Here is a 533194-nt window from a genome sequence, read left to right as displayed (position 1 = left end):
AGAACCCAGAGTTGCAGGCGAAGAGTATGAGAGAGAAGTGACCCTGCTCGAGGTTGAGGGTGACGGTCAGGTTAGTTCGGGCTCTCAGCCAGGAGCTAGGATCCGGGATCTGGACCCGCAAGGCCCGCCGTTGATCTCACAAAGGTGGGCGCCCCTTATTAGAGCAAAGGCCAGATGGAGGGAATCGATTATGTGCAGGCTGTAGAGTTTCATCCACCTTGGGGATTAACCAAATGTCAAATAAAGTTCCAGGGTTGGAGGCAGCCAGACACGCGAGGTTCAGGGAGTGGACGATCCCCCGGTGCCAGGTAGTAGTGACGATTACTGACTGGTATTAGTCGTCCCGTCGACTCAGAAGTTACCTAGACCTGGGAAGGGGAAGGCCAGGGGACCTGAGCGGCTGACGCAGTTACCCAACGCACCCAACTCTCTCCGTATTAGCCCAGGGTCTAACCGTCCAAGTGGCCGCATGCATTGTGCACCCCCTGCCAGCGGTCCTGCAACCCCACATTCAACCGCAGAAGGGCCTTCCAATTCCAGATTCCCAGTCAACCGTTTCCCTACCCTAAAGCCTCGGTCTCTTTTCAAGGCTTCCCTCCCACTGATATCACAGACATCATAATAGCACATGTTACCACTGCTCGTATCAGTCAATGATTGATGGTTTCTAAGGTACCTAGGCTCCGTATGTTAGCTGCGATGGTCCTAATGGGAGTAACCTAAAGTTAGGGCACACATATACAGCAGCTAGGTAGGTACTACCTACATTGTAGGAGTGTTACTATGGTGTAACAAGCTAATGTGGCTGAGCTTGAACTTGGGAGCAACAATTCTGAGTCAAGAAGATGGAAAAGAGGAGCTCACGATTATGAACGGATTAGAACTCAACTGCTCAAGCGTACCTTGCGACCACTGGTAGTTATAATAGATTATCATACTACCGACTACTAGTACCTTACATTAGTATTGTAGCACTATGTATGCACTATGGAGTGCGGATTTACACAGTAGTACTCATGCATCAGTGTTTGGCCCAACTCCCGAGTGCTGCGGCCGTGACCAAGATGGAGCTAAGATGCAGCTCTCGTATAATATCGTTTAGCAACTCCACCCATGCCATGTGCAATCGGGGAGCCGTGCATTCCAGATGCTCCAGTCATCTCCAGTCAGGCTGTGAGGCTGTTAGACGGTTCGTCTGTTGGGCCATCAGTGGTCCCATTGTGGCAGTGGCAGCTAGACGAGACGTGCAGCGGCAGGGCCAAGACACATCACGCCAGCAGCAATTAAAGCTGGAGAGGCTCGACCCCTGACTGGCCCATCCACCCCAATCCATCCCCATCGGTCCCCATCACCCCGGCAGTCCTACATCCTCTCCAATCACCAATGTCAACAAAAAAAATAATCACGGCCGACGCGGCCAATAGCGTTGCACTCCTGGCCTGTTCTTGACGAAGTGCCATTCTTCACCAACCGCCCCGTGGCTGGCTCCAGGAGTTCAGCTTCTGCCTCCTTTTGGTGCCTTCGCCCCTTCCCTCCTCGATCTCCCATCGCTCTCTGCGCCCTCCTACGGTCCTACCTATCCATATTCGTGTGTGGGGACCGGGCATGCTACACACGGGCCATTGACGCTCCTCTCGTGTAGCACCCTGTTATTGCTTTTTCCCTCCTTCACCCATCTTCTTGTGTGTCTGTATTACTCTGTACCACAGCTTGGCAATTGTATAAGAGGCGGTCTCCTCGCCTTACCGTCAAGTTGTCAAGATGTCGACACGATACTCTCTCAGACAAACGCCAAAGTTAGTAGCCTTAAACTGTATCCTCCCCCTTTCGCGCAAGCTTCAATGGCTGGCGTGGCTGCCGCCAATGCCCAGGGGAATTTCCCCTGCGCCTTGGACCCCCCCACACCAGGGCATAATACTGCTACGCGGACATAACGGCTGACTTGAGACTGCGTATAGGAAGAAGGACCTCTTCAATGGAATGGTAGAGACGCCGACTGCAACTCGTCGATCCTCGCGCCGCCAATCATCTGTCCCTGCCGACCCCTCGGACGCTGAGACCGAGACCAGTTCTGTCCCCGAGAAGCCCACCGCTCGCTCAACTCGCAGGCGCACCGCCAAGTTCAGCGAGAATATGGACGACGACAATCAAGTCAAGCCCACCGCAAATGGTGCCAGGAACGGCCACGCCAAGAAGAGCGCCGTCCCCGGCGCAAAGGCTACGATCAAGACTGATGGCGTCCCTAAGGACCCCAATGTCGTTGACGGGTGGAAGCCTGGCCAGGACCCCAGGATCGACTACTCGGGCGAGACCGAGTTTGGCGGCTCCCTGGGCACACTCTGCATGATGATATTCTTCCCCATTCTCATGTGGTACATGTGGGTTGGCGCCACATACTACGACGGCAAATTCCCCACGCGCACCGATGGCCAGACCTGGCTCGAGTTCGGCTCTGAGCTCTTCAACCTCGTCTACACCGGCGCCTTCCCCCATACCAAGGCCTGGATCTGGTACTGGAGCTACCTCATCTTCGAGGGCGCCTGCTACTGCCTCCTCCCCGGCGTCACGGGCTACGGCAAGCCTCTGCCCCATGAGGGCGGCAAGCAGCTGCCCTACTACTGCAACGCCTACGCCAGCCTGTACTTCACCCTCGCTGTTCTTGCTGGCCTCCACTTCTCTGGTATTTGGCCCCTGTATACCGCTATTGACGAGTTTGGCCCCCTCCTATCGGTCGCCATCTTCAGTGGCTTCATTGTCAGCTTCGTCGCCTATTTCTCTGCCCTCTGGAGGGGAAAACAGCACCGGATGACGGGCAAGCCCATCTACGACTTCTTCATGGGCGCCGAGCTCAACCCCCGCATGTTTGGCATCCTCGACTTCAAGATGTTCTTCGAGGTCCGCATGCCCTGGTACATCCTGCTCATCCTCAGCCTGGGCGCCGCCGCCCGTCAGTACGAGCAATATGGCTACGTCTCTGGCGAGGTTGCTTTCGTCGTCATGGCCCACTACCTGTACGCCAATGCGTGCTCCAAGGGCGAGGAGCTTATTATCACTACCTGGTAAGTCAACTGGACCAAAAAAAAAAGAGCTGCCCCGAGAAGATCAATCCCCTGACACGCCTTTTAGGGATATGTACTACGAGAAATGGGGCTTTATGCTCATCTTCTGGAACCTGGCTGGCGTTCCTCTCTCCTACTGCCACTGCACCATCTTCCTTGCCAATCATGACCCTGCCGAGTACCGCTGGAACCGCTGGGCGCTCGTTGCCTTTTACGCCGCCTACCTCTTCTGGTACTGGGTCTGGGATAGCTGCAACAGCCAGAAGAACCGTTTCCGCGCCATGGAGAAGGGCAAGCTCGTCTGGCGCAAGACCTTCCCCCAGGTCCCGTGGCAGACGGTCAAGAACCCCAAGACCATCGAGACGCCCCAGGGCACGATTCTCGTCGATGGCTGGTATGGTCTTGCGCGCAAGATCCACTATACTGCCGACGCGTGGTTTGCCATCTCGTGGGCTCTCGTCACTGGCTTCAAGTATAATTCCCTGCTCGATCCGTTTCATTCGCGATTTTAGCCATGCTAATGCTTGCCCCCGCAGGAGCCCCTTCCCCTGGTTCTACCCCTTCTTCTTCTGCTGCATGATTGCCCACCGTGCTGCTCGTGATATCCACCGCTGCCGCACCAAGTATGGCGATGCCTGGCTCGAGTACGAGAAGCGTGTGCCCTATCTCTTCATCCCTGTGAGTTGCCCCCCCGTGTCCCAATAGCTGTCACCCAAGTTCTAACTATTGCCCAAAAAGTACGTCATCTAAGCCATGTGGCACACTTGCCAGCTGGATGACTAGGCCTCGCTGTGTTCCTTCCTGGGACATGATCTATGCCTTGTTCAAACGTACATATTGTTCTTGACATCTGGAAACGACATTTATCTTTATAGTGCAATGATATAATGGGCTGAGGGTTTGGGTTGATTAAAAGGGGAGTAGATTGTGCTCATGCAACTAGTAACTTTTTTAATGTCCTCTGGCTTGACATTCGCTGTATATTAGTTGTTGCAGCAGCACGTTAATTCAAATTATAATGCGCATTGGTTTCTCGATTGAAGCAGACGATGGAAAGCACCAGCCGGTCAGCAACGTGAACACCCGCGGGACTACCTAGCACAAAGACCAATACTGATATCAACTCATCGTTAAATAGATAGGAATCAAGATGTAATGTCAGTGTCGCGTAGCTAAATTCCCCCCTCCTACTGTTCTATGATGAAAAGCCACTGTCCAGGGTTGCAACATGCGCGTTGTGCTAGTATACATTTACGGTCTTCCCATGTAATTACGAGACCAGCGTCATGGGGTACAATCATCTTGGTTCCAGGCCTATCGAAAAAAGCTCCATCCGCTCCCCAGTTAATGCCAAATTGTAATTCTGTCGCAATGCCGAGACCGAATATCGCGAGGTCCATGGCGGCTCACGGTGTGTAAAGGGATTGCCGAACCGCGTCCCGGGCATTGTTGCTCGTCTCGAGCTTATTCGCAGGTGACGTCGGCGCCTGCCTTTGAGTTCATCAGCAGGGCGACAATCAGACCGTAGAGACCTGTCGGGCTCTGTTAGTAATCGCGTGACTTCATTCTTTCAGGACCGAGTAAAAAGACTCACCCAGGACTTCGGCGAAAATGAGAATCAGAATCATGCCGACGAAGAGACGGGGTTGCTGGGCAGTTCCTCGGACACCGGCATCACCAACAATACCGATAGCGAAACCGGCAGCGAGACCAGCCAGACCGACGGACAGACCAGCACCGAACTGAATGAAGCCAGTGTAGAGGGGAAGGTCCTGCTTGAGACCATCGGAGATAAGGACGGACACGACCAGGCCGTAAATACCGATGATACCGGCCATAATGACGGGAACAATGTCTGGTGGCCTGATTAGCACTTGAGATAGGGCCGTGTAGGTGGACGCAACATACTCTTCACGATAAGGTCGGGGCGGAGGACACCCATGGCGGCGATACCGACACCAGACTTGGCAGTGCCGTAGGCAGCGCCCAGGCAGGTGAAAACAATGGCGGATGTGCAGCCCATGGCACCAAAGAAGGGCTGGTCTCATGTTAGCATTTTGATGTGTTGTCGAAGTGGCCTCTCAAGGCCACCAGGGGCTGGTGACGTCGTTCGGCGGTGAAACGGGGCGGAGAGGACTGACCGCATAGACGGGGCTGCGTGAACGTTCGGGTTAGCTGAAGTTCAAATGTGAGGCGTTGTGGAAGCTATTCGCGAGCTTGGGGGGAGCCTCTGGAGATAGCGGTAGCTCCAGGCGATGCTTCCCCTAGCTCGATGACGCCGGTAGGGAGGCGCGGCTGACGTACCAGTATTCGGAGACCATCTTGGCGGTATTGAGCTGTCGAGGTAGGAGAAGAAGAGTCGAAAAAGAAGATTGGTGCTCGGGTTCGAGGATGGCTGGGCAGCTGTTGACAGAGGGAGCCTCGGTGATGGAGCTGAAGATGGCGCTGGTATGGTGAGCGGTTGCTTGTTCAGGTCACGTTCCAGGTTGGCGCTCTGGTTGGCGGAAGGTTTTGCTACACTGTGGCCGGGAGGAGGAGGAAGGGGCGTTACGTAATGCGGATAACGGCTGAACAATCTTCCGACCTGTTGCTGAAAATGGCTTGGCGCTGGCTCTGGTCGGCCCACTCCCAATCATTTCTCTACCAAAGAAATTCTTCCGCCTCCGAAGTTTTGAGACGGGCAACGAATCCTTTTTTTCGCAACGACGTCGCGTTGACACAGCACTCAGGGCGAGTCAGCGCAAGTGACCTTGGGGTATCAGGAGATATCAAATGTTGTGTGGACACCGGTTTCTTTAACACCACTTCCCCAAGATGTCCGACTCTGCTGGTATATTCAGTTCGACACCCTTGCGACATGGAGATGTATGCAATCTGACCTGGAATAGCGGCCTCTGGCCGACCGCTACCCGTATGCCGATCCCGATCCCGGATCCTGAGCCCGAATTTCTACTCAGCGTCGAATTTTAACAATGGGTGTGTACAATGGATGCCCATCAGCTCAAGAAGGGTGCCAACGAGGCCACGAAGACCCTTGACCGCGGTGTTTCTGCGCTTGTCATCCTGTACGCTGACATAGAACCTCTGGCTATTCTTTTGCATCTGCCCCTCCTCTCAGCAGTCCTTGTAGCAAAAGGTAGTCCTCGTAGCAAAAGGCAGTCCTCGTGGCAAAAGGCAGTCCTCGTGGCAAAAGGTAGGCCTCGTAACAAAGCAGCTTTGCTTGCCCTGATGGTTATCAGTGGTTACTATCAGACTTATATTCGTGAACATTGCACACTCCCGTATCCGTACATGATTTCTAAATATGGCTGTCTTGCTTCTTCACGTGGGCTGCATGGCGTGAGTTGGGTCTGCATTTCTGATACGCGCTTTCTCTATGACGTTGGCCCAGGGCGCTAACAACAGGCACAACTGGGGACCGACCGATCGGATCATTCTTCGCTGCTGCTCCTCCGATGCACAGCGGGGAGACAATCCCGCCCAAACTGATTTCCCCTGTGGCGCGTTTCTCTCGCTTCATGACTTATATATTATAACACTCTTCTTTTCCTGTGACTGTCTTGTTTTCTCTTAGATTCTTTTCGGCGCCTGAAAGGCGCATTACCCCACCAAACCCACCATGCCCGGTATCGCCCGCAAGATCCTCATATGCGCCGCCATTGACGGTTTAATTATCCAGCCTCTCTCCTCCAAGGGACAGAGGCCATTCCAGCCTGTGGCGATCAAATATGGCGATGCTTCCGTCTCCCAGGCCTCACGAGACCAAGTCTTAGATCCTCCAAGTGATGGATCTTCATTCGAGGCCTTCGGCATCATAGGTGAGGTCCTGTTCCTCGCACGTATGGTTCCCGTTGTTGACTTCTATTAGGTCTGATAACCGTATCACGGCTCAGCTATCTCATAAGTATCACACGACGTCAGCAGGTGGCTCAAATATGCGGCTCCCCAATCTACGTTGTGACCGAGGTAGCCTTGACGCCATGCTCTTCTAAGGCCGAAGCCGAGGAGTCGATTCGGATTACCAATCGACATTTAGACAAGTTTGACTCCCCGAACTCTATGAGCGAGGATGGTGAGAGCAGCGATGACGAGGTGGAGCCAAAGATGAACATCACCGACGAGGTTGAAGATGCCATCACCGAGGACGGCGAGGCGACGGTGGCCTCGCCTAGGAGCAGCGTGGCTGAGGATGTGTTCCACAGGAGGGGAAGTTATGGTAGGTTTGCTCAAAGCTGGTTCAGCCGTGGAGGGTGGACCCAAGGTCAGAAGAGGTCTATGGGGATGAGCAACTCACCTACTCTCTCACCCACTCGAGGTGAAGACACGACTTCGATCGCGAGCGAGGACCCTCCTTTGGCGGAACCGTCGACATCTCCAGGAGAAGTCTCAGACCTACTGCCTAAATTGTTGCGTACAGCTCAGGTGTTCTTTGGTTCTTCACGCAGCTTCTACTTTTCTTACGACTTTGACATCACTCGCAGCCTGGAGAAGAGAGCGGGCTTGACCAATACGGAGGCCCCGCTCTATACGCAGGTTGACAGCATATTCTTCTGGAATCGGAGCCTCCTTCAACCTTTTTTGACTGCGGGCCAGGACTCCGTGGCTCTCCCTGTCATGCAAGGTTTTATCGGCCAGAGAACATTTACCGTGGACAGCAACCCTCCTCAGGTCGACGACTCAGCGAGAGAATCCGTTGAACTTTCCACCTTCTCAGGTGCAGGATCTCAGGCTACCACCCCTGGAATTGAGAGGGCCAGGGAATTGCTGGAGCGCCGGCCATCTGAGAAGGACTATACCGTCACTCTAATCTCCCGCCGGTCGACTAAGAGGGCCGGGCTGCGGTATCTCCGCCGTGGCATCAATCAGGACGGCTTCGTAGCCAACATGGTGGAGACGGAACAGCTTCTTTCGCCAGCCGAGGGTGACAGTTCGGCTCCAGTCCATTCGTTCCTCCAGATCAGGGGCAGCATACCCCTCTTCTTCACCCAAACGCCATATGCTTTCAAGCCTGTTCCGGTCTTGCAGTATTCCGAGGCGACAAATCGACAGGCATGCCAGAAGCATTTCGAAAGGTTGACGAGGAACTTTGGTGCCGTCCAGATTGTCAGTCTAGTTGAGAAACACGGGGTGGAATCTACCATAGGCACAAGATACGAGAACACGGTCGACTATCTTAATCGGCGGGCCAATGAAGAAGTAGACTCCACGGCGAAAAGCGTACAAGATCCTCGAGAACCCTTAGCATTTGAGTGGTTCGATTTCCACGAAGCCTGTCGTGGCATGAAATTCGAAAATGTCAGTCTGTTATTATCACGCCTTAGAGACAAGCTGGAGAGCTTCGGAAGTGCCAAGTGGGTGGACGGTAAGCTGGTGGCGAAGCAGAATGGAGTTGTTCGAACAAACTGCATGGACTGCCTGGACCGGACGAATGTGTGCCAGAGCTCATTTGCCAGGCACATGTTGGAGGCGCAACTAAAGGACGAAGGGGTTGACATGAGTGCCCAGGTCGACCAAGAGACGAGCTGGTTCAACACTCTGTGGGCGGATAATGGGGATGCAGTTTCGAAACAGTATGCATCTACTGCCGCCATGAAGGGCGACTATACCAGAACAAAAAAGAGGGACTACCGAGGCGCTTTGAATGACCTTGGCCTATCTCTGGCAAGGTTCTACAGCGGGTAAGTCTGTTCTATTGTCCGGATGACGGAGCTTGACTGACTGCAGCTAGGATGGTCAACGATTATTTCAGCCAGACAGCCATCGACTTCCTCCTGGGAAATGTGAACGAAAAGGTCTTTGACGAGTTCGAGGCCGATATGATGACGAAGGACCCTGCCATCTCCATCACCAAGATGAGAGAACAGGCTATTGAGCTCTGCCAGAAGCGTGTAGTGGCCGATGAGAGGGAAGAATTTCTCGGTGGCTGGGCTCTACTCAGCCCCAATGTCTCGGACACAATCAAGGCTCTTCCTATGGAAGAAGTTGTCCTTCTGTTGACAGACGCGGCCCTCTATCTCTGTCGTTTCGACTGGAATATGGACAAGGTCTCATCCTTTGAGAGAGTGAACCTAGCCAACGTCACTGGGATCAAACTCGGAACCTACATCACCTCAACCATCTCACCGTCCCACGCTGACCCGTCAAGGAATGTGGGTTTCGTAATACAATATCAACCGGGGAAGAATGACGTGAAGAGAACCAACACACGAACCTTTTCCAGCCTAGGCGACTTTGCGCCCAAGAAGGATGCCGAGGACGACAAGGAGAGGCGTCCGCTGAGTTTTGCTGGGCTATTCTCACCTAGCTCCAAGAGCCCACTGGCGCGCAAGCTCGCCTTCAAAGCGCCATACATTAACTCATCGACGGCCGTCAGCGAGTCGCCACAACAATCAGAGATGCAGCAGGTGGCCACCATTTGCGCCGAGATAGAGCGTTTAGTGCTAGAGACACGGTTGTACAAGAGCGGCGAAGAGAAGAAGGGGATTATAGAGAGAGGCGACATCATCTCGCTAGAAGAGGCAAAGAAGAATACGGGCCTGCTGGAGCAGTTGGGGCACTCGATCAAGAAGCTGGTGTGGGCTTGAGATGAGACGGCAGAACGCACATGGATTATTGCTTTGAACCAGAACTTATTGTGCTTGATTGTACTTTATAATACTCCTAATGGACTTATTTAGTTTGGCCTGAGGTTTTCTCTATTCGATAGAGGTGCGTCTGGTAACGCATATTCTCCAGCTGCATGGGATACGAGAGGGTCTCGGGCAGGCGGAACCAAATGGAGTCGCGTGACTCGAGCTTCTCCCACCTGTAGCCGCTTGCTTCTGTCTCGAGGAGGGTGTGATCTAGGAGCCACTGCATGGGATACCGCTTTTTCTCCTTGCCGAGCGCGGCCTCTGAGTAGCTGCCGGGGCTGTCTAGAACGAGAAAAAGGCTTCCGGCTGGTAGGGCCTGCCCCAGGTTGGAAAGGAACTTGGTGGTTTTGCCTATCCCGCCGTTTGTGTACAGCTCATTCAGGGTGAAGAGGATGGTCACGACCAGGGGCTCCGTGCCCAGCAGACCTGCTAGCTTCTCCCTGTCGAGCTGCAGGACGTCCTCCTGTCTGAAGCTCACGGAAAGCTGGGAACTGTCCAAGAAGGCGCTGTTGGAGGCCCTGATCGCGGCGGAGGCGTACTTGGAGAGGGAGGGTGGGCTGGTGATGTGCTCCTGGAGCAGGGACGTGACATGAGCCCAGGGTGCCGAGTCGACAAGCGTGAGGTTGCCAGACAGAGATGTCTGGCTGAGGTACGATGCAAAGGCGACATGCTCCGAGGCGCAGCCTCCTATCGAGAGCATCTTGATCCGCCTCTTGGGGACAGATGCTGCTGCATCAACCCCATCGTCGACTTGCTTGGCAACAAAGACGTCTCTCAGGTGGGCCTCCAGCCCCTTCAAGGCACCCGCATAGCAGAGAGCGCGCGTGGGACCCCAGCGCGCGGCGTAGGCCTCAAGATAATCCTCGCGGCCAAAGGCGGCGGCGAAGTCGCGATGGAAGAGGGCCTGCTTGATCTCCTGCAGGAGGACGGGGAAGCTGTCCGAGGCGAGCACGGAGGCGAAGGCGTCGGAGAAGATGTTGAGGAGGCGCTGCTGGTGCTTTGGATCCTGCTGGGGGGTCGAGGGTGGCGCTGCTGATGCAGAGTTCGATGACCTAGTGGTGGTGGAGGGTGAGGTGGAGGAAGAGGATTTGGCAGGTTGGGTCTTCCTGGCGGATTTTTTGACCATGGCCTCGTGAAGACTTGAGTCTCGACCTGCTTGGTATGTTCTTTCTTGGACTAGGAGGGCCTGGGCTTGGGATCTCGATATACCTGGAAGGGAGAAGCCTGACACGGACGATGGTGGGGCAGTGATGGCGGGAGCAAAAAACTGAGGTGCGTCCGGAAAACCCAAACAGGCAATGCCTACAGCACTCGAGGAGGTGAATGTGAACAACATCCGCTCGATAGCCAACTGGTTGTACATATGGATGAGCTTTTCTCGTATCTTAGCACTGGCTACGAGATAGTATTGTTATTTTAAAGAACATTTTCACAGACATGAGCCGTGAAATTCGGCCTGATATGACCTATAGCACGACCATACCCTTAGGACGGAGTGTAGCCGGACTGAGAGCGGCAAGTAAGGAAAGGACGGCGAAAATGGTATTGATGTTGTCTGGCAGTAGAGTGGTTGAGAAGAAAGACTTGGTATTTGGAAATAGTTGAGTGAGTCTAAATGAGAACCGGTGGACGAGGGACCTCAACACCCCCGTAAAAGGGTCGACTAAGGTAACTTTAGCCAATACCTTAAGTTTTAGTTAGGCCCGTGCTGATATATTCATATTAATACTATGCTTATTCAATCTCGCATGTGGCTCGTGGCCGACGATCCGCACGTGGTATCCGTACCTGTGAGCCACCATTCCCTGTACTACCCAATCTCAGTTCCTTTGTTTTCTACTGGAAGAGTGCTGATTGGGTTAGCTTTTATTTGGCCATAGCCGTAATGCCATAGGTATGTCTTTTGGCTTTCACAACCAGATACTGTCAGAAGTATGAGGCTGGGAGCCAAGAACGTTTGAGAATAAAGGAGTGTCATGATCGATATCAGTATGATCTAAAAGAGGTTATCGTTGCCTGATTGTCTAAGAATGGTCTCTATTCATGTTCACAACTATGAGATTCCGATGGTATTTCTCCTGTATCTGGGCTCATATCGTCGAGTGGCCAAGTCTCCTCACTCTGGACTCGATCAGATGCGTCATCTCTTTCCCAAGTCGTAATTTCGACCGCCCAGGAAGAAGGTCCTGAGAATGGCCTTATCAGGCGAGGATGACGTATATGAAGCCTCCGATTCGCATGTGCTAGGTACATACAGCGTCCCCGCGACGTGCGGCCTTTCCCTTGGTGTATAGTGATTCAAGTTTCAAGCGCTAACCTCGGGTGATATTCTTTGTGATGATGAAGAGGGTTATTGAGGTCGAGGGACCAATTACGGGTACACTAGCACCATATGAATCTCCACCATTGCTTGCCACGGCAGTAATGAGTAGTAGCGGCTGAGTCGAGATGTTGTAACAAACCTCGGGAGAGACTCGACTGTCACGGTGTGAGACGCATACCTAACGCATGTCCGATATACTACAGATGGGCGCTAGACCCACAGCACCACCCGCTGCATGATGAGTGGGCGTCCAAGATGCCTCCCCCCCGGCTGACAGGAGTGGGAACATTCGGCCGTGGCCCCGAGGACGGCCGAAGCCTGGGCGGTTGCTCATATAATAATACTACGTAACTTGTTCTACTTGCTTGGTTTCCCGGAGACGGTAAAGTGCTCAGGTACGAATACTACCTACGGAGTACCTAACCTACCATTATGTATCTGTAGGTACCTGCTATCCGTACATGGCCACGACTTGGCAAGCCATGTGCGAGGCTAATTGCGGTAACCATATCCGTAATACAGGCAAAATTCCCATAGGCGCGGCTGAGTTGTGGGATAAACTCTGTCTAGGTTAACACCCAATGGTATTGGGCCAGGGCGTGGTCTGGAGCCGGTTGCGGAGCTCACGATGCTCTATCACTACTAGAGGGGAAGGGCGGCAGAGCGAGATTGTCAATTTGTCTTGCCCAGCGGCCCAATCCTCGTGAAAAAAAAGAGGCGGCGGAGGGCATGGGGATTTGAATTGCTGGTGCAAAGTTGGCGGATATATTTCCCGCATGCCAGGGCTCGCAGCGGCTGGGCAAGATGATGGATCCCCGATCCATCCAGCGTTTCCAGGCATGTCCAGGATGTGTCTAGGATGGATGGTTGGGACGGCGTCTGTCAAAAAGCCGCAGAGGCTCAACAAACGGCTGTGGTTACGGATACTATGTATCTCCCCCTCCCCCTCCAATGCCCCTCCATCGCTGCCAGAGCGAAGGAAACTACCGGCTGATCGACGTCATTGTTTCCCGTCTGCGCGCAGTGGAAGAGAATTTCGAAACGAAAACTCAACCATGACGATATCGTCGTGGATCCCTCTGGAGACGCTGGAGACGCTGGAGACGGGACGGAGGCACCATTGCGTCAGGGCAGCAGAGAGGCCGAGAGATTTTGCCTTCATCTGGGCCGTTGAGCCAGTCGAGGAGGGGATGACCCAGAGAAAATAGGGCCCCCCAAGGGCCCCATAGATGTCTTCCAGGGATCTGACGATCCACTTTTCCGCCGTCAGCACCTGCGATGATGTCGCTGCCACCGTGATTTGCTGCAACCGTGGGCGCGACTCAGGTCGCCTACGCAACCAAGCAACGGCGAAACCGCCGCCGTCCCGGACCACAGTGCACCGCCTGCGCGCGTTGAGGTTGTACCCGTAGCTAGCAGCGGATGCTTGCACGTTGCTGATTGATGCGTTGGAGCATGGCTACTGGTGGGCAGTTGCTGCCAGTAGCTCCGGCGACGTTCGCGAGCTCGATACCTACCTCCTCCCCCGTCCAAGGATCTGCTAAAAACACGCTCCTGCCCAGAACACCCCTCCTCGAAACTTTTGCTCCCCCCTCCAAACCCCTCCATCATCTTCTACATTCTGATTCCTCCATCTTCCATCCTCCATCTCCCATTCTCGATTTTCTTCTCCTGAACCTGCCCTAAACCACCGACCAAAGAAGAAGAATCACTGCAAACACCGCAACCATGGGTTACGGCGAGATTGACCAGCTGGCCATCAACACCATCCGCCTTCTGGCGGTACGTTCCCCCCCCTGCCCCTCACTACCCGTTGCCCCTCCTCGCTGTCTCGCCTGCCCCGCCATCCCGCCGGTGATGAAGATTCCGGATGAGGGCAGCATGAGGACGACAGGAGAACCACGGACAGCTCGGATAGTGACAAAACGCTGACACGCTCGATTCTACAGGTTGATGCGACCTTCGCCAGCAACTCGGGACACCCCGGTGCTCCCATGTGAGTTCATTTGCTCTGATTGCGCCTTATATCGATGGCTTCTGACAAATAACTGCAGGGGCATGGCTCCCATCGCCCACGTCCTTTTCGACAAGTTCATGAAGTTCAACCCCAAGAACCCCAAGTGGCTGAACCGTGATCGTTTTGTCCTCTCGTGAGTTGCTCCGGAACCAAAAAACTCTCAATTGACCTTGCTGATCCCTCGGACCAGCAATGGCCACGGCTGCATGCTCCAGTATGCTCTCCTCCACCTTTTCGGCTACGCCCTCACCATGGACGACCTGAAGGCTTTCCGCGTAAGTAGCTCCAGACTCTGCGGCAGTATCCACCATAGTGGGCAAGAGAAGAGTCTAGAGAGCTGACTGGTCATGTAGAAAGTCGACAGCATCACCCCTGGTCACCCTGAGGCCCATGACACCCCCGGCATTGAGGTCACCACCGGACCCCTGGGTCAGGGTGTTTCCAACGCCGTTGGTCTGGCCATGGCCCAGGCTCACACCGGCGCCGTCTTCAACAAGCCTGGTTTCGACCTGGTCGACAACTACACCTACTGCTTCCTCGGTGACGGCTGCCTGATGGAGGGTGTCTCCAGCGAGGCTTCTTCCCTGGCTGGTCACCTCCAGCTCGGCAACCTTATCTGCGTCTGGGATGATAACCATATCTCCATCGACGGAGACACCAACTGCGCCTTCACTGAGGACGTCCCCAAGCGCTACGAGGCTTACGGGTGGCAGGTCCTCACCGTCGAGGACGGAAACAACGACCTCGCTGGCATGGAGGACGCCATCAAGAAGGCTCAGGCCTGCAAGAACAAGCCCACCCTGATCCAGCTCAAGACCACCATCGGCTATGGCTCTCTCCAGCAGGGCACCCACGGTGTCCATGGATCTCCCCTCAAGCCCGATGACATCAAGCAGGTCAAGAAGAAGTTTGGCTTTGACCCCGAGAAGAGCTTCGTCGTGCCCCAGGAGGTCTACGACATGTACGGCAAGCACTCCTCCGAGGGTGCTGCGCTCGAGGAGAAGTGGAACCAGCTCTTCGCCAAGTACGCCGAGAGCTTCCCCAAGGAGCACGCTGACCTCACCCGCCGTCTCAAGGGCGACCTCCCCGAGGGCTGGGAGAAGAGCCTTCCCACCTACACCCCTGCTGACGCTGCCGTTGCCTCGCGCAAGCTGTCGGAGACTGTTCTCTCCAAGATCGAGGCTGTCATCCCCGAGCTTCTCGGTGGCTCTGCCGACCTGACTGGCTCCAACCTGACCCGCTGGAAGGAGGCCGTCGATTTCCAGCCTAAGGCTACCGGCCTCGGTGACTACTCTGGTCGGTACATCCGCTACGGTGTCCGTGAGCATGGCATGGGTGCCATCATGAACGGTCTGGCCGCCTACGGTACCATCCTCCCCTACGGCGGTACTTTCCTCAACTTCGTCTCGTACGCTGCTGGTGCCGTCCGTCTCTCTGCTCTCTCGCGTGTACGCACCATTTGGGTCGCCACCCACGACTCCATCGGTCTCGGCGAGGATGGCCCTACCCACCAGCCTATTGAGACCCTCGCCCACTTCCGTGCCCTTCCCAACAACATGGTCTGGCGCCCTGCCGACGGCAACGAGACTAGCGCTGCTTACTACGTCGCCCTGACCTCCAAGCACACCCCCAGCATCCTTGCCCTGTCTCGTCAGAACCTTCCTCAGCTCGAGGGCTCCCTGATCGAGAAGGCTATCAAGGGTGGCTACGTCCTGCAGGAGGTTGAGGGTGCCGACGTCACCATCGTCTCCACGGGCTCCGAGGTCTGCATTTGCGTGGATGCCGCCAAGTACCTCCAGGAGAAGCATGGCGTCAAGGCCCGCATTGTCTCTCTTCCTTGCTTCGAGGTCTTCGACACCCAGTCCAAGGAGTACCGCCTCTCCGTCCTGCCCGACGGTATCCCTTCGCTGTCCGTTGAGGTCATGAGCACCATGGGTTGGGAGCGCTACACGCACGAGCAGTTCGGTCTGAACCGCTTCGGTGCCTCTGGCGCCTACAAGGACGTTTACAAGGCAAGTTTTTCTTCTGACTCTTTCCACAAGCTCATCAAATGGTCACTAACCTCCTCTGTAGAAGTTCGAGTTCACCCCCGAGGGCATCTCCAAGCGCGCCCTTGCCACAATCGACTTCTGGAAGAACGTCCCCAACATCCGCTCCCCTATCAACCGTGCCTTCCAGCAGATTATTTAGATGGGTGATGGCGAAAGGGAATAGGCGTCAGATTATACTCGGATAGGAGCATTGATGCTGAAAATTGGGAGGGTTATTTTGGGCTCTGGACGAATAATAGATGCTATATGAGAAAAGATTGAATTCATGACTTAAGAAGCTCCATTGTCATTATTGCTTGCGTACCCTGTCGTGCCTTGTACATTGAATACCGTAACTCCACGCTTTTTTGTGCAAAATGCGTCTTCATGACGATGCATCGTGACACCAATCGTTTTCTCCTCTCCACAGGAGCACTGAGACTCTCTTCATGACAGCCAACTCCGTTCCTTGGCCGCAATGTTGACCCGTCATATGTAGTACCCAGCGCCGCCCAGGGCTTTTCATGCAGCTCCCTCTTCGTCGCTGACCCTCGAACTCTCCGTCGCCCACCACTCCCTCTGGAAGTCTCGGCCGACCCTCTCCAGCCTAGCTGCCGCGCGACGCGCCTCGCGCGTCTGGTCGGCCGACCCTGCGACCACGACACCAACAAGCCGGGGTGGCGCGTCCTCGGGATCTATCTGTGCTCCCCCCGTCGTTGCTAATGTTGTCGGCGTCGTCGGTAGCGGGGAGGGCTGTACCAGCGGCTGGTGGCGGTCTGCTCTGCTGCTCACGGGTCGTGAGGGCTGGCGGCTCGGCGGCGGGGAGGGTCCATGGTTGTGGTGCTTCTGCTGATGGCTCTGTAGCAGCAGCTGCTGCTGGCGGTATTCCTGCGGCGGCTGGGGGTCGATGTAGGACTGGAGGACGACGGCGCCGCGGTCCGGGTACTCGACCATGATGCGCTGGGGGGTGCCGAGGTTGACGCGCGCGACGGCGGAGTGGGAGGTGAGAGCGGTGGAGGCGAGCGACGTGAGGGAGTCGAGGTGGGAGGGGGAGGAGGAGGAGGTAATGAGCGGGGTGAGGGTCGAGTCGGTGAGGTGGAGGGAGAGGTCCGGGTGCTGTGCGGGAAGGCTGGCCATGATGCCTGTGTTTTCTCTTTTCCTCTTGTCTTTTTTTCTTTGCCTTTATTTATCTTATTGTGTGGTCGTGTTGCCGGGAATTGGATGGTAGAGCTTGGAGGGGGATGATGGCGGCGGCATGAAGAGGCGACGATGAGGCGGGGTTGACCAGGCTCCGGGGGGAGCAGCTGAGGAGAGCATACAGGGAGGAGAGCAGAGAGAGGGAAGGGGTTATTTGAAAGGTCGCGGGGATGGCGTGACGTCGGGGTCAGTGGTCACGATGCAGGCAATGCAGGAGCTCTCAACAAGGTGCGGGATGTATCCGTACCTGGGGAGGTGGTCTCTCCCCCACATCTGTCTGGGCCAGCACCAGGTGTCCAGGTCCACCGCAGTTGCACGGTAGCACCGCAGTAATGGAGGAGGAGTTGGGGCGGGCAGGCGTCTCCAAAAGGGCGAGGTGCAGGAACATGGGAAACACCAAGGTCTATGGCGCCCCGCCATTGCCGCCGTGGCGCGGGAAGATGTGGGAGGCCATGACGACACTTTTTGGTGGTCGAGCTGCGAATACCGACTCGTGGGACATTTTAGTGGGAGATGGCTCAGATGGGATTCCGATGCTCCAACATGCGCCCCTGACTCTGGAATGGAGTTGAATTGTCTGTTTCCCCTAAAAAAAGAACAGCTCAAAAAATGGGATCTCATCCAGGTCTTGGCCTGGATGCAAATGGACTTTGTGCGACATGCGAATTACCCTCGACCAGGATCCGAATTCCATCATGTCCAACGCCGAGATCGCCATCGGCCGAGAGCTCTGGACGGGGATTCTCCACAGTCGATCGCCGCTGGATCGGCCACCATTCGACCTTGCTTGTGCGGGCCAAAGAACGGTCAAGCTGTCAACGTGGTTGCGACACCGTCAGGATCCTGGTCTTCTTCCGTTGCGGCTGGACACATTAGTCACTCTGTCGACTGTTGACAGGGGACGTGATTAATTTGGAGCCCCTCGGATTGTCTGCTGTAATTTACCCAGACGTTGATGCACCCGTCAGGTCCGGTCTCTGGTTCCGTGGGATGACGCACAGCAACAGCATGCTAGGTAGTAGTCATGAACCTACCTTGAACCTCATAGTGTACCTGGTACTTACTCCAGCAGTGGCCAGATTCGTGGGGGTCGCCGCGACGATCAATTCAAGTGTATAGCTCAGGACTTGGGAACTCTCGGCCAGGCCAAGTTGGCTATTGCGCTCTCGCTGATTTTATATCAAAATGACGGAGGAATTACAAGCTCACGCATCGGCGGCCACGTAGAATTCCCAGCTTCTCCCATTAGCCTCACAGGACATGAGACGCAACAATATTCTGCGAGTCGTCCTGATCTTGTGGCGATAAGCACTACTTATGCCCGAACGATGGGTTTCCTGGTTTGGGTACGTATGCGCCCCCAAAGTTTCGTAGAGGTAGCCTTCACCCCGAAACTGTCCGGCGGTCTATTCTTCCTGGGAAAAGCCTGAGAGAGCTGGTGTCCTGGCGAAGTGCGGGGTGCATACAGTGGGCGGGCAAACAGGCCTCGGGCTCAACGGTTTGTCCCTTAGCTGACTACTAGTACTCGTAGGTGGCTGAGGAAGTTTGTAGTAATATTATCTGTACTTGCCTACTTATGTGGCCCGAGCCCAACTACGTACTTCTTCAATCGTCCTCCCGATGACTCCCGCAGCAGTGGTGGCTGGTCCTCGTGTGAGGCCATGCTGGTCAAGGCCACATCATCAATCACTGGATGGAAGAGGGGAGAGGTGGAAGCTAGTAACAGTGGTCCAGTGGTCCACCATGGCACCATCTCCACGCCAAATGGGCTGTCAGAGACGGCGTTGGCCTAATTTAATATAATGCAATGCACCGTTTCTGCAGCTATCACTGCTCGAAGCCCGCGCCTGCTTGCAGATGGACTCTGCCGGGACGGAATATCCTTGGATGCAATTGGAGCCTTTCCGGCTCTAGTCGCAGATGGACTCGGGCTCAAAGGGTGTTGACAATACCTTATGGGCAACGACGAGCGATGGCACATGGTAAAAAGGGAGGGGGAGAGGCCTTGCTGATGACCGCTAAGGATCAAAGAATGGAACGACCCGATGATGGGCTTCTCTGCAAAGTACATTGGCAGGCTGTACGTGCCGGGCTTCCCAGTACCAGGGTCCTAGGGTGCCGTATTGATGATGCCAATCATGTTTACCGACATTTTTGACGGAAGTCTACTCGAGGTATCCATCGATGTTGGGAGTTTTTAATGGGAGAAGCAGGTATACGCCCAAAGGCTTGAAAGTCACTTTTCACAATCTGCTTGCATGGGAATACCTAAAGACAGTTAGCAGCTACCCGCCAGCTGCCCGAGATGCCCAGTGAGGACCCCGGCCACCAGCACTCACGACCAGCACACTGTTCCCCCCCCAGAGACCCGACTTTTTTTGGGGCCTGGATCAGCCAAAATCTTGACCCAAGTCCAGCATCATCAGCATCAACCTCTCCTCTTCCCTTGTTGTCTCTCTCTCATCAACCTCACTCCCTTTCTTCCCTCTCACCTCCCCCCCCAAAAGCGGCTTGTCGCATCTGCCTAGAGTCGACAGCGCTTCGTCCAGGACTTTTTTCCGGGTTTCTTCCTTTTCGTGCTAGGCTTGGGTTCTTTCTTGGGTTCTGTCTCCCACCACAGGGCGGGTTGGGTGACAACGTCTTGCGTTTCTTTCCTTCATCTCTGCGCTGAAGGTTCCCTAGCTGCCATTTCCAGTGTCTTCCTAGCGACCGACTGCATCTTCCGCTGATATTCGAACCGTTCGCCTGTTTCCGTCATTGCGCCAAACTCTCAGCTATGGCAACAACCCGTCGCAGAAAGATCGGCCATCGGCGCCGCGTCGAGGATGAGGGCGAGGACGACGCTGGGCCGGAGGCACTTGATATGGACGATGACTCCTTAACGGACGGATCTCTTGCTACGGATGATCAAGATGGAGATGAGGACAGCGATACGAGCAATATCGATGAGGCTTCCCCGACGTCGCCCAACCTGAAGAAGTCGACAAACGGTACTGCTAAAGCGGCTCCACATCATTCATCCAAACGCAAAACAGAAGACGAGAGCAAAGCGGCGTCGGATACAGCCATGATGCTACACGGCTTGGCCATCACGGATAACCCGGCGCCCGTGCCCGACGAGCTCCATTTCGACGAAGTTGCGCCCGCACCTGCCAAATCGCCCTCTGCCCCCGTCGTGGTGAGCTCAGCAGCAGCCGCTCGGCAACGGCCTGAACCGGGAGACAACCATCGGCGTCAGGAACACGAGGACTACAGACGGCGACGGGACGAGGACCCGGCATTTGTGCCCAACCGTGGTTCGTTCTTCATGCACGACCATCGGCACCCTGGGCCAGCCGCAAATGGGTTTCGGCCCTTTGGAAGGGGCCGAGGACGGGGAGGACGCGGTGGCGGCATCGGAGGGCCCTTTTCCCCGATGAAGTATGATCCCCTCTAGGATACGAAGCTTGACTCGATGGCTAACAGTAGTAGTCAAATGCATCGCCCAGGTGATCCGACAACCAGTTCCCCGTGGACCCACGACATGCACGATACCATCGCTCAGCCTGGGTCTCGACGCCCTCGACACGTACTCGATGACGAAGGGCCCCCGAACGGCACCGGCTTCATCCCGACTCGTGAGCCAAACCCGACGCCAATCAACCGTATGTTATCGACGGAAAAACACATCGGTAATGTGCAGGTGCGGATCTCCATGCCCGGGATGAAGACTCCTATTGTCAAGTCCGGCCTCGCTGTCAAGCAGTACACCAAGCTTCCCGACCACCGGCCCCCGCTCCGTCGAGACAAGCCTGTCCGTATCTCGCTCCCCGACCGTCCCCCACGCTATATCTACCCAGCTGTTGATCGATCATTCATCTTCATCCCACGAGCTATGCGCCCTAACCAGCAGCGTATGCGAGGCAAGGGCCGATCGGGGATGGGGTCAGTTGGTGGCATGTCGCGGAGGACTAGTGTTCTTGGTGGTAGCTACTATGGGAGCATGTACTCGCCCAGCGTGGCTATGAGCAGGAGATCCTCACTAGGTCACGAGCGAGATATGATGTTTTCACCCACGGGGTCTGTCGTTTCTCGGCCTGCTGTTCCTGTGGAGAACACGCGGCCGGTGGTACGCCTACCGCCTGCCGCCCGCCCGGAGGCGATGGCTACCGGAGCTGTTGACCCCAGCGGGCAGTTCGTGAGGCCAGGTGTCCCTGAAGCATCTCTCAACGGCCACACCCAGCCGCTGCCCCAGGTGCTCCCCCAGAAGCCTCATTACCAGGAGAACCGGTCGGCCGACCTTCCGATGCATCAGCCCCGCCCGCAGAAGAACATATCTGTCGCGGATATTGAATCTCCTACTCTCAGCCAGGGTTCCCAGGTCTTCCAACAGCCCTTCCAACAGGCCTTCCATCAGCAGGTGCCGATGCAGGTTGCCAATGGATATCCTAAGGAGTCACACACCAGGCAGCCATCCTACATTTCACAGCACTCTTCTGGAACGCCGCTTTCCCAGATTCCCGAACGGGCAATTCACGCCGCACCGTTCCAGCCTAATGTTTACGGGCAGCAGCCGCCTTACTATAATCAACAGCAGTATTACTACCCTCAGGGATATTCTGGTCCCAACGCGCCCCCCCAAGCGCCAGCCCCGACCTTCGTGCCCCCCGGACAACACGGCGGGCCGGGAGCCTACACTCCCCAGGGCCAAGCCGAACAGGTAACGGGTCCAGGTGGCGTCCAGGCGTCCGCAGCGAATGCAAATCTGGTGGCCCAGGAAGCCAACGGCATGGTTTATTACTACGACCCCGCCCAACTTCCTCCGTTGAACTCGTACCCGCCCTACTCAGCGCCGCAAGGCTATCAGCCAGGTGTCATGGGGATGGGTGGAATGGTGACACCTAGCCCTGATGGGTACTACTACTCCCAAGGTGCCCCGGGTATGGTCTACTATTCACAATAGGAAATCACGCACCCCATGCGCGTAATTACCTTTATGTTATCCCTTTTAACGCCTCTTATTCGATTTAATTACCTACACACTTACTACTACCTACGCCATCATGGCCAGCGGCGAAGGGAGTGGGCTACGCTTGGACGAAGGAAGCCTTGTTGTCAGTTTTGTTGGCTCCTGCCCCAACGGGTTCGTAGTGAACGGATGGATGGGTGGACGGCCTCGAGGTACTCGGGGGAGGCAGGGTTGCCTAAGGCTTCTCTGCGCTTTTCGAAGGTTGGGCGGCTTCTCATATCTATACTGGGACGAGCTATTTGGGGCCTAGGGTCCCGTCTGTTTTGGAATGCTGTCTTGGTTAGGGTCTCCCGAGAAAAGGTCGATGGGCGTTGCCGTTAGAGGGTGGAAGGAGCGGAACTTGTCTATATCAGAGTTCCCCATCTTCCATTTGTCTTGCTTCTCGCTGGGTGTTTTGGCAATGTGCTTCTCCATCTGCTCTTAGTTTCGCTTCTTTCCTGCAATTTCATGCGTGGTGTTGACGTGCTGTCATGGCAGGGGCGCCAAGGCGTTTAGGAGCAGTCATCCATACCAGGTAGTTGAATTCAATGGGAGCCGGTTGATTTTATTGCACGATTACTGCCCTATAACGCGGGACTTGGGGCGAGCGAAGCGTCTTAAACTTTTCCGCACCCAACTAAATGGTAATGTGGTGGATGAGACGACCTCGAAGACCATTATGTGATAAGGTTCAGTGCGCCGATGTGGTAGTTTTGAGTTGCTTCCGTCGCTCGAGGCTACATTTAGGTCCATCTTGTTGTTAGGTTTGTTAGCAACAAGTTGATCGAGAGCCAGCTTCATCATGATATTGTCAAGTTCGTAGTGTACATTGGTCGGCCTGTTGCAGTCAAGAGAAGATCTTGTTCCGGAGCCTCTTGATCTTTTTCAGCCAGTGCTTGGGAGGGGTGGAATTGCAGCCTCGCACGGGAGGCCGCTGACTGATAGAAACCCACCGCTCACATGTGAACATGTGTTCGAGGCTGGGGGGTTTTGTGGGCTTGGAGCGGGACAGCTACAGGAGTTCCATCTGACGGAGAACTGAGCAGCGCTCCTCACCGCCGCCTGGTCTTGCTGGTGTCACAGCAGAGGCCGCATGTCTCGGTTTCTCTGGTTGGGTGGTTTCATGGGGTTCACCACTCCGAAGCGGCCGGGCACGTGGTCGAATGACGAAGGGACACAGCAGAGAACCTGGAACCGGCGGCCTGGCTCTCCTCCTTGCTTTTCCCCGAAACCAGGGTGCATTCGAGCTGCTTCTGGGTTGCAAGCGATGTGAAAGTATGCGCATGAGTGGCGCTGACGCCTGTAGAAGTGAAACGGCACTTGCCTGGGAGAAGGTCATGACGCAGTTTGACTTGGAAGCCTGCCTCGCACATAGGAGGCAGCCTGGAAGGCAAAGAGAGGGCTTGAGGAGGAGTTGGTGGCGGTGGTGTCCAGTCAAACAGCTGGGACTGGAACTTGGAGGTGCGACGTAGCGGTTCCAGGCCGGTAGATACGAAGCACAGAGTGGACGCTAGGGCGGTCGGTGAGGCATGCCATGGCGGCTCTAGCACCAGCCGGGTCTTGGGGGAAGTTGGGGCCGCGCCCATCATCCCCACCTTTGAGAGTTTGCCCTTTGCCTTCAGGTCCCCAGCGTTCCGGATTGAAGGGCAATGCGGTAATGCGACGGCACGAGACGGGGACCACGGCGGGCGGGCGATTCATCATCGGTCTGGCTGCCTGGGATGGAGCTCGCCATCATCGCCATCCTCACAGTGCTGCTGACTATAGTACGTCGTAGGTAGCACCTAGGTAGCGCTGGTCGGTGCTCGCTACCTTAGGTAGACTCGTAAGTACTCGTAGTGCTCGTACTACCTCTGTAACCTGGAAGTCTCGTACAACGGGGTGGGAAACAACCCGGGCGTCTGGTTCGAGGACTGCCCTTGGACCACATCCGGCCCATGCTTGCAGGAGTAAGCTTAGTATTAGTACTAGTAGTATGAGTTGGTGACGGGACTCCTCACAGGACGATCGGGACTCACAGGCGTCCGTTGTTTGCTCTGGCCCATCCAAATGTCGGTCTCCACCCACCGCACTCCACAGGCTGCCACTGGTGGCGGCCGTCCCGCAGGTGGTGAGCCAGCAGCCCAGTGACGCCCCCGTACGTAGGCCGGCTCCACTTCATTGGCACATCTCACCCGCGCAGGGCAGTCGCTCAATCACTGCACTGACTGCAGGGCCCTCCCTCGACCGGGCCAGTCGCCAGTCACTGGGCAGGTGGTGAGGCGAGCTTCCTTCCACCTGCGCTGCCCGCACCCTCCGACCCCAATCCTCCCACCGACACCATCATCCTCCTCCCCATCTTCTCTTTGACTTCCATCACTGGGGAAGCGAAATTCGTATCTGGCATCTTCTCCCTGCTCCCACCCTCTTCCTGAGGCCCTGCCTCTGTCATCTCTTCCCTGCATTGTCTGAAGGAGGCGGTCACGCATACCTACCGCCTCTCACTCTTATCTCTACATACCTATCCTGATAACCCGTGTCGTCACCGCTTGTATTCAACTTTCAGTGAGTTCATGTCCGCCTTGGCCTACCAGCCTCGCTCTGGCAACTCTGTGCCCATCCAAACCAACGACACCATTCTCAACCGTCAGCACCGTATTTGTGTGGTGAGCTGAGCCATCTAACCTTATCCTGCTAGGCATCATCCATTATCCGCGAATATGGCGTCAGCCCAGCCTTCGCTCGACACGGTCATCACCGTCAAGGTGAACTACGATGGAACTACCCGACGGGCTAAGATGCCGCTTCGTGACACGGCCCCCCGAGTCCTCGAAGAACAGGTACGTTTGTCTTACGCTTAACACGCCTTGCTACTGCTGTTAGAGCCACTCACCGTGTCATCACGTGTTGCCCGCGTGAAAGACCCATTCGTTGAGACGAAATTCTGACCTGGACTTGTAGGTTCGCGCTTTCCTTCACATCCCTGCCGATGCCGATATAATTCTGGAGAGATATTCCGACTCTGCTGGTGCCTATGTCTTGCTGGAGCCTGGAAACACTGCCGTCTATAAGCAGCTGTACCGGGCAGCCAAGGCCAAGTCCAAGCTTAAGCTGCGTGTCACCATAAAGCGACAGGAGGAAGCCCCCGTCCCAAAGCCCGTCTCCATCGAGGACGTCCAGGACGACCTCGTGGGTTCTTCCGGTAGCTCTTCGAACCAGAACAAGTCTCCGGCTAGCTCTACAAGGATCCCTCAGCCGCCGATCCCAACACCTGTGTGCACCATGCCTCGCCAGCCCTCACCGACCATGTCCAAGACCTACGAGTCCTCTTTCCTCGCCGAAGCGGCCAAGATAGCCGAGTCAGCAGATCTCCGCCGCGAGTTTCAGGCTCGTGTGGCTTCCCTCGGTGCCAACATGGAGAAACAGAACAAGGAGGCTCCAGCCCAGTCGCAAGAACCGGTCGATGAGCAGCCAAGCGCTCCTCTGGGCGAATGCCCGAGGTTTGCTATTTGTTGCAACAGCTGCGAGAAGACAACCCCCGATGTCCACTACCATTGCTCGACCTGTGACGATGGTGACTTTGACCTCTGCCAGGACTGTGTTGACAAGGGTATCACTTGCTACAGCAATGACCACTGGTTGATCAAGCGTACAAGCATTGACGGGCAGATTGTCACTAGCGTTACGGAGACGATCGCCCCCAAGAGCAAGCCCAACGCCGAGCCCAAAAAGGAGGAGTCTCTTCCCAGCCTTCCATCGTTTGATGCTGCCGCTGCCCTCGCCCATCTTCAGGAGAACTTGGCCAAGATGGAGCTCGCCAGCGCAATGCACCGTGTTACCATGCGTACCTGCAACAGCTGTATCCAGGGTGAGTTTTCAATCTACATAAGAGACTCCTTGTTTAGGATGCTGATTCCCCGCAGAACTTCCCGAATCAGAGTTCCTCCACTGCGAGAACTGCGCAGACTATGATCTCTGCCGAGATTGTTTCTCCAAAGATGGCCATGGCCACCATCCGATGCACGCCTTCGCCCCAGCTGTACCCGGCACTGTCATGCCTGACCACATCAATGCCAAGCTTGCACCGGGACGCAATCAGGTGCACCATGCTATCTGCGATGGTTGCGACAAGGTAAGATCTCCTGCAACAAGCGCTGCTCACGTTTGCTGACGACGCCTCCAGTTCATTACCGGTGTACGCCACAAGTGCCTCGACTGCCCCGACTGGGACTACTGCGTCGACTGCATTCCCAACTCCAGGGTGACCCACCCTAGCCATCGCTTTGTGCCCATTTATGAGCCCCTGAAGGTTACCTACCAGGTCAACTGCCCGGCTGCCCAGGCCATTCACGTTGGAATCTGCTGCGATGGGCCTCTCTGCTCGACTGACAAGAGCAATCCTGCTTACATCCTTGGGGCTAGGTACAAGTGTGCCGTGTGCAATGACGTTGACTTCTGTGCCAACTGCGAGGCCAGCCCTAGCAACACGCACAACAAGTCGCACCCTCTGATCAAATTCCACTCTCCTGTCCGTCACGTCAGCGTTACCACTCATGGCGAACACTCGGATGGTCAGCAGATGCCCGTGATGGGTGACCGCCCTGCACCTCTTTCGGTCAACTCTCTTTCCATCAACAGACCCCAGACGGTGGTTGATACGAAGCCTGAGGCCCCAGTTGTCCCCGCTCCCGCCGAGGTCAAAGAAGAGAAGGAGGATGCCAAGCCTGCCTCCGAGGTTATCGCCGAGGCTGTCGACAGCAATGATTTGCGCGCTGTGTTCCTGTGCGACCGGGTTCGCGATGGAACAATCATGGGCCCCAACCAGGAGTTTGAGCAGTGCTGGGTGCTGCGTAATGAGGGGAAGACCGCATGGCCCGCTGGCTGCTCCGTCAAGTTCGTCGGCGGAGACTACATGGGCCACGTCGACTCCAGCCGCCCGGCTCGCACGGCAGAGCTCGTTGAGGCGTCCGAGTCTAACATTTGCCATGCGCCTATCCACCCCGGAGAGGAGTGCTGCTTTACTGTGAAGCTCCGCACCCCGCCTCGTCCCGGCAGGGTTGTCTCGTACTGGCGCACAACCACTCCTGATGGTGTTAAGTTTGGTGACCGTCTCTGGTGTGAGGTCAATGTCCGCAAGGTCCCCCTTCCGGCCCCTGCTGTTGCAGCCCCAGCTGAGCCAAAGAAGGAGGAGCAGGAGAATGAGCAAGAGCAACAGGAGCAGGAGGAGCAAGACCCCGAGATCATTTCCAGTCAAATGATCTTCCCCAAGCTAGAGAAGGAATCTCCTGTGGCCAGCGTGCACGAGGAGACCAAGAGTGTCTCCAGCCAGCCGGAGGCGAAATCGGTTGCCGGCGATGACTTTGAAGATTGCAGTAAGGACGACGAATGGGATGGATCTGGCGATGATTTCCTCACGGATGAGGAATATGACATTCTCGACGCGTCCGATGAGGAGTTTCCCGAAGAGCAGCAGAACAAGGTCTCCAAGTAAAGGCGACGCATTGCTCTTTTGTTGATTTGGAGCGCAGGCAGGATGGATACGGGGTTCCGGAAATGGCTTTGCATCCCCCGTTTGGGGGGAAGTTTGTAATTTTGACTGCACTCCTTAAGGGTCTCTTGGGGTCGATATCTACGCCTCACCCCTGGAATTCGATTGGGCAAGCTGCTCTTGAGGACTTCTAAGGGCAGTGGCTGGCAATGCACGCTCTCTAGGTATTCATCTACTTCTCCGAATTAGGATGCACGAAATCGAGTTTTCTTTCCTTTGCCATGGTGCACACCTGAGTGCTGGGGTGCTCTGTGATGCCAATGTAGTATCTTTGCTAATCTACGCGTCGGTGTTTCCCTATCGTATAAGTTTATGGAGTCATAATAATCAAGGGCTCGTGAGCATCTGGGCTGACTGAAGGGGTGACAGTGGTGCATCGTGCACCTCACTCTACCCGTTACGAGATGGGTGCAATGACGCAGTGGTGCAGGTGTGCTGCGACTTGCGGAGACGGCCAGTGGTCGGGGGCATTTTGTTTGTTGCCTGAGGGCTGGAAGGTGGAGCTTTTGGGGGAGTGAGTACGTACTAGCTGTGAGTGGGAGTGAGGAGTGGAGGTGAGTGGTGCACTGGTGACGGAGAGGACGGAAGAAATGCGGGCCGGACTGGAGCTGAGAGCCTGCGTTGCCCAGGCGGCTTGGCCAAGAACGGCGGGCAAGGTCAGTGTCAAGTGATTGGATCTTGGATGGTGCGCGCCAAAAAAAAGTCGCCCCCGGGCCCCCTTTGGCTGGGAGGCAGCGCTGAATCTTAAAGGACTGGAGCAAGGGCCTCCTCCCGCCCGCGAAGCATGGGCACCTTCTTTTTTTTTTCTCGCACTGCCGCACCAAAACACCCCAGAACCTGTCATCCAATTTTCGCGTCTCGCCCAAGCCATATCCCGCCTCTCCGCAAGCCGACCCTGGCACCGGGTGATGCATCAGCGACGCCTCTTCTCCCCCCGTTGATGCATCGGCGCGCATCTCTGTTTTCTATCTCGTGACAAGGCGACTTGTTTACCCCGGGAAACCAGCGTTGAGGCTGTTACCTTCCATCCATCCAGGGCCTTCGCGCCAGCCGCTTCCTCCTCGCTCCGTCACCTTCCATTACACGAACCTCCATCTCCCTCCATCCTTGTACATACGTTTCCCGACGCGTCTATCTCATATCGAGCTCTTTTCTATTAACTGAGCTTCACCCACTTCGATCACTCGCCACAACTATTCGAAATGGTCACCTTCTCCCTGCCCGGCGACGACGTCGCCGAGCCTAGCACTTCTACCCCTAGGTCGCGTCCGCCTCTGCCGTTTGCGAAGCGCGCTTATGCGGCGTCGCCATACAACTCGGTATCGAGGCGCCTGGGGACACCCCAGAGCGCATCCTCGCGCAAGACACTGGTCCCGCGCGAAGACGCCCCTCCGAGCAGCATCGGACGCAGCTTCACCGGTGCTAGCAATATCTTCCGAGCGTCTACCATCTCCGACAGCTCTCCGTCCATCCCATTCTCTCCTAGCTTTTCACAGACGCCTATGAAGAAGGTCTTTGCGCCAGGTGCTACTCCTGAACCCTCGCGTGTTCAGCGAGATTCTGTGGCCCATGCCACCCCCCGGGGTGTTGCAGCGAGAGCGAAGGATAAGGACCTTTTCCCCATGCGCATCGCGTCCCCCCCGCGGGAACTTACTGGCGAGGCTCTGACCCGCAAGGTCCCCAAAGAATGGGACAGCAAGGCGTCAATCTACGCCGACCAGTTCCTCGCAGACCTCTGCCCGCCAGAGTTTGATGACGAACAACGCCGGCAGTTCTTCTGCATTCTCGATCTCCGACGACTCAAATATGCCGCCGACGAGATATTTTGCAAGAAGGGCTGGAAGTTGAACGTTCTCAACTTTGCTAAGGAGTTTGAGAAGAGTCGGAGCATGATCATGCTCCACTACGGCCTTTATGAGTTCCAAAATGTGAAGCCCTCAAAGGAGTTGATCAAGAGGTGGCGTCGGGAGCACGGGCTCCCACCACTTGAGGATGATGAAGCTGAGGCTTCCCCCGTGAAGCCTACCTCGTCCAAGAAGAAGCGCAAGGCGGTTGATGATGGATCCGACGAAGTCCTGGCATCTGCTAGCAAGAACAAGCGACGCGTGACTGACAAGCCTGACGCCGAGGAGACTACAGCTGCGCCCGCTACTCCAGGTCTCGGCAAGAACAAGCGAAAGGCCTCGGTTAGTGAGGATGTCGACAGCCATCCGAGCAAGATTCAGAAGCAGCCTTCGAGTGCCCGGTCTTTGTTTGAAAAGGCTGCCAACAAGACCTCGATGACTCCGTCCGGCCCGCCGCCCAAGTTCAATCCCTTTGGAGCCAAGCCAGGAAGCAATTCTCTCATGCAGTCTGTTCTGAAGAACAATGCCAGATCCGACGTTGCCCAGCAGCCAGCGGGCGGGAGCAACATCTTCGGTCATATCTCCGACAACAGCTCTCCTAAGAATAGTGATCAAGAGGCTGATGCGGAGAGCGAAGCTGACTCCGAGTCCGCTGAAGATATGCAGAGCGACGAACCGAAGGCGAAGCGTCCCGCTCGCTCTCACGCGCCCGAAGCTGGCACCTCGAGTGATGCGGGCACTCGTGAAAGCACACCGGCCCGCAGTCTCTTTGATCGTGTCACTAAGGGTGGCGATGGGCAACCCCTCCGCGCCGAGTCGCCGGCTGAGGCGCCGGCTCCGCCCAAGGACCAGACTTGGAATCCCAGCACGACGCCGATCAAGTTTGCGCCGACGACTGCACCTGCCACTTCCACGAACCAGGGCGGCTCGCTATTTGCCAGCTCTAGCACTACATCTGCCGGCTCTCTTTTTGCGCCGAAGACGGCATCGACGTCCTCGAATCTCTTTGGGGCGCCAAAGCAAGACAAGCCGGCTGAGAAGGAGATCAACGGCAAAGCGTCCGAGGGCGCTGACATGGATGGCGGCGAATCTGATAAGGAGAACGATTCGCAGGGTCCTAACAAGTCAGCTGTCCCTGAACCGAAGCCGGCTCAAGTGCAGCCTAGCTTTGGCTCCTCCCTGTTCGCACCCAAGCCCGCCTCGTCGGAGGCTGCTAAGGAAACTGAGCCTGCCAAACCTGCAGCGCCGTCGAACATGTTCGCTGCTGCAGCTTCCAAGCCCGCCTCCTCTGCAACGTCCAACATCTTTGGCTCTGTCAATAAGCCTGCTGAGCCCGGCGCTGGTACCCCTCCCATCACGCAGTCGTCGACCTTGTTTGGAGCCAAGTCATCGGATACGGAGAAGTCTGCATCCTCGGAGCCTACGAAACCAGCACCCGCTTTCGGAACTGCGGCCACTACGACCAATGGTTCAAGCTCGACAAGCTCGCTGTTCGCTCCTAAGCCCGCTGCCACTGGCGGTGGCTTGTTTGGTAATAATGCGTCCACCAAACCACTATTTGGCAACACCAGCTCGGCCAGTGAGGCAGCTTCTACGGCGACTGCCCCAGCCCCAGCTGCATCCACCCCGACTTTCTCCTTCGGCAGTACCTCGGCGAATGATGCGAAGCCCAACGGGCTGGCCTCAAAGCCCATCTTTGGTGCGCCAAAGTCTCCCCCCTCTGCGACGGGGGCTGGCTCGATGTTTGATGGTAGTCCCATGAAGCAGGATGACAGATCCCCAGCGAAGCCAATCTTTGGCGGCGGTAACAACGGCGCCCCGTCGGCGCCCAGCTTCTCGTTTGGCGGCGCATCTCAAAACGCCCCGACTAGCAACATCTTCGGTGGTGCTTCGACTGCCCCTACCCCCAACGCCGGCGGCAGCACCAATGCCTTCGGAGCGACCAACTCTTCGGCCACTGGAAGCGGTGGCTTCAACTTCAACTTCTCTGCTGGTGGTACTAGTGCGGCCCCATCTAGCACTGGATTCAATAATCCATTTTCCTCAGGTGACAACCAGTCTGGAGGAACCTCTGGATCAAACGCGGGGGGCATGTTCAACTTTGGCGCCTCTTCTGCTCCTTCAAACAATGGGGTGTTCCAGTTCGGTTCCAGCAACACGGACAACACAGCCCCATCCGGAGGTCTTTTTGGTGCGAACCAATCCAACACGAATGGTGCCCCTACCTTTGGAGGATCAACAGCACCCTCGTCTGGCCCAGTATTCAGCTTTGGAGGAGCGCCGTCCCAGCCCCAGAACAACGCGGGGCCAGCCTTCCTCCAGCCACCGTCTGGCGGGCCGTCGACTGGGACCAGTAAGTCACCTTTTCCCGGACGGAAGATTCTCCCGCTAAAGCGTCGGGTCTAGACACTCCATCCATTCTTGGAGGTGGTTCTAGCCTGGCAACCACGCCTGCGCACGGGACCCCGGAACCATCGTCCCAGGCGGAGGGAGCCAAGGCTGGCGACGACGAAGACGGCGAGAAGCATGAGCAAATCAACCTCACAGATGGGGTGGAGGAGGGTGAAGAGAGCCTCCATGAGGTACGAGCAAAGGTGTTGAAGTACGTGCCGGTAGACAAGTCCGATGGCGACGAGAAGCCCAAATCGAAAAGCCCATGGTCAACTCAGGGAGTGGGATCGCTCCGGCTGCTGAAGAACAAGGAGACCGACGTGGTGCGCCTGCTTCTGCGCGCCGAACCCAGAGGACACGTCGCCATGAACCGGGCGGTGCTACCAGACTTGACGTACAAGGCGGATGAAAAGTACGTCAAGGTCACGACGTCAAACGAGAAGGGAGACGGGCTGGAGACTTGGATGATCCAGGTTAAGACCAAGGATTTGGCAAAGGAGCTGGCGGAGGCATTGGAGAAGAATAAGGAGGTTAACAAGAAATAATGGGAAGGGGCGAAGCCGCATGGAAGCAAGCGGGAGTTATATACTGACTTAGAGGTGCTTGGCACTATTGTTCGTATAGAAAAAGGTAAGGATAGGTAGGTAGTCTGGGATTCTTTTTCAGCATTGCCGGCGTCACAGGGCATGGGGTTTGTTGATTGTTCAAGTATTGCGAAACGAAACGGGAATGGACTTGTTGAAGATTGAATTGAAGTTCAGAGCATAGCTCTGGGGACAGGAAAAGCAGTAATACTGTTGGCATCATTGTGGATTGGCTGGCCTACATGCTAGTAGCCATGGCATTGGGCTCAGACCAGACGGCAGGAGTTGCAATTTACAACCCTTGTTCCCTGCATCATTGACTGAGTAAATCTATTAAGATGTGACTACGGATACTAAGTTGCTAGCACTACTTCGTACCAGCTAAGTCGCCGATGATATGTGTCTACCAGCCTGTGGTGTTGCAAGGTCCAGTTGAAACGCGGGGGCGGGGTGATGCCCAAAGCAGAGAGGGCTGGCTACCTTAGTACGTACTGCACTTTGCGCGTCGCGTCGACCACCCATTCTCCAAATCGCAAACCACAATCCGCAAACCACAGACCGCAAACCAGGACCCCGACTCGGACGACACGACCACCTGGACACTCCAAATACGTGGCCAAGGTCGAGCCAGTCAGCATGCCGCGGTAAGATGACCATCGGCGAGAGCATTCGAGGCCTTTGACGCGACTGACAATGAGGCGTCCAGGGAGATCATCACCATCCAGGCCGGGCAGTGCGGCAACAGCAGTGAGTTCTCCCGATCTAAGAGATGTTCTTCAAGGGAATCGGGAGTTTTGCAGGAGAAACTGACGCGTCGGGGGCAGTCGGCAGCCAGTTCTGGCAGCAGCTCTGCCAGGAGCATGGAATCAACCAAGACGGCAATCTTGAGGAGTTTGCGACCGAGGGCGGCGACCGCAAGGATGTGTTTTACTACCAAAGTGACGATACGCGGTATATTCCACGTGCGATTCTAATCGATCTCGAACCGAGGGTATGCTATACGGACCCTCCTGAGGACTAGCATGGCGAGCAGGTGTTAAGAAGGTTGCTATAGGTCATCAACGGAATCCAGACGGGCCCGTACAAGAACATCTACAACCCCGAAAACTTCTACGTCAGTAAGGATGGCAGGGGCGCCGCAAACAACTGGGGTGACGGGTACCAGAGTGGAGAGGCGCTTTGCGAGGACATCATGGAGATGATTGATCGTGAGGCGGACGGTAGCGACTCGCTCGAGGTAATGCTGAGCAGCTCCGCCCTTCCGCGGTGATGTATTTTCGTGACTGACATGACTCTAGGGCTTCATGATGCTGCATTCGATCGCTGGAGGCACAGGGTCTGGTCTGGGTTCGTTCCTCCTCGAGAGACTCAACGATCGCTTCCCCAAGAAGATTATCCAGACATACTCGGTCTTCCCCGACACGACAAACTCGGGCGATGTCGTCGTCCACCCCTACAATAGTATACTATCTTTAAGGCGGTTGACGCAGAATGCCGACTCTGTGGTTGTGCTTGACAATGGTGCTCTGTCACACATTGCGGCGGACAGGTTGCATGTGCAGGAACCGTCGTTTCAGCAAACAAACCAGCTCGTAAGTTTCCACTGAGGGAGCTCAAGTCCAGGAGGACTGGCTAATCCATGTATAGGTTGCGACGGTCATGTCGGCGAGTACCACCACGCTACGATACCCCGGCTACATGCACAACGACCTTGTCAGCATCCTGGCGTCGTTGATACCCACGCCGCGCTGCCACTTCCTCATGACGGCCTACACCCCCTTCACAGGCGACCAGGTGGAGCAGGCCAAGACGGTGCGCAAGACGACGGTGCTGGACGTGATGCGCCGCCTGCTGCAGCCCAAGAACCGCATGGTGTCGACGGTCCCGGGCAAGAAGAGCTGCTACATTTCAATCCTCAACGTCATCCAGGGCGAGGTCGACCCGACAGATGTCCACAAGAGTCTGCTGCGCATCCGCGAGAGGCGGCTGGCCACATTCATACCGTGGGGGCCGGCGAGCATACAGGTCGCCCTGACGAAGCGTAGCCCGTACATCCCCATGAGCCACCGCGTAAGCGGGCTGATGCTGGCCAACCACACAAGTATCGCTACGGTAAAATCCCCTTGCTACAGAATTGATACGACGGTGGATAATAATGGCTGACTGGTTTTATATACAGCTCTTCAAGCGCATCGTCAAGCAATACGATGGCATGCGCAAACGCAACGCCTTCATGGAGGGATACAAGAAGACGGCACCCTTCTCCGAAAACCTCAACGAGTTCGATGAGGCAAGGGCAGTGGTGGCGGACCTGATTGGCGAGTACGAAGCGGCAGAGAATGCAGATTACCTGAACCCAGACGGCGGGGAGAAGGCGACATCGGCAGAGACGGACAGGAGGATGGGGTGAATGGGTAGCAGCCGGCGAGTGGCAGTGCGGGACTGATTTGGGCGCATCTTATTTTATGAATTTCGTAAAGCCTTGTCGATGTTTAAACACCCAGGGAATCACAAGACTAGAGGCATGGCGTTTGGGTACCTATCTGGTAGTCAGGAACGAGGGGCTAGCCGTGCTGGCCAGTACCATAGATAGTACGTGGTAGCGGGCCAGTGTATTCGGGACTACGTACGGTACACTGTAGTATTATGACGGAAGCATGGTGCCTTTGGAACCTTGGAATGGTGAAGATCGAAGCGCATCGAACGCACATCAAACGTGTTTGCGCGTCTATGTGTGTCATGGAACCCCAAGAGCCGCATCAAAGCCTCGCGCCCCTGACGACAAGGTGGAGAGGCTCCGGAGCTTTTGGTGCGAGCGAGGCTGCTGGGACCCTCCATTGACGTCAATGACGTCAGCGCTCGAAACAGCCGCTCTGATGCTCGTGTTGAGAAGGCAAGCACTCGGTCAATGAAGAGAAGCATTTAAGGGAGCTGCGTCTGCGGTTCCGGATAGGACTTGTTCTTCTATCACTCTACCATCATCGCACTGAGCTCAGAGACTTGAACGCTCTCCATTAACCACGAATTCCCCTACCATCTCAACCGCCAACACCACAACAACAGCCAGCCAAGCCAGTATGTCTATATAGCCGGCGTCTCCCGAACGCCATAACGCCAGAAGGCTAACCCAAACGCCAGACATGCCCCAGTCCAAGGACCAGAAGATTGCCGAGACGCAGGCCAACCTCCCCCTCCCTGAGCAGCCCCCCAAAGCGTCGGACTGGCAGTCGGCGGACGCCCGCACCGTCAACGTCGGGAGCGGCCGCTCCGAGGCCGAGGCCAACATTGGCACTGGAGACGCCTCCAAGGCCGGCCTGCGCGAGCCCGCCAGCAAGGACGCCATGGACATGAGCAAGATTGGCCGGGAGGGTGTTGAGGGCCAGCTGCCCAAGGATGCCGCTTACAAGAAGTAAGCTGGCCAGAGGTTATGAGGAAATGTACTATACGGCATCATGGAGGAAATTCTGGAGTTTCGGGGTTTCATGATGGCTTGTATTTAAGGCCCGGGACGGCCGGGAATTTTTATGAACATGATGAGCTCTAATGAGCTTTTATAAACTTCTAATGATCACCCGTTTACAGTGAATATCGTGAAATGTCTAGCCGTAAACCCATAAAAGGGATATTCGAGGTCATATATCCTGGTGGGGGTGGTGCTGAGGTAAAATGCCATGCATGTGTCGATGGCGGGGCAACCTGTAATTGGCGACAACCCAATTGGCCGCCCAACCGCCAGATTCTGCCTTCGACCAGACGTCCCACTGCAAATCGATAGCTTCACTTTCTCGCTGGACTAAACCTCAACCCTTTTACCATTCCACTCAAGTCGATGCTGCGCCGCATCACCTCCATCATGGCCGAATCAGCAGCGAAACGTGTCAAGACCTCGGGCTCGCCCCTCATCGGCACCCACAACGGCCACTTCCACGCCGACGAGGCCCTCGCCGTCCACATGCTGCGCATGCTGCCGACCTACCGCGACGCGCCCCTCGTCCGCACCCGCGACCCCAAGGTCCTCGAGACCTGCCACACCGTCGTTGACGTCGGCGGCGAGTACGACGCCCAGCGCAACCGCTACGACCACCACCAGCGCGGCTTCACAACCACCTTCCCCGGCCGCCCCACCAAGCTTTCCAGCGCCGGCCTAGTCTTCATGCACTTTGGCCGCGCCATCATCGCCCAGCGCCTGGGCCTGGCCGACGATAAGCAGCAGGGCGGCGACGTCGACCTCCTCTACGGCAAGCTGTACGAGAACTTTGTCGAGGCCCTCGACGCCCACGACAACGGCATCTCCGTCTACGACCCGGCCGCCATCGCCGCCGCCGGCCTCGAGAAGCGCTTCAGCGATGGCGGCTTCACCCTGGGGGCCCTCGTCGGCCGCCTCAACCCCAACTGGAACGACGCCAAGGCCGCCGACCCCGCTGAGGCCCAGGCCGCTGAGGACGAGCGCTTCATGGCCGCCAGCGCCCGCATCGGCGAGGAGTTTGAGCGCGAGGTCGACTATTACGCCAAGGTCTGGCTGCCCGCCCGCGCCGTCGTCCAGCGCGCCTTTGACCGCCGCGCCGAGTTCGACCCGCAGGGCCGCGTCCTCGTCTTCGACGGCCAGAGCGTCCCCTGGAAGGACCACCTGTACTCGCTCGAGGGCGGCGACGCCTCCGTCCTCTACGTCCTGTACCCGGAGAAGCCCGAGCCCGGCGCCAAGTGGCGCATCCAGTGCGTCCCCGAGTCCAAGGACTCGTTTGTCAGCCGCAAGCCCCTGCCCGAGGCCTGGAGGGGGTTCCGCGACGCGGAGCTCGACGGCATCGCGGGCATCGACGGCTGCGTCTTTGTGCACGCCGCCGGCTTCATCGGTGGCAACAAGACGTTCGAGGGCGCCAAGGCCATGGCGGAGAAGGCGCTTGCTTGATTTTGAAATGACGGGGAAAAGGGCAACGGAAGGAATTTGGGAAAAGGCAAAGAGGGCTATATATACCACGGTAGGTATGAATACCTAGGCACTGCATGGCGTCATATCGTGACAGAAAAAAAAAAGTGATTTTGCTTGCGGCTGCGAAAATTCATGTGCTGGTCCGTCCTGACCTTGGGCACGTCCGAGTTAAATACATCAAATCAATGGAGGCGAGGGGCCGAGCTCCGATCCGACGTATTGTCCCGCGGCCGCTCCTCGTCAGTGTAGGTACCTAGGCTACTACTACTAGCAATTTGTCCCCTCGCCAAGATACGTAGCAAAACAGCAATAACCAGACGCAGCCTAGGCGGCGTAACTTGGGCAAAGCCATAACCTCCCATCCAGGTTCAAAATGGTGTGCGATATCCCTTCAACGCCAACTTGCGATTAAATAAGATGCTTTCGTCAACCGAGGAAATTGAAAATGGCAGCAGTGTCGCCTTTCCTTCCGGCTCTCGTACAGGCATCGTCGCCGGCTCTTCCTTGAGTCCTTAGTAGTCTTTTACTTTCCTCATTTTCTGCCTCGTAAGACAGGTGTTGGTCGTAAGTATGTTTGGCTCACCGCCGGATGGGAATGCCCTCGCCAGCAGCAGCCGCTTCGGATGCGCCTCCCTCCTTCTTCTCCTTCTCGTCATCCACGTCGTCGGCGCTGGTCTCGCGCTGGAGAATGCTGCTCTCCTTGACGGGGCTGCCGGCCTGGATACCTGGCACGGAGCCGTGGTGGATGTGCTTGGGGAGGCTGCCGGGAGCAGTGGGACCGCTGCCGGGGATGGAGGTGGATGTGTTGGACGACGACGAGGTGCTGCTGTTGACGTGCTGGATGGGCGAGGTAAGGTGGGGGATGTTCTCGGGGACGGGGTGCTGGGAGCCGACGGCTCCGGCGTCGACGCCGTCGCCCTTGCCGGCCTTAGACATGGCGTAGTCACCGGAGTCGAAGTACTTGCGATCCTTAAGGTGCTTGGCGAAGTGGTCGGAGCGGGAGGGGAGCTTTCCGTAGAGGCGGAAGAGTCGCTGCTCCTCGGGGGAGAGGGACTGGTGAGAGGTTAGCAAGTGACCCGGCAGTTCGGAATGTCGATGCCTGTTGCGATTGTACGGATGGGGACCCTCGACAAGGTGTGAGGGTCGTAGGCAGGAACTCACCTTGACGTCGACCTTGTTCTTCTGATGCGGATTCATTGTCGCTGTTGTCTCAGCTGTGGGTGGTCTCTGTACTGTGTACGAAGTACGTCCTCGATCGAAAGCGTTGGAGCGGCTGCTTCAAGAACAAGAACCGCGAGGGGTTGGGGCTGTGGCCTTGTGGGCGGGGACGCGGCCGCCGAAGGGCAAACGGTTGATGACGATGCTATCTGTCAGCCTGAGCTTTGCGTGTTGTCGTTTGGCTCCTGATTCCTGGTGCTTCGCTATATTTCGTCGCTGGCGAGATGCGAGATGCGAGGTGCGAGATGTCAGATGCCAGATACGTGAGGGAGGGGGGCAAACGAGAATGGTTATGTGCAATGGGCTGGTGTGCCGGGCTGGCTGGAGCTTGAGAGTAGACTGTGAGCCTGCGAGGTGCGGGTGGATGGCGGGGCAATTGGGGGGTCACCAGGTCAGGTGAAGTCACTGCTGGCAGTGCTAGTGGTTGGTAACCTCTTCGCCTGTTGAACTCTGGTGCCCGATGATTGGCGATGGGCATCAACGAGCATCTGAAACGAGCAACCTAGCTCCTGGCAAACCAAGCAACCCTTCCAAAACGATGGATAAAATCAAAGTGCCTGGTTCTCTGCAGAAACTGCCGCATCGCATGGCGCAATTAAACACCGGCCACTCACAGGTACCTCACTACTCGTAGGTAGTTTTAGTTGCGTATGCATTGTCTAATTTATCTCCCACTATGAGTCAGTCCCTTGATGGCGTCCATTGATATTAGTGCCCGACGGGGGTTATAGGAGACAAAGCAGGGCCTGTTGCAATGCAGAGTTGCAGACACCCATTATGTTGGCTGATGGTGTGGTAGCAGCCAAAGCCTGGTCCATGTATTCAACGAAAGCTAATATGTAGTTGTCGCTGTCGATGCAGTCAATTCTCGGTTGCACAATTGCGCTGGCGGGATCTCACATGCACTAGACATGAAAGACGGGCGCACTGCCGGCACAACTGTCTAGCCAACGTCACAGAAACGGACGTACTGCGTGCCACAGACATCATCCCCGTAGGACTTAGTTTTCCCCCCACCCAGAGGTAACCAGAGGGGAAATCATGCCGCTCTCCGTATCCGGGCGGGTGTTTGTCTGCATGCTGGTGGTGGGGGAAAGCCGACATTGCAGTTCTGCGTCGGATGGGAATAGCGCAGGTGCGCCGTCAAGCATCATGGCACTTCCCAGGTCAATGGCTGCCTACGTAGTAGGTGACAGAGGTGAGTTTGGTAGCAACACTCAGGGACTTGAGGCCAGAAGGGACCATCACCCAAGGCCACGACGCATACTTGTGCGCAACGAGCGAACGTGAATTCTTGTGATTCTTCATTTTGTCCAACTTGCTTGTACAGAGTAACTCCTGAATCCCCGAGTGCCTGTCTGGATTGCAATACGCGGGACTCCGAGTAGTCTAGAATCCACTTGCTTGAGGCGCGAGATTGAAGTCATGGTTTCGTCGCGAACCATGGGGTCGTTAGAAGTTCTATGAAGTAATCCAATTAGTATTTGCACCAAGATTTCGGCTCGGGGTACAGTCAGTTCTGGGAGACTTCGCCGACAGTTGCATCAGCATAATATGCTGTTGGACCATTGCGTCCAGAAGTACGGAGACGATGCCGTTATCGTCTCCAAAGTGGTATCGAGGGTTCCCCCGGGGTACTGCGGCTCTTCTCAGAAACAGGGGCTATTCATATCAATTTTGTGACTGCGGGGAACCTAGGCATAAGGAATGGACATAGTAGTGATGAGTGCCTGTCGGTTAGGGTTTGTGTTTTGTACTCATAGATGTCTACCGCGTTCTTAAAAGGAGACACCCGAGAGACAGACCAGCCGTAATGCAGAAGGTTAGCACGATCAACCGGTCGCTCTGGCGTCATGTATTTGCCCAAAGCCATTTTCCACTGCGATATGTCATCAGATACAATGATTATCGAGGCATTGGCACAACAACTCGCCACATCGCGGTTCTGAGTCCTGAAACACTGGGTTCGCGGTCCAGAGTCAACGGGAGCCATTGAACGGTACAGGTAATGGTGCAAATGCACCGGCCGTTGCTCATAATACGTCTGTCGGGGAAACCATCGATACAAAAGCAATTCGTTCCAGGTGAAACCCCAATGAAGCTCCCATCTATGATGGAATGGCATCTCGGGGGGACCGATGATCCATCATATATCGAACATTATTAGACTTGTAGCTGTCGCGAATAGCACACAGATTTTCAACACAGCCGACGGGCTCTCTGAGATCGGATATGCCGCACTTGCTTCACGATGGTCTGGTCGAATTCATTGGCGGCGTATAGAACCATGGTGGTAGAAGGGGCGGGTTGGCGATGGGGTGCAACTTGCTGGGTCCTGCCGGCAACAATTGGACAACAATGGGCTATCAAGGCTAGGACAGAGCATGGAGCAGGTTGCGCATAATAATAGACACGGAACCGCAGAGGAGATGCCCAGTGCTTTATGTCTGACGAGGTCCAGCTGGTGTTTGTTCAGGAGAAGTCGAGCTCAAATCCAATCAAGATGGGCCAGAAAATGAAGGAGGTCACCACCCTTTTACTGCCTGGTGCCTGCCAACCTGGTTTGGTTTGCGCACTCACCCCGCAGAACCAACCGCCACATTCTCGCGAGGAAGTAGCCCCACCCAATAAGGCGCCACACATCCTGGACGTTCCTACCGTCCATAGCTCCGTTGAGGCTGAGGCTGTGCTCAACGTGCGTCTCTCCCTCCACAGCTTCACCACCAGTACTCGAAACCACGTCCATCCACACCAACCCTCTGCTGCTTAACGTCGGCTGACCCGACCACCAGTCTTTTACATAATATTACTGTATCTGGTACGGATAGACCATTGGACATCACCCGGTTTGATCACCGTGGTCAGCTCTCAAAGGGGCCTTGCTGTCTTACCGATTCACGATGGCTGACGACAAGCCCCCCCTCTTCAACTATGTCCTCAGCTTCATCCTCGTCGGCCTCGCCTGGGGTTTCACGACCCCCTTTATCCGCCGGGCTGCCCGCACCCACAGTCCCCCGTCGCACCCCGCGCTAGATGACCCGGCTATCAAGCGCAGTTGGCTCAAGACCAAACTGTACTCAGCCTTCTTCTCCGTTGTCGATCTGCTGAGAAACCCCCGATATGCCATTCCTCTTCTACTGAATTTGACGGGAAGCGTTTGGTTCTTCCTTCTCATTGGACAGGCCGGTGAGTCCTTGTCCCTCGCCCTCAGGCAAGGCTGTGTGCTCGACTACGGTGGGTGGCGGCCTGCCGCCAGCCTTGATGGGCAAAAGTCACCATGTGACTTGATGTGGCTGACTATCTTTTCTACTCGTACAGAGCTCAGCTTGACTGTGCCCATTGTCAACACGATGGCGTTTCTCTTCACCGTGATGGGCGAGTGGTATGTCGAGGGCAAGGTTATCAGCAAAGGTTTGACACATTTCTCCGAGATTCGCCTGCTGCAGCAAAGGCTAACACTTTTCAGATACTGCTGTTGGCGTGGCTCTCTCATTAACGGGGATTGCTCTGTGTGTTAGGAGCAAACAATAAGTCACATGGCTGGCTGAAAAGCATTCGTCCCTGGTTCAATGTGAATAATCATCAATTCACACCGTCTGTAGCGGCAAGCTGCGGGTCCAGCCCACCCAACTCAAGCAACTGCGATTATTGCCACTTCGAGATGTCCACGCCAGCTTCAAAACGGCACAATGGGGTTCTCTGACAGCTGTCTATTTCATAACCCATCTGCTCCAGGCAGTTCATTGTTTCCCAGATCTATCAACCCAGCACCAACGCTGCAGCAAAAGCAATTCCACCAAGATCGGCTAGATATTATATCCGCGCGTCCCCTGTTCTTTTAATGCCCAACCCTGCATGGCTGACACTTCCTGAGTCCCTTGACCATGCATTAAAATTACCATAATTCCTGATTACACAATGTGTGCTTTTTTGTTTTGTCCTGTCATCGTCGAGCCCGCAGCCAGCGCTGCACCGATCGGAGACTAGGATCTTCAGCCGTCCAGCGGCCCATGGTTAAGTCGGATGACTGCAGCTCCGTATACACGTATTCGTCTGAGATGGCTGCGAGCTCCTGCTTAGCTGTTAGATTCTGATTCTGGAAACCTGAGCGTATCCTATTTACCGTCCGCAGCTGATAATCACACGCTTGTAGCTGTGAGCGGTTCCTCGAGGTCGGTCGTCCGCCTTGGAGGACTTGATGGCGCCAGTCTATCCACCTCTGGGCGGCACCTTGCCGCAGATAGATCTTCTGACCTTCATGGCGCCGCGAATAGGCGTCAAGAAGGACTCTGCAAGGGTCAGTTGATGTTGGATTTTGCCGCCAACGCGGGCACTCGGCGACATACTGTCTGAGCTCTGCTTTCCTCTGCTCCTCCTCACCACCACTGGGGTTCGGCACGGACGTATCTGCGGCGCACTCGAGAATGTGCTGGCCGTCAATGGCGCATTGACGGAGAGCGGCCCACCCCTCTGTGTAGTGGTCCTCGGAGTTGGAGGGTTCTGTTGGCGCCGCGGCGATGTAGTACTGCAGTGTTCGAAAGTCGTCCAAGATCTCTGCGACCCGAGCCGTGCGGAACTCATTACCTGCCCAGAGTTGTGTCAGTTCGATCTTTGATAGATCACTCCGAGCCTGCGTGACTATGGCACGGTTATTCTGTTCGGGCGCATAACGTACATCCGTCCATGCTCCTGCTTGTCGAAATAAAAGGCAGAATGTATATGGGGTCTGTCGACGGGGAGGAACAATCTATGACGACGGAGACGTGATATTGAGAGATATCCACTATCGGCAATGATCGCGAAAAGAGCCTGGCGTCAAGGCCGCCCGGAACAAGTCGAGTTGTCAGTCTCCGTCCATCCTTTTGTATATCGAGGCCGTCCTAGGGTTTCGGCACTGATCCAACAAAGAAGGGGAACTTGTTGAGAGTGATGAGACAATCCTTGGGGGATGTATTCGGCGGGCTCGCGAATGCCCGCAAAATCTCCTAGATCCCCTTGAGCTATTTCAAAGAAAACCCAATCTACGGCCTTCTATACGGCGACGGGGCCACAGTATCAGCTCCCTCGAAGCAACCGCCGAGAACCAACGACAGGCTCTCGCGCCGCCCCCACCTGGGGGTCCAACAACGGCGCGGGTGTTTAGGAGCGGATATTGTTTCTGCCCCCCAGCTCGGCTGTAGGCAGCCCATTGCCCAACCGCAGGCCGGCATCCAGCCCTACTGGGAGCGTTGGCCCTAGCACGAAGGGAAGCCCTGCAGGGCCGGAGAACGTCATTAGCTCGCAGCCTCGCCCCAGTCGAGCTGGTGGTGGACTGGTGGTGCCTGCAGCGTGGAGCATGGCTGCGTACGGAGTATTGGTGCTAGGACACTGGGGCACTGGAATAACTGGGACGCTGGGACGCTGGGACATCGGGACATGGGAACGCTAGGCCCAAGGGGAGACTTGTTCCCCCTCTTCCCCCCTTTCTCTCCTAGAGAGCGGCACTCCTACGGGAGCACGCGGTACTTGGTGCGGAATACGGAGTGCGGTCAGACATTGTAGTACAAACTTCACGAGCCCACGTTTGCGGGAGCCTTCCTGGCAACATGTGAGGCTGGCAGCGCGGCTGCTCAGCTAACACCAAACCGACCAGACGGTGTGGCTTTTCCCAACTAGGCAATTGGGCCTAGTTGGCGCCATGTACGGTCATGTACAGCCATGCGAGGCACAGAGGCTGGGGACCAATGACGGCCAACACTATTTGAGTCGTTGACTGCGGCTTAGCTGGGCCCAGCTGAATCGTTCCCCTAGCGTCGAGATGGGATGCCTATCAATCAACTCGAGTGGATCGGCAAATAAACTACGCTGCGCTTCTTCGGCCTGCACGGATTACAACATCGTGCCGCTCTGGCACTAACGACTGTTACGACTCCACGAGCGTTGAGCAAACCTAGCCTCGGGGTTGACGTCTTATAACGCCTAATTAGTTTGGACCCTTATTCGCTCACCCACGATTCACAAAGCTAAGAGCGTCCCCGCTGTGCGGTTCGGTGTAATCTACCGGCTTATGCAGATGCAGTTCTTGGGAGGCGGAGCACCTACCGGAGCAGACGATGTGACATCGACGGAGCTTGCCATATCATGATTACCATCTTTCAGCAGTCTAGAGCAACCTTTGACAGCTGATGGCAGCTGATGACGGCTGCTTAAGAACCAACGATGTTTAACATTCTCTCCTCTAGGGCCGCTCAGCATCGGGACTGGCTGCCTTACGGAAGTCGGCATTTCTGGGATCCGTGTGTCCAAGACGGTTGTCGACGCCATCCGCAAACCTTGACCGACACGTAGCATCATCGATACCAGGCACAGCCTGGCGCACCGCAACGTTTGACCGGACCAGAGACGAAGAGGGGGCACATCATTGGCCATTCCGTGCATCCGAAGCCTGAAATCTATATTGCACATAGCTTGTATGGCTAATGAGATACAGAAGTTGAGCGCCACCCGACCGGAGCTTCATCTTGCTGGCGGGTCCGCCGCCACATGGCTTTCCTCCCCGGCGGAATCCCGTCTGGGCGCCTCCAGGGGACGATATTCCGCCAACTGCGGCCAAGACATCATCCATCCCTCCGCTCCGCTTACTCATTTGTTGGTGGCACCCCAAGTCTTCCGCTGCTCTTTGGGCATTGGAGTTGGAATACGCTTCCTCCGCTCTAATCCTTCTCCGCAATGGCTTGTAACCGTTCGTCAATCTCATCCTCGGTTAGCTTTCGGAATACCGGACTCGTGCCCTCCTCGCCGTCTGCACGCGGACCACCAACAATGCCAATCTCGATCTCGTTCTTCTTGAAATCCATGCTCAACACGCTGCTCAGCGTCGAGATGGCCAGTTCTACAACCTCCTCCCAGTTGCCCTCGGCGTGATCCTTGTTACGTAGCTTCTTCTCGAGGTGGTTGAGAGCCTCCTGCTGCTTGGGGCCCGCCGCGGTACCCTTGTATCCGATATAGTATCCGGCAGGATCGCACTTGAACAGCTGAGGGCCGTACTCCGAGTCCAGAGCGATGATAGTCGTGGCAACGCCATATGGCCTCATGTAGGCCTGTTATCCTTGTATCAGCATCCAAAAGATCTAACTACGTGGTAATTGTCCCCAGGCTTACCCTCTGAGTGTACACCTGGCTGATGTTGGCCAGGCGCTTGGCCACGGCGTCCGCGGGCATCTCGTAACCAAACTTGTATCGGAAGTCGGCGGCCTCGGACTGGGCTCTCGTCGCGAAGGCCCTCGCATCGGCGATGGAGCCGGTGATGACGCAGCCGACCGACGGCGAGATCTGGAAGATGTGGGTGACGGAGGCGGGGTCGATGAGTTTGTCCTAGGCGGGTTCTAGGTCAGCGATGCCAGGCAACAAACAGCGAGAGGGTGACGTACAGGGACCTTCTTCTGCGACAGGACGACGGCGCAGTCCTTGCCGCGGACGCCTACAGACATGATGTTGGCGGCTGTGATGGCCTTGAAGGCATACTCTAGGGGCGCCCGTTAGTAGGTGATGCGGGCATGGGCGGGACAGCCTCTCCAGAGGTCTTTGGCCCATTGAGAAATCGGGGAAGTGACGCACCGACTTGATACAGGCGACCATTGTCGGCAAAGATGGTAATGTGTCGGTCGTAGGCACCGGCTGGGTGAAGCCCAGGTTAGCTGAAGCTCCGGTTGCTGGAGGGATACTGGCCCTTTAGGAGCCGTACTAACCAGACATCTTGAAAGAAGTCGGGCTTCCCCGGTCAAGAATTCAAATTTTCGAGTTTCAATATGCCAAGGAGTGCCCGGTGAAGCTGTGACAATACGAAATCGTGGAGGAAGTCGAGGTTGTGGAGGTTGATGACCAGTGATGTACGCGTTGGCTAGCTTGCCTGGAGCTCAACCCACCGCCCGCAGGCAGTGGCGGGTGGTGTGGCGGGTGAAGTTCGGCACCGGGTCCATCAGGTGACAAAATTGATCTACGGAGTTTTTGTCAGTGAGGGGTGGTTGGAGGGGCATCCCCACTAAGCACTGACCGATGGGTACGGATACGCAGCAGGGGAGGGAAAAAAAAAGCTGCATCAAGACCAATGCCCAACGCCCCAACCTAGCCCAAGCATCAACCATAGACGCACGCGTGTTTCTACCCAATACCCTACGATTGCCGGTGAATCCCGTCAGGCCCCGAATCCCACCGCTAGTCCGCTACAGGCATTTCGACAGCTTGAGTAGCACGCTGCTGCACGTGGAGAAGGCGCCGCCGCCTCGTCACACTTGGGGGCCTTGCATCCTCACCGCACCATCCTGCAAACGCAAGAACACACAAAGAAAGACGGCCAGCAAAGTTGGACGTTTCTCGACAAACATGCCGTCAACAGACAATGTGTCAGCACAGACGCCTGCGTGGAAGAGGCTCGGGCTGAAGCTCAAGCAGCCCGGTGCCGCTGCTGGTGCTGTTCCTGCATCCCAGCCCGCAAATGGCAGTTCGGCCGTTGGGCACCCAGGTGGCTCAACTGGGCACAAAAGAAAGGTCGAGGCCCCGCCGTCCACGGACGGTAGCCCTGTTAAAAGGACCCGAAGGGAAGAACAGCCCGTCACCCAGAATGGTTCCCCTTCCTCTTCGAAACCAAAGAAGTCTGTCAAGTTTGGCGACACTCCCAGCAAGAACGAAGGCCGCAGCCCTCCACCTCCCGCCCGCAACAAGCCCAAGCCCACCAAGGAAGCACAGCAGGCAAAGAAGTCCAAGGGCGCCGCCGACAAGCAGACCCCTCCGGTGGCGGACATCAAGCCTGCGTTGGAGTATCTGAGACAGTGGAAGACCTCAAGGGAGAGCTGGAAATTCAACAAGAACAACCAATCCGCCCTCATCAGGCACATCTTTGAGCCCAACACGATCCCCGCCTCGGACGTCGACACCTTCTGCGAATATATACGAGACCTGAAGGGCTTTGTGCGCCAGAGGCTGCGCGAAACGGCCATGGAGATCAAGATGCAGGATGTGGCGGACGGGGCTGCAGGGTTCCCTGACGGCACCATGGACCTCGACGACAAGCAGGAGAAGTACGACTCGATCCTGGCTGATATCTTGCGGCGGAAGCGCCAACAGACTGGGCAAAAGCGCAAGTTTTTTAGCGAGATGCAGTACGTCTCGGAGAGCCAGGACGGGGACGTCATCATCCACCGGGTGATCAAGCGCATGCGCACCGAGCTGGTGCTGGAGGAGCTGTCGGAAAGCGGGGAGGAGACAGAAGACACCACCACCTCGACGACGTCCTCCCAGACGATCACAGCGAGCGACAACAACGCAACCACGAAGACCAACGGGAACAGGCCGCAGCCGAAGCTCAATGACGGGCCGGGCAGGAGGCGGCGGAAGCTCCGCGTCAACATGGACGACACCAGCAGCTCCGAGTCGGAATCGGAGAGCGACTCCGATGACACCAGTAGTAGCGGCTCGGACGAGGATTCAGACAGCGAGGGTGAGGCCGATGAGCGGCCAACCAATGGGTACGAGACATCTAGCAGCTCGTCGTCTTCGTCGTCGGGCGGGGATTCTGACTCGGAGGAGGAAAGTGATGAGGACTGAGAAACGAAAAGAGTGTTGGGGTCGTATACTACCATTGTTGTTGATGACGGATGACGTTGCAAGAAGCATTTAGACTGTACCATTTGTGACAGCCACATGGTTGATTTTACTAGATAGATACCCTTGGGAATGTCGGATACATTTTTCTTGGCTATTTCGCTGCCGTGTTTGAATTAGTCCACGTGTATAATGGTGTCAAAGACTTGGCCTTTGGTGCTGCTGGTGAGTTGCTACGTTGGAGCGCCCCGATTCGAGCGGTAGTGCTTAACATCTCACCTACACCTGTATTCTCCATGCTCTCTTCCTATTGCTACTGCCCGCGATGGGCACTTGCTTGCCGACTTGAGGATATGCACGCCGTTTCTCGGCCTCCTTATTTCTTGTCACTTAAATGAAGTGACCATACTACTAGACATACAGTTTCGTGAAGCCCTCGCTTGGAGGCTGAAGCCAGTTCCTTTGGTCATACTCGCGCCCCTCGTTCTCGATAATGTGATACGTGTAGATTATTCTTCCCTTCTGGCTCGTGCTAGCTTGACGTTAGCAACATGTAATAGCACATCCCCGGGACGGCCGATGCCAACATACTTCTTCTCGCTCTTGTGTAGCAGATTCCCATGGATCAGGACCACTAGTATCGCAGTCAGCATCCCAAGGACCAACGACGGGGGGGGAAAGAAGGGAGGGAGAGGCGGGAATATCCATACAGTCTCCGGCCTTGACTTCTCCAGGGACATAATCCACGTCGTCGGCGCCCGCCGGCTTCTCGGCGCCGTAGCTCTCGCCGGGTGGGAACCGAGGCCCGTCGTTGTCGACCATCTCGGTGCCCGTGCCATCTTGCTTCCTCACCAGGCGCTTCTCGACGGGCGCAAACTTGTGAGACCCAGGGAGGAAGGAGAGGCAGCCGTTCTCCAGCGTGGCGTCCTCGAGGGCGTACCAGAACCCCACGGCAGAGGGGGGGTTCGTGTACAAGAAGGTCGAGTCCTGTCAAACTGTGTGAGCTACAAACTTTGTTCATATCTACTTCAGAGAATCAACGGGAGGGTTTGACCTGATGAGGTGGCACGGCACCACCGATCTCTGGCTGCTTGCAGATCACCATGCTCTGCAGACACCTCGGATCGCGGTAGCCCAGGCTCTTCGCGACGGCCACGGGGCTGACCTCACCGCGGCCAGCAGCGTCACCGTCCTCGTCGAGAAGGCGGCGGAAGGGCTCGCTAAGGGCGTGCAGGAAGTGGCCGATCTTGTTGATGGCGCGCTCCTTGGGCTTGGTGAGGTCGCCGCGGTCGTCGAAGGCGTCCTCCTCGAAGAAGAAGCGGATCTTGTCTCCGCTGGTTAGGAAGTAGTCGTCGCCGACGTGGTCCGAGGTGGTTCCCGTGGAGAAGCGCGTCATGGGGTGGTCGGCGAGGGAGAAGGACGAGAGGAGGTGGTGCGTCTCGGCGAGGAGGGACGAGACGGTGGAGGGGGCGAGGGCATGGGGGATGACGAGGTAGCCGTCGCGCTCAAAGGCGGCGAGCTGCTCGGGGGTAAGGCCTGGGGTTTCTGACATGATGGGCTACGGTGTATTATGGCCGAGGGTTGGTTATCGCGATATTCAAGGCAAGTCGAGGTGTGTTGTGGCGTGGTGGAGTTGAAGCTCGGCATGGAAAATGGAGGACGCTTGGCTCGTGGTCATCTCCCCCGACGCCAGCAGATAGACCGATGGATGCCGACTACAACATGCCACCGGAGCTCGGCCAGCATTAACTTAATTTTGCAGCCTAGATTAATTTCGACTCATGGTTTTATCGTGCGATGGTCAATGGCAGCAATAAATCTCGTAAGAGATCGAAGTGCTGGTTTCGATGTAAGTGAGCACGACCCCTCACTACGTAGTATGAATGAACTTGATGAACCTTTGGGCCTCTGTAAAATGAAGACTAGGATTAGACAAACCAAGAAAAAGTGCCTTTTCCAAAGCCTTCGCGGTTTTTACGTGTAAATTTCAGTCTGAAATAAATATTGACCACCGCAGAGGTTATGAGGAAGCAATGAGTGTAGTTCAACCTCATCGATGTGCGTATTCACTTTCATATCCTCTTGGCACAGCCCGAAGCAAGGTCGGGACCATAGTTAATATGCGTTTATTCATAACTAATCATGACCAAACCATTAGAAAGGGGAACATGAAACCTGTTCCATCCCCATCTATGTGAAATTAAACCCAGCTATCGGCAGGGAATGAAGAGCATCCTGCAGTACTGCACCATAACGCCACGTCCATCTGATGCAGAGGATATTTAGCCAACTCCCTAACCAATCAACATTAAAACTGGGATATTAAAGGAACGAGCAGTAGAAAGCATTTGATGGATTTCCCATCTGATTAAGAGTTGATCGGATCCTCCAGAAAGTTGTAGCCCTCTTCGGGGGGCAGGAGATAGGCCGAAGCAGTCAGGCCGGCAGCGATGAGGAAGCACATGGCGGCGCTAATAGTGCTGAGGATCCACGAAACATCGAGGTTCCAGCCGGGGACCATGAACTGGTCGTCGTTGTCGTAAAGGTAGGCCTAGATTGGACATGAGTTTAGTTACCTGAACACATGTTATTGCTCCTCAAAATAGCAGCAAGGACAACATACCACAATAGAGATTGTGACGAATTCGACGACAGAGACGAGCGAGACCATGGCGGCGACAAAGGGCCAGCCCGTCTCGCGCTTGTACTTGCCGCCCTTCATGACAACGGTGAAGGCGACGAGGGAGCCGAGGCACAGGACGGCGGCGAGGGCGGCCATGAAGCCGACCGTCTTCCACATGGAGCAGAAGTAGCGCTCGCCCTCCTGGCAGAGCTCCTTGTAGGGGAAGCTGCGGCAGGGCGGGTCATCGAGGCTGGAGCAGCTCTTGTGCAGGCCGATGTGCTTCTCGAGGATCTCGCCCTTGGCGGTGGTGACCGAGTAGGTGACCCAGTGGGGGATGGAAATCGACGCGATGATCATAGCGGTGGCTACAGCAGGCGGATGTTAGCAAGTTGCTGGAGTGGTGTTGGGCGTCTGGCCGTCGACGACGACGTCATGATCGCTTTAGGCCGAAGCAGGTCGAGGCCGACGACGATGGGGAACATATTGGACGTACAGGCAACAAAGGCCACCAGGGCGCCCGAGTAAACGGAAACACGCGTCATGGCTTCGGTTTGCACAGCGTCGTAGCGTTGTGGATGCGCTTTGCGATGAGGAGGCGAGGTGTCGAGATGGAAAGAGTTGAGGAGGATCGCAAGGCGGGAAGCGTGGGTGACCACGAAGCCTTGAAGGGCCCAGGTGGCTTGGGCACTGGAGGGTGCTGAAGGGCGCTTGGAGAGCGCTGGAGGCTGGCCAGTGGGAGGCCGCAGGGCTGCACAAGGAGACAGGCCGGCCACCTGCTTGACGGGAGAGGGGCATCACCCGTCCACGCGGCACACCTCGACACCGCTGGTCTAGCTTCCCGGCAGGCACGCAGTGTATGTATCAGTATCTCCTTATTAACTTGTGTTTGTTATCTTGCTATCTTGTTATCTTGCTGTCTTGTTGTCTTGGTCGATCAGTGGGTTTCTGATCGAGATTCGTGTGATTGTCGCTGTTGGGGTATCTCTGGGGTGCTAAGGAGGCACACGACGGCACCTGGCAGCACAAGAATCCAATCCTACCGGGTACCTTAACCAGCTCCCCAGGGACACAGTACACTACCACTGCTCGTACTACCACGTATGAAGATGCCACCCATTGCTCGACCAGACCACCAGCCATTACGTATAATACAACCACCTCATCCCACCCGGGAGAGAAGGCGATCATAGCTGGGCGGCGACGAGCGGCGGTTGCTTCCGCTGCGGCCCGCCATCTCGCCGCCCACGGCCTCGTCTCGGAGTCTCTACCACCAATAACCCCCCACTTTCGCCCTCCCCTCCGACGCCAACCGCCGCTATCGCAATCGCACCTCTTCTCGCTCCGGTGCTCCTCAAATATCGCCATGCGCCGTTCCATCTTCCGCCATCTCCTCTCCCGCCCTCGACTGTTAGCCTTGTCCCGCCCAGCTTCCAGCTTCCTCCTCGCGTCCTCCGCGCCCGCTCTCTGCTTCGCCCTCCGCAACATGTCGTCCTCTCCCGCTGCCGCGCCGAGCCCAGTGCTCAAGAAGCCCCTCAAGATGGCCCTTATACAGCTCGCCTCTGGCGCCGACAAGGCTGCCAACCTTGAGCACGCCGCCAGCCAGGTGGCCAAGGCCGCTGCTTCTGGCTCCAAGCTCGTCGTCCTCCCAGAATGCTTCAACTCTCCCTACGGCACCAATTTCTTCCCCGACTACGCTGAAGTCCTTCTCCCTACCCCCGACTCTAAGAAAGCTCCCTCCTACGCCGCCCTGAGCAACATGGCCAAGGACAACAAAGTCTTCCTTGTAAGTTGTCCCTCCCCCCGTCCACATGCTCCCCTACAACTGCCACCCAACCTGCTGACACTCAGACTACTAGGTCGGCGGCTCCATCCCCGAGTACAACCCCTCGACCAAGAAGCACTACAACACATCTCTGATCTTCGGCCCCGACGGCGCCCTCCTCGCCACCCACCGCAAGGTCCACCTCTTCGACATCGACATCCCCGGCAAGATCACCTTCCGCGAGTCGGACGTGCTCAGCCCGGGCAACCGCGTCACCCTCGTCGACCTCCCCGAATACGGCCGCATCGCCGTCGGCATCTGCTACGACGTGCGCTTCCCCGAGCTGGGCACCGTCGCCGCCCGCCACGGCGCCTTCGCCCTCGTCTACCCGGGCGCCTTCAACCTGACCACGGGCCCGCTGCACTGGAAGCTGCTGGCCCAGGCCCGCGCCCTCGACAACCAGATCTACGTCGCCATGTGCAGCCCCGCCCGCGACATGTCCGCCGGGTACCACGCCTACGGGCACAGCATGCTCGTCGACCCCATGGCTCAGGTCGTCAGCGAGGCCGAGGAGGGAGAGTCCATTGTCGAGGTGGAGCTGGACGCGGCCAAGATTGACGAGACGAGGAGGAATATCCCCCTCAACACCCAGCGGAGGTTCGACGTGTACCCGGATGTAAGCCGGGGCAAGGTCCAGTTTGAGGACCCAGACCTCCCGACTCCAAATCTGTAAGAGCCCAGCTGGGAGAAGCCTTAAAAAAATACACGACCAAAAAAAATTCAAAACAAAGCATAGATAGCGGAAGAGAAGCATATTGCCATTGATTCATTTACATATACCAACGCAGATGTATTCTTATGCAATTTCTGTTGCCATTCATCGTCAAAACGTAAATCTAGATCATTCCGCCCCCTTTTTTCTACCATCCACCTTCTCTCGTCTACCTCAGCATGAAGTAGTAACTTTTGTCCAGTGTATGCAGCGTCTCTAACCCCTTTCCACAGTCCCCATCTATTGGAGGGCCTGCTTGGCAAAGGTGGGCAGGACGAAGCTGGCCTTGTGGATCTCCGCGTTGTAGTAGCGGCACTTCTTGGCCTCCTCCTCGGGAGTCCAGGACCGCAGGGGAACCTTGACGTCGCGGGTGGCGTCCTTGCAGCAGATCATGAAGCCGATCTGGCCGGAGGGGTAGGTGGGGATGGTGGTGTAGGCGTACTCGGCGACGGGGAACACCTCCTTGCAGTCCTTCTTAAGGCGAGTGATGAGGGGCAGGTGAAGCCACTGGTTCTCGGCTGTGAAGAAATGTCAGCATATTGGGCCCAACGTCGCATACGGACTTGGGGGAGAACAGAAACAAGGACGAGGGGTCCGAAGGGAAGAGGAGATCCTCCGAGGTGGAGGATAGCGGCGAATGGGGGATAAAAGATCAAAGACAGTATGGCACGCATGCAACACGGGACTACCGGAAGCAGAGCTTTGGAAAGCAGCACTAGCTTCGGGCAGTCCCTAGGTAGGTTGAAAGGGTATCCCTCACAGCCCCTCTGGTCAGAGAGGGGTAAAGGATACCAACCGAGAAAATCACACGCAAACACACCAACCCCCTCTCGTGTCCAAATAGAAGAAAACATTGGACATCGAGAAGGAGGGGGCCGAGCAGCCTGGAGCAATCTCCTCAGACAAATCGCCTATTCCTAGGGACCCCTCGAACTTTCCAGCCAAAAAAATGGAGACGTACAACCTTGGGTGGAGATGACGCCGCCCTCGCGCAGAGCGCCGTTGAGCAGCTCGAAGTAGGACTTCTGGAACAGAGACTCGGCAGGACCATCGGGGTCGGAAGAGTCGGTGATGATGACGTCGAAGGCGTTCTTGTAGTCGTTGAGGAACTTGAAGCCGTCGCCGACGTGGACGGTGGCCTTGGGGTGGGTGAGGCCCTGGGCCATCTCGGGCAGGAACTGCTTGGAGAGGCGGATGACAGCCTCATCAATGTCGCAGAGGATGGCCTCCTCGACGCAGTCGTGCTTGACAACCTCGCGGAGGACACCGCCGTCGCCGCCACCGATGACGAGGACGCGCTTGGGGTCGGGGTGGGAGTTCAGGGCCAGGTGGGCAATCATCTCCTGGTAGGAGAACTCGTCACGCTCGGTGGCCTGGACGACGTTATCGAGGACGAGGACGTTGCCGTAGTCGGTGGACTTGAAGATGAGGACGTCCTGGTACTTGCTCTTCTCGTGGTGCAGCACCTTGTCGACCTTGAGGGTCATGGCCTGGCCAGGCCACATGTCGGAGATCTCGCGGAACCAGCCATCTAGAGGAGCTCAAGTCAGCCACTGCACAATCCGATCGTTCTGAACGACGGGAAATTCCATAGAGACGTGGCTCAATGGACGCAAATGCGCAGAATTCTCAAATCGTCGGTGACGTTGCTGGGGTTGGAGGGGCATCATGGGCGATCGCGGGGTAGGCCACGATGGCAGCAGGGCTGGAGCACGTACCCTTGATGGTCTCGTGGGTGATTTCGCCGGCCATTGTGATAGAAGAGGGTGATATGAATCGCTTCAGTGTTGAGGGGATCGCAGGCGAAGGACGGTTAAACTGAAAGGCACGGGGGCGAAGCTGATGATGGAGTAGAAAATTCACTGTTCTTGCTGCCACTCGTCGCTGCATTCGGCGGGAAGGTGCGGTGCGTGGGAAAAAAAATAAAAAAAATCGGGTCCCAGGACAACGCCCACCTCAGCTTCAATTTCCGCCCCTCCATCCCCTCCATCCCCTCCAACCCCTCCAAGGCTCTGAGGGTCCGACAGCGAGAAGCTCCAGCCCATTCGGCCAGTATCGGGCACCAATCCACAGCAGCCAAGATAAAAACTGTGGGCTCTTTACGCCATCAAGCCGAAACGTCGTGTAATAATCTCGTGTTTCGATGTTTTCGACCCCCTATTGCCTGCTCCTCGACATGGGCTTGTGGTGCGTCGTTGGCTAATACAACCTTGCCTCGCCATCTGCCGCCGAGTCCTTGATCAGTTAACCGGTGCGGATACTTACATCCCATGATCTTCATCATAGTATACGAGCTACCAGATTGGCATCGGACCAGAGCCACAGTCGGCATTTTCCGGGTTTCGGGGCGGAGCCGAAGATAACCACCAAGTGGTCATGACCCCGTAACTATATCCAGATAATCTCAGCTGCGAAACTATAAGAACAGAGCACGCTCCGAAGTACCAGCAGGCACCAACAGGCAGACTGCCGGTATCCTTCAAGACTCCATCAAGTCCCTGCTCAGGCTGAGCAAACCATGAGTAATCTCTGCTCGTTGAGGCACGAACATGTAACTTGTATCTCGACGGCCGACTTTCGGAAGGTCTCCACTCCACGTGAGGATGGCTGCCTCGAATGAAACTAACCACCCCACGGCAGTGCCTCGCAACCGAGAAAGGGACTTCTGAGGTGGGGCCAGAGAGAATGCGGCCACGATCGGTGGTAACGTGTTGTACCTCCCGAGGAAAGCTAGCTATTACATGGCTTGTTGAGTGTCTTGGAAGAAACAGGCGGGGCGTGGTGCTGTTCGACCGTCTATGCGTATCTCCGGACCTAACAGAATGACAAGGTTCTTCCCCTCCGGCTCCGTCTTCGGCTCCGGTCCGGGTGGGTCCATCAACCCCGGTCCGTGCCGAAATTTGAGGTCCGAATCTGTATCAGTAGTGGAAGTGATGCTACACGGCTTCCGGGATAATTTTGAGGAATGTGCCAAGATACTAGAGTCCTCAGACAACACCTGGGGGACGGGGGAACTGCCAGTGGCGAAGAACATCCCCGGTCTTGTCCTCCGTGGCTACCCGTGGCGGAAAGGATTAAGCATGGTTGACCAGCCTCATCAAATATTGCAGGCAAGACGGGTTTCCTCCCCGCGTTCTATTGATGTCATGGTTGCGCGCCCTGAGATCAGCTCGACTACTAGTATCCATCAAATTTCGATACATATCGACACAAACATGAATGTATGACGTAGGTGCTCCGCCGCCCCATATCGTGGTCGCTCTAGATAATCACTTACTATTCAGCCCTGTGGTTGTGAACTACAGCCAACCTACTCTCCCCAAATCCCAACTTGATTAATTGTCTTGTCCGAAATGACCGACGCCACTCACGACAGCGACAAGCCCGTGCCTGTGACGAACCAGGCTCTGGGCGACCTGATGTCAATCGAAAACAAAACGTTGGTTGCCGGGGCTGCGGCAACTCAGGTGAGTAGTTGCGGTGTTCCTAGGTTGAAAACACGTACTTATATCCTTGGTTAGGATTTTGGGCCTCTGAAAAATATCTGCGCACATTTGAACGCCTTCCATGCCTACGCAAACGAGCCCTCTCGCTTCGTCGAGGCGAACCACTACTGCGGGCATGTTAGTAAGTGCATCCCCCACTGGATATCATAGCCTGAGCTGACCATCCTCAGACGACGAGGTCCGTCAGTGCCTCCTCTACGACTCGGATGACCCCCATGCACGCCTCATCGGAATCGAGTACATGATCACCGAGCGTCTATACGAGACGCTACCGCCCGAGGAGCGCCGGCTATGGCACTCGCACGTCTTCGAGGTCAAGTCGGGCATGCTCATCATGCCGAACCGCGTGGTCCCGGATGCTGTGTGGGAGGTGGCCGAGAACAAGGAGATGGAGCAGGTCGTGAAGTTGTACGGCAAGGTGTACCACCTGTGGCAGACGGACAAGGGCCACGCCCTACCACTGGGCGAGCCGCAGCTCATGACTAGCTTCACAGCGGACGAGCAATTTGACTTTGAGAAGCACGTTGGGGAACGCGATAAGAGGTTTGGCACGAGCTACAAGAGGAAGGCTGAGGCGAGGAGGTTTATTGACACGCCAGAGATCCATCCAGGTGAGCTGTGATGCCAAATCTTGGAGTGTTCATCTACTGATATTACTTACAGATGCAGATATGACTTGGAAGACGAGTTGACCATGGGCCCCGGGGACGTGAGGTCACCATGTAATATCACTCGATGCAGCAGCTCTCCTCGTCGTTTAATCTTATCTTCCTCCATTACTTTATCAATGCACTCTAATTTTACACGAAGGGCTCGTACAAGGGTGCTTTTCACGTTCTATGTCGGGGTTTCCATTTTTCAGCGCAGAGCTTCACAAGGATAATCAAGCATGGTATTCTGGAAATACTCTAGCTTGGGTCACTCATGCATTCAGTTTCAGGTCATGCTTGAAACCATATAGGACTCCGTACAAATGTCAAAAATTAGGTTTACAGGCAACAATTTGACCTCGCGCATGAATGCGAACGACTCGAGGCCCCTCTTACATTTATCCATTTGGGCGTCTACTCCTCTTTTCCTCGGGCCACACAACCGCCGCTGTCCCAATTCTCTCGGTCACATAGACAGTACACCCTTATCATTGGTGTCACTAAAAACTTGAAAAATAAGATGCATAGAAAAGGGGAGGAAAAGCCCAAAGAGAGTTTGGGAACGGGAAGGCCTTAGGTCCTCGAAACACTGTTTTCGTAGGACCCTGTCTTCCTTCTTCTGATATATTTGGAGTCCTACAGGAAGTAGGTCTTGGAAATTTCCGTAAGCTATATGGGGTAGTATATCGGTCGTATGTTGCTAAGGTTTCCTTGTTTAGTTGTCATGGTTGAGCACACGATGTGTTTTCGTCCTCTCAGGAACCAACCTAAAACAAACTATAAAAGGTTCAAAGCACGCAGATTGATTTAAATAATTTAAAACCACGGCTAGTATACAGCCTATGTCAAACTGGAATCATGGCACACCCACCTTGGGTTCATTTGCACCTAGGAAGTGGCAAATATCTACTGTCATTTGTTCTATAGGGTAAGTGGGAGTCTGGACTGATGAGCACCTTTAAGATCGAGTATACTAAGTCCCGATTAAAATATAAATATTGTATTTACTCTAGCCCGTCATAGAAGGAATTCATGATAGAGCATAAAAAAAACCCTATTATAGCAGTTCTATATCCATAGATGGTGAAGCGGTACGTAGTCTAGACCGTTTTCAAGTGGCACATGGACCGGGAATTTTGCCTCTCGTGATCTATACTTGCCCACCATTAGTTCGGCAGCAGCAGTGCTAAGAAAAAATAGAAGGAAAAGGAAGAAAAGACAAAAAGAAAGGTCCCAGAGGGAGTCGAACCCTCGCTGGCCGGATCAGAACCGGCAGTCATAACCGTTAGACCATGGAACCGATGCGATCATGTGATGTCCCGTCTCTATTTACGCAAAATTGCCATTGGCTGGTCCACAGAGCAGAAAACGCCCATGATTGAGACGCCAAGCCAAAAAAAAAAAAATTCCAGAAAAAAGAGTGCCCTTTCCCCACCAAACAAAAGGGGGGCTATATTTGGCGCAAGGCCATTGGTGAACAAGAAAAGAGAGAAAGGGCAAAAAAAGGTCCCAGAGGGAGTCGAACCCTCGCTGGCCGGATCAGAACCGGCAGTCATAACCGTTAGACCATGGAACCATGGCAACTTGCTATGGTGAAGTTTACAGAGTTCAAGACTATATTGAGTTCCAATGGAGTCCGAAACGTCACAAGCAGCTTCCGACCTTCAAATATTGCTTTACGCCTTCCCCACGCGCGTCGACAAACAAACAGAACTGAACCTAGTAATGCGCTTGATTTCTCGATATTCTTTTGCCAAAGATTCGACCAGTGTGACCATGACACCGTGCAAACCCGTCCCATATATCACCTGTCGATCCCCTAAGAGAGTGCTAAGTAGGTGAGATGAGCTCACTGGGGACGAGTTATCGAAGATGTTCCCCTAGGTATGAGAAGAGCGCCGAATTCACGCTTTTAAACAATTAAACGCCGTCAGAAAAACGCGAATGCACTGTACGATGAGTTCCTTCGGGAAAAAAACACGATGACAGTCCTTTCTAGATCGCGGGTACCGACACTGGGCAAACCACATCTCGTCGTGCATCGTGCGAGGTCTGGAGCACCTAGAGCTGAAGAAGCTCATCTGTTTGGCCGACTGTGATCTTGACGGGCATGAAATCACAAACCCTGAGTTCATCTCGGACGTCCTTCACGTCGTTTCTCGGGACGGCCCTGTATGAGAACATGAATCCTGACGTGCACGGGAACACCATGGCCAAGATGCCTTTTTCGAGGGGAACAAGAAGTCTTCTGGCGCTATTGTTTAGCCTCGGGCTATAGAGGACCTCGGGGGAGTTGGGGAGAACATGTGGGTGAGTGCCAGGCCAGTACCACGACTGCATTGCTAGACATCATTTGACTGACACGTCGTCGTCCTGGGGCCGTATTACCTTCGGCCTGTACGGAGTACTTCGTTTTCAGTCTTATCTCGTGCAGCGCGAGGCATGGAGCAGTTGGTCAACTACTGGACGAAGACCACCTGGCAGCCCCCGACTGTGGGCGGTGATATCCTGGACAAGGCGGCATCGAGCTACACCGCCATTCACCAAGTTATCATGTACGTTGGACGAGCTTCCGGGACTCTTTGACGTGCGCCATGGCTATTCCGGAATCGAGCAAGCCAGGGTGCACGTCGTGAATGGGCAGCATGTTGTTGACTCGTCGACGTCTCGGCTTTGCCCACGCTACGACTCTGCAAGCGTGCAAATTAGGAAGCTCGGGGAGCCTGAGAAGCCTGGGACTGGGCCATGATCCATCTGACAGGGGCAGTGTGCATTTCTCATCTCCTCGCCCCTCCATTACCAGAGTGTCGGTAACTGATAACTGACACTGCGAAACAAATCCTGGATTTTGTTACATGTCATACTTCTATGAACATGTAGTAGACATGCAGCATTTTAGCGACGGGCGCAGGGACCAAGGTTCAATTAGCGCTCGTCTACTCCGTAGCATTGTTGCTGCTAGTATCCGTAGAGTAAGCTCCAATGTCCTTGATTAGAAGTTTTCCCTGCTATTCTACTATTACATGGCATTATTACATCTTTACTCAAGTATCGAGCTAGCACTATAAGAATTCAGGGATCAGAGTGCTTTCAGAGGCGTTTGCGGAAATGATCGGCAATGCTCTCCTCCGTTGTACATCATAATAACTTGTAGACTCTCCTCCGGGGTGGGGACCGGGGCCGCATTCCCGGCCCCGGCGACAGGGGCGAGGAATCGAGGAATCGAGGACCAAGGGGAATAATCCCCTCATGGGGTGCGTCGAGGTGAACTGTGAACACGATCACACGGCCAACTTACAGCAGGATAGAAGACAACTGCATCTATTGGTCTCCGCCACTGAAGGAGGCGAAGCGGGAGGGATGCCGGAGCGGGCCCGGAGGTGAACCCCCTGGGGGAAGAAGGGGGGGCGGGGGCGGATGAGGGTCCATGCCGGCCGAGGAAGAGGGTGGCCTAATGAAACTGCAACGCATTGTCAATCTGGTAATCCGTGCCCACACGGGGGCCCTCTTAGAGCATTTCCAGCCCCTTGTCTACGCAAGCTCATCCGGAGCAAGCGTGACATTGACATGCGTGCGTCTCCATAGCGTGGTCAGGGGTCGACGAGGTCACTTTCCGCGATCGCAACGCCCCTCTTCCAGTACCCATGCCTCCATCCCATGCACACGACCATCCTGCTGTCGCTTCAATGATTACGACGTACGGATATTGTTCTCGCGATCTCTCAACCCTGCGGACCCCGGCGGGCAACCCGAGGCGCCTACTGCAACATGGGTCTTGTCATCTGTACCTACTCTGTATTACCTCCGCAGGTTCCGGACCTTTCGCTGCGCACGAGTAATACAAGTACATAGTACGTTGCTCTAGACATGGAACACCATTAGTAGTACTCGTATGCCCTGTTTGTTGGTTTGGCTGCACTGCGCGCTATCCACTTGCAAGGTCGCCTACGGAGCAACCCGTACGTACCAGTATGCGCTGACAACTGCGATGCCATATCTTGCATATGCAGTCCAATACACTAGAGCAGATATTAGACTAAGGCCCACGAGTACCGAGTACGAGAAAAGTGGGAGTCTGGGAATCTGGCACCGTAATTCATATCTGCCTTGGTTCGTGGGTCGCTACCATGGACTCGGATTGCTCGTCCTCACTCCTACCCCAAGTCCTCATCATTAGTGGTTCCCCCTAAGAATGGTTCTTTATCCGGATTCCCAGGCTACTCGGATCCACCTCCCCAATGAAGCAATCCCGCACAGTCTCGATGTCTCGCTGGCGGATCGTGTCGTGGATCGCAAAGTCTCGGCGCCGGAGCACGCACGCTAGCACAATATACAGCTCGGCCCATGCGAGGCTGTCAAGTCAGTCAGCATCATATCAACACTTAGGATCAGAGCACGGGGAGGAAAACAACGCACTTGATACCTAGGCACACGCGGCTGCCACGCCCAAAAGGGATAAAATTGCGGTTCATCAGCTCGAGCTTGTCCTTGTCTGCATCAAGCCAGCGGTCTGGCTTGAACGTCCTGGGGTCCTCATATACCTCGGGGTCGTTGAGGATCTCGCGCACCGACATGCTGGTAGGCGTCTACCCAGGTTCGTCGTCAGTCAGGACAAATTTATTCACACAGTGAGTAGAGATGACTTACCCCGGCGGGAATGACCCAGTCCTTGTATTGGAGAGCCTCCCTGGGAACCAGAGGGAACCGAGAGCTGACAAGGCTGTTAATTCGCAGAGTCTCCTTGATGACGGCCGTCTAATCAGAAGTCACAAGTGGTGAGCCTCTCTCCCCATAGTTAAAAGCCGGAGTGTAACTCACCAGCAGTGGCAGACGCTCAAGATCCCGGATGGACGGCCTCATGTCAGGTTCTGGCATAACCGTCTTGAGCTCTTCCAGCATACGAGGGAGCAGCACCTCTCGCTCCTCTAGGATGAAGAAGGTTGCAGTGGCCAGAGCCCTACCCGTCGTCTCACCTCCCGCGGCAATCGCCACCACTCCTTCGTGGGATATGCGGTTATATTCCTTCTCCACAGGCGGCATGGTCGGGCTGTCCAGGATGGTTCGGAAGATGCTCCTCTTTTGCCCAGGCGCATTCTTCTCGGGGCTGTTAGAGGCTTCAACGGCCATCTGAGCCTGGTTCTCCATTGTCTTTTGCAACGATGCATGTCAACTTCTATGGGCCCTGATTTGTTACAAGAGAAGAGACTCACCCTATGAAGTCCGACAATTCGACCGAGGTTGGGGTTGATCAGATTAAGCAGCCAGACAGGTACTTTCAGAGCAAGGGGAGTGACCCAGCTCCAATTTCGGGCAATAGGCGTTGTGTTGGCCAGAGAGCTGATGGTCTCCTGCCACTTTACTGCCCTCTCTTCACTCTCCATTAGCCTAAGAGATTCCTCGAGACAGTATTCGGTAATAGTGTCTGTTGTAAACGCTAGGAAGCTGCAGAGGAGGTGGTCTTGTTAGCAGAGACACGGCCGCAGATGACAAGAACGTACTTCATGCGCAGCTCAGCAAACCCATCACGGGCAATATGGTCATCGATCCGCTTAAGCAGGACATCAACCCTGTTATATATAGCTTCCTCCTCCTGGATGGCTTGCGCCTTGGAGAAGATGGAGCTGATAGCTGCTCGGCGCTTGCGGTGAAGCTCAAAGGGAATCGTTCCAAAAACTGGGCGACCGTTAGTAAGGCGGGAATTCCCTGGCTTCCAACCCAAGCATAGAGTCACACTCACTCCCACGAGGCGTCCCTGTGAGATGTGCCGCAGGTGGGTACTTGTCCCGGGCACCCTAGGTAGTTTGATCTATGTGAGTAAGGTCTGCTTATAAGGCCTAGAAGTGGCTCCTTGGACATATGAGCTTACATGAGCTGGACCCGTGTAGAGCGTGTCAACCCACGACGAGTCTGACACGTGAATCTCATGAGGATTGATTCTAATGATGGGGCCTGAGGGAGGGATTTTATGTCAGCTCATTGCTGCATAGGTATCCAGGAGCTCCCCATACCTACCATATTGTTCGTGCAGGCGATCCATCTCCCACATGTATTGGCCTCCGAGCCCCTTAACAATATCAAAGTAGGCCTCATACCAGCCCGTGGCGGCTGCGATCTTGGGCCCGGGGAACTTGGCCAAAGGATGAAAGAAGAGGCGGTAGATGACCAGGCCGATGTGGTAAACCACAAAGGCCCCGAACACGATGCCGTACACCGCGAGCGCCATCGTTTGCACTCTGCCACTCTCGAGTATCTGGCGGGAAACGAAAGATCCAAGGTCGACACGAGATCCTAGTATGGCATCTTAACAATATAACGCGGGGTCAAATGCGCTCTTATTCGTGGCTCCTCTACTCAAAGGACATCAGGGTACCCTTCACGGCAGCGACGGTGTACTCTCTCCGGAGGTCCTTGTTGGCAACTCCCCTATCGATGACCCCACAAACAATGTGACACTCCAAAGCCCGTCCAGACAGCTTGCCGCCCATACATACCTTAGGGGTATCCCGAATACAGTATGCAAGTACAAATATTACGTGTTGGCTCATGCGACGTGCGTTTGTGGATCTGATCCGGGGGCAGGGGGGTGCGGTCAACTTTTTTTTTGTTCGGGATCCAGAGGATCCAGGATTAAACAAAAAGATGGAGCAGACCGCAGGGGCTCCGGTCTCAGCAGTTCCCCAGAAAAACATTCAAAGGTACTAGTACTACTGGGAGAGGTCCCCTTGGTTAATTTTGAGTCTCCTGATGCGGTTTATTCGTATTCGTACCAGTGTCTTTCTTCCAAGATCTGCGATTGCGTTGTGTAGCAACTGAACGCCCGCAATCCCCTTTCCCGTAACTCTGCATGGTTTTGGGACCTCTTTGACTGCCCTTGTTGCCCAGGGTCCTTGTTAAAACAGGGAAAGGTTGAATTGTACTCCGCACTCGATACTATTGTGTCGTGTTCGACATACTTATCTGGGGTACACAGTACTCGGTACAACAGATGTACGGATACTGCCAGTATTATTACGTACTCGAACTAGATGCGGCCGAGCCAAAGAGAACCAGCCATTATCGCCCTCGTTAGACCCGAGTATTAGTCGCCTGTGTACACAAGATATTGAACCAACAACTATTTGGTTCGCCTGCGAGTGCAAGGAGTCCGTCTGGCTGAACGCCAGTGCGGCCAGGGTATCTTTAGCTGGAGAGGTCGTGCTGGTGATTAGGTTCGTCCTGGGCCGTGGTGTCGATCTTCTTAGTGCTGTGCGGATATTGTTTACTGCATGTGAGACCCCTTTCCACGCGCCGAACCCTGTCCTTGGCTTGACGCCGATCTTCGGTGTCTTTCCCATAAAGACTCACTAAACAAATGGGAGGATGTCGAGCTTGCTGGCGCTAGTTTCTCCAAAGAAGGTGATGAGGTTGAAGCACCCGTCGGCGAGCATAGTCCAACTTTCGGAGTTTCCCAATGGGCAAGCACTTAATCCTATGACAACAAGACTTTTTTGTACGCGTCGTCGGAAGAATTTACAGTTCTCAAAGATTATTGCTGACATTGACCCAAGCAAAACAAGGATGCCGGTTTCTCCACCGCCCTGCAAGAGCACCATGTTGGTGAGCCCCCAATCATCGACCCAAACGCGGCGTATGACAACGATGCGCCGAGTGACTCGCAGATACCATGTATAGGTTGCGAGACCGAAGCGTGATACTTAGTACCCTGGGGATCTTACAAAGATTCAGGGTTGTCTTCTGAGGTTTTGTGGGTTAATACCCAGAGGGTAGGTACCGAAATGAATTGGCAGGCTTGGAGAACAGGAGAAATGGGACCCATGCCGATCTGATAGTTCAGGGTTTTGCGTGAGGATGCACCGCATCACTCTCTTGAATTTCCCATGTGATGGCATGCAGAAAGAACCCTGAGACCACTCACCCGCCGCAGCCGCAAGCGTCCCAATTCTCAACCGCACTCGAGGCTATCATCCCGGGCGGCAAGGCGGTAGTGGCGGTGCGGGACGATCCGGACGGGAATAATAATAGCACAGAACGCTCACGGCTCAAGGAGTCAAGGCTCCTGTCCAGTAAGTCCCTCGTCGGTCCGTGAAAGTGGAGCTGCCAACAACTGCTGGTCCTGGTCATTCCACAATACTACCAGCTTATACCTTACAGGATCCTGTAGTGCTATCCATGTGGCGCCTCGTGCAAGATACTTGCTCTTGCGTCGGAGCCAGCTCGTGCATAATGGTAGGAGCTGGATACGTATGCAGGCCGCTGAGACCGGCAGGTTTAACCCTTGAAAGAGCGATGTCGTGACGTTGAAAGTGGGAATGGGACGGGGTGGATTGGGAGAGAGAGTGGAGATGCTGGAGGGGGAAGGCTAACGGTGAACATGAACATGGGGGAAAGGGCAACCAGAACTCCGTAGAACTCGGAATCTGGCAGCTGCCAACCAGACAGTAACGCCCCAGGTACACACATGTACTAGTAGCCAGGGTTTTCAAGAGCGAGTTCTGACCTAGGAAGTACTTCGGACTATGTACCTCATTATGTAGTACTAAGTACTACGAGTAGTAGCAGTAGTAGTCATACTCGTAGTACGTATTGCACTAGTCGGAAGTCGGGGCCAGGGCCAGAGAGCCCCGCCCCTGCCATGAGCATTTGACATTGCCTCCGATTGGCCCCACAGCCCCTGGTACCTTCCAAGTGACCAGGTAGGTACTAGGTACATCCCAGCCATGATCCATGATGCCCCTGGCCACCGACAACATCACAACGATTGCATCGGCAACTTAAGCGGCTTCGCAACGTCTCCCCATCAACAACCACAGCCCTTCGGCCTCTCACCGTCCAACGTCCACTCATGGCTCTAGACCAGGTCCGAGAGGACCCTCCTAGTCTCCCCCCCGCATCTTCCCCTGCGATACTGGTTGCCGCAAGAGATCAGCAATCAACTAGGCACGAGGCCAACGGCCAAGTGACAGGTCGGGGCCTGGAAGCTCTGTCATCAATGACGGGCCTTAAGTTCCGATCTCAAGCAGCAGGGGCAATCGTCCTATTCAATGGTTGGATTGAGAATGTGTCAAGACTTTGTCAACTCTCTCTTCGAGAGACGATACCCAGAACCCGCTTAGCGCAAAAGACACGGACCCTGTATTCGCTCTCTTCATACCATGTACCATGTACTCATACAGGTTGGTAGCCCACCGTGGGCTTTTATCATTTTGACACGATGCTGCTATATGCGGAGGTAATTCTCGGATAGCGGTGCGGCACTTACGAGTTAGACCAAAGGGATCAACGCCCTCGACTCCCGCTATGGGGATAGATCACCTCCAGTATGCGAGAGCCAGGTAGCAACATCCGCGACCGGAACATTCCAAAATGACATGTTGGTGGCTGTTGGTTGTTGTGCCTGCCCTGTCCTTCTGCAGACGACAATGAAATTCCCACTTTCTGGGACTGGAGGGGCGTGAACCAGATGGGGGATGCAAGGGATAGAGACACCTCACCCACAACCCACATGTGCATATCTGCGTCGTTTACGAAACTCAACGTCACATAGCCCCTATGGCACGTGCATCTGTGGTCCTCCATAATCCGTCTGCCCTCTGTCGCTCGTGGGCTGCGGGTTGTGGGCTGTAGCTTGCAGGGACCAACAAGAATATGTCCAATGGGGTTGGTCTTGAGGCGAGAAGACCACCGAATCCTGGTTCTCCCCGTGACTCTCCCAGAATGGACATGGCGTAAATCTAGCAAATAAACCAGATAATTACCCCGGCCGGTGACCTTGGAGGTCCTGGCGGCTATAGGAGTCGTGGGAGTTTACATAAATGCGAGCTCCTGTGCCCACACCCGACACTTGACTTTGCCCGGCCCAGTATCCCCGTCTCTCTATGTTCTTGATCCCAAGACTCCAAAAGAAGAGGAATCCAAGTGTTTATTTCTCTAAGACAAGGTTCTAAGAAATCCCATATCCCTGCTAGCACTTTCGGTCCATCTGGCCCCCGTTCCGCCATGTCTACTACGGTCCACAACCTTGACGGCGCCGCTGCCGGCCACTTCACAAGCCATGAGCAGCTAGTCAACCACAAAGAGGCTGTCGAGTCGGTTTCTAGCGCCGTTGCGGAGCAGGAGCGGGATCACCTCGTGGCATACATGCGTGCTGCCAAGGTCACGATCCCCGACCTGCAGATCATGATGAGCCACTGGCCTCAGGGCGTCAACCCCGAAATAGACCGTCTTGAGAAGGACTCACAGGACATGCTCGCATGGTAACCCTCCCCTATAGCCCTAGTTTCCATCTATGGGACTGAACATGGGCTCCAAACAGGATCCTCTCCTCTCCCGACGATGGCCCTCGCCTCAAGAGGATGAACCGCTCCGGTGTGGCCCTCTTCGGCGCCTCTTGGTGGGCGTACGCGCCGTATGAAGCTCTTCTTATAACGACTTACCTCTCTATCTGGGTAAGAATAGACTCAAAAATAATTGCTTCAAACCTTATGCTGACCTCGGCCGTCTTACACGGCGTCTAGCTCTTTGTCTGGGATGATGGTGAGGAACCCTCCATGCATGCTTGCCGGCCCCTCATGGTCTAACTCACCTTAGAGACCGACTCTCTAGAGTTCTCGGGTCTTATCAACGACTTTGAAAAGTCATGCGCCTTCCGGGCTGAGACCATGGCCTACATTGAGGCCGCTCTGAAGAAGGAGAGGACCGTCGATCTAGACTCAATATCCACCAACCGCATTATCACCAACTTCAAGCCCGTTGGCGAGGCCATTACCAAGTACTGCAATCAACGTAAGCATCTCTATGTCTGCTAGAAGCCTTGTGTAAACTAGGACCTGACACTCATCAGGCCAAATCGACACCTTCCTTGCGGAGCTGCGATTCTTCATCCAGATGTCCGAGGAGGAGCAGATGTACCAGATGACCCCCCATCTGCCCAGCATCGAGGAGTACACTCGTCGCCGTATGGGTTCCAGTGCTGTTCGCGTGTGCCTTGCCCTTACCGAGTAAGTCCCTACGCTTATTCTCTCATCAATAGGGCTACAGCTAGAGACGCTCACACTCTTCCAGGTACTCCTTCGGCATTACCCTGCCCGATGAGGTCACGGAGGACCAGGGCATGGAGAATATCTGGAATGAGACCAACATCATCATCTCCACGTAAGCTGTACCTCTGCCAGGGACAACTCGCAGAGAACATGCTAAAAGTAGGAACCCCGGCAGAACAAATGACATTTTGTCCATAAAGAAGGAAGTGGTGAGTCAGCCTTTTGCCCTAGGAGCCCCTTTCTCCCCGTCAATCGGTCCACAAGCTGACAGTCTCTCTTCAGGATCAATCGCAGGTTGACACCCTGATCCCCCTACTCGCCCTCCGTCTAGATTCCGTCCAGAGTGCCATCATCCGCGCTTCTGAGATTGTGAATGAGTCCATCCAACGGTTCGAGACGGCCGAGAAGGACCTGCTACAACGCTACTCGAAGGACTCCAAGACTCAGGAGGATATTGGCAAGTTTATTGACGGTGCCAAGTATGCCTGCACGGCCAATCTCAACTGGAGGTACTTCTTCCTGTCTATATTTTCACCCGGGAGCAAGGCTTCTCTGCCGGCCTCCGCTAAGGTCCTGTTAGGGGATATAACGAGCTAACAAATGCTCCTCTGCAGCTTGGTGTCAGGGCGGTACAAGCTTAACTTGACGAGCATGGCCGGTGGCGTCGTGGTGGATTTCTAGGCTCCTCGCCGTCTTTTGTCTTGAATACTTCAATATGAATCTTTGCGCTAGACGGCGGGATTTTAGGTTATAAGGGGGTGCTTGATGATCTGGGAGGTGACTCATTTTCTTTTGTTCTTCCCACCTCCAAGACACAAGAGGCATGATAAAGGAATACTATGACTTGGGAGTACTTTGAATTTAGAAACAATGGAATTTTTTTTTCTTTCGCAAACGTGTTGCTGGTGTTATGTTGCTGATCTTCCGTGCTTATAATGAATGGTCTTTGCACGCCTTGCCCTCCGTCTCTGCACGCGTAACCGGCAGAATCACCGTCGTAGGTCCTCTCATGAAAATTTCTCTCTCTGACGGCTATTTCATGGATGATGTCGAGCATTGCCTGCGATCAACTAGGACCCCACCCATACGACGAGGTCATCATGTCTCGTGAACTCGAACTCGCCGCCAGAAACACAGCAAACAAGTGCAGCATTGGCCTTTCAAGTCAGTGAGAAATTAAATGCTAATTGGTGTGTTTGAATCATACCAAGAACCAACGAGAGTTTACATTTCCTACTAATTTCTTCATGAACGTTGATACTCATCATCCTGGCTCCTACCCTGCACTTACGCTAAATTGTTCCAGACAGTCTGTCTTGACAGGTGTTAGATTGTATTTGAAAGACTCCCAGAGAATCTTTAACAACCATTGAAACTACGAGATACTTTCTAAAAATACCAAAAGCTCTGTGGGAGAGATAATTGCTGAGTGTCACTAGCTCCGCTCGGCCTACATGCTAATAACATCTTCATCTACAATGATATATACCTGGTGTTTGACAGAAAGCCACACCATGAAATGACATCTTAAGATAATTCCCACTAGCCATAAACAGATCTAATTGCCTGTGGGCTATTATACTCGCCTTGTTAGACGATTTCATACACGTCCGGTAACGTCCCCCTACTAGGTCACGGCGGCAGCACATATGTACCACATTGATGGAGCTGTAGGTTGTATCCTGCAACGAATAACAAAGTTTTCCTACCTTCCAATATAGAGGGTGTAATAGCTGATATAGAATCAATCGAAATAACCATCGTGGACAGTTAGATCAGATACGGAAGGTCATATGACTACCCCTAGTTCCATCACACACAGCCTCCTTCCTCTAAATACTAAGAGGATAATGGAAATAAAGAATTTGGACACCCGGGAAAGCTAGATAGCCCGTGGCTGGAATTTCCAAATTGAAGAATTCACCTTTACCACAACTCTCGTATGGGCCTTAGAAGGGACTTTGAGTTCTTGAGATACTGCGTTTCTGCATTTCCGCCTTGATGGCTGTGCTTTAGAACCATCAGTGGGCACTGACACTTTCCCAGCAAGCTGTGCAAGTTGAGTCATTTAGGACTCCCCACCGTGGCAGTTTGTAATTTTGCGCGGCGGCGATATTGCAGCATCATTGTGACGAATGTTAGGCCCGATGCCATCCTCACATAAAGCAAAGAGGCGCAGCAAGTAACATTGAATTGTACATAGAAGTAACTGAATAAGTGCCTCCAATGAAACCCCTCAAGATAGTCTCAAGTGATCGTACAGCATGTTCAGACGAAAAGAGCTCACCACCTTTAGAAGGAATAATAGCAACACAGGTCATCATCACTATCAGAGATAGTCGAAATGACGAGAGCAATAGCGCATGCTGAGACGAGCACACGGAAAACAATCGCGCCGCATCCTTCCGTGTCCACTACATAGGGTTTGGACGCATCTCCCGTGACATATATAATTGTTTCTGACAACTTGTACGTACCTCGGCGGTTCATTGAGTGCTCATTGCTGCTCGGCAGGGAGAAGAATTGCCTCTAATGCTCGGACGCGGATGCTCATCAACGGCTGATGCAGCGGCCCGGGTTGTGATTGAAGTTGGCCGGGAAACGGCCTCTTCTCCCTCTGTGTTGAGTAATTAGTCCGATGCTGTCATAATGTTGATTGGGATGGTCCGGTGGCTGCCTTAGGGGACCGACTTGTCACATCTCTGTTATTATGTTATGTCATCTCCGGGCTACTCATAGTATCTGACACGGGAACGGGCGTCGTATAATACGGGTTAGCGAAGGAGGAAGCAAGAGATTCGAAATACATAGGCAGGTAGTAATACTAATATGCAACCATCGGCAATGAGAGTGAGTGATTCTTGGCGGCAAGGTGCTTTGGGGGCCGGGCTGAGCCGCTGAGGAAACCGGCATTCGGTTACCGGGAGCCAAATATATCATCCATCCGAGCGTTGACAGCGGATGGCTTGCAACCTTGCTGTTGACTTGAAATTGAATCAGCCGTCCCCAAGTTCCTGACTGTTGGGCATGGCACGTTGGACCCCTGGAGATTCTGAAACGTTTTCGAAAGGAGACGGACAGCGGCGGTGGGGCCCGCGGATGGGGGGCTGCAGATGGGGGAAAGGCGCCTGAATGGCGCTCCCAATGGCCAATGGTGCCAGGTGTGTCCAGGATCTGGCCATGGATAAAGCTGCAAATTTCGCCTGGGCTCAGGCGATGTGAAAACACCGAGAGAGGAGTCGTATCCCCCCTGGTGAGCAGTATGAAGCAATGGCCCAGGCCACGAGCACTGGCGGTGTATTTTCGGAGCGTTGTATTTGGAGTGAAACATGGCATCGAGATACGAACGGGACTGTTGAAGATGCCATGCAGCTACCAGACCCCCAAGAGCCCCAGAAGCCAGAGCAACGGGAAGGCAGGGACTCCTCCTCGCTCTCGGGGAGTCATGGATGCGGGTATGTGGAGACTAGTCTGGTCGACGACTGGCCCTTGGCAGACTATCGGGTTTCTCCTGAGCCGTGCCGCTCCTGCAGACTGCAGTCAGTGATGTGATGGTGCCTCAATGTCTCCGACGGCCTCGCAATCGCAAGCTCCGCCCATGGTACGGAGTACTACTCGTACCTACTCGTATCATGGGAGTGAGCAAGGGTCTTCCTGAAATTCGCTTGACTAGGTATTATCCGTACTACTACGGATACAGATACGACTGTACTAATATGTAGCAGCTACTGGAGCTGCGACTCTAGGAGCATCAGCGAATAAGAGCGCCATACTAATAAATCCCGTCCGAGTCGGCGAAATAATCCGAGATGACGGGAGATGAGCGACCCACGAATTGACAGGAACTCGCTGACCACTCTCGTACCATGATTGATGACAGACTGGAAGGTCGGTCTGGCAAAGTTGGAGGTCCGTCCGCAATCGCCATAGGCCCGCCGCTTCAGAGCCAGGCCAGCCACACCACATGGCATCTGGATGGTGGTGCGACACCATTGTCGGCTCCTCCACAGATCCCGTCGAACTTCCTTTTGACATCTTTGACAATGGCCCGACCGTCATGGCACTTGCGTTGATAGATCTGTGGCATTCTGGCACGGGCAGGGACAGTTCTGACAGATCCCTCGCTGCCCAGTCCCAGATTGGACAGCTGGACGGTCAATAACGGTCAGTTTCAGGTCCCTGCGGCCGGTGGCTCGGTGGGGGTGGATGGTCCAGGCTCTGGCAAACACTGGACAATCTGGGAAATCTGGAAATGAGCACTGTGCGTCGCCCATGGGCCATTGGGGGGAACGGGGGGGGAAGTCACCCGGTCGAGGTCGAGCAGCGCACAGGAGACACCGAGAGTTTCCATCCTTCACGCCGGTATCGAGAACGGCTGGGTCGAGTAATTCGAGTCATCGGCGTAGGTACTGCTGCTACATGGTAGTAGTAAGTCATCGACAGAGGGCCACAGTAGCGTCGAGGCAGCAGGAACAATGACTTGGATGGGGGCGGCCACGGCATTGGGTGGATGAGCTTTTCGGCCCAGGATGCAGGTTGAGCTGGCAAATGGAGATGGATGGCGACTTTGCCTACCTGGGCGGCTCCAACGGGACGAACTACTGAAGCAGGTGGTCAGCAGCGCATGGCTCCAGGGCTCGGGCCACGGGCCACGGGCCACAGCCCACTGGTCACGCGAAGTTACCCACCCGAGGCCGGGTCTATTTTAGTGCATTACACATTACTCGTAGCGGTATTAGTGCATTTCCTCCCACCTCCACAGCGCTCCTGCAGCGCCTGGGCAGCTCCCCGCCCACATAGGTTGCCAGGCAATGCCAGCCAGCTCCAGCCAGCTCCAGCCAGTCCGGTGTGAGACAGAGTGGATGTCTTCAACATTCCAAACCCAGTGCCCAGGTGTTCGTTCCCCAGCTAAGAAGACGGGGAGCCCGCCGCCTCGTGCGCACTATTCGGAATTCCCAGTGCTAGTACGAGTTCTGCTCCATATTACTAGAACCTAGAGGTTAGTACTAGCATTACTACTAGGTAATAAGCTCGCTATCAGCACTCGTCCACCCTCCACCGTCCCCTCGGCCCTGAACCTTCAGTCCCCCTGGCCGCGGCACTTGGCAAATTGAAACGCACCTCTCGTCCATTGGGTTCAATGTCCCTCGACCCCCCGGCCCTCCCACGTCCCGGCTCCTCCTAAGGTAGGGGAGGAAGCGTTTTCTTTCCCCTTTCCCTTCTGTCGCCGCTGGTCCAAGGACGCTCATCTCGACAGCGTCTCGCCTTCCAACCCCCTAAGCTGTCAGCAACCGAATCGAACGGCCGGTCGCATTTCCTATCCCTCCCCCGTCAACACCCGACCGTCCTGTACGACACAGGCTCCCGGACCTGCGCCGGGATACAAGACGACGCCCAGCGGCATCTATAAGCCCTCTGCTGATCTGCTCTGCGCCTGCTGCTGCTATCCGTCCAACTCGGCCCTCCTGCAGCCCCCACTGCCGGGCTTGCGACGCCCCCAAATCTTCCTCTCCGACCGACCTTGGGCCCCGAGGACTTAATTCTCCCTCTCACAATGTGCTTCGGCAGCCGCGAAAAGGGCGATGGCGGCCTTGCCCGCTCTCGAGAAATCGAGAAACAGCTTCGCCAGGATGAGAAGAGGCTGGCCAAGGAAGTCAAGCTGCTGTTGCTAGGTACGTTGGACTTCCATCGCGCCCACAGCCCGCGTCTCCCGTCGTCCCCCCGGCTTTGGAGGGCATTGGCTTCTCTCGAGGCGCGGATAATGCGCTGCGCGCCGCCTCGTCTGTCGATAGTCATGCTAACGTCTGATTGTGTCTCGCAGGCGCCGGAGAGTCGGGAAAATCAACCATCCTGAAGCAGATGAAGCTCATCTACGCTCAGGGGTTCAGCAACCACGAAAAGCTCGAGTGGAAACCGGTCATCTTCAGCAATATTGTCCAGTCCTTCAAGACGATCCAGGAGGCCATGCTGGAGCTTCACATTCCTTTCGAGAACTCCGAGAACGAGGTTAGACATGCCAATTCCGGGCCACACTTTCGATTAGCGACGACCGTGAATCCCACATGACATGTGTTTCCAGTGCCCTGGGCAAGATGGTGGATTTCGGCTGTATTTGACAGGACAGAGGCTGACCCGTATTCTCCTAGAAACTCATGCCTAAGATCCTAGTCGACCGCGAAATCAGCGCTGAAGAGCCCATGCCCCCCGAATACCTGGAGCCTGTAAAATCTCTCTGGCAAGATGGCGGTGTTAAGGCAGCCATCGCTAAGGGCAACGAGTACGCCCTGCACGACAATCTCGCATAGTAAGTTCCAGCTTTTTTTGTCTTGTCCAATTATCCGCACGGCGCTTGCTGACTGACCCGCAGCTTTGTCGACGATATCGACCGCATTTGGGCCCCCGACTATGTCCCCAACGACCAAGATCTTCTGCGGTCGCGGTTAAGGACAACGGGCATTACTGAGACGATCTTCGACCTGGGCCAATTGACATACCGCATGTTTGATGTGGGCGGCCAACGGTCAGAGCGCAAGAAGTGGATTCACTGCTTCGAGAATGTCAACTGCCTTCTCTTCCTCGTGGCCATTAGCGGCTACGACCAATGTCTAGTCGAAGATAAGGACGGTGTAAGTATCTCCAGCTTGAGCACACTTCCCAGACTTCCGCGGCTAACTGTGCGATTGTAGAACCAAATGAACGAGGCTCTCATGTTGTGGGAGTCGATCGCCAACTCGCACTGGTTCACAAAGTCTGCGCTCATTCTTTTCCTCAACAAGATGGATCTGTTCCGCGAGAAGCTGCCCAAGAGCCCAATAACCGACTACGGGTTCACCGACTATCATGGGCCCAAAGACGACTACAAGGCTGCCAGCAAGTACTTCCTAGACAAGTTCCGCGCTCTCAACCGGAACACGGAGAAGGAAATCTACGGCCATTTTACCAACGCGACCGACACGAATCTTTTGAAGATCACAATGGGCTCGGTGCAGGATATGATTATCCAACGAAATCTGAAGCAGTTAATACTGTAAGGGCCCCTCCCGACAGTTACATCTTGCTCCGACATGTGTGTGTGGTCTACGACATTACGGGGTCACATGTTCCTACCCCAACGCAATTTCACGATCACCCTCTGTCTGCCTACGACGCTGCCGTGCTGTCAGCTCTTGTGTTGTTCGGTACCCAGGGGGTCATTTTTCTTTTCTTTTTGTTCCTGGGACGACTGCATAGCACGAGGGCGGACCCAGCAATGTCTTTTTCTTTCTCTATATATAAGAAATCACTACTGTTCGTCACTAACCGTGTCGTGCAGCCTGCAATGAGGCTTTACAGGAGGAGGAGGCTGGAAAACGCCGCGCGATCTTATCTATCGACATTTACGGCCTTTGGACGCTGTGAAAATGCGCACTTGAGCTACTTTTTCGTTTGTTTGTCTCGAGAATCTCGCTTCTAGCAGCCGCGTGCGGGAGGCGGGAATAGTTGCATCACGATGCGACGGAAGAACACCATGGTGAAGGGAAGATGGAACGGCCACTCGGGTGAGACGGACGAGCGAGTTGCTTTATGATACCTTGGGCATCCTGTTGAACGTTTACAATTTTTATTTTTTATTTTTTTTGGGGTCTATTTGTCTCAAGCTGTGTCTTGGGAAGGAGTGTCTCAGCTCTCGAGATGTATGACCCTCGTGGTCACTCCTAATCGGGTTTGGCCCAACTGTGTATACCCAGATAAGTTGGTCAATGAAATGAACTAGGGCGATGGAATAAGCTGAGCGTTGGGAGATAAGTGATCTTGATGAGGACGGGAATGAGTTGTCTGTCGACTAAGCACCTACTTATCTAATTTCTTAGTAGTAGTAGTAGTAGTAGTAGTAGCTAGGAAGAAAATTGTCAACCGAAGGTTTGCCCTCCAGTGCATAGCATACCTTAGGTAGGTACTGGGGTAAATAAGTTAGTAAGGTACTACCTAGTTAAGTATACATAGGTAAGTAGGTGTGTTGTTTATTCATGAATACCACCAACAAAAAACCTGGCGCCAGCCCCATCCCGCCATGGCAAGTACGAACATCACCTTGTTGTCTCAACAAGGTAAGCAGATACTTATAAACGTCCCCTCGATGACTCCATTCTCACTTTCTGAAATCACTCTCTTCAATTGACCTTCCATCACCTTTTCCTCCCGCCTAGACCTCTCCTACCTTAGCCAAATTGGACAAGAAAACAGCTACGCTAACTTAATTAAGGCTGCTCGCCGTGTAAGTCGTCAACACTCGAGGAGTCTCATTTTCCAGAATTGTTAACACGTCTCCCCTCTAGATCAATATAACGACAATTCCAAGTTGACCGAGCTCGAATACACATCTCTACCAATCTAAAAAACGCAGACAGCAACAATGGCGAACCGGCGCAGTGATAGGGGCGAGCTACGGTTATGCCGTATTTTCCGGGGGTCATGGTGGACCAGGCGACTCCCCATTCTCAGGACAAAGTGGGGGGTCACGTTGTTCATAATGCCGCTCGTCATCATTGCTGGCATGGGTATTGCTGTGATAGGCGGGCTTCTCATGGGGTTGAAAAGCGACGACATAATCAGGGACGAAGCCGAGCTCATTGCGCTGTCGCCAGTGGTGCATGTTTCGCGTAGGTCAACCTGTCATATCAACACAACAGTGTGCTGACAAAATTTTAGCGGAGGCGATCGGAGGGAAAGAGTTAGGGGATGCGTTTTCAAAGGCAAATAAGCTGTTGGCCGGGATGACACTGTTGGAAAAGGTAGGCCCCTGCTTTCGAAACAACAACAAGAACAAGAACAGCAACAAAACTTTGGGAGGCTGACTTTAAAAGGCCGTTTTCACTGCGGGGGAATCAATGAACAACGGCTGCCAAGGCGCCATTCCGCCCATCCAGAGTATAAACTTTCCTGGTCTATGTCTTAGTGATGGAGCAAATGGTCTCCGCGGGACCGATTTTGTCAGTAGCTTCCCTAGTGGCATACACGTTGGGGCTAGGTACGTCCGAGAGACTTCTCAGTTTTATGGCACGATACTGACAGGTATCTACCACAGCTGGAACCGAAGACTTACTCGGGAGCGCGGACTTGCCATGGCGGCTGAGTCCAAGAAAAAAGGCGTCAACGTTCTTCTTGGGCCTGTCGTGGGGCCTCTAGGCCGTATCGCCTTGGGAGGCCGGAACTGGGAGGGGTTCTCCTCCGACCCGTATCTAGCAGGCTCCCTTGCATACAAGAGTATAGAGGGCATACAAAGTCAGGGTGTCATAGCAAGTACAAAAGTTTGTTGTTGTCCCTGGTCACCTGTAGAATTGAGTCTGACTCGAAGCAGCATTTTATTGGCAACGAGCAGGAAACGAACCGAAGTCCCGAAGGTGACGTTGCGTCTGTTTCCTCCAATATCGATGATAAGACAATGCATGAACTTTATCTCTGGTGAGCAGAAGAATGGTTCCTCAATTCCTATACACATTTCATAAACTTAACAGAACAGGCCGTTCCAAGACGCCCTAAAAGCTGGGACCGGTTCCATCATGTGCTCCTACCAACGAGTTAACAACACATATGGATGTGGCAACAGCAAAACTTTGAATGGGCTCTTGAAGACGGAGCTTGGGTTTCAGGTATTTGACCTCCAAAATCAAGCCAAACTTCTGTTCTAATCCGAGCAGGGATTTGTAGTGTCTGACTGGAGTGCGGAACAAGACGGCCTTACGGCACCTCTGTCTGGCTTGGACATGGCCATGCCAGATAGTAAAAACTTTTGGGCCGAGGATTTGATTGAAGCTGTGGAAAACGGGACTGTCCCGGAATATCGTATACACGACATGGCGCTCAGGTGAGTCAAGGTTGGGTGGGTCTCGATTGAGGTTCCTTGCTAACTATAGTAGGGTGACGACGATGTGGTACCACTTGCACCAAGATACGGGGATCAAGGAGCCTGGCAAGGGTATGCCACAAGATATCGACATGCCTCATAAGATTGTCGATGCGAGGGATCCCGCCGCTCGCCAAATTCTCCTTGACGGTGCCATGGAGGGGCACGTTCTTGTCAAGAACACGAAGGACACTCTACCCCTCAAAACTCCAAAGCTGCTGTCTATTTTCGGGTACTCGGCTAAGTCTCCAGATATTTACGCGCCTGTGGGAAGCACTGGGGGTGCATTGTTCACCTGGAAGTATGGAGCTGAGCCGGTTTCAGGGGAGGAGGTATGGGCGCGGTTCTCGGGGGAGAATTTTAGCGAGTCTACGGTTGGTGTGAACGGAACGATGATCTCTGGAGGTGGCTCAAGTGGTACGACACCAGGGATCTTGGTGTCACCGCTCGAAGCGCTGAAGATGAGGGCCTACTATAATGACGTGGCAGTTCTTCATGACTTGACATCGCAGAATCCGCTCGTGAACCCTGCGTCGGATGCTTGCTTTGTCTTTGGGAACGCCTGGGCATCCGAAAGTTACGATCGTCCTGCACTCAGGGATGACTACACGGATGATCTCATCAAGTCGGTTGCTGATCAGTGCAGCAAGACCATCGTGGTCCTCCACAATGCTGGCATCCGGCTTGTAGACGAATTCGTCGATCATCCCAATGTCACAGCCATCATCTTCGCGCATCTCCCAGGACAATATTCCGGACCAGCCCTTGTCTCGCTTCTATTTGGGGAATCCAACTTTTCGGGGAAGCTACCTTACACCGTAGCAAAGAACAAGTCCGATTATGGTCCGCTACTAGGCCCTACGAAACCCTCGGGAAACTACAGCAAGTTCCCCCAGTCCGACTTTGACGAGGGGGTATATATTGATTACCGGGATTTCGATGCGCACGGCAAAAGCCCTCGATACGAATTCGGGTTTGGACTCGGTTACACGACCTTCAACTTTACTAATCTTACTATCGAGGAGGTCCCGAATGCCAACACGGACGAGTGGCCAACCGGCAATATCTCCATGGGCGGACAGGTTGATCTCTGGGATCCCATCATCAACGTCACTGCCACAGTCGGGAACACGGGAGATGTCGCTGGCGCGGAGGTAGCCCAGCTCTATCTGGGGATTCCCAACGCACCCAAAAAGCAGCTCCGAGGCTTCGAGAAGCTCACTCTCGCGCCGGACAACTCTACCACGGCCATCTTTGAGCTGACGAGGAGAGATCTGAGCGTCTGGAGCACAGAGGCACAGAGGTGGCAGCTGCAGAGAGGAGAGTATACAGTCTACGTAGGCAACAGCAGCAGGGACCTGCCGTTAAGCACGACGTTCAAGATATGACTTGTTAAGAGAGTGATGGTTAGGGGACATGGGCAACATATGGCGTACCGGACATTCTTTGAACTGAAAATACAAGTTCAGATAGTATTAGTACACAATGAATATACTATTGGGTTTGGTAATGGTTATGGAGTCAAGTGTTTCGTACTATTAGCATGTACATGCGAAATGTGAGGTTTTCTAAGGGGCTACGTCGTACTCGCCAGCCACCAAGCTCAGGGGGTGGGCACAGTAGGAGATGGTAAAAGAAGGCCCCATATCCGTATCGGTCCTACGTAATGTTTTTGTGAAGTCCAACAGGGCAGTCAGAGAAGACAATAATGGCCGATGAGCCGTGACGGCCTGTAATGGCTGAACAGTCTCCAGAAGCCGTTCGCTGAGCCGCTCAGTCACTGAGTCGTTCACAATGGACATTTTCTTTTTGAAGAAAAAAAAAAGAGGGAAAAAAAGGGGGGCGTGTCCAAATGCGTGTGAGCCTGCACTGGTAGTCTAGGGTATGATTGGCTCCCACCGCATCTCACTCGACTGCAACGCGCGATCGTAGCCGATCTATGATCTGACATGCACGCGGAGATTGGCTCGCTCTTCTCCGTAGTATGCCCGGCATTGCGCTGTGCATGCCGCTTCCATGTTCCCACAAGGTGGTGCACCACAAGGGCCGAGAGAGAGTCTTTTTTAGCCAAGCAACGCGGCCCCCCCCTTTTTTCCCTCACCTCCTAGCCTTGTTTGGGTAGCCCTTGAGAGAGAGCGAGAGAGGGAACGCCCGCCTCTTCGCGTTTCGTTGTTCCCCCCTCCTCCGGATGCCAGGCTTCCAGCGCGCTGAAAGGGGTTTCGTCTCGGCGCGTCCGTTGTGCTGTCTCGGAGGGTTTGGAGATCGGGGCGCGGCGCGGGCCAATAGTCCTGATTCTGAAGCGGGTTGTAGATTCGCCGTGCCAAGATTTTTGGGCCTGTTAGACAGAGTTCGATTTGGGGGGGGAACAAAAAAAAAGCACGCGTGGGTTCGGTGCGCCAAATTACCAGAACAGGCAGAGAGGCGATGATGACTCGGGATCGACGGAGGGTTTGACTCGGAACGAACAGACGATGACTCGGGCGAGTTGTGCAAAGAGACCACCAGCCGAGGGGATCTGGGGCTAGGGTAGGTAAGGTATCATCATTGGTACTGGGTAGGCGGTGATGAAAACCTGGCTTAGTACTGGTTGCCTTTCTGCCATTGACAGCGATGGGGTCGCACTAACAGGGGAGGAACTATTACACTACCGCGTTAAATCGCCATGCCCCATTTCGAGGAAAGCGAAAGCGAGGGAAAAAAGCCAAGTGCCCGGAAGCTGTGCTATGAGTACAAAGTACGGCGCTGCTGACACTGCTAACTTCCATGCCCGAGGTCGGTGCACCAGTGCCCCAATATGCCACCTAACCTGGGGGGAATCGACTGGCGCTGGACATGGAAGGCCGTGAATGATGAGACATTTGGACCGGTGTCATCGGTGGCCGCCGCGCCGATGCTGATCAGACACGATGGATCTTCCCAAGCAAGGCAGCGGATCCGTATCCGTAAATGGTGATAATAATTAACCTTGGGATATTGGCAGTGGGATCTGTCGGCTGTCATTGTCGGCAGCGCAAATGCGGATGGATCTATGGATGCTGCTCGTACTATAATAGGTCAATGGTGTCATTCTCCAGCATTGGGTGCTAGCCAACAGGCCACTAACAGCCCCCGTACGCGTACCCGCTGGGGGGAGGGGGACCCTGAGGGTCCTTGGGTTCTAAACACCCAAGGGCTGCGGTCACCAGTGATCGACGACGAGGCAAGATGAGCTGGTAATACGAGTAATAAGCACACGGTATTTGTACATCCTTTGTAACAACAACGACAACAACAACAATAATAGTAGTAGTAATATTACTCGTAGCCTTATCAGTAGATGAGATGAGATGAGATGAGATTGGTTCCCAACAGTGTAGCACACTCCAACAAAGTAGCGTCTCTAATATACTCGTACGGATAGTGTAAATTGTAAGTAATACCATTTGATGTGAGCCAGAATCCCAGCACCCAGTTTGTTTTCGCGCGCAGTTCCCGGCCCGCACAGGGGGCCGCCCACGGAGACAAAAAACCGGACAAGGGGGCGCAGGCTGTGGTGTTGTCCTCAGTACCATGCTAAGTGCTTATGTAGTAAGTAAACTCGGGGCCACGAAATCATATGATGCCCATCGTCATACGATGCTTAATGGCATTGCGGCCCCTGGGGCCCTGGGGGTCAAGGTCCGATCTTACCCCCTCTTTTCGCCGCTCAGTTAGTTGCCCGCAACATCTCTGGCTTGCTGGCCTTGCCTCGTTGTCGGTCCGTCGTCCCTAGTCCCCGATTCGTTAAGACATAGTGGTGGTAGTGAAGCCTCGTTAGTCCCAGAAGTCACCTGAAATCGTCATACAGATTTGGGTTGGGGCCATCTCGAAGGCGACCCTGTATGGGAGAGGTGTGCCTCAATTCAGAAGTCTGGTGCTCAATCGATCAAGGACTCGAGGAGCTGTGACATCCTCTGCCGGCATCATTGGTGAGAGGACCAGAACCACTGGGGTTTCATGATTTCAGAATTAATTATCTCAAGCCCCCTATGCCGTTTGTAGTAGCGGGATGTGGCGGGATTGGGCCGGATCGCAATCTGACCTTTTTAGACTCTCGGGAACACTACTATAGTAGCAACCGTTACCCAGGTATTAGTCTTCACTGTTGTGCACTACTCCGGTATGTGCTCGCGCTACGGATAGTAGTATGTAGTATATGTCGTGTGATGTGCCGTTGGAAAGACGCGGCGAGCTGCCGTCGTCAGTGGTATTTACTCGTAAGTCTGTAGGTATGCTTCGTACGTAGTACTCCGTACTCGTATATACCTATAGATACTCCGTACTCTCATAGCACGAAGTAGTCGTCAAAGCGGCAGCATTGATGGCCAAGAGAGTTGGTGCCGATGTCACGATACCTACTTTACCGAGCTGTTGGTAGTTCCAATCACCCAACAATCGGCCGAATCACCTTTGACTCCTTTGAGTCCTTTCGCCACCCCTTCTTAAAAGCGCATGGCACGTAATGTGAACTGACGAGGCGTTTAGCTGAACCTAATATTACCTGGTGCTCTGTGTTCTTTTAAGGCAGTCGGTGTTAATATTCAAAGGTACAGGTAATGTAATCTTCTCTCGTCGCTTCTGTGTCAGTCCCCACAACAGTGCTGCTGGACCCCGCCCGCTTTGATGCCGAAATTGCAAGAGTGACAGATCATTTTCGCGAGAGAGAAAAAAAAACGAAGTCAAGACAGGTGGCGGGAGTGGCTCCTATTGCTCGAGAAATTCGAGACGGAATTGTAGACACTAATAGTGCGAGTATCCGTACTCGTACATTGTTGGCTGATCGAACCGCCGAAACAGGTGTCGAAGACGGCATCCTTGCCACGTAGTTTGGCTGGCCGGTTTAAGGTGGTGAGGGTGACCCTCCTGGAGGGATCACAGAGGACGGAATACGGAGTGCTCGGTTGGAATTTGGGGAATCAAACGTCAGGAGACCCACTTTTCCTGTCGTTCATGTCACTGTGCGTCTAGGGCGGAGGGCCCTTGCCTGCTTGGCTGGGTCGGGGGATGATTTGGCTCGTACTGCCTCATACTACGACGTACCTCCGCAGTGAGGACCCAACGACCTGCTAACCATGCCGATTTTACCACCATTCACGCGTCGTATCGTTTTAGTCGACGCCGTGAGGCGTGGCATGGCACATGCCCGCTGCTTCCAAACCGTCATGTACGGAGTAATACTACGAGTAATAACCATACTCGTATATTCCATGTAGCTGAAGCGAGGTGCGGAGTACTTCGTACGTGGGCCTGGAAGTGTTGACATTTCGTTGCGATCGGTATTATCAGGACCCAGATGCCTTCTCCACTTTTGACGGTACTCCGACATTCATTGCCACTCCTCTACGGATATTCGCATCGGTTGGAAAAAATCGAAATCCATAATGTTGGTCATGATCCCCGAGTGCCAGCACCCGATCTCTTTGAGTGAGCGCTCGACCTGGTGATGATCTCAGCTCAAGCTCGCAATCAAATCGCGAAGCGGCAGCGAGCGCCGCCAGGGCAAAACTGCAGGCGTTGGGTAATACTAGTAGTACCAGATCCTCGTCGGCTGCAAAGTTGCCCCTCAACCGACACCAGCCTCACAATTGTCGCCAGTATTTCCCGCCATCGAATGTACGTAGTAGCTGCAACCCCAACCACCTTTTGACTTTGCGAGAAATGACAGCCCTCGGATCCGGCTGAGTCGCTACGGAGGAATCGTTGACAGGTTCATTTTCGCCCGAGATAAACCTGGAGGCGATTTCTTCCCCAGCGTTTCACTCGTATCCGTACTTAATATCCGGGTTGGTGTGGCACAGAACGGAGGGCTGGATCGGAAACCGCGGTGTGGACCGGCAAGAACATCTCAGTGTCTGTCTGAGTGTCCTCCTCTGTCGTACAACTCTGTTCGCGCAAAGACGGAGCTTCATTGGTTGACCTGCATCCGATCTGTGCCGTTAGTCTTATGTCCATTGTTTCCAGCAGAGTGAGAACTTTGGACACTGGGCAGTCACCTGGCCAAATCTCCATGCATGCCCAAGCCTGGTGCCTGGTTACAGCCGGATTCAATATTATTAGTAGTGGCCCTTCCGAACGTCTGGCCAATAACAATAATACACAGGTAAATCCGTAGTGCATACCACCGGTATGAGGGTGTTCCTTACTACATTGGTCTTGGATGATGACATAAATAGCCCGTCTCTCTGGACAGGTACTATAGGTTATGTGAGTTACCTTGGTAGTAGTAAGCCACGGGTGACGGAATTCCCAACCGACATGTAACAATACGAGTTGATAGTACTCACATTCCCTAGAATCCCCATATATTTTCAAGTTACTGACCTGGAAATGAAGTAAGATTTTGATGGGGGGATGGTAAGCAACATGATGATGTATGGCACTGGATGCTTCCGATCGAATTTGAAGACGCCTGACACCGATGCTGCAGGTGCACAGGCCCCTGTGGGGTTTGCCAATCGGGCACTACGAGTATTACTAGATTCTCTGGTGGAAGGCAACTCTCTAGTACTACCTACTCATGTAACTGGTGACCTAAGTAGTAGATAGGGTTACTTCAAGATGCACATCCATCCTGCCGTCCAAAGGCACATGTAGGCATTTCCTGCCTTCCAGGTTGGTAGACATGTGGGACGAGGGATCAGAAGGCATCACCCCACTTCCCACTTCCTACTATCCGTACATAGGTAGTGATATTGAAGCACCTACCGAAGCAGGCACGAACACATATTATACCTAGGTAAGTACGTATTGCATAGTAGTACGAGTAGTTAGTACTAATACCTACTTTACCTTAGGTAGTAGGTAGGCACCAGCGAATCCCGCTGAGATTGAAGCTCTACTCGCATCATGAATGCCCGCGCAGATCATATTCAAGTGGATGAGCGCCTGTGTACTAATAATGCTGGGCTTCGCCTGGTCTCAAGATGACATTAGGCTAGCAATCGACAACTGGGCCTGGATGGCCCACGCCATCAGTACACCTTTTCAATTTTCGTGGCCCGTCGTCGCGTCGCTTCCAGACTGCTTGGGACCACAGCACACATTCCTCATTTTCTTTCAAGTTATAGACGCACGCGGTATAGAGCTGCGAAGGTGATGGAGGGCAGCATCATACAGTAACACGAGGACGAATATCAACGCTCGAACAAGCACCATTGAGGCACCATCAGCAGTCCTGTTAGGACCTCCTCCTAAGCTACATCCTCCTCCCCACCTCCCACACTTCAACCGGCTTGTTATAGTAGGTACGAGTGCTACTACCTCCCGCTTCCTGTCTTCGCGGTACTCAGCACTAGAGGCACTGGATCGGCTCTTTCACATGGCGAGCAGGTAACTAAACTCAGTCCAAGTCCAATCAGTAGCAGTGGAGCCAAGACCGGGGGCTGGCGACAAGCCGCTTCATCAGGGCTTAAGCCAGGTGGCCTCACAAGATCAAGTGGGCACACTGTGGCACCCACACTGCAGCCTACACTAGGTTCTCTCGGGCCTGGCGTGATCAAGATCCACCGCAATCGAAATCTGGCCCTGGGGCGAGATTAGGTCGCCGGGGCCCATCTTGCACCTGGCGGGCCCCCCTCTGTCCACTGTGTTGGGCCGATGCGATCATAGGATGCCGATGTCTTCGGTACCGGAGACGTACCTCTGCACATGACCAATCCTGACTGACTCAGCCCACACGGCGAGTGTGACGACGAAGCGCTGTATTCCCTCGAAACCATGGATGCAGATGGGAATCCGAGGATGACAGGTCGCGATGGAAATTCTGTTGTGCTATGCCTATGCACATAGGCATCCGTACGTATTACTGTATGTACGATGTACATGGTAACTGATTGCCAAGGCCGGAGAGACTGGAACCTGGGAGGAAGCGGACTGGCAGTGCGGCTAGTACTAGGCCCGCTGAAGAAATCTCTGACAACGTGGTAGACGGGCTTCACGAAAGGCCAAGCCGTTGATTAAGGCCGCAGAGTCACGACTCACAACCCGGAACCAGCAGTCGCGACTTTCTGGTGCCTCCACCACAAATCAGAACTCAATCTCCCACACCCCCAGATTGGTCTCCGTAGTACTCCGTACAACAGACGACATTCAGGGCCGATTTCACGCTCCAACGGTAATGATCATGACACGCCAGGCCGGGGCCGTTATCACCTATGGCTTGTCATGAGCAGCTAGATAACCACATACCAGTCCAGTAGTAGGCATATACTACTATGTATGTACTCTATACGGAGAGGACTGCTGGTCTGTCATATTGCACAAGGCAAGATTCATGGGTTTCCCATGACCAACCCGACTGCAGTAATATGCAGATGTCCCTCACTCGGCGTGAATGGCTACGTCAGGTTCCCTTCCCGATAATCCGCGTGGTTATGCTGAGTAGCAGTACTAAGCGAGACGTCCAGGAAGGGCCAATACCTACCCCAAAGCGATCACCTGGGTGATTACATAGTACTACTACCGACTATGTACGGATACGTAGGTAGTACTACAGATGATGATCGAGCATGGCGGTACGGGCGGACCCGGATGTACACATGGCATCTGGTGGTACTAAGTACAGTGCCACACCACACCGTTCACGGCGTGCAACCCTGAGCAACCTTCATCTCTGTCACTAGCCCCTAGACTGCCCTCCCTCGACTGGCTAGGACGGGACAGGGCGAACGCGGGCCGGGCACTAACCAGTTTTGCAGCGCATGACGAGCTAAATCTCGGCGGGCTCATCAACTCGTGCGTCGCCAACGTCACCGATCTCATCTGGAATCCGATCCGCTGCTCGCATTTTCGCCCCCAACCTTTGCCTGGCAGGCAGGGTGGCAGTGCCTGCTTTCATGCTTTCCAGGCTGTGCAAGGCTTGAGCTTGGTCCAACGCCCTAATAACGCTCCCAACAAGGTTCCAACGTTCCAACGCTCCAACGCACACACTTGGCCACCGCACCTAAGCATCCTCGGTTCCCACCGTTGTGGCCACAAAGACCCCTTCGGTTTCAGCACCACAATCGTTCGATGCCATTACTCGCGGCGCGCATTGGTCATCCTCCTCATCCACCAAGCGTTTGACGATATTTGCTAGCTGCATCTCACCGAGCACGACCTTTTGCTCCAAGAATCAGCTCCCAGCTCTCACTTGAGTACGAGTGTCCGGGATATCTACTTGGTAACAGCATGTACGAATAGACCTGAGACGGTTCACTTGTGCGCTGCGTCTGACCTGTCGACGAGCCGAACGAGTAGCGGCGCGCCCGTCGTCTGCAGATGACCATTGCACACCGGCCAACAACTGTTTTCCTAACCGAGAGCTCGAGCCCGTAATACTAATCCCAGTGGTGCGGTATTGCAGACGGAGTACGGATTTCCTAAAGTAATTGTGCATGCACGTACGTACGTTAATAATAGTACCAGTAAAAGAGTACTAGTACTCGTACGAAGTACATAGCAGGCCATGTCCTCTTTTAGCTTCTCCCGAGTCGTCAACGGTTCTGTCGCGCTGCCTTGGGCAGGGTTATGAGAGGCTTGGGGGCTAGGAAGCCGCAAGAAGGTATGTATGTACATAGGACCCGTTCTCCGTGCTGCCAAGGCGACCCGCGCATCTCATCTCTTTCTTTTGCCTGGTCAGTGATCAGAATCTCTGGGTCTCGGGGACCTTGGGAGCCCTGGAGGCGTGGGCGCGTGCTTTGGTACACCGTACTTGGGACCCCTCTCCACACCCCCATCAGCATTGGATCGCATCTCATCTCTGGGGCCGGGGTCAGCAAGCACAAGTCAGATCGACCCCCCCTGGAATAACTGGATCATTGGCCGAGCCCCCCGACAGCCTGCCCGTCCTTGTCCTTGTGGTCCTCTCTGGCACTCTGCGGCGTCTGCAAGATGCCCTGTGTCCTCACTGGCCCTTGCCCTTCAGCCGCTGGACAGCCGTGCGTGCTGCCCGTGCTGCCCTCGCTGCCCGTGCTCCCCGCGCTCCCTGTGCTGGCCCTTCTACTACGAGTATGTACTAGTATTATGAGTGATATGTAGGTACTCGTACTCGTACGAGTAGGAGCGTGTATTATCCGGATCCGCAGCAATCTGGCAGCTCTCCCAGGCAATCTGGGCAAGATGTGGGCGGTTTCTGGGTCTTCTCTAGACTCTGGCCTGTCACTTGGCCACCCCCGGTCCCAGCGCCACCACGAGGAGGGTCCCAGAACTCCAAAGGCCCAAGACCCATTCGCCGACTCGCCATCGCGTCAGATCTTGACCACACCCGACTTGTACGGAGTAAGTAGCGTGGCCAAACTAGCCTAGGGCCTTGGTGGTGGGCGGTTTTCCAGCCAGGCCGAACGGGCCCAAACTTTTCTCTGCTGGGGGGGGGGGGGGTGTTCTTTTCTTCTTCCTTTGCATCCTGCTATCACTTTCGACCTGCTCTCGTCGCCTGCTTGTTTCTTGCTTCCTTTTTTCTTGCTCGCCTGTTGGTCGTTGCGCCCTTTCCTTCCTCCAATTATTGTTACACATTAATCCTCGACGGAGCCCCTTGCTGTAGCCCTTCTCTGGCCCAGCTGCGAGCTGCTCTTGTGACGAGACACTCGACAACCAGCCCAAGTACTCTGGAGACAGCCTAGTGTACTCAGCACTGAACACTGAACACTGAACACCGAACACTGAGCACTGAGCGCCGAGCACTGAGGACCTACTAGGGCCAGGCGATATTATCCTGCAGCAACCTCCAAAAACGCCCTGCTGCTTGCCGGCATTCCACCACCAACACCAACACCACCACCACTAACTACCACCACCACCACCCATCGTCATCTCCACCACCGCCACGACCACGCAGACCCAGCCCTCGGCCTGAGTTCTGGTTACCCTCTGGATTCGGTAGATTTGACGTCTGGCCCCTCCCCGCAAAAGGCCTGACATCAAATGTATCGACGGCTCTGAGCCATACCCGATCCTCTTGGCCCTCTCCAGATGCGCTATGGAAGCGGCTGACCCTGGGGCTAGGCAAAGGTACGTCTCACATTCCTGTCCCCTCCATACAACCCGTCGCTCAGCTGCTCTGCCCCGTGTCTTGGTTGGCCCTCACCCAACCCGACATATTCATCATCTCTCTCTCCCCTTCCTTTTCCCTCTTCGCTTCATGTCAGTTCCTATTAACATGGCCTTTTCACCCAATGCAGCGGTTCCTCCTCTGCCAACAACTCCGACAGACACCTGACGCCGTCGCGTCAGTACCAACCTCCACTCTACCGAGATCCTCCCGAGAGATCGCACCACGACCCTCCTGCCATGGCCACGGCAACTCTGCTGCACCCCAGCACCACCTACCCTCCTCCGTCCTACTCCTCGGGCTACCCCCAGCCCAGCTCCTCCGGCATGATCGCATCCGCCGACTCGCGTAGGAGCGCCGAGGATAGCGACCACTCGAAGCGCCAGTCTCTTCCCTCCATCTCCGAGGTCATATCGGGTGCCAAGTCGAACCAGTACCCTTCATCTGCATCATCGAGCATCCAGCCTAACACCGGCTTCCCGTCTCCGTTCTCGGGGCCGCCCCGATCCTATGGCGAGGCCGAGAAGCACCCATCTCCACAATCGCACCGTCCCGCATCCACGTACCCTCCTGGGCGTGAACCTCTATCGTCCTTTGCCGACTCCCCAAGGACGTCATTTAACAGTCGCCCTGGCCTCCCACCCGTTTCCGATAGGCGCCCAAGCCCCTCTATCAAACCTGAGCTGCCTCCCCATCACTACCCCCATGACTCGCAAAAAGACCACCGGACGCTGAATGGAGGCTACCCGCACCCGCCTGCGCCCCCTGCGTCGTCATCAGCTTCCTCCTACTCAAGTGGCCCTCTGCCTCATGGCCAGATGCCCTTGCCGACATATCCCGCCTCGCCTCGACATGCGCCGCCTCACAGCTACGGATCATACGACCAAAGGGGTCAACCTGCTCACATGGAGGACGGTGATAGGGGGATGCGACCACCGTTTGAGACCCCGGCGCTATATACGGCACCATGGAATTATGGAGAATCTCTTGGACGGGTTAGTAGTAGATTTTGTTCCCAACCTGGTCCTGTCTTCTGGCTGGTCCCACTGACGTCTGTTTCTACAGCTCGCACAATCCTCCCGGACGCTATTCACGTTTGCCGAGGCATATGGCCGGCTAGCACAGGAACAGCACGGTGCCCACACAATCCCCGAACGCCTGCCAACAGAGCAAGAGGTCAACGATATGCTGTCAAACGCCGACATGGTAAGAGCGTCGCTGGAGCGGGTCAAGGAGGCGGTACACCAGTCCATCCGGAACGAGCGCGCTCGAGAAGCTCCCAAGGCGGCGACATATGAGGAAGAGAGGGACGTGCCCATGTTCGAGGACGGGATGAAGTCCCAATACGCCATCACCGAGGTCAAGAAGCGGCGCGGGGTAAGTCCGATTGGCAAAGATGTCGAACCATGAATGCGTGGACGATCTGGCTAACGTACCGTCGCAGCGTGCCGCCCCGCCGGGGAGATGCCACAGCTGCAACCGCGTTGACACGCCCGAATGGCGGCGAGGCCCTGATGGGGCCAGGACTCTATGCAACGCCTGCGGGCTACATTATGCGAAGCTGGAGCGGAAGAGGCAGCTCGAGCAGCGAAATATCCGGCCCAAGCCCGAAGACAGGAATTAAGCAATTATCGAGGCCGAGAGGGCACGAGAAGAGCGAGGCAAGAGTTAAATCCCACACCCGCGGGACGGACGCGGCTGCACACCCTGCCTCCACCCAACTTATGATTCAACTATTAGCTTCCCATTCCCGCACCTAGCGGCCAGTTCTACCGGGGGCGAGGGACGTTCCCTGTATATATGTTTCAGAGCTTTGGTGGGGTTTGTCGTCGGGGTCTACGGCATTACAGGCGTTATGATGCTTTCTCCATGGACATGGCGGATGCCATTTTTTTTTACTCTATTTTTTATGTCTCCAGGCTTGTTATGTTTTTGGAGAAGGCGGGAGATGGAATTTGGAATCACTAAGTGGTCAATGGGCGGAGCGAAGAGTGAGTGTGTGTCCGATGGGCGGTCTAGACTAAGAAGTGAGGAAGAGAGAGAGGGAGAGAGGGAGAAAGAGTTGTTGATCTGGACAATGTACGTACAGCAGCGAAGGACGCTGGCCAACGCGGTGTGCATTTGTAACTGTATGTGCATGTCTCTCTGTATGTCTGTGATATCGCGAGCGGCGGAGCCATTCTGGACAGGTCCGGCGGCATGGTCCTTCGGCCATCCATTCATTCTCCACGAAATCCGCAGAGTCGGCAAACCCGCCAGCGAGGACCCTGGGGGCGGGCTGGCGGCGCGTCTGGACGATGTTTTCAGGTGAGCCAAATGATGTGTCTCAGTCGACGGTCCGCACATGGCTCCCACAACGCGGCCAGGAGGGGGGCGAGGCTGAGGAGGGGGCAAGCTTTTTGGTCCCTGCTTTTCGGGGCCTCCTCGTCGATGCGGATCGGTGGCGGTGTCGCGCCATTCGCAAAGAAGCTGCTGAAAGACTGGGGGTGGCACTGCTGGATGGGTGGTTTGGCAGATGGCGGCGATGCTAGCACCACTAACCCAGTATGGAGCAGCACAGGTTGACTTCCTTGGTGGGTTGATGGTATCCCTGATTCCCGTCGGGGTGGCCCGTCGGGGTGGCGTCTCTCAGATGGCCAACACGAGAAGAGGGCAAGACAGTCTGACAGATTCGCACGGAAGCGCCCAAGCGGGCAAGCCACGCGCGGATGGCGTGCCCGTGCCGGCACCTCGTCGAACACGTTACACATACATGGTCGTACTGGTACTAGTATGTGAGCGCGGCGGCTGCTCGTGCATCCCCGGTGTGTTGCAGATCTTGTGGAGATGGCGATATGGTATCGTGATAATGTCATGCGGAGCTGGTGGCAGGCAACGATGGACCATTGGAGGCTCCGAGGATGTCCAGGAGCGGGGTTGGCACATGTTGTTTCCTCTTCTTGTATCCGTCCTTTGTACGCTGTACCCTGGGTAATATTGTCAGCAAGTGATCTATCATATCATAGTCTGCCCACACACGCATATTTTTATAGGTCTTTATCTGATGGGTGACTCGGTGAGAGCACCACCCCCGGTGAGGGGGGATAGACCAACGGACGATGGGGTTGGACGCGTACAGCTGGTCAGGTGGTCCGTCATGGCTCATGGGGCGCACCTGTGTATGTGTAGATTACTTACTACGTATATGGTCGATGTCTGGAGTTGAACCAAGCACGGACAACTCGGTGGTGCAGCGGTCTGGTGTCGAGCACGGCGGCTACGTAGGGCTCGGACGGTTAATATTGGGTGGGACAAGCATAGGTGCAACTAGGCCACCACCTGTCGTCACGATGCCTTCGTCCTTGCTGGAGTACGGGTAGGGAGGGGGGTTTGGTGGTTGGTCCCGCATAGCCTGTCTGGTTTTCTGCTTGCCTGCCCGCGGAACCTCCTCTCTCGGTCCGGCCCGCGGGATGCAGTGTCTGTCTAGCATCTGTCAGATATCTACCATCTCTTGCCGATCCATGTGGATGTATGAGTATGGAGGGTATTGGTGAGACACGGGTTGAACCAGGATCCGTCGGCAATGCTCAGAGGCAGTGGGCAAGGGAACGGGCGACTTCCAACTTTCTGAGTGAGCCGGTAATACTCACTGCTCAATCCCTGATTCCATATTTGCCCTCGCCTACTGCCCGTTGCCTATGAATATGGTGTCCGTCTCCGGGAGGCTGCGAAGAGGCCTGCCACAGCACTATGCAAGCAGATAATGAAACGCTCGACTGCTTTGTATCACGGCCAATGTCATCGAGGTCAGCTCATTGGGCCTCCCCCAGCGATGACACATGCCATGTTCTTAAACGTACTCGTACCTGTTAGTGCCACGGGAAATAAGAGAATCAGCCTATGAGACCAGCGGTGTCAGCGTCATTCCAGAGATGGGATAGACGAGGTTATGACCCCCATGATCCATCCACGTGGGGGGATGCCTGAGAGCTCGAGGCGCGGCCCCAGGGCGCGGTCCGATGGGGGGGGGGGGGGGGGGGGGGGCGGGGGGAGTCGGGGACCAGTCAAAGACCACGAGACTGAGAATAGGGAGTGGGATAAGGCGCGAATACTAAAACAGTACTGGTTGAAATCAGTCTGGGCGTGATGGGCCGTACTCGTACTCGTAGAACAGCTCGATGCAAGGTGGCTTGGTCATCCGGGCTCCGTTTTGGCCCCTTACCTGAGAACAGAGGCTGAGAGCAGAAGGCTGTCAGCAGAAGCTGTTGGCGGGGGCTGCATGCCTGGCGGCTTCTCCTTGTCGTCACGAGTTCCATCCCTCATCGAGACACTGCCTCCGAGTTCCTCAGCGTCCCCATCCGAGACATGGCATGGCTACGGCTGAAGCTTCCGCCTCTAACCGCATTGTACCTGGGAGCCCAGCCTGAGGGCTACTCATAGTAGTGCGAGTACAGGTACGGATACGTAGAAGTGCCATCTTTCCCCCTGTCTCACGTCTGGCACTGCCCCAGTTCCATATTTCTCTGATATCGCCAGCCCAGATACACCCAGAGAGGCTCCAAGAGTGCAGATCTGCCATAGGCGACACCCGCTCCACTCCACCCGGGGTTGCTCGGCAGAGCGTCCCAGCCCCCAGGTCACTGCCAGTCCGTCACGACTCGCACTGCCCAGTGGACGGAACGTCTCCTCGGTGTCTCGTCCCGCTCGTACCAGCGGTACGGCAACGTCCAAGACGCCACCGGCATACCGGGAACTGGGGAACATGTTACATGCCCCAGGACGAAGCACTGGACCACTGGTGGCCTTCATAGGCCCTGCAGCCAGGACAAGGGCCCGACGGCTCGCTTGCGTTACGCCCACGATTGGCGCGATTTCGATCGGATCTCGTCGTCCTCCCGCTGATCCCTGCAGCCCAACGTCCCGGGGCCCGAGCACGTTGTCTGCCTACCACCAACCAGGCTCCCGTCACCACCATGACCGCATGCGCCTCTTGTCTTTCCCTTCGCTTTCCCGCCTCTCCTTTGGCGCCCCTCTGGTACTTCTCATTTGCCTTTCCCGATGGCCGTGCACCCATGGGGTGGCCACGTTTTGCCAAGCATTGGCATCTTGCATACGATACGTACGGAGCACATATCAGTAGTAGCACCACGCACGACCTCCCGTTATTTCACCACTAGATCCATCATCGTCGACAAGCTATAGCAACATGCATGTCCCAGAACAAGCAATTGCTCCGCCCGCAGCTGCTCCCGACCATCCTCGGGCCACACGGGAGCCCATTCCAAGGAGAGAACCACGTTGAGTGATGAATCAGAGACATGCTGCCGCAGTAGTGCGTACACCGATACTACATCTGTACACACGGGCACGCCCGTGTAGGCGGTAGCCCGTGGCCCCGTGCACACATGTGCACATAAAAAGAAGCACGCGGCGCATAGAGATAAGCGAGGCCTCCATGCCCAGCCCGTGTCTCAAATTAAGCAAGGCCGGAATGCTAGCGGTGAGACGTTGGCTTCGGTAGGGTGGTTCTGACACCCATGTACTCGTACGAGTACGAAGTGCACCGCCATGTACGTACTCGGTGGGCGAGGGCATAGTCCCGGTCACTTGCCCCGTTTGCTGGCTCCATTTGAGCACAATTTAAGAATGCAATGAAAGGACAGTCCTGCCGAGCAGGCGTGGTTGGTTCAAAGGAAGATGTGCACTCCACAAGGTGTGTGTCATACGCGATTTGGCTTGCTTCAGCCGACGCCGTGGTGACCATTCAATAGCTCTGATGAATGCATCAACCCTGAGAAGGAATACGGACCAATGCTGATAATACTCGAAATGCCGCCTCACTTCTTCTGCTCGCCACCCTCAATCCAGTCGCCCTTGCGCTTTCGGCTACCGACCTGGTTCTCCCCATTGACCGCTGGCCTTTCCCCGTTCTCTTCACATCCACCCCGGAACTTCCCCAGAAGCTTTGGCAGCCCCGGGATCCCGAGCCCCGCAAAGTTGCGGCCGGCGTTCTCTCGCTCTCCTATAGCAATGACTGCCCCGATGAGGTCGTGCGTCATCTTCTCATCCACCACGCTGTCTTGCTTGTAGTTGGGGTGTGCGGCCACAAAGTTGCGGATCCAGCGTGCCGTCGTGTCGAGCTCGCCACTCGCCCGCTTGCTGATAAGCTCGAGGTACGTCGCCAACTGGCACCGCGTTTCGACGTCCACATTCACGCTGTCCAGATAACTCTCCACGATGGGTATCAACCCCGGGAACTCTCCATCCGGGGTCCCGTTGATGATCTCGTTGACCGTCATCTGCTCGTACTCCTCCTCTACCGGGCCTGGCGATGCAGATCGACTTGGCATGGCTGATCCCGGCCGGCTGTCGTCCCCGAAGACTGTGTTGGCCCTTGAAGGTCGGGTCGGGAATGGGTTCTTGCGGAAGAAGAACTTCTCCTTGAGCACTCCGTCCAGGACGTGCGCCCGCTCCATGTTCTCATCCACTTTCCTAATTGGAATATAAAAGTTGAGGTCGAATGACAAGATGGCCCGCGTTACTAGTACCATGAAGACGGAGAAGGCCGCGTTCTCGAAATCAGTCACCTGAATCTCCATCGACCTGAACTCCACCCTCCAGCCGATGTTGTTATCTGCAGGTGGAGGCTTGAAGCGCATGTGCTGCCAGTTTGTTGATTGAATGTTCTCAAAGTGATCCGTCTTGTTCAGGTCCAGCTCCTGCAGGTCCTCTTCGAAGACGACAATGGGATCTCGGATAAATAGATGAGCAAAGTGGGTGGCAAGAAGATCGTCCATCCCGCCATTGAGGAGCTGCTGCTTGATCTCTGGGTCAATCACCAGCTCTGGGTCTAGATACTCGGGGCGCAATCTGGAGTCGTTGGATATGTATGTTGAGTTGGAAGCGTAGCGAGACTTTGGTATCCGCCACCGGTCATTCTTAAGCGGCTGTCACCGATTAGCAAGCTGTGTTGTCTTGGTGCAAATCTAGCACTGTACCTTCTCCCCCAGTTCCTCGGGCGTCCTGCAGTCAACTGCTCGGCTGATCTGGTTCCACCGGACATCCGTATTTGCAAGAAATCCCTTGTACACAGGCGTTGCCGCGGTCAAGGCAAGCATAATGGGGCCGAGAGGGCTGAGTTGGTCATATAGCTGCCGTCCTTCTGTGATATTCTTGGCCTGAAACGTGATCTGAAGGCAACAGCTGCCCATGCCGAACGCCATGGCATCCATGTGAATAAAATCATCGGGGGCTGCCCCGTTGCGCTCGTCGTCATCTTCGGGCCAATTATGGAGATCATAGTTGACGGTTGGATCCTTCCAGGGCTGTGGGGTGTTCTTATCGTGAAATACAGGAACATTGACCTGCACTTTCCGGCCGCGCCGAGAGCGGATGTTGGCAGCAAGGGTAGGGAATCGAATGTGTGGGTTGGCAATCTCATCCGGGACGAATTGCGAGCGAAGTTTAGGACCGGATGTTGGATAGTGGGGAAAGGTGAATTGCCCCGGGCTTCCAATCCGGGGAAACGTGGTCAGGGTGATGGGGTACTCGGTGGATAGCATATGCTCCTTGGCAATCTTTCTCCTGAGCTTCATGTCGGGTTCCACATCCAGGAGTTCCTTGAAACCTATTCCCCAGGGCTTCCCCGGAGTGGCTTCTAGCATGAAGCGGCCAAACTCGGGATGGAAGACGGGAATGGGTTTGGACCTTGGGAGAGAAATTAGCGGCCGTGGACGGAATGGGGCGAATGGGAACTATACTGTGCTTGCTTTAGCTCGGGATTCTCCTGCTCAGCTGTGCAACCCCCTTCCTTAGCAAGCTCGTGGTCCGAAGCCAGGGCAGCAAGGATCTCAGCCTGACGGAGGGAAAGCAGAACCTTGGGCTCGTCTTTGGCATATGTGACGACAAGATACTCAACCTGGACCGGGTTAGCAGCAAATTGGGGCTTATCAGGAGTCAATGTTGCTAACCTCGTCTCCCCAGAGCATCGCGTCGCGTTCTTTTCCCTTGGCCTTGTTCCATATTTCCAAAAGTTGCTGTTCGCGAGAGATTAGTGTCCATCCTGGCCTGATCATGAGAACACGGTAACCAACCTTGATTCCCCATTCCCTGACCTGGGGAGCTCGCTTCTTCGCATCTGGCCAGTCAAGCGCCGTTCCAAGCGCTCTGATGTCCAGTTAGTTGGCAGGAGCCTAGGATGATGCGTGGGGTCATGGTTGACATACAGGAGACCCATTTCTGCCGACTTCGCTTGTAAACAGGAGTCTCGCCTGTTGGTAAACTTCAAGAGGAGGCGTGATGGAGGCTTGGTAGCTTGTCTGTTTCCAATATGGCCAACGACCCCCGTCGACGGGCGATGAGATGACGTTGAATGATGCAGATGCAAGCCACAATACCACACACCAGCTGGCTCGGACTATCGATGATTCGGACTGTCGCGCGGGATAGCTGCCAGCGTCCGAGGACCCGAGTAAAGTCAATGCGATAGGGCGGTGGTGAAGCGCAGCCGGAACATCAACAGGTTGAAAGGACCCTGAACCCTCCCTTTGACGGTCCCGGCGGCCCCGCGTTCCTGAGGTTGAAGACTCGGAGACCTCAAAGTTTGCGCGATAGGTGATGTTACAGACAACTTGCGGGGTAATCCGGGCCCGTCAGGTCTGGGTACCGGCCGTTGTCACAGACTCTCAAGTCAATGGCGTGATGATGGCGTCCATTTTTTAATGTCGCACTGAGAGGGTTCGGGTTCGTGGAGGTGGTGGAGCCCCCAACGGCGCGGCTTAGAAATCCCCCGGCGGAGGTGGTTTGTGGACTACTTTGGTGTGGTACGTGGTGTGTGGTGCTCTCAGAAACCCAAAGTGTTTCGCTGCAGACGGCAACGAGCCGGGGATTGCATCATCGCCGTGCCGCCGTATTGGCTCCGCGTGGGGGGACCGTTGTCGGACTGTCGGCTATGAAGCTATTACTGGAGCGAATAATAGTGCGAGGGGTAATGAATAAGGTTATTAGGTATGGAGAAATGTAGTTGGCAATGCTAGGATTTGGAGGAGGACGATGTGGTTGATGAGGATAGAGAGCATACGGCGTCTCGAGGCGGCTGAGTCCATGAAGAGAGAGACTGTAATGCTACATCGTTCCTGCCGACGCCCGCCCAGGCCTCAGTGGCCCAAAGTCCAGGCTGTCGTCCCAATCAGGAAAGACAGCTGGAAACACCTGCGAATCTGCCGTAGATATCCGCACCAGGGCGGGCAGGGTCCAGCACTTTCCGAGACCCCCATTTCCAGGGCAAGTCCGCTCCAATCCCTTTGGCACTGTGGCTGGCAGTTCTAACTCCTATGGCATTTGCACTTGATACCTTACCTACTAGGTACCTGAGAGGCCAACGCTGCTCACCAATTGCAGGTCTGCATTTGTCATGGAGCCCATTGCTTACCCATCAGGATCCCGCCCCCCACCATTTCTCGCTCTAGGAATCCAGGTTCCTAATCTTACCAACAGCGTATTCCTACGGGTCGACTAGTGCGCGGGCTTCTTTCGAGTTCCGAATTCGGGCATAATTCTGAGACCCGACGAGTACGACTGCAATCCATGCTCATGAATCACCACTTCTTTCCCTTATTCGACTAACAAGTGTTGGAGTCGTGCGTTCGTGCCGTCGGTGGCGTTTTCCACCACCATTGTTGCCGCACCTTGGATTTATCATGCTGAAGACTTCAACTCGCCAGGGCGAGATGATGATCAACTCAATAAGCCTCATAGGGGACTAGGGGTTCTAGGAGGGCGAATTACCATATGACCACTCTCACCAACGTAAGCAACAGGATAGGGAACAGATTCGCGTGGCGTTTCGCCTCCGGACCTCGAATGTCATCCCCGAGGACCGGAACATATGTCTTTAAACACCACGTGCTTAGTCCGTCAGCGCCCCATCTTGGGCCAAAATTGTCCCACCTTCTGGGGCCGAATACCGCAGTGCTGTGAGATCTGGGGCGGCTCAGGCCTCTGAATGCTGGGCGATCTCCACGCTGTCAGCCGGTGATCTGTGTCATCTACTGCGGACTTTACGTTGATTCTCCGCCAGCTGTGCCATGAGGCAGCCCACGTTGTATCATCTCGTGTTATAGGATGGTCTCGGTGGTGTGAGGCTGTCGTGATGACAAGCCGGTCAGCTCTTCAGATGGATTCTGATCGGACAAAACAAGCCCGTACCTATGAATGTATGAGGCATTCAGCTCTTCTGCAGTTGAAGTCCAAGCCGACGCTCTCAAATCATTCCCCCCTAGCCTGTATCATCAATCATCCCTAGCGTACGTATCAGCTATATTTCCGTGGCTCGCACTGCCGCCGCCCCCTTGACCACCGCCGTCGGCCTCTCCGGTGTCTCTGCTTAGTGCGAGGTCTAGGTCCCCCTTGCCAACCGGGCAACCGTCGACTTCGTTTCCAGCAAGGAGGCCTTCAGGGTCGATGCTTGTACTTAACCCTCCTGGCTCTGTAAATGTCTCAGGAGGGAGTCGCGCGGGATAGATATGACGAGCTAACACCAAACAAAGACTCTGACCCTAACCCTGAAGATGACTAGACCCATTGTCGAACATGAACCTCCCGGGGCTAACTAGGTATCTTTATTCCTTCACCCTACCCAACCATCGGATACGGCCACAAGTGCGCCGACGATGTGTGCTCTGACGTCCCATAACCCCCGTCCTTATCCGAGGGCGATCGCTAGAAACTCCTCCGCACTGGTATCTTGGTAAGGATATATCTCCAAACCACGATGTGTCCCTTCTTTCTCTGCGAACATTTGCATATCGGGTGCCAACAAGGAAACGCGCTGGAATTAGACGGCTGAGAAGTGCATCACTACCAGCACGGGAGACACTGTCGTCCTCGACGAGAACCAGTACGGCACCCTCGTGAGCTGGGCATTCATTGTCGGCTGCGGCCGGGCCACCAGAGTCGTGGCTGATGAGCATGCTCGACGAGGGCGGCGACACCAACACGGTGGCTGCTGGGGAGCTACCCAAGTGGAATACTAGCGGCGGGGTTATCATCAATGGTCTCACATTGCGTCATGAAGAGGAGGTGGGCCTGTTCAAGACGCCCTCCGACGTTGGAGCTCTGCCTGGCCAGTGCGTCCAAATGAGACCGGTGTCGTCAGGGCGACAGGTGCTGTAATCATTACCGTGGAAGAGACGACCCCGGGAGATGCGGGTTGAAAGTCTTTCTGCAATTCTGAATAGAAGGTCGTTGCTCTCGCTACAAAAATCGAACTGTGGCTCAGGCTGTCTTCAAATGATCTGTACATGAGTTTCGAATAAACATTTTACCCATGTCTCATATTACCTCTTGCAACCAGAAGCTGGAACAACTAGTATACACTGCTCAGGGTGGATGCCCGAGTCACATTTCTCTGATCCCGCGGGGGTAGTGCACCCTTATTTCCCCAGATTGATACTCCATATAAATTCATTCCGTGAAGGTCATGCCCAAACGCCATGCTAAGTTAGGGGGAGACTACCCGTAGAGCAGCCAGCGACGGTCTCTAGTGTCTACCGGCCGACCGACAGTCTATGTCGTGCGCCTAGCGAGTCTCGGAATAGTCATTCAGCGCAACGCACACAGCACCACGGTGGTGGCCATTGTACTGGCGGATAATCTGCTGACTGCCTACCTCCCAAAGCCGCGCATAGTGGTCGGAGCAGGCTGTCACCAGGTATGCCGAGTCGGCGCTAAATGCACAATCCCACACCCAGCGCTGGTGCCCCGTCAGGGTGGCTTCGAGAGGGAAGGGCTTGGGTTCTTGCTCCATCCTCGGCTCCGTGTTGTTGACCTCCCATATCTTGGCAGTGTGGTCTGCACTGCAGGTGGCCAATTTCTTGACATCGGGGGAGAGTAGAATGCGCGTGATGTATTCCTTGTGGGCGCTGAATTGCGTCACGGGGAGAAGCTGGGTACGATCAAACGATTGTATGAGGTGCCAGACAAAGACGTTGCCCTGTGAGCACGTTAGACTTGAGGGGGGAGATGCCAAGCAGTGAAGTGCGTACCGCATTGTTGGCAGCACACAGCAATGAGCCATCGCTGGCAACCGTAACGCTGGATACCGAAACATCCTCCTCAGGGATCAGCTCATGGGAGCAGTTGTTCTCGGCCAGGTCCCAGATGCGCACGCTTCCTGCCCTGTCGCAGCTAATGATCTCGCCTTGGTTCGGGTGGATCACGACATCGTTTGCGGCGCATCCGTGGTTGTAGCTCCGCTGGATGGAGCCCGAACGAGTCTCCCAAATCTTGACTGTGCCATCCTCTGAGCTTGTGACCATCCATTTGCCCTCGCAGTGGAACGCGACGCCCGTGATGTTGCCTGTGTGGCCTTCAAATGTCAGGAGAGGATTCGGGTTTGTCGATTTGATGTCGTAGAGCTTGACCGTGTGGTGGCCGGCGGCGGCCAGAAAGCGTTTGTCAGGCGAAATACAGAGGCGGTTCACCTGGGAGTCAGGATGCTGAATTGTACGCGAACAGATGCCGGATAGGGCCTCCCAAAACCTGGGCGCGGGATGTCAGTACGGATTGCAACCCCTTCCAGGAGCGCAGGCTGCCGAACCTGATTGTATGGTCGTATCCAGCTAGCCCAATTGTTAGTATGGAAATCCGATCGTGGTTGGGGGACGGTGCCTCTGAGCGTACCTGTGCAAAGAATAACAGACATTGCGACGGATGTGGTGAGCTGATGGCTCTAGCAGCTCATTGCGGTGTTATACGGGACCGGCGGGACAAGGACGGCAAGGTCGTTCGAGGGTTGTTAGAGGCCCTCGTAGGGCCGAGGTGTTATTATCTTCAATTGCTGTGTTGAGAGGTGCGGTGGGATGCAGCTGTGCAGGATGAAGTTGCGACAGCTGCCATTGAAGTTGAGGCGCCGCCACCCCGCGTTCCTAATCTGTCCCCGTTAAAGACATCTACCCGCTACAGTCTTACCTACTTACGATGTGACACCATGAGCTTCACAGCTTGGACCTGTTTCTTGACCGCAACTTTTCGCGGTTTCTCGCCACGTACACCGCAAATGGAGCGTAATCGCCCTGATCAAAAGCTGGTGCTGCCCACCCTACCATGCGCTTCCTCTCCCGATTTTTTTTCTTTTCCTTTTTGAAACACCAGAGACGAGAGCAGCCCTATTGACATGAGGGAAGCATGATGTGGCTTAGATCTGCCTCGAGCATGGGTATCACGATATGCCCGATTTAGGGGTTGTCAAGTGAATTCACGACAGTGATCTGAGCTGGCAGATTGTATACAGTTGACCCGCGGCCCCTGTTGTGTTCTTTTCTGAAACAACGAGTTGGAGTAAGGGCTTCTCGACCATTACGGCCCAGCACTGATGGGAATGGTCCACGCACATGTGTCACTGACGCAACATCCAAGCTCTAGGTGTACATCAGTCCTTCATTGCTGAGTTCCGAGACTTGTATAGATCCGTAGAAGTCGAGCACTCGCAAACATTCGCCGAGTGGCAGTGTGCAGGTCAAAGTCCGAGTCCTTTGAGTGTATTCATAGATATCTCTCAAGGAAAGGAACTTTCTAATAGAGAGAACAAGTATACAAGATGGTAGTACCGGAAGTTACAGAAAAAGACGCTGGAAAGGCACAAGACCAGCTTGAGAACTACCGGACGTCGTCACCATTTCGTATCAAATGCATAAAGGCCGCATCACTCGAGGCACTGCTTTTAGCGCTGCCGTTCCTCGCTGCCTCTACGTCCATGGCTTCCTGTCTGCGACGATAGACAATAGTCTCCCTGGCTCGACGACGTTGAGGTTGCAGCTGGTGTCGCGCTGGTAGGCACCTCGCTCGCGGGCACCATCCGGACAAAGCTGTTCAGGCAGTGGTCACACCTTCGGACGCTGAATGCGGCGGTTAGCTAGATGATTGACCAGCGAGATTATTAAGCTCAACTTACAATTCAAATATCTCTTGGTAACTGCACTTGTCGCAAGTCACCGGCACAAGACCCTGCGCCGCGCCCTCGGCAAAGTGGTAAGACGCCATAAGCATGGGGCGGTGTCGAGGATATATATCTGTGTGCCGGCAGGTCCTTACGGAGAAGAACAGGCTGCATGGGCTATTTTTGATCTGACACAGGTAAATATGAGAGAGGAGAGATGATGCATCTTAGGCGGGAGGGACTGGCAGGATATATACCAGCGCTGTACCGGATTCCTTGGGGGCCAGGAATACATACTTGCACGTTTCTTGCTGGTACTTTCGTACCTCTGGCCAACTCACCATCTCGGTGACAACAGGTCCAAACTCAGCCAGCTCATCGGCGGCAAAAATGGGTCCGGTGATGCCCACACTCTCGGTATAAGGACTCGCTCTGCCAAATAGGATAAAGGCATTGACAAGGCAGCCAGCAAGGCATGAGGGCAAGCGCGCCACGCCAACTCGGCGAGTGACAATCATGACAGGCGTGACATGGCGTTGACCAATGCCGGGATCTACAACATGACGGCCACCATATGCACTGGGCCCCAGACCGGAGAACCGGGTACTCGCAGGAGTCGGAGGTGTCGCCGGAGTCGCAGGGCTAGGGGAACCAACAGCATAACAAGCACACCAAGCACACCTAACCTCGACCCTTCGCTCCGCACCTGGGCCTCGCCGGCCGAACGGGCCCATGGGTTATGCAACTACCCGTCGATCGAGTCCCAATTGATCAAACCGCCAGACTCGGTCAGGACTGAATCCTACCCTGACCGCGAAATCTCCCCCGCCAAGTTCCCATCCTCCCCGATTCCGAGCAGGGTTGATGCAGGTGTCAAAGAGCTGCCATCACATCACGCCACCCTGTCGTTCTGTCCTACCAGGACAAATAGCCCAGCAGCTTGCTATTGGATCGCCTCTGCGGTCATGCGGACGCCCCCCTTGTCCACGATATGCCTCCGATGTTGCCGGCCCAGCCTGACGGGTCCAAGCACAGCAGCCTTCCTTATCACCACGTGCCCTCGTGGCCATGGGTAGCCACCCATCGCCGTCGCCGTCACCCAAAGGATCCCGCCAGTTTATAACCCATCATACCCTTTTCGCTACCCGACGAACCGACCCCACTCCGCCTGTATCCTCACGGAGCAACTCGGCGACTGAGTAACTAAGTGAACAACTGAGCTCGGACAGACACTTCGCTCGCTCAATAGCTCTGTGCGACTACACTCTCCCGACCGGTCAGATCAACCTCCCATCCACTCCCCTCCCCGGTGTGGGTGCTCCCTCTTGGCATATCCGCTAAGGCCCCCCACCAGGAGTCGACTCATCAAGGCAAAGCCACCCCTCTCTATTAACATGGTTGTTTTATCTTTTGACACCATCGACGTTTCACACGTAGGTCCTAATGCGGAAGATATACAACGTAGGGGGGAGATAATATTGAGCAAACTATCGTAGATCGAAAATCATAACAAACCCAACCCCAACCCCAAGCCAACCAGTCAGGCGAGCCGCATGTTGATACGAGTCTCTTTGCTTTGGAGGACGAGCTTGATACAAGGCAAAGTGTCAGCCTTGGCCCGACTACTGGTGCGTCTCTTGACTGGTCACTGTTGTCCAGAAAACAAAGCCATTGTACATGCAAAATTAGCCTCCCTGTTCCCCGAAACTCCTTGTGCGAAGCCCTGTACAATATAAAGCGATACGACATCGAAAAAAAAGCAGACAAAAGGCGACCCTCCTTCCCACTCCTACCCCCCCTCAAAGAGCAGGTGCAGTCGCGATGAGCGCAGACATAACTGCGATCCCCCCGATGGCTGCGTATCCAAAGACCTCAGCAGCACGGCGGAGGCGCTTTGGAGAGCGGGAGTGGTCCGATGGAGTCGAAGTAGCAGATTGCGATAGCAATGTAACAGCCTGTACCGGCTCAAAAGGCCCTTGATTCCGAGCCTCCACTATCTCGCAAGGTTGGGTGGGAACTCCATATTCAGCCGTCTGGAGCGCATCCTCCTCCTCAGGCGACGACTGAGAGATCTCGTCTGCCTTCCTTTTGTTGGTAGTTGTTTTATCCTGACTGCTCTCTTCAACGATGGCCTCGATGCTCATATTGCCAGACTTCTCGGAATCCACCTCAGCTTCCTTGGTCTTCTTGCTCATCTCGAACTGATAGGCCGATGTCTCGTCAAGAATAGGTGACCGGGCTCGGACAGTAGTCGTAGGAAGGGCATCATTGGTGAGGGGTGTATTCAAGAATTTGGCACCGGACTTGACTAAGTCATTGGAAAGATCAACCCCAATGTCCAAAGATGGCTTATTGAGCGGCGGTAGGGTCCCCTCTTCTTGAGCCTCCGCTTGGCCGGCGGCCTTCTCGCAGCCTAGCGCTTCCAGGGCTTTTTCACTGTTGCAACTCGACGGGAACCCGAGGATTCTCCTGTTTTCTTCTCTGGCCTGGAAGTAGTCCACCTTTTTCCCTTTGGTGTTTTGGTAAGACGACAGCTCCTGGTCTTTGTCCTGAGTCCCATGTGCCGACATGCCTTGAGCGATCGGAGCTGTTTGTGGGACATCGTTAGCGGCGCTGTGGACTATAGCTCGAGGGTCGATCTGGCCCTGTGGTAGTGAAGCTCCAACAACGTCCCGTAGGAAGGCTGCATGAAATACACTAGAGCACCGCGTGGAGTCCGGGGCTTCCTCATTCGCACCCTGGGGCCCGTCATCGGACTCTTGGCTAGGCATGGCAAGGACACCGGGAAGCTCGCCATGGCCTGCATTTGGAAACGGTAACGGGGCATCAAAGTCCTCCGCAAAGTCATCGTGCTCTTCAAAATCACCATCTTGCTCTTCTCCTCCATCGTCGTCGTACTCCTCTTCGTCCCCATTATCAACATACTCGTTCCTAACGAAAAAGGACGACTCTTCGTCGAGATCGTCTGGCTCGTCCAGAGGAGCTTCCGACACTGCGCGTTCCGATCTTTCAGACAAACACTCTTCTTCAGAATCGTTGCTGTCGATCGACTCATCCAGGGGTGAATAACCGATTGAGTCATGGATACCATCATCCTCGTACGCCCCGGGGACGTCGACATTGGGATGCTTCTGTATCAACGGCTCATGAGAGACTTCATCGGGATCCAAGGTTTCAGGTTCCTTTCCGGGCCTTAGGAGCATGCCGTACATAGAGTCATGGGGTAGCTTGTCCTGGTCCCTGATTCCTGGGAGACCCGATTTCTGAGACTCATAATCAACTGCTGTCAAATCGATCTGGCCAGTTGTGGACCATGGACGAGGTCGGAAGTTGTTCTCATGTAGAACATGTCGAGCATGCTCAAATCCGTTGTCCTCCTCGCTGCTAATTTCTTCGATGTCGGTATCGTCGGGGACTCTGAATGTGACTGGCCGGTTGTGGTCATTGTCATAGCTAATAAGACAGTTAGATGTAATTACTAGTAAAAGGTTTGTGCAGTGGCTCACTTTATGGAGTTCCATTTAACCTCAGCCAATACCTGGTATGGGGAGAAACTTTCTGATCCCCTGTCTATATGCGTCCCGAATGAGATAGTATCGCCGGAGCTGACCGCCCGGGTCTCGTCGCCGTGGAGGCCAAGTCGGTTGATTTGAGTGCCGTGGAGCGAACCGACGTCTCGCAGAAACACTTTCTAAAGAAACTGTGAGATTAATGCAATGATAAAGCAGAGAAGCTACAGGGGGGGCTCAGCGTACCCGTTTGTCGTGGTCCATTTTGAGCTCGGCGTGGTTTCTCGACATAACAGGGCAGTCGAAGTAGGCGTTTGTCGCGGATGCCTCGAGAGATGTCTTCCTCTTACTGGTGCGGCCTATGTAAATAGTAGGGGTTTCTTTTGTGAGAAGAAGGCGACGTGTAGGGATGTTGACGCTGCTAGGGTTGACAGCGCTCAGAACGACGACAGCTGGGCGAATCGAGTATTAGCTGGAGGAGTGACAACGGGGGACAACTGGTCAGATCAATAAATAGACGTACCCTCTTGCTGGCCCCAAAGATTTGCCATCTTGTCCAGAAGTTTGGTGTTAACTCAACCCTTTGCCGTGGCGTTTGGCGAGGCGCTGTTGCGGCGATGCCTGGGGGTCTGACGGTCGTGGGGCTTGATAGGTCGAGGCTAACAACGATGATGGCAAACGCCACCCGTGGATTCGTGTTCTGAAGCTAGTGGAGAGCCCAGGGAAGATGCTAAGAAGGGCTTGATAATGGAGATAAAAGAGAGAGGAGAGGAAGAGTTGAAATAGAGGGGATAAGGCAGCATCGGGGCTGAGGAAGTCGAGAGGGAGGCGTGCAGGCAGGTGAATGGGCAGGGCGGCGTGAGGATGAGGTGGGGCACAAGTCAGAGAGGTCACTGCCAAATCAGGCAGAAAGGCGGCCTGGGGGAACAGTGATAAGCAAGTGAGGGGGTGCTTATCACAGAGTACTTGTAGTTGCACTTCCAGTGTATCGCACTCGCTCCCAAATCCGTGATGGTCGAAGCAGGAGCCAGCTTATGCTGCGCAGTGCCCAAGGTACTATAGTGTATTTTCTATCGTAAATATGACAAAATGAAAGCTCCCCAGGCTGTGTATAAAGAGAAGATGATGCTTTCCAAGATTTATGCTAAAAACTGGATTGGTTGGGGCATTGTGGCATATGCTCGCCAGGTCTCTCAAGGTGGTGGCCGCGACTCCAGGTCATTACCACTATCACATGTTGGTTTGGGTGGTCGTAGGCACACGTACCATCTGGTAAGTTGTGTGAGATCTGGAATCGTGGCACCACCACTGATGCCTTGAAGTCAGTCCAGGCATCACTTACTGCCTGAAATAAGGGGACAACCAAGGGGAAAGCGCTTTGGTTTATGATACTATTCAGTTACAAGTTTAACCCCAGCAGCATGTCACCGGCCTCAAATCAACATCATCAACCACTGCTCGCTTGAGTGGAGAGCAGGGAAGAGTATAAGGCGTTATTATATGCGTGTCTCTGGGGAGGAAGTTCCAAGGAGGCTCCTGGTCTGGCCGTGGCATCTCTCTTGGGGAGTCCAGATCACTCGATCAACATCGCTTTCCCTCTTCCGAACTTACTAGGCTTCGGTCCTGATTAGTCAAACATACAAAACTTGGGGTCATTACAGGAGAGTAATAATTCCCATCAATGCGCTGATGCCTGCATTTGGCGTAAGATGCTCACATCAAAGGAGAGAATGCTTGATCATGCTGCGGACGCGCTATGACAATGGGACGCGTAAAGTGCGTGCAGGCGGTATGACGCTATCACGACGAATGATTCCCACAGCGGGGTGGTTGCTGGTGGGTCGGTCGACGGACCGGGAGGGTACGGTCCCACACAGCGGCAGGGTCCCAGACTTCCCCACCAGCACTCTGGCTAGCAAAATCGAATGTGAGCGCCCATGACCTCGTTGCACTTGCAGTAGGACTTCAGGATGAGGATACGGCACATGAAGTAACTGGCTCAAGTGAGCCCCCGATTCGAGAAATTTGACAGCGACTTGTCCGACTTGCAGGTTCGCATAAGTCTCTGGGCAGAAATGGGGCTGGCTACTGACGGATCACCGAGTGACGTCGACGATTGGCCGACTCTTGGGGGAGGAGACAAAAAGAGCGGGACCGGACTCACTGTGGGCGCCTGACCTTGACCACGAGGTCAGGGTCTACCTACCTAAGGAATAAAAGTTAGGTACATACGGAGTACTAATAATTGGAAAGTGGGCTGAAGTCCGATGCCGGATTTCCCACAGGCGGAAGGGGGAAAACTGGGATTAGTATATCCATTTCAGAAGTCATCCCATGGGCAAATTTGAGCTCTTTGAAAAAGTCACCTCTAGACGTTCTCACAGCAATCCTGCTACTCGGCCTTTGTAGTACTTGCCTTGGTACGCACGTGAATGGCAGGTTTGTCGATTACTTACCTAGTGCGTACGTAATTTAGCTCAGTCCTAACTCCATGGAGTATTATTAGGTATGTAGCACAGGAACCTTGGAAGTTGCCAACGACCTGTGTCTCGGAGAGGGAGAAAAAAAAGACGTCACCGGGCCCGCCTGCCCACAGCTCCATGACAACCTTTCAACCTTCCCATAACTTAAACCACCTCGGCATCCCGGTTGATTGTTGTTTCTCTACCTCAAAACCCCCGCTGCCCGCACCCTCAATCCTACGGCCTCCTCCCCGTTATCTATTTGCTGCCAGAGCAACCGCGCACGTCGACGGCTGGTATCAAGACGTCGACCTTCCCCGCTTTCGCTGCTAGCTACGTGTTCGACGCCCTAATGGAGCCAGGCCTACAACTGAGAACTTACACGTCGCTGTACCCATCACCAACCACCTAGCATCGGTATCAAGCCCTTCGTCTACTAAAGCTAAGGGAGGAGCGATTCGTACCGAGAGCCTCTTCCACACCCGCTAAAACACCACCTCGTTCCCCTCACCCTCTCGTCAGGCTGCGTTATCTGCCTCGTGAGACAAGCCCAACCGACCTCGTCAGACTGGGTTGCACCCTCTTACGCTTCCCCTTCCTGAAAATCTACTTGCCATGAGTCAGATGCGAGTGAAAGCCCTCAAGGGCGAGGGCAAGACTGTGTCCAGAAAGGCCCGAAAGTCCGGTCGCGCATCCGGCACGGCTTCCCCCGGCGGCTCCGACATTCTTCATAAGGTTTTCTACCAGGACGATGTGGCATCTCGCTCAGAGTCTGAGGCGACACCCCCTGAGACGCCACCGGTAGCTGATGAGGACTTCTTTGGGGGGCCGGGGACGCCAGATGACCGAGAACTACCAGCCTTTGATCCCAAGAAGCTCATATCCGAACTCCAGGACCGCAAGAATCACCATAATGAGACCCGTGAGCTCCTTATCGACCATTACATTAAAATGCTGCGAAATCGCTACGGCAACGAGCTGGACAATGTCGATACCGGAGAGCTTATCGGGGCGTTCATTCGCGGCGCCAGCCGAGGTGTCTCGACGAGAGAACGGTCTTTGAGCATCGAGGCTTATTCTCTCACTATATGCATCGAGGATCTAAACAACGCCGAGGCATCACGCGCCTCCTTGAAGCAAATCCTTACCGACGACGATAACGAGGATTGCCAAATCCGCGCTCTATATGCCCTCACTCTTACTATCGTCCACTATGGCGGCGGTGAGGAAGATATCTTTGATTATTTGGATTTCCTCGTTGAAGCCATACAGAGCAACGGAGAAAGTGTCAACGCCATCAAAAAGGATGGAGTGACAGTAGCCCTATTTGAGTGCTGGGCATACGCGGCGACCCATGTGAAGAGTATCTGGCATCAGGCAGACTATGCCATGGATGCCTTTGTCGAGAAACTCGATAGTACAGATGCCGAGACTCAGACAGCTGCCGCTGAATGCATCGCTTACATTTTCGAAGCTTCCCGTGCCCATGAGGAGGAAGAAGGTGAGCCTTTTGAGCTGCCCTACGACCCTGCAAGAGTGGCCACCCGTATCCAGGACCTGAGCAAGGAATCCTCCAAGTCAATGTCCCGGAAGGACCGCCGCGATCTCCGGGACGGTCTGCGAAGTGTTGTTAGCTCTCTCGAAAACGGGGTCGGGCCCTACTACTCGACCGCGAAGGATTTTAATGACCGCGAAGTCGGCTACCGCTATAGGCTACGCAAGGGGGGTGGCTCTTCCTCGCTGGGATATAGCGCCTACGTCGAGTCATGGCATCATTATCATCGTATTACCATGCTTCGTAACATCTTTGGAACCGGACTGGAGCGCCACATCGACAACGAGACTCCCATGGTGATACAGTGCCTTGAGGGTCTGGATTGGCAGTTTGTGTTGAAGACTGATTCGAAAACTGGAGGGGGCCCTGTTCATGCATCCTACTTTTGACCGTTCTCAAGATTATTGTCGAACAACATCCAGCTTCTTCAGAAGAAGGAATACGGGGTTAGGCTGGATTTTCTGTGCTAGGATATTATTGCTGGATGGGTATTAGACTTCGTAACATTGCCGCGGGACTAGTGTTCAAACATGGCCAAAGGGGTTGGGATATACGACGACCAAGAGGGAGAGGAGAGGCGCCATAGAAGAAATTACAGCTGCGATTACAATCAAATGAGTGCATTACTTGTTGTGGTATGTCTACCTACCTAAACACTTCGTAAATAAACAACTTTCCGCACCCTTTATCATTTCCCCGTCCGCCCATATGTCCGCTACTAGGTCAACCAAATCTCGAAACTCCTGTTCATCGTCCCTTCAAAACGCCCCCCAGTCAGAGAACAAAATTTCTTTTCCAGTTCGCGGCTGCATATTTGGTTTGTTTATGTCTTCATCTTTGTTCCTGCTGAAAGCAGGCCAAGGCGGCTTCAGCCAGAATGCCCCATGCGGAAAGTAACTAGGTTACCCAATGTCGTCAGTCCACGGGGGGAGATGCGTTCAAAATGCGAAGCCAGCTCCAGGTACGCGGAAAATCCGTACGACAATGACGGCGAGAATCAGGAACCCGCCCATAATAGTCAACAAGCCCGAGAACAGAAATGCGACCAACTAGCCCTGCATTTCATCGTCCTGGCTCTCCAGCAAGAAGCCGCTGAGGGGACCGCCGCCAAAGACGCTCACGGAGCACACCATCATCATGAAGCCGATTCGGAAGCCAATATGTTCCATTTCGTTGGGGGGCGTGATTCTGGCAATACAGGCCGAGCCGAGCGGCATGAGGCCGCCGGAGAAGAGGCCGTACAGGACAGCGAAGGCGATCATGGCGGGAAGAGTCCTCATTACGGTCCAGCAAAGAACCGATGTGCCTGTAAGAAGTGCCATGATGCAGAGAATGTTGAAGCTGTAGAGAGATAGTTAACCTAGGTTCGTGTAAAAGATTGCCGGGTTGTAGTTTACCTCCCAAAGCGGTCGGCGAGCGCGCCCGTTCCAATGCGTCCCACAACGGAGCCGGAGTAGCAGATTGCGAGGAGGTTATTTCCCATGCTCCCCTGCCCATTGAATTCTGCAAATAGGGGTATGTAGTTGAATGGGACCAGGTAACCGCCGTAGATGAAGAAAAAGGCAGCGCTGAGGCCGAGGAAGGTTGGGTGTGTGGTAGTCTTGAGGCTCGTGATGAGGCTGCCGCTCTCCTTACTACCGAGAGAAGGGCTTGTGCCAAAAGGTTTACCGTGGAGAACCCCTCGAAAAGTAATCTTGGCGTGGCCTGCCCGCTCCGTGACGAGAAAAGAGGAGATGAGGAGAGGTACCAGGGGGATGAGGCCAACACCCTGGAGAGCACGTTTCATGCCAAAGACTTGGTCTAACTTGTCAATGACAATAGGCCAAAAGATGCCACCGACCGAGGACCCAGAGGCTATGAGTCCAAGAGCAAGTCCCCGTCTGCGATCAAACCAGTCGGAGATAACACTGACGGCGGGATAGTACCTGATCCCGAGTTAGCACAATTTGGAAAGAAAAAGGCCAGAGGTAACACATACAGAAGAGTGTTTGAAAGACCAAACAAGAATCCTTGGAGGCCCAGAAAAACGGCAAATGAGTGTCCATACTCGGCGACCAGCAAGTAAGACGCGAGATAGATTCCGGCGCCGATGAAGATGAGAATGCCAGCGCTGATCTTGTCCGATGCGAAGCCAGCGAGGCCACCCAGGCAAAAGAGAAGTCCGGGCTGCACACTTCCGATCCAGCTAATGTCCGAGAGGCTGGTTTCGTCGCCCCACGGCTCGTGGGGATATTTGGCCTGGAAGGTGCCCCAGGAGTTGAGGATGCCTATCACTTCACGTGAGCCTCTTTTGGTAATACTTCCCAAAAGAGAAAGAGTACCGGTTAATAGTAACTTACCGAAGCCTGCCCAAAAGTTGATGAACCCCCCTACAACAGCGAGCCACGCAGGCCAGCCGCGATCCGTAACGCGCACATTTTCGTCTCCGGTATGGCAATACTGGCGGGCCAAGGGGTGAAAGGTGCCATTGACATCGGGGATGGTATCTGGAGTCGAAGGCGTGGCGATCTCCGTATGGGTGAGATTGTGGAACTGGATCCTCACAGTCTCGGGCTTCATGTTGAGGGTATCCTCAAAGCTCGAGTGTTATGGAGACTGTTCCGAGGGTTGAGAGTGAATATTGGAGGTGAATTATGAAAAGAAGAGAGAGGGGAAAGGTGGTGAGAGTTCAAGGCACGAGGTAGGTTCAGACAGCTGCCCGCCAGCTGGCAGACATGCCTTAGCAACCGGAGAAATTCCATTAGCAACACAAACAAAACTCGAGGCTTCTTGAGCTTGCTCCTGTGCAAGTGATAGTGGCCGTCTCCCCGCAAGTTAGGGAGGTCCTGTGAATCCGGCCCCGGCCAACTGCGCTTCAGCTGGCGACCAGATGGTCAAGCGCACCGCCATGGTCGAAAGCCCCGGCTGAACAGGTATTTGATGGCTGAGACTGGGTAGGCCTTGTACGAAGTCGAGAAATCCCGGTGATTTCTGGGAGTCTTGAGATCATGTTCCAGGCTGTGACGTTCCTCGCAGAGTCCTCCCTCGTCCTCTAGCCATCTTGTCCGTGGCTTGGCCAAGCTATATCTACTAGTAGTTCCATGGCTCTCCAATCTCAACTGGAGGTCGTCTCGACTCGCCTCTGCCCAACTCCCGCATTCCTGCGCGGCCTTTGCGACCAGTGCCGACAAATCTGAAGACGGACGTCTTTTACTACATAGTACCCAGGCTGTACGCCTTGTGAAGTCTTGGCCGAAATAAACGGTGGCCAAGAACGTGTAGTGAGTGCCTGACGGTAAGTCCCAAAACGTTGAGCAGTACCAAGTCCGCCGCCAAGATTACATCACAGGCTGTATCCCCAATCCTACGCGATCCCTGATGGTGTGCAGTATGCATGACCCGTCTCCCACACCCTTGTCAGGTTGCCGACACATCAGACATATCACGCACACACCACACACACCACACGCACACCCCGCAGACCAAATCGCCATCCCAATGGCCTCTTCTTACACGCAGACGGATGAACTAATGGCTGCGAGCACAAGCAGAACAGGGTCCTCCGTCGCCGGTTTTCCTGCAGCGCCTGGCCCCACGGCCGAAGCGTGGCTTGATCATGCATCCTAGTATCCGTACTTACTATGTGAGTCGGGGTCTGGGATCGATCCTACGGGCGACACCTCATTGCTCCCATTTCTCCAAACACGTCAAGAGCCCAAGACCCTGAATTCAGGGTCTTTATATCTTGCATTTCCCCGAGTCGGACCCCTTTTGGATCTCGATCTTCTGTTCACCTTCACAACCCCCCTGCTTCATCCCCGTTTCTTCAGCATTCCATACCACAGCTTCATATATGAGCAAAGCATACGACCATGGCCACAAAGCACCGCCTCAGGCGCTCTTGTGCCTTTTGCCGCGCCAGAAAGATCAGATGCTCCAACGACACCATCTGTAAGGCTTGCCGCAGACAAGGGGCCGACTGCATCTACGACTTTGAGCCTCCTCGTCCCAAGACCCGGGGCAGCACAGACTCTACTCGCCCCAACTCCATCAGTCTCCGCCATGCTACCCTCCTCCCCCTCGCGTCTGCCAAGGATAGCTCCGTTGCCATGAATCCCCTGGCGGAAGAACCCTGTCTCTCGGAAGACATAGAGAACGTCGCCACTGTCCTCGAAAGGTCGTTCTGCGAATACTCTGCGGGTAAAACATCTTCCCAATCGCCTCACCACCAGCGACTGGGGGAAAGGCCTGCCGAGTTCTCCAGCATTCTCTCCCTCCTCACACTAGACCTGATTGGTCTATCGGCAACTCAGCATGGGTTGCTGGGCTGCTCACACGTCGAGGAAGGAGGCGCTACCTTCTTCCTGTCTGGCATGGAAAGTGACAACACGCCAACCATGTTTGACAGTACTCCGCCATCCGCGACAAACCCTGTCACCGAGTATGGTCAACGCCAGCAGACCCAGCTGATTGACGTGTGGTATTCTTCTCATCCGCTGTCATCCGTTGTGTCTAAGACCTTGCTACTGAGGGAGCTGAGGGAGGGCACCCACGATGAGGCCCTCCTGGCCGTCATCATGGCCGAGGCCAACTTCACCATTGGGGGGGCCTCTGCCAATACTCGGGGAAGGGCACTTCTCCAGCACGCGCAGTCGAAGCTCCGTCACCGTCCACTCCAGATGACCCAAAATACTGGCGTCGTAACCGATTCGGGCACTGTCGTCTACAGTGGAGTTTCAACGCGCATATATGATATCATCTCGACGGTTCAAGTCCTCACATTGCTGGGATGGAACGCCATGACTCAATCCCAGTTTCGAAGGGCCATGACATATATTCAGCTCGCCGGTCGCTTGGCCACCGATCTTAAGCGTCAGGTGCTGGCCACTGATGGAGTCCAACTCTCGAGTCGCATCAATGGCATTGATGTCTATGATGTCGAGAAGGAGCTCATTGACTGTCTATACTGGGCGACTTACTCCCTCATCCTCTGGGTATACATGCAGACGGGACGGAGCTACTTCTCTTCACCATCCCCCATGGTGATCGCCCTTGTTTTGGTTCCTCCAACCGATGATGCTTCGGCCACCATTCAGCTCGACCTCGTCTCGGAAAATCTCAACACACTTCAAAACCAGAAGCTTGCAGTTCGAGAGATGTGGCCCCTGGCGCACATTGCCATCTCTGCTGCGCACGCCTGTGGCTTCCACTCCCAGCAGGAGGGGCTTGTGTCCCTGGATCCCATGCAGCGGTGTTATGGCACAAGCCAGTTCTTGGTGGAGACCGCGCACGATTTGAACAAGGAGCGAACAAGTATGATGTCTACCGCCTTCGCCCTTACAGCCTACCACGCTCTCGCGATCCAACTTCTCTTCCCAGCTCTCAATGGCCAGGAAGTGGCCAGGACGGATATCGTTGGGCGACTGTGCTACAGTATGGAAGAGATTCTACAGATCTTTGACGTCGTATCGATCCAGCCTGGGGATGCCTTGAACATGAAGCCATCAATACGGTCTTTTCTTCCGGCAATATTCGGTCTAGCTCTTGATACCTGCTCGCGAGCTCTACGAGCCATACGTGGGAAGAGACAGCCCAGCGGTATTGTCAACGAATTCCCTTCTATCGAAATCTACACGCAGACCTTGCAGACCGTGGCGAGGCGCCTTTATATTACGAGCAAGAGCGAATTCCTCAACCAATCCAGCGGTCTCCGGACGATCCGCAAGCAGCTCCGGATATCGATGCGCGAAATGCCCTTGTCCAGGGCATCACGCCCGAGCAGCAGCTCTAGCGGCGAATCCGAATCATCAACACTATCCTCCGCTAGCACCGATGACCTGTCAACAGCTACCACGCCCAGGATGGACGGACAAGGTCCATCTATTGCGTCAGACAAGGCGAATCCCGCGTCCTCGAAAATGCTCGCCGACAACAACGCCTTCATCGCTGACGGCAACGTGCCCAAGGAGGGTTGGCAGAGCACCAAAACACACGTTGCCAACACAGCCGCAACACAGGGGCCAGCGTACACCTCAATGGATATCAACGCTCTGGGCGTGTGTTCCCGTGAAGAGCTGAGCATCTCTGGAATGGTGGAACTACAACACTCATGGCTGGGGCAGATGGCGCCGCTTACACACCCAAACACCGACATGGGAGAGGTACAATGGGACTGGGCCGCGCCGAGCATTAAACAAGAGACAGCGGTTCCACCCGCTGCCCTATGGCCGGACATGAACATGGTCCTGTGAAGATCAATCAAGGATGATTTTAACCACCCTCACGATGAAGCTCGACATCAATCAGCCCGGTCACCAACCGGAGGTACGATCTCTCCGACGTCAAGATCCACGGCTTTGACACAATTGTGGCCGGTTCTTTTCTTCTTTTCTCATCTATTCTTATTTTCGATTCGGATTTACGGCGTTGTCGCATCGAAAATTGTATAACCAGGACGGATTGATTATAGCAATTTGTACCATCATCTAATGTTCTATTTTCGACCATTCCATTATCTTATCTTACGGGGGCAGCGTTGAAAACTATAATTAGCAGCGTAGTAATACAGACACGGCCGTTTGTATGTATGTACGGATATGTATGTATTACCATGAGATGTCGAGAAATGGATTCGGTGACGAAGTGCGAAGGCGCCTTGGCTGAGCGACCTGACGGGTCAGTACACACCACGTCTTCCCCACAACCTCAGCTCCAGCTACTAGTAGTAGGTAATCCGCGTACCTGCCCTACCATATGAGCGCCGTGCATGAGGCCGTAGGCAATCAAAGGATCCATGTCGCGAAGAGCGCAAAGACCAGGTCAGCACTCGGGCCCACGTCAGGCCGTTGGGCCAGCGACGGGTCGGCGGTGCATATCTCGAACGCGATCGACCTCGGGAACATGCCGTCTACAAATGAGGGGGCTAGGCCCAGGACTCCGAATACAGTATCCCAAGCATGCGTGCGATGGGCCTCTGTGGCCTCTATAAAAAGGACAGGGGTTTGAAAGGGTGCCTCAGCTGAGGGGCAGGAACCGTGTCGACTGGCCTGGCAGATGCCTGCCCCGGACCATCCATGCCACACCGCAGATGCAGGTCCATTGCCACCCGCTACAACCATGACGACATAATCGAGTGGAAGGGCTGCCCTGAAACTTGATAACTTGATGCCCTCCGCGCGGGAGGCTCATATGGGCAGCGGCAGGCCAGAAGTTGGACGGTGGCCCCCGTTTGCCCGTTTAGGAAACCGTTGTTGTACATAGTAGCTGTACGAGTAGTACTCCGTAATAGAGTCGCGATCTGGATCATCTATCTGGTGGGTATCAGACCCCGCAGTCTCACGAGAGATGGCTGTGACGCTAGGCCAGAATGAGCTGGTCGCTTGGAGGTCGAACAAGTCGGGGGTCGTCGCGCTCACAAAACATGTCAAGGAGAATTATCGAAGCGTAAAAGTATCCCAGGTATTACAAGTATACGAGCTGATAAGGTCCAGGTCCCCGTCAGAGAAGTTCTGCACGGGGGACGAGGGGGATTTGGTCTTCGAAGCCGATGCTCGTCTCAGGCATGTATATAAGGGAGGGAGGGCCATGCATGGGGGAAGGTGTCACTCCAGAATGCAACGACATGTTTCCCCAGCCGACAATGACGTTTTGAGGGGCCCCCAAGGGAACGGTTGCAGTTGGAAGAGTGGGCGTTGCTAGGATTCAAGCCACGGAATCCTCGTTACCACACTCGAAACGCGGCGACGGGAGGCCGTCATGCTAGGGGGATGACTTCACGAGGTACTCATGGTATTCCGTGACGGCGCTGTTGTGAGACACGCAGGACGATTATGCACGCCTGCGAGACATTGTTGTGACGGGATAAAGAACCTAGAATGCAGACTTACAGCCCAGCCTCCGGCCTGGACCATCTTCTTTACAGTTATAATAGTAGTCTACGCTCAGGTAGGTCGGTGGCATAAATGATCAATGCGGATAACATCATAAGCATGAAAGAGAGTGAGAGCACACCAGACGTCATCCGGTATGGACATATTGAAGTGAATTTGTTATATTCGCGGCATGATCATGATGCCTTCATCGTCGAATTCAATCGTGCAAAGCCATGCTATATCTATAGGCAAAACAAAGAGAAACACATCCCAAATAAACCCCGCGCCGTTAACCCAGAGTGTTTGTCTTTCGACTCCCAACAAAGAACCCAGAAGAATAGTACGTGCTCAAGCTCTTTCCCCCCGCTGCCATCTACTATTAAGCGCTTTCAGGGGGAAAGGTCAAGTCGCTTTGATATTTTTGGTTCGCTTTACAGCTTGCCAAAGATGGAGGTCATCAGCACGCGGCTGACACGGTAAGGGTCGGCGTTGGAGGCGGGACGGCGATCCTCGAAGTAGCCGTAGCCCTTGGAGGCGGTCTCGCGGGGGATGCGGATGGAGCAGCCACGGTTGGCGACACCGTAGGTGAACTTCTCAATGGAGCCGGTCTCGTGGCGGCCGGTGAGACGGAGCTCGTTGTCGTCACCGTACTCCTTGATGCACTCGATGTGGTGGGGCTCGAGCTTCTTGAGGGCGGCTTCGATGTGGGCCATGCCACCCTCGGCGCGCATCTCCTTGGTGGAGAAGTTGGAGTGCAGACCGGCACCGTTCCAGTCGCCGGGGATGGGCTTGGGGTGCCACGACACCTTGGCGCCGAAGTCCTCGGCAATGCGGGCAAGGAAGAAGCGGGAGATCCAGAGGTGGTCACCCATCTCGATACCGAGGCAGGGGCCGACCTGGAACTCCCACTGAGCGGGCATGACCTCGGCGTTGGTGCCAGAGATGTTCACGCCGGCGTACAGGCAAGCCTTGTAGTGGGCCTCGACAATGTCGCGCTGGACGACCTTGCCGGCACCGACACCGCAGTAGTAAGGGCCCTGACTGTGAGCTTGTTAGCGAGGGTCGTATATAAAGGGCGAAGAAGATGCAGGGCAACATACGGAGCAGGGAAACCACCCGAGGGCCAGCCGAAGGGGCGGTTGTCGAGATCGAGGAGAGTGTACTCCTGCTCAAGACCGAACCAGGGCTCGTGGTCGGCGTAGGCCTCCATGACCTTGGCGCACTCATAGCGGAAGTTGTACTTGTTGGGGGTGCCGTCGGCGTTCCAGCACTCGGCCAGGACGATGATGTTGGGCGAGCCGCGGAAGGGGTCAGGGAAGACGGCGCAAGGGCGGAGGTAGACGTCGGAGTTGTCACCAGGGGCCTGGTCGGTGGAGGAACCGTCGAAGTTCCAGATGGGGAGGTCCTCAGGCTTCCACTCCTGGGCATCAAGGGTCTGCTAGCTGTCAGAAAATTGTCCTTGCGTGCGTATCATCTCATAGCGGTATCTTCATCTCATTCCTCACTCTCGCTGAGGTGAGTGGGTGTGACTCTCGGTGAACCGCCGACCGCCAAAGCCGAGGGCTCCTGGAGCCCCGCGCTGCGATTGGTGGATGAACCCCGCAGTGGAGTCACCGGGGCCATTTGCAGAGGCACTGTTGGCGACTTCGGTGACGATGCGAGTGGCAGATTCAGCATAGTTTGGCCCCAGAGACGCCAACCACTAGGTGACGCTGCGCCAGCCGCCACCGACCAGCACCAGGCCCCCCTGGGTCTGCGCCATGCCTGCGCCACCAGCATCGCCACCGATGACGGAAGAAGTCGGACCGGCCACACCGAATCGAGCGAGAGGGAGGAAAAAGATGACGAAGAGGCAAAGAAGTCGAAAGGCGGTGTTGCTTTCGGCGGGACAAGGGAATTCGCACTCACCCTGGACTTGGAACGGGTCTCACCGATGGCGTCGATCCAGACGTACTCGGCCATGATCTTGCCCTTCTGGTCGAGCTTCAGGTACTTGTCCAGCTGCATCGCATCGTGTCAGCCAAGAAGAAAAAAAAAAACTGTTGTTCCCAACTGCCCACGAGGGCTCAAGGTGAGGGTGGTCTTACAGTCGCCGGGTTGGAGACGAAAGCGTCACGGTTGGCCTATGAGAGGGGCGCGGGTTAGCGGACCGTCGGTGTGGTCACCGTTGTGCGGCTGCGACAACTCACCATGGCTGCGGTTTGGTTGGGGGTGATTGGGGGAGATGGGCTCGGTGTGAGAGGTTGAAGAGGCTGAAGCCAAAACGAGGTAAAGAACAGACAAAGCTGGGTATCACGGGGAGGACGTGAGTGGGAATAATGAAGGAACGATTTTCCAACAAAAACGCAGACTAGGTTTCAAGAGCGGATGAGGGTTTTATTTATCAGTTTAGGTCGAAGCAGCAAGAGGGTCGTCGTTGCCCGCGATGGAGCCCTTTCCGCTCGCATGTGGCATGTCGCCCAGCCCACCGAGAGATAAGGGACATGCAGGGGTCGCCCACTGGCTGTCGGCTGGCGACGGTGGGGTGCTGTGCGCATGGCAGGGCCTTCTACATCTCATCGATTCATGTCATGATTAACAGGCTCATTCGCCGCCCATTGGCTCTGCCCTCTGGGCCTCCCGATTCGATTCAAGTCTAATCTAGATTTTTCTGGCGCGACGCGGCAAACGGACTCAGCGCGGGTGTACCGAGTACAAGCCCTTTTGCCTTGTTCGACCCGGTGTGCCCCGTCGTCCCCTGCCGACAGCCAGTCAACGAGGACATGATGACTCGCAAAATGACTGATGTGCCGTCTGCCTCTCTGGGCACCATCCCCAAGCCGCTTGGCTGTGTCTTCCGTTCCCCCAGATGACCGTAATATTCGTAATAGCCTATTACTATACGGCAATGCCGTTGGGCGCACAGGCCCCGACGTGCCTCGTGGCCCAGCGTTCGTATCCCCGTCGACACTGCCGCTCCCAGAATAGGAGCGGCTTGAACGGTGCAGGACGATGCTACGGTCCAATGAATGCGACCTCCGGTTGGCTGCCGACGAACCGTAAACAGCATCGGCAACTTGAGGTTTACTGATTACCGTAGATGGCATCCTTGGAGACGTTGGCAGTTGATCCAAAGGTCATGGCGACGTACCGGTGATACCAACGACCGTGGCCTGCCTCTCTCTGTGGCAATGCCGTCATCGGGATCTACCCCTCGGTCTATGTGAAGGAAATCACAGTCATCGATATCAAACCCCAAAATGATGGCGGGGTAAGGTAATTCACAGCGCTGCAGGCACTGGGAAAAAAAAGGATCCCCTGGAGGGTGGGGTGTCGTCCTGAACTTCGGGCTGCCGCTCCCAGCCTTGGCTCTTCACCACTCGCTCGTTGAGCCCGTCAAGACCCGAACCCTGGAACCTGGAACATGCTAATACAGACATTTCTGTTAGACAGTCCATGACAATTCGCCGCTTCCCAAAAGACCTCAACAAATGGCCAAATGAAAGCGACGAACACGATCCCCACACGAAATGCTAATATGTGATAGTCCGGTGATATTGCTGCTGAGTTTGAACGCAGGTCCCCCCAGTAAGGTTGCGCCCACTCGTCCCACGCAACCAACCACACATACGAACCAGGGCCTTGGATCGTCCGAGATGCGGTGCGGGTGCGTGGCGGGCTGCCCATTGCTCAGGCTTCCAGAGTGGGCTGACCATGGCGATTTCGTGGGGTTGATACCAATTTGATTCGTAGTGGTGGTGGTGGTGGTGGGTGGCGCATAGCTCTCTTTCTCGCCGGAACAGCCGCCTGGTTGGACCCTTGATTGTACGTTCGACAAGGCCGCGACCGCGCATTATTACATGAAATGTAATACCTAAGCCGCTCGTGTACGGAGTACGGGTATGCACATGCAGTAATACGTGTGGAACAAAAGGCATCGCTTGTCGTCGGCAGTGTGGCTGTCCATCGAATTCATGCGTTGATGCTGTATTAATTTCACCGTCTTTCGAGCTTCTTCCCGACCGGCCGAAGCCAGATGTGTAGGAGGTACCGATACATCGGGTGCCCCGAGAAAAAGATGGGAGAAACCCCCGTGGGCCGTGGCCCGTGGAGCGGCTGCTTTGAGACCTGAAGGTCTTACCCCCAAACCCGACCTTCCGGCCTATTCTCTGCTGTTACCAAATCGTTTGCTCCTGTTCCCGTGCCTTCTTACCCCATTAGGCAGAGAAGGGCAGCAGGCAGTTGAAACCAGCGATTCTGGCTTGCTTGGGGGTCTGAGATCTTCTACTGCACCCGAAAATTGGCCGGCCCCTAAGTTGTTTGTGTGTGGTTCCCAAGGGCCCAGGGCCCCAGAGGCGGAGCGCCACCCCAAAGCCTCATTTGCATCTTATCGCCCGCCCGTGATTGGCCAGCACCCATGTTCTGCATAATTGTGTTCTCTCACCCGTCGCCCTGTGCTTGGCTGCCAGGGCCCGTGGCAGTTCTGTCCCAGTCGAACGACCGCTGCCCGCCGCCGGGCTTTGCCTGATGCTTCACGCTTCACTTCTCCAGGTTAATCTGCTGATGGGATCTTGCATTCTCCCGCCCCCGTAAATCGCTCAGTCTGCCCCCATCGCCGTTGTCGGACGCGTTTATCTTCTGAGCTGTTTTATCCAACCTAGTCGGGCTCCCTCCGCCCCGCGGATTCCTGGCGGCAACAGTAGCGGCTGGTCGAGTACGTACCCGACCACGGTCCACCCCCGTGACTGGCGGCTCCGAACCGGAGCTCAGGTTTCGGCGCTGAATGCTTCGGCGTTGACACTCCGAGGCATGTACAAGAGATGTGGAGCTGAGATATCTCAGGCCAGCAACAGCATGGAAAGGAACATTGTCAACAGTCTCTGGGCTCTCTTTACGAGTACGAGTATTACTGAGCAATAGTAAAACTGCATAAGACACCTAGTTGCGCGCTCTTGTGTTTGTTACTTGGCGGAGAGATAATAATACTGCAGCAGACTTTGCTAAATGCGCTCATACATCTGCTTAAATGTAGCATCGGGTGCGGTGTCTCAGCGTTCCCCCAGGATCACGGCGTACAGCTTCGGGTCGACCCGTGGGGGTACGTAGCCACCATCCCGCCCAGCATCTCAACCGTGGGAGCGCCTCCAATGGGCTAGACTCTAATAACAATTACCTCTCCGTGTGTGCCGGCCAGTTAGGTACTATGTATTATTGCAATGTTGCTCCAGGTCCCGCTCGCATTGCGACAGGGTATTAAGTTAAATGTTACATCAAACTGGTATCCGTACCCTTGTTTTCACTTCTACATGGTACCATCTATCATGGTGTGAGGAGCTTCTCGATCGGAACTCCCCAGTACCAGCCCGCTCCTGCCATGGCACCGACGCTCATCATCACAGCCATGAGGAAGTTGACGTCGTTGTTGTCCAGCAGGTCGCGGCCGCTTTCAACAACACGGGTCGGCATCTCGTCTCCGAAGCTGGGCTTCCTGTGTTTGTTCATAGGGTTGTACTTGTCATCGGATCCCTCGTCTGTTTCTACAGCAGGCGACTCCACCTGCTCCGAGGACATGCCGCCCTTGCCGCCGGTGATAGCCTCCTTGATTTCTGCGCGTGTTGCGAGCCCTCCAGGCCCTGGAGAGACCAGAACACGCTCACCACCCTCACCCTCCACGATCTTGCCGGAGCGGACGTCCTTGACAGACCTTTGAAAGAGAGCACCGAGAATGCTGTCCAGGACGCTTCCCAGAGCGCCCCAAATGACCATGGCGCCCATGAATGTCCGGCGCTCCGACATGAGCCACGGTACACCACCGCCAGGCTGTCCCGTGGTGGTCTCGTCGCACATGGGCAGGAACAGAACCGCAGTCGTCACAATGATCATAGAACCTAAGAGCCCCGCGCCGAGCCCCAGAAGTGTAACTCCACCGTTTGTCCCAGGCGGTACCTTGCGTAGGGTCAAGGAGGTAATCAAGCGAGGCTGGCTCTTCGACAGAATTCCTAGCTCGGAGCTAAATGTATCGGCCGCGACGGCAGCGTAGTTTGCAATGATTCCCACAAGAAGGAGATCTCCACCCCATGAATAGCAGAGTGTGCCTTCAGAATCAGGGAGGTTTGGCTCAGCGAGGCGGGCGCGTCGAATGTACAGCTGGTTGGCGTGGAGTATGGTGAGGAGTGAAGCGACTAGCGAGTTGGCCATAACTGTGCAATAATGTAAGTTCTTCTGTCCTCACGGAAGAGAAGTCAGGGTAAGAGTCCTTACCTTGGATGTGGTTGCGAGGGCCTTCACCTCCTGAACTTCCCTTGGAAGCCACCGTCAGCTTGGCCTTGACATCCTCCTTGATCTGGCGATATCTGTTAGCAGCTACCCACCAAAATTCCCAGGAACCCAAACTTACATGTGTGACACGTGTCCCGGCTAGGAAGAAGACGCATAGCAGCACAAATGGTAAATTCCATGGGTGGTAGGCGTGTGCGATCGCAGTCAGGGTCGCAACGAAGAGACCCCCACCAGTCAAGGACTTCTTCTTCCACGCACGAAAGATCATGGCGAAGATCGCCGGGACTGCGATTACGAGCTTCATGACGACGAACCCCGAGTGCGGCACCTGCACGATTGCCGGGCTGTTGTTGATGAGGCTGGAGCTCAGAGGGTGCTGCTGCTGCTCTGGAGATGTGGGGATGGAGCTCATGCCAGGTGGAAGCGAGACCCCTTCTGCTGACATCAGCAGGGTCTTGATTATCTGGCTCGGGAAGGTCCGACCTAGGGGTCTTGGCACCTCTCATCATCTTTCCTAGTCTCGTCCTCCAGCCCCTTCAAATTCTACGAGCTTTTTAAATTCCCAAGCCGGTATTTGGCAATGAACCGCAGTATCCAGTACTCGGACGCTTTTCTTCCAAAATCCCACAGCGATATGTTTCCCTCCAAGTATACTACAACAGCTCATAGACGGCTTGGTACTAGCGATAGTAACAACTCCAGCGATGATCTATCATCACTAGCATAAGAGTGAGATTGTCCAATCATCTCTTAAAGTTCGTCTACGTAGGCCGATATTTTAAGTCTGTGCTCCAGGGTGGATATCCGATCATGACGGTCATAAACCGCTATGGTATCACTTGTCGAGGCCTTGACTCCCATTTATATGGCAAATGCAAGGATGGTAAGTAGGAAATTAAGTCCCAGTCATTATTTAACAGCGCTCAAAAACAACCGCCAACGCCCTTATGTTTATGCAAAATCGTCATGCGTCGCCGTAGGAAGGGATCACTAGACATTCCCCGACATCAGACTATCTAGCTCCCAGGGGCTCAACGTACTCCGCCTTCTTGAGGTCACCTTGCTCGTCCGGCGGTCCCGTTTACGCTTCTCCGGCTTGCCCTGTTGTTGCGGCTCCTCCACGGGGTCACGCTTCACAGGATCCACATCCTCGACCTGAATGTCCTGCTGGGTAGCCACAGTAGGCGGGTCGGCTGGGGTACTCTCGGGCTGAGCGATGGTAGGCCGTTTGGCACCCCGGAAAGCCCTGAGCTTGGCACGTAGGCGTGCGGCATCGGCCTCGCGTTCCGAGGCCGCAAGCTTGGCTGCTATCGTGGCCATGGTAAGCGGGCTCTGCTGTGCGTCTGCATGGCGGGAAACGGGGAGCTTGGATGATCCACGTCGTGGTGTCTTATGGGGAGGAGCTGATGCAAGCTCGTCTTCGTCAGAATCGTACTCCTCAGGCGGCCCATTCTCTGTCTGCTCCTTGTCCCCATGCTGCGGCGACAACAGAGCCTCCTCCAGAGACGTTCTCGCTGGCGAAGACCTTTCACGGCTTCTCCTCGCGTTGGGGGTAGCGGATAATGGCCTCCCTGCGCGCCGCGGTGATGGTCGTCGCGGTGACACCCGTACTAGGTCCGCAGTGTTCTCTTCAACAATCGTGGTAAAATCCCCGGCTCTCTTTCTCGGCTTCTCGCCGATAAGAGTTCCGCGGTTTCCTGCCGACACCGAGTTGCGTAAAGGGCTCAGCTGTGGTGGCTCTGGTAGTGGTGATGAGTCCCGAGACAGATCTAGTCGGGGCGGTGCGGTTGACTCCTGCAGCACCTCTATATCGGCCTCCTCTTCCTCATAATACCCTTCCTCGTCATCCCGAGCATCAAGCCCGCCATCGTATTGTTTTGACTCCTGGAGGTCCTGCTCATCGGGAGCTTGTTCCGGAACGAGGTCAATGGAGTGGTCGGATGATGGGCAAGGAGATTGTTGGGCAGATTCAGCCTCATCGTCATCCTCCTCCGCGACCGCTGAAAGATCGAACCTGCGAGCTTGCCTCGTCTCATCAACTGTCCGGACCTGTACTGGACTGAGCCGCAATCCCATCTGCAGCTCCTCGTCACACACTGGTTTACCGCTTGCAGCCATCCTCTTTCGCCACCCATCGATCAGGTGGACTGCCTCCTTCCACCTGGTCTCCATCTTAACCCAGCCATCTTTCAGGCGGTTGATTTCCTCTTCCCGAATCATGACCTCCTCAATCGGGACAAATGATGGATTGGTCAGTATGGTCTTCATATGATCCAGGACCGACTCCAGCTCAGAGGCCATGTCTTGCCAGTTCGGCTGCTTGACCACCTGAGCATCATTGTTGACGTCGTTATTCCATCCACTCATGTGTCGCAGTTGCTCCATAGCCTTCTGCATGGCGTTCAGGATCCCTTCGTTCTCCTCGCTCAGATCCTGGGCAAGTTTCGCGAGGAAGGCGTTAGTCTCGCTGCGAAGAGAGTAGTCCTCAGTACCTATGCTAGATCCTCGTGTAGAAATTCCCTTCTCTACCCCGAAGTCACCCGTAACATTGATTGTGGTAATGGCAGAATTCGTCCTAGATCCACGCGCCCGGCCCGCCTCGCCCAGCTGCTTCTTGAGAGTCTCGATCTGCCGGTCTCGGCGGCGAACGTCGGTGGCACACGCTGCCCTCGCCTGGGCTACGAGGGCCTTGGTTCGGGCGAGGTCGTCCTTGAGTCCGCGCACCGCGGCATCGGCCGATTTCAGCTGTGTTTTGAGGGCCGACTCGGACGACTCGGCGATGTCGAGTTTCCTCTGGGCCTCGGCGGTCTTTTCCGTAAGGCGTGTTAAATCTTGTGTCAGCTTGAGGTTATCCGCTCGAAGGGAACGCATCGTCGTTGACAGCGATTCACGGTGCTCTGCGTCGCGCTGAACCGATGTCTCCCGTCAGCAACAACTCCAAAACGAACAAGGGAGCGAGATGTAACTCACGTCGCGTCGTAGTATTAGGTCGTTCACAACGCTCATTATGTGGCCCATAGTGGCTACTGTATCGCCATCTCCCCTCCCCGGGTTGGCAAAATCGATGCTTTGCCCATCTTTGAGGAGCCCGCGTGAGAGCAGCTGGTTGTTGATGTACAGCGAAGCCGTACGCAAGTTTTCCGTGTCGATCATAGTGAAATAACGCGAACAATAGCAAGAGACAAGAAATGCTTCAGGGTATCACTATCATCATCGTCGTGGGCCTCAATCTAGGCCGGTACAAGAAATGTGCAGTCGGCTCTTTGGGTATGTCAAATGGTACGAGCAACGCAAATGAGTCGCGCATGTTTTGGTTGCTATGTGGGGGAAAAGTAAACAATGCGCCCCACCCACTTCACCAACCTGGAACGCCAGCATATTGAGATGACTAAGCGCCCCTATGAACTCGGGGCCCCCTAGGCGTGTACACGCCTAGGCGCCTCCCAATTTGAACTCATCCACCAACAGTGGCATCACTTCATGACTTTAACAACTCACAAAACGTGTCATATCAAGTACTCGATTCCCTCTATTGGCTCTCATATACTACACTATGTATCTTCAAATCCGGCCAACCCCTGCGTTGTCCATGACCGAGCCGGGAACATCGCCCACCCCAATGTGGCCCACGAGCAGGTCCGCAGTCTGCCCAAGACGGTCCAGAGCAGCCGTGCTCTTGAGCTCAGGCAACGTCCCCGAGCTGGACAGCCTGTTCCACTCGCAGATATATCCCAGCGGGCCTGTGCAACTGGAGGCATCGTCCACCGAGATGACATTGTAGATCTGGCCGCCGGCCGACTCAGATCCCGACGTCATGGGCGTGTCGGCGGCATCGAAGTAGTTGCCCTCGAGGACCAGCCACGTGTTGGTGTCGACGTCGAACGCGTGCCCGCCAACGTTCTGAAAGTAGTTGTTCACGGCGTGGAAGACAATCTCACTGTCCTGGGCGGTGCCCACGTGCGGGGCCCGTCCGGACACGTCGTGCACCCAGTTGCCCGAGAAGGTGTACCAGTCCTGCGCACCGATGAGGAGCAGCGTCCAGTAGTGCTTGCCGTTGCACCCCGCCGACCACTCGGTCTGGCCGTCGAATTCGTTATTGCTGATGGTGACGTGCCCCCCGGCGCCCCAGCCCGAGACGATCATCTGCCGCCCGATGAGGGAGAACTTGTTGTGGTCGATCCAGACCATGTCCGCGCCGTCGAGCGTGAGGGCGTCGCCGCCCCAGACGTACTCTGGATTAAGTCCGGTGATGTGAATGTTCTGGATGATGATATTGCTGGCCCCGCCCCGGATACGGAGACCCTTTCCGGAGATGACGCCCGAGTCTCCGACGCCGACGATGCTCTTGTTGCTACCGAGGTCGATGGGCGACCGGGGCGCGTTGTCGTACGTGCAGTCTACCCAGGTGTTTGGCGAGTCGCATGTGTCCTGGATCCAGAGCTGCCCCTTGGACGTTCCGCCGGGGCAGACGGTAGTGCTCTGGTCGCTGCAGCACTGCCCGCTGGTGGTCCCCTCGGTGCCGTGGAAGTCCCACGTCTTGTCAAGCATGATGACCCGAGGAGTGTCGTCCGTGAGCCATGTCACCAGCCTAATGAATAAAGTCAGGACCTCCGCGATGTGTCGTTGAACAAGAGTAGCACTCACTCATCCAGGCTAGATGGATACCCAGGGGTTGCATTGCCACCTCCAGTTGTCCCAGTAGCGAAACCCGACGGAGTCCCAACAACTTGGGCGTGGATCCCGTGGGAAGCCACGGCAATCGCTGACAAGACCCAGCCTCTCATTTTTCACGGATACAATTGTAGACGGGTAGATAAATTCCTAGATACAGCACGAGACGAGCCTCAATTGCCAGCCCCTAGTCACCTCCATTATATAGTCGTATCTATTCGTATTTGTGCTGCTTGAGACTTCGTGGAGGCGCGATCCAGTTTCCTTTCTAGTAGCGGAGCTTTGCCAGCGAACGCCGCAAGTTGCCGCAGAATTGATACTCCGTAATGGACCGACTGCTTCCGTTGTTTACAATTGTGATCCCGTTTCAGGCGGCGGCTCCCAAAAATACGCTCGACGAAGCAGTGGATTTGGGCGTTGCAGCCGCGTTTCATCCACTCGGGGTATGTTCGACTTCCCCGCAAATGTGCTTAAAAGAGAAAAAGGCCCGGCAGATGGCCACATGGTTGCATGGCCAGCACGATATGTCGGGTCAACAAGGGATGCGACTCCCAAAAACAGGGTGGCAGGTGTGTTGCGAAACGGTCTGTGAAACCTGTAACAAGGGTCGGAATTGGCGGGACTCGAAGCCAAGGGCCCTGAAGTCGAGATCCAAGGCACGAGTATCTTGCCATATTCGGAGCAGGACGGAACCACGTGGTAGGTGGCTGTTAACACATGCCACGCACTGCTCGGCTGAGTTGGCAGCGACATATCACATCTCCCCAAGCGCTCCAATGAATGCATTGAATCAGCAACAGCAGGATCACTCCTTTGACGGGCTACGTGCACATGGTCCTATCTCTAATATGACATTAGTCAGACGTCGCTCAACAAACTACATTCAGTGCCAACAAGGAAGAAAACAAGTGCCATCTTTCAGAAATAATTGAGAAGATTATAGTTGCGCGGTTGTTTTCAGCACCAGCCAGCAACGGGCTAGTGTAGTAGATACACCAACCCGCGCCAGCTCTGTGATGGCCCCGCGGCGTCATCATGGAAGAAGAAGGGCGCATGAAAGGGAAGGAATAGACTCACAGGAGTCCGTCGGGCCAGTCTAGACCAGGCCCCTTCAGGTCTCGGGCTTGAATTTTCCGCGCTTCTCACGCATGGCATCGACCTTCTTGCGGTCTTCGTCAAACCGCCTGAGAAGAGCGGCCTGTTCCTCCTTGCGCTTCTGCCGGAGCTGGAAGCGGTAGAAGTTCTTCAACTCCGACTTCTTCTTTTCCTGCTTCTCCACCATCTTCCTCTTGGCCTCCTCGGCCTCGTTGCGGGTGGCCGGCGCTGTCCTGCTTCCACGCGTGACCGTCACAAAGCCATCTTCGTCCGGCTCGTTGCGCAGTCTCTTGGAGAGCTCAGCCGCCTCCTTCTCCTTGCGGTTGAACGTGTTGAAGAAGGCATGCACAGCCTTCTTGGCCTCCGTCTTGTCGGGACGGCTGAGCTGTAGGTGGGACGATATCCATGGTGAGCCGAGTGGCGCAACTTGATCCGCCAGATTCTCCCCCCACACAGGATACTTTTTCGTCTTTTCGAGTTTTGCAATAGCCTTAAGTACTTGCTGGACGCTCTTCTCGTCTGCCAGGAGAACTATCGCCGTGCTGCTGCTCTGCTGCAGCTTCCGCGTCCAGATATCCGGCAGCTGAGCCGCCTCCTCTTCCCGCCTCTCCTCATCCTCAACATCCCCCCTCTTTCTCTTCTTGGCAAAGCCACTGATGGTGACGGCTCGAGCGGGATCGAGAGCGAGCGTCGACGTCGCTTGGTCCTCAAACTGCACCGATTCGAAACGCCCCGGGCCGACAAGATGCGAAAAGACGGCACGGAAGTGCGGCTCTGTGCTATCAGCGGGGATGTTCTTGAGGAACAGGCTCCGACTATCGTTGGCAGTGGGAATCCTGGGCGCATTTCGTCGTACGCGAATCTCGTGGGTTGCGGTGACGGGGTAGGATGGAACTGGCGGGAGTTGGATTGGCAGAATGGCGAATTGATCGCCAGTCGCCTCTTTTGGTGACATCTTTTTGACGAATGCTTTGAAACTGGCACAGTCCGTGGGGCTGTTGCAGTTCTCTAAAGCTGAGGGTGCTAGAAGATATCGAGGGGATGATCGGTGATTCGGTTCGAGGTGGGAGAAAAAAGTTGGCCGCGATTGCCCATGTACCGCCTTATCGATTAGCACAGTATCAATTACCATATTGCACGATGCTGGTGACGCCCATCCCAACCCCATCCATTTGGACAATCTGAATTTCCATTTTCAACCGTGCTCAACTCACTCAGCAACGGTGATTTTCCACAAGAAACGACAAACATATATTCTAATACTGGGAGATGATGACGTGCTAGATCTCAACAGCGATCCTACCGATACCTCGGCTGACACAAGACAGCATCGAAAACTCCTTGTCTTCCTCCATGAGCGCCGCCCCTCTGTGATCGACTCGTCCACTCTTGAGCGTCACCTTGCAGGTTCCACAGTTTCCGACCTCGCAGCTCGATGGGACGTCCTCGAACTCCCGCCTGAGGACTTCGAGCAGCGTCTCGTCCTCTCCAACCTTGACCACCTTACCGTCCCTGTTGGCAACCTCGGCCTCGAACGGGTCTCCTGAGATGTCTGCTGCAAACGCCTCGAAATGAACCTCGTTGTGGGGGACACAAAGCTCTTCTACCGCGCTCTTCGCTGCCTCCATCATCCGGTCCGGACCGCAGACGTAGAGATGGCTGTTCCAGGGGAGATTCTTAACAACGTGCCCAATGTCCATCCGCTCGCCCTTAGACTTGTCGTATATGACAACTTTATCCCCGAACGGCGTCAGCCGGTCACGGAAGGGAATCTCATCTTCTGACCTCACTCCATAGTGCACCCTGAAGTCATAGTGGACATCAAAATAACCCCGGAGCAGGGCAAGGAATGCCGTGATGCCGATCCCTCCGGCGATGAAGATGTGCATGCTTGCCGATCCCACCGGAGAGACGCTAGTGGTGATATTTCCGACCTGCAAGACGTCGCCTACTTGCGTACTCTCATGCAAGTATCGCGATCCGCCCCGGCTGCTCTCGTCGAGGGCGACCCCCAGCTCGAACGTACGGCCCGCCCCCGAATCCCCGCTAGAGACGACAGAGTAGGACCTAACCAATCCGTTCGGGAGCTTTAGTTTGGCATGGGAACCTTCCGATATGGATTCCACCTCTGCGTTTGGGTCCACTACCTCAAGGACCAAGGACACAACCCGCGGCGTCTCCATCTTGCGACTGATGACCTTGTAGTCCTTCCACGCCTCCTTCTTGGACGCTTCCTTCTTGCTCTTGGCCTTGGCCACCCTCCTCTGGAATTGCCCCCTAGCCTCCGTCCCGAGCTCCTCAATCTGCGCGAGCTCCTCGTTCATCTCCAGGTCATTCTTGTTGCGATGGAGATACTCCTGGACCCTCTCAATCGTCCATTTGGGCCATTTCCTCTCCACCAGCCGGATCTCATCGCCGACATTGACGGTGCCCTCCCGCATCACGCGGTAGTACCACCCGGTCCGGCTGGTCTCGTAGGTGCGGGGCGCGAATTTCTTGATGGAGAAGCGATGGTTGAGCTTGAAGCACGGCGATCTGGGCAGCGAGACCTGGAGGAGCACATCGGGTCCGACCGATACTATGTCGCCGATGCACACGTTTCGCTCGTTCATGTGAGCGGTGACAAAGTTCTCGCCAAAGCCTCCAGGGACAAACTGGTCGGCTCGGTCGGGGTAGGATGAGCGCCAGTTTGGGTAATGGGCAGAGCAATCTTTTAGAGCCGGTGATCGTTAGAGTGTGGCCTCTTCGAGCGCTAATATCGGGTCACTCACAGCCCAAAATGGCCTTGTCCGGACCACCGTGGAAGGTCGGATCGTGCTCATCACCCTCAAGGCCTAGTTTCCCTAGCTTCATGGGCCGGTCGCATAGCTCCTTATCGATCCCGGAGGTGATGGTCAGTCCGGGCATGAGCTTCATCCCCGACGTCCTGATCTCCAACAACGTATCGGCCTCAAAGGGCGTTGCAAAAGGGTCTACTGCAAAGTCCAACATGTTGGCTCATTCCTCAAGCTCGTAAGAGTCGCAATGGTTGGGGCGCAATGTAGAGGGGCACGGCGAATGGTCAAGAGTAAGTTGTCACGGATAGATCCGGTCCAGGCCTCCCGGGTAAGCAGGTAATGAACTCGGGGCGGGGAATGCCATTGGTCATCATCGCACAGTGTTCTATGCGACTAGCACGGACTAAAGCTATGGTGTAAGTGTAAACTTCTACTAGTATAATGCTGGGAGACTTGACTAGCCACGGACGTACATCAATAGAGGCCCGGCCCATTCGTCTAGGAGGAGAGAAAATAGCTGATGGGCTTGCATCTGTTGCAGGTATTCCTCTGCACCCAAGCATGGTTTTGCCCCTGGATGCTACAAAGTAGCATGAGGCTGAACAGACTGTCTGGTGTGGGCGGGGGGAAACCTCTTGGGAAGGTGGAGGATGAAAAGTACCCAGGGTAGGGTACGGAGTAGAAACCACTTCAAAGGGGGGGGGGGAGACTTGGGGATTGATTGGGCTGTGAGAGCCTCAGCGGGACTTGCGAACCCCTGAAAAATGAGGCTTAAGTTTGCCAGATTGAAATCATGGAAGATGGCAGCATGGGTGTTGGTATCTCCCAATGAGAGTACCACCATTAGGGAGTAATAGCATCGGAATAGGTCAAGTTGAGGGGAAGCATCGTATGAGTGTTTTGTTGGGAGATGCTGAGCTCCCAAGAAGGGCAATTGTTCGGCGGTCAGGAGCGCCACGTGCACACTATGTATGTACTGTATTACTAGGAGGCAGTACTCCATAAAGCAGGCAGCATTGATGCATGGTGGTGGGAGGCAGATTTACCCTTGTTCGATTTTCGGTGAGATAAACAAGGCTGGATGTGGATGGGGTGGTACGGGAACACGAGGAACAAGTGAGGCTGCTAGTCAATGAGGGAATGAGGCTCTTCTAGGCTCTAGCATTCTACGGTCTACGGATGTCATCCGCATCGTGTCAGTGGCCAGGTTAGCGCTGACCTGTGCTGTTAGTATTGGGGCTGGGGTGACACAGTTCTGGGCTGCTGGAGAGCTGTTGAGCCTCATAAGTTTCAACCTATTATTACCCTGGTACCTTGTGTACTTTACCTCAGTAACATGAGGAGGAATAAATCGTGGCAAAGAGCAGTGAGGTAGGTACTTACTACCTGGACAATCCTACAGGTGCACTGTCCGCGAACTCCAGATCTGCGTCTCCCCACCACACTTCTTATTAGACCGAGGAGCCTCATTGCGCAGGCGCCCCCCCCCAAACCCCTCTTGTCTAAGACTCTGGAGTAGTATTAGCCAAGTGACCTACGTACATCACCCCATTCCTCGTCGCCCCGCCTGAGCTGCTCCTCTGTTCCTGCGTCATGCTCGCTCGGCTGACAACATTGGTGTCTCTTGTGACTTATCTCTCAAGTTCAGGGACTCAATAAGACCTTTGAAGAGATGCCATGCCCCTGGTGGTATGGGCTTGCCTACCTAAGCGTCATCGTGCCTTGTGGCACCTCCCTGACGCACGAGCGGCCAACTACATGGGGGCCGCTCCTCGGACGGGCATTGTGTTCCAATGCCAACGCATTGGCATAGGAATGCGGCTCCATGCGGCTCCTAGACCAGAAGCCCACCCTGGTTTGCAGATGACGATGCTACCTACCTACGGCTTTACTCTAGAGAAGTGCACCCCGCCACCTCCAACGAGGCTGCGTTAACTTGAACCCAATCGGCCATGCCCAGTGCCTTGGATCTTGAGGCTCCTGTCCCCTGTGGTCACTTATAAGTGCATTGGCTAAGCTGCCTTGAATTCGTACCGAAGGTAATGGTCATACGCAATACAGTGCAATGGCTCAGTTTCTCCCCCTTCGTCCACTTCGTCATCAAGTACAGTTCAGGACTTCCTGTATAGAGACATCGTCTGCCGAGGGGAGGGGTCCAACAAGCCTTTGTGACTTACCTTTTGAAGTGATGCTCCTTATTCTGGCCGATCTTGAGCCTGAAGACCATTTCAGACTCAGCCTGACCTGTCAGCATTTCCAGTTCATCATACGCAGCGATAGCATATGTCGAGTCACTCTTAGGGTGAGTTCTGTCTTGTCGACGCAGGCAGCAGAGAAGTAACCAGTGTATAGGAGAGAGCCCCATTCTCAGCTGAATTCAGAGACGCTCAGAGGACGGGGAAGTACGCCAGCTCCTGGAGACGCCTCGTCAAGCGGAGGATAGCAGTTCAGACTGCCACCCCATTCCACTTCTCGGTGCTGGGGACGGCGGTGAGGTTCATACTGTCCAACGGTGCTCTGGTCTACAAACCTTCTGCGAGCGAGATTCGCATCCTGTTTCTGGACGGGTCCGCGGATGAGGAAATACACATCGACCCAGGCCGTTTAGTGGTCCAAGCCATACCGCAGCTACGAACCTGGCTTTCGCCTTTTAGTGTTGACCCCCTTCACTACTCGGACGGGATTGCCTCGTTTCTCGTCGAAGCCGTGGAACAGAAGCACCTGATCTTTTGCCATGTTAAGCAGAGGAACATTATAGGGGCGCACCAGGTCGAATGGACAAACAGCATCTTTGTTCGAAACAACGGCGAGTACCTTTATTACGGCTTCCAGAAGCATTATCCTGGAGATCGATGGTTATGGGTCATCAGGGGATACAATCTTTTGACACACGCATGGATCTCCGATCATAGGTTGCCAGCGGGATTCTCGGGGACTGAGCTAGGGCTGAACGTCTGCTTTGAGATCATCGATGGATATCTTTACGGTGTGTCCTCCTCGGCAGGTTCCCCACGACTGGACGTTTTGAATGAACGGGGTCCCTGGGAAGATTCCTTCTACCGCGTGTTCCGCATGGAACTGGGCGACTCTTCCCGGTCCCCAAGACAGGACCTCCCCAAAAAATTCTCATGGAGGAGACCCTGGCGCTCAGGCTGCGTTGATCTTCGCTACAATGACTTGAAGCTTATCAAGGACGAGGGCACAGGTGTTCTCTGGATATACGAGGTGCGGAAAGAGTGGTCTCTAAGCGGCCACACAGAACGGAATTGCTACCGGAAAGCAATCAGCACCATACACTTCTCTACTGCTGACGACCGATTCCTCACCTCTTCCTTTGATGCCGCGCCAGCTGAAATACCTAGTTCCGAGATGTATGATGAGATCTTACGCGGGGAGAATGCCCACATCGGCGAGAATGGGGTTGATCTGGGCCAAGGAGACCCTGGCAGAGTCTACGCTCATACGTACCATACTGCAACGCGCACTTTCGTGGATATCATTGGCACTCGCTCAGCTTCTGATCCTGACCGAGAGTGGTTGCGACTTCGAGTTAGGCCCATGACTCGGTATACGGATGAAAGCTTTGGAGGCTGGAATCTACATGGCTATTCTCCCGCAGGGACTCACCAGGCCCGATTTTGGCCACCAGAGCCAACCCCTGGACGATGCGATCCTACGCTGGACCTTATCCATGCCCTCATGAACCCCCAAAAGGGGCCGGTCGAAAAGATCCGCTGGGCAGCAGATGAGAGATTCTTTGTGTTCTCACCGGTTGGCAGGGGAAGACACCAGCCAAGAGCCTTAATACTGGCCTCCTTCGACCCAGGCCTGCGACTCCACGGTCTTCGCAAGGTCGATGGTACCCCTGAGCGCCCTGTTCCACAGTGCCTCGAGCACATGAGCCCTCATTTACACCCAGACGATGACGGCTGGGCATCCAACGTCCAGCCGTTTCACCTCGTGATCAAGTCACACGACGGCCCGCGGTACGGTTTCGACTTTACGGCCTATTAATAGCGATGAGTCTTTGGCCATGGAGCGGCTCCTGCCTGCATAGCGCTCATACCGAGTCGACCTGGTGATTGGATGCCTCAGCCTGCGCTGGTACGACCTCGCAGATGATGACCGCCCGCGCCTACATAATGGACCTTGGCACTTAACTACAATGTTTCTGAACATTGGGAGTGCATATAATGGATGCAGATGGGGCAATTGGGCAAGCAAAAGGAAGATCTGAACTGACTGATCACAGATCTAGCCCGCACTTTGGGTCTGGGCAGCTTCCCAAGCATGTTCTAGTGATCGGCGAGCCAATTCAACCGGGGGAAGTGAGGCGGGAATCGTGCCGCCTTGCGGTGAGGGGGCGGCCAGATCCTGCATGAGGACCAAGCCTGCAGGAATCCGGAGCGGCATTTGGCCGATAATGGAACTTGAGACAGCACGATAATTCATAATGCTTGACCCGTATCATAAAACCGCATGCTGCTGCCGGCGAGGAAACGAGAGAAGAGGCCTCCATCCTGCTATGTGAGCCAACACCCACAGGTCGATATGGCTGCCCAAACTCTTTTACAGTTAACCGTCTTTTGGAGAAGTTGTGTTTTCAATATATCCGTGTTGTTCTGTACATCATCGCACAACCGTACCACCACAGCCCCGCGACCAGCCATCCTACGGAGCCGGCCAACGACAATAGCCCATCACTACTCGCTTTGCTCTCAAAGTCACAGGATAGGCCACTTGTCCTGTGTGTATTTCCCCTCTGTTATCCTTTTATGCCGATTACTCGCAGGTATACCTGATCCGGAAATCTAAAGGTGAAGCTCAAAAAAATAATGATGACGGGGGACCGTCACACGCAACGCATACGTGCCCAACTAGCTACTATGATCCCAGCCTGACATAGTTTCCTACGACGCAGGTCAGCGCCTCGTTCGCGTGGGTGTAGGAAAGAAGGATGATGCCTATGGCGGACTTACCTGGGAACTGCCCTTGCTTCCCGCGCAATTTGCCCGTCCACCACTCATTCTCGTTCTGCGTCCGTTGTACAATCTCAATGACGTCGCCGGCGCTGAAGCTCAGGTCGCCGTCTGCCTGAGCGGCAAAGTCGTATAGGGCAGTGACCGTCTCCGCGGCGGGCGCGTTGCTGAAGCGGGCAGGCTTGGGTTTCGGGGGCGGCGGCTTGGGCTTCGCGGCGGCAATGGCGGCGAGGTTTGTGTTCTGGCCGGGGGAGTACGGTGGGGGCGGGTTGGCCCCCTCGGCGTCGGATCCCCCACCGGGGGATATACCGCCCAGTTTGGGGCTCGTTTTCTCCGATGACCCCGTCCCTTGGGTGAGGAGACCCTGCGGCTTGGGGGCCTCGAGTGCCGGTTTCGCGCCGTACCGGATGGGCCGCCGTTGGCCGGTTGTCTTGAAGCGTACAATGGACAGCGCTTCGGTCTGCTCCTGGATATCGCCGCGCTTGTCGTGGAAGGCGTCTTCTATGTCGAGGGTGAGGTTGAAGTAACCAATGTCGCAGCGCTGCATACGCTCGTGCAGGGTGTAGAAGATGTTTAGTTGCATGTAGTAGAAGGACTGGAAGAGGGGCTGGATGAACTCGCGCTCGAGGGTGAAGAGCTTGGGCAGCTCGTCTTTGAGAAGGTCATTGAAGTAGTTGAAGTCCTGGGTGGCCGACTCTACTTCGCCCTCGGCCTTCCACATGGCCTTCTCCTCCTTGGCGTTGCGCTCCTTCTTGTCCTGGAGCTTTTTGAGGGTGGCGCGGTGGCGGTCGTAGTCGAGCCTCTTGTGTTCGCGCTTGACGACGGTCTTGCGGATGACCTTGATGACGTCTAGCAGCTCGTTCGCCGGGCGTACAACCCTAGTATCAATCATCTCCAGCTCGGGTGCCAGCGTCTCCTGCAGCTCCTTGACGATGGCCTCGTACTCCTCGCAGGCCTGGATGCCTTCGGGGTTGCCCTCGGGCTTGATGGAGTCCGGGTCGGACATGCGGCCGGAGATGGGCTTGTAAATCTCGGTCATGGCCTGGCTGAACTCAATCTGATGGTTAAGCATGCCATTGATGGCCTCGAAGTACTTTCGGGATTCATCGTGGAGCTTCTTGGTCTCCTTTTCTAGCTCTTGGAAGCGGCGCTCGGCGTCGATGTAGATGGCATCTTTGGTGGACTCGCCAATATTGAACTTGGTCTTGAACTGCTGGGGTGCCTGCGGAGGAAGGGTTTTCCACGGTCAGCGCGCGATCGTCATGGAGAGAGGGCTGGCCGATGCTGGAGTCGCTGGAGTCGCTGGGGTCGCTGGCGGGGCTTTACGCGGAGGCGGTGGTGAGGGGCAGGATGACGACGACGAGAGAGACTTACCCGAGTCAGGCTTTTCTGGAAGCCCTTGAAACTCATGGCGACTGGGCGGTGCGAAGGCGGGAAGAGGAATAGAATAAAGAGATAGCTGCTGTTGCACGCTCAAGGCGGACGCGAGAGAAGCCGAGAGCACCCGGCGTCAAGCGTGGATGGAGGTTGAGGTCAGGAAGCTATTATGGGTTCTGAGCATGGAGCGGCACACGGGCGGCCATGAGCTTTGGCTGCCGGTGACGACGTGGTTCGTGGCTGTGCCCGTTGGCGTGGCCAGGGAGAAGAGGCTTGGAAGCCTTTTGGATGCTGTGGCGCCAACGCCTGCGCCTTGCGCCCAGGCCACTAGACACCTGGAGGCCGCGCAGGATGACGCCAAGACGCGCTGCGTCAGTGCTACGTTTGCATCGTAAAGAGGGCAGCGTATTTACCACGACCAGCATGCTTGGGTGACTAAAGGTATGCAAACAATGGGGGGAGTACCAAAACGACGGGGCCAACAACCAGTCATGATGTGTGCACCAAATTCAATGTGCGCGGATACTCGCTTTATGTCCACCTTGCATGCGTAGTATTATTATCTATGTCCGAAGGACTCTCTACCTACCTTTAGGGGTGAATGTCTGCTGTTGTGCTGACGGTTGCTGAGGGAGCCCGAGGATCCCTGGAGGTCGGTATATTCAGCCAATCATGCGGCGTTATTGACCGGTCTCTTATCACCGAGTGCCCGAGCCGAAGACCACTTTTCCTGACAAATTCTTGATATCAACCGGCCAGTGAAAAAAAGGGCCTAATAACTTTACTCTCCGCTTTCGCTCGCGGGATCATCAACCTCCAAACCATCATCGATCTCCCGCCACCCTACTGTTTGCATCCGTCAAACGTTCGCTGCCACATGCGTTGTCTGATCGGAAAGCAATCATGGCCAGCATTGCATCTTCCGCACTGAGGTCGTCGAGCCGGCTGGGTTCCAGCTCGTCGGTCGCGACCGTGGCTGCGTCTGCTGCGACTCGCACCTTGCCCCGAACAGCCGCCATTGCCGCGTCGAGGAGGTCGTCGAGGCGGGGTTATGTCACAGAGTCTAAGAGGGATAATGCCCGTGTCGAGACCGCCATCAAGCTCGACAAGAAGGACTTCGCGGACATTCCCGCGACTTCGGTCGATGCGCCCGGCAATGCCAAGATCAGCCCCATGGCAGGTAAGTTGTGTGATACGGCGTCTCCATCGCGTGAGCCGGGCTAACCCATCTCCCCAGAGGTTCTCAAGCAGGCCGCCGTAATGGAAGAGGGCCAAAGGCCTATTTACCTGGATATGCAAGCCACAACCCCTGTCGACCCCCGAGTGCTCGACGCCATGATCCCCTTCTACGTTGGCGCCTACGGTAACCCGCATTCGCGGACACACGCCTACGGGTGGGAGAGCGAAAAGGCTGTTGAGGAGGCGCGCCAACACGTCGCTGACCTGATTGGCGCCGACCCCAAGGAGATCATCTTCACCAGCGGCGCCACTGAGAGCAACAACATGAGCATCAAGGGCGTCGCCCGTTTCTTCGGCCGATCAGGCAAGAAGAAGCACATCATCACTACCCAGACAGAGCACAAGTGCGTTCTGGATAGCTGCCGGCATCTTCAGGATGAGGGTTTCGAGGTCACCTACCTACCAGTCCAGAACAATGGTCTGGTCAAGGTCGAGGATATTGAGGCCGCCATCCGGCCTGAAACTGCACTGGTCAGCGTCATGGCCGTCAACAATGAGATTGGAGTGATCCAGCCTATCGAGGAAATCGGCAAGCTTTGCCGCAAGAAGAAGGTCTTCTTCCACACCGACGCCGCCCAGGCTGTTGGCAAGATCCCCATCGACGTTAATGCCATGAACATTGATCTCATGTCTATCTCCTCTCACAAAATCTACGGGCCCAAGGGAATGGGTGCCTGCTACGTCCGAAGGAGGCCGAGAGTTCGTCTGGACCCTCTCATCACTGGTGGTGGGCAGGAGAGAGGTCTTCGAAGCGGCACTCTCGCGCCACCGTTGGCCGTGGGCTTTGGCGAGGCGTGCCGCATCGCCAAGGAGGAAATGAAGGTACGTGAGACTACGACGTGGTTTTCTTTCTCTGGCGCTTGCGTGATGATATTATCTTACATGCATGGCTTTCTGAATGCCCGTGACAAGGCATTTCATGTTGATTTGAGAATTTCCTGACGTTTTTATTTCGCCTTTGCTCTTTTTTACCTCGGGCATTGCATCTTATTTTGGGGTATGGATGTGACTGACATCCTTTCTAGTATGACACAAAGTGGATCAAGCATCTGTCCGACCGTCTTCTCAATGGCCTACTCGCTATGGAACACACGTCGCAAAATGGTGACGCGAATTCTTTCTACCCTGGCTGCGTCAATGTATCCTTTGCCTACGTGGAGGGCGAATCCCTGCTCATGGCACTTAAGGATATTGCCCTCTCCTCGGGAAGTGCGTGCACCTCTGCGTCGCTGGAGCCCAGCTACGTCCTGCGGGCGCTGGGCAACAGCGACGAGAGCGCACACAGCAGTATCCGCTTCGGCATTGGCCGTTTCACGACCGAGATGGAGATCGACTACGTCCTCAAAGCCGTTCAGGAGCGCGTCACCTTCCTCCGCGAGCTGAGCCCTCTTTGGGAGCTTGTGCAGGAGGGCATTGACCTTAACACCATCCAGTGGAGCCAACACTGAGAAGGGGCAGGAGGGGGCAGAGGGGAGAATTTCAGTGGCTGGCAGGCAGCTGGTCATCTTGTAAAAGCATTGTACTATCATGATACCTTATTCTTTCGCTATACTACGGTTCTACACGGCATGGTTGGGGAGTCCAGTGGATGGGAGCACACGACCGAAATTGGGTCGGGTTGGAAGAGACAAGAGTTACGCAGTTGTCATCAATTAGTCCTGAATGAGACGCAAGAGAGAATCTACTGCATGCTTCTTGAACATTCTTTTCATACCGCGGTGGATACGTACGTGCGTTAGCTGTCGTGGGTACCGAAAACCTCCTGTTCCTGGATCTCGATGATGGAAGGTTTGTGAATGTGCAGCCAACACGTCGTGGGCGCAGGGAAGGCAGCGTCATCATACGTACATCAGCTTCTTATCGACCCAAACTTGGACCTCGTGTGGCGTCTTTCATGTGAGGCTGGGAGAATCTGGAAGCATGTGGAAGGGCCCTTGCTTGACGTCACGATCTGCCCCACCACGGTTACCCAGTTTGGCAACATCGGTCTCAGTCATCCAAGCTCTCGGAGCATCACCTCCTGCGATGCGGCCCGCGATGACATCACAGCGTCCAGCCTCGACCTCTCTTCCGGTGAATTGTGGACTGGCGGCTACCAATTCTGATACAATCGTGGCTACGTACCTCCTCCGTGAATGATGAAATAGAGCCGGAGCTGGCGGCAGGCTCAAGCGACTCGGTGTATATAAGTCGTCGTCGTCCCCCGATCTTCAACTTTCCCCTACCTACTCTCAACCACACCAGCACAATCTGAATATCCATTTCTTACACACTTGAACACCTTCAGCTCAACTGCAACTATCAACCATCACAATGGCCGACAACAACCAGCCCTCGACTCTCAAGTCCTACGTCGACTCTGCCACCGGCAAGGCCCAGAGCGCCTTCGGCAGCCTCACTGGCAACACTGGCGACCAGGCTAAGGGTGATCTCCGTGAAAGCCAGGCACAGGCCGAATACGATGCCTCCCATGCCACAGCCAAGATCCCCGGCGCCACCATCTCAGGCTCCGGCGCTGCCGTCCGCGACGACTCCGATCGTAACCAGGGCTCCTGGAACCAAACCGTCGGCTCCACCAAGGAAGCCATTGGCGGACTCGTCGGTAGCGAGGTATGTCTTTTCCACTCGCGTCGTTGTGGAAGACGGAAGTAATACTAACGCGTATATCCTAGAACCTGAAGCAGGCTGGCCGCCAGCAGAATCTCGAGGGCCAGCAGCAGGAGGCCAAGGGTCAGCTAAACGACTTCGGCTCCGGCCTAGCTGGACGTGCCCAGGGTGCCGTTGGCAGCGCCGTCTCTGGAATCACGGGAGACCAGACTGGACATGCCCATTACGAGCAGATGCGTGCCGAAGGCAAGACGCAGCAGCGCGGTGCTGAGCACGACATCCAGAAGCAGGCTGAGGCTGAGCGCCGCCAGTAAAGAGCGGATTGATCCGAGGTGGATATGGATTATGATACCCTACGTGTCTGATACGACTACGAATTAGCTTTATGAATTGTACACTATAGTCCCTTGAAAATATTTGGCTGAAGTTCTGATGTCCTGTGATGATATCGTGGCTTTGATTGAACAAGCATTTGCACCCACTGTCTTACAGTCATCTGTAGAAGATAGGAGATGCTCGACTGGAAAGGGAATTCTGGCAATATGGCCGAGTCTCAAAAGCTTGGATTTCTCACTCATACCGAAAGAATCTCGATGGTGCTTGTTTACGACCCTCTCAGCTCGCTGGATGAAGCAGAGAGATATCCACCATAGTGACTATGGATAGATGAGTGGACAAGAAGAGATTGGAATAAAGTGAAGGTATCTAGATATTTTATTATACACAGTAGCTTGATTCTGCACGTATCCGATCACCAAGCTCGACTGGCAAGACAACTACATCAAAAGTATTACCGTCGCATTTCGACAATCAAAACAAGCGGCCAACTACATCTTGGTGACAAGGCCGCGATTCATGTCATATCTCGAGAAATCAGGAAAGTTCTCAGAATATTAAATGGCTTTGTCTGCGTTTCCCCAAAGCTCACATCCAGTGTCTAGCTAGCATTTAGCTTCAACGGACTGGTTCGAACAGCGCAGACTCCAAATGTTTCAGGGGTAATATGTGGCTTCTTTGTCGCTGTGGCCCTTGAAACCACCGTCTCGAATGGGGGCATGCTGCCTAAGCTCATATATGTATCGCTCGCCCAGGAGCTGAGGTGAAGTTCTTTGTGAAGTTCAACGCAGACTTGCGCTCTGTACCCGGATTCACCCGCGACGGCCTTATAAAGCCCCCCATTCACCGTCGACGCCGGGTAATGGCCAAAACAACTTGACAATGATGGCACCAGAAAACAGATAAAGGAGAGAATGCTAAACTAGAAACACCCAGTTTCCTCTGTCGGGGTATTTAGTCCAACGAAGTCCATTCTGGTCACCAAGTGCCAGGCTGACCCCCCCGGGACCATTCAGCCGCGCATCGACTCGGACCCGTCACTGCCTATCACTCTGTACGCAGTAACTAGATATGGCGAGGCAGAGGTCCAGGTGAAGTGCTATTGCCGTCGTTGATCTTGTTCCTGGGCCCGACTCGGCCACGTCCAAGGTGTTCTGGCCATGCCACTCATCCGTCTAGAGTAAAGGACGGGTACAACCAGAACAGAACACGGAGGGACAGCCTGTTGATAAAAGGATGCTTGGGGATTTCCCATTTCCTTCTGTCTTTCTGTCCAGAGTCAGGAGCAATTCCACTAGCTACAAGTGACAGAAACGACATCATACCATAACCTACGTCGGGTCCCACGACAATTCTAGGCCCAGGGTCAACATGTGCTCCGGCGAACACTCCCAGTGCCCTAAGTGCGGCGACTTTAGCGATCTCATCACTGAGCCTTGCGCGCCGGCAAAGGCTACCGGTAGCTGTCCTGAGCGTCGCTTGTGGGGGGTCACACAGGTCCTCTGCCGCAAATGCCTATCGGGAAGCCGTGGCTCCGTGAGCATCACCAACCCCTAGAACGCGGACTCGGTGTACTAGCCAGGCGTCTCCTTCGGGAAATAGGCCCTAGTATCGGCGCAGATAGTTGTAATAAGCTACCTTACCTACGTCGGTCGAGGGGGGACGAAGGGTCAAGGGAACTAGCGTATATGGGAGAGCGCAAAACGACGAATATTGGCAGGGGCCTTTGCACTTGATTAGCGAGTAGTAGTTGGAGTCGGACAATCCATCTTTTCTCTCAAGAATATATGCCACTACAATCAATAAGTCGAGTTCGAAAGGTGGCGTGAAAGTGAAGCCCCCAAGTTGAGACACAGAACGTAATGGTGGTGGCCGATCAAGTACGAATACTCCGATCGAAATAAGCAACGCGGTCGTCCTGATCAAACTTATAGTACCATTCCTCGGGTTCTCGCGATCCGCCGACTCGAAGACTACTCGTAGATACTCTCCATGGGGGGCGCGGTCCACAGCCGTGCAGCCAGTGTGGCCTTATATTGTGCATTGGCGCTGATGCGCCTCCGGAGCGGCCCCTGGCAACCGATCTCCGACGACGACGCAAGTACTTCGTACGTGGGGACTTGAGGGGTGCATCTCGGGATGCTGCATATGGTTCGGTTCCAGGGCCAAATTCCTTGGTTGGAGAGGAGCCCTGATGGAAGGGGGCTAGCTACACAAAGAGATGGCGTTCTCTCATTTTCCACCACTCGGGTCTCCTAGAGGGTATTCGCAAGTGCATTGGTTGAAGAAAGTGCTGCCCATACCATCGAGTCACTCTACGAGTAGGAGCTACGAAATGGGATTAGCCATCACTGTTTAGCAATCCTGCTTACTGATCAATGCTGCATGTCATCTAGCAGCTGAGTACTAGCACCAGGGCTAGTACCACTAGGGACGGCGATGTCCTTTAGAGCGGATGATCTGAGACACCCCGTGGCACACCGTGGGCCGTGATATGTTGCTCGCCTAGAGTTACAATGCAGGACGGGCGAGAGTGCGATGGCGCCTGGAGAGAGTAAGTATGGATGCTTGTTTGGATAATCGGCCGGTAACTGGTGGTGTGTGCTTCTGGGGAACATGGTGGATGTGGATTGGTTAATAAGAAACACCCAACAGCGTACGTCGTATAAGGTTTGATCGCAGCGTCGACTGACTCGTGGGAAATTGGATCGTGGATAATACTTACTAGGTAGGTACGTTATGGAAGGTGGGTGGTGCACGGCTCTCGATGGATAGATCTCTCTGTTACTCGCATAATAAGTACTACTACTAGGTAGTGTTGTAGTAGTAATATAGCAGCAGGTGGGCTGAGGATTGGGCCTTCTGCCTTCCCAACCTTTGAAGTTCAGCGTGGTTGGAAAGATGCTACTGAATTGCCAAGATTGGCACCTTCCCTGGACCCTGAAAGGGCTTTCGGTGGGGATTGGAGCAGTTCGTGCGCTGTTTGTCCAGATGTCGGGAGACCGGAAGCCCAATTGTGGAAGGCGATTGGACATGGCGGTTCCATCATCGAACGCCATGCCATTTTCCCCAGCTCGATTTATGGACGGATGCAAGTACGGGAACCATTCAGCCACCACGGGCTTTGGTCGCCAACGTTGAAGAACCTCTCACCGTCTGGGGCGCTGTGTCCAGGGCGCCCTCCCAAATGCTTTTACTCTTACCTTATCCTACATACGGAGTAGCGCTGGCGTGGGCTATCGGCACCCCAAAAAAGGGCATCGATCTCATCGGTGTCGGATACTCCTAGTAATCCCATCCACTCCTATCTGTTCTGGGAGACTGTGACCGACATTCGCATTTCGCAGGCCGTTTGTGGAATTGCTTGTGGTCCATTTGTGGGACGGGCGAGATGATGAGGATGGCCTTGGGGATCCATCACTCAGCACCGAGGAAACAAGCAATCAAGCTGTCAAGCAAAAGAGGTCCTTGGTGCCAGCCAGCCTGGCGTTCTGTTCCTGCGGCGAGGCGCAGCCAGACTGAGCCGGCGCCCGTGGTAACGTGGTTCAATGGGGATGGCTGCTGACTGCTGACTGCTAGCTGATGGCTGATTTCCGGGACCCTCAGCAACAGTCAAATCTGTCCGTCTGTCAGATTCCTCCTGCGGCCTACCGATGCAACAAGCAGATCCATCCCTTGTCAAATGCCATGCCACGTTCTGTGTGGCCTGGCCCCCCAGACTGGACCACCGAGTGGCACCAACGGGACTATCGAAATGTGCCTGGTGCTGGTGGTCTGATGCACACTGTCCCGTGGACCCTAGGTCTGGTCAGGTCTGCTCCTATAATGTGCAGAACAGCAGATGCTCAAGAAGGAAGACGGAAGACGGAAGACGGGACAACTTGTCATCAACGCAGCTGGCTCGATGCCCTTTTCCGGCCCACGACTGGTCGGTGCGGGTGCTTGCATTGTCCCACCACATCATGGCGATGTGCACTGTGTACTCCGTACGAATACGTATCTGGTCTGGTATTCAGTTGCGGCCCGCAGGTTCAGTTCGAAGCAAACTGGACAGCCGATTATGACCTGTCACAAGTCCCTTTTTCAGGAAGCATGGCAGTTCAGAACTTCAGCATGGGTTCTGTTTCGTCTCCATGCCTCAGTGGGCATGATACGCCTGACCATTTATTAGTAATTAGAGGTGATGTACGGATCGTGTTTCAGCATCTGCCGGTTCATACTATAACAATATCCGTACTTTCCTACTACATGTAAGATATCCATCACTTTGATATGCGCAAGCGTCGGACAGACTCCTCCGCCGCCACCGGCTTTCCCATCGGCACTGCACCGCGCCGATCTGGTACGCATGTTACCACCCATTGATTGCTAATTCATATCCCAGTCGTTGCTCCAAACATCTCACGGTCAACAGGATTGACGCTCGGGACGCTGCCGCCATACTAGAGACGTGCCTCCGGGAGTTTTTGAGCAACTCTTCCAGCACCTAGCTCTCGTTCTGGTCGCGGGAGAGAAGTGGAAGCGGTCAGATGATTGTTATTTCTCTGCCGTTGTAATAATGGATAACACTAGGTAGTGATCCGTACTTACGTACCGTAGTAGCACTCGTACTCGTACGAGTATTATTAACTGAACAGTGGCCCATTGCAGGGAAAGACAGGATCGGGCCCTCAACTGCCGTACCGTGCGATCTACTCGGTCACTTTACTGTCCCATGCTGCGCCGCTAGGCTACCTTGCCTTCTTCTCTGACCTCATTATCACCACCATCAAGAAATTTCCCGAAGCGATTCTTTGCCTCTTTTACCCGTGCATGTGTCCCATCCAAGCGTCTAGGGTGCTTGGCGACGTCACAAAGTTGATCCTGACTGCAATTTCCTGTCATCCCTCGACTCCTTGCAGGCCATAGTCTCCTGCGGCCGTGCCATCCACCAGCTTCAGCGAGCGTAGCAGGAACTCGAGGCCGTCGCGACCTCGCCAGAAACACCGCAAAAAAAAAAAAAAAAGGCCCCAGCTCTCTGGGACCCAGAAGTCCCAGAACCCATATTGTCAAGAGACCCAAGGCCAAGGGCCGTGGCGTGTGGAGTGGCGTCAGTGGTCTTTGGCATCATTAGCACGCTAGCAGGCCCAGCCGGCACTGGGACCACCAGCCGGTGCCACCACCCCAGAAGGCAAGCATTTGCATATGCGCTTGCAGGCATTGCAGGCATTACAGGCATTGGAGGCCAGGGTTGCACTCGTGGGCGCCGGGCCACTGCAAGGAGCGAAAAGGAAAACTGGCCATCACGACCCCTGAGTCCGTCCCTGACTGGCCACCTGTCTAGGCTCCTTGGCTTGGAGCGAGGGTCCTCTGAACGCCCCTCCAGTCGGTCACCTGCAAGTCCTGTCGTGCCTTTGCCCGCCTGTAACTCTGTATCCAGATTTATTCCAGGTTGCCCATTTCCCGAGAATCTTTCCCCGTCTCTCCATCGTCCTAGGCCGGCACGACGACCACGCCGTCTGCGACCTGTACTGCCTCTTCCTCTCCCATCTTAGGACTTGCTCTACGGATGCCTGCGCTGGTATCGAATTGTCCGTCTTTTTAGTTTGCGGGATCTTGTTTCTTCTCCTTTGGGCCGGGCGATCGCCGAATCACCAATGATTGCTTCTTCGATCATCGATCTATGAAGGTAAGGGTTCACATGACTGTCTCTCAGCCTCCTCCATTCCCCCAGGTCCCGAGATTCTTCCCTCTTGGTCGCCGATATCTATCTTTCAATGGGCGTCAACCGTGCGTCTCTTGATCCGTCATATTTAGCTTCCCCCAGGGGCAGTGCGTCGTGCGCCGCCTCGATCAAGGTTTCGCGGCAGACCCAGAATCTCCCGAGTGGAATGCGCAACCGAAGACCCTAGACCGTTGTGCTCGCTTGTTTCGCCTAGTCTTGTTTCACTGCTAACTTTGGTATCGTAGTTGGCTTTGATTATCACGACTAGGCCCTCGTTCTCGACGCGCGCACTCTCCTAACCGAACGAGCTGTTTCCAACCCGGCCTGCCCTGCCCTGCCATTCCCCTCGGCGAATTGGTTCAATATCCATAGCGCGACTCCTCATAGAGCTCCTACGAGGGGGTTCTCCCTCAATTGATACACAAGAAGGGAGCCGTCATGGCTAGCTCACATCTCGAACCGTCGCTGGCTCGTTCAGCGTCGGTTGCCTCTCCGCGCGCAACAAAATCGAGAACACAGAGTATCTCTAGCGACAGACCCTCGACCATCAGCCACGGGCTGGCCTCACCGCCGTTATCTGTCTCCCCCGAGGCTGCCTTTATAGCCTCTTCTGCAGCTTCTCAGATTGTCACAAACGACCATGACAGCCATGCCGACTCTTGGTACGATGAATCCGGCATGCTACCCGCGGGCGAGACTGCAGTAGTCACCCCTCGAGCTCTGCAGCTCGTGAACAACTTCCTCGATCAACTTCTGTTCAACTTCCTCCAGCTCTCCAAGGGTACGACACTTGCCACACTGCGTCCTGCGGTCTCCGAGGTCCTCAAACCCAAGCTCGCCAAGGATGCCATCAACAATGCAGACGAAGAACTGCGCGAATACCTGGGAGCTGGCGATGAAGAAGAATTTGTGCAGACCCGGGGCGTTGATCCCGGCCGTGACTGGGACCTCGAGCTTGTTTGGAAGCGGGCTAGACTGCGCTGCATGGTGTACTCATCGTTAGGCGACATGGAGGAGGAGGAGGAAGATACGTACATGGAACAGGAGCATCTCGAGATTGGGGCGGACGAGCAGTTCTCTGACGTGATTTCTCCCGCCGTCGCAATCTTCCTGACCTCAGTTTTGGAGTACATGGGTGAGCTGACGTTGACCGTCGCGGGCCAGGCTGCCTATCACAGACTGCGGACCGGTTTTGAAAAGGAAATTAAGGAAGGCACGCGCAGCGCAGCTGATACCGCAGAGAGAATCGTCGTCACGGATGTTGATATGGAGCGGGTTGCCCTCGATCGTACTCTTGGAAGGCTTTGGAGGGGGTGGAAGAAGCGCATCAGGGCACCCTCCATGATCGAGTTCGGTAGCCGACCTTACTCGAGGTCATCAGTTGGTCACATGCGTGCGGGAAGCAACGTGACCGACACATATCTTACTCCTAAGCCGGCCACCAGCGATGCGGGCAGTGAGACTCGCCAGGAGCTGGACGAGCCACTTGCCCGCGAAGCTGGGAACAAGGGCAAGAACCTTGACAGAGACGATGCAGGCCCGGTCGAGTCACTGGAGCCCACCGAGGTTCCGCTACCCATCGGCGAGAATGATGTCGACGAGATTGAGGTTCCTGGTCTAGCTTACAATAGCGACGAGGGGGAAGATGACGATGAGTATTATACCCCCGCTCAGCGCCCTTGGAGCTTCCTCCACCCATCCACGCTGCTTAACCTAGAGACCCTCCAGTCGGATCCTTCGCGGCTGTCCAAGCGCCAGCGATCATTCTCATTGCCTTCGCACGGATCGTCGAGGTTTATTGTTCTAGACTCAGATGACACAGCCATCGACGAGGCAGAGGAGAATTCTGAAGAGGTCATCTCTGAGCAGCCTGAGGAAGAGACTAGCAAGTCTGAAGGCGCTTCCAAGATGGACAAGGCGGAACCGGGCCAAGAACAAGCCCGGAAGCGACCCGTTCTGGCCGCCCTCGACATAACCCCGAATCACCAACCTGGGGCCATTGGAGTCGCGAAAACGACCGACGAGAAGATCCGAAAGCCTATTCCGGAGGATATGGATGGAGACACCTACGAGAAGGCAGAGATCGTGACATCCGCTAGGGTGTCGGTGGCCAGTAGTACCCCATCAGGGTCAGAAGGGGGCTCCAGGAAAACCAACAGCATCAGCTCAGCGCGTATCGTCGATGTTGCCGGACCTAAGGGCTCAGGGTCTCGATCCCCGTCCATCGATACTACCGAGAGACCTCAAAGACGCTCAGCGAGCTTATCGCGCGCTAGCCACTCATCGAGCCCGTCTGTCACGGAGGGCTCTCTCAAGCCTAGATGTGTTGACAATGCGGCCTACGGCTCTTCTTTCACATCTCTGCGGTCGTCCCCTGACGGGATGAGGCCACCGCGCCAGAATGCTTCTACGATCTCAGAGTCGGAGGAAGAGAGCGACCAGACATCTACCAACAGAGGCAACCCGTATGAGGCGGTTACTAGTTCCGCGAACATTTCTCTGACAGGCGCCGCTGGAGAGACTACACCTCGTGCCAAGGGCCGCCCATCTTCAGCTGTGCAGTCGTCAACGATACCGTCCACATCACGCCAGCAGCACACTCCGTCGAACACAAAGGTCACCATAGTCACCAAATCCAACTCGGCTGGGGCTTTCATCGACGAACCGATCCCCGAGGTTCCATTCCGAGCACCGGCCCGCCGCTCACCTAAACTAGATGCAGCTTCTGGGCAGGTCGCGAGACACAAGGACTCGGAGGACACTGCGCTGTACCCCATCCAGTCCAACACTTCTCAACGCCAAACGCACACTTCTGGGTCATCAAGCTCGTCAGCTACTACACGGATGAAGGCAACGAGGACTTCCGAGGAGCATGTCCCTAGCCATGCCGAAAGCGTCGCCCGCAACTTTGAGGAACTGATCCACAGCAACCAAACAATCACCTATACTCTCACCCCCGAGAACATGCGCGATATGGATGTAAGTGTTCATGGTGTATTTGTTCCTGCTATGGACCATACCTAACAGCTATAGTCACCCCGTTCCATCGACAGTCCGGGCAGGTCCCGGTTCCCCCGTGCCAAGGCCGATGATTACAAACCTGGGGATCGTTCGCGATCTTCTTCCACGGCGACAGATGCCAAGGGGTCTCGAATGGTTGCCGTGGGATCTCACTCACCCTCGGAGAGCAAGGGCCACAGACCCTCTCCTATCTCGGTGCCCGGGCCCTCTTCCACCATGTCTGCTTCCAAGTCTACGACGATGAGGTCGCCTCCTACGGGTCCTAGTTCCATGTCTCCCGCGGGGCCGAAGTCACACAGAGCTCCCGCTTCTCTGCCACGAGATGCTCGCGTTCCTGCCGACACAACGGCAGACTTTGCCGAGTTTATCAAATCCACCGGCCCACCAGGCGACAACCGACCTCCTCCGATCCGCAGTGCCAACAACACGGCGAGCCCGGCCAAGTCGAGCTCGGCCAAGACGAGCCTTGATTCCCGCCGTGTGTCGCAGACGGCTAACCGTAATCGTTACCAGCCTCGCGATGCCGCTGTGGACAGCAAGGGCGACAACTCGGATCTGATCGACTTTATCCGCCAGGGTCCTCCTGGATCAAGTGCGAGCCACCGTATCCCCCGGCATGTTGCTCCATTCCGCAACACGATGGATTCCGATCACATGACGGGCGGCTCCGGTGGGCGGGCAGTCGATGCGACCATTCCCGAGGTGCATAGCAGCCGGACTTCTACTGGCGTTACCGAGAGGTCGATGCCCTCGACCGTCAATTCGAACTCGGCACTTCTCAGGCACAAGCAGCAGCCTGCGCAGAACACGTTTGACGAGGGTGGCATGATGCCCCAGCGCAAGCAGCGCCGCGTCCGTGATCCTTATGCGGTTGATTTCAGCGACGAGGACGACGACCTGCTGATGACGCCTCAGCCTCCTGCGAAGAAGGAGGAGAGCTTGGCCGAATTCCTGCGCAATTACGACCCGCCCCCCGAGCCCCAGGGTCCTCCCATATCACAAAAGATCCCCAAAAAGAAGGCGAGCGCCCCCAGTCTCATTGGACGATTCGCACGTGCTGGGTTTGGAAGAGACCACAAGGAGCCCAAGGAGGCCAACAGTACCAATGGCAAGGCTGCTCCCGAGTCGAGATCGCTCAGCAGCCGCACGGGTACCGCCTACAGCTCTGGGGCTCGCAGCGGACACGTTCCTCTCCAGGTCAACATGCCTTCCTCGTACGACAAGTATGGGGCTTCTGAAACCAATACCGGGCGGCCCCGTATGGGGTCGAATCCAGTGCCGGGCAGAGTGCCCATGAAGAAGTTTGAGCCTCGCGATGCCACGCCAGCCATGACCCGGACGGGAACGGCTGATCTGGCTGCTTTCCTGCGCGACTCGGGCCCTCCAGCAGGTGCCACAGGTCCTTCTGTGAGGAGCACAACGGCCGACGAGAGCAGCGGTCTTTCCAAGATGTGGGCGCGCCGGAAGAATCTGCGATGAGGCGCAGAGGCAAAGAGGCTGGAGGCTCTCGACGACATGACTGATTGACCAAGACCATGCCCCACGCTCACGCACAACTGCGACTACGACCTATTTATATGACGAGGCCATGTATTTTCCGATAAGCCTTCTTTACTGGCAGGCCGCAAATAATTTCTTCTTTTACGAGGTTCAGCTTCGACGGCCATGTATTCTCGCTGTATTATTCTGTTCACCTTTTTTCCTTTGTTTTCCTTTTTAACACTGGGTGGATCTTTTCAGCCGGCTTCTAATTCCCTTCGATACCATGCATCAGTTTGCCGGCCATCTCTACACACTGCCAGTCGTAACATAGACGATTGGCCAATGGTTAGACTAGGTTCAAACGGACTTTTCTTTTTTTCTTTTTCCAAGATGGAACATGACTTTTTGGAAACGACGAGGAACATCAGGGGAAGTGTTCAGCTCCCACACGGTATGGGCAGGGTGGAACTAACTATTAACTGTTGGCTGATGTGGTTGGATCCTCCGAAAAGGGTGTGGTCTTGACAGGGACGTGGACGTGGCGGGTGGCCTGTCAGGCTTACGATAGGTTTCTTCATGTTTTTGGCAATGGATCGTTCGTTGCATGCCTACCTCGTACCTTGTACACATCATGTGCCGTGCTCTTGTCTTATGGAGCAGTGTTTGACAGCCGGTGCTTCATCGTTCGATGCTGTATTCCGTCCTGTCCTGGCTATACTACCTACTCGTTACGACGTACTCGGTAAGAAATGGGCTTCTGGCTTCTGTATGGGCCGAAGAGGCTGGCTGAGACACGGCCAAAAAGCACTTGACCTGGGAAGTGTCTTTCGCGAGTCCCGTCTATTTGTCTCACGGGACGAGCGCTGAGGACTGAGCAAGCTGCACCATGTGTGTTTAGTTGCGTTACATCCGACCGACATGCATGGCTTGGCCGCCTTCTCCATTCTCGGCGTCGCCTACTGTCGAGATTGGCCCTTGTTTTTCTCGCTGTGTTTCTCTGGTTTGTTTGTTTCATCTCTCCCTCTATCGATATCTTTACTGTCTGTACTCGTACGGGTAGTCCTGGGGCGTCTGAGGGAACCAAAGAGCGGATAGGCTATCAACTATCAAATTGACAACTCACCAAGTAAGCTGATTGCGTGACCGCCATCTGACGCACGGCTGAACACAGAACACCACCACAACACACGCATACTCTCGCACGCGCACTCACACATACTCACTCACGCGCACACACACACACACACTCTCTCTCTATCTTTCTCCCATACACACTCTCACACACACATGGCGGACAAGGCCGGCGAGGACACGCTCTGGCGTGCCATCCACCGCACCCCCATCATCGACAACCACGCGCATCCCCTGCTCAGGCCGGCCTCCCTGGGCAAGCACCCCCTCCTGGCTGTCGCCACCGAGGCGCACGGTCCGGCCCTCGAGTCGTCCCGGCGGAGCCTCGCGCACGCCCGGGCGGTGAGGCAGCTCTCGCGCGTGCTGGGGTGCCAGCCGACGTGGGAGGCCGTGGAGCGGGCCGTCGCCGACCGGCGCAGGGGGGACTACGAGGCGTGGATCGCGAGGTGCCTGGAGGGCATCGAGTGCGTGCTCGTGGACGATGGGTTGGATGCTGGGGGCGATGTGGACGGGTACGACTACTTTGATGAGTTCACGAGGGGCGAGAGCAAGCGCATCGTCAGGATCGAGCCGCTTGCTGCTGAGCTCATCGAGAAGCACTGCCAGGTGGAGGAGGACTCGCTGAAGGTCCTCGGCGTCCTCACCAAGGAGTTCATGGCCGCGGTGAGAGAGGCCATAAGGGACCCCGAGGTGGTGGGGTTCAAGTCGGTCATCTGCTACCGCACGGGGCTGGCGATACCGCGCGAGCTTGACCACGACAAGGCCTGCGAGGTCTTCACCCAGATCCACCGCCAGCGGGTGACACCGGGTGCGCAAAAGTTCACGAGACTGGACCACTCGGGCCTCAACGAGTATTTTGTCCACCTGCTGGCGCTCACCATCAGCGAAGGCCCGCTGGCCCCCAGGAAGCCCATCCAGTTCCACACGGGGCTCGGCGACAACGACATCACCCTCACCAGCGCGTCACCGTCGCACCTGCAGGGCTTCATCCGCGCGTACCCGGACGTGCCCGTGGTGCTGCTGCACTCCGGGTACCCCTACACGCGCGAGCTCGGGTACCTGGCGGCCATGTACGCCAACGTCTACGCCGACATCGGGGAGGTGTTCCCGTTCCTGAGCCGCGAGGGCCAGGAGGGCGTCGTGCGGCAGATCCTGGAGCTGTGCCCGGCGTCCAAGATCCTGTGGAGCACCGACGGGCACTGGTTCCCCGAGACGTACCTGCTGGCCGTGGTGCAGGTCCGCGAGGCGCTGTGGGCGGTGCTGCGCGACTATGTGCGCAAGGAGGACCTGACGGCGCAGCAGGCAGTTGGGGTCGTGGAGGATGTCTTCTTCCACAACTCGAATAAGCTCTACAACTTGGGTCTGGAGTTCAAGCCGCTGGAAGGGGAGCAGCATGACCGGCATGACGAGAAGACTGGGGACTCCCAGGATGATGTGGGTACCATATCCAAGTTCCTGGGAGGAGAGGACGAGCCTCGTCTCCTACGCATCTACTGGTGTGACATGACGGGCACGGAAAGAATGAGGGCTGTGCCGATACGCAGGGTGCTGTCCATGCTGAGAGACGGCGAGGAGCTCTCGTTCGGGGTCGCCAAGGTAAGCATGGGCATGCTCCAGGTTGACATGCCCGCGCCGGGTGTCTCTCCTTCGGGCGAGTGGCGGTTGCATCCCGACCTCAGCACGCTACGGCTAGGCTCGAGAAGGGCGCACATCGTGGCAAGGGGGGATTTCAGGGAGAAGGACGGCTCTGCGGTGGCGCTGTGCCCTCGCACTACGCTGAAGAGGGTGCTGGACAAGGCTCGCGCCCAGGGGCTCACCTTTGTGCTCGGGTTCGAGATCGAGCTTGTGCTGATGAAGCGTGGCAAGGATACCAGGTTCGAGCCGCTGGGCGGGGACGGGCACGCGTGGTCGGTGGGGAGGGCCATGGACCACGAGGCGGCCATCGAGGTCATCGAGGAGGCCATCGCGATACTGGAAGAGGCCGGCGTGTATATCGACATGGTGCACCCGGAGAGCGCGGAGGGCCAGTACGAGGTGATCCTGCCCAAGGCGCCGGCGCTCGAGGCAGTGGACACGCTGCTGTACGCGCGAGACGTCATCTCGTCGTGCGCGACGGCCAAGGGCTACCGGATGACACTGCACCCCAAGCCGTTCGCAGCAGCGTGCGGGACGGCGGCGCACGTGCACATGTCCATCTCATCGCCGGGAGGCGACGACCCGGCGACGTACGGGCCCTTCTACGCGGGGATCCTGGGCCACCTCCGGGCGGTCAGCGCCTTCACGTACAGCAGCCCGGCCAGCTACGAGCGGGTGGTGGACGGGTGCTGGGCGGGCGGGACGTGGGTGGCGTGGGGCACGCAGAACCGCGAGACGCCGCTGCGGGCGGTGGAGGGCAGCCACTGGGAGGTCAAGGCCATGGACGGCACGGCCAACGCGTACCTGGCGCTGGCAGCGCTGCTGGGGGCGGGCACGCTGGGCCACGGGGCCGGCGAGCAGCTGCTGGGCCGGTGGGGAGATTGCGGTGACGAGGCCCCGGCGGCCATGACGGCGCAGCAGAGGGCGGCGGCGGGCGTGTCCGAGAGGATCCCCAGTTCGCTGGGCGAGGCCCTGGGGGCGCTGGGCGAGGATGGCGAGCTGGGCGAGATGCTGGGTAGGGAGCTGGTAGACAGGTACGTCGGCGTCAAGACGGCTGAGGCAGCGCTGCTGGAGGGGATGGGGGTCGAGGAGCGGCGGACGTGGGTGATGGAGCGGTACTGAGGGGATGGGGATATGGATGGGGTTGATGAATAAAGTGAGCAGTACTACCACATACATAGTGGCAGTGATGAATGGGAACAGACCAAAGGCTGCCATGATGCCATCTGCCCCCCCCCCGCATGAATGGTGTTGGGGGGACATGGAATGGCACGAATGCCGTGAATTCAAGGTTTGCCGGCCCAGGGGGTCCTCCAGCGGGTGCCTGGGCCCTGAGCTGGCCTGAGCTGACTTCAGCAGGGACCACCAACCTGGGCAACCTGAACCCACCTGAGCCCACCTGAGCCCACCTGAGCGCACCCGAACTGCCCTGAACCAACCTGGACCGACCTGGACGTGCCCTGGAGGCAGGCCTCGGGAGACGGGACCCGCGGGACACGTAGCAGTGGTACTCTTGGGGGCCCAAGGGCACATGGAATCCCGAGCGCTGAACTTTGAAGCCTGACACTAAGCCTCTGAGGGCACAAGGGGCCTCGAGTCACTCAACCTGGAACTCAAGGGGAGTCGGGACGGGAGGCCAGGGCTGAGGCCGGGAGGGCCTCTCGGGCTGTTCGGGTGCCCCACACCTCCACTGGGCACGTTCTAGCCAGGCCTGAGGAGCTCCGCTCCAGTGGGCCCCAGTGGTGGCCCTCGCTCTCCTGTGAGCCTGTGAGGAGTTCCGTCCTGCCCAGGCTTGCCAGGCCGCTCAGGCTGTCAAGGCTGTCCGTTGAATCTTCTCTCAGACAGCCCGCCCTCCCCCATCCCATCGACGAGATCGAGGAGGTGTGTCCTCTTGTCGCGTTCCCTCAGCCTCCCATCTGGGCCCTCTGCAGTGTCTGCATGATCAGCGCCCCGGTCCCGAACCACACACACATACACACACGCGCACACACACACACACAGACACACACAGACACACACACACACACCACACATCACACATCACACACCACACACCACACCTCGCTCGTCGTACGAGAGTCGCACTGTCCTGCCGCTTGACTCTGGATTCATGGGCCCTGCTCGTGTTCCTAGCCCCTAATAGCCCCCTAATAGCATTGTTATCCGTGTTCGTGTCGCTGCTCGCCTGCCAGATCATTCATCCGTCCCATCTCGACTCCCAGTCCAGGAGACCAGGAGCCCAAGAGCCCACGACCTCCAGCACCCAGTCCCGCCCCCTACAAAACAGCCGGACAGCCTGGACTCACAATGCTGCAGCCTGTCCCTCCTGGTCAATGAGGAGTCGGTCAGTGAGACGGACCCTGCAGTGCTGCACAGATCCGCCGGTCCCTGAACAAACCTCCCGGGTCGAGAACGCTCTAGGCACATCGCCCAGACCTTGCGCAGCCCTCTACTAGTCAACTCGCTCTCCCCGTCACCTCCCAATACTCTCCAATACTCCCCCAATACCTCCCAACGCCTCCCAGCACCTCCAATTGCCCATTCCGCGACCATATCTGCACCACTCTGCTGGTCTTGCATCTTTTGACTTTCTTTTCTGCGGGGCTTCTCATCCCGCTTCCACTCCTTTCTATCTCCAATCCAGTCCTCTTTCAGCCCGTACGCCCAAGCTCCGAAATACGGTCCTCGACTGCGACTCTGCGACTCTGCGACTCTGCGACGGCGACTCCCAGCCTACTTCCCTGGTACCGCTTGCCGCCGCTGCCCACCGCTTCGACCGCGCCGGCGCATCCCTCGCTGGCCCGAATCGTCTCCCGAGTCGAATACCTAGCCCAATCGAGAACACCACGCACCAACCCAGGAGCAGCAAACAGGAAACCAAGGAAACCATGCGGCACCAGGCACCGCAGCTTCGGGCCCGAAATAACACCAACCGCCCACAATGAGGATCGCTATCCGCGAGCAGCTGGCCTTCCTTGTCCTCGCCGCCGTCCTCGTCGCCCTCACCATCGTCGCCGTCCCTACCTGGCTCTATGTCAACAACCATATTGCCGGGAACCTGCGCGATGGCCTCTCCCTCACCGCGTCCCTCAAGGCCTCGCGCATCACCTCCCAGCTCGAGCTTATCCAGAGCACAAGCTACACCATGTCCTCCAGGCTGCTGGTCCAGCAAGCCCTTGGGTCCTTCTACAGCTCTGGCGAGGCCGACTGGCAAGGTGCCTGGAACGACATCACCAGTGCCCTCGCCGTCGGAGCCTCCACCGGCCTGCTGCAGGTCCGCATCTTCTCCAGGAACGCCACCGGCAATGAGCGAGGCCTGCTCAACGTCACCGCCGCCAACCTCCCGGAGATCATCCTCCCGTACACTACCCCCAACGGCTCCCAGGTTACGCTGAGCGACTCCGAGTACGGCTACCCCCCCATGCTCTACCCCAACATCACCTACGTCGAGCTCGGCCGAGAGAACGATATCCGACCGGACACTCCTGCCGTGGGGGCGGAGGCCTTCCCTGGAGTCAGAATATCCCGGGATGGGGGCCTCCTCCTTGGCCCCCTGGTCCTGAACGGGACGTCTGCGCTCATGTCTGTTTCCGTCCCCATCAGGGACAACTGGGACAACTTCATTCTGGGATACATGACTGTGCTTGCCATGGCATCTCCCCTGGTGGATATACGAGATTCCCGCGAGGGCCTAGATCGTAGCGGCATGGTCCTCATCGTGGGACCCACGAACCCCTGGAACCGCTTGGACGACGATATGCCAGCCAGCAACTCGACGTACAAGCCTGACAAGGAGGCATTTGGCAGCGTCAATGTCCATTTTGTGCTGCCTCCCACCATCGACATTGGCGAAAAGGGCCGTCACTCTGACCAGCAGTTCAAGAAGGGGGCCATAAACCAAAACCATGCCTTCCCCGTCAAGAGATACCCGGCAGCTCTAGATGCCTTCACCGACCAGATAGACACCGTCAACAACGCCAGCTCCAAGCTACATACCCACAACGAGCAGGGGCTGCTGGTGTCGGTCGGCTTTGCCAGAACACAGACACCGCTTGTCAACTGGACCGTCATTGTGGAGAAGTCCAAGGGCGAGACCTACGAACCTATAAACATCTTGCGGAGCATCCTTCTTGGCACCGTCTTTGGTACCGCTGGTCTTCTGGCTCTTATCATATTCCCTTGCGCCCACATTGGCGTCATGCCTATCCGCAAGCTCAAGGCTGCCACCGAGAAGTCCGTCAACCCACCTGGGTACGACGACTTCTCCTCCGACTCGGAGTACGAGGTCGAAACACCCGGATCTGGTCGCACGTCACATAGGTCCAAGAAGACCATCATTACCACCATCACGCGGCTCATGAAGGGCAAACCAGCCAGACGTGCTGCCCACCGGGACCCTGCTCGCCGCAAGTTCAAGATCCCCGGCAAGGTCCACGAGGGCAGGCACATCATCACGGACGAGCTTACAGAGCTCACCAAGACTTTCAATGACATGAGTGATGAGCTGGTCAAGCAGTACCGCTCCCTCGACGAGAAGGTTGCCGAGCGGACCAAGGAGCTCAGCGAGAGCAAGAGGGCAGCCGAGTCTGCCAACGAGAGCAAAACATTGTTCATTGCCAACATCTCCCACGAGCTCAAGACGCCCCTGAACGGCATCCTGGGCATGTGCGCCGTCTGCATGGAAGAGACCGACGTGTCCAAGATCAAGCAGTCGCTCAAGGTCGTGTACGAATCGGGAGACTTGCTCCTGCACCTGCTGGAGGATCTCCTCAGCTTCTCCAAGAACCAGATTGGCCATCAGATCCTGATGGACCCGAAAGAATTCCGGCTTGTCGACATACGCTCTCAGATCCTGTCCATCTTTGACAAGCAAGTTCGAGAAGGGGAGATTGACTTCTCTGTCAATTTTGTGAGCCCGGCCGACCTTGCGGAGCAGGATGGCGGGCAGCCACAGTCGGATACGGACTCGAAGGGCCCCATGTGCCAGCAGAAGCCAGTCAGATTCGAAGAGAGATACCTCTGGGGGGACCAGCACCGTATACTGCAGGTCATTATCAACCTTGTGAGCAACAGTCTGAAGTTCACGCCTCCTCGCGGCCAGGTCAGTGTCTGTATCAGGTGCGTCGGCGAAGAACAGTCGAGGGAAGACGACAGCCGCACCTCATCCCTATCCAAGGCGCAATCGAGGAACTCCCGAGCGGCGCGCACTCGCCAACGAGGCGGCTCCAGCTCTGTGCAGTCCACCAACTCAGTCCTTGCAGGGCCCGGCGGCATGCAGAGAGGGCGCACCGCCCTCGCCATCAACCCAATGGAGCCCAGGATAACACCTCACGTACGCCTGTCGGAGGAGCACCAGCAGGGTGCGCACCCTGGATGGAAGCCGTTCTTATTCGAGTTTGAAGTCCAGGACACTGGCCCCGGGATTCCGCAACACCTCCAGGACAAGGTGTTTGAGCCTTTTGTGCAAGGCGATCCGGGCCTCAGCAAGAAGTACGGAGGCACCGGTCTGGGTCTGAGCATCTGCCAACAGCTGGCTGTCTTGATGGGTGGCTCCATCACGCTTAAGAGCGTGGAGGGAGCGGGAACCACATTCACCATGCACATACCGCTCAGATTTGCCGCAATTCGGTGAGTAACCACATTCATTAGTGACGCGAAGTAATACCAAATGTCAAACCGACGCTAACGATTGCCAAGTCCACCTAGTATTGCATCGGTAGGACCCAGGCAGCCTGATTCAAACGATGCAGACGGTCAATCTCCCACGACAGATGCTGCTGTCGAAGCCTCCAGGCCTTCGATGGAGAGCAAGCAGTCATCCAATCCCCTGAACTCTCAGCCTCGGCTGGTTGGCTTGAGTCAACCATACTTCTCTGTCGGGGTTCCCGAATCGAAGGGATCTGGGATGAAGATTCCGGCTCTTAATAGGAGTGGCAGCCACAGCAAACTCCGGGTGCTTGTAGCGGACGACAACTCCACCAATGTAGAGGTGGTCAGCCGGATGCTCAAGCTCGAGGATGTCTCAGACGTGACCATCGCCAAAGATGGCCAAGAGGCGTACGATCTCGTCAAGGGCGCCGTGGAGAACAATGAGTCCTTCGATGTCATCTTCATGGACGTGCAAATGCCCAACGTGGACGGGCTCCAGAGCACACGGCTGATCCGCGAGATGGGATACAAGTCGCCCATTGTCGCGCTCACAGCATTCTCCGAGGAGAGCAATGTCAAGGATTGCATGGACTCGGGCATGGACGAGTTCCTCTCCAAGCCCATCCGACGACCAGCTCTTAAGCGAGTCCTGAAGCGCTTTGCGACCATCCCGGAGGAACCCGAGACGGCAAGCACAGCGACCAGGAAGACCCCAACAGACCCAGGGAGTCCCGTGGAGGAGAAGCACGACTCGGTCTTTAACGGCGATGTGGAAACACCTCCCTCTCCGCCACCCACGACTACTAATAACAACATAATCAACGGCGACTCCCCGCCAATAATGAAGGCAGAATAAGCATACGATCCTGCCCAAATCCCTTCCTCTTCTTCTTTCGGTCAATTATTTAACGGTACATATCACGGTCTTCTATATCCTTGAGCGGGGAAAAGCAACTAGGGAAACAGGAAATCAAGGCACGTTGAGGCGTTTGTTTCTTTTCTTTTACTGAAATCTAGCGAGGTGCGCAAAAGCTGGAACGGGGGCCGACAGAGTAAACGGGGTCCCCATTTTTACACATCATCCAGCCTGTTTTGTTTTGTTTTTTTTCTGTTGCTTTTTTTATTTCTATTTTTAAGTTGCCTCGGACGAGGCTCAGAGTCTTGGTTCTGCACATGTATATGATATGCCAGCGTTTTACCTAGGTCTCGACGCCGTTTGAGACTGGCATCTGTTATCAGGGACCTTCCGTCACCTGGTGTTGGGTGTATGCAAAAAAGGGGGGTATGGACCATGCTATACGGAGTACATGGTCTCTTCAAGTACTACTAGTAGTAATGCGGCAGCCTTGGGTTGTTCGCAAACGGGGCCGAACACGACAAATACTACAAATTCAGACATGGATAAGACTGCACAGCAAGAGGAGATGTCATGAAGCTGGCCGGCCGCGTCAAAAGACGCCTCTCGACGAGTTTGAACCTGTAAATTTATTGCATTCCAAAATATGACCCATAGCGCCTACTCGTAGGAGTATCATCACAGAGACGTGCTCGAAGGAAGCTACTCCGTCCCATACCTATCCCATCCCATCCCATTCCCTCTAGACGTGATCCCATCCCAGCACGACTCTCCCTCTCCCAAGGCAATCCAAGAGTAAGCAAGATACACACATGATACATGAAGATTAAAAAAATGAAGAAGAAGAAGAAATGCAACATGGTTCCTTGAACTCCAGCGACGCAGTTCCCAGCCGCTCTCACCGACCAGAAACCAGGAACTCTAGCGCCGCGCTTGTGCAATAGTCCCAAATATAAAACAAAAGAGGAGAAAACCAGATAGCAAAAGAGAAAATGGTTTGGAGCGTGTAAGCAAGAGGAGCGGAAAAAAAAATATGCTCATCGTTGTTGTTGAAGTAGGGGATGTCCTCAGCTTCTGCTGTGTTGAAAATAACGGGCCCAAAATGGCCAGTTGTCGGGGCAAAGATCAGTAAAGTGGCCTGTTGGTGAGGCCTTGTTGGCGAGGGGCAGACGAGTTAGAGCTCCATGCGGCCCGCAATGTCCTCGCTCATCAGCCTCTGGCGCTTGTCTAGCATGTCATCGTCATCATCCTCGAAGCTATCGTCTATGGCTTCGTCATCGGAGAACATGACGAGATCACCGTCCTCCCCGCGATTCCAGTACAGCCCATCATCCTGTGGGCCATCCTCGTCGTCCTCATACGGTGGGACGAGCGTCGCATCGCGGTTGCCGAGCCAGTAGTTGGCTCGCTTCGCACCGGCAGGGTCCTGCGCTGCAGTGCGGGGGTGGGCCAGACTGGCGGGACGAAGACTCGGGCTCGTCGACGAAATGACGGGCACGACCCGGACGTAAAGATAGGCGACGCGCTTGAGTGAGCGGTTGAAGAAGAAGTAATGCGCGGCCCAGATGGCGCTCTCGTCCTCCTCAAAGGGGTCCACGTCGGGGTGGTAGCTGAATATTGTGCACTCATTAAGGCGCATCTCCTTATCAATCAAGGACCAGCATTGGGGGCCCCAGACGGAGTTGGCATCGCTCCCAAGAGATGAGTCGAATGACTTTGCCTCGAAGCCGGGTCGGACATTCTGGAGAATGGAATCCAGGTTCACCATGACACGACGCAGGTTCCTCTCGCGCTTGAAGTCGCCAGGCCGGAGAACGTTGGAGAAGTCATAATGCGGATGCGAGGCATTCAGGGTCGCGATGAGGTATGCAAAGGTACGTCGACTTGATAACTCTGATAGGGGGCCGAACGGGCTCGAGTGCGAGAAGAGTTGCATACTGGGGGACGTAGCCAGCATTTGCTCACGTTCTGGCGGTGAGAGACTGGCGCCCAGTTTGAGCAGCGCCGCATGCTGGGAGCTGAGATCCTTGTCAATGTTTTTGTAGAGCTTCTTGTCCGAGCCAGTCGATTTGGTCGTGTAGAGATCGCATCCTCCCGTCACGTTGCAATCGGGGGTGTTAAAGTTGAGCGCGGCCGTCACCGCCTCAAAGTCCTGCACTGGTAGGTACTGGGCAGGGTGGGTTAGCGGCCGTCCAGGAAACAGCCCGGTGAGATGATGGACGCGGTGGAGAGCCTACCTTCATCTTTTTGGGCTGTCGGTATCAGATGAGAGGGAGATGTTGATGTTGTGTGGCGTTGTATGGTGTTGCGTGTTGGGGCGCGAGCGGTGGATTGCGTCAGCGGTGGACTGATTGCGAGGTCGGATGCGATAGTGTCGGATGGCCGCGGGACGCGATGCGGGTCGATGCACTGAGGCGCAAGGCACAGAACCCGAAGGTAATGGTATCGTAAGGGCCGTTCAGGGCGCGATGAGGCACAGATGATGCGCCGTGATGCTGGTGTCGTCTTGGATAGATTGGTGGCTGCGTTTGTCTTGTAGGCGCATTGGATCGTAGAGATAAGGATAGCAGTTCGAGACCCCAGGTTGGCTATGGAGATATGAATGAGTGCTAGACGTGCAGTCTAGCAGGTACAAAGCGCGATTGGCATTGCAGTGATATGGGTCTGATAGGTGCTGGGCGGTGATAAGGTAAAGGGGAGGGAACCAAGTATCACGAGGTAACACGACGGGGAGGAGCAGAGGTTATGGGCGATCGCTGCCTTTCCTCGTTCCGGGGGGAGTGGGGGGGCCCTGTGATGGCGGATTGGCGTGGGCGGTGCTGCAGTGAGTCCTGCACTGAACAGTAGGGGGGGGGGGGCCTGATGGAATGGGGAGGAGCGGGTCGGGATCCGAAAAGCCATCCAAGGTTTGGCCTTGGTTCTTGCGTGGCGCTGCACCTGGGACAGTGATGTGATGCCATGTGTCGGTGCTGGCTGGATTGTTGGCGAGGGTCCTTGGGGAGCGCCGCATCGGTCAAGCTGGCGTCAGTGGGAACCTTGGAACTTTGGAGCCTGGGAACCCGCCGACTGCCCAGTGCCACCCGTTTGCTCACGCCACGGAGGCTCGACAGTGCGCATGCGGTATACTGAGCCTCGGATTGGCCGATACGTGGCCCCTTTTCCACCTCCTGAGGCTGCTGGGTCTGCTGATGTCAAATGGCAGTCCACGCCGACTGCACACATGTCCCTTGTCCTGGGCCAGAGTGCTGCGATAGCTGCAAGATGGCCGTAGCGCTCATCATCGCCCCCTCTCGTCATCGGTTCGGTTCGGTGTCGGCTATGGGGCATGTTAGTGTGCACACGGGCATAATGCGCCGACCTCCGAGTCTTGACTCAGAGCATCATTGCAATAGCTCCAAGCATTTGCTTGTCTTGCAAAATCTTGTAAGAGTAATCTTGATATGAAAGAGGGTGGTTGTCCACCTTCAAGATCTATAGACAGAGCCTCGTGGGCTGCATTCCCAAAACACCGGACGCCCGTCGCCGTTTGTGCCAGAGCAACATGGATTTTCTCTCTCGTCGGAAAGCCATGCTGCTCCTTTACCTGATTGATTCTCCATGCATCAGATCATGCCCATGTCCTTGAAGCGACTGATCACCTCATCCGATTCCTGTCAAAGTGTCGCGTTAACACTGGTTTATTGCTCTCGCTCTTGCTCTTCCGCACTTTGCCCTGCCTAGACATCCGCAAGCCTACAAAGCAAGTGTTGATTCGGCCGCGGTTCGATTCGCGCTCATGCAGCGGAGAAGTCGTGGGATCGGTATACATTCAGGCATACAAGGAGGGCTCTACATGAGCTTCGTCACCTCGTCCTCAACCTTCCGTGCACCTCGCGTCAGTTGCCAAGCGACGAAATACATACAGGGGACAGGGTTAAAAGATGGAGAAATTGCCTGTGCTCACCTCCATGTCCTCCAGGGAGTCCTGCTGCCCTATACAGCGCAGTACATTCTTCTTGCTACTCTCCTGGAGCTCACCGGCCAAAAGCAGCTCGTCGAGGATGTAGTAGGCCTTGGTGAAGGAGAAGATGATGTCTAGCTCGCACACGTTGCCGTAGTACTTGTCCATCTGCTCGACGTATCGGTGGATGATTTCGAGGGTGATCAGCTCATTGTCTTCGGATGAGCAGCCGGCGATGAAGAATAGTGAGGCATATCGTCGATAGACAATCTTGGTATCTGCCAGAGAGAGACGTGGTTAATCTCAGAGGTCACCTTCAGGGAGTCCACCCAGAGGTCTGCAGATAAAATACTCACCCTTGTACTCGATGAAGTTGCACATGCGCGTTCGGCGTGCAAGAACCAGCTGCGAGACGTCCTTGACAATCTTGGCCTTATCCTTGGGGGACAGTGTGGTGAACCACTTGGCCAGGCGCTGTGATGTATCGGTTAGCTCTGGTATCCCGCGTTGGTCGGCTGAGGTGTCGTGGTACGCACCACCTTGCCCTGGCGGGAGAGGAGAATCAGATATCTGGACAGAACAACATCAGTGGTCGGCAACCGTCAGGGGCGGTGATGGCGCCGTACTGGATTGCCATGATGAAGAGCTCGACATCACCCTGGCATCTGAGGTGCTGTCGACAAGTTGCAAGGAGGAGGCGTGGGTTAGTGCGCAGAGCAAATGGTTGACACCTCGCAATTTTGTTTGGGTTGGTGACGAGCCGCAGCTCATGCCCCAGGGGCCCCTTCTAGGCTCTAGGCTGGCAAATGGCAACAGTGGCTGCCCCCCACTGGCCGTCCCCTCGACCGCCCACTGTGACCACTGGTCCTGTGGGGGTTATACAGCGCCCCGTGGATGGGGTAGGTACCTAGTCGTATTTCGCACAATGCCCCAAGCACATGTCCATCTACGACGTACACCGTTGATTCAGATCTCTAGCTCTATAGTTGAGCAATTAAAGTCTTCTCAGAACAGTATTGGATCCATGTTGAGCAGCATGGCCCCAGCTATGCCCTTTTTACAGGTACTTAGGTAGAAGGTACCTAGTAGTTGTCGCGAATGTTGCGTCAATTCCAAGTCCCCAAGCGCCGGCAAGGCGACGGGATGCAGGCACCCCGTCAACAGGAAGGAGGGGTTCCCAAAATCCATGGCCACCTCTTGCAGCATTCTGCCGTCAAGAGGCACGAACGCATCACGCCACCCACTACTGGTACTACCTACCTTACTAACCCGAGTAATCGATGGACATCCCGCCTACAGCTCGACCAAGGCAGATTCTGCCCTACCTTGCCTTGCGGTACCAATTACCAGTGGTCATCACTCATAAGCAGTACTAATAGAAAGCCTGAATTAGTCAGCCGCGATCTAACGGCCAACCCCGATGAGACCCCGAACCAGGCCGACCACCACCGTCTGCAAACCTAAAAATGCTGCTAATCTTGGTATCGCCAAAATTTCCACCCTCCTATAGTAGCCTCCCTACAATATTCCCTACACTGCTAACGCTGTGCGAGTCGCCGCCATGACCAAGCTCGTCCTGTCCACGGGGTACGTTTTCCCTCTTCCCTCAACCCCGCGCCTGGGTCTGCACCTCTGCATGCAAAAGCGCCAATCCCGGTCCTGCCCACTGACGCACCCGCCCGCAGCAATGTCATGTCCGCGGGCCCCTCCATCATCCGCAAGCGCGGTACCAACAGGTCCAACCTCGAGCTCCTCAACTCCCTCCGTGACAACTTCACCGCCGCCCAGCACGACTACGCGCCCACGACCAACGGGAATGGCTCCGGCATCGGCTCCCCCGCACCCCGCGCCTCGGTAGACGTCTGGACCGAGCGCCAGGACGGCTCGCTCTTCATACCCCGGATAGACTGGAGCGGCGCCGGCCTGCGCGACGAGCCGAGCCAGTACGAGATCACCGTCAAGCTCTTCCTGCTGCCGCGGACGCCCGCGGCCGAACGGGGCCACTACGCGCGCGAGGCTCTCGAGCTGGTCCGCCGCGAGCTCGGCATCCAGACGGTCGATCTGCTGGTCGTCTCGTTCCCTGGCATCTCCTTCGAGGGCAACTGCGAGTGGGAGGCGGACAAGCATAACGCCGAGCAGGGGAACCTGGAGGAGGAGCTGGCGACGTGGCCCGTATTCGAGGAGCTGCACCGGCAGGGCGCCGTCAAGCGCCTGGGCGTGGCCGAGTTTGGCAGCGAGAAGCTTGAGGCCTTCCTCCGCCGCGCGACGATTCGCCCGGCCGTCGACCAGGTCAACCTCAACAACTGCTGCAACGTGCCCCCGCCGCTCAAGAAGGTCGCCGACGAGCACGGCGTCGAGCTCAACGTCCACACCGACTCTATCGACATCCTCCCCAACGGCACGCTGCGCGAGCTACTCGGGCCCGGGGCGGAGGGCGCAGGCGTCCTAGCGGACCCCGATGCACCGACCGCGGGTGGGCTGAAGGGGGAGGTCACCCCGCGGTGGGTGGCCCGGTATGTGGCCTTTGTCCGTGACCGGGGTGTCATCGAGAACAAGGGGTACTTTGCGGGGGCGGAGCTGGACGAGCAGTAAATACGCAAGGCGTCGTCGGAGATAGCCCCCAGAGTGAAAGACTACAGAGAATCATGATACCAATTGTTAGGTAAGGACCAAGGGTCTTGTCGTTGGGTTACAGTAGCGGGCAGCATACCTGAGGAGTTTTACATGACGCGGATGGGGACCACCAAACATTGCTATGGATACAGCGTCTAGTCTTACATTGTCATCTTTCTTTATTATGGTCATTGAACATGATTATCATCCGAGCATGCTTCGTTTCCTGCCTCTCATGCGCACATCCTCCAGCTTCTTGAGAACAACGGGCGCCTGTGGAAAACATGTCCTGTAGGCGTCCAGCAACTCGTCAAAGATACACTCGGCCCGGGGGTGCGTGCTCCCAAACGCCCTCTCCAGGACGTACAGGTCCACGGCGCGGTCCTCGTGCAGCGGGCTGGTGCTCGCCAGACCCAGATCGATGATGACGATCTCACCGTCCAGCGACCCCTCCTGCCCCTGGGGCTCCCCGTCAACGGTGTTGAGCGGCTTGGGGCTCAGCATCATGTTACTCGTCGTCAGGTCCCCGTGGACGACACCCATCTTGTGCATGGCCCCCACAGCGGCGCCGATCCTCCGCATCAGGTCGCGAAGGGCCTCATCGGCGTCGATGCCCTCGGTGCGGTCCCCCAGAGCCTCGTTGATGCGGACGCGCACGGGGGCGCCGGGCACCCACTCGAGCATCAGCCACCCGGCGGCCTCGTCGACGGCGTAGACGGCGGGGACGCGCAGGCCCTCGCGGCGGCAGCGGGCGAGGATGCGTGCCTCGGAGAGGATGCGCTGCTTGGTGAGGCGGGCGTCGAGGATCGGGTGGCGCCAGGGCTTAGGGGGCCGGTACTTGAGCGCGCAGGGGAGGTCCGGGGTGAGGTAGGTGGTCTTGTAGAGGCGGCCTTCGGCGCCCTGGGTGATGAGGGTTGGCGGGGTCGAGGCGGGGTACTGGAGGATCTCAGGCAGGGGGAAGGGCTGGGACGGCGGTGCCGTCGAGGCCGTCGCTGTCGTCGCCGTCGCGACCATGATGTGATTATAAGCGCCTTCGGGGCCGGCGCGTCGAGCGAGAGGGGAATGTGTCCTGGTCGAGGCTGGCAGGCTGGTAATGAACCTGCTGAGTTCTCGGTGTGGTCTGGCCCAAGTGCGAAAGTTGGCACGGTGCAGGTCGTCGATGATTGGTGGCACGGCGCAAATAGGCGACCAGTGTAAACTGCAGCGCACCGAATGCAGGCTGGGCTGGGCACCAACGGGACAAACGTGGGCGTCGGGCTGCAGTCTGGGTTGCAAGAAGTCAATTCGTGAGTCAAACTGCCAAATGCAGTGGATGACGGATGGTGGTGGCAACTGGCGAGCCTCCAGCCCACCACAGGCTCAAATCAGCGGGAGAGGCGCCGCAATTTGGAAACCTGACGCCTTTAAAATGCGGGACTTGAGCACGCCGTCACAGAGTGCATATTACTTACCCAGTTGTCGGGTCTGTTAAGGCTCCAAATTAATAAACAAGTTTCAAAGTTCATTGGTGGCCTGCTCAACTGCATCAAGAACGGACGGACTGTCTCCCTGTAGTCCTAATGCATGGGCCTGGGCCTTGGATGTTCATCACTTCCGGTGGCCTTTCCCTCATGCCTACCTAATTCAGATATATTGGCTAATAGGTATCCGTAGAGACAGAACACCAACCTGGTGCATCGTCTGTCGACGTCTCTAATTGTCCCTCCCTCTCAATATCCCACCATACCCTTACGTTGCCGCTGCTCTTCGCCCCATGTAATAGGCATGACTTCATATCTAGCACCATATGGGACTATGCGCCATGTCACGGTGACACCCCGACTTACACGAGGGGGAGGGAGCAGGGCTGGGTGGCCTCATTTAGCTGCAGCAATCTGCAGGGGCAATTCCAGGCGCTTCACAGTGTGGCAAACAACCTAAAGTGGCGGCCACAACTTGAACCGAACTGCGCGAATCCCCAGCAAATCCCACAATCCCGCCCCCCCCAAATGTCCAAGTGACTTCTCGTCCCTAATTCCCGTCCTTGCCGTCCCTCCTTTCGCCTTCATCACATCTCTCTACTGCATCCCACTCTCGTCGCCAATCACTCTCCCGTATAACCATCACCGCGCCCTTGCTTTGACTATGAATCGTAGCCCTGCCAGACGGCTCTCCCCTCTGCTCCAGCTTCGATTCAACACCACGCTCGTGCGACCCCACACATCACCATGGCCCACTTCGACTCTGGGTTCCTCCAGTGGACCATTATCCTCGTCCTGACCGCCCTCGTCCTGGCCATCATCGTCCTCGCGCAGATTGTCGCGACCTACTCGGCCGCGTACGTTGCCGCCCCCAAGGAAATCACCACCTTCATCGACGCGGTCGACTTCTCCATCCAGGAGAACGAGAGCTACGACCGCGACGTCGCCAAGGTCCAGCGCCTCGAGGACAAGCTGCGCCTCGGCCGCCTGCTCCGCGAGATCCAAAAGGGCGGCGACGACCTGCGCGAGGAACTCAACAGCCTTGTCATAGCCGAAGGCACCACCACCCTGCGCACCAGCGCCCGCCTGCTGTGGGCCTCGCGCCGCGCCCAGCTCGAGGACCGCGTGCGCCGCCTCGACCTGCTCCGCATGCGCTTCCTCGTCGTCTACATGGGCATCATCACCTCCATCGCCGACAAGAACCCACCCGCGCCCCCTCCCATGCCCCGGGACCCGGAGAAGATGATGGGCGCGGCCATGCGCACGCCCACGCACAGGCCGCACCTCAAGAAGGCCGCCACCATATCGCACGACGAGCACGTCAAGCGCCCGCCTCTGCGCCGACTCACGACGCAGGCCATCGGCCACAACGAGAATGTCGGGCGGCCGCACAGGAAGGGATGGGCCGGCGTAGTCGAGGAGCTGCAGACGTCCCCCAAGATGCAGCAGCGTCATGCCTCGATAGAGCAGGCCATGGCCATGGAGAAGATACCTGCCTGAGGCGGGGGTGGCATCATATGGCTGACGACGCATCGCGACGAGTCCAAGATACCAACTTTTACGGCAGGCGTTCGAGATTCGAGCATACCAAACGCGAAACGATTATGAGGCACTATTGGGAATGAGGTTAGGAGTTTCATGACGAGGCATGGGATGGGTTGGTTATGAGAGACGATTGTACCATGAGCACTGCACCACACACACACACACACACACACACACACACACACACCACACATGAACCCGGAGTTATCAGGTCACTTCACATTGCGTTGTTTCACACATAGATAGGATACCCCCCAGCATCACTTCCCCGAAGCCACTGTTCTAATAGATCTTGGCCACCCTCTTATTTCCGACACATCACTTTCCCCCCAACATCACCCACCCACCCCCTCCCCCCCCCCCCCTTTTTTTACCGGCCACCTTGCGGCACCGCGCACTTAATGGGTAAGCACGTCATTGGGACCGGTGCCATTGCGCTCCCCGACTGAACGAATGTTAGGACTAGTCTAGATGAGAATCTAATAAAAGACGACTTACCATCCAGCGCCACCAAAAAGCGGCTCACCATGTTGTAGCAGGCAATCTACGAGATATGTTGTCAGAAAGCCGGTGGGTTCATGGTTCACACTGATAGCGAGGAGGACTCACCGTAGCCGTGATCTCAGTGATCTCCTGGTTGTTGAACAGGGTCTGGAGGTGGGCGAAGGTCTCGTCCTTGACCTGGACATTCCTCGTCATCTCATCCGTGTACACCAGCACGGCCCACTGCTTCTCGTTCAGCAGGCCCCCCTCGTGGACCTTGCCCTCCAGCGGGGCCTCCTGTTTGACCACCTCAAGGGCCTCCTCGCTGACGCCGCCGCGGACGGCCAGCGGGGCGTGGTGCTTCCACTCGTACCAGGCGCGGTTGCAGACGGCCACGCGCGAGATGGCCAGCTCGCGGATATCGTCGGGCAGGGAGGTGCGGGTGCGGATGGCGCCCAGGTAGGTGTTCCAGCCGTCGGCAACAGCAGGCGAATGCAGCAGGGCGAGATCGAGGGACTGTAGGGGGCGGGGGGCACGGCGCGCCTGGATGCGCTCGACGATGGCAGCCTCGTCGGCGGTGGAGGTGGGGGGAGGGTTGGGGACGTAGGGGATTCTCATGGCGGGCAACGGCGCGATGGCATATACCGTGTATTACTGTGTATACTAGTATGGACAAGAGAGATGAGGCTAGAGAAAGGCGGAATGGGATGCGTAGAAGAGGTGCGTGGTGGCTAAATACTTTTCCATGACACACTCCGGGGGCCATCGAGGCGAAGACGGAGTGCCGACGCGGGGTCTCAACTCCAGGACTCCACATGGTTGCCGAGCTTGGAGAGCCGGAGCCGAAACGCGGAAGCTATCCTCTGCAGTGCGAGAGTTGCCGTTTGTACTCTGTACCGTCTGTGCCATTTGTGTGATACCTTCCGCCCTGTGGTATTCCCGCATCAAAGACTTGGATGACACCAAGTGAAGACTGCCTCTTAGGTCGACCGTCAATGGGCACTAATACCCATCACCATCTCAGTCGTCACTCACTCCAGCGCGCATCGCGCTCAACAGCTGCCATCTCTTCTGACGAGTTTCATCACATAATATTGGTCACTCCTATCCCCCATCAGAACTGCCCTCGTGTTGCCTGCAGTTCACCTAGCGGTCCAAGGGAACGCCCTCGGCTTAGTTGAGCGTGGTGAGGCAGGGCGCCCCAGCGACCAAAAAAAAAAGTTCCCAACGTTGGAAACGAACGAACGCGTTGCTGCGTCACATCACGTGACACCTCCCGGCGTGTACGCTCCCATTTACGCGACACCACTTTTTCGCGTCGCCGAGCTCACCTCCATCCGCACTCCCTTCCCGCCCTTCCCCTTCGCTCCTGAGCCGGTGCGCCATCCACGTCACCATGGCCGACATCAAGCTCGACAGCAAGCTCTTCCAAGAGCGCATCTCCCACTTCGCCACCGCCTGGAAGAATGACCTCCGCTCCAAGGACAGCCTCTTCGGCGGCGCCTCGTCCATGGTCGTCATGATGGGCAAGGTCGAGGAGGCCCCGGAGCTGCACAAGAACAATGCCATGCATGTAGGTCGCCCCTCGCACTCTTGCGGCGCCCATACAATTGCGCGGCGATGAATACTGATGACGCCTCAGTTCTGGCTGCTGGGCTACGAATTTCCGACTACCATGATGCTCTTCACGGTGGATACATTGTACATTCTCACGACGGCCAAGAAAGGTACGACGCCTAGCACCCCGCCATTGCGATTCTACCTGACACTTCTTTAGCCAAGCATCTTGAGCAGATCAAGGGAGGCCGCTTCCCCGTCGAGGTTCTTGTTCGTGGTAAGGACGCACAAGAAAACGAGAAGCTCTTTGTCAAGATCACAGACAAAATCAAGGAGGCGGGCGTGAGGCAACCTTCCTGGCCATATTGCTAGTTCTAATTGCTGACAATCGTTCCGTAGAACAAGGTCGGAATCATCGCCAAGGACACATCGAGGGGCCCGTTCGTCGACGAGTGGAAGAAGGTCTTCGCCGAACAGTGCAAGGACGTCGAGCAGGTCGATGTCTCCGCTGCTCTTTCGACATACGCTTTCGCAGTCAAGGACGAGCACGAGCTCCGCGCGATGCGAGCCGCCTCCAAGGCATGCGTCGCCTTGATGACCCCGTACTTCCTCGACGAGATGTCCAATATCCTCGATGCCGAGAAGAAGGTCCGGCACTCGGCCTTAGCCGAGAGAGTCGACAAGAAGCTCGATGATAACAAGTGGTGGAAATCAGTTGAGCTGCCGGGCAAAGGCAAGCTGCCTGCCAACCTTGACCCAGCTCAGCTCGACTGGATCTTGGGTCCCGCTATCCAGAGCGGTGGCAAATACGACCTCCGGTTTGCCAGCGAGTCCAACGACGACAATCTGCACCCTGGCATCATCATTGCCGCGCTGGGCTTGAGGTACAAGTCCTACTGCTCCACCATTGCTCGCACGTATCTGGTCGACCCGAATAAGACACAGGAGAGCAACTACAAACTCCTTTGCATGATTCACAATTCCATCATCAAGGACATTCGCGACGGCATGATGGCAAAGGATGTCTATAACAAAGCGCTTGGCATAATCAAGGCCAAGAAGCCCGAGATGGAGAAACACTTCCTCAAGAATGTGGGATGGGGTGTTGGGTTGGAGAATAAGGATCCCACTCTTGTGCTCAACGCCAAGAACCAGAGAACGCTGAAGGACGGCATGACGCTCATCATCAACACCGGGTTTCAGGATATCGAGAACCCCCAACCCCAGGACAAGAACAGCAAGGTCTACGCCTTGGTCCTCACAGACACCATCCGAGTCACCTCGGGGGACCCCGTCGTATTCACAGCAGAGGCCCCGACGAGCGCCGATGCAAACTCGTTCTTCTTCAAGGATGATGAAGAGGCCGAGCCGACTCCCAAGAAGGAGAAGAGGGATTCCCGAGTTGGTGCGGTAGCAACCAAGAACATCACAAGCACCAGACTTCGCTCAGAGCGTTCCACCCAGGTGGATGACGAGGCAGACCAGAAGCGGCGCGAGCATCAAAAGGAACTCGCCGCCAAGAAGCAGAAGGAGGGCCTTGCCAGGTTTGCTGTATCCACCAGCAACAAAAACGGTGCCGAGGTCAAGAAGTTCAAGAAGTTCGAGTCCTACAAGCGGGACAACCAATTCCCCCTGAAGATCAGGAACCTCGAGATCATAGTGGACTCGAAGAACAACACTGTTGTACTGCCGATTTTGGGGCGGCCGGTTCCTTTCCACATCAACACCATCAAGAACGCCAGCAAGAGCGACGAGGGCGAGTTTGCTTTTCTCCGCATCAACTTCCTGTCGCCTGGTCAGGGTGTCGGGAGGAAGGACGATCAGCCGTTCGAGGATGCGTCGGCGCACTTTGTTCGGAGTTTGACTTTCCGGTCCGAAGACGGGGACAGATACAGTGAGATAGCAACTCAGATCTCCAACATGAAGCGTGACTCGGTAAAGAAAGAACAGGAGAAGAAGGACATGGAGGATGTGGTTGAGCAGGACAAGCTCATCGAGATCAGGAGTGAGTTACACGCAGATAAGTCTCTTTTGGTTTTGGCCCGGCTAACATATTTCAGATCGTCGTCCGGCCGTCTTGGATAACGTCTTCATTCGGCCTGCGCACGAGGGCAAGCGGGTTCCCGGCAAAGTGGAGATCCACCAGAATGGTATCCGTTACCAGTCGCCCCTCAACGCCCAACACCGGGTTGATGTTCTCTTTTCCAACATCAAACACCTCTTCTTCCAGCCGTGCCAGCACGAGCTGATCGTTATCATCCACATTCACCTAAAGGACCCCATCATTGTGGGCAACAAGAAAAAGACGAAGGACGTTCAGTTCTACCGCGAGGCCACAGACATCCAGTTCGATGAGACAGGCAACCGGAAGCGCAAGTATAGGTACGGCGACGAGGACGAGTTTGAGGCCGAGCAGGAGGAGAGGCGCAGACGAGCTGAGCTCGACCGACTGTTCCAGGGCTTCGCACAGAAGATTGCTGATGCCGGCCGCAACGATGGGGTTGAGGTTGACATGCCCATCCGGGACCTCGGCTTCTACGGCGTGCCGTTCCGCAGCAACGTCTTTATCCAGCCCACAACGGACTGCCTCATTCAGGTTGTGGAACCCCCCTTTATGGTCATCACGATTGAAGATGTTGAGATTGCCCATCTCGAACGTGTCCAGTTTGGCTTGAAGAACTTTGACATGGTCTTCATCTTCAAGGACTTCTCCCGACCCCCGTACCATGTCAACACCATCCCTGTTGAGTACCTCGACCAGGTCAAGGACTTCCTCGACTCGTCGGACATTGCTTTCAGCGAGGGCCCCCTCAATCTCAACTGGCCGACCATTATGAAGACCGTCACTGCGGACACGCATGCCTTCTTCGCTGACGGCGGCTGGGCCTTCCTACAGGCTGACTCGGACGAAGAGGGCGAAGATGAGTCAGAGGAGGAGTCGGCGTTCGAGATCAGCGAGGACGAATTGGATGATGCTTCGGAGAGCGAGGATGAGTCGGACTATGACGGCAGCAACGCCAGTGATGACGACGATGGCGACGCCGAGATCGACAGCGAGGATGAGGGCGAGGACTGGGACGAGCTGGAGAAGAAGGCCAAGAAGCGCGATCGCGATGATGCCATGAGGGATGACGAGGGCAGCTCCAAGAAGAAGCGCAAGAGGTGAGGCACCTACCCGCGTTGAAGAGGCATTATGAGTTGTATGTTCCCCCGCCTGCCATTTCGCTTAGTGGCGATTGAGAGATAAAGGCTTCGGGGATATGTGTATTTGGGAAGCATAATCGATGGGACAAACCGCCGGGCTTTTTGTTGTTTTAGGGTTCTCCAGGTTCAGTTCTTTCCAAGGCGTCAATCAATGTGAAAATTAGGATTGGAATTGCTTTCAGCTCACGATGCTTGACGTTTGATAGTCAATCATACACTTTTCATCGGTACAACAAGGGCACGAGTATGGACACCGAGGCACCAAACTCTATTCCAGATATGAAGTCGCTCTATTTGTAATTCGACGATACATAAGACAAGTTCAAAAGCTGCAAAGTGAAAACTCCTTAACTCCGCCTCCCCTGTGCGGCGGTCGTTCATAGCGCGCTCTCGACCCAACTTCCTCCCTCTTGCATGGTATCCCACAACGGCCGAGTACCACCGCCGTCGCCCATGTTCCCGCTCGAGAAACAGCGTAGCCGACAATGGTGGCCGTCCAGGCGTTGAATAATAGATACACGAGAAAAAAGAATGCCCGTACGGTGCTTCACCGCGATAAAAATCGGCCGCTGGAATCCAACAAAATCACCACTGACGAATAAATTTCAAGGTAGTCATACAGCCCATTACGTTGAAAAGGGTGTCATCCCCTCTGTGGTTCTCCTGCTCTCCCACGAGCCCAAGGGGTGTCGAGAGCAAAGTCCTTCGATGCCTTGTGAGTGGGAGAGGTACGCCATAGGGTAGATCATGAAGGACTAGAACACTGTGTCACCTTCCCCAAAGGACGGCGAGGTTGGCACGGGGAAGAAGACGTGAGAATCTTGGCAGGCAGCCGACTAAGCTTCGCCAGGGAGGGCACGACCCGATGCCATGGCAGTCGATGGCCCTTGCTGCTTGTTGGACGCCGGGGCATTGTTCCACGAGAGGTAAGTGTGGTCTCCAAGCTTCCTGTGAGGCGAAATGGTCAGCCGGTGTCTTCGACTAGGCAAAGGATAAGACAAACCTTGGCTTGATAAGATGGGTGACAGTGAAGATGGCGCCAAGAAGGATACAGACGCCGCCAACAGCCATGTAGGCAATACCAAGGAAAGGATTCCGGCCACCCATGACGGTTCGGGTGCTGAGGAGAACGGACTTCGTGCCCTTGTACTCCTTGGTGGGGAAAACTGCAACATGGTTAGCAAAAAAAAACAGAAACATAGGTCGAACCAAACCACGTACAATCTCCAATCATAATTTCATACTCTCCCTTCTCCATGGGCTCATCATTGTTTCGCATTGCCAGCTTAGAAAACGTGGGGAGGCCTGCGGTCCTCATCCAGTTGAGGAACTCTTCCCAATTCTTCAAATCCGGCGGAGGCTGCTCATCGGTGTACCCGTGTGGGTAGGCTTTCTCCCAGTTGGGGGGCGGCAGGACATCGGACGGCTTGTACTTGGTCTTTCCGTACAGATTACGGTCGGATTCCCACGCAATACCTTTCGTGGTCATCTCGTAAGGCCGGGTTTCGTCGTTCTTGGCATCTGGGGGGTTCTGCAGCACCGGGGTGCTGAAGGTATCGTTAAAGAGGGAATTGGCTATCAAGCCACAGGGATAATAGGGCTTCCCCACATCCTCATCAACTTGCAGGGGGTCGCACTTGGAATCCTTGATCTGTTGGTAAGTGCGAGCGTCGCCCTTCAACTGGTCGGTATCAAACGAGTCGACGTAGCGGCGGTGGTTCTGGTAAAAGTTGGTCAAGTAGTAGTAGAAGAGAACAGGTGCGCCCATGGTCTCGGGAATGGTGAATCGTAGATAGCAGAGGTCGGTGGTGGCACTAATGCCGGAGTGCAGCTTGACCGAGCCGCGCTTGGTGGCCCAACGGGGATTGACTTTGTCCTTGGATTTGAAGGCGGCGCTGACATATGTCGCATTCATCTCTCCGAAACCTTTGTTATAATCGGGGGCTTCATCGACGCAATTGGTATAGTCGAGACGGATCTCTTGAACCTGAAGAACGTGCGTCAGGAGGGGCACAAGGTTCGTGGCGGCTTGTCAGGTGGGAGGCTGTAAATATAAAACGTACCTGAGTGCTCGCCCAGTACAGCAGACCGCCGATGGGCGCGAAGATGATCCCAATCAAAAAGAACATGGGAAGGACCGTCTTAGGGGTGAGGATAGGCCTGGGAGAGACCGTGTCAGCATGGTGAGCCTATAACGACGCTGTGGGGAGTGTGTATTGGAACGTACTGCCAGGCCTTCAACCGCTGCTGGCGAAACGCCGTGTCTATCGCGAAATAGAATATATCAGTCGCAGAGTCCTCCAATAAGATCAGGGTGCCAACTCACTGGCGGGACGGCGGCTCTTCTTCTTGTCCGGCTGATCCGAAGAAGATTCGTTGGAGTTAATGGAGTCGACATGGTCGACTCCGCGCGGCGAGTCGTCCATGGTGCGTGGGGTGACAGATGTGTCGCACTCCGGTGGTGGTCAACTTGATGATGCAGAAGACTCGGTCGCGGTGTACGGGGGATGGTGTTAGATGCCGTGTTGATGAGAGCGACAGGTTGGTTGTGGGAGATGAATGACTGTTGTCTTGGACGACAATGTTGCGCTGCGCTGCACAGCCGACTTTGGATGCCACAGGGGGCAGTGGGGCACAGCGTCAGACTTGACATGGCGTTTGTGGCGCACCATATGAGTTGCTGTGGCTTCCGCGCTGAGGCTTACAATTAAGGTTGCGCACTTGCGTCGAGCGAGTCGGTAGCACCGGTGGAAACTCGGAATATTCCATACCACGTCGTTTTCCAACGCTTCAACTTTTACCAAGTACGTACCTGCTGAGTACCTGCTACTACCATTACTCGTCCTTTGCACGCCTTGACTTGGTCAAGACCGAAAGGGAACTCCGGGGTTATTGTGTTTCACCCCGTGCTATCCAATCCTATGGCGGACGACGGCCGCGAGTGTTCAGCCTTTCAAGTCCAGCCCGAGAGGTCCGAAGCCTGCTACTGGTCGCGGGCGCAATTCGCATACAGTTTCGCTGCCGAGTTCGATATGGATCGATGCGTTACTGGTTACTGCTATGTAGTACTCGTATGTATCTGGCTTGTCAGCTAATCCATAAGAGTCCCAGGAACTTGTTCGACGCCGGCGGTGTTTCCTGGGGCAGCAGCAAACAAAGAGCGCTTCATGAAACTGTTGTTGGGGACTGCCAAGATGAATTTGAAATGCTCTTCAAGAAGCAGCAACCAATGCTGCAGTTATTACTCTGTACATACGAATACAGACTCGGCTTTTCGGCACCCAATGCGGCCAAGCAAAGGCCAAGTAATGCGAACTTGGTATGTATTTGCGGACTTCATTTCCTCCGAGCGACAAAAGCCGTCGCTTGATGACGCGTCCAAGCTCAACAATGTCCGGAGATCGCACTCACGATTCCACTTGTGGATATGAGGAGACGGCAGTGGCATGATCGGACATTCAACTGTCGGCAGAAATGAGTCCTAGGGGATACCGTGATTCACAACTTGAAGACCTGGGATGCATGAAAGCAGTTGTCTGGACTGGAAACATAACTGCGAGAAGCCCCTACTAACTGGACGCCTACTACGCACCTGGGTACCTAGGTGGTAGGTAGGGCAGTTAAGTAATACTCGTATTATGGTAGATTTTGAGGGAGGAGCTGCCAACCTTAGTTCCAATTGCTCCTGCCTTTGGTGAGGCTCGGCGCCTCTTGGCAGCGGGACGTCGTCGTCAGCTCCCAATGTCTCAACGGCCACGACCAGCACTGCCGCTGTGTTATTGATTGGCGGCATCTCCATATGGTCCTAGATCATTGGGTGTTAGTTTCCGGTCATTGATTGTCGCCACCTTGCTTTTCTCGGTAACACATCTCTAATATTATAGTGCACGACCTGCCGCCTGGGGAGACCAGGACGGGGCAAGATGGAGAAGTGTACGGGTCCTCCGTACTCGCAGACTTGGTAGAAACCTGGTAGAAGACCTTTCTCCCCTCACCGCTAGCAGAGACTGCCAGTGAAGGCAATGGATCACCGACGCCGCACACAACCGTGCCAGCTGAGCTGCACGACAAAGTAGCTGACCCATCCCAGTGTGCGCGGGTTTCACCACGCTATATTGGCGCCCCCAACGGACCTACCCCAGATGGCGATTCTCAGACACGCAGGTTGGATGGGTCCCGCATCGACGAACGGGCCTGCCCACCACTACTAGTACTCGTACATAGTAGTAGTGCCCAGACCCTGCCCAGGCCCTGCTCTCCGGCCCTGTGGTAAGTCGCGGATGCCGTTCGAACCATAATTGCCTGTCGGCGCTGAGACCAGCCATGCCCGATATACCCGGGGCCATCTGGTCCATGCCCATGCACCCCAAGGCTTAGTGGTGAGAGTGCCTGATGACGGATGACCACGCCAAGAGGCGAAACAGGCGAGTGTGCTCGGTGCTTGCGCATCCACCCCCTCGGCCTTCGATATAAGTCACGTCTGCCGCCCCGGTGACTGGGACTCGCTCTCGGTTTTGAGTCTGTCCTCTTTGCCTCGTGTGCGTAATGTGCAAGGCACACCTTGACCCCGAGCCTCACTCTTATTGACAATTGGCCGCCCTGGACCACCCGACGATTCCACTACTGCTCATCAGTGCTCAGTGCTCACCACCTGCGCATCTTATTCCCGTTTACGAATGCGTCAAATGCCCACTGTCCCCTGCTGAACATACTTTCCCACCACCAAGGTTAGAACCCCCCATTATCTGCCTGGGCGGTCCATTCTTCCTGTCACTGTGGCCTTTCTCTTTTCTTCCTGCTCTATGGGCGTTCCCTACCTAGTCCAGACTCTTTTGCTCGACACCATTACACTATTGTCCAACTATGCCACAGGGGCAGCTTCGTATTGATCCCGGCTCTGCCCCACAGATCATGTCCACTCCTCCGACCCCGATCGAAAAAGCCCGCCGCCGGACCCATGACACCGGCTTCCCGGAGCCCTTCAACGACGGTAAGAATACACCAACCACTATTAATATTACATAGTATATCCCCTGGTCGCCTCGGGCCAGCAACTAACTCGCCATCAGACTACAACACCACTCTCCCCCACCCGGATGCGGATCTTTCCCCCAACGCCGTCATCTCGTCCGACTCGCTGTCTGCCGAGCATTTCATGAAGCGCCGGCGCCTCTCCATGCTCAGCAAGCATCGCCGCACCATGAGCCAGAACTCTACCACCTCACAGGGGATCCATAGCATCCTGCCCCTCGTCGCCAACATCATCCCCGGCGGGAGCGACGTGATGGTGTCCAGCCCCACGTCGCTGAGCGCGCAGGAGGGCACCGGGAGCGTCGAGTCTATCAAGGAGGAGCTGGAGGATGATACGCCGCACACATCACTCGAAATGCACGACCCGGAGCCGGAGCAGAAGCGCAAGTCGTTTATCGGGAAACTGCGCGCCAAGTCCAAGGCTTGAAGGAAATTCCCGACTATACGATGCACGATGTGACGGCCTTTTTCTCGTTTCTATTTTTCATTTGTTGAATGATTTTCAGCAACGGAGTTGGCGCGAGGACTATATATATATATACACATGGTTGGTTATAGGGACATGGAATTTCCCCGAGGCGTTTTCATCAGCCCCAGGGCTTCGCTGTATTTGGCTTTCGACTTCGGGGTGGTACTCTGGACAACCGAAACTGAAAAATGGGAGGAGGGCTATATATCTCGAATACTAAAGGTAGACAAACGATGCTCATCATCAAAACGTGGGTGGCTTCTTCGTTCCATGATGTGACGATTCGCATTGCGGGCTTGCCAGTGTTTTTCCTTGTACAACAACTCGGACAAAACGCCCGAGTTCACAGCCTCGACCCCACGTCGGGGCCCATTTCGCACCCCAGACACCCTCAGCTGCCGCGGTAGGTGGTGTAGCTGTAGGGGCTCAGCAGCAGGGGCACGTGGTAGGACTGGCCCTCCTCGACGCGGAAGACGACGGTGGCCTCGGGGAAGAAGGTCTTGTCGTCGCCAAAGTAGCCGGCCGTGTCGAAGCGCAGGGTCCAGCGCGAGGGGCCCCTGACGTTGGCGAGCACGTCGAGGAGGGTGTAGACGGGGACCTCGCCCGACGACGTCTCGGAGCTGTAGGGCAGCCAGACCTTGACGCGCCCGTCGTCGTCGGTCAGCGACTCGAACGTCTTGACGCCGCCGGCAGGCGACGACGGCGAGGACGAGGCGGGGCTGGAGGACGATGAGACGGGGCCCTCGAGGCGCACGCGCATGCCCCTGGCCGGGCGGCCGGCGGTGGTGTCGAGGACGTGGCAGGTGATGGGGTCCTTGCCGGACATGATGATGGTGGTTGTGGTTTGTGGTTTGTGGTTTGTATTTTTTGAGTGAAGGAGTGAGTGTGAGTGAGGCAATGAGCTAGAACTGAGAAGGTGCCACAGAAGCTCGATGGCGGGGTGATTGCTTCGATGCGGGGCAGAGGTGGTGAAGAGCCAGTGAATCGGTCAAGCCGTGATCGAGATGGGAAGACGCTCAACCGGGGAATACCGAGGATGAGGATCTACGGGGACATCCGTGACAGGGGAAATATTAATAAAAGCAAGTGAGTGCCTGAGGGCCTGAATGCCATGTGCCCAGGTGCCTCAGGACTCTGGGGCTGACTGAAGTCCTACCTGGATGATCAGCTCAGGAGCCCTCAGCCACGCTGGCCGCCGCGTTCCGTCGTGGAGGAGGCCGTAGGACGGCCGCTAGAAGGCGCCGGGCGGTGATGGTGGCGTCCAGTTCCTGGAGTTACTCATAGTAGCTCGGACGCTTACGTTCATTATCGTCCTAGAATGCGAGTCAGGTAATAAATACATGGGGGGTATCCGCTGCTGCGTTTAGTATCCACCAGCACTCAATCTATGGCGAGGGCGTGAGGCGAGATCCCCAGGGCCTGAGCTTGTCGATAGTATATTATGCAGCAGTATTACTACCTTACCTACCTAGGTGGTATCGTATACCAGGGGGTGCCACGCTATTGTTAGGTTCCTAGGAGGCTTCTGTCCAGTTCCTTACCCTTCGACTCGAAGCTTTAAACTCTCGCATCTGACCATCTCATTCTACCTACCTACCTACCTACTAATTACTCCTAGTATGCACTTTCATGTCCAGCGCAAAAAGGAAGGCCCGTCGAGGCAGCAGCCGTTCGCCCAACTTGTCCGCATATAGCCCGAGTTAAGAATGCTGCCCGCACATGATGGCTCCCGTGCCTGCTGTCAGTAAGCACAAATGATGGATGCCGATGACCTTAACGGTCGCCTTCGTAGCTGTTGTCTGAATTCCCATGTGCTTCAATTCCACAAGTAGCTAGTCATAATTACCCTGCAAAATTTATCCCTGGGCTGATAGGCACGTAGGGCATTAATAATAGGTGTGTGTATCCGTATGCTGCTTCGGTGGTGCGCCGAATGTGCTCATTTTGTGCTTATTTCATCTCTGAGCCGAGGGCCAGATCCACCGGCTTTGTTTCCTTCAATACCTCAAACGCTACAACACAACCTCACAGCTATGGACCGCGAGACAGAGGAGGTCACGACCTCCCCTTCTTCGTCTGGTCATGTGGTTGCCGGCTGCCGTAAATCGGACCTTGCTCTCGTCCAGGCCCGTCATGTCGTATCCCAGTTAGCCAAAGCACGCGATCCTCCGGCCACCTTTGCCATCGCCACAGCCAGCGTCGCCGGCGATGCAGATAAGCAGACGCCATTCATGCTCCTCTCCAAGCAGACGGGCGGCTCAGATGTTGGCAAGAGCCTCTGGACAAATGGGCTTGAGATGGATTTGCTGTCTGGCAAGGTCCATCTTCTTGTCCATTGCTTGAAGGACATGCCAACGACGCTGCCGCCGGATTTCCTCCTTGCTGCCATCTCTGAGCGCGAGGATCCTACCGACGCAGTGGTCATGAGGGCTGATTCCGAATTCAAATCCATTGACCAGCTACCACCGGGCTCCGTGGTTGGATCAAGCTCGTCGAGGAGGAGAGCTCTAGTTCGGCGGAATTGGCCTCACTTGGAGGTAGCGGAATGCCGCGGCAATGTGTGAGTACCCTCGTGGTTGGTTCTTTTTCACCCTTGTCTCTGTCTGCGCGACCATTTCCTAACGCGCACTGCACGTCTCAGAGATACACGCCTCGCCAAGCTTGACGCTCCTGGTTCGCCGTTTTCATGCATTCTCCTGGCAACCGCAGGGTTAACCCGCCTTGATCTTGGCCATCGGATTACGCAAAAACTCGATCCTACTGTGTTCCCCTGGGCAGTTGGGCAGGGTGCACTCGGCATCGAGGTCAAGGCGGACCGGGAAGACATTGTGCAACTTGTTGGTGCTGTTGACCATAAGCCATCGAGATGGCGTTGCCTGGCGGAACGGGCCATGCTCCGAAGTCTTCAGGGAGGATGCTCGTCTCCAATAGGCGCCTATTCCTCATTTGAGCCCTTGAAGGAAGATTCAGACCGCGAGGGCGGCACGATTCGGCTACAGGCCACCGTTCTCGATGTGGACGGGACGACGGGAGTTTCTGCAGGGGACTCAGGAACTGTCTGCAGCGATAAAGAAGCAGAACAACTCGGTATCTCAGTTGCGCGTATGCTCCTTGACAAGGGGGCACATAATCTGCTATCAAAGCAATTGCAATAAAACTCTCAATTCATTATTAAGAAGCATCTCTATGGGTGTCAAATTGCTTGTGTGGAAGCAACGCAGAGGATGGGTGAAGGCAGCTGAGTGTAGACGCTAAGTGGCGGTGTCTTTTTGTCCACGCTGCCCCTCCATGACGACGGATCCCCAGACGAGATCTTTCCAGAACCCACCACCAAGTGGCACCACACTGTCCACCTCAGCCTCAGGGTCCTCCGTCGACCTCTCCCTATCCCGGTCAGCCTGCGCAGCTTGTTCCCCCAGGTCCTTCTTCCACCGCAACTTTACACCATAATCTCACCGGCCCCTCTCGCTTCCCTACACCGACTACCCCAATCGCTACTCGCCCGCCTCCATACCCACCATGGCTGCCGTCGTGTCCGCCGACGACGCCCTCGAGCCCTCGCTCCAGTCCCTCCTCGACCAGCGTTCGCTGCGCTGGATCTTCGTCGGCGGCAAGGGCGGCGTCGGCAAGACCACCACCTCGTGCTCCCTCGCCATCCAGCTCGCCCGCGTCCGCCGCTCCGTCCTCCTCATCAGCACCGACCCCGCCCACAACCTGTCCGACGCCTTCAACCAGAAGTTTGGCAAGGAGGCCCGCCTCGTCAATGGTTTCGACAACCTCAGCGCCATGGAGATTGACCCCAACGGCAGCATGCAGGACCTCCTCGCCGGTCAGGGCGAGAGCGGCCAGGACCAGGACATGAATGCTATGGGCGGCGGCCTAGGCGGCATGATGCAGGACCTCGCTTTCTCGGTAGGTTCCCAGATACGGCGATTCATACGGCGGTGTATACACATAGGAAGCTGACAAGTTAACGGGAAATAGATCCCCGGCATCGACGAGGCCATGTCCTTCGCCGAGGTCCTCAAGCACGTCAAGTCCCTCTCGTACGAGACCATCGTCTTCGACACGGCGCCGACCGGCCACACTCTTCGCTTCCTGCAGTTCCCGTCCGTCCTGGAAAAGGCCCTGGCCAAGGTGTCGCAGCTCTCGTCGCAGTACGGGCCCCTGCTCAACGGGTTCCTCGGGTCGGGCGGGCAGCTGCCCAACGGGCAGAACCTCAACGACATGATGGAGAAGCTCGAGTCGCTGCGCGAGACCATCGCCGACGTCAACACGCAGTTCAAGGACCCGGAGCTCACGACCTTTGTGTGCGTCTGCATTGCCGAGTTCCTCAGCCTCTATGAGACGGAGCGCATGATCCAGGAACTCACCGGCTACGGCATCGACACCCACTCCATCGTCGTCAACCAGCTCCTCTTCCCCGCAAAGTCTAACAGCTGCGACCAGTGCACCGCCCGCCGCAAGATGCAGCGCAAGTACCTCGACCAGTACGAGGAGCTCTACGCCGAGGACTTCAACGTCGTCAAGATGCCCCTGCTGGTCGAGGAGGTCCGTGGCAAGGAAAAACTCGAAAAGTTTAGCGAAATGCTGATCAAGCCGTACGTGCCGCCGGAATAGCCACTTTGCAGCTGTGTATGGGTTTGATGGAGGTCACGATTACTAGTTACCAGTTAAAATAGTTCGGAGGGGAGCGTCTTGGAGTTGGTATACGGTCTGCTACATAGACATACAACTAGTCTCGGCTATCACGAGTAGGCAGGAAAATTAAAATAAATACCCATCAACTTTTGATTTGAACTCGAGTTCCATTGATCTCTGACTAGTTACTAGAGCCGGTTGGGGACATCCTGAATCCCCTGAAAAATTGTACATATGCAACGCCGGTTGCTGGTTAACCGCCTAGTGCCCATACAGGCCTCGCAAACGCCATGTAAATGTCAAATATTGTCCCCTTGAAAGCACAAAAACCACCCACAACAAGCAACCTAAACCTCAACGCCCGCCACAACCGCTTGCAGAATCGCCCCCTTTCCGGGTATTTTGTCGTGCTATATCTAGGGTCACAGTCCTTTCGTGATATTAAACAGGTGAGAAGGTCAACCGCGTGCTGACAACGACAGCACCCATATTCTTACAGCTCCCGATAGTCGCTTGGGCGGGCCCGACGCTGCTTGTTCTGATGGCGGTGCGGGTTGATGGGCTTGCGGAAGTAGGCATCGTCGTCAGCGCCGTTGTTCTGCTGTGGGAAGTTCATGCCGTTCTGGAACCCGCCCATGCCACCTTGCATGTTGCCGCCATTCATGTTGAACCCATTCATGCCATTCATGCCCATGTTGTTCATGTCCCAGCCGTTCATGCCCATGTTGCCGTTCATGCCGTTGAACCCGGGCATACCCATCATTGGCATTCCCATCATAGGCATGCCCATATTCATATTAGGCATCCCCATCATGTTCGGCATCCCCATGTTCATATTAGGCATTCCCACCATGCCATTCATGCCCATGTTGGGCATGCCGTTCATCATGTTGGGCATCTGATTCTGGTGGTGCTGTTGGTTCTGCATCGCCCGTGGCCCCTTGGGGATCTTGGGGTTCTCCAAAAAGTCATCCGCCGGTCTCTTCTTGGGATTAGACTCATCCGATTTAGCTCCGTCAGGCTTTGTAGCGTCCGTCTCTTGAGGGGCCGTCATACTTTTCGGCCCGGTGGGGGGAGACATAGATTTAGCTAGTTGTGGCGTTGGCGACTTTGTCTTCTCCTTGGCTGGGATTTCCTTGGAGGCGGCGTCCGGCTCCCCATCCTTGGGCTCATCGCCCTCAGCTTTCTCACCACTCTCTTCTTTGTTTTTTTCTTCCGATTTCAGCGTCGGAGATGCCGGCTGTGGCGACTTGGTTACCTCCTTCTCCTTCAGATACTCCTGTATCTTTTCAGAGGCCTCGTCGTCAGGCTGCAGATCATCGATCAGGACACCCTCCGTATGGCAGGAGGGGCAGACGAAGTCGCTTTCAATGAGAGCATTGGTGATGCAATCATTGCAAAAGGTCTTCTGGCAGCACGGGGTCTTCATTGGATCTATGAACATCTTCTTGTCCAGCGAACATGCCAGGCCTCGCTCTTCGATTTCCTTATCTGCAGCGGAATCGGTCTTGGCAGATGATGTCTGGGCCTTGGCCTGAAACTTTTCCCAGGCCGCCTTGTCCGGTGCAGCAATGACAAAGTCACCTTCGGCATCCACCATGACACCAGACGGTCGTTTTGATTCATCGCCATCACTTTGGGCCAAGATGACAGATTTGTCTACCTTTGATAGAAATGATCTCGGCACGCCAGTCGCACGCTTGATCCTAGTTTTGTCATACTCCGTGTTCCCATTCTGGGGGCACTCCTGTATCCAATGGCCCTTGATTCCACACCGGAAGCACAAATAAGCCGGTGGGGGCCTGTGGGCCGGCACGTTTGCTGGCCGGTGTTGTCCAGGTTTAAACACTGGCGCTTGACTACGATAGTTAGCATAAGTTTGCCAAGCATGTTTATAATAGGACTTACTGAGATAGCTCTTCTTGCTGAGCAGACCACTGCTCCGTCTGAGCAGCAAACATGGCGGCCATTTTCTCCTCTTCCGTCATCGCATTGTTCATTTGACTGATGGCGTTGGAGCTGGGCTTCGTGACTGAGGCCTTGGCAGCTTGCTCCCTGCGGCCAGCATTCTTGGCCGATACAGGCATCTTGCCAGAGACATAGCGGGCGGCACGACCGGCACCCGGTTTGGCCGCTGGCTGGCGCCGAGCAATGACTGTGGTTGATCTGGGAATAATGGTGGTGTCATCGTCGTATTCTAAGGCTGGTTAGAATTTACTAGTCATAGTGCTACCGCATTTTGAATCTTACCTTCTGAGTTGTCGTCGGTGTATATAAACAAGTCGAAATCAGAGCCATCTCCCAAGCCGCTCTTGTTGATGATTTCACGCTTGAGCTCGAAGACAGATATACCTGTGCCGTCAAACTCAACCCGGGTGGGTTCCCTCTGGGACTTGAACTTGAAAAAAACGGACGAAGCCATGATTGCAAAGTTCGGTGGGTTTCCTGCTACGAGGAACGGAGGTGATGAGACAGTAACGGAACACCCCCAAAGGAAGACGAGTGGTGGGTTCGGTGGCTATCGGTTCGAAGACGTTGAGGGTTCAGAAAGCTAGGTGAGTATTGTCGCTTTGTCGGCGTGTCTGTGTACACTTCTTTGTTGTTTCTTCAGGCCTTTCTCTTTCTCGCACTCGTGTGCCCTTTCAACTCAATATAAACGGGAAATAATCAATTCTGATTGTACTTGAAGGGAGAAGACAATGGGCTGAATGTGGGAGTTGATGAATAAGGAGTACAGTTGGCCGTCGCCAGCAGGAAAAGCAACCCTTGATTGACTCCTCCTCTCGCGTCCAGATCACCACGTTCAACAACAACCTCTGCGCCAAGAATGAATCGAACGACCTTCAGTTAGCCAGACACCCTCTCTCTTTTCAAGTAACCCTATCGAAAGCAGACAGGCACGATGTCAGAGCAACATCCAGAGAAAATCGCTACAAGCAGGATCGGGGACACGTGTCGGTCACTGAGGACGCTCGGTTGTCACAGTCGAATGGAAGGCCGTCACAAGACCGAAATGTCAGTGAAAATCGATCGCCAGTCGTCACTTTGCCAGCATCGATGGTTGGCGATGGTGTTGGTGGCGGTTTCGATGTCGATGTTGCAGCGTCGTGGTGGTTGTCAAAGAAGCAAGCAACGAAAGGAGAAGAGGGTGTGAGAGAGATTAATAATGGGGCCTGTCCTTCCGGACCCGGCGCTGACAAACCTTTCCCCCGCCGCAATTACCTTAGACCGGCGCAGCAAGCACCCAGTCACGTGCACCAAGCCGGTACGGACGGCAAAGGTACCTCAAACGAGCCTATTGCTGACACTGCAAAACTCAAAGATTGGTTGCCGTTGATAACCGCCTCCTGCTGCCCCGCTGCTCTGAAAGCAACTACAGCTGGGCGGGCAGCAAAAAGAGCCCTCCACCTCACCCAAAAGTCCAGAACTACAGGTGGCACGCCCGCCTGATGTAGAAGGTCGGCAAGATGCCCCGCACCTTGTCCCTCCAAACGACCTTTCGTTGGTGTCGAACACAAGCGCAAGCACTGACAACTGTAAGAACCGGACACGCTCTATTAAAACCGGCCACCTCGCACTTCAGGAGCGCATTACCCTCCCGTACTTATCTAACAGACTCGATCCGCGAACACCAAGCAAAAAAGATGGCCCCCCAACTCGACAGCTACTTCAAGCAGGTGGACAGCTCCGCCAACGACTTCATCGAGCGCCTGAGGGAGGCTGTCGCCATCCCCTCTATCTCCGCCGATGAGGCTCGCCGCCCCGATGTTGTCCGCATGGGACACTGGCTCGCCAATGAGTTGAAGAAGCTTGGGGCCGAGGCCGAGCTCCGAGAGCTGGGCAAGCAGCCGCACAAGGAGCATCTCGATCTACCCCCCGTCGTCCTCGCCCGGTACGGTAACGACAAGAACAAGCGCACGATTCTCGTGTACGGACACTACGATGTTCAGCCCGCTGAGAAGTCGGACGGCTGGGCTACCGAGCCTTTCGACCTGACCGTTGACGACAAGGGTCGCATGTTTGGTCGTGGCTCCACGGACGACAAGGGCCCCGTTCTGGGATGGCTCAACGCCATTGACGCCCATCAGAAGGCCGGCGTCGACTTTCCCGTCAATCTGCTCATGTGCTTTGAGGGTATGGAGGAATACGGATCGGAGGGTCTGGATGAGCTGATCGAGGCTGAGGGCAAGAAGTACTTTGCCGACGCCGACGCCGTGTGCATTTCAGACAACTACTGGCTGGGTACCGAGAAGCCATGCTTGACCTACGGTCTCCGTGGATGCAACTACTACTCGCTTGAGGTTTCCGGTCCCGGGGCTGATCTCCACAGTGGTGTTTTTGGAGGCACCGCCCAGGAGCCCATGACCGACCTCGTCCGCCTCCTAGGATCGCTTGTGGACACGAATGGCAAGATCCAGATCCCGGGTATTATGGAGCAGGTTGCGCCCGTGACCGCAGATGAGGAGGGTCTCTATGACAGCATTGCCTTCACCATGGACACCATTCACGAGTCCCTGGGCAGCAAGACTACCATCTATGATGACAAGAAGTCCACCCTGATGGGCCGCTGGCGGTTCCCGTCCCTGTCCATCCACGGCGTTGAGGGAGCCTTCTCCGCTCCTGGTGCCAAGACTGTCATTCCCGCCAAGGTTATTGGCAAGTTCTCCATTCGCAGCGTCCCCGACATGGACATTGACAAGACCAATGCGGCTGTCTACAAGTATGTTGAGGAGCAGTTTGCCAAGCTGAAGAGCAAGAACACGATGAAGGTCTTCGCTCAGCATTGCGGCAAGTGGTGGAAGGCTTCGCCCAAGCACTGGAACTTTTCCGCTGCTGCCAAGGCTACCGAGCGCGTCTGGGGAGTCCAGCCCGACTTCACTCGTGAGGGTGGAAGGTACGTTATGCATGCTCTTGTAATCTAGGAATTGAAGCTAACCATGACGTTCAGTATCCCTGTCACTCTGACTTTCGAGGAGGCCACGGGCAAGAACGTTCTTCTTCTGCCCATGGGAAGCTCGACTGACGGAGCCCACTCGATCAACGAGAAGCTGGACAAGAAGAACTACATTGAGGGCATCAAGCTGCTGGGAGCGTACCTGCACTATGTCGCCGAGGAGCCTATGGAGTAGTTTGTACATTACACAAGTTAGGTAGAGAATACCACGGGTATATGAACAATGTGTCCATGATAGAAAGCCTCTGAATGGTCTACCGTTTCCCAACCGAACAGAATTGCTAGCGTTGGAGTTGCATTGACAACGCCCAGGCGCAGAGAGCTGCCAGTCATGATGCTATTGTGGTGTCACCCCACCTGACGTCCGCCAAGGTTGCTTGTTAAAAGCATTGGATCCAATCGAATCCAACCCCGCTATGACTGCCGCCTATCAGCAGTGATAAGCGCTTCTGCCACCCGAAAGCTACCTGACGTATCTGGGGTATAGGTGCCGCATGACCACCTTGCAGGCCAGAAAGCGGCTGGTAGGTCACCTTTCCAGCCTTTCTTTTCTTTTTCTCCCTTCTCCTCTCCGTCTCCCATGAAACTGCTCAACGGCCTTAGGCATGGGACTAGGACGCCCTCCATCCCGAAACTCGTTGCTTAGTCGACACTGGTATGCGGGGTCTTGTCGATCGATTATCGGATGATCGACGGTGTCAACGATACATACTGGACCTAACGTTGTGGATTGCCATCGAACTACAAGAACGAATTCGTTTTCTGCCTGAAGCTCCCGACGACCACGGAGTTTCGTAGCCGCTTGCGAGCAGCGAATTATTGCAGCTGGTTCTAAGGATAATCAGAGTTCCGCAACCTACTTCTACTCCATTGCAGCAATCGGCTGGCGGACTCTCTTCATCATGGTGCGAGAGAGCGGCATCTCTGCTACCAAGCCAATATTTCCTGGCTATCTCCTTCCGATACTCAAACTGCCCTTCCGGCGGCGAAGTTCGTCCTCATCCGCTTCATCCGCCACCTGTCCCACCTCGCCTACGTCGACTGCGTGGTCGCCTATCACAACACCAAGCAACTCACCCCCGGATCATCAAGGCCATTTCGCCGGCAGAGCAAGAAAGAGGCTCTCTCGGGCTGCTCCGGACACGCTACGCTGCATCCACTGCTCCTCCGACCTAGGTTTTGCCTCGCAGATCATTTCAAAGGGGTTCACGGGACGTTACGGCCGGGCTTTCCTCGTTGCCCCACCACTGGCCCCGGCGAATCCAAGCCTGCTCAATATCCGCATCGGGCGTAGCGAGAGTAGGCAGCTCGTGACTGGGTGGCATATGGTGGCGGACATAACGTGCGGGACATGCTCTAGCAAGCTGGGCTGGAAGTACGTGGATGCGAAGGAGCAGTCGCAGAAGTACAAGGTGGGCAAGTTCATCCTCGAGACGGAGAGGGTCATGACACACCGGTCGTGGGAAGATGCTTGTGTCCCCGAGATGGAGGAGCCCGAAGAGTCCCTCGAGCCAGCAAGGGAGAGCGGTGGCGAGGAGGAGGTGGTGTTCGACTCGGACGATGAGGATGAGTGCGATGACATATTTGCCGGGACATGGAATGCGGAAACGGTGGCCAAGAGAAGAAGCCAGCTGGTTGGAAAGTAATGTATCGGGGTTTGAGAGAGAGCATAATCTCTTTTTTTTTTGGGACAAATCGGCGCTGGTGGTTAATCAGTTGGATTCGGCGTTTATGGTTGCGTGGCCGATAATAACGTTATATACCCTGGGAAACTGAATTACATAGGATGGACGCTATCTCATTTCCCGTTAGGGTCAAAACAAGGTCAATCTCATCTCATTGCATCTTCCGGAGTCCAACCCCCAGGAAAGATCAGTCGTGCATAAGTAGGGATCCCATTAGGGCACCCACACAACCCACATTAGTAGGTAGTAAGTTAGCATCTCTTCGTAGAACAATGTGTCTAAATGTCATAGTGATCTACCTAGATGATACCATACGAGCAGATCATCAGGACCAAGACACCGAAATACATGATTATATACTCAGAATATTGATTCGCGTTTGTCTACCGTCCTTGTCCATGGAAATCCCCATTATGTAGCACCCGCCTCGAAGCTGAAGGCCTCTCTAAAGCTCTGGTAGATATTACCTATTGAGAACGATGGGGCTGTCTTTGGTGGACCCTCAGGGATGTCATAGGTGGGGGAGCCAACAGGGTGGCTCCATTCCAGCTTGGTCGGGCAGGTGGGGGTCAGTCACCAGCTCCAACCTGCTCCACTATGTGACCTCACCTCACCACCTCGCCATTCTCTCACATCGCACCAACTTGTGTAGCCACGAGTTTGACTCGACAGGTAGCTAAAAACCCAAAAGCTCCATCTCCCACTCGCCTCCGCGCAAACTCTCCTATTACCATCTGCACATTTTCCTCTGCCATTTGCCTCCTCTATACTGTTTCGCAACTCTTCATGAGATGGTGAAGGCGTGATCGTACTTCTCCCATGGTCCTACTCCTACCCTAGATTTCCGCTTCAAGAAGTCCGATCGCGGCTGCGGCTTGCAAAATTGCAATTCACGAGGCTCGCCTCCACTGCGGAGTACAAAGCGTCAGAGCTGTCTCCCTAATCCTCCTTCCTCCTACTTCTTCATTTCCACCCTGGCCGTAGACGATTGCAAGGACGTTGGCGACCCTCACGTCACGACACCGCGATACATCCTCTTGTCCATCATACAGCAACGACGACACCGGGTTTAACGGATTTTCGACTTTTCCCACACATTCGACCTTCACCGCTCTTCTATCCAGCTGTTGAGAACCAGGTGTCACCAGTATGGCTGGGGCGAAGACACACCGCTCGCGCCTCTCTGACGACTACGGCATCTTTGACGATGCGAAGACGTACTACGCCTCGGATAACCACAAGGCTAGTCGGCATGGAGGGAGGAGAATGACCTTTTCGCAGGTGTGTGATTGCCACCCCCATTGATCTCTGCTACCGCGCTGACCTGTCCTCCTTGGAAGAACAATAGTCTGCAACAGTTTGAGAAGGCAAGCGCCAATGAACCTTTCCGTCGGAGTAGCCACGGTAAGTCGTTTCCCATCCATTTACGCGAATCAGTGGACTAATCTATTTATAGATGAGAGAGGCTCAGGAACTGGCCGTCGGTTCCTCATCCAGGTTGAACCCACCCTTAAGAGCTTGCAAGAGCAGGAGGACACCGACAGAAATATGCAAATCACCATCGAAGATAGTGGCCCTAAAGTCATTGCCCTCCGCACTGCTGGCTCGGCGGGATACAATCGTTTCGACGTTCGAGGCACATACATGCTCTCGAACCTTCTGCAGGAGTTGACGCTTGCCAAGGAATACGGCCGATCGCAGATCGTTCTGGATGAAGGTCGACTCAATGAGAACCCCGTCGACCGGTTGTCTCGGCTTGTGCGCGACCACTTCTGGGAGGGGTTGACAAGACGCATTGATGCTTCCACCATTGAAGTGGCGGCTCGCGACCCCAAGGACTGGACTGAGAAACCGACATTGCGAATTTATGTCCCCGTCGGTGCGCCAGAGCAGTATGAATACTATAAGCGCGTTGCTGAGGAGCGACCCGAGATCAACCTGGATGTCCAAATGCTTCACAAGGACATCACGGCCGACTACATCCGCGATCTGAATGACAAGCCGGGCCTGTTGGTTGTTGCAGTGAAGGAGGTCGAGGATGAGAAGACCGGCAAGCCTACCCTGGAGGGGCTCCCCTTCGTCGTCCCCGGTGGGCGTTTTAATGAGCTTTATGGCTGGGACAGTTATATGGCCGGCCTGGGCCTCTTGGTCAATGACAGAGTCGATTTGGTCAAGTCGATAGTGGAGAACTTCTGCTTCTGCATTGAGCACTATGGCAAGATACTTAACGCCACGAGATCCTACTATCTTGGCCGCTCACAGCCACCATTCCTGACCGACATGGCTCTCCGAGTGTACGAGAAGATCAAGCACGAGCCGGGTGCAGCCAACTTCCTCAGGCGGTCCATCCTGTCTGCCATCAAGGAATATCATACGGTTTGGACGTCTGAGCCGCGTCTAGATCCTGTCACGGGTCTGTCTAGATATCGGCCAGAGGGACGAGGTGTTCCACCCGAGACGGAGCCTACACACTTCGTGCACATCCTGGAACCGTACAGGAAGAAGTACAACATGGAGTTTGACGAGTTTGTCCAGGCGTACAATTATGGAGAGGTGCACGAGCCAGAGCTTGACGAATATTTCATGCACGATCGGGCGGTGCGAGAGTCGGGTCACGACACGACGTACCGGTTTGAAGGAGTGTGTGCCAACCTGGCCACGATCGACCTCAACTCTCTGTTGTTTAAGTATGAGACTGATATTGCTCGGACTATTCGCGGGCTCTTTGACGACAAGCTCGTTATGCCCGCCGAGTTGTGCGAGGGTACACCATATAAGCCGGGTGAGGTGCTGTCGTCGGCTGTCTGGGATCGGAGGGCGAAGAGGCGTAAGCTGACGATGGACAAGCTGATGTGGAACGAGAAAGAGGGCATGTTCTTTGACTATGACACAGTTAAGAAGGAGCAGTGCACGTACGAGACTGCGACAGCGCTGTGGGCGCTCTGGGCAGGAATCGCCACGCCGAAGCAGGCGGCGGAACTGGTGAAGAAGGGACTGCCCCGGTTCGAAGCATACGGTGGTCTTCTGGCCGGAACCGAAAAATCCCGTGGAGAGATTAATATCAACAGGCCGAACCGTCAGTGGGACTATCCCTACGGATGGGCTCCGCAGCAGATGCTCGCGTGGACGGGGTTGCTGCGCTATGGCTTCACTGATGAGGCAGAGCGTCTGGCGTACAAGTGGCTGTATATGGTGACCAAGGCGTTCGTCGACTTCAACGGCGTCGTGGTGGAAAAGTACGATGTGACGAGCTTGGTGGACCCTCACCGAGTGGATGCCGAGTATGGGAATCAGGGCCTGGACTTCAAGGGCGTTGCCAAAGAAGGGTGAGCCGAACCCGATGAACAATCAAACAGGGAGACAAGGACTAACAGAGGAGTAGGTTCGCCTGGGTCAACGCGAGTTATGTGTATGGGCTCCAGATCGTCAACGCCCACATGAGACGAGCACTGGGAACGCTGACGCCGTACCCGACCTTTGTCAAAGCGATGGATCTCAACCACCAGAAGGCCATGGAGGATTTGAGTCTGTCATGAGCGAGGCTGGTAGCATCTTTGTTCTTGCTTGGATGCGTTTCAACGTCTTTCTTCTCCTCCTCCTTCTTCTTCTTTTTTTTTTTCTGTCTTTTTTTTCTTTCTTTTTTTTTCTCTTCTTTCGCTAGTTCCTTTTTTTCCGTGCGCTAAAGAGGATAGAGTCGATTACAATGCGGAGAGTCCAGTCTCTTTAGAGCTGGTTGCAGGGTGAGCTCTAAGATGGAGGTCGTGGTTTGTGGCAGGCACACAGGGGTTGAAGTACAGGCTGCTGTATCTACACTGATATGTAGCAACATCCAAAAAAGGTAGCAAGACGATATGAGTGGTGTTTTTGGGAATGCGATGAGCACATGCAAGTCAAATGTCGTACACTCTCAATGGCATAGATAAAGCTTCCAGACCCATGTGACAGGAGAGCCGCAACGCTGAGGTGGAACCGTGGAGCGTGCTGGGTCACGCACGGGCTCAGATAGACCGAGGTTAGCAAGGCTGAGTCAATGCAGTGGCCAGAACCACACACAGTTCAATGAGATCGAGCCGACTCCGGACGGCTGACAATGCTAGCGGCGTGCTGGAGGGCGGAGGAAGGCTGGAGACTGGCTGACTAGCCGGGGGTGATGAGCCGGGGTATCTTCACATGCCAGTGCTCCGGTGCCCCGGGGCATCAGACGGTCCCTTGGAGGGTGGCCGGGCGGCCATTGGATCGTTTGAAACGGGCCAAATTGGGCCATGGAGAAGACGGTCGGGGCTTTTGTTCACACTGAATTGTCCAGAACTTGGAATTTTCTCTGTTGAATAGGCATTACTCGTAGTGGGAGCAGACAGTGTCGGCGTATGCAACTTGCGAGGCCGGGCCGGTGGGGCGGTAGAAACCGGAGAGGTGGGGCGACCTAAAGTCCTAAACTGACTGTTAGCGACTGTCAAGTCCCAGATTCGGCACCTCGGCCAATGGCGGCAACTGGGTGGCAGTCGCTGCCCAGACCGTTCTTGCCTTTAACCCGAACAACGTCACCGGCGGGCGGCGGTACTGCACGTACACGGCAGGCGGCCATGCAGCGCAGATGCTAAACCATACCAACCGTGGTCACTGGTTGCGAATCCCATCTGCCGGGCCATTCCGGCGCCAGATCAAGTTCCGAGGTGCAAGGTGGGCTGCGAGCCTGTGTCTCGCACCGATTGGCGTATCATGGTGTAAGTCCAAGTCGGCGCACCATGTACCAGGTACCGACTCGGCGTGTGGAGGGAGGTGCGAAAGAGTCATATTAGTCCCTTCCTTCCCTCCCATTCGACCGACACGTGCTTGATGGATGCTCCTCCGTTTCATTCTTTATTGCCTTCTACCATCGTTCACCCTCCTGAGTCCTACTTCCCTCTCCAATCCTCCCTCCCAATCTCATCCACACTAGCTGTAGCTTGAGTTCCCCCACACAGCCCTCCACCATCATGGCGTCGAAAAACATGGCTAACCCGGCCATCAACCCGGACATTGAGGACGAGCTCTTCGCCAAGGAGGTTGAGCAGGTCAAGGCCTGGTGGAGTGAGCCACGATGGAGGCAGACCAAGCGTCCCTTTACCGCCGAGCAGATCGTCTCCAAGAGGGGCCATCTCAAGATCGAGTACCCCAGCAACGCCCAGGCCAAGAAGCTCTGGAGCATCCTCGAGAACCGCTTCGCCGTAAGTGGACTTTCCTCGCCAAAGTGAGGCTGGATGAGATGCTGACCATGTCCAGACCAAGGATGCTAGCTACACCTATGGCTGCCTCGAGCCCACAATGGTCACCCAGATGGCCAAGTACCTCGACACCATCTACGTCTCGGGCTGGCAGTCCTCGTCCACTGCGTCCGCCTCGGATGAGCCTGGTCCCGACCTGGCTGACTACCCCTACGTGAGTCCTCCCATGTGAGAGAGTCTGTCCATGACACTGTCCTCTGACATGTTGTATAGACTACTGTCCCCAACAAGGTCGGCCATCTCTTCATGGCCCAGCTCTTCCACGACCGCAAGCAGCGCCAGGAGCGCCTCAGCGCCCCCAAGGCCCAGCGTGCCAAGCTGGCCAATATTGACTACCTGCGCCCCATCATTGCCGATGCTGACACCGGCCATGGTGGTCTGACTGCCGTCATGAAGCTTACCAAGCTCTTCGTCGAGAAGGGCGCCGCTGGAATCCATATTGAGGATCAGGCCCCCGGCACCAAGAAGTGCGGCCACATGGCCGGCAAGGTCCTCGTGCCCATCAGCGAGCACATCAACCGTCTCGTCGCCATCCGCGCCCAGGCCGACATCATGGGTGAGTAGTTCTCTTTTTTTTTTTGGACCATTCTCATATGAAGATTCTTTCTAACTTCGTAACCAGGCACTGACCTTCTCGCCATTGCCCGCACCGATGCCGAGGCTGCTACCCTCATCACCACCACCATCGACTCCCGCGACCACGCCTTCATCCTCGGCTCCACCAACTCCAACCTCCAGCCCCTGAACGACCTCATGTTTGCCGCCGAGCAGGCTGGTAAGAGCGGCGAGGAGCTCCAGCGCATCGAGGACGAGTGGCTTGCCGCGGCCAACCTCCAGCGTTTCGATGATGCCGTCCTTGCTGCCATCGATGCCTCCAAGACCGCCTCGGACAAGGCTGCCCTCAAGAAGTCCTATCTCGCCCAGGCCAAGGGCAAGAGCAACCCCGATGCCCGCGCCATTGCCCGCGGCATCCTTGGCACGGACGTGTACTTCAACTGGGACGCTCCCCGCACACGTGAGGGTTACTTCCGTCTCAAGGGCGGCTGTGACTGCTCCATCAACAGGGCTATCGCGTACGCGCCGTACTGCGATGCCATCTGGATGGAGAGCAAGACGCCCGACTACGCCCAGGCTAAAGAGTTTGCTGATGGCGTTCACGCCGTCTGGCCCGAGAAGAAGTGCGTTCCCCTTGAATGAACCCCCTAAACCCCTTTTCCAAAACAAACAGTAGGCTAACCCCAATATCCAGGCTCGCCTACAACCTGTCCCCCTCCTTCAACTGGAAGACGGCCATGCCCAGCGACGAGCAGGAGACGTACATTCGCCGCCTTGCATCTCTGGGATACTGCTGGCAGTTCATCACCCTGGCCGGTCTGCACACGACGGCCCTGGTGAGCGACCGCTTCGCCCGCGCCTACGCTGAGGTGGGCATGCGCGCGTACGGCGAGCTCGTCCAGGAGCCTGAGATCCAGCTGGGTGTCGACGTGGTCAAGCACCAGAAGTGGAGTGGCGCTACGTACGTGGATGAGCTGCAGAAGATGGTGACGGGTGGCATCAGCTCGACGGCTGCCATGGGTAAGGGTGTGACGGAGGATCAGTTCAAATAAGCCTGAGCGAATGTAGTCGTGATGATGATGGGTGACGAGATGTAACATCTTTTTGTTTGTTTTTGTTTTATTGTTCAGAATATCATCTGAGATGGAGTTGAGAATATATTTCGAGCTATGCATACCCAGTCATGAGATAGTTCCCTTTCCCTGGCGTTCCGGCGCCTGCCGTTGTGAGTCTATGCCATATACGCCTCCTGAACAATCCTGTCTGCTCTTCCATGCCGCCAATCTGGCAACCAACCAAGCCCTCTGAAATGCACAAAGTCAAGCATCAGATATCTCGTGTCACATCATTCTATCCGATCAGGAACTAGACCTCCTTCATGTACCCACAGCCCACCTACTGAGCCATGCCTATGATCAGTGTCCTCAGTCCGCCTCTGCAAGCTGCATTATCAGCCGTGCGGCCAGGTCTAGGAATGGAAACGGGCTGGTGACCTCCTTCTCCTCCAGAAGCTTGCCCTGTGCCGTCTCGTACCCCGAGCACTTGAAGTCGACCAGGTACACGCCCTGCTCCATCTCGTAGATCTGAATGTCTAGGTGCATGGCCACAAAGGGCCTCTTGGCTACGGCATCCCCCGAGTAGACGTGGTAGTCGGCTGGGCTGCCGAACTTGGAGTCGCTGCCGCCGTCCTGCAGACCTGACGTGTTCTTGCGGAGAACTGTGCTCTCGGGTCAGTCTTTGTCCGTGCTCACCCGGGGTATGTCTCCTCTCTGAGGGATGGACTTACATTCTGTTTCCCACCGCACCTTGATGCGCCAAGGGTCCGCGGGAAGCTTGTATCTCTTGGCAGGGTTCATACTCGCACTCGACCCAGGGCCGGAATGACCCCCATGGTAGTCGTCGAAGCTGCCGTCGCCGCTTGGCGTCTCAGCTCCTCCCCTCGTCTGGCTCGGGTCAAAGTCCTCGTCTGGGATGTAGGTTGCTCCCAGTTTGCTCAGGGCCTTGTGGATGGTGAGGAGGGCTTCCCATGGCGCATTACGCGATCGGATGCCAAACTGCCAGCGCACAGGCTTGGGCTTCTTGGGAGGGTTGATGGGGGTCATGCCCTGGGGTCGCTTGGCCGCCTCGTCAAGACGGATTTGGCTACGGGAATGCGGGTTCAGACGCCGGGCCATCTCCTGGCGGTCGGCGTCGGTTCTTGCTGATAGCGGTTCATCGATTCCAGCTGTGGGCGGCGGTGCAAGACGGTCACCGCCCGCATTCCGCCTCTCCATGTAGTCCTTGTGGTAGGTAGGTATGCTGCTGGGCAGGATGCCGACCTTGCTGACATAGGGTCGTGCGGACACTCCGCTACTAGACATTCCCGATCTTGAAGACTGGCTCATCATCGGACTCGAGCCTTCTGGCTCTGCCGCCAAGATCTCAGGATGTTCTGCTAACCGTCAGTTATACCGTGCATTTGGGATCGAGGAATTGAGACGTACGGTTGACCTGCATCAGTTTGTTCTCCCTCACGATCATGTATGCGTCCTTGATGGCGGATGGTTCATCTGCTCGCAGAGCCTCCTCGACATCACTCTTCCCGTAACCCATGGTCTTGCTGATCTTGTCTGTGATCTCGTTGTGGAGTCTCTCTTGAACATTCTCGGGCGCGTTGGGTGCAATATCACTCTTGGCAATGGCCTTGTTAGGGTCGACACCTGTGTTGAGGAACTCTTCGACCGGGGGCTGAAGGTACGGCGGTAGGTCCGTCTGGAACCACGGGTCGTCGCGGATATCCTGGATGGTTGCTCGCTGGACAGGGTTGACAACCAGCATCTTCTTAATCAGGTTCGCAGCGCCGGAGGGCATCCACTGCGGTATGCTGTAAGTTCCGCGAGCAATCTTGGCAAACAGGCTGGGGATATGCTCGTCGTCGAATGGCAGCCGCCCGACAAGAAGAACGTAGAGGATGACGCCGCAGCTCCACACATCGACTTCGGGGCCGGCGTACAGCTTGCCACCAATAACCTCGGGGGCGGCATAGTTGGGGCTACCGCAGCTCGTCTTAAGAAAGTTCCCGTCTGTCATGATGTTGCTCAGCCCGAAATCGGCAATCTTGACGTTGAGGTTCTCGTCCAGGAGCAAGTTCTCGGGTTTCAGGTCGCGGTGGACAATCTTGTGGCGATGGCAGTACTCGACAGCGCAGAGCATCTGCTGAAAGAATCGACGGGCCTCGGTTTCCTTCATACGGCCGTGGGCGACGATGTAATCGAAGAGCTCTCCACCGGCGTACTCGAGGACCATGATGATCTCGCTCGACGTCTTGATGACGGTGTACCTACGGAAATCAGTGAGCCTTCAAATTGGCTGCACACGCCTTGGAAGGGGTATGGTGCGTACAGCTTGATGATGTGCGGGTGGCGCAGAAGTTGGAGATACTCGATCTCGCGCTCCACACGACCAGCCATGTCACGGCTGATGAGCTTCTTGCGGGCGATGATCTTGAGAGCAACCTGCTGGCCGGTGCCATTGTGGATGGCTAGCTTGACCTTGCCAAAGGAGCCCTCGCCCAGGGTGCGCACGACCTTGTAGGCGCCGATGCGCTGCTCCGTCTTGACCTTTTCCTTGCGTTGGGGCGTGTTCATGGCGACGGTGTTTGGCCGGGGCGAGGCTACGGGGTCGTTGCCACCGGCATTCTTGTTCTGGGACTGCTGCTGCTGCTGCTCGTGAGGGGCCTGCTGGAGCTGGCGTCGGACGTGGGAGGAGGAGAGGGATATGGTGAGCTCCTCGTCCTCGAAGCCGCGAGGAGCCATGGCGCGGGCGGGCTCGGCCGGGTCGAGTCGATCGGAGAGGGATTTCGCGCGGGCGCTCGCGCGTCCCGTCAGTGGTGGACTTGTTCCAGGGCGGTTGGGCGCTGGCAGCAAGGGTGGTTGCGGTGAGAATGCATGCAATTTCTGGAGGGTTCTGGTCGATCCTGCAATGTAGGCGGTGCTGCACGTTGCGACGCGAGAGGTGGAGTGGGAGACATGTGGTGGGCTGGCAGGCTGGGATGGGCTAGGATGGGCTGGGCTGGCTGGGCTGGCTGGGCTGGGCTGGGTTGGGAAGCCTGGGACCTCTTTGCTGGGATGGATGACGAGATGGTGGAGTGTGAGTGGCTGCGGAGGGGGATGGAGGGGGGTGGAGGGGTCGCCTTCCACCGTTGCAGGTTACCTGGTACAGTGGGGTGTTACCTAGGGTGTAGGTGGTCAACCACCACCAATGGTCCATTCCTAGCAGCTCTTAGCAGCAGTTGCTAGGCAGCCCCAGCCGGCGCCAGGCCTGGAGCGGGGTGTTCCAGTTCAGGTAGTACTAGTGGAGGTTGCCACAGCGAGCGTTTAACGCCTGCTGGCCTTGGGCGGGCGTCCAGCGCCTCGAGTGCTGTATCACTGCCATTGATGGAGCAGGCCTTGGCAGGCGTCACCTTTGGGACACCAGCCGCCATTAGTCCCCAGTAGTTTCGAGCCTGAAGCAGCGAAGACGGCGGTGGTGGCATGCATCCAGTTGAGATAAGGTACCGCCTGGCCAGTGGTACTATGGTACTAGTATGTAAAATGTCCATGGATCTTGGATCTCGCGGATGTTTTGTTATCTCGGATGAGCACCCGAGCATCCGTCTAAATCTAATACGTACTGCATGAGCCAGTGACTTGCAGTGACAGCACCCACGCAACCTCGGCGCTCACACGCAGCCTCGACACGCCTTTTGGCCGGCAGTTGGGCACAAACAGGGAGTCGGGGTCCAACAAATGTCTCGCAGCCGCAGACCCCAAGACCGCAAGTCACGACTCACCCAGATCAGTACGTGCATGTATGTGCAGCCATGTGAGATGTGACGGAACCACTATGACGACAGCGTCTTGCCTCGGGCTTTTTCTCTCGGTCCAACCCGGAAGGCCCGATGGTCAGCTTGGATCCCGGCAGACTGCTCACCTGGAATCTAGGGGTGTGCCATGTTGTGAGGTCCAGACCATGAGTCTCTGATATAACCAGTCGCGGGTACTTGTACAGCTACTATACATAGTGTGTGTGTGTGTGTTGCAGGGGCGTGGATGATCCTTGGGCTAAACTCCATCGCTCTCGATACTCTCATCCTGCCGGCCTTCAACTTGCTCATGATTCCTTGGCAGCCTCCTGCTTCAACCTCGCCACCAGCTTCCCTCGCAGGAATGGACTCAAGCCCAAGCTAGACGCATCCATAGTTAGCATTGAGCCATCATGAGAGGGATATCCAAAGTACCACTTACATCCCCTCGTTGGTGAGGACCCTGTAGGTGCCACTGGGCTGGGTTTTGCCCACCACCTCACCCGCACCGTCCACCTCGACACTCCCCAGGATGTCTTCCGGCCAAGCTATCCTCCCAAAGTCGGGCGGGTTCCGGCGGTCGCTCAGGTGCATCCACCCCCCCCGTCCTCCACCGCCCGCACCGCCCTGGGCGCTCGCGCCGCCGGCCCCCGAGCCTCCCGCGCCACCACCACCGCCTTGCCGCGCCGAGGTACCTCTTCGTTGGCGCCTTTGATCGCCGCCGGGGAAGAAGGAGCCTCCAGATCCCAGGTTAAACCCTCCTGTGCTAGCAAAAGCGCGAGCTTGGCTGATTACGTCCTCGTCTTCATGGCCATATTCGTGGACCACCTCGTAGAGGATCTTGACGAACTCGTGGTTCTCCTTGAAAGACTGCGGGGTGGGGGGAATCGCGGTAGAGGTGCCAATGGCAAGTCGTCGAAACGGAGGGTTGTTGTCGAGGTATGTGAGGATGTGCGATGTCGGGGAATCGGGATCGTCAAAGACTTTCTGTGCTCAGGTGATGGTGATTCAGCATGGGCTCTGGTGCCAGAAATCAGATCCGTCGCAGCCAACTTACGATGTGCGGGTTCTTGTTCAGCGTTGTCACGGAGCGAACAAAAATGCTCCTGCTCCGAGGAGCCCATCGCATTGAGGCGGCCAGCATTGCGAAGGTAGCTGGAGCGCTGAGCTTCTGGGTAGGGAATCCGTTTTGCTGGAGCTCTCTGCGATGAGGTCATGCAGATGGCCGGCGTTGACGCGAAATATGCCACTATCGCGTGTATGCACCTACAGAAAACCACTTAGACGCGTCGACGCGGTCCACCATCTCACCTCAGGTCAAAGACCAAGACGCTGGGATCTACTTCGTACGCCGAGACCTATTTGCTTCGACAATTAGACTCGCCAAGATGGATCAAACACCAGCACCGATATTTCGCAGGCAGCAACCACCGCCCTCCTCCGCCATCCCCTCCTCCTCGCCAGCATTCGGCACCCCAGCCCACCCACTCAAACCCTTCAACGTCAATGCGCCCAAGGCGGCCATCCTCCCCATCATACTTCCGCCCCCGACCCTTCGCCCGCTTGCTTTCCGCACATTCACTAAGAAGCACTCCCTGACCCTCACATCTACCGCCCTGCAGGAGCTCGCGTCCTTTATCGGGCGGCACTGTGGTTCAGGATGGCGTGAAGAGGGCCTAGCGGAGAGGGTGCTCGAGGAGATTGCGCGGAGCTGGAAGAACCGCAATGGGGGCGTCATGGTCGAGGGGACGAGCAAGGAACTACAGGATATATTAAAGACGCTCGAGGGAAATATGAGCGGAGGCAAAATCATTGGCCCGACAAGATCCTTGCCACGGGGCGACTCCATGCTGGAAGAGCCTGGAGGCAGCGACGTCGCCAATACAAGGTTGGGCATACGCCCGGCGGGACCACCGAGAGAGGACAGCAACGCCAGCTTTGGCATGTCTGGCCTGGGAGTGCAGGAGGAAGCTGGGAACGAGGATGCTTCGAGCGATCCCAGGGCGTGGCTCAAGATCATCGACGCCCACGAGCAGCCCAGGCTATTGTACAATGTCAACAAGAAGCACTTTGAAAGGCGAGTACAGCTTTCCCTGCAACTAAACGCCGGATCACTAATTCGGAGCAGAGAGACAGCAAAGCCGTCATTATTACCGCCTGCCCCCCACAAAACAACTGCCTTCCGCAACCGATACCACGTAATTCACCAACGCCTCCTCCGCAACGAAGCCTTCCAAACCTCCTCTGTCTCGACCTCCCGCAAACGTACCCTCCAGCGTTCCTTGTCCAGCCAGCAATCTCTCAAGATCACGCCCATTGCGAATCTCCTGGGCCGTCATGGGAGCAACCATATGCTTCTCGGCCAGCTCACAATCCTCCCCGCCGGTGACGTCGCTGTCAGCGATCTCACCGGAACCATTGCCTTGGACCTAAAGCAGGCCGTCTCCATACCCCAGGACTCAGCTTGGTTCTGCCCCGGTATGATTGTGCTTGTAGATGGAGTCTACGAGGAGGAGGACGAGTCCATCGGGAAGGGGCTCGGGGGAACGAGCGGTGTCGGGGGCACTCTGGGAGGTCGCTTTCAAGGTTTCTTCATCGGCCAGCCACCATGCGAGAAGCGCAAAGCCACTCTGGGCATCAGTGGTCTCGACGGTGGGCAGGAACACACGATTGGGGGTGGTTTTGGCTGGATCGACTTCCTGGGCGTGGGTAGTGAGCGAGCAGTAGGCGCCAAGATGCGGCGCCTGGAGAACCGCCTCCTTGGAGATCCCTTCGACGAGACTCCCTCCCGGAACCGTATCGCCATCCTCGGAGAACTCAACCTCGACCAGCCGCGTGCCCTCCAGGCTCTACGCAAGATCCTCTCCCTCTACGCAGCTGAGCCTGAGGGCTCAACCCCCCTAACATTCGTCCTGACGGGCAACTTCACCCAGCACGCCGTCATGGCCCGTGGTGGCAGCGGCGGCAGCATAGAGTACAAGGAGTATTTTGACGCCTTGGCCTCCACGCTCTCCGAGTTCCCCACGCTGCTCCAGTCCTCAACATTTGTCTTTGTCCCTGGTGACAACGACGGTTGGGTATCATCCTTCACGGCCGGCGCCTCGGTTCCTCTACCTCGCAAGGGTGTCCCCGACATGTTCACATCGCGAGTCCGCCGTGCATTTGCTACCGCAAACGCCGAGTCCAACCACGCCGTCCCCGGCTCCGCCGTCTGGACCTCGAACCCCAGCCGCCTGAGCCTCTTCGGCCCCAACCACGAGCTGGTCCTCTTCCGCGACGACATCTCCGCCCGCCTCCGTCGCGCATCCGTCCACCTCAAACGCAAAGCCCCGGACGCGGACGACGCCGAGAACACCCCACCAGCGGAATCCCAGCCCCAAGCCGACGCCATGGAGCTCGACGCCGCTGCCCCTGAGAGCCCCTCAGCAGCGGAGCCTCCCGCTCCCTCCTCCTCCTCCACACGCCACGACATCCACGCCGCCCAGAAGCTCGTCAAGTCCATCCTCGACCAGGGCTACCTCGCGCCCTTCCGCCAGGCCGTCCGCCCCGTGCACTGGGACTATGCCCCTGCACTCCACCTATACCCGCTCCCCACGGCCATGGCCCTCGTGGACACCACGGCGCCGCCGTTCTGCGTCACCTACGAGGGCTGCCATGTCATGAACCCGGGGAGCATCCTCGTGCCAGGGAGGAAAGGCGTGGGCAGGTGGGTCGAGTACGAGGTTGGTCAGCAGGGCAAATTAAGAGAGTGCACATTTTAGGATATTTGGGGTAGAGATATGATGATAGTCAAGGGCAACAACTTCATGATGAAAATGAGACATTTCGCCGACGCCCACCCCCCCCCCCCCCCCCCCCTCTCCCCGCCCCCTTTTTTTTGCCTTGGGACTGTTATGAATTTGAGCTTCTAACTAACTGTGAACAGCTAACCAAGCCCGCGTATGTCCCTTGTATCCAATTTTACCTCTAGTTCCCATGCTTTCCGTGTTCTTTCTCTTCTCTTATCATCCTCGGACCCTAATGACTCCATGTCCCAAAATCAAGAGTGACCATAGAAAAGCTCCTATTCCAACAAAAGCGCCTCAGTGGGGAGGACGCCGAACAACCCCTCAATCTCCCGTCGCACATTCTTCAGCTCCTCGGCGACTTGGCTCGAGACAAGAGTGTACGCGTACAGGAGAGCATAGTCCTTCTCCTCGGCCACGACCTGGTGGTCATTGCTGACGAGCTGCGTGGCCATGTGGTCCTTGCGGAACTGGTAGATCCTCTCCAGCAGGCGGTCCTTGTTCCTGTCGACAGTGGGGATGGCGTCAGTGAGGGGGTACTCGAGCATAATGCACGAGGCCAGCACCTGGAAGACGTGACAGATGCGCTCGCAAAGCTGATCGCGCTCCCCAGCGGTGAACTCGAGGAGAGCGCGTTCACCTTCAGACAGGCCGGCATGTTTCTGCGTCAGGAGGCGCATGGCATAGAAGCCATCTAGCATGTGCTTGGTGGATCGCATGATACGACCATAGGCTGCATATGGGAAAGGGCCGCGAAGCTCAAACTCGTGCTGCGCAGAATTGCGAAGACTCTCGAGTTTGAGAGCTGGGAGAAAAAGTTAGCTATGATCCTGAGGGAATGGTCAGGGTTAACTTCTTACCGTAACGCTGTAGGGCAGCTTGCTCTCCCTGTCGCATATAGTCCATGGTGCACTCGCTCTCGAGATGAACCCCCAGAGGGCCTCTCTTCCAAATAAGACCGAGCTGTAGATAGAGGACCGACAAGCCCTCCTGAAACTTGCGACGAGCTGAAATCGGCCACAGCAATCGGCACACGAGAATACCCCAGATAATTCCAAGAGTCACCGCAACCACACGATGGTAGGTGATGTGAAAGAGTAGTGGGCTTGTTCCGCCCTCGTCATCATCATCATCATCCACCTGCTGCGAGATGCTGTACGCGTACAAGACGACGACATTGTAGGCGAGGAGTGACATCCGGCCTAATGGCGCGTTCTTGATCGCAATCAGGTAGAAATTGTACAACGCCATCAACCAGCCACAGAAGGCGAGCACAAAGGGATTCTCCTGCCCAATGATCCAGGCAAGGCATGCGCAGACACCGCCGATAATGGTTCCGTAGAATCGAGACAGGCCGGTGGTGTTGGATGCCCCAGTTGTCATACCGTTAACAATCATGTACGACAGCAGACCCCATTCACCTCTCCAGGTCTGGTATACCGGTCGAGTCGCCGGGATGAACGCAAACATGGCCCAGATCAAAGCGCCGATGCCAGTCTTGATCCCAAAGAGAATATCCTCCCGCGTTATCCATCTCGCTATCCCGAGCAGGAACTGCGACATTTTCCGCAGGAATTTGCTAGTCTGGGGAGATGCCTCCCAGTTGAAAGTGTTTCGTCGGGCAATCATCTGTTCAGGGATGCCCTTTGGTACCGCGCTTCTCTTCAAACGGCTGACCGGTGGCTTGGGGAGAAGGTGCTCCTGGTCTGCTTCCTCCAGACCAAGCCCATCACCTTTTGCGGACCGTCCCCAGCGCTTCCAGAACTTCAAGAAGTTCCAGCTTGGGCGACTATGCTTGGACATGTGTTTCAAATCTTCTAGGACCTCTAGATACGAGGACAACTCCTCGCCGACAGCCTGTAAGGTGAAGGAAAAGTGTCCGCAAGCTGCGGCAACCTCTTCGATATCAGCCTGAATCTTTTGCGACCGTGACCGCCCCATCTCAATGGTCTCGTAGAGTTCCCGCAGCGCCTTCCCTCTGGCCTCGTTGTATAGCGCGAGCGCCTCCCGAAGACTCTCGCGCAGCTGGTCGTTGACGGTGACTTCGTCCTTGGGGTCCTTGCCGAACGGCGACTCCCGGAGGGTCTCCGAGAGTGTGTATGAGAGCGACTTCATAGAAGGCCCGACAGATTCGATGAACAGGGTAAATATGTCCGAGGGGGCGCGAAACACGGGTACTTGGGCCAAGGTTGGGTCGGATTTGTTCGGTCGTGCAGGGTGTGCCTCCTCATCCTCATCAAACTCATCTATGACAGCCAGCCGCTCTCGTGAATCATCCATCAGTGCCGATAAAGAGCGTTTGAACTTGGGCGACTGGGGGCTCATAACTCCCGATGAGCTTATGCTCTGCGTTTCCGCGGAAGGGGCTTCCCTGAGAAGCATGAGCTGCGTGTCCAAGGCACTGTGAAGGCCCCCTATAGCCTGCGACAGCGTCTCTAAGCACTTGACAATGTTCTTATCCAGCTGGTAGAGCTTTTCTCTTCCGACAAAGTAGTGCTCATTCTTGGCCTCCCGAAGGTGCTTTGTCATCTGGGCGTAAGCTTTGTTGTAGTTGGCCGAGACCTTGGCGTAGTCGGCTGAGTTGAGCTCGTCCTCGGAGCCCACCAGGAAGCCCTTGGCAATGAAGGAGAGCTTGTCGCCAAGAGATGTGGCACCTTTGATCATGTTTTGGCGCAGCACACGGCGGGCCGAGACTGGCCAAACGAGCAGGTTAACGGCGGCAGTACTGATAACTCCCAGCATAAGCAGCTTGAGCATCTGGAGCAGCTTCTCGCTAGAGAAGTAGCCGCCCTGGATGGACTCCTCCTTTGTGAGGACGGTAATGATGGCGATAGAGGCCAGCGTGGAGCTGACATTGACTAACGGCTGGTTCAGCCTCTGCTTGACCCATCCAACGAACCCTAATCCACCGCCGACGCAGAGAATCAGGACAACGACATGTGCCGGCTCCACAATATCGAAGACATCCTTCCCCCACGTTACGATTCCCATGGAGAGCAGGGAGACAAGCTCGGCGTAAAACACGGCGCAGATGGCGATGAAGACGGCTTCAATCATGGAGCCAGCCGTCCGCGCAGGATGAAAGTAGACTGTTATGGTGGCTGCAATGTGTTTCCCATCTCGGTGGCCCAGGAAGTTGGACAGGGGCGGGAAGAAGGTGCCGCAGCTACCCAGCAGATAGGCAAAGGTGCACTTGAGGACGGCGTGCCCCTCGTCCGAATGGAACCATTTCCACAGTGCCACAGCCTTATCCTTGGCCTTGTGGGCAGTCGCGGAGACTCGCTCGCCAAACGTCTCAGCAGAGGTTTCCAGTATGTCCCGGGGTCGGTCGCCAGAGGAGAGGCTGCTTGCGGTGCGCAAGGTGAATTGGCGTCGGGATCGCTCGCCGGTCGAGGGGATGATGAATGTTCCATTGCGCATTTTCTACCAGGCGCGTGTCAGCATTAGTGGACTGGATGATGCGCGTATCAGCGCGGGCAGGGCATACGCACACCACGGATCGAGGGGCGCCGTAGAGCCCAAGGGCCCGGCTGGGAGCTCCCACCAGAGCTCATGTTGACAAGTCAAGGTCGGGATCATTGTCGGCAGCGACAGGCGGAGTTCAAGACGCGGCGAATCAAATCGCCATGGAGACGCAATCGCCGTCTCGCGCAGGTGGGTACAATGGGAGTCGATTGTTGTTTTGGGGCCGGAGGCGGTGAGTTGGGAAGATTCGAGGAGATCAAGGAACGGGAGCAGAGCTGGAGGAGCTGGAGCTAGTCGAGGTCGATACTTTAGCTGCCGCCAACTGATGGCAAGCGCGCTCCACTGGCATGCTCCAGCATGCGCCGGGAAGGCGAGTGTGCTCCACCGTCGTATCAACCCCCAACTGCGCAACATATTTGTACATGCCATGCCACACTGCCAGGCCACCTAACTCAGGGTATCCCAGCGTCCTCACACTTGCTCATATTTACCACCGCCAGATTCTTGTTTTCCAAGTTCCAGGCTTTACCAACACCTCCTGTGCCTCTATTACACAAACCAGCACCAGGAATACACCCCCGCGCCCGCCGATCCTCACCACTAATGAGCCGGAGATTGCTCTCCATGATGGCATCACCTGCGAGACGCTTTGCGCCCTTAAGGGAGAGCTTGAGGGCGTCGCCCTCCGATCTCCCGGTGCTCAAGGGAGTCGTGTTTGATATGGATGGCACACTATGGTGAGTCTCATGATCCCATCTACCGCGCTCGCCTGCTCCGTCCTTTCCACATGCTCCCCGCGTGTCTCATTCAAACCCCCCACGTCTAAGCATAGCCTACCCTGCAACGGCCCGGGTCAGCCGTTATGGTTTTACTATACGGAGACACTTGCGCAAACGTGGTCTTGTGAAACACCATTCGAATGAGACCTTGCTGGACTATCCAATTATATGCGGAGAACCTGGGAATGTTCAGCCTTGTCGTCACATCGTAGTTGTGCGCTTATCACCGCCATACATGCTTATCAACTTTGACCACTACGTGCAACTAACGCCGTCCAGTGAGCCTCAGACGTACATGTTCTCCGACATGCGCAACGTCCTCGGCATCACCAAGGAGACCGACATCCTCGAGCACATCGAGTCCCTGCCCTCGGACCAGAAGGCCACCGCCCTCGAGGCCATCCGCGCCATCGAGCGCAAGGCCATGGCCTCGCAGACACCCCAGCCGGGCCTCGACGCCCTCATGTCCTACCTCGACACCCGCCGCGTCCCCAAGGCCATCTGCACCCGCAACTTTGACGTCCCCGTCCGCAACCTCCTCGACAGCTTCCTCCGCGGCTCCATCTTCCACCCCATCGTCACCCGCGACTTCCGGCCCCCTAAGCCCGACCCCGCGGGCATCTTACACATCGCCCGCCAGTGGGGACTCCTGAGCGAGGGCGACCCGGACGCCAGCGGGCTCATCATGGTGGGTGACTCGCTCGACGACATGACGGCGGGACGCAACGCTGGCGCGGCCACAGTACTGTTGGCGAATGACGTGAACCGGGAGCTCCTGGAGCATGACCACACCGACATGGTGATTCAGAGCTTGGATGAACTTGTCGATATACTGGAAGAGGGCTTCCGTGGCCGGGAGATCGTGGTGCCGTGAGGATACGTTTAGATGGGTACATAATGAATATATATCATGATCATGAATGGCTGCTCAAAAAAGTTGGGGGAAAAAAAGAATCCATTTCATCTAGTTCTCCCCGGTGCATCATCGGCTCCTCATTGCCAGAGATACAGCGCACGACGGGGATCTTTTCCGCGAAACAAGTCTATCGCCCTTTGTCCTCCTGTGTCCCAAGACAGAAACTCTGAACAAGACAAGAATGGGGGGAGGGAGGGCAGGAGGCAAGTGCATATCTGTTTCATTCCTTTTTCAAGTTTTCGTCAAGATCGTGATAAAAAAAAAAGTGTTCGTGTCAAGAAATTTGCGCCAGATGATGCTGAGATGAGTGCCAGAGTGCTGTAAAAAACCAATGCGAACTGCGGTCTTTGAATATCAAACCTGGGGCGGATCTTCAACCACACAAAACACCGTCTGCCTTACACGTTATAAGCTGGGTTCGGTGGCAGGCCGTAGGCTGGCTGCCTCCGTACCTCTCGTGGTTCACGCGACCCTCTCCGCAGGTCGTCCGGTGTGGGTTTTCGGACTGGTGGTGTAGGTAGGGGCCCAGAAGGTGGAGCTGGGCGGACAGGCAGGTTGAACGTGTTGGGGGTGGGGGAGCCACTATAACTGGGACTTTCAGGGTATCCGCTAACCTTGGGTATCGAGTTGTTGGAGGGCCCACGGACAATGCCAGGGTGGGAGGGGGCGTTTCGGCTCACACCAGCGCTGTTACGCGTGGGCGAGCGATTCGAGGTAGGCGGATAATGGTCGCGAGACGAGACGTATCCGGTCCCCGCGATAGGGATCTCTCCAGAGGTGGGAGTGGGAATACTCCGTTCCTCCGGATGCGAGGGTGGTGAATCTCTTGCACGGAGGAAATCTTGTGTTGAGGGTGAAAGCTGAGGCGCCAGGTGCGATTTGCGGTTGTCTCGCTCCATGAGGCCACATGCCCACTCTCTGAGATCAACTGGAGTCCTCTTGGCAGCTTGGACAAATGGATCACGGTCCTGGAACAATGGTTAGCTTGGCGAGCACAACCGACACTAAGAGGCTACTTACGTATAGTTCCTGTGGCGTGGGGCGCAATTCCGGCTCCTTGTAAAGACATTTCTGGATCATGTCATCCAAGATGCTGGGGAAGGCATCGCTCTTGGGAAGCTTGGGCGCTGGCTCATGGACAATCTGCTGTAGAAGATCTAGAATACCCGCCGGCGCGCCGTCTCCATCAGACAGTTGCTCGCTAGCGGCAAAGGGGAACTTGCCAATGGCTAGCTCTATGATGGTGAGGCCGAAACTCCAGACATCTGACTTGACAGTGTACTTCTCTCCCTTAATCCGCTCGGGTGCCATGTAGGTCGAGGTGCCGACGAATGTGTCGGCGATGGAGTTGACCAACTCTCCTGAGACACCAAAGTCAGACAGCTTGATGCCGCCCTGTGAGTTAAGGAGGATATTGGATGGTTTGATATCCCGATGCATGATGTGGTGCTTCGAGTAGAGGTATGTTAGACCACCAAGTGTCGCCTCGGCGATCTTGCCCAGCACGTCAACACGAACTGGGCCAAATACAAGAGATACCCGATCAAGAGACCTAATATTCACCTCGTCAGCATATATGCTCGTCTAGAGAATCTGCAGCGAACGTACCCGACATCCATGTACTCCATACACATGATGACATCGTTGTTGTAGTTCAGGAACGCGCCGTAGAAGTTGACAATGTACTTGGAGTGGCAGCTGTGCATGATCTGGAGCTCTCGAACGATTCGCTTGCGTATCTCCCTCTTCGCCTCAACATGAATCACCTAGGAGAGGTTAGACATGAATTAAGAATGCATTTTCAGAGTCCACACCTTGCGGGCCATGATGGTCCCCGTCGTAAGATGTTTGACCTTGCTGACGGTACCGCCATTGCCGGACCCGAGCTCCTTGATGACGTCTAAATCTTCGGGGCGCAGATCAAGTTTATACTCAATGCCAATCTCTAGCTGGTCGTCCCTGCCAGGGTCGTCTCTGCCGAAGTCCCCAGGTGTGCTCGTCTCGGCGGTTGGAGGAGGTTTGGGCGCGGCGGGCGTCAGGGCGAGGCCCTTGACGTTCTTGCGCTTCATGGTGCGCGGGGCGAAAGGATCGGCCATGGTGGATGGAGGGTTTCGGCCGGTGGCCGTGCGACGCGAGGATGGCGGTGTTTGTTGTCGAGTGTATCACGACGCCAACCAACGGATGGGGGCTCAAGTCGCCAGCCGGGTACTGGCTGAGCCTCCCCGCGTTGGGTCTTTGGAAACGGCCGCGCTCTGCAGTCACTTGGGCCGAAAAGCCAGGAGATTTGAGATGGAGCTCGAATATTCAGACAGTTGGCCGGAGGGGTAGCGGCCAGAAGGGACGTTAAGCAGGCCTAGGAGGCGCCGGGGTACCAACAACGGTATGCCGAGTTGGACCACACGAAGCTCGGGTTTGGAGATCGTGGGCCTGACTGAGGGTTTTCGAGGCCTTGTCGGGGTTGGGCAGCAGACGTCGGTCGTCTTGGCGGGGGGGTTACTCGTAGAGGAATGTGGGAACACTGCGTGGGATCGATCACGGCTTGGGAGTGTATGATAGTAGGTTTGGGCTGAGGTGAATTGACGGTAGCGAGATGGAGTTGGAGTGGATGGCAGATGGCGGAGGGCGGATGGTTGGATGGTGGATGATGAGGTGGGGTTGGCCCACGATAACGTGACAAAAAGGGACAGGGACGGGGGCCCAGCACTGCAGCACTGCACTGCAGTGCTGGAGCAGGAGGTCGCACGTACAGTCGCAGGCTGCGGAGTGCGGGATGATGAATCTACAGGTACAACTCCAAGCTGTGCATTGCAACTTGGAAGGTGGCAGCGAATGGCGACGGAGGACCCTCAGCCTCCAGGACTCTTGGGAGGGTGATGGGCGAAAAGGGGCTCGCCAATCACCTCTGGGGCCATGAATCTCTTGCAGCCCAACGTTTGAGATGGGCCCAGGAACCATGCATCGTGCATCACTTTTGGTCCGACTCTACTTGACGCCCAAGGTTAAGACTCTCTTCTCGGGTCTCAAGCTCTTAAGCTCTATTCCCCCGTTGGGCTCTCGTTCAAGACTCTTCAGCCTATCATCCTAGACTCCTAGCTTGCCTAGCTGGCTGGTATTTCCAGGCAACCACTGATCAGTGAGTACTCCGTACTGAGCACCATGTTTTTGTCCAGGACATACGTGCTAGTACCCTGAAGCAAATCCCATTCCTGATCCCACCCTGCGTTCCCAACTCCCCTGGATAGACGCCGGCCGCGGCAGCCTTATTATTGGTCGCTGGTCTCAGCTTGCTCCCTCACATCACCGTTTGCTTTGCCGTCGATGATCACTGGGCCGGTACATCCGTACTTCTCTCCTATCAGGCAACTTCCATGCAGATACAGCTGCCAAAATTAAACTCGGCCGTTGAAAAACGCCGGCCGTTGTCGTCGACTCACACGGAGCGCCAATCTAGAGATGGCGCTGTTGCCATAAGCGCTTACTTGGGTATATACCATAAGGGGAAAGAAAGCCAGATGAACCGTGAAGATATTTTTGTACCACATACTATTTACTAGTATGTAGATATTATCCTCGGCCCCGCTTTATGTCAACGCATACGTAATATAGTATCAACAGAAGATAGCTGAAGAGTACCTCAGCAATGAGCCATCCTCTGCTGATACGAAATTTGCATATTGTCGTCCTCGGATGCCGCTGGCTGATGAGATACCGCTATAAAAACCATAAATTTTGAAATAAAGACTAAAGAAAAGAAAAGAAAGAGCCCCGATCAACCTATAGTCCCAAATGATCAGTCTCCTCCTCCTCCCTATTCAATACCTTAGGTGGCATTATTGCTTGTGAACCCACTGCTTCCCGATTTGGAAATCAATTTCACCACCATCATCCGGAACGAATAACACCCGAAAATATTGAATATTTCTTGTTGTTATTGTAAATATACAACTACGGATATAGCTCTCCACATCTGCACCTGTCGAGGGCGAGCACAGTTTTCTCGGTTCAATTTGTGGCAGCTGGTAGTTGCAGGTGGCAGTTACTCATAGGTACTGATACCACTACTCCGTACTCCGTATCCGTACTACCTAGTATTACCTTAGGTAAGGTACCTAGGTATTCAGTGAGGGAGGAAGTGAGTGGGGGTCAATAAGTCTTAGGTAAGCAACCGATCCCGGATCATATTATTGCCGGTACACCCCCTGTTAGGTGTTCCAGGAAACGCGATTGAAGCTTTGGGGCACCCTGTGTCCAAAAATTCGGGCGCGCGAACGACAAGCATAAACCTACCTCAGCCCCGACCAGGCGCTGTTTGTCCCTTCGGCAACCACCCTGCGAACTTCCCACGTCGACCGTATTGTTCCGGGGAGATCACATTGGGAGCAAGCATCTTCTTCGACAGATTTGTTGCTTGTTCCGAGCTCGATAAGCTGCTATCATGAGCAACTCTATGCGCGACCTGATCTCTGGCGAGGCTGAGCTGGACGATGAGGAGGACGATGAGTCATTTGATGAAGAGACTGGAGAGGAGCGCAGCAAGCGAAGATCTGGTCTAGATGACTCGAGCGAGGAGGAAGAGGATGACGACGATGAGGAGGAGGCCCGGAAGGTTTGTGCAACTCCCCTGTGCGCGAGCGTCATCTTGCTGATTTGTTGACTCCCGTTCTCAGGTCCGAGAGGGCTTCATTGTTGACGAGGAGGAAGAAGAAGACGACGAAGAACAAGTTGAAGAGTCCGATGGCGAAACTCGTCCGCCAGTTAAGAGGAAACGCTCGCCGCGCGACCGCGAACAAGAGGAGCGTCTTGACGAGGAAGACTTGGAGCTTATCGGCGAGCAATTTGGGGAGCGACCAAAATCTCAGACTCAGGTGAGAAATCTTGGAAACTGTGAACCGCGGCCAGTGCTGATCCACTACTAGTCCAAATTCAAGCGTCTAAAGCGTGGCCATCGAGATGAAGATGATGACCCCAACCGACGCCGAGGGCTAGAGGAGATCTTCTCGGACGAAGACGAGGACGAGGCAGATCAACGACAGTACGGTCGACCCAGCTTCCGGCCCCAAGCCGACGAATTCGAGGGCTTTATCGAGGACGACTACCCAGAGGACGAAGATGAAATCATACGCCAGCAAGAAGATGCTGAGGTCGCCAGGCCAAAGGACCGCGGTGTCGGAGCGGTCGTGGATACCACTGGTCTTGACAAAGACGCCTTGGACGATATGGAGGCTATCTTTGGCAATGGCGAAGATTACGACTGGGCTCTCCAGATGGAGGATGAGGAAGAGGACCGCGAACGAGAGGAAGCGGGCATTGAACTCAAGGACGTCTTCGAACCTTCGCAGTTGAAGGAGAAGATGCTCACGGACGAGGACAACCAGATCCGCTTTACAGATGAGCCGGAACGATTTCAACTCGACCGCAAGTCATTCAAAAATCTCCAACTCTCGGCTGAGGAGTTCAGGGAGGAGGCTCGGTGGATCACGAACCAGATTTGGCCCAAGAAAGGCCTCGCTTCAGATCTCCAGGGGCCGTTTGGGCGCGCCATTGGTAAAGTCCTCGAATTCTTCATTGTGGACGAGGTCGAGGTTCCCTTTGTTTTCCAGCATCGGAAGGATTACCTCTTACACACCATCAAGACCCGTAATTCCAGCCGAGACGACCCCGACAGCACCGAGTACTCTATCTCTGCTGAGAAGCTCTTGAACCAGGACGATTTGTGGCGAGTTCTCGAGCTCGACATTAAATTCCGCTCGTTTGTGGAGAAGCGGAATGCACTCACAAGGACATTCGAGAACCTCAAGACGGGCTATGACATAGAAGACCCGGTGATAGAGGAGATGACGCCAGAGGCGGCCACCATGGAGGAACTGCAAGACTTGCAAGATTACCTGCACTTCCAGTACGGGCCCCAGCTAAGAGAGCTGGCTGCAGCCAACGGCACTGCTCAGACCAAGCGGCCTGGCTCCAAGTCAACCATCCTTGATCGTGTGCGTCAGGGGAGGGCGTCTCAATTTGTCAAGGCATATGGCATTTCGGCAGATCAGTTAGCCAAGAACGCTCTTCGGCAAGGGAAGAAGGTCGCGCCGGATGATGACCCTCAGTATCCCATGGATCTGGCTGACAGCCTCCTCGACGACTACTTCAACACGGGCGACGCAGTGATCAATGCAGCTCGGCAGCTGTATTCTGAAGAGCTTTTCGCCAGCCCGCGAATGCGCAAGCACTTTAGGAGCTCTTACTATCAGGCTGCCGAAATCAGCTGTCGACGGACTGACAAGGGTTTGCGGAGAATTGATGACTCCCACCCATTTTACGAGATCAAGTACATCCAAAACCAGGCTGTGGCCGATCTCGTGCACCAGCCAGAACTGTTCCTGAAGATGATGAAGGCTGAGGAAGAGGGTCTAGTGGAGATCAAGGTGGAGATGCCACGCCGTTACGACTTCCGCCGACAGCTATACCAAGAGTTTGAGTCAGAGAACTTTAGTGACCGGGCAGAGCAGTGGCGGGACGAGCGCAAGAAGGTTCTTGATGTTGCCTATCCAAAGCTCGAGAAGGTGATTGCCAAGAGCGTCAAGGAAGTGATTCGGACTTACTGCCAGGATGAGATTCTGAGAGTGGTTCGAGAGGAGTACTCGAAGAGGCTAGACCAGGCCCCATATAAGCCCAAGGGTATGATTCTCGGGACAGCACCCCGCGTTCTAGTGCTCTCCAACGGCATGGGTGATCCCGCCCGTGATCCCGTCTTCTGGGCTTGGGTCGACGATGACGGTCGCGTTCTCGAACAGGGCAAGTTTGGCAACCTCTCCAGAGATGAGGCTCAGCGCGACGAATTTGTCGATCTTGTGGAGAGACGCCGGCCGGATGTCATTGGCGTCAGTGGCTGGTCGGCTGATACCCACAGGCTGGTGGTTGACCTGGAGAATCTCGTCCGCGACAGGACCATTGTTGGCTCTGAGTTCGAGGATCCCGATACGGGCGAATGGCGCACTGAACCCCTAGAGGTTGTGGTCGTCAACGACGAAGTTGCTCGCCTGTACAAGGATAGCCCACGAGGCCACGCGGAGCATCCCTCCTTGAACCCTGTCACTCGGTACTGCGTTGCCCTAGCGCGGTACCTGCAGAATCCCATGAAGGAGTATGCTGCACTAGGGGAGACGGTGTCATCCCTATCTTTCCATCCCTGCCAGAACCTCCTTCCGCAAGACAAGCTTTCGAAGTACCTGGAGTCAGCCATGGTTGACATGGTCAATCTCTGTGGTGTCAATATCAACGAAGCCATGACAGATCCTTATACAGCGAATTTACTGCCATTCGTGGCAGGCCTGGGACCCCGTAAGGCCACAAGTGTGGTCAAGGCCATCAATGCCAACGGTGGCGTAGTCAACACCAGAGATGAGCTTGTTGGTGACCCAGACAGTGGCAAGCTGCCCGTGGTGGGACCCCGAGTATGGAACAACTGCGCCAGCTTTCTGTTTATCGAATACGAGGCTACCAACTCGTCCTCGGATCCGCTGGATAACACTCGTGTACACCCCGAAGACTACGAACTGGGTCGCAAGATGGCGGCTGATGCCCTCGAACTCGACGAGGAGGATGTCAAGGCCGAGACGGACGAAAATGGCCCGGGAGCCATCGTGCGAAAACTTTTCAAACAGGATGAGCAGGACAAGGTCAACGAGCTGGTCCTCGAGGAGTACGCTGAACAGCTCGAGACCAACTATCAGCAGCGCAAGCGGGCTACTCTCGAGACTATACGTGCTGAGCTGCAGGCTCCGTATGAAGAACTACGAAGGAACTTTGCGCTCATGAGCGTTTCGGAAATTTTCACCACCTTTACCGGAGAGACGTCAAGGACACTTTGCAAAGGCATGATTGTTCCCGTCAATATTCGTGTTGTTAAGGACGACTTTGCCATCGCCAAGCTGGACTGCGGCATAGAGGGGCGCCTAGAAGCCCACGAGGTGACGAACCGTGCTTCTGTCAAGGATGTTCTCAGCAGTGGCCAGACCGCGCAGGCTAAGATACTGGAGATCAGCTACAAGGACTTCATTGCGAAGCTGTCGATGCGCGAGGACCAATTACGCATCCCGTATCAGCGACCTACCAACTATGGGCGGGATGGTTGGGACACCGCTCTCGAGGCAGCGGACAAGGAGGAGCTGCGTGAGAAGAATAAGACGACTGGGCGCACGCAGCGTGTGGTCAAGCATCCCAACTTCAAGCCATACAACTCGGTCCAAGCGGAGGAGTGGCTGGGATCACAGCCGATTGGCGAGGTCATCATCCGACCATCGTCCAAGGGCAATGACCACTTGGCAGTAACATGGAAGGTGGCCGACAATGTGTACCAGCACATTGACGTTCTGGAAATGCAGAAGGACAATGAGTTCTCAGTCGGGAAGCTCCTCCGGATTGGCAAGTACACGTATAGCGATCTCGATGAGTTGATTGTTGAGCACGTCAAGGCGATGGCGCGCAAGGTGGAGGAGATGATGCGTCATGACAAGTTCCAGAACAGGTCTCGGGGCGAGACAGGTGAGTTTCCCCATGTCACCTCCCGCAGGACGAACACGGTTGTGCTAACCAGGGCGCCCACAGAGAAATGGTTAACGACGTACATCAATGCCAACCCTACCCAGTCGGCGTACGCCTTCTGCATTGACACGAAACACCCGGGCTACTTCTGGCTCTGCTTCAAGGCGAGCCGGACGGCACGCGTAGTTGGCCTGCCTGTGCGGGCAATCCCTCAAGGCTTCGAACTGAAGGGGTACCAGTATCCAGATATGAGGGCGCTGTGCAACGGCTTCAAGCTGCGTTTCCAGAACGAGTTTTCCAAGATGGGCGGACGGTAGAATTTGCAGACTACAGACCCGAGAGTTGGTCTGCGGAGCTGGCGGAGGTTGCATTGGGTGTTTTGACCAGGAGGTCTTGTACAGAGTATCCGGCGCATTACGAGGATTTAGTAGCCACATGGATCTGGGAATTATTTTAACAGCAGTAGTTAGACCAGATGAAATTATTCTCATGAACACCTTAGTAAACTGTACTTTGCTGGTATCTATGATCACCAATGGGTCTTCCAAGCCTCGATATCACAGCCTCAAGCAAGGCATCGATGTTGACGACATGGCAAGACCCACGACAATGGTCATGTGGTCGGGGTGGTGAAGAGGACAGCGTGTTTCTGACCCCTGAGGCGGGTACCTTGCATAGATGCTCGGACCACGGGATGACTCAGTATTTCCTATGAGTCTACTTTTGAATAGCGATGACGACTTCTCACGATGGGGTCCAATTCCCAGTCTCTGTCGTCATGTTGGGGAGCGAAATCGGAGGCTGAAAGGGAACCTCGTGATCTCTCCCGAAGATCCGAGACTCCGAGCTCACTAGGCAGGAGCCTCCGTCCCCCTAGAAGCTCGCCCTGGCAGAGCTCTGGAAGGCGCTGGAGCCCCCTGCCAGCCTTCCCTGTTTCGCCTGAGCGCTGCGGCCAGTGCAGTGGCTGGCGGTCTGGCTGCACCCTTGTGGAGCGATTCATGGCAAAAAGTATGGGGTACCCCGCAATTGTGCGTCGGCTGGGCGGGTGGCATGGTATCGAGCACTATCAACGTCACACGTCACTTGCAGGGTGATTCGCCCTTAATTCGTCGACGCAACGGCCTGCAGCAATCAAGCCGTTTGAGCAAAGTCAATTGAGAAGTCTTCATCGGGGCAATTGAACGCAATGCACTCTGCGGTTCCAATGGGGCGCCGATTTAGGAGGGACCCCTCTTTTGCAACGTATGACTACCGCGAACGACTAGTGCCAACCTTGAGGGACTGGGGGGTCCATTGGGGCGAAGTTGAAAGTGACGCGGTTCTGGGTGATTCTGCCGTCAGGTCACGCGATGAAGCACATCACCTCACAAACGCAGCTTCCCGGTGGCCCCTCCTCCCCAAAAGTGGAAAGCAGCACCTAGAGATAGTTCCCCTGGGCTTGCTAAGCTTCCAATTGATTCCAGGCCCCCGGCGGATGTCGGTGGTGCCGCAACTGTTGAGATGGACCATCATGGCTTGTTGCAAGCTGCATCCCGCCCCTGCTCTGATTGGCCTGCTCCGTGGCATCATCTCCAATCCCCTCGCGTGACTCCCGTTTCGGGACCAAGGTGAGGCATGTATGGAGTACCGCACCTACCTCACTGGTAGCGGCAGTACGTAACTACTATAAGAGCCACCCCCCTCTTCTAGACGAAGCCTCATCTCGCTTCCATTCCTCATCTCTTCAACAATCATCACATCCACCATCAATCCATCTATCCGTCTCGACGGCATTGACACATTGCGAACACTTGGCTCCGGTATCGACCTCTGCCATCGCCACGACTCATATATCCTCTCTTTCCCTCCTGCTTGGCAACTGTCTTCTATCTAACCCGAACTATCGTTTGAGTTTCACTGCCCCATCAACAGTAAGTTTTATCACATAGTTATCCTATCTTTCGCCTCCCTGCCTCCCTAGGCTATTTATGCACCCAGCGGCATCACCTCTGCCTCTTTCACCTTCCCTAATCACCTCAACATTGATTTCTTCTCGTAATTTGTCACTACCCCTCATAGAAAAAGTTGGCATCGATATCTGCTTCATTTTGATAGCATACAGCTAACATAGTCCCTCTCCAGTGACCCGCTCGCACAAGGCCAACGATCGTGACCACAAGGCCATCGCCGAGGGCACCGCCGTGCCAGTTAACTATCTCCCTCGCTTCTTTGGCAAGAGCGGCTTTGCCGATACCGACCCCAAGAAGATCAAGAAGGACGGCGGCGGTAGGCACAATTGGTAAGAATCCAGCTATGCTTTGGCTCTATCACCGCCCTCAACCCATTAACACGCATTGCAGGGGTCATATTGATGACGACATCGCCGACGAGGGTTTCAACTTCACCAACGCCCGTCGCCGCTCCAACAGTAGCAGCTTCTCCCACCACATCGCCGATTTCAAGACCAAGTTCGAGGTCAACGAGCCCGAGCCCGTCTTTGAGGAGTCGATCCACGGTCCCATCGAGGACGAGAACAGCGATGACCTCTCCAAGACTGACACGTCTGAGAGCGGCCGTTCCTCCAACTCCTAATGGAGCCGCTCATGTACAAGTTTCGCCGAGAATCTAACAGGCCTAGCCGTGTTATGAAACCATGGCTAGCCCATTTTCCTACTTTATGCTGTCGGCAAGGGGCGGCCCTTAATTTGCTTTGGGAGTTGCATCGGATCACAGGAACGGACGGAGGAGACATATCGGATTGTATTTTTTAGGGGAACTATGGATGGATGGATGGAATTGGCCAGGGCCCCGTTCTCCTTGCGCGACATGGCGATTTTCAGCAGATCTCGGACGCAGCGCAACATGTACCAGTGTATCATCAGACTAGTCGCTAATGAATGAGGGCAACGACCCCATTCCAAATTGAGCCTTGATATCGAGATAGAATCTCGATCAAATAAAACGTTTGTAGCATCATTAGCATCCACCATCCCGTCTTGTCACCTCGTGTTGTTAGATACCCCTCACTCTCCTGACAGATCTGCACTCAGGAGTTTCAGCAGTATCGAACATCTTCGATCACCCACATTCTGCGTACGTAAGACGATTGCTAAGGCAGAGGAATAATGATGCACCAGTCCCCCAATACCATGCTCCTAAAGCCAGACTCCCACCACCACCATCCTGCTTGACTGCATGAGCCGGCCCCGCGCACTATGATGAGTCTCACGTTCGTTCTTGCTATCCCCCCTCCACCAGACCCAACCAGTCTCAGGTGCTCACGTCGATCCCGTCTACAATTGAAGTATCGGTTGGGTCCCGGAGCCAGCAGATGGGGTCCACCGCATCACTCTGACGTGACTCTCCCTGAACCCACGCTCCTAGTAGGGAAGTCTGATTCGAGGGGATGGGGATGGGGGGTTTAGCCAAAATACGAGGCAGGAAAAGCAGCCCGTAAAGATTACTCTGCTGGCGTTTATCTAGGTAGGGGAATTGATGGGCGTGGAGTTTGGGAGATCTTCAGTATCTCAGGGGCGGAGAGAAGGGGAGGGGGGATCCCCTTAGTGGCTTGACTCTAAGCCGGCGGACGGGACCCCGTGTCTTTCACTTCTTCTAGAGGGTATTAAGCATGTTTCATTGATATTGGAAAGCTTCTAGGATGACCAGTAGCTTGACACCAGACCAATGTCCTTGTATAGCTCCTCTTTCTCGCTCTCGGTCTTCCGCTTATACTCCAACGAAGCCTTATCATGGTACCAAACCTGATTGGTGAAGCAACCGTTAATGAGTGAAACTGGTAAAGCATGACTATGGGGATAACCTACCTTTGAAAGCTTCCAAAGTTGGTCGAGAGTGATGACGTCTCCGTGGGGGAATCCATGCTTCTGGTGCCAGCCGTTGGCCTCCTCGCGGGACGTGCAGATCTGGATGCCGCTGCATGCGAACCGCACGCCCTTCCACCATGTGGACGGCGGCGCTGAGAAGGTGGAGAAGTAGTCCTTCAGCGCTGGGTCATCTTGGATGATCTGGTCGTTGGAAATGTGCACGCGAGCGTATTCGCCGGAGGCCGTCAGGACGTTGACGGTGACCTCGTTGGGCGAGAGCATGGATGCGAGACCAAAGGCGCACCACGCGCAGTTGGTCCACCAAGATCTTCCCCCGGACATCTGGAGATGATTACTTAGTATTGATGGTGGTTTAGAGCTCAATCCAGAGAGGAATGTAGGTTGCGTTTTTTGGGCTTACCACCAGATTGGGCGTTGGCCTGCGGGAACAAACATGAGCATTTGTAACTACAGTGCACCCAAGGCCATTTATACCCTGACAGGTGAGAGAATGGATGAGCCAGCGAAATGTGACTTGGCGATGACACTCCTGCATCGTACAGCTTCAGGTGATGCAGTTCCTCGAGCTTCTGCAGCCCGCGAACAACATCGTATCCACTGCCCGACACTTTATCGGTGAGCTCTTGTGTTGTAGGTGGCCGACATTCCCGGAGGAAGAAATTGATGATCTCATATCGGAGTCTGTTCGTGCTGTCGTCCATGGCTACAACTTCAGATGTTGGAATGAGATGATAGGATGTGGGCTGGGCCTCTCGTAATAGCAGCTTCGATCCGACTAGGGATTTATATAGTACTACCTCAAGTATATTCTGGCACTCTCGAGTCCTTGGCCAGCCCTGCCGCATTGCTACATATAGGCTACGCCGTTTCTAGATAGTATTAATATTCAAAATGGAGCAGAGGATAACGCTACAAAGGCAGTTACTCGCGCTTTTGAACTGAGGGGCACGCCCTTCAGAAATCAATAAAATAGGGCATATAGGTCGTGATCGTATCACTAGTAGGAACTGATAATCGTTGACTAACTTATTACTATTAGTATGTAGCTCCAAGCCTAAGTAGTGAAGACAACTACTATTTGATACTCACAGGTACATGCACCTACCCGCCAAGATAGGATGAAGATCTATCTATCCGTACTACGCCCTATTGAGCCAGCCCATAATACGAACATGTATCGATTATTCACTGCCAGCAGCCAGCCACTGAACCGTGGACACTGAAGAAATTCTTTGGCTACTAGTCTCTACTACGGAACCGATAGAAATATCTTAGTCTTCGAATAAGTTTTGGTACTGCGAATAGTGGTTGCGGTACTTTGGAAGGGCGCTGTCTAATACCTACTAGTGGGTAGGTAGGTAAGGTACCTAGGTAGTCGAATCGAGTACAGTGCGCAGATGCCTCGTCATCCTCTTTGCCACAGTGCATTTTTCTCACGTCACTTCGCAACTTCAACTCACTCTGCCAACTCCGATCTAATGCCATCGACCAAGGCACACAATCGTCCATTGTGATGCAACTCTATACATTATGTGATAGCTCGCCATGTTATGACAGCCATGTCATACACGCCCCCCATCGACAATACATCAACTCAGCACCATGGCACTGACCATTTGGCCATCAAGAACACGCGTCTCCGTCGCCTCCTGACCCGCCTCGCTCTTCGGACGGTAGCGCGCTGCTACAAGCTTGATGGCTTCGTCCGGCCAATCTCTCGTAATCTCATTGTCAAGACTGGGCCATGGGTCCATCTCACCGAGGCGGCCACTATGAACTTTGTTTCCACCAGCACCTCCATTCCCGTACCGCGAGTGCACTGCTCCTTCGTACACAACAACCGCGCCTACATTGTGATGGAGCGCATACAGGGCGATGAACTCGCAACGAAATGGGCCACGTTATCTGAGGTGGATCGTGGGACTGTGCTTGCTCAGCTCCGACTCATGCTCGACGAGCTGAGATCGCTGCCGCCACCCAACAATAAAGTCCAGAGCTGTGCTGGCGGCTCTTTGTACGACTCCCGCATTCCCCATTCCAGACCCCGGTTCGGCCCATTTCAGGCAATACAGGACTTTCATCGCTGGCTCCGCGAGGATGTCCACCTGGAAGACTATCCTGGCCGCAAGGGCGAGGATTACGACGACATTAAGGCCATGATCGCCAAGCAGGATGGGCCGTGGCCACCTCCCGTGTTTACACATGGCGACCTAAATCCTTTCAACATTTTGCTCCGCGGGACACAGGTCGTCGGCATCATCGACTGGGAATTTTCTGGGTGGTATCCGTCCTACTGGGAATACACGGCCGCCTGGTATGGAAACCGTACGCGGCAGCGGTGGCAAGACGAGTTGGACAAGTTCCTCGATATGCAACCCGAGGAGTTGAAGATGGAAATAGTGCGCCAGAAATGGTGGGGAGACTTCTGACAATACCAGCCGCTGCTAGGACTTGGTGATGGCCCGACCGCGGTTGAATTTGCCGTGATCACCCATCGCAAAATGTGCGTCAAGTTATCCACCCTCTATGACGAGGTTTGCTCACATGGACACCGAGCTATGTTGAGTCGATGTTGGGTTCGCCGTCCATGTCTGGTCTTGGAAGTTCGCGCGCGCGTAAGAACAACCGGAAGTAATACGATAGCCAATCGGTTCGTCATTTCTATTTCTAGCAAGGCCAACTGCAACAGCAACATCCACAGGGAAATGGTGAGGGAAGGCTATAAACATCGCTACCGGCCTGTCCGCCTCTCTCATCCGGTTCCTCGGGATACAGAAATCTTTATACAGCATCCTCTCCTCATTTTTGCACACCGATACGCTCTTGAACATGGTCCGTAACAAAAAACGGCTGTACATCGCCATTTATCCCAGTGGAGTCTGCAACAATGAGGAACGAAAGTACCTCCCACACAATCACCAATGCTCCCAGGACTACCCTGACGTGTTGCGCTAGATATCACTGGGGCTTCATCGTAGGTCCCAAGATCGAGACACAGCCAGAAGTCCCTGGTATACGATACCATGTCAAGAATACATCTATCGTGGGCTGGGTCTACGAAGAGAAGCCTTTGAGAAATGTCAAGAACACCATCAACCTCCTAGCACGGATCACTATTGCCAAAGTGGAAGACGACAAGCGCCTTGCTGAAATAATCCGCGGTACTCCGGTTGTTCAGAACGATCCCGACTGGCGTTGCCGTACATGGGTTGCCGACGTGTTGGCCAGGATTGCCCAGGACGGACGTGCTGTGGGGACGGCAGAGTTGGACTGGACCAAGATCGAAGCACTTGCTCGCGGCTACGTCGAGAAGAAGACTGGAAATGGGAGGTATGGTCCAGATATGGATATGGCTCGAGACAAGCCAACCTGGGACATGCTTGAGGGGAGAGAAGCTGTCTCGTGACCACACGCGGACGGTTACCATATAGGGAAGATATTCATCGCTAGTAGTAGCTGAGTTTGTCTCCGTATACTAGCCATACCAGGCCTATTACGAATACATGAAATCATTGATGTTTTCAGTCATGGTTCACATGTCTCCCAAAATGGGGGAGCTACCAATCGTTCCCACCTGCGAGCCTCCATTCTGCAGGACAAGAACCAACTGCAGACAAACCGTCAATCTGCGAGGGACATTAATTCATGAGAGGAATCTGAGGTGGTAAACGACAGTCAGTCGCCAGTAACAGTTCTGAAGCCATGAACGACAACATCTCACTGCGGAAGAGGAACGGCGAATCGCAGAGCAATTCTGCAGGACATGCACCCCCAACCACCAAGTCCTATGGAATAGTATACCGGGGGAACTCGCCTAGGCTTGGGCAGATCAGCATGGCATGCAAACATTGACGACGGCCATGGGCCCCTTGGTGGATACGCATAATCCCCAGTGGCCTAAGGCAAACAAGAGTAAAGCTGGGTGGACCAAGTATATCCATGGAGCTTCGGCACTATCCTTTTTGCGGATCTGCTATGGCGAGGTTGTCACAGTACTGTCACAACCTCCCCCTACACAGTTTCATCCATTAGGGAGAACCAACTTCCAAGTAATCGAGGAGCCCATTCTTACTGGGAGACTGGGAAACCAACCTATCGAAAGGATCGAGGTTGTACATCCCACTGTTCCAGGGGCGTCCGAGTTCTTCTACGAGTTCTGGCCGCACGGCCATGCTTTTGTATGGGTCTCTCTGTCTTTGGTAACCTGCCCAAGGTAGAGAAGTGGAGGGATGTCAAGTCCCAGCAAGCGCTTCTCGGAGTCGAGATTACCGCCTCTGCCAAAGATAGCTGTAAGGAATGACGGTTCATTGGGGAAAAAAGCAGAAGACTGAACGGGCCGAGCTTTAGGGACACGAGATAAAACATGTCAGGAATATCAAGGAGAAAAACAAAACGGAGTAAGTAGAATTCGAATAAAAAAGAGCCGGAACCAAACTCACATAGCATGAGTTCGATTTGAATTGCCCATACTAGTAGTACTTTTGGTTTCCAACTCGGTATATATTTAAATTTGAACTATCTGTTCTATTAGTATATTTATATTTAAGCTGTCACTGTAAGATAGAATGATAACTGTGCCATATATGTAGATGTACGAAGTAGTACACAGTCATCTCCCCATGTCAGAGCCAAGCTCAGGAAGCCCCACTTTCTGTACTCTACCCCAGCCAAAATTTCTGGCCTCGCAGCATCGCCATCATCACCCATCCATCCATCCATCCATCCATCAACACCATCACCAACCGTACCCACACCAGCACAACCAACCCCAACCAAGACGAAAGCCATCCAATCCTAAGAACGAGCTCGCATTCCTGAGCTACAAAGCCAACTGCTCTACTTCAGTCTCACAAATCACCAAAAACCGCACCGCCGCACCGCCAACCGACAACCCAACTACCCCCATCCCCCGAGCGCATCGCATCGCGTCTCCAAGCCAACCATGTCTCTCGCTCCCGCCTACCACGAGTCCTTGCCCTGTACGTCTCTCCTCCTCCACGGTCCCCCAAATCCCAAATCCGCCTAGCTAACCTCAACTTCTCTCTTCCCCTCCCCACAGACATCGACCCCGAACCCTCACCCTCCGCACTCGAGGCCGCCCGGGCCCTCATCGCCGCCGAGCAATCCACCCTTCCCCCCCGCGATCCACCGTCCAGCATCCTCCCCTCGCCCAACCGCGAGCCCTCCTTCTCGCCCGCCGTCCAGACCGAGCTCGCGCGCGTCGCCTCCCAGACGCCGCTACAGCCCCTCGCCCTCTCGCGCTACGAGGCCCAGGAGACACCCGCCGCCGACGCCGGGCCCGACCGCGTGCGCGAGGTCCTCGACAGCGCGCACGTCAGCGACGCCTACCTCGCCGCGCGCCGGCAGAACCTCGAGCTGCTCGACCGGCACGGCAAGAATGCGTGGCTGATCGGGAACCACCAGCTCGAGGCGGAGCTGCGGATGCTAGAGAAGGAGCTAAGGGATGTGAAGAGGGAGGTGGACGTTGTGAACCTTGAGCGGCAGAGGAGGCAGGAGGAGGTGAGGGCCGAGATCCAGATGCTCGAGGAGACGTGGAAGAAGGGCATAGGGAGGGTGCTCGAGACGGAGGTGGCAGTGGAGGAGCTCAAGAGGGAGATCCGGGAGGAGCTGAGGGCCAAGGGCGTGCAGCCGCCCCAGGGAGCACCCGAATGAGCAAAGTGGCCATGAAATAGCATACCGTGCTAGCATACAACGCGACTCGAGCCACCAGCACCAGGCTCCCACCATGCGAAGAGGTGCGCAAAGGACAGAACACTTCGCCTTTAGGTTGTCATCATGTGGGACCTAGTACAACTGCTGTGGTAGCGAGAAATTGCAGATAATATCGACAAAAGGTATATCTGAGGATGAAACTAGGTAGCCAATGCCCTAGAGAGCGATAGATAGTTTGCCAAAGCTGGCATAAGGGGCCTCCTCCTCAAACGCCAACACAGGCCCCGACAAGTCTCTGCCCGCCTGGAAATCACAAAGAATTCTTCCGGTAGTCTCCTGCTCCTATTTCATTCCCTCTCGTCCTAAAGATCCCCAAAAGTGAATAGAGAAGCTACATGCATCCATGGCCGCTCCTAGCAATGGGACCACGCAGGAAAGGAAAAATGACACTCCATACCCTCATCCCGTATGCAAAGGATCCATTTCCTCCACCCCCGATTTGACGCCGTGGTATTTTGTTCGTCGCATGATTCCCTCGACGGGGCCGAGTAGCCTCTGGAAGGCGCTCTTTCCTAGAGACGCCACCTTAACATCTGTCGCGGCAACGACGCTGGCAGCCCGTGGGGCATCATTCAAAAGCGCCAGCTCGCCAAAGAAATCCCCCTTCTTGTAGCTAAGGACTTTGTTGCTCGGGTCTCCCTTGTACGCATTGGCCTCTCCGCTTTCAAGCAGGTAGAATGAGTCCCCAGGGTCTCCCTCCTTAATGATGACCTCGCCAGGGGTAAACTTCCGAGTTTCGAGTGCGTCTGCAATCTTGGAACGCTCGTAGGGTGTCAAGGAGGAAAGCAGAGGCACCTCCTCAAGGAAGCTTTCGTACATGCGCCTGCGAGCAAAGGTAGACTCCATCAAAATTCGCCGGAACGTCACTCGGTCCAAGGCCCACAGCGTGCAACCCGGCTCGGCTGAAACGACAGTTGCAGCGCGGGGAGCATTGTACATGAGTGCAAGCTCGCCGAACGAGCCGCCAGCGTCGATATGACCAACCTTAGCGCCCATCCCATCAGGTCCGGGTTGAAGTTGGCCGCTCGGGTTTACGTAAACCTCAAAGGAACCCTTTTCCACAATGTAAAAGAAGTCCCCAGAATCACCCTGGCTAATAACCTATTTGGTGGTCAGTTACACTACGCTGGTCAAATCTTGCCGGGGTTCCATACCTTGATGTCCTTTGCAGGAACAGGTTTCTCCACCAGCGCTCCAAGAATCTGGGCGCTCTGATCCTCCTCAAGATGACTAAAGAGAAAGTTGTCCTTGATGGCCTTCTGCAGCCTTTCCAGCTGATCCGTTGTCTTCTCGTGGAAGGGAGGTGACCAATTGTCATATGTGTCAGCGCTGGGCTTCAGCGATTCGGCCGAAACCGAGGTGCGACGGTTGAGATTGTATTGAGCGGGATAGCTGTCGGCGTGGGGAGGAGGCCGAACGGTAGGAGGGAGGTGGGTGCCTGCGGATGGGGCCACGCCACTTTCGTCTTCCTCAGCAAGGCTCTGCATCTGTGATCCCTTTCCGCCAAAGGGATTCGAGTTTGCCCCAAACGGGCTCGAAAACTGGCTAGCCATCGCAGGACTATTTTTTGAAGGGTTAAGGAAGATAGGTAGATCCCTGAGGGAAGGTTCAAAGGGTGGGAAGCGGGACGAAGTCCGGTGATATGCGCGATCGAGAGATAACTGCCCGCCAAAGTCAGCGCCAGACAAAAAGAAACTGTAGGAAAAGAAATAAAAGTTTAATCAGAGTAACGTGTTGGGAGCATAAAAGGAAAGCGAGGAGGCAACGTACAAACGCCTAGCTCTTTTAAGGTCTGGCACAAGCCTGTACGAGGAGGTTAGTGCCGGCAAGATGCGAATGAGTGTATGCCAAATGAATTATCGAGAAGAAACAAACAAAGAGGCTGCAGGGGCGTGTCTTAGCAAGCTAACTGCTTTTGCTGGGACGTGGCCGGATGGCATGCACGTAGTTGGAGACACTACGTCGTGCTGACATTGCGGAATGTTTCCCACACATGTCCGAGCAGTTGCGACGCACGCCACCCAGCTTCTCGAAGCAAGCCATTGCTAGCCACCACGCCGGGAACCTCCAATCCGGCAAATAAAATATGCTTCATGTGCTTGATGCAGGGGGAGAATCGTGGTACCACCACAAGCTTGACAAGACGGGAGACTTGGTGGTAGCTTACCTTGGGTGGCAATCGTCAAGAGCGCTCTAGGCGTCCAGACTAGAGCACCAAACAAAGCGTAGCAAGCGTAGACAAACAACCAACAAAGGGTATAGCCCGGTTCGCGCGCGAGCTGTCCGGGCGCAATCGGAGGCGTAGGGAGAAGAGGTGTTGGCAACGGCGGGGCGCGGACGTTGCAACGACGTGTCGCGGAGGCCGGAACTACCAAACGATTGGGAGGGGCGATGTCTGAATTTGATGATGCCTGAGTTGCGAAGAAGCGATGTTATGGCGGATGAGGAGGAACGAGGCGTTTTTTAGGGGGCGTGATGGGTGGAAGATGGAGGAAGTTGTCTAGAGGTGTGGCGACGGGGTCACGGCGAGTGACGAAGTCGACCGCGGGGTCTGAGGCAGGCAAGCAACAGGCAAGCCTGAAGCAATCCAGCAAAGGCGGGGGTGCCGGGAAGGCCTCAGTCCACGTCGAAGGCTGGAGATAATGGAAGAGGGCACAGCTGGAGAAAGAGCCTGCGGGGGAAATTAAATCGATCTGCCGATGGATGGATGAGGCGATACCGGGAAAGTAAGAGGAAAGAGGCAAAATGGGAAAATGGCAGAGGCAAGAGTAGAGGGGGAAGGCGGGATCGGGAGAGAGAGTGGGGGAAGTTTGAACTCAAAAGGGCCCTGGAGGGCGGCAGGCGGAGCGAAGCCTTCTAGAAGCTCTAGCGCACGGTCCACAAAGTGCCACCCGCGTTGGAGCTGTCCCAGGCAGACCCACCCATGTCTGCAGGCGTTTGCACGCCCAGAAAGGGTCTTTCTTGGGTTCTCTACGTAGTACGGGCGTACCGGTTCTGGAGCTGCCTGCCATGAGTCCGAACTCCATCATTCTTCTGGAGCCCTGGACTCTGCGCCCGCTCGCCCTAATTACAACCTGGCCCTCCGCTTTCGAGAGCCCTGCCACCCAATCACTCCTCATGTGACGGGCTTATCATGAGACGCAAAGCGCAGCCCGGGGGGTTCCGGTGGCCACAGAGACTCCCAGCGGGGGAAGGCCGAAGAAGGCTTGTAGAAGCATTCCACAGCAGAGGAACACACGCGGCGGCGCTGCGCCATTGGACGGTTGGCAGTGAGGATGCCTCCTGGCTTGTCCACTCTCGGCGTTTCGAGTTAAGCGTGAAGATTCATGCTCGTGCTTCGTCATTGCCCAGCGAAAAGAGCAGCATGGCCACTTGATGTCTACCCACTTGTGGTAATAGATGGGGCGCAGCCAGAAGACGAAGGGCATGCGTCTACCCCATACTGCGCGCTCCTATTTGGTCCCTCCTCGCTCATGGGCAGGTCACAGGTCACACCTTTTGTCCACCGGGGTCCCTCCAAGATCATCGATGCCGTTGCTTCGTCTCATGTCACTGGTGGTCCAGCTACTACTAAAACAACGATAATATCATACGTACAACCATTTATTCGTGACGGGACGCACGGAGCACCTCCACACACCCCCTCCCCAACACCCGACGATTCCCCACAGGAGATATCTCTCCGTCTTACCAAGCCAAACTCCATTAGGAGCTTGCCCAGTAGAACCATGATGGTTTCCATGGTCATACTACATGTGCAATGTAGCTAGGTAGACATAGAGGGTCTCTTTCAAACACCTTGAAACTCTATAATGGACCATGCGGTGCCAAACTCACCGTGTCGGGCACAGCACACACTAACATTCAACTGCGTTGATATAGATGCTTTCCCCATTAAACATATCGTAGCTAGGGAGCCAGTCATGGCAACTCCTCGTAAATAGGTAGAGTAGTACCCCGTAGTTAGCCCTTTCGCTTCGACAGCCCTCCCCCTTCCATAACTCTTCATCATCGAAACCTCCTGGGTATCGTGGCATAAGTACAAATACAGGAACTCATAAAAACTCCAGCGTATCCCAGCCTGGATGCGCCTGTTGTGCTCCCTTCCTCCATAGTGGAGGGCATGCACAGTGAACAAAATAGAATAAAAAAGACATGCGACCAATCCAGAACGCCCTTTCATGATGCCCCTAAAAATGCAGTCGAGACAGCATGCTCTCCCCTTTTGTTTCCAGAAACCAACCAATCGTAATAAAAAAAACCCCCGACTCCGTTGCTCCATCTCCCGTTCGCCGATAGGGTTCAAAATATGTATCTTGTGTCATGATTCCACGAAGTCGGAGCCAATCTTCCTGTGCTCGTGGCCAAACAAGTGTCTCTCTAGTTTGTCTTCGACCGTCGCACTTTTGCTAGCAGGTGGGCGTGAACAACGTCCCACGCCCGCGGCTGAACAATCTTCATAGCCTCTGGCGGCCACGAACCCAGCGCCTCTTCTATGAGGCGGCTGCTAAGCATGAGTCCAGAATGCCATCAAGAGCCTCCATGTCCGGATTTTCAGCTCCATCCCACCAAGGTTCCGTGTCGATGTCCATGGCGTCGGGATGGCCGTTGGGCAGCTCCACAACTTCGGCGCCATTCACCTCAGCTGAGAAGAAGTCATCGGCGCCTCCGGTTGGCTGTCTACCCTGTTCATATGTGTAGTCGTTCCAGTTTTCTAGCTCGCCCTCACGGTACCCGTATAAGATTTGGGTCATGAGAATAGGGAAGGAAGCCATGCCAGTATCCCCCATCTCGAGGGAGAGTCGGACGTCTGCCATACTCAGAGCACCGCGCTCGCTTTCAGCCTTAGACTCGATAGGTAGAAAACCGTTCTTGTCACGCGAGATTTTTCCGTGCTGTGCAAGGTCTTCCTCAGCATGAAGCTGCTTGCGGTACTGGTGAGTCTGGATCCAAGTGGTTCCAATACCGAAACCCGCGCTGCCTGCCTCCCCAGGTCCATTACTACGGGTACGGCTGAATATTTGCGTCAGGACCTCCTTGATGAAGGTGTCCGTTGCAACGGACATCAGTTGCGGTGCGTCTCCGGTGTGGCCGCTAACTAGTCCGGCTTCGTAGCAGAATGGGAGCATCCGGCCACCGATAGTTCCTACATCAGGGAACTCTCCTGACTCTATCGCCAGCGGTTGGTTGAAACGTTTCCGAATCTCAAGATCAAAGTCTGCGGTGGTCGTCAGCAAGTGAAGACCGTCGAATCAATATCATAATGAGGCTCACTCATGTTACTAATCCCGCCACTCGCGCTCGCAGGCGCATCCATCATAGCCGGAGGTTTTCGGCGTGCTTCCGAAAACACATTCGCAAAGCTCTCATATGGATCAAACTGCAAAGGTGTCAATACAGAGAAATCACCAGCCGAGAACATGGGGCTACCGACGTCATTCTGGGCCAGATCTTTGATGCGACGTCTATCCCTGGCGGGCAGCTGCATCACTTCTCCTTTCACTTTTCGTTCTGAAGCGTCCCCGGAGGCAGGCTTGCTTCCAGAAGTCGTAGAGGGCTTATCATTAGCACTGACCCATGGCGCAACGCCCGGGTCGGGCACCTCGCGGGTAACATTGGCGAGGATCGCAAGAATGAGTCTATTGTGTTGGTGTTCCTTCTCGCCATTTTGACTCGTGATTAGTGGGTCGATTATCGCCGAGAACTCGGCCTGGTTTAGACGACCTGTGGGCAGTGTCAGCAGTTGATTGTAAGCGGGGCGGCAGAGCAGCAAGACAGCCAGAGGAGTCATACCGTAGGCTAAATTAGAGAGAGATTCCTTATAGAGTGTCCACTTATCCGGGGGTATGAACTTTTTGACGGCGGCATAAAACGGCTCGAGGTCGATTCGTGGGGGGATGATCTGGCTAGTCTTGGGCTTCTGAAGTCCGGAAGCATTCGCCGAGATGGATTTCGTGGTCAATGTCGGGGTCCCGAGGCTAACGTTAGACGGGTTCAAGGTCGAAGGGTCAATGTTGCTGCTAGATATGGCGGACATGGCAGGCATGGTGGATATGGAGGGCATTGTGGGATGATGTGTTGCCTGGCAGCCGGTCGCCTGGTACGGTCGCAAGGGGTGGCAGTGGGTGGCAGTGGGCGACTCAACGACGATGTCGCGTCTGGCACAGATGCGCAGCTCGAGGCGGAAAGATGCGCATGCAATGGTCAAAAATGAAGGAAGGGGGCGACGCGATTGCGATTATCGAGTCAGCTTGATGCATCGAGCATTGTGAGGCGCCGGGTTGATGGCGATGGTTTGCGCGCTGGACGCAGAGGAAGAGGGCGATTGATGGAGTGAGGTCGAAAATTGGCGGAGCCCCAGTAGACAGAGTCGGGACAGTGGCCGACGCTAAGGTATCCGGTACCTCCGGTACACCCAATATCTGGTGCCGCCCTGAGTCTCTGCTACCTTCCCTATCCGGCCGAACCCCAAGTGCCCCTCAAGTCGCGTCCGGTACCAGGTACAGCGCGTCAGACCCTCTCGTTTAGCAACTTGGACGTGAACTCCATTGTCCATAAAGTGCCCAAACAACTTGGAACCTGATTCCAGCTTGTCGCTCAACAGAATCAACAAGTCCAGTACCCCTTTAGCACTGGAATCACCAACGACCGCCCCAGCAGCCGCCCTTACAAACTTTCGTCGTGACAGAGCGCGACGATGCAGCCATGGCTCCCGACCGCGTCTCCAACGCCATCGACAACCTGATATCCCATATCATCCCTCGAGACCCAGCCGAAGACGATACCGCTGCCCAACGACGGCACGATACCTGCTTTGAGCTGGCAAAGAGCATCATTGACAGGTACTGATACCCAGGTGCCTAGTTGTCCTCTTAAGAGCCTCCATCTCGCTGACAGTTCCCCCTTCGCAGTCCTACCTCACCCGCCGTTGCGTCTGATGTCAACCATGCCTCGGACCTCATCAAGCGCAAGCTCATCCAGAGTAACCCTGGCCAAGCGCTGAGGTTTTCAAATCTGTACTCGAAACTCCTCTCTCTTCCGGTGCTGGAAAACAAGTGGGCCATCCTCTACCTCCTCTACCAACTAGCCGACTCGCCAGACCCCAATGAACCACTGCCTCTCAGCCCAGTCAAGCCGTCGGCACCCAATTACCGCGAGGCCATCAGCAGGGATTCGATAAAGAGACACGGACGCGACAAGTCAAGAGTGTCAGCATCAACTTCCCGGTTCGAGGAGGAGCAGTTCAAGGATGCCTTCCAACCCGAGGGGCTTAAAAAGTTCCCACCAAAGGAGTCGAAGCCATCGCATACCCAAGCCGATACCGAAGCACCCAAAAGAGATGTATCGCTCAAGTCGACACTTCTCGCAAGTAACTACTTGGAGATTGACCCTCCTGAGACGGTCATTCTTCGCGACCTCCCATTTACCTTTCAGGGATTGAGCTCCCTGACACTCCCCTTCACCAAACCAGACACGATCAAAATCCCCCCCACATTGCCGCTTCCTCTGGTCTCGCTTCTTCACACCCTAGCCGAGCCTTCACTCCTATATCGCCGCCTCCATACCTTCTGTGAGAGCCCAGCACAAGGGCTGTTGCACCAGAGCCTCAGGGCAGCGATTAGCAATGAGCTGAGATCATATCTCAGCCTCATCGCCACACTCGAGGGGCAGATTCGGAGGGCTTTGTCCACGATTGACGACGACGCCCCACGCGGAGGGATTGGCAAGGCCGGCGTAACCCTCAAGCGCTGTGTCGTATGGACCAGAGAAGCTACCATGGGTCTCCGGCTGATGAGCCTCATCGCTGAAGAGTCTGAGAATAAAAAGGGTGGCCAGCTGATATCGCTTATCCACAGTTTCTCCTCATCCCATGGAGATCCTGTTGTCGCCGCGTTTGCAGAGCGCTTACTGGGCAGCTTCACGAGGCCCTTCTACGACTTCCTGAGGCATTGGATCTACGACGGCGAGCTGTCCGACCCGTATCTCGAGTTCTTCGTTAGGGAGCAAGGTTCCAGCGGAGACCGCGCCAAGACCAAGGTGACGGGGAATGTTTGGGAAGACAAGTACGAGATTGACAAGGCCATGATCCCCACCATCATTACCCAAGACTTCGCCCAGAAGGTCTTCCTAATTGGAAAGTCTCTCAACTTCATCCGTCACAGCTGCGGTGACTCACTATGGGTAGAAAACTACTCCAAGGATGCTTCTAAGGAGCTACGCTATGGTGACACAGCGACGCTAGAGGCTTGGATCGACGAGGCCCACAAGACCACTATGAAGCGCCTCATTCATCTCATGGCCAACAAGTTCCACCTGTTTGAGCACCTCAAGGCGCTGAAAGACTACATCTTGCTCGGCCAAGGTGACTTCATCGCGCTTCTGATGGAATCGCTAGCCCCTAACCTGGACCGGCCTGCTGGTGCTCAGTATCGGCACACCCTGACAGCTCAGCTAGAGCATGCCATTCGTGGCTCCAACGCTCAGCACGATTCAGCAGAAGTCCTCCGCCGACTCGACGCGAGGATGCTGCAACTGTCCCATGGAGACATTGGCTGGGACTGTTTCACGCTCGAGTACAAGATCGATGCCCCCGTCGATGTCGTGGTGACAGAATGGGGCAACAGGCAATATCTCAAGGTGTTTAACTTCCTGTGGAGGATCAAGCGTGTCGAGTTTGGGCTCTTATCGACATGGCGCAAGTGCATGACGGGGTCGCGCGGCGTCCTACAGAGCAACGACCCGACCGTTGCACACACGTGGAAGTCCACCCGTGGCACGCTCGCCGAGATGATACACTTCGTGGGCCAGCTACAATACTATATCCTGTTCGAGGTCATCGAGTCGTCATGGGGCGAGCTCCAGAGCCGCATCCAGAAAGAGGACTGCACCCTGGACGACCTGATCAAGGCGCACACGACCTACCTCAACGACATCACGCACAAGGGTCTCCTCGGCCCCAAGCGGCGCGTACACGGTGCGGCCGAGGACGACGATCGCACATCCTACCTTGCGCAGCTGGGCGAGATGTTGCGCTTGATGCTAAACTACCGCGACTCGGTAGACGGTCTATACAGCTGGAGCGTATCTGACTTCACACGGCGGCAAGAGGCCGACGTGCGGAGCACCATCGACAACAGCGGCGGTGGCGCATTTCCGGGTCCCGAAGGCGGCGTGGCATCCGAGTTCCCCGTGCTGCAGGACCGGCTCCGGCAACTGGGGTCGTCGTTCCGGACGCGCCTCCAGCTGCTGCTGGGAGACCTGGCGTACCAGCCCGACGTGGACATGCGCTTCCTGGGTGTTGCCATGAACTTCAACGACGTATATCAGCCGGCGCGACGGAAGGCCAAGACATCGGCAGCGGCGGCTTAGGCTGGGTAAGGTACTAGTTATCGGCGAATAAGGTTGTCCTGGGCGAATAAAGTACTATGTAGACATCGGCAACCAACATCGAAGAAGGCAGGCGTTATTAGCGATATCAGGCAGAAGGATTTAAAGCTGAATTGAACGGAACGTATGATCTCCATTGGGTTTAATTTGTCACTCCAGGGTGTCGTCGTCAATTGTCTGCTGCCGGCGTTCCAAAGGTCAAACTGTCTCAGGCCCCCCGCGAAAAATGTCAGACAGGCGTGTCTCCAGTCCTAAAAATCTCGAAGATCCGGTTTTTCCAGAGACGAATTGCTACCCTGTGCAAAAGCAGATCAGGAAGTTTAACTCCGGGCAAAGGAATGTGGCTACCCCTATTGAACCCCTTAGTGTCTAGATCGATCGAGGGACGGGCTGGAAATCTACCTACGCTATGTTAGGGATGAAACCTAGGAGGCACCATACCGATTGTCTTGAGATACTAGTATTTGGGAGAACCTGTTTGGGAGATAATCATTAGTGCTCGAGAGCTGCCATGGACCAACCATTACCCTACAAGCGCAGTCTCATTCCATGGCCAAGGTAGATCTTACCGTACCTGTATCCCCAAAAAGTACCGTCAACTCAATACTCCTGTAATCAAGTACACCGGACGGACGGTTGGCGTTCCAAACCAACCAACTGCCTCAATATGAAAGAAGTATAGGATGTTGTTATTGGGAGAAGTTGAGACACGAGTAGTACTACTCCGCAGTACTACTCATATTACTGTTCGTACACGCTCTGAGATCTACGCCAGATGCGCGAGGATGTACCATGTATGCGGAACCATTGAATGCGCCGCGTCTGCGTGTTTTGAAGAAAAATCCTCCTTGCATACTAGTATGAGCACCGTCATTTAACCAACAAGAAACAAAATACCACGATCGCAGTCGGCACATGATGGGCATGGGAGCTTCAAGGTCGTGCCAAGAAGATTTGCCGGGGATCTGACGGGTAATGGATGACATGCTGCAAATATAGGTAATCTTCCCAGTTGCCATATTACCCAATACGGTGACGTCGGGCACATCAAGAGACCAGCCAAGCTTGCTGTGCTTTGAGGCGCATCAAATCTCCATGGCCTGGGGCACGAGTGTCCGCAGATCGGGATTCATGGAGTTGACGGATATTGGACCCCAGACCCGGCCTCGTGGCAGCTGTGGCCGCGTGGGTCGCCGATTCTTCGAGCTTCAGTTAAAACTCAAAAGGTCAAACCCAGACGGCCGCTGGAGTGGAATTGTTTCTGGTTGTTACATAGTACCAAGGTGCGGTGACATGGCCTGGTCACCGCCAGGTTTTGCTTTTGCTCGCGGCTGTATCCCGTCTGGGCATCCGTTACCTTCGTACGCAAACTTCCCATTCTGGTGCGTGCTGGCGCCATTGTTGATGAACAATAAAAGGTGGGATCAGGGCCGTCCTCCGACGGAAATACATGCATACATAGCGGCGAGCCCAGCCAAGGCGCCCTGGAGTAATATGAACGCCTTGACCCGACGGGCTTCTGTTAAATAAAAGGATTCCCAGTCAGCATCTCCTCTCTGCCCGGACAACCGGGATATTACCTACTAGTGTTCGTACCCAGCATGTCGTCAGACGCCAGACAGGGGCAGACTCAGGAGTCGCTGACTTCGCTGGGCCTTCTGGAACGTTTGTGACCCGCTCACGAGAAGCCAAGGCCCAAGCATGCAAGGGCCCAACTTCCTAAGCCGCCCAAGGGACCCAGGGGACCCAAGGGGACCCTGCTCCCTCCGGCTAAACCCACCACCCACGGTCTGGGGCAGGTCCCCTGTACTTTGCCGGTGAAAATTTCCCAGAATTTCAGTTCCTAATTCCTATTCACCACCTATTCAAGGCCTGGTCGGCGAAGCCACGGGCCCCGATTTGGTATTCCGCACGTACTATGTACCATAAGTAGTACTCCGTAGATGACGGTACATACGAGTACGAGTGCACTGTACTTCGTACTCTGTACTAATATAGCCGTAGTGCTCAGAGCTGCTCACAACGTTGTTCTTTGCTCGTTCTGCTCATGCTCCCAAACATTCCTGACACCTGGCCATGTCCTGGTCTTGTCAGCGGTGCGTCGGTGCCCTTTTAGGAGCGACAAGAGGGATCTATTTCGGTCAAGAGATAAGGGGATGAGGCGGCCCAACCGATGCGATATCGTTGTCGACGCTGACGTGGAGGTCTGTCGGGTATCTGAAGGATCGATAGAAGGCGGACGGGATGAAGCCCCCACGCCCACCCACACCCCAGAGTTTGCTCGCTGCCCATCTCTGCGAGGCGGCGACGCAGGCCTTTGGGCGCCGGGGCAGCGGTGATGATGTGTCCGTGCCCCTGTGGTTGCGTCCAGGGGGAACAGCAACGGAACAATGGCGGAGCAACACCCGGTCCAACGGCGGCGAATGCGCGGTGATTCACCGTCTCCTGTTCGAGCTGTTCGAGCTGCTCGAGCTGTCTGAGCTGTCAAGCGGTGTCTGACCGGTCCCCAGTCTTCCCAGACTCAGAGACCCAGACTGCCATCGCTTTTTTTTCCCTCCCCCATTTTCAAAATTGCTGCCTCTGCAAGCGTGACATGGACCATTGGACCCGAGCCCAACGAGACAGGGCTGGTCTCGGTCAATCAATCACGCACGCCCCGACCGACTCGGTGGCTCCAGTGAAATGAGTGGGCTACGTGTCTGGGGCCAGAGGCGCGACGACTAGACGACTCGACGAGGACAAGGAGCGCGAGCGCCTCCCTGAGGCTGGTCTCGAGCGCACATGTGCTGCACCCTCGGCCAATTGCCTGGCGGTCGGGCGCCGTGTGTTAATAATTACAGTGCACGAGATGACAAGTAATCTGTGCTGCGTACTATAATAGTACTACTCGTACTCGTAGGTAACGAAGCCGCCATGTAACGAGGTGGGTGTGTGTGGCCAGTGGTGTGGGTGTGGCCCGTGGGGACAGGGCGACAGGCTGACAGTAATAGCCTGACTTCAGCTTCCCCAGGTTTTCTTTCCCGTCTCCCGTCTCCCGCCTCACTGCGGCCACGCCCCCAGGACTGCCGCCGCCCTTCGCACGGTCGCACCTGCCTCCCCAGTCGGTTTGCCGAGTGCCAGTTTGCAAGTGCAAACAGCAAGTGCCCGTGCCAGTCCTCGTTGCTTGCTTGTTCTTGCCTTTTTAAATAAATTCATCCCCCTTCCTTCCTTCCTTCCCCCCTCCTCCGTGTAGCTTCCTCCCCAGACAAATAACCACCTTCTCCTCTCCCTGCTGAGACCATCTTGAACTACAGTAACCTTACTTAGCCTGCGTGTTATTAGCTACTGCTTCGCACCACCTACCAACACAAAACTTCTTCCACTCTCCCAAGCTCTGCTTGATTTCCAACTCGTCCTCCCATAGACCAAATTCTCAGGTATGATTCATATGCTCAGAATTCATGGCTTCTCTGGCTGACATCATCTCTTCACAGGTCTCGCCAAAAGACACCGTCAAGATGCCTAGCCGTCAGATCGTCGCACCTCTCCCCATCTCGCCCTCCCAGCACAAGCTCAAGCTCGGGACCCAAGACTTCTACAGCAGCATCAATGCCACCCTCGCCTCCAAGGCCGACCGCCGCCCGTCAACGCCCCACCAGGGAGACTACTCAGTCCCGGCGCCGCCGCCGCCCAGCCCCGTCAGCTTCCGACCCGACAACTGGCCCACCTCTACACGCTGCTGAGCGGGTCTCTTGAGGGCATTCGGGGCACGCCATCCTGTACCTTTCTTATCTCTGTTTCCGCAAATGGGCATTTAGATGGAGCGGAATGACTTCTGGGTTGTGCTTTTTGCGGAGTTGACGGGTGACTTATTTCTCTTCAAGTGTCAAGCGCTGGTTCACTAAGGGAAAAATTGGGACACGGAAACAGAGAATTTGCAATCTGAGAATTGCGCTGGAAATAGGAGCACGGGGGCTATAGATACTATCTTGCAATTCAATTTGCTTGAATTTGACAATACTTGGTTCCTACTAATTGCCATTGGCTTTGCTATTGCCATGCCTTGGCGTCCTAAGACCAGACAAACCTAAACCTCTTGCGATAGGACACAGGCTTTACCAATCAGGCCAGAAGGAACAGCTCTGAGCTGTGATTTGCAATTTGAGTGATACAAAGAAATAAGCCTGCATGTCGAGCTGGTACTGTGACTCCCCGTGCCGGCTACGTAGTATTGGTAAAATGTCAGCCCATCATCAGCGTGAAACTCAATGGCTCGTTCTACGCCTATCAAATCACTACTCACTCATGTAAATCACGGCCTCGGGCCGAGGAACAAGGATGCTTGCCTCGTCATGATGGCAAAAATAGTCTAAAGGGTGGCTCCTTTCCCGGGGGCATCGAAGTGTCTAATACGACAGCTCCTCGAGGGCTCCAGCGTTGTGGTCCAATGTCTCACCGGAAAATGACGAGCCTAGGAGATATGGGAGTTTGGGGAGCTGACGAGAGACCTTAAGTCCCAACATGTGAGGCTGGGAGGGGGGGAGACTTCCCATGTACTTCGTACGAACACGGGTCACAGGCTGCCAACTGTAATAAGACTCACTTTCGATCCATTGTGTCTTTCGGCAGTGCCTCAGCCGGTGACATCAATTACATCACTCTGCAACTCTAGGCGAAGGGGTGCATGGAAGATGCGGAGAGTCACTCGGGCGCTACCGGCGACGTTGTAAGCCTCGGACAAGGTCGAGGAGAGATGCCCCAGGGGCCAGCGGCGCAGGGTCGATCCCACGTGCGGTTGCTGGGCTGCAGTTGAAAAGCGCGTGCAGCTCTGGCAGCTCCAGAGTCCAGGGTGGTCCAGTCACCAGTGTCCGTGGCACTGCCAATCATGTCCTACCGTCACCGACTTTTCTGGCACGGAGCGGGTGGATCCACTTTACGCGGTGATCGCGTCTGAAAACGCGCCTGGACGCGTCCGTCTCGGCCCAGCCCTTCGATAACATTTCATTTCCTCGCCCCCACTCGGGGATCATAGCTTCCTGTTTCTCAATTCTGGGCATTGCACCTGCATCTTCTTCAATTCTCCCCCCTCAGCAAGCGTTGGGAAACTGCATTGAACTATCACTTCCTTTCGAGCATCGCAAAGTACTTGCCAGTTTCTAGTTTCTGTTCAGGGGTTCCTCCCTTCCCAAGTCGTCCCATCTTCAACCAGCCATTACGCCTTCCACCCAAAAGAACAACTACCCATGGCCCGCCCAGCAAAGAGAACAAGGCAGCCCGAGACTGTCGCCAACCAGAGCATCAGCAGCTTTGGCCGCGTCTCCAAAGTCCACTTGCCTCCGACCCCAGGCAAGAACCTGAAGGCACCCGCATCGTCGACTGAGCCTGCATCTTCCAAGAAACGCAAAGCCTCCTGTATCGAGGTCGATCCTGTCCACCACAAACTGACACCTCGCACCGTGTCCTTTCCTCCCAGCAGCGGCGACGAATCAGACGCCCCATCGAAACGATCGAAGCGCTCTTGTCGCCGGCAGCAAGAGCCCCAGCTGGCCACGACTGACGCGCACTCGGCTGTCCCATCCAAGGTTATCAAGAGCAAACGCACCGCCAAGACAGCCCCTACGCGGACTGAGTCTGCCCATAAGCCCGCAGATCCCACCGTTATCGCCGAATCTCGGCAGTCGGCCAAGAGGACAATCCAGACCAAGATTGACGCCAGCTTCAAAAAGTCCAACAAGGTCCCCGTCGAACATGAGTTTCCCCCGCATCTGGCAGAGCTGGTGGATCTCCACCGGTCTTTTCTCAAGACGGTCATGGTCCAGATCGCCCATAATGGCAGCAATGTGCCCATCGATATCCGCTCTCTCGCCCCCCACATTGCTCGGTCATGGGGCAAGCGCCAGGTCACTATCGAGGATATCCGCCGCTGCGTCGCCATTCAGGCATCGCCAGAGCGACACATGGTGTCCCCCTTCATCGTATCCGACTATGGCCGCGGCAAGGTCTGCATTGAGCTAGACTCGCGCCACGACGAGACTTCTGTCAACGAGGACAAGCTGTGCAGGCAGTTCGAGAACAACCTCAGCTGTCTGTATGCGAAGCGTGCCGCCGATGAGGTGACTGGTGTGGATATACCCCTCGAGGGTCTCTCCCTCAGCGACCTCCCCCAGGCGGCCATCACCAACATGGACCTCGGCCTCAAGGCCAACCCCATCCTCGCCAAGGGTCAGCACGCCCTCACCGAGCTCAAGAACGGCGTCGCGGCCAAGCAGCAGGAGAAGGAGACCCAGCAGCAGGCCGCCAGCAGCCCCATGCTTAACGCCGACGGCACCAAGATGAGCCTTCTCGACCGCATCCGCTTCAAGCAGCTCGCCAGGGAGAGCGGGCCCCTCCCGCCGTCCGGGCCCGAGATTGAGCGCCGTGCCGCCCTCAACCGCGTTGCTAACGTGTCGGCGACCATCTCCATGCTCAGCCTGTCCAAACCGCCCTCGCTGCCGCGCCAAGCCTTTACCATGCAAGCCATCCTCGAGCGGCTCAAGGACTCGCTGCGGGTGCCCATCTCCAAGGAGGAGGCCACCAATTGCGTGCGACTCATTGCTAGCGAGGTAGCGCCCGAGTGGCTCCGTGTGGTAACGATTGGCGGTCGCGAGAATGTCGTGGTGCAGAGGAACCAGCAACCAGTGGATCGTGTGATCCAGGAGCGGGTGCAGAAGCTGCTGGCGTGAGGATGTAGCTTGTGGAGGGTATATTGTTATTTTACAGATGCTGTCTTTTTTGGTGTTGGATTGGAGATGGAAGATACCACTGACGAGGGCATTGCTTATTGTGAGCGTTACGGCGGGTGTCTGAATTTGCCATTACATGGCATAGGAAGCTTTGGAGTTGGCGTTCGGTATAAAAAGCCCATTGGTAGGTATGTGTACTAGGTACCTTGGCGTAGAATCATTATTGGAGTTGGATTAGCTAATTGAGATATATTTGGCTAATACGGAGTACTGTTGACTCATATAGTGCTCGCTGGCTGTCGTTGATTTGCAGGTCCCAATGTCCCAGTTGTACATCAGAATGCGAATACATCGCCAGAACAGCAGAAGCTCTAGTTTAACCCCAATACACGACCATAAGTACTCACATTTGATGATTAATATCGCTACTGATATACTAGATAAGCTAGGCTTTTAAACTCCGGCTGCCTCTGGCTAAGGAGTGCCGTCTCCACCTCGGTTATATTCAAGCCTTGCTTCTAATTACGAGATGGTTACGAGGGCCATAGTAAGTCTTTATATATGAAGTACGAATACTACAGAGATGTACAGGGCTGCCATAGAGCGGTCTCCCTTGGTTGGAGTTTTCCGTATTACTATAGCGTATACGGACCATAGATGTTATCCAATGTGTGGCCGTACTCACTGGCTGTGCGTAGCATTGATTTGTATGCCACGATGCAATGATTCATCGCTGAGCATATCGGAGTTTCCTGCTCTGCAGTGTAACATTCGGAACGTATGTTGTCTCTCCGACGGCGACTCCGACGCTCGGCGCCCACAGCAACCTCCGCCGGCTTCCAACTGGTCAGCACCACTCCCCAGTCGATATGTAGGTAATAGATGGTTCGTCGCTTTCGGCAACTCACTCCCGTGGCCGCCGCCCACGGGCTACGGGCCACGATCGGCCTTTGAATGTTGCCGACTTGTCTTGGCATGCCGAAGGTGAAAAACTCTTACTTGTGGCAATGTCTTGACAGGGCCGTGACCTCAAGTAGACACACTCGACTTGCAACTCCTCCGTACGGCGGACGAATGTTGTCGAATGCCGTTCCACGCTAAGCTCGGCAGTGAATGATACTGGACTGATACATGGAACAGTGTCCGGACATAGCCCGGGCAGAGACATAGATGCCATTCGCAGCTCCCAAATGGGGGGGACTGTGGAGACGCGTACAAGGGATAGAGACTGGAGTCAACGGCTCAAGGCGGTACTCCATACTACGGGTACCGATGTTCGGGGAGGACCACCGATCCATAATATATGTAGCCGTTTGCGCCCCTCTGCTGCCATGCATCAGCCGTCCCTCCAGAGTTAACATAGATGCTTATCCTGGTGCGCTTCTGTGGTTGAATCATACCATTCACAACCCGCTCTTTGGGCGTCCATCAATTGCCTGTAGTTACCATAGTAGCTCACCGGCAGCTTCAAAGAACAGTTGTTACTTGGTTCCCCTCCCCCCTGCTCATTTCTGCTCGTCTCTACTCGTCGTTGTCTTGCGGCGTCTCCTATGCGCCCAGAAGATAGGCTCCTACTCACCCACCCGGAACCAGACGAGTGTTGGACGCTCGCGCCCGCATAAACGATGAAGCCTACAATGGGGGAGACGCGACAGCTGCCGGCTGAGCGGGAATCCAACTCAGTGTCCAGTGACCAAGGAATACAAACGGAGCCCATCAAGGTGGTTCCTGCTCCGGGCGGGAACCTGTACCGCACAGGGTCCCACGTGTCCGGGCATGACAACCTCGAGCCGCCCGAGGAACCAAAGGACCGGTACACGGAGGACGGGGACGAAGTTTACGAACGGCTAACCAAGCAGCGCAAGGTTGGTATCGTGGCCGTCCTGTCCTTCTGCGCATTTCTGTCGCCCGTATCGAGCACAAGTATCCTCGCGGCGACGCCCGAAGTCGCCACCGAGTACGACACGACGGGCTCCGTCATCAATTTGAGTAATGCCGCGTACATGGCCCTCATGGGCGTGTCACCCATCGTCTGGGGACCCATGAGCCAGGTTTTTGGCCGACGAATTGTGAGTTGTCTCCTCCTTGCTTTACTTCCTTGTGGATATGGCCTGCCTAGGTTTGGAAGCCTAGGACTATGCTGACGGGCCATGCAGATCACGCTCATCACCGCCGCGGCGTTTCTGGTGCTTAGTCTAGGGACAGCGTTGGCGCCAAACCTGGCAGCCTTCTTTGTCTTCCGCGCCATCTCTGCATTCGAGGGGACTGCCTTCATCCTCATCGGCGCAGCCTGCATCGGGTAAGCGAATACACACACACACGCACACACACACACACCATCATGGAATAGCAGCCATTTCTTGACCCACGTTGGTCAAGAGGCCCGCATGCTGACGGGCCACAAGTGACATATACCGCCCCACGGAACGCGGCACGGCTATGGGATGGTTCATGTCGGGGACGCTCATCGGGCCCGCGTTCGGGCCATTCCTGGGCGGCATCATCGTGACCTACTCGTCCTGGAGGACCATCTTCTGGCTGCAGACGGCCCTGGCGGGGACCGGGCTGGTGGGCGTCTTCTTCCTCGTCCCAGAGACTATCCACCGCAAGAAGATTGCCGACCTCGAGGGCCTGCCGCGCAAGCAGCGCACCCACGCGATTCTGGGCATGATCAATCCGCTGCGGGTGCTGCGCTGGTTCCGTCACTTGAACCTGTGCCTCGTCGCGATTGCCAGCTCCTCCCTCGTGTGGAACATGTATAGCTTGCTGACCCCGATACGGTACGTCCTGAATCCGCGCTTCAACCTCGAGACGCCGCTGCTGTCTGGGTTGTTCTACCTGGCGCCGGGATGCGGGTACCTGCTGGGGACGTTTGGCGGTGGCCACTGGGCCGACTGGACCGTCAGGCGGTGGATCGGGAAGCGCGGCCGTCGCGTCCCTGAGGATCGGTTGCGATCGGTGTTGCCGTTCCTGGGTGTCGTGATACCGGGATGTGTGCTCATCTACGGGTGGACGGTAGACCAGGAGAAGGGAGGCATCCCTGTACCGGTAATAGTGCTGTTCCTCCAGGGGATTGCCCAGCTCTTTTGCTTCCCGGCGCTCAACACGTACTGCCTGGATGTGATGCCCGGTCGCGGGGCCGAGGTGGCAGCAGCTAACTTCTTCATGCGGTATCTGGCCGGGTGCCTGGGGACAGGTGTGGTTCTGCCCATTGTCCAGTCCATTGGGGTGGGATGGTTCTCGACTATCTCCGCCCTGTTGATGGTGGCATCTGCGGGGGGCCTGATGGTGGCTATCCGACGAGGCGACGGCTGGGTGAGCAAAGTCGAAGACGATAACGTCCACGGCCGCCCGGGGGAGTTGACATCGCAAGCGGAGGGTTCGAATCGAGTTAAGACCAAACCTGTTGGCGGATAGGGGGATGGGCCTACGGATACCAAGGAACTGGTATAAGTAGTTAGCATAATCTTGGAGTCCTAGTCTGTATTAGTTCATTAGCGCACCACGAGGTTTGCGACCGTAATTACGTATTACTAAGTTGCCTTTCGCGATTCGTGGCCCTATATACGTAGTACGTATGATGATCTGGTCCACGCGTCCCGAGCCCCGGATTCCGACTTCATTGTGTGGGTCGAAGGGTGTTGATGGGTCACAAGAACCGGATCTTCGGCTTCCACCGACGTGTAACTTCATCGCAGTGGCTGTCGGGACGACCAATCGTCGATCGGTCAGCACGGTGCCCATATATGTCCCAGCCCCCAGAAGTACTGGTTGCCATCGATGGTCGTTGGCAGTTGTTGATCTTTGCATCCAAACATACTGTACGGTACTGCATTACTACCTACTTATGTACGGGCAGCGACCACGGACGAGGACGATTCGGATACTTGGATCTGGTACCGTAGGTCAGCATTGATGACTGGTCATACTTGACAATACTCGTAGTAATACTACTACGAGCATCACCCCCGTCGCTCGCCGCTCGGACACTCCCCGTCGTGTGCTCTGCCGTGAGTGCTGATCAAACCAACTCTATTCGTAATACATAGTAGTCGTTAATACGAGTATACGAGTAGTTAACTAGGAGCTATGCGTGCGTGTGCATATGCAACACATACGAATACTTCGTAATACTACCATAGTATACTAGTAATATGCCGTAGGAGTTAGAAAGGTTTGGTATCCCTGCGAGATCTCAGTCAGATAACAGACTCTGGAGCTGATTCGTGAACTCACATACACAATGCCGGTCGGCTGGTACTCGTATCTGTATTGGTACATATTACGGATACCTTCGTAGCAATACCACGAGTAGGAATCGGAGCCGTAGGTCGCAGGACCAGTTCCCGAGCCGGCCCTGACTCGAGACACGGCTCAAAAGCAAACTAGAATCAGGGATCGTGGCATCAGATATCTGCCCGTCGCCACGAAGGATGGCCCTACGACAATCCCATGTCAAATAGCGATCTCATAGGCCGGCATCCCGTCTCGCGATGTCTCGGCTCTATCAGAACATTGAAAGATAGACGTCATTTATTTCAGTATCAAGTCTCGATGGACTTTGCCGACCCAAATGACGAGCCACGAAATCCACGCCGTTTGTTCGCAACTCAGCCTTTCGTGGTACTAGGTACTCATACATAGTATTCGTATGTAGATCTATTATCACGCAAATATGAGGTCGACGCTAGCGCCAGGGTCTCCCTGTTGAGAAGAAATTAAGGGTTTGAGTTTGTGGCACCGTATCCGTGATTGCCTACCTCGTAGCATATCACGGAGCGCAAGGGCCCGGGCTGTCTCTTTTGAAGTATTATTCGTGTGTTTGGGTGCCGTGGGTATTAGGTCAGCACTGAACGAGTGAGCATGTTCTGTAGGTATTGCCGAGAGGACTTGAACCCGGCCATTGATAACGGAGCCGTGGGGGGTCGAAAGGAGCCGGCGGCGAGACGAGACACGGGGTGGTCGTGGCCAAATCGCGGCGAAATTGCTGTCTTCCTGCGGACAAGGGTCCTGTGCCCCCCTGTTTCACCATGCATCTTCGGCGGATGGCAGGTAACATGTTGCAGCAGACAAGAGGTGCTCAAAAAGCTTGTCTCGGAGAGACCTGGTAAGGTGCCAAGGGCTGGGTTTGCCTGCTGTCAACGGCTTGCTGCGTTGGATCTGTACATGAGCTGCGTGCATTCCAGGCCACAAGTTGCCACCATGCCAGGCACTGTTTAGTGTTCACTGTGGTTGTTCGGCGCAATATAAAATAACAACGGCGACTGATAGTGGTGCCATTTCCCGAAGTTTGGCGAGATTTGGCCAATCCAGAGTCGCATGGTGAGAGGACAGGGCTCCTCTCCTCTGTTGCAATGGGGGTCCCAACATTGCAATATTGCAATACTGTCAGTGGCCCTTTTGGGTGCTGTGAAGAAGCCCCCCTGTTTGGCCGCACCAGGCTGATTGCAAGGACTGGGATGGTGACGACTGGCGGTCATTCGAGCACAAACAGTGACACCACGGACAACCAGCGCAGCAATTGGTAGTGGTGACACTGGTGAGCTGCCAATCTGTCTGCCCACGAACCCCTGCCTTCTGTTGGCGCTCCTCCTTGGTGCCTATGACGGCATATTGAGATGTCGATCGCTGGCGAGTCTTGGCGAACGGGCTGGCAGCGCCGCGACAGCGAGTCCGACCCTGCCATCGAATCAGAGAAGCTGTACGATACGAGTACATACGCAGCATCGACTATGTACGAATAGTAGAAGCCCCATGGCGCCGGCGCCCGCGGGTTTTCTAGTGGTTCTTCTAGCGGCATCTTTCCAGCCAAGCGCTGGTAAATTGTCAGATTACAGTTGCCACTTGTTGAGCGAGTTTCGGGACGCGTGTCCTCACGACACGAGATGCCCTCCACCCGATACGGGCCGCTGGGGCGGGCGATTCTTGGAACGGCGAGCCGCACCCTCGAGAGCGACTTTTGCACGAATACTCGTAGACATTTGTACAATATGTATCCGTACTCTTACTGTGGAGCAAGGCATGATAGTAATCGGGACGATATGAGAACCCGACTCAGGCGAATGAAGGGGTTGTGGAGCCGGTGACGGGAAGGGGAAAAAAAAAGGTGATAAGGGTAGAGGGACCACCTGGTTTAGGAGGTGATTTTCTTGGGGAGGGGCGCGAGATGGGGGGCTCAAAATGAGCAAATGGGCAGGTGGAGCAGGAGTCATCCTGGAGGAATTACGAGTTTGTGCGTGCCTCCTTTGTGTCCCAGGACCCCAGGTGGACGTTGACCCATGATGAGCCAATGGCCCTCGTCCTAGCACGGCCGATGCAGGAGCGAGGGACGCATTTGCTGACCGCGTCGCTCATCCTCACGGGCTGTCTGCTGTTACTGTACGAAGTACGGAGTACCAAGTGCTCCATCAGATTAGCACCGCCCATCAAACCCGAAGTTGGGCACATTCTGGCTTTTCACGTTGCGAGCCTCCTCCAGCTCTGCCGCTGATCTTCCATGCCCTTTTCTCCTCCGCTCCCCCCCTACCTGCTCTGAAATTCTGATTCCGCCCTCTGCTCTGTCTGCCCTTCTCTTCCGGCTCTTCCATTAGTCTCGTCGAATCCGATTTCCCGTCGCTCGGGCGCCGTTTTGACTTCTCACTTAATACCTTACTTTGTCGGCCGAGCCTGTCTTAGCCTCGACTTTATTTGATCTCCCGGGAACTCGCTTCATCCCTTTTTTTTAAGCCACCCACCTGCGCGTGTGTGGCTCGTTTTTTTTTCCCCTTCCGTTGCAGTGCGCATTCCGCTCGTGTCGCAACGCGTCTGAACTGGGCTCTCCCTCTGCCTGTGTCAAAGCAGAACTCATTTCGCTTCTTACACTTCCACCTACCCCCCTCATCTCTCCGGGCCATTCTTCCGGTAAATCCGACCAACGTTTCGGGCGGCAGCCAGGAAGCTTCTTACAGCGTTCCAGTCCTGCCTAGGCGGTGGGCCCTCCACTCGACCAGAAAGTTTCGAGACCCCAACGCCCCCCAGCCCTCCCGATTCAGGTCATTCACTCGGGCTCCCAGGCTATTATTGCCAGCTCAACCAGGCTACCTCTCCGGGAAATCAGTGGGCTCGCCTTCGCTGAATCCTTCGCCGCCACCCCACGTGCAGTGCTCCAAGCCACTGCCTCTGCAGCCAGTTAGCGCTCTGCCCAGCGTCTGCCCGCTCTAACCGCCTCCTGCGCCATTCCTGGTGCGGCTGTGTGCACCCTCCGCCTTCTGCCCACCTCTCTACCCTGCCTCGCACCAAAACCTGCCAGCCCTTCGCTGCGCAACCGCCCCCCCCTGGTTTCCCTCACCCTCTCTCTCCTCGGCCACCTCCACCCCTTTCAAGTCACGCTGTGGTTTCGGTTCCTCGCCCAGCTCCTTGCCTCTCGTTCCACCTCCTCCCTACGCCTCCACCTCCGCCTTCCCACCGCTCCACGTCGTTCGAACGCGCGCGTTTTCAGCCCTCGTTCCTCCGAACCGACACTCGTCACGCCGCTCCTCGCGTCAGCAATGCTCTCGTCGCTTTGACGGAGCGACCTGTCGACTGTCAGCATGAGTAGCCGATCCACTTCGCATGCTTCCGTCAACAGGAACGACGAGCCTCTGCTACCCTTCGGCTCCGGTTACGACAAGCCCTCGTTCAGCAGGTTCCGCCCCCGCGATCTGCTCTCACGCAATGTCATTAAGCGCGTCTTGATGCTCGCGGTGGCCGGCATTGTGCTCCTGTCCATTGCTTTCTACAGCAAGAAGCCTGTAAGCGTTTACGATGTTGCCACCCATCATCTGGGCCAATCCGAGTCTCCCGGTGATGGCGACGCGTCGGAGGCAACTGGGGGAACCGCCGAAGCCAACGACAAGGGCGACGATGTGTCTAAACCTGACAATGCCATCGTCGTCGTCGTCCCTGGTGACGACGAGGACACCGACCAAGGAGATGAGGGTTCTACTAGTCCCGAGGACATTGAGGCTAAGAATCAATACCAGGATGACCTGAAAAAGATGCCATGGCTACGCTTCAAGCAGTGAGTTTACCCCTGCCGATATGCCAAGACGAGTGAAAATTTCCCGTCGCGCTAACTTTCAATTCCAGTCTCGATGGTTACTTCCACGGCCTCAAGACAATTGTCCCCAAGTCGGAACATGTGGCCGAGTACCCCAACCCTGACGTAGCCGCGCCCATGCCGACGCCACCTGTCAGGGACGAGACCCCCAAGCCTCACCCCTATAGTCCCTACGAGCCAGTCGACGGCGAGGTCGCCGCCTGCTACCTCGACCGCAATAACACGATCCCTGCACCTGACATTTATGCCTACGATGGCCTCCCCCAACATTTCCCCGAGCCCATTTTAGGTTCCTATGACATCTTTGGCATGAGGGACGACATCTGTTTCGACCGCTTTGGCCGCTATGGCCCTTACGGACTCGGCTATCCCAAGAACAAGGGCGGCTGTGGTGTTGGTGAAGATACCGAAAGCTCGGACAGCCAATTTGTATGGGAAGAGACCGGCCAGATCGACTACTCCGACGTGGACTGGAGCGATGCTCAGGATCGCTGCCTGGAGGCCAACCAGCATCGTTTCAAGAAGGTTGACCCCAAGACCGAGGAGCTCGAAAAGGTCGCTGGCAAGATCGGCCGGACCGCCGTCGTCATTCGCGCCTACACAGGCTTTAAGTGGACAGAGCATTCCATTCTCAATTTTCGCGCCTTGATCAATGAGCTGTCCCTCAAGTCGGGAGGCGAGTACCAGGTCCACCTACTAGTCCATGTCAGGGACACGGACATTCCTATCTGGTCCGACGATGTCACCGTGCAGCGGCTGCTCGATGCTAATGTGCCGCCCGAGTTTCACGGTATTGTCAGCCTGTGGAGCGAGCCTCAAATGAGACTCTACTACCCTGGAAAGTTCGGCGATGCCATCTCCAACCCCAGTGGCCAGGACATTCATGGTGTTTACCGGAGTGGCCATTTTCCGCTGCAGATCTTCGCCATGCAGCACCCTGAATACGAGCATTTCTGGAACTGGGAAATGGACATGCGGTTCCTTGGCAGCTACTATGAGCTGTTCGACCGTCTCGGCAAGTGGGCTGATAAGCAGCCCCGTACTATGATCTGGGAGCGTGCTGCCCGCTACTACATCCCCTCGCACCACGGCACCTGGGACGAGTTTGTCGAATCCACACAGGTTGACACGGTCCGTTCCGGACTCTCCACGCCGTTTGGACCCCTCAAATTCCCAGGTAGGAAGTCGCTGCGTTTTGAGGCCAAGGGTCACTCTGTTATGCCCGACAATTGCGACCTCCACTCCGACAGGAGTCAGTGCGGCGTCGGAGAGCCTGCCGATCTCATCACTCTGAATCCTATCTTCGACACAGAACAGTCAGGCTGGTTCTTCGGCCTTGATGCCACCGGCTACGCCGCAACGCCCCCGCGTCGCGCATCCATCATTACTGCCTCGCGCCTCAGCCGCCGTTTGCTGATGGCCATGCACGAAGAAGTCTGGAGGCACCACCACACCATGTTCCCGGAGATGTTCCCGGCTAGTGTGGCTTTCCACCACGGCTTCAAGGGCACTTTTGCCCCACACCCCATCTATCTCGACCGAGCATGGACCCCCTTCGGGTCATCCGTCGACGCGGCCTTCAACGGTGGCGACGACCACTCCACGTCGGGCAAGGGTAGTCCCTTTGACATCAACAATGAGCACAACCACAAGGGAACGAGCTGGTACTACAACAGCGAGTTCTCGGGGCTCATATGGCGCCGCTGGCTCGGATACGCCCAGAAGGACGGCCGAGGCAAGTTCGGCGGCCATGCTGGTGAGGGTCGAGAAAGGGGAGGCAAGGCGGAAGAAGAGGGCGAGCACAGCACTGGCCGACTCTGCCTGAGGAGTATGCTGATGCATCCTATCAAACATGAGCACCCGTCAGATCGGTGAGGCAGCTCGCGTCAAGAGAAAAGCTTCGTTCCTGCTATGGCAATCGGGCCAGTGATGAGTTCAGCGACCACCGCATCACTGAAGCCCCGCATAGCCTGTTCTATATGTTCTCACGTTCATGTCACCCATCGACAATGGCGGACGCTCGGATCGGGACAGTCATTTTTGTTCTCACGGACGGTAAATCACCAGCGAAGAAGGCGTTTACGGCCATGTATGTACTCTTGCCCCTCGTTGTCACGAGGCGCCATAGCGAGCTCTGAGATGCTCGCTTCGCCTACCGGACCGAGCAGGGCAGACGGCGTTTCTTGCGATGACCTTTTTTATTTTGTGTTACTTTTTTTGGGACGGGCATAGCTCTTGGGATTGCATCTACCATCAACACCCCGCATGAGCGAGACGAGCAGAAGAGAGACGAGCAGAAGACAGACGAGTTGGGTACGCATACAGAAGAAAGTTGGAGAGTTACTGAAGGGGAGAGGAGATGGGTGTCGAAGAGCCTTGTACAGATGCCGACACCCAGGTTTGTGGACTTCTTGTGCATAGAACATTTGTGACATACTATGAAGTATTTAATTTATAGAAAAAACACATGAGGCATAATTACAGCCCATTTTTCAAGATACCTTATAATTTTATACCCACACGTTCACGCGTCTTTGTATTTGCAATGGAACTTGATTCACTGTATGACAGGTATGCGAGGAGGTACATTTAACCCAGTGATATATTCCCTTCGTCACTCATAGAACCCAAGACGATGGGCAGTGTCCATCATCTAGACATCCATCCCAATCATCGCCAGCAACCAACAGCACCACACTCGAGGACTAATCCAAAACGCAATAAACACAAAACCCAGGTGGTGAAAAAATAAACCCAGCCAACCCCCAAAAACAAATCTACTTGCCAGGCATGCCAAGCCCATCCAACCACCATAAGAATGCTGCTCCTTGTTCTCGCCCCACAGAGAAGCATGCGCGAGAACATCTCATACATACATACGTACAAGCGGGCGACAGAGCCTCATTCTGTCCTGCCTTCCCTTCCTATCCAAGGGGTCGAGTCAAAGATAGAAGTAGCCAAACCCACATGGGCCTGCAGACCAACCAGCCCAAAAACGAAAATAGCCGCCAAAAGACATCCTGCTTCTCATTATCCAGAATTTCAAACGACATCACCTCCCCCCTTTACTGGCCCAATACTGTAGAGGGTAAAGTGCGGGAGTTTTATCGATGAAACGCCAGGATATCCAAGAAATATGGGCATGATAATGCCATGAAAAGAATAATCGTGGTATTTGGTATCGAAGCCACGCGGCACGCCGCCAAAACGCCCTAAACGCCACTTCGAACAGCTTCTTCAGTGTCCCCCGAGAAGAGAAAGTGGTAAAAGTGGCTTGTCTGAAATCTTGAGATTTGATCATGAAAGCGGTTTTTTTTGGAGGATCTTTAGGTCTTTTATTTCTTTCCCATTGTCATCGCCGTACGGGAAACCCCATGTACGTCAACTTGGCATGAGAAAAAGTCCGCTCACTTCCGCAGGACGGCGTCATAGAAGCTGGCAAGACCAGTGATGGCCGCTCCGGTGAGGATGCCCTTGTAGCCGCCGTACACGGCGGAATTGAGGCGCTCGATGGACGTCTCGGACAGAAGCCCACCAAGTGTGGCGCCTTGAGCGTAGACAAGGTACGAGATGAGAGCCTTGCTGACGCTGAAGGTCAAGAAGTCAACAGTATACTCGGTGGTCGCAGCGGCACGGGCACGGGTGCGAGGGCCGGAGGCAGTGCTGGTGGCACCAAGGTTGAAGAAGTAGCCAAAGAAGGACGGCAGGACAAAGCTGGTGAGGGCCCAGGTCAGGGCGGGGGACCAAAAGGAGGAGGTGAGCACCAGAAACATGTCAGGCAGGTAAATGGGGTAGTCGGGAGTGCCCAGGAAGCTGATGCCGGGGATGGTGAAGGCGAAGCGGCTGGCAAGGATCTCGCGGCGGATGTAGAGCAGCTCAAAGGCGCTGATGATGAGGACGATGGCATGAATAGTGCTCAGGGAGTCGCGCGTGGCGTGGGTGACCTCGGTGATGCCGCTCTCACGGTAGATGGAGGAGACGCGCTGGCGCACGACGAGGGTGGAGCGGTCGACGGCCGAGGCGACATCGGCGGGGGTGGCGGGCAGAGTGATGCGCGAGGCTATGCTCCGGCCAGGGGTCTGGATAGGCGAGCGGACGGAATCGGCCCTGATAGTGCTAGTCAGCTTCATCTGCGCCGCCTTCAAGCTGGATGCGACGCGTCGCAACGCGGGCATCAGGAGGGGAGGGGGTAGACTCACTCGTTGGCAATCTCCTCGACAGCCTTGGTGGCCCTGCGCTTGGTGACCTTGGCAGGCTTCTCGGCATCATCCTTAGCGGCAGTCTCTTTCTTGACAGGAGAGCCGAGGGCCTTGGAACGGCTGTTGTAGTAGCCGGCGAGCTCCGACTTGGAGCTGAAGCGCGCGGTGTTCTCAGCGAGGTAGTCATCGAGAGCAGCCTCGAGCTCGACCTTTTTCAGGTTCCCGTGGCTGATTGCGCGAGCATGTTAGCAGATGAGCTCTCTTTATTTTACTTGCAGCTATCCTAGTTTGGGGCGCTGGTGAGGCTTGCGACGATGGGCGACGCGACGATGGGCGACGCGACGAGGGGCGGGTGGTGGCGGTTGAGTCGCGAGACAAGGCTGACGCGGTTGGGCGCATGGGATGCAGAAGGTGGGCGCCGCTGCAGTCGCAAACGCAGCAGGGAGAGCAGATAAGGTAGGGAAGGGTGTGATTGGGAAGAGAAGACCAAGGACTCACCTCTCGAGACCGACATCGTTGGCAATCTCAACTAGTTCAGACTTGCGTTGGGCGCGCAGCCAGCTGTTGGTGGACGAGGTGGACATGGTGGGATGATGGGGTGATGGGGTGATGGATGATGGATGTATGATGGCAGCGGTGCGGTGTCTGCAAATGTTGGAATAAATGATGCCAAAGTGAATTCAAGCAGCAGCAACAACAAGTCGCAGAGGGCGCGCAATTCAGGCGATGCTAGCAAGGGGCGTCAATGGAGGCGTTCCCTGGACACGCGTGAGGGTGTGTTTTGTTTGGGGCGGGCGGTTTATATGGGTGGCCGGGGTAGACGATGCTGAAGACGACGAGGGCCCACGGTCTTTGTTGTTATTGCCTGCTTGGGCTGCTCTCTGTAGTACGTAGTATGCTGCTGGGTGGTGCTGGTGGTGGCGGTGCTGGGCTGGTGGGAGCTATTACTACTGGGAGTCTGGGGGAGCAAAAGGAGCTGGGAACGGGACAGAGGGGAGGGGGCGGCGCGCGCGGGAGGGATCCCGGTTGTTTATGTTATGATTTTGGGACCTGCGTGTTATGGGCTTATGACGGGTTGCGCCTGCCGCCCACCGAAATGCACGGCAGGTGGCGGTGGGCGACTAGCAGGAAGCCAGACCACCAGGACCACCAGGGCCAGCAACCAGACACACCTACGTACTCCCGTAAGCATACAGAGTAGGTAGGTACGGATAGGTACGGATACAACAGCAAAAGCCACCCACCAGCCACCGGGAGACTCAACAAGCAACGACGCCCAAAAATTGGGGAGGCTGGGAAATCCTCTCGAAATCTCTGCACTTCAGGATCGAGCCTTGCCTGACCCTCTGCAAACGGCGCCGTCTCGAGTCCATTAGCTGTTGCGCCCGGCCATCCGGTGGTGTGTCTGTGCCCCTCTTCGCTCCTCTTTCGTCCCATCTCTGCCCTCCCGTTTAGACAGAAGCAAGCTGCCCAACAACGTCGGTGCTGCACGGCGCAGCACACATGAACCAACGATACTTCTTCACTGGACACGACCGCAAGATGTACTACTATTACACATCTGCTCATCCCTACTGTCAATCTTCTGATACCATCACACGGATACAAGGAACCAATTTTATACAACGAAATCCCACCGTCATGATCGGTGGGCGCGTCGGGTGGAGGTGCTCGCGAGGGGCCTCATTTCGCGCCTCTCACACCACCGCCAATCAGCTCTCATCTCCGACCAACGCTCCAACATTGACCACGACACTGCCAGCCTGCCATTGTCGTCACTCCATCGTGGATGCCGTGTTCACGCACTGCCATACCTATCATGCGTGTCCATCTTGACCTGAATGATAATACCTATTGAGAGTCGTCCCGTCACTTGTCGCGCCCCCCTTCCAGCCAGTTGACGAACCTCTCCTCCCCCCTCCTGACTATCCGCAGGCCCACTGCCTGGCCATTCAACTTGACTGCCAGCACCGATCTGGCCCCCGCGATCGCCTCGTCCCTGTTGACCCGCGCGCGCTCGTATACCTGGGCCATCTCCTCCCGGCTCATCCGCGCCACATCGTCGTCGCTCGCCCACTCGTCCACGGCCAGCTCCACGCTGTACTCACGCAGCAGCACCGCCAGTGCCGCGACCACCTCGACCATGGCGAACCGGCGCGCTAGGCACGCTCGTGGGCCCTGGCTGAAGGGAATGTACGCCCCGGGCTCGGGCCGGAACAGCTGTGCGCTCGTGTCATGCCCCTGGTAGCCCCCATAGTCCTCCTTGTCCGCGCCGTCCACCTCACCGCCCTGATTCCCCTCCCCCCCCACCGTGGCCGCCGTGGCCCCCTTTGCATAGTCGCCGCTGCGGATCCACCGCTCCGGCACGTAGTCGAGGATGTCGCTCCTGTGCGCCGCGAGCTTGCTGGGTCTGGTCGGCCAGTATCGCGGATTCGCGTGCACCGACGCCGCGCACAGCGAGATGACGGTGCCCCGGGGTATCATGTACTTGCGGCCGTCCATGACGATGGGCTGGTCCAGGTCGGATGTCGCGACCTTGGGTATCTCGCCCACGGGCGGTATCAGCCGCATCGTCTCGTTGATGCAGGCGCCCACCATGCCGCCCATGAGGGGGCCCAGCATTTCATCGTAGTCCCACGTCTCCGGGTCCCTATTGTCGCCCGCCACCTCGTCCAGCTCGCGCTGCAGGCGCCTCTGCGTCGCTGGGCTGCCGGCCAGGTACAGCAGCGCAAAGTGCGTCGTGGTGGCCGTCGAGTCGTGCCCGGCGACTAGCATGATGAAGGTGTTGCCTATGATCTCGTCCCGGGCCAGGGCCAGGGTCTTGCTGGACTTGATGGGCGTCCCGTCCGGCCCCCTCTCGTAGCTCAGCCGCACCAGCTGGCCCATCAGGTCCATTCCCTCCGTGTGGCTCTCGCCGTCTCTCGCCTCCTGGATCTTGAGATCCAGTATCTCGTTTATGTACTTGCTGAAATCACGGTGCGCCGCAACAGCATCGCGCAGCGACTTGTACGGCATAAGGCCTGTGGCGTTGTTCAGTCAAGGCCATCCCTATCTACACGCAGGGGAAGGAAGGAAGAGAGACATACGGAGCAGCCACTTAGGCACCAGGAGCAAGGCCAGGATATTATGGACCAGGATGGCCATGGAGTCAACGAAGCTGAAGCGAAACCCCGGAGGCGCATCGACGGAGCCATACTTGGCAGATATAGGGTCGAGTTCCTGGGGTGTGTTCTTCTCGTTAGGCCAGGGCAGGCGGAGGCCGAAGCCTATATAGCTGATGATGTTGAGCGACAGGCGCATGGCGTCGTGCTCGACGGAGTAGAGAGTCGGGGACGCGGTGGCGGCGCGCTGGTGCTCCCAGAAGCGCAGCATGCCGAGGGACTGGCGGGCGGCCTCGCGGAAGACGAGGGCGGCGTTGCGCTCGTTGAAGGACGGGGCCGTGGCGCGGCGGTGGATGCGCCAGGCACCGCGCTCGACGGTCAGGACGTTCTGGCCGAACTGTGTGAGGATCTGGTAGACCTCGGTCTGCTTGGGGAAGTGGTCGCGGCGCATGGCGATCTGGTTGATGGCCTCGGCGTTGGCCACATACAGGGTGATGCTGCTGGGCGAGACGTGCAGGAAGGCATCGCCAAAGCGTGCAAAGTGGTCATGGCGGGATCTGAATGCGAAGTCTGGGGCGGTGGGACTGTATATGGGATGATGGGTGAGCGAGGAAGTCTTAACATGCTCGTGACACTGACGGTACGAGTAGTGAGTGTCGGATGACGAGACTCACAGCAACCACTGCTCCCACCAGGGCTCAGGGAGCATACGGATAAAGGGTATGAGCAGCTTGTGGGTGATGCGCCATAGCAAGAACCGCCTCGACCATGCTGGAGTGGGGAGGGTGCTTCAGTCAGCGTCAACACGAGATTATGGGGTGGGAGCCAGAGACGCACGCGAGATGATATAGGGCAGTCCGGAGGCTTTGGCGACGGCGATGTTACGTCTTAGGCCAGTGATCCAGTACCAGACAGTGGTGATGATGGCGACGACAATGCAAAGAGCGACGGTCCACATGGCGAGATGTGTTCTCAGATCGGATCAAGGTTGATCTGATACGGGTATGAAGCGTGGCAAGAGAGTGAGGGGCCCAGTGATAAAGCAGATGGGCAGAAGAGGAGAAGGACAAAGGGACAGGGCCCGTATTATATGGATCGCCGATGTGAGGTCCGCGAGGCCTGCGAGGTCTGCGAGATCGAACCGTCACTGCGGGTAGCACGACATGGCCTCATGGCCTCATAGCCTACGTGTTCGGAGTCTCGGACCTCAGCGACCCATCGTGATATTGCTCCCGGAAGCCACGCTTCCGGCGCCATGCCGCGATCGGTGCCGTCCCAGTGGCCAGACTAGTACTTACGCCACACGCTGGCACAGATCAACGGCGGTTGCCCAAGGGGGTGGGCGTCATACCAATCTCATGCAGCACCCTGAGACTGTCCGTGTCCCGCAATACCCAGGTAGTAAGCATGGAACTCCGTGCCGCGTGAGCGGTCTGGGCCGGACGTTGGGCTTGGCTCGCTCAGCACTAGTTATGTACGAATACGTCGTCTGGTGTAATCTCCCACATCGTGAGCAGCCGCGGTTGGTTATGTTATTTTGCCCATTTGTCAATACATATTTTATTATCAAAAGAATACTTCAAGACGTGCTCCTAGACAACAAGTCTAATCTCCCTTCCCGCGCCAAAAAGTGTTGAATGCTGTATACCCATCCCGTCCCGTACCATCGTCATTTCATTTTTCCCACGTTGAGTTGAGGGCTGATATATGTATATCTTGTCTACGTGTAACAAGTGTAGTATCGCTGTGCAGTAAATCAGAAGAGTCCGTCGATCTCGCCCGTCTCGGGGTCCACGTCCACGTTAAGGTAACCCGGCGCCGTGGGCAACCCGGGAATTGTCTGGATATCAGCCGCAAGAGCGTACCTAGTCTGCGTTAGCTGGACATTCATAAAAGCACCCGGATTTGGATTGTTTAAAGGAAGAAGAAGAAGAAGAAGAAGAAGAAGAAGAAGAAGAAGAAGAAGAAGAAAACTCACAGGTATCCTGCGCCAGCGGCCATTCTCACATCCCGGATCGGGACCGTGAAGCCGGTGGGCGCTCCCTTGAGGTCAGGGTCGTGCGACAATGAGTACTGCGTCTTGGCCACGCAGATAGGCAGGTTGCCGAATCCCTGCCTGGTGTACGTATCGACCTTCTTCTGTGCGAGCTCGCTGAACTCGACCTTTTCGGCACCGTACATCTTGCGCCCGATGGCCTCGATGCGCTCCTGGATCGTGCCCTCGAGGCTGTACGTCAGCTTCAACTCCTTAGGCTTCTCACTGGCCGCGATGACGCCACGCGCAAGGTCGATGGCACCCTTGCCGCCCTCGGCCCAGTGGCTGGAGAGGATAGCATCCTCGGCACCCGCCGCGATGGCCTCCTCGCGGATGACAGCCACCTCGGCGTCTGTGTCGGTGTTCATTTTGTTGATGGCGACCACCACGGGCACGCCAAACGACCGGGCATTCTCAATGTGCTTCTTGAGATTGACGCAGCCGGCACGGAGGATGTCGACATTCTCCTGCTTGTAGACAGGGTCCAGAGCCGCGCCAGGGGCGATCGGGGGACCGCCGCCGTGAACCTTGAGGGCTCGGACAGTGGCCACAACAACTACGACATCAGGGACAAGGCCTGAGGTGCGGCACTTGATGTTGAAGAAGCGCTCACCACCCATGGTGAAGTCGAATCCCGCCTCCGTTACAACAAAGCCAGCCTTCTCGTCGTGGTTCTCGTCGGGCTCAGTGCCGGCAAGCTTTAGGGCAAGCTTGTCGGCGAGGATAGAGCTCTGTCCGATGCTGATGTTGGCAAAAGGTCCAGCGTGGACAAAGACAGGAGTGCCTTCCAGGGTCTGCATGAGATTGGGCTTGATGGCATCCTTCATCAGGGCTGTGAGGGCACCGCCAGCGCCGATGTCGTCGCATGTCACGGGGTCACCGCTGCGCGACGAGGCGACGACCATGCGACCCAGACGCTCGCGCATGTCCGCCAGGCTGGTGCTGAGCGCTAGAATGGCCATGCACTCGCTGGCTACCGAGATATCGAAGCCAGTCTCCCGGGTCTGGCCCTTCTCGGTCGGGGCGGTGCCGACGGTGACGCCTCGGAGGTGGCGGTCGTTGACATCGAGGACACGCCTCCAAGTGATTGTGTCGGGATCAATGTCCAGGCGGGCGAATCGGCGAATCTCGTCCTCGGTCAGCTCGTTAGGGTCGGTCTTGTCGATGCCAAGTTTCTTGAGGCGGCGGAACATGACGGGCGCAAACTTCCTCTGGCCATTCTTGGCGGGGACCAGACGACGGTAGAGAGGGCCGTCCTTCTGCGTGTTCTCGTGGAAAATTCGGGTCTCAATGGCAGCAGCAAGCAGGTTGTTGGCGGCCGTGATGGCATGGATATCGCCCGTCAGGTGGAGGTTGAACTCATCCATAGGGATGACTTGGCTATAACCGCCACCAGCAGCACCGCCCTTGATGCCAAAAGTTGGGCCCTGGCTAGGCTGCCGCACGTTGGCAAAAGTCAGCCGTCCAACATGAGCACCAAGCGCCTGGGCCAAGCCCATGGTTGTAGTTGACTTGCCCTCTCCGAGCGGTGTAGGGGTGATGCCCGTCACCACGACATACCGGCCGTTGCGGCGGTGGTCGAGCCGCTTGAGCAGATCGAGATCGACCTTGGCCTTGTAGGCGCCGTAAGGCTCCAGCTCATGGGGGGCAATGCCAACCTCGGCGGCGATGCGGGTGATTTGCTTGGGGGTCTGTGCCCTCGAGACGGCAATGTCGGAGGGAACCGGGTCCTGGAGCTTCAGGGGAAGGGGAATCGTCCCCCTGAGCTTCTGCCTCTCAAAGTACGTTGTCGTGGCGTCAACCACGTTCTGCATCAGCATGGCCACCGTCATGGGGCCTACACCTCCAGGAACAGGGGTGATGGCCGACGCGACCTGGGATGCCGAGTCATATTCGACATCTCCCACCAGACGGTAGCCCGACTTCCTGGTCTCGTCAGGGACAAAGTTGGTTCCGACGTCGATAACGACAGCACCCTCCTTGAGCCACTCGCCCTTGACAAAATGGGGCTTGCCAATGGCGGCAACAACGACGTCGGCAGCCTTGAGGATCTCCTGGAGTCTATTGGATTTGGAATGGCAGACGGTGACGGTGGCGTTGGCGTTCCTCAGAAGGTAGCTCGTAGGGCTCCCGACAATGTCGCTGCGTCCTAGAACCACGGCAGACTTGCCCTCTAGGTTGATGCCGGCCTCCTGGAGGAGATACATGACGCCCTTGGGGGTGCATGGGACGAAGAGCGGGTTGCCGCCCTTCTTGGCGATCTCGCCGATGTTCTTGGTGCCGAAGCCATCGACGTCCTTCTCGTCAGCAACGGAAGAGGTGACGGTGTACTCTGAGATGTGAGAGGGGAGAGGGAGCTGGACCAGGATGCCGTGGACCTGGGGGTCGTTGTTGAGACGGCGGACATGGTCCAGAAGCTCTGGCTCCGAGATGGACTCGGGGAGGTGGATGAGTTCACAGTCAATTGCGGCCTTGTGGGTTGTTAGAAATCATTGATGGATGGCTGGAGAATAAGATACTATACCTCTGCAGCGGCCTTGAGCTTCATTCGAACATATGTCGCTACATTGCCGTGTGTGTTAGTGTGGGAGGATTCACTCGGATAACATCCGATTCATCCTGCGACGAGGGCGGGGGCGGGGTTATACGCACTCGAGTCGGAGCGGTCGCCCACTAAATAATGACTTCAGTCAGTGAAAAGAAACAGGTGAGAGCGGTGGGATGTCTAGAATTGAAGAGTAGCATGAAAAGACAGTGGCGTACCTTGGACGATCTTGAGGGTGGGCGTGTATCGCGGGTTGAGCTTCTGCTTCTCGGCAATCTCTGTCCCAAGACGCTCGCGGATGCTCTTGGCGATGGCCGTGCCATCGAGCTTGGTGGCAACCATTGCGGCGGCTGAGGTCGCGAAATGGCGGGTCTGGGGGAAGAAGGCCCTGTGAGTGAGTCTGGAGGAGCAGCGTGGGAGAAGAGGTGACGAGATGGGCGAGGTGATGATGGTTGTTGAGGTGGAATGCTCTGGTCTTGTCCACGGGCAGGTGCCACCGGTGGTTCTAGCGGTCCTGTTACCGGGCGGCGCCGCAGCGACTCTAGAGCGGCTACAGTGAAGCCCGGCGATAAATCGGCGTCCCAGATTAATCGTCGCCCAACTGGTACCACTGCAACTGTCGCTGTACCCTCTGCGAGGAGCGTGCCACAGCGGATTGGGCGAGAATCTCATTCCTTTTGCCCGGCGCCTCTACCTAGATAGTGGACTATCTATCAGTAGCACTCGTATCTATGTATAACACAAGGCTTGTCTATCGTTATCTGCGCCCAAGTCAGTGTTAACTAATGTTCACATCTAGGAACTCTCCCCCAAAATGTTGTACGAGTATGCTAATACCATGAGACTCATGTCGAGGGGGCTGGACAGCGTAAGATCCAAGAGTGATATCTGTACATACCAATTCTTGCAAACAAACAGGAGTTCTGCCGAGACGATAAATGAGTGGCTGGCCGAGCTTCAACCCTATCTCTCTATCTCAACCAAACATGCTGTTCTTCCGTGAACGAAAGTGGTATGACTGTGTAACAGTTCCGACAAGGCTGAGGCAGAGACCCGTCCAATAATAAAATACCATTCAATATCTGACGGGCGAAGGTTGACGAGTCATCCCCAATGGGCGTAGTAAAATTTGTCGCGTTGAGTGGGTCGAGTCGCCCCTGGCGGCGGGCACTGCGCAGACTCTCCAAATCTCAAGCTCAATATCACCAATATCGGGAAGGATCTGGCGTTGATGGGCGGTGATATCTTTCTGTGACTCAGAAACCCTGGTCTCGATTAGGAGGGCTTGTTGTACTCATTATGATGCTGGCTGACGATTATTACTGCAAGGTTTCAAGGATACCTACGAATAGGAGAGAACAAGGATGGGGTTTGGCACGTGGTGTTGGTCATATATACACGTAAATATTTCCTATTAAAGCATTTTTAGCGTGTTAATTTCTGACGATGACTCCCTCCCCCAAACGGCAGCCGCGGGGAGGCACAACTCTCGCCCCACCAAAACGCACAACCCGCCAAAATTTCCCACGACTCGCCCTGAACGACGCAGCCATAAGAACTCGAGCGCCTGCAACGAACCCTCCCCCGCCTACGACCCGAGAGAAGGACAGTCAGCCCACCCATCATGAGACCCATCCTCCTTGCTGGGCACGAGCGTGCGCTCACCCAGATCCGGTACGCAGCTCCCTCTCCCGGCCACCCATCACCATCGCCGTCCTCCTCGTTCTCCTGAGCATCGCGAAGCGGGGTGTGGTGGCGATGGCCGGCGCCTTGGACGTCAAAGGAACTCCTGCTGACCGTGTGACCTTTCTCCTATTGCATACAGATACAACCTTGATGGCGATCTCATCTTTTCCGTCGCAAAGGATCAGCACATCTGCGCCTGGTTCTCCCACAATGGCGAGCGTCTGGGCACCTACCACGGCCACGTCGGCGCCATCTGGACCGTCGACGTCGACCCCACTTCCACCATGATCGCCTCTGGCTCTGCCGACAACACGATCCGCCTCTGGGACATCAAGTCTGGCCGCTGCCTCAAGACCTGGGAGTTCCCTACCGCCGTCAAGCGCGTCGAGTTCAACGAGGACGGCACCAAGCTGCTCGGCGTCACCGAGAAGCGCATGGGCTACCTCTCCAACATTGTCGTCCTCGATATTAACCCGGACCCCGAGGCTGAGCAGACCGAAGAGAGGGCTCTGACCATTGTTTGCGACGAGAGCAAGGCTACCGTCGCCGGCTGGAGCTACCTTGACAAGTACATTCTTGCCGGTCACGAGGACGGCAGCGTCAGCCAGTACGACGGTAAGACCGGCGAACTCATCGACAATGTCCCCATCCACGAGCTCAACCAGCCCATTGTCGACCTCCAGTGGTCGCCTGACCGGACCTACTTCATCACCGCCTGCAAGGATAAGAACTCCAAGGTACGCAACCCCCAAATGATATATCCCTTCCCAGGTGAGGTAAAGGCCTAATAGTGCTCACTAAAACATCCAAACAGCTCATCAGCGCCCGTGACCTCGACGTCATCAAGACCTACCCTGCCGACACGCCCCTCAACAGCGCCACCATCACCCCCAAGAAGGACTTTGTCATCCTGGGCGGTGGCCAGGCCGCCATGGATGTCACCCGCACCTCTGCCCGCCAGGGTAAGTTCGAGGCTCGCTTCTACCACAAGATCTTCGAGGACGAGATTGGCCGTGTCCGTGGTCACTTCGGTCCCCTCAACACCGTCGCCGCCGACCCCACCGGCAAGAGCTACGCCTCTGGCGGTGAGGACGGTTACGTCCGTGTCCACCACTTCGACAAGGGCTACTTTGACTTCCTCTACGAGGTCGAGCGGGAGCGCATCAACCGCATGTCCTAAGGCGAAGGAGGAGGGAGAGCGGGCAGCTTGGTCTTTTTGGCTTGGCCCGGAGCTTGTGGGCCGATGGGTCTTTGGTTTCTGTGGGCTTTGCATGGTTTGGCGTTTCGGCAGAGTGGGAAATGAAGAAAAAAAAACCACTCGAGTTTCTATACCTACTTTAGTTTCCGGGAAACGAAAGAAGGTTGGTGAATGGATGGAAGGGTAGGCAAGGCGAGTCTCGTATGTAATTCTTTACCATCTCTGTTACGACATAGAGAAGAGAGGAGAATGGACGCTCATGGTCAACGAAAGCCGGGCCTATTGAACTTCACCCGTGACTTTTCTGGGAATACTAATGAAATCAAGCAGCTCTTATTTTCTTTTGATACAGCTCAGCCCCTGATAGTCGGTGAGACTACGTACACATCACAACATCATCTGAGCCATAAGTAGGTAAGGTAGTCAAGCCCAGTCGGTTCCAAAATAACCCCAACCGCCCAAACGCCAGTCTAAATCGGTCCCTTCACCACACATCGTCATGTTCCGGTAACAACTGCCCCTCTTTATTTCTTCTTGCCCTTCTTGGACTTTGAAGCCCCAGCTGAGGTGGCCGAGGCCACGCTAGAGGCCCTCGACGGCGCCGTGGAGCTAGCCTTGCTTCCCTTGGCCGACTTAACATTGTCAAGAGCCTTATTCTGTTGCAAATGTCAGTCTCTCGCTAAAACATTCCCCAGAAATTGATTGTAAACGAACCTTGACTCCATTTTTGGCCTTCTTCTTGGCTGGTGCCATGCCCACGACGCTATCATCATCCTCATCATCAGGCTCCCGCTTCGCCTTGCCGTTGACACCGTTCCTCGAAGGTACATCTTCAAACTCCTTGACAATGGTGGTGATAAGAGTGGTGCATCGTCGTGACAGCTCAATAGGCGTGCGGCTGAGAAAGAACCAGTCAAACCGGAACAGGGGAGACTCGCGAATTTCTTCCCGCATCTTCTCGTAAAGACCCTCCGAGTCAATGCCATAACGGTCGAGCAGCACGAGCAAGAAACGATCTTCCTCTTCCGTGTAGACCTTCTTGTTCGTTGTGGATACCGAGTAGTTGATCTTGAGCTGCTGTAGTGGTACACGGTACTGTTGCATCTTCTTTCGGAGAAGCTTGCGCTGATGCTCAATGCGCCGTGTGCGCTCTTCGCCGTCCTCTATGATCTTGAGATATTTGGGGTAGTCGTTGATCTCTGTATAGCGCTGCCAGAACACCTTGGCGTATGCCTTAATCTCTGAAGGGTCCTTGCTATCAACTTCATCCGCAATTCCCACGTAGTCATTCCGTCCGGATTTGGCAGACCCGTTGATGAACTGCTGGAAGTCACGCTTGTTCCAATCTCCGAATCCTTGAGTTGCCAGCTCCTCCTTCTCCTGACGCTCTTCGTCAGTCAGGGGGGTGGCGTTGTCGATCACATGCTGCTCGGCATCGCGTTCAGCCTCCCGTTCCGCCAAGTTCTCTTCATCACCGTCAGAAAGCGGCACCTTGTAGCCGATTTCCTTGCGATAATATGCCGTCTCCCTGTCCTGAAGCTCTCTCAGTCGAGCGGGATAGAACTGGTAGTCGTGAACAGGAATCTGCTTGGGGGCACGGGGGGCCTTGGGTTTCGCGTCCGCTTTGGGGTTGGGGTACATGGTCTGCCTAAAGTACTTGTCCATCGAGTATGATTGCTCCTTGCGCTCACGCTTGGCTGGGTTGATCCAGTTCATGCCAATATCTTTCTTAGTGTTGGCGAAGTTTTCGCCGTTCCACTCGTAGGCCGATTCTGAGGTGAATTTCTGAAGATCATCGAGGCCCAGCTTCTCGTACTTCGCGTTGAGCTGCTTTGTGCGGTTTTCGCCTTGAGCAAGGATGTTGTCAATGTCATCTTCATTGACATCGGTTCCCTTGGCTGCGATGCCGGTCGAACCCTTGCTTTGGAAGACCTTCTCGGCTCCGTGCTGGATCATGGACAACAGCTCATCCTTGTTGGCTGCGGCCTTGGCGGCAACCTGAGCTCTTCCTTGCTGGATGACAAGCTGGTCGAGTCGGAGCTTCTGGGCTGCACGTTCCAGGACCTTCTCCTCAATCGCATTATCTGTGACGAAACGGTATACAACAACCTGTTTCGTCTGTCCAATTCGGTGTGCTCGGTCCATAGCTTGCAAATCAGCCTGGGGGTTCCAGTCACTGTCATACAGGACGACAATGTCAGCGGTTGTCAGGTTGATTCCCAGGCCACCAGCTCGGGTGGTCAGCAGGAATATGAACTTTTCCGAATCGGGCTTGTTATACTCGTCAATAGCTGCAATTCGGTCCTCGTGTGCAGTTCCGCCGTCGATTCGGCAGTACTTGTACTGTCTGAAGACGCAATAGTCCTCGAGAATATCAAGCACACGGCTCATTTGGGAGAAAATAAGAACGCGGCTCCCTTGCTTTTGCAGCCGGCCCAGCAACTTGTCCAGCACCACCATCTTTCCAGCGTTGTAGACGAGGTGCTCGTCGGTGGTGTACGGCGGGCCTGGCTCAGCTCCCTCAAACAGGTATGGGTGATTACAGCACTTGCGCAGCTGCATCACGATGTTCAAAAGTCTGGTTTTGGACTCCCGTTTTCCTCCCGCTCCGTTCACGGCATCAATGTCCTTTTCGAGGATCTTCTGGTACCATTTAACCTGCATCTCCGACATGCCCAGATACAAGTTGACTTCCTTCTTGGGCAGAAGGCTCTTTTCGACATCGCTCTTGACTCGACGGAGGAGGAATGGGCGCAGTATACGGTGAAGCTGTTGGACAACACTGTCTTGGTCTCGGTCTTCGCCTGAAAACCATTGATCGAAAGCTTCCGAGTCGCCGAACACATCGGGAAGGAGGAAGTTTAGTAGAGCCCAAAGCTCGTGGAGGTTATTTTGGAGCGGCGTTCCGGTAATCAGAAGGCGGTTGAGGGAAGAGAAGAGTCTAATAACCTGGGACAAGGAGGATTCTTCGTTCTTGATGCGGTGCGCCTGCAACAATGATCAGCAACTAACGAGTGTTTGTACTTTCCCTCCCTAACATACCTCATCGATAATGATGTATTTCCATGGAAGTTTCTTCAAATGGGACTTCTCACGGAGAACCATCTCGTAGCTCGTGACACAGACATCGAACTTGGAATCCACAAGACGATCGTTAATGAGCTGTTGGCGCTCTTCCTTAGCACCCTGTAGAACCAGAACATCCACTTCGGGTGTCCACCTAGCAAACTCGCGCTTCCAGTTGTCGAGGGTGGATTTGGGAACGGTGATAAGGTGAGGTCCCTTGATCCCGCAAACATGCCGCAGGTAACCCAGGAAGGAGATTGTTTGCAAGGTCTTTCCGAGACCCATCTCGTCAGCGAGGATGCCTGAAATTCCATTTTCGTGTAAGGAAATCATCCAGTTGAGACCAGCAACCTGGTAGTCCCTCATGGTTCCGTGGATGAAGGGAGGCGACTCTCTGAAGGCGGTTTCCGCGGCACCGCCTCGCCTCTCATCCCTGATAAGCTCCGCGTCTTCTTCGGCCTCTGTCCGTCGCCTTCTGTCGCTTGTGGCACCTCCTTGACGTCCACTGTTTTTCTTGCTCTTGCTGGCCTCGGCATTCTGACGGTCGATTTCGGCCATGACTTCTCGGATCTTGGGGTCGGGATTGGTTTCAATGAAATGCCGGAAAAGGTCGGTGAGGCCGAGCAGATAGCGAAAACGTCGGATGGTATCATCTTGCTACAGGCAATATCAGTTAGAGCTATTGGTGATTACACCCATAGATGGGAGGGGTTCTACCTTGAATTGTTCTAGGCTGTCATGCTTCTTCTTCAAAACCGCCTTTTGCAGCTGATTGTTTTCTGCGCGCCTCCTGCGCCCATCCACCACGGGCTCGCCGACCACGCTGCTGGCCGTTGTGTTGGGCTGAGTATCAGAGTCGGTGTAGTCGGGGGTCTCATCAACTTCCTATCACGACTGTCAGCTCTGCATCGGCTGAAGTCTCAGGTCGGAACAACCTACCATCTCTTCGACAACGCGACTGTCTGGGGCCTCAGACATTGACACGTCGGCTTCAGTGTCGGCACCGTTGCTGCGAGAACGCGGCGCCATTTTGAACGTGTCTCCCAATGACCGGTCAACCTCTTTACGCGACTGGCACCCTCGAGACGCGTCCAAACTGCTGCAAATCAAATGCCCGAGCTCGTTAGCTGAGGAGCAGATGCGGAGCTTGTATCTAATTGTGTTGGAGCGCGATGTCGATGTCCCGGCGCGCGCGTATCTTGAAGTGGCAATGGGAGGAGGATGTTTTTGGAGACCAAGTGTCGGACGGGCTGGATCTCGAAATGCACGTCGAAGGGCAGCGAGTTCGGGGCTAGCGCGATGGCGCACCCCTGCCCACGCCCCACGGAGGCAACGCATCCCATTACGCGGAACAAAAGAAAATCCGCTAGTGGACCAAACGACGTCAGAGGCCACTGGTTGGTTAAGCCACTCAGCGGCCAGCACTATGGGGGGCAAATCAGTTTGAATCTAAAAAAATACAGGGCATGTGGCTTGAAGCATCGCAGGTTCCAGGATGTCAACACAAGTACGGAGTAAACAAGTTAACAAACAGTCTGAAGATTAAAAAAGCAATCCGCTGAGTTTATTATCCAGCAGATACGTAGGGCTTAAAACAGATAGCTTCCTCTTAATCTATATTCACAAATTGCTCCCATCAATAGTTTTAGACCGAATTCTGCGACAAGTCGAACAGAAGATGAGTGTCACGTGGATGTCTTCTCCCCACAAGCCCCTCCCATACACCCTACCCCTCGGTCAGATGCCGCTGGATTTGCATTCGTCAGGCATGCCACCTGAGCAAGGCCGCCCATCCTCCGAAACCCATACCCTCCCCATCGCCATCAGCAAGGCACGGCGTCTGGCAACGACTATCCGGAGCTGCGGCCATAACGTATCTACGACTTTTTTTCACAATATTACCTGAAACTGCGTTTGCGTTCATCCACGGGGAATTCCTACATTTCAGCCGCAGCGGTCTTTGTTCGCTGCGGGCATCGAGTCATTGTCGCCAGACAGGTGAGCCATCCTCCGTATGTCTACGGGAATGCTGTAACTAATCGCCCATAGCCCCAGATCATATAATCCGCGAGCCATACGAACGATCAAACATGATGGACGGGCGAGCCGCTGCCCACAACGATTCGCCCGAGCAGCTCCTTGACGTTTTCAAGGCAGCGGCCCTGTCGGTCACCAGGCTTTATAAGTCTTCAATCGCGGCAGAGACTAGGGCAAGATCAGAAGGATACCAGGAGTGTTTGGAGGAACTTATCTTATTCCTTGACAAAGACGGCCAGGCCCTGGGTCAGGGGGGGCTGTCAAAGCTGAGGAGATGGGTTGCCGAACGCCGCGATGGCGGCGACACGAGTCCCCAGAATTTTGAGAGCGAGGATGAGGCTGAGAAGCCCGAGGCTCCATCACAGCCGGAACCTGCGCAAATCGAACCCCCGACACCACTTGTCAACGAGCCTATTAGCCAGCCTGCGAATGAATCTGGCTCAATGGTAGAAGATGAACCTCGGCCTCCGGAATTCCTAGTACCTACCCAGGAGAACTTCACATTCCAATCCGACCATCAATACCCCAATATCGACCTCCTCGACCTCTCGGATACACGCCCACATACCCATCATTCCTCGAGACAATCACGAAACCGGCCAGGCAAGCCCGGCATGAGAACATCTGGGCCGTTAGGACGAGGTGCAGGAACGAAACGACGGATGGAATTCGACGACCTCTTTGGCGGCTGTTTTGGAGGTAAAGATCCATTTGGAGGTGGCGGCAAACGAAGTCGACACTCGTAGGACAGAAAGTTCGGGACGGCCTTTTGCCGGACTTTGGGCATCTCGCTCAGCACCATCTATTAGAAGAGACGAAACAACACATTGTTACGGATGAACGCGGGACTGGCATCAGCATGGGCGGCGTTTTGAGGATGTAACAACTTGGCATTGACGGGGTGGAGAGCGATCTGTGGTTTGGAACACTTGGGGCCTTTTAAGATACCTCTATAGATGTCTACTTTTTTCAACACGGGATAGAGGAAACTCGCCTCATGACACGAATGCATCCAGTGAATTTGAGTAAGCGGCAACGCCCTTTTTCATTTCCAAGTCGAGTTTGAAGCCAATCTCAAGTTATGCCAGCTCTAGCTGTGTCTTAAGATCCTTAATCTCGTCACTTAGCTCTTGATTCCTTTGCTCCAAGTCATCAATCCTCTCCGAGGCACCGGCAACAATCTCTTCAGAGAGCTTTGCCAGTCGCCATAGACGGAGGGTCACGATGAGGGAGCCAATCTCTGCCACAAAACCCCGAGTAGCGATGTCCACCGCGAAACTCAAAACAATCACTGTGGAATCAAAAATATGGAACCACGTTGTCAAATACCTTAGATGCTCTGTCAGATTCTGGGTATTGCAGTGTCAGCTGCCAGGAAAACCAACCTTGGCCCGAACGAGAGCAAGCTAGCGATGAGCTCTGCCATGAAGAGACAGCTGAACACCAGCCCGGCAATTTCGAGGCCTCGGGAGGCCTCCTCGACCCAAGGTTCCTTCCTCTGGCCCATATCACAGGCTATAAGTTGTATGAAGACATTGAGCAGAAGAGCTGCGACGTCGAGAGCCACGAGGCCCATGATGAGATAGTGTTTGCTCCGAGATGATAGGAGGCGACGGCCGCGGGCACGCAACCCCTTCATCGATGAAATAATGCGAGGTCTTACACCCGAGCATTGCTGCGACAGGGAAGATCGTTCGCTACTATCTCCCGGGCGGGAGAGTAGTGGCTCGGCTTCCATAGGATCAGCCATGATGATGAGTGCTTCTCCCGGGGCGCACAGTTCTCGGACGAGAAGATACTAGGGAGGTGTACTATCAATTCAAGCAAACTATTAGTATTCGAAAGAGAGCCGGACCACGCTCAAGTAGGTTGATTGAATGTTGACGCAATGTGACTGGTGTGTTGGTGAACGTATGTATAGCAGCAGTAGGTACATTAAGATGCATGGTGCTCAAGAATCCGGTTTGTCAAATCTCCGAGTCCCATGATGTTTGACCGGGTTTAGAAACCAAAATCTTACCTATGTACGGTAACCTAGGTGCATCGGGGGGGCACTACCTATGAAAGTATGGTGACATCTTCGACCCAGCCTTCTGAGTTGGCCTGGGGACCATTGGTTTGAGCTCCACGGATATTAGAGATGTCACATGTGGAGTCTCGTGACTACCGAGCAGGTGCACGATTGCTTACAGGGTAGGTAAAGTACGTTACGGAGTACGGAGTACGGAGTACGAAAAGATACATCTGCACTTCCCGGGTCAACCTCGGGTGCCCCACGTTGAGGCTTTGGAGATCCCTGGTTGGGCACCCTGGCAACTGACAGTGCTGTTTGGCTGCCAGCCAGGTGCAACTCTGAGCGCGAATCGATGACTCTGTACACCGTATGCGAGCCTCGTTCTTTGATTTTGATTTCTCTCCTCAAACCTTCCCTCCTTTGCCCTGTTTTTCCTTGACTCGGGATATTCTCGCAGGCTAAAACGACCAACGACTAAAGTCTTCAATTTATTTGTGAGTTCAACTGCAAATCCTCCCATTCTGCCACGCGCCTTGGCTAGCGTCACAGACGTCGTTCACGACAGTCGAGCGCGGTTCGTTGCGAACTACCAGTTCACACAAACTCCCAGTTCACACACTCTAGGCCAACGCTGACAAAGGCAAATCACTCTAGAGCCCAAACAACTAAATTCAGAACCTACGTGCCGAGAGTTATCAAGATGTCAGACACAGAGAAACCCGAAGAAACCCACACGGCGGACCGTGAGCATGAGCAGGAGGGCGAGACGGTCCCCAATGATGAGGTTCGTCAGATGGGTTCAAGAGGCGGATGATTTTGTCACGAGAATTGGGGGGACTGACACATGGCCCCTATTAGGAAGAGATTACGGCCATGAAACGCCGCGTGGCGGAAATGGAAGAGGAGGCTCAAAAGCTCCGCGAAATGCAGACAACGCTGGAGCAGCAGTCGGTCGATCTGGCCGATGATAAGGAGTCGGTGGATGCGCGCAGCATCTTTGTGGGCAATGTGGACTACTCGGTGTCTCCCGAGGAGATCCAGGCTCATTTCCAGAGCTGTGGCTCCATCAACCGAGTCACCATTCTCTTGGACAAATTCACCGGCCAGCCAAAGGGGTAGAGTTTTCCAAAGTTCCCATTGCTTCACTCCATACGGTTATGCTAACTCCTCTACTAATCAGGTACGCCTACGTTGAGTTTACGGAGCCCAGCCTTGTCGCCCAGGCACTGGTGCTTAACGAGAGCGTCCTCAAGGGTCGCAACATCAAGGTCACGCCCAAGCGCACCAACGTTCCCGGCATGAGCCGTGGCCGCGGCCGCGGCGGCTTCCCTCGCGGCCGAGGTTTCCCCCGGGGGGGCGGTTTCACCCGGGGCGGTTATCGTGGCGGTTACCGGGGCCGTGGACGGGGTTACACCCCTTACTAGGAACAAGGACGTGAATCTCCTAGCGCGGCATATGCTTCACACGAAAGCCACCACGAAGATGCCTATGGACGTGTTTCGCCTGAGTTGCAGTTTCTGCCTCCGGGGCAGTAGGAGCTTGACACAATTGACTTGAATAGGACTCTACGGTGAGATGGTATAGAGTTCCGACAGAGGATGGTACTTACGGAGATAATGGAATGCGCAGAGGGAGAATGAATACGGAGAGAGTGTGGCCATGTAAAGTACCAGGATCACAGAGACGGGGGTGGGACAAGGTGAACAGGAGTTCAGGTTGACAGGACCGGTTATTTTGCGAGCCCACGGTTGATCTAATACAGGGCAATTGAGAACTATTTCCCCTGGATGGCCACCCAACAATGACAAGCGATAGCTTTGATTTCTAATGAGTTGGCGGGTGACATTGACATATGTTCAGCGCGCCCTCGCGGTGAACGAGGAAACCTTCTGCATCGACAAAACAAACGGGCATCGGGCTCGACAAAACTTGCATACGAGTACACTTAGGATGACCCGACGGTTCTAATTTCTAAGCTGCTGGGTGACCCTGACGTGCCATGTCCAGTGCGCCCTCCTCGCGGAAAAGGAAGCTCTGCATAAGACAGTAACTTATCGACAAAACAAATGGAATGATCCAGGCTTGACACAAAGCTCTGATGATGGTTCCTTGTTTCAGACCGTGGACTGCACTCCATATGTATGCAGAAGCTTGGCGACTAAGCCATCTTGTACACGCGGCCAACAGTGTTATTGAATGAGAGCCATCCGGAATAAAAGTACCTACAGCGGAGGTGCGCGTTTATGAAGCAAGCCAGTGACTGGGATTACTCTGGCAGTGAACCCTGTAAGCATGACATCAATATGGGGGCAAAGACGGGATTCGGCTTCTACTCGACTATGCAATGGAGTAATGGACCTCGACTTGTTACCTATCTACTACCTTAGTTGATGGTACTATGTAGTTAAGACGCTACCTATGCATGAAATCCCGTGCGCGTATCGTGACAAGAGCACATAGCAATACTAGTAGTAAAGGTCTGATGCATTAACTGTCTGCAAGCGGGTCACTTTGTGTCTCAGGGAAAGAAGATCTTCCAAGGCGCACGAGTAGGTACTTACTGGTCAGGCTGTAAGTAAGATCGTATCCATGGTCGTCAGCTTCGTTCGGATTGATCGTGTTGCTATGGGCCGCCCTGACGAGTAGAACTCAACACGTATCACTCCGTAACTGCTTCGTACATCTCCGTACTCCTGGGCTGGTACGAAGTAATATTAGCGCATGGTATTACAATTTATGGCCAGCCATGGTAACCTGGAACTGCCCAGCAAGCGCCAGCCGCCGCCACCAAAGGGACTCCACCCCACCTCCCCTCTGGAACGCGGCCAACGCCATCAGTGGAAGAGTGGAGGGCGGCTGAGCGGTTCAGGGCGCTGGCGCTGGGCCTCCAAGGCGCCGGGGACGGCGGGTATCTCACTGCTGTCCGTCCCACCCGGCGCTCGCCCTTGCGAACCTCCAACACTCCCTATCCGTACAATGTAGAAGGTACTGAGTATAGTGTACGAATTTGACCACTTAATTACTTGCTCCGCCATCTTACCACAAAAACATCTCACCATGCCCGCATCTAGGTGTACATTGCTGTAGACGATTCCTGAATTTGCTCAAAATTTACTGTTTGGATACTGTCCAGATGATAGCTGCGGGGACTGGCGCGCACCCATTGTCCATTGCGCCTTTGCACCTCCAAGTACTAGTTGGTACCTACCTGTCAGCAATTAACACCTATCACCTTCCGATTCTAGGTCGTCGCCACTGTCCGTCCCAACCAGTCCTCCCTGCTTGCACCTGAGGGAGGTGCACCATGAAGCGGGGAGCCATCCAAGCCATCCAACCGTCACTCTGACCTGACCACTGTGCACAGCCTCAACACCTGCCGCAGCCTCCCTCGCCCAGTCATCGCCTCTAGCTGCGTGCGTCCTGCGAGTCTCTGTCTTTCTTAACCTTCACATCATCGTCTTGAGGGCATCTTTATCGGATCGACCCGCCTGCGTTGCTCTGGCGTCCCCCTCCTCCCATCGGTCCTGTCGCGGCGTGTCCTGCTGGCTGACAAACGGCGACAACCACCACCATGAGTCGATCAGACTTGGGGCAGGCTGGGTAAGTTAACAGACCCCTTAATCTAGCGATCGCCCGGCGTAGTAACATGTTTGGATTTCTAACTTCTTATCTGCAGCAGGCCCAACCTTCGCGTTACCAGTTCGTTCCCCGACTCCTCCCCCGCCATCGACTCCATCGAGCGATTTGTATTAATATCATCACAGTTATTGCGGCGGACGGCCTCTATAAGCGAGATGTGTTCCGTATGTTGTGTGCGCACCTCCTCAAGACTCTCATCTGTTGACATCCGTCGCAGGCTTCCCCGACCCATTCGCAGTCGCGACCATCAATGGCGAGCAGACACAGACGACGGCCGTCAGCAAACGCACCCTGAACCCATATTGGAACGAGAGTTTTGACTTGTGAGGACACGCGCGGTTAGCAATTATTGAATTTCGTTGTTACTAATTCCATTTATAGCTGCGTCAATGAAGCGAGCATCCTTGCTGTCCAAGTGTTTGATCAGAAGAAGTTTAAAAAGAAGGATCAAGGTTTCCTCGGGGTCATCAATATTCGAATCGGAGACGTAATCCCAGAGCTTGGTCCCGATGCAGATGGTACGCTGTGGCTTCAGCCATGCTCCCACCTACCAATGTTGTAAATTGGCTCACGCTGACGCACCTGTACAGACGAGATGCTTACTCGCGATCTGAAAAAGTCGACTGACAACCTTGTCGTTCATGGAAAACTTATTATCAACCTCTCCTGCGACCTCACCACTCCAGTCCGAGGCGGCCAGTCTTCGTCCAGCCGCCCAGGCTTAGCTCATGGTACCTCGAACCTGTCTTCTCTCTCGGCGCCACCTGTGGACCACCGTCCCAGCTCCGCCATGTCAAACCAGAATGGAAGCTCCCTTTCGCCCCAGGCCGCGGGAGCTGCTCGCCCATCCAGCGTCGCCGGCAGCGGAGGCGCATCAAGCACGAACGGTAATGCCCGCCACAGTAGTCAGCTGAGCCCCTTCGAGGATGCTCAGGGCCGTCTTCCGGCGGGCTGGGAGCGCCGGGAGGACAATCTTGGTCGAACCTACTATGTTGATCACAACACCAGGACAACGAGCTGGAATCGGCCCACAGCCAATGGTGCAGCCGAAGATCGCAGCAGAGAGGCAGCCACCCAGGTGGAACGCCAGAGGCACAGGGACCGTACGCTACCTGAAGACCGCACGGGTGCCAGCTCCCCAACGATGGGACAAGGGTCTCCATCGCAGCCGGGGAGCAGCAGCCCGACCGCTACCACTTCAGGCAGTGGAAGCGGGGGGGCCAACACTACAATCCACACTGGCGCCACGAGCCCAGGTAGTGGCGAGCTTCCCGCCGGATGGGAACAGAGATGGACTCCCGAGGGTCGACCTTACTTCGTCGACCACAACACCCGAACAACCACCTGGGTCGACCCCCGTCGTCAACAGTACATTCGGATGTATGGCGGTCAGAACAGTACCAACGGACAGATTCAGCAGCAGCCGGTTTCGCAACTCGGTCCCCTTCCAAGTGGTTGGGAGATGCGTCTCACAAACACGGCAAGGGTCTATTTTGTCGACCACAACACTAAGACTACCACCTGGGACGACCCCCGACTACCATCTTCCCTGGACCAGAATGTGCCTCAGTACAAACGTGACTTCAGGCGCAAACTGATCTACTTCCGATCTCAGCCTGCTATGCGGATTCTGAGCGGACAGTGCCACATCAAAATCCGGCGGTCGCACATTTTTGAGGACTCGTTTGCTGAGATTACACGCCAGTCAGCGACGGACTTGAAGAAGCGTCTCATGGTCAAATTTGATGGGGAGGACGGTCTCGATTACGGTGGTGTGTCGCGAGAGTTCTTTTTCCTCCTTTCGCATGAGATGTTCAACCCTTTTTACTGTCTCTTCGAGTATTCGGCACACGACAACTATACCCTACAGATCAATCCCCACTCCGGCATTAACCCCGAACATCTGAACTACTTCAAGTTTATCGGGCGAGTTGTGGGCCTCGCCATCTTCCACCGGCGCTTCTTGGACGCTTTCTTTATTGGCGCTCTGTACAAGATGATGCTGGGCAAGTCGGTCGCCCTGGCTGACATGGAGGGTGTCGATGCCGATTTCCACCGGTCGCTCCAGTGGATGCTGGACAACGACATTTCTGGTGGAATTCTAGAGCAGACCTTCTCCACAGAAGATGAGCGATTCGGCGTGCTGACAGTGGAGGATCTTATCCCCAATGGGCGGAACATTGAGGTGACGAACGAGAACAAGAAGGAGTACGTTGATCTGATGGTCAAGTGGCGTATCGAGAAGCGCATTGCGGAGCAGTTCCAGGCCTTCAAAGAAGGATTCCAGGAGCTCATCCCGCACGAGCTCATCAACGTGTTTGACGAGCGCGAGCTTGAGCTTCTTATCGGAGGTATCGCCGAGATTGATGTTGATGACTGGAAGAAGCATACCGACTACCGCGGCTACACCGAGTCGGATGAGGTGGTCCAGAACTTCTGGCAGACTGTTCGCTCATGGGATGGAGAGCAGAAATCCCGACTGTTGCAATTCACAACAGGTACTTCTCGAATCCCGGTTAACGGTTTCAAGGATCTACAAGGAAGTGATGGTCCTCGACGCTTCACCATCGAAAGAGCGGGCGAGATTACCAACTTACCCAAAGCACATACTTGGTAAGTGGTGTATCCCGCCAACGACACAGAATTGGACTAACACACGGACAGCTTCAATCGTATCGATTTGCCACCGTACAAGAACCTGGAGACGCTACAGCAGAAACTTACGATTGCTGTTGAGGAGACAATGGGCTTCGGACAGGAATAGACGGCGCGTATATATACCGGGTGGCTGAGGAAGCGGCCAGAGCAGCGGGTTGGCGGTCCTCCCGTAATGGAAACTCCCTGCACTTCTACTCCACCTCTCTATTTTGCAACATTTCCAGCCTTTGGCTTCATTTTGGGTATCATCACTGCGGGAGTGAGTCACCTGGGTCGTTCGGCGCTGGCGGTTTATTTTATGTTTTTGCTTTCCTTGTTACTTCTTCCCATTGGGTTTCATGCAGCAGTCATACTTGGCAGGCGAAACGTGAGGAGGCGAGCGGCTGTATGTTGTATATGAGGTGGCCCATGCGGGTGACTAGGTGATTGTAGACACCAGGATGTTGCTAGACAAGTCTCGAAATGGGTCTTGTGGATGGTGATGAGCGGCAGCATTGATGGCACCTCAAGACTGGGTTCTGTAGCAACAGTGAATAGGAGAAGAGTCGGCTCGCCACAGGCATAATACAGCCCACGTACATTCACAGAAACGTCTTGTTAGTGCCGCTCGCATTTCTGCTTTGTGATGTGGGGGACGTAATTGAGTACAGCGTGCTTTTACATTCTTTCTCCCATTCTACCATAACCCCGTGGTATGTACATTCTGAGGACAAAGGAAAAGAGTAAGCCGGCATTTCCACCTCCATCTAGTGCCTAGAGGGCAGTCCTCATCCTTACACAAGAAAGCAGCATCTACCACAACCACACCCTATCAGTATTCTAAACACCCTCCTCCATTCAGCAGGTTTATCGCCTGTACCACATCCGTGTGATCTTGGTATTGCGCATCTTGCGCTGGAGCTGGAAGATGCCGTACATCAGAGCCTCGCTGGTAGGCGGGCAGCCGGGGACGTAGATGTCGACGGGGACGATGCGGTCGCAGCCGCGGACGACCGAGTACGAATAGTGGTAGTAGCCGCCGCCGTTGGCGCAGGAGCCCATGGAGATGACCCAGCGGGGCTCAGGCATCTGATCGTAGACCTGGCGTAGGGCCGGGGCCATCTTGTTGGTGAGGGTGCCGGCGACGATCATGACGTCGGACTGGCGCGGGGAGGCACGGAAGATGATGCCCAGGCGATCCTGATCGTAGCGGGGGGTGGAGAGGTGCATCATCTCGACGGCGCAGCAGGCGAGACCGAAGGTCATGGGCCAGAGGGAGGACTGGCGGGCCCAGTTGGCCATGATATCGAGGGTGGTGCTGGCAGGCGGTCCGCTGTTAGTCATGTGCACATGATCGTGATTGTTGTATCTCAAGAATTGGGAACGTACAGAGCGTATTGGACAAGGCCCTTGGTGCCTTCCTGGCTAGGGAGAGGGACCTCCTTGCGAGGCTTAGCCAGGCTGTTGCCAGCACCGTGGGGGGTGAGAGAGCTGGCATTGCGTTGCGAGGAGGAGGCGAAGGCGGCGGCGGCACGGAAGGGGAGGACAGAGGTGGTCGGCTTGACTGTTGGATGGTCAGATACCCGTCAGTAACGAAGCTGTTTTCGGGGTGCCCCGGTCGGGAAAGGGATGATTTCGCGCACCTCGCAGGGCCATTGAGGCCGCTGTCCGCGCTGATGGAAGCATCGTGGGTTTTAGCTCGAGTCGGTGACTCTCGATGCGATGCCAGAGGGGAGTGGAGAGGTGGTCGGCTGGGTGATGGCGGGCAAGGTCGAGAGGGCTTTTGACCGCGGTCGGTCGTTGACGATGAGGTTTGGTTAGTTCGCCTCCTCGGAACGAGCACAAATGGCGGGGCTATGATTGGTTGATTGGTGGTTTTGGCGACGTTTAACCGGAGCGTGGGTGCTAGGTGTCGCCTCTCCGGGTCCCAAACATGTCGATGGGCTATCCTGGGTTGGGGGGTTTCGTGAGGTATGCAACTACTAAGTTAGGATCGCAGTAAACCTGTGTACAAGTACTCTAAAGTGCCTGAGGCCCTTGAGTATGGGCCTGGGCAGAAGAGGGCCCTTGTAAACAAAAATTAGCCCAAAGTTCTGCCAGCTTGGACGGATATGTTTACACGCAATGCCTTGGGGCTTTTTGGGTGCGACAATTGACCTCGATGCCTAGGTCCAAACGTCCATTCCCTACTAGGACAAACAAAGCAGCTTTTGCTCTCTCAGTTACCAAGGCTGGGGATGTTTCAAACATGTATTTAGAATTCGCCTTTATTAATACCGGACTTGCCGTAGTACGGATACTACCTTAGGTATACTCGTACGTACGGATAGTACGGAGCATTTAGTAGTAGTACTACTACTTAGGTAGGCATAATAATAACCACCTACCTCGATGCGTGCACTCTGGGAATTAGTGCTCTGCCTACCCTGTACATTACGTATAATTTGTGTGTGCAACTCTTCGGGACATTTGCTACTACCACCTTACTTCTATGGGCATTGTTACAGAAAGAAAGGTTAATTAAATCATGTAGTGTCTTGGTTGTAGACGATCCTAGGCTCCTGGCTATGCAATGCTGGCGTGGGGTGACATGATGGTATAGGGTTGGTATTGGGCCATGCATATGGATGAGATGAAACTTCAAAAACCAGCGTCCTTGCTGGAATGGCGGGGGATTGACAGTCCTAAGAGAGATTTGCATGATGACGTTTCGACAACGCGACACTAGTTCAGAGTTTGAATGGTTAGGAGGCTTGGAATGGAACATTCACTGACGGATCTATGGATGCCATGGACTTTTCAGTTTCTACGGAGGTATTCGTACAATAGTGGCGGCACGAGGTGGCTGAAGTCTAGATCCCGCCGCTGCCACAGTGCCAATGGCAGACCATTTCTCGAGTGGCTTCTCTGGGAGGTGGCCACCTTCTCGTGTTGGTGTCACGGCAATCCTGGAGCCTCCTGCGTCAGCCAGCCAGCCCCCTGGTAATCCCACCCAGCGACTCTACTCGTACGGGTCCTTTTTTCTGGGTCGCCCCGGGCTCACATCCCGACGTCCACTGCGCGTCCCTTTCCTCCTTTCTTTACATACGCTTCTTGTTTGGCGATTCCTTTTTTCGCGCCGCCCCTCGCTTATTCTCCCTGCTTGTTGCGACGCCTGATGGTGGCGCATTCTGCCGTCGGCGACATTGACTAGCCGGTGGACGATTGGAACAGCCATCTGTCAATACAACGAACCTGGGGGAGGATAGAGGCCATGGTCGCCAACCTGACCAACAAGCTGAGGGTCCTTGACCCTCGGGTCTGGCCCTCTCGACTCGTCGCCCGCTACGTCGCCCTCATTTTTCTCGTCGGCTTTTTCATCGCCAACTATTCCCTCTGGAACAGCTCCAAGTCATGGGACATCCCCAGCCTACACTCGCCCGTGGGGTTCGGCTCCAAGCACCCCATTAAGAAGCTCATGATGGACGCCCGTACCCTCCACGAGGAGAAGCTCTCCCGCCGCAGTTACGATCTCCACGACGCCGCCGCTCGCTACCGCGAGGCCCGAGGCAGACACCCGCCCCCTGGCTTCGACCGCTGGTTCGAGGCCGCACTCAACACCGACTCTGTCGTCGTTGAGGACTACTTCGACCGCATATACAAGGATCTAGCGCCTTGGTGGGCCATGGAACCCCAGACCATCAAAAAGCACGCCCACTCGTGGCCATGGGTGGTGAGGGTGCGCAATGGCACTGCCTTCGGGGACGGCAATACTGAGGGGCGCGTGCCCTGGTTGCAGCTCTGGTCGGGCTTTGTTGGCGAGATTGCTGACCATCTGCCCGATGTGGACATGCCCATCAACTACATGGATGAGCCGCGCCTGCTGGTTCCCTTCAAACAGGTTGCGAAGCTGGTGGACGTGGAGAAGAAGGAGAGGGTCATGCCGGAGCTGGATGCTGTTACCACCGAATACGGGGGTTTGGCCGACATCGACTCTGCCAAGCCGGACAAGTACGACCCCAAGTGGTCAGGACCAGACAAACAATACTGGAACCTCGCAGTGAAGGCCTGCAGTCCCAAATCACCAGCCCACGGGGTCAAGGCCATGACTGACTACAAGGCCCCCGCCGAATTCCCTCGAAATTACGACCCAGAGTACGCCTACCATGGCTTCATCTCGAACTGGACCATGGCCATGGACCCTTGCGAGCAGCCTCACCTGCGAGGATTGCATGGGAGTTTTGTGGAGCCCATCAGCCTGTCGTCCACCGATGAGTTCATCCCCTTGTTTGGGGGTTCCAAACTCCCCATTAACAATGAGATCCTGATCCCTGGCGCTATGTACCTGACTGATGACGAGTTCTACTCGGGAGGCGACACCCATGGACCCCCGTGGAATAAGAAGAAGAACGGCGTCGTCTGGCGTGGTGATGCTTCTGGCGGCCGCGCGAAGCCCGATACCTGGCACCATTTCCAACGGCATCGCCTCATCGACATGTTCAACGCTACTACGATTGAGCAGGCTGAGAAGGGCAACGGCCGGTCCATGACCTTTGAGCTCCCCGACACCAGCATCTACGAGAGTCCACACACTCTCCAAAAGAACCTCGCCGCCTGGATCCGCGGCTTTGCCGACGTCGGCTTCGTCCGCATGTGTCCACCCGACGAGTGCAAATTCATCTTTGAACACTTCAAGGAGATTGAATCCAGGCCTATGCGGGAGCAGTACGAGTACAAGTTCCTGCCCGACGCGGATGGTAACTCCTTCAGCGCTCGCTTCCGTGGCTTCATGCGCTCCACCAGCGTGCCCCTGAAGGCCACCATCTACGCCGAGTGGCACGACGACCGTCTCGTGCCTTGGGTTCACTTCATCCCTCTTGACAACACTTTCCGCGACCTCTACCCGGCCCTCGAATACTTCTCCGGCTCCCGCGAGGGCGACACGGCCGCCCGCTTTATCGCCGAGCGCGGCCAGAAGTGGTCTGAGCAGGTCCTCCGCCGCGAGGATATGCGCCTGTACGTCTGGCGCCTGCTGCTCGAGTGGGCCCGCGTGTGCGACGAGAACAGGCATTCACTCGGCTACGTCGGGGACCTGATGTAGTCGAATGGGAGGGGGTCTGGAGAAGAAAAAGAGTTGATACTTTGCCATTCTTACATACCGATTCTGTCTTACGAGCGGGAGTTGAAGGGGCGTTATAACAGCCGCATGAGGCGAGTGTTTGGATTTGTTTTAGATTGCATAGCATGATGTGTTCTGGCGGCACGAGTCGAGACAAGAAAGACCGTGTTAGCGTTGGACCCTGTGTATAAACCTCACCAATCCGCGGTTTGATAGGGATGGTGGGATGAAAATCAACGGCGTAATTGGGTGTTCTTACTACTTGTATGTATGAAATAGAATACTAGACAAAGCTGATATACATTCTGGATACGTTAATATATATATCTGACTCCAAGAAACTACCAAGGCTTGAAAAAAATTGACCCGCTTGTGGTATGTATGTGTATTATGTACGCTGAGGTGTATTAATTATAATTGCAGATTCGTCACGGCCGGGCGACTCGGCTGGCCCTTGAGGTGCGCCGACGATCCCTTGAATAGGCTCTGCCAGATGAAGGCCTCGCTGAGCAGCAGCTCAATGTCCTTCTCGGTCCAGTCCTTGGTCGGGAGGCTTTGCAGGAACATCATGATTTCCTGGAAGTCCATGTTGACCAGCTTGGAGGACCACTTCACCAGGAACGCGGCACAGACGTAGAGGTGGAACTCGGAGAAGCCCTGCTCCTCGGCCTTTTGAAATAGAGTTAGTTTTGGATGAGTGGGAAGGATATAAAAACGTAGGGAAGGCTTACGAGGTAGGTATCCCACATGCGGATGACGTTGCGGACGCTGATCTCGCGCATGAGGAGGCAGTTCATCCAGCGGAAACTGAACTGGATAAACTCGACACCCTCAGATTCAAGGTGCTTGGAGAGTTTCGAGTCTATCCTCGCCGTGAGGTCACGGAGGGCGGCGACCTGGCGCTGTATCCCCGGCTGGGCGACAATGTAGTGGTCTTGGATGCCGTCAAGCAGCTTCGTGAGGCACCAGAACGAGTCTGCTTCAACTGCGTCTAGCACTGGTTTTGGCAGCTGCCCTGGATCCATGCCTGACTCGATGTTGTTGTCTTGGATGTACAGACCCAGGAAGACCTGCCAGAAGGGCGTCACCAAGTCGTTGATGCCTTGGACGTACCCGCTCGCCGGATGCCGCACAGCCCAGACGTAGAGTATGCGCTCGAGCGATCGCTGTGTAGACTCATAGCTATATAGCTCAATGTGGGGGTTTGTCCGGGGAACATCAATGCTGATCTGGTGCCAAATGGCTTCGTCGAGCCCTCTAGCCCTGCCGGATGAAGAGGCCGTGCTTGTGGCCCTGTCGAAAGCCTGCCGTACACCGTCTAGATATTCCTTCCGTTTCCGCTCTAGGGTCGCGACTCTCCTCTCACTGTTGGTGGGTAGGTAGCTCAGAAGAAGCTGCCATGTCATGGCACGCACCTCCTCGGGCACCCCTGACCACGCTAGTCCTCTCAACTCTGGCAGTGAAATGGTGGACGCTTGCAATAGCTTCTTGAACTTGTTGATCCGGGTAATCTTTGCGCTGACGGCCTCGGCCTCCTTGGAGCTAGCGTTGGCTGGTGTCGAGGGGTAGTTGATGAGATGAAGTGCGTTTGCTGGGTCTAAGATGGGGTTAGCAGGCCGTCTTTCTCTGCCTCGCTGATGGAGCTCGCAGACATACCTCTGAGGATCTCCTTGTACTGCGGGCGAAGAATCTTGCCTTCACTCTTCTTTGGCATGGGGTATGACGGCGCAGGTCTCTCAATTGCGATATCGGCACTATTCGAGTACCGCCGTGACGACACGTCGTTCCATGAGCTCCCCAATGTGGGAGACAGGGTGTTTGGGTCACCTTTGTCCTGTGTTTCGCGCCGTCTTGCCCTCCTCTTCATGCTGGATAGACTAGGTAGGCCGAAATCATCTCCATCATCATCATCGTAGCCCATCATCTCGTCTTCGTCCGCCTTCCAGTCGTCGTTGGTGTTGGACAGGAAGTTGATGTAGTTCTTGAAAGGAGGAGACGATGGCCCTCCCGACGTGCGCGGAGGAGGAGAGGCATCGCTGACGCGGGCTTTGGTTTGTGAGGATGAGGATTGAGGGGTGTCTGGGTGGGAGGAGGTCTTGGAGAGGTTTCTGCGTGTGGCGACGTCAGCGGTGGTGGTTTCAACGTGGAGGCAACGTGGGGGGTTGGCGGGAGAGCGACGTACAATGAGTCGAACTTGAGGATATCGGCGTGTGAGTATGCGGCGCCGACAACTAGATTGGGATCTCTGGCTGGTCCCGAAGGCGTCGTATTATTTCTCTTCGCGGTGTCCCTCTGGGGAGGTCTCCAGAATGGCGATGCAGACCTGGCTACACATCAGCACACCTCTCCCCATGTCCCCCGCCACAGATGTTTGGCCACTTACTCTGAACGATCTATCCAGCCAAGGAGATATCTCTTGTCAGCGACAGTTTTACGGAGGGCATTGAGCTGGGTGGCCTCAACATACCAACCTGGACCATTTCCTGCGGCAGTGGGGTAGTCAGTACGGATCGGCCATTACGTCGACGAGGCATAGCACGGGAGGGAGAGGAGCAGAGGGATGACATACTGACTGAGCGGGCTTCTTGCTGCCGCTGCCCGAGGACCACATGTTTGGGGGAGGGAGGTCGAAATGAAAGGAAGAGACGGGCAGCGCAGATTCACATCCTGCACGCTTGGGGTTGGATGAATTCGAAGCTGCTTGACAGCCTCGGACTCGGGCAGCAGTCTGGCTCAATGATCTGATGGACTGGTTGGCAGTGGTGGAGGACCGCTGTCCCTTAGCGGGGCTGTAGCACCCAACCCACTGAAGCTGAGGTCCATGGGTGGCGTCTCCAGTGCTTCCCCTTGGGGGACGCATTGGGTGGGGTTGCCATTGGCTACTGTTGCTTAGTCAACAAACGCTTTTGGCCTCCACGCTGGAAGTCTATTCTGACCCTCTCCGCACCATCTCCTCCCTCAAGACCTTCACTCCTCTTGCCCACGGCGCCTTCATTTCTTTAATTACCCATTATTCTCCTTCTTGGCTGATTCCTCCCTCGCTGTGGTTTAAAACTTTCGACGCTCGTGCGCAATTGTCTCAGAGATGGCGGAACAGGAGAACTTTGAGGAAGATCTCTTCGCCGACCTGTACGTTACCCGAGTCTCTTTGTTTGCTTTTCGGCCCGGCAGAAACATCGCCGCTACTATCGCTATGGAATTGTGCTGATTCTGTTTTACAAAGCTACGATGATAACGACGCCTCCAAGGGTGCAGCTCCCGCTCCGCCGCCAGCGACTGCGCCTGCGCCTGTGAACGAACCGCAGCCTGACGCTGGTAATCAGGGTGGTCCTGCCCACGACGGTGGCGCCGATGGCGCGGAGATTATGCATCAGGATCAAGAAGAGTATGACGATGACGACGATGATGTTGACTTCAATCTTGGCGGCGGAAGCACGAGCCTCGGCAATACCGTCGCTCCCAGGGAAGAGGCCCCGACACCTCCACCGTACGGAACAATCCACAAGGCAAGCGCCAAGGAAGACGGGTAAGTTTTGTTTGTTTTCTTCTGCAGTGAAAATCCTGTTTGCGATGCTCTATCGCTGGCTTCCATTTGAGAACTACCACAAGTACGTGTCGCTCTGCCCCTGGGTGGTGTTGGCATACGTACCTTGCTACACAAATATCGCATTGGTGGCTGGTTTGGCTACTGGAACCCTGGTCTTTGCCTAGGAGAAAGGGGCTAGCGGTGCAAACTGGGGGTTGGCTTTTTTTTTTGGTGTGTCCAAGCAGGCATGCAGGCAAGCAAGCAAGCTACGCTGCGCGATATGCTGCCCCGCGGTTGGAAGAGTTTATCGGCCAGGAAGGCGATTACTGGTACCCGCAAGGGCTGTATCAAAGTCGGGAGTGCAGACGTGCGTACCGGCCATCAAGCCTATCAAAGAGGAGGCTGTCACATATCTGGTCGGAGCAATACCACTTGCGGATGTGCCGAGAGAGACAAAGCCAGTCGACCAAGTAGTCACGACAGAACGAACATCTGGTCTTTTATAGCCCTGAGACAGAGATCTGGAAGATTCCCACGAGAGTGGCTGCCATTTCCCCGCAAGAATGGCAAGACTTGCAGCGAATAGCGCTTGAGGCTAGTACCTAGCAAGAGAGAGAGAATCAGCCAAGACGATAGCACAAGACGAAGAAAGAGAAAGATTTCGACAGAGATGACTTGATATCTCGGCGCGCCATCTTTGTCTTGACTGCGATCCCGTGGGTGGGCATCACTTTCTTGACCATCACCAAAATGGCTGGACTTCTCAACAACCACGACATCAAACGCTACTCCGACACCCTTTTGCCGGTCTTGAAAGCTTTAGCCCGCAACTCAACAAACCCTTCGACCAGACTGAGAGATTCACCAAACCTTGCCTGTCGCTTGTACTCTGAACCATCAAAAACATGGGAGGAGAGGAATTAGTTGATTCTGGACGTATGAGCACTGTACCCGGCGATGCTGGACTTGCCGGGGGCCATTTTGCAAGCTCTTAATTTGGTACCATGCCATCTCGTCCTTGACCGGCCTGGATGAGAAGCCATTCGATATTGCCTACCGGCTAGCTGCGTTGAACTCTCATGCACGCCCGTTAGCCATATGCCAGGGACACCGAACCAGTCAGCCACGCAACTCATCTTGTTTAGAACCACACTGGACGCTTTGGACCGCTTTGTTTTATGCACGCAATGATACTAATAGCTTGACGTAGGAAAATGTTCATTGGGGGGCTTAATTGGGAGACCACAGATCGTAGGTCACGGTGTATCCTAGGACTCTCATGGCGCAGCACTGATGACAAGACATAGAATCGCTGCGAGACTACTTTTCACAGTTTGGTGAGGTAGTTGAATGCACCGTCATGCGTGATAGCGCTACCGGTCGGTCTCGGGGCTTCGGCTTTCTGACATTCAAGGATGCCAAGACTGTGAACATCGTTATGGTGAAGGAACATTTCTTGGACGGAAAGATTGTAAGTGGCTCTTTGGCCGTTTTTGTTGGAAAAGAATTCAGGTGCTAACCATTAATTCAGATTGACCCGAAGCGCGCCATTCCCCGGGATGAGCAGGAAAAGACTAGCAAGATTTTTGTCGGTGGTGTCAGCCAGGAAACGACCGACCAGGAGTTTAAGGATTACTTTGCTCAATTTGGCCGTGTTGTAGATGCAACCCTGATGATGGACAAGGACACTGGTAGACCACGCGGGTTTGGATTCGTCACATTTGAGAGTGAGGCAGGCGTCGACGCTTGCATCAACGTGCCGCTCGAGATTCATGGGAAGCCAATCGAAGTGAAGAAGGCCCAACCCCGTGGTAACCTGCGTGAGGAGGAAGAGGCCGCTAAGAGGATGAAGTTCCAGCGCAGCGGCGACCAAGGTGGACAGAGTGGTATGGGTCAGGGCATGGGCAACGGGATGACGCCGCAGGTCATGGCCCAGTATCTCCAGCGCATGCAGCAGTATTTTGCCATGATGCAGTCGCAGATGGCAATGAGGGGGATGCCCCAGATGAACCCCCAGATGATGCAGCAGATGATGCAGATGCAACAGATGCAGCAGATGATGGGGCGAGGCGGCGGCGGCGGGGCTGCCGGGGCCAACGGCGGGCAGAACATGATGAACAACATGAACCCTCAGATGATGCAGCAGATGCAACAGATGCAGCAGCAGATTATGAATCAGCAGGGAGGCGCGCAGGGCAACATGGCAGGCGGCGCGGGTGGATATGACCAGTATGGCCAGCAGCAACACCAGCAGCAGCCTCACGGGGCCCGACGGGGTGGACGTGGCGGGGGCTACGGCGGACACGCAGGACACGGCGGACACGCAGGAGGATACGGAGGCGGCCAGGGCGGCGCAGGACAGAACTCGTACGAGGGTATGTACGACGACCAGCCGCAGAGGGAGGGAGGCAACGCGCCGCCGGCCAACGCGCCCACGGGGCCCAAGAATGCAGGCAAGCCGGGGGCGAACTACCGGGGCGGCGGGCGGGGAGGCAACCGGGGCTTCCACCCGTACGCCAGGTGAGGAATTCGCCGAGGTCAAAGGGTGTTTTGCAAGTTGAATTTCGGCGTTTGCTGACGGTGTGATTATTCGGTCTTGTCTGTACAAGTAGTGGTCGCATTCTTTCATCCTGGGACGTGGAGACTGGCCTGGAAATTGGGCGTTCCACATGGTGAAATACTTTAGCGATAATAATTTTTTATATTAAAAAAAAGAAAGGCACCATAGAATCCGACTCCGCGTTCCAGATTGTTTGGATGAAGTCGGAATGTGGCGGTGATGAAGCCCTACGACGTGTACTCGCACCTCCCTTCCTCCCTGTACCTACGGATAGAGGTGGCTGCCTACGAGTGAGTACCTGCCTAAGGTACCTACCTACCTAGGTATAATACGGAACACCAAGTTGTTCCTGCCCCTTCTAATTCTCTCGTCCATCATCTTCACTTCACTTCTAAAGTTCCAACAACCTGGAACCTGGAAGCTTGTCGCCGGACAGACGTCGTGTCGCATCGTATTTTCATCTCATTTCATTCCCAGCCATCCGGGGCTGCCCTGTGTATTTAAGCAGCCGACTGCTGACGGGCAGTACAGTGATACACTCACTAATATTCCAGGACCCAAGTCGCAAAATTCTCCGCAGGCGGGAGGCTGAGCCATGGTGAAACGGTGCCACGGTGCGACACCCGCGCACCGGCGCCCAGCTCGGCATTGGAAGTGACGAGTATTATCCGTATAGTAGTTTGCATGGTCATCACCAACCAGATGTGACGACTGACTTTGGATGTAGTATTATACTCGGCAGTCTTGACCATATCTGGCCGCCAACCAGCCGTTGTCGCCTGGATGGTGCTGGAGCCGGACTGGAGTATGGAACCCGTCGCCTGGACCCTGGCCATGACCCGCCATCTGAAACACCAACCCTGGTCGAGGGCGTTGTGGTGGGACAACTCCAAACATCTGCCAGTGGTCCCTCTCATCTTCTTCTCGTGCGACATAGTCGCACTCGACACCACCGGTATGCTCTCCCGGCATCGCTGGTATGCTGCCCCTTGGCCTAGGTGATTGGCCCGTCTCGGTTGCCGGCTCAACCTGGAAGGGACCTCCATCCTGGCACTCTCTTGGGCCTCAAGAGAGCCTGGTTTCCTTTATTACTTCTCATTCCTCGGATGGACTTGACTCCATTTGGGCCTGTCATTGGCTTCTCCTCCACCCCGTTCATGCCCAAGGGTTTCTTGGCCCCCTCTGCCGTTTAGTGTTAACGCATGGTGACTATAGTTCCCACCCCTGTCGTCCGTCATGCGTCCATGCCTTCACGGGCCCCCGTAGCCAACGGCCATGACACAGCTGTCCGCCTCTCATACATAGCCACGCCTGCCCACCACTCAGAGATGCCTCTCCTCTTCCTCACCCCCCTCGTCTGTTTGGGTCCGGGCCTGGTTTCCCTCGCTGGCATCTCCTAGTAACTAGTCCTTCGTTCGCTTCTTCACCGTCACTACTTTTGATTGCTTCTATTCTTACCCTCTCACTCGTTGAGGGTGTGTACCACCGTGTGCTGAGCTGGCAACTCTCCACTTATTCGTACCAGTCTTTCTTACCTTTCACCTCTCACCTTCGCTTCTTTATATGACACTCATTACCGCTGCCACAAGATGCGCATCTTTAACTCGGGCCGGCACCGTACGGGGCCGTCCTTAGATAGACACCCTGGGAACGACTCCATGACTATCGACACGTAAGTGTTGGGCACGCCATCTATCTTAGGGAGAAGTCTTCCGTCTGACCTGGCACCAGTATACCAGAGGTTCCTGGACAAGAGAGCCCGGCGCCTCGCAATATGACAACAGCCTCCTCCAACCGCCCGACTTTCCAGTGGCCCTTCCAGAGCCACTCCATCTCGGAATCATCAGCACAGCACTCCAGGACCACCTCATTCCCCACACGGCGGAGCAGTGGCTGGATGAACCTACGACCAGCATCCAGCGTTCTAGGGAACGATATCATCCCCGATTACGTCGTCAACTTTATCCGTGGCGAGACCCCTGAGACGCTCGCCCGCAGGAGGGAGCGCGAAGGCAACCCGCACAATCTGGATTATTACGACACCCACAATGAGAACTCACAAGTCGCCGAATTCTTCCCGAGCCATTCGAGAATGGGGTCTCGTGGAAGGGATCTGGAGAACATGTTGGGTTCGGGGAACAGAAAGGGTGGCGTTAGGGGCAAGTTCATGTCAGGATGGAAGGGGGGTATCGCGTTGAACATGGTGACAGCGATGGTAATCCTGCTGGCTGCCATTATATGCGTCGCTGTGGCCGTTACCAAGAAGCGACTCTCAGCAGAGCCGGTGATAATTGCGACAGGCAAGTGCAGCAAGATGAGCGCCATTGATACGGTAGTTCACGTCGTTTTCAATGTGCTCGGGCTGTTCTTCATCGCCGGGGCCAACTACGCGACCCAAGTCCTGGTGAGTCCCACGCGCACTGAAGTTGCTGCCGCACATGAAAATCTGCGCTGGCTTGACATTGGGATTCCCTCTATCTGGAACCTTGGGGCCATCTCCAAGGGGAGAGCTGTGCTGTCGGTGCTGGTGGTCGTCATCGCTGTGAGCAGTCAAGTAATGTAAGTTGTCCCCCCCCCCCCCCCCCCCGAGCGGAGGACTGTCATGGTTGCTCGACTAACACTTTGGTCAAGTTATAATTCCATCTTATTTACTGCCCAGACGACATCGAACGACAACTCAACCTCATGCTCTCTATTTCTCAACGGCCCGCTCCTTGGCGCCGTCGCCATCCTCAACCTTCTTTTCGTGCTTGCTCTGGGAGTGGCACTCGTCGGACTCTTTCCCGGCAGCCCTCTCATCACGATTGGCGATGCCATCGCCTCATTCCTTCAGGAGCCCGACGAGACTACCGAGGGCGCCTGCCTGGTTACCAAGGCTGACATTGTTTCCACCGGCTGGGGCTGCGGCCAAGGTAGATATTGGTTTTCGCAGTCGCATCGCTGGGTACATACGCCGTCTAATATGAGATGGCTCGTGTGGTTTGTGACGTGGCTGCTTCCGACAGGCATGGCAGGGGCGATGCTGGGGATGGCTGTTATTGATTCCCCGAAAGATATGTTTGTTTCGCTCAATAAGGCGACATCGACGTATCCTCTCCCTCCCAACGTCCTGCGACTCGGTTACGCGATGCTGATGGCGCTGCCGCATGTGCTGCTCGTCGGCTTCTACTTTTCTACTAACGCTCTGATGAGCGTCTTTTACCTCTCGCACGAGTTCTCCCGGTTTGCGGTGCCTGGGATTCAACCATACCTGCGTGTCTCTTCCGGTCAGCCCGTGGGGTCTCAGACTTGCTCGTTGTACCTGACGCTGCCGCGAGTATTGTCGGGGCTACTCTTCACATTATTTGTTGCCATGGGCCTCATGCTTAACCAGTCGTTCAGCCTCGTGGTCTTGGATGAGGTAGCGTCCATCGGCCTCAACCCGCTACCCCTTGTCATCCTACTGGGTCTTCTTGCCCTGACTGCTGTTATGGTCGGCGGTCTCTCCCTCTTCCGCGCTGACCTGCCTCCGGCCGGTGACGATGGTCGCCGCGCGGGCAACCCTCTGGCACTCAAAGGAGGGTCATGCTCCGCCGTCATCAGCGCGCGATGCCACCGGTCAGCGCAAGAGGGGCCGGACATGGTGTCCCTCCCGCTGTCTTGGGGAGTCGTTCACGACGGAGGAGTGGCGAGCAAGGTTGGGCATGCGGCGTTTTCGAGCCAGCCAGTAGAACCGCTCAACGTGGCCAAGGCGTACGCCTGATCTGTTTTGGAGGTGCTTTCCATGCTTTGCATTCTGACTGTTTGTTGTTGCGATGTCAAGGGCGTTTTGCTGGATTCAAGATGGCTTTGGTATGGTAATATCTGGCGGTTGTATACCCTATATCTCTCCGGGAGAGATGACTAAGACGTAGCTGAAAATTCAATGAATTCTTTGTACTTCGCGTGCTGTGACTATCGCGAGTGAGGGGAGCGGGCGAGAACCTAGAACAACCTTACCATAGGTACGTATATAACTCTAAAGGCCTTATCAAATTAGCACACCTTTTGCTTCTTATATCAAAAGATAAATGAAAAAGGAAAGAGAGGATTGAAAAAGGGAAGATTGAAACACCTCCCACGAAGCGATATAACATGAAATATCTACTATAACCTTTGCTCTACTACCTATGTGGTAGTATATCGTCTTGTTAATCGCGTGATATGGAGAGAAGACTTTCCCAAAGAGGAAATTAGGCTAGAGGCAGCCCATCAGGCCACCGGCGCAACCAACCGGGAAGGACGCAGCCGGACCCCCCCTTCCCAATTTCAGGGTCCTCTCAGTCTCACTTGCCCGGACAATCAATCCGGGTGCGAACCTCACTCAGTATGACTGAGCACAGCTTGAACTTGGTGGTAAGCAACGGTTAACCGGCCCCAGAATTCTAGAAGCACTAGCACTTTCTGAAGTATTCTCTTGCCCTTTTTGACTCATTATCCTCGCAGCTGACCATTGCTGCGCCGCCGATTGGGCCCTGCCCGCCTTCGACCCCCGCCCCGGAGCCTCCAGGCCAGTCCAGGCAGCCCAAGAGCCAGTCCAAACCCCCAAGGCCAGTCCCAGCCGGTCCAAGCCCGCCCAGAGGCCGGCCACACCGAGTTAGCAGGCACGGAGGGGGGGGGGACCACAGTGTCACCCCCCCTGCTGATCACATCATCCTCCTGCCTCTGGCGATATATCAGCCCACTTTCCCTTGGGAACGACTCGGCCACGTCAGACAGAATTACCTTCTTCTATCCTCCTGCCTCCGTTACTATTATCTCTCCCGTCTCTCCAGCCTCTGAGACTTCTTTCCACCCTCTCGTACCAATCCTGTTCCCTCCCCCCAAACCTGCGGAACAAATAAAAAGACACTCTGCCCCCCCCCTGCCCTGGCGTTCAACAACGCTTACCTATAACACTGTACTTGGATACGCAACACAACCAACAAAAACACACCACCATCACACATCAACACAACAACACATCACACCACCAGCACAAGCCATCATGGCCCCGACATACACCATGTCCGCACACCTGTGCAAGCAAATCTCGTCCTCGTTCCGCCAGTCCCGCCGCCCCAAGACGGAACACGACGTCGCCGCCACCCCGTCCGTCATCCCGTCGCCGGCCCCCGCGCTCGTCCCGTCGCGCCGCTCCGTGTCCCCCGAGAGCTCCGCCAGCCAGGACCGCCGCGGCAGCAACAGTAGCAGTTCATCATCGGGCAAAAACTGATGGATTGGTGGTGGGTGTATGCCCCCCTCCCCAAACTGATTTGACGGGCTACGCCGGCGGAGCCCTTTCGCGCTTTTGCTCTTATACTACTATATACTACCCCCTTTTGGAGGGTTCGGTTTCAGTCGGCACTAAGGCGAGTTGAACAACCGTCACTGGCTGGGCGTTAGGACTTGGCAGGGTTGATGATTGATTGATTCTGGCATTAAACGACGGACACATGGCAGCACGGATGGCGCATTGATTTGAAAGTACTACGAGTAGTACTCATAGCTAGTACGAGGCTTTCTAATAGACAACACACAACAAATTTCACCGAGCCTCAGTTTCGGCAAGACTTTGCCATTCATATAAGTGATATGTGTTTGCTTCGCCGATATGAGTATATATATGCTATATCCATCGTGTGTGCGCAAACAAATCCCAAGACGCTTGCTCTGTGACCACCATGCAGAAATGAGCGCTATCAATCATCATCACATCATCCCGGCCGCTCTGCCACAAATGTATATCCCCCCTGGCAGTCTGTCTGTCCTGCAAATACTCCCCCCAATCTATCACCCGCCCCCCCGCCCCCCCAAATGCAGTCCCCATCTATACCTGTTTGGCCAGTATGGTGTCAAATAGCGCCTACATGGCCGAAGCCGCCAATGTGTTCACAGTGGGTGCCTTGTCAGACTTCCGCACCCGCGCAGCAGCCTCGTCACTACTGCCCTCCGGCGAGTCCTCAAGCACCACGCTGCCCTGGATTCGCCTCCTAGCTTCCTTTTTCTCGGCCTCCGTGATATCCTTATCACTCTTGCGCATGTCGGGCGTCCACTGCGGTTCATCTGGCGAATGGCCGATGGACATGCCGACCCGGATCTGCAAAGGATGCTCTGTCAGCTGCCGTCGCCGCTGATGCGCTTTCAGCCTTTTGGGGGTTGCTTACCAGTGTCTCCAGGGCCCCCGTGGAATTGTCCACTAGGTCATCGTCAAACTTCATCCTACCCGGTTCAAACAAGACCAGGAGCGTGCTCCCGCCAAACTTGAAGTAGCCCAGCTCCTCACCACGCCTGACATGCTCGCCGCCGTTGCGCGTGATGACAGTGCTGCCCACCATCATGGCCCCCACGCAAATCACCATGACCCGGCCGTGCTGCTCGCTGTCAATGGGTACCAGCACACGCACATTCTCGCCGTAGACGTCCAGCGCGGAGCGGATGGCCATCGGGTTCACCGTGTAATACTCGCCTTCGATCGTCTTGGGCTCCCCCATGACACCATCCACGGGTATGTGGAACCTGTGGTAGTCCTGCGGCGCTAGGCGGAAGATGCCCATCGCGCCGCCGTCGTACCGAGCTACGTCCTCGGGGTACGCGTTGCCCAGCAGCCTCTTCATGCTGAACTCGCGGCCCTTGACCCAGATGCTGGTGGCCTGCGTGATCTGGTTGAAAACGACACTCCGGCAGTCCGCCGGCGACACAATGATCTTTGGGTGGTCAGGCGCAGAGCAGGGTCGAGCGCCTGGCTTGAGGGCACGGTAGAAGAACTCGTTGAAGTTCTTGAACTCGTCCAACGGCAGCAGGACCTCCGACATGTCCAGCCGGTGGAACTCGATGAATTTTTCAATCTCGTCCCTGGATGCTGGGTCGTCAAACTTCCTGCCTTGCTTGATGCTCAAGTTCTTGAGCATCTTGCGGATCCTCTTGTTCTCCATTTCCCGCGACTTCAACCCCTTGTACAAGAGGCGGATGCCTAGTCTGACGTAGACGCTCATCTTCTCCTCGTTGATCTGCCCCGTGATACGGTCCTGGACTAGAATGTTGGCCGAGTTGGCGCCCAGCTTGTACCCTCCATACGAGATCTTGGTGATGACCTTGGAATACCACTTGCGCTGGGCCTGACTGGCGGTGACGAACCCGCTCATCAGGACGTGGTTCACCTGTCGCCAGTCCTGGCTGGCACATGTGGCAATGTGCGTGATGATGTCCGCGTCACTGCGTTTGTTCAGACGTGGCTGGTGGCAGATGGGGCACTCCTTGATCTCGACCACATGTTCTTCACCGCGGTCATCATTGAGGTCATCTTTATCCAAAAATTCACCTTCCTCGCCAGGGGTTTTTAGTTCGGGGACATTGATGGTGGCAGATTCCGAGCTGCTAGTGTTGCCCAAGGGAGTCGACGCACCCGATGGCTCGGACGTGTCGCTCGCCTCGCCTCGCTGGCGGGGAAGACGGAGGTTCTTCACCCCAGGCACGATACCCTTCAGCTTGTCTCCTATGCTAGGTTTGCTCTTGGCCTCGAGCTGATCCTCGAGGCAGATGACGGCCTCGTCCATTGTGAGGTCCCATGTATCCTCATTGTCAGCCGCTTTATGCGGGAACCGTGTGAAGAAGCTATCGATGGTGGACTCTCTGAGAGTTGAACCGAGCGTGTCCAGCATGGTCGTCATCTCGACCCTGCTTATCCGGCCGCTTTCATCGGTGTCGTACTGTTTGAGCAGAGCCCGCCAGAACTGCTGGCGGAGCGCAGGGTACGGCATGTACTTGGCCCGCAGATAGATGACTGGGTTGTGTTTGGCCTCCCATTTGTCCAGGTTCTTCAGCTGCAGAGGCACAGCGTACTCGTTGAAGTCATTGTCCACCGTCTCAGCTAATGGGTCGACACTTTCGGCGCTTGGGGTGGGCGCTCCGGAAGCGGCGCCAGGGGCTGCCAGCATTCCGCCGCGGTTGGCACTGGCCGCCGTCTCCTGGACGGATACCTGTGTCGCGGTGCTGGTACTCGAGGCACTCTTGGTAAGCCCGGGCCGGATCATTTTACTGAGGCTTTGCGTCGAGGGAGACCTTGACATGCCCAGCCTCTTGAGCCGACTCTTGGTAGATGAGGCGGCTGGCGTGTACTCGGCGGGCTCCTGCAGCTCGTACAGACCAGTCTCTGGGTCCGCCTGTGGAGCCTTCTCGATGAGGTCTTGGATAGGCAGATTGCAGGATGCGATAAAATCGTTGCCAGAGTATTTATCATGGTCAATGACGGTGAAGGCAAAAGAGTAGGTTTGTTCGTGGCTCTGAACCTGAAAAATCATCTTCTCGTTGTAAACGGGGTTGAGGTTGTGGCGGACGCGCTTTGTACGATACGTTTTCTTGCCGAGAGATGCCACAACAAAAGGGTCCATGTCGAAGCTTGTGCGGGTGAGGTTGGATTCGGGGGGCAGGTCGGTGATCTTGCAGATCTCGAGGAAGATGATGCCGACCAGGTCCGAATCGCCGTTGGTGAATGCATAGGGGTTCTGCCGCCGCTTCTTCTTGAGACCCTTGATCCTGAGGCGCCGCCTGCGCTTCTCAGCTGTCTCGGGCTTTGTGGGATCTTCGACTTCGTCCGCCGAGTCTTCCTCGTCGATTTCCTCGAGCTCTTCGTCGTCGTCATCGCTGGTGCCCGACTTGGACAGGGGCTCCACGGGAGGGGCAGGTCTCGAGGTCGCGGGAGCCAGGACCGGGGTCCTCGATGGGGTGGTCCCGGCGATGGGGACGGAAGAAACAAGAGCATTGAACTTGTCAAATATCTGGCTCGGGGTGGCAGCGGCGTTGGTGCTGTCGAAGAGGGTGAACTGCAGCAGGACCTCGCCCGAGACGTAGCCCGTCTTCTTGCCGGGGCGCTTGCTCCTGACAGGGTACCATTTTGGTTCCTGGGCCGGGTTCTCGTTCTGGAAGATGTCCTCGAGGGCCAGGTCAAACTCGCCAAGGTAATCCTTGCCGAAGCGGTCCTTGTCCCAGCAGGTGACGTCAAGGATCAGGCTGTTGATGGAGCTGACGGGGAGCTCCTCGGTGACGTTCCACTCAGGGTTGAGGGTCTTTGGGACGGTGTGTGTTACGACGCGGGCGTCACCGAGCGTGAGAACGATGTACTGCAGGTCACGGGGGGCGGTGTGTTAGTGGAGAGCCGACCAAGTCGACAAGAGACGAGGTGGGGGGTAGGCCCAAGGAGGAGGAGGAGGAGGGGAAGGGTCCATTTCCCCGTCTCGAGACGAACTCACCGGATCTGAGGTGCCACTACGGTCTTTGGCAGCGAGATTCCTTGCCTACAGAGGATAATGTGTTAGCCCTGGAACTAGGGGGAGAGCGGGGAGCGGAGAGCAGACGGGTAAGAGGTAACGGGGACACGTACCTTAATGATGGCGACCCTGAGGGCAAGACCATTGGCGCCCAGGTCCCTCACGGGGCTGACGGAATCTCCCTTGGAGCGCATCTCCCTCTGCTTGCCAGTCCTTGGGGGGCAGTCGGCGGCTTTGTCGGGGATGGAGGAAGAAGAGGGGGGAGAGGAGGTGGTGGAGTTGAAAGGGGAGAAATGGAGGTTGTAGGAGGAGAGGATGCGGGTTGGTATGATGCGCACCATCTTGGGGACGTGCAGCCTCGTGCAGCTTGACCTCCAGTCCTCCACTGAGGGGAGCTGCAATTGACACCAGTGACGTGGAAGAGCTGGGCGTTCAGGACCCTAAAAAGGGCCAAGAGCCACCGCTGATGGCGGCCGTTGTCAGTGGCTTAGGGGGGGTGGCTGCCCACGACTCCAGTGGCCCTGTGTGGACAGGATTAGGTGGCCCTCCTGTGTGGACCACACCACCTGAACTTACGAAGCCACACCGGTGCAGTGAGGAACCTTCACGTCACACCCGAGACGCAGGCCGCTCGGGACCGGGAGATCGGATCTGCGTGTGTGAGGCGGCTAGACCGCTAGAGTGCTAAGCTACCAGAGTCAGCCTGTTCGGGGCCGGATCGTTCAGCGGCCTGCAACGTCAGGGCCCATGGGGCTCCTATGCTGGTGTCGCGTGCGATGGGCAGGCATGCACCAGATTCGGGTGCTCACTGCACGACACGGCGATCACAAGCCTGGGATGAACCAGCTGGCCTCGCCCTTGTTGGGCCTTCTGACCCCAACAAGCCGATCCGGGGGCAGGTCAGCATATGCTGGGGGCCCGGCAATTGGACGGAGATGGAGCCTTGCGGTGAGAGAAATGACCTACTAACTAGGTTTTATGTACAATGTAGACGGCGAGGCGCCACAGGCCAGAACAGCGGTCGAAGATGAGAAGGGGCAAATGGGGGCGGCCCCGAGTTCACCACGGAACAACAACTCTCTCTCTCTCACGGTCGAAGCAGGTGTCGATGGTCGTCAGCCAGCAGAGCTGATTGTCCGCCTAATTGGACCTGTACCGACTCGTCTCTCAGCTCTTTCAGCTTCGCGGTCGGGGGGCGTCGGTCGAAGTTGTGTGGCTGGCTGTCACGTCGCCACGAGAAATCAAGAGAGTGATAACGAGTGCTTAAGGCCCAGGGGACGGATCTAGCACTCGTACTCGTAATATGGCTACCATCTAATAATAACCAAGTAATAACAGGATGGGATGAGATGAGATGAAACAGCCGAAATAGAACGAGATTGAAGATCCAGACACAACAGGGGCGACGGAGCTTAAATGAAGAAAGAGGCACATGAATGATGAAACGGCGGGCTGGGCCAGGCGGCCGTGGCAGACCAACGCGGATGGGGACTCTGCCTCGCGACGATAGTGGTATTACGAGTACGGAGTAATATGAGCGATTACCCGGGCTGTTATCAGTGCGGACGCCTAGACGCCGCCTCGACTGCTACTATGTACCCGTAAGGTGGCATTGGGTCGCGGATGGAAACGTTGAATCTACTTCCAAGAATGGGGAAGTTGGGACTGCTAGTACCCGTAAACTGCCCCAGAACGTTTCGAGAAGGCTGAGAAGGGCTGCAGTCGTACCAGTCTGCTGCAGTGCCGCACTAACTAGTCGATACCTAGGCAGATGCGGCCTGGGCCCTGGGCACGGCACCCTCTTGCCGGGCCTGAAATTGCTGAAATTGCCCTGCATCCAGAACTCTCCCATCTTTCTCCCACCGAATTTTCCCACCTCACCAACAAACCCACATCCAGCCGTACTTCCGTATGAGACCTATTAGCGAGCCGACGACGCGTGCCTAACCACCGGTCGACCTGCTCCGATGGACCCGGGTGATCCTACTGCTTAGCTTTCCATTGCTCTTCTCCTCCACATGTACGGATATGTACGAGTAGATACGAGTGACAGGAACTCCTCAGACGGCGGCCTCACTCTCGGGCTGCCAAGTCCTCGGCATCGACATTGGCTCCTACTCGTACGCCCACTGGACTCTTGGAGGTACTTTATCTGCCACTGCTCCAACGCCGAGCCCACCGACCAAAGTACCACTCATCTACATAGTAGAAGTCCCGCGATCCCCCGCCACGTCCTGCCAAGGGCTGCTCCCTATGGGGCACCCAAAAGGGCCAAGGGCACCGTCACGGTTGGGACCGCTACTAAACTTGGCTCCCAGGTCAGCTCTCTCTTGGCCATCCTTGGCCATGGTCGCCTCTACGACTAGCCTATACTCCTCCCTGCTGCTCCTCGTTTTCGCCACGAATGTGTCAGACTTTAGGCCTTTGACACGCCGACCCTAGGTCCAAAGCCGCCTCGGCGTCTCTCTTTTCACGGGTAATGCCATAGTACTAGGTGCCTTCTCCGCACAGCGGAATGCTCGACGACGTGCAGGTGTGCCACGCACGCAGCCTCGAGAATATCCCGCGTGTGCATCCCATGCGCATCCCATGTGCACCCTGAAGGCTGAAAGAAAAAGGCCTCTCTCGTCGATCTTCGACCTGATAACCACAGCCCCCCTAACCATAGCTCCCTCTCTTTTTTTCTTGATAGGTCAGCGCCCTCGCACACGCCTGTAAGCGAAATACGCACCGCCTCCTGAGCGTGGCCGCTGCGCCGGCGACCATGATTATCCCAAGATCACGCCAAGACGAATTGTTTCCCTAAAAAGATATCCCCCGTACGGAGTAATACATGTATACGTCAGCCGAGATGCAAGTCTTCGCTTGGCTCGTCACCACCAGCTCCTCGTCCCTGGATCCCATTCCCCTCACGGCTTCACCCGCCTAAAGGGGGGGGAAATATCCCGATCTCGATCCACCCCTCCTCCCATCCCCTACGCACCCATCTTCCTGTGTCAGAGCCTAGGTAATATCCGTACTTTGTACGTACGTACTCGTGTGTGGCCCGGATGGCGGTGCTGGGATCGTCCCGCCCTGGCCATAGCCATTAATATCTCATTCATTTCATCAAAGACAGAAGGATACCAAAGCGTCTCGTATATACTATCACGGGTATGATATTATAATACCTGCCTGCTACAGTGCTACTGCGAGAAATATGTAACAAAAAAAAACACTGTTGGACTCATTGCCACCCTCGGGATATGGTGGGCAGCGAACCGGCCCCGCCCCGTGCCAGTTTGCAGATCAGGAAGCCAGGCCGCTCGAGGTTTCACTTCGTGCTCCATCTCCATCTTCCCCCTTTTCACTACAAAGTATGAGCCTATTATGTCCAGATGCCGTACCAACGTGACACGGTCTTGGTATTTAGTATTAACGGGCCAAGATTGCCCCAACCCCGTTTTGATGGCCATCCCAAGCTCAACCCTCAGAGAAGGCCCAGCTGCACCGCTCTCTAATAAGACTAATACTATTGCAACATGCAGCCGCCTGTTCATAACTCATATCCCATGGCCGCCAGCGCCTTCACGCCATCGAGCCATGGCAGCCATCAAGTCGTGTTTTTCACTCCTCTCTTTTTGCCACGGGCTAAGACCTCTACACTTCAAGGCCAGTCCCATTCACCACCGCCTCCGAGCCTCTTAAGTACACTCGCCGCATCAGCAAAGAGTATATTGCGGCCTCCCACGCAGTCCCTCGCCAGCACGTCCCGCGCAAGACACACAACAGCCAGCGTCTTCCTGCCCCCCGCCCACTCCCCCAACTGGCTCGGCTCCATCTGCGACGCCGTCAGAATCCACCGCAGTCCCGTCCGCCGTGACGCATCATTCCCATCCGCGACCCCATCACCCTCACCCCCCTGCCCGTACGCCCAGCAGATGAGCGCGCACACGTAGACGCCCCAGTAGTCCGACAGGTCCGCCCATGGGACCCCACGTCCCTGCTTGAAAAACGAGCTGCCGCCATCCGCCAGCATGGCTGTGGTCAGCCCTAGAAAACCCCGGAGCGCCCGTGCTGCAAACGTCACCGCCTTGACCGCGCTGTCTGATTGAATCCACTGCTCCAGATACTGCCGGTGTTCCGAGAACATGGACGCTCTCAGAACCTTCTTGTTGAATACCCAGCTCTCGCCCGATACAGAGAGAAGCACGTGTAGCGGAGTGAAATGGAGTGCCAGATACGTATTGGCACTCGGGACCTGGGGAAAGAGATTGGCAAGGCTGAACTCGGGTCCGTCCAGGGGCATGCCAACGTTGGCCTGGACCTTTATCGGGTTCTGCCGTCGAGGAAGGCGGAGGCCACAGGCGCAAATGAGAATCGAAGCATCTATAGGAGGCCCTTTGGCAATGTACTCCGCCGTAAGAGACTTGGATAGGACAGTGCTCACCGTCTCCAACCGTGAAGCTACACCAGCCAAGCGAACCCAGTTCTTGTCATCCTCAGCCTCCCACATCTCATTGCCGCTCGAGGCCAACGGGATTGGTAGCGTTGATGGAGACGAGTAGTCAAGGTGGAGGATCACAATCGGAGGCTGCTCGTAATATATGACGCTATGCACGTCCAGTATAAAGCATCCAGACAACAGTCGCCGACGCGTCTCCATATCGACCCATTTCTTCCACGAGGACATGCTGTCTCCGGTATCTGGTATGGGGGCAAACGTGTTCTGATGATCAATCAACTGAAGGGAGGGGGTTGTCAGTGTTCACATTTTCATACACTTGGGTATACAGATCAGTTGGCTGACTCGTCCAGGGACTAACCATTTGATACAGCTTGGCAAACCGGGTTGACGGGCGGTGGGATTCTTTTTGCCTGCCCCGGAACCGTGCATAGTATTCAGAGAGGGCCACGGCCTGCATGATAGGCAGAGGCCACTGCCCAGACTGCGTGAACTGTCAAAACTTAGTTGAGGCCCCATGATACTCCGCCGCCAGAGGAGGGGGGGGGGTTGATGGGAAACGGTAGACCTACCGCCGCGAGGGCTTTCCAGGCATAGGTGTGGAAGCTGTGGCCGTTGATGCGGTGCGTCTTGTCCTCGAGGAACTGGGTTGCTGCGGCGGCCATTGCGCACTGAAGTACATGTTGAGGGTCTGATGCAGCCTTGGGCTGGCTATCAAACGTGTGCTTGTGGACTCCTGGAAACGCAGGGTGTACTCTGTCCCAGTAGACGTTGAGGTAGGCGGGGAGGACGCTTCGGAGCTCGCGATCGAGGGAACTCGTCGTCGAAGGCTGGGCGGTGAGGATGACAAGAGCATCCCCAGCCTGACGGCTGTAGGTAAAACTGCTGGCTATGCGCTCCGATGTGGCAGCTGCTGGCAGGTTGACTAAAGTCTCAGAAGATTGCACCACAGCCAGTGGCGGGGATGAGCTACGAACTGTGGTGCTGTTTAGGAGGTTCTCGGACGAAGTCATCGAGCCACCTCCGGCGTAGCCAGCCATAGAAAGCCCCATTGTGCTGTCGTATGCCACGGACGTGCCCCCTTGCGAGGGTGATGTGGTATATGGGTAGAACCCAGTGGGGGGTTCCATCCCCGAGCTCTGCACCCCCCTCTGACCCAGGGGGAACGAGGCAATCGCGTCATTCCACTGACTGCCGGAAGTACCTGAGGCCCGAGGATGCGGCGAGACCGAGAACGTCCCCCCGCTGTTGCTGGCCGACGTCGAAGGCACCCCTGAGCTGTCCTGCCAGGGGTTGTTTGAGCCGGATGATATGTAGGCAGCGTTGACCAGGTCGGCCGAGGACGAGGCACCGTAGACGCTGCCCATCCTATAGCCCCCCGGGACATCGTTGCCCCCCATGGAAGGCCACGACGGCGCTTCCATGTTGATATCTGTATCCGTCACGCCGAGGCCAACTCCGGCGCCATGCCCTGGTCCTGGCCCGCCCATGCCTGAGGGTCCCAGCGCGAAGGCCTGCGTGCCCGCTGGACCCCCAACAAATGGCGAACCAGAGCCGTCGGACGAAGCGGTCGTAGAACCGGGGCCTAGCTCACCTTGGCCCTTGACCTCTTGCTCGCTAGTCTCCGGTCAGGTGGACGTGTTGTCTAAGTCGGATTGCCTGGGGAACATACTGTCTGAGTTGATGCCGCTCGAGAAGGTCTCTGCGGTGGAAGACCTTGTCGCACCCGTGAACCGAGCAGGCCAGTTCCGGAGGCTGATGGCTGAGCTGGTGTCGTCTAGAATGAGGAGGTCAACTTAGTTCAGTCATTACCAGCACACTTGAAACGGGCCACTACAAACCTCAGATGCTCTGCCCTCGTAAATGTCTGTAATTTAAACCCATGTTAGCAACACTCAGTGGCTTTTCCATCTGCTTCATTGCGGCGTCTTACTTTCGGGGGCCGGCACAATTCGCAAGTGTGTACAGGAACGCCCTTCTTCGCCCGACTAACCCTCCCCGTGATGGGAGTCAGTTTGACAGGGACTTCGCCTCCCATCCCACCGACTCCGAGATACGAACCGGAGGGGCCACCCGAGGCTGACATGGGAGGGTAGCCATGGGCCCGGCCGTAGTACAGACTATCCATAGACTCGTTGCTGGTGTTGCTGGGTCGTCTGCTGTCGGTGGGAGCTCCCGGAGGTGGCGACGCGGACTCGGGGCCAAGTGGTTGCCAGTTATGAGAGAAAGGACTCTGTCTTTGGCGCTCAGCTACCGAGGGGGCGAAAGAAGGGTCTGTCGGCGAGGCGTAGCTGGATGTTGGTGGCATCGACTCAGGAACTTGAGTGGACGTCGATGCCGACTCCTTGTCTCTTTTAGCAGGATCGGACCCTTGGCCCTCCTCGTCGATATTCATGATTTTTTTGAGACTAGCCATGATGGGCGCTCAAAATGGAAGTTTGTTGTTAAAACGGGTTCCCAGTCGACACGAACGGGTTGATTTTGGTACCGGCCAAACTTAGCAGTGGCACAGCCTCCCCGGTCCGAAAACCAATGCGCGCAGGATGATCCGATATGAGACGACGGACGCTGATGGAAGTCTATGAATGGAAATAGAGATGCGCACCAAAATAAGGTGGAGAGAAAATAGTAGAAGGAGCCAGCAGCAGGAGGAGGACAACAGGCCGAAGAAACGGCTAAGAGGCGCGTGCTGCAGCCTTGGTCACTTTTTTTGGTGTTGGTTGGACAGCTTCTTTCGGCAGACAGACGCCGCAGCGTACTAATATGTATGTACCTACGTCAAGCCAGGTCTGTGCTCTGTATGGACGATGCAGATGTACGGATAAGTTGGTAGGTGTGTGAGACTCGGAGTGTGGTGGTCAGGGAGGCCCGTTATGGTGTGTCTGTCCCCTCTGCATGTCCACAAGTTCGTTATGTTGAGTTTGGAGCGAGGTCAGCGGCAACCCATCTGTCTACGATGGGGCGGCAACAGATAGTGCTCTTAGACACTGATTTTGAGGGAAAGGGGCAGGGGCCAGCGTAGCGTCATCGTTTGTTATGACCCAAGAGAAAAGACGAGGGACTATGCGTTGAAGAGCAGGCAAAGGATAGTGGGCGCAAAGACGCCGTCGTCAGCTGGTAAGCTGGACCATTGGACTGTTGGCCTGTTGGACTGTTGGACATTCGTCCCGGCGAGTTGAAAACCCTGTCCGCCGAGCAACAAGGGTGGGTTGCGTCTAGGTACCCGGACTATTCTGCACTTCGTACGGAGGAGTACCTTGACTGCTTCAACGAGCTTGACGACCCGACAATGACGGATCAATGCTACCAGGCAGCTAAGGTACCCGCCTTTCCTGCTTTGATCTGCTACACAATACATAGCATGTAGCCATCGTATTTGTTGTACTCCTAACAATCATGCTGGCAAGCAAGACTGTTGGCTGTGTGTATTATTAGACGAGTCGCCAAAATCCAAGGCATGTTTCTCAAAAGTCTGCGGCTCCGTGATTGCTTAGCCGGACACCAGGCATCGCCATTGGGGATGAGCTAGGGCGCTGGGGAGTCTCGGGACCACATCAACTGCTTCGGCCTTCACCCTCTCTGTACTATTGCTAGTGGCGAGACCCCGTCGAAATGTTAGGGGTATCATGGACAGGGCCTGGCAGTAAGAATTGGGGCACAGGACACGGCGGCGAATGAGTTCGGGAGGAACAGGTCTTGGCCATGGTGTTGCAGGGCTGCGCCGCACATCTAATGCCAGGCTCGTGGCGTGCAGATTGGTAGATGAACACATTGGCTACCGGCTTGCAAGGGAGGGGTGGAGAACGGGGGTCGCATGGCAGAGCCCAATTGTGCGTAGCTCGTGGACGACAAAGTTGCTTTGTTGGTTGGCACAGGTCGATCAATGCTCGGTGTGACCTGTACGTCGGTACCAAGGTGAGCGCCTGCCTGGCCGCTGGGATAAGTGGCCAAGAAGAGAGCTGCCTGCAGAGTACATGAGGTACATGGTGAGGCTTGCAGTACAGGCAGCAGTAATTAGCCTTGCGTGGTGATACTCGTAGGAGATTACACCTACCAAGATGCACCGTCGGTGTCGGGAGTGGGGAAATAGGGTAATGCCCGAGCAGACGCCGTAGACGCGCGGTGTGAGGGTGAGAAGATATGGGTCAAGACAGGCTAGCCGATCGTAGGTACCTCCTAGGTACCTACCAGTAGTATTCGTATAATAGTAGTCCGAAGACCTGCTTGATGAAAGCTCGAGCCACGCATTTTTTGATTCTGCAACAGGTGGTCATCACCGCCTCCTCCCGGGTCCCGCGTACTCGTACGGATGGGGCACACAGGCACACTGCACATAGCGCACACTGGCCCTCGCGATCGAAAATAATGCTGGCACGCGGGTCGACGGATGGAACTCGCGGTGTTGCTACGGCCGGACTTGACGATTAGATCGATGGGACGCATGCGAAGTTAGGCGCCAGCGAGCCAGTCCCCGTCTCCGAGACACTGGCAACTGCCAAAATTGATTAGCTCCCAGCGCTGTACCACGAGCCCGCAGACACGTGCTATCCGGACTCGTAGTACGTTCGTTCATGAGAGTACTAGGTATGGTAATAGAGGTAATCATTCCCCGATTTCCAAATTGCCGCTGCAGCATCGTAGAGCTTGTACGTCGACCAACTGGGGAAGTGGGTTAACGGCGGCGCGACAGTGGAGGGCAGTGGAGGCAGTGGAGGCAGTGGAGGCGACAGCGGCGGAGTGCATCCACAGCGCCACGAGGAGGACTGGGGAGGAATTGAGAATGTGATGGAGCTCAGCGCAAGTCGCTGAGCTTGTTGCCCGCTATACTCCGTATTACGTAGGGGAGGACGGAATAAGCATGTGCCTAACCCCAAGGCCCGGGCCATGAATGGCATCATGGCCCACGGCCCCATAGGACATGGGTTGCTTGAGGGGTTCGTACGGCAAAGCTGGCGAGTGGCCCGTGGCGTGGTGGGTATTATTTTAACGACCAACGGCCAAATAATCGAAGGCCAAGCCCCGCCAGCAGGATGACAGCACTGCGGCAGAGGAGCAGAGGAGCAGAAGGGCAGAGGGCTGACTCGCTGAGATGGAAAGACGCGCAAGCTGCGCAGACGCGTGTTGGCTGACGGAAGAAATTCCAAGGTCACAGACAAAAGCCCATGGCATTCTAGGACTGCCCAGGTGGGGTGTTGGCCGGAAGGTGCCTCCCAAGCAGCTCGAGAAGGATGTGGAGTCCCCAAGATGTCGCTTGCCAGCCGTGGAGCTTGAACACCTGGGCCACCCGCCGGCTCCATTGGATTGGGCGGATGTCAATGGCTCCTGCCAGGGGTTCCGGCCGGCTATTATTAGGGAATAGACTATAATATTACAGCGGTATTAGTCCATGGTAGGTACTCCGTACTAGGTATCCATGGGACTTTTGGTACTCCGTACACTTTTGGGACCATTGGCCATGTCGTTGGCACCGCTTCCAGCACAAGGTTCCTACTCGCGCTGCCACCTGGGAGCGCAACCCTCCGAAACAGCAAGGTTGACAGGGCGGCTCGAGCCTCGAGGTTACACAAGGCCACCCACCCACACCACAAGCCACTTCTGCGGGCTGATCGCCCTCGGTAGGGAGCGGGCCAACGGTGCCGATTCGCCCAGGGGGCCTCAGGGTGTGGTGACCCCGGCAGTCTGGGAGCACTCGGAGGCCTGCCTGGACGAGTTGGGCCCCGCCGGCCGTTCTTGTACTCGGGTCTTGTTGTCAACAACTTGGAACCAGCAAGCCACATTGGTCTGCGCTGCTGCAAGTCTCGTCGTTGACTCGTTAGTGCGTGAGAAAAGTCCCAAGTCTGGGCTCCTCTGCTGCACCACAAAGGCCTCATTGCTTGCGTCCCGAGCGGTGGTCGGAGCTCGGGTCAAGATAGGTACGATGCCCACTCCGGTGGTAATTGGTGAGAGTCGCAACAGGGCTACGCTCAGCCGGCGTGCTGCCTCGGCTGTCGCCTGTTCTCATAGGTGGTGCTTGGTGTAAGTGTCTTACTACATTAGATATGTGGCAATGATAAGTAACGTGAATGAGACACAGATACAAGTACCGTAGTACTAGGTCGCCCGGAGCCGGTGGTGGGGCCTCCGGCGACTAAAACCCCGGCCGTCCCCGAATCGAGTGTCATTCAGCGCCAAACCTAGATGCTGCTCGAGGGCAAAGACACAAAGACTCGCTAAAGGGCTTTTGAACAACGAGATCTGGTGTCTTGGTTGCCCAGTAAGCCCGATTTCTCATCGGTGTTAAGGTCAGTCGATGTCCGTCATGTTGGTCCTCGACCAACAGAGTCCCACTTGTCTTGGCAGCTCCGTGCGGAGACGGACTGCGCCCGAGGTGGGGTCCCGTAATGCAACCAGTTACATACGTAGTAGTTACTATAGGTAGTACTCGTAGTAATAGCAGATGGCCAGGTCCCAGGATAGGCACAGATGCTGTCATGGTACCTTCTGCGTACGTTACTTGGCACCGACCAGAATGTTCCAATGGCATCGAGTGGAATAAACAGCGCTGTGAAATTTCGGCTTCTTCCTTCTAATGTTTGTCTCGGATCCACACCATAGCTATTCCTACCCCGAACCCCACTATGAGGTCCAAGTCCCAGTACCCTTTGGGCATGTACGAGCTTCCTGGACGGCTCGTGAGACTAAAAGAATTATTGATTCCATCGCCATGGGTCTAGCCCCATGCTAATGGTTCGAGGTGGGACCCGTTCCGTGCCGTAAGGATCCCGCTGTCGGTCTCAGTGCTACCGGAGATTCTGATATCATACCCAAGGTGCTAGGTAATAGTAGGTAGTAGTTACCTGGTCGCTCCAACTGGGAATTTTGGGAAGCAGCAAAGGACGAGTTCTCTTTCATCAGTGGGGGATTACTGGTGGGGCGCTAGTATAGACAACCGCGGGCAGGTACGAATAGGAAACCACCCGTAGGAACTACCTAGTACTATTAGTAGGAAACTAGCAAGCGGCCCGGATGCCAGGGATTCAAACCCATCTCTCCGGCCGCCTGACTCCCTTGGGGATAGTTCCCCTTGCTGTCTGCCTAGCACCACTAATAGTAGTAGTGCGTAGCTCTTAATTTTTATCACAAGGATCCTGGATGACACGCCGAGTCCCCAGGAACCCCTGCGGAAATCGTCACCGCCAGCGTGGGCTGCAGGTTACCCCTCCAAAGAGTCCCAAGAACTTCAGACGCCCACCGCGGCTTGCAACATTCCGCTTTGAGGGAAAGAAGGGGGGGAGGGGGGGGTTGCAGCTGCTTGCAAGCAGGCTCCTCGCGCCATCTCACTCTTGCTTCAGTCCCATGGTGCTAGTACCTTACAGGTGTGTACGTACTCGTACAGTTCGGCCTCAGAGGCGCCAAGCCTGGGTCTATGCTGCACTTCCATGGGCCGTCTATTTTTGGTGTGCTTCCCAAGAACCCCTCCTCCTGCACGCCACAGCAGGTCACCGACGCCGCACCGTTCTCTCGGGGCCTGTCGCAACATGCATGATGCACTGCCCAGCCTTTATCACAGGTCAAGAACGCCGGTCATGTTCACGCATCACTCCTGGGAAGGTACTGGCGAAGGCCAGTCTAAGTAATGACGGGCCTTCTGATTTTCGACCCACGGCAAAGTTGGGGCGGCATGCAGCCCTACGCAGCCGTGGATAGTAGTTGGCAACTTGGTGTTGAAACAACCGACGTAGGCGCGTACCATATTGGTGGCTGTGCTCATATCCAGATAGACGCAGAGCCATAATGCCATTGGCCAAGTTACGAGATTTGGATGACGACGTGCAGCCAGGATCCGGCGCCGGACGACATTTTCTTACGCGATACGTTACCTACTACTATCTATATATCTGTGGTCAGCTTCATAATAGCGACAGCAACCCGAAACACACAAGTCTGACGAAAGCAAAGACGCATTCAAATGCCTGCGTCTATCTACCCAGGGACCCAGCCCCTGGTACAGTGCGTCGCTATTTCGAGATGCACTTCTCCCTTCTCCCTTCTCCCACTGGCAGCGATCCCCGCAACCGCAGCCAAGGCAGAATCCGGTTGTGAAAATAACGGATGATCTAGGCCCGTGCCTATTTCTCTCAAATTTACCTCGTGACGTGGGCCTTCTCCCCACGGAACAGGGCGGTCTGTTAATGCGGGCCCTGAGATCCGGGGGCGGTAGTCGTCGCTTCAGAGCCCACGGCGGGACGGACGGGCAAGCCAACTCAAGTTCCCAGATTCTTGTATTCGTACAGCAAACGCTAAACGCCGTGGTGCCAGTCTCCTGTCTCTATGTATTAGATGCGCGCAGAAAGCTGAGACAACCCATCTCCTTCCCTCCCTCCCCCCTTTCCTGGTGTTCCCCGTTTGTTGCCGTTCCAGCTGACCGTGTCCCCTCCTCCTCTCCCCAGCCGGCAGATTTCCCATTTTGGAGTGTTGCCAATTTCAGAGATGAAGCATCATTAAACAAATGATAGAATGTGTTTCGTACAAAAAGAGACGGGCGACGAGAGGAGAATGAGATCATGGCCGCACGGGAGTTGGGGCCAACAGATTGGGTCCGGAGGACTTGGCCTTGCCAGCGCCGGTGCCGCTGCCATTACCGTCGCTCTCCTCGGAATCGTCGTCGCTCATGGGGCGGCTGTCTGGGAGAGTCCGTCGGTTCTTGGTCATCTGCAGTCGTCATGTGAGCTTCTTCCGTCGAAAATAGGGGTTAGAAGAGGGAGTGAGTGCTTACCCATGACCGAACGCCGCCGGCCAGACCAACGGCGTAGCCCGTGAGAAACTCCTTAGAGGTGCCCCCGGTGCCGGTAGGTGACCGCGCAATGTCGCTGGCGGCGCTGTTGAATCTGGCGGGGCTCTGAGGCCGGCTGGCTGGCCAGAACTGCCTGAGCTCGCGGCTGAGCTCCTGGCCGGTGGTGGTCCAGTTGTTGGTGATGTTCTCGCGCAGCTCCTGGACGTGGCGCTTGAGGTCCATCTCGTTCTTCTTGAGCCAGCTGACGTTGAGCTCCTGGCGCGAGGTGCCGCGCTTGAACTGGCGAGCAAGGTACTTTTCGTAGTCGCGGACGATGCGCGTGATGATGCCCGTGGTGCTGACGCCCTCGGTGCGCTGCGTGACGAGGAACTTGCCCGCCTCCTTTATCGGCTGGTAGATGTCGTCGCCCTCGGCGGCGCCGTAGGGGAGGTCATCATGCGCGACGTAGTCGAGCTTGTGCTTCTCGAGGAAGTCGGGAGTGACGATCCAGGGGCAGTCCTCGATGACCTCGTCGACCCACTTGCAGTGTCGCACCGTCTCGGCGCGCTCGCGGGCCGACATAACAGTCAGGCCCTTGCGATTATGCGTCTCATCGTCGCCCGTGACGCCGACAACGAGGGTGGTGTTGGGGAAGGCCTTCTTGGCCTGCTCGAGCTGGCGCATGTGACTGCAGAAAGTTGGTTAGCACACAAGCATTGTACATGGCGCCCTCGCGCCCTCTGGAGAACCCGGACGAGAGCTTACCCGAGGTGGAACATGTCAAACACGCCGTCGGCGTAGACGCGCACGGGGCGGCCGACGGGCGGAGGGTTGGTCCTGTAGCCTAGGGGATGGGTCATGTTGCCGATGGGCGGCGGAGGCATGGCGCCCTTCTCCTCGTCGCCATCTTGGAGCGAGCCCTTGCGGCCCTTGCGGCCGACGCGCTCGGCAATATCGATGCTGGCCTCGGTGGTGTCGCTGGGCTCCCCCGGGTCGAGGGCATGGGCGTGGTCGGCGTTGGCATTGGCATTGGCATTGGCATCGATGGTGCGATCCGAGTTGGCCCTCTGCCGCTTAGGGTTGGGGTGGCGGTCGGAGTCGGGGGCGGTGGTGTCGCCCTCCTCGGCCGAGGCATCGCGCGACGAGGTCTGCAGGTGCAGAGAGCCTTCGGGACCTTCGGGGTTTCTGGCAGCGTCTCTCTTGCGCTTGCCGTTCTGCGAGGACGGAGACGCGGAAGACATGGTGGCTGGTCGGGCGGTCAGAGTCGGGGACTCGGGGTTATCGCAAGTCGAGAGCGGCTCGTGGTCGGCGGGAGGAGATGGCAGGCCGTGACCATTTGACAAGTCCAGCAGTACGTGTCTACTCCGTCAGCCGATTGGGGCGGAGACGGTGGTTGGCGGCGGAGTGTAGCGGGAAGTGAACAAAGATTGACGAAAGCTTCCCCGAGGTTGAGCAACTTGAGCTGTCAAGAATTTGGGGCCATCTGTGTCTGGAAATTAATCCACAGAGTACGAGTACTTGAGGGGGACCTTGTTTCAACCACGACTTTGCCACCTGCGTCACTCTGGACGCGACGGCACAAGTACCTCACAGGTACCTCTGCCGGGTGTCTTCAACTCCACCAGAACACGCTTTGCCGACGCGCCTTTAAAATAGGGGTCGCGCACCCCCGGCCAAAGATCTCCGGCACGATGGCACAAGATTTCCAAGCTCGATGAATCTGGCAGGTGTGCAGGTTCCTGTATGCAAGTCCTTTGCCCTAATTGTCTTATCATGACACCTCAAGTGCTCAATCGGTTGGCTTGCGTTGGGGTGCACCACCATCAATGGCCATCTCATCTTCAACAGAGAGAGATGATATTAGTACCGCTGGTTGGAGCTACTACCCTACGTGCCCAGCAGTAGCAGGAACGCTACGGACTACCGCTTGCCAATGACGTGTGCGCTGTCAATTGAAACCTCATAGTTGCAGAATATACTACAGATGACTGAAGATCAGTCCAAGAACAAGGCCAACCTGGAAGTGGCATGTTAAACAAGACGTCATTTGTGGCACGTACCAAGAATCCCAACCCTCACCTAACCTGTACCCTACCAATGATACGGCAACCCGATGTCGACAACTTGGAGTACTCGTACCTTATGTAAAAGGGACCTCATCTCGATATCTCCACGGGAATACAAATGGAGTTGACTTAGCAATGTGGTCAGCACCTCATGTGTGGGCAATGAAATCTAGTCTCTTTAGTTCTTCGTTTGGTTTTCCTCATTTGTTTCGGGACCTCGTCATCCGCCTCTTCGCATCCGCAACTTGTGACACCTCCTCCCTTAGAACCATCGTGTCCCATCGAGTCCCATCGAGTCCCACCAGCTCCCATCATTGATCGAATGTCGTAATAGGTCATACCATGACCTCAATTCCTCCTGATATGCCTCTCGGTTTAACCTTCCGACCCCAAGCCTGCACCCCACACTTGGGCGCTCGCACGATGACGTCCAGGCACTGCACTCTGCCAACAAGTCCGCCCACCGATTGGTGGAAAAGAGCAGAGTGAGAGGACAGGGGCCTGAGACTGTCTGTTAATCTGTTCCTGGCATCTGTTTCTGGAAATTCTCGCTGTTGGGTGCCAGAAGAAGCCATACATACCCAGTCTGGCTCAGTTTAGCGGGAGTTGGAGTCCCCGCAGGCCACTGTCTATCACCACCTCACGATCCATCGTGTTCCTCTCGGGTCTGAATTCTCCTTGGCTGGAAGTCTGGAGCCGACACAAACGGGAAAGATATTCATGGACAAACACGGGTGTGCATACTGGAGCCAAGCAACCAAGCAGCCAAGCAGCCAAGAAGCCAAGAGCGAGCCACGTTGACAGAAACCCGGCAGTGGGAACAGGAACCTGCGGCGATCCGACTACAGTCTCAGATTGACCCCCCTCTAGGGCCGAAGGCCCGAAGCGCACCAGACGCCCCAGAGTCTGGGGCGGGGCCTGAAACGCATACAAACCTACCCCAGCAAGCTCCGGAGAATTGAAGTCACGGCGCGGAGTGGCGCCCCCATCGAAGGCAGCGCTGCCGGCAATAGATGATGTCCCCCTTCGATACGGCAACTGTTAGGGGCGATCAGGGCATGAGCCATGAGATTTCTCCACGAATACCAGCCTCGGAGCCCTGCATAGATGGCTTGTCTGGAGTTCAACTCCAAGGGGCGAAGCCTTGTGGCTCTGGGACAATGTCTATATAAGCTTCACGACTTGCCTGCTCGATCTCTGAACAGTCTTCAAACACCACGCTCCAACCCAACCCCGCCTCTTCTACATCCATCCATCTCCCGTCGACTCTCTTCTTCTAAACTTTCATCATGAAGTCTGCTGCTTTCCTCGCCGCCGCTGGCGCCGGCGTTGCCCTCGCCCAGTCCGTCACGACTGTCATCCCCGAGCCCGCGGGCACCAGCCTGTCCCCAGAGCCCATCACCGTCTCGGGCTCCTTTGACGGCGAGGGATTCCTCTACGACAGAGACTGTAAGTCTTGGACCCCCCTCCTCATATGGAGCAAGAATCGCTGACATGTTATAGCCGTCGTCTGCCAGGAGCAGGAGGAGACTGGCACGGATGACACCATCTTCATCCTCGAGGACGGCGCCTCCATCTCCAACGTCATCATCGGCCCCAACCAGGCCGAGGGCATCCACTGCCTGGGCTCGTGCACCATCACCAATGTCTGGTTCCAGGACGTGTGCGAGGACGCTATTACGCTCAAGGGCGACGGCGAGGCGCACATCTCGGGCGGTGGCGCCTTTGCGGCCGCAGACAAGATCATCCAGATGAACGGCATCGTCACCCTCACCCTCGAGAACTTCTACGCCGAGGACTACGGCAAGGTCGTGCGTTCCTGCGGCAACTGCGACGGCAACGGCGGGCCCCGAAACATCATCATCGACAACGTCGTCGCCGTTGACGGCGGCGTCCTCTGCGGCATTAACACCAACTACGGCGACACCTGCTTCATCACCAACTCCTGCGTCGACTCGGGCAAGTCGTGCGACCGCTTCGAGGGCAACGACACCGGCGACGAGCCCGACAAGATCGGCTCCGGCCCCGACGGCGAGTACTGTACTGCTGAGATCACCGAGGATTGCTAAATCAATCCCTGTGGCCAATGCCAACCTGGAGGAGAACAGGGGGCCTTGGCATGATTTCCACTGTCTGCGTCTCCCCCGTCCTTTCTTAGTATTCCCTGTTATTAGGTATTCGTCTCTCGGCCGGGAGCGTCATGTAGCATATCCGTGAAAAGCACATATTCCGCTAGCGCAAGTCAAGAGTCCATCCATGCGATACGTGAATATGTGAAATGCTCCGTGTATGTCCCCTATATGGTATATCAGCGTCGAGCCTTATCATCACGTCCCATGTACTAGCATAGACTAGAGCACATTGCCGTCACGGCGATGCAAAAGAGCTCTATTAAGAATACCTCCCTTATGCCATCATGCCTTGAAACACAAGACTGATGATTTCGCTTTCAGAACTTCCCCCCCCCCTTCGAGGAAGTGACTACCCAAGCGCCTTAGCACCAAACACAAAGAAGAGTCATCCGACGACCTGCAGCAAACAGAGAATGAGCGCCAAGCGCCGATATTCATATCCGATGAGGTATAGTATAAGATTAATTGCCATAATATTCGCTTGTAGGATGTGTCGTGGGATGGTAATTGTACAGTGTGGTGGTTGTAGTGGTAGTGATGATGATGTTGATGGTGAATGTGAAAGACGGGCTTTCGTCTCTTGCGACTTTAGTCGTCGGCGATGGCGCTCTCATCGCCCTGCTGAGACTCGCCAAACTTGTCTTTCGGGGCCGTGATATTTGCACGAGCCTTCTTCTGCGCCTCGACAAAATTGTCCCAGTAGTCAGGGTCCGCTTCCTTCATGCACCGAAGGATCATCTCGCGGTCCTCCTTAAACGTCCGCACGGGGCCCTTCTCCTTGACCATTTCGAGCAGCTCGCCGCCAACATCCTCCGCCATTCCCGTGAGAAGCTTGATGTGCTTCGGGTCGGAGCCAATATCGTCGATGCTTGCCAGGAGATCGATGTTCTCATGCGTGAAGAAGCCCGAGCGGAACCTGTGTCCCGCACGTAGCACGCGACCCTCTTCCTCAGCCAGGAGCTTGGATAGCACCGAGCTGGAGCGAGACAGCACCCTGGGCGGATGAATCTTTGACTCATCCTCGCCGTCTGATACTGCTGCCGTGTCCTCTGCCGGGGGCGAGCTCGATAGCTCCTCAATCGGGCCCGTAGATGGGGGCTGCGGCACTTCGTTTCCACTGAACCCTTCGCGGGTATCCGGGTACTCGTCCTCAAACCGCTTGATGATTCCCTGCAGCGTCTCGTCGAGGAACATGAGCTTGCGAACATTTTGCTCGCCCTCAGGGTTGGCCTTGGCCTTGTTGAGGGCAGCCTGGATGCGGTGTCGGATTTTGCGCGCGCCAGCCAAGAGGTGTTTCGACATATCCTTGGCCTTCCCGCCGGTCGCGAGCTTCGGTGCCGCTGCCACATCGCCATCCTCCAGCTCCTGGATGAACTCGCCCGACTGCCTGCGGGACTCGTCGCCTCGGTTTTGTAGGCAGCAGGTGAGAGCCTTGACAACTCCTGTGCCTCCAATGACGTAGTCCTCATCGGGCGCGGGGTCTTGCTCACCGTCCGAGTCGTTCTGATCGAAAACGTCGCGGCCCACGAGATGAGCCAGTACGTCTGGGTACGGGGGAATGTTGGAATCTTCGCCTGCCTGGGCTTCTGCTACGATCGCGCTGATGTCTGCATCAGGTATCCGCTCCATGTTGCGCAAGCAGTATGCAACCACCTGCTTGGCCATGGCCTTGACGATCTCCCCTGACTGCTCGCTTGGTACCTCGATATCGACACAGACGAGGCTCTTGGACACTCTCGAAGCGGCCATCAGGGACGCATAGAGCGCACAGGCCTCCTCCTGTGTCTCCTCTGTTGTCGCGTCCGACAGCTTTACGAGCTCAGCATTCTCCAGGAGGTTGATGTGCGCGAGATTTTTGACCTCGGGTAAGACCTCAACCAGCGCGATGGCCTGTTCTGGAGTCATACCGACATCCTGGAGATGGATGCGTTTCAGAGGTTCCATTTTGGGAAGATATCTGACGGCATCATGTTAGTAACTGAGGTTACCTCGCTTTGATGGAGCACATACCTCCTTAGCAGCCCGACGGCGCTAGGTGTTGACTGGAATAGTTCATGGTTGTGCGACAAGTCGATGAACCGCAAATCCGTTAGCTTGGATAGCGTGGGGAAAATCCGGCAAAGAGAGGCAGGGTTTAGGTTGCACCCTGCAATACTCAGCGCCCATAGAGGATCAGTCTCCTTCATCGGCGAGACGAGTTCCTCTATATGATCCCTCAAGTCGTTGCCGCCTAGATCTAGTCCCACACATTTTCCCGAGGCAAGATACCTCACCACATGCCCCACGCCTTGCGCGTCCAGATGGTTATGTGCCAGACTGAGTCGCGTCACGCCGCTCTTGATGAGGCCGTCTACAATGGTACCGAGCTGATCCATGGTAGGTTCTGTCTCCCCAATGTTCAGAAGTTCGAGCACAGGCCCGGCCAAACGTTCGGATAGCGCCCTGGAGAAGATTTCTGCGATGCCTCGTGGCACCTGCTGGCCGTTGGGCAGGGTTCCATTTGTCTGGCAAGCAGCTTGGCGGGGGAAGGGGATATGCGAGACGTCGAGGTACTTAAGTGAGCGACACAAGTAGATGAAGAGGGACAGGTGTTTCCACCCGTCAAGACCAAGCTTGTTGTTCTTGATTACCAGTCGCTCGACAACGCTCCCTTGCCCTTCTATGTCATGCTTTGGTTTGCGGCGCCGAAGGTCGGGACGCCTTGCTGCCAACAGGCCTGCGAGAATCATCCGTAGGCCCTCATCGTTCAGGTTGCTGTTCTCCAGAATGACCTCCCGAATAGGAACAACCGCGAGATAGTCTCCTAGCGTGATGATGTCACCGAACTGGAGCCCGTAGCCCGTCAGGTCCAGCTTGTTGACCATGCCCGTTGTCTGGCAGGAGTTGGTCTTGTCGAGGAGCTGCTCTGTGATTTTCTTGAGAATAGGGGTTTCCCGCAACTGGCAGCACCTGCGGTATATCCTGACCGGATTCGTCGTCGGGAGGGATTGGGTCTTGGGAGTACTCGACCCGTCGGGCCCCTCGGAAGACGAGTCGCTACTATCATAGTGGATCTCCATGGGGATAGACCCGTTGGCCTCTGCGAGCTTCCTCTTCTTCTCCTTCCTCGCCTTGCGCTCCTCTTCGCTCTTTTTCTTCTTCTCCTTCTTCTTGGTAGTCATATCCTTCTCCTTCCCCTGAGGGGGCGGTGGTTCGTTCTTGGCCGGTTCTGGGGCATTTGGCTTGGCGGCATCTTCGGCGCCCTTTTCAGGCTCGTTCGATGCCGCCCCGAGACCTATGTCGAGACCTGCCCCAGACTCCTTCTTCTCTTCTATGGCCTTTGGGTTCTTCAACGCCTCGCCTTCGCCCTTGCCTGCCATCTTCCGCTTCTGGGTGCCTTCCACTGGCGCCTTCTCCGCTGCGCCGGGGTCGGCGTACTTTGGCATGGGTGCGATCTCGACGTCCACGCAGAACGACACTTTTCTTAGCTTGGCGTCTTTGAGCTCGCTGATGGGACACCTTTCCCGGTGCTGGTCCACGTTCAAAACTTTGCGGTCGACCAACCCGTGATTCATCTTGCCGGAAACATGACCGACTCCCGAGGACGAGGAGAGCCGCCGGAAGACACCCAAAAAGCCTGCCTGCCCTCCTTTGGGCGGGGCCGGTGTATAGGGGCCATCACCGGTGGGCTTGGTGGCGGGCGGGAGTACGGCGCTCCTTACGCCCACCCTGGGGACTGGCGGATGGTGTATCGGATGGGGAGGGGGCGGTATCGACTCTTTCTCCTCTGCCTCCTTAGGTGATTCTGGGGGTTGGTTCATGGCCTGGTGCTCATGGTGAATGGATGAGAACTTGGCGGAGATGTTGGAGAACCACGAATTGCGACGTCCAGGAGACGTGCCATTTGGCGCAGCATTCTTGTCTACCGATGTCGACCGCGACCGCCTTCGAGCTGTAGGGGTACCCACGCCGTTCGTGGTAGTCGCGGGGGCGGGCACGGGCACGGGCACTGGGGCGGTTTGGCCGTTCGTGTGTGTAATACCGTTGGCATTGGGAGGGTTGGACTCGGCGGATGTCGTTTTGGTAGCGGCAGTTTGTTGGGGTTGTGCCGGGGCAGGGGTCTTGATCGGGGGCGAAGGAGGTTTCCTATTGACTTTGTCTGTCGCGACGTCAGCGATCCAGCTTGTTTCGTTGGCGAGCATCGGACGAAATGGCGCGATGATCGCCACAACGGTGGCATCCGGTGTAGCCGAGGGGGACGTACCCTTGGGAGAGGCTTGTGTCATCCAGCTGACATCAACGCCATGGACGTGCTCCATGCTTGGTGATGCTGAACATAAAAAAATACTGCTGGGAAGGGAGGAAACGCGAGACGAGCTGAGGGAAATGGGAAGATGAGATGGACCCTGAAGTCAAGTCTGGGTCGGCCGTGGTGGAGACGCAGTACCGGACGAAGCTGGAACCTGGAAGTCACTCAGCAGGGTTGGACTGGCTCAAAGGAACTCGCCGGGGCGCTGAGAAATACTGCTCCGGCTATAGCAGTTCTGGCGGTAGTTGGCGAGGCAGCTTAACAATGCTTCGTCCAGATTGGCGGGGGGATTAAGGTTTAGTAGTCGTGCGCGTGGATGCTCAGGACTTCGAGACGCTTATAACAGAGGATGGCGAGCAGCTGGGTGGTCTGGGGCCTGGGGGACCTTCGTCATCGGACGATGGTGTCCAGTCGCTACAGTGGGTGTATGTATCGCCTCCAGCAGGCCTCAGTGCGCTGATGGGCTCCCTGTGTTCGCTGGCACCCTGTGTCGCCCCCGCCCGTAGCCCCGGCTGTGGCCAATCGATTGCCGCATCGCCATCAACAGTCTGGGGTAAGAAGAAGCAATAGCGTCGCTCCCTGCATCCACTCACGGTCACAATGCTACCAAATACTACGAGTACGAGTCCCAATGCGACATCGTCCGCCCGCTCTCTTGTCTCGAAGGGCACCACTCCTCATCTAATAGATCAGCTGGCACTCAGTTATTGATGGTGAGATCCCAGCAGGCGCACCTGTCTGTGCCCATACCGGTACCTCGCTCTCCGTGTTGAGCTCTGTGAGCCGCAAGTCTCACCGCCATGCGCAGGCGGGCCGCAGGCAATCCTCCACTGTCCAGTGCCATCAGGGCACTGTAGCCCCAGGGCCCATCTAGGCCCTGGACCCCAGTCCCATTCGCTGGCACTGCCGGAACGAGGGCGAATAACGGATTCCGCGACCACCAGTCCACCCACCACCGAACAACGTCACTGCGCAAATCATCTGTCTCCCACGGCCACCACCATAGCCTTGCCCCCTCTTTCCCACGTCCTGCCACTTCCCATAATCATTTCGCGCATGCTTGCGAGTCCTGGCGTTGATGAATACTCATGCTTATCAATCCTTTGCTCCCCACCTAAGGATGGTGGCAAGGTGGTTGGTTTCTTAAGTTGGATGGACGCTATATACGTAGTAGCTGTCTCACATGGCCTGAGGGAATCAGCTACGGGACATAGTATTATAGTATTACTACTACTCGTAGTACTACTAGTATACGAATAACAACCATCACTGACTTGCGCCGCGTATCGGCTAGTAAAGCTGAGTGTCGCCGTCGCAAGGGGCTCACCAAACCAACGCAGGGCGTCATATTACAATTTGTCCTAAATACGCCGATTCCGTCCGCGAGCTGACAAACTGCACAGTCTCCCTATTACAGCGCCTTCCAATACCAACTGCCAACGGGGCCTTTTCCCGCCATGTCAAAATTCCCCCACATCCCAGAGGAATACTACCTTGGGCAGCACGAAACCCCTTGGTGCCAAACATGCACAAGCGTCGGGTGACACCGTGCCGTTTTGGCTGCGACCAAGGAGAACCACACCCAGACTATGCTGCGGCTTCTTCCGCACTTCCGCGTGTTGTAGTAGGTACTTAGTATTAGTGGGAGTTCGTTATGATATGCTGGGCTGCAGACCGCCGGCAAGCTTCCTACGTAACCTTAGTAACTACTACTAGGAAGTGCCGCGCCAAGTGAATTTGCGTGGTTTTTTTCTCTCAAACTATGCTGGAATTGGGGTTGAACAATTGGATGCAACGGCATGTCCTTTCGTCGTACTCGTACGAGTATCAGCTCTTAATCCACATGTTGGCATGGGGCTCCAAGTAGTACAATTATAGGGTTGTGGCTCGCCTGATCCCCTTAATGGGGGAGAGGTACGAATAGGCAGCATTCCCGTGGACCACTCTTCTCGTACGAGAAGATGTTAAATACCGGTTCTATAAGCCTCAACCCATAGTAGTACCGTCTCTTGGGCCCACTTTGCATGTCGTAGAAAGTTTGACTGGCTACTGGGTCTCTGGTTGTGCCCAAATTGTTCACCATAAGAGAGATTCTATTGACATTGGCATGTTTGGTCTTCAAGGAGACGCGATAGAGACATAGCATCACTGACGCCAGCGTAGAATCACATTGGGAGTCATGATACTTTTTATTCATCCGACCATGAGAACGGAGCATGCCCCTGCCCGAAACTCCAGACCCAAACCGTTGACAGCAAAACCATTCGTTGTGGCGTAAGGGATTTACTCCTGCTCCAGGATAGCCTGGATACGCTTCTGGACACCAGCATCGCGCTCCTCCTTGGTCAGCTTGGGAGTCCTGTGCTTCTTGGAGATGGCCTTCCACTCCTCCTTGGTCTTCTTGGCAGCCTCGCCCTCGGGCTTCTTCCAGGGGTCCTCACGGATGGCCTTGTGGGCCTCAGTGTAGATCTCCTCGAGGTTCTCGGCCTCCATGTCGTCGTCGATGTACTGCTGGAACTGGCTCTGGTAGCGCTCCTCATCGTCGTCGGCGAGGGTCTCCATGTACTCAGCGACGTGGCCGCCGAAGATGTAGTTGCGGAGAGTGTCGGCGTCGAGCTCCTCGGTCTCCATGTCGAAGCCGGGGAAGCGCTTCTCGGAGTGGGGGACCAGGATACCGCCGTCGGAGGCACCCTTCATGGCACCGAAGACGCGGGCACCGGTGGAGGTGCGGGCAAGACCGACATCAAGGAAGGCCTTGAAGGGGCGGCGCTCCTCACCGTCCTCACCCTCGGCAGCCTCGGCCAGGGTGAACTCGCCATCGGCCTCCTCGACACCGGTGAACTGCTCGTCAAGGCCGAGCTTGCTGAGGACACGGCGGGCGAGGAGCAGACCAGTGGCGTAGGCAGCGGCCCAGTTGGTCAGGCCGTGCTTGATGCCGTAGGCCTTCAGCTCGTGGCCGTAGGCGGCAGCGAAGACCTTGTCACCGGAGATCTCAGAGGTGACGATCTGGGTGATGATGTCCTTGTTGGTGAAGCGGACGACCATGCGGTACTTGGGCGCATTGTACTTGTTCTTGGCCTGGGTGATGAGGCGCTTGCGGGCGTAGTAATCGGTCTTTCCCTCGCGTCTGCGCTTGTACTTCGTCTGGTAGCGACTGTGCGATATGGCGTTAGCATCTCCGTCGTCTCGACATCTCGCGAGGCACCAAAACCCACCTGTAGTACGCGCTGTTCTTGACCAACTTATGGAAAGGCTGTCAAATAACCCCGAGTCAGCAATTTGCGCTTCAGATATGCTCGGTCCTCCTTCCGAAGCAACTTGCGGTGACTCTCAACCCGAGCAAAAGAGACAATGGCATTTCTGCCAGAGCGGAAGTCGAAGAGCCCTCAATTGAGCGTCTTCGCGATAGGCCTGACTTACCATTTTGACGGTAATGGCCAACGGCTATGATGGTCAAGTCGGATGCTGGTGGTGAAAGCAAGAACGAGGAGGGATCGTTAAATTTTGGTGGGGGAATTTTCAAGCCCTAACGTCCAGAAGGCGCTGTGGCCCCACCTCGAATTCCCAAGCGCGACGTGAACCTGGGTTGGGGACGAGTCACGTGACTGAGACATGAATCGACATTCATCCTCCTTGGTCGGTTGGTCGGTTACATAAGATGGTAATGCAAGTTATGCGGCCCCTCAGCCTAGCCGCACTGGTGGCTGCCGAGGTACTTCGGATGTATCTTGGTGGAGTGTCGTGGACGGCATCAGGTCTCAAGATGACCTCTATCCCCTTTGCTTATTCTTGAAGCTGTTCAAGTTCTGTCCCCTAATGGACGTTTACAGCCTCGAAGACCGGACCGTCGACCATATCGTTGACCTAGTGGATACCGAGATGAGTGCGGTAAAGCAGCCCAAGGTGCTGCTTTTTGACATTGGGGGTGTCTGTGTAAGTCATTGGTCATTCTTACATACTAGTAGTGGGAGCCAATATCTGACTTCTCGGCAGGTCGTATCGCCATTCCAGGCCATCTTGGATTATGAGTTGAGCCTGGGAATCCCGCCTGGCTGGGTTAACTACTCCATCTCCAAGACCGCCCCTGATGGATTCTGGCACAAGCTCGAGAGGGGATCCATCCCAATGGACGCCGCCTTCTTCCGCGGTTTCAACGAGGATCTTCACAGCACTTCACGGTGGCAGGATTTCTACAAGAGAGAACAGTCCAAGAACCCCCGGCTCCCCGAGGAGGTCCCTCCTGTGCCCAAGGTTGACGGAGAATGGCTGTTCAACCAGATGATGACGGTTTCTCAGACCCCGGACCCCTGGATGTTCCCCGCACTGAAGAACCTCAAGGCCAGCGGCAAGTACATCCTAGCTGCGTTGAGCAACACGGTCATATTTCCGCCAGGACACAAGCTGCATGTCGAAAACCACACCGATGACCCCGTTCGACGGCTGTTTGACGTCTTCGTCTCTTCAGCGCACGTGGGCATCAGGAAGCCAGACCCCAGGATGTACCAGTTCGCCCTTGAACGGGTGGACAAGTTTGCCAAAGACAACAAAAGGTCGTCGGAGGGTGTCAAAGCAGAAGACATTCTTTTCTTGGATGACATCGGGGAGAATCTCAAACAGGCGAAGAAGCAGGGCTTCAGAACCGTCAAAGTCCACCTGGGAAGAGCGTTCGAAGCCGTCGAAGAGCTAGAGGCGGTGACTGGGTTGAAATTGGCGGGCGACCACCCAAAGATCCCCATTAAGCCCAAATACCAAGCGACGAAGGCAAAGATATGAGGCATCAGATGACTCACGAATAGATATCTTAGCGATCTAGAAGATACATTCTTAACCCATGCGCGCTATATCAAATGAAAGAGTTGGAAAGCCCCGTTTAGTTATCAACAATAGCAAGACCTCACATTTGTCACACCGTTCTTTGTAGGTTTATAGGTGTGTGTGAGCCAGTCGGGGAAATAAGCAACCGTGGTCGGTTGCGCAGTTTCTTATGATCTTTGAGGTTTCGTGGTTTCGTAGAGAGACTAAGCTGCTAACAGTATATGTCCAAACCCTCTCTTCGTCACCCAGCACTAGCTGAGCCGCGGCGGACCAGACTTGTGAAACAATGTCTATCCTTTGGTCATCTACTGCTGCCCGCATAATATGAGCTGAATTGTCTAGTGCATGGCAAGGCTATTGGTGTCAAATATCCGCGTCATAGATTCAGACCAGGTTCATCAAAATAGCCCCCCGTACCAACTAACACCCGAGATCACATCCAGACCGTATCCCTACACGTCGTGAACATCATGCTCAGCGACGCTAGCCGATACCTAGATCCAATATGCCACCAAAACGCCAGCTAATCTGCTATCACACATAAAACGCCAAACCACGTCCGGAAATGCCTTTGCTCGACTCCTTCTGGGTATCTCCTGAACCAACCTGATCAAGTCCTATGCCAAGTTGTGCTCCTCGTGCTAACCCCGAATGAAAAAGAAAAAAGAAACAGCCTCTAAACGCCAAGTCGCCGACCCCTGAACGCTAATCGTCTGATATCTCGATCACAGCATGTGGTGCCGATGCGCTCGAAGCCCGCGAAGCTTCTTGGGGAGGCTGCTGTAGTGCTGTATGGGAGGGCCCTTCATCGTCTGTTTCATCTGGCTCTACCACCGTAATCCAGTTACCGTCGGCGGTGGCCTGTATCTTCTTGGTGCTCTCCTTGCCGGCACCGGTGAGACTCGCCCGGACCCCGAGAAAGAAGTCATCAATGCGCAACCGGTTCGGCCGAGCATCGTTGCTGCAAATGGGGCATTTCCAACAATCCGACATACTAAGTTCGACGCCTTTCGATCTCCTGGGCCGGGTATCCAGCCAAATTTCGAGATCGAAGCATTCGAGATGCTTGCAATAGATACCACGAACTGGTGTCACAAACATGACAGAGCTGAATGGGTCGGCCAATGAAATGTAGAGGTTATTGTCCTCCACGATGACATCGTCTGACTCTGCCGGTTTAAGCCGCCTTGCTATCTCAGCTTTTGTTGCCTCGGATGTTGTATGAGGAGCTGTCTCGACTAGGTTCTTGAGAACACCATAGCTTGAAGTGATTACGGCCTCTATGGCTAGGTAAAATGTCGAGTTCTTCCCAACATTGCACCGGTTTCCAGGGACGCTGACTTGGACAACATTCTTGCCCTCGACTAGGAAGTCGGTCAACTCAAGGGGCTGGTCGCGACTGAAATGCTGCTTTCTGGGTACCCCAAGTGCCCTGCCGTTGAAGAAAGTATAAATCTCGTCGGGCCAGGCTGTATCCGATATTGCCCAGTCCCCGTCCTTCACGGTTGTCTCCTGCTTAGAAAGCGCGCAGCAACGCAGCCGGTAGCGAGAACAACTTTCAAAGTAATACCTCACCGGGATGTTCATCGGTACGGAACCCTTCGTGGGGGTTCTTGACAACTCCTCCGCGGACAGCGTGAACTCAAGAGTTCTAATCCCATTTCCAGGGTCAACCCGGGTTGGCTCGACGACATATCTATCGACATACTGAAAGTGACGTCCAGAGCCCCTCTTTGCTGGTTTCCTCATAGGACTTCGTAGCTGAGTTTGGTGGGCCGCCATCTCCACCGAGGTCCAGTCATACGGGCTCAGAGGAAACTCATTGTCAGGTATGGTACGAGCAGGATGTCCATATCCGACGGGGTGACGTGTGGGTCTCGTGCCAGTATGGGTGTGAGGGTGTGGGAGGGCCGCAGTTCGATGGCTAGTAACCGACGAGTGAACATTGAGGTTCTGCTGGATGGTTTGAGGGAAGTATGCTTGAGGTGAGTTTAACTGTAAGCCTTGCCCCATGCTGCGAGGTGGAGTAGGATGGCCAGCGATGTGTCCCGCAGCGTAGTGGACATGCGGCGAGAAATGAGACATGTGAGCCGGGCCAGGCTGCGCCTGGACGCCTAACTGCGCACCATGGTTTGCGTCAGGGTGGCCACCGTGGGAACCTTGGCGTTGAATCAGGTGGTTGTAGTGATGAGAATAAAAAGCAGGCAGCCCTTGTGATAAGAGTATCGGAGCCTGCTGAAAGACCCCCGTGGTGTTGGTCCGAGGGGAGCTTTGGGACGCCGGTACGCTCCCACGTCCTGCCTGGTACTGTATAGGTTGCTGGTTCGGTAGTCCAGGAGGTTGAATAGTGCCCCCTTGGGTCTGCGGCATTGGAAGACGGGGGCCCGGGTGCACTGGCCCGGTCGAGGACGGCCTCAACATGAAGCTATGTGCGTTGTAGTGAGGGGAAGGAACAGGAGCGGACGGTGGCTGCGGTAGCTCCGGTGGCTGCGATGCTGTGGCTGTTTGGACTTGGCTGGTTCCATCCTGTACTGACGCTGGAAATCCAGCCCTAGAAGGTGAATCGCGGTTGAGTCCTAGCTGAGCGACCGTCCGGCGAGCCTCAGCAACGAGTGACCTGTACCGTACAGCCAGCTCTTCTCGAGACGAATCCATATTCTTGCCCTCAGTTTGGCCAGCGATGGCGTTAAGCTCGATGCTTTCATCCCTCAAAAAAATGCTGTTCAGATCGCTGGCAGCATTGTCGGGTATGCCCAGAGAACGACGACTAACGGTATACATGATGCCGCGCAGAACTTGGGATGGACAGCCTAGGACATGGATCATTTCATGGGCAGTGACTGGATATAGCCTCTGTCGCACAAAGGTGAGGAGGGACATCCAAGTACCCGCAAGGGCTGTTAAGAACACAGTCACGCGCTGAATGCAAGTGCGATGCAGTGGCGGTAGGTCTCCATGGAGGGACAAGGGAAATGCTGCGAACCAGGCCAAGTGTCCTGGTTGCATAGTGCTGTTCGGTCTGAGGAACTGTGAGAGAAAATTGAAGGCTTTGTCCACAGATTTCTGGTCCATCGGCTCCAAGATTTGATATCGGAAGGGATCCTGGAAGGACCAGAGACAAAAGAGTTGGTGAAGCACGGCATAGAACTGGTCGTGTCGCAAACATGCCTCCTGGAGGAATTTATACCTCGGCCGTTCCACCTCATTCCCCAGTTTGGACAGGCCGCCTAGACTGAGGATTCGCTGTTGAACAGCCCCCGCATAATGGTCCATCTGCGCCGTTAATTCAGATTCAGCCGCCAGCGATGTACCTGCGTCTCGCGGGACGCCGGCCAGACGCATTCGTTTCGGTGATGAGTGCAAGGCACTGGGGTCCAATCCCTCCAGTTCTCTACCCCTCTTGCCTTGGGAAGTCGAGTTGTTGTTTTGCACGCCTGCTGCTGTGCCCATTTGATGGTCCTGTAAATGTTGATCGGCGCCCACCTCAACTGGGGTCATAATTGAGTTTGAAGCTCCCGAGTTTGAAGACGGCCGTACTCGAGTATCGGGTTGCTCCGATATGAGCAGAGCTGACACACGCGTCACGTCCCGATAGAGCTCCGAAGCTGGTGTAAAGTGAACGTTATTGTATGTGGACTTTTCTGGGTTCGTGGACTGGGCCTCGGTTGGGGATGTATTTGGGCTAACGCGAGAAGTCGACGCAGCGGGACTGGGCTCGTTGGTCAGAGCAGGAGAGGGTAGGACAGATCCATCACTACAACAGTTGTCAGCACCTTCAGAGGCATGGCACCAGGGCGCGATAAATTACAGGCGACGTACTTTGCAGGGTTCTGAGGAACTTGAGAGTGCCCAGTAGAGTTATTCCCCTGGTTGGTGGCGGGCGGTTGGACTGGTCGTCTTGGACGCACGCTTGAGGAGACGACGCCACGCCCGGGGGACTGCGCATTCTCGTTGCATGGGGAGTCGTGCATCCATGATTTGGTCGGGCGGCCGAAAATGGTGTTGAGAGTCTGGTTCGCGGTCGCGATTTGGCGGTGGTTCGGGGAAACCCTCGCCGAGGAACCTGGCCTTGGGGAAGGCGGTGTCATGGCAAGGGTTTAAGTCGCGAAGGGACGGGGCGTTCTACAGCGAGCTATTCGTACGTCAGCCTGGTACTGGTACTATGTAGAAACAGCGGACGCGCGGAGAGGAGGGCGCAGAGCACGTTCCCCAGGAGTTGAACAAGATCAGGGACCCCGACATACCATTTGAATACCTAAGCTGCGGCAAACAGCGTGCGTTCTCTCAAAGGCCCCATCCGCAAACACTTGTCTGGAGCGACATCCATCGACAACGGGGGGACAGGGCGAGGGGTGGGTCGGTTATTCCAAAGGATTGGAAAGGCTCGAGGTGGTGTGGCGTTCGAGAACGTTGCGGCGCGAAGGGGATCCCACACGGGAGACGCAGAGGCGGCAAGTCGCAACAGACGTGGTGTGTTTTCTCCTCCTCCTTTTACTCACTCGTGTGTGTTCTTGGCTAGAAATATCCTTGACTCGTGTAGATCATCAAGGCCAGAAGGCTGATGGCAGAGGTCGACGGGTTGGTGCGCGATGTCGCCCCTGTCGGCCAGCGTCTTTGGATTAAAGCTGGGTGCTTGCTTGGATGAAGAATGGTAGACACGGACTCTCCAACCAACACCCTCGAGCGTTGGACCTTGGGCACAAACGAAGTAATTGGTAGGGAATACTACGAACGTACTTACTTATCTCGACTTCACCCTCCTGTTCTAAACTCTCTTGGATTCTATTGCCACTAGGTCTACACGCAGCCACCAAATAGATTGTATACAATGATCTACTAGATACTGTTTTTGTGAGATGGTTTTTGGGCCTTGGGTAATACCTACTACTAGGAGCGGAATGGTAAGGTGCCAGCACCCAATCACCTTTGTCTCTATTTAGCGACCACCAGTCCGTCGGAAGATCGCGAAATGGTTGAGTTCTGGCTCCTCTCTCAAGTGTGACCTACTTTTTCTTTACATTAGCATCTAAAATTAAAGAGGTTATTCGTTTCTGGCTTGATCGAACTCGATTTTGTTTATGCCTACTCGTGGCTACTATCACTGAACGGCATACGGGCTCTACTCGTACTCGTGGAGTAGACTGACACCAAGCGAATCACTACCAAACAGTATTATCGCGTACCTGCATACAGGTAAGTACCTTAGTAGGGTGCTACTACTACCTGTATGCACTATACTGTAGTCGTACCTGTAGTACAAGGTAATACTTTCGCAAACATCATCACAGCACTGCAGACTTATTTTACGCCCCAAACTCAAGTCGAATCTCTTCTAGCACCTTTCGTGGATAGCTCTCTGGGGTGCATTTAGTCTTCAAGATGGATCGAGATGTTGCTAGGAACGCTTGGAGTGAACCCCCGGGGAACATATTCTGGGCCATGCAGCTATCAATGGCCTACCTATACCTTTGCCCTGTAGTCTGATTACACTGACTCGCCTCACCGGCCATGAGGCCGCGAGTCCCTCCCGCTATTCGTGCGACTCGGGTATAATTGGTATAGAAGTCTTTGAAGTTAGAGTTGCACGGTTGCACATTCTGGGCTGCTGTTGATGATGGGTCATGACTCGAGGTACCATGTACTCCGTACGAGTACTATACGTACTTCGTACTTTGCCATGCAACCTAAGATCTAATCTGTTGAGGGCCTCGAACTCGCTCAATTCATGTGCCCGCCGTTAATACTAACAGTACCTAATGCATCCCCATGACTGATGGTGCATCGGCCGAAGGTCTTTCGTCTTCGTATAGCTTGCCATTCCGAAGCCCCAAGCAGTCTACGAATACATAACTTATGATACTTGAAGTATGGTAGTGAGGCTACTAGTACTAAGTACTTAGTACTGGGCCCACGCCACGTCCTCCTCACTTGCAAGACTACTACCTATGATAAAGCAAGCTGCCACGGCTGCTTTACCCACCATCTTCATCACCCATATTAGTATTACTTGTATACGTATTGACGAGGTACGGACCACAGGGAGCCAGTCTTTCAACATTCCGAGACCTACCTACCATCTCCTCTGCCCGCGTGGCTCATGCATAGACAGGTACTGACCCAATCACCTCCCCAGTGTCTGTAGAAGTCTTGGGCCCTGGGTCATTCCTCGAATCCTGCCTGACCCGCCAACCCGCCAGCAAGATCCCTGTCGCCGTTGTTGGGTAGATTACACAGCTTTGGGTCTTTCGCCGTCTTTGACAGCCAGACCGTTTGGGTTGGAGCAGCTTTGGCTGGAGCGAGATCACAAAGGCGTGCGATCGGCACTGACGACAGCGCCCCCAATCTGCCAACGTCCGCCAACCGTCCGCCAGCATTCGCCGTCGGCTGCTCGTCCTTTTGCTCGCCCTCTATAATTACTCCCCGGCCCGTGCTCTCCTCATCGGCATACATTGGTACGAGTACGGATACTCCGTACTCCATATACTGTACCTAATACCTACCCTACCGCCCACTACCCAAGTAGGCTTTGGCTCGCTCGCCGTTTGCGCTTCCGAGTCAGCTTTTTGACCAGCAATCCGCCACTGGTCGCTCGTCCTTCTGGGTCCAAGGCGCCGTTTGCGTGGAATGCGCCGTGTCCATTTTCGACGCCCAATCGCTGCCTCCCACGCACGCTAACGGCTTTCATTCTGCCCCCTCCTCAGAGCTTCCCCAATCGTGCAGGCAGTCAGGAACCTGCCTCTCGCCAACTGTTCTGGCCGAACAGACACTGCCAAACAGACTTCAACCATCGTCACTGTCGCCGCCTCTGCTGCTGGCTGATGGCGCCTCTTCTCCCCCGGTGAGAAGTTGTGATCAGAGCGACTCCCCACCTTTGACGATCCCCTGTCTTACCCGCGACCGACCGTCACCGGGTGCTTGCTTGTTTCCCGACGACAAACACGGAGATTCGCCCGCGCTCCCTCAGGCTGCAGACCAAACTCCTCCACCTTCCCCCCAACTACCGCCACGTTCGCCACGATCGCCACGATGGCTTCGCGAGCTCCCAACGAGCCCGCCGCGAGGCCCAATTTCGGCGATATTCTGCTGGTGATCCGTAAGTGTCTCCTGCAGTTTTCTACCATGCGCCAATCTGCCCGTTCCCTCGATCAATTCTGTCGTCATTTAGCCGAGGAGTCTGTTCTGATACTGACCGCGCCTGTCCTGCAGATGATTTCATCGCTAGAAGCTCCGACGAGTTGAGCTTGAACAAAGGAGACACAGTCGAGTTGATTGAGCGCGACGACGAGTTTGGAGACGGATGGTTTCTGGGTAGACACCTTGGCAACAAAAACACGGGCCTCTTCCCGGAAGGTTTGTTTCCTTGGGCTATTGCGACCTCTCCCATCAAACTAAATCTTGGCAGTCTATACGCGGCCTGCTCCAAGGACGACGTCACCTGCTTCTGCCCCTGCAGCTGTAGTCCCGACACCACTTGCTCCCCTGCCAGAAGCTACACCAGAGAACCCGGCTGTTATTGCAGACAGTGGCCCCGAGCCGGACAGACCAGCACACATCACGCGTCCGTCCCCCGCCCAGAATACCCCGATCACACTGCCGTTGAATTCGTCCAAGACGGAACCGGTACCAGCACCGCCCAAGAGTACCGATAGTCCTGTTGCCCCACCCGTGGGAAGATTGTCTGGGCCGAGCGTCCCCAACCAGGACAGCCAAGTCTTGAACGAGACACTCAACGTCATCAACGAGCACATTACCAATCTAAGGTCGCCTGCGAGCAACGGTGCCCTTCGCACTCCAGGAGCCGACTCGGGAAGTGAATACAGTGCATCCTTGCACCACCGCATGTCCTACATCCAGGGCGAGGAGACTGACGAGGAGGAGGAGGCGACTCACAGCCGTGCCGAGGTTGAAGCATGGTCCCCTGATGATGTTGCCGAGTTCCTGTTTACGTCGGGCGTGGAGAAGCAGCACTGCGAAATCTTCAGGGATCAGGATATTTCTGGCGAGGTTTTGCTGACAATGGACCAGGGTTCACTCTTCATCAAGGAATTGGACCTGGGTTCCGTTGGACGACGTCTGAAGACGTGGCACAAGATCAAGTCCCTCCAAGACGAAGTCAACGGCGAAGGAACCGCCACGCGCCGGACGACCCAGACTTATGGCAGTGACATTGGTTCGGAGGATATGCCTCGCGGTCGGATCAGGACAAGCACCGTGACCAATTCCGCCTCAAACCCTCGCATGTCGGTGCAGAGCCGCCGGATGTCCTCCACCAATACCCCAATCACACAAGGTAGCCCTACCCAACCTGCTCACCTGAATCGCCCCTCTGCAGCGTCGGTCAGAGACCTCAACCAGTCACGCCGCCACTCGTCTACGGATTACCACTTGGCGGGATCTACAACACCCCGGCTCACCGCCAACGGGACGCTTGCCGGTATCGACGGTGCTCACAAAAAGCAGCCGTCCTTTGATCGCAATTGGACTCTGGGCGCAGCTTCCTCCAGGCCTCTTTCTCAAGCAGGCGGGCGAGGTGCGGGTGGCAGCTCGGACCCCGACCTTCAAGACTCTGCCGTTGACCTGGATCGCGGCTACTTCTCTGGGACTGAGGTTGATGGGAGGACACGGAATACACTTCGTAAACGAGATAGCAAGGCGCACTCGCGCAAGTCCAGCTACGCAGAAGAGCAGCGAGTGCGGAGCGCAACGGCCCTCTCCAGGCACTCCAGGTTCGGAAGCGTCGACTCTTACCGTGACGGCGCTCAGCCTTCGGCAGTACAAAAGTACTATGGCGTTCAGTCAGTACCCCACAGAAGGACGGCCTCGACGCACACTACCGAGTCGATTCGCCCGATGCCACCGGCCAAGGACAGCCCTGCACCTACCGTTACCAGACTGGACACCTCAAGAGGCTCGGACCGATCAAAACCGCCACCTCCGCCCTCCAAAGACGGAGACTGGCTCTCATCGCTGGTCCACAAACCCATTGCCAAGACAGGAGTCGGTATTCGAGCTATATCTGACAACCTGGGTTTCGACCGATCCAAGCGCCGTACGTCAGGGGATTCCAAGGAACAAACTCTGCCGTCGCCCGCACCAACGGGCTCCAGCACACCGTCCGGCGGTCCCAGTTTGGACTTGGAATCGCCAGGCGCAATCAAGAGCCCTGGTGCAGGGAGCACTTCGGCCAGTCGAAACAAGGCCAGAAAGGGCAAGAAGGATACGAGTGCCTACACCCGCGGTCTCCTGAAAATCAGCCCACAGGAGGCTATGAAGGATGCAGACTACAGTGGATGGATGCGAAAGAAGAGTTCGAATCTGATGACAACTTGGAAGCCACGGTTCTTCGTCCTCAAGGGCCGCCGCCTGGCTTACTATTACTCGGAGAATGACGACTCCGAGAAGGGACTCATCGACATTTCGTTCCATCGAGTATTGCCCGCTGATAACGAGAAGTTGACGGGACTTCATGCCTCCATTACTGGTGCTGTCGGTGCGCAAGGGATGGCCAAGCTCCCCACGGAAGGCCTCGAGAAGGGCGATGACACTATGTTCATCTTCAAGCTAGTCCCGCCAAGGGCTGGCCTCTCGAGGGGCGTCCACTTCACCAAGCCGACGGTCCATTACTTTGCGGTACCTAACCTGAAGCAAGGCCGTTTGTGGATGGCGGCTCTCATGAAGGCCACCATCGACCGCGATGACACGACTCCCATCACGACTACATACCAGCAAAAGACAATCTCTCTGGCAAAGGCAAAGCAGATGCGCCATCGTCCTCCAGCGCTAATGAACCTCGAGGAGACTGCTGAGGATGAGCAGGCTGCTGCTGACCAGGAGAAGGGCGCGAACGGTCTGGATATTCCCGGTGATATTCAAGGCGGCGTTGCCGGAGTTGACAAGGGAGGAGAACAGAACCTGGGCGGTCCGGGAAGCGCTCCATCGATGCTGAGTGCATAAGCCACGCTCCTACAGTGGAGGATGCGGAACGCTTGGATCCGACAGGCATGCGCCATGGTTGGGTTTTTTTATTATAGTACTGCCAAGACCCATATTCAACGAATCGGCCCTGCTAGTCCTGCTGCGGCTCTGCGGGAACGTCGGGCCTTATGTGGGCTGCACGAAGACTATTCGCTCTTCTCTCCTCTTTGTTGTGTTTTGGCGGAGAACGGGCAGGGCGTCTGGGTGTCCTGATTGAAATGTCGACGATACCTCCTTTCCTTTGGTCTTTTTTTATTGTCATCATTTGACGTGGCCATTTGACGATGACGAATGGTTAGATATCCGAGGGGGTTGAAAGACTATTCGGGGTACATAGAACAGTTATGTTTATTTTTTATTTTATTTTTTTCTCCAGCTATGACGAGAACTTTTTTTGGGTAAAAGATGAGTATGAACAATATTTAAGGTGTTCATCGCTATTGAATTGTTCGCCCCCTGAGGCCTCATCATCATCTAGTCTCACTGCGCGCAAGCGGTGTCACTGTTGAGCCAAGCCCACGTGGACCTTGTGTCGTGATGGCAGGCCCCTGAAGTGACACTTGCAGTAATACATGCCATGTTTGTTGTTTGGTCGAACCCCCACCAACCCAACCCAACCTCGCACAAAATCAAGTCTCCCACATGACGATGCCATAACCACCACAAGCGACATGGCAGTCCCGCTGCCGTCGCCCATGGTGCTACTGGTCTGTGCCGCCAGGTAATAAATGCACCGTGCCTCCGCGGTGTCCACTTTGGACTAATGGCGACCTACTGGCCCCCTTTCGTTCCAGTAGCTATGCTCATAGCAGAGGAGCTGTGCTCTTGAATCGTCGCCATCGGCCACTTCTGGTGGCAATGTGCCCGGCAGGACGACTCTTCTCGCTCAGTTTGGCTTCTCGAAACAAGTGTGGTCGCCTACTGGAGCGCAGTCCCAGGCTTGGGCCAAGCTGGTTGTTCCCCCCTCTCCCTTGGGAGCCGTGTATCGTTCCGGAGAACTGAGTGTTGTCTATCTCTCGCCATCCAATGGCCCCCCTCCCCTCCCAAGATCACTTCAGCGAAGCCCCAATCGACCCTCCCGGGTGGTGGCGAGCAAAGACGGACGGGACATCGTCCCGGTGGAGCTCCTTGGCCGTCGCTATGGCCAGGGCATCCCCCAGCGCCAGGGCCACCGTCGTCGACGTCGTCGGCGCCGCGACCCCGAAGGAGCACGTCTCGGGCTCCGGGATGGGCGCGGGCAGCAGCACGCCCCCCGGCCTGGCCCCCAGCAGCTCGCAGGCGTCGCGGCGCGTGTGCGACGTCAGGACGACGACGCGCATCGACGCGGGGAGGTGGGGCAGCAGCAGCAGCAGCTCGGGCGTCTTGCCGGAGAAGCTGACGAACATGAGGGTGTCGCCGCGGCCGACGAGCCCCAGGTCGCCGTGCAGGGCCTCGGTGGGGTGCAGGAAGACGGCGGGCACGCCCAGGCTCTGGAAGGTGGACACGAGCTTGCGGCCGATGTGGCCCGACTTGCCCACGCCCGTGACGACGAGCTTGGAGCCCGCGGCCTGCGACCAGGCGATGGTCTCGACGGCCTTGCTGAACTGGGCCTGGGCGGCCGGGTCCTCGTCGTAGAACAGGGCGAGGCGTTTCAGGGCGTTGGCCTCGGTCATGAGTACGTTCAGGCCGTCTGCCACCCTCCGTTGCCGCGGAGAGCTGTCGCCATCATCATAGCCCAGACCGTCCAGTGACGCCCGGGGGCTCTCGATTTTGGGGGGTGAAGCAGACGGCGGGGAGGGAGGGAGGACGGTCCTCGGGCTGAGCGGTAGCGCTTTGCCTGGTTGATAGTCGTACCCGTCCATCACATTAACGCTTCACACACGCACACACACAGCGGATCTGGCGAGGGCATTGCGCAATTAGTCACCGGAGCAGAACCGAGCGTCTCATAGTGGGAAACTTACCGGTTCAGCCGGTCTAGATCCGCCCGGGGGGAGGGGAAGTTTCACCCCTTCGTCTACCAGGTTGATGGCCAGGCGTCGTACTTGGCCCCGCGTGCCGATGAAAGATGGAGGTACGTAGGCACTATAAACTACGAGCACTATGTAGCTGGGGTCTCAGGGTCCTCGGATTTCGAGGAGCCGACCTTGGTTTCATCGAGTTGCTGCTGCAAGACAGCGGTTTTTTCCGCGCCAAGCGTGGCAGCTTCGGCATCAAAAGTGGGCGCCATTGAGTCGCATAGGCCTGTTATCGGTTCGGGAGACCCTCACTGGCTCCCGCTAAGAAAGGTACCAGTCACAAACCGGCACTACTAGTCATGGCGTGTTGGGCCTAGTCGAAGGCGTCATTCAACCCTCCAGTCCCAAGAGTCCAACCCTCCAACCCCGTGGAATACTGAAGAGCCCATATTTATCTCCGACAGGCTGGACAGAGGGTAGAGCCGCATGAGTCTTGACTCGCATGCCGATCTCGTGCGGAAGCGGGAGGCAGCGCCCCGAGACATGGATAAAGGCCCGTCCCATTAGGTATCTCGATACATAGGTAGGTATTATACTCCGTAGTAATTGCAGTGGTGGTGATCGTTTGCACCGTGGTTTTGTATTAAGAGCCACATATGATCCTTCCAAACCTCAAGAAAACCACGTCTTGTGTGTGAGGGCCCCAACTCTTGCGACCGAGGCCCGGTATAGTACTTAGTGAATCAGTAAATCAGTAATTATAAATCAGCAGCCAACCCCAACTCCAATCCCCTTGGCACACATGTTATCCAAACTCCCAAGACATGTCCACCCAAAACAGTCCAAAATCAAAGCGCGCAAGGCCCTGTCCAAAACATTCAAGGTCCCTCTTCCTAACATCGAAGGAGAGGAGGGTTTTGTCCTCCTCTTCTCCTCCCAAAACGCCATGTCTAATTGCCCAGTAGTGTCAGTGCTTTTACCCTTGAGATGATGAGATGCCCCTAGATGCCACTCCTCTCAGAACGGCTTCTTCCACTCCACCCCGTGGCACTCGCCCCCCGTCTCGATCCAGTCTTTCATGCCGCGCACGAACCACCCGCTCGTCCACCTGTCCTCCTGGTTTCCAACACGCTTGGTGGCCCCGAACTTGAAGCTCCTGCTTGTGCAACACGCACCCTTCTGGTACCGCCACTGGAAGCACGACCTGCCGCCCCTAAAGCTGCCGTCTTCGTCCTGCTCGACCCTCCGGCTGTAGCGCTCCCGGATGAAATGACCGCGGTCGACGTCGCTCTCGATCGCGGCGAGCTCCTCCCAGGGAAGATCCAACCCCTCAGACTCGCACACTCTGGCGCAAGCGGCAGGCGACTCGTGCGCCTTCTTCTCGATGGGGTTCTTCTCGTTCTCCGGCTTCTGGCGATCGCGCTCCTTACCGCCAGCCTGTTCTTGCTCCTCCTGACCGGGTCCGAGGTAGCAGGTATCGTCCGACAGGTTGTCCCAGTCCCGCCGAAGGGACCTGAGGTGCGGGGCCATGAAGGCTTGATAGAAGTCTTTGATTTGCAAGATTTCCTGCACCAACAATGTCAGCTGTGGCCGCTTCTCCAGCTTGGAGGACCGGGTTCCCATACCGTCTTGTTCATACGGGTCTGCTCAAACTGCCAAATCATGCTAATCTCCTCCGAGTTGACGTGGTGCATGGAGAGAATGGGCTCACACCAGTGCCCAGGTCCGTAGGGAAACGTGTTGGGCTTCTCGCCATTGAACATCGGATGAGCCTGCATGACCTTTGTGCCCGCCTCCATGATGGCCATGGAGAGGACAAGGTCGCCGCAACACTCGTGGCCAGCACGCTCAGTGTACTTTGCGGCTAGGTTAGGGATCTCCTCGACCATCTTCTTCATGAGCGACCCTGAAATGACATAGCCGCTGCCACCGTGGGCGAAGGGGAAATTATTCAGCATGGCCACGCTGCCAATGTAGGCATCGCCCTCCGGCGCACGCTCCCGCAGCCACTGGACCAGGTTGGACCAGACTATGTACGTGTCGGCCTCGGCGAAGACATACCAGTCCATATTCGGCCGCTTCTCCCAGGTGCGCTCAACCATGTTGAGGAACTTATACTTGTCGAGGTCCCAGCCCCCGGAGATGCCGGCAGTGCAATCCTCCTGGGATATGGGGCAGCGCTGCTGGGCGTCATACAGCTCGAACTCCTTGTGTGCTCTTTTGACTGTGTCCTCTACGCGGTCAAGGGCGTCGTAGAAGTGGTATTTGCCGATCTGCGACTCCTGAAACGTGGGCACACACATATATATATCAGCCAAATGCCGTATGATGGGGTTCTGAGGTGGTCTTGGGACATACGATGTCAGAGTAGAGCAAGAAGTCGGGCAGACATGACATGGCAGTGAGCAGCTGGGTGGGCATCTTGGAGTAGGCTTCGGTGGCGCCCGTCTTCATGACCAGCAAGATGCGGTCCGTGTTGGGGAAGCCATCGCAGGGCATGCTAAAGTTGAATTGGGCGTGGACATTGTTCTGGGTGCCATTCTGGTAGAGGGTATTGTTGTAGACCTGTTGCTCGTGGGTGAAGTAGCTCGAGACGTTGTCGTAGAAATCCTTGGCCTGCTGGGTGTAGTAGCCGGTGGAGGCATGGTCGCCAAGCTGCCAGAGGGGCACAGCGAGCAGCAACGTCAGCGCCACCACGGCGGCCACCGTCCCGCTGCGCGTGACCTTCATGATAATATCCAGCTCGTCATGGGAATGATGGGAAAAGAAGAAGAAGAAGAAGAAAGATGAAACGAATGAAACGAGAATGCAGTGCGAATAACGTTGCAAGGAAAGAAATAAAGATGCCAATGCTAATGCCAATATCGAAGATGCAGAATATGGGAACGGAAAGGAGTCTCCGGAACGCCGGAGTTGGAGGTATTACGAGTAGGAAGGAAGGAAGGAAGGAAGGAATGGAGTCGCGGACATGAGACGGCACAGCCCAGTGAACGGCAACCAGGATTCTGAAAGCACCGCGAAATCAGGCGAGACGGGAGACAAGGAGGCAAGCAAGGACAGCAACGTCTGCGCCTCCTGCTCCTGCTGGAGCTATTACAGCGATTTATCAGCGACTGGCCGAGTGGACTGGGTTGAGTGGGCTGACCACCGTAGCTAGTACTCGTATGTGGATAGTAATGGATGGTGAGTGATGATGAATGTGGGCTGGGGACCGCCCTGGGGGCCTGGATCAGTGCGGCGCTGCAGATCCCTCGCGTGCAGATCCTCCGAGCTCACGACGACGGCCTTGCTACCGATAGGCGCGTTGGTGAAACGCACGTTGATAAGAATGCAGGAAGGGACCGCACGGTTGTGGTTTGTGTCCTCGAGATGCCCTGGCTGGGCCGGTTTCATCCATTCATGTGTTATATTGTTCCTCGACCGTTTGCGCCCTGAAAGAACTGCCTGCCACCTGTTCCCTACCTCTAGGCTGGCACCTTTTACTCAACACCAACCATCTTCAGGTGAACAAACGTAGTGACCGAGCATTGACGACAATGGCGCCCATGCCTCCCTATTCTATTAGCTTGTGATAGTGCGTACGTACGTACGTACGTACGAGTATACTAGTAGTAGCTCCCGTCCTGTTCGTGTCCGTACATAATTAAGCGGTATGTCTAGGTGGATACCGTCAGCAACGCTAAAATCTTCCGCACTGCTGTTTCACCAACCGATCAGCACCAACGCCGGCTCTTGCGGCTTGCTAGGGGGTTCTGGGTTCTGGCCCGTGCTGTCAGTGAGATTCCGACCGACGCTGGTGACGTAACGGGAGATGAAACGATGCGAGGATGGCAAAGTGCAGCGGGGAGTTGTGAATGGGCAATTGGCTTTTCGTCGCACGGTTACGGTCAACGGCGCCGTCTCCCTCAATTCTCCAACCGTTCAACGGCTCGCGGACCTAGAAGGAAAAGAAGAAGAAAAAAGGCCCTTGCATTTGGGTTCGGACGAAAACGGGCTCGAATACGAGCTCATCAAAGCTCGGGCGGCGGTTGAGCACCACCCACCGGCGCCCAGCCGTCCTTGTATTTTTAGCAGATCAGGTGAAAGCTTGTCTGTGTGTCACAGCCTTGGACGGCTGTACCCGTGGTTCTGGAACATTGCATCCTGCATGAAGAAATCCATCAGGGGACCATCACCAATTGCCAGCTGCCAATCGCCAATCCCCCTTCGGCCAAAATTCCAGCTCCAACAAACGGCCAGTGTGCGCTGCTTGACATGTGAGCTCGAAGAGGCATAGCTGCTGTGTAACATTCTCTCGTGCTACCGGCGCTATTGGACATCCACAACGGTGAACTATCAGAGATAACCGCGGGATGGCACCGACGGAGGATGCCCCGAATACGCAGCCTGGCATCTGCGTGTCAGCAGGGTCGTACGCAACGTTGTGATAAGAGTGACACTTCAATATCACTGTCATTCGCCCACATGTATAGTAGTAGTAGTAGTAGTAGTACTAGCACAGTTGTGTTCATAAATGTCGAGAATCCTTACATCTCCCCACCAAGCGAGGAACATGCCCAGATCCACCATGCGCTTCCTGAATAAACTCAACGCTCCCATAGGTATACCCCCTTTGGACCAATCCAAAATAAGCCTACGGGCCTTAGCCAAGGTAGTAGTAGTAGTAACCCCCAACGCCACGTTTGTTGAAACCTTAAACCCATTCATAACGCGTTCTGTATCCACAGCAAAGTTCGACACATTCTACGCAGTCGTCTTCTTCCCGTGACGGCCGCAGCGATTCGGGTTCTTGGGTGAACTCATGTAGCAGTACGATTTGGCATCATCGCCCGGCACCGGTCCGTACATCTCCTTGATCTCACAGTACTCCCAGCCCGTCCCCATCCACTCGCGCAGGTGACGGTGCAGCTCGCAGCGCGAGATGCCGCATTTGCGGCAGTACACCTGGCCCTTGACTCGCATACGCGAGAGCTCCCCCATGTCCTGCGCCGAGGAGCGGGTGAGTTGCCCAGCACCGCGCCAGGCCCATTCCATGTCATTGGGACCTGAGTATCGACTGGACAGGGCAATCTTGCCAGGGCGCTTGCGGCGGTGGATGGCATAGAGCTTCGAGTGGGCCAAACCAAAGCATACGCTGTCGATGGGGTCGAGGTAGTCGCAGAAGAGGTAGTGAAGTTCGGAGGGGAGGTCGACCAGTGTCAGACGTGTCGAGGGCTTCGGCTGGTTGGGCGGAGCTGGTTCATAGTCCATGACCGAATATGACCGACGAGGAGGAGGAAGCTTGGGTCGTCTGGGCACCTGGGTGACCTCTACCTTGGCGGGCTTTTCGATCGCTGGGGTTGAGGGTGGGGCGGGGGAGACAGTTGCTGGCAGAGCCAGAGGGGCATTCTCGGGGATGGTAGCTGGACGCTCGAAATGCAGCGTTTGGAAATGGGGCGCCTGAGGGACGCTACCATCTCCTTGATATTCAGTCATGGACCATCCCCGACGCGGAGCCCTCATAAGCCCCCTCTTCATGTTGAGCTCTCTCATCCGTTGAGCATGTTCCTCCCTGGACATGATGCCACCATCCTGCCGTCCAGCGCTGGACCACGACCCCTCCTCATTTTCAGGGGTCGGGGGATGGCCGGCATGCTGGGAGTAGGTCGGATCACCCAGAAGCTGGACCATTTTGGCGAAATTGATTGAGTCGGAAGGCTGAAGTTATATTTGTCGACTGTGTTTTTGTCGATGTTGCTGTTGTCGTGTGACAATCAGCAGGCGTGGGGGCGAAGAGAGCCGGTGACGGTGACTTGAGCGGTGTGGCGACCAGGGGGGCGGTTCACGATGGCAAAGCCCAGGAGTGGAAGTATAAGTGAGCCGGGGATATCCTCACTAACAGCCTCATATGTAGGGGGTCCCGGTCGATTGATAAAGAACAGAGCGGAGGACTGCCGCAGCTGGGCTGCAGGAGAATTTAAATGGGCTCAGGAGGAGCCGCAGATGACGATGTTGGGTGGGAATAGTGCGGTCTTCGGCGACAACGATGGATCTTCGGGGGACCCATCGTGGAAATTTTCCCACTCTTTTTCATGGGTAGTTCCAGACCTCTGGTGAGTCGTGACTCGCCAGCGGCCCAGGGCCCAGGGCACCATGGTGACGGGCCACCATATTAACAACTTGATAAGCTACATTAATCGTGCTTAGCGCGAGGCACGCCCGATCTCGCGCGGCAGTCAACTCATGGACTCGTGAACTTGACGCGGTTGGCGGCGGGCGCTATGTCGAACCAGTTCGTCTCCTCATCTGCCCATATTCAGTCGGTGGCAACAACCTGCTTACAATACACCAGAGCTGACAGACACTTACTCGCTACCGGTAGGGTAAGTAATCGAGGGGCAAGAGACCCATTGATTTTCCCAGAGGTGGACCCAATCACACCCCCCCAGACACATGGAAGATAATGAAGGGTCGCGTATTTGCAGCTTGGTTGGCGCATCGTGGGTTCGGGTTTTGGTCGGGGGGAAGTTCTTCCATCCACCACTGGCCAATCCGACGCTGCCTTTGGGGCTGTCACCACGGAGTCCGCCAGCCGCCGTCATCAATTGGAAGTTTTCCCTCCCGGTTCGTTCCCACTGCACCGCCGAGACCTTTGCGACCTGCCCGTCGAGGCCGGTGTCGAGGCCGGTATCGCCGCTGGGCAGACCTTGAGCTCGAGTTCCTTCGGGGTCCCGCGTTGGCCCGTTCGTAAAGCCGAGATGTTTGCTCGGCAAACGCATCCGCTCTCACTCCCACCTAGCTTCTTGTCGAATGATCCAACAACTTGAACCTGCCGCTTCCCCCACGCAGGAGGGGCTCCTCCGTCACTCCATGTCCGCTGCCCCGCCAAAAGGCCGTCATCAGAGCGGAGCCCGTCGCCGGGGGCATCGTCGAATCTCCACTGTGTCCTGTACAAAGACATCATTGCTCCCTTTCAGGACCCTGTGTCGGATTGATGTCCTAGGTGTATTCGGCTTTCAATTATCCCCTCAGATCGCTGGTACGCCGGAATTTGATGCCAGACTCCTCCAAAGGACCCTTGCCCGACCCGCTCCGATCACATTGGGGCTGAGTAGAGGTTCACGGGATGCGCGTTCGCAGTTTGTGTTGTCGAGAGGCCGAGGTCGTGTGTGTGTCGTTCCAGAACGCTACCTAAGCCCCCCGGCCCCTGTCCCCCACGCTGAAATGCAAGTTGCTGCAATGGAACACCGGAAACCTCTTGCCTCTCTTCCGGTCATCAATCGAATTGAGTTGGCACTTGCCCCATTGCGCGTGACACGAATCTGCAATGACTCCCATCTGTCAGTCGCACTTTCAAGCTTTGCACAGTATCTCGCTACAGTCGCCTATTGCACTGCACCTGCCACCAAATGGAACTAGAGTGGTCTGAGGTCGGTAGGTGTACCAATCATCCAGCTCGGCATCTCCTTCTGCAATTCACCAGAGACTTCTTCTACCTAGGTACCTGAGTACTATTACTACTAGTACTAACTAGCAATTCTTGTACCCCAACTCGGTCCCATGAAATCTTCGTCAACCTATAACCAAGACCCGAGGACAACACTTCTCCAGCGGCGCCACAACCTCCCGATATATAACTTCGGCTATCTTTGCATCTCCCCACTCGCTGTCCTTCTGAAAGTCATAGCAGATACACTTACCAATGGCTTTTTGCAATTCGCCCCCTAGCTGGCTCCCGAAGTAGCTTTTCAACTCTTCCTCGGCACGACAGGCCCAAAGGAATGTGCTACCCAACGCGGTGGTCTCGTTTGGCCGTCCTTCGACAAGAAATTCCGCCCAGATCGGCTGCTCATCTAAAGTTTGGCCGTAGAAGAGCTCCAAGAGCACAATGCCCAGCAGGAGCAGCGAAGACTTGGCATGCCACGGTTTCGAAGCAGGCATTCCAGGATCTCGTGCGGTGCTCGATCTGTAGGAAAAGAACGGGCCCTATGGTTCACTACAGGCTAGCTCTCCGGCGCTATCGATGACAAAAATGTCACCCCTACCGACGTCTTTGGGTAACCAAGGCGTAGTAGCAAGGCTAAGAAGCGTCAAGGCAAACCGGAGGCCAATCTCTAGGCGTTTCCAGCGCGAGGTCACAGCCACCAGTACCGTAGCCAGGTCCTTCCTCTCCGACTCGGAGAATATACCATAGCCAGATGGCAGAGCCCAGAAGGATATCTGGGCCTTTACCAAGGCGAAACTGGTTCTCTATTGTCATGTTTTTGCTTGATCTGGTTCGCGTCACAAAGGCGCACACATCTATAATTACGTCAGGTTTGGAGAGCGATGGTTGCATCGCATTGACCGACACCGATGAACGACTTGAACTCGTGAAGAGAACTAAGCTTTGAGGCTTCAGAAATTGGACTGCAAGTTCAACGCTAGACCTGGTTGTTAGCCAGCGAAACCAGAAATAAGACACCGAGCTACAGGTAGGCATACCTCGATCCCAGTTTTCACCTGAGTTTTGATGTCCAGAACCACTGCTTTTCGGCATTGCTCTGCCCAGGTTCTCGGTTTCCGGGGAGGTTGGTTGAGCATAGGTTTGGGGCTGGGTTGCGGGTTCATCGAAATGCTTTTTATGGGGGGTGGCTGCCTTCTGTATTTTGCTTGTTGTCCTCTTGAGGATCGACTTGAAAGAGGATGCTTTGGGTTGCGGTTTTTCCTTCGTGCTAGAGACAGTTAGGGAGGAGACAGCGATGGCCAGAGTCGATACGCCGCTGTCAGCAAATGCTTTTGCAGCTTTGTCACGCTGCTTCCTCCCGCGCAGTTGTTCCCCGATCTAGCTCTGTTCAAATCCAGATCCAGGTCTGGTGAATGGTAGTTAGGAGTTATGTCGTGATCTGCGTGTACTGAGAGCAGTGTCCCCCCAAAGTCGTCTCCGAGCAAGACTTGAAGATTGTTGGTCCCCATGGTTCCAGGCAGAGCGCCGAGCACTAGGCATAAAGCAATGCCGACCTTGTGGGCAACAGAACATAGCCTGGTTCATCTCGCTCATATTTATCACACGCGTTCCTTCTCGTCCAGCCGCCCACGGAGCGCCTCCTGGATATGAAGTTGCCCCCATAACGCCGGATTGATCCCTTCCACAGTCCCTCATACTCTTCATCCGTGATGTCCAGTAAGCCAGCCAGCTGTTTGAGAACCTGACAGTAAGCAATCTCCTGGGTCTCCACCTTCGAGACGAAGTCGGCGAATGTTGTCTCGAACAGCCACCAGGACTTGCTGTTCTCTAGGCCAGTTCTCACATAACGGGCCGAGTTGACGAGGAGGAGAAATGCTCCTAGAATGATACCCGCAATTTCGAAGCCCGACATGGGCGAGTGCGAGTCGCAGCGTTCAGATTACAGTAGTACACATACAGGAAGACAGATCAATCGAGTCTGGGAAAGAGGCCTAGGAGCTCTTTTGAGGGGCTGATGAAATAGGGAGAAGATCAGTCAGCACCTTGCTAAGCACGATTAGGCCTAATCCTGTACACAAAATATGTGCAAAACCCAGAGCTTACAGAGCTAGAGCTGCATCGATCAGTGTTACTATCTGCAACTCAGCTACTCCACACACCTACATCCTTAGAACACTGTTGGGTCATATTACCCTCTTTCAAAAAATAAATTTCAAGACAAGACTGAGACGGCAATCAGAAGGCAAATGTGGCTTCCACAACTATGGCGCCAAATCTTCCATCAACCCTGTCGAGTCAAGCCGCTAGTTGGCAACTTGGGCTGGGACAGCTCCGTGATAAGCTGCCCGAGACTGCTTACGTCTCGTTGTGCTCTATAGCAATAGATGAAGACGGTCGTTTCGGAGTATGGGCTGCCAATATCGGTGTTCTGAAAGATACTTTATCTCCAAGCTCGCTTGATGCAAGATTGAGGCTGGCAGATCATAAGAGAGCAATTATGGCTTCCATGCTCAACCAAATTAGTAAAAGCGTCGACAAAGGTAAAGCACAGTCCCGTATCAAGTATATCTTCTTACTCTAAACTCAGAGCTAATCGACTGTTCAGGATGGTGATCTAGCCCATGAGATTGCCACAGGACGACGTCCTAACAGATCTAGCGATTCCAAACTCGACCTTACAGAAGACGTTCTGGCCAAGTACACTGAGCAACGAGTGTCTCAAGGATTAGCCAAACAGGATTCCGGGCTATTACCCAAGACCTTGGTGGCAGACTCACCTACTACCGAGCTTGCGGAGCTGTTCCTCAACATCCACTCAGCCATCAGTCACCTCTTTGAACTATCTATGCTGGTAGGTCAAGACCGTCCTCGGGGACGTATCGGGTCCCATAAGCAAAGTCAATCGGCAACAAACAATCGTCCAGACATCGTCAATGCCACAGATAAATTCCCAACCTTGCATAATCGGCGGTGGATTGCCGAGCGACTGGGCAATCTTGTTGCCCAACGGAGAGAGTATATCCGCTATCGTCAGTCACACCGCAGGAATCTGGCACATTACTCAGTTCCTGGTCAGGATCCCACGGAAAGCCACATTGCAACGAAAGCAACAACGAAGGCAACAACATTTTACGAATTAATTGGCCACGATTCTCCAAGAGACATGTCCTATGTGGAAACCAGGAGCTTCGTCTCCGTGGCAACATCGTTTACCACCACGTCTGAAGGTATCAGTGGGTCGGGACGCAAGATACCTGAGTTGGCAGACATGTGGCTCGATGGGGATCAGCTCGGGTACAGTACCTATATTGAATGTCCTTATGTACTGTCTAACTACTCAGGTTTTCAGTGCCAGGCGCGACTGGAAGTATGCACACTCCCTTATTCCCCTGTCCCCTTGGTATCTAGTCTCCAGGGCGGTACACTAACTATTTCGCCAGAAAGCACGTGTACTATGATCTCCAGTTGTACATTTGCACCTTTGAGGGTTGTTCTGAGCCACCGTTTTCGACCTCACACGAACGGTTTCAGCACGAGCTAGACAATCAGAGATGACCAAGAGGCTGAGGAAGAGGAAGATGAGGCTGAGACTGGGGATGAACTCGAAGAAGAAAACAACCAAGAACCCGGAGATGGCGACAATGACGTGGCGAATCCAGGAGGGATAAATAACCGAGCGAATACTCACAAATTAGCTACTGCTCTCCGTATGCTGGGATCTTTGCCCCCTTTAGGAATCAGAATCCCCTCTGATACTGAGAGTATATGAGAATGTGCGTTCGTTGACCCATGTGGTCAGCTTTGCGGCATTGAAAATGATTCAACCGACGACAACGCTGACCTCATGACGCATTGAGTCACGGCCCATCCGGAAGCAAATACGATGCGACGGGATGAACTGAGAAGTGCATATCTTTGCTTAGACTGTAATTCTCTGAACAACATGATAGCGTTATCTACCCCATATGTACAACCCAGTCAAGGAAACCCAAGGTCTTATACAGACCCCGACCAAATCTACCACACGTCAGGTTTAGAGGGTAGTTCAATGTCTAGGGAAGATGATTTCTTTCCCATGTCGACTAATCAAGGCATGTGAGGGTGGCAATCCCAATCCCTCGGAAGCGGTAGCTCATACGAACAGCAGCTCCCAAGCTAACACATGATGTATAGGGGATGGGAAAGCAATCAGTCGAATCTATCACAGGATTTATCTGCTAGTAAAAGAGGTGAAACCCATCCAAGGCCACTCTCATTGGTTCAAACAAAGAGACAATTCTACCCTCGCTGTGGGAGGTGGTAGTCAACCCAGGTTAATCAATCGAGATACACATGGCCTATCGACAGCCCGAGGCCATGGTCACCAGCACACCCAATAACCAAATGCCCCTGTACAGACACTCCCTCCCAATAATCTTCCCTGAACGAGGGTGCAGTCAATCTGGGCGGGCCTTCAGGCGACTCGAAAGTCAGGAACCCCAGATCAACCAAAGGCCAGAACTCCTGCTCCTTGTAGTTGGAAGGCCTAGGGTGCGCCGCCGTCCTCCCCCCGAAACCTGAAGCTAAAAGAAAACCAATAAAAATGATTCTGAGAATGAGGGCTACGATGTGTATCCGCATGCGTTCCAGTGGTAACGGTCCAGATTTCTGCTAAGCCTTGCTGGGGGGGCCGAAGGAAGAGGGAACAAGACTTTTGGGTACCCTAGGACGAGGAGAATGAAGCCAGATACACCCAATATACGCCCAAGCGGTGAATGGTTCCCAGGCTTCATATGTAAATATACCAAACACGCAGAGAGCCTAATACCTGGGCAGGCCTGAAGACCATGGATTCAAGGAGACGCCCAACTGCAAGAGCATACAGCGTCACAAAGACAACAGGACAGTAGATTCTTAACGCCTGTCGATATGTACATCCAATACTCCCAGAGAGCTACAGAGCGCAATCAGGTCATAGCTCGCCACGTCAATCTATCCAGGCTCCGTATCTGGACATCCAACGCCCGAGACTAGCCTGTGCCCACGCAGATCCCCTGGCCACGGGCTTTAGTTTTCCCAGACACGCCACACCCATCGCACCACGAGCTCCACAGCTCAGATGGCGACCCAGATCAGCATGATAACCACGTCCAGGCCCTTGCCCTCACCGCCGTCGTACTTGAAGGTCCACATGCCGTCCTTCTTCTCGTCCCAGTAGGCACCGGTGGCGCTGTGCATGCCCCGGCGGCCAACGTGCGGCTTGCCATCGGTGGCGGTCGCCTCGGAGCTAGTCGAGATATGCGGCTCCTCGGCCTTGGACTCGGTGCCGCCGCGGGCCTTGTTCAGGGACGACGTGGGGACGAGGTGCTGGACGATGGTGCTGTTGCAGGCGAACTTGTAGGAGGGAGCAGAGGCGCCCTGGGGAGTGGCTTCGGAGATGACGGCCTTCAGCATCGAGCTCTGGAAGGGGCACATGGGGTCAGTTCGTTCTAGGCCTGTTGACGTGCCATCGGGCTGCCAGGTCAGGTGGACTAACAATGATGGTCGAGTTCCATTGCTCTGTCTTGGCGTGGTCGTAGAACTCTGCGTTGCCAATGGCGCTGTTGCAGACCTACAATCGTGCGTCAGCCGCTGGGCTTTTGTCAAGGAGGTATCGAATGCAAGGGGCCAGGGCGTCTGGCCAGGTCTTTTGACGTACATCGGTGGCGATCTGCTTGAGGCGGGTGAAAGGGATGGGCTATTGCAAATCAGTCAGGAATGTACTCGTCAATCGCCCAATTTGTGGTCGCATACAGGAGTAGACATGTTGAAGATTGTGGTTGGTGTGATTCGTGAAGCTTGAGGAGATCGAAGATAAACAATGCACGTGGCGCGTGGAGGAAGATTAGGACTATGGTTCTGCGGGGGAAGCCGTTAGCAAATCGGTCGTCCGAAGAGAACACACAATCAGCAGATACTGGCTTACCTGAAATACAAATTCGTAGACAGTCCGTCTTGTTGATCATCCAGATGTTGAAGCTGGGAGTGACAGTACAGCGTGACTGGACCCTTTGAAATGGATGGAGACCTACCTGAGGTTAACAGCGCCGCTTTTACCCCACCTAACGAACGACCAAGGCCAACAGCAATGTCCAATTTCACATCCACCTCCATCTAATCTAACATCCCTACTTTCCTAAACACATAAAACGTCTCTTCGACAAGGAGACCCTTAAACATCTCTCAAATTCCAGTCTTAGCATCACTTCAATCATACTGACTGACAGTGTGCACCTACTGGCACGAGCGTCAACGTCGGAGATGGTATCTGAGGTGGCAGACGCAGCAGGGCAACAGAGCAGCAGAGCAACCGCACGGTGACAAATCCAAAGATGCGCCATCGGCTCTGGTACGAGTACTACTGACGTGGAACATTAACACAACCTCAGCCCAGCCGGAAGATCGCATGCCGGAAGTTCTGATATCCATCACTCGACTAGGCATCAAGGTGGACATCATATTTCTCCAAGAAGCCCCACGCCCAACCTTACAGCAAGCCCTGAAGCATAGGCGCAACGAAAGGGCTCTCAGGCCAGCGATGAGCGGCCCTGCTCTAAGTCCTCCTTCAAGAGTGACGTATCCCAGTCGCTTTAATGGAGATGAACTATGCTGCGACATCTTTGTTTCTTTGCCCATAGAACCTCATTCTATTCCACATATACTGCTTGTCAGCGTCCATCTAAACTTACTACCTATCCAGCCTTCCCGCCGGCCCCAGCAGCTCTCCGTCTCTCATCCTTCCTCAGCAGTGCGGGCCACAGGTTGGTTGCCGGTGACTTCAAGTCTTCAGCGCTGTCCTAGATGAAGATTTCCTCTTGACAGAGAGCTACGAATTTAACAGACACCTGGATGGGTCTGCGGCTGGAACAGGCGTGCAATAGCTAGGGGACAGGTAGGGAGCAGCTGTTTCCACCAAGTCGGCTTGGTAAAGTGGCACTTCTTAAAATACGGCCTCACCATACTGAAATTTCAAACCAAAGCAGCTTAGCGAAGTATCCGTTGAACAACAACACGGCGATCAAGCTACCGTAGATTAGTCTGAGTCCTAGAAGACCCAAGCTCCCAAACATAACCCGTCCACGAGCAATCATCACCCATAATCATGTTGTTTTAACGTAGTTGAGTAGCGACTACTAATGTCCTGCTCTACCTTTTGAATAATCGAGAAGACTACCATAGTATGAACTAGTATTAGTTATTTTTACTCGTAGTATATAGAGAACGAGCTACTAATGGCAACACGGCACTCGAGGTCCATCTCAGAGTGAGCTGCCTAACCAAGGGCGGCGTGGGCACTAATGCGGATTTGGTGGCCCCATAATAAGTCGCGGTTGTTGCTGTACGAGCTCGTATCTTCCTCTCGCGGGGCAACCAACTTCACGTGACATAAATCGGCCACTTCCCCCCCCTCCCCTGGCAGAGCTCTCCAACTCCAGCTCCGACAAGTGGGGCTTTGGAGGAAAGCCTCGTCGGTTGTCGTCATCTGCCACCTCAGAGAGCCCTTCAATCCCACGACTTCCCTTCGCCAGTTCTCGACGTTGAAATCCCCCCGGAGCTCCGCATCATCCTATCCGTTCCGAGACCTAATCAATTTCATCACTTACCCTCTTCCCGACACGTGACGTCGACCAATTGAGGTCTAATTCTCACTAAGCATCTCCAACACCGGCTGAGCACCGACGAGGGCTTTCGAACACCATCGTTACCATGTCTTCCCAGCCCCTGCTCCAAACCTCGCAAGGTACCTCAAGAGCCCCATTTCTTTTTTATCCCCTTGTCGCTGACAATTATTCCAGGAAAGCGCATTGCGCTGCCTACCCGCGTCGAGCCCAAGGTCTTCTTTGCCAACGAACGAACCTTCCTCTCATGGCTCAACTTCACCGTCATCCTTGGTGCCCTGGCGATCGGCATGCTCAACTTTGGCGACCGTCCGGCCTTTATCTCCGCCTTCCTCTTCACGGCAGTGGCCATGTTGACCATGATATATGCACTGGTGACATATCACTGGAGAGCCAAGTCTATACGAGTGAGGGGTCAGGCGGGCTTCGACGACCGCTTCGGCCCGACCGTCCTGGCCATCATTCTCCTCCTGGCTGTGGTGGTCAACTTTGTCCTCAGGATCATTGACCGCTCTAAGAAGGAGCAGAATGGCCAGCTGTAAGATGGTCATGTATTAGAATGTGCCACCCTAAGGCGGGGAGGTTGGATAGTCTCCATGGAGGATGCTCAGTCCGTCAGTTGGTGTAACACAGTTGTCTTTTATGGCGTTGGGTAGGGCGCATTCACCATGCAGTGTATCATTACAGGTCATTGATAGCCTAAGCAATGTTTAAACCAGGTTCCAATACTATGGGTATCTCAGCGATTCGATAATAATGCCTCTAACTTCGTGACGCCGTAATATGCAGTGTTTTCCCCACCGGTTCGCCCATTTTCAGCCTTGTCGACCTCCATGCGCTGCTCGTCATGACCCGGTGGTCTCGGTCGCCTGTGCTGTAATATCACTCTTCGCCTTGAGCTCCAGGATTGCTGTCAGGGACAAGAAGACCCGCAGGGATTTGGGTGCCCTCCTAGTCTTTTGTGGGAGCACCGCCTTCTCGAATTGACTCTCCATAACCTCGAAGTCATCATCGTCGTCGTCGTCGTCTCCTGGTTTACCTTCATCGCCCTCCAGTACCGTTTTCTCCACTATATCCGGCTTCTTCGTCTCCGGGGGAAGCTCAAACAGCTGGTTGTACTGGAAGCACGGCTTGCCCTCGCCCTTCAGCACGCGCTTGGATTGCTCCACAATGGTGATGAGCTTGCAGGCGTCGGCGGGCCGGGCATGGAGCAGGGCGACGGGTACGGTGCCTTCGGCAGCTTCGAGGAGATGTTTGGTGGTGGAGATGACGCGCTTGCGTATTTGCGTCGATGAAATGACGGAGGCGGGGAGGACATCGTACTTTGGGGTGAGCTCGGCGATGATCTGCTCGTGAGGGCCCAGGAGTGTGCGGTTCTGGGCAGGTTGCTTCTGCTGATGGGGTTTCTTTGGTATCGGTTCGGTGGTCTCCGATGGGCCAGTGGCCTCCTTGCGTTTTTGTGAAGTCATTGTCTATTTGATCAGCATGTTAATGCTGGTGGGATGTAGAGACCGTTAAACCACCAAGGGCTCGGGGGTTCAAAATCTCTTATCTCGAATCTTATCGCAGGTCGCAACTTTGGATAACGACCTCGAAAATTGAGCGTATGAACAACATGGAGTAGCGAGGACAACTTGGTTTCTGGCAAGTACAGCGGTGTTTTTTTATTTCTAGTGCTGTTGGGGACCTCCGTGCCTAATTAATATTAGTTGAATATAGACTCCTCTTGACTATAAGTTGGTGTACAGTAGAGAGAATGTCCCTGTGCTGCATTTAATACCATGAATACGCTTCACTTTGCAATCAAGGCCACCGAAAGTGTATCTACGAATACAGCCAGCACACACCTTCCATATATACTGAAAAGGGCCAATTTATACTCGACAACCGGAGCGCGTTGTTTTGGGCTCTAAAAAGATTTCTGACTGCAGATAAGGCGTAAGACAATGAATGCATCATGTAAAGTGATACGAAGGCTCCCGGGTAGCAAGCTCCGGGACGCAGATCCCGAGCTCATTAGAGTTTCATACCGCATAAGAGCGTTGCGAGTCATGCAGGCGACTCCGGATTTAGGCCACAATGCTTTGTGTCGATAGAACCGGGACAACATGCTTGGTCAACAGGGATGCTGCGTACAACCTGGGCCCTTCTCGCTGTCTGCTTGATCCATAGTCCGACGCGGAGGCGTCAATGAAAGTAGTAAATCTCGGTCTCGGAAGAGTCCCCGTGTCGGAATCCTGGCGTGCAGGCGGCCCACGCGACCGGGGAGCTCGGGTCTGGACCTGCGGGCCCGCCCTATCCACACTCAAGGGACAGGCCCAAGGCACAGTCCGATCGATATCGAGGTTGGACCTCGGAGGATATACCGGAAGCTCGATAACATCTCGGAAGAGCCTCAGTCGTGGCCGGACGAGTTTTTCACTGGACTTGTACTAGTCTATGCGGTCGAGTTACCGATGTACTTGAATTTTGGCTTTGCCAAGTGTCTCGGCGGCGCGACGTCTGGCATTCTGCCGCGAGTTTAACATTGGGTCCTCCGTACATTGATATGTACCGTGTAATGGTGGATCGGGTGTATAGACCGCTTTGACTTCTGCTAGAGCTCCTGGTACGAGTAGCTCCCGGTTAGATGGGCCGGGAGCTCTGCTTGCTTCGAGGCCGTAATAAGAGTTGGTTATGAGGCGGGACCGAGATGCTTGCGACAAAGCGTTGAAAGCACTGTTAATACGAGTACTAATATGGAGCATTGCTTGTACTTGCTCCTACGGAGTATTATTAGTACAAACAGAGCATGGGTCAAGATCGTGTCTCAGCCGGCAGTGGTGGTCTCGACAAGCGTGTCCAACTGGCAACATGGAACTGGAACGAAACTCGGGAAGCTGGGCACATTGAGGCTTCCCCTGTTGGTTTTGGTCAAACTGGGCCGAGCCAATCTGGGGCGCGCCCAACCCTCCCTTGCCTTTCCAGGTTAGGAGCATTGAAGGGGGGATCCACCCAAAACAATCTCGCGCTGATTGCACTGATTCCCAGCCGTTTAGGCCAGCCTTCACCATGACTGGCTCGGGGTGCTGCTGGGCGTTGCTGGCGTTGGTTGGCTCTCTGGTTGGGTGGCTCATGCACCAGTGTAGGACTGGATCCGGAGGCGACTTTTGGGCGCCCTCCCAGGACCACACCACCACTAAGGTATCGTCCCATCCGGAGCAGTAGCCAGCTGCAGACGGCCGTCAGAAGTCAGCCCAGCAATTGCGCATTGCGTGCGTGTCTCCCACCACCTCACTCTCGTCTTGCTCATGCTCCCTCCCCCTTCTCTTCCGTGCCAAACACAAATCCTATTCTCGACACGCACTCATCCTCGCACAACCAACTCGCAGTGTCAGGTAGCAGCGCTTGGAATACTGTGCCCCGAGTTTGCTTGATATTTCCTGCTGTTCTTTCATTTCTTTAAGCGCCCTGAGCTGGCGGACGTTCTTCATTCAACGGTTCCAAGGTACGTCGTGACCTCACCCTGGCTGCCTGCTGGGCATTTGCCTCACCCTGCTGGACTGGCCCGTACTGACGACGCCTCCACCCAACAAGAAGACTTGCCCACCCCACTCCCTTCCTTCTCTCATTCACATCCGCTCTGGCCAACTGGCGCCACGACAAGATCAAAGGACTGCCTCTTTCCTTTCTGCTTTGTCGTTCATTTGCTTCGAGACGGCAGGCGCAAAGCCTCTGTTTTTAGACCCGACGAGCAATCAGAAATACCCGGGCTCCCCCGTCCCACTTCTGCCCATTTGGCCACCCTCACGAGTCTAAACCCGGGTCCCGTTGTGTTCCTCGGTCGCAGAGCGTTCAGGCAACCAGCAGCGGGTCGCTCAGGTCAGCACTGCAGCCAGTGCCAGCCACTTGAGCGCCGATCCAGCGCCCAGACCAACTGCAGGGGTTGCCATCTGTCGCTAGCTTCGCCCCTTGTGGTCCGTGCACTACATTACGTCAGCAACCTGGCTTTCGGCGCCGACACAACTTGTCGCATCGCATCGCATCGCGACCCGTGTCGCATTGTTCATTCCTCCTCCCTTTTCGCCGCCTGTTCACCTCCCACGCCGCCACACCTTCGCAACACAAAGTACAGCCGCTTCTGTTGCGTCGAGTTTTTCGACTCTCACCTTTGCCGACACCCGATCACCCATGTTTCGATTTTGGGCCTCGGATTCCCGTGGAAGCAAAGCGACGACACCGCCCCAAGAATCCGACATTGCCAGCGACCACCAACCTACTGCCGAAAAGACCACGTCAGCTACGCTGCCTCTCAAGAGGCCGCGGCGGGATAGCGCAGACGATGATTCCCTAATACCCAAGGCGCTGTACAAGCGATCGCGACTGGACGACACGATTCAGGAACATGTTGACAACGCCGCGGGCGTTATTGACGGTCTGGAAGATGCGCAGGATCGAATCGGAAGCGCGTTTCAGCTGCAGATACTTCTAAAGCATGAGGAGAAGCGGCTGATTGATGCTCGACTGGCTCAGTGCCAGGCAGCGCTTGAACAGCTCCGTCGCGTTCATCTCAAACCGTACCCGATCAACTGTCCGACCCCTCAGCAGATGCTCGAGATCAGTGCGGGCAAGGGTTTTGCGCTGCAGCGTCCCAACGAACCCGTACCTTGCTATGCACCGCCGTATGGCGTGGTTGACGGGCCCTACTCCCGCCACTATGAGAGATGGCTCATTCCGCATCGCGATTTTGATGGCGTAGATTACGAGGCACAACAAGCACCCGAAACTTCGAGGGCTAGAGCGTCATTTGCGGAAGGTCGCACAACAAGGAACAGTTTCGCGGAGACATCCACGTCGGCACGGGGCCGCGCGGCACGAGGTGTGCCCGCCCTCAAGCTGCAATCTCTGTCCAGTGGGCAGCCGCAGCGGAAGGCTAACGCTGGTCCCTGCGTGTTAAAGCGGTCGGATGGCCAGACTGTGAAGCTCGTGTGCCTGGACTGCCACCGTGAGAACTTCTCTAGCACACAAGGGTTCATCAACCATTGCCGAATTGCTCATAAGCGTGACTTCAAGAGCCACGATGAGGCAGCGATGAAGAGTGGGCAGCCGTACGAGGCATCAGCTGCAGACGCTGGAGCTGTGGAAGAGCGCGCGCAGGCATCAGCGTCGGCACCGGTACCATCATCAGCACCGGCCCCGCTGCAGATCTCCCGCCAGCTTGGTACAGTGAATACTTTTGCACGGGCCGATGTGACTTATAAGGAAGCTTGTGTCTCCTTGAGCGCGCGTATCTCAGAGGCTCTCGGGATTTATAATCAGGGCAAGATACCTCGCACTGGCTTGAACCCAGCTGCTGGTGCCTTGAGTGGCGAAGTCAAGGCTAAGCCAGGAGCACGAGCTGCCTCGTTGTCTGAGACTTCCGCGGAGACTCCTCACCTAGCTCGACTGATGCAGAGTAGGAAGTTTTCTGGCAACTTGCAGGAGCTCATCGACGATGCCAAGACTAAGGTCTCGCTGGACGATATTACTCCTGGAGAAGAGTCTGACGATGAGGGTTCTTCCGTCTCCAACCTCAGCCCCGACGCTATACCGGCACGGGTACCGGTCGTTAAGCGCGTCCCGGCTCGCACCACCAAGTCACCGGCGCCACATACCGATCGACAAACCAGCAGCAAGGCTCTTGCCCACGAGATGAACCTGTCTCGGCCGTCCCAGCAGTCTGCCAGTGGTCACGCCACCTGTGACGAGGATGTTGAAATGGAGGAGTCTTCCCTGAGCCCCAATACCCTGGTCTCCAACAATGCTCCATCCCTTGTTAGTGACGATGGGGAGTATGATGACTCAGATGAGGGCTCCTCTGTCTCTGGCCATAGCGAGGAGCTAGAAGCAGAATCTGTTTCTGATGTCGCCGAGATAACAATCGACGAAGAACACGAATCTCGCACACTTCGACGCGCATCCGCAGGGGTCTCTAGCGCCGTCAGACTTCGAAAGGAAGATCCTAAGCACGTCACCCTTGTTAGTCCTATGACTGGTAACCGCAACGAGAGACGCAAGCGCAAGGCGTGACCGGATCACGCCTTGACTCTTATTTAATATCGCGCAATCGACGGCGCGCGTGTACAAATCTAACCACCTACCTAAGCATTATATAATTGCTTCACCTTCCCTTCGACCACGCAACTCTTCAACCTATACTCGCTTTTATTCACCCCTTTCATGATTCGGCTTGTTCAACCGTGGGAAACAAAGCCCGTCTGCCATTCACAGGAAGACCTCGTTGGGGTTCTTTGATACGGCTTTGGGACCCTCCTCTTTTCTGTTTTTTTTTTTTCCGTTGGAGCGTGGAGACAGCTGGCGTCGTGGAGCTATCAAGGGCGGGGATTGTCTTCATGTAGAGATGCTTGTTTTTGGTCATTGTACGGCGCAACAGGGGTTTGGTGCATTCTTAGGCACGACGACGCACAGACAAATGTCGTTGCAGGATTGGTTCTTTTCCTTTCTCTTTCTTTTTCTTTTTCTTTTTTTTTTGGGGGAGAGGCGATAAGCGGAAACGGGCTCGTTGTATCATGATGCGGAACAGTACGTATTTGCGGCACACACAGAATGCTTTGTACGATACACTCTTCTTCTGCTTCTGCGCCGTAGGGATGAAACATGAGACGAGCGATAAATAGTCCTCATTGACCAATAGACTCGTTTGGAGTATACCTTTCGAAGGCCCTTTTTTGAGAAGTTGAGGATTCTCTATGCCCTAGACGGTGAGGAAATATATTCTCAGAAGAGCCCTCAGTGACTACCAAGGTTAAGCGGTAGTAAAAGAGAATAAGGACTCATTGTGCCTTATACAGGGGATATTTATATTATTCCTCCCGTACACATTAGAATATTCGTCATACATCTGGGCTTTTTTTGTCATAACGTTTACTAATTCCCCGTATATTAGGGGCTATACTAGTTTACTAAATGCTAAGCGCTTTTCTAACGTTGAAGGGTATCATCCAAAACACAATTCGCTATCTAAACAAAGCTCAACTTCATCCCACCTGGTGGATTCGAGTTCCCCTAAACACTCCTAGCTACTTGTCATATATCCGAGCGACCTTGTTGTATGCACAGGGCACATCTTCTGAGCATTACGAAGGACATATGCACTCGCTGCATATAGTCTATGGGCATTCTGTATTGTAACCCTCCTCTCCCCCTGGCTGGCGGGACCCCTACAGCATCGCAACAACAACACCAACATAGCCAAGGAGGATTCCAGCCGTGGTTCTGACAGCAGACCCCGTCTCCTCCTTCCTGTCAGCCGACGGAGTAGCCATGGCGCGTATGCCCCCTTTAGTGGCCGTCTGGGTGGCATCCGTGGCCGTCGCCGGCGGCAGAGGCTTGGCCTTAGTTGTGACCCCCATGCAGTAGTTACTGGCCAGCCTGCGGGCCGAAAACGAGCGGGGGTCCTTGGGGCAGTTATTGTAGCATGTTGAGATGCTACTGTAGGCGATGCAGAGACACTCCTTGTCACTGAAATCACAATCCTGGGCCTGGGGACAGGGGTGGTCAGCCTTTTCTTCTTCCATGGGGAACAAGGGGGAAGGGGATGCACCTTTGGAGTCTCCGTCTCTAGGCATCGGGCGACAACATAGTCTGCCAGACAGTCCGAGTCACCGGTCGCGGCGGGCGGCGCGGCCGCGAGCGAGGAGATGGGAGAGGAGGTGGGCTTAGTGGTCTGGGCGGCGATCCCAGCGGTGAGGCCGACGAGAAGCAGGATGGCCTTCATTCTGAATGATTGATGGTGATGATTATGAGAGAGAAGAGAGAGGAGTTTTGGGATGGGTATTGGTAAAATTATACCTAGAAAGGTGGGCTTAGATGAAGATACTATGGTTATGGAGGGCAAGAAAGGAGGTAGGGGACCCTTTATATATTCGAGAGAAAAGAGGCCCTCCCGCATTTTTGTCCTTTTCACGGGGCAAGACCAAGTCAAAAGTCCCTATTTAGTTGAGGAGGTCAACCAAAAGGGTAGGAGCATGTCTAGAAATAAGGCTTGTGGCGCCTGTCTGGCAAACCTTTTTGGTAGGGCTGATACCTTGATGCCTAGTAATACATATATAGTGACGCCTATGTTTTGCGATTTGGTCTTGCCTGAAACCATCCTTGGCGTTGATGGTAGACGTAATAATCCTCCGTCAAGGATGGGGCTACCTACTAACATGGCGGCCGGTGATAGTATTGTGTTCATCATGGCTTACCATGGACTTCTATATCCCCTAGGTAGGTAGGTACTTATACTAGTACCTATCTTGTATGCTTTCAGGGGGCAAGGTAGCACCTCAAGGATAAGGTACTGCAACCTTGGCGTCGTCAACACTATGGTTCTTGTTAAATTAAGGGGGAGATGTGGACTGCAAAAGGCCACAAGAGTTCCTCTGGCAGTTTCTTGCTGCTTCTCTGGAAAAAGCGTTAACTCCCGAGGAGGCTGTAGGGCGGCTTATTCACTTGACGCTCTCTCAGGCGCTTTAGTGGTTGAGATTGGGGGGCGCGTCAATCTAGTAAATGGCGTGATGCAAATACCTCAAGGTTACTCTGGAGAAGTCGGGAAGCTGCTGAGAACGGGTTCGAGGACGGGTTTGAGAAATGGGTGTTGAGTTAGGAAAATGTGTGCTCTGGCGTTATTACTTCCCAAGCTCTCAGGCCCATGTGAGGCACCCGCTTTCTGTCCGGAGAACGGAAGGCGTTGGTCCGTGCACGCTAGGTATGAATCACTTGCTAGACGCCAGAAAGAGCGATTTGATGAAGACGGGAAGTAAAACCTCAAGTCTAGTCACGTGTCTATCATTTTCTTCGCCGATATCGACGTCGATAATATTCCCAGTTCACACCTGTTCCATGCTCTGGGAACAGAAAATTTGCCAGCCGCTAGTTGAAACCTCCAGATATCACCTCAATGGCACCTGCCGCTGTCGACACCATTGCCCTCACCTCGCTCCCGCTGGTGGCCAGCGGGAAGGTGAGGGAGCTGTATAAGATCAATGACTCGACGCTCCTCATGGCCGTCACCGACCGCATCTCGGCCTTCGACGTCATTCTCGACACGGGTATCCCTTACAAGGGAGCTATTCTCTGCCAAATTTCTGCCCACTGGTTTGACGTCCTGGGTGCCAAGGTCCCCGAGCTCAAGCACCACCTCCTCAGCCTGAAGCCCCCGGCCTCCCCCGAGGTCATCACTCCCGCCGAGGCGGCCCTCCTCAAGGGCCGGTGCCTGCAGGTCCGCGCCCTCAAGGTCTTTCCCATTGAGGTCATTGTTCGCGGATACATCACTGGGAGCGCCTGGTCCGAGTACCAGAAGACGGGCACCGTCCACGGTATGCCCCAGCCCGAGGGCCTGCAGTGCTCCAGCAAGTTCCCCAACGGACCCATCTACACACCCTCGACCAAGGCCCCTGCAGGCGAGTCGGACGTCAACATCTCGCCCGCCCAGGCCCGTGAGATTGTGGGCGACAAGTACGCCGACAAGATCGAGTCGCTGGCCCTGCGTCTGTACTCAGCGGCCCATGAGTATGCTCTGGAGAAGGGGATCGTCGTCGCCGACACCAAGTTCGAGTTTGGTCTCGATGAGGCCACTGACGAGGTCATCCTGATCGATGAGGTGCTGACTCCGGACAGCTCGCGCTTCTGGCCGGCACCGGTGCGTGTGGGAGAGGAACAGCCAAGCTTTGACAAGCAGTTCGTCCGCAAGTACCTGATAGACAATGGGCTCAAGGGCAAGCAGGGGGTTGGCCTGCCTGAGGATGTGGTTCAGGAGACAACTAATAAGTACAAGGAGGTGTTTGAGCGCCTGACTGGGCGCACAATTGATCAGGCTCTGGAGTCTTTGGAAAACTGAGCTTCTCTGGGATCCACGAGGAAGGAAAATCGAGAAAAATGACCCGGTTGGAACGAAGACAATGTTCATGAGTCGATAGTTATAGAGACATATCCCGCAATGATGAAGATGCCTCGCTTTGCCCATGCTAGCATGCTGCATCTTACAAAAATTACAGGAGAGCCTCCCGTTTTCCCCAGTAAGAGAGAGTCTCCTAGGCAGCTTGAGAAGCAGCCGGGAGCTTAGTATCGACGGTGGCCGAACCTAATTTGTTATCGGAGTTGCGCCTTGCATGAGGCTGGAAGGCATTGAAACAACCTATGGAATGATGGATACCTATACCTTGAGCCTTTTTGAGTCTTTGTTGGTGCCTGTGGATAGATATATTATGGGTTGATGTCTGGCTTGGTTGAGTTCCCTGTTGTGGTGGATGTGGATCGGAAGCAGCTGCGTCATTCTCCCAGTCCCTGGCAGTTGGTTGCCCCTCCAAGGCTCCGAACCCCCAACCTCAACTTCACCTGAACCCCACGTTTCGAAACTGCTTTACCCATCCGTCCTCCCCAACGCTACTTCAACGCCTCGACGGCTCTTGAAATCCCTGGACACGCGACATCAACAGCCGCAATGGCATCCCCCTCCATCACCATCGACCGCATCTTTGCGGCTGCTCCCGCAACTACGAGAGGTCAGCCAACACAGCTCTCTGCTGATTCCAAGGGCCAGCGTTTGGCTTACGCCGTAAGCCAACCCCCCATTACCAGCCCATAACGGTTTCCTTCGAGCCTTAATCACTCACCGTCCTGGTAAACTCTAGTCTGGAAAGTCTATATTTGTCCGCTCTATCGACAACCCCGCCGACTGCAAGGAGTACACTGGCCACACAGCACCCACCACTGTTGCCCGCTTCTCACCCAATGGCTTCAAGGTGGCAAGTGGCGATGCCTCTGGTATGCTGCGTGTCTGGGAACCTGAGAGCATCGAGAGCACTAGGGGCGAGTACGGCATCATCTCGGGGCGACTGAACGACATTGCCTGGGATGGCGAGTCCCAGCGCATCATAGCTGTCGGCGACGGTCGCGAGCAGTTCGGGCGATGCATTACGGCTGACAGCGGCAACTCGGTTGGAGAGATCATAGGGCACTCCAAATCGGTCAACGCTGTGGCTATGAAGGCCCAGCGCCCGTTCCGGGCCGCCACGGTTGGTGACGATGGCAACATGGTCTTCTACCACGGCGCGCCCTACAAGTTCAAAGAGAAGCACACTCTCCACAAGAACTTTGCCCTCGGCGCATCTTATTCTCCAGATGGGTCTATTCTGGTTACCGTCGGAGCAGACAAGCGCATACAGCTGTATGATGGCAAGACGGGTGAGCCTACCAAGAGCATTGGCGAGGGTGAGCATACTGGCAGTATTTTTGCCGCTTCCTGGTCACAAGATGGCAAGAAGTTTGCTACTGCGAGTGCAGACCAGACGGTTAAGCTCTGGGACGTAGAGGCTGGCACCGTCATCCAGACATGGAAGTTTGGTGACGGAGTCAGCGTGCGTGACCAGCAGATGGGGGTTGTCATTCCTCACGGCCGCTCTGATGGTCTCATCATTAGCGTTAATCTGGCTGGTGAGCTGACGTACCTCAATGAGGGAAAGCCTGACCCTGTGAAAATTGTCCAGGGGCATAGCAAGGCTATTACGGCGTTGGGAGCCGGGTCGGATGGCAAGGGCACCACGCTATGGTCTGGGAGCTTTGATGGTCGGGTGTGCCACTGGGATGTCAAGACAGGGATTTCCACGACGGTAGACGGCCAGCAACACACGAATCAGGTGGCGCAGTTTGCGGGCGATGGAGGAAAGACATACAGCGTCGGCTGGGATGACACCCTGAGGACCATCGATGAGTCTGCTAAGACCTTCTTGGGCGAGTCGATAAAGTTGTCTGCGCAACCCAAAGATGCCTCCGCTTCAAAGGGAATCTTGTATGTGGCCACCGCCTCCGGTGTCGCAATCTACTCAGGTGGCAAGCTTCTGAAGGAGCATAGCCTGAACTATTCTCCGGGAGCTATCGCTGCTTCTGGATCTATTGTTGCCATTGGCGCCGATGAGAATTCCGTCAAGATATTTAAGGGGGATTCGAGCGGCAACCTCCAGGAGACCAAGTCCATCCAGAACCCGACCGGCACCATCTCGGCACTAGCATTCTCCAAGGATGGCTCGCATCTTGCAGCGGGCAACAGTGTTGGCAAAATTTACGTGTACAAGACGGACACTTGGGAGGTCGCCTCAGATCGCTGGTCGGCCCACACGGCCCGGGTGACCTGTATCTCCTGGGATGACACAGGAGCTTACGCTGCCAGTGGTAGCTTGGACACCAATGTCTTTGTCTGGTGTCTTGAGAAGAAGTACCAGGGCAAGCGTATCAAGGCCGCCAATGCCCACAAAGATGGTGTGAACGGCATCTGTTGGGTAGAGGGAGGAAACGTTGCGAGCGGGGGAGGCGATGTTACTGTGAAGATCTGGAAAGTGCAAAACCTACCGTGAAGGGAGACCACCTTTGATGAATTTTCCAAAAGCAAAAAAAGAAAAGGATTGTATTAGATCGTCTAAACTTTGAGTCAGCTGGTCCGATATTTGACCTGTACCTAGAGCGCCAGAAGCCGAACTCCCGCCAAGGGTATCATTGATAGTATAGCAAGCATGAAGCGATTTCCTCGTATTTTCCTGGGCATCTCCGTTCCGACTTGTCCATATGCCTAGTGCAGCCCACTCACAGAGGAGAAGGACCGCAGAGTAAGCGCCAAATTGCCCAGCGCCTAGTCGAGGGTCATTTGGGAAACCTCCTCCTTCTGCACCTCGTGGAGCCGCAATTCCCAAAGACTGGCACTCCGGCCGGGATCATTTGGCGGCCAGCGCGACTTGTTCTCTTCCCAGAGAAGCTCCGTCTTATGGATGGCTTCCCGGAGATGCTCGAGCCTTGTTTAATGAGTTAGATGAGCGCACGTAATACGGGGGAAGGGTGGACATACTTCGTGGTGCTGCGGATGGCGTAGCCCTCGTTCCCAAGGTGTTCGGCCAGTTCTGTCTGGTGGTTATCGAGTAATTGCGTGTTGGGCACGACAATGATGGGGAGGCCGAGCTTCCAGGCGTCCAGGATCGTTCCCGTTCCTGGAGGTTGTCAGACCGATGGATGTATGGAAATGCAATGAACATACCAGCATGCGATATGACCAGCCCCAGGCGTCGATGCCTTGAGACGGGTTTGCAGAGCATCATCTCCTCCTTCATCAGGTTCTTGCTGGTCTCCAAGACTTCAACCGTCATCCCCGCGGGGACGTCATCGACATGGGATGAGAGCTCGGCGCTGGCCCAGGCGATGTCTGGCCCGCATTGGATTCGCAGCGCAGTGAAGCCCTGAGAGCTGAGATAGTCCCAGAAGGCAGGGCGCAAGACGACTCTGGTGAGCTCCTCAAAGCCGACGGTGGCCCCGACGGTCACCAGACAATTTCGCTCCAAAAATTTAGAAGGGCCTGGCATTTTGGGCCGATCTAGTGGTTTTGAGGAAAAATAACAAAGGCTGATAGAGTAAGTTCACGAGTTCTATGCTGAAGCTCTAGGTGCACACAATAGTTCAGGTACGTACCTACTTGGTGCTGCCCTTCGGTGAACTGGGCTGACCGGGGCTGGCATGGGGCCGGTGAATGGGCAGGGGGCGGAGAAACTGCGGCTAATAATTGAGGCCGGTCCAACCTCTAGCCATCTTGGCCAAATTTTCGGGAATGGTGCATTGGTGACTTCCTCACGCGTCCACCTTCCCCTCGACCAAGCTTTGGCCGTCGCCTCCTCATTGAACCGGCATGGCTTCGGCTTCGGCATCAAGCGCCACGCGGCTATGCGTTCTGGCGTGCCGACAGGCCCCTCGACTCAAGGCAATTCCTCGCCGCGCTCCACGCCTCACCAGCACCTACACCGTTTCGCGACGAGCCTTCACCACGAGCCCTGCGAGATGGGAGGACGAACCTCCAAAGATGGACCAGCAGCCGGCCAGCAAGGCCTCGGACTCCCCTTCTGGCGGGGGCAATGTCGAGGCTGCTCCCGAACCTAGTTCATCGACCCCAATGGCCATGAATATCGCGGGCGACAACCTTGAGCTGCAGAGCTTAGAAATCCTCGACACGACGGCCAGGGAGCACGGCTACAAGACTTTCGAAGAGTATATTAGTGGCACTCTGGATGACCCCAATGGCCCTAACGACCTGAGGAAGGAAAGAGAATTTGAGGCCAGCATCGCTACGATCGACACTGTGAAGCCGGATCCGAAATCATTCTGGCACGACGAGGATGATCCCGAAATGGACTGCGAAGAAGTCGAGACAGTAAATGAAGATGACATGACTGAGATGGCCCACGCAAAGTTGGAGGAGATTAAGGAGATGAGGCACTACGAGCGGCTGGCAGTCTGGGAACTGCCTCTGCTATCCAGTATGTCACCAGCGGCGGCCGGCCCCTACGCCTATCACCTTTGAAAAGAGAGAACAGAAAGCTAACTAAGTGCGCGCAACTTCAGAGCTAGCCAAGCCCTTCGTGCCACCTTCGGAAAACCAACCTCTGCGATGGCGGTACACGACCTACTTTGGCGACTCCCACCCCGCCGAGAAGAAGGTGGTGGTGCAGTTTGCGCCGGACGACCTGAAGCTCACCAAGGTGCAGACGGACAAGCTCAAGAAGCTGGCGGGCACCCGGTACAACCCGGAGACGGAGCTGGTCAAGATGAGCTGCGAGAGCTACGACTACCAGGCGCAGAACAAGCGCTACCTGCTCAGCGTGATCGACGGCCTGGTGGCTGAGGCTAAGGACGGCAAGGACACGTTCGAGGACGTGCCGCTGGACACGCGCCACCACGTGGTCAAGCCCAAGGCCCGCTTCCCCAAGGAGTGGTTGATGACGGAGGAGCGGCGCAAGTTCCTCGACGACACCCGTGAGCGCCTCCAGCTGGCCGAGGTCAAGAGGATGGAGAGCGGCCAGATTGTGGACGGCAAGGAGGCCATCGAGGGCTACCTGTTGGAGAAGATGAAGGAGGAGCAGGAGAAGGAGGCCAAGGTTGCGGAGCTGGTCGGGGCGCCGGCAAGGTCGAATGCGAGATCGACGGCGCGCGCTAGGAGGCCGTAAGAGGCGCAACGCCTAATATTGTATTATAGTACATGTTTTCAGAGGGGCATATGTGTACGATTTGGCGGATGCCCACCATGATACAGACAACCATGTTGTACATTAGTAGACTCACAAAACTACTGCAACTATCCGTACTCGGAACTCTATACGAGTAAATGTTGGCTTGAACTGTTGCTGGCCGGGTACTACCCGTTATGTGCGAAATAGTTAGGTACGTACGTAGTAATGTGCCGTACGGAGGAGGTATGAAATTGTCGGAATGATTCCGGGGTGGACATCGTGGCATGGGGCTCGCAATGCATAGTCTGCCCAACCAGACGTCCGCTGAGGACCTACCTTATAAGAAATATCATGCATGCATGGCAGTGATGGAAGCACTATCGGTAGCTAACACAAGCAACGCTGCTCTTTAATCTTAAAATGATTAGGCATTACCGAGAGCCTCGCAAAATCCCCACCGAAAGAGGCTTAGCTGGCTGCAGACTGGAGTCTTGACGGCGGTAGTGTGGATGTGCCGACTCCGTTCCGGGACAACCTTTGAACACGATGGTGACTGGAAGTTGCTGGGCACGTTGGAGGAGGCGTTTCCAGCGTTTCCACAGGGGGCAAGTGATTCGTAGAGGCTTGGGGGAGCCTAGGCTGCCTCGGCAGGTCAGGGGGGGGTTGCTGATGCGGAGAAGGCCAAGTGTGGAGGGTGGTTGAGTGACCTGAGTCGGCCGGGTCGGTCGACACCACTGCAAGGTAGCGAGACAAGGCACTGTGGTGTCTTGCAGAGAAACCACCTGGACCCCTGGGCACGAGGGGACGATGTAATGGTGGTAAGTACGGATAGTGGAGGCGCACATGGACCGAGGTGAACGCCCATGTGCGGGGGAGCCTAGTGGTAGGTACTAGCTACTAAGGTTGCGCACCGTCTCGGGGGTGTCTCGGGCACTGTTCAGTAGGCTGTAGGTACAATGTGGACGGGACGCTATAGGCCAAATCCAGGCCAGTTCCAGGTCAGTTCGAAGCCAAATCCAGGCCAATTCCAGTGCAAAGGAGATGGCCATGTCTACAGCTGGTCGGCAATCCCCACTGATAATTCTTTCGTCACTGGGGGCAGGGAGGTGGAAGGGTCGGAACACCTCCCTTCCCATGCAGCCATGGGTTTGCGCCTGTCAAGTCTGGACGGTTCGACCGAGTGAGTCCCTTTTAACTCCTCCACATCGCCAGGAAGCTCCATTTCCTAAACTTTTCAAAGCTCCTGCGCGTTGGGGGACTTGGATCTCGACCCAGCACGTACTATTCCCGACCACAAGAGTCTCGCCACCCTTGATCCAACGCTTCTGACCACTGCGACCAGACAACTTATCAACACCGCCAACCAGTCTAGGAGCCTCTGGGAGCCCCGACGCAACTCATACTCACCATGGCGTCCAAGCAACTATCCATCCCGGCCTTCGAGGCCACCCCCATTGAGGAAATCACCGCCGCCTACCACACCCTGAGCAAGACGTACCGCTCCGGCCGCACCAAGGACATCCAGTTTCGCCTCAAGCAGCTCCGCAAGTTCTACTGGGCCGTCTGCGACCTCGAAGATCTCATGAAGGAGTCCCTCTACAAGGACCTGCATAAGTGCGCGCATGAGGGCGTTCTCACCGAGATCAGCTGGTGCAAGGGCGAGGCTCTCGACCTGATCAACAACCTCGAGAGGTGGTCCAAGGACGAGGCAGTCGAAAATATCCCCGCGGCTATGTGGCTCATGAAGCACCGTATCCATTATGAGCCCCTGGGTGTCGTCCTCGTCATTGGTGCCTTCAACTACCCCTTCCAGCTCACTCTTCTCCCATTCCTCGGCGCCGTCGCCGCTGGCAACACGGTCATCATCAAGCCCTCCGAGCACTCCCCGCACTCGGCCATGGTCATGAAGATGATCCTCGAGAGACTCGACCCCGAGTGCTACTTCACTGTCAACGGTGCGCTCCCCGCGTCCCAGGCTCTTCTCAACCTCAAGTTCGGCAAGATTGCCTTTACTGGCGGCCGAACCGTGGGCACCATCATCGCTAAGAAGGCGGCCGAGACGTTGACGCCCGTCCTTCTCGAACTCGGTGGCCAGAACCCGGCCTTCATCACCAAGAACGGCAATGTCGAGCTCGCGGCCCGGCGCCTTCTCTGGGGCAAGACCACCAATGGGGGTCAGGTCTGCCTTTCGCACAACTACGCTTTCGTCGAGCGCCCCGTCGTCGACAGGTTTATTGCGGAGCTCAATAAACAGTATAAAGTATTCTTCCCCAAGGGCGCTCAGGCGAGCCCGGACTACTGCCGCATCGTCAACAAGGCCAGCTATGACCGCATCAAGGGCATGCTGGACAAGACTAGCGGAAAGATTGTTATGGGCGGCGCCACGGACGAGGCCGACCTCTATATCGAGCCGACGGCTGTGCTCATGGACAAGATGGACTCCAACGACAGCATGATTGCCGACGAGAGCTTCGGTCCCATCTGGTCCATCGTGCCTTTTGACAACCTCGATGATGCCATCAACTTTGCCAACGAGGTCGACCCCACGCCTCTCTCAATGTTCACCTTCGGAAGTGATGCCGAGAACGAGAAAGGTACGTCGCAATTTGTGTTTTGCGCTAATTCGCAGACATAGCCACTGACATTGGACATTTCTAGTCATGAACAGCATAACCTCTGGAGGTGCCACCGTCAACGACACCTTTACTCACGCCTCGGTCCATACGGCACCTTTCGGCGGCGTTGGCTACTCCGGTATGGGCAACTACCACGGCGTCCACTCCTTCAAGTCCTTTAGCCACGCCCGAACCATTGCTCGCGTCCCTAGCTGGGTCGATAGGCTCCTGCGCGTCCGCTACATGCCGTACCAATCCAAGGACCTTGCCCAGTTCCAGGCCTTGAATCGTAAGAAGATGAACTTTGACCGTGACGGCAACGTCAACCAGGGTCTGGGGTACTGGCTTGGCCTCATCTTCGGCCTCGGAAGCTCCGGCGCAAAGGGTGCTGCTCTCAGGTGGGGTTTCCTTCTAGTCCTAGCTGTGTCTCTTGGGCTGAAGAAGAAGTCGATAGGCCTGTAACGAATGGAACGAATGGATCTGCTGCTCCTGACGCAAGGAATGGGGCTTAAGTTACTACTCTGTAGCTATAACAGGCCGTGTATATTGGGAGGATGATGTAATATCTACGAGGGAACTGAAGTCCCCGACTTAGCGTATATCCAAGCACCGTTTTATTTGTATCTTGATACCAAAGCTAATTTGATCTATCCTTTCCCGGTCCTTTGCAGATGCAGGTCCAAGTCGCACAGCATGAGTTTCTGCCTGGACATCTGTTGTACAAAAAGAACACGGTACTATTATCGTACCTTATCGTAGTAGTATTATCAATTGACAGGCAGTGGCACATCAAAGTTTATACTTGCGTAAATCGCATGATATTTGCATTAATGACTAGAGAGCAGAGCTGCTAGTCTCTTGCCTCTTTCTCCGCCTAGGTACAAGTCATCTTCTACCGATTCCCTCCCCAGTTCGACAGCCTCGTTGTAGCCCTTTGTAACCATGTCCTCGTCGACACGCAGCCCATTCTCCACGAGCGCCAGGATGACACTACGCAGACGCGCAATCTCGCGCATCGTCTGCACCTCGAGGCTGTCGTTCTGGCTCGAGTACACCTTGCTGCTCACGCTCTCCTCCATACGGTTGATGCCCGCGGCCTCGGCGGCGACGTCGCTCTCAATGTGCTTGCAGATCCAGATATAGCCGTTGACGCCTAGCAGCACCTCGACCTTGCCGCCCGCGTTGGCCGTCTCCATGGTCCAGACCTGGCGCTTGGCGCGCACGACGCCAGCGCCGCCGCCTGTGCCGCTGACGCTGACGAAGACGCCGTTGCGCAGCTTGCCGTAGCGCAGGCTGCGCGTGTGCAGGCTCGCGGCGCCGTCCTGGTGCAGTTGCTGCACCTCGGCCGCCACCAGGTCGCCCTCGGCGAAGAAGCTGCGGATCTGCAGCTCGTCCGTCTCGGTGCGCTTGCGCAGGATCCCGCCGGGGAGGTTGATGGCCGAGATCTGCAGGATGGCGAGCTGCGACGCCGCCACGTCCACGCGCCACCGCTTGGCCTGCACCTCGACGATGCGCCCGACTACCAGGTCGCCAATCTCAGGCGTGTAGCGGGCGCGCAGGGGCCGCACCGAGAGGAGCTTGTTGGTCTTGGTGAGGGTGCCGGCTAGCGAGGAGGTGATGCAGGAGGAATCAGCGGGCACGTATGTACCGTGGCCGCTTAAAAGAACATGTGTATTAGATTCAAGTCCTCGGTTTTTAGGTGACGTTATATGGGACGGGAAGGCTTACCGCATCCATTGGGGGTTGGAGGTGATGACGGTGCCGGGGGTGAGGATCTCATCGCTTATGCCGTCCTCTTGTACATCTGCGCCGCCTTCGGAATCCGAATCTGAGTCTGAGTCTGCCGCGGCGGGTGGCCGTTGAGGCGCTGGCTGGGGGTTGAGGATGGTGATGGGCATCTTGATGCCGGAGGTGAAGTGAGCGAAGGCTCTGCTGGAATCGGTGCCCTTCGAAGCAGGATGTGTTCTGTCGGTGGCTATAGTGGGAATATGAGGTAGCCTAGTATATATCGATGTATTTGGCCTGGTTTACAGCCGTGAGTATTTGCGAGTGTCTGGGTCGTGTGTTGTTGGGTTGTATGGAGGAGTATGAGAGTCACCAATGTGAAGATTTTTGGGTGAGGTGAAAGACGCCTTGCTGCGTTAAGCTACCACCAGTGAAGTACCTATACACCAACAACAAAGTAACTTGGCAAACAGCAATGCCGATTTCGACGTAGGTTTAAAAAGAAAACCACAGTAAGGAATACTATGGAAATTCATGTAAATCGTCGGAATTCTACGTGTTTACCGTTGGCTGCGGCGTCACCTGGTTTGGGTATGAGTTAGGCCAAGTCCATGTTACCTAGCGATGCTGCTCTTCACATCGTTGTGGTTGTTGTATGTGGATCATCGAAGCCCTTGGTGCTTCTTTTATCTGATTAAGAACGAGTATTTGGTCTTGGAGATAACTTTTGTACAAATTTGAACTGCTGGAGGGTATCTTCCAACTTCCAGATGCTTCCCCTACAACGCCTGCATAATGTACATCCGAAGAGGACCATATAATCTCAGCCCCAAGTTTATTCGAGCGGCTAAGGGCGCTCCACCAGCATATATCGTACAAATAGTGGTATACAGGAGGATTGCGTAGGTACTCATTCGTCGCATATCCTCGTCGTGCATTTCGTAGTTCGGGGCCAATGTTGCGAAATTGGCCCCTGAATTTCGGGATAGTATCGTGCCGGCCGAGCAGTCCCATTCGTTCTTGGTTTATTTGTACGCTCGCCAGACCCCCATCCATAGGAGACCCAGTGATATGCCCACGATTCCGGTCTTTCGGCTCCTCATTCCAAACATCGAGTTGCTCTGGAGAATCTTGGCTCGTTGCTTCTCGAGCTGCGACATCCCAGAGAAGTAGCTGTACGCGGCAAGACCGACAAAGGTACAGGTGCCTGAATTGTCATGTTAGCGACTGCGTAGAAGGTTTGTCCTGCGCCGAGAAACTTGCCGACGATCTTGCAGCCCAGGCAGTCATCCTCTCGGTCTCGGCGAAGGACATCCTGGAACTTCTCGGGCCTCTCCAAGGACTGGAGGGTGGGAATGTTATCTGCGCCCATCCTGCAAATGTATCGGAGCCGGAAAACCCCCAACTCGGAGCTTTCGAATGAGGCAACTTGGTCACGAAACCGCTCTGGAGATCAGGCGATCTGAGAACTGGAGGAATGCGAAAGCCGCTGCAGGGACCTTCAAGTGCAATTGGCAATTGGCCAAGACTGATTACTCAGCTGCACTAACATTTAATTTCGTCATGGTCACCTCCATCGGCGTCGCAGTGGGATGCCCAATGCCAAGCTCGCTGCTCCAGCTGAACCAGCGCTCATCCCACGGCCTCGTACAACGCCGCGACAAGGCGCCGCCCATCACCATGAACGGCGTTATTGAGGCGCTTCACATCTACGACGACAACCGGTAGCGCATCCCACAAGCCCTGCACTCTGTCTGGAAGCTTACCTCATGTAGCAACGTGATCCTCTCCCACACCTACACCGGACGGCCCCTCTCCTCGGCGCACCTCCTGCCTCTCTACCTCGAACATCCAGCGCCTCGACCGAACCTCATCTACCTCCCCAATACGAACCCGCCGACCCTCCTGTTCAGTCTGACCCATGCGAATCTCCTCTACCTGGCCACGTCCTCAACAGAGATCGAGCCCCTCCTGGTGCTTGAGTTCCTGCACAGAGTCATAGATGCCCTCGAAGACTTCCTGGGCGCGCCGCTCCTGGCCGTCAAGATCGAGACCAACTATGATGTCGTGGTACAGCTTCTCACAGAAATGTGCGACGCGGGCACCATCAGCACGACGGAGCCCAATGCCCTCAGGGAGGTGGTTGCGGTAGAAGGGTGGATGGGCAAGCTGCTGGGCAGCATCAACCTTCCGGGGTTCGCACCAACAGTCACCTAGCGCGAGGGGTTCAACAGCTGACAGAGTATAAGCAGTAGTTCTTCGAATCCCAACCTCGCCGGCTCAGCTGCCTCGTCGCTGGCCGCCACAAACACTCCTGCTTTGCCTTGGAGACGAGCGAATGTACGCCATACCTCGAACGAGATGTACGCCGACATCATCGAGACCCTGACGGTTACGCTGGCCCCATCAGGGCGACCACTAGCCGCATTCGCAAACGGGAGCATCGCCTTCACTTCCAAGGTGTCTGGTGTCCCAGACATAACCATGACGCTGAGCAGCCCGTCTGGGAAACACAATATTGATGGGATAATGGAGCTGCCAGTCTTTCACCCGTGTGTGCGCTTGAACCGGTGGCGAGATAGGCCAGGGGAGCTCAGCTTCATACCGCCGGATGGACGGTTCATCCTGGCAGGCTACGAGGTGGATCTGCTCCCCTTTACAGGTGGCAAGAGCGCAAATAATCTCAAGCTACCAGTGAGTTTGGAGGTCAAGACTGGACTGGGCCCGTCGGGCTCTGAATTTGAAGTTCGCCTGCAAGCCAATAAGATCCCTGGAGGTAGCAGTGCGTCGTCGGGCCAGCTTGGGAGGGGGAGTAGCTCAGGGCGACTCGGTGTGCAGCATGCGGGGACTCCAGCGTCTCCTTTGGTCGACGACTTGTCCGTGACGATACCGCTTCCGGCGGAGGTTAGGAACCTGTCAGATATACGTCCAAGCAGAGGAGATGCGAGCTTCAATCCTGGCGAGAAGGTACTGGAGTGGCATATTCCGGCAAAGGAAATTACGGGACCGACATCATATTTCGGGCTACGCTGCACAGTGGTCGGACCGCTCATAGGCGATGGAGATACTGGATTCGACACAAATGGGTTTGGGTTCAACACAGACTACTCGTACAATGAGCCCTACCAAAGTCTGCCAGCCGCCAAGGACAAGGAGAAGGAGGATGGCGATAGCGACAAGGACTCAAGGAAGATGGCACAGAACAAGATCCTCATGCCGAGCTCAGCGTCGGTGAGCTTCACGGTGAAGGGGTGGCTGGCAAGCGGGCTGAAGGTGGACAGCATCATGATAGACACGAGGAAGAGTCGAGGCCTGGGCGAGGGCGTCAAGCCTTACAAGGGCGTCAAGTACCTAACGGTCAGCAAAGGCGGCGTCGAGATTCGCTGTTAACCTCAATGAGATGATAATACAATTCACGATGAATCACACTGCGACTATCCCACACATTGCAAACGCAATTGACTCTGTCCTACGGTGCAATATGTAACAAAGCCGTGGAAATTCCCGGACAATGACCACCGTTGGTGGTCGCGTATAGGCGGCTCTGGATCCCGACGTTCCCCGCAGACGTCACACCCGACCTTTAAGTGACCCTAGAGCGCACAGACAAGTCAGACACCACCACCAACTTCATCCATTCCTTCCAGTTCACCGAGATCGGCGTCGACGCCCCTGCGCCCGGCTGAGCAGAATGTGGGCGACATTTCCGCCGTATTGAGCTTGTCACAAAAGCCGCCTGACGGCGATGAAACCGATCGCGACCTCCCCCTTTCGGCGCGTTGGCGCTGCGAGCTCCCTGGGGCTGGGCCGAGGTCGATCTCGTTATGGACTGCCAACAACGAGGCCAGCCGTAGCTGGCGCGATGGTTCAGTGGGCGGGAACGAGATGGAGCTCAGCGGAGACAAAACGCCCCAAGACAGCCATTTTCTTCCCAGGTATGTTCCCTGTGCTGGGATTTGCGGCCGCGAAGCATCTAACTAATTGGCGTTGCGTAGGCCAGGGCGTGCAAAGGGTCGGGATGCTCACGCCGTGGATCGAGGCATTCCCTTCGACATCGGCTGAAATTATCGACGCGATTGATGAGTGTGTGGGCTTCAAGCTCTCCGACATCATCCAGGAGGGCCCGTCCAAGGAGCTCACCAAGACAGCCAACGCACAACCGGCCATCATGGCGACATCCATCCTCATCCTGCGCATCCTGGAGCGCGAATTCGACTTTAAGGTCTCGGAGAACTTCGATTTTACACTAGGGCACTCGCTGGGTGAATTCGCTGCTCTCGTCTCGGGGGGCTACCTTTCATTCGAGGACAGTCTGTACCTGGTGCAGAAGCGCGCCGAAGTCATGACCGAGGCCACGAGACGCGCCGTGCAGGAGTATGGTGGCGAGTATGGCATGGTGGCAGTCATCACGGAGCCGGAGTACCTCCAGGGTCTCATCAAGGCCATCCAGGGCTTCGTCGGGCACTCGAGCGCGGGGAACAAGGGCGAGAGCAGCGAGAACCTGGCGCCGATCGAGCAGGTGCTCATTGCCAACGTCAACAGCAAGAACCAGATCGTCCTGAGCGGGAACATTGAGAGGATCAAGACCCTGGTGGCTCACGTGCGCCAGTTCCTCGGGCACGACCCCAGGGCGGTGCGACTGCACAGCGACTGCCCGTTCCACAGCCCCACCATGAAGCCGGGAGCGAGGATAGCGCAGAAGCTGCTGGACGGGAAGAGCAAGCGCCCGGGCCGAGAGGACGTGGATTTTGTCACGTTCCCGGGCAAGGTCCCCTGCATCAGCAATGTGACGGCGCGTCCGTTTCAGAGCGCTGGGGAGCTCAAGGATCTGGTGGGCCGGAACTGCCTGGAGACGGTGCGCTGGTGGGACAGCTTGAAGTATCTCGACCAGGAGGAGAAGGTGCGGAGATGGGTGGGCATCGGCCCTGGAAAGGTCGGGCGGAACCTGGTGGGCAAGGAGGTAGGCATGAGAGGAAAGGACTTGGTCAAAGGGGGTGGTGTATGGGCTATCACCGACCCGACTGAGATCGAAGAGGTGCTCCGAGGCCTGGAGGAGACCAAGAATATACATGACGAAGAGGATTGAGGCCGCTGGGAAAAGGGCTCATTATCGGATTAGCGTCTGGTGTTCTTTAGGGGTAAGAGGCTTGAGCTTGAGCCGGAATTGTTCAACACGTCCTTTATGGGCCATAGCATAATAGTACTACTAGTATATATTGATGTTCAAGCACAAAGAGCAAGCGGAATATCTCATGACATCTCCTGGGATGGTTCTTGAGCCAATGTAATATCAACCAATCGTCTCAAAATCAATTGTATAGTTTTGAGAAGTGACCTAGTATCAGTTACTTCACACTGATGGTGTTGGCCATGGACAACAATTGAGGACGCAGAGGCAAGGATCGGCGGGGCACCACCACCTTCGCTGCCAACTGGAGCTTCCTCCATCAACATCGGAACTCTTCGCTAGCTCCTACACATCTTCGGCGAGCCAACATGACGACCGCAATACCATCAATCGCCTGCTTAGGCGTCATCGGGCGCAACGTGAGCTCTTTTATCCCTCCCCGCAGTCACGGCATCGTGATATGCTGACCACCCACCCCTCTCCTAGAACAACCCCCTCCACATCTCCATCTTCCCATCCTACGACCCAGCCACCAACACCTTCGCCCCGATCCGCACGCCTCTGCAGTTCTCCCTGCTCCTCTCCTCTACAATCGACGTTTTTGACCTGCGCGCCCGGCACAATGCCGCCGCGGGCGTCGGGCTCTCGGGCGACTTTGGCCTGCTCCAGGCCATCGACGACCGCCTCGCTGCCTACGGCTTCGAGACCAACACGGGCGTCCGCATGGTCTGCATTGTAGACATGCGCGGCCGCCGTGCTGCTGCCGCGGGCGCCACCGCCAGGCCCGGCCTGCGCGATGCAGAGCTCAAGCCCGTCTTACGCGCCATGCAGGCCGCCTACGTGCGCCTCCTCCAGAACCCCTTCTACGACCCGGACGAGCACGCGCCCCTGGGCGGCAAGGGCGGCAAGAAGATCACGAGCAGGAAGTTTGCCGAGGATATGAAGAGGATAGGCGAGGGGTGGACGCCGGGCGTTACGAGTCTCTGAGAAGGGGAGGGAAGGAGGCAGGTTCGTGAGCATCCGGTTCATCGTTGCATGGGAATGGCGTTTGGCAAGCTGCAGACATGATATCCGAGACTTTTGTGATTCCTATTGGCTCTATTATGTGCCGTCTTTATATGGAAACTTATTGGGAGACAACTCTATCGTCATCGGTGGTCTTGACTCTCCCTCTTTAGATCCTCCACCCGCCATTTCGACAAGCCAGCCGGCCCGTCCACCTCGACACGCTCGCCCATGCTCTCGCCGCGGGTACGCTGGGGAAGCCCTTCTATACCCCGTCGCGGCTGCGAAGGCTGGCCTCCCTCCCAGTGCCTGGCTTCGACTGGCAATGGCTGCCACCACTCGCCGGTCCGCGCATGCCATTGGGCGCTGCAGAGCTCCCAGAGCCGCGAGATGGCCCGCTTGTAGGCGAAGCGCTCGTCCTCCCCGGTGAAAGCACCTGTGTTTCCAAAGTCCACCTGCTTTTTCTGGAGACCGAAGTCGGAGTCCTGGTCTGGATTGTACTGGGAAGTCGTCGACTTGGTGTCATAATACGATACGTTGGGACGGAAAGGGGACATCTGATCCTGGTAGACCTCTGAGATGGTTTCCGAGTACGTGGCGTCGTCTCCGTCTGTTGGAGTCCCATCCTTATTTGGAGATTGGCGTCTTTCGGGAAAGAAGAGGTCGTCTGGCGGATTCTCGGCGCGAATAATGAGTTTGCAACGAGCTTCGTACAAGGCGTCTAGCAGGGTGATGAAGCGCCGCGCCTCGTTCTTCTGAAGTATGGTGAGAACAGGAACCTCATCAATGATGAAGGTGTGATATGTGGACGCCATGGTGATATAGTCCGCGGGCCCAAAAGACTCTACCAGGTCATCAAACTTCCAGTACACGAAGCCTTTGTAGTGCTTCGGCGTGTGGATCTTGCGCCCGTACACGACTGCTGAGGAGGGACTCCATGGGATCGGTCCCGGTCTGGCCCAAGAGGTCGCCTCGAGAAGTCTAAGTTCCCAACTTTCTTGCTTGTCGTCAGTGAGGAAGAAGTTGCGAGGCTTCTTACGCCGCGGGGTGTCATCTTGTTCTTCTAACTCTGGGGTTTGGATGGTACCCTCTTTGTCCAGCTTACTGGGCACGGTGCTCGTGTCTTCTACCTCTTCACGCCGTCTCCAGTCCTGGGCACCCTCCATTTGCCAGAAATCGCACCTGGCTTTCAACACCTCCAAGAAGTTTGCAAAGTCACTGGTCTGACCATAGAGCTCCCCTCTGGAGCGCGTTGCTGACCCAAATATCTTTCGCATCAGCCCCCGATTTGGGACCGGAGCATAATCGATGCCGGTAGCCTTTTGGAGCTCCTCGGGCATCCGATTCGACGAGGCAATTAGGACGCCGCCCATTTGAAAGAAGGCTATAAACAGATGGCTGAGGATCTTGCTCGCCGCCCGATCGGGGAGCTGGAACTCGTCGAGGAACAGAATAGGAGACTCGTCAACTAGTTTTTTGGCCATCCACAACAGCGAAAACTCGGAAGCATTGCCCCCGGAGTTTGGAATCTGTTTCCTATGACTTTCAAGCTGCGAGAGAGTGTAGAGCATGAATGTATTGAAATGCCATCGCTTCTTTCGCGCCGTCGGTAAGCCGTCGGCAAGTAGGTCTAATAGCATGGACTTCCCCGTGCCAACTTCACCGGAGAGAAAAAGTCCCTTGGGGGAGTCTATTTCAATGGCGGTCTCATGGCTCGTAAGGACCCTTGTAAGAGCAAGACTCTCTCTACCCTCCGGAGTGGTGAGAAGATGTTTGAAGAGGGGATTGCGCCAGATGGAATGGGTCCGTCGTGCAAGTATCCCCGACCCATCCTCTTCCTCCGGTTGCTTCTTCTCGGTCAATCGAGCCACCTGACTTAGCCTCTCGCGATACTCGTACTGCGGAGAGTAGTCTTTTATGCGGAGATATATCTTTTGCAGGTGTCGGGCTAGGCGATGCTGCGCCAGGTCAGGGAAGTAGAGGCCACTGGCCACGGCAGTTTGGTATCTGACCAAGGGGTCGGTGATCGTGACGGCGGTAGAGAGCCTCCTCATTTTGGCCAGATTTGATGCGATGTGATTAGCATTCATCTATATCGCAATAGTCTTTGGTCGAACGCTCGAGAGTGGTGGCCATAGCGATCTCAGATCAACGGGTTGCCATATGGGAGTTATTTCTCCCAAGCCAAACTAAACAGAAACAATGCCTTGACTGGAATTGGTGCGAAGTGGCCCCTCCCAGCGGCATATAAGTGGCGGACGGAGTACCTTAAGTCTTCGGCTGGTGGCATATGGTGATGGATGATTGCGCCGAGTCCAGCAACGACAGAAGTGCCGCAGTTGATTGGCCCTGGCTATATCCTTCTGAGATGGTAGAGTGGAAATAAATTATGAAAGATATAAAGGTGCTGCGTGGCGGCGTGAGAGAGCGCAATACTCCAAGAGGCGCCAGTTGGTCGTGAAGGAGTGAGTGAGGTGACGTCGGTACTTGGTGCATATCGGCTTGAACCTGGCGGTTGTTACGGAGCTCGGTAGGTAGAGATGGGACGGTGGTGGACAGAAAAAGCAATACACTAATTTTCATATTGCTCGAACGAGAGACACATTGCGTGCCAACATTGGCAAAACATGTCTTTTGGATGGACTCAATCACCTAATTGGGACAATAGAGATCCTCTGGATGAGTTTTACTCAATATACTAGTCTCTGTGCACCGGTATTCAGGTGATTCTTGTTGCTTTTGTGCTCGACCGTCATGACGGTTTGCAGGTGGTCCCTGATTGCCTGGGCATCTCATTACCTGCAGGGCGTTTGTACACTGATGACTGGCAGGAGCTCTGTTGGGCTCTGGGAGGAGGCTCATTGTGGGGTGGAACTGGGAGTGGAGTTATGCAGACCCAATGGCCAATGGGGAGGCGCGACAAGGCGGTCACGTCGCTGAGGCGGCCAGCCTGCATTCTGCCGGGTTCGATGCTTTTGTTTTTTGGTCCAACAGGATCGAGCAGCATCAGAGGTTTGAGCCAATGCCTGGCGAACACACCTCGACCTGATTTCACCGTCTAACTGCCTACAGCAAAGAGAGTGGATGCGTCGTCAACTCGCCTCCTCCACCGCACTTCACATTCCCACGGGCTATCGCATCATCATCTGCTCGCCCGAAATGCCTCTGTGCATCGCCTAGCTGACTCCATCGACTGCATCCTGCATCTCCAGCTTCACGACCATCACGTTGGCGACACACGATCCACCACCTCCTCGCCCAACCACCCCACGGTCCATCGTCTCGAGGACCGAAAAATGTTCTCCGCCGCACCCGCCGAGGGCGGCCCTGCCATGGCCACTCGTTCACGCCGTCGCCAGCGCCCTGTCAGCTCAGAGCATGTTACCCAGCAGCCCAAGGCCAAGCGTCAGAGACGCCCTGTAACTGAGCAAACCTTCCTGACCCCGGAACCCGAGCAACAACAACAAGAGCAACAACAACAACAACCACCACCGCCGCCGCCGCCGCCACAGCAGTCGCATACGCCACCCAGCAGCGAATCTATCGAAGTCAAAGCTGAAAAGGCCGCCGCTTCTGATCTTAGAAAGGAGGCTGTCGAGAATCATCATCACACATCTCGCAGGGACCTGAACGTCCGGGCAAAGAAGGCCAAGCATGGCGACCGCGCCGCTAACAAGGGCGACGGGAGCCTGGTTCTGGTAAGATAGCCTTTCTGTGGGTTATTTTAACGACGGTTACTGATGATTCCTTCAAGACCAGCACCAATGCGTACACGGTCAGCAAGCTTCCCGCGTTGCCCGATAAGATAAAATCGGACTGGTCAGGTACGAAATAGCACAACCTCTTCAATACTAGGCGCTAATCTTGGTAGCAAACCAACATGGCGAGATTTCTTCATCTTTCGGCTACGCATTGTCCTTGACCCCCACAACCGCTCTTGTGTGGCCTTACACGTCGACGTCCCAGTCTCCCGAAACCTTCACGTTCACATTCCCGTCGCCAGCGAAACCCACCGACCCTCTACCCGTTGGATGTTTCGTATCACCCTCCGCGGCTTCCACCGAACCCGGCCTGGTCGTTGTCATGCCAGCTAGCGGCAAGGTCATCTACTGGGAGTCTATATCGAGTGCGGCAACGTTCGCATTCATCAAGAAAGATCGCTCCGGTGTCGAACACACGATCTCCGGGATGACCTCTGGCGAGAAGGTTGTTGACATCACCAATGCCGAGTCAGCAGGCTTCATTCTAAGCTTCAACACTGGACGACTCGCCTACCTAAATGTCCGGGATAATCATGGACGGCCATCGATTTCGGTCCAATTTCTGCGGTCGGGATTATCAAGTACAGGGAGTGGGTTCTTTGGCAGTATCCGTCATGCCTTCTCAAACCTGTCTATTCGCGGGGATCTTGCAGCTGTCCGTGCGGATCGATCAGCCCAAGTCGGGGAGAAAAACATCGTTGCTCTTGGTAGCAAAGGTCGGCTACAGGCCTGGAAAATCCATCGCGGTGGCCACAATGAACCGCTCGGCGAGTTCGACATGCGAGAAGAGATCGTTGCTGCTCTCCACGAAACCGATCCAAAGAGCCAGGACTTCCCAGCTGAGTCGTTCGAGGCCCTGGACTTTACATTCGTGCCGAAAGGATTGGAGGCGAAATACTATGAACTCAGTAGACTGAGCGAAGCTATGGCATCCGACGACTCCGCCGTCCAGCACCTCCTGCTTCTGGTTGGTCTGACCAGGAAGAGCACATCGCGGTACGCCCTGGTCGAAGTGATCCTCGCGCCGGGTGGCTGTCAGACCGGCATGGTCCGACCCATCACATCCTACTCAGCTCCTGTCGTTCGGTCAGATGTGGCGCAGACCGTCCGGCCTCGTGTCTACCTGCCTCGTCCAGCTCTGGTGGCGTTCGTAGTATTCGATCGCGCCGCCATCCTCGCATCGGTTGCAGTTCCTCCTGAATCCCCAGACTCCCAGCTACAGTCTGATAACCACATGGTACCTCCATCTTTCGAAGATGTTGTCGACTTCCGTGAGGACAAAGTGCACGAAGTCCTCTGCTCTGGATTCGAAGAAACGCCATCGGCAACCAGTCACGAGGACAATCGCAATCAGCGGCACAAGACCAAGAATCCTGCCGCGGTGTTGCTTGTGCGTGGTGCCGGTGTCATCCGCATCGTCACCACCGATGTCGACAAGTTTGCCAGCGATCAGCCTCCTGCTGTCACCCCTAAGAGCAAGTTGGAGCAGGCTGTCTTTTTCGGTGTGAAGCCAGACAACCCTCTGATTTTCGATAGACGACAAGAGGTCGAGTTCTCCAGCGAGGAAGTAGCTCGCTCGGCGCTCGAAGTTAGCCACGAGATCCTCAGTTCCACGACATCTTACCTATCGACACTTCCTGCGCACTTGGAAGACAATCTCCGTGTGCGCTCCTACGCTCTTGAGAGACTCATGGATCATCTTCGGGCTACTGGAGCCAAGTTGGATCGAGCGACGCGCTGGGAGCTTCTTTTCAATGCCGAAAAGATGCATGTCGCCACACTGCTGTGGAAACGCCACGAGAACTTCACCGCTTCTCGTTCGCCCGACGACAAGAAGAGCTTGATAGGATCTATTGTGGAATTCATTCACGATGACCAGAAGCATAAGCCAAGGGCAAAGATTGGCGAAGTTGACCCCGTTCGCCACTGGTTCATCAACGACATCCCCCGCCTAGACATCTTCGTTGCCTGGGGGTATGAGGTCGTCAAAGTTCTATACCGGGACGGTCTTTTGGATGATGCTAAGGTCACCGTGATGCTCTATGAAGCGATGCAGATCTACATCTGCACCTTTCTCGCTGCTATGGAGTTTCGAAAAAAGAACCTGTCCTTCTATGGACTGGGAAACGAGAAGCTGCAAAATGGCATCCTCGTGACTGGCTATGAGGGCCTACCGGAACCGTGGACTGCTACCTACTACATCTCAAACAACGCAAAACGTCTCCTCGATCTCGTCCGGCAGTGGGTTGATAAGAATTTTGGGCCAGAGAAGAAACCGAAGACGGCAACTACGCCAGACCCCCAGATCCTAGAAAAGATGTACAACGACTTGCCTGTGCTTACCGATGGCATGCTCACGGCTCTTTTGGAGCATGCTCGCTACGCCAAAATTGCGGAGGGCCCCCAAGGAAGGGAAAGGGCTCAAAATTTCGCCATCCAGTACCAAGTCGACCGATATGAGAGACCGCGCTACCTGGCTCGCATCGGCCATTGGGAGCAAGCGGCAAAGATGGCTAAAAAGCATGGATGTCTCGACGGCCTCGCAGCAATCCTCCTCGACCACATTGAGAAGCTAGAAACCGACATGTCGGATCCTGGCCTTTCTCCGCTGGAGCAGCAAAGGGTCAAATCCCAGAGAGAGTCGAAGAAGACGGAGCTGGAGAACAATCTCGCCGACTTTGGCAAGGATTTTGCCTTCCCTCTCTATGACTACCTACTGGAAAAGCATGGCGTCGGTGCGGTTCTCGAGTTCGACCTTGATAGGCTCGGCTTTAAAACCCAGTACCTTAGGAGTAAGCCAGAGCTGGCTAAGATATCATGGATCAATGATGTCCAGCAAGAGCACGATGTCAGCCATGCCGCCGAGACGCTCGTGACTCTTGCTCTGTCGAAAGAGCAACAGGTCTGGAACAAGAAGACGGAGCTAAGCCTTGGCAGGCTGGCCTTGTTGGCCGAAGCGGAGGAGAAGGCTGATGCCTCCGATGCTTTCAAGGCAGAGGCAGATGAGGCACGACGGGAGGAATCGCTTAACAGAGTTGAGAAGGAACTCCTGGCGATCAGGATTCAGGACCAGCTCTACAATCAGGTGCTGCCGAGCACCTTCGACGCTGTTGACGAGGCTGCCGCGCTCAATTTTGCTATGGAGGCTCACAGCACAAACATCCCACGACGCCAAAAGGCTGTTCGCCAGATCTTCGAGGATGGCATGAAGCGGCTGCTCAGTCACGAAGCATTGGATGCCATGACTCTCATCGACCTGCTCACACTGGTCTCCTTTAAGTCAGAGGAAAAAATAAACCTCACAGCTGACCCATTCTGGATGGCCTTGGAGGTGGCCGCGACTTGCTGCCACAGCGATGAAGTAAGGAACGCCGAGAGGCTGATCTGGCGGCGGCTATTTATCCGTGACGATTGGCCTAGGGTCAACGATACTCAGTTCAAGGATGATTTCGAGGTATCATTAGCCATGGCCGGCACCGCGCTGTTCTCCACTCTCTGCGATTGCATTCGATTCCGTGAGTCTTTTCCCGGTTTCCACAATCCCGTGGGAGTTACTGTACTAACCCCTTTTTAGAAGATGATCGGGAACCATTCCAGCCCATGGCGCCGCAAGACGTCCTTGGTGTATTCACGGAAATTCTTGACCGCCGATTCAGGGACTTCGATGCGGATTTCCAGACCAAATTGAAAGACGCAATGAAGTGGGAGGATAAGCTCCTCCTCCAGTACATTGAGCGGAACCGACTGCCTAAGTGGCTTCGGGAGACTCTTGAGGCTGCTCGGTTGAAGATTCATGACGAGATGGACGTTGCTACTCAAGCCGACGTTGTCGCCGCCAGCATCCCCGCTGGAGATCTTGAGGACACTTTCTTCCAGTGATTTCTAGGGGAAGGCTACGACCGTTATCATGGCGTTTGGTGTTGATATTTCAGCAGGGAGAGAAGGGGCTGTTCTTGTATAGTTAGTATAAAGCTGTATTTTGGTCACGCGAACTGGTATGAGGGTCTCTTCACGGAGGCGAAAAATAGGAGCATGACACAGGCGATGGATGACATGGAAGCATCGTCTTTTTTTTTTGGTGGGGGTTTCTTGACGCGGTCGGTTGTGTTTGGCAAGCTCTGTACGGGCGAACAGACAGAGGGGGATGGAAATTTGCAGATATTGCAAAAGGTCTGGCTACCTTTTGACAATCGCCATTTTCTTTGTGGCACCAAAATATAGATACAGGCGACGAGGCATGGCCTTGTGTGTGCTAGAGAACTTGATTGGAAATTTCCAGATCTCTTCCCTTTTACGTGAAACAGCTATGTGATATGTGTATGACAAACTCGACATGCAAAAATATCACGGGGTCACGATACCATTATCATGGATTATAAAAAAAACCTTTTGAGCAGATTGTTGAATGCGTAAGTTCATCATTCAGACGTCATGTACATAACCCGGTACGCCAAATCACGGGGCCCATCCAGGCACTTCTCAGCCAGAGCTGACTCTCCAGACTTTTTCCTAACCCCTCCCACTCGAAAGGAGGTTGATCTTGCGTTTCTCAGCAGCTGCATAGGACAGGCACGCCCTGGGCCACAGCTACCGTAGTATCGGGCGATGGAAATCAAAACGGCAGACAAATTTAACCCTGCATCTTCCTCCTCTTGCCGACCTGGGCGGAGAAACCAGTCTTGATGGCTGTGACACTGCGACGCGATCCGCAGTTGTTGCACGTGATGAAGTATAGACGGTTCTCTCCCTTGTTGAGCTCGGTGTCGGGGGACTTGCAGGTCTTGCAAGTGACGTACTCGACTTGGCGGACGTTAGTGGGCAAGGAATAGAAGGGAAAAATGACCACATGGGTAACCTACTGATGTATTTGCGCACGACGTTCTCGATCTGCTTCTGCTGGAAGCGACCCTTGATGACGAGTCTCCTACTCCCGTCAACGGAGCCGTTGGTTCCCAGCTCAGCAAACAGATACGCGGTGACGTGCTCCTCGGTACGCTTCATGCGCTTGCAAATGTCGGCGATATTGGCGAAGACGGTCTTTCGGTTGCCTTCACGCATGCACTGGGGTGGGGGGATCTTGTAGCTCTTGGTGCCGCTGAGGGCGTGGTCGGGGTTCTTCTGGGACAGTTGCGAGAAGAAGCGCTGGAGCAGCATGTTATAGCCAATCGTCTTGGTCTCGTCGTGGGCCCAGATGCCGGTGCCGAGATCCATGTCGCCCTCCTCCACCTGCTCCTCGACGGGCTCATCCTGGTCCTTAACCTCGAGCTGCTTGAGCTTGGCGGTGAACTCGTCGTCATCAGCACCAGCGTCCTTGACCTTCTTCTTCTTTTTCTTCTTCATTGATAGGTCGAGGCCGCCATCTTCGGCGGGGGCGGCGGAGTCTCCCTCAGCGCCATCGCCATCCTCAACCTTCGCCTTCTTCTTCTTTTTCTTCTTCATGAGAGACAGGTCCAGGCCGGCGTCCTCGGGAGGGGGGGCATCATCGGTACCAGCTTGAGAGGAATCAGTAAAAGCTCCGAGGGCTGCAGAGAGCGGTGGCGTACGAGGCGTATGGGACAGAGCCGTGTCCTTGGTTTCGTCGGGGGCACTCATGACGCTGACAGAGCCGTCGGCGTCGACGACAAGCTGTTCGTCGGTAAAGGCGACTGATTTGCGAGATCGGCGTTCCGTGTGCTCCTGTGCAAACGAAAGAAAAAAATCAGGTTAGTATGGGATTCAATTATGTTCCCGCGGACGAGGAGGGTGGAGTCGTCGGGATCGGTCGAGGGATGATGTCGATGTGGTTGACAAGGGGAAAATTGAAGAGGAGTGACTCAGGTGGCCGTAGTGAGTGGATGGGCGGTGGGGTAAAATTTACAGCGTTAGGTCTGGAGGGGAGGAAGGAAGGAGGGGCAGCACTGTGGTGGTTGCACGGTATCTATATCAGACATGCAGTGGCGGAAGGGATGGCTAGAAGGGGGCAAAATGCACAAAGAATGTGAAATGCAGTATGGTACTCACATCTCCCTCCATCTTGGCTGGGCGTCAGATGCCTACTGGCGCCTGGGGTAAGTTATCCGGTTGCTTCTCTCCTGGTATGTTGCGCCGTGACACACCGACGACAGCTGGGCGAGTCTCCAGAGGGTGAGGCTGAGGTGGGTGGTGCTGGATGTTGAGAATATACTCCTGGGTCGCCGGAACCGGTAGTTTCTGTATCGAAACGTTGATGGATGTTTGTGTAACGTCTTTGATCCTTGTTGAAAAGAAGGAAACCTATGCTTGGCTCACAATGATGGCATTGGTATCACTTTGGGCAACAACAGTCAGGCCTCGCCTCGCCTCGCTGACTCACCTTGGCAACCACCAAGTGGCCTGTTTTGTTCCCACACTTTGGGCGCCACCAACCTCTCCGTCCCCGGGGAGCACGTGACTGGTCACCACCCCTGCAACCTTGCTGGGTCGTTTGGCTTGAGCTGCTCAACCCCGGACCTGCCCATCCTCGGTTCGCGACGGCCGTGGATCGGAGGACCAACGAACGACGACGACGAAGACGGGAATGTGAAGCAGGCCAGACGCGCATCCTCTACCGACACTGCCATCAGTCGAGGCGTGCCGCCACCGAATATCCCCCCCAAAAAAAAATACGGGACGAGCTCGGAGAGCCCCTCGTCGCGCAACCAAACCCACTCGAGCAAGGCCCAGACCGACACCATCACCATCATGTCAATCCCCAGCTCGTTCAGCGACCTGCGTGACCTGCGCGACCTCTCGCCGGACGAGAAGGACGAGGTCGACTCCCTCCCATCCATATCCACAAGCGAGATCTACTCGGACGCCGACTCGGAGGCCCAGGAGGAGTGGGAGCGCAGCCTGGAGCAGCTCCAGCTGCTGCTCACCATGATGGTCATCCCCTTCGTCGGCAAGTACTTTGGCCGCCGGTTTGCGTATTGGAGTGAGCAGATATCCCCGCCCCGCCGCACATGCAGACTTCCTTCTCTTCTCCCCCCATATATTCCTAGCTCCACCCCGCTGACGACAACTCTTTTTTGTTTTGTGTAGGCTGGGGACGCTACATGGAGTGGCTGCACGGTGTCGAAGTTCGGTGGACGAGCAAGAAGATCTTCAATGTGGTGGGAGCAGCGGAAGCTGCCACGAGCTTATAGAAACTTGAGAGTGCGGATATGAAGCTGTCTCAACAAGTAAAAAAAAGAAGGAAGGTCGGGGAAAGAGAGAGGCTCGATTGACCCGGCCGCTGGTATCTAGAACACACACCAACCGATAAGGCTAGTGAGCTTCAGATGAGTTGTTCCCCCAGAGACGAGACCTGCAAAGGTGGATGGGCAGATTTGGGTATCCCTGCAATACAGGATATGGGGTTGCGATTGGCATCTTCAAGAACCAGCGACACCATTTGGGGCAGGAACAAGTACCAATAGTACGCGCCAAATGATACTACTAATCAAAGTACATTAACTGAATAGATAACCCATGCCGCAACCCTTCTCACCCCCCTGGACTTCTCCACCTGAGCTGTATATTTACAAGGAAGTATTATTACCCATATCTCGAACACCTTTTTTTGTTTTACCACCCGTCTCCATATCATGGTACCACGCCGCCATACAGATGGCCTCATCCCATATTAACGCCAGGGTGAGGTGTTTGTAGGTTTTCCCGAAACCACACCCTTGAGAGCTCCGAACATCGCCTCGACAATTTGCCGATGAGGCCGGACGTTCACCCTGTGTAAGCTCACACGCCAACCTGGGTCATGCTAGGCCGAGAAGTCCGGATGGAGCCACCGCCGCGCCAGCCCTTAACACTGAAGAAGAGGCAACCGCAGAAGGTGACCCAGAGGAACCACATGAAGGCAGTGCTGGCCTGGATCTCGCGGCAGCGCTTCCCGTTGTTGTGGGACCCGTAGCCGATCCAGGAGTGGCCCTCGTTTTCGACGTGGGAGCAGTCGACGCCCTTAAGCATGGATGCCAGGACGATGGCGTCGATGAAGGTGAAGAGCATGGCGAAGAAATCCAGGGGCAGGAGGATAATGGGCACAGCCAGGGCGGTGATGAAGGCGGCACCGAGGCCGTACAAAGCTGCCACCCAGGACCAGGCGGCGACGAACATGGTCCAGTTGATGGCCTTGGTCGCCGAACTGGCTGCGTTGACGTTGTTGGCCATGACATTGCCGATGAGGGCAGTGATGAGCAGCGTCCACAGCAGGGCTGTGCCGCGAAGGATGGCATTGATGATACCGGCCATAGTGATGGATTGGCTTGTTCTTGTTGTGCGACGTGTATGCTGGAGAGCTTCTGAGAGGAGCTGCAGCTGGAGCTGTGGGAATGAGAGGAGCTCGCGCGATGATCCAAAGCTGGAGCGGGAGTTCAGGAGGGAAGAACCTGGTAGCCAACGATGCAGAAACAGCTGTGTTGTCAAGTTTGCAAGATGGCTGGGATGCTCACACCATTATAGGAGGGAAGAGCAGTTCGATGATGCGCCTCTGAACCTTGCTCGCCCATCTCTTATGCTCCTTGTTGCTGCCGCTGTTGCTTCTGCTTCGGAGGCGTCGGCAGCTGCGAGCCAACGGACGAGACATGACCTCATCGGCGTCTCTCCCATTCATCGATTTATCCATTTCGGGGTAACTTTGCAATGGACAGCCCCAGAAGACAGCCACCAAAGCTTGATACCCAAGCAATTTCCAAGTGAATCTGCATTCTCTGGCTGGTGAGCTCCTAGATGCCACCGAGGGTCCCGGCTTCGAAGATCACGAGTTGAACAGCGACACTCGGCGGTTTTTTCTTCACCGCGTTCTCTCATCTCATAAATACATCGTCGAATGCTCGAGATCACCTACCCTCTTCATCTAGGGAAGCTTCATCGTGGCTTCGTGGAGCTTCAGTGGTGACCTCCGGTATACGGTGCGTTTCAGTTTGCGAAACAACTCTTCACCATTAAGGTGCATAGAACTTTTCATATCAGACTTTTACTCTGGCAAAGCTACCCATCGTGGCATTCCGGTCGGCTGACTCTTGGGTGTTGAGGCTCAAAAGGTGAAGCTTCGCCGACGAGGATCATATGCCGCGCTCTGTTGTCCCTGGATCCTACGTAAAAAAGAAAGGCCTCCCTCTTCATAGGGACACTTGTGCTCGGGATCCTTCGGCATCCCAATGCGCGGTTCTTCGGGTCGTTTACTGTCTTGTGACGTATTACGTTCCTCGCCAGGCTGAGCACCGATGTTTTTGGAGAGGCGTATTTTAGGCTTTGAGCGACGTTTGGGCGATGGAAGGTTAATAACCAGCCCAGTCTGAAGTCTGATATACACTAGGAGCAGAACTCCGACCACGGATCAGTGACAATATGCCGCAGCTTCCAGCTTCGAATTTTCTTCTAGAAGGTCGGCGATCGAAGAAACGATTCGGAGTCTAGCAACCCAGGCTTTCCCGCTCCTTAAACCCCACATAGTCCCGGCAACATGGAACGGGAAAGGTCTGTCTAACATTCTCCAACGAGAGAACTTCTATCGATGGCCTGACCCTAGTATTACGACTCTGTCTCGGCAATCCATAACTAAAACTCCATCAAATTTCAGCACCAGAGGATTCGTGGTTTTCCCCCGATCGAGTGTGAAATCTTCCAACGATGGAGGAAGCATGATTGGCACGAGAAGCTTGGCCCCGTGTCAGACAGCCGAAGAGCCAGCGTGAGTAATATGAAAAAGGGGGCTTCTACTAGGAGACTGATCCTTTCGGACTTCTGTCGGGTTAGTGCCAGCGGGTGGGATTTCCATAATAATCCCGGTCGATATAGAGTTTAACTACCTGTCGGACTAACATGATCCAGGAACATGACAGCCCGGCATAAGACCATCAAGGGGTGAGGATTTGTATATCACATCTCGTAGCCACGAGTATATTCTTTTTTTGTTGAAAAATATAACCCCTGGCGTGGGTCTCTTAGCTGGCATTGCTGGCTTTTATGTGTCCGACGCCGGTTAGGATCTATACCCACCATTACCAGTCGCCAACAAGCCTGTTTTGCAATCTCGAGTATGGCCCGTTGGGAGCGGGACCGGTTTTTTGACCGAAAAGACCCTTCAGTGGCGTCGTATCAGAGCCGGCGACACTTTCGTGACGTTGGTCGATGTCCTTGATGAAAGGATTCACTCCGCCAAACTGGGACATAGGAATTGGTGCGAACTCTGATGCTCCCCCGCCGATCATATCTTTCTCGAACCTACGTGGCGTGTGTATGGTCGTCTTCTTGCCCCAGATGACCTCCTCGTCGCTGATCATGGTCTCATTGGCCACTGCGGTGGACCGTTTGTACAATGTTGGACCATGGCCGTTCGCAACATCGGCGCCTGGTTTCCCAGAGACTAGAGTTATCAACTCATAGTGCTGGATTGTTTGGCCCGCACCAATACTGGGTCTGTCGTGACCTTGGGAGAAGTAGGCATATCCATCCCGGCGGGCGTGCAGCATGGAACCCGCCACACCACTACTCAGCCTGTCCACAAATGGCTCCACACCGGTAGCGAAGGGTGAATGGAGTGTAACTGCTAGATCTAACTCTTGCGACAAGTTTGCTGTGAGAGTGAGGCCGTCTTGGCCATCAGGAACCTCGTAGAGGGAGGTCATGTTGATTGGGTACCGGAAATGGGTTTGAAGCCTTGGCTCAGAGCCGTACGTTGAAGCGCCATCCCCCGTGTAGCTAGAATTAACTTGCTGGTAATATCCTGAACGTCGTATGAGACCGTTATTGATCATAGTGTAGGACTGGGACCACACAACCTTTGGAGCAGTCTTGTGATCATATGACGGATAAGACGACAGCGGATTGGACCAGACTGTGATTTGGCGACTGATGAACTGAGCGTAGTCTAATGATGTGGCGTCTATCTCTGTAATATCGGATTTGTAGTCCATGGGACCGACGTGGACCTGCGGTTGTTCTGGGAGCGTAGATTTGTCAGGGGCGAGCCAGGCAAAGATCTTGCCTGAGAGTACCCAATTGGATCCCACATGGACGAACTCGGGGTGTCCTCTATTTGTGTCATTGACGCCAAAAACCTCCATTCGTATGGTGTGCTCCTGGCCATCGCAGAGCATTCCGAGCCATGGGGTGATATCAACCTCAGTCTCCCGAAGGTCAAAAGCTTCAAGGCCGACCATGGGTCGGTGCAGAGGCGGAGCAATGCCACCAGTGAAAACGACGGGAAACGGCCAGACAAGTCCCGCAATCTGGCCGTCGATGAAGACACGTACCTCTCGGAAGCTGCTGAGACCCTGGAGCTCGTCACCGCCCGTGGAATTGAAGGAATCCGCCACGCTCTGGGGTACATTGGACCACCAGAATTCCTCTGATGCCTGGCCGGTGGCAGCGATAGTGAGGATGGCGGTCCTGACATTGCTGGGGAGCTTGACTGCTGCTTCCGCTTTGGTTCCAGGGAAAACAAAGGCGCTGGATGAGCCTTGAGAGCTCTTCTTAGCGGAGACTGGAAGGATAAGTTGGGCGGGTTCGCGAGTTGGCAGTTGGCGCGATTTGAGACTGGACTGGAAGAATGTGGCCTCTATGGTAACGTTGAAGGGGCCTGTGTATTTGTCGTTGATGAGGTTGCCCAGGTCGAAGATGAGAGTCTGGCTGCTCTTCCACAGAGACAAGTACGGAGTCATGTCTTTGAGAAAATACCAGACGATGCCGGGGTCCGGTGTCGGTTCAGCAGTGGAAGTCCTCCAGACTTCCACGTCGCCCAGCCACATTGTCGCTAGGCGATCGAATTGGCGGCCCTCGGAGGTGACAGTGACGTTAATGAAGACATTGTCGAAATCACACGATGGAGGTTCATAGCGTCCTTGACGGTGAGTCTAACGATGCCTAGCCTACAAAGGATGGAGCTCAAGACAACTTACCGACAAAAGGCTTGCCATAGCTGTTCCCGAAAGAGTGCTGCATCAATAGCACAGAGCAGGAAGCCAAGGGCTCGCCATTGTCGACAAACCTATTGCCGATGGCGAGACCTTGTTGAGTCCCAATGGGGCTCGTGACTTGGAAGCACTCTAGCGTATTTGAAGGCTTCGACTCTCTCCAGTACCACCCCGTAAGGTCATCCTGCTGGCTCACAATGCGGCTCCGTAAGGCTGCGGGAGCCAGTAGCTGAGAGCTGGCCAGGTTGGCGGCGGCTAACAGCGCAGATACCAGTCTGAACAGCATGGCTAGAGGTACGGATCTTCAAATGAATGAGGCAGTCATGATGTCCCAGGACAGAGTCAGGGTTCAGATTGGGGCAGCAGCAAAGAAACGCAGAATTACGAGTGCGCTTGGTAAATGGCAAATGGCGACAAGGAAATGTTGGGGAGGATGAGACACAGAGGCGGACGGGGTTCACGGGAAGGAGATGCAGAAGAGAAGAAACTATGCAGGAGGGACCCGTGGTGTGAAGTTCCAGTGTATCCAGGTACACGTGACAAAGATCCGAGGTATGATTCTCGTCATATCACTGAATGAATCACAGACATTAATGTATTTCGAGTTGCCAGCTGAAGAAGTACCATTTTGAAATGAAATAATATAAATTCTTATTGAACACCTTCGAGATCACTGGAGGTGAGTGGGGGTCATGAAGATGAAGTCATTGACTCATTAAGCTGAAAACACACGTATTCTTCTATGCCTAGTGCCTAGCCAAAGGTCCAGCCCTATCATTCTAAACTAGGCACCTGGCTGTGTATTTCCTTTTTCCGTCTATTTTTTTTTTCTTCTTATCTTCCGTTTGCTCTTGCTGCTTCCTCGACATTTGTTAAAAGTCAAAAGTTGAGGGGTATCGAGATCCATCCAGGGATCTTGTGCATGCTAAAAAAGAGTCGCGAGAGCAGCGCAAACAAGGTTGTCTGTCTCCGCCTTTGCACCTTCCCTCTACCCCTATGCACTGGCCGTGTCCCAGTAGCGTTTCCGCGCCAGGCGGGCCGTGGGGTTGTCGACGAAGCGGTGCTGGAAGTAGTTGAAGACGGAGAACTCGTCGCGGCTCATGACGTATGAGTCGGGGTGCGCCTGGACCTTGGCCCAGGTGTGCGCCAGGGCGCCCTCGAGGATCTTGCTGATGGTGGGGTCATGGCCGCCGTCGGGGCTCTCGCGCGCGATCTCAAGCGCCTGAACGACCGTGGCGTCTGAGGCTGGCGCCGAGGGAAGTGTAGGTGAGGGGGCCATGGACGAGGGAGCTGTGGATGAGGACATGGCGGGGGAGCTTGTGGTGGCGGGGGAGCCCTCTGACGAGGTCTGCACCAACTGGGCCTCTTGTACGCGGTGAGGCATGGGGCTGATGGTGTTGGGCGCGGTCGTAGGTTGTTGTTGAGTGTGATGGTTGTAGTCGAGGTCCTGAGTCTGGGGAGTGACAACGGACAGCATCACACGAGACTGGTTTTGTAGGTCGACCGGGGGTTGGGTCATATATTATATCGTATATGTGTGACCCTGATGGACAACTGGCGGTGGGCGTCGGGGTTGTGTGGGATGGTAGGGTGGGATGTGGGAGACAAAGGAATGTAGGGGCTCCAGTCCGTTGATGTGAGGTCTAAGACAGAGTATTGTGGTAAATTATTTCGTAGAGAGTTTCGTAAAAGATGAGAGGCTGGTAGTAGAAGGGAGTGGCCGCCATTGTCCAGAGAGCATACCCCTTCATTTATATACGATGTGAGTAGGTTACGAGATGGCAAAAACAAATGACAGAAACTCGTGGCAAAGCATCCGAGCAAACAAACTCGAGTCCGTCTCGAGTAGCGCCGGGAAATTAGTTGCCTCCAGGCACCTTCGGATGTACCTTCCCACCACTGCAAAGTGGGATAGTACCTACAATTATACTTTCTGCCTCAGTTTCACCACGCTGGCCTGGTGGGCCTAGAAAACGTGAGTTGCTAGTCTTCCGCGACTCATCTATCCGCGCCCCTGGGACCGACGAATGGCAAAGCCGGGAGCCAAAAAGAATCAAGGCCCTGTGACTGTGTCAGCTAGCATTTGTAAGTTGTAAAAGCTTAAACGTTCCCCGAGACGTGGGTGCAGTTGCCCACGGCCCATGCCTAGTGAACTCTATTCTATCTTTGGCAGATGAGAATCATGAGCTGCATACATATTACTGTAGGGAACCGTCCCGAGTCGCCGAGTCGTCGGGGATAAGCTATATCCGTAGGACTGTAGCTAGGTACTCACCGACTGACCGGTCCCCTTAAACCCACGAGGTGCGCTACACCAGTGTATCCGCCGAAGTCCATGAGGTGACGTCCCCACCCCACCACTGGCCACCTATGCTGTTAATTGTTGTTGGCTCAACGTCCGAATGCGTCGAGATTTTGACTTGGCGACTGCTGAACCGGAAGAAAAGGAGATGAGGGAAGCGAAAGGATAAACCGATATTCCTGTGATGTGATGATCCGACGCAGCTACGTCACACATAGAAGGGTTCCCGAATTCCCATTCCGGCCCTCAAGGTGGTCATGTGGCACATGTTCCGGCAGGATGGCGTCTCAGTAACCGTCAGATGGGGGCTGACTTCCAGCAGCGAAGCAGCAATAACCCGCCTTCTCCAAGCTCGCAGGGCCCTTCGGAATGACAACATTAGTGCGTGCCACCTGACACGCTATCAAGCAACAAAGAGGCGGTCTGCAGGTCGTTTGCCCAGCGAGCCGCTGTGACTCGAATTTAAGGTTCGGGGTTGCATCCACCCTTGCCATTTGCTGTCCCTCTGGGGCCCTGGGCCCTCCGGATCTGCAATTCGGCACCCCATCAATTGTTTTTTTCCTTGGCACTCTGCCGGCGGCCCGTGAGCTCTTTGTTGCCAACTTCCCAATTGTCTCTCCGCTGCAGCTTCACTTTCCTCCAGTGGTGCTAGTGAATGGCGATGTCTCTAAGCCCTTTCCCGGCATCCCTGGAAGGCTGGGAGGCATTAGTGGCCAGCCCAAGTTTGCCGACGGAGTTCGTTCTCTGACCCGGCTCCGATCCGGGAAAAGTGGGACGGGCTCACCGGAGGCCGAGGTACGTAAGCCCGGAGCCCTCCCGCATGATGCAGGAGTGAACCTTAAAAGAGGCTATAGCTCGCTTTCGCTTTCGTCCTGGCACATCAGTGGAAGAAACAGCCGGCGCAAGCTACTCAGATAATAGACGTTACCCGTTAGGAAAATAAAGTTTGACGGGATGCGTTAGCCAAGGCCCACCCGTTGGCTCGCACATGGTCGACCCTCCAGGCTCCATCCTACTGTGCAACCGCTGGTCCGCTCGTCGCTCGTTGATCGGCGACCTGGGAATAGCACCGGATAACTTGGAAGACGCGTTGCCAAAAGAAGCAAGCTCCCCGGTATCCCGCAAGACTACTTGAACACTTCGCACGAATTTCGTACGATATCCCCAGGCTAGTACTCTGCTCTCGAGTTTCGCCCAGCCAACCCGTCGCTACCGACCATGCCTGCATCACGAAAACTTTAAAATCTGGGCTTCCTGCTGCCGTCGCATCTCGCCGACACTGGCTCTCATCCCTCTGGTCGTTATGCTCGCAACCGCCGATATCTATACCGAGCCAGATCTCAATCGGGTATTTCGTCTACGGTGACAATAATGAACAAAGTTGAGCCTAAGTGGCATATTTCAACACCGATCAGAGCTGGATCAGACAAGTCCCTGCGGGCTTGTGATGATGCCAATGATTAGGGCGATTCATGACACAGAGCACACAACCACGTTCGATACTCTACCAGCCTCTGACAAATGCTTTTTGGAAAAAGTGATTTGTAAGTCATGGAAGAGGCATCCTTCCGTGCAGGTAATCGTAGAGGCTAGAGAAAGTCGATACACTACACTGTCAAAGTTTGGTCGAAGGCAAACGTAAGAGGCTATTTGCCCCCATAGCCTCTGTCCGTCCATATTGATTGATAAATTGGTGTTACAGTGTATTCTTGCGTATGTCGTAGTGTACAATAGTCTATAATTGTGTAGTGTACATCGGTATAAATGTGAGGTTGATTTGTGAGGCGGGTTGTGCGTGTGTGTGTGCGAGCAACACGGGATTTCGCAAACTTTGGGGCATGTTAATCGATGCTGATCCTTGTCGTTGCTCAGGGGGATTTGCGAATGGGTTTCCCAATGTTCCAGCCCCAGGATCGCAAGGTCTTGACCACCCTCGGAGTGACCGCGGCCGTTAGTGGTATGCGGACAAAGAAGAAGCTCTTGTGAATAGCATATGCTAGGGCGAGCTGCGTCGCCAAACCTGCAAGCACTCAATATCAGTCTTGTACTCTTGACGCTGAGGATGAGGTCGAACGAACTGGCTTCCTCGTCATGTCGCTCCTGGGCCTCCTCGACACCCCACCCGGCCATCTCGACCTTTTCACCCGCTTCCTCAGGAAGTTCTTTCTGGGTCTTACTCTTAAAGGCATCCCAGTATTCCCTGGCCTTGACTCGGATCGGTTCGGGGATGACGCTGGTGAATGTGGATACGACAAAGTGCTCGACCTTAGCTACCGATGATTCAAATGCGTCAGCTGTGACGCTTTCACAAGGAATGGCCATCGAATAGGCAAGGGAAACTCACCAACTCTCTCGGTGCCGACCGTCCGCACGAGAAGGAAGAAGAAGGGGTAATCGAGGATGCTGAGGACAAAGTAGACTACCACAGCCGCCTTTCCGTATTCTTTAGAGAGTTTCTTGAACCTCTGCCCCATGCTTAGACTCTCACGCTCCTCCCCAGTGCCCTTGCTTCTCCGCCATGGTGAGAAGCGGAACCCTCGCTTGGTCTGTCCCTGAATGATGGTGCGTCTCGTCGCAAAGGTCGGCCGCGTTGACCCATACTGCGATCTGCCTTGGAGGGTGCGGGAGGCCCATTGGTCCTGCTTCCAGGCCTTATTGGAAAAGTTCCTCGCCTGTGCGGAGAACATGTTCCTCAGTGTATCCTCCCATTGGGTCCTTTGGGTGGTTGCCCTAGCCGTACGCACAGCTCGAGGCACGGCTCCAACCCACGCCCGGAACATGACTGCTGCAACGTATCGCCGTTTGTAATTCGTCGGAAACTGGAGTTGGATTCGATCCACGCGGGTTTGATTGATTCAATTGATGCAATTCCTCGAGCGGCCGTTTTTAAACAGGGAGGTTCTCGGGATGGCCGGGTTGAGGCGAACGGGGATAACGGAGCTTCGGGGATCCGTGCGGAATTCTGGCCTCTGGGAGAATTGCGCGTAGCTGAGTAACGTAACGAGGCAGTGAGAGGCCGCAGTTACAGCATACCTAGCCTTCTCTTGAACTTGGCAACGGGTCAGGTGTTGCCCTTCGTATTGGCTCTGGGTGGATGACGGGAGAACGCGGGTGATGGAGGTAATAAGGTTGTTGGAAATTTTTGCCCATTCCATTTCGGGGGGCTAAGCTCCCTCTGCTCAGCGCGAAAATCGTTGATGTCAAGAGCTGTGGCAGGGGTCTTGGGGTCTTCCCGTAGTGGGGCACTTCAGTGACCTCACACCACTTGAACCCCAAGTCGATCTCTCTCCGTCACCATGTCACAATTGCTCGGACATTTTCCAGCTTCAGCCTCCGCGCAAATTAATTTGAGGCAATCCGTTGAGTGCCCACCTTAGCCTTGATGACGCACATTTCCAGCCTCCTGCCCTCCGTTTTCTCGATAGTTTCCAGACACAGCTTCCTTGAACTGGGCTATTTTGACAACCATTAGAACAAGTAGGTAGTAACGGGTCGCGCCAGTACTTGATGCCCAAAGAACGCCAGGGTTGGCTATGATGGGAAGCTGTATCTGTTCGAGAAACTGGAGCTTGTAAGCCGAATTCTAAACCTGCTAAGCAGTGAAACGTACCTTAGGCATAAAAAGTGTCCATGAGACGACCTGTTCAGCTTACGGTGAGCCGAAGTTGATAGGCGACGTTATAGGCGGTAGGGTAAGGTAGGTGACTACCTGCTCGTAGTCCTATGATTTTTTTTGCCGCACTGGATTAATGATGGACCTGCTATTCCTTCCTCAATTCCCACTGCCAATCTAGCGTTCTTTCCCATCTCATACCTAGTGGTTGTGAGAGCAACGGAAGGTGCACACGAGCGGACCGGCCACGTGCTGTCCCATCATGCAGGTGACTGCCAGCCGTCAACAATGTTCAGCGAATCTACTATTCATCAGCTCTCTCCGATTTCGGCCATGGAGCATATATTCTCCTAGGGCTTTTCGCTCGCAATTGTTGCCCTCTTCCGTCTTCGACCTCGCCTTCTGACCATCCTTTCGTTAACCGCTTCCATGTCCCTCGTTCGGCGATCCCCAGCCATGGCCTTGTTCCCAAGGCGTCTCCTCTAGTTCTCGATCTCTCAGTAATCGGCACGCCCGTTCAAATAGTTAGAGCCACTTCCTTTTTCTAGCCACAAGAGCTCTCCCTGAATCACTCTACCAGGGAAGCTAGGCGCATCTGCAGAACCGTCGCCTTTGTCTCTAGAGCACCTGCGGCACCTTCTATCCTGCGGGATGTTAGAAAGGTATTGTCTCTGGCACAAAAACAACCTCAATGTAGTTGAGGAGATAGACTGAAAAACTTCTAGCTTCATCAAACGAGATCTTTTGCTAAGAGGTATTCGACAAAGCTTTCCGCTGGCGCGCCAAGGGAATTCCTGGGCCATTCAAGTTAACCCGGGCGACCTACTCCCAGAAACTCTGATTTCTATCACAATGGTAAATCCGCCTTCTTTTCCATCCTTGGATGTAACATCCGATCCTTTCAAGATGCACCCGCCCACTTTGCTTCCGACTTCGACCTCGGCACCCCTAGCTGTCACTCGACAACAATATGACGATGGCAAACATGTCCCTAAAACCCCCTTTGTACCTAAAAATATGGTGTCCTGGACAGGAGAGGATGAGATCAGCAACAAGGTAAACGCCATGATAACGGCAAGCGAGGCTCTGAAGCCGCCTCCTGTTCTAGGGGAACCTTCCTCGGGCCTGAAGAGATCCCGATTTGTGGCTAAGATGGCGGGCGCTTGGGATAAGTTTCATTCAAGAGCTTTGCCCCCGGAGTCTAAGGCCTCAAGTAGTAAATACTCCATATAATGGGTTACAGACTTCAACTAATCTGACCAGATCCCATCCGGCAAAGGGGTGTTTCCTCGTCTCTAGCGAAGCCGATTCAGACCCCCGACATCCGACTCAACGAGAGGGACAACCTCAGTCGAAATAAGATTCAGAGGATATTCGGGAGTCGAAGGATCCGCAAGAAAGTGGCCGACAATAGCAAATCACTCAAGGGCGGAAAATCGACCAAAGACCAACCTAGTGATGCTGGCCCATGCCTCACGCCCACAACAATCGATGAAATGGACATTGATAGCCCTCCTTCAACCAACCCTTTTTTAATTGAAGAGAATTTCGAGGATGACCTCAAGTATAGGATCTTGAGTTCGAAACCGGATGGATCGTCTACCCCTCCTTATATGCTAGCCAGGAATAAGAACATCGTCTCTCCTGGTATCCCCGGCGATCGCCATACGCTCCGAGGCGAGCAGCGAGGCCATGGAACGGTAAAGAAACACCCGTCTCCGAACAGACAATATCTAGAAAACCTCGAAGTGGCGCTACAAAGATACAAGAAGCTCAAGATGTCAGGCGCAGACACAGGTGCCCTTGATGAGCTTACTGATGGTTTCCCGCCACGGAGGTTCCTGTCTCTACGGGATAGAAACCGATTAACTGCTCTCAAAGACCCCCCCAGGAGTCTTGAAGGTGTCATTTCCAAGACTCACCGATCGCAGAGCCCTCTTTCATCGAGACCAGGCTCACCCGTTACTCGACCGGTCAAGACTACGATGAACCAGCGTAAAGGATGGCGTCTAGCGCCACGATTTCGACCAGATGACGCTGAAGCCGATGAAATTGACGAGTTGCTATAGCCGGCGAGACCTACAAGAAGCTACTCGAGACAAATCTACAACTTCAACTTTCAGTGCTGCAATTGTACTTTAGAGCAGTAGATTCGGGACAACCGCACTTGAGATTCATTAGCGAAGTGTGGTCTGCCACTGCCACTATTGTGTCCATATGCCCCGACCGACGTCACTGGTGCCAATGTATCCTTACGATGCTACTCAGAGAGTCTCATTTAAAATACAAACACAATGGAGTCCACGCAAGATTGGGCAGTTTCGTTGTAAACAGATAAGGGAGAGTAAACAATTGCGTTGTTACAAACAAAACAAAACGCTGTTATAAGAGCTAAAGAATTATCAATGATACATAACAGATTACTGGTAACCCCCCAAGTGTGATGGGTCAGGCTAGAGCATCTGGTTCCGAAAACATGTTTAGACCGTCATGGATATCATCCTCATTCGCCTCATGTCCCTTTAGAACATTATGGGGTATCTCTTATGTGAAAAATGCGCCAATTAAAAGAAACGACGGCGGCGAGCTCCGCGACCATCAGTGCCATGCATGCGGCGAGTGCCAGCAGCCTACCAAAGAGTTAGCTCTGATACGGGGGTATGAATATCGCGGTGTGCATTGCTTTACCTTGACACCTGGTCGATGGGTAAGGCTGCCCTTGAGCTTCAGAAGAGCACCGCTGACCTTGTCCTTCATGGTCGGCCGGCGCTGGTGGTGATGGTGGTGATGGTGATGGTGGTGGACCTCGGCACGGCCAACAGGGGCACGCTTGACGGGGACAGCACGACGACGGCTGAAGAGGCCGCGACGGCGGGTGGTGGTGGCGGGTGCCGGTCTGGCGACAACGGCACGAGGGTGATGGCGATGGCGGTAGGCAAATGGCATGATGGGCAAGGGGTTTGATGTATGTGGTTTTTGGTTGTAGTACTTGGGAAGCTTGGACTGGTTTGCTTAAAGGCTTTGAGTTTGATGAGAAGGTTCGAGAGATACTCTAGGAATACGGAAGATTGGACGGGCTTTATAGTGATAATAAGAACTCATGTCAAAGGCCTAAAAGCTTGGAATAATACTACGAGTATAGCGTTGTGTATTTTCAGCCTGAGATATGATGCCATAGCCACCTGGTTTCCTGGTTCACCCAAGGGTTCAAGGGTCCAAGGGCCCTGCAAGATAGGCCGGGTGATGCCATGGCTGCCGATCGTGATCGCAATCCATGATGCGGCCCTGTCAGAATGCTCCCAACTCTGATGCCTCGATGCCCTAAAAGTTGGACGTTCGGTGGTGCATGTAGGACGGACGACGTAACCCCAGGCCTGAGAGAGGGTTGGAAACTTGGAAGAATGAGGGGACCCTGAAATTGGGGGTGGACGTCATCGGTGACGACGGAGTTGATTGGGTGGCGGATGGTGTTGGGGGTCCATGTCGGAAAAAGGATGATGCGGAGACCGGCCAGTTGGTGATGATGTCAAGTGAAAGTGGGGCACATCTTTGAACGGAACTGCCTCAACAAATGACCCTCGAGCTTGGGTTACTCACAGCATCGCCATGTCTGAACATTTCCTTTGCGGTTATCGGTCGCCACGCAAATTACGCACCTGTTTAATGGCCATGATTGAGCTTTCCCGAATACCTCGACTCGCTAGGGCATAGACTCGGAACGCCGTGATTGAATCTTCCACCGAACTGGCAAGGTGAACTACGAGAGACGCATGTGGTTCTTTGAAAGAGAACGCCGTCGGGATAGTCTGATGGGTCAATTACTACGTATAACATCAAACAGCGTTCGATATTTCAGAGACTAGCTAAAAGTGTGCTGCCCACAACTTGACCCGTCTCGGCCACCTTGACCTACACCACAACCTCGGGTCTACCTCTTTAGTATCCCCTAGGTGCTATGCGTACTATGGCTCGTATTTAGACGCATCCATCCTGGGATTGACACGTTGACCACCTGGCCGGGGGACTTCGGTGGTCAATATAAGTTCCGGCTCTGGACATTGGACCCACCATCCCTACAGCTCCAGGTCTATAGAAATGTTGCACGGAAAGTTGATTTCCGGGGGCTTTCAGTACCTACTTCCACTATCCTCTGGTATACCAGACGGTTGGTTCATCCTGGGTTTCTAAACAAATTTGGGCTGTCTACAGAAGTCTACAGGAACCGCACAGGGAGTTACACATTGGGCAGTCGACATGTATCTCGTCCTCGGGCTTCATCTGGCGACGCTTGGATCATACCGTCAATGCCCTTTGCATAGCATCTTGTGTAGCTCTTCCAGGTAGCCTCCGGCTCTGTGTAGGCTATGATCGTTCCCAAGCAGTGCTGCCATGGATATGAAGTCATCGATCGTGATCATCCAGGCATATATACACAGCGAGTACATGAACTTGATCCTCGTCTGCCTTTCGGAATCCGTGCAAGACATCCCTTCTCTTGATATCCTTTTTGGAGAAAACTGTATCAAATTCAAATTCACACGGCCCTCGGATAGACAGCCAACACCACACCATGGAGGGCCAGCTCCCAGACAAGAACGCGCTCAAGGACCGGGCCGCCAACGGCCACCCCATCACCAGGGCCGAGGTGTCGCACATTGCGTCCGAAGAATCAGACTTGACAGGCATGGGCCCAATAAAGAGTGGCTCCGCAGCCACGGCACAGAGCATACGCGACAGGCAGCAGAACTACGTCGAGATGGCGGGCGACGTGGCGCGCAAGCCCGCTGGCGAGATCACCAAGGAAGATGCCGCTCACGTGGCAGAGGGCAGAGGTGAGCATCTACACAGAGTTTGGAGACGCGGAGAAATCAAAAAGACAAAAATACCAATTACTCACAAGTTTGACAGGCCCGGGCTATGGGGGGCAAGCCGGTGAAGGGAGGTTCGATTGCGGCAAATCTGCAGTCTGTGGCCGATGGGAATGCGAAGTCGTGAGACATATCTCTCGATCATGACTACAGAGTACAGCGCAGTAATACTTGCACACCTCATTCACATAATGTCTGCTATCCAAAAGTATATACCGTCTAACAATGTGGTATATCTTGGCGTTTCTATGCTGTCTGAATCGGTGGTATCATCCTTTCATCAATCCAGCCTATCACTAGGGCAATGCTACTATTTATTCCCTCAGATTTGCCTTGATCTTGACAAGATCTTCCTCAGACAGCCCTAGGCCCTCGGTCACATAGCCGTCCCAGCCGCCAAAACGCTTCTTGAGGGCGTCCAAAAAGGCCTGCCAGAACTCGGCGCGTAGGCTGACGAGGTTGAGGAAGCCGGGTGTCTCGACGTCGTCAATACCGACGCTGGCCATGGCAAACGCGAGAAGTTTGTCACGAGCGGGCTCAGTGCCAATGCGCGATAGTAAGTAGTCGTAGACAATGTCATCGTGGGCCGTGCCGGCGAGGGCCTGGAGGAGACCGGCGACGACGCCAGTGCGGTCTCTGCCGGCTGGAGAGAGGATCTAGGTGAGCCCATCATCGCAGGTATTATCTTGGGAGGAGGAAGAGGGATAAGCGTCGTTACGAACCGGTGCAATGGAAGAGAAAGGGATCCTTGGGGCTGTCCCTGACGTGCTCAAGGATGGCGCGGATGGTGGGCTTGTACATCAAGGCGACGCTGAGCATCTGGGTGGCCCAAGCTGGCTTGCCGTCATCGACGGCGAACTTGGGCAGTTCAGGGGCTGGGTACTCGCCCTCGGTATCGAACCAGACATTTTCGATCCCGGGAATAACAGGGTCGGGGGCCCTGGCGCGCTCGGGTCCCCTGCGCAGGTCAAAGACCTTGGTGACGTTGGCAGACAGCCAGGCAACGGCGTCTGGGTCCTTTGCAGCAATGTCGAGGGTGCCGCAGCGGTAAACTCGAGCAGTGGGAAGGGCGCTACCCGGTACGGCGCCGGCGTCGCGGATGTTGATGAGAGACCGGGTGGGGATGAACGGGGAGGTGGAGAGGACGGGCAGGAGGGACTCGAGAGGGAGGGCGAGGCGGGTGTCAGTAGTAGCCAGAGCCAGGATCTCGTCACGAGTGGGGGAAGCCATTGTGCTGTGTAGAAGTGCTGACGATGAAGCGAGTGAAGTGGTGAGTGGTGGGTGAGTGGTAGGTGAGTGGTAGGTGAAGGTAGGTGAGGGCAAGTGAGAGCGAGATGGCGCGGGGCAATTCAGGAGGGAGGAGGAGGGGTGAGGGGTACTCGGAACCTTTGGTGCAAGGGTAGGTAGCCAGGCACTGGCTGCAATTGTTACTGTAGTAGGACTTGTATAGATGTCGGCACGGTGGCCGTTATTCTAGAGGCTTTTGTAGTCGGGCTAGACATGAAAGTTGTATGGCACGGCAGTGGGCGGCGTCTATACCGTCAAGTCGGGATTCAATCTGTCCGCTGGTGTGTAAGAAGTCGGGGGACCGGACAAGGACTCGGCCTTCGGTCGGATAGTCTCTTGGGTCCGCTGCCGACTATATAATACTATACAGCTAGAGTGATATATGCCAGAGGCAGATATGAGGCTTCATTGCTGTACGCTCATACGCCTAAATCAGCGTGGCACAAGAGGTACGTGCCGTTTCCCAATTAGGCAATTTACCTTCGGCTTTGGGACGGCGGTTTTACTTGGCCCGCGGCACCGCTAATCGTGCCATTGACCTATAAACATGAGTTTGGGTTCCAAACAGATACACTGGCTCATTGAGACTGTGTCTAAGAGTCATAACCATCGACAATGCTGCCAAAGGAAGCCAACCTCAATGAGTCCGATGTCGGTGGTGACCGGGTGTGAATCTGTGCTGGGGTGATAACAATCAAATGCTTTGACACGGGCAGTTGGATTGATTACCAAACTTACGACAGGAATATACCCATCTAGGAATTGTTTCTTATACTCTAGGACCAAAATCTCCTGACCTCGGAGAATCTTAATTGAGTTGACTACTTAGATAGGGAGCGCACCTGGGCTACATGTAGCCATGGCCTTCAAGTCCGTGGAAGTCGGTGAGCGTTATCGGCCCACAGTCGGATAAGCCAAATACCCTTGGGTCAAGCAACCCAGGCAAACATTCACAATATTTACGAATTGTCTCTCCCTGATCTCGTCTCTGCGTCATCAAAATTTCACTGCGGTGCCCTGGACATGGCAGCGTCCTCACTGCTGCGATGGGGCTTCGTCCTCCTGACTGCCCTAGTTGCTCTTGCCGTTGCCCTGCGCCTCCAACAACAGCCTCTTTCGAGCTTCCTTAGCTCGCCATCCTCCTCTTCACCAGCTGTCACACACTGCTACAAGGGGGTCAGGACCCACGATGAAGACAAACCCTCAGCGCAATGTTTCTCCGTTGTCGACGGCCTCTTCAGCCGAGTCCTATCTGAGGATGAGATCCCAGACTCTGCCGAGGAGAACTCGGGCTATGTGATCCCGGGGCTGTGGGATGGCCATGGCCACCTGCTGCAATACGGAGAGTTCCTCCACTCAGTCGACCTCTTTGGCTCCCAGTCCATCGAGGACGTCCGCAACAGGATCAAGGCCTACCTCAACGCAAACCCGGATGCTGGCACCAAGGACCAGTGGGTGCGAGGTGTCGGCTGGGACCAGACGGCTTTCGGACGCATGCCCACCGCTGCCGACATCGAACAGGACCCCCAGCTCAAGGGCGTCTACATGATGCTCGACCGCATCGACGTCCACTGCTCCTGGGTGTCCCAGCCCGTTCTTGACCTCCTGTCCGATCTGCCGGACGATGTCCCCGGCGGCGAGATTGTCCGCGATCCAGGCATGGGCGTCTTCTGCGATAACGCCATGGACCTCATCACAGCTATCTGGCCCAAGCCCACCCCGGATGTCAAGGCCCGCCAGGTCCTCTCCGCCATGGCCCGCCTCAATGAGGTCGGCCTTGTTGGTATGCATGACGCTGGCGCCACCCCGGGCAACCTTCGCCTCTACGACCAGCTCTCTGCCTCCGATGACTGGACCCTCCGCGTCTACAGCATGCTCGAGTGCGACAAGCGTAATGATTTCTGCCCAGAAGCCGCTGCTATCTCCCGACCTGCTGTCACCGACATCAACGCCAAGTTTGCCGTTCGCAGCGTCAAGCTATTCGCCGACGGCGCCCTCGGGAGCTGGGGCAGCGCCATGATCGACCCCTACACGGACCACCCCTGGACCTCGGGATCACTCCTCATCAACGCCTCCGAGCTCACTCGCGTCGCCACCTCCTGGGCTGCTGACGGTTACCAGGTCAACATCCACGCCATTGGCGACCTCGCCAACCGGTACGCCATTGACGCCCTCGAGACAGCCCTCCAGCAGCAGTGCCCCGGCAACAACAATGAAAACGCTGAAGATGAGGAAGAGCGTCTTCGCCGATGCCAGGCCGCCCACCGCTTCCGCATCGAGCACGCCCAGATTATCCATCCCGACGACCAGGCCCGCCTCTTGCGCCTCGGCATCATCCCCTCCATCCAGCCCACCCACGCCACCTCCGACTTCAAGTACGCCGAGTCGCGCCTCGGTACCGACCGCCTCCGCTCCTCCGCCTACCGCATGCGCTCCATCCTTCCTGCCAACCCCGTCCTGGGCTCCGACTTCCCTGTCGAGCCCCCAGATCCCTTCCAGGGCATCTACGCCGCCGTCACCCGCAAGAGCCCCCACACGGGGCTCGGTCCCGGCGGTGACGCCGACGAGGGCTTCCTGACCGACGAGACTCTGAGTCTCGATGATGCGCTGTGGGGTTTCACCGGCGGCCCCGCCTACGCGAGTTTCCTCGAGGGCAGGGCCGGCGTGATTCGCGAGGGTGCCTTTGCAGATTGGGTTGTCCTCGATATTCCCATTGAAGAGGTTGACGTCGAGGATCTGCGGAACTTGAAAGTTAGGGAAACATGGATCGGCGGCCGGAGGGTGTACTCACGGCCGAATTGATAGAGGACAAGGTAAGGAGCGAGGAAAATTGTGGCCGGGGTAGACTTGTGTTCTTGGTCTACCCGGAGACCTCCACTACTAGCGACGATAGACTAGACATAATCTAAGACTTTATTTACTCTGGTTTAAACTATCGTTGAGTTGATCCGCATTATAGTACTGGCTGCTCAGTAGCTATGTGGCGTTAAGGTCCTGTCTATTAGGGGGCTCAACGACGCTGCTTCTATGTAGTGAAGTACCCAAAGTTCCTAGTACGCCTGTCCCATCAGCGAGCTTGTGAGCAACAAACGCGGAGAGAAAGAAATTGGAAATTTGTCATCCCAGGAAGAAAAAAAAAGCTCCAAACTCCTCCAAAAAGCCCCTTAAGTAACCGCTAATATTCACGTTCCCTGGCGCCCTTGGGGCCATAGGCTTTATCATGGCTTGTGCGCCAGCTTCCCTTCAAACCATTTCGCGAATTTGACTGTTGGGATATCCACGGCGCGCCAGAAAATATCTGAGCACCAAATGACGGTCGGAACGACAAAAAGGGCCCCGAGGAAAAAGCCGGCCGCGTAGTTGTCGTCGCCCTCGACGCCCGTGATGCTATAAGCCCACTTCTCCCAGTGGTAGCCGAGCGTGTGAATCACAACACCGTGCATGAGGTAGATTGCGTAGGAAAGCTTGCCAAAGTACTGAACGACGCCGGTGTTGAAGAACCACTGCCAAGGGGGGCATCGCGCAACCGCAAAGATGAAGATGATGGCACCGATACCTTGCCAGTACCTGTATAATTCCTCCCCCCACCACGACGGAATCTGCTCTGTGAGCCAGACAAAACCAGGAGTTACCTCGCCACGGGCGTCAGGAAAGCATAGGAGGTAGAGCCCCAGAATGCAAAGCAGATTCCAAAACAAAGACTTGAGTAGCTGGAACGACTTTCTTGTTTGTTTCTCTTCGACTGGCAAAGCAGAGGGGGGTATGTGAGCCCCTCGGATATGATCCAACTCTGCAAGTAGATTGCCCCCGAGGAACAAGGTGAAATCCCACCGGGAGCTGCGCAACGTAAACCATGCGACAATGAGGACCGTGAGGATTCGGAATCTGGTCTGCAGTCGTACAGTGGCGACAAGTACAAGAAATAGATATAGGGAGCATCGGTATTCAATAGGGATAGTCCAAAGGTGAACGTCATAAACTGGATACAGTTAGCCAACGGTTTGGATCGGTAAAGAGCTCATATGAACGTACCGATCCTTGCGGCGTGGGGTTCCCAGTCCCACACGTGGATGAAACCAAACATGTTCCAAAGCCAGTCCCAGAACTGCGCATAACCATCGTCCCATCTCTCCATATGCTGCTCCATGACGTTTCTGTGGTATGCGGGATCGGTGGCGAATTCTCGTGTTAGTTCGTAGGCGCCCATTCGAGCAAGGCAAAGGATCATGAAGGTGGAAATCATGGGCGGAATGAACAGGCGGAACCAACGGCGGAATACCAGGGAGCCCATTGTAGAAGAGAAGTCTCCCAGGTTGTGGCTCCGGGCTAGTTTCAGGGGCCGGTAGCAAAGAGCGTATCCTGAGATGACGAAGAAGACGCAGACGGCCGCCGGTCCCTGGTAGAATAGGCGCAGAAATGGGAGCTTGAGAATGTAATAGTTCTCATCCCCGGCGCCCCAGCTCTGGCCAATCTTGAAGGCCTGGTAGGAGTAGTGGCAGAAGAAGACGAATAGGGCCGCAAGGCCTCGCATGCCGTCGAGGTAGGCGGTCGGGTAGAGCTTGGCCGGGCGAATCTGCTCCCGTGCATGGCGGCCTTGGAGAAAGCTGGGGACGAGAAAGATGATGAAGCGAACAGCCAGGGCTTTCCAGTAAATATTTCGGAGATAGATGAAAGGAGTGGTGAAAATGGGTACCCATTGGCGAACTCGGAAGCGCCTTGGGATACTGAAGGTGCCAGCGTCACTATCAACATCAGAAGCTGCCGTTTCTTCCAACAGGCCCATCTTCTCCTCATCGGAGAGGGATTGCCTCCGGTCGGAGTGCCCTGCCATTGTCCAGCAATGAAAGGTCACAGCAGGAGTCAAGGGAGATGGGGACTCCTCGTGGAGAGAGGGGCCAGCACGAGCAAGTGAGTACCAGACTCAGGAAGCAAGGAGCGAATAGGGAAAAACGAAACAGTCTCGTATTGCAAGAGAGAGAATTTAGTGAGTGACGAGAACTGGAACAGGGGGGACCAGATAAACGAGAGACAGACTCGAGTAGATGCTAAGGAGTGAGAAATCGAGAAGATCGAAGTCAAGGCGTCAACCTGGAGGAGGAGCAGGAGCTGGAGGAGGGTACACTGGAGCCGACTCACGGCTGCCTCCCCGTTCTCGTCTAGACAGCCTCGTAATATGAGATCTGCTTCGCTGATCATCGCTGGCCTAGATTCCAGAGTCTCCAGCGGCTCCAGTTATCAGCTGTTTGGTGCGGTAGGTAATAGTACACAGCAAGGTACGTTGCAACCTGTTTGCATTTCCAGCTTAGCACCTGGAGCCCCAACGGGCCCAACCGCCTTCCGCGATGGCTAGCCGCTACCTGCGTTGTACCTGCCTTGTCTCGTAAGTGTTGTAAGTGTACCACATTCCACTAGAAGGTGCGACGCTCCTTGTCGTCACTTGACTGAGAGACCTCGCCTTCATAGGCCGATAAACCCAGTGCTGTGCCTCATGGCCGGCGAGATCCCTAGTAGCCGTCAAGCAGAGACCAAGGTACCAGAATTATCTATTCACGTAGGCTCGCTGCGTACGGATATCGTACGCCACAATTAATCTCTTTTCCTCGAGACTCGAAGTTCAAAGGGATGCATGTAGGAGACGGATCGGCAATTTGGACCCACCACTCGGCAAAGGCCCCTGACATCGTGCGACGCAGCGTCGTAGCCGTCCAGCCGGAGACGGGTTTCAGAGGCCATCCATCGTCTGGGCATGAGGAGTTGATACCACATACGAAGTTGTTCGGAAACTGACAGACGCGCAAAGCAGAGACGATGGGGCCGGTGCCAATATATATCTAAATGCTTGGCATTGGACGTTGGTGTCAAATCAAGGTAATGACAGCATTGTTCCGGGTGGACTCCCGGTTGCCGGCACAGCACCGACCGACCGAACGCATAGACACAGTGGGGATCATTCCTTTCGAGTTTCGACAATCAACACGGGCGTCATAAGATTTTTTGGGGCTGGAAATGGAACACAAGGAATTAGGGAATCAGGGAATCAGACAATCAGACAATCGAGAATTCGGGGCTCCTCGCACTCCTCTCGTCGGGTCGCCATCGAGCTACGACCCGCTCATCAACACACTATCAAGACAAGCATTTCGTTTTCGGACGGTGAAATACCTATGGTATGTCTGCCTGACTGTCCCCGGATCCCAGCTTCCTAAAGTCCCTGTTCCCACACAAATCCGATGGGGAAGTTCGCCCGCCAGTGTCACCACTCTGATACTCGCACTACTACCACCAGCATGATCACGATCAACAAAAGTCTCAAAAAATTGACCCTAACCTATGATTATTCGTACTGCCAGGCGCTATAGGGACCCATGCATGCTAGCCATTGATTTTACAAAAAGGAAAGAAAAAACACAGGGTGACTGATTTCATTTGTCAGAGGGGAGAGGCGAAGCGGTTTAGGTGTGTCAACTAAAACTCTCTAACTCTTGCCCAGACGCCGGTCTCTCCGACCTAGCGAATACGTCCCATAAGCAAACCCCTTTCCCATTACACCACCAGAGAGAATGTCTCATTGCGCCGCGTAGTAGTACAGAGTAGTAAGCAGTTAATCTTGGTAAATCTCTGTTGACGATACTCTCTTGGGCAGGCAGCATGGCCACTGTTCCCCGGTGGGCAGGTCGCTGGACTCGATCGGGGATCACAGGGAGAAAGACTAAACCCTCGGTCCCCCGAGGCATTAGTACTGTCCCTCCCTGACCGTCTGACGTCGTCCATCTATTATTGGGCGACCAAATTCCTGGCAAACCAGGATAATAAGGCCTATCAGGATTGAGGAGTCGATGCGGCGGCAGCCCCCCCGGCAAGAGCAGCTTCATGACAGGTCTTGCCGTCTTGGCCAAAGCTTGAACTCGGTCCCATTTTAATTGCCTTCGGGTCGTCGCTGCGGAGCACTTCAAGGGCCCTGTCATGGTGCAATACGTAGGTACGTAAGGTTGGCTATCCGTAAGGTACAATATTGATCCGTAGAGCTGACGACTCTACATAGAATCTAGACTCTTGCAATTTTTATACTAGCTTTAGACTTCGCTAATAAATCCTCCTAAAAAAGCAGGACACTAAAATAAATGTAATATAAAACTAGATGTGTCGCTACGCGACTGAAGCGTCAACAGATATCTATACAGGTACCTGTTGAACAGTAAAGAACGGGAATACTGCTCCGTACGACGTCTTAACTTGTGTAAACCGGGATGCTTAGATAGATGTGAGAGACGCAAAGCCTAGATAATTCTTCACGAAGAAATCATCAAGTCATATTTCTCAAACAAGACATATTGTATTCATTTGTCTTCGCAAGAATGCCGCTATATAATCAGAAGACATCGCCGTAATTTTTTTTTCAATTAAGCAACCAAACGCCGTCCCGGACTCCTGATGCACCCATTCGTTCCATTTGTTTTTTTTTAAAAAAAAATCATGACACACATCTGACCCATCAATGCTCCAGCCAGTCGAGGAACTCGGGAGTGAAGTAGCTAACGACGATGGTAGCGCCGGCGCGCAGGATGCCCTCCATCGTCTCGAAGGCCATGGCCCTGAGGTCGAAGACGCCAGCCTTGGCTCCCGCATGGATCATGGCGAACTCCCCGCTCACCTGGTACGCAGCCACCGGCATGTCCCTGCCGAGCTCCTTCGCGTCGCTGATAATGTCGAGGTACTGGCTGGCCGGCTTGACCATGATGATGTCCGCGCCCTCGCCAATATCACGCGTGATAGCCCGGCGGGCGAGACCCCGTCCGCCCGGGGGCAGCTGGTAGCACTTGCGGTCGCCAAACGAGGGTACCGAGCCAGCGGCATCTCGGAAGGGTCCGTACAGGCATCCGGAGAACTTGGCCGAGTAAGACATGAGCACGGTCTTGTGGGAGATTCCCTCCTCGATCAGCTTCAGCTTAATGGCGCGGATGCGGCCGTCGTTCATATCCGACGGCGCAACACACTGTGCTCCGGCCTTGGCGTAGGCAACGGCAACGTCGGAGATGCGGTCTACCGAGAGCTGGTTGTTCAGGCTTCCGTCATCACGCAGGATGCCGCAGTGGCCGTGGGACGTGTATTCGCAGAGGCATACGTCGGCGCAAATGAAGAGCTGGGGAAAGCGGCGTTGGAGGAGGCGGATGCCCTGGATGACGGGACCCTCGGGGTCGTCGGCAGCGCTGCCGAGCGCATCCTTGGTGCCGGGCCTCATGGGGACGCCGAAGAGCATGACGGACCGCAGTCCCTTTCGGATGAGAGGCTCGAGGAAGGGCACCAGCTTGTTAAGACCAACCTGGTACTGTCCGGGTAGCGACGGAACGAGGACCATGTCGTCTGGGTTGTCGGTGATGAAGAGAGGGTAGATGAGCATGGACTGCCCCGGAGTCAGTATGCGGTAGCCAATCTAGGGCTCCCAGAATGGGATTTTGTTAGGCGCGTACCTTGGTCAATTGGCGCTCGGCTTGCCATGACCGAGCCAGGGGGTGGAAGTAACCGCCATGAAGCTGGCTAGAGATATCGCCAGAGATGCTGACGCTCGTCGCGGAAGTGCTGGCGTAGGACATGGCGCGCGAAACATGCGAGGCGCGGTCGTCGACGGTCGACACGGAGGGGGCGCCTGGGCGGCGAGGCGCGGGGCCATTGCCATCCCGCAGGCTCAGGTCCTGGACGAGGCTGGAGAAGGACATGGTGACACTTTTGGAAAGAGGAACTCTGGGTTCCCGCGACGGCGATAGGCGCTGGGGGTGGTCGTTCCGTCTCGTGGTCTCGAAGTCGACTGGGAGTTGGCGGTGAGAGTTGGCGGTGGGCGGTCAGTGGTTGGGTGGCGGGGTCCCAAGTGCTAGTAACCTGGAATACCAGCAGAAATGTTCTGTGGTTGGAATGTGGATGAGACGTGAACGGTTTCTCAAGGCGACCAAATGCTCCTCGCCAACAGCGATGATGGGTGGAATGGGGGATTGGGAAGGAAAACTCGTCTGAAGGGCTGAAAAGGAGGAAGAGGTAATATTAAATGCACATGATGACTCGGGGTTTGAGACGAAACGGCAGCGAACCTTCCATCGTTTTTCTCGGCCTCGGCTTCGCTAACAGGCCTCGGAGAGCGTTCGGGATGCGCGCAATGGACCAATGGGAGCCCCCGATTTTCCAATCCTCACGCCACTTCTCCAGGCGCCCGCCCTACTTCCCGCACTGCCCGCACTGGACCGCTGGGCCACTTGTGCCACTGCTTCACTTCACTGGTCAACTGGCTGAGTCTGGCTCCGAATTGGGTGGCGGGTGCTTTGAGAACCCCCCAATCGGCGTGTTCACCCATCTTGACTTTGCTCCGTTCCCGATTGCCAACCTGAGGCGTGGATCTCCTCCGCGGAGGCGACTCTACTTGTTTCCCCGGCCGCTTCCAATACCCGCGAGTCACACATGCACCCTCCGTTACCTATTCAGCTGCTGTAATCTTTCCATCCCTTCTATTGGCAGTATCGCCCCAGCGGTATTACTCGTACCCGTAGGCAGCTTGCTTCACTAAGTATTGCAATAGTCGGCCTCGAAACCAGAGCCAGAGATAGTTTTCCCGTCTATGTCGTAAATGTACACACAACTTAGCCCGTCACCACAAAGGAAAGCCATCGAGGCGTGCCCTCACACAATGTCTATAGTCCCCTCAGCACCGTGTTGTCCCTCCTGTCGATGGGGGTATATCTCTCCTTCAGCACCTCCGCCACCGTCTTATTCACCTTGGCCTCGGGCTTCTCATACCGCTGGCTGAGCGCCTTCGCTACGGGGCTCGCCTCCGGCGTGCCCTTGCCCTCCACCTTAGTCCCGACCTTGTCCTCCGCCGCGCCCACAGCGCCCTTTGCCTTCCCGGCCAGATCGCGGGCCTTGTCCTTGCCGGTCTCCCACGCCGCAGCCAGCGACCCCCCGGCCTCGGCCTCGGCCTTGGAAATCTCCTTGTTGGCCCACAGCCTGGCCTCCAGAATCTTGTTCTCTGCTGCCTCCTCGACACTCAGGGTTCTTGACTTGGCCTTGTTGTACGCAGCCCGCGCCGCATCGGCAACCCCGCCGCTGGCGTCCTCAACCCTGCCCTTGGCCGCCTCGGCGCGCGCGCTGAGCCCGGCCTTGGCCCTTTCTACCTCTTCTGCAGGCGTCTCTCCGAAGGCTCTGGCCCACAGTCTCGACGCGCCCTGCTCGAGCTCCTCCCTGACCTCCTCCCAGTCGGTGCTCTGCGCCCACCGGACGGCGTTCTCGACCTCGTGGTTCCATCGGTCCTTGGCGACCTCGATGGACGTGGCGCGCTGGGCGGCGGCAACCTCGGAGCGCGTCGGCGGCAGCGGTGCGGGTACGGGGTCGATGAGGCTCTGCAGGGTGAGGGCCTGAGCGCGGAGGGCAGCGCCTTGCTGCTCGCGGTTGCGCTGGTGGGCGAGGACGCTGAGGTAGGCTACCGAGAGAGTGACGGCGACTCCGCCCGTCTACAGTAAGCGTTAGTAACTGCCATTGATCCCCCAAGACAAGTTGTGTGTATGCGCCATACAAAGCCGGTGGCGAAGCCCATGGTCGCTCGGGTAATCGAGGATGAGGTAATTGTAGACGACTTGGAGCGATGGGTGTGTCAATGTTTCCGGTGGTCGAGAGGAATTTCTCCTAGATGCGATTGAGCATGATGAGATTGACCCCAATTGACCTCCCAGTCGCAGTGTGTTGGAAGGTTTTGGGCGTCGTGCCAATAATTAGCTTGTGGATTGACGTAGTCGGGGAGCCTCCCAGAAGCTCGAGGTCCATCGGCAGGGAAAACGTGCCGGAACCAGCCGCGCTAGGCCAAAAATTTCCCACCACGGTCCACGGTCGGTCATCAAACCCCGTGTCGCAAACCACCCCAAGTCGCCCTCACCAAGAAAACCACCCTTCGCCCGCCCGACGCGACGCCCACCAGACCATGGCAGGCGGCACCGTCAAGTACAGGCACCTCAGCCGTAACTCGGCCGCGCGCCAGGCCCTGCTGCGCGGCCTGGTCACCCAGCTGGTGCACCACGAGCACATCATGACGACGCACGCCAAAGCCAAGGAGGCCCAGCGCATGGCCGAGAAGCTCATCACGCTGGCCAAGAAGGACAATGAGACGAGCAGGAGATCAGTCCAGGGAATTCTATATGTGAGCAAATTTCTTTACCACCGTACTGGGTCTTTGGTCTTGTAGAGTCGAATCGAGTCTGGGAGGATCAGGGAGACTGACAGCTTTCTCGTCCTTCAGGAACCCCAGCAGTACATGCCCAAAGTCTTTGGTGAGCTGCGACAGCGCTACCTTGAACGTGAGGGAGGCTACACACGCGTGACGCGCACCGAGCCGCGGGACAAGAACGACCAGGCCGAGACGTCGATCCTCGAATTCGTTGACGGACCCAAGGACACCAAGTTCATGATGACGGCCAAGACGGTGGCGAGGGACCGCCTGCTGGGCCGTGTGATGACGCCCGTCACCGAAATCAACGTCAAGAAGGTGACGCGCTATCACGGCGAGCAGCCGTTCGAGGACATGGTGCAGCGGTTCATGCTCATGAGCACGGAGGAGCCGGACCCGAACGCGAAGACGAGTGGGCGTCAGCACTGGGAGCCGAAGCTGTCGGGCTTCAAGATGCCCAAGACCACACTGCCGAAGAAGACAGAGCCTGCTGTGGAGCGGCAAGCCGCGGCTTCCAAGGACGAGGGCCCCTCGAATCACGAGGCCGAGGCGAGCGAGCTGGCGGGGATGGAGCAGCAGAGGACGGCAAACCTTGGGGAGGATATTGTGCCGGAATCGCAGAAGCAAAGCGGCAAAGATGCTGAGAAATAAATGTCGAAGAAGGGATCTAAGCAGATGGAAGTGTATTACTACTAGTCATGGCGGCAGCTATAGAAGTGCCTACTCTGTACAAAACATGTACGCAATAACAAACATATCACCAAGTTGATCTGATTGCTCAGGCTGGCATCAGTCTGTGGCAACCTGGTGAAGAGAGAGCGCTATCATAGATGCAGCGGTTGACCAAGATGTTTTGAAGCGTCAATTATTGAGAACACTGGTATACAATGGCGTCGCTTGAGGAGTATCTTCTAGACAAAATCAAACGTGTCTCCCCGATCCTGAATCATCTTCCCCACACGCTTCGAGCCGACGATCCTCTCCAGTTTCATCACATCATACTTGGAAAACATAACCCTGACGTTTCCTTGCCCAGGCTCCAACCTCATATCCTCCACACTCTTGCCCAGATACCCCCCGGCAATCTCCTTGTAGAATATGGGGTTGTCTGGGAGGCCGTAGAATATGACCCTCCGCACGCCGCGAAGCTGGTATCGGCGGAAATGGTGCGCTCGCTCCGTGTACAGAAGCACGCGATGCCTCCCGTTGAGGAAGTGGGACCGGGCGCGAGAGGCTTCAGGGACGTCGGCGTACTCGGATATAGCGCCGAAGCTGAGGCTCAGGACTTCTTGTGCGTTGGCAAAGTAATTGCGCACACGGACAAAATCCAGATACGACGGTATGAAGATGAGGGTCCCGGCAGCGTCCTTGGCCCGCTTAATGAGTGAGGGAACAATGGCGCTGGTGAAGTAGTTGAACCTCGCATCAGGGTCGTTGTCTGGCGAGTGCGAGCTGAATCGGGAAAAGGTCTGTTTGGCCTTCACACCTAGCTGCTGCAGAACTCCGGGACATTCGAGCTGGAGCCGGACCTTTCCAGACCAGTTCTGGCAGTGAAGCCGGAACAGCTCGGACAGCTCAGGAGTGTTGAATGCAGATAGAACGACAGTCTGCCGGAAGTATTTGGCCCAGTCCTCCAGGTACCAGCTCCGAACACGGCTAAAGTCGCAATCGTGGGCATCCTTGGGCTGGAGGTTCATGTGCTCAAAGATATACTCGATATGCTCCCAGTTCTGCATTAGCATCGCGTCTGTCTGGTCCATTACAACCATCTCAATAGAGCTGAGGAAGTCATAGTCGAGCTTCTTCTTGTCCTCCTCGGAGCCAATGGCCATGCGGAGACCCAGTGGACTGGCAATCAGAATATCCGAGTTGTAGAACTGGGAAAAGAACTTCATCGTCTTTCGGGTGAACTTGATGCCAATTCGGAACATGTCGTCGTCGTTGCCCTCAAACAGATCCCTGAAGTCCTTGGGTCGGTCCTGGCCAAATCTGTTGTCTTTGTTGATGTACGAGTCATCAAACCGCTTGCGGTTCTCCTGCTGGTCTGGATCACAGAGATCCCGTATCACGTCGACCATACGGGCACAGGAGTTCCGCGTGGGAAGAAGAAACAGGACTTTGGGCCGGGCGAATCCTTGATCGCGTAGATCCAAGTCCGCATTGTCGGCTTCCTTGGCCAATTTGTGGTTGTTCTTGATAACCCGATCTCGCGTCCTTGACAGGGTTAGTATCGTAACCGCTTGGGGACATGGTACAACTTACTTGAAAACATGGTTTAATGCGTGCAGACAAACCAGCTGACGCAGAGATTGCGAGTCTTTGACCGTACGATCGCAGTACAGTATATCCTGGTACCCAAATACGAGGGGACCAAGACTCTTCTCAATCTCGCTGAGCTTAGACATCTTCTTGGCGGCGGTTTCCTTCAACTTCTGCTTCAGGTTGAAGCTATCCAAGCTATCGGCCGCTGGGGGAGGTTCGATGGTCTCATCGGTACCGGGCTGCATAAACGTTGCCCTCCACGGTTTCACCATTGCGCGTTTTGTTGTCCACTCTCCTTTCTTAGCTGACTGCACCCTCTTGGAGCTGAGTTGCTCGTCGGCATGAGCAAAGTGGACATCAAATGGATCTGTAGAGCCTTCTTCCTCGTCCGAGGAATCACCATCCTCTGGTGTCTCTTCTAGGCCAATAGCGGGATCCTCTGCCTCATCAACCTGGTCGACATCCCTTTCCTCGTCCTCTGGCTCATCGCCGGACTCATTGCCAGACTCATCGTTAGAGGTAGGACCTGCCGGGGTTTCCGAGGAGTTGTTGTGGTTCAGCTTACGCCTCTTGGACCTAGGAGCGCTCTCATCTTTGAATCCTTGAATGAGAGCCATATAGGGGCGCACAGTTGCCGCCTTCTCCTCCTCATCCTCCGAAGCGTCCTCCTGGTCGGACTCGGACTCATCCTCAGCTACACTGGCGTCATCTTCTGACCCTGAGCTCTCCTCTCTGAAGCTTTGTTAGTAAGACAAATCATGTTGGTAATCAAGGGAGTGTGGCCTTGACATACTCTTCCTGTTCCTCGAGCCGGGCGTTATCAAACCGTCTATTCGGTCCCCATCGGCTGGTGGCCCTACCTCTTCCTCTTCCTCCGCGTCCTCGAGAACCCCGGGCCCGGGAATTCCCTCCTCTCCCTCGAGGTCCCATTTTCTTGGACAGATACAGAAATTTCCTTCCGTAGGATAAAGAAAGTTGACAGACCGGAATAAAGAAAAGCTGGTATTATAATGGGCCTTAGGTTTGCATCGCTGGTCCAACAAGAAAAAAAGTTGTCAACGGAGATGGACCCTTGTCGCACTGTACCTACCTGTCCCAGCCACACCTAGTGGGGTCCAGTTGCCGGAACGCCACATCTTATCTTATCTTAGCGCGCACAACCCCATGTGCAGCGCCAGCCCACTGCGCTGCAAATCCAGTCCATCCACACACAATCAGGCGAAATTTCTCTGTGTGGCAGTGAGCGCTGGGAACTCGAAGTTTTGGGCCCGCCTCCACCCCTCCCTCTCGATATATCCTCCTGCCCTCTGCTTGCTCTGCATCCCCAACCCCATCCTCACCGACCTCACGAGGACGAAACCCACCCAACATGGCCACCACTACAGAGAGATTCATCCATCTCTCGCGCCCCTTGGCGCCTTCGCAGGCAGGCCTCCAGACTAGCCTTGCCCCGCTCGCCGTCAACATCCAGCCTCAGGTATGAACTGCCCCTCCTGTCCGGCCGTCACAGACTTCACGACCATCCCAATGTGGCACCTCCCGTGACGAGAGCCCGTCGCATGCGCTGACACTCTGCCCGCCCAGGCTGTCCTCTCCATCCTCGACCACGCCGTACGACGAGACGTCCGCGATGCGACCCAGCCCAGCCGTGTCATCGGCGCCCTCGTCGGCACCCGTTCCGAAGACGGCACCGAGGTCGAGGTCCGCTCGTGCTTCGCCATCCCCCACACCGAGGAGGAGGACCAGGTCGAGGTCGATGTCGAGTACCAGAAGAACATGCTCGCCCTGACCCTCAAGGCCAACCCCCGCGAGTCGCTCCTCGGCTGGTACACCACCTCGCTCGAGCTCAACAGCTTCAGCGCCCTCATCCAGAACTTCTTTGCCAGCCCCGACACGGGCACCTTCCCCCACCCGGCCGTCCACCTCACCGTCTCCACCGACCCCGGCCAGGGCATCGAGTCCCGCTGCTACATCAGCGCCCCCGTCGCCGTCAACTCGGAGCGCGCCGCCGAGAGCTGCCTCTTCGTCCAGGTGCCGCACAAGATCCTCTACGGCGACGCCGACCGCAGCGCCCTCGAGGCCATCTCCAGCGCCAAGGACGTCGAGTCCAGGACCACCCCGCTCGTCTCCGACATTGAGAACCTCGGCCGCTCCATCGAGCAGACCATTGGTCTCCTCGACCGCGTCAGCGAGTGGGTCAACGGCGTCCTCGACGAGGACGAGGAGCCCAACAACGCCCTCGGCCAATACCTCATGAGCGCCCTGTCATTGGCACCCAAGGTCGACGCTACCCAGATCGAGCACGACTTCAACAACCACATCCAGGACGTCCTCATGGTCAGCTACCTGGCCAACACCATCCGCACTCAGATCGACCTGTCTCAGCGGTTAGCCACCGCCAACCTGGTCAGCAACGACAAGGAGGGCGAGAACAAGAACGAGGGTGAGAAGGGTGGTCAGCGTGGAGGGAAGCGTGGAGGCCGCGGTGGCGGCAGGGGAGGCGGCCAACAGCGGGAGCCGCGAGAGCCTCGGGAACCCGCGGAATAAGAATGGTTTAGAGCAAGGGGGCGGTGGTGCTGGTAGAGTGGAGGGGGAAGGCATGTGTGGAAGGGAGAACGCATGGGCATCATGTTCCTATACAGCTTATTTAGGCGTTGTGGGAGGCCACCATATTGGCCGTTGGGACTTTAGAAAGAAAAAGTAAGGGCAAATGAAATCAAATAGCATCCCATACTAATCAGTGGCTATGTTATTTGAGAGTTTTGTTTCTCTCTCTAGCAAGCACCTGGACTTGCCTATAAAACTATTTACATCCTGATCCCCCTTGTCCACCGATAACGCCAAGAAATGCTAGAATTGCTGTATGCGTCCGCAAGCTACTCTTAAACCGCAACACATGTGGGTGGTTTCTAAATCCCGGTAGCTGGTTTCTGTGGCAGAGTTGCCGGGTTGCCATAGGTAGGTAAATGACTAAAGACAGGAGCTGGGCCCTGAGGAGGCATGTTTGGCCGATTAGGTATATGTGCCTGTTGGTTGGGATTCACGAGTGGTGCCTGGTGAGGGTTCTGCGTCGGAGGCGGATGAGGGTGGTGGGCGTAAGTTGGCATATGCTGCGGAGGATGGTATCCAGGAACCGAGTTGTTAGAAGCCTGCCGGGCCATACCATGGCCACCATACGGCTGCGGGACACCTTGCTGGAAGCCTGGGTAGACTGGGTGAGTTGAACCAATCTGAGGGCTGCTATGGTGAGAGGTGGGAGCGGTGAAGGGTCCCTGCGGGCCGGGTGCCGGTAGCATCGCACTGCCACCTGGCACAAAAGACTGCGTCTTGGGGTTGAAGTTGTGGTTCCTGTTGTAGCTCCCTGGGATAGGGTGCTGGGTCTTTGGATCATGCGGGTTTGCATTGGCAGGCAGCTGGCCGAACGCGTAGGGAATGCCTGGTTGCATAGGGTGGTTCGGCGGTGGGGCACCTCTCCCTTGGTACACAGGCGGGCTACTGAACCCTGGTTGCCAGTTTTGCTGATGCTGGGGAGCTGCGGAGACAGGGGAACCATAGGACACCATCGGGCTACCGCTTGCCGGATACCTTGGCTGAGGTACTTGCTGAGGATACTAGAAAGCTCAGCATTAACGTCCATTCTAGTCAGAAGACAGTTCTGCCCATTACATACCTGGGGCGATTGATACACCGGGTAGCCTGAGTTGGGGCTCATCCCTGGTACGCTGGGATATCCAACATTCTGCTGGGCATATATAGGGCCCATCTGAGCACTATAGGCAGGTGGAGGCTGTGCGGCAACTTGGCTGCCTGAAGGTTGCCCATACTGCGGCACCCAAGTCTGTTGCTGAGGGCCCCAGAATGGAGCATAGTGGTTTCGGGAATCAAAGCCATCTGAGTCGTCCCGCCGATGTCTGGCGCTCCTGCGTCCCTTGCTGGCGCTAGACTTGTTGTTTCCGGACACTGAGCTTGCTCTAGATGCATCATTTTCTTTGTCTACATCTGCAGGGGAGTTAGTTGATATCACAGGTCTGCTTTAGGGTTGCAGTCGACGAACCGGTGGTGCTGTCTTCTGAGTTACCAAAGATACGCTCTCGGGCTGCCTTGTACATCTCTTCACGCTCTTCTCGAGTGAGCCTAACCGAGGTTAGTAAATTCCAGCAGAAGGTGTGATAGCAAAGGCACGTACTTCTGGTTGCCCTGGGTCTTGTCCTTGCTCTCCTTTCCATCACTTCCTACCTCTGAAGTCGGCTTGGAAGGGTTCGCACTGGCGGCGCCGCCATCACCACCCTGACCACGTCGCATAATTTTTTTGGGTAAAATAGCCGGAGGCGGAGTGCTATTGTTCGAGGGGTTCGGTGCCGGATCCCACTGTGACAGCGACGTTGGAACCCTGCAAAAAGGAGTCCTGAAAATGCGCACAACTCCAATGTTCGGCTCGAACGAGTGCGTCATGTGGTAATAGTCGGCCAGCTTGTGTGCCAACATTCTGCAGAATGAATTAGAAGGAGGCAGGTCCATGTATGGTTCCCTATATTCGATTAGTAATGGCCCAATACAAAGGTAAACGACGATTCGTACCCCGAATTTTGTACGAAGTTGATGACCTCTTTTTCCAGAAGCAGGAGATATATCCTATCCTTGGGCGTCGACATCGCCTCAATGAGCTTCTCATCTGGCGCATGCTGATATATTAGGTTGAGGGCATCTGCCGATACCTCTCCTGCCGCAAGTGGCGGAATTTCCGCACCAGTGCGTGATTGCTGCTCGGATGAGGTGCTCTGGGGAGTAAGAATCCCATGACCCGAGCTCCCCGGTGTGACTTGCATCAGCCGGCGGTCAGGCATATCGCCCAACTGAATGCCTCTGGCGCGAGCGGCTAGGTCTGAACCCATCCGAGACCCAGCTATGAGAGACCCACGGATTGAGAAAGCATCATCATCCTCGCCAGCGGCTTTAACACTAGCACTGTCATCCGGTCGTAAAGACTCCTTTTCATCAAGGGCGAACGTCGTTCCAGACGTGATGCTCTTGCCGTCTAGGCTCGGCGGCTTCGTTCCTAGTTCTGAGCACGAATCACCTCTTTGGGATTCATCGGACGCAGCGCTCTCCCTGCTGACGGGATGCGGTCTTTGGATCTGTACAGGGGTATCGTCGGCAGTGGCTAGTGCATCTTGAGGGGGAGCTTGGAGATTCAGGTTGCCTATTCTTCCAGCAACCTCAGCCAAGCCCGCGGGGCTTGGGGTGGGATCAGTTATCACATTGCCGTTATGTGAAGGTAACATGTTCTCGGGGGTATCATTGGAGCCGCCATTAACTATATTCATGTTGCCGTGGTCGTCTTTCAATGTGTTCGCAGGGCGAGTTGAAGGGGTATTGTTTTCAGCCTCAGCGGAGACTGAGGCAGCCACCTATACTCGGGAAAAGACAGCGGTCAGCCTCGGAAAATGAGGGAGCACAGGGAGTTGGCAAAGAAGGGGGTTTAGTTTACCCTAGGGGGTACACATACCTTGGCAAAGGACGGCTTCGAGGCTGGAGACATTTGCACAGCTGACTGAAACGAGGCAGCGACAAGGTGCAATATCCAAGCTCACAGAGCAATGCTCAATGTACGAGAAAAAAATGAAATGGGTCAAGGCGGGAACAGACTCCTCTAGATGCGGCAGGCCAGGACGTTACCTATCGCCAGTACAAGAGTAGGCATAGGCGGGAGGAGATGACTGGAGAAGGAGCCAAATCAGGACGCAGAATCGATCAAGCCGGGCCAGTAAAACGAAGACAAAGTATCGGTGTTCATCGTCGTGACGAGGAGTGCTGCATCATTCTGGGTGTCCAAGAGCTGGTTGGGGGGTTCGACTCGGCTCTGATTTCCGCACGACTGCTCGACTAGGGTCCGTCTCAAAGTTTGAGAGAAGACTGCGATCAATGATGTCAGGAGTGGCTTTTGGGCTCGAATAGCAACGGCGAGAGGATTTTGGGAACGCAGATACGGTAAGGAAAGTGATAGTAGGGAAGGCGACGGTAAGGCAGCCAGAAAGTTTGTCCGCCAACTTGGATCCGGGTTGATTGGCGGGCAAAATCCCGAGGGGTGGAGGGGGACGTAGGCAGGGAAGGCGCACTCACAGTCAGAATCGCTGGTCCTAGTGAAGTCCAGCAGGGGCCGTTTCGAGAAGAAGACGAAACGGCAGGGAGACGAGGAGATGCAGCGCGAGGCGGCGATGGGGACGGTTGGTGGGGAGCAATTCCAACAATGTGCAAGGAGATTTAGGGCGATGCCATCGGGCCAACCAACCCTCGACGTCGGCCAGGCAGAAATGCAGAGAAGAGAGGACCGAGCAGACGACCGTGTGACCGTGTCCTTGATCACTCTTCTCGATGCGTCGGCGCCGCAGTTGATGGAGTAGTACCGGAATACTAGGAGGAAACTGGCGAGAAAGTCCAAAGTGGTGACCCTAGCGCCTGGCAGAATCCAGATTCCAGAGTCCTGTGGTGCGGTTGCTGCCACGGGCGTTGGTCACGGCGTTTGTGGTGTGGGCAGCAGCGGGCACCTTGGCGGCCAGCGGGGGCTTTTGAGTGGACGGGACAGTGGGCGAGTGGCGCTGGGTGTGGCACTGTGGTCACTGTGGTGCGGGTTCTCGAGGCGCTGTCGTTGTGACAGTTCCAAGATTGCCCGCTCAGGCTGGTTTATCTCGCTTAGATAAGCACAAACCAGGAGGAAAGTGTGGCTCTCGAAGCGATTGCTTGCTGAAAGAAGATGCGAAGCAACCCCGGGGATCGGGCTTCTTCAACTTTCAACTCTAGTCGTTCTTTTTGTCCTACGCATTGGCGTAGCTCATCACTGAAAGTGCCAGTGAGATCGATGTCTGGGAGGACTGAGTAGCATGGAGTAAGGTAGTAGTATCCACAGCATCACCATCATCTATCTACCCTCACTGAATGTAGAAGAACTTGGAATCTTAACTTGTCTTCTAGTCATTTATCTACCTTTTTAGAGCCAATCTCAGCTACAGTATTTTATGTTACATCAAGTGTCACCTCCTGGGCTCAGTCAAGAGCATCCATGTCAAAGTACTATGTCACGTGATACGGCCTTGATTCCTGACTGCCAACCTTACTGGAGGTCCTCAGAACTTCCCGAGTTGGTCAACATTGAACCTTTGAACCATCACATCATTGACCGACTGGGTAGATACTTATCTTTCTTCCCCAACCTTGAACACCTACACACCTCGTTTCCCCGATAACTCCTCAGCATTTTTTTTCTACGCCTGAATACTCTCATTTTCAAACTCGTCACATAATGTTCGCCTTCAGAGGTCGCAGTGGGCCTCGACAATCCACGCCGGCAAATGTCCAATGTCAGAAATGCCTGAAGAGAGATAAGTCTGCTATCCTTATTTCACACTGCATCAAGCTAACATTTCAAGGCACGTCACTACTCTTATGAGTGCAAGTCGTCGACACAGGAGCGGCCCTACGTGTCAAGGCCATCCCGGTCCCAACAACTCCGGAATCCTAAGCTAGTGCCTAAGCTCAACAGCGACACCCCTAACCCTCTAGAGAAGAAGTAAGGAGTCACCATCCCTAAAAGATTATGTGGCCACGTGAGATTGCTAACATGGACTTCAGGAAAGGCGTCGCGGATGGAGAGATCGCCAAGCAAGAGGCCGAGAGAGCTAGGAAGCGCGAGCTCGAGGAGCGCGATGAGAAGCTGATTCGTTCTGCGCCTAAGCGTCAGAGATCTGTTTCGTCGGATTCCGTCTCGACTATCTCTACAGATGCGTCGGCCGACTCCCAGCGTCGTAGCCTGTCCCGATCCCCGCAACCCAGGAGGCGCCGAAGCCTCAGCCCTAGCCATGAGAGTGATCAGGACGAGCGAGGTGGCCGTGTCGATGACAGCCGCAGCCCTTCTCCACCTCGCCGCCGCCGTCGTTCCATGTCCCGGGACAGTCGTTCCCCTCCGAGAGAACCCAGAGAAAAGTCATATCGCTCTCGGGACCTGTCACCGCCGAGGGACTATCATGACGCAAGAGCACAGCAACATCGGCGGCGGTTCTCGTCCGGGTCTAGGGCATCGCGAGACTCGCGGCCCCTTCATAGAGGGCCATCGAGGTCGCCTGACGCAAACAGGCGAGACTTTGAGGAGCGCGGGAGATATGCTCCCCGAGGCGGCCGTGGGGAAAGTCATCACGCTGGTCCCAGGGAGGACAGGTTGCGGGAGCCACCAACAGAAGCTCCCCCTCGGGAGCGAAGTCTAAGCCCTTTCAGCAAGAGGTTAGCCTTGACTCAGTCGATGAATTCGGGAGGTAGATAAATTTGGGTATCAAATTAGACGGTGTTGGGCAACGTGCCAGTAGTCAGAAACAAGAAGAAGAAGCCATCAAACATACAGGACGATGCGCTCATGACGCCAGGGCCTCTTCCTCCTGTCTTTCCCTCCGCTCTTCTTCCTCTTCCTCCTGCTCTCTTACTCGCAGTCCCTCCACCAGTGCCACGCCGTCCATCCCAGCAGCTTCTCCGTCGACCTGGTCATCCCCTAGCCCTTGGCTCTTCTGTTTTGCCTTCTGGGCCGCCGCTATTCTTTCCCGAACTAGCCGAGCAATGGCATTATCTGTCCTCGTATTCAGAATCTCCATCTTCTTGTCTAGATCCCTCTTGAGATCCCAATTCGGCTTCTTTGGTTGCAGTTTGAACAGATCGATCCCCTTGTCACCCTTGGCGTCCTCCTCAGCGCGTTTCCTCAGCTCCCCTTCCACATCGGCAGCCTGCTCCTCCAAGGTAGCCTTCTCGAGGTCGGCGGTGGGCGGTGCCTCGAACCCGAGCTTGGGCCCCCTTGTCTCGGGATCGTAGTTGCGGCCCGAGAGGTGCAGCACGGTCGCGTCCTTCTGTGCCGCAGGAGGGGATGGCGACCGTTGGGACTCGGGGGCGACAACCTCGTCGGCAGGCTGCTTGCGCTTGAGGTTTCTGAGATTTGCGAGCCGGGCCTTTCGATCGTCCGCCGCGGCGCTCAAGTGGGATTGTGATGACATGGCGTTTGCGTTTCGCGGGGTTTTGTAGGGGGAAGCTCCGTATATCGTGCCAAAGCTTCAGCGCCCAGGTAGTCTCAGTGAATTTTGGATCAGGAGTAGGAAAGGTCTCTTGGAGTGGCCTTGGTTCGCGTCGTTGGTAGTCGTGGAGGGAGAATGGAGGATGGAAAACTGGGGTGGGTCCTCGGAGCCAGCGTGGTGCACCATTGGCAGTTTAGCACCGGAAGAGCCGCCAGAAGAAAAAAAAGTTGGGTGCATGTAGGACGCGGGTCGCCGCAAATCTTCCCCGAGATGCGCCAACTCCCCGTTTCCAACTGGCAAGTCTTCAACAACCCCACGATATGACATGCCCACGGGTCACGACGAGGGGCATGGCCATGATACAATTATAATACCGACAGCATGAAGGCAGCCTACGTATGCCGCGCTTGTCACAGGGTGCTCCAAGCAACCCAGGCGTCGCCCACAGCTCAGCATCTGCACCGAGCGACCGTTCACCGGTTCTCTACACGCCCGCAACTCCATGGCGCTGCTCCCGCAGAAGCTTCTTTGACCTCTGATGCTCAAGAGAGCTCCTACCGCGCTCCCCTGCCTAACCAACGCAATCCACAACGCCCTAGAGGAGGCAACAAGCTAGCCTTGCGCGACGTGGACTCGAAGCCCACTTCCCTCGCCGAATATGACGAGATTTTCGGCGCCCTGACTCTACGCGAATCCCCAACGCCGCCCGCAGACAATCGACAGCCTCGAGCTCGAACGGTAGAGTTAGAGACGAACGAACCGAACAGCGAGGGCCAACGACAGACCCAGTCCCAGGAAGGCAAAAGACTCGTTCGGGGAACGGTCCCATTCAAGAAGAGGAAGAACAAACCAAAAACATCATGGGATGCAAGGATTGAGAAGAAAAGGATATGCCGCTATCTTCAATGGGGCTACATACGCCACGGACACTCCGATTCCGAGCTCGTGGAAGTCAAGAAGGCCTACAACTTTTGGCGGCGCGGGTTCTCGCGGTTACAACGACGAGAGAGGCCCACTGATGAGTCCTGGTACGAGGAAGGCAAGCGATTCTATACGATGAAGGATGTCAAGGAGATGCGGGCGTCTTGGGAAAGCATGGATTTGGAACAGAGGCAGGAAATATGGCCTCGGGTCATGCTCTCCACCATATACCGGAGCCCCAAGGCGGCATCGAGGGTTCTTTCTGCCACTCTAGATCCTCTTCCGCCCGGATACGCCATCTCCGATGTCCTTCTCGTCATCGCCAAATGGCTTGACAGCACCACTGAGGGTAAGCGACGCGCCAGGGGACACCGGGCGTTCAATCTTTTGCTCCGCCTCCTCGACGAGTTACCTGCCGGATACATGCCGCTGAATCAGAGGGCATTTGGTATTTTTGCCAAAAACCTCACAATTGATCAGACGGCGACTCTGTATGGGATTCTAAAGGAATCAAGAGCCATGCTTCATCCTTACACGGCTCTACACTTCGCACGGAAGTTAGCGGGAAGCCCGACACAAGTCCAGCACAAGGAGAAGGCTTTCCAGATTCTCCTGGGACTGGCCGACAACGGGGTGGATCTAAACAAGCAGGAGTTTGCGAGCGCCATCACCTCCTTGCTCCATTGCGAAGCCCCTTCTGATCCCTCGTCAAAGAACGGTGTCAGTTTTTCTCCCACCCATGCGCTTCAGGCGCTGATGGAGAAGGGGTTTGTTCCCAACGTCTTCACATTCACAGCATACCTGGATGCTCTCTGTCAACGCAGAGAAATCGCCGAGGTCATCCGTCTAGCCAAGACGTTTTCCAACAGTGGCTTGAAACTGGACGCCAAAGCCATTGCAACAATCTTCCGAGGAGCCAAGCAAAGCCTGGACGCTGCCAGCGTGCGAGAGGTACTCGAGTTGTCCCAGAAGACCAACACACCTCCGGTCAGTGTCCTGAACAACGCGCTCCACGCGATCTTCTACTTCTCTGAGATGGACATTCGAGAGCGTAAAATTCCACCCTCGGAAGGCTTGCGCCCGTTTCTCCCCATGCTTCGCATCTACGCAAAGAAGTTTGATCTGAAGCCATTGCAGTCGCTGATTCCTGACTCTCTCCCCTTTATCTTGATGGGGAACCTCAACGCCGATGAGTCCTCGCCTCAAGACTCACAGCCTAAGGAGTGGGAATTTGAGCGTACAATCGTCCCTGTCATTGATAGCTTTGTCTCAGAGCCAGGCCCCAAATCCATGGAGCCCGACTCAACGACGCTAGCGACCATGTTCCGAGCCTACATCAAGAGCCTGTGGCGTCCGTACGACCTCATGGCCCTCTACAGCTACTTCAAAAGCCAGCTTGAGGATCAAGGAAAGGACCCCAGCTACGCCGCGCAGCTTGTGCGGGAAGAGGGCAGCCTCATTCACGATACATTCATCCTGGCCATGATGCAGCAGCCGGGGCTCACGCGACCGGCGCTTGAGATCTTTGGTGACATGCTCAAGAGCCACCTCCATCCGCCGTCGTCAACAGATGTTGGCGCGTCCGAGGCGAAGCCCCTACATCCCATGCCTTCAGTGTTCACGTTTGGCATCCTCCTCAGCGGGCTGATGAGGCGGCGGGAGACAAACCTGGCGGAGCAGGTCACGCAGGTCATGAAGGAGAACGGCGTGGAGCCCAACCTGGCGACGTGGAACATCCAACTCCGGGGCCACGCGCTGATGCAGAACGTGCCGCGGACGGTCAGCGCTCTGCAGGACCTCGAAGCCTCGGGCTTCCGACCAGATGCGCATACGTTCAAGGCGTTTGGGTGGCTGCGGAACCAGAGACAGGCGCTGGAGATGATGGAGAAGATTATCGATCTCAACAAGCAAAAGATAAACGAACATAGCCACGAAGACGAAGAAGGGAAGGACGACGTCGATTGAATGAGAAAGCGTGTACGAATACAATCACCACCATAGAGTTCGGGCGGAGTTTTCTTGGATGCAGCATAGCATTGAGCATGGGAGCGCCACTCCGGTCTGTACATTAGGCCCCGATATATCATAGATCTATTTATATTAATCCCAGGATAGATTTGAATCAGGCATGGGAAGCTAATACTAACAAGCGAATTACGTAGCTGCAGTCCGGCGATCAGTGAGAGCCCGGGCAATTAACTCCTTAACTCCGATTACCCACAAGCCAAAAATAAGCATCTCGCGTACGAGTATGGGTGATGGATGGCATCATTGGCATTATTGGCCTCACTGGCATCATCATCACTAGCATCATTCGATACACTGCTCAATCCACGTTCTCAACATGGCGGACTCGGCAGCGACTCCGTCCATGTCGGTCTTTCGGGCCTGCGAGACGCGCAAGGCCAAGAGGAACCGACAGCCACTGTCCTGCACCGCGTGCCAGAAGCGCAAGTCGCGGTGCGACCGGAGGCAGCCCTGTGGCGCCTGTGTGAAGCGAGGAGGCGAGTCCTGCTGCCTCTTTGGATCAGCGACGGCATCCGGGTCTGGCGCCGTGGCTGGGGGGAAGCAGGAGTTGCAGAGCCGCCTCTCCAAGCTCGAGGAGCTGGTCAGGGGACTGGCTGAGCAGAGCCCCAAGCAGCATGTGCCTCCGGGGCCGGGGCAAGCAGCAGACTGGGATGGATCCTGGACGAGCTACTCTGGGCCTACGTCGTGGTCTACGCTCGTGGAGAGCATCCGCGACATCCGGGATGTCCTCGACGCTGACGATGAGGAGGAGATGGGCAGCTCAGAGCCGAGCATCGCCCGCGAGCCGGATGTTGTCTTTGGGGACTCGACCCCGGTCAGCATCGATGAGGTCATCCAGGCCCTGCCTCCGCGACAGGACATGGACAGGCTGGTTGCAGCCTACTTTAACGCCAAGTCTGTGGCCGTTCCCTTCCTCCACACGCAGCAGTTCAAGCGCCGCTACGACAAGTTCTGGGAGTCCCCCGAGTCGACCAGCCTGCTGTGGATCAGCACCCTCTTGTCCATCCTGAGCTGTGCTGCGCTGATTGTCGGGACCAAGGGCATGGCCGCCATGCCCTCCTCGCCTGGGGTTCTCGCCGCCTCCAGGATGTACACGCATATGGCAGTACGGTGTCTTGTCTCGGGCAGATACCTTGAGGCCAAGCCACTGTCGGTCGAGGCCATCGTCATGCTCGCCCACTCGTGCAACGTGCAGAGAAAGGACAGCGATCCAGCCATCTGGACCCTGTATGCCCTGGCCATCCGCCTTGCCCAGCGCCAGGGGTACCATCGGGACGCAGCCAAGCTGCCCTTCCGCATCAGCCCCTTCGAGGCCGAGATGAGGCGCCGGGTCTGGTTCACCCTCGAGTCGAACGATCTGCTCTTCTCCTACCAGCAGGGCATGCCTCCCATGATCCACCAAGACACCTGCGACGTGGGGCGGCCGATGAATATCCCCGATGAGGATTTCGACGAGGATACCCCCCATCTGACACCGAGGCCCCCGACGGATCCGCTGCCCATCCTCGCGTACTGTACCAAGTCGAGGATGCTTCCCCTACTGCGGCGCATGCTGCACCATGCTCTCGGGACTAAGCCCGGGTCGCCCGCCGCGGTTACTGCTCTTGGAGAGGAGCTCGACGAGTGGCGCCAGTCCGTACCGCCGTGCCTCAGATACCGCTCCATACACGACACGTCCTTTGCCGACCCAAACTACACCATCTTCCACCGGATCATGCTGGAGCTCGTGTACCACATGAGCCGCTGCGCGGTCTACAGGTCGTTCCTCCAGGGCAGCAGCCACACCAGCGAAATCGGCCGGCTTGCCCGCGAGGTCTGCCGCGAGTCGGCGCTCCGGGTCCTCGACATCCACATGGAGGTGGATCGCGAGATCCAGCCCGGCGGGCGTCTTCACGAGGACAGGTACATGATCTCGAGCTTGACGCTCCACGGGTTCCTGACTGCGGCCATGATCATCTGTCTCGAGCTGGACGATTGTCCCGACATGAGGTGAGTCCCCGGGTTCTCAGGATGAGTCTCCCCTGAGCAGGTCCCAACTAACGCCCGCTCCCCAGGCCAGAGGATAGGAGCAGACGCATACAGCTGCTTCAAACCGCCCACCAGATGTGGGCTGCTCGCAGCAGCACCTCTGCCGATGCCAGACACGCGAGCAGCATCTTGCGAGCCATGCTGAACAGAGTCGAGTCCCCCAACTCGCTTTCTTCCGAGAGCCAGCCCAAGACGCCAGATCTGCCTCGCGTCACAGGCTACACACCTGCCATAGACGGCCCGGTGATGATGGTGCAGGATGACGACTCTGGCAGTTACCCAGCCACCTTTGACGAGTTTCTCTCCCTAGACAGCTTCTTTGCCGACCAAGAAGCGCTGGACTGGGTGCGTTGGAGACATGTGTCCAATCCCCCAGTACAAGGACAGCAGTGCTGACGACGTGCAGAATTACATTGACCAGTATCTCCGAAATGATATCATGGACCCGGTCCCAACGGGCTTTTCATTGCCCGATTTGGCAATGTGAATTGGCGATGTAATACGCCGCCGTTGTTTCCGGCGCACCGGGGATAACGGGGCGTCGTATTACCCCTTTGGGAAATATTCTCGTCCGCCGCACCCAACTCACGGTCTGGGAGGCACAGCAAGATCTTGCTCCTAACTCCTCCGGGACGGAGATTGGGTTGACAGGATATGGAGAATACTCGAGGGGACATGTGGGCATGTCGAGTATATAAGAAGGGTAGCCCATCCTCCTCGAACACACAAGAAATACAAACAGCCACCACCACCACCACCACAATCACAATCACAACCACAACCACTGCCACCACCACCACAACTCTGTTCATCTACTATCCGCCATGTCTTCCATCCCTGAGACCTCGACCTCACTGGTCCTGGAGGCCATCAACGAGCCTCTAGTCCTCAAAAAGACGCCAACCATCACCTCTCCTCCCCCCGGAATCGCCCTTGTCAGCATGCTCGCCGTAGGAATCCGCCCTCACCACCGCGGAGGCTTCCGTGGGCACAAGGCCCTCCCATTCCCCGTCCCCTACACTCCTGGCAACTCGGGCGTGGCCCGGATCCTCGCCGTCGGCCGCGACGCCATCGCCCTCCAGCCGGGCCAGCTCGTCTGGGTCAACGGCTTCGTCACCTCGAGGGACGACCCCACCGGCACCAAGATGCTCCTCGGCCTGTCCCACATCTTCGGCGAGAAGCGAGAGGCACTCTTCAAGGCCTGGCCCGGCCTGTGGGCCGACGTCGCCAGCGCGCCCCTGGAGAACTGCCTGCCCCTCGACGAGGACCTCCTCTGCACCCGCATGGGCTACTCCTTCGCCGACCTCGAGTACCTGGAGCGCCTGGCCGTCGCCACGGGCGGCGTTCGCGCGGCCGACCTCCGCCCCGGCGAGACCGTCATCGTCAACCCGGCCACGGGCCACTACTCGGGCGCGGCAGCCGAGCTCGCCGCCCAGATCGGCTGCCACGTCATCGCGCTGACCCGCACCGCCTCCAAGGTCCAGCCGCTGGCGTCGCTGCCTCACGTGGCCGGGCGCATCACGGCCGTCGAGATCACGGGCGACGCCGACACCGACGCGGCCGCCATCCGGGCGCATCTCCCGCCCAACAGCGACGGCGCCGACGCCCTCATCGACGTGTCCCCTCCCCAGGCCACCGGATCGCCCACAGGCCTCGCCGCGGGGCTGGCCTCGCTGCGGTCGGGGGGCAGGGCCGTATTCCTGGGCGCCATGGGCGAGGTCAAGGTCAACTACGCCAGCCTGATGATGCGCGGCATCACCATCCGCGGCCAGTGGATGTACCCGCGGGAATGGGCCGTCGACCTGATCAAGTCCGTCGAGCGGGGCGTCGTGCGGCTGGGACGAGACGCGGGCCACGAGGTCGTCGGCCGCGAGTTCGCCCTCGAGGAGTGGGAGGAGGCCATCGAGACGGCCGAGGGGGCGACCCAGTGGGGGCGCCACGTCGTGTTCACGCCATGAGGTCCAAGGAGGTTGGGGAGTTGTCTGCTGTATCTGCTCCCATGGGAAGAGTCTATTGTTATTTGTTGTCAGTTCACGGGTGGCCGGTCTGGAAGTCCTGGGCCTCGTGGCCGCAGGTGTGGTCGCAGGATGTATGACATATAGAGGGGGCTGGCGACCTACACCAGCCTGTTGTTTATTTATTGTTATTTCTACCAACTCACCACCAGTGAGGCCTCCGCAGTGGAAGTTGAATGGGCGTGCAAAACTGTTGTTCCTCTCCATATCCCATCGCCTTGCTGGAGGCAAGCCAGGCGTCGTTGATTCGTGTTGCATTAATTTGATACCGTATACTGGTGTCGCCAGCTAAGCGCGCTCCGTCTAACCTCACTCCATCCCATGATTGCGCCCTCCGTCCACAGATACCGGGGCCTCATAACGGTCAAACAAATCGCTCGCTTTTTGGTTCCCAACAGACAGAATAACAAACAAAACTTGCTTCATACACCAGGCCATCCAAAAGCTACCGCCAACTCATCTGTCACGCGTCGCTATAATTCTCAGACTGCCGCCCATCATCATACCAATACGTACTATGACTGATATGTGTGAAAAGAACTCCAGCCCGAAAAGGAAAAAAAAACCCTTGAGAGACCAAGGAGATATGTCTCTTGCATGCTTGGGTATCACGGTATGCAACGCCAGCAGTGACCAAAATCACGATGCAAATCAAGACGCGATCCCACGGAGGACACGTGCCGGGTTCCCGGCCACAACAGTGAATGGCGGAACATCCTGCATCAAAGAATTTCAGGTCAGTCCCCGTCACACGGCAATAACAAGGCCAGGAGAGAAGACATACCTTGGTCACAATAGACCCTGCCCCGACAGTGCTTCCCTTCCCAATTGTCCTCCCAGCTAGGATCATGGCTCCTCCAGCAATCCAACAGCTCTCTCCTATCGTGATAGCCTTGCCCGACTGCGGGCCCTGTCCGCCTTGCCGCCTCTTGGGGTCAACAGGCAGCGTCGATGTAAATATGCTAACGTTGGGGCCGATGACGCAGTTATCCCCAATGTGGACCTCACAAACGTCAATGATGGTGCAGTTGCGCCCAATAGCAACGTTATTGCCAATGGCAATGTTGTAGCCGTAGTCGCAGGTAAAAGGCGTCTCTACTGTGACATGCCGCCCGACTCTGCCAACAGCATTATTGACCGGCGATGCCTCGGTAGGAGACATGCGAATCGGATCACGAGGTTGGAGAATCTCAAGAAAGAGCCGCGCCCGCTCCTCGGGAGACACGCCGTTCGTCGGAGGCGTCGTCAGGTTGTTGAACCTCCAGCATGCAGAGGCACATCGCTCCCGCTCGAGACATAGCTCCTTGTCAAACGGGTAGAAAAATCGGCCCGATAGCATCTCCTCCTTCTGCGTTCTTTTGTGGGGGTACGACGAGTGTGACAAGGCGAGCTGGGCCGCAACCTGGGGGTTCGACGTCTGAGACTGACTGGGAGGCGCAGGGCTGCTGCTTCGGGTTGCATGGAGAATGTTGATCTGAGGCAGATGGCCACCTGGATGAGGTGTCTCAGGTTCCGTCCGACTCAGATCATGGAGGGGAGGTACTCGCTGATAGTCCTTGGCCATTCTGTCGCTGAAAGATGGTGGTTGAGTGTTTGCGCTGATGGGCGTGGGGAATGCGTTTGCCGGAGTATATGGCATGGCAGAGAGTTTATTATCGGGGCTCGTGACAGACGCGCTTGGTATTGTTGATGCTGTTGGTCGGTCATCATCTGTGGCCACGGGCCGGCCTTGCGGCGGGTCTATCCTGAGGACCTGGCCCCGATAGTGTGGGAGGGGCTCCCTCTTGACCGACTGCTGACTGCTATAGGACCCTTGCTGCGGCATGCCATAGGCTCCGGGCGGGACATAGCTGGGATCTTTGGATTCCAAGGGCACCGTGGGAGACTTATTGTCCGGCTTCTGCCACCCCGAGCCTCGCTGTGGAGGGTACCCTGCACAGACAAATCCACCCTTGATACAGTTCTTGCCTGTAGCCTTCTCGTCAGCTTGAAAATAACAAGATTCAAGGGGAATTGACATACACTCTGGCTTCGCCTCGTCACACTTCTTCTTCCTCTGTCGACAAGTCATACAGCCTGTCTTGGTCCGATTGCTAAAATTGCGCTTTCTCTTCTTCGGGTCATGCTGGAGGATGGAGTTTTGTCTTTGTTCCGAAGAGTACTGTGAGCCGTAGTATGACACGGACCTGTCGTCTGCTTCCGGGCTCGTGTTGGGCCCGTCACCATGATCTGTCTGAGAGGTGGCCCTCCGCAGTGCTTCCCCGATCTGCTGCTCATCGGACTGCACCCGAGGTGACACCGCAGAGCCCGGTCTTGAACCATAAGGCGTCCTCTCATCGCGGCTTGGTGGCGGATGCCAGGATTCCTTATCTCGGTTTTCTGGCGTCAACCGTTGATGTTCTCGTTGGGGTGTTCCAAAAGGATCACGATGTTCGCCATGCGGCGGCGCCGTTGCCGTGTCCGGGGTGCGCTCCTGTAGGATCGGAGGGTCTCGGTGCAGCTCGGCGGAAGTCGAGCGTTTTCGCTTGAGCGAGCTGTCTCGGGCATGGGAATGGCCTGTGGTCTGCACGGTAGGGCGCTCAAAGCTGTTCCTTCGGCCTTCTAATGGTGCATGCGGCCGAGGGGGTGGTGTGTTCCTCTTCTGCTCATCAGTTGCAGAATTGTCCACCTGTATACTCGGCGGCTCCGCGTTATTTGGCGATGCCCCATTGAGGGCCGTAAATGCAGACATTGTATGCGCTACCAAATCTTGCGCGATTCAAGGGATTGCCACGGTTTCAGGTAGATGACGCTTGGCGCCGTCTCAGACGTCCTGTTGGACGTCGTCGCCCGGAGCGCCGAGATATAGTCCGTCGTAGGTGGTGTTCTTGCTGAAGCTTTAGATGAAAGGCCAGGCCCGTCGGACCAGAGCAAATTGAGGGGTGAGCCACCCCCTGGGTTCCCGCCGTAAACGATCTGGCCACGAATGCAAGGCGCCTCAAGGGTTGTAATCAATCCTTGACGAGGCAATCTCTGGCAGCCGAGCCGGATGTTGGAGCTCAAAAGCGGTAACCCTAGACTGCGTAGAACATAAAGCCTGGGTACGCTGTGCAACGATGCGCTGAAGAGAGTGAGGTGGCGGGAGAAGAGGTGGTCGTGGAACCGATTTGACGCGAGGTTGAGACGGGGCTTTGCACCTTGGTCAAACACGGCTCGTCCCGAGACTGAGGTGTCGATTTTTCAACCAGTGACCGCTGAAGCTCGCCGACAAACCCCTCCAAAGGGATCCAGGTCAAGAAGTGCCGTTGTGAAATTCACCCGTAGCCACAATATTGTGATGGTCGAGTCCACGAAGTCCGGCCAGCCAGTGGCGCGAGTCGTCACGAAGACTTGAGCAGGTGAGCCGTAGCTATGAATCCGAGCCTTGGGAAACAGAACAAAACGTGGCGGCGCCGAGGAGTTGAAGGCGACACCGATAAAGACAATTCGTCCAGGCCGTGCTGATGGCGCTTGCAGTGTGGGTTTGACGCGCGACTAGCAAGAATGTTGCGTTTGCTGCGGCTGGGCAGAATGCGCCTGAGCTGAACCGAGTCGAACACTAGGAGTGGGTTCGGTGGTAAAGCGTAAGATGGCCAAGCCAGCTCAGACCAAGACGCGCTCCGTGAGTTTATTTGAGTGCTGGACCAACGACCAGAGCATCACCAGGACACGTCGTGATTCAGCGGGGGAGGGGCAGGAGTCTTCGAGCAACGGATCGTGAGCGAGAGAGCGACAAAGTAAGCGGACGAGTGAGAGTGGTGAGGAGACGGAGAAAAAGAGGCTGGCCTGGGCCTGATTTTGGTTGGTGATGATACATTAATGCCCGGGCTGAGGAGCGGCGAGCTGATTGAGGGACCACCCCGGCCTCCATCGAGACGGGGGGTGTGGATGGCAGCTGGCTGAGGTGCAGCTCCAGCGGCGGTCCCAGCGGTCCCAGCGGTCTCAGCGGTCCCAGCAGTTGGTCAGCCTACCCAGCAGGTACGAGTACGGCTACTGACCAGCACTGACCTAGCGGGCCAGAGGCAGCTTGCCGCAGACCCGTAGGCAGGTGGCGGGCTAGCGGGCAAGCGGGCAAGTGGGCGAGTGGGCAAGTGGGCTGGGCTACCACCGACCACCGGCCCCCGGGGGGCAACAGCAGACGAGCACCTGCCAGCCAAACGGCAAAGAATGCCCGGAAGGGAAAGAAGGGACGCTGGGCCCCCGTGTACTGCTACGTACCCGGCACGGCATGACGGGGACCTCCATGGAGGCCCATGGACCATGTCCATGCTTCACGACGCACCGTCATTGCACCCACGACTCTTCCACCACGGGGGACAGGGGCCGCCGCGCCTTGTACAGTGCCGGGTCGATCTGAAAGCCCAGAACTTGGAGTCTTGGGCTCCCCCTCGCGAGATTGGGGCGGCAAGGCGCTTCGGCGCGCCCCAAACCCATGTATGGGGTACACCTATCCAGTACCCGCGGTACCTCCGCGATACACGAGCGCCGCCCTCCAGAGCCGACACCTTCCAGTGTTTTTTTCATTCACCAAGTCGCCCCTTCTGCACCCGTTCCGTTTGCCGCTTCATCATCAGACGTCACCTCTTACGAGTACTAGGTAGGTAGGTAGGCTCTTGGCTCCCAATGCCCCATTCTCCCATCTCGGCACTTGGCAGAACTCGTAGCACTGAGCGTCCCTTCCTTGAAACCTCACCGCTCTGCCGCCCATCCCATCCTACCAACTCTGCACGCAATAAGTGCATCCGCATATCGATGTGCTATACAACCCTTTATCACCTGAACGGGCTCCCGAGCTTCTCCACTCAGACTCCCAGCCTTCAACTATTACCAATAGTGCCGAATCTCAAACTTCGAATACGGACTCGCCATTTCTATATCCGGACTCTTCGCCCAAGCGACCCTTGATAATCCTCGTACGAAGTACGCAAGCAAGCAACTATGACTCGCAAATCTCATCGGCGGTTCGCGGCAGACCTCGGCGCGACCACCTGTCGCTGGCCGCCACACCCCCCCATGTGTACCGGTATCCGTCTGAGAAGTCGCTCTGCTCCCCTTGGTCTAACCCCAAGACGAGCTCAGGTTACGAGATGCCCCAAATCTACCATGCGTGGCGCTTCTTTGCCGTCAAAATGCTAGCTAGCGTCTATGCCTTATGAGAACATTCCTGCTTCACGAAGAATTGACACTCTCGGTTTCCTTGGTCCACCAAAGTACCTCTGAATTCTTTGGTGCTCAATGTCCAGGACTTCCAGAGCGAGTTGCAGAGCTGCAGCTCAGGGACCGACGGTACTGGCGGTAGCGACCAGGGGCGTCTCTGCAGCTAAAAGTGCCGCGCCCAACATTGCATGTCATTTGCCTATCTGGGCTGTTCCGCACACACCACACCAGCCACCCACACCTTCGTCGAGCGTCTACGTACGGAATACGGATAGCGCCCGAGAGAGGCAGTCGAAGACGAAGACTCGAAGTCGGTGCTCAAGACATGATGCTGGATCGCAAAAACCGCACCAGGGGTACATACATCCGGCACCCCAACCTCAGCCACTCTCAACACGAGGAGGATCGCTGCGAGCCCTCCAGACCTTCTGGAAGGGATTTCTCATGCAAGTTCGGCGCCACCCCTCCTCAGCATGTCCCATTTTCGAGACGCCCGAGATCAGATACAGATCAGATTCCGACGGACACGACCAACGGATACCTTACTATTACTCTGAGTGTGAATACTATTACCACTTCATACTCCGCATGCGACACCGAACAGATTCTGGCTTTGAATTTGAACCGGCCAGGTACGTCCTACCGTTCAACACCCTGCCCCGGCCTTGTAACACGAATATGCCCATGTTCTCGGGGAGGCTGTCTGCCAACGGATCCGTACATACTACATATTAGTATATGTCTTTAATGAGTCTAATCAGGATAGGGACCTAATTACGCCTTTGCCCAAACATATCAGTTCAGGCATGTTGAAGATGATGACAAGGCATGACGAGGCTAGTATTTCCATTCGGCAATACGGCCACACTACTCCGTCCAAGTTAACGTCTACGGAAGACTGATCTCAACTGTCTCCTGAAACGCCAAACGTCATACAACCTCACCGTCGTGATGGGCAAGCATGAACCGAGCTTCGTTCCTTGGAGCAATCTCGAGAGTCGTTGAACTGACCACGCGTCACCAGCCACAGAAGAGCGAGGGGCCAGGCGGCGGCCAATGAGGCAACCGAGACATGGGGGCCAAATGTTAGCCTGTCCAACTTTCGCGTCTATAACATATGCGAGTTATCCGTAGCTGGAAACGTGCTATTGCCACTACGGTCCGCAGCTGTGTTACCACCGGTGCCTTGGCATTTCCTCGGCTCTACTTCGTACGAAGACGGATACCTCCGTATGTGCCCCAGTAATATGGGCAGACTCCGGCATATCCAAAGACACTGCCATGAGAAATGAACGAGAGTTGTCGGCACTCTCTGTTTCTGGAGTAATGAATGAATTCTAATGCAGTTGCCAGGGAGAGCACAGCGCTCGTTCATGTTCACATGCCGATTACAATCACGGACCATTGGCAGCTAGTCTCATCCGGCCCTCTTCCTCATGTTGCAAGAAGTTCGTCGGAGCCTACGGAGTACTCTTTATTACTCTTTAGTCGTACAAGGCGAGCCCAGGCGTTTACTAATAACTCCACTGCGTACTCATCTGGGGTCTCATCAGTGCCGGGACTGGAGATATCTAGGCATATCATTTATGCGGGGCCGGCATTCGACACCAGGGCGCTACCACCAGTTGGTATCACTCGAACATGTGAGGAAGGTCGAGACCTGGCTTCGATCTCGATAGCATCCGAGCAGACCCTTACTAATGCCTAACACACAGCATCGAGTCTCGAAACAGCTTGGATGCCGTCCCGTCCACTAACTCGCCCGAGCCGACAGTTTTACCCGTCGTGGCTCGGCCCTATCGGTGAATCGTCAACCCCGGTCATGATTGGGCAAAATGCAGGCCAGCCTAGCCATTGGAAAGTATGAACAGCCCAGGGCACAGAATTAAGAGCACAACATGTGCGTGATGAATTGTGTCCCTAGCGGGGGCTCACGGTCATCACATGGACAGGCTTACAGGATGCAGTAGCACAGTAGTATCAGGCTGCCCTCACGAGTACATACACACCACCCGCGGACCTGAAGTTGAAGCCGAAACGCCAACCAAGCGTTGAGCGCCGGCTACAGGCCCTAATCGCGCCATGGCGGCTCCGGAGTGGATCTGGCCGCCACATCGATACAAAGAAAGCGGCAACAGGGCGTTGCGACCTGCGAATGTCAAAAAAAAAAAAAAGGGCGGCTGGCGGCGTGTACCCCAACTATGCGGGCAGTTTTAACGCCGATGTTGCCCTACCCAAACACAGTCAGACTATTATCTGCGCACGGTAGGTATCTATCAGTCATCTCTCCTGAACCCTGAGTCCTGTTGAAGATGCGCGGCCACTACCGGCAACCAGGGGTCCCCTTGACGGCTCTCTCACAACCCAACCTGGATTGATCTCCGAATATCCGTCCCCGTACTTGGAAATTCCAGTCGACGCAACAGATCGCAAGGTCGCAAGGTCGCAAGATGCCTGACTGTGAAAATTAGGGGACCAGGGTTGGCTATAAATCCCCCAGTATAATAATATCCATACGAATACCAACTCGTGGTCCACCGTCAGAGGTGCAAGCCGCGCTCTGTCACACATGGACAAATGTGGGAAGCCTCGGCGCCAATGTCCCTCGCTGCCGTTACATCGGGGTTTCCTGAAGCAGGATCAACGCCGAAGTCGCTGGGCCTGTAGGCGTCGAAGAAGCAGTGGAGGTTGGAAACCCCGTTGGTCCAACTTGACAACCAAGGATGGAGGTAATAGATTGGGATGTGAATCGGCTGACCCCTGCATACTGCCAGAGATTTGGACCACTTGGTTGCTCCAGCCTTCAGCCTGGCTCCAACAATGCCCAGCGAGCCTGTCACGGCCAATGCCTCCTACCGTACCATATTAGCAGTAAATATTACTTACCTGGTGGCACTTTTAGGCAAGGCGAAGTCGGCGGACTGCCTATGCACCAGCGGGCCGGAAGTGCCGCGGCCAGGAAGGGGAAAAAGGAATACGGGATCCCCCAAGGGCATTCGCATTCCTCTGATGACCAGACACCAGGTGACCTGGAAGGCAGGGACGCGCTGCTGACAGAAGCGGATAAGATGTTGGTTCCGACCTCCTCTGCTCCACGCAACCAAGCAGCTGCCTCCTGCAACTTGTCTGCACCAACTCCTCTTGCGCCTCTTGGTCAGCCAACCAGGACGGCTTTGGTCAACGGGAGTTGGGTCGGGAGTGGGACGTGGGGTTTGTTGTTGTTGGTACTGGTGGTTTGGGATTGCCAACCAGAGAATGAATTCCTCGAACATGCTGGCTGACTGCCTCGCCATATTCGTACTCTGCACGGATACTTCGTACGTGCGTACGTACGAACGTACAACCTGCTCTTCCCGAGGACTGTTCTCATGCTGACGGGACTGGGTGTCGCTCAGTGCCACCAGACGCCCACCAGCCACTAGGGAAGGGAAGGGGGGGATGGCCTCCGTGGATTGTCAGACCCGCAGGCGCAAGGCGGGTTGGCGTTTGCTCGAAGTTGGGGGCCTTGGCGCCCAAACTCGATCAGCAGTCGGGCGGGGATCGAAAAGCTTCGCTAACCCCAACAACTTCAAGAAGCTTGCTACTCGTGCTCCTTGCTCTGGCCAAACGCCGGCCCCTCTGGTGGTATACTCTGAAACTCGTCAATGATGACTCCAAACCCGCTAAGAAATCTGAGCAGGCGCTCCGACGTATTACATACCGACCTGTGTTGGTTCGCAACTGGGTATTGAATACCCTTTGCCTAGTATTACTACTCGTATTACTAGGTACCGGGGACCGCGGCCCAGGTCATGGCGTATCATCATCGCCTGCTGGCCAATCACGATCAAAGCTGAGACAAGTGTCGACATCTTGCGGCTCTAGGTCGAAACTAGAGCGACCACAGGCGACCATGGGTTAACCGTTTCAACATCACGAAACAGGACGTCGATGATATATGAGCTCCGTGTATCACAGACGCTGTCCCAAGAATAGCATTCTTCGCCCTGTTTCAGCGATCCGTTCCACTGGTTTCAACATCACCAACCCCAAACTTGGGCCTTTCAAGGCGCGGCCAATGACGAGTGGCCCACCGACAGAATAGCCGCCGGCTAAGCGCCCTACCGCCTATCTTGAACGTCGTCAATCGGCATGCCATCTCTCCCGATGCGTCCTATGACACAGATCTGGAAACACTCTGGTCCCGAATGAGAACGGCTCCCAGCGCAAGCGCCCGAGGCCAGGCATGGCATCCTATTTTTATCTCATGCGAGTCATTTCCTGGCCGCCGAATGCCTGGCCCATTGGTTCCCGCTCTAGTCTCCCAGGGTCTGGAGATGCACGCAAGCTGTAAGGCACGCCACGCGCTCGGGGTTGGCATCATGCCATCTTGGGCTGCGCAGGACATGTGGGCGGCAAGCTAGTGTCCACTGACACTGAGCACCTAGCCGCGATGCCTTCATCATGCGCAACATGCCTGCCCAGTCTGTCGAATCCCGAGGCCTGGCTTGACGCCGAAGCACCATCCCCAGCTCTCAGACCGTCGAAGTGGACTTGGATGGACCATCCTGAGAAGCGTCATGGCTGCTCAATGCGAACATCTCGTCGGGCTCTTCGCTCTCGAGCCGCCCACTGTTGATTTCAGGGTCAGGCCACCCCGACGTTGGCCGCTACACCCTCCAGTGTCCATCGAACCTGTCGTCAACCAACGCAGTACACTACCGTGATGTTGACCACTCTCCCGGATCCCCCAGAGCCCAGCTCTGCACACGCCCCCTCCATGTACGGCATATATTTTTAGGCGTAGCCATCTATTTTCAGACTTGCCAGGGATGTCTTCGCTACAGCCGCCGATGAGGTGCAGCTATCTTAAAGGAACTTCACCCCATGCCCTTCCACAGAGACAGTTGCATCATCTCCCATTTACCCCCGTCAACTTGGGTCACAGACCTGTTCGCGCCCATTCCAAGCCAGTCTTAATCATCCCCTGGCCACCAGATGTCCTGTTTACCTGATGTTTATCAAGCGCTGTGGCACCCCGGCCGCGACCCCCCTTCTTTTCCCCCTCGCCTGTCGCATCTTTCAACCACCACCGCGCCTTCATGACCATCCACCGACCTATAGGACTTCGCCTCTAGCGCCCTGAACTGCCACATGCCCTTAACTGTCACGCGATAGATTGACTCGGGTCTGGATTTGCTGTTGGCAATTAATGTTTCATATTGCTCCTATCCCTGCTTTCACCGACCTCTTTCAACCCCTGCGACACCCCGCGCTTGGTACGCAGACTAGAGAGCCCTGATTTTCTTCACCTGGGCAACAATACTATGATACAATACTGCTACCATAAATAGTAGCCCCCTATTTGAGGATGACGTCCAGATATCTCGAGAGCCAGTCGTTCGCGCCAGACCTCGTTCTGTGGCACCATCCCCCCGGCACGAGGATGAAGGCGCGTGGGGAGAGCACAAGTAGAGATACTTTGACGGTACCTGACTACTTCTTTTGCCTCTTAGCGCTCTTATCGCTAACAGTGCTAAGGACGCTCGCACTTCGCTTGTGCGCGACGCCTCTGCTCCCACCCCGAGTAACCTTCTCCCCTTCCCCTTTCTCCCCGCCCGCGGCGGCTGCCTCCTCGCCGCCGCCTCCGTCGCCCTCTTTCTCCGGGTCAGCATTGTCTTCGCCCTTCGGATCCTCCTCACTCTTTGGAGCTTTCTCTTCCGTTGTTTCGATAGCGGTGTCAGGGCCAGCCTTTGCCTTCTCGTCATCTGCCCCTTCCGCTTCCCGAGGACCAGACTCTGTCGGTGCTTGTGCCTTCTCTCGCTCAGCCTTCTTGGCTTGTTCCAGCTTGATTTCGGCATCTAGCTTGTCCGAGACTTTGCGCGCGTCAAGAAGACTGTTGACAGCAGCAAGTAGCTGCTCATACTGTTGGGTCGTGGCAGCAGTCGGCATCGCCAGCCTACTTGGGACATCCAACTCCAGAAGAGCATTATTGATCCGCGCTTGTTGCTGATTGGACTTGTGTGAGAAAAGCTTGTTGATCTTCTCGGTCCGGAAGACGGGGCCAGATCCCAGTCGGTCGTGATGTGTGACGCCGTAGATTTCTTCTTCCTTTGCTGTGAGTTTCGGACGCTCAGGGGGCTGTTGTTGCTGCTGTTGGCTCTTCTTGCCCCCCGTAGTCGGCGTAGGAGCGGCAGTAGAGGCGACAGTGCTCTCCCGCCGGCTAGCTTCTGGAGGTTGACTCTGCGCAGCGACGGGGTTCGCTGGGCTGGGTCCATCAGGACCCATGAGTGATTTGCGTTTCTTGGACTTATCGGCCGACATGAGGTTCTGAAGGAGTGTTTGCAGCCCAGCCGATGACTTGAAGTTGCTAATGTCGGTCTCTGCGTGTGGGTAGTCGAGGCGGTTGTAGAGTTCTCTCCTCTCCTCGTTGAAGCGCTCGCTCCTAGATAATATCCGCTTAATCTCCACCAAGAGAGACTCCTCTTCGCGAGCCTCGTCCTTAGATCGTGCCAACGCGTTCAGGGCAAAATCCTTGCGTCTCTTCTCCTCCTGCGGGTTGAAATGCGCCATCATCTCGTGCAACGCAAACTCGGGTTGCGTCATGAACTGCACTGGCTTCTGGACGGCCATCATCTTGGCCGCCACCTCGTAGTAGCGCGCTTTCAGGTCCTCCATGGTGCGCGCCTGGGTCCTGGGTACGATGGCCTTGCTTTCATCCCCATCCGCATCGGCCTCGCCATTAGTAGCCGGCGGATTCCACTCATACCGGTCCCATATCAGTGGCCAGCGTAGATCAAAGTCCCCAACAAGCCCCATCAGGTAGTCCGTCTCATCCTTGGTCCAGTCGTCGCTCGTCAGATACTGTCTGTATTGGTCGTCTGAGTATCGTGGAATTGACACTTGAACGTTATACTTGGCAAAGGCTGAGTCCTCAACCTTGTCATCCGCAGGGACAGCCTCCGACTCTGGCCTATGTTCTTCCTGCTTCACATCGGCTCCTTCCCCTTCCTGCTGCTTTTCCTGTTGCTCTTGGTCGGTCGGCAGTTGGCCCTCCTGCTGCTGCTGACGCTGGCTCTTGTCCCCCTTCCGTCTCCAGTGCCGTAGTACCAGGCTCTGGTCCTCGCGCGCAGAGTTTCGAAAAGCGGAGAGTTCCCAACTCGCGGCAGGTTTCCGGCTTGCTAGGCGGCGCTTCTTAAAGTTGGTGACTTCGGGGACGATGGCAATGGGGTTGTCGCCTCCGAGGTTGTGGACCTCGCGCGCGAGGCCCTTGAGATTCGGTCGCGGCGCCGAAAGCCTCTGCTTCTTGGCAGGGCGCGCGCCCGCACCGCTGTCGGGAAGGTTGAGAACGTCGCGAACGTCGGAGGAGCTCATTGTGGCGACGTCGAAATGGGCATGGCAGAGCCAGGTTCCCGCTCAACGCGTCGTCGGAAATGGTCGCGTGGTCTTTTCGGGAAGTTCAAATTCAATAACCGGATGAAATGAATCGCGCTGTTGGGTTATTTTGATGATGGGCCTGCATGCAAACATAAAATGTTCGATGACGGCGAGGACGCGAAGTCAACTTCCCATGTCTGGGATGGAGGCACGTGACCCCTCCACCCCCCTGATGGGCCATTTTTCGAACGTGGCAGCTTCCCATCACCAGCCGCCAAGCTAGCTCGCCCAGTGTCCAGGTGTCCGTCCCCATCGCCTCCCCGTCGACCAGCGGCCTCACAACCCCCCTCGCTCATTCGGATACCGGGCGTGAGAACACGATATCGGATAACACGTGCGCAGTGTCAATTGCATCCCCAACAAAAACCACCGCCTATCCGAACCTCTACCCTCCCGAAACGATGTGGGCTGTACTGCCTCTCCTGATGCTGGCCTCGGTCGCTCAGGCCCTGTACTTCTTTGTTGACGCGTCGGAGCCGAAATGCTTCTACGAGGATCTTCCCAAGGATACGCTTGTCGTCGGGCATTACGCTGCTGAGGAGTGGGACGAGAGGTCGAAGGCGTGGCAGCAACACCAGGGAATCACCATCTACATCTCGGTGGAAGTAAGCTTCTCTCCATCGGTTGCCCCCCAGGATGGGAATGTCGGTTGAAGGAATCTGACAATTTCACGTCTAGGAAATCTTTGACAACAACCACCGCGTCGTCTCCCAGCGTGGCTCGTCATCCGGGCGCTTCACCTTCTCCGCGGCCGAGTCCGGCAACCACAAGATCTGCTTCACGCCGTCGTCTACGTCCGGCCGCAGCGGCTGGACCAGCGTCTCCAAGCCTAACGGCGGCATCAAGCTGCAGCTCGACGTCGTCATCGGCGAGACCAACGAGATTGAGCGCACCGACAAGTCCAAGCTCGAGGACATCACCACGCGCATCAGGGACCTCGCCGCCCGGCTCAAGGACATCAAGAGGGAGCAGGTCTTCCAGCGGGTGAGTTTCCGCGTCCTTGCCCTCCGAGGCTAAATGTGCGCGCGCATGCAGAGCACTAATGTTCGATATTAGGAACGCGAGGCCGAGTTCAGAGATCAGTCCGAGACGACCAACGGCCGTGTCGTGCGCTGGATCCTCATCCAGTTGGCAGTGCTGGGCGTCACCTGTGCCTGGCAGCTATCCCACCTGCGTTCGTTCTTCATCAAGCAGAAGCTCACGTAAAGCCGGCGTCTTTCTTGGAGTTGGGTGGAACACAGGTTGGCAATGATGAATGGTACATGAGGGTCGGCAGCGGTCTTCCTGCCTACCAGTAGTCGTTATGCGAGGGTCAAAAATCGGCACACAGGGGTGCTAGTTATAGCGAATGCATGCGTCGTCACGTAAGACGGTTTGAAATCTATAAATCAATGGCAAAGAAATGATGTCTAGGACGCCTCCTTTCATTACAGTGATACCAGACAACTCCCCGCTCAGTCTGAATCCATTTGTCAAACAAATCCGCGTCGGACAGAGCGACCCAGGTTGGCTCAACCGACTCCCTGGTAGGTGTCGTCTCTTCCGCCACCTTCCTCCGAACCATGTATTCTTCGCTCGCTCAGACATGACAACCTTAAGAGGAGACATATTATAGACAAGAGTGATAGTGTAAAAAGGAGAGGATTAACACCAGACCAGACCCAATGCTGCCCCTGTCGACGTTCTTGCGTCGTTCTGCGCTCTGCACTGACCATGGTGTAGTAGTATAGTGTCGTGATGAAATGCCAGGCATAAACGAATAGCCAGTTCCCAGCCCATGCCCATTCGCCGCTGTTGCTGTGATGTTATTTAAAGCCTGGTGCATGATAAACATGGTCCACGCCGCTTGAACTCTATAAGATGTGAATGAATTTGATCCCAGACAGATGGATGTGTGAACGCCCATGGGGCAGCGAGTTTCCAACTTCAACCGCAGCAGCAAGGGGCCTGTCGTGACTAGAGGGATATATTCGGGAGGGCTAGGGACACCTTTGGAGCGGACCACGTTCCGTCCAAATCAGCGGTGAAATTTTTCCCTCGTCGAAAGGCCACACGACAGGGAGATCAGGAGAAGTATGAGGAGCGCGCATGGAAAGCCTTTCAAGACGCAACCATCACGCTAACCGCAGCAAATCGACTTCATGAACTTCTGGAATCCAGTAGGCTGAGGATCAGCAGGTCGGGAATTAGCCTGCGCGGGTTGACTCCCGGAGGTCTGCTGAGGACCCCTCTGCTGGGGCAGGTTCTGAGTGCTGTTCTGGAACTGTGCTTGGGTCGAGCCAGCCGGAGTAGCCATATCCCCTCGGAGACCCCCCACTCCGCTGCCCCGTTGCGCTGATATAGCGCCGGGGCCGTTTGGCCGATCTCTCTGCTTGCCCATCTGCTTGATCGGTGACGGAGGGGGGGGTTGCGCGGCGTTTAAACGGCCGACAGTAAGGTTCTGTGCTTGCTGGTGAGAGTTCGTATTCCCGGGACGATTGGCGCTGTGAAGCTCCATCTGAGACGGTCCGGGGCGCACGTTTGGGTTGTGCAAATATGCATTGCTGTGGCTCTTGCTGTCCCACCCCTTTCCCGAATCCTTCGAGATCTTCATCCAGTCGTAGTCGCCATCCTCGATATCTCCCGCATTCTTGAGCGCCTGGGTGAAGAGCTCTCGCAGGTAATCGTAGTCGGGGGTATCCTCAAAACCAAGGTTGCGGACATAGGTAAGGTACTTGCAGAACTCTTCAGGGAATCCTTCGCAAAGATCCTTGATAGCTGTCGTCTGCTTCTTCTCCCCAATCTTTTCGTACTTCTGCTTATTCGTGGCAGCCTTCAGACCTTGCCACGGCAGACCACCTCGCAAGAAGTACATGAAAACATGACCAAGAGCTTCCAGGTCATCTCTTCGAGACTGCTCACGGCCGAGATGGGTGTTGATACTCATGTATCTGGCTGTACCTGACAGAGACTTGCGCTCCCTGTAGGGAATGTGCTGCTTCGTCTTCGGATCCCGGTACTGCTTGGCCATCCCGAAGTCAACAACATGGATGACGTTAGATGCTTTAGTCCCCGGTCGGCCAATCAGAAAGTTGTCGGGCTTGATGTCGCGGTAGATGAGGTTCTTCTCGTGGATCGTCTGGACCCTAGAGAGCATCTGTTTGGCCACCATGACGACTGTCTTGATGGTAAAGCGACGGCCGCAATGGTCGAAGAGATCTTCGAGGGAGGGGCCAAGGAGATCGATGACCAGGATGTTGTGGAGGCCTTCCTGGCCGAAGTAGTAGACGTTCGGAATGCCGGCTACAGAAAAGGTCAGCTCGAGAACTTCGCAAAATCTGGTCGTAATTTAGTCTTACGGCAGCCCACAAGAATCTTGTAGGTACGGTACTCATCTCGCAATTGAGGAGCATCGCTCTTTCGGGGTTCCTAGGAGATATCTGTCAGCGCAACCATCGGCACGAAGGTGCCCTAGGAAAAGGGGAACATACAAACTTGATGGCGACTTGTTGGTTATTCAAGAGGTTGGTACCTTCAAAAATGACGCCAAAAGATCCCTCTCCAATCTTCTTCCCGACTCGGTAGTGGACGCCCACGACGTTGGAGGACGAGGACGCCATCTTGAGGCTGGTAGGCGGTCAAGCGGCGACACAGGAGGTAGGGGGAAAGAGGCGACCGGTAGGGCCAGTGGGTGTGCAACAAATATTCAGGCAACAAGCTGATTGTTGTCGGGGGTAGCGGTTATGGCGGGGGCACGGGGCCTCTGGTGTTTGATTGAGTGCGACAGAGGGAATTGTTCGATGCCTGGAAATGAGGACTTAAAAATGGCGGTCAGCAACGGGCAACTGAAAATAAGCATTCCTAGCGTGATGCGGAGAAGGGGCAAAGAAGAAGGGCGGGTTGGAGTCTGACTCGGCCACCAACTGGGAACAAGACGGCAAGACGGCAAGACGTGGGCAGAGCTCTGCGTTGGGGCGACCTGAGCATGGAAATTTGGGCTCTGCACAGTGGGCCAAGGCAGATGTAGATGTCGGCGAGACTCCACATGCAGCCCAGAACCACAACCAGCCTTCGACATGCTCGGCATCATAAGTCACGAAGATGACTTGCATCCGGCAGTCTGCCCATGCGTTGTATCAGGAATGGCAGAGACGGGAAGTGCAGGTGGTTTTGCCCCGGGGGAGACATCCAAGCGCGACCAAGTTCACAACCCCAATAAGGGGCGACCAGGATCAAGCGGTAGGAAAAGAAGGGTAGTAAAAGCAGGGCAGAACAGTGGCACAGCGCAGAGCAGCGACACAGCAACCCGCCATCCAGAGAATTAACCACTCACTCTTTGCTAGCAGATTATGTGATGTCGTGAGCCCGAGAGAATGGAATGCTCAATGGTGCACGGATCGGTTCGAATCGGCTCGGGGTTTAGAAGGCGCTCGATCGATCGGTCGCGACGCTCGTCCAGTCTGGGCTGGGAAAGGCCGAATTGTAATCGACCTCCCAGTCGAGTTGTCGACAGGAGCAGAGCACGAGGCTTTGGGGGGGAGAAGTTGGGCGGAGGAAGGTGAAGGTACGCGGATGGGAGGAGAGAAAGGGAAGAGAAGTGGACGGGACGGGAAAGGGGACAGTAGGAAAGATCACCTGGGGCGGGTATGGTGGTTGGTTGGCACCTAGGTATCCAGTACTTCGTAGGCTGACAGGCTAGGTGGCAGGCGCCGGGCGTGGGTACCTGCCTTCAGGTTCTGGGGTGACCTCCCAGTGCACGCCCTGAGTCGCTTGCAGGAGGCACTGAGGCAGGTGCAGATGCCACGCAGCGAATTGTGCTGTGCTGTGCTGGTGCGTGTGCTGGTGCTAGAACCGGTGCTGGCGGTGCTGGTACAGCCACTGGTGCAGACGGGCAGGTGCCAACAACCACTCGCTGCCCCACCGATGCAAGGCCTCCCAATGCACCTCATGCATGCGACCTGGCTTCGTAAGACGTAAATGCACTGGTGGACACTGGACGACCGCTGGACGGGCAGGGCAGGGATATTACCAAGACACTCATCATCATCGCTCGGTCAATCGAGGACGGGCGGAAGCTCGTCTAAGCTGGGAATCTCCAAACGCGTTGCGATTTCCATGTATTTTTTTTCTTTTCCATTCGAGTCAGTCTGATGGCGAATTCCACGAGGCTGCAGTCAGGGCCATCTTCGCCCCTCGGGAAGGGCGAAGCGAAGCGGTGGCGAACTGACGATGGCATGGACTCGCCGAATTGCTGAGGGCCGCTTGGCAATAAAGGGCTTGGCGCCCTTGATTAGTACCTGAGCACAGGGCGCAGGTACGCCCCGCCTTCTGGGTACTTCTGGCCAGGTGCAATCTCCGGCTTAGAGGATGTACCGGATAGTACCTAGCCCTGAAGTTCCTGAACGTCGCACGGGCGCTGGCCAACGCTGGAGGCTTGGACTGGAGGGTCTAGTCGGGGCTTGGCACCCGTTCAGGTTCGCCAGGGTCTCTTTGTCGGTCTGGAGTCTGGAGTCTGGAGCTCAATCAAGATCACTTGCAAGTTAACCGACGGGCCGTGATGGGTGGCGTGGTAACGCCGATGGTTCTGGTCACGAAATTTCCTCCCAGTTTGTCGTCCTCAAAACCAGAGCAGCAGTGTTCGTATCTGGGCGACCTTTCCGCAGCCAGAGCTAACCATCGTTGGATGATGTCTAGAGATCTTGAGTCGATCTGCCCGGCACCCGTCTTGGAGTCTTGGACTGAGACTCGGAAACAACCATCCCGTGTGAGCGTGTCGCTCCAGCCCGGAAGCAAGGGGTATTATATGTGATGCGCCTCGGGACAGACAGAAGCTGCCAAACGCCAGGGACGCACGAAATCTCAGGCAAAATTGCAGCCTTGCGACTAATGAATTCTGCCGAGCGTTGAGGGCCAGCGGTGAGCATCCCAAAGACGGATCCCAGGCTCATCAGCGATTGCCGATAAAGCACCAGCCTAGATCCGAAAACAACCATCACAGATTCACAAGAATGTCCATCCTAGGCCAAGACAATGCTCGTCGATCGATGGTACCAGTTGTTCTCCCATGTGTCAAATCTGGCAACTCCCTGTTGATCTTCTCAATGTAAAAAGCGCTGACAGCCAACCGCCCCAATTTGCCTCCGATGCACCAGGGACATACCAACAGCCACTCGATACTATCAAAGTGATATTGACGTCCAATCTCACTGAGTGGCCGACAAGGTCGTATAGGTACTCATCCATAACCCTGCCGGCAGGTTGTTGTGCAGTGATGCTGTTGCAGCGGATTTGGATTCTTCTACGTATGAATATGATTGCTACTCTCGCCAAATCGCCGATTACCCTACAGCAACCAACCAAGTGGCTTGTTGCGCAAGATGATTTCTTCGCTCAGTATATTAGGAAATGGGGTTGAGATTTTTACTTGATACTAATAGCAATGCTAGCGAGGCGGGAATTGTTGTAACTGACCTACTAGCTTCACCTTGGGCTCGGCGTGGATTCGATGCGGCCCGCAACGCCGTCAAAAGGAGGATCTAGAATATTATTACATATCATAACCCCGCATTTAACTTATGACTATGTACAGCTATGGAGTAGAGCAAACCTATACTTGACAACCTACACAGTCTGATCAATACCCCGAAGATACATTCTTACCCCTGATATCCATCATCATGTCGAAGCCGAGCGATCTCCCGCCGATGGAATATCGGTTCCTTGGCCGGTCTGGTCTCCAGGTTTCGGCCATTTCGCTGGGGGGTTGGCTTACCTACGGGGGGCATGTCGATCGAGGTAAGTATCTTCTCATGGAATTAGAACAAGAGGAGCTAAGAAGATAATTCAGAGGGGACTTTCAAGTGTATGAAGGCGGCTTATGACTGCGGCGTCAACTTCTTTGACTGCGCCGAGGAGTATTCGAAGGGAGAGTCCGAAGTTGTTATGGGCGAGGCCATCCGCAAGTTTGGTTGGAAACGAAACGACCTGGTCGTCTCAACCAAGGTGCGTCGTCCCTGTGGGCCCCTGGACCATAGCCTCTAGCCCCTAACGTAACTGTAGCTGTACTGGGGAACGGCGTTTGGGGATAACCCCGTCAACAACAAGGGCTTGTCGAGGAAGCACGTTCTGGAGGGTATGGACGCATCCTTGAAGCGCCTCGGGCTCGACTATGTCGACTTGATCTACGCCCATCGTCCGGATCGCCAGACCCCCATCGAGGAGACGGTACGGGCCTTCAACCACCTCATCAACACTGGCAAGGCTCTCTACTGGGGAACCTCGGAGTGGAACGCCGACGAGATTGCCCAGGCTTGGAGGTATGCTGACAAGCTGGGGATGATTGGCCCTCTGATGGAGCAGCCCGCCTACAATATGCTGGCTCGCGAGAAGGTCGAGAAGGAGTATGCGCACCTGTACCGCGAGACGGGCTTGGGCCTGACCATCTTCTCGCCGCTCAACAAGGGTATCCTTACTGGCAAGTACAAGAACGGCATCCCCAAGGACTCGCGATTCGCCCAGACCGAAGTCCCCTTCGTCAACAGCTACATGAAGCAGAACGCCGGGGACAAGTGGGACGCCATCATCCAGTCTGTCAATGCCCTGGAGCCCGTGGCCGAGAAGCTGGGAATCAAGCTTGCGACTCTGGCCCTGGCCTGGGTTCTCCGCAACGACAACGTGAGCTCGGCCATCACTGGTGCCAGCAGCGTTGAGCAGGTGCATGAGAATATTAGAGCTCTTGGGGCGGTGGCCAAGCTGACCCCAGAGATTATGGATGAGATTGACCTAATACTGGGGAACAAGCCCCCAAAAGTCGTGGCACGATTCTAGAGAACTGCCTCTTTTGGGCGAGGCATGTCCGCTTAGAGGAGCTTAGAGGGTACCGAAAGTATATGGGCTTCGAGCACCTAGTACCGAGGCAAAGTGTGTAGGCGGAATCTATCCAAATCTTGTTCCCATCTGCGATAGAAAATATCATATGAGACCCGAGATGTATACGTCTGAACTAGTGATACGAAATGGCAAGTAATCGGAAATCTGCATTTCTGATTACGTCGAATCGTGACGACATGGGGTGGCTTACACATGTGTATTCATAAGGTAAGGTAGTACTACTCCCAGGTCAGTCGTGGCAGACGGCTTACCCGTATAAAGCCGTGACCTCACATGCCTCCCGCGATGGAACTTGATCTCTTCCTCCCCAACACTCTGGCCAGCCAATTTAGCTTATCATAATCTCACTAACATTTCCAATTCACCATGCTTATTCCATCTCTTCAAAGGTTGTTTCCTGGCCTCGTGTCGCCCGTCGTCTGCAATGCGCCGATGGCGGGAGCGGCATCTGCGGCTATGGCGGCCGAGGTGACCAAGGCCGGCGGTATAGGCAAGTCCCCAAGAAAACGACAAATTCATCAGGAATCCATCATGGCTTTTCGCTGAATCGTCCCAGGCCTCCTGCCCTGCGCTACAGACCTCGCCGAGGGCTCGCAGTCCCACAGCCAGATCGAGGCAAACCTCGCAGCCGTCCGCGAGCGCCTCGGCGTCAACAGCGCCCTACCCGCCGTGTCTCACCTGCCTGTGGGCGTGGGTTTCATCACGGGGCACAAGTCCGTCGGCCTCTTCTCGGAGACGGTCCTGCCCATCATCAGGAAGCACGCCCCCGCTGCCGTCTGGCTGTTTGCCCCGGACGGGAATGTCAAGCCCCACGGCGGCATCATCAAGTCCCTCAGGGGTCTAGACCTACCCCCGGCCGTATTTGTGCAGGTCGGGAACGTCGCGGCTGCGCGGGAGGCGGTTCAGGATGGCGCCGACGTCATCGTGTGCCAGGGCATAGATGCTGGGGGTCATCAGTTCCGGAGGGGCATGGGCGTGGTGAGCCTGGTGCCGAGCGTCAAGGCGATGCTCAGGGAGGAATTCCCCGACAAGGACATTGCCCTCATTGGGGCGGGAGGAATCGCCAACGGGGACGGCGTTGCAGCCGTCATGGCCCTGGGTGAGTTGCATTACGTTGTCTATGGGGGAGCGGCTACTGACTTGCTTAAGGCGCCTCGGGTGCTGTTATGGGAACGAGGGTGCGTATCGTGACGATGACAGAGACCAAACCTCCTGCTAACCTGCCTAGTTCACTGTTGCGGACGAGTCCACCTACGCTGATTTCCGGAAGCAGTCCGTCCTGAACACTCGGGATGGTGGAAATGCGACGTTCAAGTAAGCTTCCCCTATCGTGCAATGCGCCATCAATGTGTGAATTAACGTGGGCTAGGTCTCCGTTCCACGACGAGATCATCAAAAGCACTCTGTGGGGGCCTCTATACGACGGCCGGGCCGTCATCACCCCCATCCACGAGAAGTTCATCGCCGGTGCATCGCTCGAGGAGTGTCGGAAGAACATTGCGGACGAGTATGGGGCCGAGGAACCCGCCAACATAATCACCACTTGGGCGTACGTTGCACCGCGTAATGGAAACAGCTTTGAGGAACTGGCTGACACGAAACAGCGGAACTGGGGTTGGGCTCGTGAACAAGGTACAGCCCGCCGGAGAGATTGTTCAAGAGGTGCGTGGAGAGGCCATCGAGGCGATCAAGAGACTGGCAGGCTTGGTGGGATCGTAGGTTATACCCATAGCAATGAAATCACGAAAGCTCCTTTGAGGAAGAGGACTGGGCCTGGCTTTTGGTTAAAAAAAAAAAAGACGACGTGGTATTTTGCTCTAGTCTCCCGTCACAAAAGACTATCCAAGCGCATAGTGTATAAGATTACATGCAATGCAAAAGCAAGACTCCCCTGTCGCATCCCCCCTTTTACAACTTGGCCTTGCCCTGGGCCTTCTTGAAGATGGGCTCCATCTTGGTGGCCTTCATGACATCGCCCTTGATCTTGAGCTTGCCCGACATGAAGAGGCGCTGAGCGTTGGCCTTGCCGGCGACGAGGCTGGCGAAGTCGGCGTCGGACAGCGAGAGGGTGACTGTGGGCGAGGGCGTCAGAACTTGACATGGGTGCGCGCGACATTTGGGGGGGGATAGGTGGCTTACCGCTGGGCTTGTTGCCCAGGCCCTTGCCGACCTTGCCAGTCTCCTTGAGGTCGATGTGCCAGCTCTCAGTCTCACCGGCGCCGTTCTTGAGGGTGAAGGCGTAGACAGCGTTGCCCTGCTTGATGGCGTCCTTGCGGTCCGCGTCGGTGGCGTTGAGGGCCGCGTTGATAACGTCAAAGGCGGCCGAGGCAGGGAACTTGTCTATTTGAATGATGCTGGTCAGCTTTCTGCGCGTACTCTCAATGAGCGTGGGGGTGCGCGTGGGATTGACGGACCGTTGGTGAGAGACATTGTGGCGGTTGATGAGGATCGACTTGGAGAAGACGTGTAGCAATGGGATGACTTGGGGAAAAAGAACCGCAGTGATGTTGTGTGCGAGAAATTGGAGGTTTATGAGATTTGAAAATGGGGGGGGGGGGGCACATTGCATGTGATGGGAACCTCGGCCAGAAGCGTCGCGAGAACTGACATCATGTGTGCAGCTCAGCAGGTGGGAAGGGGGGAATTCGCCCATAACGTCGACTCGCCGACCCCCAGCTTTCACCCAGCTTCACCCAGCTTTACCCCACAGCCGGCGCTGCTCGCCGGAGATTGAGCCTCGGAACTTCCCCAAAAGCTGGCTTCCACAGCTTGCAGCTTGCCAAAGCGGCGCCCAACTCGCCCTGTTGGTCCGAGACCCCGTTGAGGCCGACCGTTTGGCAGCACTTTGCTAGACTTCCATTTCTGGCGTGCTCCCCCAAGCCCACAATGGGTTTAGCTTCCGAACGCTTGCCTAGGACTGTTGGCAGCCTAGCACCAAAACGCCACTGGATATCACGGCAACACATGGCAATCGGCTCCGGGCCAATGCTATCGAGATTTGAGTGAAGATGCGCTATCTTGTGGTGTCTTGTGCTAGCTTCAACATTACTCGTACTACACAGCAGTGGTATTATAGTATTTCAGCCAGAAGTAGTAGTAGAATCTATCCCACCGGAACTCCAGCCTAGTATACAATCCCTCGGTAGTCTAAAAACAAAAAAGGTTACAACACCCACTCAGGGATCGGGAAGTCCCGAGTTTGCGGCCAGTGCTCGGGTCTATCCAGGTTAGTATCATGTAGGACCAAAGGCTGTAAAACGTAGCCGATAACAAGACATACCTCGTCAGCAACAACACCGTCATCCGTCGGCGCCTCTCCATGGCATCCTCCGCCGCCGTGAGCCGCAGCCAGTCGCCCAGCCAGCCTCGCAGCTCCGTCTCACTCCTGTCCAGGATATTGATGCCACGGTCCGCACACGCTATCCGCAGCTCATCGTTGTTGAGCCCCATGGGCCCGCCGTCCTCGACTAGGTTCTTGTCGTCGCCCTCGAGGAACAGCATCCGCAGCCGGCCCTTGGCCTGCCACATGCCCGGCGGCACCACGTTGAGGTACTCCCACATGTCTCCCGACATGTAGAGCGACCGCAGCACGTGGTTCCGCGCCGCGTGCAGCGTCAGCTGCGGGTCGAACACGCCGCCCTTGTACCGCTCCTCGAACTGGTCAAACACCAGCCGCCGCCGCGTCTCTGCACGCTGCTGCGAGTGGAAGATCTGTGACGGTATCCGGCACGGGTACGGCACCATGCCCTCGACGAGCGCCACCACGAGCACCGTCATCTCCCCAATGACAATCAGCATGAGCCCAAACGCCGGCAGGCGGATCATGTCGTGGCGCGTCCGCCACAGCAGCACCCAGTCGGCGCGGGAGAAGGTCCGCGGCACGTAGCCCGGGTTGAAGATGGACGGGCGGTCATCCTTGGGCGTTCGCTCGAGCTTCTCACGCACTAGGCGTCGGTTGGTCCAGACGTTCTTGATGCCGTTCTTGTAGAAGTTGAGGTAGCCCTTGCCCACCTCGAAGAGGTACCTCCAGTGGCTCTCGAAGGCTTCGCGGTTCGGGACGGAAAGGTGTGGCGGGCGCGTCGTCGCGGGAGGGTTGAGGAGTTCGCTTCGGGGGGTTTGGCTCTTGTCGTGTTTGCATCGTGTCTGGATCGAGAGGCCAGGTGCACGGTAGTATATCGAGTGTGTTTGGGACGGCCGCACCAGAAGCTGAGGGCTAGCGATTCGCCCGTAGTGGGTTGGCGCGCAGTACCGCCATGACGAGCGGCAACTCATGGCTTCCAGAGTCGACTATCTACGCGGTGACGGGAGGAGTATTCGTGGTTCTGTGTTTCTGGCCATGATTTTGAGAGTCAGCTTCCATCCAAGGGTCTCGAGTGTCCCACTCTTATTTGACTAATAGCACCATGATTGGTCAATCAGCGCCAACTCAATGATCTATGATGAGGACACCGTAGACAAGCCAAGTCCAGCTAATAAAGTGATATGGGAGATGAAGTATATGCGAAATCAACGGCCATGCCGTGGTCTTCGGCTAAATCTAGTATCTTATTGTGGGAAGTAGAGCGCGCGCAATGTGTGGAATGGCGCCATTGATTGATCCAGTTCCACCAGACAACCATGATTTTTATCGGAGAATTATTTCTCACTAGATTCAGATATCAACCTTCTGATTCTGGCAGTATCATTAAGAACCAATTGTTTGAAACCGATTGCATCAATCACGTTGCGAGCACATACCAGTCGAAAATACCTCCTCCCAGTCGCCCTGGTGCTCCAAAGTTCAAATCCCCTCCCAACCACAACTACCCGAGAGCTCACCATGGTGAGACCATAGCTACATCTTATCATGTTTGTCTGATCTGACGTCGCCTAGGTTCACGCCGACGCTTCTAACTTCGCCGAAGGCGTCACCAAGGAGGACGCTTATGAGCAGGTTCTGCTCCAGGCAGAGGGTCTTTTGGATGGTCAACGAAACTGGGTGAGCTTTTATCTCTCGCGTATAATTACGTAGCGCCTACTAACCGAGCTCGCCTCATCAGGTTTGGTACGCTCATTCATGACCAGTCTCACGATATCGGTATACTGAAACGACTGTAGCAATCTAGCCAATGCCGCGTCTCTTCTGTGGCACGCATACAAGTCTCTACCGGCTCCTAGCAGTGAAGTGAACTGGGCAGGCAAGTTCCATCCACATACCGCCAAACCCCGAGAAAGCTCAACTGACACGCAGAAGGATTCTACGTCTTGGATCCTTCGTCAACCAAGCCGCGGCTCATCCTTGGTCCCTTTCAGGGTAAGGTGGCCTGCCAGATCATCCCGTTTGGCCGTGGAGTATGCGGGGCGGCTGCACAGTCCCAGACGACGCAGCTGGTGAAGAATGTGGAGGAGTTTCCGGGGCACATCGCCTGCGACGGAGACAGCAAGAGTGAGATTGTGGTTCCCATCCTGGCAGGCCCAGATGGTGGCGAGAAGAAGGTGGTTGCTATTATTGATGTTGACTGTGCTGTTATGAACGGCTTCGATGAGGTGGACAAGAAGCACCTCGAGCAACTCGCCGAGCTGATCGCCCGGAGCTGTGATTGGTAGATGGGTTTTATATCCTGTTTAATAAGACAGAAAGGTCATATGGCTACGATGGCGATCATATGTCTGGAATATGACGACGTTGGAATGTTGATTGTAATAGTATTCGTACTTCGTAGTCTTGGGCCCTGAAAGTTTCCATGCCAACTGATGCAGCGGCTTAGGAAGACCAAGACATGGCTGCTCTGGAGACACGCGATGATATCGCTACGGGTCAGCAGGATTTTTGTATGGATCATGAGTAATCCATGAGCCGGCTTGCATGGTGATCAGTGAACGACGTGGTTGGGGAGCGTTAACGACGGCCGAAACGGCGTCTCACCGCCCAGCTCCGAATGATGATGCCAAATATATTTCGCATTCGCCCGTGTTGGAGGGTCACATTCTGCATGTCAGCTGCACCAGGCGCTCGAAGGATCATCGGCGGGAGTGCCCTGTTGAGCTTGTCGAGTCGTGGACTCGTACGTACCCCTCGTGGCTGGGGGATGATGGGCGGCAGTGACTTCACTTCATGGAAAATGAAACTAATACTAGTATTGTATGAGGGAGCCTGGCCGTTTTCCCAGGGAGAGTGGATCGATGGCGAAGTTTCACAAGGTGGAGGGATTTATCTGCAAATATTATTCCTGTTTTTGATACTCTCGGCTCGTGAGATGCCTACGAGTACTCCGTACAGATGAGATGATGGGATGGGACTCGGATCTGAGAATGCGTAACCGGGTTCAAGGTCGAGATTCATAAGTTTGATCCATCCAGGGCAGGAGGCCTATTGTTGGCTGTGATAGGCCGAAAGACCCCTGTCACCGGGGCTTCCAGGGGGGCCAGACAGGGCTGCTTCAGCTTGTCGGTTCCAGGTTCCAGCCAAGTTGTCCACCACAGCACCAGCCACCCCGATTTCCGCTGTTCCAGCCCGCGCCTCGAACTGTGGAACCCACCTGGCCCCAGCCACCATCGGAGCTTCATCCCCCCAACCACGCCTTCAAGTCGTCCTCGAGGGGCCGCTATCACCTATCTGGGAGTACGCGGCCATTGGCGCGCACTTGCATGCAAACAAACCTTCGGGCGTCAATACCTTCTCTTCTATCCGTAACCTGCATTCTCCCCGTCACTCTCTTAGTTTCTTCACTGCTTTCCCACGTCCGAGAATTGGTCACGGGTCAATTCCGTTGTTGCCGTTGAAGCTGTTGTTGGCTTATTACGCCTTACCCTCTTTTTTTACCCCTCCACCGTTGCTTACTCCGTCATCGTCGCCAGGCCGCTCGACTTGCGCCTCGCCCATGTAAACATCACCCCGCAGCTCGAAGCATCATGGCGACCAGCAAGGTCAAGCAAAACGCCCTCCACGGCCCTCATACTGCGGGAATCTTTGCCGACTTGTCTGTCGACGGGCCCGAGATTGGCACCCTCGTCGCTATTGTCGATCGCGCAAAGAACCTCCCGAATCGCAAGACTATTGGAAAGCAGGATCCTTACTGCGCTGCGAGGCTGGGGAAGGAAGCCAAAAAGACGGCGACTGATATACGGGGAGGCCAGACGCCGCGATGGTGAGCATTCTAACCCCTTTACAAATCTCAGAACCTTCAGACCTAACAATTACCTAGGGACCAGGAGTTGCGTTTCACAGTCCACGACGGCCCCGACTACTACCAGCTCAAGATATCGATTTTTACAGATGATAAGCGCACCGACCTCGTTGGCGAAGCATGGATTGATTTGAAGGGCATCATTGTGCCCGGTGGTGGCCAGGGCGACGTCTGGCAGACCTTGTCCTGCCGGGGCAAGTATGCCGGCGAGATCCGACTTGAGATCACTTACTACGATATACGACCTAAACCCGAGAAGCCCGTTGCCAAGCCGCGCCCTCAACCTGCAGCTACCGAGCGGGAGAATGGGCCGAATGGACCTGTCAAGCAGAGGACAACGCCCATGGGCCGCCGCCCACTTCCGTCCGACCCCATCACAGGGGAGGCACCCGTCGCACCCCAGGCTCCTGCTCCCGCGCCTGCTCCCGCGCCTGCGCCTGCGCCTGCACCTACTCAGGCTCCAGCTCCAGCTCCAGCTCCAGCTCCGGCACCAGCCAAACTGCCACCAATTCAAGACCAGTACCAAACGCCTCCGCGCACCCATGCCAAGCATGCCTCGCACTCTGGATATGTGTCTAGCCACTCTCCTCTGCAAAGCTTGGAGTACCAGACGCCGCCCTCCGCGTCCCGGTATCAGCACCCGGATACTTATTCTCCTTCCCCGCAAGCCCAGCACCAGCCGCCAGCACGGACGGAAGTACCCCGCCAGTTGCAGCGCACAGTAGATCACTACGAGACACCGGCACGCCATTTTGACGACCGAGAGTACAGCCCTAGGGGACCTGTGCTGCCTTACCAGCCACCTGAGCCTCGTGGGCAGTCTCTTCCAGAGCACTACGACCACTTGCCTGATTCTAGGCAGCTCCCGCCCCCAGTTGAGAATGATCGCCCTCCTCCGCCTCCTGCTCACCGTACTGCCTACAGCGGTGGGGGGCCCCCAGATGTCTCCCACAGGAGTAGCTTTGATGGGTTGTCACAAAAGCCACCACCTGCTCCCATGCCGATGCGCCACGATGTCCTGAAGAACGAGGCACACCGTCATTCCATGTCTGCCTACCCCCCTGCCCGGCCTGCATTCCGACCATATGACTCGGCGCCCTCTGCACCGATCCCCGTGGCGCAACAGGATGCGCCAGGCTACGAACCGGCGCCGTTGAGGCACCATTCTTACGACCCACCGTACGACCATCATCCAAGGGCGATGCAGGCGACAGTGGAGGATGTTCCTGACTCACACACTGGTCAGTATGGACATGGCTACAGGCCTAGCGCCTCGAGGATGCCGCCTGCCGAAGACATGGGCTATGACCATGCGCCGAACCCTGCACCTCTGAACCTGAGCCGATCGCCGGGTGCTTCTCCACGCCATCCCAGCCCGCTGCCTAGGGAGGCGGCAGCAGGGTACCATGATCAAAGCTACCAGGATCAAGGTTACCATGATCAAGGCTATCATGATCAAGGCTATCAGCGCCAAATCTCCCCGGCTGCATCCCGGGAGTTTTCCACCAGCCCTGGCCGGGGACACCACAATCAGCCCGCGCCTGACCGAGAACAGTACCCGCGCTACGGTGGTGAGTACGAGGAACATATGCAGCGTCCAGTTAGTCATGGAATGCCAGAGGCTCCTCCCTCTCTGGTTCCTGGGGTAGATCCCAACCTAGCACTGGAACTTTCGAGTCGAATCCACGATGAGCGCCGCCACGAGAGGAGATACACGACGCAGAACATAGGAACTCCACCACGGGGCCGCCACACATCTGAGCCACCTCCTGCATATGGGCCCGGCGAGCCTGGGTCTTCGTATGACTATGCTCCTCCACCCCAGCAGCCGTATGAGCGGAGCTCTGGGACTGATGTCACGTACTCTGGTGTGCCAGAGCAGCGCAGGATCCAGTCTCACAGCACCTCCCCAGCTCCGCAGAGCAATTCCCAGCACAAAATCAAGCGCAAGTCGGTAAGCCCGGCTCCGCCACCAGCTGAGAACCGAAGAGCTTCGGGCATCCCGTTTGATCCGGATTCCTTTGATGCCTTCAACACCAACATTGCGTCTGCGCGTGATGATAGGGCTCTGGCCGACGTTGATGCCAAGATTGTCACCTACGATGGACGCGAGGTTGATCCATCTGACCACTTGCCAGTGGAGTCATGGGCACCCGAACCCGAGGCGAAGCAGCCGAAGCAGCCGTCTCCAGAGCCCCGGGGGCGGCCTTCGCCGTCGGGCGCGCAACCGATGCCCCCAAGCGGCCGGAGACAGCTCCGCATCGCGGCGCGCCCTCATGCTCCGCCGGCGGCATCGCATAACTCTTCCTCGTATGGTCCCCCGGATCCTCACACGCCCCCCGCGTCGAGTAGCGCGGGGCGCAACCGCCTCCACAAGAAGTCAAGATCTTCTGCGGGCCCAGTGATGAGTGGAGCAGGCTCCCGGCCCTTGGCACCCATCTCGTCCGAGAACTACCAAGAGCGGCAAATCACTTATACTCCCACCCGGGGAGGACCCCAGCGCTCTCCTGGCCACCACGACTACCCCAACGAAAACTACGCACCTCAGCATGGGTCGGGTCCCCCTATCCCAGCCAAGGTTCCCTTTGGCGGTCCCATGATGAGCGGAGCCAACTCCGCTCCGGGGGACGATGCTCTCATGCAGGAGATGCAGAGGATCGACATTGGCGCCGGGCGGTCCCGGCGCCGCGGGGGGTATTGAATGATGCTGTAATGCTACGAGACGTCGATATGTATACTACCACGAAAGAGAGATATGAAAGAAAGAGCAAAGAGGGTTGGTTCAACTATAGCGGCGTTGGCGATTTTTGATTTACCATTTTTCCTTTCGGCTTCAACTACGGGCAGGCATCGAAAGGAGGAACACACTTGGGAAGGTAAACGAGATTTAGAGCACATTTGGCCGGCGTATGTCAATGAAATTGAGAGCAATTGGAATTTTCAACAACTCGAGAACGCTGTATGATGCTGTGGTAATTGTGGTATCCAAATAAGTCTAAGTCAAGAACATGCCGTGAGGAAACAAACCTGCCCATGGTAGTAGTACCCATATAACCCCCACCCCTATGCCTAGTACGATGATATCCCCGTTCCCATGCCGCTGGCAGAAAAAAAAACAGAATGACGAAAAATCAAAGAAGATGGAAGCCGAGCCGTGAAAACACACTCACTCGATCACCATCTTGTCTAGTATCTTGTGTATGCCGGCGAGCTTGCCCCGGCCGGCGTCAATCTGCTCGGCGGTCCTGCGGGCGCGCTCTATGAGGACGGCGAGGACGCGGCGGGTGTACTCGAAGCTGCCGGTGCCCTCCATGTAGCTGACGGCGTACTGCTTGACCTGGACGTCGGTGGGCTTCTGCTTGAGGATGCTGAGGAGCTGGTGGTTGGTGGGGTCGGCGCGGATGCTGTGGATGACGGGGAAGCTGAACTTGCCCTCGGTGAGGTCCTCGCACATGCCCTTGTTGGACGAGTACTCGACCGAGGACAGGTTCATGTAGTCGTCGCGGATCTGGAAGATGAGGCCGATGAGGTTGACGAGGGGCACGCAGTCGATGCCGGTGGCGGACTCGGCCTGCATCAGCTTGATGCCCAGGCGGAAGAGCCCGCCGGTCTTGTTGCCAACCATCTCGAGGTAGTCGTCCTCAGTGGGGCAGGTGAGGGTGTCGCGCCAGAACAGGTCCATGCCCTGGCCGCGGTGGAGGTTGACGAGCTCGTCGGCAAAGGTGGGGACGGCGTGGGGGCTGGCGAGGTGCTGGAGGTCCTGGAGGGCGGCAAAGTAGATGTAGTTGGCTGAGTTGATGGTCTGGGGCACGCCGAAGATGCTGTGGGCGACGGGGAAGCCGCGGCGCAGGGCCGACATGTCCTGGACGTCGTCGACGAGCAGGGAGGCCTCGTGCAGCATGCCGACGACGCGAGTGATGACCTCGAGGCTCTCGGTGGGCACGTCGAGCCAGGCGTTGAAGGCGGCGATGAGCTGGGCGCGGAAGTCCTTGCCGGGGTGGCTGATGACATATTCGTAGGGCCCACGGATGACGCGCTCCTTGTTGTCGTTCCAGGAGCGTCGGGGGCCGAAGTCGAGGTCGCTGTGAGCGTAGCGGCTGGGGTCGGAGGGAGGAGGGGGAGGCGGCGGCTCCATGGCGGGGACGGGGACGGGGCCAAAGGAGGAGCTGTGGTGACGGCTGTGCTGTCCGGATGTAATGAGCTGCTCCTGATACTGCTGCTGCTGTTGCTGGGACTTCTGGGCGAGCCAGTCACTCTCGGAGACGGGTCTGAGGACGGAGCGAGTGCTGGAGGCGGGCTGGGCAGACGAGACGGCGTTGGTGGAGTGGCCGTGGTGGTGGCCGGAGCTCGAGGTGCGTGGAGGGATGGCGTTGGGGGAGGCCAGCATGTTGGAAGAGGTCAGAGTCATAACAGGGCGCACAATATAGGTAAGCTGCGCGACAAGGAAGGAGAGCTGGCGAGGGTAATAGCGGCGCTGGAGGGGCCGAGCTGGATGAGGAGGGTTGGGATTAAAGTCTGCTGGGCCCTGACAGAAGTTGGAGTCCCCCCACAGTGGGTCAATGACGCAGCCCTGGTCAGGCAACACCATCAGCCTACCGCTGTAGGACAGCTGTCCTACGTACTACTCTACCTACTTTACCTTACTATGAACATGCTCTACTACGTAGTTCAGAACAATCCTACGTTCTCTACTCCGTACCTACTCTAACAGGTGCCTCACGGTGACTACTGCTCTACTAGGCACGTGCCCTACTAGGTAAGTGCTAGATCTTCTGCGGTCTTAGGCTCCATCTAACATGGCGGCGGACTGTCTAGACGTTCCTGTCCCGTGCGTTAGTACTGCCGCGTGACAGGTCGGCCCGCCGTCGGTATGCATGCCTAGAGTGCCTAGAGCACGCCTAGGCAATACAGAATACGTGTGGTAGGAGCCTTGGGTAGGAGAGTACTCTCATGATGTCGGCGCCAAGCAGTCCATCCATCCATGGTAAGGTAACAGTTTTGATTCTGGGCTGCCATACTCGTATGCTGAGGGCTACCTAGTGAGAGACGATGCCGGCCGGGTTAGGGGGGAGCCTCCCAATTATGTGGCAAAGGTTCAGATACGTATCGCCAACCACGAAAACGTAATGTACCTTACGGATAGAGTATTGGGTGCCTGGATCCAATGTAGAGGTGCAATTGCGCGGTGCATTGGGGCCCAGGCGTTGAGCGTTGGGAACTTGGGGCCCCTAGAATCCCACTGAAGCCCCCTGTAATTAGCATCTGTTGCTCTGGAGACGGCTGCATCCACCCATGGATCTGCATTGGCCGTCTGACTTCCAATTCCGCCCCAAAACCCGGAGCTTCTTCTCGTACTCTCTTACCAGGCTTCCTCACCCATTGCTCCAAGATACCCCCTTATCTCTTTCTGCGCAAATGCATTTTTTCTTCATCTAGCTGTATTACCATACCTGCGCACCGTCCGCACTCTTTTTTCTTCTTCTGCTTTTTGCCCCCCTTCCGCTGGGGCATTTTCCACTTGCTTGTTTACTGCACTGTTCAACACGAGAAAAAAACCCCACAATGGAAGCTCTGCTCTCCCTCGCCTTCGACAACCTGTCATCCTACGATGGCCCCAAGGTCCGCAAGGGCCTGCGCCAGGTCGAGGGCCTGCTGGCCCAGATCTGCCTCTCCAACTCGAAACCACCCAGCACACCCGACAGCGATAGTAGCAACAGCAGCGGCGGTGGCGAGAAGGCAGCGGCGGCGCGCAAGGACCTCGCGCAGCTGTCGCACGACCCGGCGTTCCGCGAGTTCTTCAAGCTGCAGGAGGGGTTCGAGTGGAACGTGGCGACGCGCCTGATCGGCACCCTCGACCGCCTCATGGCCAAGGGCAGCGACGGCCAGAACGACCTGCTCATCCTCAGCGCCCTCGACCTCATCCAGGGCGTGCTGTTGCTGCACCCGCCCAGCAAGGCCCTGTTCTCTCGCGAGCAGAACATGAACGTGAGTACCCGGCAATTGGACTTTTTCCCCCCTAACGATTGGCTCATCTAATCGACGCTGGCAGCTCCTCCTCGACCTCCTCGAGCCGTACAACTGCCCGGCCATCCAGTCGGCCACGCTCCTCACCCTCGTCGTCGCCCTCATCGACACGCCCCGCAACACGCGCGCCTTTGAGGACCTCGACGGCCTCCTCGCCGTCACGTCGCTCTTCAAGTCGCGCTCCACGTCCCGCGAGGTCAAGCTCAAGCTTGTCGAGTTCCTTTACTTTTACCTCATGCCCGAGGTGCCCTCGATCCCCCGCGCCGGCCAGCGCGACTCGGTCCCCGCCATGCTGCAGCGTAGCCCCAGCAAGCTCGCGGGCGCCTTCTCCGAGGGCGGCAGGGGAACCGACCGCAGGAGGGCCGACAGCGAGGGCCGGTGGGAGCTCACGACGGACGAGAAGCAGGAGCTACTGAGCCGGCACCTGAGCAGCGTGGAGGACCTGGTCAAGGACCTGAGGGACTGCGCGCCGTTTGGCGGTGTCGTGTGCTGAACCCGGGTCGGGGAGACCAGGGGAGGAAAGACACTCATAATGGTATTTCCTTTGTCGCTATTCTGCGGTATTACAACATGTCGGCGTTGGGATGGCTCGATGAAGCCGAACGATTGTGCCGCTATTCTCATTTGGACTCGGGCTTGGTGTTTTTAGGTGTCATTTTCACGTTGGATCGGACAGGCTAGGGCGTTTTGTTTGTTTTTGTTGTTCTCGCTTCGTGCTCTTCTGCTTTACAAATACAGACGGCATAATTTGTCCCTCCCGGAACACTTGCAGGATCTCTCTACCATTCGTCTTCCTTTCGGGCCCGGTACGCTGCCGGCGTAGGCATGATGGACGGCGACCGCGGCGGCGGCTCCGCATCGTCGGACCCGTACAGCTCGAACCGGCCCTCTATCGTCACGGGCTCCTGCATGTGCGGCGACCCGTGGTAGCTCGGCGTGGGTATGGGCGACCCCGCGCCGCGGTCAGACACGGTCTCGGAGCCCATCTCGACCGGCGCCGCGATGTCGCCCGGCTGCTCGGGACGGCCAGGCACGGCGCGGTCCAGCCCCGGCGACGCCGACCCGGCGACGGTGTGCTGCCCGGGCGTGACGGTGTAGGGGCCCGCGACGGGGTCCGGGCCGAAGTAGTCCTGCGTCAGGCCCTGGCCCGGCTGCGGCGGGCGCGACGTCGTCTGCGACACCTCGGTCACGGTGGCGGCGTCCTCCTGGGCGCGGCCGTCGCTGGCGGTGCCGCTGGGCTGGGCGGTCGTGGCCCGGCGGCGCGACCGGCGCTTGTAGATGCAGAGCCATGTGAGGGCCCCGATGATGGCGGCTGCGCCTACGACAGCACCGACGCCGATGCCGGCCTTTGCGCCGTCGGACAGGCCTTTGTCGTCGCCGCCGTCATCGTCATCGTCCTCGCCGCCGATGTGGTCGAGCCCCGTCTCGGTCGGGCTGCCGCTGGCGCAGAACGCGGTGCCGGTGACCTCGGTGCAGGACTGGTCGTTGTCGCAGCACCCCTTGCCGTCCGGGCAGCGGTACTGGCTGGTGGTGCAGCCCTCCTCGACGGGCTTGACCAGCGCCGTGGTCGAGGAGGAGTCGCTGCTGAAGATGCAGCCGCCGTTGCGGCACTCGGCGGTGTAGTTGCAGCAGCCGCCGCCGTCGTCGGGCGCGCAGAGGTACTGGCTGGTGGAGATGCAGCGCCGTGTGCAGCAGCCCTCGGTCGAGACGGCGGTGCCGCTCTCGGTGAGGGTCGTGGTGCAGAAGAAGTGGTCGCTTTTGCACTTGGAGTCCAGGGGGCAGTTGGAGCCGATGGGGCAGCAGCGCGGGTCGCCGTCGCTGTCGATGTAGCAGTAGCTTTCGTTGTCGCAGCACTGGTCGCTGTGGCCCGTCTCCTGGCACGGGTGGTGGCCCTCGCCGCAGGAGCCTCGGCGGGCGAGAGGGAAGGACTTGTCGACGAGGTATCGCGGGATGAGGGCGTCGTTGGGGAAGGCTGCGAAGCGCTGGGCGGCCTCGACGGTGGTGGTGATGATGGGCATGGCCACCATGGCCAGGACGGCCACGGAGGAGGCTGGGAGCTTCATCATTGCCGGTGTCTGCCTCTGACCGTCTCTCCCGCTGGGGGGGGAGGGCGTTTGGACTCGGGCACAGTGACTGACGGGGCGGGCGGTGGTGGGACGAGGAGTAGGGACAAAGAGGACAACGAGGACAAAGACGAGAGAGGAGAGCGAGCAGAGTGGAGAGACAGACAGCTGCTACAAAATACGAAAGCTGGGGGCAGCCAGCCCGGGAGGTGTGGGATAAGCGGCAGCAGTACACCATAGTACATGCATGGCGCATGCAGGTTGGTGGTTAGAGCCTGGAGGGGCCGTTGAGGGCACCACTGCGGTCCCTGCGGCCCCTGCGGATACTCAAGACAGACCGGTACGATGTGCAAGATGTGGTAGGTCGCATTGCTGGTGATGCTACATAGTATCCGTAATACCGCATAGTATCCGTACATAGTACGAGTATGTGCGGGGGCCGGGGCCGGGGGGCAACCGGGGCAACGGGGCTCCGCGGCTCAATCTGTGGCCCATATTATTATTATTAGACTCATCTTGTGCGACTTCAACTGGATTCGCCATTACTACTAGGTATAATACTATGCGTGCCATGGATAATAATAATAGCACTAGGCCTGCCTCCCATCGCGCCCCACGCCTCGCTCGGCGCAGTAGCGGTCAACCTCCTTGCGCAGCGTCTCGCGCTGCCTCATGGCCGCCTCCATGATGTCCTCGGCGGTGCGGCCCAGGCCCCTCGGGTGGCCGTCCTCCCTCGCCCGGGCGTGCACCCAGGCCATCTCCTCCAGCACCGCCTCCAGCTGGTTGGGCAGCCAGGTGACGATGGGGCTGCCCCCCGTGGCCGTCGGGTGCGACGTGCGTTTGAGGATGTACTCGCGCGCGAAGCACCAGTGGCGCCAGCGGAAGTCGCGCACCTGGTTGAGGACCTGGATCCAGAGGCTGCGGGACTCGCGGAGGAGGTCCCTTTCCTCGTCCTCCTCATCGTCTTCTTCTTGCGCTGCAGTCTGTGCTGTGGGGTCGAACCCCAGCATGCGGTCCTTGAGGCCCACCTCGCGCGAGCGCTCCCTCACAAACTGCAGAAACGCCTTGTGGTTGCTGGGGCGGTACTCGCGAAAGTCGCGCAGGATCTCGGTCAGCGGCGTGTCGGGCATGGGCACCTGCAGCAGGTTGTCCATGAGCGGCACCATGGAGTCGTTGGCGCCGCTCTCGCCGCGGAACGACAGCGGCCGGCCCTCGTTGAGGCCCTCGTACACGACGCCCTCGGGGAACATGGACTGCGACGTGATGCCGAAGATGAAGGTCCGGAAGCTGGTGTAGGCCATCGGGCTGGACTTGGCCCACATGGTCTCCATGACGCCGTTGATGCGCGTCAGCGCCGCGAGGACCGACGCGAGGCCTGCGTTGAGTTCCCTGCGCTGCTCTCTGCTCGGCCGGGTGTCGTTGCCATGGCCCTCCGAGGCTGCGTTGAGGCACTGCATGACGCCGCTGACCAGGGCGCCCGAGTTCTTGACCATGTCGACGTGCACGAGCACGAAGCCGGCCTCGGACGATGACGGGTCCAGCCCGTTCTCAAAGGCGCGGATCAGGCGCAGGTTGGCGTAGTCCATGCCCGCCTTGGGGTCCTCCAGGCGGTAGTTGAACAGGGCGTACGACCCGGCGTACTCCATGAAGGGCTTGAAGCCGCAGCTGTCTCACGTGGGTCAGTATCCTGGAGCTCATTGCAACGTGGGAGGGTCGAGTGAGGTGCTGCTTACATGTCGGCGCACCGGGAGATGGGATGCGAGATGTTGGCGGGCAGGACCTGGCGTCCCAGGCCGTAGGGCTCGCCGCGGACGAAGCGCTGGTGGCAGGGCTCGAGGAGGTAGGCCGACGCCAGGAACGAGTAGTCCCGGTACAGGGCGTTCATCATGGGCAGGTCGTCCTTGTACAGGTCCATGGCGCCCACCAGGTTGGGCAGCTCCGTGTCGACCACGTCGCCCAGCCTGTTCTGCGCCAGGAGGCCAGGCTCCCCGGACGCCGTCTTGATGGGCATGCGCTGCAGGATGGACTCGAGAGCCGCAAACTCGCTGGGCAGCGTCACCACGGGGTCGGCCCGCGGGAGGAAGCCCCGGCTGGTGGAGACCATGAAGGCCGGGAGTGACTTGTCGTCCGGACGGGCATCGTCCAGGACGGTGAAGGTGGAGGTGCTCCCGAGGGATCCCATTGTGGCACAGGACTTGGTATACAAGGGAAGTACTATTATACGAGGTTTTTTTTTCTGCTGATGAGAAGAAGAAGAGGAAGAAGGTTTCCCAAGTGCCCAGTCCCCATGGTCTGCGCTCGCGTCTCGCCTAAGTACTCGGTGGCCGGAATCGATTCCGGCCTCACGAGCGGGGGACGGGACAGGAATGGACAAGAATGGGCAAGGACGGGACAACCAAGGCGGTCAAAGCTCAGGAGCTGCGCCCTGCATTCTAGCTTTTGAGGAAGGTCACGAGGTGCCTGTTGAATCATTAAGTGATGGAAACGTAACAGAAATGTCTTGTTGTCGTTAGCCCTGGGTCGTCCGTTGCGCCCCTTTGCGTTGCAGTCTCGGGATCCCGGGGGTGCCAACATGCCTTTCCACGTTGCGTCGTGGCCATTTCCTAACAAGCAGTTGACCCAGATGCCACCCCCGCTCATTGCTCCTCCGGACTGTGCGAGAGTGCAATCGTCCCCATGGACACGTATGCGTAGATCCCACGACGTTGGCGGTGAATGGGGGGCCGGCCGGAGCTTATAAGAGACATTGGACACGATGCCCCCACCTGACCACCTGCTGCTGCCGACGCTGCCCGGCCTCAGGTGGAGCTTAAAGGCGTCTTTGGCCGGAATCATTCCGGCCTCGCCACCAATTCGGCGCCGGAGACCCCGGGGAATCGCAGGCTCGCAGTCAGCACTCTGCAAGGCGTACTGCCAATTTCCCAAATCATTACTCTGCAGTCTGCCCCCGTTCCGTCCTGTCATGTTCTGCTATGTTCTGCTATGTTCCCCCCCTTTTCCGTGTCCAACCCTCCAACCCCCCCCCCCCCTCATTGCACCCCAGACCCACAACCTAGGTTTCCGGAAGCGTCACCGTCTGGAAAATTGTGCCCCCCGTGGTGTTGCTGAATACCCCGTTGCTGTCGAATTTTGGAGGCGGAGACACTCCGGGAGCTGGGCTCGCCGTGGGAGAACTTGAAGCAATGTGCTCTGGGAGCGACATGGGACGCGAAGGCGTGTGGACGGCGCCTGGGCGCTCATACACCGTCCCGTTCGAGATTACGCTGGGCTTGCCACCCACCGTCGACTCTGGACGCCTTCCCATCTCCTTGCTGGACTGAGAATCGCTGGATCCGGCACTCCCAACTCCCGGTTTGCCAGAAGCCGTGGTTGACCTTGGATGCCCTACTATCTCTCCTTTCGATTGACTGCTGTTGGATCCCCCACTCTCAGATCCGGGTTGTCCAGGATTCACGGGGGCTGTTGGGGCTTCAGGAGCCTTGGACGGCCTCATGGCTGTTGCCAAGGTGATAGTCGAGGTCCGGGTTCTGGTCTTGGTCTGGGTAACTGTTGTCTTGGTCGCGCCGATGGTCGAGGTGTAGGCGTCAGTCCCCGTCTGGGCGTCTTCCTTGAAAATACCACCAGGAGCCGTAGGTTCATCTGAAGGCATTCAGTATCGAGTTCATCGCGGGGGCATGGATATTGAACATTAATGGACTCACCAGTCTCGGAATCATCGTCCGCATTCTCCTTGGAATCCTCCTTGGTATGGTTGTCATCATCCTTCCCTGCAGCGGTTCCTTCATCATCGTTAGCCTCAGAGGCGGTGGGATTCTCGCTTACCTGGTCAGAGCCCCCGTCGGAAGCTCCGCTGTTCTCAGAGGTGGCAGCCTCTACATCTACATGCTGGCCCTCGCTGTCAAGTAAAGCGCTGACCTGTTCTTCGAGAGCTCGGATCTTGTCGAGGATGTCGTGTATCTGGGATTCGGGGACCTGAAGAACCTCCGCATGCTCCTCCACGGCACTCCTGGCCACAAACAGGGACTTTTGGAGGCCCGAGAAGGTCTCCTTTCGTGGCAGGACGAGGGAAGCGTCACTATCACCATGGTCTACGCCGGACAGATGCGCCCGTCGAAGAGGGGAGCTCCCCTCCAGCTCGCCCCAGTTCACAGACCCACCAATGTTGATCGTGTGGGCACCCTGATGAACATTGCGACCAACGAGTTGGCCGATGCCGTCAACGAAACCCATGGTTAAGATGCGAGGAATAAGAAATGTCTGTGTGGTTGTGGAAGTAAGCTCTGCCGAACCGCTGGGTTCTCATTCTTTTTCCATAAGTGGGCTTTATATCATCCCAATATTTGGAGCAAGCGACACATGCCAGTCGCTGGGTTGTCAAGACAGCGCTGCCGTGTTTCACAAGACCCGTGCATCAACTTATGAAGACATGATGATTCACTCTCCGCATTCCATCGCATCACAGGTCAGTGGTCACCAAAAAAAAGGACTCGATTGTCTCTGTCGTTGCCCCGGCACAGCAGGCCGGTGACGACATGAAATATTGGGCAAAATGTGGTCGTGTATCACGGTATCGTGGTACCGCCCTCATCGTCGCTACTACTTTAGAGAAAGCCCCTCAGCGCGTCGTCGAGCGTACTCGACTCCCTTGAAGCAACTGCCTCCCCCTTCTTGGGAAGCTTAGCCTTGTTGTGCCAGACAACTCTCATGCCGGCGTCGGTTGCCCCTTGGACATCCCCGGAGCTGCCGGCGACAAACAGCACATCGCTCGCTTCGAGCTCCATCCTGGTGAGAATAGCATTATACGCCTGCTCGATGGGCTTGTAGAACCCGCTTTCCTCGGCGGTGATGGCAGCATCAAAGGTAAAATCTTGGCCGTCCCCTCCGGCGGCGCACTTTTCCGCGTTGCGAATCGCAATGTGCCCCTGCTGTCTCGAGCAGTTGGTCACGACGCCGAGCTTATACCCTCGCTCCCTCAAGGCCGGCAGCACCTTGGCCACCTCGGGCCATGCTTGTAGGCCCTCCCAGCTGGCGAGCAGAGCTTCTGGGGCTGACGGGGGCAAGCCCACGTCACGGGCGGCCTGCCTCACGCAGCTCTCATACGGGACGTAGATGCCCCCGGGGAGGCTGAAGGTGATTTCGAGGTAGCGGTGTCGCCAGGGCCTGCCCTCGGACGGGGAGCCCGACGGCGTTGATGCGTCCCAGAGACTCCATGAGTCCAGCAGCCCTGTGAGGAGGTCGAACACGATGGCTTTGGGCTGCCATGGCTCGGCGTCGGTGGTAAGTGACGGGGCGGACATGATGAAGACTAGAAATGCAGAATGACTATAGCGAGAGGTAAGATGATGCTCCGGCCAGGACTCAATTGCAGATGCATTGTGGCCACTCGGCCTGCGCCTTGTCCTTGACATCTCACGATATTTCCCGAAGTTGCTGGCATGGCGCGTCACTTGACCCGAGGTGAGAGCCAAGCCCCATCATGAGCCCCGGATGGGGCGAGCGCACTTGTTGCCGACACGGCGACACCTGACCAGTGGACCAGTGACACCTGGGAGGGGGTTGGTTTAGTTGGGACTTGGGAGGATTCCTGACGTGGGAAATGGATTCGATGCGTCGGTGACAGGGTGTTAAACTGGCAATCGCTATCCGTAATCGTGCCTTCTAGGTTCATAATGCGTCGCCGCAAGGGGTAAGAGCAGAACCATCGCCATCGCCCACAATTTGCGCGGGCTGATTGCCACGCCGGAACCAACACATCTTAACCCAGTACAGCACAACAAGGTCGGCGGGTCTTGGATTGGCGCCTGGCTGTTTGCTGCCTGTTGGCTTCCATTGTGCTCAGGCAGATTGCGCTGATGCAGGTGGTTTGCTGGCCATCAGCAGGTTGCCTCCAGGCGAAGCTGAGGCGCAACAGGTTTGACCGTTGGCAGGGACTGACTACAGAGGTACGTACCTGGTAGTGCGTGGGTGCATAAAAGTTGTGCAGTGGCTTTTTATGGACCCGCTAGTCCTATTCCGGCAAGGTGCCGCACCGGGATCTCGCGCAACCTCTTGGAGGGAGAACGACAGAGTCGAGAGTCTGGGGATCAGCCGTGCCAGCGACAAGAACCTTTTTCCACCCATTGATTATTGTGCGCCGCCGGCCCCAAATGAGGATGAGACCACCAAGGCCACCAACCCAAACCTCCCAAAATGATTTTCTCGCCCTCTTGCAAAACAATCTCCCCCTTGCACTCCATCCTTCCCCATCTCCCGTGCACTGCATCCCATCAACACCACCAACCCGCCGCCTGTGCATCACGACCACCGCCGCTCTGCGCTGAGGACCTGCCGCTCCACGCAGCCTGGCCTGGAAAACGCCCCCCCTGATCAAGCCTCGGATCACCACATTGCCAGACCGACTCGCTAGCGGGCTGACCAGAGCCACCCGACCACCCCCAAAACTCCCGCAGCATCCGTCCACAAAGCATCCATCCACCCATCCCCAACTTGCCATCGTCAACCTCTTCGCAAACACCCCGACGTGCCCAGCATCCATCACCGACCACGCTTTCTAGCGTTGGCTAACACGTCATCTTCCTCCCTCTGCACATCATCACATGGCTCCATCCACCAAACCACAAGATGGCCGGCGTAAATCAGGTGGCAAGCCCACCATGATTATCAGCCTCATCGTCGAGCCTTCAAAACTAGGCGAAATTCTGCAGGTCGAGGATTCACCTGCTGCCCAAGACTCAGACGACGTTAAGCAGTCGCCCGAATCTCCCGCCTCCCAGCCCGCACCGCCTACCAACACCAGCGGCGAGAATGCCTCCGACTCGAACGCTGCGACACCACAAGCAGAGGGGACGCCGGCACCTGGGTCCATGGGCCCGCCTGCCGACGGCCCCAAGAAGAAGGGTGTGAAACGTTCGGCCACCACCGCGAACGGTGGTGCCGATGGTGCCCCTAAGCAGAGAGGAAAGCCCGGCCCCAAGAAGAAGCCTCGGCTGTAAGTCCATTCCATCATCAGCGTTTATGCTCTTCCTTGTGGTAGACACTAACAAGCATCGCCAGTGAGGACGGCACCATCGACCACTCGAACTCGGCCAATCGACCCGCCGGCGGCCACAAGTTGGGCCCCAAGGCCAACCAGGGCGCTATCAACGCCGGCCTACGTGCTCTCGACAGGTCAGGCAAGCCCTGCCGCAAATGGGCCCGTGGTGGCTTCAAGCTCAAGACCTTTACTGGTGTCATGTGGGAGGTCCCTCGCTGGACCGCACCTCCCAAGAAGAACCTGGAGCCCGGTACCGAGGACTCGGCCGCGCCATCAGCCGACAACAGCAGCAGCAAGGAGAACAAGGAGAACCCGCAGGGGGACATCAGCGCTGTCAACAGTAACAGTGGTGTTGATGCTGAGATGCAGAGTGCGCCTAGCGTCCACGCGTCTTCACCAGCCCCCATGGCCATCACCGCCGCATCATAGCCAGGGTGACGTTCCTTCCACGCACTCTTCTACCTACCCAGTCTTCGAACCTACTTACATTTCGGTTTGAAGGCTCATATTACCGTTGATGACCGTTCAACGTCCGATCACGTGTTCGGCTTCACAGCACACATACCTAGTCCTTGCTTGTCATGTTTGGAGTTATTTGGAGGTTTTGGTTTCCACGTGCGACGCCTGGTGTCACTGGCGTTGCTTTCGGGCGACGAGGGCGAGACATGATAGTCTCGCTGTAGGAGTTTCGGTTTAGGGTTTGCCTTTGTAGAATACGGATTTCAGGCATCACAGGGGGTTTCACTAGACAGGTTGGCAGGTTTAGCCGGGACTCTGACCCAAGCCATGGCGCTTGGTTAGCATTGAATTTATGGAATTAACATTCTTTGCCAGACTATTCATGCGTCACCATCATCACGCCCAAGTGATATGGACTCGTATTGTCGCAGCCACCGAGTGGTTATGAGCTTGAGGGGCTTCAGCCAAGGAATAGCTTAGTCAGCGCCTAGTTGTCTCTTCAAGTTGAGCACCTCGTTAAATCATGAATGTAGCTTTGAAACTTAAAAAGCCAGAGTGCTTACCTTACTTAAAGGAATCGCGAAAAAACAGTTCCTCTGAATGCGTAAGTTTTGTTGTGCTTGTCTGAAACTACTGTGGTGCTCCCCCGCTGCAAGTCTAGGCGTTTTGCCACTAGAGCAGCTCCATCCTCTCTGTGGCGGCGGGCTGTCACAAGGCCATAAGGGTGCCCAGCTTCCCAACAAGAAGCTGATCTGAGTTGTAACTGACAAGTTCCAGAGTCCGCTCTGTTGGAAATATCACTGTTCTCTCTAAGAGAACACCTGTCGTGAACAAACCGTACTACGCATTAGAGATGGTCGGGTTGCCTACCCACGTGATCGCAGAGAGATAGTACGTCACAACCAGCATCACCACTAGCATCCTCTAGCTGCCCGGCACAGACCAGGTAAGTTCCGGATCGTCAACTCCCAGCTCGGGATAGCGTTTCCATTTCAGCAGCACTTACATGAGTGTCCAGGTACCATATAGGGGTCTATTATTCCTTGTCTTCGACCCCGAGAAGCTCTCTTCTCCCTCCGAACGACCCTCCCTCGACGACTATCTCGTACCCAATATCGACACCCTCGCGATCTGCCCTCGTTCTCGCCGCCGGGCCCGGATGCGAAGTCTTCCTGCTTGCCACTCGCATTCCGACATTCAGCTTTGCTGGAGGGTCCGTCTGACAGAGCACACACGACGCCATGGCGACGCCAAACCCTCTTGACCGGCCAGACGCCCAACGGAGGTGGCGCCAGCGCTCCTCCTTTGCTGTGAAGGGTCTTGATACGCTTCTCTGCCATGACACTTCTGACGAGGAGAACAAATTCTTTGTCCCATCCTACCTAAACCGCTCCATCTACATGCAGCGCCTAGAGGACGAGCACAAGGCCAAGCTGCGAGCGAAGCAGCCGAAGCGGGCCGCCGCCAACAGCATCAACAACAGTACCCCCGACATCACCCCGGGGCCCCTGCCCCCCGGGTCGCACCGCGGCCTGTCTCACACAATCGTTGAGCGTTCACCAAGCCACGAAGACCACGACGACCTGACCCCGCTTCCTTCCGGGTGGAACAAGGACGACATGTGGACTGGTATCGAGATGGATCCTGGAAACATCGTCAAGTACACAGTACCTAAGAATCACCTCGAGCGCGACTACGAGGCATCTGCCGTACGGGCAAACCACTACATCCCCCCTCAGTGCGGAATATACTACTACGAGGTGACGATTCTAGATAGTAGGAAAGACGAGTGAGTGGCGTCAAATGGCTAGCTCAAGGATCCGAGAGAACTAACGAGATACCAGCACGACGATAGCCGTGGGTTTCTCCACTAAGACGGCGACGCTATCACGGCCCATAGGCTGGGAGCCAGAATCATGGGGGTACCACGGCGATGATGGCCGGTGCTTCACGGCTCACAATGTTGGGAAGCATTATGGCCCCCAATTTAACAAGGGCGACGTTGTTGGTTGCGGCATCAACTTCAAGGACAACACCGCCTTCTTCACCCGGAACGGGCTTCATCTCGGTAAGACTGACGTGCATAGGGAGGCTCCTAAGGCTGCTAGCTAACGGGTTATGTAGGAACTGCGTTCCACCAGGTGGACCGCGACAGGCTGTTCCCAGCCATCAGCCTCAGGCGTGCGGGCGAGAGGATCAAGGCGAATTTTGGTCAGGAGCCATTCGTCTTTGACATTGACCGGCTAGCTAAGGTGAGACTGTCGACACCCCAGGTTCGTTGGGATGGGGGGCTTACTGTGACATAGGAGCATCGAGCCAAGATTCTACACGATATCTCTATTACCAACACCTCACAACTCGATCCCGGGATGACCGAAACAGAACTAATCCAGGCCCTGGTGTTGCAATTTCTCCAACATGATGGATACGTGGATACGGCGCGAGCCTTTGCCGGAGAGATGAGGGCCCAGAAAGAGACACTTAATCAGGATCCGGAAGAGATTGGCGGCATCAGCATTAAAGATGACGAGGACGCCAATAACCGACAACGTGAGTCATTTACTGCACACTCTCCGTGCATGACCTAACGACTTTCTAGGTATCCGAAGTGCAGTGTTGGAAGGAGACATCGACAAGGCTCTGAAGTATACCCAGGCATTTTACCCGAAGATGCTGCCAACTCATGACCGTGTACACTTTAAGTTGCGATGTCGCAAGTTTATCGAGATGGTGCGAAGGGCAGCCGAGCTGAGCATGGCGAGTGAGCCGACGGCCAAGAGTAACGGACTTGCCGCGGATTCCAACTCACAAAAGATGGACCTTGATCAGAATGGCGCTGAGATGGATAATGGTGAGAATCATGCTGAGCTGGTGGAGCTGGAACAGGACTTGCTGCTCTACGGGCAAACGCTACAAGCCGACTATGCCAAGGACCCTCGCGGGGAGTTTACCAGCGGACTCCAGGAGATCTGGGCGCTGATGGCGTACAAAAACCCACTCAAGGAACCTCAAGTAAAGCACTTGCTGGACCAGCAAGGCCGGGCAGTGGTCGCGGAGGAACTTAACTCGGCCATTCTGTGTAAGTCGAACATGTCCGTTTCGTTGAGAGTTTGTACTGACAAGGTAAAAAGCGTCGTTGGGCAAATCATCGCGTGCCGCCTTGGAGAAAGTGTACGCACAGACGTCGGTTCTCTTGGATGAGCTCCGGCGTGATGGCGGCGAGGGAGCCTTTATCTCGGTCGACGACTACATAGATGAGATCCCGAACCACGACGCCGCCTAGGAGGCCCAGCTGTCTCGTTACGATCGCATTCCCAAATTGCTCGGATTTAACGGCATAACCGGCGTTTGGCGCTAAGGTTCACAACTAGTTACCATCAGCCCATGTCTGTCTTGGGCTTTCCCACAGCACCATAGGATGAATCAAGCTTCTTGGGGCTTGTGAGCGCGTCGCCTGTCGTGCCTCGTCTCTGTATACAACGGTCTTCTCTTCTCTTGTGGTTGACCTAAGCAATTCTACAGACGTTTCACCTTCTGGGTTAGAACAGTCTCATTTGCAGGGAGGGGGAGAGCATGGGAGGCCGAGAATGTATCCTCAGTCACGGAATTGAGCTCTTGGTGTTGGCGGATTGGCCGTGTTTGCAGTTTATTAATAATGATGCTTCTCAGGGATCAATACACAAGCTCCAATCTGCCAGTGACGGACAGTATCAGTCTGGTGCCGTGTGCGTCGCAAGTATCTTTGAAGTCTAAACCCGCGTTGCTGTGCGGATGATCCATATTTCAAGGCCCAAGATAATACAAGTTTGTTATACATCGACTCCAGGACAAGAGCTTTGGGTCCCATCCGAGTCCCGTCGGGAATTAATTATATAGTACAGCCGGGGAGGGTAGGCCCCCGGGATCACACACAGCTCAGCCAGCCTTGCCGTTCCAGCACCGCTGGTACAGCCTCTCCCTATGCGCAACCAGGTTGTCGAATCGCAGCAGGCGCCTCCCCAGCCCGTCGTCCCCCCACCCGAGCTCGCCGTCCAGCAGCAGCCACGTGTACGCAAAGACCTCGGCGTCGAAGGGGGAGGGCCCAGGCGCGCCGAGGAACCACTCGTCAGCGCCGAGGAGCGTGGAGAGGGCCTCGAGGGCGGACGTCGCGTCGGCGAGGAGCTGCTCGGGCAGGATCAGGGAGGCGCGCGTGGTCTTGAGGATCTCGGCCGAGGCGGCGGCGTGGAGGGTCTGGTGGAGCGGGTAGGAGAGCAGCGGGGAGGAGGGGAGGTAGAGGCGGCGGAGGAGGGCCTCGTTTTGGGGGTTTAGGTAGAGCGCGTGGAGCTGGCGGCCGGTCAGTCAGTGGTTGTGGTTTCCTCATGAGAGGTGGATGGGGAAGACTCACCCATGCGGGACGGAGGGACTGTGTGAGGAGGGACTCATAAGCTTCAACGCGGTGCGACGACACGTCGGGGAGGTCTTGCGAGGCATGCTGCTGGGCATAGTGGAGGATCTTGTCGCCCGTCAGAGGGCAGGCGGTCGGGCCCGGGGGCAGGAGGAAGGGCAGGGCGCCGGAGGGAGAGGCGTGGTTGTTGGAGGGGACGAGGTCGACGTCTACGCCGGCAATACGCAGGATGGTCTGCCACTTGAGGCACGAGGGGTTGAAGCTGGGGCGATGGGCGGTGGCGTCTTCGTCGTCTTCGCCGTCTTCAGCGAAGATGTAGAGGGCGGGACGGGGACGGAGGGGGTCCGGGGCGCGGTAGGGAAGGGGCTCCGGGCCGTAGACGTGGAGGGGGAAGAGCTTGAAGAGAGCCCGGACGGGAGCTGGAACGGCGAACCAGCGGCGCGAGTCGTCGGCCATGATGGTGCTGGTGTTGTTGGTGCTGGTGCTGCTGGTCTCAGTGACGGTGCTACCTGTCGCATCTGGACGGGTTCGTGGCCGGAGGCTGTGGCGCCGTGATTCCGAGGCGCGTGGACGGTGGACGGTGGCGGCGCGCGGACAAACAGGCAATGAGAATTTGTGGGAACTTTGGGTCGGCGTCGGTGTTGGGCGGGGACAGACGCCCCGAAGGGCCGGCAGAATCACGGGCGAAGAGCCAAAGGCCAAAAAGTTCAGCTGTCCTAACAGTGTCCACAGTGGGGAGGAGCCCTGTGGACGGCTGGAGGCTAGTGGACGCGCCAAGCCGGCAATGGCTGGCTGTTTTGGCGGTTATAACCTATCAGCTTATCATTTATCAAGCCATCTAACCGTACGAGTAGAATCTTTTCTTGGGTGCACACTGTACGCACTCATCAAGGTGCGGATGGCTTGCTGGTTTCTCCCGACGGATATTCATGCACCCGTGCGGAAACCAACATTGCCTCTCCGGCTGCCCTCGAGTCGATGCTCAAGATCAACGCACAACATTCAGGGTCCTGGGGCAGTCCTGGAAGGCGGCCAATAGCCATCCGAGCCGTCGGTCACTGTCAGTATCCAGATGCAGTCCCCGGCTTGCCCGGTCTGGTGCCGTGAGGGCTTCGTGATTTCTTCACTCTATTCTTGCTATTGAGATCCTCTGCCGCCTGCACGTGCCCGCTGAGCGGGCCTGCGGTCCCGAATTGTCCCGTGGCAAGATGCCACGCTATGTACTCCGTATGAGTATCCGTACATGGCACCATCATGTCATTACGGAGCAGGACAAGCAGCACTTGCATGCTTGCCATGCCATTGGCATGACGGAGACTTCGGACGAGGACCCCGGAGGACCCCCACCGGATGAATTGGGCGGCGTCGTCTTACGGGCAGACGGTTATGCTTTGCAGTTGCCGTTGCAGATGGCGTTGCCGTTACATTAAGTACAAGTAGTACCGGAAAGTGGGTGGTATTCGAAATGTTCTCGAATCTCTCGGGAGCTGCAATGGTGATTACTGCTGGCATTCCCTGGCAACCAGGACATTATGGTTCGAGTATGAGAATGTGAAACATGGAGCATGATGGAGACACCAGGGCACAAAAAAAAAGGCCGCGAGCTTTGTGCTGCGTTTGTGCTAGTGGGCTACGCTGCTGTGTGGTGACGATGTTGGCGCTATGTGGTGGAGCTTTGACGGAGACGGGCAACGCCAGGCTTGGCCGCTTCCAGCAGAGACGAGCACAGAGACTAGAGCAGCGTGTTTGGCGATATCTCGGGCTTTCTTTCTGGCCCCAGGCACTCCGTAGCCAGTCCGGATTACGGAGGTACCAGGGGCAAGAGCGCTGCTAGATACTGGCAGGAGGTACCCAGGTAACAACTGGAATTCCAGGTTGGGTCTCTCGGGTCCAAGTCGTCCTTCCGGCTTCCATTTTCCTCCTTCACTCGGCCATTCTAATATCACCTTCTTATCTCTGAGCCCGATCTTGAGAGTCGAGACCCTTCAGCCATCAACCTGGAACTGCCGCCTCGGCCCCTGCCTCACGCTTAAGACACCTGCGATCCCCTCCACACTCACCACCTACCACTTACCACTTACCAGCACCACCACTCGCTGCTTGCCAAGAGCAGCCATTCAGCCAGGAGCCCACGACGACACCCATTCGCGCCCATTCGAACCTACGGCCCAGCGTGCCAGTGTCACCCACCCCCACGGCTGCGCATAACCCAAGAATAGACGGTCGGACGAGTTCAACGGGCTCCTCTTGGACGAGATCACGGCACCTGAAGCCTCCTCAACGGCGTAGCCATCCATCTGCCCATCCTTTGACGTATACTGCAACCGTGGGATCGTCATTCTTGGCCGTTAGCCTTGATTCAGGACCCCAAAGGATCGACACATTGCGTCCCGAGCGGCACAGGCAACAAGGTTCACCTGCCCACTTACCGGAAGACAGCCTAAACCAGTGAACCTATCCATACCTAGTAGTAGTAGCTGAAGCTACGAGCAACCAAGGTTTCGCGACCCCAATCACTCCATACCTTTCCTTTCTTTTCCCGGGACCCGGCCACACCGGTCAACTCAGACTTGTCTCGTCTCCCCCGCGTCTCGTGGGAAGTGGATGCATACTTAATAAAAAGGTCGCCTGCCTCGACCCAACCATCGCCGCCTAGCCTCCGCCTCGGCTTTCCCTCCCATACATCTTGCCTCTTCTCTCGCTTCCGTGGGGGATCGATCGAAACCCCCTCCTCCCTACGTTCCCCCCCCCGCCTCCGTCTTTATATCCCCAGCTCCCCTGGTTTGTGTTGGTTGATTACTCCTCGCTCCCTCACGTCTCCATTCCTTCTTTTCGTACCGAGGATCCACCTGGTACCGGACGGTCGTTACCGACGTATCGTCATTGCACTTGGAGACCCCGAAAGCCTTTTACGAAAAGACACGCACGGCACAATGAACGCCCCCATCACATCGCCCACCAACACGAGGGGCAGCTCCAGCTCCTCGACATCGACGTCGAGTTTCACGACGCAGCAGCAGTCTCCTCCCAACGCCGCCGGCGGCCCCTCTGCCCCGGCCCCCGTCCAGGTCAAGACCCCCTCCACCGACCCCTTCCTCAAGGACTTCACCCTCATCGCCGAGGCTGCCAAGCGCGCCCAGGTCGCAGTCATGGTCCGCGACTTTGAGGAATGCGGCATCTCCTAGACGGGCACCCGCGACTTTCTATTGGCCCCCCTTCGATGGATGGAGGGGGGGATGGTGATTATGGTGACGGGGAGAGCAGTGGGTGGTTTCTTCCTTGGCGTGCAAGGTCGCCCGTCGCCTATATTTCCGCGACGTGAGCTATTGGCGGATACCTACCTACCTTCCTGCCCGTCGTGTCACGGGGGATGCGCCGAGGCTGCTATCGCCTAGGTGCTGGCACTTTCTACACTTTTGAGGCGCTTTGGATCGGCGAAAAGGTTTACATCGGTGATGGGATTTTACGGCCCTTTCACTTCCGCCGTTTTGCGATATGGGATGCGATTGCATTTTACTTGTCCATGGGTTGACGTGATTGTCTTTTTTTTTATAGGGAGAGTGTTGGAAGTATACCCAGAGTTTGGGCAGATTTAGACGACGGGAGTTGGGATCCAATAATGGTAACCATTGGTATACAAGACTTTGAATGCTTGCTCTGGTGCTGTATTGTGGGAAGTGCATGGTACTATAATACATACGCTGGACTGAGCGCCCTCACAGCTTGGACACCAAGGACATACCTCCGTCCAGCCGGATAGTTGCGCCATTGCAATAAGCCCTATCAACGTGGTCAGCGTCTCATACCTAAAGGCTTGCCAGTATAAGCAACGACTTACCCAGCCTTGCTCGCCAGGAACAGGGCCGCACCCGCCACGTCTGCGGGCTCGCCGATGCGGCCCAGGGGGTTCTCGCCCCGGATGAAGTCGCCCATGGTGTCGAGGGTGGCGCGCATCATCTTGGTCTCGAAGGGCCCGCAGGCCAGGACGTTGCTGGTGATGTGGCGCGGGCCCAGGTCGCGGGCCAGGTGGCGCGACAGGTGGTGCAGGCCGGCCTTGCTGGCCGAGTAGGCGAAGCTGCTGAGGGCGGGGACGCGGACGCCGTCGATGCTGCCGATGTGGACGACGCGCGAGGGGTCGGCCGGCGTGGCGGCCTTCTCGAGCAGGGGCAGGCAGAGCTGCGTGAGCGTGAAGACGCGCTGGAGGTTCAGTGTGAGCACCTTGGACCACGCCGAGTCGGGGTACGTGTCGATGTCGGCGCCCCAGGTGGCCCCCGCGTTGTTGACGAGGACGTGCAGCCCGCGGTCGGCCTCGAGCTCGGTGATGCGGGCGACGAGCGCCTGGCAGGCATCATAGTGCTGGAGATCGGCGGGGATGGCGACGGGCGGGGAGGCACCGGCGGAGCGAGCTAGGGGCGTAAGGTCGGCGGCGGCCTTGGTGAGGGCATCAGCATCGCGGCCGGTCAGGTAGACCTTGGCGCCGTTGGCAATGAAGCCCTCGGCGATCATGCGGCCGATGCCCTTGGCACCTAGAGGGGCGGTTGGTGTCAGCTACCTCATGGTGTTGGGGTTACCGGGGTGTTGGGGGTGGGACTTACCGCCGGTGACAAGGACGACCTTGTCCTTGACATTGAACAGGCTCTGTGCGTCCATGATGAAAGCCTGCAGTTGTGTTATGCCTGGGACGGAGTTGAGGTCTGACCTGGGGACCCTTCCTACGTCGTACCCCGTAAGGAGCCTCGGCTCATCGTCCCCAGCCCGATCGTATCGATAAGCGATATGGAGCTGGGGTTGCGGGTACTACGGGCCTTGGCCATCTTGGCTGCCGTCGCACAAGGTCATTGCTGCTGAAATTACATACGAAAAGCACCTTGCGCTGCCTGACTTAGGTATATCGGCCCATCTTTATCATGGTGCGATTCCTCCGAATGCAATTGCATACTGGGCAGGCACCAGGCAGGCACCGGCAGGCACAACCCAAGGCCTAAAGACCCCGCTACCCAATACCTACCTACCTATCCATAGACCATCACTGCCACACTGCCCACTGGTACGAGTGCACAGCAAGTTAGCCCACACTCAACCGCATCGCTCCGCATCCGGATCCCCATGGATCCATCAGATCGCCGAACTCCGGCTGCTCTAGCCGTGACGTCGTTGGCCAGCACATGGCGAACTATTTTGCCCATTTTAATCCCTACTCCTTCACCTGCCTATCATGACCCAAAATCCATAACACTGCCGCCAAACAGCTCGTCCTCATCCCACCATGCCTGAGCTCTCGCCCCTCCAAAAGGCCTTTGCCGGCCTCGACCCCTCCTCGGCCCCATCCTCCCACACCCGAGTCTGGGACTCGCTCTACCGCGACTCCTTCCACCCCTGGGACCGCCAGGCGCCCTCCCTCGCCCTCGCCGACCTGCTCCTCCAGCGTACCGACCTCGTGCCTCCCGCCCAGGACTTCGATCCCCGCGGCTCCCCGCTGCGCTCCGAGACGGGCGCTGTCCTGCGCCGCACAGCTCTCGTCCCCGGCTGTGGCCTGGGCCACGATGCGCTTCTGCTGGCATCCTTTGGCTACGATGTCTGGGCCCTGGACTCCTCGCCCATGGGGATAGACCTGGCCAAGGAGAATGAGAAGGCCGCGGAGCAGAAGGGCCTCTACAAAGCCCAGGACGGGTTCGACAAGGGCAGGGTACATTGGGTCGTCGCTGACTTCTTCGCCGACGATTGGGCCCAAGGTGCTGGGACAGACGGGAGCGGGCAGTTTGACCTCATCTTTGACTACACCGTGCGTCTATCCTATGTCTATAAGCTCCCGCTGATGAATCCGAAGCTAACTCCCTCTCTCTCTCTCTTACATGCAGTTTCTCTGCGCGCTCCCCGTGGATATGCGCCCCCAATGGGCTCAACGCATAGCCTCCCTCATCGGGTCCCGGAGCCGCCTAGTCTGCCTCGAGTTCCCGTCGGGGAAACCACTCTCGGAGCCCGGCCCGCCCTGGGGCGTCAACCCGGAGGTCTACGAGGCCCTCCTGGCCGCCCCGGGCGACCCCATCCAATACGACCCCAGCGGCGACGGCTCCGTCGTCAGCATCCCCAGCGCCAAGCCCCGCGACGACGCCATCCACCGCCTGAGTCTCATCAAGCCGCTCAGGACGCACCCCGCGGGCACGGCGGAGAACGGCACGGTGCGCGACTTCATCTCCGTGTGGAGCCGGTAGCCCACGCTAGTCTATAGATGTGTCTGTGTGTATATAGAAAAAAAAAGGGGGGAGAAACAAAAAGGCGTAAATGTGTTCAAAGAAGAACCCCCAAGTTCTCATGCTTGCTTTGTTCGTGACGGTGCCCTCGAGTGCCTCACTTCGCCTTGCGCAGCGAGTTGTAGTGCTCCCCCAGCCCGTAGCCGTGCCGGTAGTACGCCAGCCATAGCGTCTTGCCCGACGCCTTGCCCTCCTCCTCGCCGATGCGCTCCATCCGGCCGTCCTGCACCACGCGAATCTCGACCTGGTACCGCCTCGCCAGCGCCATCAGCTCCAGCTGCCCGCCCCACTCGGCCGTGTCGCGCACCGCCGCCGCGTACGTCCCCAGGTCGTCCTCGAGGAAGGGCGCAAAGTCGTCGGCGTGCTCGAGCATGTACTCGGCCGCCGCGCGCCGCACCGTCTTGTACGGCAGCTCGCCCGGCCGCGCGTCTTCCTTGAGGGCCGCGACGCCGTTCTGCCCCAGCTGGTCCGCCACGGCCGAGAACAGGCAGTGGCCGTCCGGCTCAATGTCCTTCTCGGCCAGGTCGTACGTCGCGAACATCTTCTTCATGTACTCGCTCTCACGCGCGCGGTGATCCGTCATGGTAGACGCCTCCTCCTCCGCGCGCTGCGCTGCAGCCTCCTGCTCTGCTGCGCGGCGGGCGAGGCGTTCCTTTTGCCGGTTGCGCTTCTTGCCTGGTCCTCCCCCACCACCGGTGGCGGCTGGTTCTTCCCCGTTCGTCGTCGCCGTGGCTGCCGTGGCCGGCTCGTCTGTCGGTAAGGGACTTATGTGCAGCTTCTCGGCCGCCCTCTGCAGCTTGTCCTCTACCTTGTTCTCCAGTCTATCCAGGACACCAGCGCCCTCGCTATCGTCGGCGCCATCCGCCGGCGGGGCGCTCAGCGCCGCAACCTCAGCAGCCTGCCTGTCGCGGACCTGACGCTCCATGTCGGCGCACTCGTCGTTGATGCCCTTGCGCGTCTTCTTGGTCGCATTCTTCTTCTTGCTGGTGATGCGGCCCTGCAGGTCCTTGAGCTCCCGGCGGTGGCGCGCCTGGATCTGCTCGAGCGTCTCGGGCTCCATCCTGGAAACGGGCAGGACAGGGTCCTTGGGTGTTTCTAGACAACAGGGGACGGGAAGCGGTTTGTGCCTCGTTGGGGGCCGTCGAGAGGAATGGGCGAGGTGAGCGTTGATGTGTGGGGTTGACGAAGGTTCGTGGAAAAAGTTGGGAGTGGACTTGGAGGGGCACGCCATGACGTTGGGTACCTGGTTCGACGTCAAGGGCCCCCCACCTACTACTAGTACTTAGTATACTCCGTACAGTGTACTACCACGACCACGTTAATGGCACCAACTTGGGCTGGCAAAGTCTCAGCACCATCATTGAAATACCATACTCTCAGCTCCACTCCAGGCTTTCGGGGACGATATAATTGAAATCCCGTCACTGGCGGCAACTGTGTCACCAACATCATAACCCTATGCCCATGACCCCCCTTCGACAAGCAATGTACTCTTAACTTATCTCTTCCTCCTCGAGAAGCCTCCACGACATCTTCGCACAATCCATCCTCCCTACATTAGACCATATATCTCCTTCGTTATTATTCCACATTATGCGGCCGTTTACCACACACTGTGCTTTCTGAACAGCTATGAAACGCAGCCCTGATGCCTTGAAGGCACGGAAACATTGGCGAGGCGGTTCTTAATATGACGACCTTGGCCTGTTCTGTGTGACCATATGTCTAAGGCTCTGTGTACGAGTAGGGATACCAACTACCTAAAGTAAGCGAGCAGCAACAAAACCTCTTATAAATTGTTCTTATGGTGGCTCACTTTAGGACTCTCACTGTACTGCTTGAGTGTCATTTCCCTTCTCCTGCTTGACCTTGGTCTTGTTGATCACGTTTTGATACATGTCTTCAACCTCCGCAGAGCTCGCTCCCATGGAGTATATCAGTTCCGGAGGAAACGTTGGGCGGGGATTGGCGGCTGGGTCCGCACCATTCTCCAAGAGCCACTGGACAAGGGCCCAGTCCATGCATTCTTTAGCATGAGACAAAGCCGTCGCTTCGAACGCTAGGGTAGGGACCTGGCAGTATCGTCCGACGAGGCGATATCTGTGATCATGGATCAGTTTCCTCAGCTGCGTTGAGAGCCCTGTTGCACTACACAATAGTGCCGACTGGCGGGAGGGTTGAAAAGGGGGATGGGAAAATAGGGTTTTTTGGGGGGGGAGAAAAGGGGGTTTCACTACGATACATACACATTGGCTATCCTATTGATATCCTCGCCGTGGCTAATCAAATGCCCCGCCATAGTAAGACGTGTTGACAAGGTGGGATACTGCAGTTCCGGCGTTTCATGCCAGAGCTCCCTCGTGTACGCGTCGTCCATGATTCTGATCTTTGAGCTATCAGGCCGACGTCGTACAAGGCTGTGCAGCGGAATCCCGTAGGCAGGTCTCGCGCCTCGCGACAGCAGTAGTGTCACGGCTTCCGCGGTGCCCAAGTTGACTGCCATCTCGAGGATGTGACCGCTCATCCTCTGAACCGGCTGATCAGCTAGGTCAAAGTAGATGTCAGCGACTACATCTCTGGCGATGGTTGGATCCGCTCCGGCATCCAGGAGAAGGCGCAGAATATCCAGATCAAGGATACAGCGTGGGTAGTGCAGCGCCACCTCTTGACGAGGAAGGTAGATGGGAGGCCGCTTTCCCTTCTGCAGTGGCCCAAGGAGCTGGTTCGGGTGCCATCCGAACTCAAGGAAGGTTTTCAGCAGATCAATAAGCCTCGGGTGGCCGCTGGTGAATATGCTCTGTGACACCGAACGCGACTCTCCGGCACCGAACTTTTCGGCCAGGTCATCTTCTGGATGAGCCGTGCTCCTGCGGAAGCACCGGTGATGAAGTCGTGTGTCTGGCTGCTGCAACAAGAATCGCACGACGTCTAGTCGGAAGTTCTGGCAAGCCTCCTCTAGGGCATAGGCGAGGTCGGCGGCTGGGGGCTGAAACTCCTGGACGAACGCACGGACGTGATCCAAGTTGCCCCCTGAACAAGCAACGTAGAAGGCGCTGGCGGCATCGTCTGCGTGGCAGACAGGGGTGTCGTGGACCATGTACGGCGGACTCGGCAGTCGAGGAGGCAGGGGTGGGAGGTGACGATATTCGGTTTCCAGCTCCCGGAGCCTAGAGCATCTTGCCGCGGTTTTTGCTGCTTCTTGGCGGTCTGCCGTTTCCCGTCTCTGCTGCTCGTAAGCTTGGGAATGGGGCTGCCCGAAGATTTGGGACGGCATGGCCCGCTGGTGTGACATGGCGGCGGGTCCTGAATCCGACGAGGGGAGGAATGGCCACACAACGAGCGAGAGGCGAGAGATGAGAGCACCGTGGTTGGAACACTGCAGGTGATTAAGGTTCCAGAGGCGATGGTGGACGTGGTGCGGACAGCGTAGATGACTGGTAGACGGGCACTATCCGTACCCAGTAGGCGAAAAGGTTGAACAGTCGTCACCTTAGTACTCTAAGTTGATTATCCGTACTCCGTACGGATACAGACATACGTATTAGTTGCAGGCTGCGTTGTGGACCACACAGCCTTGTTGCCTAGCTTACGGGTAACTACGGATAGTGCTCGCAGTAATACCTTGGCGCGTTTTCTCCCCACAAGAGCTTACCCACCGAGGTTGGTACACTATAGTGCTGGACGCTCGATGTTGCACATTGCGCCTATTTTTAGTCCCACTTCACTCCCCGCCGCCGACTGCCGCCCTGCGTTTGACCGAGACTCGGCACGTACTGCGGTATCCGTACTGCATGCATCCTGTTACTACCTAATGGTACACTCGAAACCCGTTTGATTCAATTGCTACCCGTACGATTTCGGATCCAACATCGCAGACTAACTACTCGTAGACCGTATACTTGGCCTGGTTGGCTTCTCTTAGTATTATGCTGACGGCAATTTCCTGTTATTGATCAACAAGTACGTCGTAGGTACTCCAGCTCAGCTCTGCCAAGAAGTCACGACAGTTGAATCAAGCAGGGGTTCGAGTGCACATAGTACATACATAGTAGTAGCACCCAAATAGCCGACCTCATCCTTCGAGGCATCATCTCCCATTGTGGTGAATATGTATATACACTTTGAGTTAGCGCGGCTATATCTGGCGGCCATCAGCAGGGACACCTCCTCCATGCCCTCCTCCATGGTGCTTCAACACACCTGCGACAACGGGTTCTCGCGATATCTGCAGCGTGAGCAGTTGCGTCTCGGTGTGGGTTACGGAGGTACATGGCCGGAAGACTACGCAAATACTTAAAACACATAACGGCATAGGGCAGGCACTTTCGCATAATGAGTCTCAAGCGGGCGTAGCTAGCGTTTGTTGTCGATACCTATGTAGTTGATTATACGAGGCTGACCCAACCCTGGAAGGAAGGGTGCCTGGGTTGCCGTATTTAGCTCTGCTTACTATTACTACTCTGAGAAAGAACTCATGGGTGGCTGGCTGGCTACTACCTGCTAGGGCTCGTTCGTACATGTCTCCAATTGATGACTGCAGCACTACAGCCCTAAGTATTATTTCAGGAGCAACTGCACATGGCTAGCCCACTGAGTCGCATGATATGATGATGGTACTTGGACCATCAGGCACACATCACCCCAGTCCCGCGTCAATGCCGGCGCACGGCACAGCGCAGATGGAGTCGCAGCCGCATGGCTTTGGGGTCGTTGCCATTTCAGGGAACCCCCATGTCATACGCCTAACCTCGATCAGAACAAGCGCGCAGCGGCCCAAGTATTAACATCATACCTACCTATCCGTACTGGTAGTCTGTTTGACTGTGCCGGGTGCCCCAGATCTCTCGGCGCGGGCGCCAGGGCATCGGTTTCCCTGCTCCTACGAGTAGTTCTACAGTTCTAGACTCCAGAGACCGCTTACGGTATGTGACAGTCCATGTCGAGTTTACGTACGAGTGCGAACAAGCAGCCACAAGACAATTGCTATGGTAGCTATTTCCATCTCATGGAAGGCAACGCTGCCACATGGGGTCCTTGGCGAGGCACTAGGATCGCTAGGATCGCAGCTATGCCGCTGATATATAAGAGATGGACGACACTGCCGCAGGTTTCAACTGTTTGAGGATCACTCGTCACCATCCGCCAAAGACTGGCACCTTCCCCATCTGCCTGTGTTCCCTTTCTGTTATTTCCCTTTTCCTTAGACCACTCGCCATGATTATATCCCGAATATTCGGGGCAGCCACCTGGCTCCTGGCCACCCATACCCTCGTCTCAAACGCCGCAGAATGGCCTCCATGCCAGGATGTATCACAATACCAGCGCGGCGACTGCTGCATGGTGGGAGAGGGCTATGAGGATCTGCCGTGTCCCCTGCCTGCAGCAAAGCAATGGCCCGCACAACTCAAAAGACAAGCACCACCACCACCAAAGACTTGTGCCTCGGATTTTGAGTGTTCATCCCCGGACTGTGCAGGAGGGCTCCGTTACAGTGTTTGTGAGAACGGCACCTGTGTATGCAGAGTACCGACTCAGGGCGGTGACCCCGACCCTCCCGCGGCTTGCGCCGCAGCGGCAGACTGCTCACTCCCCGACTGTACGGGAGACGGCAAGGTCGTTGCCTGCGAAGATGGGGCATGCCTGTGCAAAACAACTGAGCAAGTCGACGAACATCCTACAACTTGCACTGCTCCCGAGCAGTGTTCGCTGCCTGACTGCACAGGAGAGGGCAAGACCGTTGCTTGCGAGAACGCGGCATGTGTATGCAAGACAGTTGAGCAAGGCAACGATACTCCCGCAGCTTGCACCGCTGCTGAGGAGTGCTCGCTGCCTGACTGCACAGGAGAGGGCAAGGCCGTTGTTTGTGAGAACGGTGGATGCGTGTGTAAGACTGACCCGGGCAACAATACTCCTGCGATTTGCGCCGCAGCTGCAGACTGCTCACTCCCCGGCTGTACTGGAGAGGGCAAGACCGTTGCTTGCGAGAACGCGGCATGTGTGTGCAAGACTGAGCAAGACGATAATACTCCTGCAGCTTGCACTGCCGTTGAGGAGTGCTCACTTCCCGACTGCACGGGAGAGGGCAAGTCTGTTGCTTGTGAGAACGGCACATGTGTGTGCAAGACAGCCGATGAGAACAACGATCCTGACCCCCAGGCGTGTGCTGCGGCGGCAGATTGCACACTCCCCGACTGCACAGGAGAGGGCAAGATTGTGGTCTGCGAGGAGGCTAAATGCATTTGCCAAACGACGGGTGGAGATCAGGGTAGTCCTTCTCCTGAGACACCTCCCACGCCAACATTCGCACCTACGCAGGTCACTCAAGAAGATGGCACCGTGGCAACTGTCGTCATCATCCACGGCGGGCCCATCACCGCTCCCATCACTCTCACTTCGGCACCTGAACCGACGATAGACGTTACCGGAGATGCATTCCATAGTACCGTCTCATCCATCTCCTCCCAAGTAGTCACCGACCTTCTCCCGCTGGCAACGGCGTGGGCTGATGCCCCTGAGCCAGCCAAGGCCACCCCAGCTGTCCAAGCCATCGAGGGTCTCCTCCCCATAATTGGCGAGATTGCAGGAGGACTCCCGGATGGCCAGCGTATCTTCGACTGCCCGGACGTTGCTGCCCCGGCCAAGAGGCAGAACGCCGACGAGCTGGTTGCGCAGCTACAGGAGATCAACTGCGAGCTCTTGGAGATACTCGGTTTCCTCGAGAAGGGCCAGACCTCAACAGATCCAGCCGTTATAGAACCTGCCACGCAAGGAGTCCACGATGGCTCCGACAAGATCGATACCAGCTTGGACCATCTCACCGACCAGATAGGTGGCAGCAATCCTCCAGCATGCGCCGCAGCGGAAGAATGCCAGCTTCCTGACTGCACAGGAGACAGCAAGACTGTTTCTTGTGAGGATGGCAAATGCGTCTGCAATGACCAGGACGAGAATACCCCTCCAGCATGCGCCGCTGTGGAAGAATGCCAGCTTCCTGACTGCACAGGAGACAGCAAGACTGTTTCTTGTGAGGAGGGCAAATGCGTCTGCAATGACCAGGTCGAAAATCCCCCTGCAGAGACCTGCTCGGAAGATGCTGAATGCACATCCGTGCCAGACTGCGAGGGAGACGGCAAACTGAAGGTCTGCCAGGAGGGAAAATGCGTCTGCAATGACCAGGGCGAGAATCCCCCTGCAGAGACCTGCTCGGCAGATGCCGAATGCACATCCGTGCCAGACTGCGAGGGTGATGGTAAGCTGAAGGTCTGCCAGGAGGGCGCATGCACCTGCAAAACAGAAGAACAGGCTACCGTGACCACCACCTTCACATCCCTCCCCCCTGGAGCATCGATCGAGACCATCACTGATCAGATCACCGAGAACACTGTTACTACGACAACCTCTTCTGGCAGCGATGAGCCTACAGTAGTGCCTATAATCGTCCCCATCGGCAAGCCGCCAGTTATCTGCTGGGGCTGTGTTCCCCTCCCCGCGAATGTTCAGATCAAGGTGCCAGAGTTCTGTGTTAACATCCTTGGCTTCAAAATTGGCAACTGCCCAAGTGACAACAACGATGACAACGATGACAACAGCGATGACCCGAACGACGACCCGAACGACGATCCGGAAGATGACCCAGAAGATGACCCGGAAGATGACCCAGAAGAGGAGGACAAGACGACCACCACCTGCACCACTACTGTCACGGCAACCTACGCCAGCGTTTTCTGCACAGTGACAGGTGAGCCCGGGGCCGGTGATGGAGCCGGTGATGGAGCCGGTGCTCGCAAGCACAAGCGGGAAGAAGGCTGCTCTACACTGGCATACAGCACGACAACCGCCTGCGAGGAGGTCCAGGGATCGACAACAACGACGACTACCATCGAAGAGCCAACCGAGCTCTGTGTCCCAGAAACCTGTGGCCAAGGCTCATGCTCGCTCGAGAAAAGGGCCCGCGGGTTAGAGAAGCGTGCTCCGCCGGGCCCTAAGAGTGACCCCAAGGTCGGCTCCTGGTTTGGCCCAGATAATTATAACAACCAGTGGGAGTTTATGAGAGGAGGTAAGTGCTACCTGAACATGCATCATGAGATAGATATCATACTGCCTCCTGTTTCATCGTCTATCCGTTCATTATGCGAGAGATGGTGCGCTATTTGGTTCCTGCTCGCTTATATGTACCCTCTACCACTTCCGTTATCTAGTACTACTCTACCCAGCAAGAACATCGGACTAACTTTGCAACAGAGGTTTACAAAGCCTATCAGGACCCAACCACCAGTGTCAACCTCGCTATGGGCACGGGAATAATGCTCACTACCGGTCAATGGATGGCATTCGGCAATGAGATCAAGACTGTGGCCGTCGCAGGACTCTGGGGCTGTACATCAGTCATAGCTGTTTCAAAAAGGGGCGTGTGGATGTCCCATTTTTGGGAAAACAAGCCTGCCAACATTCTTCAAAATCTCGGAGAGTTCACAAACGGGGACCCTGCATTCCTGGAGCGTGGCCTTGGTACATTCCGTGGCCAAGCGGGCGAGCACGGCAACATGTTCGACGACGATGCCGAACCACAGATTTTCATCGTGACGCGTGGTGAGCGATCATGGGATATGGCACTGTTCGGTACTGTTGGAGATAACCTTCTCGTCTCCTCGATCAGGGCGGAGCTGGATGCGTTCTGGCGACGGGGTCCAACCCGGGGGCCGCAGTCCGAGATCAACTATGTGCCGATCCTCCGCCAGACGCTCCCAGACGATGACCCGGAGCACCCCGGAGAGTTGATCCCTCAAACCAATCCCGGACATCCTGGAGATCCGGACTTCTTCTCCTTTCGCGGCAAAGCCATGGTTCAGTATCAGCCGGCACTTGTTGGCTGTGGGCCGGGGAATAAGATTGGAAGAAAGGCCGGCTACCGCGTCTGGGTCGAGGCGAAAGTGCCGGCAAACGGTGAGAAGTCCTGGGAGCCTCTCAGTGACGACCAGAAGCAGCCCACCACGAACCAGAAGCGCCAAGACAGCTGCTCGATCGATGAGGATCCCAACGAAGATCCCAACGAGGATCCCAACGAAGATCCCAACGAGGATCCCAACGAAGATCCCAACGAGGACCCCAACGAGGACCCCAACGAGGACCCCAATGAAGATCCCAACGAGGACCCCAATGAAGATCCCAACGAGGACCCCAACGAGGACCCTGACGGTAACTCGGGCATCCCTCCACCAAAGACATGTTCCAGCGATGCGGAGTGTTCAAGCCCTGACTGTGCGGGCGGCGGCAGGAGTGGTGTCTGTGAGGAGGGTGTATGCGCATGCAAAACTGCGCCGCTGCCTCCTCCTGCGCCAAAGACCTGTTCCAGCGATGCGGAGTGTTCAAGCCCCGATTGTGCGGGTGGCGGTAGCAGTGGCGTCTGCGACGATGGCGTATGCGTTTGCAAGCACCCTGAGGATCCAAGCATCTGCTCGACGGCAGACACCTGCGGCTATCTCACCTGCGACGCGGGACAGGAGAAGGCGTGCACGGATGGGAGGTGCAAGTGCGAGGAGAAGAAGTGCTCAAACGCAGACGATTGCGATTTTCTCTCCTGTGACGAGGGCAAGGAGAAGGCTTGCTCGGACAGCAAGTGCACTTGCAAGGACAAGCCGCCTCCTTTCGCGTCTGGAACTTGCAATACTCACATCCGCGAGTACGCCAGCAGTGACAGCTTTGCCGCAGTCATACAGGTCTTTGATGGCGACGGGAAGGAAATCGGCAGATATGAAGAGCAGGAGGGCCATAAGGTAAGTGCAGACCTCGTTAGCAGGACTCGTCCGATCTGAGAGGCTGACAAGGACCTTGATGATAGTGGGGAGACACCATCACTGTGGACACGGGCAAACTCCCATATGAGATGAAGTATGAGTTCCTCGACGAATGGCTCGGGAGGAACGACAAGCGCGACCGTCCACCTCCAGGAAGCCTAGGCCCAGACCCTCTCATGTACCAAACATACAGCGTCAGGATCACAGCGGGCGACACCACGTGGAGCACCGAAGACGAGGATGACGCCAGGGAGAAGATCCCGCGATGCGAGGTTGGTCGCTGGGACACCCACGGTACTTGGGACCCCACCGAGATCATCGACGACTTCCTCGATAGTTTCTTTGGTGATGGAGGCGAGCCTCCGGTGAGTGACACTTGACGTTGAACCCCCAATACGAGAGCTGAGTGATGGGCTAATACCTGGCACAGACTAGAGATATGGACTGCCGGTGGGCGTGCTGAAAAAAAAAAAATATTGAAAAAATTGACATGTCAAGGAGTAATATGATATTCTGGCCTGTCACCAGTCACCATAGGCCGGTTGTCAGGAGCTGGGGTGGTGAGGAGAGCGAAGGGTGATGTAAGGCGGTAGGGAACACCTCGATATGGCTCCTATAGACCGAAGGTGAGAGGAATGTTGATTGTAAAGAAGTACATACAGCTAGAGAGAATTCCACTTATTAACACTACAACATGCGACCCCTAAGGTCGCTCCTGCAGTTACCTACTATGTACCTATGCCACTGCTAGAGCGGCAGGTGGTATACTCGGTTGAGGCAAGAACATGTGCGAGGGGTCAAGTGTCATCGCGTCCCGTCCCTATAAAATCGCCCATGGTGCAGGGCGCCGATCAAACCTGGAAATGGACAATGGCTAGTATTAATATCTAGCGTATAAATTATCAATCACTACCACATGACATCGATATACAAGGATCATTGCCGCCTCGCTCAAGTACCGCATCCCTAAGTGCCTCTCCCCCGACGACCCGGAACACCGCCCCCCTGCCATCAACCTTGTCACCGCTATCAATACATCGGCATCAGCTCTTGAGAGCCTCAAGGGCCCCCACTAGAAGCCTCGGAACGGATCATCTCGAAAGTAGTCCTCCTCACCCGCGGTACGATTCCCCATGAAGCGGTCGTCTGAACCCCGGCGGCTCCGTGAGGCGTAGCTGTAGCTGTCGCGTGTCCTGCTGCTATTGCGGCGGCTCTGTCTCCGTCGCAGCTCCTTGCTGCGTCGCCGCACAACCTGCCGGAACTCGTCCTCTTCATCTGGGTACTCGGTGAACTGCGACATTGCCAGGGGGCTGATGAATGCCTCCATCCGCACTGTTCCAATGGCGTCGAAGAAGTTGGCGGGCCGCGACGAAGCCTCCGATGTTCTCTGCGACGCCGTCTGGCTCATCCCCCACCCCGTGTTGCCGGACCCTTGTGACTGGTAGTAGTAGTCAGATGAGCCTGCGGTGCCTACACTTGTGCCGGCAGTGCTGTTGGTCGGGTTGTGGCCGGAGGTGGTGCTCAGGGGGCCGGAAAACCCCCTGAACGACAATGGTGGCGGGACATGGCCCCCCGTGTTACTGCGCTTCCGCCCGTGAACCACTGCCTGGTTCGCTCTGTCGGTAAAGCGCGGGATGAATGGTGGCTCGGCAACATCTCCGGACTCCTCTCTGATATGACTACTCGAGATGGTTCCTATAGAGTAGTCGGGTATGCGGAAGCTAGCGCCATCTCCCATCTGAGACGAAGGTGCACTCGGAATGCTAGGGATGCTCGGGGTTCCGGACTTGATTGTGCCATTCCTGCCCTTGGCTAGGCGAATCGAGTCGCGAATCCCCGATCGCTTCATCTTAGGCTGCGGGGGCGGCTCGTATTCCGGCAGCGGCTGTGGTTTCGGCTGCGACAGCGGGGCATTCATAACCTCCGGCACAGCCTGCGAAGAGTGTGCTAGGAATGACAAAGCAGTGAGCCACACATAGTGCCGCTCCGCCGACGTCGCGGTGAACTTCAACGCCCGCTGCGGCGTCAATATCAAGATGGATCGGTTGAAGATGGGACCTCCAGCACCCTTGGGAGCAGGATTGTCGTCCTTGACGTCGAGAACCGACTGAATAGTGACTAAAAAGCATTTAGCATCATCAACCGACGTGATTCAAAGCAGTGTTAGCTTACGCTTGCGACCCGTCTTGCCCAGGAGAGCGCTGCCCGACGAGGGCTGCTTGCTACTCCAGAGGATCGCCCGTTCATAAGGTGCTAGCCAGACCCATCTCTTATGACGGTCATTGCCATCGTCCTTGCCATTGGTCTCTCCAACACCAAATGACTTTCTACGACGGACATACTTGAACATCCATTCCCCAATCATAGTCTGGGCAATCGCATCGACAACACCGTTCGTCTGGCTACCGCTGGTCGTAGACACGGGGTCAGTATGATTGGTATTGTTGGTGTGGTTCGTGTTTTCGGTGTTTGTAGATGGCTGATATCGGTGCTTCCTGTAGTGGCTGTTGCCACGATTCCGGTGACGAGGCGTGGTGATGTCGTTCCTAGGAAGAGGAGGGAGGCCGGGACTCTCAGGTGCTTCCGTGGATGGCGACAGCGGAGGCGGCGAGCGGCTGCCTTGTCTACGGTAGCGCTGGTGACGCGGCAGAGCTGCGGCTGACCTAACCTTGCGAATGCTGTTCGACCGGTAGACGTTGCTCCTCGCGCTCCTCCGTTGCCAGCCATCGATACGAGTCGGAGACCTCTGTCCTTCACTGGTAGGCGCACTTGCACTAGGCTTCCGCGAACTGGCTCGTGTCGGGATGGGGAATGGTGGTTGCTTCGGTTCTGGGAGGCTCGGGCTCCTAGAGCGGCCGCCATGGCTTGCGATGCCGCTTTGGATCATGGCGGCTTTGCGCATCACACTGGCCCGGTTCCCAGAGCCCAGAACAACAGGGGACCTTTCAAACTCTCTCCCAGAGCTGGCGCCTGTGGGTTTTCCAGGTTGATTCTCCTTGTCGGCAAGACTAAATGAGCTGTAAACTTGCGTTCCGATGGGTTTCATCGTGTTCATCGTATTCCTGAAGCTCTGCCTCTTGGAGGGCTGCTCTGGCGATGTGGTGTTAGTCTCCGTTGGACTCAAGGCCCCTGGGCGGCTGGAGGTCGACTGTGGCCGGGGGGCAGAAAGGGCAGTTCGGAATTCTGTATCGCTGGCATCCTCGTCACCAAATTCTCCCTCATCTGAGCTAGCTGTGTCAAAGCCGGCAAAGAGGCTGCTAAAGCGGTGTGGGCGTTTCATGGGAGCCGCCTTATCGTTCGACAATGGGCCATCATCATTGTTCCCCGGATAGGCGTCATGGAGCTCATCTACATCAGCTCTAGGAGGCGAAGTGGGTGATGAAGGTATTCGCATGGGCTTAGGTGTATCCGCCAGTCTGCGAGGGTTGCGCGGGGGCAAGTTACCAGGCACAGGAGTGAAGCTCTTGTCCAAGCCTTCCCCAGAAGCTGGATTTGGCGACGATGGTCGCGAAGAGATGGCCGAAGGTTGCAAATGAGCTGGTAGGCGAGCCAAACGTTTGTCGACATTAATGCCTTCTGTCTGGATGGAAGCGTCGCTGCTAGTAACCGATGGAGGGCTCAGATTGACCTGGCATCCAAAATGCTTCGTCAGTGGAGGAAGTCGCGGCTCTCTTGGAGTGGTAGGCCGGCTTGTAGGTGGTTGTATACTAATGCTGGGAATAGGCGGCGGCGAGGGGGAAGCTGAGAGGCGACCACGAGTGGAGGGAGATAGAAGCTGTTCGGTCTGTGTCGAAGAAGTGACCATGATCGGTTCCTCTTTTTCTGGAGGGGGGGTCTCAGGGGGGCTCGGTGGCTCCTCCACTGTCTGTGAAGCCGCAGACACCATTTTCCGTGGCAAAACCATGTCCGTCTGAGCCGGGGCACTTATCTGGACCCTCTTACGACTTTGGTTGGCCTCAATCTCCCAGTCTCCGCGTGGCGATTGCATCTCTCCATCGACAATCTTAACTTGGGGAATTGCCAACTCTGGGGTGGCAGGTTTGGTCGGCTCAATCTTCGGCGATGGCGGTGGCGAAAATTGTATGCCAGTGTCGATGTAGGTGATCTTGGGTAGTGCGGGCTCGTCCTCGCCTTCAAGCGCTTCCAGAACCGCCTCGTTCATGAAGAGTTTACCTCGGGTCACGCTCCCTGGTCGTTTGGTACTCTCCAAGCTCTGGTTCCTGCGATGGAACCTGGTCACTGCGCTGTCCCGGCTGAAGTTTCTCGTGTGTGTATGACTGGTGTGGTGGGAATAAATGCTTTCCCCTCCATCCATGTCGGTCTCGTCGTCATCGTCAAAGTCGAGTTCGTCGGCGAGGGTATTGCCGCCAGGCTTTCCAGGACCTCCCCCCGGATAGTTCAGAGAGAAACGAATGCTGTTGGTCATGCTCATCGAGCGTACGCTGCCGCCATCGTTCTCCCTCCCGCTTTCCTCAACATCACTATCATGGCCGTGGGGCCCGCCATGATGGACGCCATTCGCCTGGGCCGCTTGAAAAGCAGCGACCTCGTCGAGCACAACTTTGAGTCGACTCTCAGCAACATGGACCTTACGCTCAAATTTGCGTCTCTCTTCGTCCCACGTGTCCTTATCTCGAGCCCAAAGGTCGTGGACACGTTCTGAGTCTTCTTCCTGGCTGCGTATCTTCTTCTGGGCTGCATCCAAGCGTTTCTTCACATCTGCTGATGTGTCAACAGCTTCATCCCTCTCGCGAGCGAGCTCTCCCAACGCCGACGATGTTCCTCCCTCGAGAAGGGCCAACTGGCGTTTGATAGAGCGGTTTTCCTTGGCAGTTGCGGACAGCTTGCTCTGAAAATCCTCCTGCTCCTCCCTTGACGAATCGAGCGTCTGTTCGAGAATCTCAATCTGCTTGGATTTCTCTTCCTGGTCTCTCCTCAATGCAAGAATCTCTGAAACCAGATTCGCATGCAATGTTGGAGTGAACCTTCGAGGGTCGAGGATACTGATGGTTTCGTCGACAGCGATGTCCTTTGAGGATCGCTTCGGATTTTTCTCTCTAAAGGGTGGAGGTGAGGGCCCCGTGGGTGGTGGAGTGATAGAGCGACGAGACCTCTTGGAAGGCCCCGACGGAGTTCGGTACGGCGTACCCCGCGGCGGTGGCAAAGGTGTAGCCGCCGGGCCGCTCAAATACTCATCGTCTGTGTCCCAGTCCGGCATGGTGACGGCGTTCCCGAGTTTCTCAGGTCTCGGGGTCCCCGCGGCTCCTTAATCGAGATCGGCGGTGCGCATGGGCTTCGAGTAGTTGACCCTTCAGAGGCGCACAAAAGCAGTCCCCGTCACATAAACAGAGCCAATGCTTCGATATCTAACAAAGGACGTCCTGATGCTATCTTCATCAATTATAGAGTCTAGTCGCTAAGCCGTCAGCAATGGCCAAAAGAAGTATCAAATTATATGCATGTTTCAGCCATGGGGCCAAGTCGCACGGCTCGCATCACGGAATTGGGAGGATTGAACTCACCTTCCGACTCAGACCTCTTCCGAGGCGCTCTGGAATTTATACTCGTAGAAATGAAATGGGGCGGTTGCCGAGCGTAAAGGGGCGCAAGACAGGCAGTGTACGAATCCAGCGCGACGTAGCCGAAGCTATGCTGTCATTGCTTCGCGAACGGGCGCATGCGAAAGGAAGGTTGTGTTATTGCTCTGGAACAAAACGAAGTTGAGGCCGGGCGCATACGCAGGTCCAATGCCTGGTAATATTCGTATGGGAAAATGAAATGCGATCTGGCCTGGGTGTGTCCGTAGATAGACGGGGATCAGAAGAAATGGCAACTACAGGAGACCAAGTCAGCCAGAGTCAATGCGCACGGCGCGCGAGGCCACGGGAGAATAGCCGCCGAGCCGCGAACGGGAGACAAGAGCCCCCATCATTGACTTACATGCGCAGTACAGCGAGACGCGACAAACGAGAGAGGAAGCGCCGAAGGTGGGTATCAATGGAGCTCTAGACAGACATGGCTGCTTGAGGCAGCCAGGAACAGGCGCGAAACAAGAACAAACAAATGATATGACGAGAAGAAGGAACCACGACAAGATCTCCCGTCAAGAGGCTTGACAAGGAGAGATGTGAAGTGGAGAGAAGATTTGGGAGGAGATGACGAGCACGCGCGAGATGATCTCCTGGCTCCTGGCTCCGGGCTCCGGGCCTTGTGGACTGCGCGGGCTGTTGTTGGCTGCTGGCCCGCTTGGTGACAAAGGGATCAACCGTTCTGCCACCAGGCAAGTGGAGAGCACGGGGGCCGACCCCTGGTTGTGCTCGGCAAGACTAATAGTACGTACCACACAACCCATACTCTGTATGGCCCATGGGCCATCACCCATCGTCTGCTGGTCGGGAGTGGTGGTGGTGGAGGTCCCACCCACGTCCTCGTGAAGGCTTGTCAGGGCGCGAATAAGCCTCAGTTGTGCATGGTTGCTCCAGGCTGCATGTAGCCCTGGTCCATCCCCTGGAGGCTGGCGCAGATGTGGCGACACGGGTTCCGTGGGGAGACTCGACCTGTCGACTCGTTGAGTCGGCCTCGGAAGACTCCAAGCCTCCTGGGCCAGTGGAGTGCGGGAGCGGCCTTGCTGACCAGGGAAAAAAAAGAAAGCATTCTGCAAGGTTCACACGGGGACCCGTCAGAGATTGTCTCACCGGCGGGGGCACCGATGGGGTGGAACCAGTGAATGAGAGGGTCCGAGGGCTTCGATTCGATGCTTTGATGGAGGTCCGTCGATAAGGTAAAGGTTCTTCGGTACTTTGATGCTTTGATACGTCGGCAGAGGCAGCTGCAGATGGTGGGCGTCTGGTCTCTGGGTGCTTGCACAGCTGCACTTTCCATAACGCAGGGCCACTCTTCGTAACAGGAAACAACCCAGAGGACCCCCTAAACTCCCCGTGGTTGGCGCCTAGACTCAGGGGAAAGAGCAACCAACGGCCGTGGCGAGTGGTCCCCTACGCCACCGTCGAATGGGAAGCTGCGCCCATCTCCGACCCCAGCGCCTTGTAATTTCCTCCCAACTTCCATCACCTTATCCTTATCACCTCGTCACCGTGTCACCTTGTCACGTCGCCGTTCTGTCGAATTACGCTCTATCATCCCCATTGTCAGTGCAACGGTTTTCGGCCCTAAAAATTGTACTCGTACGAATCCCGATTCTCCTGGGGCCTTCAGTTCTTATCCAGAGACTACTTGATGGCCGACAGTTGTAGTGCAAGACCCAACAACCCAAGCGAGTACATATTAGTACCTGTATCCGTACCAACTCGCCCCAACATCGAAATGATCAGGGTCTTATATTCCGGACTCGGCGGTGCTCCGTGCTTCACATATGCACCCCAGATCCATGACAGTCACAATACCAACTTCCTGGACACGCCTCCAACTCTCGCCTCTGGTCGGGTTACTCGGGTCTCGTCCGACGGGGGGCTTTCCGATTGACAAGAGGACGCAGCGTTTTGCGTTGGAAACGTTGTTGGTCTTCAACCGCCAACTTATCACAGAGCCCCCTTCATCAGGCCTTGCCCAGACGCGGATTTTTCCGCTGCGGGCCTCCTCTCCTCAATCCACAGATACATGATAATTTATATTAAATGCTTAAATGATTGGGTATGTCAAAACTAATATAGCACCACCACTCACACTCAAAGAGGTCGATCGAGAGTGGCAAGATGGCACTAATATGTCATCATCAGCATCAGCTCACTTGCTCCAGTACCAGGGTTTCTAATTCTCTTCAATCTGCCTCCATTGTTACCCCTGCCCCCATGTGGGCTCACGTGGATCGCCAGATCGCCATGTTCGAAATCGTCTTCTCACTTCGAATAGCGCTAATATTCCCCATCACTGACTCGCTGTGCAGATGTCAGTCCCAACTGTTGGTCCCCGCCGGGGTTAAACCGAGAGCAGAGGCTTCTCGGCTCAACACCAAGGCCTCGAGCCGATGAATGCCATCAACAGGGAGACAAAAAGGAAGATGGCCAACAGAAACCCTGCCGGCAATCTCACCCAAGCAACCGGCGTCAAAAGTGGGTTGTATCCCGGATTTTCGCTCCAAGGATTCTCAAACCCACTGGCCACCGCCACCAGTTCATCATCACCGACGGCACCGCATTGCAGGGGCATACTGAATTTATCTCACATGATAAGGCCCAGCAGCCAGGCTCGGGCTCAGTTTCCATGCAGGTCGAAAATCACATTCCAGATGGGCGTGAGTACGTACGGATTGAGCATCCCAGCTCGCCAACCAACATGTGCTATACCAACATATAACAAGAAGCATGTTTCAAAACAACGGCATCATCACGCGTGTCACCGCGTGGTCCCAGGTCCACTAACCCAGGCCTCCAAGGCTTCAGGGTTCTCAGCGCCACTGGCCCATCACACAGACCAGCTCGACTAGCGCAGCCACTCTTAGGTGGGGGGGTTGGAGATTGCTCGTCACAACCCCAGCGAACCCAACCAAAGGCCCAGAGCATGTCAGATGCTCGGGGCCATGATGGGAATTTGCTGACGGGCATCAGTGTCGAATTGGGTTCTCACGCCGCGATGTATTGTTAGCCCATAATAGTATGTACCCGTTACATGGACTATTATGTACGATACAGGACCAACTCGTGAGAGATGCCGACGACGGGATGGAGATATCATATCGAAGGCCAAGCTGGCAGTACGAGTATATTGCAATGTGTCCCTGGCTACTCATCTTTATTACTTCGACGATACATCTCCGCGGGCAGTCAGACAGTTCTAAGATTCCAAAAGCTCAGAAGATGGCATGAAAGTCTTCTGAGACAGGAGAAGGTAGAAGTTATCACTTTGCCCCGCGATTCGTAACGGCGCCATATTCCCCACGCCATATTTCAAGGCTAACGAACTTCAAAAAGCAAAGCCTGCCGCGAGAGGGCAGGAGAGGTCCCTGGGGGTCAGCCTCGTCCGTTATCAAAAGCAATATGTTGTTGGTCCTCACCGCGGCCTAGGATATATATGACTTCAATGCACGGATCCATTTACTAGTCTATGGATATTTGTCACAATGTGGTGCTGTCCAAATGCAGTCTGCACTTCCCTGACCTTCGCTCCACCAACATATTCAAGTGCGACTGACATGTCACAACAGGTATATCGGGAGCCTTGAAACTGCCAAACTCGGTATGCGGAGAGCTCCACACGCCGGCTCCGGACAAGCAAACCCTACAAATAAGCTATGTGTTTCGAGATGTAAGCCACTTGACATCTGATTTCCTTCCTTTTACTTGCACATACTCGTACGACTCCTATGTCGTAATAGTGGTATGTACTAGTATCACATCGCGATTCTATGAATCCCCGCAACCATGTAAAGCTGTGCCAAACTCCGAAGCACCAACATCTCAGAAGGGAATCTACTTCATTTTAACGCTCAAGTGCAGGCAGGGACTGGCAAGGGAGCTCTCTCTACGAATATGTATTCGCAAATCCTCGGCCCAGGGAAAAGCTGCTACTTTACTTTTCTCATATTGGTGCTAGGTATAGGCCTAGACCGAGCTTCGTCTTACAGTCCATGCTTTCAACTCGGGTGATCTTTTCCCGCAGTGAACACATGTCGCGGGCTAGCTTCAGAGCGGAAATCTTGGTCTTCGTCTTCTCTTGCCTCTGCACTTGGATTACCGCTTGTGTCAGAACTCGCCGGTTTAGCAACCGACCCTTTGTCGGCATCACCCAACTGACGCGCCTCAGGTCCGATCCAAACGGTGTACTTTTCGAGGCTTTCGAACCACTGGACGATACTACCGATCTACTTCGAAATCAGCCACAGTCATGTCATATCATCGACGATACTACCCACCAAGAAAGCCCAGGATCCTACAAAGGTGGACAGCGTGAGCGCATATTGGACCCCCTTGCGCGAGCCCCCAAGGCCGATGGCTCCGCACATGGTGAATCCTATCGAACCGATTAGGTTCCAGAACCCCATCTGCCATCCGAGAACGCCAGGTGCCATGATGTACCACCGCGGCTGTGCCTCAACCATGAAGAGCAAGCTCGAGATGATGAAGCCAGAGCCACCGAGGACCTGGGGAAACCAATACGCCCAATTCTCTGCCGCCCTCGAGAACTTGCCATTGATACCCGGAAGACCCGTGAAGCCCGAGATCCAGAAGATGGTAGCCGCGGCGAACTGGGCAGAGCAGGCGAGAAACCCAATCTCACGGATGTAATGAGTGCGGAGCTCGTACCACGTCGGCCACCAGGACCATGTACGAGCAGCCCAGTCCGGGCCTTGGGAGCCGTCATAATCGGCGTGCTCGGATAGGGGCGAGGCCGAGACGAGGCTGCGCTTCAAAGCGTGGTGGTGTCTACACCTGTGATGCTTCCGCAGATGGCGAAAGCCGTCGGCCGTCTCTTCGAGGGCCCAGCCGAAGCAATCGGTGCGGTTCTCGTTGACGGCCTCGATCATCAGCAGGACAGAGCCCACTTCGAAGACGGTGGCGCCGACGAACCCAGTCCACCCGCCACCCCATTTTGATTCGTGGGGGAATTCCGTCGACGGGGCTACTATCGGGAACCAGACGAAGAAACCGTTGACCACCCAGACCATCGAGCCTATGTATAGTCAGATTCGGTCAACACGCGAGCACCGTTAAGTCCCCGGGTTACCCACCGATGGTGAACATAATAGCGACATCGTAGGAAACATCCCACACGGGATATCTCACAAACATCTTCAATATACCGAATAGGGCATTCCGCCACGTGTTGGTTGGCTTGGGGCACGTCGTCATTTCATGGTGGTAGAAATCCGGGTCGATAGACAAGGCATGGCGGCCCTTGCGGTTGTCCCTGGATCGCCAGATGTAGGCTGCCCATGGATGCTCGGGCAACTTGGGGACCGAGGGCGGAATCGGAGGTCCAGCTGGTCCCTTGCCCTTCTGCTTGACAGGGATGAGCCTCTTTGTTGAGTTCAGATGCCGGAAAGGCCCAATGGCTTTTGCGGCCCCGTAGAGCCTCGCGTGGAGGTGTCGCTTCGACTCTTTCATAGTGATGGCTGTCTTGCAGTCATACCTTTGATGGATGCGTCAATGAAGCGGTCCACGCGATTACCCCTAGACGTCGGAGCAGCTTGGCAGGTTGAGCTCTTCAACGTCACCTGTGAGAGCAAGTTCGGCCCCCGGGGGCGAACCGGAAGAACCAGCCAACGCGTGGTTGAGCGGTAATATATGCTTTTTTTGGTATTTACCCCCCCGGGCTTAGGTCAAACTCTATATAGTTCGCTATATATAAGCTCAAGACGTAAGCACCGATGGCTGGCCAGCTTCGCACATCTACGCATCTATACTACCCTATACACATACAAATAAACCTGTTCGTGGCATTTTAATCTGTCCATATCGTGTTTGTCTTGGGTCCGGTTTCGGTTTATTTATCAGTGTATTAATTCATGTGGTATTCCTGTCTTTTTGTGGGGCCCTTGGGGCATGTTGACTTTGATTGTGGTGCATGTTTTCAAGTAGATATTCTTCATGGGTGAAGCCAGCTGTGTTACTCCCCTATATACCGTGATATCTAATACGACGACAATGATGCGTTTACAGTATAGCCATTGATATACGTATGACGGTGACATTTGCATAGGCACTTACTAAGACGATATTACAAAGATACTAGCCGAGGCCATAAGCCAAATATGGGGTAAGTACAACCCAGGTAGGTTAACTCGGCTATCTCACTCTCACTTACATCACCACCCCTCCCTGACTACTAGCTTGCTTCAAGCACGTGCATCTTACAACCGTATTGACAGAGTCATTTCTTCAACGCAACATGTCGCCTGAAGCCATTTCAGCTCTTTCGGGAGTCAAGGCTCTCACATTCGATGTCTTCGGCACCACCGTCGACTGGCGATCCTCAGTGACCGAGGAGCTCTACCTCCGCGCCTTTCGCAAGCTCTCGGCCGACATCCCTACCGACCTCAAGACACGCCTCGAGGGGCTTACCGAGGATGACTGGGGCCGCTTCGCCCAGGCCTGGAGAAACACATACGGCCGCTTCACCCGCAACTTCGACCCGGAGCGCGACACCTGGAAATCGGTCGACGAGCACCACCTCGACAGCCTCATCCAGCTCCTCAGCGAGTGGGACCTCGCCGGGCTGTACAGCGAGGCGGAGCTCAAGTCCCTCAGCCTCGTCTGGCACCGCCTCAGGCCGTGGGACGAGGCCTCGGACGGCCTCGCCTCCCTGGCCAGCCGCGGCCTGACGCTCGCGACTCTTTCCAACGGCAACGTCGCCCTGCTGCGTGACCTCGTCGACTTTGGCGCCCTGGGCTTCCACCGCCTGTTCTCGGCCGAGACGTTCCGCGCCTACAAGCCGCGGCCCGCGACGTACCTGGGCGCGGCCCGCGAGCTGGGGCTCGAGCCGGCGCAGGTGGCCATGGTGGCTGCGCACCTGGACGACCTGGCCGCCGCGAGGGGGTGCGGGCTCCGGACCATCTACGTGGAGAGGCCGCGGGAGGAGGCCTGGCCGGAGGATGACGAGAGGCACCGGGAGGCGAGGGGCTGGGTGGACTTGTGGGTTAGCGAGGACGAGGACGGGTTCGAGGCAGTGGCTCGGAAGCTGGGGGAGCTCACGGGGAACTGACCTAAGCGAGTATGGGCCTGGGGATAGCTAGCTATGTTGATACCCGATTGCATAGACTGGGAGGACCGGATAGAGACCTCAATCATGGGAAATAGAGCTAGGAGCACGCACTATGCCGTTGCTTGAATCGAAAGGGTGTTCCCACCTTTGCAATTACTGTTGTGGAAGGCGTAGAATACCCAAAGGACTGCCCATCGGAGTAGACCGACTCACTCATGATACGTAGTGGTCTGCCGCACTGACTTCCACCCCCTAATGTATTCCATTTAGTACCTATGCCAATGATACCTTGCTACGAACTGTATCGTATAGTTCCATGTCATGGCATCATGGCCTAGGTGACAAAACAAGCAGGCGGCTGTCGCCGTCGAGCATTCGGGCATCTCCGATGTTCCAATGATGGATGGCCCAGAACGCGTCCAACCAAGCTCGCTGTCAATGACGAGGTGAGGTCTTGGTCTTTAGCAGAAGCTCTCCGAGCAAATTATGAGAGGTCTATTGTAGGAAGAGGCTGCTAACCATATATCAAGCTGATCAGGTAGACGCAGCGACCTGGCGAACCATGTAACTCACCTGGAATCCCAACAGCATGGAAATTAATTTCCCGAGGACGAAGCATTCGCAAACAGCAAACATCTTGCACATGTCAATGTTTACGCGAGGCACACCACACAGGTGTGGCTGTCTTTGGCTGTGACCCCCACGCTGGAAACAACGAGAGGGCTGCTTTATCCCACGTTTACCGCAGCATGTCCTAGCCGCAGAATGCAAAGCACATGCTTATTTAGGTAGGCGGCTATACATCTCGGCGGTGCAATCTTCAAGGGTCTTACGCTCTATTACATTGAGTTCGGGAGAATAGTTTCTATGGTGAATTCGCAACATCGTCCCACCAGGGCTTGAGACCCCATTGAGACTTGTTGCTGAGTGTGAAAGGTATGACTTGAGATCAGTCAGTAGCAGCAGTCTAGGGGGAATAAATATCCCATGTACGGATACTTGGTCGAGGGCTCTCTACGAGTAGTGTAGATCTAAGAGTAGCGCTTATCTTTTCATTGGGCCTGGGTTACTGTGTGCGTTAGAGATACTCCGAGGGTGGATATTGAAACCAGAGCGGCAAGGGGTCGGGTTACAGAAAATGATTCTATCTGTCTTCTGATTGCCTGGACAAGGTTTCTGGAGCCGAATACGGATAGTCTACTTCGTATGGGTTTAATAATAAAGGGAGCAAGATTGAATAAGAATAAATAGTGGGATAGCTAGCGAATTCGAGTCTCTCATATGCCATCGAGGGACGACAACGACTATGAAGGTTGCGGCCGAAAGTACAGAGTATGATCTACGTATTTATATCTGCCCCGCCAACAGGAATACATTGGTGTTTTAGTGTATTACTGTTAGTGGGACAGATATAAAATGGATCATTAGATATGTGCTTTCGGGCCACAACCTTCGTAACTGCGCTGGTTTCTACCTGTGACATGACTCATAGGCAGTTTGTGGTTGAAGGGTAAGATGACCCCCTCCGGTCTGGAAAAGGAACGGCAGCCACTTGCTGCTATGTTCCTGCCCACATCTGGGGTACCAAGGCTCTTGTACGAGCAGACACCACTGAGGAGAGTGGCTCTTGGTTGCTGGACGGATTGCTGGATGCCAAGCTGTCGTAGTCATCGCAGCTGGGGTAGGCATTATATCGACTCTTTGCTACTGTTTCTCTGGCTAAATACCTACCTTAGGTCGGGCTGTAAAATCCAGCAGTGCATACCCTAAGGTATACTTCGTAGACTCAACAACTTGGAACAACACGGCGCTGAAATGTTTTCTACCCTTGTTCTACTTTGAGAGAAATCCCAATTAGTTACAATCGGCTACTGGCTGAAGAACTCGGGAAATTAGTAAATCCGAAAACATAGGGAGACAATTCTTGCGCCGCCCTGTTCCAATTTGTTGAGTCTACGAGTACGGAGTACGGATACCTATACGGTAGACGTGAGTCTAAGCCCCAGCACTCCCCACCAAACTAAACCTTGCCGAAAAAACAAACACAAAAAAACACCTCCCACTAATTTATTACTGGTACTATCTTTTGTCCCCATCCACACTTTGTCCTTTAGAACCACCCCACTACGGATACCAACACTCTCTTCCTGCTATCGACACAGGTTGCACGACGATGGGTCCACCCGAGCCGAGCGTCTCAGGCACGCCAAGTCGACCAAGAAGGGCAGATACTGAAACCAGGCCATTCGATTCACTTGATTCTGCGTACCGGGCTTTTCGGAACCGTCATGCAGCCCTTTTGGTCGGGCCCAACCCCGCGGTCCACCCCGACATGAAGCCAGCAGCGCTAGCATTCCTGGAGGCTAGTCCACCTTGGACAAACCCGAGAGAGATCACCGAAATAGAAGGGTATGAGATCCGGCGTGAGTTTGCTAGGGAAGTCATGAATGAACTCAACCACCCCGATGACTCTGGGGAACGCCCGCTGGACAACAACTACTGGAAAATGACTGTCACCATGTTCTCGGCCATCATGGTTGCCCCCATTGACGATTTGAGAGTAAGCCGCGCTACTCGTCGAATGACAGCGTTTGACTACGCTACACGCCTACAGGGCATAAGAGATTCCATCCAGTACTGTACGTATGTCTCTGCCTTGTCCATGGCCCAGTCTGACTAATTGAAAGAAAGTCTACCGCAATCCATTGGACTCCACTGCTCAATCCACGTCCGCAGCTGGTTCAGCTGCTACATCCGGCCCCGCGTCCATCAGGGTAAATCGCAGGGACCCAGACTCTTGTTTAATGAGGGACGGCTTCATATGTGTCGTCACAAAGACGGCCAAGCCTGAAGCGTGTCATATTGTTCCATTCTTTTGGAATAAGAGTGATGCCCACTGCAAGAAGACCCGAAACTTCTTACAGAGGGGATTTGACATGTTTCTCAGTCTCAGTCAAAGAGAGAAGCTTGACAAGCTTCTCGCCCGCGAGCCTGGATGTTCAGATTATTCCTGGAACATGATCTCACTTAGCCCTACCCTTCATGCTTTGTGGTCAAAGGGACTTTGGGGGTTCGAATACAAGGGAAGAACCAAGTCAAAGGGGAAATGGCAGGTCTCAATTCAATTTCACTGGATGCCCCAAGACCCAAACTGGAAGCTGGATCCCAAGGCAATGACAAAGTCCCAGCCGCTGCATCCCAAAGACGTTGTCGACTGGGAGAAGAACTACCTTGACAAGCTCAAGACGCCAGTGCCCAATGTGGGAGCTAATGACATCACGACCAATCACCCAATTCTTACTGGGCACACTTTTACCATTCCCTTTACAACAGTTGAGGAGGCTGAAAAGTTCAAGTCCATGATTGAACTTCAATGGGCGGTCATTCGGGTCTCAGCTCTGTCTGGTGCCGCTGGAAACCCTGACCTTTTTGATTGGGATGATGATGATGACCCAAATCCTGCCATTGCATCATCCCTGAGGGATGCCCGAGAATTCGATATAGCGTCAAGTCCTTGGGAGGAAGAACATGCCGACGTTGGGTTTGGGGCGGATGACGATGACGAGAACACCGGCGTCGAACGTGAGTAGCGTGCACGTTCTTCACACGGCGCCTTGGCCGAACTGCCATTTCGCCCCCCAAACAAGCCAGACCTGCCGAAGTCGCTGCAGACCCCGTCTCGGAAGCCAGCTGAGGCTGCGACTGATGATCCCAAGCCTGTCGTCGCATCGTCCCTGGCGGCTTCTAGAATGTTTGATCTAGCGCCAAGTCCTGGGAAGGAAGAGCACGTCGACGTTAAGGTTGGGGCCGATGACGATGGTGATAATGGCGATGACGAGAACACCGGCGTCGAATATGGAAAGCGTGGGCGTTCTTCACTCGGGACCTTGACCGAAATGTCATTTCAACCCTCAAACGAGTCCAACCTACCGCAGCCGAACCCATCCCAGAAACCGGCGCTGACTCCGACCGATGAGCTGTCCGTGGCCAAGTCAAGAAGTCGGTTACAGACAAAACGAGCATCTCAGATTCCGCGTCCAGCTGATGAGCTGTCTGGAATCAAGCCCGGACTTCAGTCGCAGGCGAGAAAAGCAACTCAGATTTCGCGTCTGACTGGAACCGGCACACAAAAAGAAAAGCAGAACGACCAGCCCCATCATTGAGGCTCTGGCGGCATACTCATGTTGGAGTCTGTTTAGGATATTCATGTAGCTATTCAGTTTTCGAGCCTTGTAACATGTAGTGATAGGTAGACAATAGGTACTGCTGCTACTTACGATAGCACTCAGAAATACGACGGATACAGTACTCCCGGGCAAAGGCAGCGGATGCTTATTCATGGTCAGCCTCTCAGGGTGCCAGTTGGTTCACACGGGTTGCAATTCATGCATCTGGCACCTAGTTTGCGGCTTGCATTTAATAGTAGATGTATTCGAGAATGAAGACGGATCAGACATCGGGAGGACCTCCCATTCGGCCGTCGCCCCGGAAGCTGCGCAAGCAGGGGCGGCCTACATCTGGCGATCTCGGATAATAATTGTATGAAGGACCGAATATGGGGTCTCCCAATGCCCCCAAGAGATAGATTGTATGCTGTCAGATTCAGATCCCCGGGTCTATACGATGTCGATCTGTTTGCAGAATGACTGGTTCGGGATCCGGCCGGGAAGCGGGCGCGTCAAGCCGTCACACGTACATGTACAGCCAAGCTCGCATAGCGCCCTACGAGACGGTCGGCGTATTTGAAGGTGACAATTCCCAAGACTGGCCAATACTACGTGGATCGGAACCGTCTGCTGTTCAGCTGGGCGTGGTGAGACAAGGCAGCGCTTGATACTGGCTGCCTGGATCGCGACGCTTGTACATGGTATCTTGTCTTGTCTGCTGGCGCTCTTTGCGCACCGCGCGAGGGGTTATGGGCGGTTGTTTCTTATGCGGGTTCCAATCCTTTGCATGAATTTTTCATCCTTGGCAGCGGCCATTGGACCGTGAGGACGGAGCTAGGCTGTGCTGATGGAGTCGCGACTGACGAGTCTAACGTGCACGTACGCGGAGCATGGCACCAGAGCCTGCGGGGAGACGAATCACGATGTTGGGAGCCGTGGTCAGACGACGCGAGGCTTGGCCAACCTCGTAAACGGGCTGAAGGTGCGCGGGCCAAGGCTGCCTCTCGTGATGCGATGGTTATTGATGGACTGTGTTTTTGCCATTGGCTCTGGCGGCCCCGCTCAACTCGGGACGGGCCTTGAAATTTTGGAATCAGAGGCTTATTATAGTAGTGCTGTGATGTGGTTTGTTGTGCGGGCTGTGTCTCGTAAAAGTTTGGGATATAGGTTGTTGACAGAGCCTAGACTAACATACTATAGGATAACTATAATACCATATACGGAGTCGTAGGCATTACCATAGTATGAGGCTCATATGGCCGAGACCAGCCTTGGCCAAGAATGGTAGTGTGGCATTGTGCCGCCATGAGGCAAAGCTGGGCCCCATATGCACAATCCTGGTCGTGCGTCTTGTCGTCTGATGATTTCGAGAGTGTAGGAATCTTCCCCATCAGCGCAGGCCGGTGCTCTGAGTACAAGACTCATGTCAGACTAATACCCTGTGAATGTGCTGTGTACGAGTATCTGCGAGGCTGCTTAGCTCCTACGCGGCCTGTGGTGGACTATCGAGTATTATCAGCTCTGTTCGCAGGTGTCATCCATCTGCCAGACGCCAGTGTCAAACACTTCCCCACCACCAACCACGAAAGGGGGATGGATGGATGGGGGCAAGGGGCTGACGTTGCCAGCGAGTTCTAGTATCAGTTTACACCGACCGGGTCAACGCATCTGCATATCCGCGTGTGAGATGCTGTTTCCTTTGACTTTTCTGCCCCCAATCATCAATCATCAATCGGCAAAGTGACCCTTCAAGCAAGATGGGAAGAGGAGGTGGGACACTGTACGAGTACTATGTACTCGTACCTACATAGTGTACGGAGTACTACTAGTCGGAGTATCTGCTGGATCCTTGTCGAGGGGCTCGGTCGGAGGCTCGGAGCACAAGGTTGAAAGGGGAGATTGAAGCTTGTGAAAGCAGCCTAGTACCTAGACACTGGAGAATGGAGTTGATGGGTTGATGAACTTGGAGCTCTGGCACTCCGTTACCCTATTAGCTGGTGCCTCCCCCTCTGCCTGTACGGTTGCACGGTTGCATGTACCCGTCCGAGGTCTTTCCGCCACAGGACTGCATCGCACTGCATCGCACTGCGTCGCATCGCATCATATCGCATCGCGGTGGCCCGAGCGTAGACGACAACGCGCTGGAGGCTGTGAACTGCGAACACTTTGAGCATCGTGTCGGATCAAGGTAGGAAGGATCTGGGTCAATTGGACGGGGTGATGGAGGTTCGCCGCACACGTACTCGTACCCCGTAAGTACTCGTATGTACGGAGCAAGGTACATGGTAAGGCCCTTAGATACCTGGAGAATGGAGCACAACACCGAAGATGCTGTGTACTCTGCAAGGTGTAGACAGGTACCTTTCAGTCGTTAGCGCGATGCTAGGGTAAGGTAACCTCCGAGGTAGGTGCTGCCTGTCCCGCGAAGCCCCGCTACTGCCCATGGTTCGAAGGTTGGTGCTTCCTGTTGCCAGTTAGGTTCTAGGGTACCTTATACCAAGTAAGTAGTACGTAGGTTCTGTCAATTGCTGGGTTGCGGTTAGAGGTTTCTAGTTCGCCGAGGAGGGCAGCTGGTCATATCCATCCATTGCTCGTACTGTCGCCCACTCAGATTCCTTGTGCTGCAGCTGCGGTGCAGGCGCTCCTGGCAGGAGTCCTGGTTGCTGCTGGGAACCCTGCAGCTGGCGACATGAACCCAAGCAACCAAGCTGCAGCGCACTGAGACGAGCTATCAGCGACGGGAGCCTCCACTGTCCCGTCCCTTTCACTGTCACTGGCTAGCCTCAGTGGATGGACCCAGGCGCCGCCGTCCCCTCCACTCCACTCTGCTCCAGGAGCCATGGGAGTGGATTGTGTTGGTGGACTGTGGACTGTGGACAGTCCGGAGGCTGGCCGTCCATTTGTCCATTTCCCTCTAGCCTCTATCACCTCTCTCTCCCTAATGCCAGTGCCCCTGCGGGCTCGACTTGCCCTCGTTGCTTTGCTTACCATACGAAGTAAGTCCAGACTATGGATACAGAGTGAGAAGATACGGTTACCAGCCCGCCGACCACACTGCCCCCAACCGCCGCCCGTGGAAACTGGAAAGGTCCCCGAGCCACCACCACCACGGGCCACCAACCAGCACCAGCAGAAGCAAGCCACCCACACCCCCTACCACACAGTACCTGTTGGTTCGAAGTAGTCCGTCCACACCGGCCCCGTTTCTCCTCCATCCCGTCCACAATCCTCCCCGCCGAGGAGAACATTTCTCGACCCCCATCTTCCTACAACACCTCACATCAGCTAATTCCACCGCCTACCTTGCCTCCAAGCCCGCGTCAGCCAGCCGCCCCCCTTCTCGATCTTGGAACCGGCCCTCGTCATACGCATACGTTCGCCTGCCTCTCCTTCCAGCCCTCCCGCGCCAGAACTCAACCGCCCATCATGGCGGGTCGAATGGTGTTGTACAAGCTGGTGGTCCTGGGAGACGGCGGTGTGGGAAAGACGGCCTTGACGATTCAGCTGTGCCTGCAACACTTTGTCGAGACGGTGAGTTCTGCGCACTCTGTACCCCCATCCACCCCTCCATTGAGCGACATGTCTATCCCCCGCCTTGGTGCTTTGTTCATTCGACTGCACCTTGATCGCCCCAGTGCGGAGAGCTCTCGGACGAGCAATTCGGCCAGCCCCACTGCCCCTCCCTCTATCACCAGAGCCTCGTCGACTATGATGAGGAGGTAATTGAGCCTGGGCTGATCAACGCGCGTCTATCTAGTACGACCCGACCATCGAGGACTCGTATCGCAAGCAGGTCGTCATCGACGGGCAGCCGTGTATGCTCGAGGTTCTCGATACCGCAGGGCAGGAGGAGTACACAGCGTTGAGGGATCAATGGATTCGCGATGGCGAAGGCTTCGTTCTCGTCTATAGCATATCCTCACGCTCCTCCTTTGGCCGCATTAAGCGATTCCACCACCAGATCCAGCGCGTCAAGGAGTCGGTTGCCTCGTCGCCTTCTTATCCAGGATCCCCGATAGCCGTTGCCAACTCGCACATGCCCGTGCCTATCATGCTGGTCGGCAACAAGAGTGATAGGGTCACCGAGCGCGAGGTTTCTACACAGGAGGGCCACGCCCTTGCGCGCGAGCTGGGCTGTGAGTTCGTTGAGGCCTCGGCCAAGAACTGCATCAACGTTGAGAAGGCATTCTACGACGTTGTCAGGATCCTGCGTCGCCAGCGACAACAAGCGTCGCGGCCGACCGCTGGCTCCAGTCGCAGCCCGACAGTCAATGGCGGCGACATGATGAAGGGGGACAAAAAGCCCTCCGGCAGAAAACACAACCGACCAAGGGGGAAGTGCGTCACATTCTGAGGCCTCCTTCCCATAACCGGTTCTCGCTCGACTGTCGCCCATTCAGAGGAAGGATGTCCTGTTGGAAACGGCGGCGACCTAGACGCCGCACCTGCATGTCTGCCGCGCTGTCGCAAACCTCGGAAATGACACCTTCGCCATGGGGGCGAAATGATGGCCCAGCCTGCGGCTTCGCAGCAGAAGACCAGCGCTCGGCAACGGGCAAGAAAAGCCTTTGTGTGTGGTTGGCGAATGGCGCATGGTCGAAACAGGCATTCCCCGGGGCGTACAGTTCTTTTATGACATCTCAACTTGCATCTCTTACGATATCACCACTATCCTGTGCTCTTGTCGCCGCTATGGCGGACAAGTACAGCGATACGTTCTCACCACCCCTATCCTTACTCTGGCTACGCTCATCTTTGACATCATCAGCGGCGGCGCTGTCTCATCGCTTCTACCCCACCTTTACCTTCATCCTTCTTGTCACATTTCTCACCCTATTCTTCACCTAAAGATAAAATTATGGGAAGCTGCTGGTGTTCTGGAGTATCGGCCAAGCATTTCTTCCCCTGCCGCGGTTATTTTTACCCCTTGCGTTTGTCTACGCCTTGATGAAGAGAAGAAAGCAAAAGGCGAAGGACCCGTTGGAGATATGACGTTGAGCAAGCGGGCTTGGCCCCCCCAGCTCGACCTGCTACGTTTGACACATATTTGTTGCCTTTTTGATTGTCATCTGGACATTTAAATCGATCGACATAGTGGTGTTAGGAGCGTGATCTTGGGAAATCGCATGGCTGGATCACCCCTTGTTTACGACTGGAGAAATGCATATCTTATCTCCTTGGCACGAGTTTTCCCTCCCATCCCCACCGCCAAATGCTCTTCTCATTCACGACAATTAAGACGATGGAAATATCGGGGGTTTCGCTAAGCAGAGGGCTTAGGGCTTTTGTACGTCGGAGCAGCATCATGATATAGCGCTTGAACATGACCATGACATGTATTCCTCGTCCACTGGGCTCGTCCTGTGCCAGCCTTGAAGAATGATTTTTTTGCACCTTTCCCCGCCGGGGGCTGTTTCAGTCGTGGGCTTGTAGAAACCCCATGCGACATGCCTTAGTGCCCTCCACGGGTCGACGAAGTTTTCCACCCGACTCCCGAGCGATGGGTAAGCTAGGGGACAGTATGAATGGTTGTGCGATTTGGCTAGCCGGGGTACTCGCCTGTTCCAGCCTATTCTGGAGATGGAGGTACGAGTAGTAATTGAAAGCTTTTTTTTTTTTTTTTTTTTCACCAAACGGTCGGGCATTGCCAAGGGTCAATTCCCCCGGCTGTCGCCCATCTCCTCCTGCTAAGTTCTCCATAAAACACGCAGGCGATGGCGGCGGGTTTGCGCGCAGAGCTTTGGCGCAACTAGCTCTAATAGCCGCGAGTAACAAACGGCTCGAACCCCCTTGCCCGGGTCGATATTAATATCGCGGCCCGTCTTGCCCCTCTGAATTAATCGCGAACCCTAAGGTAGTCAAAGCTGGACGAGGTCAAGCTGGACGCGGATGTGGTTGGTTGGTTGGCTGGTTGGTCGGTCGTCGGGGGAATTGTCAAGAAGGGGAGCCGGGGGGTTAATTAATTACCAAGATGGCAAGGTGGGCGTAGATACCGACGACAAGCCAGTGCGGGTTGACTGATTGCACGGCACCAAGTCCATGGACGAGGAACCGACGGGGGCAACAGGGGAGGGATATGCCCGTAACGTTGTTCTTTCTCTCCTTAGAGCAAGGTGCTCACCTCTTGTCCTTGGGGATGCTTGAATACTACCTCTTCTTCAGCCTCGTGGTAGGCACATGTACTACCAGAGGGGAGGGAGGACGGGAGGCTTGCTCGGGTTGCTCGAGTGAACACATACCCGTATACACTCGTACAGCACACGCACACATACGGAGTACACAGACGCACACAGACGAGATGGGAAATTCGGAAGACCGAGGCGCCTATATTGCGTACATACAGTGCCTCTCGGGGCACCGGTGAGGAATTTGTTGCTCTGGTGCTCACCACCACCCCGGCCATTCCCTCATCCTCCAATTGCAGTTGCTGTAACTCAGCAACCCCCCCAGCTCTCTCCCTTTCACCGTTTCGCTTCCCTCTGCTTCCCTTTCACATGGGGGGGGGGGGGGGGAAGCCTGCACACGGGGGGCCTAATACTGCGTCGTGATGCATGGGCTCCCATGTTCCGGCATGTGAGCCGGATACCATGGATTACGTATCCGTTGGATGAGCGGATCCTACCTTGTGGGTAGTCGTGCGAGAACTCGGCTTCGAAAAAAAAAGCCTTCTCTCCATTCCTTCCCGCCTGGTGCTTGTCTAAGCTCAGGGAGGATCCCTGGGAGACGTAACAGAGTACTATGCACTCCGTATCCGTACCTACTAACCAACAAAATATGTATGTAGGTATTTGAACGAATACCGCTACTTGTAATGGCCCAACAGACAGCTCAGCTGTGACGGACCTGCGTCATGGTTTGCTGCTTCTGGCTCGCCCCTCGCAGCGCCATCATGTCTGCGCCGGGGACCGACCTCGTCCCCCCCCTCCCCCCCTCCCCCCCTTCCCGGCCAACGGGAGAGGGCCGAGAATCCCGTGGAGGAGGCCGCTGCTTGGGACTGCTTAAGGGGAGGGAGTCGGGGACGGGGTACGGTCTGTGCGCCCGGCCAGCCGAACTCCACCCAACCCGTCGTCACGTCCACTGCATGTACGTGCAGTAACAGCCGGATCAGCACATATATTCGCATATATGCGCGCACTTGGCTGACTGGTTCGACTACGCAGTAAGACGGGAGAGACGCTGCCGACGGAGAAACTGGGGGGCGGGAATCCAAGGTTGAATTGGGCCTTGCCCCAAGCCGTCGGGATAAAGAAGCGCCTCTCTGGACATTGTGGGCATATGAACGAGTAATACCGCTGTTGACGTCCTAAAAGTTGCGTTATATTAGGTGGTGGCCATACTATTGGAAGAAACCACTTGTTAGTCTATCCGAGCTCCGAACACTCCCGAGATAATAACTGGCTCATGGAGTAGGAGTTATCTAGTCGACCGCCCTGGGCTTTTTGAAGATGACTATTCCATACGCCCATCGAGAGCGAGCTCGCTCGGTCATGCCTTACATGTCTGCCTGTGAGAAGGAATTGTTGCTCTGCATATGACCAACTCACTCAGTGCCGCGAAAGTATTCTACCCTAATTGGTGTCTCCCCTACTAGCTAAAATGTGACTTGGGGATGAATCTGCTGCTATGTATTGTAATCCCAGGAGCAACCATACTTCACAAGCATGCAGCCGATATGGTGTAGGCACTGATGGAGACTCGTGGCTACCGATGCTCCGCTTCACGTCGTGCCTGACTCGGAATCCCAATTCATCATACAACACACAAGACCATATAATAAGAACCATATAATAAGAACAAGGTGCTGTCGGTCAATCGTCTCTATTCAGCAAGATAGATAAAAAAGCGTAGATAAGAAGTGGAAGTAGCTGCTGACTGAGATACGTCACCATCCGTCATTCCCATTCCATCGATCAAGTTTCCCAAGACGCCGGGCCTATATCCAACAAAAACCCCACCGCAGGTATAAAGATATCATGTCATGGATTGACCATACGCTGGTCGATCCGCCTGTCTATGCAAGACAAGAGAAGTATAAGAAGCGCTACAAAAACACACCAGGTTCCGAGCCAAATGGTGACCACACGCTCAAATAGTGGCCACAACTGCACTGCACCGTGTTGCCCCGCCGCTACTTTGTGGCATGTTCGTCACCAAAGGGGCTGGGACCGCGGTCTGTCGAGGTGGGCCGTTTTGATTTCTTGTCGTCCTTATCGTCCTCTCCGTCGTCTTCCACGACGGCCCCGAGGGTCGGGGTGCTGACAGCCTTCAGTCCAGGTGTGTCCGGTGACTCAGGGGGGTCAGAGAAGGGGGAATCATTGATGGTCAGCGTTGGGGGGGATATGACAAGGGTGGGAGTTGATTCCGATGTCGCGCCCCCGTTCGCCGCAGCAACCGGCGCAGTTGTAGTCTCGGCGGACTTGCTCAGGTTTGCGTCCGACTTGGCAGCGATCTCAACCTTCTTCAGGCCGCCGCCAACCTTGATAACCTGAGTGCGAGCCTGCGTGGCAGTGTTGAGGAACGTCGAACCGACGCTAAAGGTGCTCGCTCCGCTCTTCGGCCGCCCATTGCCAAACTTCTCAAAGTTGATACTCGGGACGGGGGGCATGTTCTCGCTGCTGGATCCGCCAGCAGACCTGACGCTGACCATGGTTGGCTTGGCACGCAGCCCGGTCGAGGCGGGTGTCATGACCTGAGCTTGCTTTCCGTAGATAGTAGACGCGATACTGGAGCGAGGGGCGTAGGACGTGCGCGTCGCGTAAGATGTACGGTCAGTATATCCCGAGAGGCCAGAGTATGTTGAGTCGCGTAGGTCGCCAGGCACGAAGAAATGCTGATCATCGTTTCCGAAGCCCCCGTTGTTGCCAGAGTGTTGCATAGGAATCGGCGGGACGGGAGGTACAAGTGCGTTAGAAGAGGACGGGTTCGCTCGGTTGGTGACACCTGGGATGTAGGCGATCTGTATGATGTTGGACGCCCGAGTGAGGACTGTGGATGCAATGGAGTGAACAGTGTGGGTGGAACCACGGCGTGTCAAGCCTGGGCCGCCGTTCTTCTCGGTGTCGTGGGACGAGGTGCCGCCGATAGTGTAGGCCGACTGGCGCGCGGCTTCCTCAGACCTCTTCGGCTTGATGAGGAACCTCCAAGCTAGATAGGTCAAGACGGCAATGACAACCACTCCGCCGATGACACCACCTGCAATGGCGCCGACATTAGGACCCTCGCCACCGCCATCATCTTTGTCGTTGCTGGAGCCATCGTCGACACCAGGGTCCTTCGCCATGCAGACTGCCCGGGAGCATTCGCTGCAGTCATCGACAGGCACAGTGAACTGGCACTCTTCGTTGTCCGGGCACACGGGGCATGTGAGTTCACTGGTAGAATCGCAAACGACACATTTGCCGGCCGGTTCACGCGGAAAGAGCTCGAGAACTAGGAGCGAGGTTAGTTGCCATGGACGTGAGCGGCTTCTGCAGTTGAGACTGACTTTGGTTCAACTCAATCAGGTCCCTCGCGTACAGGGGACGAGTGTGGTCCATGGCGAGAGATTGGGGCTCCAGCCGGGTGGGCGCTTCGGGAAGTCGGGGATTCGTTGGTATGCGAGATATCCCCCGTGGATACTGCGGGTCGTAGTCGCGGATCGGGATGGGGATAAGAGCTGAATATAATGATGTTTTCGCGTTTGATATCCAAGTAATGCTCGTCGTGATGATAATGACCGAGAAATGCGATATCGAATGGTAAGATATAATAATGGGGAGAGGGTTGTCGTGAATACGTCGTAAAGACGGGGTGCGATCGCTGCGAAACGAGTGGATTCGGAGACTAGCTCGAATAATAAAGAAGAAAGCAGAATGTTAAATGGTTGAAGAGAAAGACATAACCGGCCAGGGCGACTGTCAGAGAAGGTGGGAACGCGATCGCAGTTCGGTCAAGGAGACGATAGACGACGGTCGGTTAGGTGTTGAAGGGGGGTTCAAGAGGACGAGGACGTGTAAGGACGGTCAGGCACAGGAATCAGGATTCAACGAGCGACGGGAACGGATAAACAGAGATGGGGAACGTGGATGGAGACGCAGGGAGGGAGACGATAGCACGACCACAGACGAAGACGGGGAGGGACTCGGGGGGGGGAGACGAGTCGGACCAGGAGAGGACGCCAGGACGGAGGCAGGCAAGCAGGCCCGATCCATGATGGGCCATCAGCCCCAATCGACCTTGCCGATGGAGCACAAACGGCCAGGGGCGCCAGCCGCTAGTGCCCTTTGGTGCAGACGAAACAATTTCAACAGAACGCCAAGTGGCAGACAGTGCAGCATGTCGCCTGGGCACGGACCGGTCTTGGCCCACAACAACCACTCCAAACGCGACTAGGAGCGCGTCCAGGCCGCCGTTGATGGCTGCGAGCCCTGGAATCACCTGCAGAAGACCGTGTCTGCTTTCCACACAAAGCCACGCGGCACACTGTGCGTCCTGGTCCACCTTGTCCCCTGTCCTTGGATCCCCTTTTCAGGGCGTTGGATGCCTCCATTGCCAGACCTTTGCGTGCCCAAGAACACGGCTTGTTTGAGGTTTGCCAAACGGTCCCAAAATGCGGCACTTTTTCTATGGTAATAGTACATACTCAGGTATCCGTACTACTGGTAGTATGTACAATGGCAGCCACGCTCAGCATTTGTACTTCAGTGCCCAGGGTCTCGAGAGTGCCTATCGGGAGTCCGGCTTTGTGTTATTTCGAACTCTGCCGCAGTGGCATGCCTTCCCTTTGAGGGTGCTTAATTTGACCGTACAGCGAATCACGGCGCCGGCCGGGCTCTTGTCTCGCTCCCA

General features: G+C 55.7%; 178 protein-coding genes and 2 non-coding genes across 180 annotated transcripts; 92 read left to right on the top strand and 88 right to left on the bottom strand.

Annotated features, from left to right (window-relative positions):
• Positions 1-1761: 1761 nt before the first annotated feature.
• ERG4 (ergosterol biosynthesis ERG4/ERG24 family-domain-containing protein) lies at positions 1762-3782 on the top strand (the record flags this gene model as incomplete). Its single annotated transcript, XM_083191699.1, has 5 exons — positions 1762-1796; positions 1959-3059; positions 3127-3531; positions 3596-3737; positions 3765-3782. The coding sequence occupies 5 exons, from the start codon at positions 1762-1764 to the stop codon at positions 3780-3782; spliced, it is 1701 nt and encodes a 566-aa protein (XP_083052913.1).
• A 741-nt stretch (positions 3783-4523) lies between these two features.
• Positions 4524-5082, bottom strand: CUP5 (H(+)-transporting V0 sector ATPase subunit c; the record flags this gene model as incomplete). Its single annotated transcript, XM_083191698.1, has 3 exons — positions 4524-4591; positions 4654-4914; positions 4968-5082. The coding sequence occupies 3 exons, from the start codon at positions 5080-5082 to the stop codon at positions 4524-4526; spliced, it is 444 nt and encodes a 147-aa protein (XP_083052912.1).
• Positions 5083-6678: 1596 nt separating this feature from the next.
• On the top strand, positions 6679-9643 carry ACO1O0_002222 (SacI homology domain-containing protein; the record flags this gene model as incomplete). The annotated part of the gene is made up of 4 exons (XM_083191697.1): positions 6679-6898; positions 6928-7275; positions 7477-8737; positions 8788-9643. The coding sequence occupies 4 exons, from the start codon at positions 6679-6681 to the stop codon at positions 9641-9643; spliced, it is 2685 nt and encodes an 894-aa protein (XP_083052911.1).
• An 85-nt stretch (positions 9644-9728) lies between these two features.
• ACO1O0_002221 (uncharacterized protein) lies at positions 9729-10817 on the bottom strand (the record flags this gene model as incomplete). The annotated part of the gene is made up of 1 exon (XM_083191696.1): positions 9729-10817. One exon carries the CDS (start codon positions 10815-10817, stop codon positions 9729-9731), a length of 1089 nt encoding a protein of 362 aa, XP_083052910.1.
• A 2925-nt stretch (positions 10818-13742) lies between these two features.
• Positions 13743-16221, top strand: TKL1 (Transketolase, thiamine diphosphate binding domain-containing protein; the record flags this gene model as incomplete). The annotated part of the gene is made up of 6 exons (XM_083191695.1): positions 13743-13796; positions 13964-14010; positions 14069-14164; positions 14222-14306; positions 14385-16034; positions 16105-16221. 6 exons carry the CDS (start codon positions 13743-13745, stop codon positions 16219-16221), a joined length of 2049 nt encoding a protein of 682 aa, XP_083052909.1.
• A 362-nt stretch (positions 16222-16583) lies between these two features.
• ACO1O0_002219 (DUF5308 domain-containing protein) lies at positions 16584-17198 on the bottom strand (the record flags this gene model as incomplete). Its single annotated transcript, XM_083191694.1, has 1 exon — positions 16584-17198. The coding sequence occupies one exon, from the start codon at positions 17196-17198 to the stop codon at positions 16584-16586; it is 615 nt and encodes a 204-aa protein (XP_083052908.1).
• A 2836-nt stretch (positions 17199-20034) lies between these two features.
• ACO1O0_002218 (uncharacterized protein) lies at positions 20035-20694 on the top strand (the record flags this gene model as incomplete). Its single annotated transcript, XM_083191693.1, has 1 exon — positions 20035-20694. The coding sequence occupies one exon, from the start codon at positions 20035-20037 to the stop codon at positions 20692-20694; it is 660 nt and encodes a 219-aa protein (XP_083052907.1).
• Positions 20695-20781: 87 nt separating this feature from the next.
• Positions 20782-22200, top strand: ACO1O0_002217 (CASC3/Barentsz eIF4AIII binding-domain-containing protein; the record flags this gene model as incomplete). The annotated part of the gene is made up of 1 exon (XM_083191692.1): positions 20782-22200. One exon carries the CDS (start codon positions 20782-20784, stop codon positions 22198-22200), a length of 1419 nt encoding a protein of 472 aa, XP_083052906.1.
• Positions 22201-24944: 2744 nt separating this feature from the next.
• ACO1O0_002216 (uncharacterized protein) lies at positions 24945-27715 on the top strand (the record flags this gene model as incomplete). The annotated part of the gene is made up of 4 exons (XM_083191691.1): positions 24945-25064; positions 25186-26092; positions 26148-26356; positions 26408-27715. The coding sequence occupies 4 exons, from the start codon at positions 24945-24947 to the stop codon at positions 27713-27715; spliced, it is 2544 nt and encodes an 847-aa protein (XP_083052905.1).
• A 1259-nt stretch (positions 27716-28974) lies between these two features.
• Positions 28975-32552, top strand: ACO1O0_002215 (uncharacterized protein; the record flags this gene model as incomplete). The annotated part of the gene is made up of 2 exons (XM_083191690.1): positions 28975-31969; positions 32023-32552. 2 exons carry the CDS (start codon positions 28975-28977, stop codon positions 32550-32552), a joined length of 3525 nt encoding a protein of 1174 aa, XP_083052904.1.
• Positions 32553-33227: 675 nt separating this feature from the next.
• Positions 33228-35001, top strand: TUB4 (gamma-tubulin; the record flags this gene model as incomplete). Its single annotated transcript, XM_083191689.1, has 7 exons — positions 33228-33235; positions 33256-33338; positions 33416-33582; positions 33646-33828; positions 33890-34183; positions 34239-34703; positions 34771-35001. 7 exons carry the CDS (start codon positions 33228-33230, stop codon positions 34999-35001), a joined length of 1431 nt encoding a protein of 476 aa, XP_083052903.1.
• Positions 35002-35731: 730 nt separating this feature from the next.
• Positions 35732-36004, top strand: ACO1O0_002213 (uncharacterized protein; the record flags this gene model as incomplete). Its single annotated transcript, XM_083191688.1, has 1 exon — positions 35732-36004. One exon carries the CDS (start codon positions 35732-35734, stop codon positions 36002-36004), a length of 273 nt encoding a protein of 90 aa, XP_083052902.1.
• Positions 36005-36444: 440 nt separating this feature from the next.
• ACO1O0_002212 (metal-dependent protein hydrolase) lies at positions 36445-37497 on the top strand (the record flags this gene model as incomplete). Its single annotated transcript, XM_083191687.1, has 1 exon — positions 36445-37497. The coding sequence occupies one exon, from the start codon at positions 36445-36447 to the stop codon at positions 37495-37497; it is 1053 nt and encodes a 350-aa protein (XP_083052901.1).
• A 600-nt stretch (positions 37498-38097) lies between these two features.
• Positions 38098-38715, bottom strand: ACO1O0_002211 (camp-regulated phosphoprotein/endosulfine conserved region-domain-containing protein; the record flags this gene model as incomplete). The annotated part of the gene is made up of 2 exons (XM_083191686.1): positions 38098-38571; positions 38680-38715. The coding sequence occupies 2 exons, from the start codon at positions 38713-38715 to the stop codon at positions 38098-38100; spliced, it is 510 nt and encodes a 169-aa protein (XP_083052900.1).
• Positions 38716-41636: 2921 nt separating this feature from the next.
• Positions 41637-42267, top strand: ACO1O0_002210 (uncharacterized protein; the record flags this gene model as incomplete). Its single annotated transcript, XM_083191685.1, has 2 exons — positions 41637-42147; positions 42203-42267. 2 exons carry the CDS (start codon positions 41637-41639, stop codon positions 42265-42267), a joined length of 576 nt encoding a protein of 191 aa, XP_083052899.1.
• A 412-nt stretch (positions 42268-42679) lies between these two features.
• On the bottom strand, positions 42680-43421 carry ACO1O0_002209 (uncharacterized protein; the record flags this gene model as incomplete). The annotated part of the gene is made up of 4 exons (XM_083191684.1): positions 42680-42808; positions 42860-43025; positions 43083-43320; positions 43412-43421. 4 exons carry the CDS (start codon positions 43419-43421, stop codon positions 42680-42682), a joined length of 543 nt encoding a protein of 180 aa, XP_083052898.1.
• Positions 43422-45428: 2007 nt separating this feature from the next.
• On the bottom strand, positions 45429-46470 carry SCL1 (proteasome core particle subunit alpha 1; the record flags this gene model as incomplete). Its single annotated transcript, XM_083191683.1, has 5 exons — positions 45429-45815; positions 45877-46089; positions 46146-46240; positions 46333-46392; positions 46464-46470. 5 exons carry the CDS (start codon positions 46468-46470, stop codon positions 45429-45431), a joined length of 762 nt encoding a protein of 253 aa, XP_083052897.1.
• Positions 46471-47097: 627 nt separating this feature from the next.
• ACO1O0_002207 (WKF domain-containing protein) lies at positions 47098-48318 on the top strand (the record flags this gene model as incomplete). The annotated part of the gene is made up of 1 exon (XM_083191682.1): positions 47098-48318. The coding sequence occupies one exon, from the start codon at positions 47098-47100 to the stop codon at positions 48316-48318; it is 1221 nt and encodes a 406-aa protein (XP_083052896.1).
• A 408-nt stretch (positions 48319-48726) lies between these two features.
• Positions 48727-49867, bottom strand: ACO1O0_002206 (phytanoyl-CoA dioxygenase family protein; the record flags this gene model as incomplete). The annotated part of the gene is made up of 4 exons (XM_083191681.1): positions 48727-48847; positions 48907-48949; positions 49026-49302; positions 49370-49867. 4 exons carry the CDS (start codon positions 49865-49867, stop codon positions 48727-48729), a joined length of 939 nt encoding a protein of 312 aa, XP_083052895.1.
• An 816-nt stretch (positions 49868-50683) lies between these two features.
• ACO1O0_002205 (uncharacterized protein) lies at positions 50684-51480 on the bottom strand (the record flags this gene model as incomplete). Its single annotated transcript, XM_083191680.1, has 3 exons — positions 50684-50866; positions 50939-51303; positions 51432-51480. 3 exons carry the CDS (start codon positions 51478-51480, stop codon positions 50684-50686), a joined length of 597 nt encoding a protein of 198 aa, XP_083052894.1.
• Positions 51481-52421: 941 nt separating this feature from the next.
• On the top strand, positions 52422-53433 carry NIT3 (carbon-nitrogen hydrolase; the record flags this gene model as incomplete). Its single annotated transcript, XM_083191679.1, has 2 exons — positions 52422-52721; positions 52795-53433. 2 exons carry the CDS (start codon positions 52422-52424, stop codon positions 53431-53433), a joined length of 939 nt encoding a protein of 312 aa, XP_083052893.1.
• Positions 53434-53712: 279 nt separating this feature from the next.
• On the bottom strand, positions 53713-55224 carry SPE3 (spermidine synthase; the record flags this gene model as incomplete). The annotated part of the gene is made up of 3 exons (XM_083191678.1): positions 53713-53990; positions 54434-55003; positions 55191-55224. The coding sequence occupies 3 exons, from the start codon at positions 55222-55224 to the stop codon at positions 53713-53715; spliced, it is 882 nt and encodes a 293-aa protein (XP_083052892.1).
• Positions 55225-56825: 1601 nt separating this feature from the next.
• ACO1O0_002202 (OBAP family protein) lies at positions 56826-57600 on the top strand (the record flags this gene model as incomplete). The annotated part of the gene is made up of 3 exons (XM_083191677.1): positions 56826-56939; positions 56994-57099; positions 57149-57600. 3 exons carry the CDS (start codon positions 56826-56828, stop codon positions 57598-57600), a joined length of 672 nt encoding a protein of 223 aa, XP_083052891.1.
• A 1256-nt stretch (positions 57601-58856) lies between these two features.
• On the bottom strand, positions 58857-58928 carry ACO1O0_002201. Its single transcript has one exon. It is a non-coding gene; the product is annotated as a tRNA-Gln (tRNA).
• Positions 58929-59132: 204 nt separating this feature from the next.
• On the bottom strand, positions 59133-59204 carry ACO1O0_002200. Its single transcript has one exon. It is a non-coding gene; the product is annotated as a tRNA-Gln (tRNA).
• Positions 59205-61814: 2610 nt separating this feature from the next.
• On the bottom strand, positions 61815-63851 carry ACO1O0_002199 (cytochrome P450; the record flags this gene model as incomplete). Its single annotated transcript, XM_083191676.1, has 9 exons — positions 61815-61980; positions 62045-62214; positions 62276-62383; positions 62447-62776; positions 62839-63070; positions 63127-63301; positions 63366-63420; positions 63495-63577; positions 63641-63851. 9 exons carry the CDS (start codon positions 63849-63851, stop codon positions 61815-61817), a joined length of 1530 nt encoding a protein of 509 aa, XP_083052890.1.
• Positions 63852-67624: 3773 nt separating this feature from the next.
• ACO1O0_002198 (terpene synthase family protein) lies at positions 67625-69264 on the top strand (the record flags this gene model as incomplete). Its single annotated transcript, XM_083191675.1, has 8 exons — positions 67625-67881; positions 67941-68073; positions 68143-68161; positions 68216-68410; positions 68469-68625; positions 68690-68779; positions 68843-68876; positions 68950-69264. The coding sequence occupies 8 exons, from the start codon at positions 67625-67627 to the stop codon at positions 69262-69264; spliced, it is 1200 nt and encodes a 399-aa protein (XP_083052889.1).
• Positions 69265-74221: 4957 nt separating this feature from the next.
• On the top strand, positions 74222-75698 carry GNA2 (guanine nucleotide binding protein, alpha subunit; the record flags this gene model as incomplete). Its single annotated transcript, XM_083191674.1, has 5 exons — positions 74222-74339; positions 74489-74673; positions 74814-74971; positions 75035-75293; positions 75354-75698. The coding sequence occupies 5 exons, from the start codon at positions 74222-74224 to the stop codon at positions 75696-75698; spliced, it is 1065 nt and encodes a 354-aa protein (XP_083052888.1).
• Positions 75699-78500: 2802 nt separating this feature from the next.
• Positions 78501-79938, top strand: ACO1O0_002196 (glycoside hydrolase family 3 C-terminal domain-containing protein; the record flags this gene model as incomplete). The annotated part of the gene is made up of 2 exons (XM_083191673.1): positions 78501-78511; positions 78561-79938. The coding sequence occupies 2 exons, from the start codon at positions 78501-78503 to the stop codon at positions 79936-79938; spliced, it is 1389 nt and encodes a 462-aa protein (XP_083052887.1).
• A 9895-nt stretch (positions 79939-89833) lies between these two features.
• Positions 89834-91218, top strand: ACO1O0_002195 (GATA-type transcription factor; the record flags this gene model as incomplete). Its single annotated transcript, XM_083191672.1, has 3 exons — positions 89834-90589; positions 90660-90971; positions 91039-91218. 3 exons carry the CDS (start codon positions 89834-89836, stop codon positions 91216-91218), a joined length of 1248 nt encoding a protein of 415 aa, XP_083052886.1.
• Positions 91219-95410: 4192 nt separating this feature from the next.
• GSH1 (glutamate--cysteine ligase) lies at positions 95411-97809 on the bottom strand (the record flags this gene model as incomplete). The annotated part of the gene is made up of 6 exons (XM_083191671.1): positions 95411-96520; positions 96572-97280; positions 97334-97491; positions 97544-97609; positions 97667-97739; positions 97799-97809. 6 exons carry the CDS (start codon positions 97807-97809, stop codon positions 95411-95413), a joined length of 2127 nt encoding a protein of 708 aa, XP_083052885.1.
• Positions 97810-101151: 3342 nt separating this feature from the next.
• On the bottom strand, positions 101152-102276 carry LST8 (TOR complex subunit LST8; the record flags this gene model as incomplete). The annotated part of the gene is made up of 4 exons (XM_083191670.1): positions 101152-101565; positions 101618-102113; positions 102172-102193; positions 102255-102276. 4 exons carry the CDS (start codon positions 102274-102276, stop codon positions 101152-101154), a joined length of 954 nt encoding a protein of 317 aa, XP_083052884.1.
• A 3032-nt stretch (positions 102277-105308) lies between these two features.
• ACO1O0_002192 (uncharacterized protein) lies at positions 105309-107569 on the bottom strand (the record flags this gene model as incomplete). The annotated part of the gene is made up of 4 exons (XM_083191669.1): positions 105309-106962; positions 107016-107200; positions 107265-107470; positions 107542-107569. The coding sequence occupies 4 exons, from the start codon at positions 107567-107569 to the stop codon at positions 105309-105311; spliced, it is 2073 nt and encodes a 690-aa protein (XP_083052883.1).
• Positions 107570-110095: 2526 nt separating this feature from the next.
• On the top strand, positions 110096-111424 carry ACO1O0_002191 (interferon-related developmental regulator-domain-containing protein; the record flags this gene model as incomplete). The annotated part of the gene is made up of 1 exon (XM_083191668.1): positions 110096-111424. One exon carries the CDS (start codon positions 110096-110098, stop codon positions 111422-111424), a length of 1329 nt encoding a protein of 442 aa, XP_083052882.1.
• A 660-nt stretch (positions 111425-112084) lies between these two features.
• On the bottom strand, positions 112085-113594 carry ACO1O0_002190 (uncharacterized protein; the record flags this gene model as incomplete). The annotated part of the gene is made up of 4 exons (XM_083191667.1): positions 112085-112376; positions 112433-112960; positions 113014-113302; positions 113375-113594. The coding sequence occupies 4 exons, from the start codon at positions 113592-113594 to the stop codon at positions 112085-112087; spliced, it is 1329 nt and encodes a 442-aa protein (XP_083052881.1).
• Positions 113595-114886: 1292 nt separating this feature from the next.
• On the top strand, positions 114887-117265 carry ACO1O0_002189 (uncharacterized protein; the record flags this gene model as incomplete). The annotated part of the gene is made up of 1 exon (XM_083191666.1): positions 114887-117265. One exon carries the CDS (start codon positions 114887-114889, stop codon positions 117263-117265), a length of 2379 nt encoding a protein of 792 aa, XP_083052880.1.
• Positions 117266-119316: 2051 nt separating this feature from the next.
• On the bottom strand, positions 119317-120892 carry GLN1 (glutamate--ammonia ligase; the record flags this gene model as incomplete). Its single annotated transcript, XM_083191665.1, has 3 exons — positions 119317-119926; positions 119986-120320; positions 120794-120892. 3 exons carry the CDS (start codon positions 120890-120892, stop codon positions 119317-119319), a joined length of 1044 nt encoding a protein of 347 aa, XP_083052879.1.
• Positions 120893-124183: 3291 nt separating this feature from the next.
• ACO1O0_002187 (integral membrane protein DUF92-domain-containing protein) lies at positions 124184-125588 on the bottom strand (the record flags this gene model as incomplete). The annotated part of the gene is made up of 3 exons (XM_083191664.1): positions 124184-125064; positions 125126-125207; positions 125262-125588. The coding sequence occupies 3 exons, from the start codon at positions 125586-125588 to the stop codon at positions 124184-124186; spliced, it is 1290 nt and encodes a 429-aa protein (XP_083052878.1).
• Positions 125589-126133: 545 nt separating this feature from the next.
• On the bottom strand, positions 126134-128014 carry ACO1O0_002186 (ADIP-domain containing protein; the record flags this gene model as incomplete). The annotated part of the gene is made up of 1 exon (XM_083191663.1): positions 126134-128014. One exon carries the CDS (start codon positions 128012-128014, stop codon positions 126134-126136), a length of 1881 nt encoding a protein of 626 aa, XP_083052877.1.
• A 690-nt stretch (positions 128015-128704) lies between these two features.
• PELF1 (polysaccharide lyase family 1 protein) lies at positions 128705-129691 on the bottom strand (the record flags this gene model as incomplete). The annotated part of the gene is made up of 1 exon (XM_083191662.1): positions 128705-129691. One exon carries the CDS (start codon positions 129689-129691, stop codon positions 128705-128707), a length of 987 nt encoding a protein of 328 aa, XP_083052876.1.
• A 1234-nt stretch (positions 129692-130925) lies between these two features.
• On the bottom strand, positions 130926-131864 carry ACO1O0_002184 (ribosomal RNA-processing protein 7-domain-containing protein; the record flags this gene model as incomplete). Its single annotated transcript, XM_083191661.1, has 1 exon — positions 130926-131864. One exon carries the CDS (start codon positions 131862-131864, stop codon positions 130926-130928), a length of 939 nt encoding a protein of 312 aa, XP_083052875.1.
• A 325-nt stretch (positions 131865-132189) lies between these two features.
• ACO1O0_002183 (uncharacterized protein) lies at positions 132190-133900 on the bottom strand (the record flags this gene model as incomplete). The annotated part of the gene is made up of 2 exons (XM_083191660.1): positions 132190-133619; positions 133681-133900. The coding sequence occupies 2 exons, from the start codon at positions 133898-133900 to the stop codon at positions 132190-132192; spliced, it is 1650 nt and encodes a 549-aa protein (XP_083052874.1).
• A 1974-nt stretch (positions 133901-135874) lies between these two features.
• Positions 135875-137700, top strand: ACO1O0_002182 (uncharacterized protein; the record flags this gene model as incomplete). The annotated part of the gene is made up of 2 exons (XM_083191659.1): positions 135875-135988; positions 136078-137700. The coding sequence occupies 2 exons, from the start codon at positions 135875-135877 to the stop codon at positions 137698-137700; spliced, it is 1737 nt and encodes a 578-aa protein (XP_083052873.1).
• Positions 137701-138570: 870 nt separating this feature from the next.
• On the bottom strand, positions 138571-140075 carry hob1 (amphiphysin; the record flags this gene model as incomplete). Its single annotated transcript, XM_083191658.1, is given in 3 exon segments — positions 138571-138650; positions 138666-139887; positions 140040-140075. The coding sequence occupies 3 exon segments, from the start codon at positions 140073-140075 to the stop codon at positions 138571-138573; spliced, it is 1338 nt and encodes a 445-aa protein (XP_083052872.1).
• Positions 140076-140945: 870 nt separating this feature from the next.
• NFS1 (cysteine desulfurase) lies at positions 140946-142729 on the top strand (the record flags this gene model as incomplete). The annotated part of the gene is made up of 3 exons (XM_083191657.1): positions 140946-141222; positions 141280-142103; positions 142307-142729. The coding sequence occupies 3 exons, from the start codon at positions 140946-140948 to the stop codon at positions 142727-142729; spliced, it is 1524 nt and encodes a 507-aa protein (XP_083052871.1).
• Positions 142730-143594: 865 nt separating this feature from the next.
• Positions 143595-144202, top strand: ACO1O0_002179 (uncharacterized protein; the record flags this gene model as incomplete). The annotated part of the gene is made up of 2 exons (XM_083191656.1): positions 143595-143891; positions 143954-144202. The coding sequence occupies 2 exons, from the start codon at positions 143595-143597 to the stop codon at positions 144200-144202; spliced, it is 546 nt and encodes a 181-aa protein (XP_083052870.1).
• A 6164-nt stretch (positions 144203-150366) lies between these two features.
• Positions 150367-154428, top strand: ACO1O0_002178 (uncharacterized protein; the record flags this gene model as incomplete). The annotated part of the gene is made up of 2 exons (XM_083191655.1): positions 150367-152907; positions 152962-154428. 2 exons carry the CDS (start codon positions 150367-150369, stop codon positions 154426-154428), a joined length of 4008 nt encoding a protein of 1335 aa, XP_083052869.1.
• Positions 154429-155718: 1290 nt separating this feature from the next.
• ACO1O0_002177 (uncharacterized protein) lies at positions 155719-158319 on the top strand (the record flags this gene model as incomplete). The annotated part of the gene is made up of 1 exon (XM_083191654.1): positions 155719-158319. The coding sequence occupies one exon, from the start codon at positions 155719-155721 to the stop codon at positions 158317-158319; it is 2601 nt and encodes an 866-aa protein (XP_083052868.1).
• Positions 158320-160138: 1819 nt separating this feature from the next.
• SLN1 (uncharacterized protein) lies at positions 160139-163702 on the top strand (the record flags this gene model as incomplete). Its single annotated transcript, XM_083191653.1, has 2 exons — positions 160139-162825; positions 162991-163702. The coding sequence occupies 2 exons, from the start codon at positions 160139-160141 to the stop codon at positions 163700-163702; spliced, it is 3399 nt and encodes a 1132-aa protein (XP_083052867.1).
• A 1174-nt stretch (positions 163703-164876) lies between these two features.
• MAF1 (RNA polymerase III-inhibiting protein MAF1) lies at positions 164877-165945 on the bottom strand (the record flags this gene model as incomplete). Its single annotated transcript, XM_083191652.1, has 2 exons — positions 164877-165869; positions 165940-165945. 2 exons carry the CDS (start codon positions 165943-165945, stop codon positions 164877-164879), a joined length of 999 nt encoding a protein of 332 aa, XP_083052866.1.
• A 1359-nt stretch (positions 165946-167304) lies between these two features.
• VAS2 (clathrin adaptor complex small chain-domain-containing protein) lies at positions 167305-168279 on the bottom strand (the record flags this gene model as incomplete). The annotated part of the gene is made up of 5 exons (XM_083191651.1): positions 167305-167352; positions 167646-167920; positions 167999-168116; positions 168179-168212; positions 168269-168279. The coding sequence occupies 5 exons, from the start codon at positions 168277-168279 to the stop codon at positions 167305-167307; spliced, it is 486 nt and encodes a 161-aa protein (XP_083052865.1).
• Positions 168280-169203: 924 nt separating this feature from the next.
• ACO1O0_002173 (uncharacterized protein) lies at positions 169204-170234 on the top strand (the record flags this gene model as incomplete). Its single annotated transcript, XM_083191650.1, has 2 exons — positions 169204-169229; positions 169328-170234. The coding sequence occupies 2 exons, from the start codon at positions 169204-169206 to the stop codon at positions 170232-170234; spliced, it is 933 nt and encodes a 310-aa protein (XP_083052864.1).
• A 225-nt stretch (positions 170235-170459) lies between these two features.
• On the bottom strand, positions 170460-171269 carry BUD32 (serine/threonine protein kinase BUD32; the record flags this gene model as incomplete). The annotated part of the gene is made up of 1 exon (XM_083191649.1): positions 170460-171269. One exon carries the CDS (start codon positions 171267-171269, stop codon positions 170460-170462), a length of 810 nt encoding a protein of 269 aa, XP_083052863.1.
• A 1193-nt stretch (positions 171270-172462) lies between these two features.
• ACO1O0_002171 (uncharacterized protein) lies at positions 172463-173215 on the top strand (the record flags this gene model as incomplete). The annotated part of the gene is made up of 1 exon (XM_083191648.1): positions 172463-173215. One exon carries the CDS (start codon positions 172463-172465, stop codon positions 173213-173215), a length of 753 nt encoding a protein of 250 aa, XP_083052862.1.
• A 443-nt stretch (positions 173216-173658) lies between these two features.
• Positions 173659-174361, bottom strand: ACO1O0_002170 (AhpD-like protein; the record flags this gene model as incomplete). Its single annotated transcript, XM_083191647.1, has 3 exons — positions 173659-173705; positions 173759-173804; positions 173870-174361. The coding sequence occupies 3 exons, from the start codon at positions 174359-174361 to the stop codon at positions 173659-173661; spliced, it is 585 nt and encodes a 194-aa protein (XP_083052861.1).
• A 778-nt stretch (positions 174362-175139) lies between these two features.
• On the top strand, positions 175140-178466 carry SPT16 (chromatin-remodeling protein SPT16; the record flags this gene model as incomplete). Its single annotated transcript, XM_083191646.1, has 5 exons — positions 175140-175316; positions 175386-175470; positions 175521-175642; positions 175700-177305; positions 177361-178466. The coding sequence occupies 5 exons, from the start codon at positions 175140-175142 to the stop codon at positions 178464-178466; spliced, it is 3096 nt and encodes a 1031-aa protein (XP_083052860.1).
• Positions 178467-179340: 874 nt separating this feature from the next.
• On the bottom strand, positions 179341-180930 carry LEM3 (ligand-effect modulator 3 family; the record flags this gene model as incomplete). The annotated part of the gene is made up of 6 exons (XM_083191645.1): positions 179341-179452; positions 179508-179670; positions 179726-180491; positions 180568-180664; positions 180732-180768; positions 180831-180930. 6 exons carry the CDS (start codon positions 180928-180930, stop codon positions 179341-179343), a joined length of 1275 nt encoding a protein of 424 aa, XP_083052859.1.
• A 2485-nt stretch (positions 180931-183415) lies between these two features.
• Positions 183416-183962, top strand: ACO1O0_002167 (uncharacterized protein; the record flags this gene model as incomplete). Its single annotated transcript, XM_083191644.1, has 2 exons — positions 183416-183494; positions 183574-183962. The coding sequence occupies 2 exons, from the start codon at positions 183416-183418 to the stop codon at positions 183960-183962; spliced, it is 468 nt and encodes a 155-aa protein (XP_083052858.1).
• Positions 183963-184395: 433 nt separating this feature from the next.
• ACO1O0_002166 (hydroxyisourate hydrolase) lies at positions 184396-184830 on the bottom strand (the record flags this gene model as incomplete). Its single annotated transcript, XM_083191643.1, has 1 exon — positions 184396-184830. The coding sequence occupies one exon, from the start codon at positions 184828-184830 to the stop codon at positions 184396-184398; it is 435 nt and encodes a 144-aa protein (XP_083052857.1).
• Positions 184831-186037: 1207 nt separating this feature from the next.
• ACO1O0_002165 (uncharacterized protein) lies at positions 186038-186568 on the top strand (the record flags this gene model as incomplete). The annotated part of the gene is made up of 1 exon (XM_083191642.1): positions 186038-186568. The coding sequence occupies one exon, from the start codon at positions 186038-186040 to the stop codon at positions 186566-186568; it is 531 nt and encodes a 176-aa protein (XP_083052856.1).
• A 955-nt stretch (positions 186569-187523) lies between these two features.
• Positions 187524-188624, top strand: GET3 (guanine nucleotide exchange factor GET3; the record flags this gene model as incomplete). Its single annotated transcript, XM_083191641.1, has 2 exons — positions 187524-187916; positions 187989-188624. The coding sequence occupies 2 exons, from the start codon at positions 187524-187526 to the stop codon at positions 188622-188624; spliced, it is 1029 nt and encodes a 342-aa protein (XP_083052855.1).
• A 514-nt stretch (positions 188625-189138) lies between these two features.
• MPE1 (cleavage polyadenylation factor subunit MPE1 domain-containing protein) lies at positions 189139-191067 on the bottom strand (the record flags this gene model as incomplete). Its single annotated transcript, XM_083191640.1, has 3 exons — positions 189139-190504; positions 190554-190842; positions 190896-191067. 3 exons carry the CDS (start codon positions 191065-191067, stop codon positions 189139-189141), a joined length of 1827 nt encoding a protein of 608 aa, XP_083052854.1.
• A 1222-nt stretch (positions 191068-192289) lies between these two features.
• Positions 192290-193774, top strand: ACO1O0_002162 (metallodipeptidase; the record flags this gene model as incomplete). The annotated part of the gene is made up of 2 exons (XM_083191639.1): positions 192290-193539; positions 193594-193774. The coding sequence occupies 2 exons, from the start codon at positions 192290-192292 to the stop codon at positions 193772-193774; spliced, it is 1431 nt and encodes a 476-aa protein (XP_083052853.1).
• Positions 193775-194501: 727 nt separating this feature from the next.
• Positions 194502-195245, top strand: ACO1O0_002161 (yippee zinc-binding/DNA-binding /Mis18, centromere assembly-domain-containing protein; the record flags this gene model as incomplete). The annotated part of the gene is made up of 2 exons (XM_083191638.1): positions 194502-194589; positions 194692-195245. 2 exons carry the CDS (start codon positions 194502-194504, stop codon positions 195243-195245), a joined length of 642 nt encoding a protein of 213 aa, XP_083052852.1.
• Positions 195246-196433: 1188 nt separating this feature from the next.
• NTH1_1 (alpha,alpha-trehalase NTH1) lies at positions 196434-198820 on the top strand (the record flags this gene model as incomplete). The annotated part of the gene is made up of 4 exons (XM_083191637.1): positions 196434-196565; positions 196625-196688; positions 196741-198610; positions 198667-198820. 4 exons carry the CDS (start codon positions 196434-196436, stop codon positions 198818-198820), a joined length of 2220 nt encoding a protein of 739 aa, XP_083052851.1.
• Positions 198821-200260: 1440 nt separating this feature from the next.
• On the top strand, positions 200261-202155 carry ICL1 (isocitrate lyase 1; the record flags this gene model as incomplete). The annotated part of the gene is made up of 5 exons (XM_083191636.1): positions 200261-200491; positions 200547-200702; positions 200762-201104; positions 201171-201726; positions 201798-202155. The coding sequence occupies 5 exons, from the start codon at positions 200261-200263 to the stop codon at positions 202153-202155; spliced, it is 1644 nt and encodes a 547-aa protein (XP_083052850.1).
• Positions 202156-202527: 372 nt separating this feature from the next.
• Positions 202528-204897, bottom strand: SNF1 (kinase-like domain-containing protein; the record flags this gene model as incomplete). The annotated part of the gene is made up of 4 exons (XM_083191635.1): positions 202528-202820; positions 202890-203534; positions 203587-204422; positions 204485-204897. The coding sequence occupies 4 exons, from the start codon at positions 204895-204897 to the stop codon at positions 202528-202530; spliced, it is 2187 nt and encodes a 728-aa protein (XP_083052849.1).
• Positions 204898-206363: 1466 nt separating this feature from the next.
• ACO1O0_002157 (uncharacterized protein) lies at positions 206364-207069 on the bottom strand (the record flags this gene model as incomplete). Its single annotated transcript, XM_083191634.1, has 2 exons — positions 206364-206912; positions 206983-207069. The coding sequence occupies 2 exons, from the start codon at positions 207067-207069 to the stop codon at positions 206364-206366; spliced, it is 636 nt and encodes a 211-aa protein (XP_083052848.1).
• A 244-nt stretch (positions 207070-207313) lies between these two features.
• On the top strand, positions 207314-209686 carry DPB2 (DNA polymerase epsilon noncatalytic subunit; the record flags this gene model as incomplete). The annotated part of the gene is made up of 1 exon (XM_083191633.1): positions 207314-209686. One exon carries the CDS (start codon positions 207314-207316, stop codon positions 209684-209686), a length of 2373 nt encoding a protein of 790 aa, XP_083052847.1.
• Positions 209687-209988: 302 nt separating this feature from the next.
• On the bottom strand, positions 209989-213130 carry ACO1O0_002155 (Fusaric acid resistance protein-like-domain-containing protein; the record flags this gene model as incomplete). Its single annotated transcript, XM_083191632.1, has 2 exons — positions 209989-210515; positions 210571-213130. 2 exons carry the CDS (start codon positions 213128-213130, stop codon positions 209989-209991), a joined length of 3087 nt encoding a protein of 1028 aa, XP_083052846.1.
• A 1059-nt stretch (positions 213131-214189) lies between these two features.
• On the top strand, positions 214190-214828 carry ACO1O0_002154 (HAD-like domain-containing protein; the record flags this gene model as incomplete). The annotated part of the gene is made up of 1 exon (XM_083191631.1): positions 214190-214828. The coding sequence occupies one exon, from the start codon at positions 214190-214192 to the stop codon at positions 214826-214828; it is 639 nt and encodes a 212-aa protein (XP_083052845.1).
• A 440-nt stretch (positions 214829-215268) lies between these two features.
• STE7 (kinase-like domain-containing protein) lies at positions 215269-216966 on the bottom strand (the record flags this gene model as incomplete). Its single annotated transcript, XM_083191630.1, has 4 exons — positions 215269-215838; positions 215891-216422; positions 216479-216636; positions 216685-216966. 4 exons carry the CDS (start codon positions 216964-216966, stop codon positions 215269-215271), a joined length of 1542 nt encoding a protein of 513 aa, XP_083052844.1.
• Positions 216967-219305: 2339 nt separating this feature from the next.
• Positions 219306-223722, top strand: SPT6 (chromatin-remodeling histone chaperone SPT6; the record flags this gene model as incomplete). The annotated part of the gene is made up of 4 exons (XM_083191629.1): positions 219306-219476; positions 219538-219735; positions 219787-223405; positions 223469-223722. The coding sequence occupies 4 exons, from the start codon at positions 219306-219308 to the stop codon at positions 223720-223722; spliced, it is 4242 nt and encodes a 1413-aa protein (XP_083052843.1).
• Positions 223723-224915: 1193 nt separating this feature from the next.
• Positions 224916-225976, top strand: ACO1O0_002151 (ATPase-stabilizing factor family protein; the record flags this gene model as incomplete). The annotated part of the gene is made up of 3 exons (XM_083191628.1): positions 224916-224922; positions 225527-225683; positions 225745-225976. 3 exons carry the CDS (start codon positions 224916-224918, stop codon positions 225974-225976), a joined length of 396 nt encoding a protein of 131 aa, XP_083052842.1.
• Positions 225977-227037: 1061 nt separating this feature from the next.
• On the bottom strand, positions 227038-227490 carry ACO1O0_002150 (uncharacterized protein; the record flags this gene model as incomplete). The annotated part of the gene is made up of 2 exons (XM_083191627.1): positions 227038-227145; positions 227209-227490. 2 exons carry the CDS (start codon positions 227488-227490, stop codon positions 227038-227040), a joined length of 390 nt encoding a protein of 129 aa, XP_083052841.1.
• Positions 227491-228788: 1298 nt separating this feature from the next.
• On the top strand, positions 228789-229658 carry ACO1O0_002149 (uncharacterized protein; the record flags this gene model as incomplete). Its single annotated transcript, XM_083191626.1, has 1 exon — positions 228789-229658. The coding sequence occupies one exon, from the start codon at positions 228789-228791 to the stop codon at positions 229656-229658; it is 870 nt and encodes a 289-aa protein (XP_083052840.1).
• Positions 229659-230058: 400 nt separating this feature from the next.
• ACO1O0_002148 (uncharacterized protein) lies at positions 230059-230635 on the top strand (the record flags this gene model as incomplete). The annotated part of the gene is made up of 2 exons (XM_083191625.1): positions 230059-230065; positions 230208-230635. The coding sequence occupies 2 exons, from the start codon at positions 230059-230061 to the stop codon at positions 230633-230635; spliced, it is 435 nt and encodes a 144-aa protein (XP_083052839.1).
• Positions 230636-232171: 1536 nt separating this feature from the next.
• Positions 232172-232902, top strand: ACO1O0_002147 (Pre-mRNA-splicing factor SPF27; the record flags this gene model as incomplete). The annotated part of the gene is made up of 2 exons (XM_083191624.1): positions 232172-232208; positions 232289-232902. The coding sequence occupies 2 exons, from the start codon at positions 232172-232174 to the stop codon at positions 232900-232902; spliced, it is 651 nt and encodes a 216-aa protein (XP_083052838.1).
• A 459-nt stretch (positions 232903-233361) lies between these two features.
• ACO1O0_002146 (cyclic nucleotide-binding-like protein) lies at positions 233362-234515 on the bottom strand (the record flags this gene model as incomplete). The annotated part of the gene is made up of 2 exons (XM_083191623.1): positions 233362-234063; positions 234117-234515. The coding sequence occupies 2 exons, from the start codon at positions 234513-234515 to the stop codon at positions 233362-233364; spliced, it is 1101 nt and encodes a 366-aa protein (XP_083052837.1).
• Positions 234516-237455: 2940 nt separating this feature from the next.
• ACO1O0_002145 (transcriptional regulator of RNA polII, SAGA, subunit-domain-containing protein) lies at positions 237456-238999 on the bottom strand (the record flags this gene model as incomplete). The annotated part of the gene is made up of 3 exons (XM_083191622.1): positions 237456-238180; positions 238237-238686; positions 238756-238999. The coding sequence occupies 3 exons, from the start codon at positions 238997-238999 to the stop codon at positions 237456-237458; spliced, it is 1419 nt and encodes a 472-aa protein (XP_083052836.1).
• Positions 239000-239667: 668 nt separating this feature from the next.
• On the top strand, positions 239668-242331 carry SPC98 (Spc98 family-domain-containing protein; the record flags this gene model as incomplete). Its single annotated transcript, XM_083191621.1, has 2 exons — positions 239668-239804; positions 239874-242331. 2 exons carry the CDS (start codon positions 239668-239670, stop codon positions 242329-242331), a joined length of 2595 nt encoding a protein of 864 aa, XP_083052835.1.
• A 5240-nt stretch (positions 242332-247571) lies between these two features.
• Positions 247572-249050, top strand: ACO1O0_002143 (DNA replication factor Cdt1 C-terminal domain-containing protein; the record flags this gene model as incomplete). The annotated part of the gene is made up of 1 exon (XM_083191620.1): positions 247572-249050. The coding sequence occupies one exon, from the start codon at positions 247572-247574 to the stop codon at positions 249048-249050; it is 1479 nt and encodes a 492-aa protein (XP_083052834.1).
• A 1625-nt stretch (positions 249051-250675) lies between these two features.
• On the top strand, positions 250676-252467 carry ACO1O0_002142 (major facilitator superfamily domain-containing protein; the record flags this gene model as incomplete). Its single annotated transcript, XM_083191619.1, has 3 exons — positions 250676-251119; positions 251207-251349; positions 251456-252467. The coding sequence occupies 3 exons, from the start codon at positions 250676-250678 to the stop codon at positions 252465-252467; spliced, it is 1599 nt and encodes a 532-aa protein (XP_083052833.1).
• Positions 252468-256618: 4151 nt separating this feature from the next.
• Positions 256619-259002, top strand: ACO1O0_002141 (DUF3405 domain-containing protein; the record flags this gene model as incomplete). The annotated part of the gene is made up of 2 exons (XM_083191618.1): positions 256619-257088; positions 257157-259002. The coding sequence occupies 2 exons, from the start codon at positions 256619-256621 to the stop codon at positions 259000-259002; spliced, it is 2316 nt and encodes a 771-aa protein (XP_083052832.1).
• Positions 259003-260534: 1532 nt separating this feature from the next.
• ACO1O0_002140 (uncharacterized protein) lies at positions 260535-261910 on the bottom strand (the record flags this gene model as incomplete). The annotated part of the gene is made up of 3 exons (XM_083191617.1): positions 260535-261273; positions 261327-261554; positions 261825-261910. 3 exons carry the CDS (start codon positions 261908-261910, stop codon positions 260535-260537), a joined length of 1053 nt encoding a protein of 350 aa, XP_083052831.1.
• Positions 261911-263195: 1285 nt separating this feature from the next.
• Positions 263196-265385, bottom strand: ACO1O0_002139 (cytochrome P450; the record flags this gene model as incomplete). Its single annotated transcript, XM_083191616.1, has 4 exons — positions 263196-264346; positions 264413-265011; positions 265102-265198; positions 265265-265385. 4 exons carry the CDS (start codon positions 265383-265385, stop codon positions 263196-263198), a joined length of 1968 nt encoding a protein of 655 aa, XP_083052830.1.
• A 798-nt stretch (positions 265386-266183) lies between these two features.
• ADE3 (formate--tetrahydrofolate ligase-domain-containing protein) lies at positions 266184-269349 on the bottom strand (the record flags this gene model as incomplete). Its single annotated transcript, XM_083191615.1, has 4 exons — positions 266184-266292; positions 266406-268933; positions 268987-269024; positions 269226-269349. The coding sequence occupies 4 exons, from the start codon at positions 269347-269349 to the stop codon at positions 266184-266186; spliced, it is 2799 nt and encodes a 932-aa protein (XP_083052829.1).
• Positions 269350-270631: 1282 nt separating this feature from the next.
• Positions 270632-271873, top strand: TIF34 (translation initiation factor eIF3 subunit i; the record flags this gene model as incomplete). Its single annotated transcript, XM_083191614.1, has 3 exons — positions 270632-270681; positions 270833-271430; positions 271508-271873. The coding sequence occupies 3 exons, from the start codon at positions 270632-270634 to the stop codon at positions 271871-271873; spliced, it is 1014 nt and encodes a 337-aa protein (XP_083052828.1).
• Positions 271874-272415: 542 nt separating this feature from the next.
• Positions 272416-275986, bottom strand: ISW2 (SNF2 family N-terminal domain-containing protein; the record flags this gene model as incomplete). The annotated part of the gene is made up of 5 exons (XM_083191613.1): positions 272416-272547; positions 272606-274879; positions 274934-275614; positions 275675-275842; positions 275897-275986. The coding sequence occupies 5 exons, from the start codon at positions 275984-275986 to the stop codon at positions 272416-272418; spliced, it is 3345 nt and encodes a 1114-aa protein (XP_083052827.1).
• A 1064-nt stretch (positions 275987-277050) lies between these two features.
• ACO1O0_002135 (uncharacterized protein) lies at positions 277051-277740 on the top strand (the record flags this gene model as incomplete). The annotated part of the gene is made up of 1 exon (XM_083191612.1): positions 277051-277740. One exon carries the CDS (start codon positions 277051-277053, stop codon positions 277738-277740), a length of 690 nt encoding a protein of 229 aa, XP_083052826.1.
• Positions 277741-278073: 333 nt separating this feature from the next.
• On the bottom strand, positions 278074-278633 carry ACO1O0_002134 (uncharacterized protein; the record flags this gene model as incomplete). Its single annotated transcript, XM_083191611.1, has 2 exons — positions 278074-278272; positions 278380-278633. 2 exons carry the CDS (start codon positions 278631-278633, stop codon positions 278074-278076), a joined length of 453 nt encoding a protein of 150 aa, XP_083052825.1.
• A 1075-nt stretch (positions 278634-279708) lies between these two features.
• ACO1O0_002133 (polyadenylate-binding protein) lies at positions 279709-280432 on the top strand (the record flags this gene model as incomplete). Its single annotated transcript, XM_083191610.1, has 3 exons — positions 279709-279792; positions 279867-280123; positions 280189-280432. The coding sequence occupies 3 exons, from the start codon at positions 279709-279711 to the stop codon at positions 280430-280432; spliced, it is 585 nt and encodes a 194-aa protein (XP_083052824.1).
• A 2147-nt stretch (positions 280433-282579) lies between these two features.
• Positions 282580-285411, top strand: RSP5 (NEDD4 family E3 ubiquitin-protein ligase; the record flags this gene model as incomplete). The annotated part of the gene is made up of 7 exons (XM_083191609.1): positions 282580-282608; positions 282685-282707; positions 282773-282811; positions 282865-282970; positions 283029-283165; positions 283238-285260; positions 285312-285411. The coding sequence occupies 7 exons, from the start codon at positions 282580-282582 to the stop codon at positions 285409-285411; spliced, it is 2457 nt and encodes an 818-aa protein (XP_083052823.1).
• Positions 285412-286151: 740 nt separating this feature from the next.
• ACO1O0_002131 (NuoB/complex I 20 kDa subunit family protein) lies at positions 286152-286940 on the bottom strand (the record flags this gene model as incomplete). Its single annotated transcript, XM_083191608.1, has 3 exons — positions 286152-286617; positions 286674-286848; positions 286928-286940. The coding sequence occupies 3 exons, from the start codon at positions 286938-286940 to the stop codon at positions 286152-286154; spliced, it is 654 nt and encodes a 217-aa protein (XP_083052822.1).
• Positions 286941-288537: 1597 nt separating this feature from the next.
• Positions 288538-290364, top strand: ACO1O0_002130 (uncharacterized protein; the record flags this gene model as incomplete). The annotated part of the gene is made up of 1 exon (XM_083191607.1): positions 288538-290364. The coding sequence occupies one exon, from the start codon at positions 288538-288540 to the stop codon at positions 290362-290364; it is 1827 nt and encodes a 608-aa protein (XP_083052821.1).
• Positions 290365-290793: 429 nt separating this feature from the next.
• GYP1 (GTPase-activating protein GYP1) lies at positions 290794-292993 on the bottom strand (the record flags this gene model as incomplete). The annotated part of the gene is made up of 7 exons (XM_083191606.1): positions 290794-291051; positions 291114-291979; positions 292039-292490; positions 292565-292705; positions 292766-292775; positions 292850-292865; positions 292952-292993. 7 exons carry the CDS (start codon positions 292991-292993, stop codon positions 290794-290796), a joined length of 1785 nt encoding a protein of 594 aa, XP_083052820.1.
• A 474-nt stretch (positions 292994-293467) lies between these two features.
• Positions 293468-293912, top strand: ACO1O0_002128 (uncharacterized protein; the record flags this gene model as incomplete). Its single annotated transcript, XM_083191605.1, has 2 exons — positions 293468-293511; positions 293606-293912. The coding sequence occupies 2 exons, from the start codon at positions 293468-293470 to the stop codon at positions 293910-293912; spliced, it is 351 nt and encodes a 116-aa protein (XP_083052819.1).
• A 1356-nt stretch (positions 293913-295268) lies between these two features.
• ACO1O0_002127 (RNA-binding protein) lies at positions 295269-296432 on the top strand (the record flags this gene model as incomplete). The annotated part of the gene is made up of 2 exons (XM_083191604.1): positions 295269-295379; positions 295440-296432. The coding sequence occupies 2 exons, from the start codon at positions 295269-295271 to the stop codon at positions 296430-296432; spliced, it is 1104 nt and encodes a 367-aa protein (XP_083052818.1).
• A 1694-nt stretch (positions 296433-298126) lies between these two features.
• ACO1O0_002126 (uncharacterized protein) lies at positions 298127-300210 on the top strand (the record flags this gene model as incomplete). The annotated part of the gene is made up of 3 exons (XM_083191603.1): positions 298127-298140; positions 298200-299027; positions 299100-300210. The coding sequence occupies 3 exons, from the start codon at positions 298127-298129 to the stop codon at positions 300208-300210; spliced, it is 1953 nt and encodes a 650-aa protein (XP_083052817.1).
• Positions 300211-302331: 2121 nt separating this feature from the next.
• On the bottom strand, positions 302332-306072 carry PSD2 (phosphatidylserine decarboxylase-domain-containing protein; the record flags this gene model as incomplete). Its single annotated transcript, XM_083191602.1, has 4 exons — positions 302332-302565; positions 302633-305584; positions 305714-305758; positions 305845-306072. The coding sequence occupies 4 exons, from the start codon at positions 306070-306072 to the stop codon at positions 302332-302334; spliced, it is 3459 nt and encodes a 1152-aa protein (XP_083052816.1).
• Positions 306073-309377: 3305 nt separating this feature from the next.
• Positions 309378-312591, bottom strand: ACO1O0_002124 (uncharacterized protein; the record flags this gene model as incomplete). Its single annotated transcript, XM_083191601.1, has 6 exons — positions 309378-310454; positions 310537-310668; positions 310748-311792; positions 311848-311952; positions 312017-312042; positions 312109-312591. The coding sequence occupies 6 exons, from the start codon at positions 312589-312591 to the stop codon at positions 309378-309380; spliced, it is 2868 nt and encodes a 955-aa protein (XP_083052815.1).
• A 6125-nt stretch (positions 312592-318716) lies between these two features.
• On the bottom strand, positions 318717-320168 carry PCT1 (choline-phosphate cytidylyltransferase; the record flags this gene model as incomplete). Its single annotated transcript, XM_083191600.1, has 3 exons — positions 318717-318866; positions 318931-319615; positions 319693-320168. 3 exons carry the CDS (start codon positions 320166-320168, stop codon positions 318717-318719), a joined length of 1311 nt encoding a protein of 436 aa, XP_083052814.1.
• A 2114-nt stretch (positions 320169-322282) lies between these two features.
• On the top strand, positions 322283-323062 carry ACO1O0_002122 (pectate lyase-domain-containing protein; the record flags this gene model as incomplete). Its single annotated transcript, XM_083191599.1, has 2 exons — positions 322283-322442; positions 322497-323062. 2 exons carry the CDS (start codon positions 322283-322285, stop codon positions 323060-323062), a joined length of 726 nt encoding a protein of 241 aa, XP_083052813.1.
• Positions 323063-323713: 651 nt separating this feature from the next.
• MHP1 (protein phosphatase regulator GIP3) lies at positions 323714-327423 on the bottom strand (the record flags this gene model as incomplete). Its single annotated transcript, XM_083191598.1, has 3 exons — positions 323714-325082; positions 325136-327369; positions 327415-327423. The coding sequence occupies 3 exons, from the start codon at positions 327421-327423 to the stop codon at positions 323714-323716; spliced, it is 3612 nt and encodes a 1203-aa protein (XP_083052812.1).
• A 2273-nt stretch (positions 327424-329696) lies between these two features.
• Positions 329697-330836, bottom strand: RPL5 (60S ribosomal protein uL18; the record flags this gene model as incomplete). The annotated part of the gene is made up of 3 exons (XM_083191597.1): positions 329697-330567; positions 330629-330666; positions 330834-330836. 3 exons carry the CDS (start codon positions 330834-330836, stop codon positions 329697-329699), a joined length of 912 nt encoding a protein of 303 aa, XP_083052811.1.
• Positions 330837-331229: 393 nt separating this feature from the next.
• ACO1O0_002119 (HAD-like domain-containing protein) lies at positions 331230-332186 on the top strand (the record flags this gene model as incomplete). Its single annotated transcript, XM_083191596.1, has 2 exons — positions 331230-331346; positions 331407-332186. The coding sequence occupies 2 exons, from the start codon at positions 331230-331232 to the stop codon at positions 332184-332186; spliced, it is 897 nt and encodes a 298-aa protein (XP_083052810.1).
• Positions 332187-332933: 747 nt separating this feature from the next.
• Positions 332934-333815, bottom strand: ACO1O0_002118 (uncharacterized protein; the record flags this gene model as incomplete). The annotated part of the gene is made up of 1 exon (XM_083191595.1): positions 332934-333815. One exon carries the CDS (start codon positions 333813-333815, stop codon positions 332934-332936), a length of 882 nt encoding a protein of 293 aa, XP_083052809.1.
• A 5439-nt stretch (positions 333816-339254) lies between these two features.
• ACO1O0_002117 (uncharacterized protein) lies at positions 339255-342182 on the top strand (the record flags this gene model as incomplete). The annotated part of the gene is made up of 3 exons (XM_083191594.1): positions 339255-339321; positions 339435-339578; positions 339631-342182. 3 exons carry the CDS (start codon positions 339255-339257, stop codon positions 342180-342182), a joined length of 2763 nt encoding a protein of 920 aa, XP_083052808.1.
• A 1070-nt stretch (positions 342183-343252) lies between these two features.
• Positions 343253-344044, bottom strand: ACO1O0_002116 (uncharacterized protein; the record flags this gene model as incomplete). Its single annotated transcript, XM_083191593.1, has 1 exon — positions 343253-344044. One exon carries the CDS (start codon positions 344042-344044, stop codon positions 343253-343255), a length of 792 nt encoding a protein of 263 aa, XP_083052807.1.
• A 1113-nt stretch (positions 344045-345157) lies between these two features.
• ACO1O0_002115 (uncharacterized protein) lies at positions 345158-346870 on the bottom strand (the record flags this gene model as incomplete). Its single annotated transcript, XM_083191592.1, has 3 exons — positions 345158-345706; positions 345766-346422; positions 346499-346870. 3 exons carry the CDS (start codon positions 346868-346870, stop codon positions 345158-345160), a joined length of 1578 nt encoding a protein of 525 aa, XP_083052806.1.
• A 2013-nt stretch (positions 346871-348883) lies between these two features.
• ACO1O0_002114 (uncharacterized protein) lies at positions 348884-349810 on the bottom strand (the record flags this gene model as incomplete). Its single annotated transcript, XM_083191591.1, has 1 exon — positions 348884-349810. The coding sequence occupies one exon, from the start codon at positions 349808-349810 to the stop codon at positions 348884-348886; it is 927 nt and encodes a 308-aa protein (XP_083052805.1).
• A 6850-nt stretch (positions 349811-356660) lies between these two features.
• On the bottom strand, positions 356661-357350 carry ACO1O0_002113 (Tctex-1; the record flags this gene model as incomplete). Its single annotated transcript, XM_083191590.1, has 4 exons — positions 356661-357005; positions 357082-357156; positions 357244-357282; positions 357339-357350. 4 exons carry the CDS (start codon positions 357348-357350, stop codon positions 356661-356663), a joined length of 471 nt encoding a protein of 156 aa, XP_083052804.1.
• A 1941-nt stretch (positions 357351-359291) lies between these two features.
• On the top strand, positions 359292-359745 carry nrf1 (uncharacterized protein; the record flags this gene model as incomplete). The annotated part of the gene is made up of 2 exons (XM_083191589.1): positions 359292-359325; positions 359381-359745. 2 exons carry the CDS (start codon positions 359292-359294, stop codon positions 359743-359745), a joined length of 399 nt encoding a protein of 132 aa, XP_083052803.1.
• Positions 359746-360048: 303 nt separating this feature from the next.
• ACO1O0_002111 (uncharacterized protein) lies at positions 360049-360672 on the bottom strand (the record flags this gene model as incomplete). Its single annotated transcript, XM_083191588.1, has 1 exon — positions 360049-360672. One exon carries the CDS (start codon positions 360670-360672, stop codon positions 360049-360051), a length of 624 nt encoding a protein of 207 aa, XP_083052802.1.
• A 2701-nt stretch (positions 360673-363373) lies between these two features.
• On the top strand, positions 363374-365251 carry ACO1O0_002110 (ADA HAT complex component 1; the record flags this gene model as incomplete). Its single annotated transcript, XM_083191587.1, has 1 exon — positions 363374-365251. One exon carries the CDS (start codon positions 363374-363376, stop codon positions 365249-365251), a length of 1878 nt encoding a protein of 625 aa, XP_083052801.1.
• Positions 365252-366402: 1151 nt separating this feature from the next.
• On the bottom strand, positions 366403-366959 carry ACO1O0_002109 (uncharacterized protein; the record flags this gene model as incomplete). The annotated part of the gene is made up of 2 exons (XM_083191586.1): positions 366403-366723; positions 366786-366959. 2 exons carry the CDS (start codon positions 366957-366959, stop codon positions 366403-366405), a joined length of 495 nt encoding a protein of 164 aa, XP_083052800.1.
• A 1167-nt stretch (positions 366960-368126) lies between these two features.
• On the top strand, positions 368127-369065 carry ADE1 (phosphoribosylaminoimidazolesuccinocarboxamide synthase; the record flags this gene model as incomplete). The annotated part of the gene is made up of 1 exon (XM_083191585.1): positions 368127-369065. The coding sequence occupies one exon, from the start codon at positions 368127-368129 to the stop codon at positions 369063-369065; it is 939 nt and encodes a 312-aa protein (XP_083052799.1).
• A 603-nt stretch (positions 369066-369668) lies between these two features.
• On the top strand, positions 369669-371577 carry AIP1 (WD40-repeat-containing domain protein; the record flags this gene model as incomplete). The annotated part of the gene is made up of 2 exons (XM_083191584.1): positions 369669-369782; positions 369859-371577. 2 exons carry the CDS (start codon positions 369669-369671, stop codon positions 371575-371577), a joined length of 1833 nt encoding a protein of 610 aa, XP_083052798.1.
• A 272-nt stretch (positions 371578-371849) lies between these two features.
• Positions 371850-372570, bottom strand: ALG13 (N-acetylglucosaminyldiphosphodolichol N-acetylglucosaminyltransferase catalytic subunit ALG13; the record flags this gene model as incomplete). The annotated part of the gene is made up of 3 exons (XM_083191583.1): positions 371850-372009; positions 372063-372201; positions 372249-372570. 3 exons carry the CDS (start codon positions 372568-372570, stop codon positions 371850-371852), a joined length of 621 nt encoding a protein of 206 aa, XP_083052797.1.
• Positions 372571-373061: 491 nt separating this feature from the next.
• RSM24 (mitochondrial 37S ribosomal protein mS35) lies at positions 373062-374202 on the top strand (the record flags this gene model as incomplete). Its single annotated transcript, XM_083191582.1, has 2 exons — positions 373062-373515; positions 373601-374202. 2 exons carry the CDS (start codon positions 373062-373064, stop codon positions 374200-374202), a joined length of 1056 nt encoding a protein of 351 aa, XP_083052796.1.
• A 1411-nt stretch (positions 374203-375613) lies between these two features.
• HFD1 (Aldehyde/histidinol dehydrogenase) lies at positions 375614-377282 on the top strand (the record flags this gene model as incomplete). The annotated part of the gene is made up of 2 exons (XM_083191581.1): positions 375614-376799; positions 376864-377282. The coding sequence occupies 2 exons, from the start codon at positions 375614-375616 to the stop codon at positions 377280-377282; spliced, it is 1605 nt and encodes a 534-aa protein (XP_083052795.1).
• A 365-nt stretch (positions 377283-377647) lies between these two features.
• Positions 377648-378718, bottom strand: rrp4 (exosome non-catalytic core subunit RRP4; the record flags this gene model as incomplete). The annotated part of the gene is made up of 2 exons (XM_083191580.1): positions 377648-378476; positions 378549-378718. 2 exons carry the CDS (start codon positions 378716-378718, stop codon positions 377648-377650), a joined length of 999 nt encoding a protein of 332 aa, XP_083052794.1.
• A 1507-nt stretch (positions 378719-380225) lies between these two features.
• On the top strand, positions 380226-381935 carry ACO1O0_002102 (AP-3 complex subunit mu; the record flags this gene model as incomplete). The annotated part of the gene is made up of 3 exons (XM_083191579.1): positions 380226-380269; positions 380321-380740; positions 380798-381935. 3 exons carry the CDS (start codon positions 380226-380228, stop codon positions 381933-381935), a joined length of 1602 nt encoding a protein of 533 aa, XP_083052793.1.
• A 472-nt stretch (positions 381936-382407) lies between these two features.
• On the top strand, positions 382408-383631 carry ACO1O0_002101 (Adaptor complexes medium subunit family-domain-containing protein; the record flags this gene model as incomplete). The annotated part of the gene is made up of 2 exons (XM_083191578.1): positions 382408-382480; positions 382541-383631. The coding sequence occupies 2 exons, from the start codon at positions 382408-382410 to the stop codon at positions 383629-383631; spliced, it is 1164 nt and encodes a 387-aa protein (XP_083052792.1).
• A 410-nt stretch (positions 383632-384041) lies between these two features.
• On the top strand, positions 384042-384660 carry ACO1O0_002100 (uncharacterized protein; the record flags this gene model as incomplete). Its single annotated transcript, XM_083191577.1, has 2 exons — positions 384042-384092; positions 384160-384660. 2 exons carry the CDS (start codon positions 384042-384044, stop codon positions 384658-384660), a joined length of 552 nt encoding a protein of 183 aa, XP_083052791.1.
• A 161-nt stretch (positions 384661-384821) lies between these two features.
• Positions 384822-386732, bottom strand: ACO1O0_002099 (AFG1-like ATPase-domain-containing protein; the record flags this gene model as incomplete). The annotated part of the gene is made up of 1 exon (XM_083191576.1): positions 384822-386732. The coding sequence occupies one exon, from the start codon at positions 386730-386732 to the stop codon at positions 384822-384824; it is 1911 nt and encodes a 636-aa protein (XP_083052790.1).
• A 1242-nt stretch (positions 386733-387974) lies between these two features.
• ACO1O0_002098 (Nup133 N terminal like-domain-containing protein) lies at positions 387975-392318 on the top strand (the record flags this gene model as incomplete). The annotated part of the gene is made up of 4 exons (XM_083191575.1): positions 387975-388376; positions 388433-388502; positions 388550-391954; positions 392014-392318. The coding sequence occupies 4 exons, from the start codon at positions 387975-387977 to the stop codon at positions 392316-392318; spliced, it is 4182 nt and encodes a 1393-aa protein (XP_083052789.1).
• Positions 392319-393069: 751 nt separating this feature from the next.
• On the bottom strand, positions 393070-394451 carry SUI3 (translation initiation factor eIF2 subunit beta; the record flags this gene model as incomplete). Its single annotated transcript, XM_083191574.1, has 3 exons — positions 393070-393239; positions 393299-394115; positions 394440-394451. The coding sequence occupies 3 exons, from the start codon at positions 394449-394451 to the stop codon at positions 393070-393072; spliced, it is 999 nt and encodes a 332-aa protein (XP_083052788.1).
• A 687-nt stretch (positions 394452-395138) lies between these two features.
• On the top strand, positions 395139-395581 carry ACO1O0_002096 (uncharacterized protein; the record flags this gene model as incomplete). The annotated part of the gene is made up of 2 exons (XM_083191573.1): positions 395139-395370; positions 395478-395581. 2 exons carry the CDS (start codon positions 395139-395141, stop codon positions 395579-395581), a joined length of 336 nt encoding a protein of 111 aa, XP_083052787.1.
• A 589-nt stretch (positions 395582-396170) lies between these two features.
• ACO1O0_002095 (marvel domain-containing protein) lies at positions 396171-396680 on the bottom strand (the record flags this gene model as incomplete). The annotated part of the gene is made up of 1 exon (XM_083191572.1): positions 396171-396680. The coding sequence occupies one exon, from the start codon at positions 396678-396680 to the stop codon at positions 396171-396173; it is 510 nt and encodes a 169-aa protein (XP_083052786.1).
• Positions 396681-398431: 1751 nt separating this feature from the next.
• Positions 398432-400631, bottom strand: ACO1O0_002094 (uncharacterized protein; the record flags this gene model as incomplete). Its single annotated transcript, XM_083191571.1, has 2 exons — positions 398432-400272; positions 400331-400631. 2 exons carry the CDS (start codon positions 400629-400631, stop codon positions 398432-398434), a joined length of 2142 nt encoding a protein of 713 aa, XP_083052785.1.
• A 708-nt stretch (positions 400632-401339) lies between these two features.
• ACO1O0_002093 (uncharacterized protein) lies at positions 401340-401822 on the bottom strand (the record flags this gene model as incomplete). Its single annotated transcript, XM_083191570.1, is given in 2 exon segments — positions 401340-401798; positions 401814-401822. 2 exon segments carry the CDS (start codon positions 401820-401822, stop codon positions 401340-401342), a joined length of 468 nt encoding a protein of 155 aa, XP_083052784.1.
• Positions 401823-404515: 2693 nt separating this feature from the next.
• Positions 404516-405427, bottom strand: NAT2 (uncharacterized protein; the record flags this gene model as incomplete). The annotated part of the gene is made up of 3 exons (XM_083191569.1): positions 404516-404667; positions 404696-404917; positions 404992-405427. The coding sequence occupies 3 exons, from the start codon at positions 405425-405427 to the stop codon at positions 404516-404518; spliced, it is 810 nt and encodes a 269-aa protein (XP_083052783.1).
• Positions 405428-407492: 2065 nt separating this feature from the next.
• On the top strand, positions 407493-408329 carry ACO1O0_002091 (uncharacterized protein; the record flags this gene model as incomplete). Its single annotated transcript, XM_083191568.1, has 2 exons — positions 407493-407496; positions 407524-408329. The coding sequence occupies 2 exons, from the start codon at positions 407493-407495 to the stop codon at positions 408327-408329; spliced, it is 810 nt and encodes a 269-aa protein (XP_083052782.1).
• Positions 408330-410830: 2501 nt separating this feature from the next.
• ACO1O0_002090 (uncharacterized protein) lies at positions 410831-411255 on the top strand (the record flags this gene model as incomplete). Its single annotated transcript, XM_083191567.1, has 2 exons — positions 410831-411109; positions 411169-411255. The coding sequence occupies 2 exons, from the start codon at positions 410831-410833 to the stop codon at positions 411253-411255; spliced, it is 366 nt and encodes a 121-aa protein (XP_083052781.1).
• A 187-nt stretch (positions 411256-411442) lies between these two features.
• On the bottom strand, positions 411443-412358 carry ACO1O0_002089 (protein-tyrosine phosphatase-like protein; the record flags this gene model as incomplete). The annotated part of the gene is made up of 2 exons (XM_083191566.1): positions 411443-411771; positions 411851-412358. 2 exons carry the CDS (start codon positions 412356-412358, stop codon positions 411443-411445), a joined length of 837 nt encoding a protein of 278 aa, XP_083052780.1.
• A 916-nt stretch (positions 412359-413274) lies between these two features.
• On the top strand, positions 413275-415217 carry ACO1O0_002088 (amidohydrolase 3; the record flags this gene model as incomplete). Its single annotated transcript, XM_083191565.1, has 2 exons — positions 413275-413299; positions 413350-415217. The coding sequence occupies 2 exons, from the start codon at positions 413275-413277 to the stop codon at positions 415215-415217; spliced, it is 1893 nt and encodes a 630-aa protein (XP_083052779.1).
• A 416-nt stretch (positions 415218-415633) lies between these two features.
• On the bottom strand, positions 415634-417246 carry ACO1O0_002087 (acyltransferase family-domain-containing protein; the record flags this gene model as incomplete). Its single annotated transcript, XM_083191564.1, has 2 exons — positions 415634-415971; positions 416448-417246. 2 exons carry the CDS (start codon positions 417244-417246, stop codon positions 415634-415636), a joined length of 1137 nt encoding a protein of 378 aa, XP_083052778.1.
• A 2661-nt stretch (positions 417247-419907) lies between these two features.
• HEM2 (porphobilinogen synthase HEM2) lies at positions 419908-421129 on the bottom strand (the record flags this gene model as incomplete). Its single annotated transcript, XM_083191563.1, has 2 exons — positions 419908-420816; positions 420884-421129. 2 exons carry the CDS (start codon positions 421127-421129, stop codon positions 419908-419910), a joined length of 1155 nt encoding a protein of 384 aa, XP_083052777.1.
• Positions 421130-422089: 960 nt separating this feature from the next.
• Positions 422090-422988, bottom strand: ACO1O0_002085 (MICOS complex subunit Mic12 family protein; the record flags this gene model as incomplete). The annotated part of the gene is made up of 2 exons (XM_083191562.1): positions 422090-422905; positions 422968-422988. The coding sequence occupies 2 exons, from the start codon at positions 422986-422988 to the stop codon at positions 422090-422092; spliced, it is 837 nt and encodes a 278-aa protein (XP_083052776.1).
• Positions 422989-423369: 381 nt separating this feature from the next.
• On the top strand, positions 423370-424263 carry mrpl8 (mitochondrial 54S ribosomal protein bL17m; the record flags this gene model as incomplete). The annotated part of the gene is made up of 2 exons (XM_083191561.1): positions 423370-423585; positions 423631-424263. The coding sequence occupies 2 exons, from the start codon at positions 423370-423372 to the stop codon at positions 424261-424263; spliced, it is 849 nt and encodes a 282-aa protein (XP_083052775.1).
• A 260-nt stretch (positions 424264-424523) lies between these two features.
• On the bottom strand, positions 424524-427010 carry UTP25 (rRNA-binding ribosome biosynthesis protein UTP25; the record flags this gene model as incomplete). The annotated part of the gene is made up of 4 exons (XM_083191560.1): positions 424524-425826; positions 425875-426604; positions 426668-426807; positions 426961-427010. The coding sequence occupies 4 exons, from the start codon at positions 427008-427010 to the stop codon at positions 424524-424526; spliced, it is 2223 nt and encodes a 740-aa protein (XP_083052774.1).
• A 233-nt stretch (positions 427011-427243) lies between these two features.
• On the top strand, positions 427244-428421 carry ACO1O0_002082 (eukaryotic translation initiation factor 3 subunit F; the record flags this gene model as incomplete). The annotated part of the gene is made up of 2 exons (XM_083191559.1): positions 427244-427351; positions 427459-428421. The coding sequence occupies 2 exons, from the start codon at positions 427244-427246 to the stop codon at positions 428419-428421; spliced, it is 1071 nt and encodes a 356-aa protein (XP_083052773.1).
• Positions 428422-430412: 1991 nt separating this feature from the next.
• On the bottom strand, positions 430413-431413 carry ACO1O0_002081 (uncharacterized protein; the record flags this gene model as incomplete). Its single annotated transcript, XM_083191558.1, has 2 exons — positions 430413-431282; positions 431381-431413. 2 exons carry the CDS (start codon positions 431411-431413, stop codon positions 430413-430415), a joined length of 903 nt encoding a protein of 300 aa, XP_083052772.1.
• A 2076-nt stretch (positions 431414-433489) lies between these two features.
• ACO1O0_002080 (zinc knuckle-domain-containing protein) lies at positions 433490-434185 on the top strand (the record flags this gene model as incomplete). Its single annotated transcript, XM_083191557.1, has 1 exon — positions 433490-434185. One exon carries the CDS (start codon positions 433490-433492, stop codon positions 434183-434185), a length of 696 nt encoding a protein of 231 aa, XP_083052771.1.
• Positions 434186-434273: 88 nt separating this feature from the next.
• Positions 434274-434900, bottom strand: ACO1O0_002079 (cwf18 pre-mRNA splicing factor-domain-containing protein; the record flags this gene model as incomplete). The annotated part of the gene is made up of 1 exon (XM_083191556.1): positions 434274-434900. One exon carries the CDS (start codon positions 434898-434900, stop codon positions 434274-434276), a length of 627 nt encoding a protein of 208 aa, XP_083052770.1.
• A 399-nt stretch (positions 434901-435299) lies between these two features.
• Positions 435300-437804, top strand: ACO1O0_002078 (uncharacterized protein; the record flags this gene model as incomplete). Its single annotated transcript, XM_083191555.1, has 1 exon — positions 435300-437804. One exon carries the CDS (start codon positions 435300-435302, stop codon positions 437802-437804), a length of 2505 nt encoding a protein of 834 aa, XP_083052769.1.
• A 379-nt stretch (positions 437805-438183) lies between these two features.
• Positions 438184-440382, top strand: ACO1O0_002077 (uncharacterized protein; the record flags this gene model as incomplete). The annotated part of the gene is made up of 3 exons (XM_083191554.1): positions 438184-439856; positions 439922-440240; positions 440302-440382. The coding sequence occupies 3 exons, from the start codon at positions 438184-438186 to the stop codon at positions 440380-440382; spliced, it is 2073 nt and encodes a 690-aa protein (XP_083052768.1).
• Positions 440383-440719: 337 nt separating this feature from the next.
• On the top strand, positions 440720-441853 carry ACO1O0_002076 (uncharacterized protein; the record flags this gene model as incomplete). The annotated part of the gene is made up of 1 exon (XM_083191553.1): positions 440720-441853. The coding sequence occupies one exon, from the start codon at positions 440720-440722 to the stop codon at positions 441851-441853; it is 1134 nt and encodes a 377-aa protein (XP_083052767.1).
• Positions 441854-442561: 708 nt separating this feature from the next.
• On the bottom strand, positions 442562-444641 carry ACO1O0_002075 (uncharacterized protein; the record flags this gene model as incomplete). The annotated part of the gene is made up of 3 exons (XM_083191552.1): positions 442562-442627; positions 442695-443896; positions 443933-444641. 3 exons carry the CDS (start codon positions 444639-444641, stop codon positions 442562-442564), a joined length of 1977 nt encoding a protein of 658 aa, XP_083052766.1.
• A 7919-nt stretch (positions 444642-452560) lies between these two features.
• Positions 452561-454438, bottom strand: SWC4 (SANT/Myb-like DNA-binding domain-containing protein; the record flags this gene model as incomplete). Its single annotated transcript, XM_083191551.1, has 1 exon — positions 452561-454438. One exon carries the CDS (start codon positions 454436-454438, stop codon positions 452561-452563), a length of 1878 nt encoding a protein of 625 aa, XP_083052765.1.
• Positions 454439-454902: 464 nt separating this feature from the next.
• ERP1 (emp24/gp25L/p24 family/GOLD-domain-containing protein) lies at positions 454903-455707 on the top strand (the record flags this gene model as incomplete). The annotated part of the gene is made up of 3 exons (XM_083191550.1): positions 454903-455106; positions 455180-455485; positions 455558-455707. 3 exons carry the CDS (start codon positions 454903-454905, stop codon positions 455705-455707), a joined length of 660 nt encoding a protein of 219 aa, XP_083052764.1.
• A 913-nt stretch (positions 455708-456620) lies between these two features.
• YCK2 (kinase-like domain-containing protein) lies at positions 456621-458100 on the bottom strand (the record flags this gene model as incomplete). The annotated part of the gene is made up of 3 exons (XM_083191549.1): positions 456621-457783; positions 457840-457909; positions 457972-458100. The coding sequence occupies 3 exons, from the start codon at positions 458098-458100 to the stop codon at positions 456621-456623; spliced, it is 1362 nt and encodes a 453-aa protein (XP_083052763.1).
• Positions 458101-461157: 3057 nt separating this feature from the next.
• ACO1O0_002071 (NADP-dependent oxidoreductase domain-containing protein) lies at positions 461158-462307 on the top strand (the record flags this gene model as incomplete). Its single annotated transcript, XM_083191548.1, has 3 exons — positions 461158-461275; positions 461328-461482; positions 461540-462307. The coding sequence occupies 3 exons, from the start codon at positions 461158-461160 to the stop codon at positions 462305-462307; spliced, it is 1041 nt and encodes a 346-aa protein (XP_083052762.1).
• Positions 462308-462736: 429 nt separating this feature from the next.
• On the top strand, positions 462737-464089 carry ACO1O0_002070 (2-nitropropane dioxygenase; the record flags this gene model as incomplete). The annotated part of the gene is made up of 6 exons (XM_083191547.1): positions 462737-462854; positions 462927-463469; positions 463520-463548; positions 463599-463684; positions 463740-463919; positions 463975-464089. The coding sequence occupies 6 exons, from the start codon at positions 462737-462739 to the stop codon at positions 464087-464089; spliced, it is 1071 nt and encodes a 356-aa protein (XP_083052761.1).
• Positions 464090-464278: 189 nt separating this feature from the next.
• Positions 464279-464800, bottom strand: ACO1O0_002069 (SCP2 sterol-binding domain-containing protein; the record flags this gene model as incomplete). Its single annotated transcript, XM_083191546.1, has 3 exons — positions 464279-464442; positions 464510-464710; positions 464785-464800. 3 exons carry the CDS (start codon positions 464798-464800, stop codon positions 464279-464281), a joined length of 381 nt encoding a protein of 126 aa, XP_083052760.1.
• Positions 464801-465533: 733 nt separating this feature from the next.
• ACO1O0_002068 (uncharacterized protein) lies at positions 465534-466642 on the bottom strand (the record flags this gene model as incomplete). The annotated part of the gene is made up of 2 exons (XM_083191545.1): positions 465534-465588; positions 465651-466642. 2 exons carry the CDS (start codon positions 466640-466642, stop codon positions 465534-465536), a joined length of 1047 nt encoding a protein of 348 aa, XP_083052759.1.
• Positions 466643-467189: 547 nt separating this feature from the next.
• ACO1O0_002067 (L-methionine (R)-S-oxide reductase) lies at positions 467190-467956 on the top strand (the record flags this gene model as incomplete). The annotated part of the gene is made up of 3 exons (XM_083191544.1): positions 467190-467192; positions 467244-467348; positions 467663-467956. 3 exons carry the CDS (start codon positions 467190-467192, stop codon positions 467954-467956), a joined length of 402 nt encoding a protein of 133 aa, XP_083052758.1.
• Positions 467957-469261: 1305 nt separating this feature from the next.
• On the top strand, positions 469262-472237 carry ACO1O0_002066 (uncharacterized protein; the record flags this gene model as incomplete). The annotated part of the gene is made up of 2 exons (XM_083191543.1): positions 469262-469497; positions 469555-472237. 2 exons carry the CDS (start codon positions 469262-469264, stop codon positions 472235-472237), a joined length of 2919 nt encoding a protein of 972 aa, XP_083052757.1.
• Positions 472238-472702: 465 nt separating this feature from the next.
• Positions 472703-474124, bottom strand: BTS1 (isoprenoid synthase domain-containing protein; the record flags this gene model as incomplete). The annotated part of the gene is made up of 1 exon (XM_083191542.1): positions 472703-474124. One exon carries the CDS (start codon positions 474122-474124, stop codon positions 472703-472705), a length of 1422 nt encoding a protein of 473 aa, XP_083052756.1.
• A 974-nt stretch (positions 474125-475098) lies between these two features.
• On the top strand, positions 475099-476053 carry ACO1O0_002064 (cell division protein Cdc14; the record flags this gene model as incomplete). Its single annotated transcript, XM_083191541.1, has 2 exons — positions 475099-475521; positions 475586-476053. The coding sequence occupies 2 exons, from the start codon at positions 475099-475101 to the stop codon at positions 476051-476053; spliced, it is 891 nt and encodes a 296-aa protein (XP_083052755.1).
• A 286-nt stretch (positions 476054-476339) lies between these two features.
• Positions 476340-477626, bottom strand: ACO1O0_002063 (uncharacterized protein; the record flags this gene model as incomplete). The annotated part of the gene is made up of 1 exon (XM_083191540.1): positions 476340-477626. The coding sequence occupies one exon, from the start codon at positions 477624-477626 to the stop codon at positions 476340-476342; it is 1287 nt and encodes a 428-aa protein (XP_083052754.1).
• Positions 477627-478213: 587 nt separating this feature from the next.
• ACO1O0_002062 (uncharacterized protein) lies at positions 478214-479805 on the bottom strand (the record flags this gene model as incomplete). The annotated part of the gene is made up of 2 exons (XM_083191539.1): positions 478214-479288; positions 479357-479805. The coding sequence occupies 2 exons, from the start codon at positions 479803-479805 to the stop codon at positions 478214-478216; spliced, it is 1524 nt and encodes a 507-aa protein (XP_083052753.1).
• An 870-nt stretch (positions 479806-480675) lies between these two features.
• ACO1O0_002061 (uncharacterized protein) lies at positions 480676-481853 on the bottom strand (the record flags this gene model as incomplete). Its single annotated transcript, XM_083191538.1, has 2 exons — positions 480676-481262; positions 481325-481853. The coding sequence occupies 2 exons, from the start codon at positions 481851-481853 to the stop codon at positions 480676-480678; spliced, it is 1116 nt and encodes a 371-aa protein (XP_083052752.1).
• Positions 481854-482224: 371 nt separating this feature from the next.
• On the bottom strand, positions 482225-482920 carry ACO1O0_002060 (HAD-like domain-containing protein; the record flags this gene model as incomplete). Its single annotated transcript, XM_083191537.1, has 1 exon — positions 482225-482920. One exon carries the CDS (start codon positions 482918-482920, stop codon positions 482225-482227), a length of 696 nt encoding a protein of 231 aa, XP_083052751.1.
• A 1299-nt stretch (positions 482921-484219) lies between these two features.
• ACO1O0_002059 (INO80 complex, subunit Ies4) lies at positions 484220-485085 on the top strand (the record flags this gene model as incomplete). Its single annotated transcript, XM_083191536.1, has 2 exons — positions 484220-484611; positions 484677-485085. 2 exons carry the CDS (start codon positions 484220-484222, stop codon positions 485083-485085), a joined length of 801 nt encoding a protein of 266 aa, XP_083052750.1.
• Positions 485086-486356: 1271 nt separating this feature from the next.
• ACO1O0_002058 (uncharacterized protein) lies at positions 486357-488398 on the top strand (the record flags this gene model as incomplete). The annotated part of the gene is made up of 6 exons (XM_083191535.1): positions 486357-486904; positions 486960-487183; positions 487240-487367; positions 487422-487665; positions 487715-488194; positions 488247-488398. 6 exons carry the CDS (start codon positions 486357-486359, stop codon positions 488396-488398), a joined length of 1776 nt encoding a protein of 591 aa, XP_083052749.1.
• A 632-nt stretch (positions 488399-489030) lies between these two features.
• ACO1O0_002057 (uncharacterized protein) lies at positions 489031-489955 on the bottom strand (the record flags this gene model as incomplete). Its single annotated transcript, XM_083191534.1, has 2 exons — positions 489031-489438; positions 489500-489955. The coding sequence occupies 2 exons, from the start codon at positions 489953-489955 to the stop codon at positions 489031-489033; spliced, it is 864 nt and encodes a 287-aa protein (XP_083052748.1).
• A 2477-nt stretch (positions 489956-492432) lies between these two features.
• On the top strand, positions 492433-492684 carry ACO1O0_002056 (uncharacterized protein; the record flags this gene model as incomplete). The annotated part of the gene is made up of 1 exon (XM_083191533.1): positions 492433-492684. One exon carries the CDS (start codon positions 492433-492435, stop codon positions 492682-492684), a length of 252 nt encoding a protein of 83 aa, XP_083052747.1.
• Positions 492685-493333: 649 nt separating this feature from the next.
• ACO1O0_002055 (uncharacterized protein) lies at positions 493334-494149 on the bottom strand (the record flags this gene model as incomplete). Its single annotated transcript, XM_083191532.1, has 2 exons — positions 493334-494025; positions 494095-494149. 2 exons carry the CDS (start codon positions 494147-494149, stop codon positions 493334-493336), a joined length of 747 nt encoding a protein of 248 aa, XP_083052746.1.
• Positions 494150-494765: 616 nt separating this feature from the next.
• ACO1O0_002054 (S-adenosyl-L-methionine-dependent methyltransferase) lies at positions 494766-495711 on the top strand (the record flags this gene model as incomplete). Its single annotated transcript, XM_083191531.1, has 2 exons — positions 494766-495281; positions 495358-495711. 2 exons carry the CDS (start codon positions 494766-494768, stop codon positions 495709-495711), a joined length of 870 nt encoding a protein of 289 aa, XP_083052745.1.
• A 136-nt stretch (positions 495712-495847) lies between these two features.
• OTU2 (deubiquitinase OTU2) lies at positions 495848-496810 on the bottom strand (the record flags this gene model as incomplete). Its single annotated transcript, XM_083191530.1, has 1 exon — positions 495848-496810. One exon carries the CDS (start codon positions 496808-496810, stop codon positions 495848-495850), a length of 963 nt encoding a protein of 320 aa, XP_083052744.1.
• Positions 496811-497576: 766 nt separating this feature from the next.
• On the bottom strand, positions 497577-498847 carry ACO1O0_002052 (uncharacterized protein; the record flags this gene model as incomplete). The annotated part of the gene is made up of 2 exons (XM_083191529.1): positions 497577-497850; positions 497997-498847. 2 exons carry the CDS (start codon positions 498845-498847, stop codon positions 497577-497579), a joined length of 1125 nt encoding a protein of 374 aa, XP_083052743.1.
• A 2191-nt stretch (positions 498848-501038) lies between these two features.
• Positions 501039-506007, top strand: ACO1O0_002051 (uncharacterized protein; the record flags this gene model as incomplete). Its single annotated transcript, XM_083191528.1, has 5 exons — positions 501039-501090; positions 501473-503806; positions 503992-505523; positions 505589-505909; positions 505975-506007. The coding sequence occupies 5 exons, from the start codon at positions 501039-501041 to the stop codon at positions 506005-506007; spliced, it is 4272 nt and encodes a 1423-aa protein (XP_083052742.1).
• Positions 506008-506616: 609 nt separating this feature from the next.
• On the bottom strand, positions 506617-510762 carry ACO1O0_002050 (uncharacterized protein; the record flags this gene model as incomplete). The annotated part of the gene is made up of 2 exons (XM_083191527.1): positions 506617-507662; positions 507717-510762. 2 exons carry the CDS (start codon positions 510760-510762, stop codon positions 506617-506619), a joined length of 4092 nt encoding a protein of 1363 aa, XP_083052741.1.
• Positions 510763-515382: 4620 nt separating this feature from the next.
• ACO1O0_002049 (uncharacterized protein) lies at positions 515383-516604 on the bottom strand (the record flags this gene model as incomplete). Its single annotated transcript, XM_083191526.1, has 2 exons — positions 515383-516170; positions 516229-516604. 2 exons carry the CDS (start codon positions 516602-516604, stop codon positions 515383-515385), a joined length of 1164 nt encoding a protein of 387 aa, XP_083052740.1.
• A 784-nt stretch (positions 516605-517388) lies between these two features.
• On the top strand, positions 517389-518201 carry ACO1O0_002048 (HAD-like domain-containing protein; the record flags this gene model as incomplete). Its single annotated transcript, XM_083191525.1, has 1 exon — positions 517389-518201. One exon carries the CDS (start codon positions 517389-517391, stop codon positions 518199-518201), a length of 813 nt encoding a protein of 270 aa, XP_083052739.1.
• A 2332-nt stretch (positions 518202-520533) lies between these two features.
• ACO1O0_002047 (uncharacterized protein) lies at positions 520534-521791 on the top strand (the record flags this gene model as incomplete). The annotated part of the gene is made up of 3 exons (XM_083191524.1): positions 520534-520761; positions 520816-520844; positions 521155-521791. The coding sequence occupies 3 exons, from the start codon at positions 520534-520536 to the stop codon at positions 521789-521791; spliced, it is 894 nt and encodes a 297-aa protein (XP_083052738.1).
• Positions 521792-525793: 4002 nt separating this feature from the next.
• On the top strand, positions 525794-526721 carry ras2 (ras family-domain-containing protein; the record flags this gene model as incomplete). The annotated part of the gene is made up of 2 exons (XM_083191523.1): positions 525794-525898; positions 526125-526721. The coding sequence occupies 2 exons, from the start codon at positions 525794-525796 to the stop codon at positions 526719-526721; spliced, it is 702 nt and encodes a 233-aa protein (XP_083052737.1).
• Positions 526722-530495: 3774 nt separating this feature from the next.
• Positions 530496-531903, bottom strand: OPY2 (uncharacterized protein; the record flags this gene model as incomplete). Its single annotated transcript, XM_083191522.1, has 2 exons — positions 530496-531796; positions 531852-531903. 2 exons carry the CDS (start codon positions 531901-531903, stop codon positions 530496-530498), a joined length of 1353 nt encoding a protein of 450 aa, XP_083052736.1.
• Positions 531904-533194: the final 1291 nt, after the last annotated feature.

Source organism: Amphichorda felina (assembly GCF_050947745.1).
Source record: "Amphichorda felina strain 45539 chromosome Unknown scaffold_2, whole genome shotgun sequence".
Classification (NCBI taxonomy): domain Eukaryota; kingdom Fungi; phylum Ascomycota; class Sordariomycetes; order Hypocreales; family Bionectriaceae; genus Amphichorda; species Amphichorda felina.
The sequence above is the reverse complement of the archived record's forward strand: the minus strand, read 5'-3'. Positions and strand labels throughout refer to the sequence as shown.